Genomic DNA, 551,379 nt, shown 5'->3' with positions numbered 1-551,379 from the left:
TTAAAAAATATAATCTTTTTTAAATGATTAACTGAACTGTGTGGCAACCAACTGATTCCCAAGCAGTAAGAAGAGTGCAGACAAAACACAAATACAATAGCTCTCTTAATAAAAACAACCTAAAGTTTTTAGCTGTCAGAAAAATGTATGTTCATAAGGCATCCCAACACTCACAGTTAAAAAAAAAAAGAAGGTTTTCCTTGACTTTAAGATGTGAAGTTAGCTACTGACTTCATCCAGGAAATGAAGTTGTAAACATACTCTTTGAAATGTAAAGTAAACATGTCCAACATTTTTATCTTGCTAATTATTAAATGACTAATCCGTGCCGGTTATTGAGGAATCTCAGCCTCTAGAGAAAACAAAAGGTAATAAGAGCATGACCTCTTTTCAAATAGCTGAAAGGGGGTTGGAAGAGTTTTCTGTAATTGCTTGCTAAAATAGCAACAGGTTCTCATAATTCCCTGCATGAAAAAAGGGGGCATATATTTATCTGAAGCCGGCTCGTTGGCCCGTGGGAGAATTTGCTGGCACCCCAGAGAGATTGAGCTGTCCGGCCAAGCCGAACTCCCACTGTACACAAATGAGGGAGTGGAACTGTGCTCTAAACATCTCCTAGATTCTGCTGACATTAAATAGGCCACAGTGATGCTCTCAAGATAGCTTAATGTGGCTAAAAATATTTCAAATACGCAGGTGTTTAGTCTGTACTGTGACAGAAAGCAGGCTGTGTTCTTAATTACTGCCACCTTGTCACCTTGCATTTTATATGAGAGTGGTGGAATCATATTATTATTCCTAAATAATGTGATACCATGCTGCTCTGGCGTTCTCCACACTGCAACCGCCAGTTTTCCAATCTGGACATTTTCTACGCTTCAATGTCCATCAATGATGTTCCGTAAGAAGTACATTTTTACAGCGTGTGCCTGAATTGGAGAAAGTGTTATAGTTGCACAACAGCATCACAAAACACTGTCTGCTGCTACAGAGTAGCCTACAGTCCCTCAAGGCCGAATCGCCAAGAAAAACACCGGTCTGATTCATGGCTTCACAAGCAAACTCTATTCTATTCTCAGCAGTGGTGTGGTCTTTCACCGTAATACCATACTTAGTCTGTGAAGATAATGCTGTTGCAGTGCAAATGGAGTTTTGTCTATTAATGGATGGCTTGGAAAGTGAGTGGTATGAGAAAGAAGGATTCGGCTAATAAAACTGTCATGATGTATACAATCAGGTTCCCCTCCAGAGCTTGTACTGAGGATACTTAATGGATACAAAGACACACGCACGCACGCACGCACGCACGCACGCACGCACGCACGCACGCACGCACGCACGCACGCACGCACGCACGCACGCACGCACGCACGCACGCACGCACACACACACACACACACACACACACACACACAACACACACACACACACACACACACACACACACACACACACACACACACACACACACACACACACACAGTCCATTGATTGTTTTGTGTCTTTCAAAGGTTAAAAAGTGATCAGTTGAATAATCCCCCCACACTTCTCTCTACGTTTTCAATCGTCTCTCTAGTGCTGTGGAGTGTTTTTTGTAGAGCTGTGATTTATATCTATAATGGATTGCATGAAAAAGTCAGAACGTACTGAAAGGAACAGTTCAGATAAAAAACGTAACTTTTTGTATTGCTATTTATGTGTTGGACATATTGGCTATAGAGATGTCTGCCTCTTCTGATGGTTTGTAGTGCTCAAAGGTCCTATTTTCTTTCTGATAAACTACAAATGCCAACCGTAACAAAAGAAGCGTGATGCTGATTTTTCGTCCGTGAGTAGATGCATGGTTCCTTTTCATTAAAAAAGAAAACAGTTCTTGAATGAAACTGCTCACAACCAGCTTACTCAAATACTTGAGTTTGAATAACTCTATCACAATCTAGATTAATAAATAACACTACAGGTAAAAGGAAATATTTGAACATTGTCTGAATCACCTTTTCTTTTATGGAGTCATGTCTACTTGATGATTGTAGGTCCAATATTAACTCTCCTTTAAAGGGGACCTATCATGCATGCACTTTTGTACATCTTTTATACATGAATGTGTGTCCCCGGTGTGTCAGGGAACTCACCAAGTGTCAGAAAACACACCCCTCTCTCTTTTCCTCCATACCCAAATCTCTAAAAACGGGGCTGCAACGGATCTGATACAGACTGATACAGATTTGAAATATCTCTGACGTCAGAAATATTCTTTGTGTAGTTTTGGTCTACTTTGTTGCAAGCACGGTTGTGAAAGACTTGCAAAAAGGTCCAACATATCAGCTTCCAAAAACATCCAGGTACATTTTAAACAACTTTTATTGCCAACAACTTTTGAAAGTCAGCCAAGTCAGCAGTAAAACAACACTATCTTCGGAAAATAATACACTTTCCTCTCAAGAGACTCGATATTATCAGAGCACTCCAGACCCAGAACAAATATGGCTGCTGCTGCGGAAGACGCTGACAGTTGTGATGATGAAAGTTATTTTCATCGCACACACCATTATCAGTGTGGGTGAGAGGCAATGCCCCTTCACACATCTCAAGGGCCATAAATGACCAGAACTGGCAAGTGCTAGCCCCCCCCCTCTTTCTGCTAACCACTGAAGTGTATCCTCGCTTCAGAGCTTGCTCATCTCGCCACGCTCCGTAACTTTGGCCAACTCTCCCCTCGAGCCTCTCCCCCACTTGAAATTGCATTGCAATTTCAGTCTGTCTACCATTGGAGAGGTGCCTCAGTAACTGGCAGTCACACAGTAACAGCCAATATGGCACGGTGGGGATTTTCAGCGGCGGGGGGTCGCCCCAAGACACCACCGTATCAATGAGTTGGGTTTGTGATTGCTTCCTCTACATTCTATAATTTTTACAAGTATGGAAGTGAGTCCCCTGTTGGTGCTGGAGTGGTGTCAGAGAGCGACATACTGCGTGATGTAACAAGTCAAAAGTCAACTCACGCCGACTGAGGGGACTCTCGTGACTAATGGAAACAGTTTCTGCGACCATCTGTCCACAGTCCTTGCCACCAGTGCTGTCACATCAGAACAAATACCAATCTACCTTCCAGGCCAATTTTGTATGTATCATGCTCTCTGGCTGCTGAGGAGTTTATTTTGTTGATGGACTTTGGAAACAGGCCGACACGTTCGGGTGAGCAGACAACTAAGAGATCACTGTCACATCCTGAAGTCAAAGTGTCACTAAGACAGAGACTGCTGCTGAATCTTTTGCTCGAAGGAATGTGGATTAAGATACTCCTCCTGTTTCAATCATTATATTAAAACATGCCAACATTTACAAAAGAGTAACCTGAAAGGCACAATGAGCAGGATTTGTCTGTTCTGGTCGCCCAGCCAAAGTATTCAATATTCTCTCTCTTCTAGCTCTATTTATTGTCTTTAAAAACCTCAGATCAAAAATATTTAAAGTGCTTAAGGCTCTATCACATTACCCAGTTAGTCGTTAACTTAGTATTTTGGTAATTATTACCTTGTTAAAAAAGCAGCCTGATGATGGGCCTGGAAATGGCTCAACGAGTGAAAGGGAACCAAAATCCAAAACAACAGCTGAGGGGAACTAAAAATGTTGTTCACTATGAGTGATCCCTCTCCCACTAAAGCATCACCTTTATAACGCATGTCTCCCAAGTTATAATGGGAATCTAAGATTGGTCATTAGACAAATTCACAACTTCCTGTACACAATGAAAAATGAATGTGTCTAATATCAGACAATTATCCTTTTTCCATCAGAGTCAGAATCCAGACATGAACGAGCCCTAAAAGGCCCGCCAGTAGGGAACCAATCAATACAGAAGGATTCTGAAATATGGCAGCCAACTGCAATGCAACTGAAAGCGAGCCTCTCTCCTCCTCTGATTATTCTCAGTGGGTTAGTGAGTAGCGCTGATGATGACTCTGGTGTTTTGTATCATGCCCCACTGTCTGAAAAATATCCACATGTAGGTCAAATACCAAAAGCCTCAAAAAGCCAAGAGCCCCCTGGGATCCAGGAAGTGATTTTTTACCTCTGGAGGGCATTTGGAAAGAAGCTTCGGTCATAATAAATTCAGACTGTATAGAAGACTTGGGTAACCCTCTATGCAACTGTCAAGTTAGTTCAGTAGGTTACAAGTAACATGATGACCATATATAGAGAGTGATGAGGCTGTTAAATCTGTACAGCACAAACATCCTGGAGGTGCTCTTCTGTAATTCAGTAGAGTGCCAGAGCACATAGATAAAGAGATCTTAAAACATCAAACAATCCTCAGGACCACTTTTACTTTGAACGTCTAACTCTAACTCTGAATCTGTAATATTTCCTTTTCAAATAAATCTGTGTTCTGTAGCTGCTTGATTCATGGATGTTATAAACTACCTGCAGGGAAGATCCAGTAAAAGCCGGTTCAGTCACTGTCTCATCTTTATTGTGTTTTTAAAAGCTGATTTATGTACCTGATCCTCTCAAGTCCACTTTCTAAAGTAATCATGCTTTTCTTTTGGCCGTGGGAACATTGCCTTTTGTTTGTGTGACAAATAGCAGAGATCAGATAGAGAGAAATAAATATAATGTATATACGATCGTCAAGTGGCAATGACGCGGTGGAAGGATCACTGCAGCGGAAACCTAAATGGAGGATGAGCGTGTGCACTGAGTGATGCTGTTTGTCTTGATGAGCATGTAAAGGGTCAAAGGTTTCCATAATGGAGACCTGCATAGCTGATTTACTGCAGCACACGCAAATGAAGAGTGAACACGCCTGGAACATGAAGAGGAGGAGTGTTTTCCCGGCAGCCATGCTTGACATTTAACCAGATATCTCCGAGTGCTCCTTGGGGCTGAGTCATCCACCAGTTCTTTTTTTCATGAACATTAAAATGTGCTCATGCAGAAAACACGGTCAGATTTGTACTGGGGGCCTCTCTTATCTAAACGTCAGTATACTGTACGCTGTTATGCAACACGAGGCACAGATTCATCCAAGCATATGGAGAATGTTGCTGTTAATATCTCTCACACTGACTCTCTGCCGTGATATCCAAGAAAGAGATGGCCACTCAGCTCGTGCATATTACATTAGAGAGCAGTTGCCTCTGGAGGCCACGTCCAGTTATTCTGGGTGAGCTACTCTGGCGCCATGTGATGTCGATTGGAAATGAAGAGGGCATCACTGGCTACTAGGCAACTGAAAACCAGGAAGAGCCTCAGATAAGATCTCAATCTCTCCTAATATCAATCAGTCTTGTCTTTGTTATGCAAATATGGAAATTGCATTTGAACGTAATGCACCCCAGCTCCTTCTCGCCCAAGGATGGTTTCTTAAATCACACATCAAAGCAGATCGGCTGTCACAGAAAATAAATGATCTGCAATTCTTTTCAACAGGATGACTTCGGGAAACACTCAAAATCTCAACGACCACACACTGACTCACAACGATCTGAACAAGAAAACAATAAGAAACGATACAAAGCGATGGAGAAGAACACAAGATGTTCCAGGGTGGTGCAGCGGTTCTCAGCTTGTGATGTGATTGAGAGTGTTGGCATTTTTTCTTACATTTTCCCACCACAGGCTCTGAAGTGACAGCTGAGACAAGTCTGCTGTCTCTCCTTCCCCCACTGCTAACACTGCCAGCCATGGTGGGCAAATGTCACTCAAAGCCATTTGTTGTTACATCAGCTGATTCCTCAACATCTCTTTAGTGTTTGCTTTATTTCTGTATGCTGTATAATATATGTTATCCGTGTTTCTATTTATCTTATCTTTCATTTTCAATCACTGCTTTTATGTTTCTGTTTTTAAATGACTGGACAGCATTCATTATCAGGTTCTCCCAGACACTATTTTTACAGTCAGGGTGATGGTAAACGGTTTCACAGCGAGGGGAGGGGGGGATTGTTAACCCTGTGCAGTTTGTTGACATGCTGCAGTTGGGGGCCTGTTGAGTGTCCAGCTGAGTCAGGAATGTGGAGGCCCTTTAGGTGTTGGGCTCGAGCCTGAAGGCAGGAGAAGCTGCAGAGCTTACATTAGTACAGTTAGTCTATTACAAGGTACGACAGAATCTAAAAATTATCGTTTGTAACAAAGCACCGTTACAGGCTCCAGAGAATACTATAAGCCATGTGTTTAAGCCACATGGTGAAAGGGGGCTTAGAGCAGTGAAAGGCCGAGGATCAGCAGAATGGCAGCAAGCTAAGCTTCACCATCTGAGGACCCTTTTGTCGCCCGGCCCTGGGGGTCTTCTACTGATTTATTGCATGTGTCTATGTTTAGCTGCACAGACTTTTATGAGCTTGTTGGATTGAAGGCGTGCTGTGACGCTGCAGTCGGAGCTCGCTGCAGACGCTTGGGGCAGCCTCTGTCGTGACTTTTCGTTACGTCTTTCCACAAGTTATGCAAAGCTTGCTTAGTTTGATGGGAACCCTGCAGAGATAGGCATGTGTCCAGGAATTCAGGGGTCCAATAGCTGTGATTGACTTCACAACGGCTACTGCTTTCAAGCTACCTAGTGGTGACGTGTTACTCAGGACATCTTTGCACACAAGTACTTTAGTTAACTGGACAGTTTTCATTTCATTGCACTTTTGACTGCATTGATTTGATGGCTATAGTTATCAAATCAATGTAACTTTACAAACAATTCATGTGATAGCCTTTTAAAATCTGCTGCATTGTTATACATTAAACTACCTCATTGTATGTCAAATTAGAGCTGAAAGGATAAGTTGAAATATTGCATGTTATCATCTCAAATGAGAGATTTGCTGCTTTTTGAAATTACAATAAATGGGACATTGTCATGTGCATCTCAATTTATTTTTTCTTATAATGCATCATTTTACTAAAGTAACATTTCAAAACCGGACCTTAACTTGTTTTCACATTGTGCAATGTACATTTACTTAAAAATCTGTATCCTCCATCACTGTGTAGCTACCTATGACTTTACCTTCTCCACACTTCTTCATCAAATCATAAAGCAGAGTTATTTACAGCTCATTATGCAATCTTCTTGTAATAAGAGGAGATATCGTCTTTTAAAAGTTAGGTCAGAGTTGCATTGATAAATATTTTGAGGATACACTCTACTGCTCAGAGAGCTTTGAAGTGAGCTCCATGGAGCTATAGAGGAAACCTTTTTCCTCACTGAAGAGGTGTGATCCCAGCTTCCAGGCGCTGCCATTGGTCAGAATCTCAGCACGCCTCTTCCTCGTTCATTCATAATGCACACAGTCTGATGTTGGAGTTTAACCTATGTGTTCGAGTGTGATTTCTCTATAGCATTTGAAAATGATACCTTTTTTAAAAGCTCTTTTCAAAGCTTCATTTTTAATATTCCTATTCACATTGATCCTGTGTTATTTTTAAAATTGAGTGTAAAAATGTGTAGAACATATTTGACCATTTGGTCTCATTGTTAAGCTATTTTAGCAACACTTTATGAATTGGGTCGTTGAACATGAGCTCTCATTCAAACCCTGCCTAAAATCAGTAAGAAACCTGAAACTCAAAGACTTAAATAAAGTATGTATTCCCACAGTATTCGCTATTTGTTGTTTTAGGAACTGTTCCTTTTCAAACTGTTGTATTATTTATTGCGTGTGAATTTTTCTTCCATTCCACTGCTGACAGTTTATTTTTATTTTACTTCTAATTTTATGCTCACTGAAGCCCTATGCTTTTATATTAATAACATTTTCCATGGGTAATGTTTATTTTGTGTGGGAAAATTGGTGAGATCATCCATAAACCTTTGCTTATGTAGAACAGGTTTGGTTTCTGCTTCTTTTGATCAAGAAACATCCAACTTCATCCTGCATAAAACCCCTTTCCATTTTTATAACACGCATTCACCTGAAGCTAAATAAAGGGCTAAGGTGACTTGTAAAAGCTTCACAAAAATATATTTTGAAGGAACTCCAAACGTGGTTTAAAATGTTATTTCATTTGTCATTTTCTTTGGAAACAATAAACAAACTGACTTCCCAATTAAATTTAAGAGTTTGTCAAAAAGGGAGAGATTTAACATTACATTGTCAGTAGACGTTGGATAATGGAGAACAATAAGAAGTTGTACTGCCTCCAGTGAACTGTCACTGTTCCAGGTCTGTGGACAGACTTTTCCAATTTGATGAGTCATAACCATGCATGATGCATTCAGTCAAATGTACAGGTGTGTCGGTTAGCAATGGTGCTGCTGGAGGTAGGGGGGGGGGCAGGGGGTTACATCACACTGCCTGATTAGGCTTTGCAGGCTGCAAAGGTGGTTGTACATGATACAGTCACAAAATAGATACAGTCACAACACTTTGAACCTTCAAAGTTGTGTGACTGTATCTTGTTCTGATACCATTTCAGTAAAAATGTGTCCACGGGCATATTAACGCCATGAAGACAAACTACTACACCAACATGCAAACACAAAAACGAAATAACAATACCAACCACACGCTGTTGCAGCTGGTAATTACTTACTTAAAACGTTTCCATAATAGCCCACATGCTGGGTTATTTTTCTACTGCAAACCTCCTAGATGGTTAACACTGCAGTTCCTTTTTGGCTCTATATACACAAAACAACAAAAATATAAATGCAACACTTAAGGAAGAGATTCCACCAATACTTAACTCGATAGCATGTCTGCATGTAGGGGAGGAAACTTATACAAAATGTACACCACCCCAAATTGATCATGTTGTTGATAGTGCTATAGATGCGCTGCGAATAAAATTAGACTCTGTTGCTCCTTTGAAAAAGAAGAAATAAAACAACATAGATTAGCTCCATGGCATAATGCCGAAACCCGCAAAATAAAGCAAAAGTCTAGACAACTTGAAAGGATATGGCGTTCCACTAAACTTGAAGAATCTCGTTTGATTTGGCATATTACTCTCAATGAATATAAGAAAGCACTGCGTAAAGCGAGAGCAGCCTACTACTCTTCATTAATAGATGAGAATAAGAATAATGCAAGATTTCTTTTCAGCACTGTAGCCAGGCTGACAGAGAGCCACAGCTCCATTGAGCCTTCTATTCCCATAGCACTCAGTAATGATTTTATGTGCTTTTTAACGATAAAATTGTTACTCTTAGAAACAAAATTAATGACCTCTTACCTTTGACCAGTATAGTGTTATCAACAGCTCCCGGAAACGTAAGTTCTAATATTACACTAGATAGTAACTAGAATGCTTTTCAGCCATTAACCTTGAACAATTACATTCAATGATTCTCTCTTCTAAACCATCAACGTGCATGTTAGACCCAATTCCAACTAAGCTGTTGAAGGAAGTTTTTCCATTAATTAGCACTTCTTTATTAAATATTATGAATATGTCTTTATTATCAGGCTATGTTCCACAATCATTCAAAGTAGCAGTGATAAAACCGCTTCTTAAAAAGCACAACCTCGATCCAGAGGTTTTAGCCAACTATAGACCTATTTCTAATCTTCCGTTCCTCTCAAAAATACTTGAGAAAGCGGTCGCAAAACAGTTGTGTGATTACTTAAAAAACAATGATTTATTTGAAGATTTTCAGTCTGGCTTTAGAACACATCATAGCACAGAGACAGCTCTGGTTAAAGTCACAAATGATATTCTAATAGCCTCAGACAAGGGACTTGTCTCTATTCTTGTTTTGCTCGATCTCAGTGCTGCATTTGATACTATCGACCATGATATCCTATTGCAAAGACTAGAGCACTTAGTTGGCATACAGGGAACTGCTTTAGGCTGGTTTAGGTCCTATCTATCTGAACGCTCTCAGTTTGTACGTGTTAAGTGCTCGGACCTATTTTGTTCACATTATATATGCTTCCGTTAGGCAATATTATAAGGAATCATTCTGTAAACTTTCATTGTTATGAGGATGATACTCAACTATATTTATCAATCAATGATGAAATTAATCATCTAAATAAAATTCAAGACTGCCTTAAGGACTTAAAAACGTGGATGACCTTAAACTTTTTGATGTTAAACACGACCAAAACTGAAGTTATTGTACTTGGCCCGAAGAATCTACGAAACAAATTATCTAAAGATATACTAACTATGGATGGCATTAATTTGGCCTCCAGTGAGACTATAAGGAATCTTGGTGTTATATTTGATCAGGATTTATCCTTTAACGCCTACATAAAATCAATTTCAAGGACCGCCTACTTCCATCTACGTAACATTGCAAAAATCAGGCATATCTTGCCTCAAAACGATGCAGAGAAACTAGTCCATGCATTGTTACTTCTAGGCTGGATTATTGTAACTCTTTATTATCAGGGAGTACCAAGAAGTCAGTCAAGTCGCTTCAGCTGATTCAAAATGCTGCGGCTCGTGTACTAACCAGAGTTAGGAAAAGGGACCACATTACTCCTGTTCTGGCTGCCTTACACTGGCTCCCTATAGAACACAGGATAGAATTTAAAATTCTTCTTCTCGCCTACAAAGCCCTTAATGGGCAGGCGCCATCTTACCTTAAAGAACTCATTATACCCTACTGTCCTACTAGGGCATTGCGTTCCAATAATGCAGAGTTGTTGGTTGTTCCTAGAATCTCTAAAAGTACAATGGGAGCCAGAGCCTTTTCTTATCAAGCTCCACATTTGTGGAATCAGCTTCCAGTTTGTGTTCGGGCGGCAGACACCCTATCCGTTTTTAAGAGTGCGCTTAAGACCTTCCTTTTTGATAAAGCTTATAGTTAGGGCTGATTAGATTCAGCCCCTAGTTTTGCTGATATAGGCTTAGTTTGTCGGGGGACATCTTACTTCTTCCTTCTCTCTGTCTATACCTGTGTACTCTCATGTTCCGATTAACCCAGCTTCCCCAAATGTCTTTCTTTTTGGTGTCTATATACGCTGGGATCCAGAGTCATGGATGATCCTGCGGTCCTGTGTCCTGGATCGCGAGCGCTGGATCTTGAGCCGTGGCTGTGGTCCTGGATGGATATCCTCGTGGATTCATCTTCCTATTATACACACATGCATTTCCAAACATTTGGACTACCTATGTTGCAAATGTATTATCTTTTCAATTTACACACGGCATCTATTGCACGTCTGTCCGTCCTGGGAGAGGGATCCCTCCTCTGTTGCTCTCCCTGAGGTTTCTCCCATTTTTCCCTTTAAACTGGGTTTTCTTTGGAAGTTTTTCCTTGTACGATGTGAGGGTCTAAGGATAGAGGGTGTCGTATTGTCATACTGATATTCTGTACACACTGTGAAGACCACTGAGACAAATGTAACATTTGTGATATTGGGCTATATAAATAAACATTGATTGATTGATTGAACACTTTTGTTTTTGCTCCCATTTTTCATGAGATGAACTCAAAGATCTAAAACATTTTCTATATACACAAAATAACCATTTCTCTCAAATATTGTTCACAAATCTGAAAAATCTGTGATCGTGAGCACTTCTCCTTTGCCGAGATAATCCATCCCACCTCACAGGTGTGGCATATCAAGATGCTGATTAGCAGGTGTGCCTTAGGCTGGCCACAATAAAAGGCCACTCTGAAACGTGCAGTTTTGCTTTATTGGGGGGGTCTGGGGGGGTCCGAAAACCAGTCAGTATCTGGTGTGAGGGGTAGGGGTAGGGATAGGGTTAGGGTTAGGGTAATGTTGTGAATCGAGTGGCCTGTGTTCGTCGTCCATAACATACGCCTGCCCATACCATAACCCCACCACCATGGGCCACTCGATTCACAACATTACCCTAACCCTAACCCTACCCCTCACACCAGATACTGACTGGTTTTCGGACCCCCCCCAGACCTCCCCAATAAAGCAAAACTAAGGCAGCCTAAGGCACACCTGTGCAATAATCATACTGTCTAATCAGCATCTTCATATGCCACACCTGTGAGGTGGGATGGATTATCTCGGCAAAGGAGAAGTGCTCACTATCACAGATTTTTTCAGATTTGTGAACAATATTTGAGAGAAATGGTTATTTTGTGTATATAGAAAATGTTTTAGATCTTTGAGTTCATCTCATGAAAAATGGGAGGAAAAACAAAAGTGTTGCGTTTATATTTTTGTTCAGTGTACTTCGACTTTGTGCTGGAAATGTACTTTCTGGTTGCGCACAACTCAATTTTCAACAAGAAACTATATTGCAACGGGCTCATACCAGTCCCAAAGACAAATCAGGCCAGGGATGCCTTCCAATCTTCCAACGCCCATTCCGATATCTGTTGCCCATGCTCGAACCACACCCATCTTGAAACTCAGCCTTCATTTTACGTTCACCTACATATCTATAAATTGGCATGAATGAATAATGCGTTTCTGATGCCACACATAAGGATTCACAGGGTGAAAACAACACCAGGGTCATTGTAGCTGCAAGTACAATATCACAGCTCAAAATGCACTCTGTGTCCAAATGGTTGTGAAAAACTGTTAACGGCTAAGAAAACATCCGGTCTTTTTCCAGTAGAAACAACTTTGTGTATGTGAAAGCTTTGTGCAAACAGATTTATTTCCTGGCCTTCGCAGAAGAAAGCCAGGCATATAGCCTCCATATGGTATGGTTTACACCGGGGGAGGAATGTGTGCTCTTTGAAAATAGCTTCCATTAAACGCATTCCTTGTTAACAGCCGATAATGGCATGCTATAGATCGCAGCTCTCCAGTGAGGTGACACATCCCTCAGGTGTGTTTCCGGCTTAGTGCGCAAGAAAGATAATTTTCTATGGAGACAGAATACCCCTCAGAGCAACTTGTTTCTTGAACGCCAAGAAACAGTCAAAGCAGCTCATCCACTAAGGCATTTATTCATCGCAAATGTGTAGCAGGTGATGACCTCAAACATGTCCTTTCCCCAACACAAACACCAAGGTAGAGAGGCAAAGATAGAGAGAGTGAAACAGCGTTTAAGTGTGTGAGGCTGACATGTTTGAGGTCAACTGGGTCATTTTATTACACACTAAACCATCAATTATAACCACCTCTACTGCTTTATTAGTTTGTTTCTTTGTTGCAGTGTCTTCATGGCAAGCTGGAGAGAGAGGCAGTTATTTGTTGTCTCCCAGCCTGAGGGATAAGAGGGATTCTCCACAGCTTACGTGATCTGTCTCTCTTCATTCAATACATTCAGGCCTTTGTCTTTAACTCTAGATGCTTATCCATAATGTAATGAGTGCAGTGATAACAAGATAAACAAGCTCTCGTGATCAAGATGCCCTTTGTACCAAAGATCTGACACAATTTCACCTGTTAAATTGGTGAATAAAGCCTGATAACCTATGTACATGTATGCGGTTAAAATAAACACATGCAGGAAAGTGAAATGTGAGCTGACAACATCACAATTGTTTTGTCACTGCCCTTTGATGGCACAGTGTCAGACAGAGTGGGAAATGCGTGAAAAGAGACACCTCTTCTACACCTCAGAATTGCTGAGGGAGCTAAAAATAATCCTGTTGGAGCAAGGAAGCACAGAGCAGCACGACGACGTCAAGAAAGATGAGCTGATTTGGGAATGATCAGCTGTGGATCTTGTGGAATCAGGGATAAATCAAATCAAATCAAGTTTTATTTATATAGCACATTTATAAACGATTTTTGGTCAAGCCAAAGTGCTGTACATATAATAAAAATAGCCTACAGTAGAGACACTTTACAGCAAATACAACAGCACAGATTGTTCAGAATATCAGTATGAGAAAAACGACACCCTCTATCCTTAGACCCTCACATCGTACAAGGAAAATAAGGATAAGAGGTGAGGATGATATTCCTGTTACCATGTGTCCTCTCTGTTTATCTACAAAGCAAACACTTTCAGAGCCATTCAATTATCAGGACTAGAACACATCAGCGGACTAAGAGCGTGACAACAAAGCCAAACCAAAACGTATTTTTTTCACTTGCTAATGCTACTTTATTGAATAACATAGAAAATAAAAGACATATTGTGTGCTGTATACTAATATTTCATTCCTCTAAATTGTTATTTTCAGTTGATCAAAAGATGCATCTCTGAGACAAAGTCCCTCTGTTACAAGGTTGTTGACCCCATCAGTGTACTTTATGTTGGCCCTGAACAAGCGCAAACAAATGCAAATAGACATGACAAAAACGAAATCATGACCATGTTTCCTTCAATATGAAAACACATATACAGCATAAAGAAATGCGCTCCAGATAGAAAGACAGAATTAGCCACATTATCATGCAAATAGAGAAACACTGCCTACCTGAAGGAAGATGCAATCAGAAAAGAAAATGTAAAAATACTAAATCCACTCCGGTCACTACTTCTAATAGGAATATGTTTTTGTATTTGTTAGTTTCCTGTATGTGCAGCGCCTCTCTTTATCTATTACGGACAAGTTGTCAAATAGGTGATTTGTTTCTCTATTTGCCATTGTACAATCTCTTTTTGTGTCTAATGTGTTTGTGCTCTCAGGGCCACCGTACACTTGACTCAGGCCATTATCACTGTTAGTCACCCAGCACACCTGGATGACGGGAATTCAACCTTCCTACCAGCGACCCCTGACCTCCTGCTCGCCTCACAGACACATTTCTCCTCTCTGTATCACCAGAAGCTGTGTTTTTTCTCACACTCACTGTCATGTTGTTTTGGGATCAAAGCAGTGTTTTCCGACTTTCCTGTTCAAGCATTGTCTAGGGCTGAACCAAATAAAGGATTACATGATTTGTAGGCTAACAGAAAATGATAATCGATTATTTGTTGAAGTAATTTACTGAACAAAAATTGTCCAACATCAGCTGGTTCAAGATTTGAGAGTGAAGGTTTTTATAAAAAAAATGTATGGAAAATATTTTGGTATTAGACTGTTGATTGGAAAAAAATAAGCAATTTAATGATTTCAACTTGAGGACAGGAGAATTGTGATGGCCATTTTTATGTATTTATTATAGCTTTTTATGATAAGCCTATATGACTGAAGGTTTCAATTAAGACTTGAAGCGCTACATCAAAGCCAACTGGACTTCTTAAAAGAGCAAATGTTTTGCTTTTGTATAAGCTGCAAACCTAGTGAAATACTATCTCATATAAAGTGTATGGGGAACATTTTCTCAATAACCATTATTCTCTTATTCAACAACTTTGGAAAGAGTACTACCAGTGAGAGTGAACCAAAACCCTTAAGTTGCCGTCTGTAAAACCAAAACAAAAGAGTCAAAAGAGGCTAAAATGCTCCCATGTGGGTTTTTCACTAAAACCAAAACATTATAACAGCTTTTAAGTGTATTAATCCTTTATCCACACCAATAGTATTCTATTTGACCAAGAGTCTTGACTGTGATAGTTTAATTTATGATAAAAAATAACTGAAATTTGCTTCACAAAAATCTGTGAACCTCACCTCATTCTCACCTATCTAATTGTGATAGTGCTAATACAGGAAGGCAGGAAGGAAGTATCATCATTGTATTTGCTAAGTCAATTTCCTGATCTCTGTTTCTATCCATCTCCAGCGTGAGCCGAGTGATCAATCTGCAGCTCTGGATATTATATCATGTTACATTGTGAGACAGCATCGATGTGATGTGAAGTCCGCGTGTGATGGTGCAGGATTTGCTGTTTGACGGCACTAGGAGATGCTCTGAAATAGATTGCCCCTCGGCTATCTGCAACTTCCCTGTCCTCGTCCCGGGACGTCTCTCTCCACTCAGTGCTCGTACCACCACCACCCCCCCCGGGACAGCAGGGCAGCTGGTGGCGTCTCACTGGGACGGCAGCAGAGACACTCAGAGCACAGTCAGATGTAGTATCAAAGACATCAGGGGCTCCAGGGGGATGATTCTCCAGAGACGCAGAAGCATTCCTCTCCTACCGTTGCACTTACAGTAATCCCCTCTAAAGTTTCCATTCTGCCATGATCATGTGTGTGTGTGTGTGTGTGTGTGTGTGTGTGTGTGTGTGTGTGTGTGTGTGTGTGTGTACGTGTCTGTGTGTGTGTGTGTGTGTGTGTGTGTGTGTGTGTGTGTGTGTGTGTGTGTGTGTCTGTGTGTCTGTGTGTGTATGTGTGCGGGGATTTTAGCTTTGTGAATGGTTACATAAATGTGTGTGCGTGGGTGATAATGATGTGCAAGCATATGTCTGGGTATACCCAAGATACCTCTCTGTATCTCAATTGTGTGTGTGTGTGTATTACAGGAAAACAGTGACTAATGTCTGCCCTCTTCTCTTCCGTAAGCTGATCTGTCCCTGAGGCGAACGAGAAGGCACCGGCTTTATCTCGGCCCAGAGACGCTTCAGAAAACGCTGCAGAGACAAGTGCCTCAAGCCTTTATTATGGCGCGGCCAGACTTCGCAATCATGAACTCAATGGCACCCAGTAAACGGCCGATCCTGATCACACTCTCACACATGTCGTGAGGTTAACTTGTCGTCCATCAGTTAACCTACAACATCCAAGTGGGATGACCCGTGTAGTGCTCAGACAACACACGCTGAAACCGGTAGTGCAGCATTGCTAATCGTAAACATGGGAATAGTCGAGTGTGAAGGCCACACAGACACACCTTTTAGACCAATGATGCTGATATAGCCATGGTGAGGTGGTAATAAGTGTGCAGAGGCCCAGACGCTGGTATCGGGGTAACATATAACTTTAGATCAAACACAATTGAGGATGATGATATCCTGCACCCTTTTTGTCCAAATGCAACAAATGCCCTTTCCGAGAGCTTTTTCAGTGCAGCAATATTATCTGTGGATATGGATAAGGTCACAGGAGGTGACACTTAATTTACCACTGTCATTATGGGCACAGTGTCTGCTGCTGCATACATAATTAATCGATCCCTGTTTGCTACATTGATAACAGCACAACCCGAGTCCTCACCTTGTCTTTGAATGCTGATTGCGTTCACCTTACTGCTCTCCATAACTGTGACACATGTAACACACTGGCAGAGAGAAGCAGCAGTACATAAGTGGATCATATGTGTTTCATTATGAGAACCACTGCAATACACATGATAACTCTCGACACTAACACTGGTTGTCACGAGTCTCATATGGGAGACGATGAGGGTTTACAACGAATTATGGTAATATTCTCATCCAAGATAAATTTGGAAGAGCAGCAAGGTAAAATGGGAAAATAAAATGTCAAATTATGTGTAGTAAAACTCGGCAAGAGGACACATACAGCTACATTTTCCAGCAAGCATCCGTACATATCCAAACAAGCTTGAATAATAAGAATGCAAGCAATAGACTAGGGTGAGAGATGTTCAGGTTCACCAGCAAAGGGAAGATCTGTTCACACTATTTTTAACTCTGAATCTTAATGAAACACACCCCTAGCGCCCATGAGCCCCCCCCCCCCCCCCCCCCAATGAATTAATTGAGTTGAAACAGATTTAGGCAGCAGAATGAAAAATGATGAATATAAATGACTGCCTGGGTTTGGAGATTAATATTAGAGCGGAAGAAGTGATGATCTATTACTGAACTCTCTTCAGTCCGCACAGCACTGAGGATGAAAGTGATGAGCGTGTTGCCGAAGTTATTATTTCTGATTATTCTAATCAGGAAGTTGACAGACTCTGAATCCGTTGAGTAATTAACTTCTCCTAATGTTGGACGGATATAACAGCTACTCTTTTTTTAAATCTGCAACTTTGAATCATCCAATTTGTTGTTGAATTCTAGTTTTCAAATCTAATGTGTATACTTCACAACCTTTAGGTAAATAATGAACTCTCCTCTTCACACTATACACTAGATTATTCAGATAAGATTTGATTGAAATAGGTTGGATCAATCCCACAATCACCTTGATTAAAACAATGTGCAATGATCCAGAGATAGATTCATCTCCACATCAATACAGAAGTGCAACCTCCAGTCTATATAAAGGCTATTTCCATTATTACTTTCCACTTACTGATGTGAGCTTGCACCATGTGACCGATGCAAACAATAGTCCAGTGCAGTGTCCTGTGAATGGAGTGCGGGACAATTGATTTTTCCAATAGGTCGGGGGAGGTGATGTGGGTGTTTAGGGCGCTCAGGATTGTGCCGATGATGGTAAACAAATATCTGACAGCAGCAGCAGAGGCAGCAGCGGCGCTGGGCGTCTCTGTAGTGTGTTTGCAGCGTGAGAGGTGGTGAACTATGCAGGAGTTGTCTCGGCTCTTTAGTGCCCAGTTTGACGGCCTGCCTGCGTCCTCGGAGAGGAAGAGCTGCTGTAATTGGTTTCTCAATGAAGGATCATCAGCAGCTCCCCGGAGGTTTGCTGGACTGTAGCGTAGCGCTGCTCTCTCTGCCGTCCGCTCCCCGGCTTTAAACACTGCTTTGCTCCTTTCTTCTGAAATAAACAAGTGGGCAGTGAAGGGGATCCTCGGAGCCTCATCACTCTGCGCGTATTTAGAGGGGGATTTGTGTCCGTCTTCACAACCTGTGCGAGTACTGGGAGTTTAATCGTTGTTTTTTTTGTTGTGTTCGAGGAATCGCGTCAAAGTTTACCGTTCAACATGAGCGACCTGGAGGACGACTTTGCCAAGATCCTGCTGCTAAAGGAGGAGAGGATACGGGACTTGGAAAGGCGTCTGGCGGACAGGGAAGACGATATCCAAGAACTGAAAAGGAAATTACACAAATATCAGTCTGTTTTGCCCAGTGCTGAACTTATTGGACCGAGGACCCGCAGGGCGCAGGGCATCTCCGCGGAGCCTCAAACGCACCAGGACCTGTCAAGGCAGGCGTTTCGGAAATATGCCAAGTCCGACTGGTAAGACTTAGCCAGCTTTTGCACTTTAATGCTCTATTACACACATGTGCCAGCGTTGTGTACCATCTTCAAACCCTAAAAGTGTTTTCTCGTCACTACCAGAATCAATAATAGTTTGCCATGCATGGTGTAGACTACATCTAAAACACAACTATCTCTGAATGTGATGACAGTAACTTAACATACGTTGTTGTGGCACTTCAGTGTCCTATGTCCAAAAAGCATTTATTTATGTCTGTTTTCTCCCTTTTCTTGTCCTTTTTTTCTAAATGAGAGTGAGTCGTTTGCCATGAATGGACGAGCACTTTCATTCTTGTGTCCGATGACGCAGCTCCAAGGCGAGCTTCAGAAAGAGCTCCTAATTGATCAGATCCATCATGGCAGTCCCAGGGGGCTCAGACAGGAGGAAGTGCGATGCATTATTGGCTTTTAGTAGCTGGACGCTGAGGACCCGAAGTGCATGTCTGAGGATATTTAATACTCCATTAGAAAACGCTTTGTTTGACCATATGCTTCCTTCATCACCTTTAGGTGCTCGTTTTAGCTTCACTGTATGGTTATCCTGATTTGGAGTTTTCACAAGTTCTGAACATTCAATAATAATCTCTTAGTTTGTCAGACTTTTCCCTTTGTCTGAGTCTATTCAATCTAATTTTGCGTTAATTACTTACAGGAAAAAAGTTTGACACTCTTTGTCCTCAGATTTACATTTCTTTTAATATCCATTTACATTATAACAACCCCATCAGAACAAATTAGTTGCTATAATCATACACACACACAGGCAGAAACTACACTGCTGACTCAATTAATTCAATGGACAATGAGGTTAACTTTATTAAGATGGCTAGACAATTTCCACTCCTCTTGCATTAATAAACTGCAGACAGGGCAGGTCCTCATTAACTGATGATCAGTGAGCCTTCAAACAAGAATACAAGTCCACAGAAGCAGTCCTCGGGCAAGGAAAATGCAATACAATGTGAATGAAGCATGAACGTCATGAATGACCCAGGTTCATTGAGAAAAAACGACTAACAAGCTAACCCAAGACAAATATTAATAATCCATTCTCAGCCTTTCTCATGAGGGTTCATTCTGAAAACTGACATAGGGTCTTTTGATGAGTCACTGTTCGTGCTTGAATGGGCTTTCAGTGGACAGCAGGCTAATTGCACATGGATACAATGTGCAGTGAAATAGAAGTAAACCTGTTTGTATTTGTAAAAAAAAAGTATACCGGTGAAATGACGTGATTGCTTTTTGTGAGAATGGAGGAGGGGTCCACCTGCCCGCTGGGCCGCTGCGGGTTCAGAGACGGTGTGACCCCCATTAGAGTCAGGACGTGGCACCAGCCGGCGGCCCGCCCTGCTCATCGGATTACCGCACCATGAAGCATCGGATCCTGTTTCTATTGATCTGCATAGGAAAAGGGCTGAGCTAGATGGTTAGAGAGGTGAAATGTAAAGCGCAGAGGTGCTTTGAAGGGCAGTGGGAGGGCCTTTTGATGATGGGAGGATGTGGGGATGTATCACTGGACAGGACAGAACCTGAAGTCTCCGGGCACCTGCAGTTTCCTGACATGAAGGAACAATGTGCTGCTGCTGCTCAGGCTGGGTGCCCTGTGCCCTTCCCCTGACAGGGATAAAAGGAGAAAACAAATATGGTGTTTAGTTGGCTGCCGAGGCATCATTAACATTTCCAGAGTGGAGCCCAAGAAAACTACTCTGTTTAGGGAGGAAATATATGAAGATGTTTTATGTGTTCCTCACAGTAGCTTTATCACATTTAAAGTCTTGCAGAAAGCTGACATTTCCAATATTTATTTGGTCTATTAGCAGGATGCTGGTGTTCATTTGTTGTCACTTGCATGTCAGTATTTGCAATGATATAATTAATTGCAGAGTAAAAGCTATAGCTTTCAGTCATTTAAAAGAGAAACTCATCATTGTGGGATCATTAACTGTTGGACATGTTTGCCAAGCACACACATGCCTGCGTTGATGCTTTTTCCCACCACAAGAGGGCATATGTGATCCACAATTAGACCAACTTCCTGTCTACAGCGTTGTTTACATGTTTTATGTCAGGACAAATATGCTATTTACTGCCACACCAAAACACCTATCCTTACAGCCAAAGAAAACCAAGATATTATTTGTCCTCGCTGTGAGCTGGAGAGTCCCCACTCATTCAGCACAGTAATTGCTATTGTAGCTCCTCATCCTATCAGATTGTCCTTGGCAGTTTATCCTCCTCCTGAATGTGTCCAGAGCACGTGAGGCCAAAAGCTGTTCGCTGAGCTTCCGATGACTCATTGGGATAATGTGGAGTGAGTGACACCAGCCTTGCTCAGAGTCAACACACAAAACAAGATCAAATGAGGATTGTCACTGAGGAGCTGCTGCCTTGAGCCTCAGTAATTTTGGCAGATTCACGTCTGCAGCTGCTCTTTGACAATCTGCAAGATTCTTCGCCTTTAGCACTTTCACTTGCTGCTGCTCTATTCAATCTGTCACGAAATTAATAGTTGCCAGCAGGTATTTGAGAAAATTATTATTTTCTCTTGAACATTTCACAGCACTTTAGTCCATATAGGACACAAATACACAATGCAATCTGCCTTCTTCCCCAAAAGATACAACAACGCATTGTTTATTTGAACACTGAGGGTCATTAAGTTTCCATCACATTCAACTTCCTTTAGGGCTCCAGTGCTCATCTATTTGTAATTGAGCAGCCTCGGGGTGATCTGGCGAGCTACGATGACATGCTTTTCCGAGCAGTGGCTCTCTCAAGGAGTCCATTATTCATGTGAGACGAGTGTGGCAGACTGCACTGTGCCACAGATTCCTGTAGGCGCCCTCCTCACCATGCACTTTCTCTGGGTCGCAGCCTGACGCACTCGGGGAGGACTGTCCTCCGCTGTCACTCCGCCGAGGGAGGGAGAGAGCGAGCGAGAGAGCGAGCGAGAGAACGAGCGAGAGAACGAGAGAGAAAGGGGGAGAGAGAGGGCAAACTTTGCGTGATAGTGGCTCAGACGCTTTACGGGCTCACCTTGGCTATCGTGTCAACCAGTACCTTTGCGTAAATTCCCAACATCCGCTTTGGACAGAACAGAGGAGAGGATTTCCCCCTCAGGAGAGACCGGGGCTGCATCATCTGAAGCTGTTCATGCCGGATAAAGTTTATGAGCACCGTGGTAGAGGAGAGGAGATACAGACTAGACTGCATACCTTTCGATAAACTTACTGGGAAGTCGCTCTGTCGCCACCCGAAATGGGCACCTTGCGCGACCTCCAGTATGCGCTCCAGGAGAAGATCGAGGAGCTGCGCCAAAGGGACGCGCTCATCGACGAGCTGGAGCTGGAGCTCGACCAGAAAGACGAGCTTATACAGAGACTACAGACCGAGCTGGACAAATACCGCTCCGTTATTAAACCGGCGACCCAGCAGGTCGTCAAGCAGACCGAGCTGCACGAGCAGCAGCGCACCAAGAGGCAGGCGATCTCGGCCGAACCCACCGCCTTCGACATCCAGGATCTTAGCCAAGTCACCCTACCTTTCAACCCCAAAAGCCCACAGTAGGTGTCCGAACTACAAACGCCCAATATTTCCTTTGGATAACGATAATGTTATTATTGTTGGATTGGCAGTTGCTAAACATAGTGATATTATTCACCCTTTGACACCTGATGCCAATGCGTAATGTTAAGTGTGGCGCAGCAGGTATGGCACCTGTAGCACTTTCTGAAGGGATGCTCACACGCACGCACGCACGCGCGCACACACGCGCACACACATGAACACACACAACAAATCATGTCAGGACACTTTCATTAGTGACAGTTATCAATAGGATTTTCTCTGCAGGGCAGCGATAAAACGCTGGACGTCGATAAGCCTGATCACAGCCTAACAGAAAAATCAAATGTCATCCAGTGATGGGAATTATAGTTTCAGAGAGCAGGTGTTGGCAGCTCTGTGTAATGTACCAGTGGCTATTTTATACAAGCTGTGGTTGTGTGACAGGCAGTCTTAACAGGCTCTGTGGGCATGTTTATCTTGTGATTTGTCGAGAGCTCTCTTCTTTTCAAACTCTCCACCAAGCGTCTCTCTGCTACTGAGCTCCGTTTGCAACCTGACGTCTCAAACTGAAATTGGCACTTAAATGATCTCCTGCTGTGAAATAATCTGGCTATCTGTTCGGTTTAAGCGTGAAGGTTGACTTAGTATTAATCAATACACTCGGTTGACAGGAAGAATGTCTTCTCTTAAGCACATTGGAATAGACATATTAAAAACATCAGGATTAAATCAGGATTGGAGAGTATGCTCATGTTGGTGTTTTAAGAGTTTGCAGAGAGATCAGATGTGTCAGACATGCATTTCATTATTCTCTCATCATACAAAAAAACAAAGCTCCAAGGATTTCATCAAAGAAGATTCAAAAGGAACAGGGATTATTTATCCGAGGACGAAAGACCATTAGTTTATGTTACACCTGTCAGCTCTGGGCGAAATAACAAAGAAAGCAACACTATTTGTGGTGTTTGCTTTGTCTCTCTGTCGTAAATAAGCATTAGACTTTGGCTGGACACTGGTTTTGGAATGGCATATTAGGTAAACACGACAGTGCTCACTTGTATTATAGTACACTTTCACTATATGGGACTTTTTCCATTAAAAAGTATTTCCGATGCTTTCTTGAGTTGCTCAGTCTTATGCGAGAAAAATGATCGACGTTGTCCCGCATGCTGACATTTCTCTCCATGAAGAGTTTGATGTCTCAGTTTTAACACAATTAATTATCAGTAACAATGGTTAGTTTTAGATTTGACAGTATTATCAAACGATCAAAAGAAAGTTTTGAGTAATGGGGGGATTGAACGAGTGCATGATTGTGATGATAAAGCCCACAGGGAAGCTGAATGGAACATTTCATTATGGAAATGAAAAATGAACAGCTTTTTACCAAGAGCTTGTTTGAACTCAAAGACTTTAAACTACAGCTTCAATTTCTTGCTATAAATCCGCCACCCCTTTCACACAGAATGACATTTAGCTTTTTGAAAATAACCATAAACATAATAACAAACATGATTGGAAAGCTGCAGGCTGTTGAATGCAAATTACTTGAGCGTGTTTGAGCAGTGTTCTCTTATTAGCTATCAGTATTATTTATTTAGTTTGGACATCTATTACAATCAATTTGAGTCAAAGTTATTTTGTTCTAACGTTTGTTATTGCTCAATTAAGAAAATAAAAAAGTTATCTTATTTCTTATTTAATAAATTCCCAACTTTCCTCATGGGATAAAAACAACCCCATTACCTTTTTATTCTGTTTTGGTTAAGGAAGTGTAGCGATAATCCCTGTTGGATTGGGCTAAATGTTTAGATTTTTCTTTCATTCTCAACCACTTTATCTTTTTTACAAAACCCATAGAGCATTCCGTGCACGTACGCTATCCATCCCTCTCCCTCCATATGCCTCTTATTCCTGTTAGCCTCTCCCACTTTTTTTTGCCACCCCTCTCCTTTTTTTCCTCCTAAAAAGAGCATATTTTCTCCTTTTAAGGAAGGCTGAACTTGCTCAGCTCTAAACTTCACTAGTGGATGACGGCAAATATATCATCCTCACAAAGGAGAGGGAGGCAGATGTTTTTACAAGGGTCTGGTTAGAAGATGTTGCTATCAGAGGCTGTAGTCGGGGGGTCCAGTTTAGGGTTGAGAAGTCCAGAGATCTCCCGGGAGTAAAGCCACAAAGAGAGGGTCAATGAGGCACATTTCCAGAGGACTCGAGGTCAGCTTCGGAAAATAATGGATTTCCTATTTGTTCAAGTTCGTTTAGGGAATTATAGCCCTTTATAAAGCATCATTAACCCACTTAGCATCATAAGGATCAACACGTTGTTTTCCTAATGTCTCTGCTGAAAAAGAGAGCAGTTTGGAAAGAACATGGATTGCAGGATGGGAATTTTAAAATAGGTGCAACACCTCATTCCTCACTCAATTCCCAGGAGACTTGTTCTGACACTCAAAGGCGGTATAAAACATATCTAACAAAAATCCTCTGGATCAATCTGGTTCAAATAAAAAAAAGTCCTGAGACGTTGGAGGATTCGCTGTCGCTTTCATCTTTTTCATATCTATAAATGCCAGACAAAGGAGTTTCCTAAAATAAAGGCAGAAAAGGCATGTCCACAAATGTTTGTCGAGAGGCATATACATGGCAAAAACTCAATATACTAGGATTTCTGACCGGGTACAAATCCAAAGTATATAAGCTGTGTTTTCTCAATAGATTGACACAACAAGCTAATGGTCTCCAGTAATTTAGCTCCTCACTCTCATTCACAATGATCTCTGCTGTCAAAGTAAAAGCAATACCTTTTGGGAATCCACCAACCTTGAAACTGTAATTGAAAATTATTCAAATTGTTGAATGCAAAACACATCTTATGAGAACCTTGTTTTTGGAATTTGTTTGCGTGCTATTTGAGAAACAAATCACTCGATGAAAATGATGATCTGTAGATGCTTGCCAAGGTTAAGAATGTATATGCGAGCTAAGATGAGCATCCTTTGTGCATCCTTCACAGCTTTGGCAGTTTTTCTTTGAAGGAGAAAGAGTGTCACAGATCACATCAATCACACAAGTGATAAATGGGTCTCCAGATTTGATGGAGAAGCATTGGTGTGACCTTAAAACATAAGCTCCTTGAAGAATTCGAAGACACTGAATATAAATAGATTCAGATGAACAGGGAGAGGGGATTGTTTTTAAAAACATAAACAAGCCCATAGTTAAACAAAAGACACCGTGGGCTCTGCCGAAAGTTTATCATGGCAGATAATAAAGTTTAGAGCGTGTTTGTGTAGCTGTGTTGTTTGTGTAGGCTGGCAGGAGGGCGGAGGAGCCTGTGTGTTGTGGTGGAACAGCTTTATAAATGCCTTCCAGTTTATTTGCCCTTTTAACTTTAAGCTTCTCAGGTGATCAGCGCCAACAATGCACCCATAAATACGTTTCTGAAAAGGGCACAGAGCGAAAAAAAACTGATCTAGAATTGTACTGCAAAAGCACTGGGGATGGAGAGTGCTTTAAGGAATACAAGTATAGCTTCTGAGGAAGCGACTACTTGTTGGATTAACCCTGGATCATATTTTTAACCTTTTTGTTCTCAAAACTGGCCACACAAACTGGACTGAGCAACTCTGACTCCACTGAGGAAGTGCTTCAGTGAACCAATTATCTTTACTACCATACTATGTGCAATATGTGCTATATGTGCAATATATACATTACATTATAAGCCATTAATAACTGTGTAATATATACCTGGCTGCTAAATTCTAAGAACTGTTACAGGATTTGTATTTTGGAAAGTATTTTTTCTTTTACTTTTATTTTTTTTATATTATATTTGTTCTATTATATCATAACTTAATACTTTTTTCTTAACATAGGTAACATTAAGCTGTCTGTGGCTCTTTCCAGCTGTAACGATGCAAATGTCCCCTCTGTGGGACTAATAAAGGTATTCTGATTCTGATTCTCACTTTTTAGAGTCAAGTCCGCCTCCGATTTCTCTGCCGTCTCTTCGCCGTTTTCCACCTCTGCTGCGCCAGGCACCTGCAGTCAACACACGCTGATGAACAAATGTCTCTCCTCCATAGATGTTACATAGCATCTAATGTGTTTTCTTCGATTGAAATGATGATTTTACATAATGTCTCCTGCATCCTGCTTACAGCGCTGCAAATTGAAGACTGCACATTAGCTCTACTGTTAATTACATTTTCTCTCGTTCCTGTGAAAAACATACTTACCTGTGGAATGCCCTAATGGCCCCACAGTCTGAAGGCCTTTCAGAAGTGCTCCCTGAATGGGAAAAATCTGTTTCCATCAAGCATGGATTTAGCTTTTATTGACTTGTTTAAGCCTTTGGAGGGAACAAAAAACTGTTTGACCTTGACGTCTTTGAAAGGAGTGTTTTTTTTTGTTGAAAAGCCACTGTGCAGTGTCAGTGAGATTACATAATACAAATGCTTGCCTGTTGTACCGGTCAAAATGCTTCACTGGATTTGAGAGAACAATTCTATCTCAAGGTTATACATTTACACTAATCTCTCACTCTAATCTCATTAAGTCCTTCTACTATATGGAAACAGAAATGCCGTCTGAATTAATTTTTTCATGATATGTTCTCACCAGGTCTAAGGATCTGATCAAGGAGGCCATCTTGGACAATGACTTCATGAAGAACCTGGAGCTGTCGCAGATCCAAGAGATTGTGGACTGCATGTACCCTGTGGACTATGGGAAGGACAGCTGTATCATCAAGGAGGGCGATGTGGGCTCGCTGGTCTACGTCATGGAAGGTAAAAAGTCCCCATGCACAGAAGTACAATGTCCAAACTACTTAAACAAGATGCATACACCTTTAAAAACAGATTCAAAGCGGGGAGATCATGAAACACTCCCTTTGTAGGTGCTTGTGCAGAGATACTTGGGTATTTGAATTGTCTACCTAACCCTTAAACTGCGAAAAAAGACAACCCAGTTTGTGTTGCAAACAAATCTGGGTATTCTCTGCAATTGCTTGAGAAAACCTTTGCAATATTTATCGCAAGACAATCCAAGTAGACTAGGTTTTTTCGGGAGGTGGCCTTAGAGACAGGCACAAAAAAAAGACAGAGTGAATACAGACAATATGCACAGTATGACTACTGAGAAAAACACATTTTAAAATAGATAAAAATGTGTTAGTAGACACTCAAAATACAAAAATGAAACTAAAAATAGCATTATATTTCCCCTTCAGGTGGATCTGTCGGGTTCTGGAGAGCTTTAAAAGCTCATGCTTGACAATGTCAGCAAAGAGATGAAAGGGCATTATTGATGGGTTTTTGCAGAGTGATGAACTCAACAATCCAAACTCTTTGGGAGCCTGTATGATTCACTCAGGACCCATTGATTCTATTTTGTGAGATGCCGTGTGCCTGAGTCCGTTCTCTTTCATTCGTTTTTAGCAGTGTTGTTTCAGCATGAGGTTTTTCTTTTTATCTTTTTTATAAAATGAGCGTCGATGATACACAGTGTGAGCGCTCTGATGGCAGAAACAACGAAAGGTTCATGCTGGCGTTGATGGGATTTGTGAAAGGGCATTTTTGCTGCTTTATTTGTCAAAACCGATGCTGCTTTAAAATGTTCAGAGAGCCATCTTCGCTTACAAAAGATTTGACCTCAAGGAACATGGCCTCTGTCATTGGCTGCATAATAAAACTAATCACCAAAGTGCTGAGCCTGGAGATTTACTGACAGATTAAAATAAAAACATATAATATTCTGATCGCTACCTCTGTAAAATCTTAATAACTTGCATTTAGCTCTCACACTCAATGTCATCCCCTGTGTGTTGGGAATGTTCTGTGGAAGTATTATTTTTAATAGACTAAGAGACAGAACAGCTAAAGAGAGGGAGAAGGCAATAAGCTGAATCTTGTTGGTTGGTATACACAGCATTTAACCCTTGTGTGGTGTTCATATTTTTGTTATTCAGCCAGTGTTCGTGGGTCTGGTGGACCCGCTGCCATTTTGGGTTTCAATTAAACAAAATCAAACTATTTTATGTTAAAATACTCAATTACATACTCAATTACAAGCAATATAAACAGCATAATATATGGTTAACATTTGCCCTTTTACATTTGTCAGATCACATTAATTAATTAAAGTGCTACTGGTCTTTTGCCCACTGACCGGCTGGTCCTGTGGCTCGTCTTTTTTTTTATAACTAGCTGATGCTCAATCTCATCCTCTTTTTCAAAGTCACTGTCAGACTCAGAATTCTCAGAAATGTGATCCTCACATTCTGAAACATCTTCCTCTTCCTCTACATCATCATCAAATGGTTGTCTCTCTTTCAAAATCATTTGCAAGGCCCTCTGAGCAGGGACGTGCACAGACATTTTGGGGGGCGGGTGCTCAAGTGAGAAAAAGGGCACTTCCCATTATCATTTATAAAAAAAATGTTTTAAAACAAAAAGTTAAATATAGTTGCACATCTCTGACTTACTGACCAATTTATTTTAATACCCTCACACTCACGCAATTGTTGGATACTCAACAGAATTCTACAAAATAATCAGTTAATGGCCTTCTTTAGTATTCACTACGCACAAGAGCAGACAACAAACTAGTAAAATTAATAGTTATTAAATGAGCAGGCAACAATCAAAATTATGAAGTTACTGTTTAAGGACATTACGGGCAAAAAGATAGTTTTTTCATGTACTATACATTTTGTTATTTTGGTCTATTTTGCTTCCATGTTTTCTTTCACTCTAATGGAAAGAAAACTTCCAAAAAACACACATAAATGGTGTATACCATGTCTGAATTCATCTATAGATTTAAAGCTAATCTGCATATTTAAACATAACATTTCAGGGGAAAATAAAGTCTTGATGTAAATAACTATCCGGGGAAGTTGTGAGGTGATATGTTTTTATGTTTGTTTTTTGTTTTATCCTTTTCACCTGCAATGCCTTGGTAACTGCATGCAAATTAGCGCATTTAATTTGCATATCAATGTGACGATTGTGATGACGTTATTAGATACACATTTGACTGTATTCACCTTTCGTGTCTGTCTCCCCTTAAGTAGGCCTACAGTACATTAGCCTGCATGCCCATGATAAATTGCCATAGCTAAACCTTGAGCTAACTTATCCATTAGCTAGTAGCCTACCTTAGTTAACTATATTTGTTTTCGTCTTCTGGCTAATTAGCTGTAAACTTGAGGCACTGGCAGTTTAGTCATTTGTTCATCACCACTTACCTTCAAACAAGCCAAGAAAAGCCGGCATAAGATGGGACAGTAAAGTGGGAGGTGCTGCTACCTGTCGGTCTGAAGTGACTGCCGATGTCTGCACCGCTGTGCACGAGACGTGGAGGGAGGGAGGGTAGAGAGAGCATCGGGACTTCACATTCTAATCTCCTGACCTGATATTTTTATTTTGTATTCAATCAATATATTTTTGGAAAGGGAAACTGTGCGCAAACAGCAGTAGATATATATATATTCATTTATTTTATTTTTTTAAATGAAGAAAAAAAGGGCACTTTCTCTGGAGGAAGAAAAAGGGCAGGGGCTCAAGCCCACTTTGATGTCTATGTGTGCACGTGCCTGCATCTGAGCAGAGATTCTTTTGGCCATCTTGATCAGTTATGATAAGGACCCAAACTGGCAAAGCTTTATTTATTGTGTCTCGCCCCAAACTTGCAGATGGGATAGAATGTGAAAAAAATTAAGATTGGTTCCCGCAAGACATAATGCGGGAATGTGAGAGCAGACAGGTGTCCTTGCTTGAATTGATCAACACAGTTGCAACCGTGTGCGGGAATGGCAGGGGCAGAAACACAAAAGACACACACACACACACACACACACACACACACACACACACACACACACACACACACACACACACACACACACACACACACACACACACACACACACACACACACACACACACACACACACACACACACACACACACACACACACACACACACACACACACACACACACACACACACACACACACACACACACACACACACACACACACACACACACACACACACACACACACACACACACACACACACACAGGTGCCCAGGCAGGTGCACAGGACCTACCATTTCCACACTTTTGTTAGCCCCGGGTCCCACAGACCCGAACACCATACAAGGGTTAAAGGTAGGAACCATGCAGATATTGATTGTTGTTGCTCATTTTGTTCCTGCTGGCCGTCTACTTTGTTTATTGGGTTCATTCCTGGATGCTCTATTAGGTCATGCAATGTTAAGAAACAATCTGTGGAAAAGTACAACAATTATAATGTATTTTCTGTACCAAGATACACATTCTACCACAAATCTATACATCTATAAAAACATACTCTCACCTGGCTCTCGACAAGCAGAGACAGGTAGGGTTTATCACATTTGAAGGGGCTCCAGAGTGTTGGGATGCCAGCAGAAGTGTTTTGGCTGCTTTCTCTCTTTAGTGAGCCACTGAGTCTGAATTCAAAAGACCTTTTTGTGGCGCTTCTAAGAATTGTGACTGTATTAGGGAGAATACGCTTTCATAATGATCAGTGGACCAACAGAGATCTTTTAATGTGTTGGTCGCTATGACTGAAATGCATACCTTAGAAAAAAAGATAAAGGAAATGATATAAAGTGCAATAAAATGGAAGTATAAGTGGTGTTCTCATTCAGTACAGTTGTCCTTATACTAAACATGTTAGCGTTGTTATTGAGTGCCTAATGCAGGATGCAGGTCTTTCACTGCACAACGATGCTAGAGTAAGGTGACCAGATTTTCAAAATTAAAACCGGGGACATTTTGAGTTTTGCGGTCAATATATCATTAACATATCCAATTTTCTTCACTGTTAAAGAAAAAAGGGAGACAATTCTGGTTCAATGTAATTCGAAAATTTGAACTGTTGGATACAAACAGAAGGAAGATAGCTCATATATGAGACTTCAAAGGTCTTTTATTTTGAAACTGTACATCAGATTGTCCAGATTCTCTCTGAGTGACTAGATGGGGTGTCCTGCTATCACCCTGAAGTGAAATAAGTCTTTGATAATTTGACAGTTTTTTATTTATTCTTGTACAAAAACAGAAGGAAATGAAATAAGTATTTTATTGAAGTGAAATAAGTATGTTATTGAATTCGAATGACTCTTTGATTATGGACGGTTTCCATTAAATAATAATCAAAATATAGATGGACAATAGATCTAATTTGAAATTTTAAACAGCATGCATTTTAAATTGTGCTTCAGAAAGTAATGTTATTCCAATTCCCACAATGGCAAACCCGAGGAATACATTATCTTTCTGACATAACCAACGACAACGGCTTGATGTCCTTCCAAGAATTGAAAGATACGTATAATGTGCCTGGCTCTTCCTTCTTCTCTATATATATATATATTTTTTTCTTTCTTTCTTTTTTCTTTTTCTTTTTTTCTCTTTCTTTTTGTATTGTCTATATCATTTGTATCTGTATAAGTCCCTTTTGTGAGGGCAACAAAAAAAAAAAACAACAATAAAAAGTTGGTCACAAAAAAAGAAAAGAAAGTAATGTTATTTTAGGAGTGTTGTGAGATGGTGTCAACATCAATTGAAATTAGTCACCCAGTGGAAATGTCAGATATGTCTTCATAACTGTATACTTACATTTTACATTCACTCAGTTATAATGTGGTAGTTATACGTAGTTTGTTTTACATTATTATTGATCACATTATATAGTACATATTTCTTAATTTAAGCTCCAGTAGGCCTATATATGAATATGTTTGGTGTGTTTTTTAGGTATATTTGTTATTGACCGAGTAAACGCTTTTATTTTGAAGGCAGTTTTTACAGGCCTCTACTGTAATGCATATTCGCGCACCGCAATACAACGTGCGGGCTGGCTTGAGTGTGTTTTCCGAAGTGGGGGCTGGCTCGACCACAGTCTGTTTACCCAGTGTTTCCTGACATGAAACGTTTTATTGCACCTTGCTATGTGTTTTTAACGTATATTAAAAAACGGGGACATTTCCGGGGACAGTTTCAACCGGGGACAGGCCAATACAAACAGGGACTGTCCCCGGAAAACGGGGACGCCTGGTCACCCTATGCTAGAGTGGCTGTAGAATCGCATTTCATATAAACGTCAGAGGGGCCATTTTTCTGCAGATGCAAGTACTTTTGGCTTTTAATACCGCTGTGCTTTAGGGAATTGGTACAATTAGTTCAGGAAAGGCCTGTGAGTACTTCCGTTCACATCCCTGTTGCAACAAAGTCGTCACTTGTTGTTCTTATCTCCAGACTGCAGAGAGAAGTCAGATATGTAAAGAGACTCACATGCAACTGGCGTTATGCAAAGCAGATGCAAAACCAAACGGTGGCCTGTACAAAAGTCACCAGAGAAGAAATGTACTGGAGAAGTACTGGGCACCGTAACAAAATACAGGATTGTGGCTTCAATTTCCAGACAATAACCGATGAAATGAAATCAGAAACCACATCCTCAATGTCTTTTGTTTGGAGAGTTGTGAAGGAAAACTATTTCTTCCAGAGAAAGTGACGAAACAAGTCCCCAGGTGCTGAACCGGTGTTGTAAAAACCTGTCACCCAGGATTGTAGGTGCCGAGTAGATTTGAATCTTTCCTTGCGATAAGGTCTCTGATAAAGCCCATTGTACCAGAGATGGCTCGTCATGCTGGGCCACAAATTAGGAAATATCTCACTGACATGATGAATGGCCTCTGGAGTGCAACGGAGAAACAAAAGATATAGATCTGTAAGAGAAGTAATTGTTCAGGGGCTTTGTGATTTCCTCTCTGACAGAGATGAAGGAAAGACCTGGTGTGTAATTGAAAAGGGCTTCCATTCAAAAGTGGTCATATCTACAACACTAATATTAAATGTTTGGGTAATTATTTCCCATTTTGGGTCTGTCCGCATCCCTGCTTTATTGTGTCCCTTGCCTGCAGTTTGCATACAAAACGAATGTTAAAAGCATTAGCTAAGGGTCGACGATTGTGCGCCAAGGTCTGTGGAAGCCCATCACAGTCAGGGACTTTTTAACAAGCGCTAAAAGGATGTCTGAGTGTGCCATGCCATGTCAAACACGCAGCTGCATCTGCTCCACATTGTTCCTCATTTTCATAGCAAGTGAAGTGCTCACTACTCAGGTAGTAGTGTCATTTCTTTTTGAGACTTGGCAGGCTAATCATTAACCGCATTGCCATGGGGCTGACAGCCTTCATCATCTAACCATATGAGGCCAAAGTTAACTTCACCACTACAAAAAACAGAATAATTGTGCATTACATTCTAACAGAAAAATTCAAATACAAGAGCATTTGCATAACTTACTTTCCCCTAATAGAGAGACAAGACTGATGTGTCAGAGAATCACAGCCTCCCTGTTTAAACCTCATTGAAGTTAGCATTTGTTGCACGTGCACCTGATAATTAAAGATCAGACAAAGCGGAGCTGCAGAAACTGAAAGGATCCTGGCAACGGCTCGCAGCCATAATGAGGCTGTGGCAACTGAACGTTTGTTTTATTTTGGTCGCATCCGCTGGGCTGTGACTGACGGTCCTCTTTAAAATACTGATTGCAACTAAATCGCAAGTTTCCATGGAGATGGAAGAGGCTTTTGATTGGATGTGTCGTTGGAAGACCCGTACACGGGGCTAATGATGATATAACAAGTATAATCACATCCAATTACTCTCAACTATTTTTCTTGACAGTAAAACACATTCATTTCCTTCATAGTCAACATTCAACTTAATCTACTGAAACTGTGTATGCTAACACTCAGCTTTGGGTCAACTTAATATAATGAGCTTTTGTAATGGGAAGTGAAAAAACCTGACAAATATAAAGGTGAAGCTTAAGGTGTCATTTTCAATATGATAATGTTTATGGCTGACATTTATATTTTCCTTATTAATGAATAAAGGCATATTTATATTGCATGTTTTCCCCCCGCCACTGGTTTAAGACCTAACACATGCAATGTACAGTTAAGGAAAACAAATTAACCAACAAAAATCTCCATATACTGTAAGAAGCTGAAACTAGATAGATCTTTACAAAAAAACTAGATAGATATGTTTAAATATAAAAGTCCTTAGATGGTTCAATTAAATGGTTTGGTGTTTTCGTTGTGTTCTTCTGTTTGACAAATTGATCATGATAACAAATGTAGAGTATGGGGTCTCTCCTGAGCAGGTGTTCTGTTTGCTAACTTTACATGTAAATATTCAGAATTTTCATTTAAGACGAAGATGTTTTCATTTTATTCTTCACACTATGAGAAATAAGTGAATACAAAAAACAGGGAAAGCCAGGAGGATGCTGGGGTAAATGCTATCGACTTTAAATTGCGTATTTATGATCTGTTAGGGAGAACGAGATTGGCCCTCATGTGTATATTATATAGAGTTTTACTAGGTGTACAGGGAGGGTAGAGTGAGAAGAGAGGAGCAAGAGTGGTTATCTTACAGAAAGAGTTGTCTCCAAACCCCAGGTGCTCACTGCACACTGACAGGTTCTTTGACAGGTTAACATATTCAATGCAGCCATTGATGCTCTGTGGAACATTTTATTCTGGTGGAGGGGGATTTGAGAATACGACTAGGATTTGACACTTTCTCAGTGTATCAATTATTTTATTTGACCTGCTGTTGGGTAAGACAAATAGAATATCTTTGACAGATTGATTCATGAAAAACCTCAAAGTGAGGTGAGAATTAAAAGGCATCCTTTCATGTCTGAATGTGACAAAAATGAACAATATGCTGTTTTGAGGCTTACGCTGAACCGCTCCTGGCAGTCATTTTCATCTTCACGCTGCTCTTCCTGAGATATACCTCTGAATAACAACGAATAGCAATGTTTACCCACTCGGACACTAGCTTCTCTCTATAAGAGGACTATTTGACATTTTTTACCATATGATCTGACACTCAAAACGTGATTGATTGTGTAAGCATGCATCTGTTTGCAAGGGTCTCTAAATACATTTATGAGCAACATTAGGGGACGAGAGGCAGAGATATCTGTTTACATTTCAATTCAGGGTATATTTTATTCTGTGATAATCCCCTTTAGCTTCCACTATCACCTCTCTGTCACATTGTACCTTACAGGCAGAGTTATTGAATCTGACGTGAAAACAGATCTCTAACGCTCCTAAACATTCTCTAATTTATTTATTTAGTTAGAAATTACAAGGGAATTTTCAGCCTTGGTATTAAATGTATTAGTTCTTTAACCACAGCATCGTCTTAACTCATGGCTACCAGGCAAAATACCCACCAGTCGGGCAGCTGGTATCAAGCTGGCCATTTTCTTAAAGAATGTGTCTGTGAGGCTCTGACAGCGGGACACGTCCTCTCGCTGCGCTATAGGAGTTTTCAGAGAGATGCCCTCTGTGCTCACTGACCAATGAGGCAGAGTGAAAGGAGATGGGCTCCTCTCCTCTCGAGCAGAGTATAGAGATGTAATCAACAGGACCACCTGAGTGTGACTCAGTGTGTCATACAGGAACTATAGAGTTATTACTACAACCACTGCAAGACACTGCTGTGAAACAATTAGACATTTGCATATTTACAAGCTGAAATTAATAAAGATTGGGTTACAGAAAACGTGAGTGCACAAACCCACTGCACCGCATTGTTGCCTGGAAACTTAACAAATGCAGCTCGGGAAAATAAAATGTTGAGGCTCACAGATCTTAGTTTGATCGGCCCCGGAGAATACAGCATGTAGCCAACAGTCAATACAACAACTGCTCCCTTTTGTATCTCGACAACAGCCAATAGCAGTTTAATGATGAACGGTAACCCGCTGCTGGGGCTCAGACTCACCCCGCCTGTTCAAAAGGATTCTCAGGGGGACTCGATTTCGACTTCATGTACTTGGAACTAAAATCGAATGCAAGATCGACTTTGCGTGAGTGTGTGTGTGTCTTCCTAACATGGCATGCAATACTATTATGGTCTCGAGATGGAGTCACATATAGCTGGCGGTTTTCTCTCGTAATGACTCTAACAAGGTTGTTGCTGCAGGTTTATTAAGGGCGGAAAGGGTGGGCGGTCTGTAATTGGAATGACATTAAAAACACTCCCCCCGGTTATCTTCCACACATGTCAAAAGCAAATATGAAGATCAGGTGATTACCCTGTGTCCCTCCACTTAAATGTGGTCCCTTCCTGTAAATTGAAAAGGCAGCCAGTGCTACCTCCAATGTCACAGAGATATGTAAAAACGTTCACACCTTGAGACATGTACTGTATACCTACAGCATGTGAGTAGCTATTTTCATTCACTTCACTGACAACAGCTGTTCAGGCATGAACAATCGATCACCGTGGTACAACCTGCAGCACATATTTCTACTTTCTGGCATCTTTGCGATTTGATTCCTGATTTGAAGTGGAACTTTAACTAGATGGAATGCCTCTCTCAGGGACCAGCGCAACATCACAAGTGGATTTTGATTTGTATTCATGAAAAGCAGAGAAAAGAGAGGAAAACATGTGTCCAGTTTTCTACATATGACAATAAATTCAGTTGGCGTGTTGGTTTTAAAGAAGGTGGGTAAACATCCACCTGCATTTGCTGACATAAAAAAAGCCTAATGATCTGAAATACCTCCATCAAGAAGAATACATTGTCAGCTAATGTGCCATTTATGTGCAAATAGTGTGCATGCGTGTGTTGCAGACTAAGCAGTGCAGCATCTGCCTTGAACGCCAAGTGAAAAAATACTCTCTGTCTGGCAAGTGTCTTTTCTCATTTGCCCACTTTGCCTTCAAGTTGTTCCCTTTGTCACTTTATTTCACCCACACACATGTTCAAGTTAGAAATGCAAAATGTTAAAAAACTGAACCAGATATATGCACTTCAGTTTTTTGTCCGTCACTCCTCCTCACCATTTTACTTTGACCCCAATCTGTCCTCATCTTTCCACTCATCACTTATTTTTCAAAACTGTCTTTGTATCTCTCCCCCACCTGTCCATCTTACCTCATTTCCATTCTGCTTTTCTCTTTGTATTCCCAATCTTTTCTTTCTCCATTCACCCGTATCTTTTGTCTTCTCTTATTCCCTCCGATTATAGTGAGATAGCCCTTTATTTTTAACCCTGAATAAGAATTGATCCCCATTTTCACTCCACAGAGGCCGATGAATAAACCCCAGAGCTGGAATTAGTGAGTGATTTGTGAATGATCCCTGAGCCTTCATCCCTCCTTTGTGCTTTTGAAAGTTCCTCATCTGGAAAGACGATGAAAGAAACTGTATATGTGTGTGTGTGAAAAATTAGACGAGCACAGGAAGAGGAAGGAAACGCAGAAAGAGACAAAACGAGCTCACGAGCATCATATGAGGCGAAAATATACAAATGTAATGTTCTGTGCTTTGATTTAGATAGGTATGAACTGAGCTGTATAGACTATGTTCGTGTGTGTGTGTGTGTGTGTGTGTGTGTGTGTGTGTGTGTGTGTGTGTGTCTGTCCATGGGGATGTGATAGACTTGGAGTGATGCTGAATGTCTGCTGTGACTGGATAAGCTGTGTGTTTGCAGTGGTTCACGCTGAGGATACAAGATAGGGCCCCGAGTAATCTGCTCTGCTATGGTGATGGATAAATCCCCCCCCAGACACACACACACACACACACACACACACACACACACACACACACACACACACACACACACACACACACACACACACACACACACACACACACACACACACACACACACACACACACACACACACACACACACACACACACACACACACACACACACACACACACACACACACACACACACACACACACACACACACACACACACACACACACACACACACACACACACACACACACACACACACACACACACACACACACACATGTACCGTGTGAAGATGTCATGCCTAGAAGCTATGTCAGTTTTTGAGACTTTATTGTGAACAGAGAGAGCTTGGCAAAGACAGTTAAATCAATCAATGTCACTGGAGTCAAGGCTTACAGGGGACTTTGAGATAAGGGTTTCTTTCTCTTCTCTCCCTGCACACTTCTTTGTGTTCAAATTCATCTCTTTGAACTTTGATTGCTACCGTCAAATCCCTACGTTTTCTTTTGTGCCAAGTACATGTTACTGTTGTTTGTATTCATGAGTTACGCAGTGTTGGGGTACACATACCCAAATATATGAGAACATCCCTGTTTTATAACTGCAAAAACAGACTTGTTTTAAGCTTGATAATTAAGCATTTTTCTTAAATGTTTTGATTTTTAAAATGAAAACACGCGCTGAGAATGTTCCGTTTGGTGCTGCAGCTTCTGTTTTCATTAGAGTGGCATTTAATCTTAAAGAAACATGGACAAATGCAAAGTTAGAAATACTTTGCAGCCCTTAACATGGCTCTATCGACGGCAATGTCAGTCTGTTGTCCACCACTTTGCTTCAGATTGAAATATCAGCAGCTGTTTGACGGGTATTATATTCGGAAATCCTCAAACTTTCATCCAGTGCATAGTCAGGTCAAATCGTTACATGTGTCCAATACTTTGGTTTATGCCAAAAATAACTAGAGCACTGATGCCATTCCCAACAGCCTCAGCGTGACAAGACTGGTTTTCTGGTTTAGTATGTTTCCTTCTATGCTTAGAAAATACACAATGTGTATGTTTGTGTAACTATTTGTGTCTGACAACACTGACAGGGAATCAACACTTCATGTCTGTGGTGACAGTGACTACTGAAATGAGAGCAGCCTGCAGAAAAGAGAGAGGCCCATTATTGTAGAATTTAAGATGCCATATTAATCTGTATTCTGATGCTGACGCTGTCTAATTAAGACTTGTCTGCGTAAAAGATACAGTATGTGCACATGGCATGGACGTTAACTGCTAATTACAACGCTGTGATTTGCTCCTTGAATACAAAATGATCATTTTCACCGCTCCCTGTTCAGGCTATCAATCAGCTTGTCAACACAAAAGCCATAATCCGAGTTTGATGGGGAGAAGCAGGGAGGGAACCTGGATCATTATAATATTTTAATGAAAAAAAAGATATAAAATAGGGGTTCTAGACACAGGAAATGTAACAATCTGTCTCACCTGGAACACCCTTTTATCCTCAGTAAATGATGTTTGTGATGCTGAGTTATGTGGCACTGCTTCTGCTGAATCCCTGTCTCCAAGGTAAAATGATTTAAAAAGGATGAAACTGTCCCAAGTATTCTGTCGGCGGCACGTTTTTTAGTCTTCAGGTTCTCACAAACCACTTGTAAAGAAGCTGCTATTTCCCACTGTGCCGATGGCAGGGAGCCCTGCGTAAGGGTGCCTCAGTTTAACTGAAAACATTTGAAGTGCTCTCATCTCAGCTCACCTTTAGCATCAGGTGTCGGTCCTCATCTTCCTCCCCTGCTGTCCCTGCGTTTCTCCTTATTGCTGCATTCTTGCATCTCTCACTCCACTTGCTTTTGCTTTCATTGCTCCTGTAATGAAAACAGCATACATTTAGTGTGTGACGTGAGCTAGTTTGCTCTAAAGGCGAAGCCACAAAGCAGTGAATATACAAAACTGTCTTTACTTGTCAGGTTGGTGAACGGAGTCCAATGCAGCCTTACAGATCAAAGAAGGCTGTGAAAAAAGTTTTGTCAGTACTTTATTTTTCATTTTGAATCAAGCCGGCATTTCCTATTTGGCTCAGAAAGCTTTGTGAGTAAAGAACTGACCAATGAGGTTCCCAAAGTTTAAGGCTGATTATTCGAAGTCTTGTGTGCGTGCAGAAGTTAAGACGTTGTGTTATCATTTATTTCAGTATTAGTGCTATATAGCTGTGCAGTAAAGAAACTGCAATCGCCCCCCCCCCCCCCCCCCCTCTTCAGATTCCCGAAGCCGCAGAAGGCAACATAACTGCGCCACAAGTTTATTGATAGAGAGCTGTTGAGAGATGACCCAGACGTGCCGCTCTGTGGAACAGAGATGGAGGACTCAGGGCAAACATCAAACTGTGTTTATGTTTACAGGCTGCCACTATTCACCCACTCTAACAACATCTTCACGTAGCTAAACAGAGCCAGTTGTGGCTTAATGATCCGCAGTATAACACAATTTATATAGATACAAATATCATAGTATGTTGGCCTTGACGGGATAATAACACTTGTTAGTGTGTGGAGGCTGTTTGTGATTTGTATGGCATTCAGTTGTGAAGTTTTTCTTCCAGTCTATGCATTCTGTTTAAAAGCTAGCTGTGAGAGAAACTTCTGCTCAGCAATGTTGATGGAAGAACTGGAAGCTGGAGTCCGCTTTATATCAAACACCTGAGTTTATTGAGAGCCACGGCCGTGAGCATTGGCAGGGTTCTCACACGACTTCATCATGTGATTCCCCAGCCAACACTGAAGATTACACAGAAACACAGCGCAAATCTACACAGATAATCAAGGAGGAGCCTCTGTTCGGGCCCTTTCTGATCAATAATCACAAACACATGTTGAGACCAAGGACTGATCCATTAACAACCATCTGTGCATTTGGTCACACTTCCCCTCAGGGAGGCAGGACCTTTTGACCTGTGCCCTGTGTAAACTACAAACAGGACACATAGGGAAAATACCAACAGTCTCCCATGCACAGATCGCATTAAATATTTCCTTCACACTAGCATTTCCAGTTCCAGATAAAGATTAAGCTACAGTTGTATTATAAGTATATGAATATTTGTAGAATTAGTTGCCTGAAGGTCAAAATGTTTTTGAAAAATTATAGATTAATTATAGAGGAATTATTTTTTATTTTACGAAATATTCTTGCTCCAATCCATGTGAGCTGGCTTTTAACCTTCCAACAACAACAACAAATATGACGACAGATATTCTAAGCTTTATTCAATAAAGAACAATCTTCACAATTAACCGAACCAAGACATACGGTGAGGGAAATAATTGACCGAGACACCTAGATAGGACGTACAGGACCAACCCTGACGTCTGTTTATCTCCTTTAAGGACATAGGCTGCTTCAGCCATAATGTTATTGTTCCCATTCTGTGACCGGTCAACACTAGGTCACAGATGGTCTTTGTTGTGGGTGCACTGGGACACTTCCTTCTTTGTTGTTTGTGGACTCCAAGGTATGACATCTTCGAGGCCATAAGTGACGGACGCAAGTGACTCAGTGTGCCCAACTGGTTAAACTATCTTATCAAAATATGTTGATTACTCTCTGCGAAACCAGTTAAATGGGCCAACGAGAGAGAGAGGTTCTCCAGAATTGACGTGGCAATCCACCCGTGCAGTCAGACCGTGACTGCTGTGACTTGTGATGTGAATTCTCCGGCCGTAACTCCAAATAAACCTCCAGTGTTTGACATCGAAGCTCCTGCTCTACCCTGTCTCCTTCCTGAGTCGGTGACTCCCACTGCATTGCTACACAGAAGTTTCCCTTACACATACGGTTCAGCTCCTAGGAGCCACCTACAGCGTGTGGTGCAGGTTGTGAACAGCATCAGGTTTAGCCGTTACAAAGCTAAGTTGCACTCTGAGGTTGCTATCAGTCAGAAATGCAATATACAGAACATCGCTGGGAGACAGACACTCACTGTCTGACAATAACGGACAATTTGCATTTCCCAACTCTACTCTACCACACACTGCTGTTACTTTCCATGCATCACTCTGCTGCTTGTTTTCCTGTACGTACTGTCTACACCTAGGGATTCTCTGAAGCAACAAACTTGAGTGTTTGTCAATTTCAGTACCAGGAGACTCTAGGCTTAATACAAGCCTGTCCCATTCTGAGCCAGCCTCATTGATGAATAACATAGCAAAGGTCTACATTTCTCTCTTTGTTTTTGTTCTTCTTTCTGCCTTCAGCTTACATCTGGTTTTCTCACACTCTAGGGTTTGTTTTGTTTTGAACAGGAAGGAAACTAATGCTGCAGCTTGTCTTCATTATTGAACCATGGTCACAGTTCTGTGATCAGGATGAATGACCAATGAGTCATTTAAAATGAAAAAATGAAAGTCATTAATTAATCTCAAACTCAAATGTTAACGTCCAGCTGTTGTAAGAGCTTTCAACTGAGTATGTGAAGCAGAGAAGCTGCATTCATTCTGTAATCTATTCAGTTTATTTTCATGTTCTGATGTCCTGTATTCATGACTCTCATTCTTCATGATTGGGCAGCTATGAATATTTGTTTAGCTGGAAGTGTTTTTGAGAGGTCACATTGTGTTCTATGAAAAGCAAGGTGACAACACAAATAACTGCTCAGTGCAGATGCCAAGTCAAAGGCTGTCAAACTTGAATGAGCTGCAATATATAATATCTTTCAAACCACATATTTGTATTAAAGCAATAAAAGGGCAGATGGTCGTTTTTAAACCCTGGACATTTCTGAATCCATTTCCGTCCCCTATGCATAGATCCCACGCTCGAAAAAAAGAGCTTTCAGCTTCAGTCTCGTTTCTCCCGTGGCCTTTCCTCCAAGAATCAGACAGGAGGTGACAGACATATCATTGCCAACCTCAAGTCACTTTAGCAAAGTGCCAACTCTAGCTGTGTTCCACTGAAAACCTCCAGTGGTAATGATACCCTTTCTTTTGTCAGTGATGCATGATGCAACCATGCTCAGCTTGATCTACTATCAGTGTGATGCTCTCACAGATAGGCACTGAATTGGGAAATCAGACCAATGAGCAGCACCGGAAGCACAAGGCCTATAAAGATGGGATGGTGGTTACGTGTTATCCTCTAGAGATCTTGAACTTCCCACACATCCTGTTTCTTTATATGCATTTTGTGCTGCTTGACAAACATAAACTATCGATGAAAGAAGAGGAGGGAGAATTAAACAGTATCCTGTGCCTGACCCCTAAAACTCCACTTTATTTATAGACACAGCATAATGGCCTCAGTAATGGCCAAGTCTCCATGTGGAAATCAACAAATGTCCTTTTATCCACTTTTTTTGGGAGAAGCTTGTGTCACATGCAGCTTGCAAAGCCAAAATTGAGTAGACTCATTAAAGAATTCCTCTATCTCTAATCTAACCGGGTAATTGAAGCCATAAGGTCTAGAGAGAGAGATATAAATAACTTTTTATTTAGTTAGATATCTTCCACATCACAGAGGATTATATAAAATCACCCCTGTTTAAGGGTTAGTAGGGGCACATTCGCGTCATCTTTTAATCTGTTTTATCTGTCTTCATCCCGAGTGTGAGATAACGGCAACCCAAAAGTACGTGGCCTATTGATTTGAAATGCAGCCAGAATCATATCTGATCTTGAGCCAGAGGGAAGTCTGCTTCGAGGTCTGTCCCAGTGCCCTGTAATGAAGAGCGAATGGCTGTGTGCATTCAAATGATAAGCCACACATCTACACTGCCTCAGGGGCACAAACCTGCTACGAGACACTGACAGGATAAAGCCCTAATGGCAGTTAACATTATACACGCCGTATTGCATCTATTTGGAATTTATTAGCAGTTCCTCATTGATGTGTTTGCTAATTTACCTGTAGTGTTTTGAATAACATTTGAATTTTGCGTGCATATGTAAGCAGAGGTGAATTACCAGAGAACGCGGAGCTACTGTAATAAGTATTAAAGCCAAGACATATTGGGAACAACAACAGGAAATGAGCTGGACAATGTGTTGGCGTCAGTTCATAAGAACTTCTGGATGACAGTTTTATAAAAAAAGACCATTGGTTGGAATCCAATACATAAAAATGTGCTCAGTTAATTTCCTAGCAATTCCCTCATAGCCCAAGTCATCCCAAACAGCAGCTGGGCTCCAACTGCTCACCTCTGTCAGGGATTAATTACCGAGACAACCACAGGAAATTAGCTTCGTCCATAGTTGGGGGTAAAGTTTTTGCTAGCTAGGTTTTCTTTGTCCTTACATGAACCCATTCACCATCACCACACAGTGCTGTTATTAAATCTCAGAAGGCCTTTCATTACAGTAAATGAAGATGGTTGCCTTGTCCTTTTGAATAGGGCAGATATTATCTGTATTGATTACAGTATCTGTTTGTCACTGTGGCCACTTTTTTTGTTTCTTTTTCTTTAAAGTTCATGTTGCTACTCTTTCCCAACGTTGTTTGCTTTGCTCATTTTGCTCAATATGCGCTTCAAATATTGTTCTCAATTAGTGCTAGGCAGTCTTTACTACTCAGAGATCAACATGAACTCTATACACACTGGGTTGTTTTTAAGCTATTCATCATCCATTCTCTATTACACCTAGGTTTAATAGTTTCTGATAAGGGCTATTTGGCTTTGAGAGATGATGAGCCACACCACCATCACAACCCCCACCCCCCCACTGTGCGCCATTTAGTCCGCCTTATTGGTTAGACGCAATCAATTCTCAATGGCCTTTCTCCAGATGTCGTGCTTGCAGCATAATAAGTTCAATAATTAAAGTCTTTGTAGACGTAGAATTGTAAGGCTAGATTGACACTTCAAAAATAATTCAGCTTTACTCAGTTCACAGAACATTTTACAGTTGTTCTTATTAAAAAGCAACAGGGGTTTGCTCTTTCCTGACAAGTCCTGAAATGTAGAGGAAGTTGTATTTTATGCTCAAGAGAGCGAGAAATAGGAGCTTGTTTGGGTGAAATAGATAATAGAATGAGAAATATATGAAACTGCAATTGAGAACTGAATTTAGCATAGTTACTGATGCTGTTTGAGCAGATTCAGACTCAACAAGTTCCTGAAATGAGTTGTCTGCTGATTATTTGCCATGATTACTAAAGTGAAACAAGCATTTGGGTGAGAGGTATATAAGACATGTATTGCGTTCAATCAAGAGAGCTTGTGTAAGAGAAAAAAGCTGAAAATAAAGATGCACAAGCAATGCATTGTTTAACTCCTGAAAGGCGAGACAAGTTATTTATTTATCTCGATAAGCTTTTCCATTGCACTGAATAGATAGGGAGCTCTGCAGGAAGCCCAGACGGGTACAAAGGCTGTCAAATATGCAGGGAAAACTGCACTGAGGTAGAAGTTAGATGGGGAAACGCTGTAAGAGCTGAATATAATCTCTACGTGTAAGCTTCAAGCTCGGTGTTAATGGATGATGTATTGTCAAACAACGCGGAAAAGGTGCTGGAGTTCCAAGTGTAGAAAATAATTAGTTCTTACGTGTTTTGGAGGCTATTTTGTCAAAGAGTTCATGACCCCTCTCTAATAAGATAACTTGTCAAACAGTTTCCTCTGAGCATCGCTTGCATGCTGTTATCATCTGGCCGTATTTCATCAGTACCCTGGATCTGACGTCATGTTTCCTTTGGCTTTTGGCTCTCTGTGAATCATAGGTATGGTTGTGCTGGAATGCTGATTTTTGAAGAAAGTACACATTCTTGATAAGGCTTTCTTAAGCAAAACAGCCAATCCCAAGAGCTTCATATGTTTCAACTGGAATTTTGCTTCTATGGGATGTACATAAGTAATGCACAAAGGCGTTGTAGAGACACCTATGTGTGTGTTTCTGTAATGCTTGTATGGATCAGGAGCATAATGTGATGTAACAAAAGTATAAGAAGCTTGTTAAGCAAACCACAATGTGAAAAATCTGGAAGATAGGACATGGAAATCAATTTGACCCTGCTCATAGTGCTAACAAGCTTCTACATCCGTGAAACACACATACAATCATTTGCATTTATCCAACATTGACAAGCAGAGCAACGATAAGTGGGTTGAAGAAGATTTCATTTCCTTTTCTCTGCTATGCTTTCGCCACAGTGCTCACTTGTGGCAGTGCTAATACCTACTGTTGTTATTGGAATATGTTAGAATAATAGGATCAAAAGAAGTTAATTATTCTTGAAAGATGTTTGGTCTTTATAAGCCAGAAATGCTAGGTAATGTTTTTTAAGGCACATGTACTGTATGTCTATGTCACGGTTGAGTGAAGGAAGCAGGACCCAAATGCAGATAACTCTGATAAACCTTTATTTCAAGGATAATGAAACTAACAGACAAAACAGACCACTCACCGGTGAACTCAGTCACCAACAAAAGACGAACCAACACTGAACACAGGAAGAGACAAGAACTAAATACAGGGAGGGGTAATCACGAGATGAGAAACAGCCGGGCAGGGGAGGAGAAACACAAGGGCAACAGGTGAACACAATCAGACAACTAGACACACCAGGGAAACTAACGACGGGAGGAAACACACAAGGAAAAGGACCAGACAATAACCCAGCAGGAAAACATGACAGCAAACACCCAAACATACACAACTACAAACGTGACATAACATGAGAAACGTGACAGTCTACTTTGAAAACATATCTTAGTGGGGACTATTTTAATCCTTACCAATGGAATAATATTTGAAAACACTTTTTTTTTAGAATGTTTGAAGCTACCAGCCCTTATCTTAAGGCATACCATTATGGTGTCTGTGAGTTAGGGAGTTTAAGCTTTATATTTCACATTGCTGCTTTTCTTTAACAGGGCCCCGCACATGGTTGGAAGGAGGCTAGTAACCCTTGGAAACTCCACATTACAAAACAATCTTATTTGTTTCCAGCCCAGTGAGTCAAGGGGCATAAGACCTCAGACACCTATCATCCAATCCATTTTAACACTGAAACTTTGTTTGCCACACTTATTGAATGCAGCAGAGGACACACACACTTGGGTAATCATGCGGGCAAATGAATGGTGCAATTTGAATACAATTATGCTTAATGGTGTACCTTTATTTCTTTGCATGTTTCAGACGGGAAGGTGGAGGTGACGAAGGAGAGCATGAAGCTGTGCACCATGGGACCGGGGAAGGTGTTTGGAGAGCTGGCTATTCTCTACAACTGCACCAGGACGGCCACGGTCAAAAGTGAGTCTGGAAAAAAATCCACAGTGATCCCATCAGTGTTAAATGTTCACATGTTGCCCAGGTGACCGATAATGCCACCTGTTCTCTCACACACACACAAGTGAAAACTGTTCCCCTGGTATGGACGATAAGGGGTCTTTTTGCCAGTAAGATCAGTCGTACGTTGACTCGGAGAGAAGGATGACACAGTCGCACTTTAGCACAGATAGCATTGTTCCTCGTGATGAAACACCAACACTGTGTTTTCTAGGCATGCACCATATGGATTTCTTTCAGCCTATATTGATAACCCAAAAGGACCTTCTTCTCATGACAAATACCATTAAGATAACGGATTCATATTTAAAAAAAGAAGTGTATACCCTGTGGTTTGTTTACACCTGAGGTAAAGAAAGAGTAGTGAGACCTTGTGATCAAAGATGGGTGAAATAATAATCCATAGCTCTTGACAGCAACATTAAAAAACAGTTCCTACTCTTAAAATGTTAATTTGTTTATTTTAGTTAAGTACACAAATCTATATTCTGTGGTCCAACTTTAAACATTTTGATTAACGTCCACGCCCCAGCTACAACTTGTTTCAATCTTGTTCTTCTTCTACTCCGTTTTTATTGGTGGAAAGCTAGCAAACTTAAAAAGGTGCATACCACCACCTGCTGTAATAGAGTGTCGATGTTGTGCTAGTTAAGTCAATGAGAAGCACGTTAGTATCATTGGTCTATGACTTTCCAGGATTAATATCTCATCATTTACATTTCTCAATATTTGCCGATATTCTTTGTGCATCCCTAGTGTTTTGGAAACTCCCCCTGAGATCTGAATTTCAAGCTCTTACTCTTTCAAAGCCAAAGCTCCTGCTATGAAGGATGCACACTGGAAGAGTATGTGGTTTGTTAGACTGGCAATTTGATAAGTCAGTCTCATAGAATTAGAAGAGGAGACTGAGAAAGTACTGGACAGATGGTGGTCTACGCACATTTGAGACCTAGTGTGTTGGAAGCAAGTGTGTCAGGAAGAAAAAATGTGTGTTTATGTAAGGCAGGAAATGGGAAAAAGCTGGAAATGTTTCTTAAGACAGGGTAATAAATATATAAAAAAGGGAAATAAGATAAGGTCTGGTGGTTGAAGGCGTGCAAATTGAAATAAATGAAAACCGGCATGTGTCCAAGCGAAGAGCATAACGTACTACAATAATTCAGTATAATAGCCATTTGACCTGTATACAATCTCACACTCTGTGAGCTAGTTGATTTTTTGCATGTATGAATGCAGGCATGAAGGGCAGGTGGGGGGGAGTGGACCCTCAGGCCTTTATTTGAGGGCAAGGAGGCGTGAGTTGGAGTGTGGAGGAAGCTGAGGTTGATGACGTGTCAGCGAGGTTGCACTCTCCTTCTGACCCTTTTCTAGTCCCATGATCTTCTACCACTGACCAGCCTACCTGATGTAAACCCCCAGCTCACGTTGCTATGGCAACAGGTTCCCACAGGGAGTTGAGCCAACTCTTCTGGGGAAAGAAATATCCCCCTTCCTTATAGACGACAGAGTGTCTTGTCTTTTTTTATGTTGTATATTCTTTAGCCTGCCACCAGCCCACTGGCAAATGTACGGCAGCGCTTTGCGGAAGAGGTGGCTGGCTAATAATAAAAACTCAGCATGGAACAAATGATGTAACTGTCTACATTGGCTGAAGTGTGTTTACAGTGTAACGGGGTCACAGGCAGAGTCTCAGAGGGTGGATGGTTTAATGCATGTCTCTACATAGTTAAGCAATAAGAAATGTAGTCGCCACAGGATATCAGAAGTGATGGCCTCCCATTGAAACACATGGGGGGTCAGCTTCCAAACACATATTGAAATTGATCTGTGGAACCCTGTAGGATGATAGCCATAACCAGTGTGTAATTTCAATTTCCATCTCATGGTCTCCTAAGTCTTAGCATAAACAATTACAGTAGAATTAAGATGTTTAACCTGCTAATGTGAACAGAATGCCACCTCCATCCTTTAACTGCAAATGTGACTAAAAGATTATTGGAGTCATTTGTCTTATAAGAAAAGTCCTTGAAACAATTACGAGCCATTATGAGCAATAATTCATTTAGAGAAATGGTTTGCTGTTATGATTTGAATACAGTCAAACCAAGCAGGAAACACTGAAGGCCTTTCCACCGCAGAGGGTTTAGGTAGCCGACATAATGATAACATTGGCAGTGTTTGTTTGTTTCAATTGTGGTGCAGTGTGCATCTTTTGTTCCAGTGACAGTAACATTAGCTTGAACTGTTCTGTTTCAGACGCTTTTAGTCCTTAAGCACCCTAACAGTGATACAGCATATTTGAGCGAGGCCATTGAAAAACATTTCCAAAGCATCCCACAGAGTTTTGATTGTCTTTTCCATCTTTCAGGCTTTCCGCTTTTTTGAGCCCATTATGAAAATCACTGACTAGAAACTAGCTTGATTTTGGAAATTCATCACTGCAAGCATGCTGGTTTTCTAAATCAATCTGCACTTACAACAAAGGGATAACATGACTTTGACAACAACAACAACAACAACAACAACAACAACAACAACAACAGCAGCAGCAGTTGGAATGTGATAGATTAAGCATTCCACACTTTAATTTAAATTCTCTGCAAGTTGTTTATCAAACCACAGGGGTATGAAACAGTGATCGCCTGAAAAGGATGAAAAACATGTTTTTGGATAAGCTTGGTGCTAATGGAATGAGCAGAATCTATAATTTATGGTACAACGTCTCAAGCAAAAAAGCCTTGATAAAAACGCTTGGCAAAACAAATAAATAATACACTTAGTCTATTTTAAAGGTTTCATTTCTGGACTGTTTAAAACATGTGTATTGAACCCCTTCTTTTGAAGGAACTTGTGTAAGTATTAGTCCAATAAATTAATCTGAGGCATATGTATTGCAGGGACAAGAGCAAAATTGAATGCTATAATAACAGGAGGATTGGTTGGGTTTGCATGAATTATTGCATTTCCATGTAAATACCTGGATAGACTGACAGGGATTTTGTTTACCATCAACCCAGTCCTTTTCAGCCTTCAGGTGGTTTCATGTGTGAGCACTTGCTTGGACTTTCCCAGGAGGAATAGATGCTTTAGAGTAAGTTTGCCCTGGCTGGAGAGTTTCGAGCAGCACTTACACCCAGCCTGCGTAGTGTCCCCAACAAGCTCCCTCAGTCAATATGTTGTGTTAAGCTCCAGGATACAGACACTAAAGTGTAGAGCTATGGACACATTTGGGGGATCGCTCTGCCAGCAAATAATGAATGATCTCCTGTGCAGCCTGAGAGAAAAATGTTGCCTTCGAGTTAGATGTTCCCCTTGCAATCAAATCCATATCACATTTCTTTCACATCACAACGACCCAGAAGATGCTGGATAAAGAGAAGAGAGGAAGAAAGAGTGAGAGATACAAGAGAGAGGTGATAAATACAGGACAGCAGTGACAGCAAATTGAGGGAGCTATCTCAAGGGAAAAAGGACAAAACGGGTATTTATTTGAGAAAGAAGAGAGAAATACAGTGGCTGCTAAAATAAGTTATTTTATTGCATCAAATGTCACTGTTTCAAGAAGGCTTGGACAGCATAACAGAAAGCAATTCAGCCCGGCGTGGCATAAAGCTGCACAGCAGGTGAGAGCAGTAAGCATAACTGCGTGCACATGACATTATTGGAAACCATCAACAAAACAATATGGTTGCTTTGGCTCCATCTATTTCTTGAAAATGACCATTTACAGTTGTGGATCGTAATAGTCACTGGGAAAAAAGGTTTTTTAGACAACTTGCAATTATTTTAGTAACTGATTTATCCATCCATTGTTGATTAAGTACTTGTTTGATAAATCAAGAAACAGGACCCTTCGCAGCAATTTTCTACAGCTCAGTGTGATTTCTTTAATTGCTTTATTTTGTAAAAATAATTGTCAAAAACACAAAGATTTTCAATTAAAAATGATATAAAAGAAGGAAAAGCAGCAAATCCTCACAATGCCTTGTTTTGCATTTTTGTTTGATAAAGTAAATAACCGAAGCAGTTGTCAATCGATTCAATAATTCATTTTAACACCTAATCAACATCCAACAGGAGTCAACTTGACATTGTCGGCTACATGTTCTACTTGTTCTGAACTTACTGAATGTCAAGCCGATTCTGTTTGTGTTCCTTATTAAATATTAAGCCCGATAGATAGACCTTTCACAGAAAAATCTAGTTCTTTCCAACAGCTTGTAACCAAATCCAAAGTATTTCAATTTTTTTTATGAGATTTAATTCAGAATACGAAAAATCAGTCTCGAATGTCAGGACAGAAACTCAGCTGTGCTCGATTTCAGTTGTATCCGCTAAAGTTCTTTATCGTATAGAACAGGGGTGGCCAACCAGTCAGAGGTTTAGAGCCACATTTGTTCTATGTTACTGCAAAGAGCCACATCAAACACACAGTCACTGATACCGCTTGTTTCTGTTTTTTTGTTTTCTGGAGACAAGATTTCAACCACGTCACTGATGCATTTTTGTGGCATTGGGATATTTTTTTTTTAAATCCTCTGGAGCAGAGAGAGGAGCTGTGGATTATTGATTAATGCATCAGTGTTTCTTAGGGTCAAAAACACTAAACTCACAACTTAAAATGAAAGCGTTTAGTTTATTTAATAAAAGAGCACATGTTCAATGTGAAAAGTGACAGCAGTTATAGATTATTTGCAATTTGGTGCTATATATATATATATATATTTTTTTTTTTTCAGTTATATATATTTTTTTAAACACCTTCAATTTCAGGGGGGGGCACGGGGCTCCGTTGGCGGGGCGCAGCGCCCCTCCAAAACAATGGTAGGGGAAACACTGGATAGTGTTTAATCAACGATAGGTTTCCCCCCCCCGCCAAAGGTGATTGGTTCACTGCATCGCAGGTATTATTGTCATTGGCTCTTGGGCCACATCAAAATTAGACGCGCTGTCATCCTCTCATACTGACACCTGACACGGGACGAAAGTAACGGAGCGATTTTATCCGAGCCCAAACAACTTTGACCGGCCAAATTACGTTAATACTTAACAGACCTACTAAATATCAGGTCAGGAGTCGCTAGTGTTGTCACAATACCAACATTTTGGTTTCGATGCCAAGTCAAGAATTGCGATTCCGATTCTTTTTCGATACTTTTCTTAAAAAAAGGGAAACAGTCTTAAATGTAATTATTGTGCTTTATTTCACACCAGAACCATAACCATAACACAAACTTTTAAAAAATGAGAACAATAAATAAAATAAATGACAAGAATTCCTATTAAATAAAATTAATACATTTCTCACAGACAGGCCTCGTGGTGTCCGTAGACTTGCCCTCACTGTCAGAGATATAGCTCAAATACTTTTTTTTTTATCAACAAGCCGAGGCGCAGCGGCAGTTGCACTCCCACTTGCAGCCATGCTTCTCGTTTTCTCACATGCTCTGGCAGCTAGCGCGTGGCCGCGTGCACGAGAGAGGGGAGGGACTTAGAGCGTGCTTGAGAGGGGCGGGACTCCAGGCACGGCTGCAGTGCAGGGAGTGGAAACAGAGCGCTGAACACACACGGCTCTTATTAAAACGGCGCTTTCTCACCGGAGTACTTTCCCCCGTCATTCTTAAAGTACCGATACTAATGAAACGGAGGAATCGTAAAGTTTTTAACGGCAGGGTATCGCGGTACCTTTCAAGTATCGGTACACCGTGCAACACTAGTCAGGAGTCAGTGTCTCTCCCCCAAACTCACACATAATATACAATTCGATATGAACTGAAGAGCCGCATGAAACTAGGCAAAGAGCCGCATTTTGTGGCGGAAGTAGAGCGCCACTTACAGGCCCGGCATATGTACTACAGCGTCTCCAGTGGTTTCGAGCGGTTTCGTGTGGACGGACAAGTTTCTTGAGCTGATTCTGTGCGGACGGAAGACTTTTTGGAAATCGACTTCGGTTCGAAATCCGTTTCGTCTCCGTGTGGACGGGGCCTTAGTTGGAATCATATGCACACCTGAATGTTTTTACATGTGATAAGATTATATTTTCAAACAAAAACAATGAAAGGATTCATGTTAAGAAGCATATAAAGGGATTTCAAGATCTCCAGAGGTGGAGGGCAGCATGCATTTGAAAGGAAATCCTATTTACCACTCAAGTGTATGGATGGGTATTTGCCATTAGAAGCACATTTGTCTCACTTTCTGTCAGTATTGCCACTCAATCCTTCAAACAAACACACATACAGAGCAGTTCTCACGGTCTGCAGGTAGTGGGGAAACAAGCATTGTAATGAAAATGGTTGTATTAAATTGACAATTGGAAAGTAGAAATCACAAACTGAGAGCCATTTCATTTATCATTATCAACAAACTAGTTTGTTTGCCCACCAAACAAGTCAAAATTAGTTTGTTTTCTATATATTTTGAACGATCAGAGTCATTAGTGAATTATAGTATTATGGTCGTCATCCTGGAGGCAACTACTAATTGTTTAAGTTGTGTTTTTTTCTAATTGAAGATGGAGTGTTTAACTTTTGTCTCCCCTTATGGCAGTGAGATTACCATATGTGAGAGAACATGGGGAACGAGCATGGCGGGAAATACTAAAAGGGGGTCCAGATAAAAAAGAAACTTTTTTAGAAAGTTTAGGAAGGATTAGAAAAAACGTTTGCAAAGCATGAGTTTAAGAGGTCGCTCTTGGGGGCAAACTGGGCCCATTTAAATGTCAAAGTAGTATTGCTGCTATCCAGATTTAAACATCCTATAATGGAACATTTAAAGACAATAAAAATGTGAATGTTCACTTCATTATACCATCAATAAGTGTTGTCCTTTCCTATATTACGATATGTACCGCAGTTATTGCTAAAGAATACGATAGAACGCCTCAGTTGGGACACCTTGCAGTAAGACCATATGGTGTGTTTCGGGAAAATATGAAAACTAGTTACCAAGTGTACAAAGGAGTCAATACAAACATGTAAATGACTGAATCTTCCAGCTTTTACCATTCCGAGGGGCATTAGTACACATTCAAACCTGACCAAGTGAAAACATATTGATATAGGAAGTAACGAAGAAGAAGAAGTTCTGCTGTTTAAAGGAAATCTAATTTGCATTGCGGTTGAACCATCTTGCAATGTATCTTTACATTTCTAATGCCAACCAATCCACATCCATGATAAGACAGGCTATCATAATAATCTCAAATTGACATTTCATTTCTCAATGAATCCCTTTATTTGACATTAATACTCTCTTTCCCCCAGCTAATGTGGATTTAAGATAAAAAGGAAAATTAACATAGTTGGCGGCCGTCCAAGCCCCGAGTCTGTTCGGAAGATTTACGGCTCTTCATCTTCATGAGCGTGTTTGTTAAGACTTAACAACACGTGCCATTGACTATATATTAGAGCTCTAAAACACTTTCTGCAAAGAGTACAAGGCCAATGTGCTTTTCCTATTGTCTATTTCTTTCCTACACATCAGGGTGAATTCAGTCCTCTGAGGTTGAGCTACTGAATGCTTCTGAAAGCACCTCAAACCCTTGCAGACAGCACAGACATGTACATACTTCATCATGATTAACTTGCACTAGCTTGCATTTCAGGTGCAGTTTTAGAGGTGAAGCCTTTCACCTCAGCATACTTCATAGATGAAGCATGACAGCTGACAGCTAGCACAGGGCCAATGCGTGGGCATCAGTAATCACACACACACACGTTACAAAAAGAAAAGCGCTTTATACCGTGGTATCACAGAGAGAAAATGAATCCAGAGCAACAGCATTGTTCTGGAGATTTCTAAGAATGGCCCGTGTGACAGTGATAGCTCAGCTGTTTAAAAACCCCTTCCTTCCGCTCGGGAGTGCACAACCAGTCGTCTTTCTAATCAATCTGAGGCAGGGATATGTGCATGTAAGCGTGTGTAAATGTGTGAGTGTGTGTGTGTATTAGACAAAGTCTGGTAAGTCTCAGGATTCACCCTGTCCACGAGGAATGAATCTTGTTTTGGCAGAGCGAGAGGAGTTACAGGTTGGACTCCTCTGAGAACCAGGCACCAAGTTAAACATTATGACTGCAGGAGAATAGCAGCTTTGGCTAGAGGCTGTTGTGTTTGAATAATACAGTAGATTGTAAGACTGTCAGCGTGCCCTCTGAGTCTCTTACTCTTGAACTCTCAGACAAAAAGATTATTTTTGCACTTGATAATACATTTCATAAACATGAAATCCTGCATTTCTTCCACAACATCTGTAATGGTCTTGGCTTCCTCTCCCACTTTGAGACAACTCTCATGTTGGCACGGGCACAGAATACCAACCAGAGGAGAATAAATAAACAACGTTTTATACAATTATTTATTTTCAGTGTGTTCAAAATAAAATGAGAGCAGAATGTAAAAGCACAGTCCAAATAAAAGGCATGATTTGTGTTTTTTGAACGGTGTGAGCACTTTATCTTTGTTCTTCAAATTGGTCAGTGACCTATAAATTCAGCTGAGTATCAAAACAATAACACTATTCAATCTAATACCTAGCAACTGTTAGTAGCTAGGTGAGTATACACTACTCTCTTTAATCAGCGAGACAGGCTTCTAACAGAAAAAAAACATAAATGTTTCCTCTCTGGAGGTGTTTGGCACAGCAGGACGCTGTCACATGCAGCCAGGTAATATTCTATCTACCTGCATCTACCATAACCAGCAAGATTATTCAGTGTTGTAGATAAAGATAAAATAGACACAGTCAGACAGAACAGTATATATGTCAGCAACCTAACATATATATAATAAACTGATATTTAGCTTGCTCCTTTATATACTATTTTCATTCAATCATAAAGGACTTATCTATAACAACAATAATAATAATAATAGCTGGGATTTCTATAGCGCCTTTCAAGGGACCCAAGGTCGCTTTACAGGAATAGGGCAAGCACAAACAAAACAAAACAAAGGTCAGACAGACAAAACAACAGATAGATTTAAGGGCCGAAAGCCTTGATGAACAGATGGGACTTGAGGGCCCTTTTGAAGGCGTCCAGTGTGGGGATGTTGCGAATCTCCGCAGGGAGAGCGTTCCAGAGGGTGGGGGCTGCCACACTGAAGGCTCTGTCCCCGAAGGTTCTCAGTTTGGTGCGGGGGGTGGTGAGCAGGCCAGAGTCTGAAGACCGCAGGTTCCGGGGTGGGGCATGCGGGTGAAGGATGTCCGATAGGTACTGTGGGGCAAGGGCATGGAGGGACTTGTAGGTCAGGAGGAGGACTTTATAAGTTATGCGGAACTTGACCGGCAACCAGTGGAGGTGGATGAGGGTGGGAGTGATGTGCTGCCAGGGCTTTGTGTGTGTGAGGACCCGAGCTGCACAATTTTGGACATACTGGAGCCTGTCCAGGGCTGTCATTCATCAAGATATCTTTTAATATATGAGCAATTAGATATATGGTACTCGGATCATCTTAATATTACATTTTTACCACTTTTATATACCTTCCCTTACAGTTTATTAATTTAGCACTTTCTGTAGGCCGTATATTTTATCCCTTTTTTACTTTTACATATTTATAAGCATTGTTGAATGGCACCTGAGATTTAAGCTTTCTTTAACAAAACAAACAACTTAAAACTGTTGAAAGAAACGACCCATTTGCTGAAGAGGGTTCACATTGAACTGTTGAGTAAATAGACAGGCGGCCTCATAGAAAACATGTGCATTTAGATTATAAGCAGTATGTATAATGAGGAGGTATAAAAGAACTGCAGCTTTTAAGAGAACCAACATGTTCTAATCTAGGTGTAAACAAAGGGTGGTGGCGTGTGCCCCCGGCACCATCATTAGGCGTGGCCAGGCCGTGAAGAGTTGGAGATAAGGGCTCTTAGAATCAGGATAGTGAGTGCACCCTTAAGAAACATGGAGCCACCATCTAGTGCTATTGTGTGTGTTCCAACCGTAGCACCATTAGAGGTGCAACAAGAACAGGGAAAAAGTACGTAAATGCAAATGCATCAAAAGATAAACATGCAAATGTAAAAACTGAGAGAAACGGCAAAGTGGCGTAACACATCAGAATTCAAACGAGCAATTAAACACAGAAAAACAGAGATAACAAATATATCTGAAACTGTACTGCAGAAAGCAAAAGCAATTACTGATGGCTGCTATAAAAACAAAGCTCATACATTGGCATCTCATTTGCTGTGACTGACATGGCAGTAATGATGTCCAGATATTTTGAGGCAAAAGTTGAGGCACACTCGTTCTCTTGGTGGTGTGTGCACATCCGGGAGAACAATACTGCCGTATAGGACGAAGGCTTTCATTGGATAAGTGAAGAGAAATGCAGAAACGAGGACAGAGAGAAAGACACAGAAAGAATGGCGTTGGAAGATAGAATTCCAGTGGGACGGAGTGGGGAATAATCTTCTCTGTTTCCAAGGCTGCCATGGTAACACTGTTGCCAGAGTGCAGAAAGAGATTGTAAAATGGTGATGGTGGCAGGGAAGCCCCCTCCCAGCTTTTTGAAGTTAGGGTTGGTACTGCCTGTATTTTGGGCTAGCTTTGCAATGTGGCTTATTTCATTTAAAAAAAAGGTATGAGTTCATGAATCTGTGTGTTAAAGGTTTTCCCTGTGTGTGTGTGTGTGTGTGTGTGTGTGTGTGTGTGTGTGTGTGTGTGTGTGTGTGTGTGTGTTTGGTATGTGTTTGGTATGTGTGTGTATGTACTATGGGCCCCTGCTGCTGCTGTTTTCCTTATTCTCAGCTGCAGCGGCAGGTGTAAGCCCGGAGCTATGCTGGGGCTCGACACACCATGAAAGGTTAAGACAGCCGGAGACTCAGACAGAAGCGATATACAGTCAATGCGTCAGTCATAAAACAGCCCTGCAGGTGTGGCTTTTAACTGCTTTTCCTGTTTAGGCTAATAGTCTCAAGTGACAATACGTCTCATAGTATGAACATGCTTCTTGCTCTGGGGCAATTTCGGGGTAACTGAGGACGGCACACTGTGCTGGAGGATTATTTTTGTCTTCTTACCTGTTTTACACACTGTTATTTTCTGGTGTGATATACTCCATTTACACCTAATGTGTTTTGAGGCAGATTAAATGGTGAACGTAAATAGAAAAAAGGATTTAAAAAAAAACCAAACAGTTTCAGGTGTATTACCACCATCCTTTAAAATGGAGTTGGCTGACCCGGATTTGCTAGCAGATTTGTGAGAAGAATGTATTTCAATTGATCTTCTAACGGTCTAACAGATAAGTGCAAATGGAATCGGCAAAAATCTTACATGGATTTGATCTGGCTTTAAGACACTTGAGATGACATATGGGGTCTCAGAAACTGACAGTGATCACTGGAAGATGATGCCTGCCAAACTAATCCTCCACAAATATAACAAGTAAGCATGTATGACTCACACCTGTACCTGTTATATGGTTTTATCGATCTTATGAACATAATGATGCATCTATGGAAAAGGAAATCTGTAAATGGGCTGTTTCATACATTGTAGACAATGAAGCCCTGAGAGTCAAAGTCAATTAGTGTGAAACAGAATGCTTGTTGCCAATGTGGAATTTAGTTAGGCTTTTCCCAGTGCAGGGATCAGATAGGTGTTGTCTGGCAGTCTGAGACGCATACCATGTTGTTGTTCCTCACTAATATTGAGCAAATCTGAGAGAGAAGGTGCGACTGACCTTTCTTGCAAGATGAATGTTGTTTCTTACTTGGATGGGGAGGAAAATACTAAACAAAATCAGCAGAACAGGCTGTATGTCTGGCAGTGAGTGCACAGGCAGGGTTAAAGGAGGTAAGTACAGTGCTTGTTGTATATATTATTTTTGAATTAGTTGAATGTTAATATTATTCGAATAGTTCTAGACACTTCTTCTTGCAATATAGCCCACATTGTTATATTTTTCTGTCCCACTTGATTTAGTCAGTTTCATCTAGCAAGTGTTGTCTGCAGTATCGGTCAGAGGCAGTGAAGAGGCCCTGATGTTTGATAACCCGCAAATACAATTAGAGTTGCTTTCTGAGAGGCAATGCAATTCCTATTTGCTGACCTCCATCCTCCCAGAACCAAGCTTAATTCCATGCCCCAAGAGAAGTGGATGATAGTGAATAAGCTTTGTGATATTCATTTTAATTTATATTACCATAATTTGTTCAATTTAATTTGAACGCAGGGGCCATTTGACTTTTTTTCAGTTTTGACTTTATGTTTTGCAGAGTCCCCTGTCAGCGGGGAGGACGAATTGAAAACGCGAGTGGTTTCATCGCCCCTTCTAGACAGGACATAAGCCATTAGACAAACTGTCAAAGGACTGTCCGGCCCCCAGTAAGAGGCACAAACACACAGATAGCTAGCGTAATGCAGAAGCCACACATGACATAATAATTATAAAGTACATTTGATATGCTGTAGTTGCTAGAGGATGATGTATTATAAGAGCAGATTTTACAGGGAAAATATTTAAATATGTTGTCACTCAGATTGGCTCTTAAGATTAAACCTTTTACAGAGACGTTCAACAAAAATGTTCGCTATTTTTTAAAACTCATGATTATTTTGGTCAATAATTGATATCACAATTATTAAATACGACTATTCATTGACTTTGAAAACATCAATTTATTGAACTTTAAAACAAATAATAATTTGAACAGTATCTTTTCAACTGTTGATTACCCTGAACGTATAATTCAACTGAAAAACCAATACAAAAATAAATGATACATTTATATTTACATTTAAATAAATAATATCAAAAATAATAAATACCAATAAACAAGATCAACAAATATGTTTGCGCACTTCAACAAGCTACTAAACATATATAAATATGATAAATACAAATAAATTAGACTAAAATAAATTAGATCAAATATGTTGCAGTGCACTGTCACAACCAAGCAAAGCAAAATAATTGTTTTTTTCGATTATGTTGTTTTCGTAATTGTGGCAGGCCAAAATCGTAATTGCGATTAAAATACGATAAATTGCACAGCCCTAATGAAAACCTAATTCTGGTGGCATAACATGTCTTTCGAAACAAAGTTGCACATGAAAAATCACAATATAAAAATGTGATACTGTTACAAAGTAAAAAACCACCAAATGGTATTAAGAAAGTACAAATACTGGTCAAAAAAGGGCATTCAGAGGGTAAAAAGAAACCTGTCAATATTTTCTTGCTCTTGGTTTGGTTGCTACTAGCAACAGACTGTTAAACTGAAACTAACTGCTGGAGGCAAAATACTCACACTTTGTTGACCAATACGTTGGAGCTGGTGTGCACATCATTAGGACAAATGTTAAAAGGCTCTTGGGTGCTCTTCAAGTTGTTAATACAAATATAAAGATGTTATAATATTCAAAACATTTCAGAATTGTTTCTTCCACTCAAGTTGCCTGAACAGAGAAAGACAGTTGTTATCTCTCAGTCACTCATGGGTTTGATTAATGTTCGCATGATTATACATATTTTTCCTCTAGAATGAATCATATTCCATAGAAACGGAGCTGACTGTCGGACACCTGCGGAGTAAAGAGGCCTCTTGACGGAATAATTACCGTCTCAAAAAACACAAATGAACAAGAGTGGCACATATACAAATAATAAGCAAACATGCAGTCGCACGAATGCACTCACGCACTCACGCACTCACGCACGCACGCACGCACACACACACACACACACACACCATCAACTTCTACTGACAGAAAGCAAAAATGATGCAACAAATGATTTATTCTTCTAGAAAATAGTTAGTTAAAGTTAAAGCCTTTTATTGTCATTATACACAGAGTATAACCAGATTCAGAGTGCAACTCTGTCCCGGTGTGCAAAAAATACAAACAAACAAATACATAACACTAAAAAATACAGCAATAGGACATACAATCATACGGGGGAATAAATAGTTAAAAATATTGATAAAAAATAAATAAATAGTATATAAAGTGCATTAAAAGTGTGTGTATGTGTGAGAATGGTTACAGTTATTGCATTAGGTGTGGTGGTTGAGCAGCCTGACGGCCCAGGGGTAGAAACTGATTTTGAGTCTGTTTGTCCGTGACTTGAAGCTCCTGTATCTCCTCCCAGAAGGCTGGAGAGAGAACAGTCTGTGACCTAGGTGAGAGCTGTCCTTTATAATTTTGTTAGCTCTGCTGAGGCAGCGGGAGGTGGAGATGAGTTCCAGAGAGGGCAGGGGGCAGCTGATGGTTTTCTCTGCCATCCTGATCACTCTCTGCAGGGCTTTCTTGTCCGCAGCTGAGCATCCTGCATACCACCCGGAGATGGAGTATGACAGCACGCTCTCGATGGTCGCCCGGTAGAAGGACACCAGCAGCTTCTTGTTCAGTCGGTTTCTCCGAAGTACCCTCAGGAAGTGTAGTCGCTGCTGGGCCTTCTTAACTGCTGCAGTGGTGTGTGATGTCCAGCTGAGGCTCTCCGAAATGTGAACCCCCAGGAACTTAAAGGTGGAGACCCTCTCCACTCTCTCTCCATTGAGGTGAAGGGGGGCGTGTTCTGGACGGTGCTTTCTGAAGTCTATGATGATTTCTTTATACTACGTTTTATCTAATTTTAGTGTAAAATGCATACTACTTTTATACATTAAGGCATTGAGTTAAGATATAACATGAATACATCTGGCTGATATTTGGTGTTCTTAGCAAATCAGGGATCAATCATTTGACAGATTTCAGTATGCAGTTTGAGTCGTCCACAGAAACGGCTATATAGGGAAATGTGTCATCTCATACAACCTGGGCCAGGGACTAAAAATAACCTACTAAGTAGAAGTATGAAGAGTGTTTGCTATTCATCAGAAAGTAGGTCCTACTTTCTGATGAATAGCAAACACTCTTCATTTCCTCCATTTGATTTTCTACAGCCGGGCAGACCGAAAGTTATCAGGTTATTTTTAACTGATTTCCTCTGAGGCAAATACTTTCTGGTTGATTGTATACATTGATGAGGACAACACACTATTATATTCAATTGACATGCTGCAGTGGTCATGTTCCCTTAAATAGGAGCAGTTTTCCTTACCATCAACATCATTAGCTCAGGTAGCAGTACTTCAACCATGACACTACAATTGAATTGCTGTTAAAAAGAAGAGATAACTGTTCGGTACAGAAGCTGTTGAAAACTAGGATCATTAGTGAATTTTAAAAAGAACAACATGTTAACAGAGGTTCTGTTTTTCTTTGATATAACAACACTGTTTTTTCGCTCTTATTCATATTCAATGTCAATTGGGGTACATGAACCAACCACCTTAGGTATAAAGGCAGGGTTGGGCTTCAACAACACTCTTGTTTGCCCTGGGGCGAACTGAGTGCATGAAGGATGTACAGATAGCGCATGAATGTCACTGACCCGCTTGGCGGATGCCAGGGCCAGTAACAGCACTGTCTTGAGTGACAAGTGCTACATGTCAGCTCCTTCCAGGGGTTCAAATGGGGTCAGGTTGAGCCCATCTAAAACCACTGCCAAGTCCCATAAGGGCACCAGTGACCTGGAAACAGGGAGGAGCCTGCGAGCCCCTTTCATAAAACAGCAGACCAAAGGATGTTGGCTAGCCGTCTTTCCCTCAAAAGCCCACATGGCCGTTACGGCCCGTCTACACTACAGCGTCGACAGCGTCGAAAGCTCCAATCTGCTCCAATCTGCCCATTCACTTTCAATGGGGTGACGTCACGTAGCCGCGCTTTTTCGCCGAACTGAATTGTGGGTAGCAGAGCGAGGCGTCTCAGGCGTCTCAGGCGACAGAAGTTGAACAATGTTCAACTTCTGTCGCCTGAGACGCCGGAGTAGCCAGCGCCAGCCAATCAAATCCCGTTTCCCAAAATCTGACAGCTGAAGCCGTAGCCAATCAAAAGCGTCTAAGCTGGGAGAGATATCCCGCCGTTCATTTCTATATTTCAAAAAAAGTCGGAGGAGAAACTAACTATCGCCGTAGCGAATCACCCGGTTTTGTATGACCAGACCCTCTTCACCTCCCGGGATACAAACCGGAGGAACCAGGCATGGAGGGAGGTGGCAGAGACAGTGGGGGAAACTGGTAGGTTTTCGCCTGTTTGGGGAGTTTATATATATATTGCTCGCATAAAATCCCCGGGGGTTTTTGCTTTGTATGTCGGGGGCGGGAGATTCATGTGATTGGTTGTTGGTCGTGTTGCTTGAATAAAATCCCCAAGCTCCAGACACGCCCAGCTCCAAGCTATTTTTGGAGCTGTAGTGTGGACGCTCCGTTAGAGTCAGCGGAGATGTCACGTCTCTTACCCTCTGAGTCCCTATTAGTTGTGTTATGGGGCCCTCTAGTGTCTGAACACGGTGGTGCCCCATTTCGACAATCCCCACCGATACTGCGCATGCGCGTGACGGTGGTGCCTTCACAACCCCAGCCGAAAATGTTTCCCCTCGTAACGGGACCTGGAGGTCTCCTTGGTCATTTCGCTGACACACGGCCTGCAGGTCCCTGCTCAGACAGGGCGAAGCTGGTGTGCTATCGCCCGGGAGAGCAGCCATCGCTCCCGGCTTTGCAGCTTGAGCCGATGACATGAAGATATCGTCTTCTTGCTCATCCGAATCAGACAGGAGGAACTCAGAGGCATCCTCTTCGTCCTCCATGTAATCCAATTCCAGGACATCCTCCGCGGGCGAAACCATGGTGAGGTCTAGTTGGGAGCCCCAGCTTGGTAAAGCGTGGGGCTCCGTTCCCGCGTCTCTTGCCGCCACCGGGTCCCAGCCTGACACGGCGCGGGACTCCGGTTCTGCAGCTGCCGCTGTTGATGAGCCCCAGACCGACACAGTGCGGGGCTCAATCTCTGCGGTGGACGCCCATCAACGGACATGAGGGGGTCCTGTCCCGACAAGCTAGCTTGGCGTGCTAACCGTCGGCGGAGGCTCTTTATGGTGAAACGGGCACAATGCCCGCACGAGCCGGGGTTGTCAATAGCCTCCTGGGCGTGTTCCAGCCTGAGGCAGGACGAGCAGACCTGGTGTGAGTCTGTGCCTGATATTTTCAACCCGCAGCCTCCGAGTCGAGCCTCCGAGTCGAGCCTCCGAGTCCCTGACTCCTCTGGTGTGAGGGAGAGAGGCGTCCATCTTGTTCGCCGCGTGGCGTGGAGAGGACCCGCTCGTAACAGGTACGTCGTCGAGAAAAAAAGTGTTACCAACCTGTCTTTAATCCGGAGAAAAAGAGGACGGTGTAGGTCTTTTTTCTCAAAGAATATTAACTGGTGTGTTAATATTCTTTTAATCCTTTCCTCCTCCGTGAGAAAGAGAAAAGAGAAACGTCCTCGCTACCGTGGTGTCGGTAGTGAGGGAAAGCAAGCTAGCGACAGGTGTGTTGCTAGCCTGAAAAAATCAAAACCTTACCTTGATTCCCGAGGAAGAAACGGCGAGGTCGATTATAATACTAACTGGTGTGTTTAGTATTAGCAGTCTTCTTGCGAAGCAGAAGAGTAGCTGGCGAGCGCCCGTCGACCGAAATTTAGATTTGGGTTCAGTCTGTGGACTGTTAAGCTAGCCCGGCTACCATAGAGATGTGCTCTGAAGCGAGAAGAGGTGTTTGAATGACGCATGCGACGTAGCGCGAGCTACTTATAGGGGGTGGATTCCCTGACGCTGACGTCAAGATCAGGATTGGCGTAATGAGATTGATGCTTCTGTTTGCTCCGCGATGAGGCGCATCCCATAGTGAGACATCGAACGGAGTGTTATGAATGAGAACTCGATGAGGATTTATTTTATTTTTTTACTTTTTTTGAAAAACAATTTTTGAACATTCTTTGAATTGAAGAATAAAGAATATATTAACTAAATATAATTGAATCAGCTAAATTAACGGAGCAGATCATAATCATATTTCTAATTGTGCATATATATGTCACTTTGGGTTTACTGTGAAAGTTTAGGGTTAAAGTCCCGATGTGACACCAGTGTCACAGCGATGTTTGTCTCATTTGTTTCATATCAATTTGATCAAGACATCTTTTCACAACAGGTTAAATGTAATAAAGGACATGTTATGTAAGCATTTTAATTCTTAAATGGCTTGAATCATACCTTTAGCAACCAAAAAAAAGCTTTTGAAATGTAGCTAGTTCTGTCAAATGTGTTAGTCTGGCACATGGACATCTTGGACATGTTGTTATGGGAACACAAAATCAAATGACCTGGACCATGACCCACCAGACCGTTCAGTGTGTGTCACTTAGGGACTTTGAGATAAAAATAACGACTAAAGCTGTATAAGGAACTTTCCAGAACATGTAAAGTGCATGTGACATCCGTGTCACGGTAATTTTCAAGTAACAACACAGTTTTTTATTTGAAATAGCATAATGGCAAATTATCCTTTTGTAGTGACAATGGTAGGCTATATCGTGACTGATTGTCAATATAGACAGCTCAACCCATCTCGCCACTCATATGACTTTAGTAGATGCTATTCCAAACTAAAAGGGGGTCAACTGAATTCATTTTTTTAATAATATTGTTTTGGTATCCATAAGATTACTGGACAATTTTACATGATTGGTTTTTAGATGAAGAACATTAGCATATCTGCAATCACAGTGCTACCTTGAGAGATAAATTAGAAGCTTATTTAAACGGACACTAAAACTACAATCTACTTAATGTGTGCATGTTTATGAGAAACCTCCAAACAATATTGGCAATAATTGATGAATAAGTGTTGGAAGGGAGGTTTGTTAATGTTACAGAGATGAGTGGAAAATGCTTTTGTCCTCTCTAGGACAGATAAGAGCTAAAAGCACGCTTTTAGGAACACTTCTATTCAATCAGCCTCTGACAGGTGGCTTCCGACAAAAAATGGAGAGGATCCCGTCTGTGCTCAGTGTCAGATTCATGCATTTAAATATTATGACTTCCACACCCCCAGTGTCTTTTCAATTTAAATTATGACATTGTTGGACATAGATGGATTTTAAATTAAACTTTTTTTTATATTACTGTTAGAAAAATATCACTCGTCACCGGCTTGGTCTTCAATATCAGGATACATTTATGTATTATCCTTGCAAGAATGGAAGTAGTCATCCCACACACATGGCTGCATGGGACAAATAGTTCCCAGAACAGTGTCCTTCAGATGCTTATATACAAGAGAGGGAGTTGGTTACTGTTTGTTTGAATACTGATTCAAAGCAGTATTCTGACATTAGTTAAGATCAGCTAAGGCCTGTGTAAGCAATATAACGTGACAGTGACTTATATGCCTATCTCTCTAGTGTGTCTCTAATGTGTCAAACTCAAGGCCCGGGGGCCAAATCAGGCCCGTGGTGGATTTAATTTCGGCCCGCAGGACCATTTTGAATTACTATTAGATCTGGCCCGCCGGTATATTGCACGCACACCTTCACTCAATCCTGAGGATTTCCTCAGCTCAGAGCCTGAGCCCAAACATTGATGAACTTGCACCCAGGATGAGATGCCAAGTATCTGGCTTGAACATCACAGAGCAGCACACTGAGTTTCAATGGATGTTTCCTTTTGCTCTTTTTTTCTTGCGACAACACGGCATGTTTGTTTTTTTCTTTGAGGGAAATTGTTTTTTGAAGCTGTTGTTGGCCTGTGGAAAAATGTAATCATAAGAAATGACTCCGGAAAAGCTGCAGATAGAGCCATAAGAAATTAATGCAAATTGTTATTTAATTTGTAATGTTGTTTTTATAGGCAATCATTTAAGCTTTGTTAGTTCCAGGTTTAATATGTGCAATAAGTTAATTTCAATACGTTTTGCAATAAACATTGAACCAGTCCGGCCCTCGACTATACCCATTTTTTTTATTTTGGCCCACTGTGTATTTGAGTTTGACACCCCTGCTCTAGGGGCTGTGTCATCAGGCCAATTTTAGGAACATAGCTATCATAACTTCAACACAGTGTCTCATGAGCGTCATCCATGTAGTTATACATCTGGCTACGTACACAGCTACGTAGGGCCTCTCTTATCATGTGCTACTCTGATATAGAAGGAACATTCAGTATTTTCCCAACAATTACCACAGACGAAATAGAATAAAACCCAATATACCAGCATTTAGACCTTTTATTCTCAACAAAAGATGGGCTTCCCTCTGAGCTCTGTAACGTGGGTGGAGGGCTGGTGGCATGACGGTCAGCTCAATATCTCTCAAGCAGCTGCTGATCCAAGTCCACAGACTCCACTGACTCCCACATGATGGGGTGAACATTGGTAGAACTGGCAGCAAAAGAATACATCTGATTAAGCAAGACGGTTTTCTATGTTAGGAGTCACTGAGATGTGGAGCCGGTCATAGAGAGCAAAAGCTCCCATCATGACAAAATAAATGCATTGATCGGGATAACAACAAATCATCATAATGAAAAGTTCTTAGGCGTGGGAATTTGAAATATTTGGATCAGTGTATCTGTATTTACTACACAGTCTTATGTTCTTTAAAGCTTCAGCTAGTATCTTTGAATAAATCATGTACATATGCTTCCCCAGTGCACCTTATGGCATTTGCTAGACAACCCCACGCTGAATGAAAACAACCAATCACAAACGGGAGCCTCTAGCGCAATTACTGCTCTTGAACTCCAAACTGTCAACACAAGGCAGCTTTGTTTGAATATGAATAGAGTTCTGTTTAGCTGAAAATAAGACAGACTCTAAACTTTGCGCCATGTTGAAAACAGTCAAGCCAAATCAAAGCACTGTCCGTACACCAATTGTGTTGTTTTACAGCTAAGCAATTCACTACATGTGTTTGGGCCGATGCAGTAACAGAATCTTGATGCGGATTTGATTGGCATCGCCTAAGTTGATAGTTTGATCAGAGTTCACGAGCACTGATTAAAACACTTCTTCGCTTTGAGTGGTTGTTTTCCTTCGGGGTTGCCGGAAAATTGCAATTAACATTAGGAGCACAGATTATCTGTCTCATGCACTACTCCCAGGATATAGTGTGAGTCTCTGGAAATATGACACAACATTATTCTTCAATAAAGGTAACCAAGTGTAGCTTTAAGCCTCAAATATATTAGTAACAATTAGATCCATAATTATGAAGATAATTCCTTTTCCTTTTGCCTCTAGGGTCTGTGACACTGGCGTAAATGACCTGTCCTGATTTCTCACGCTCTAAAGAGCTAATCCAGATGTAATCAGACTTGGCTGATTTTAATAATGACTTGGGGGAAAGAAGATTACACTCTTCCACTCCTGCAGCCCTGACAGCATCGCTCTCTTAGCGCTTTCCAAAACGAGCCTTGCGGGAGGCCTCAAAGGAGTAGAATTCACGTGAATGTGTGTGTGTGTGTGCGTGTGTGCGTGTGTTGGTCAGAGATAAGAATATGGTTCAAAAGAAGGGGGAGTTTAGGAAAAAAAGTGTTAAAGACAGAAATTAAGAAATGTTAGTAGGTCGAGGCAACTCAAAAGATTTGACTAAGAGAACTGTTTAGAGTGACGAGGAAACCAATTAAAATGCCCTCAACTTAACATAAAATATTATTTCAGGGTGAGAATTCTTATGCTTGGTGCTCCCACTAATTTGTTCAGAGACACCACACCTTTTCTCGGTGCTGTGTAACCCGAGGTTAATCATCTACAAGTGTTAAATTGAATGATAATTCACAGTTGAGCACATTCTAATAACCAACATGGCACCAATGACATATGTTGATTAATATTTCCTAGGTTTGCAAAAATCACAACTTTGCTGTGAGTGATATACAGTATTGTGTCGAAAATATTGTACTGAGATAATGTATTATGATGGAACTCAAGGCATGTCAGTAGGAAGTAAATACATGCTATAAATAAATGCTTCTTTAGATGGATGAACATGGTGAGAAGGGGAGCTTATTTTAGAACATATTTTCTGTCAAATGATCAGTACAAAGTGATGTACGTCGTGGGGCATTAAACCGTGTTAATAGTATTATACCATGTTACTAGCTCAATGTATTTCTTATCATGACTAGTACTACTTTCCCTGCACACTTCACTTCTGGAAACCTTAGTCTAATCTTTATTTAAGTACCACTTTAATGTGGCCCCCCGGTGCTTTTTGAAGGAATGGTGGATGTTCTGCAGAGCAAATGGCAGAAGCTTCATACCTCGGCTGAATCATCGTCGGCCAGACGTAGACTGTTTTGAGTCATTTCAAACGCCATTAAAATGCATGGAACTCAATCAAGATTACTGTCACAGAAAAGCACAAAGTTTGGATGTTTTCAAAACACCCACGCTCTCCACATGTACACTGTCATGACAAGAATACAGAGAGGAAATGTCTACATCATCCTTTATTTATATCATGTAATGGGCCAAAATATGATTATAAGAACACACAAACACACAGCATTTGCATAATTCCCTAGGAGGAAATTCAGTAACAATAAATTATGACTGAGCCATACAAATGAGTGATGGCTTGTACTATGTTATCCTGTGGTGACATCCATTTTTATATTATCTTCCAAATTCAAATAGCTTTATTGGTATGATCGTGACGACATTAAAGTATTGTTTCCTCATGCTTAAACACTCTTTTGGCGTGCTACATGTGCTAGTTGCCCTGCCATGGTAGTTTATACAGGGAACAACATTGATCTTTTGTTGCAAATAATTGGGAACACTTGAAGCGTGAGGGAGGAAAGGAGGCACACGGATAAATGATAATGATAACTTGCTTGGCTGTGGGCAGAGACGCTATTCATAGCCATCGTTTACTATGAGGTGGGATTACATTCAATTGAGAGGAGCTTTCAGGGGCTGAGAGAAAACAGGTGTTAAACAATAGTCAGCAGGGCGTGCATTGAGATAAAAGCAATTTTAATTGAAGTAGCAACATTTGTTTTATAAATGTATGCCAATTACACTCTATGCACATACAGACACCAGTCATTGTTTGGAAGGACTATCAAAATGTCATATTTAGGATGTAATGTCAATAAAGTGGACACACCTGCTTCATAATACACCATCAAAACACCTGACCTGATTACTCTCTCTCTGTGTACACCCACACACCGGTGCATCACGAGATGATGCAAGTCAAGAGGCCACTTGGCAGCATCAATGGGAGTATATTTTCTACAAAAGGAGCAATTGTATCACATTTGCTCACTGAATCATCCTGGCTAAAAAAACTGCATCCTCTGTCTGCCTAAAGACATGTGTGCTACAAGTTTGACGCACATCAAATATGTCGTCACTGCCTATGTGTGTTGCACTGAAACGATTATTGCAGATAGATAAGATGCATATGTCTTAATCGTTTCACCACATTACATCTACTGCGAAATTGAAACCAAAGCGGCTGGAATTGGAAAATACTTATGATCATGTTGCATTACAAGAAGATGACAGGATAACATTAGATAAGTTACAATTCGATGCAACAACAATACAATGGAATCTAGACAAATTGGCCTCCACTTTGCTTAAAAAGTGGAGGCCATATTCCCACTTATTATCAGGTTGGTTTGCATCAATGTGACGTTTATCCTGTGTTTACCTTGTGTTCAGTATAAGCAGTAAACACTTGTTGCATACATGTAGAGTCCGCATAGCTGTTGATCGCCTCACTGGAAAAAAACACTGCCCAATCATTTGAAAACATTCACAGACATCCTTCAATCTTTCTAGTACTGCCTTGGGTATTATGTGCATCCAAAAGGTTATGGAGCTAATGGTTGGCAACCCACGAGCATTAAGACATTAATCTGCGCCCTCACTACAGGATAACTAGCTCCCTGAGTCTCACCGCAATTTAGTCAAGCCTCCAAATAATACGTTTACCTACTGCGGTGAGCTGCAGGCTCCCTCCATATCTTATTTCCCAGTGCACCACACTCCCACACGCCAACACACTCCATTGCACTCTGCATAGCGGGAGAATACGTCTAACCTCCCACTCTTGTTGCTTTGGGGTCAAATTAGAAGGTTACTCTAATAATTTCTCTCAAGACCTATCTCCATTTATTTGTGCCTTCAGTTTACTTTGGGGGTAATCACACCTAAATATATGAGCTTTTTCATTGGATAAGATATAACAAGATCCAGATATAGTCCATGTAAAAACAAACAAGCAATAATGCCTTAACGCCCTAAAATATTATGGAAGCTGTATGGACTCTGGTATTATTGTTTCAATCTACCGGGCCGACAGTGTTTCACAACGTATATTTTTACAGTTTTTGTTAGTGTGTTACGATTGCTTACTGTTATATTTCTGTGTATGTAATGTGTGAGTGCACACAATCTGGGTTCTGTACCTATCTGAATGAACTAACAGGAGGTTAAAAAAGATAAAAGAACAACTTGCGATCTGTACCACACATCCAGTAGCGGCTATAGAGAAAGAGATTGTCAACAGTGACGGTGACAATTTAAGAGATGATTAGACATGATTTAAACTGTAACAATGTGCCTATGAAAATAAGTCAGTGCACTACCTGGAGAAGATATTTTCAAGGTGTTGTTAGAGACTATATCTACAGGCTATATGTATATCAAACAAGTAAGTCTTTTCATTTACCATCTGTTTTTGTGTACATCTGTGTGTATCTGATATCTGTGCGTGCTTGTACTGGATGCCTGCATAACTGTGTATACATACATCAGTTTGTGGATACATTTTTATGACATGCTGTGTGTTTCGGGGTTCCTGCTCCAAGAAAGTGTCTCTAACTAAAATAAGCGTCAGGCTTTGAAATGAGGGCATTTCCCCTGTGGTTTGGCCCTATTTTAAAGTGCTGCAAAACTTGGATTGTACTGTAGAGGAACAATTGTGTTGTGTGTGCGACCGATCAGTCATAATGTGTGTTTATATGTACAGGAAATCCTGGAGTTTATGAATTGTTGTGTTACCACTGGTATACTGTGGACTAACGGCTTCGGGCCTTGTATATTGCACATGTTTTTTATTTTGAAAAGTGTTCCTCCTCCCGTTCTTTCTGTTACTCCTGATTATGTTCACCTGGTGCCCTGTGTTGTCTCCTCCCCCCCCCCTTTGTCTAATAGCTGATTAGTGGGTGTGTATTTAGGCTCTGTGTTTCCTGTTTGGTGAAGGCTGGTAGTGTGGGTGAGATCCTTGTGGCTGGTGACTGTGTTCACCTGGGCAGCAATATTGAGGCTGTGTATCCTGTACCACAGCGATGAATAAATGCCCACACCGGGTTATATTTGAATTCTCTGCCTCTGCCTCCTTGCTTGGTCGGGCCGCTCAACGGTCAGCTTCACATATACCTTTTGTGTATGCGTGTTCATAGAGCCAAAAGGCATGCAGAAAAACAGGAATCGACCCCCCCGATCTGAAAGGTCAACGCGGATATGCCTTAAACTTTAATTCTCTTTAACATCCAACAGAGGGCGACTCAATTGGTTGCAAAAATCAGTCCATTTTTATAGAAGTCTAGAAAACGACCTTACTTCTTATTTGACTTTTTACTTCATTAAAATTGTGCAGACATGCTTTTGGTCTCAATTGCTAGTTGGTTTGTGTGTAAGTCAGTGGGCATCGGATTTATTAAGTGTATAGAATTGGATATACACTGCAGGCCCAGATCGAAGAAAACAATAATTGTATGATAAATAAATACCACATTGTTATCTTTTAACTCTGAAGAAGTGTCACACTGGGATGATGGGAAAGACAAAAAATGTAATGGACAAAATACCAAGTAGACTGAGTCTTCTCTGACAAATGTTCTTCTAATATAACTACTTGTCCCTGTTGCCACAAAGCTCCTGGGAGATCTCCAGATTTGATTTGGGGTCAGACTGGAGTCTTTCTTTTCATTACTCTGACAGTGTATTGTATGAAGTCGAAATTAAAGCATTTCTTGCAAAAGATAATGAACTGGGAAAACCCCAAAGCTATTCTAAAAAGTATTGCAATAAACTGCCCTTGACATAAAAGAAGCACTGAATATTTGTTTTATAGTTGCCCCTACGACCCAGTTTCTTCTAAGAAATTGGGCTGAATGTAGAAATGCAATGACATCTAGGTGCGGGTTATAGGTTCACTGCTCTGATGAAAACCAGCAAAGCCTGGAAAAAAGTCATCTCTTCACATCAGAGATATGTCAAGGTGAAATATATTCTGATCAAAAGTGTCTACAAAGGACTTCAGAAAAAGAGCGGTTGAGCCAGAAAACCCTGAAAAAGACAAGAGAAAGGAATTTCGAAAGACCCAGGCCTCGAATCAATCACCAGTCCGGTGTACAACTGGAAGAAAATGGATGAGATTTAACATTGTTTCTGATCTTTGAAAGACTGGTTATTCTGTAAGGATTGCTGCAAGAGAACTTTACATGAATCAAGGTGGTGTTAAAAAAGAAGCAATGCATTCTGGGCATCTCTCACACTGGCTATGTTCGAACGGAACCACAGCTAGAAAATTACTAAACGTGGACATTTTACATTGACGTTCAATGGAGCAATGCTCTGTGGCCAAAGAGAGAAAATGCTACATTTAAAAAACGGGGAGAAAACGATTTCACCTCTATTTGATCCAAGTAAAGAGAGCATTATGATTTGGAGTTGGAGCCTCTGGGCCAGCACAGATTGCGATCATTGGCGGGACAATCATTTCCATATTCTTTGGGAATATTGTACAGAAGAATAGCAAGGGTAGCTGGTTGTAATTTAAAACGTATATTTGTCACAAAGTTTGATAATTGTCCTTAAAGCACAGAGCAATCAGAAAATCAAGACGTTCAACTAATTTCAGACTCCTGACCTTAAACCAATTAAAACACTGTCGCGTAACTTGAAGCAAGCCATCCATGCAAGGTATTAGAAAAACACCAGCAGCTCCAACTTCTGAACAAGACTAATTGTCAAGAATGCCTCCTGTTTGCTTTCCAAGCCTAACCATCAGCTAGAGAAAAGTTTTGGATGCCAGCCAGGTCTAGCCAACAATACAATACCATAACATTAAAAAAGGTCCACTGATTTCTCCTCTTTAAAGATATCAGTATGACTTTGGTTTAAATATACTATAATAACTATCATTCTTGTCATATCTCCAGTTCCATATTCAATGCTTTAAAAAGGCATGTGATATTCACCATATCCATATTGTGCATGCCCAAAGCATCAAGCTGTTGCAGGGCATGTATGACGCGTAAGAAGATCGGCTGCATTATTAATCCAATTTTGTCCAAGGGTAAAAACTGTCTTTCACTTGACATTGCTAATGTGTATTCTTCTTTCCAGCACTAACAAACGTGAAGCTGTGGGCCATCGACCGACAATGTTTTCAGACGATCATGATGAGGACGGGTCTCATCAAGCACACAGAGTACATGCAGTTTCTAAAAAGGTGAGGAAGCTTGCATACATTTTTCCCACAATGACATTGCCAGTGAATAGGGCTTTGATCTAAAAAAAATGGAGTTAACTAAATTAATAATTAATCCAGTGGGAATGTGCATGTTGCTCAGAAGATTCCATACTCCTCATATTTCCCATTAAGTTATATAGCTCAAAGTGAACTGCTGGTGCATCACATATGGTGACATACATCCCACTGGAAGAATAGTTTATGCGGATATCAAATTTCTTTCATATTCTATCAGAGAGCCTCGCCCCCAAACCACCAGGTACCCATTATGACTTAAAAGGCTTGCATGGAGTATAGGATAAAAGAAAGATTGATCAAACGACAGAGGGAGAGCATGTGTTCAGTTATCAAGATGCATGAGATGCAATTACAGAATACATCTCTTCTCACCCTCATCTCTGTACGACTCTTCCCGCCACTTTGTTCTTCATCGAGCCAATCGTGAACATTACATCACAACTTCCCTCTATTTCATATGCCACTCATTTTCTCATGACTTGGTTTCAGGGCAGATTGTCAATTGACTTCTCACTTCGTTTCACTTATGCACTCCACTATTTCCGTGATGTAAGTTCTCACATAATAAAAGCACACGCTCTGCCTTGGATCGTTTCTACTGAGGGGAACCTCATGAATCACGGAGATCAGGATCAGACTGACACTTTTTGACAGGCGGGAAACCAGCTCTTCTCTAGAACTTCCAAGACATCTTCACACCCAAACTACTAAATAGGTCATGTATTAACTCCTTGCAAACTCATTGACTGTTCCTGAAATAAGTCCTTTTGATGTTTTGAAATAACTTAAACGAACATTTTTCACATAGCACGCAACCATAGGAATATAGACATGGTTAGAAAATAATATTTACTGTACAGTCTTTGTCACCCAGTCATTCTCTGTCCTCCTTTGACATTAGCAGGTCAACCTTTGCCTACATTTATTTAAAAAAAATGCAACCTTTGTTGTATCTACAATGCCTTTTCACTAGGAAGGAAACTTTTAATACATACAGCATGAAAAAATACTTCCAACCAGATACAAATAACACCATTAATCTTACTCTCAAACCCTAAAACTGAAGCTATTTAGGTGATGGCTTTGACTAAAAAAAGGACCCAACTCTTTGCTGAGTATAAAAGCATGTTTGGCAGCTCTAGCCTCTCAGTTGTTCTTTTACAACTATCCAACCGATATGTAAATATTTTATAGATATACATACAAATTGCTTGGCTTGGGCTCTGTTTGGAGGAGTATCTGGGGGTGGAGATTATATATTTAAAGCATAATCTTTTAATCCACAATAAGCACATAATGTTTTTTGTTGCCAAGAAGCATATCTAATACAGAGAAAGATGTGGTTAATTTGAGTTTAAGAGCAAACACATTCAGGTCCCTGAGTCTTCCTCCCACTGTAAACTGCTGTGAATTAATATATTTGCTCTCACAAGTTGTGTAGGAATACAAATGAAAAACTGACAGACAAATCCCACAAGGAATAACATACAGGAAGTAAGTGTGCTTGTGAATAGCTTGTTGTATTGCCTCTTCCAAGCATGTATTTCTTATTACTCACATTGCTCCAGGAGGAGATACTACACGATGGTGTGTAATGAACTGACAAACATCACCTAGGTTTGCAAAACACATATTGCTCCAATTGATTTTTTTAAGGGTTGGTGGGCTTTTACCATCTGCCTCCTTCCACTTTGGATAAAAGTCTCGCTATAAGGCATGAAATAACAAAGCCATCTGCCCGATGATTTGTGAAGAGCTCAGAAGAACGATCATAGAAATGCATTAATCAAGACAAAACCCTTCACCAAAGAAGTGCCAATTTCTCACGGCTTTTCTCAGGTCATTGGAAAATCGCGACAGAATGTATTAAAGGTTGTCTCGTGCTTTACTCACGTTCAAACAGTAAGGAGGTTTATTTGATATTAGATATTAGAATGTTTCAAATGATCAACAACCCTGCATTAGTGAAACCACACTTCCCCATTGGCCTATTATAATGAATTAATTTCCTGTAACACAGTTAATATGTTAAATGTAAATGAACTGCAACAGACGCTTATTGTTTGTGTCAACAGCTTCACAGCTCAAGGGATCGTAACTCCATATGTTTCATGTAGAATGGGATCATCTGTTCACTGTCTAGCTGATTAACTAGAAGCCACAACACGAGGATCAACACAGCAGCTAGGGCCCGGGTTGGGGGCCAAGGCGAGATGGTTCAGATTACTAAAGCATAATATAAAATAAAGCATGGAAAATGAGGGGAAAGAGGGAGATGGAGAAACACTGAGAGAGAAAGATAATATGGTGAGATAAGTCCTTTGTTCGCCAACAGGGGTTATTTTCTCTCCTCCTTCATAAACATTGGGCCAGTTTTATTTAGTAAGCTTGATAACAGGCAGATAGCATTCATTGAGGCTGCCGGGAAGCCAACGGAAAACAAACATTAGGGCCTCATACTGACATATTCAACCAAAGGACCAGCTTTCCTGCCGTGTAACTAGACACGTAGCACACTCCATGCTGAAATATTAATATGTATATACTGTAATGCAATATACAGCCCAGCTCCCATAGCATAATATTGATTTTTATGTGTTCCTGTTGCCTATATTTATGTGCATATGTTCACCGCACATTAAAGGTCTGCTTCTTTCTGGTAAACTCTTTTAAAGCCTCAACAGATACTTCGCTGATATCAACACTGCTTTTTCTTTCTTTTTTCCTACAGCGTTCCTACATTCCACGACCTGCAGGAAGACATTCTGAGCAAGCTTGCTGATATCCTAGAGGAGGTAAGTGCCTTGTCTTTAAGCCTGAAAAATCAGATGTCACAGGCCTACTCCAAACATCTTAAGAGGTTTCTATACATTAACGTCCTTTTGATGTAGTCAGGAGGTTGCTTTGATATGCAGTTGACATAAATGGACGAAATGGAGGCATGCAAAATCATTTGTACGTCTCTCTAACTGTTTTCTTCACGCTGGTGACACTGTTCGAGTTCCATTTCTTATTCATCAACTTCATAACATTTACAGAGAGGCAGTTGTTGGGAATAAAAAACATTAAACAACCAACAACTATAAATACATATAAAAAAGGAAAATTAAATGCAAGTAAAAACAAAATAAGAGTTTAAACTTAAATGAGTGCAAGTTTAAATAATGTATTAAAATATAACATGGATCATTACTTATATTAATTGCAATAAATGATCTCAGTGTACACAGGAAGCTATTAAGTGTAGATGCCAGTGGACATTTTGTGTCTCAATAACACATCTCTACCCATCTGCGCACCACTATGTTTGATGTTTATTCCAGCATAATTTAGTTATGCAAACACGTTTACACTTGTGTGCTGCTAACATCCAGACTTCAAATAAGGCTTCTGGCTGCTTTTGTTATTCAATGACACCAAGTGTACATTTGCATTCATTTATGTAGCTAAGATAAATTAGTTCCAGATCTTTTAGATGTTATGAAAAGATAAAGTACATTCATTAAACAAATGTTATTATCAACTGAGGACCATTCAATTTTTACCATGGTTTTGAAGTATATTTTCAAGTAGTGTATCCTGTAAAAACAGCAAATGATTTGTTTTAGTTTAAAACATCCCTTAGTTCTTTAATGAGAATGAGAATTTAATGAATTACTTTAAGAACCTGCACAAAGACAATTTTCAAAGCTGTAATTAGTTACTCAGAAACAAGGAAACAGAAAAAAGAGAAGGAAGCAAATTCAGAGTCTCATTAGTTGAGTTGCCATACCTGATGTAAGGAATAAGTCCTTGACTGACAGGAAAGCATGAAAAATGACCACAAAGTCAACATTTTTAACTGCGCTGCGGTGGATTGCATAGGGCAAGCCAGCGACCCTTGGATTCCACATAGTTTAACTACATGTAGCACACGCCTCTTTTTATTGTATTTTAGTCCGCCTTAATATATTGTAACGTTCGACAAAGGGAGTCGGAAACATGCTTCAAGTTATGGAGGGTTTATTAACTCCTTTGGTCACTCACGGACACAGGTTACATGTACAGGTTGTAGGTTTATCCTCACACACACACGCTACACCCCAACTCACACCCATATATAGGGTCAACGTCACAATGTCCCCGCCCTCCCCTGTCTGCTCCCCCAACCACAGGCCCGCACCCAGACCAGCAGCTCTGTGATTGGCAGAGAGACGGGGGATGCTTGAGTGACACACTCAGCACCCTATACAGGGTCGCTACAATATGTATCTTATTAAAAACAGCATTTTATTTATTGAAACACCAAGATCCAATAAAAAGAGAAGCATCCTACACATCCTCTGTTGTAATACAATGTTGCATTGAATCATTATGTCACATAGGCTACCATGAAAGCTAAGAGAAGAGGTAAGAGGCTTTTCCACAAAATAATTTCATACATATATGCATTTGAAATAGAAACGGCAGTAAACTCCAATAGATATATGTGTCTTACTTGTCCAGTGAAGCAACATGACACTGGATCACTAGATGTGGATGTGTCATGTCACAATTCGCTGTCTTTTTTTAAGCATCATTGTCAATTGGCAAGTTAGCACGGAGTATTAAAAAACATTAAGAGTCATTCAAACGGTATCTATTTGATGATACCTGAGTGAAACCCTGTGGTTAAGTGGCTTGGATATGCGCTATGTCCTCTGACTGTGAAATTAGTAAAGATAGGGTGCGTGCGTGCCTATCCAACTTAGAAGGGTTCTAGGAGTAGCGGCGGTTCTAGACCAATTTGACTGGGGGGGCCAGTTATTTTCTGAGGGAGGTACAATAAATGCAGGACGAAAAAGACAAAGACAGTATGAAGTAATTGCGCATACACCTAAGAAAACAATGCAATACAGTTATTGGCATTTGTTTCATTACACATTATTATATGCTTACCTTTGTGTCTTGTTTGGGTCTGTGGGACCCGTTTTCAGTGTTTACTAAAAGAAAATGTATGCAATTTAATTATTTTAACCTGCTTTATTTGGGGGTGGACCTCACCTCTTCTAGGGGGGTCCGGGGGCATGCAGCCCCGGGAAGATTTTTTTTAAATGGTGAAGTTAAATCTGGTGCACTTTGAGCACAAAATTAATTTATGGATACAGCTCTCAACACTCATATGAAAGAGAGCTGTATACTTTTCAATAATCAAAAAATCTTTAGAATATGATCACAACCAATAACAAATCATTTAAACTTGTTTAATCTTATCTTACCTATAGTATTCTTTATTTTTATGTATGCATATTTTACTAATCACTCTCCTTTCAAACTGTTTTTTTTTGTACTGTCCTATAGCACATTGGAATTATTTCTTTATTTTTTACAACACATTAAATAGATCGATCGATCACTCACTCACTCACTCACTCACTCACTCACTCACTCACTCACTCACTCACTCACTCACTCACTCACTCACTCACTCACTCACTCACTCACTCACACACACACACACACACACACACACCACACACACACACACACACACACACACACACACACACACACACACACACACACACACACACACACACACACACACACACACACACACACACACACACACACACACACACACACACCGCGAGCCAATTTGGTACGGCCCTCGAGGTAATTTATAAGCACACGCAAAAAAGAAAAAAATTTAAGAAATCTAGACCGCAAACAAATTAACCAAGCGAGTGCCTGTTTTTCCTGGCCAAGGTCAGGGTCCTTGAACACAACACGAGCCTAACGTGTCATCACGTGGTATATGTCTCGACTGACAGGGGTGCAGTTCTGACGGAGAGCACCAGAACACCGCTCCAGCACTTCAGAAATTGGAGTACCCATAAGGAGCCGTACACATGCTGCAGTTTTTGCGTGGCTGTGTCTTTAGTTGAAAGCCCAGTGGCGATCTGCTCATCTGTCACACTGATCATACAGTCAATAACTTTGTTGTTATTAGCATCTGGTTAGCTAGCTATGCTAACGAATATAAGAAGCTTTTTCTACAACCAGTGAGGTAAAGGCACATCCTTATATGATCATTATAGTTATAAAAAAATAAGAGAATAAAGTAAACTACTATATAAAATGCTATATGACTGTAAAATAAAATAAATAAATAACACAGTTTAAAAGGGGAGTGATTTGTAAAATATCCATAAATAAAAAGTATGGGTGTTGAGAGATGTATCCATAGATCTCTTAATGTTGCTCTCAAAGTTCACCAGATTGATGCTTTTAACTTCAACATTTAAAAAACAAAAACCTTCCGGACCCCCCTGGAGGAAGTTAGGTCCCCCCCCCACTTAAATCATGTCCACATGGATATGAAACTAAATACATTTGCACACATCTTGTGTCCATATCTTTCTGTTTTGGTGGTCATGCCACACCGTGCACGTGCATGCATGCGCGAGTCATGGTAAGATATCTGGATTAAGAGGTTGCTTTTTCTTTGCACAGCATGAAAGTAAGGTGAAATGAATGGGCTGTGATTTTAGTTTTTTAAGCAGAGGTCAATAATTTGTACAGCCCTCGGAGGATATTGTAAAAATTGAAATGGCCCTTGAGAGGAAAAAGGTTCCCCACCCCTGCTCTAATGGGTCCGACTAGAATGACAAATATCGTTACTTCCGCCTATTCTGTCAGCAAAGAAATCGTTTAATCATAAACTTTTTTTTAGGGGGGGCCACAGGGGGTCCAAAGTCAGCCCCCCCTAGCACCGCCCCTGCCTAGGAGTGCGGTTCTGAAACTGCAGTCTCCGGGGCTGCAGTATGCTACTCGGTTTTAGAGTGGATGTCTGTCTAATATCCAACATAAAACTAACTTCAACGCGACTGACGTGTTTTAAGTGGATAATACACTTTGCTGAGACGCAAAACCACAAAGTATATACAACTTGTTATAATGCACAATTCAACCTGTGTTTAATACAAAACTAACGTTAATCAGACTGAGCTCATGACGTTACCTGTTTCATGTCAGGTTCTGCAGCTCTATCGCCCACTTTCCTGCGTTGCTTTTCAGTTTGGGTAGCCATGTTTGCTCTGCCGAACAAAACCAACATCACCATGCTGTCCTATTGCTTTCAAGTATGGTTATCCTCTTACAAAGATGCTTGGGATCCAGAAAACTATTCTTCACCAGGTCCAATCACCTCTGAACAATTACAAAACCGGAAGCTAAAACAGTGCACACAGACAAGCTAGCTGTGAGCCGTTTTTTCCGTTTGAGAACTCCTCGTTAAATCAAAGTATTTTTACCACGGGTTGGTTTATAACTATAGCTGGCGAATAGTGGACAAACACTGAGGTGTTTAATCTTAAATCTTTCTTCAAACTTTTAAATGTGTGCTTTAACTTCTGTAAAAGATAATCCACATTGTTCATTCATGGTGACTGTAACTGCCTTTAAAAAAAAATGTAATCAACTGACAAACACCAGCCAATTACGAAATCCACTCTTGGCAAATAGCCAATCAAATCGCAGGTAGTAGGTCTCAGGTAATCAGCCTCACTTGGCATTACATTTGTGATTTGGGCCATGGGTCAGGGCACTTGACCTGACATTGCAGCTATCGTCTCTTGAGTAGGCCTACAGCACATTTAAAACATCATGCTAAAACTGTTATATCCAGCCAATGACACTGAAGTGTATAATAATGATAAATTACAGGAGCAACTGAGATTTTATGTAGGTTTATGTCATGCTTAATCCAAAGAAATACAGAACCAAGGTTATCCTACATAAAAAGATACCCTGTGATTCATTTGTACACTGATATGTATACACATATTGCACTATAGCACAATATACTGCATGAACATCAGGGACGTGCAAAGACATTTGGAGGGGCTATTGCTCTAAACTGGAAAAAGGGCCTCCCCCCCGAAAAAAAACACAAGACCTTTTAAAAATTCTAACATAAACTCATAAAATAAAAACACAACACTGTCATTGCAAGTGACACTCAGTTGACTTTTATGTCCAACTGCTAAATTCGTTATTCAGGCACATTTTTTGTTTTGCGGTTCATATCTCATTACAATATCTAATGTTAGTAACTATTAAAGAAACAATGGGGACAATTCTGTTTTAGGGTGTGTTCACACCTAATAGTCCGCTCTCTGGTGCGCACCAGACCACAGTTTGTTACATTGTTTCATTTTTCAGAAGGTTCGGTTTGCGTTCACACGGGCAAAACTCAAACGGACTATAAACTTTAAACACAAGTCATGTGCTCGGAAATGCTGTTCAACCATTGGTCAGACATTAAGGGGGTACAAACGCAAATCCCGGCAATTTCTAGCGGAGCCTCCGCCATGGAGCATCGGCACTTTCGGCAGGTTATTCTCATGCTGCTGTTAGTCTGGAGATCAACAGACATATGATTATATAATCAGACAACGTCCGTTAAAAAACATTATTACATGGCTTTGTTGACTGTACACAGTTTGGCTGAAACTAACTGACAAGACAAGAGCGACAAGAAAACAGCGGTGCAGTAACGGGCAGAAACCCTCCTTTTTACGCAGCGGTCCAGACATAGACATCAGACGGCGAGATTCAGTTGCCAGTTACTTTGGCATTAGGGCAGGGATATCTAGATACTTCCCAAGGTTTGACATAATGAATTGTGCTACTTTTAAAGCAAGCAACGATTTTTTCAAATCTGTAATCATGAAGCTCCTCAAAAACGCTATCGAAGCAGTTCCTGCCGGACTATTTTTCTTAGCGGATGCATGTAAATGTAAATACATACAACTATTTTTTAAATCAATAAAATCATTTTCTAAATCCACAAAAGCATTTCAATTAATATTGGGAGTCATGTCGTTACTTTGTTGAGAATGTGGCCATGTAATAAGCCGCATAATGTGCAGCAGCGCGGTCATTATGAGGAAAAGAACACCTTCATGCCGATCTAGATCCCTCCGCTTCGCGTCGGGCTCCTGATCAGCCTGTCGGTGTTCTTTTCATGCTTATCCATGAGAGACGTTCTGCAGTCTGCAGAGGAGGGAGTTTCACCGACGATAGGTGTTCTTACTTTTATGTAGCTGACGGAGAATTTTTACTTTACACGTCACTGTTCAACACTTCATTCTGCTTTACTCTTTAACTAAACAACCGCGGATGTCTTGAAAGACTCTTTCGCTAAAGATTTTTGAAGATATCTGCGTTCTTGTGACACGTAAATACTGTGCTGACTATGTTTTGGTGCGGACTGCGTTCACACCAGCGATGAACCGCTCCAGAGTTCGCAAGCAAGCGCTCCGAGACCACCTATTTTAGCGGACCAGAGTCCGGTTGTTTAGTTCACTTCAGAGGTCTCGGACTGCGTTCACACCGACCCAAATGAACCGCACCAAGCGGCTAAACGCACCAGGGTTCGATTCAACCGGACTATATAAGGCAGGTGTGAACGCACCCTTAATGTAGTTTTACCATTGTAACTGCTGTGCAGACATAGCCTGATAAAATAGGGCTAATATAATTACTAGGCTACCTTAAATAAACCCACTAATTAATTAAACGAGTTCAATACGCATTATTCTTATCATTCTTTATGAGCGCAGTAACGGTAAGGTATCTAATTACTTATTTAGAATTCCATAACTTAATAACAGTGATGGTCAAACTAAAGTAGAGACATAGCAGAAATCCTACAATAAATCGGGGCAGTGAAGTGTTCTCCGTGAGAGGGCAATCAAGAAAAGAGAGCGAGCGGCCCCTATTGAGGGAATTTACGGAGCAGAGTAAAAGACGCAGAAAGACAGAAGTATACAATAACAAGTAGGCTATATTTAGGTGTTTTTTTGGTAAATAACCGACGGTGTCAAGAGGAAGTAAAGTCCCCTGGTTTGTCCCCTACTCTAACGCCAGGCAGGCATTTGGTATGATCACCATAGCCATATGAGGCCGGACTCGGAGGACTTTTCTTTGCTTCCAGCTGTCAGATTGTAAACAAAGTCACGTGACTGGGGCAGATGACAGCGCTGAGCTGACAAGTTGTGTTTTATCGCAGCGAGACGCTACAATACTAATTGTGGGCTTATCATGTTGATTCGGCCACAAAAGAAAACAAAAAAAAACCTCTTGCTCTCTCCAGAGGGGCAGGTCAGACAAAAATGGCAAAAGGGCCGTTGCCCGGGTAACATTAGCCCGTACCTGCTGTGCGCGTCCCTGATGAACATAGTTCTATGGTTTGACCCAGAGAGATAAGAGTTACGACACTCTTTGATGTCGCCGCCAGCCGGTCACGTGGTTTATGTATGCCGGGATAGTTCCAAACGCACTTCCGTGGCAATGCTTCTCTATGGCAAAAACAGCACAAACGTGGTCAAAATAGTCATAGATTAAACCAACGCTGTTATTTTTTAAAGATTGCTTTCATATTTACATGATGTGGTTACACTTTGTATGGATTGGCACTATTTCCAAGTTTCGTTATTTAACGATATTTTGAAGGGAAAGTGTGGTAGCACAAGCAGGCTATGTTGATGTCACTGCCAGGGCAGTCACGTCCGTAGTATAGTTTCGCTGCGCTGTCATGTTCTTCTTTGGGACAGACAGACAGACAGCAGCGATTGCGTTATTGAATGGTAAATATATATTAAAAAAAAAACACACACACACCCAAGTACTTTTTCAGCTGCAATTGCATACTTTTTATCCACAGTTTTGCATTTGGAGAGGCAGGGTGACAACGGAAAGCTTGGTAGCCTTTACATTTTTGGAGGGAAACGCTTGTGTTCATGTTTGCATGATCATGTTAAGACTATGAATATCATTTTACCACAACAGTGGATGAACAATTGATATATGTGTTTGAACAAGAACAACAGGAAGAACAAAGTAAAAGGGACGAACAAATGTGTGAACAAGTATTAAGAACAGTGTATGGAAAAAGTGATGCGTGTTAGAACAAAACAAAGTAAAATGAATGAGAAGGAGAACAACACACATTACATTACATTTAGCTGACGCTTTTATCCAAAGCGACTTACAATAAGTACATTCGACCAGGAAGACACAACCTTGAAGAAAACAGAATCATATAAGTACATCAGGTTTCATAGAGCCAAACATTTCAAGTGCTACTCAACTGGCTATAGAATCTATATAATATATATATAGGACAGGGTTGCCAACTCTCACGCATCTGGCGTGTGACACACGCTTTCACCCCCAATCTCACGCTCTCACTCTGCCCAAACTATTCTCACGCCAAAAACAAGAATACCGAAGACTAGAAACGGTTTTGAAAACTTTTGTCAGGTAGTGATCGTCTTCTCAATAGAACATCTTTGATAATGTCTTCTGGTCAATCAGAATCAAGATAACGGCGTGGTGTTGTTGCAGGAAGTCCCGACGGAGAATACTTTTGCTGTAGTACATCTCTATATACATCGATACAACATTACGTGTTGATAGAAATCAACACGTAATGAAATAAGACCCCACGGTTTGACGATTGATAGGTGTGTGGGCTGTCTTTCATGTTGACACACAGGACAATGGGGGCTATCAACCGTTATCCACAATGTAAAGTAATTAACACAGCTTCTTCCCTCTTCTCTCTGTGAGGAGCAGCAGGTTCAGCTTTCAGAACAAAGTAACAACAAACTAAAATGGCATTCATTTGTTTAAATATGTCGTGTAGTAATAGATGTATTTATTTTTCTTCTCAAGAGAGGACCAGAATGTGTATGAATGTTAGTATTTCAAAAAATCTCCTGGGGGAGAATCCCCAGACCCCCCTACAGGGGTTGGGCTTTCAGCATGTCAACTCTTTCACCTGTGGGTAAATTGCAGGATTGACTCCAGGTCGCCCTTTTTATTTACTACAGGACAAATGTGCCTTTTTATTTCATACAGTTCAATTTGGATTGAGACAGGGAAATAATCTAAACCTCACGCGTGGCGTTTCACTGTCAAGGGGGAGCGTGTATTGCAAATACTGATTTCACCCCACCACTGTATGGGTTAGCCCTCCCATAGATTACCCAACAAAAATACTCTCTGGCAACTGCCGATCTAAGATCCAGTAGAAATGATAAAAAAGTAAAAGTCTGCTGCTTATTGTTAGGCCAAAATAGAGTGTGTTAATTAATATGTTTGGCAGTTTGGAGTAAGTCTGTAGATTTGTTTGTGTGTGTGTTTCATGTATAGGCATCTCACGATAATTAATTTTGTGGGATACATTATCGAGTTCATTTTTATTTATCGTACGATAAGTCAATTAATTGCTTATCGCGACAGGCACACAATAAAACAGTGGAAACAAACATGTGTTTGACTTTCATTAGTGAATGAAACTTTGTGCCCTTTATAGTCTTTGCCCAATTTTGTGTATTTGTATATATTGTGTATATATATGCTAAGGTCCCGCTGCTGACACGATAGCAGTCATTTAGTGCGCATATGTGTAATTAAACCCATGATATCAAAATCTCACTCCAGCCAGGTACCCAAAGTTGGCAACCCTGCTATAGATAAGCCAGCCCTTTATTAGTATATAAGTGCTCTGTTAGCAGTTCTTTGTTAGTAATTCTATCGCTCGAGGTGGAGTCGAAAGAGATGAGTTTTCAGTCTGCGCCGGAAGGTGTGTAAGCTTTCTGCCGTCCTGGTGTCAATGGGGAGCTCATTCCACCATTTTGGAGCCAGGACAGCAAACCCACGTGTTTTTGCTGATGGGAACTTGGGTCCCCCTCGCAGCGAGGGTGCAGCGAGTCGTTTGGCTGATGCAGAGTGTAGGGCACGCGCTGGGGCGTACAGTTTAACCATGTCCTGGATGTAGGAAGGGCCAGATCCATTCGCAGCATGGTACGCAAGTACCAGTGTCTTGAAGTGGATTCTAGCAGTTACCGTAAGCCAGTGAAGGGAGCGGAGGGGTGTGGGAAAATTTAGGAAGGTTGAAGACCAGACGAGCCGCTGCATTCTGGATGAGCTGCAGAGGTCGGATGGCACATGCAGGTAGACCAGCCAGGAGGGAGTTGCAGTAGTCTAGGCGTGAGATGACGAGAGACTGGACCAGAACCTGCGTCGCTTTCTGTGTCAGCTGGGTACGTATCTTCCTGATGTTGTAAAGCGTGTATCTGCAGCAACGGGTTGTAGCAGCGATGTTTGCAGTGTGTGTGTAGCAATGCATTTAACTGGCGACCCAATCGAAACCCTGAGTTTGGGAAAAGGCTGCTCGAGGGCATCCAGGAGCCTAACCATTTTGAAAAAAACTAAACGGTTCCTTTGTGAAAGGGACATCCTCTTCATCGGTTTCCTGGGCCCTAAAAATCAGAGCAAGAATAGGAACAGTGGTGAATAAGGGGAGAGAATACAGTTGGGAGCAGACTGAACAGAGGACATAGCAATATTCATGTTAAAATGTTTGCACAACAAATATTATGGCACTTTCGTTTATATTGCATTTTAATAGATCAGTTGTCATACCATGGTTGGATGTGCAGCATTTGGATGCTCTAATGAGGTTCTCAATTGTTTTTCAGCCAAGGACCCCTTACAAGATATAGAATACACCAAGGACCCCCTCATTCTGATTTGTGAATTTGGGCTTTATAAATAAAAATTGACTTGATTTGACATGTATGTCCCTTGGAATAATCTGATGTAGTCTATTTTTTACACTTCTATAGTCTTAGTTATGTGAAAGAACAACACAAGAGAAATGTATTAGAAAGATATTAGGTATGTATTAAAAATATTTGCACCATCTCAACACAGAATACCCATAAAACAATCAATCAATTAGCTGCAAGTAACACGGTACCTAAACAAAATATCAAAGGGAAATCAAGAGAAAAGTGATCCCCACCCACACACACACACACACACACACACACACACACACACACACACACACACACACACACACACACACACACACACACACACACACACACACACACACACACACACACACACACACACACACACACACACACACACACACACACACACACACACACACACACACACACACACACACACACACACACACACACACACACACACACACACACACACACACACACACACACACACACACACACACACACACACACACACACACACACAGTTATATGATTTATAAAAGTCTAATCACAAAATAAATGCAGGCTATAAACAATTGAACACATGCCTGCATTGCAACATATATCAAGTAAATTGCAAAACAACTGCAACTGCATTGCTACAATCCCAAACCACTACTTGTAATGGCAGCCAGCTCTGGACACTATTGGAGTGATGCAAGGCAGTCCATGAAGCTGATTGCTTCTCTCTGCAAGTGAAGACACGCAATGTGTGGCCCTTAATGTGGGTGGGACCTTGGACATGCTGCGTGATGTTAAAGCACTCCAATAGTGACAGAAACTCAGCGGCAAAGGTGCTGGACTCCATGTGGATGTTAAAATCCCCTAGCAGTAGTGTGGATGGGGACATGGAGCAGATTGAGGTGAGAAGCTCAGACATGAATGAGGTGGAAGGTTTTTTTGGGGGCGGTAAATGAGGACGACCTGCTACTTTGAGGGGGCAGCCACTGAGAAGGCAATGTACTCAAGTGAGATTTTATTCATCACAAGCAGCTGTTTGACAGGGATATCTGCTCTGTGGATGACTGCCAGCCCACCACCACGACCAATGGAGCGGGGCTATTGGAGATAAGCATAACCTGGGGGGGTGACTATGTTGAGTGTGAGGAAGTCCTGTTGGTTTTGCCATGTCTCAGTGAGGCAGAGAAAATCCAATTTCCTATCAATGATGATTTCATTAATAAGTGATGCTTTGTTGTTAAGGGAGCGGGTATTTAACAACATGCATGTGTGGGAGTTGTTATATGTTGCAATGGCTGGTAAAACAGTGATGCCATCAACACAGGCCAAGGGCTTCAGGTTAACACTGCACACGTGTGGTTTGTTGTGATGACGTAAGTGGGCGGTGACGGGGCGCCAGGACCACACAGTTGGGATAGTGTCAGCTGAGCCGGTGTAAACAAACCCACGTTTGGAACCTCTATGGACATACCTGGGTCTGCCAACTCGTAACAGCCCGAGGTATTCAATGACTGACAGACATAGAGTGGGTGTAGTGAAGTGGTCGATCCTAAAAAGTTGCGAGGCGGAGTAACGAAGCATCACGATGGTATGATGCTAACGTTAGCACAGCGTTAGCTGTGGTCGCGGATCGGCCGGGAGAATGCGCTATCAGCCAAAAGTACAGATTAACCAGGACAGCAGGCAGCCTGTCCAGTAAGCGACTCAAGGATGGACAGCACTGAGGAGAGATGGTGGAAGTTGAAGACATTTGCTGCTGAGGAGCACCGGTGGTGGCCAGAGCAGGCTAGCTTGAGCAGGTAGAACTAGGCTAGCTTCTGATCGCTGTCAGACTGGCTGGGTGGAGAGGACCGTTGTTGTGTCTTTTGTGGCAGAACACAATCAAACAGCAGCTAAGCAGGTGATACAGTGAAGCAGGATCGGGACTCAAAACGGGAAAATGAGACGGAGAATCGGGCTTGTCGTCAGATGGAGCCACTAACGTTAGCGATAGCGTTAGCCCTGAAGCAGGAGCAGGTGAGCAACATTAGCAGGTGTAGCAGGGTGGACAGGTCGGAAGCGGAGCATCCGTAAAAAGTTGCGATCGGGTGTTACAAAAGTGTCCAGAACAGCATGTGCAAGCCACTGAACGTATGGAAACTGAGGTAGAAACGTTGGTCCAAAACTCGGCAGATACATTTTCGGACAGAGAAGCGGCGAACAGACAACGCCAGCGTCCTCTCTCTCCAAAAGTGTTGCGTCACAAAAAAAAAATCTAATGAATCTGAAAACTTTTCACGGACCCCCTGGCAGAGTGCCACGGACCCCCGGGGGGTCGCGGACCCCACTTTGAGAACCACTGCTCTAATCGATCCGAGAAGGGGTTCCGGATGTATGGCTTCCCTAAGGACGTAGAGCGAAGGAAGAGATGGATGGCAATGGTCAACAGACAACAACAGTCAAGGAGTATGCCTCCAGCTGTTAATGTCAGGAATGATGACCACACCTATTATGGCACATCAAACATTGGTATGATATATGAAGCTAACAATGTTTCCCATGTTATATATTTCAAGGATAGACTACACTCCTAATGCAACCTTCAGATTATACAGCTTCAAAACTACCAGGGTTCAGGGATTCTCTGAAGATTCATATACCACATGTAGATAATCTACAGATTTCTTCATACTATAACATTGCCAATAGACGCACTTAGATGAATGTCACTATAGGAGTATAGTGTACCCATAAATAACAATAGGTGCACATGTAAAGGCAGCATACACATATAACAGCAAGATTGCCTTGTTATTGTTACAGAGATTCAGGGAGATATTGAGGTGGAGTTCCAAGGGAATGAAAGGGACAGACAGAGAGAGTGAGACAGATGTCAGCAGACTGCCAGGGGCCAGTATGTCAGGGGCCGACAATCAAGAGGCCACCTTACCAGAGATCAGTGTGCCAGGAGCCAGTCAGTCAGGGGTCAGCTGTGAAGAGGCCAGTTTGCCATGGTCAGGTGCTCCAGGGACCAGACTGCCAAGGGCCAGTTGTGACCGGGCTCACGTGGAGGATCTAATGAGGCAACTGAGAAGGGAGAGATTACTAAGAAAGAGAGCCGAGAGGGCTCTGGTAAACCGGAAAAGGATTAATTCGGCATTAAAAAAACAACACAATTTGATTAATCTAAAGTTTAAAAAAATCTTCAACAGACCAAATTAGAGCCAGATTACCATCCATCTGATGAGGTTTTCACCCTTGTTCAGAACGTGGAGCAGCTGTTCCGTGTGAGGACGAGCGATTCCCTCATGGAGTCCTCAAATGCAGTGTCACAGCTGGAACAAGAAGCCATGTTGCTGGACAGCAACCTTCCCTCATGCCATGACCTGAAGAAAAAAAATCCTCAACATACATCAGGCTGAGGTTAAGGATTGCATCAAAGTGCATCAGGGCTGAGAGGAAGGATAAACATAAAGGGTATCTTGGCAGCAAGAGTCAGAGTAAGAAGGCAAAGAAGACCCAACAGACCTCTGCACCGAAGGTCATAACATCTAGGCCACTGCCAAACACCTTACTCGTTGCCATCGATGTACTTGGCATCTCCATTCCCGGTCCACCGTCAGCAGCCTCCAGCCTCCTCTTCTTTCAGCAGTCATCACCTGCAGCCGTTGCCAGCACCAGCCTCCTCCAGAGGCTGGTGGCTAGAGATCATCCCTCGCGTCACATATATATCAAGAAGCAAGCTTGCAGCATTTTGTAAACGGAGGAGCTACAAAAATGGCAACGTCGAAGAAAAGCACACCGTGGTCGACCGAGGAGGTGACGACGTTCCTACATCTCATTGGGGATGATAAAATCCAGCGGGAGCTCGACGGAACAACGCGAAATGTGAAAGTGTTCCAGGATGTCTCTGCACAGATGTCCGAACGCAGATTTTCGAGGACTTTCCTGCGATGTAGGGAAAACGGCAACGGCTTTACTGGAGTCCCTGCAAGGTACGCTCACTTCTAACAAAGAAGTCTATTTTATCCTTACATTAATGTTCGACAACCCGTGCTTTTATGGAGCCCCGAAGAGCTACGTAGCTAGCTAAGGCAGATAGCCTAGGCAGATAGCCTTAGCTAGAGCTATTGTTTGCTAACACCATATGTGCCATTGTTTACGTTCAGTTTTTCTTTTCTATAGTTGTTGTTGCTATTTAGTATTGTGCTGCAGTAGTTTGTGGAATTAACAAGTCATTTTGCTGTTCTAGATGATTACATTGGGACTCGTGAGGAGGAACATTCCCGAACAACGGTTGATGGCAGTGTTCCGTCCACATCGTCATCGAATCCAGAACGGACCCCAGCTCGACCACAGACACCAGCCGAAGACCCTAACCCGACTCAACCACCAACACCGAGTGCCATCACGACACCGCAGCGTGTGGTTCTAGGTAAGAAATATAAATGGCAAAACGACTGGAATTGTGTTTTGTTTTTTTAAACCTTGGATCATCCATCGTCAGTAATTAAAATAAGCTATACCACTGTGTGGAAATGCTCTGTTTCAAGTAAAGTCTTAGCTAGTAAGCAGCTAGTACAGTTGTGTGTGGCATCCTATCATATACATATATTTATATTCATTATCAACAGGCTGGACATAATGTAATTCACTTTCACAATCATTGTAAACATCTAGGGCCAGAACTTTCTTTAGTTCACCTTACTGTTGTTCTGTTTATACATGTTATTCTTATATCCTTGTGTTACCTGTCCTGTGTGTTTTCCTTATTGCTAATTATTATCTTATTGTCACCCAGGCAAGAGGAAACGAGGAGGAGAGGATCGGGCCCAGCAGGAACGGCACCATGACTGGGCAGCAGACTGGCCCGTCTCCTCCGTGATACTTCAAAAAACCTTAATAGTTATTGTACATATTATATATTTTTTATCTAGTTAATTTTTAAATGCAACATTTGTACTTCCTTGTTTATTTATTTTCTTTAAAATGTTCATTTTATATTTACAATTCCATGTATATTTATGCTGGCTGCAATACAGTTTTACATTTTTTATTTGTATTGTTTAATGGCATGCCTTTTTGATACAACATTTGTATTTTTATACTGCCATCAATAAAGTACTTCTTTGACTTATCTCATCTCTTGTTGATAATGAATGGCACCCAACAGAAAAAAAATCATAAACATACATGAATTTATAAAGCAATAACAAACACCATCAGTTAGGAAAAAGCCCCTTACTTTTAAGAGATTTAAAGCAAGAAATTGAGTTTGCTAGCTTGAGGTCCTCCTCTAAAACATTATTACATGTTTATTTTTGTAATGGTATTAAGAATACATGATAAATACATAATACATGTAGAAATTGCTCAATTGTAATACCCTCGTTCTACTAGACTCAAACAACACATTCCTTATATATTTCAAAGATGAGAGAACAAAATAAACCTATAACCCATTCAAGCTTTTAACATGTCTAGAAGAAAGATTGAGGTTATATTTAATATATTATTTTATGTTGTGGATACTTTAGTCTCCATCCATGTTTACAATTGTCCACACTTGCATTTATGAATATAGTTTTGCTGTGTTTTACACTTTAGTATTTATGTTTATAGTTAGCTTTGATATTCGCTTAATTTATTAGAAAGATTTTCTTTTCATGATCTGATATTTCCTCAAATGTTCTTATTATGGGGCAGTACTTACTGGTGCTTGAAATTCAAATATTTACTAAATATTCAATTCAGATAACATTTGTTTAAAAAATGTATTTATGTTCAATACAATGAATGCAATACAATGCATATGTAGGTATTCAGGTAGCGCATCAAAGACACCTTGAGACACTGCTACCCCAGGCTCTGCTGCTGGTGCATTCCACCCATCATCATAGTCCTCTCCATGACTCTCGCAGAGGTTATGCAGAGCACAGCATGTCAGCACCATGGATTTCACAATAAACAAGAAAACGATCGCTTCCACATCCTCCATTGTTGTGTGTGTTTTGTGAGTTGTGTCGCATTGAAAATGACGCCACTGCAGTTTTACCCAGCGTCCCTCCGCCCAAAAAGCCGATCGTCCCGCCTACACTGCGTTGCTACCCCAGGTCCTAAACTGTAATGTAAATGCGCCACGGCCTCGGCCGGCCAGCGAGGCAGCCCGAGGCCTGAGCGAGGACGCTTAGGGACGCTTAAACGGGGCGACCCCGCTGCAGTGGAAATGCGCCATAAGTGCTAATTTTTTTTTTTTAAAGTGTTTATTTTGTTAAAAATAAACATTTTGGATGCATGACCATGTTTTAGGCTCATCCTTCAATCACTGCTGTAGAGTAGCCTATTCAGTAGGCTATTCTTTTTTTAAGACTGAATAATACCTTTGAAGAACAATCATTAAACTAGTGTGTATATTACAATACAAAGGAATATATCCTAGCATGCCATCAAGCATTAAAAAGTAGCGCTAGGCTAGTTGTACAGTACAGATGAGTTAACATGGAACAGTACAAAAAAACTAAGTAGCCTACAGTAAACATGTCACATAATGAAATGTTAGTATATCGCAAAATTCAATGAAATATTAAATGAAATATTTATCACAAACGCCACCTCATTTATACTACTGCTAGCACTTAAGTCATATCATACAGAAAAAGCCGACTGAGGATGGCTGACACGGTCAGGTTCAGCAGATAAAAACCAAAATAACAATAAAAACACATAATCAATCTAAATCCTGCTTGTTAGTTACCTAGCATCATTGATATATAAGTTGCTAGCGATTCATTACTGAAATCTTACCTTCAAAGCTGACGAAGTCGCGCTAGCTAACTAGCAGGCAATGCTAGCTAAATTGGTTGTAACAACCAAGATAAAATATAGATAATTACGCTGTGCATATACAAATGAAGACCAGTATAAGCATCATAAAGGGCCTCTCATACAATATAGATAGTTGACAATTCAAAAGAGTTCGACATTTCAGCAACTTACCTCTGGAACTAATCGACGCGCCGTGTAAGTGAATGAGGTCCAACGCCCAAATGACAATATTTGGAACTATTTCGATGTCCATACCCCGGAAGTAGGCGCCGCCATTTTTTACGACGGAGGTCTATGGGAGTGTCGTAACTCTTGTTTGACCGTTATACTGCCGTGTCATTCTCCGTGACAGTTTATAATTGTCAATACCATAGCACAGTGTTTGTGACTTGAACCATAATGTTGTATTTATACGGTCCATTACATTAATTGTAGTACTAGATAAAACTGAGGATAAGGCAAAGACCTACACCGCTAAAAAGGTCAGCAGGTTGACCCATCACTCAAGATAAGCAGTTCAGCTCAGCAGGACGAGGCTGATGTGGTGTTGCAGGGCAGGACATTCAAGAAAAGGAAAACTATGAGCTGAGAAATAGCAACCTCTACAGAGAAGGATAACGCCATCAAGAAAAGAAAGAGGTTGTGGGAAAGTAGATTGGAGGGAGGCTTTAAGCCACCCACAGCGGTTCAATTGGAAAGTGTAACACGGGGAAACATGGCTAAAGGCAACTGTGAGTAATGTAAGCACTAAAAAGCGTTCTCATAGATTTTGGAATATCTGTCTTGTATAATAACTAATCTGAAAATATTTTTGACAGCATGTAAAAATAAGTCTGTGGGGCGATATATGGTACACCTCTAGTGAGTCTTATCATAACATGTTCACATCACTGCCATGAAATGGTCTTTAATCAGAGTGCAATCTATTTCCAGCAATTAAACAAATTAATGCAATTATCTTTTAAGCTTGGTACAGGGATGGCCTTTCAGTGAGCTGAGAGAATATACACAATGTTCATCCTGTGAAAATTAAATGTTTTGCTTGGCATTCTAGCTTGCCAATACATGCTCTCTTGATTAATGTGTTTGCACTGTTAGCCGAGGGACATATTAGTGGATTGTATTTATTAAATTCATTGACTGATGATTGCCATCATTCCACAATCAACCAATCAATGGGATGTACTGAAGTTGGTCCATCCAAAGTTTCTTCTATTTAAAATAATATAAGTACTTGGTTCCATGTACTCGTGGTCCTAAAGGTGCGTGGTCATGATGACTTAATCCATCATGCTGTCCTTTGTCTTGTCCTCTACTATAATAGATCATTTTGGTCTTCGATTGATTTTTGATTAGAAAGAACAGCACATTTGTTCCTCTCTTTGCAACCCTGTCCCCTAAAAATTACGTTCCCACAGAACTAAACTTCATTCTCAATTACGTTTAGCTAAACGTATTTTCTCCCACGTTATGTTTGTTATGAACGTATCTCAAATACGTTTATTTTCTACATATATTTGCCATTTATTGTCTTGCTTATAATAATAATAGTCATTTATAAATATCATTTTAGAGCACACATTTGAAAACGAGAATTGGGCTCGATATAGTTAAATTAAAATCAGTAGGCGAGGCTGTCATTTCGCCAGCTGTTAGTCTCATGAGCGAGGCAGAAAATAATAGTTTTAACATGCCAAAAAGCTGCTGTGCCGTTTATTGCACCTCAAACATTAAAACAAATCCAGAGTTACGCGTTTCTGTACTTCCTCTAAGAAGAAAGGACAGTATCAGAAGAGCTCTGTGGCTTCAGGCTTGATCACCGTTCAAATGACAGCGTTAGTTTTCCCAAAAGAGGGCGGGGCTGTAAAGTGACAGATTTTACTGTCATTTATTATTGAAAACCATTCTATTTATTCTAACGTAAATGACATGCCAGTGTTTTATCTTTTTATTTAGCGATTTTTTTTGCATGTTTAACTGGGAATGTTTTCATGTTGAACCGGAAGTACGTCACTTCACTTTGTCTTCTTCGTCCCTTTTACGTTCCAGACAATGCATGGCAATGTCCTCTTTGAGAAAAGGGCTTCATTATATAAATAGTAAACCTGTTCACAACTGCAACCTACTATTAACAACGAGCTTTTGAGTTGACACCATAGGTTGACACACATGAATCACACACGTGAAATATTGTGAGAATAGAAAACTGGCAACGTCAGAGGCTACTTAGGATCAAACAGGAAACACATCATATTGTGTATTTTGCTGTGAAAAAAAGGTTGTTTTATCTATATTTTCTGCTCTTGTGTTCGACTGCAGACCAGTACAGAGGTTAGGCGTATGCCTATGGATTGGCAGCACCGACCCTGAACTGCCTTACTTTGTATTAAAGATGGATGGTTGGATATTTTAACTTAAATCTTGGAAAGGAGGTTTTATTTGCCTTCAGATTGAATGCGGTAGCTTTCATATTTCACCTATTTTATTTGCTTGCTGATTCATGTTCAAGGTCACAGGGCCAATCCAAGCGTAGAAGGCAGAAAAACACCCTGCACAGCTTGCAAACAGTGTGTTATAACCAATAAAAAGTCTCCTAATGTATTTCATCTAACAGTACCCGATTCAGTCTTGCTTCCTTTGAAAAGTACTTTTAGGGTCTGATGAGAGAGGCCTACTCCTAATGTGAGAAAGAAGACAAAATGTCATATTCTGCCTGAATAACTTTTATTTTATCTGGTCTCCTCTTTTGACAGACACATTATGGAGATGGAGAGTACATCATCAGACAGGGGGCCAGAGGAGACACCTTCTTCATCATCAGTAAGGGAAAGGTGAGCAGTGCCTCCAGCCGACCATCAAAAAAATCCTCACGCTACACAATGGAGGGCAAAACTGACAAAATATACCTATATTTCAAGCAAAGCGGTAGTATTTTGGGTAGAAGTTGGCTGCCATCAATCATCTTGAGATAGAGGAGAAGCTGCCTCTGTCAGCATCTCTTGCAGATGCTCTGGGAGTATCTAGAAAGGAGACACTTTAATTTCACCTCTGTCTCCACACTGGCTTTCACGCCGAGAACAGAAGACAAGAAGTCCAGTACAGCATTAACACATTTGATGTGCTTATCATGTTTTTTTGTGCTGCTTCTTTTCCTTTTCATATGTCTCCCTCAACATTTTCTAAAGCCTTTTTCTGTTTCTCCTTCCATTCTTAGTGTTTTTCTCACACACCCTCCACTACCCCTTCTTCCTCTATATCGTTATGTTTATGTGTAGATGTTACATCCCCACTAAGGTCTAGGGGACCTGGAGACAATAACGTACAACCAATAATTATGAGAGAGTCAGAGTAAAGGTTGACAAAAGGTGTATTCCTTGTAACCTATCATAACATAAAATTAAACAGAAACACTCTGTTGGTGAGGAGGAGGAGTCAAAGGATTGTGCCAAACAAAAGAAACAAGCATAACAAAACCAGGCCTATCTCTACAACTATCCTTTGAAACCAAACTCAAACAAAAACCCTCACTAACTAACTACAAATAATTTGACAAAACAATATACAGGGGTGGCAACAATCCGCTTACCTAGTGTGTCTAAACAATAGTTAGCTAGGTGGTGAGAAATGTACAGGGTGCACGCACGCACGCACGCACGCACGCACGCACACGCGCACACACACACACACACACACACACACACGTCAGAGTATTCAAAGGGCTTTAGTTGCTAAACACAGCCGTGTTCCTTCCTCAGCAACAGGCCCAGAGTGAGAGAGAGAAGACTTCCTGGGTGCCTCCTTTATGGTCGGCCCTGGTTGCTGATAGGCCAGCTGAGGGTGAGAGGATCCAATCAGCCATCAGACTCAGGTGCACAGGCAGATACTGATCAGCTGCTGATTAGCTGTGCAGAAGACAGGGAGAAGAGAGAAACACAGGAGGGAAGGAAAACCACACATGTACAGCCTGCCTGGCACGTAACAGTAGACAACATAATTATCAGTGTTAGGTCATCTCAAATGCATTTATAATAAAAGTCTGTATATGAAAGATGATGGTGTGCCTTGATTGGTCAAAGAAAACAGAGGACTTTCACCCAGAAGACTGGTCGTTAAGAAGATTTAGTAATTTTATTGCCACATAAAAATCCTTGGAAACATACTCGGTAATTAAGTTTAGTTAGAAAATAATGTTGTAGGACACAGCGTTGCTTGATGATTGATTGAATACATACATACATCACATTCCCCCCTAGTTCCCAGTGAATGAGACACATTTCACACAAATGTTTCCAGTCTTTTTTATCATCCATTGAATAGATGCAACCCACCCACAAGGTCGGCTCAAACTACATCAGACACACACACACACACACACACACACACACACACACACACACACACACACACACACACACACACACACACACACACACACACACACACACACACACACACACACACACACACACACACACACACACACACACACACACACACACACACACACACACACACACACACACACACACACACACACACACACACACACACACACACACACACACACACACACACACACACACACACACACACACACTCTTCTGACCTTACTGTATCAATGCTTTAAACTTAGATGTGTCAACATCTCTCACTTTGTCTCCATCCAGACCACGGATGGAATGCTCTGTCTAGAGGACATTCCAACAAATGTTGGCATCTAACAACACACACTCTGCTCTTTATCCTATAAGTCCCTCTGCTTCTCTTTCTTCAGTGTTTCCCCCTGGATAATACATGATCACATTAGATTAGATGAATAACTATGCTGTCACTTAGGTGTTGGCAGCATTACATTATGGACAAAGTGGTCACGCTGCTTCACCTGTGCAGAACTGACAAATGGATGAAGACACAATCCTTCATTAGGCGAAACGACCGTCTCCATTCACTTCCGCCAAAAGCCACCCAAATGTCATCCCTTTGATTTGTAAAGTCTACCGCCATAGCACAGTGCCATCACTCACATGTCACCTGGCTAATGAAGTGGTCAGCACTCGTCCCAGTTCCTTGCAAAGATGGCGGTCACCTACTTGTAACAGACTACTGAGGCACAAAGACTTCTGTCACACTAGCTACTCTTCACTGACTGTAATTGTGTAACTACCTGACCATCTTGATAGATTGCATTCATGTCACTTTCTTTTGGAATGATGTGTAAATTAAATGTCCTCTCCCATACGTCTCTACACTGTTACACATAACAACGTCTTTCTTTACTATTTTCCCATCTTCCACCTTGTCACGCTATTCTTCTGTTTAACTCTCCTCCGCTTGCATTTCCCTCCTTTCACCAGGTTAATGTGACCAGGGAAGACGTGCCCAATGGAGAGCCTGTCTACCTGCGCAGCCTGGGAAAAGGAGACTGGTTTGGAGAGAAAGCATTGCAAGGGTAAGATTGTTCCTAATAACACTGCCTCTTCCAATTTAAATCTTCTGTTCTTCCACAGTTTCCGTCTCATTCGCTGTCACCCACTTCCCTTCTAATTTTCATTCGCAACCTTTCTCTAATATCCTCTCCCTTGTACTAAACGTGCATCTTTCCTTTGTAATTTTCTATCAATCAGCCTCCAGATCTTGTCTGTCCCTTTTTTCTTTTTCAGCAACTCACTATGAAAGGCGTGATGACATGTTAAGTGTTTGGAAATGCTTAATGCCAGACACACATAACACAACTTCTGGCCTGATTTACTGTAGCTGTTGCAGACAAATTTTTGAGATTTTACTCAATATCTTTTACTGAATCATAGAAAATCTGTTAAATCTGATGTGATCAGAAAGTCATATGAATCCAGATGTTTTTGTATCAGTTTCGATTTGTTCAGCAACGGAAATATGTTGAGATAAATTTTAAGCAGCACACATTTTTAACTGATTGGTTATGGAATCATATTTCTGTTATATATACATGTCAACCCAGTCTCACGGCATTTCGTGTTCACCAACACGATTTTTAGTCTATTGATTCGTGTGCACCAACACGATTTGCCCCTTTTTTTCGTGTTGCACAGCACGATTTTAAAAGCAATGTATTTCTACTGGTAACGTGTTTCGTGCCTGCAGCACGTCTTTTTCTCCGGTCGGGTCGTGGAAGACCGGAAGCTGTGTGGTTCATAAAAACATGTTCTTACTCAATATCAAGCCACAGTTATTGCTTTTATTTTAAATCGTATAATTTCGGACTTTTGTTGCCGTCTGTGAGGAAAATAAATGGGTCCTCAGGATACTGAAATTTGTATTTTTTAAATCTTTTTTTCCTTCTAATTTGTTATTCTTTTCAAAATAACACACTGTTATTTACTCACCAATAACACTCAATTATCCTTCCTTTTATTTATTGGTTTAATTCCATAATCTCGGGCTTTTTTGGCGTCCGTCAGGAACTGAATTTCAAAATAAATATAACCGGAAACAGACGTAGGCATTTCGAGCGATTACCCAAGATCCTCAGCTATGGTTTTAAGCTCGCTGATTGGATGTGTTAGCCGCAATGCATGCTGGGATTTGGTGTTTATATTATATGAAATCCGGAAAACATTTTAAAAGAATAAAATAATACTTAATTCCGAGTGCTCTTGCTTTTCTCTTTGAAAGTCATCACATAACGGCATTGTAATACACGGTTCGGCTGCATTACATATTACAGATCTGCCGTAGTTCTTTATTTATAGAGCCCTGATGAGAAGACCTTTGGAAAAACTGAAGAAATGCCGCCGAAACTGAATACTTGATGTGGATCATAAATATATCAACAATTAAACAACATCTTCAATTTCTCTTCACACAATACGTCTCCTTGCAGTATCAACAATAATTCGGCTGACTTTTACATTTGATCTAATTCATAGATAGGTTATATTTACACCATAACGGTGCACAGCTGATAGAAAAGGACTGTAGTTTTTAAAGATATTACTGATTTTCTTTGAATGTAAGAATGTAAATACTGAGTCTGAAATAGTATAGCAATATGCTGTAAAATTATGTGAAAGCATGCATAAAACTATACATCTTCAGATGTTGTACATACACACTAATAACAGGGTTGCCAACTTTGGGTACCTGGCTGGAGTGAGATTTTGGTATCATGGGTTTGATTACACATATGCGCACGAAATGACTGCTATCGTGTCAGTAGCGGGACCTTAGCATATAGGATATATATACAATATATACAAATACACAATATTGGACACAGACTATAAAGGGCACACAGTTTCATTCACTAATGAAAGTCAAACACATGTTTGTTTCCACTGTTTTATTGTGTGCATAGGCCTGTCGCGATAAGCAATTAGTTGACTTATCGTACGATAAATAAAAATGAACTCGATAAATTGCCATTTACTAGCAGTTTGAAAGGATGTACTTGAATTATTATTATATATTATCATTATGTCAGTGGTCTAAAATGGTCATACAACGGTGCCGACAATATTATCGTTTATTGCAATAATTTCCGGGAAAATGTATCCAACAAAATTAATTATCGTGAGATGCCTATACATGAAACACACACACACAAACAAATGTACAGACTTACTCCAAACTGCCAAATATATTAATTAACACACTCTCACTCTCATACTCTTTGACTCTATTTTGGCCTAGTAGAACAATAAGCAGCAAACTTTTACTTGTTATCATTTCTACTGGATCTTAGATCTGTAATCTATGGGAGGGCTAACCCATACAGTGGTGGGGCTCAAGTCAGTATTTGCAATGTAATTACATACACGCTCCCCTTGAAAGTGAAACGCCACGCGTGAGGTTTAGATTATTTCCTCAATCCAAATTGAACTGTATGAAATAAAAAGGCACATTTGTCATGTAGTAAATAAAAAGGGCGACCTGGAGCCAATCCTGCAATTTCCCCACAGGTGAAAGAGAGAGAGATTTTTTGAAATACTAACATAAAATACACATTCTGGTCCTCTCTTGAGAAGAAAATAAATACATCTATTACTACACAACATATTTAAAAAAATGAATGCCATTTCAGTTTTTGTTACTTTGTTCTGAAAACTGAACCTGCTGCTCCTCACAGAGAGAAGAGGGAAGAGGCTGTGAATTACTTTACTTTTTGGATAAGGGTGGATAGCCCCCATTGTTCTGTGTGTCAAAATGAAAGACAGCCCACACACCTATCAATCATCAAACCGTGGGGTCTTATTTCATTATGTGTTGATTTCTATCAACACATAATGTTGTATCAATGTATATAGAGATGTACTACAGCAAAAGTATTCTCCGTCGGGACTTCCTGCAACAACACCACGCCATTATCTTGATTCTGATTGGTCAGAAGACATTATCAAAGATGTTCTATTGAGAAGACGATCACTACGTGACAAAAGTTTTCAAAACCGTTTCTAGTCTTCGGTATTCTTGTTTTGGCGTGAGAATAGTTTGGGCAGCGTGAGAGCGTAAGATTGAGAGTGAAAGCGTGTGTCACACGCCAGATGCGTGAGAGTTGGCAACCCTGTAATAATACAAAGTTATTATGGTTGTGTGTACCTTGTGTGCACCTCCTAGTGGTTAAAGCACGTTATTGAATTATTGTTTGTATGTGTTATATTTGATTACAAAAATATTAATAGTACATACTTTCATAGGGGGAAAGTATAAATATAGAAATATAGAATATAAAAAATCAAGAAGCTACTATAAGTGATCTCTACAATAAAACAGTTTAGTGCAGGATGTACAAAGATATTAATAGGAGGAGGTGCAAAACAGAAAAACGGATTAACCTTTGAAAATCTTGAAAGGGATGTGCAAAATAGCCATACTATACAGTCTTTAATTAACTATTAGTAGAGAATAACGAGTAATGAATATACTTTATTACTTGTTTCCATTCATGTCAATTGCAGATACATGTTTAGTCTTCTCAAGCACCAACTATCAAATATCTCTCCTGATTGTTGGCACTTGACAATCACCTTACCTGAATTGTACTCAGGTGTAACTAAAGTCTGATTTAAGGGTTGTTTATATTTCACATAATTAATCAGAATCTGCAAAGTAACTCAAATAAATGCAGTGGAGTAAAAATACCAGGTTAACCTCTGTATTGTAGTGGAGTAGAATTACAAAGTAGCAATGAGCTGTCATGTGGGTATATATTTATGCTATATATTAATGCTGCGCATTATGGACACAAGCGATTTTCACCCATTTATTAATTATATGTTTTACATTTGATAACACCAATGTGTTTAATACTGGCAACTTCTAATTGTGGGAAAAACGAAAACGTTCAGTAGAGACGTCCCATAGAACATTTTGCGAAACACAATAGCCAGCATGTGTAGTTCTGGGGGGGTGTTCGATTCCAGTTTTGGATAGTCTGGCGTGGTTTCATTCCATTTCACACAGCTGTTTGACGCTCTGCGTAACCTTACGGGGACTGTAATCCTAAATGATAGCTGGGGATTATGGGTAGTGTAGTGTCTTCGGCCATCCTAAACTCAGAAATGTTGACAATCGCAATGATGCTCGAAATGTCCCTTATAGGCCTACGTCTGTTTCCGGTTATTTTTATTTTGAAATTCAGTGCCTGACGGACACCAAAAAAAGCCAGAGATTATGGAATTAAACCAATCAATAAAAGCAAGGATAATTGTGTGTTATTGGTGAGTAAATAACAGTGTGTTATTTTGAAAAGAATAACAAATTAGAAGGAAAAAAATATTTAAAAATACAGATTTCAGTATCCTGAGGCTCTGAGCCCCATTTATTTTCCTCACAGACGGCAACAAAAGTCCGAAATTATACGATTTAAAATAAAAGCAATAATTGTGGCTTGATATTGAGTAAGAACATGTTTTTATGAACCACACAGCTTCCGGTCTCCCACGACCCGACCGGAGAAAAATACGTGCTGCAGGCAGGAGAAATACATTGCTTTTAAAATCGTGCTGTGCAACACGAAAAAAAGGGGCAAATCGTGTTGGTGAACACGAATCAATAGATTAAAAGTCGTGTTGGTGAACACGAAATGCCGTGAGACTGGGTTGTACATGTAGACGTCGAGAATATCTAAAAATGCAGATATTTGACCTCAAACCACCTTTGCAGAAAACACAAATGAGGGCACAGACAATAACTTAGGCATACTCCTCTATATTAAGCTATATTTTAGTCCGAATCAAAATAATTTCATTTCATTGTAAAATGTTTATTTTCAACTGACAATGGAGATCCCTCTTATCCCACCAATTCACAGCCTGTCTTTGCACACAGCTATATCACACAGAAACTACAGGGAATAAGTTATTAATTTGAGTGGATTTGGAGCTTGACAGTCGTACAGTGGCCTCAGTAGGAGATTAATTTCATTTATACAATGTTATCTATAGAATCTTTTGTCTTTTTCTCCTACTTCCTGTCTTGGTTGCCAAGCTTTGTGATATCAAGGACATCTTCATGCGGTCCTTGACTGCTATAATGGAGTTGCACCCTCTTTTATGAATATTTGGCTGATGCCAAATAAAGATGCGATATGCCAACACATCCTCACTCCCAGGTCGGCCTATGTTGACGTTATGTCAAGTCCCCTGCCGGTTTTTTCTAACGCAAGGGGGGGGGCCTTAGAGTCCATTTTCAACGCAAGGGGGGTGCCCTTAGCGTCCATTTTCAGCTTTCCGGGATGTCCATATACTTCTATGGACGCTCATGGAAGCACGGCATTCGTTTGTGTCGACTGCCCTTAAAGGCAATGAGCGGTGGACCCGTTCAAATCCAGTTTTGAACAGTCTGCCATGGTTCCATCCCATTTCAACAGAGCTTGAGGACTATCACGTTTGTCAAACAGAGCACATGGTGTAGTCCAAACGATAGCTGGGGATTCTGGGTAGTGTAGTGTCTTCTGCCGTCCTTTACTCCGAAAAAAGATTTGTTTCTCCGAATCGAAGGGGAAAAATACAAAAGCATTGCACACAATTTAAACCAATCAATGTTGTTAGGATAATCTGGTGTTTTTTAGTCGATGAGTAGTGCAGATATCACTGTAAAATCAATCGTCAGTAAGGGGAATACTTACTTCCGGGTGTACAATTCTCCGTTATCCAATGAGAATGGACGCTCTCATTGCCTTTAAGGGCAGTCGACACAAACGAATGCCGTGCTTCCATGAGCGTCCATAGAAGCATATGGACATCCCGGAAAGCTGAAAATGGACGCTAAGGGCCCCCCCCTTGCGTTGAAAATTGACTCTAAGGCCCCCCCCCTTGAGTTGGAAAAAGCCGGCAGGGGACTTGACATAACGTCAACATAGGCCGACCTGGGAGTGAGGATGTGTTGGATATGCAGATCTAAGCCAAGCATGAATAGTCCTCAGTATTACAAACATATATATAATATTAAAGGCTGTGCCAGGAAAATATGTGAAGATGTACGATGAAGGCCACAAGGCTCAAGCGTTGGAATGTTTGTTTGGCTTGAATGCATCGAGATTAGTCTGCTTTGTCCTAAAGATCTGTGTGTCCAACCATTTTACATTTGGGTATTCAACAATGTACTGAGGGGAGTTTGGAGTAACCACACTGTAGGGCATACTGTAGGGATCAGATGACATAGCTATGGCTAACATTCAGTTCACAGCGCTCAAATACTTTCACTGAAAGAACACTTCAGTGTTACAAAGATATTTTGTATGGCTTACGGCATCAAAGCCCAGTGTCCTAAAGGGATTCTCACTTAGCTGTCATGACTGTACACCTCCCTGAACCATGTGTCATTAGAATAGAGGGAGGGAAGAGATACAAAAGTGTGTTATGTCTGTAAGGGCTCAGGTAGAAACAGAGAACATAGGCTCTCACGGGAGATCGTTTGCAAACATATAGCCAACAGTGTCAACATCAGAGATGGAGATGTCGCCATCTTGTGGTCACTGAATGTAAAAACTGGGTAAAGCCCTTGACAAAAGCACATACAAAAACAAATGGTATACACTTTAGAATGCCAAGATACTTTCATTGATTCAAAGCAGAAATAAATGACACCTTTTTGTTGTCAAAACACACCATAAATCCTTGTTTTTACTTTCAAAAGGAGGACTCAGGATGGTAGATGTGATGTTCAGGCGACAGCTGGACTTTCACAGATGGTTGGGTCCCCCCATATGTTGAAGCTAATAACCAATAGGATATAAAAGATGACTGAGCATTAATATGCATGCAGAACATGTGAGGCACAGGAAGCTTGATCTCTTGGCAGTGGGAGGAGCAGGTTGTTCCAAATAGAAATCTGATCCTTTTACACTAATGAGACGTAGAACACGTGCTGTTTGATGAATGACAGCACCCTAATTTATAATGGATGGAACAGCTGTGCTACTTATGTGTCTCGCTATCAGAATTTTCCCGGAAGTGACTTCTTAAAACGAGTGCTACTTTAGTGCAACTTAAAAGGAAGAAGGATAATTTTTTGATATGCACATACACACATGATAAATCATACATATCCTTAAATGTATCACAATAGTTACATTAATACCTTTGAAGTGTTTCCCTTAATAATAGTGTGCCGTTTTGAATAGCTCTTCAAAGCACCTTGAGGAGCATCTCATGCTTTGTCTAATCAAGAGAACCGCATCTTTTCTACATCACTAAAACAAAGTGCTCTCCCAACCTCAGTATCTGCTTAGTATTATCATCATGTTTTTCGTCTGCTCGCCTTTTGTCTTGGAGTGTCTTGAGCAAGAGAAGCCTATTCAACTACACCTTTGATGGTCAAGCATGTCTCATACATTTACATGATTGATATGCTGGCCATCTTGGACCCAGGCTTTTGATCATAGGGCTCTTCTGCAGGGCTATATTTGTAATCAGAAGTTAACTGTGTGGCTCAATAGACTACTCATACACTGCTCTGTGCATCTCCAGGCGTTACCTTTGTTCTGTTAGAACAACATATTTACAAATCAAAGTCTGTTCTCCTTCCAGCCATAATTGTTTTGTTCGAGCTTGTGTGAGTGCTGTTGTGTGATGTGTGTACATAAAAGCAGCTGATGAAATATCAGATTACATGTTTTTTTCTAAAGGGTTAGAGCTTAATGAATGCTTCAGTGCAGTTGGTGGATGTTCCAGGAAAATATAAACCGACAACATATCTCATGACACATTCTACTTGTCATGGTGAAGTGTGAACTTCCAGTCGAGGTGTACACTAGATCCATCTATAGCACAGACAATGTGTGACCTCCTCTCCCGGGGGCATGTTCCCGGAAGTCATGATAGATTGGTATTAAACACAACATTGAACTGTGACGTCACTGAATGCAATGACATTTGTTCAATTCAATTAAATTCAAAACCTTTATTTATCCAGGTAAAATCCCATTGTGTCAGTGTTAGATCACTTTCAGACCAACAATAGCCCTCTGAAATGTCACCTTTAGAGACAATGTTGCTGTGGGCATGTTGCCACCAACCTGATCTCACCAGAATGCGTGACTCCACCACGACTTCTTAACACCACAATGCGTGGTGGAGTCACGAACTTTGTTTACATTTACGTGTCGGCACCACGCAAACAACCCCAATGTAAAGTGAATGAGGCTCCTTTGTCGTGGTGCACACACGCATTTCTACAACGTCCCGCAGTGAGCTTTTATTCTATAAAACGTTTTTTTAAATCTACTTTATAGCTTGTAGTAACTCGCGGGAGGCTTCTTTTATTTTATTTGTTTTCATAATAATTTTTATTTTTCGTCAGAATGTAAAAATTACATTAGTTACGAATTTGTGTTCTCAAAAAACAGTGCATTGTGTGTAATGCAACTGTGATTTTTATTAAATTAGTTAGTTTTTAAGGAAGGCCAGAGCTTCAGCTGTGTCAAATAGATTGTTCCCTTTAGTTAACGTTATTTAAAAGATAATGATCATGTCCCCTGTATTGTATTACGAGCGTCCATTCCCAACGGAGAATTGTACACCCCAGAGGCGGATTTAGGATTGTAGGAGATCCGGGGCTTAGCCCAGGAGTTGTTGGGGGGATTTTTTTTAAAATATTGAAGTTAAAAGCATAAATCTGGTGCACTTTGAGAGCAACATTAACCCTACCTTAATAATACCTTAAAGGGGACATATCATGCTATATTTGAACAATATATTGTAGGGCCATACCTATATAAAGTATATAAATAGTTTTTCTTTCAAAATACCAAACAGATCCTGCATTTTAGCCATGCCTCATTTCGCTCTATTTGCTCTTTCCAGCGCTGTTTTTGCAGGGGGCTGATTCTATGAGCTGCACCACGCCCCCCTGCAGGAGAGGGGCGCGTGCTCTGAGATCAGCTGCTGGGCTGCAGCGGGGAGAAGAGGGGGAGAAAAAGAGATCTCCGTCCTCCGTGTTTTATTCTTATATTATTATATAGAGTCGTTATTCATTTGTTTTAAAGCTCAATAAATAACAAAGAAGACCTTTGACCGGCACTTTCCTAATTTTGTCCGGAAGATTTAAACTTTAACGGACATGTTGACCGGCGAAATAAAAATCTAACTGAAACTCTGCCGCACGGTCCCCTCGTTCCTTGGAAGAGCCAGAGAGGAGGGTGTTTGTCATCGGCTGGTGGACTACCGGAGAGAATTACAGCGAGGGAGGGATTGCATTGAATTACAGCAGCGGGAGCAAACGCTTGCCTCGGGGAGGGAGAAAAAGAGCCAGAGCAGAGTATAAACAGAAGGGCAACCATGCGCGGGAATTCTTCTTCGCTGCTTTTGTGGCAGACTACAGCGCCACTTACAGGCCTGGCATATGTACTACAGCGTCTCCAGCGCAATGGCCGGCCGTGGCCCAACCCCACATTCCCCTGATAGGTGGACAATTGACCAATAAGCGGAGCACCACTTCTGTGACGTAGAAAATAATTCAAGATCAGTCTGTATCAGATCCGTTGCAGCCCCGTTTTTAGAGATTTGGGTATGGAGGAAAAGAGAGAGGGTTGTGTTTTCTGACACTTGGTGAGTTCCCTGGAACACCGGGGACTAGGGGTGTAACGGTTCACAGAAGTCACGGTTCGGTTCGTACCTCGGTTTGGGGGTCACGGTTCGGTACAACAAGAAAAAGCAAAAAAAAGTCCCAAATGCATAATTCCAGGTTTGTTGTTATTTACTTTTGAACAGTAGTGCAAGTTTCAGTTTAAAAATAAGGAACTCTGACATTTTGAATAATTAACTGTATTAAACAGTTAAAAACAAACCACAAACAGTACCACACACACTCAGATGGCCATAGTATCTATAATGGCTGATGTCAAACAAAAAGGTTTCATCAAGCTGTAAAACTAAAAAGAATGTCTTGAAAATATCATAAATAATAAGAAAGTGTTTCAAGTCGTTAAAAAAATATGCCAAAAGCTTCCGTTATTTATTTTGGTCTCTCGGCTTTCATGTCTATTGGCTTCTTAAAAACAGCGGGGATCAGCTGTTGAACTGCTGTTGTCTTTTGCCGGGCTTCGGTGATTGGCAAATCTGGGTGATGCCTTCTGATGTGATTTAGCATGTTTGGCGTGTGTTACCATTAGCATACCGCACCGCTATCGAACAACGCCGACACACCGTCCTCTTCCGATCCACTGCGCATTGCTTATCGTTTTATAGATCTATTCTCATCCACCATCTTTGTTTGTGACGTAAAGAGTGTAAGAGTCACGTTTCTGAATCGGGCACTCTGAGTGGATGCAGTCACAGCCAATCGGATTCAGAGTGTTGCCTGTCAGTTCCGTTGCTATGGTTCCGTTGTTATGTGTACTGAAACGAGAGCCGGTATAATTCCACACGCGAAAACAAAATAAAAATTGGAATACGTTATTTTAGTGTCTTAAAAGTAGACTGAGGTATGAAGGGTTAACGTTACATCTTAGAATAGTTTTTAGTCATGTTCTGTATACATACTAACATATAAGGGTATTGACTTAGTGTGGTTTATCTTTTTGTCGCTGCTTTTAATTTAAACTGAGCTGTTGTGTTCATCAGTAAAGTGGAACTTCTGTGTGAACTATTCATATCTTAAACTGCACTGTAACTTTTTATTCATGTATTTTTTCTTTTAATGTTTCTTTTATTATCTTTTACTGTTTTTAAATGCCTTTGTCTGAATGTCTTTCATTTTTGTAAAGCACCTTGAATTGCCTTGTGTTGAAAGGTGCTATATAAATAAACTTGCCTTGCCTTGGTTACTCCATGTTTACTAGCTATAAGATTAACGTTACAGTACATCACTCTTTTTCACTTCTTACTCAGTCAGCCAGAGTGCAGATATCACAATTAGATTCACAAACCTGAAACATCATCCATTCTTCACTGCTGGTGATGACATTGTTGTCAGTTGCTGATGCTGCTGCTGCTGCTGCTGCAGCTTGTGGCGCCTGCTTCGATGAAAATAACTTTCTAATATCCATAACTTTATAGGCTATTAGCTTAAAACTCCTCAGGCACGAGGAAGGATCACTTCTTCTTCAGGGCAGGGAAGGCTACGCAGTACGCAGGCTAATGTCCCGCAGCGACTGCCTCTCTGGTGGACTCCGGGTACTGCACATTACTCCCGAGACATTTAAAAAAAAAAAAAATAATAATAATAATTTAATTTTGTGAAAGTGAAACATCCGGGGCTTTTCAGAAAACATCCGGGGCTTGAGCCCAAGTAGCCACCCCCTAGCGCCGCCTCTGGGCGGAAGTAAGTATTATCCTTACTGTCGATTGATTTTACAGTGATATCTGCACTACTCATCGACTAAAAAACACCAGATTATCCTTGTTAATTACACAACATTGATTTGTTTGAATTGCGTGCAATGCTTTTGTATTTTCCCCCTTCGATTCGGAGAAACAAATGTTTTTTCGGAGTTTTAGGATGGCCGAAGACACTACACTACCCAGAATCCTCAGCTTTCGTTTGGAACTACACCATGTGCTTAGCTTGACAAACCCGTGATCAGTCCTCAACCTCTGTGATTGGATGTTGGAGTGGCAGTGTACGAAGTTTACACAGAGCGTCAAAAAGGACTTTGAAATGGAATGAAACCCATCGACGGCACACTATTCAAAACAGGAATCGAACGTGTCCTACCCCCCCCCTTAGGTCACAGGCTCCTCCAACAGTACTACGCAATAAAACAGATAGGCTTACACAGAAAAAAAATAGTGCAATAAGAGTCTACAAGTGATTGAAATATGATATATTAGATAAATAATTTCTAAGTAGCAGCCAGATGAATGTTGTTTCTAAGTTCAGGTGTTTAATAATCGTATAGCCTGTGGGATGAAGCTGTCTCTGTGTCTGGTGGTTTTAGTCCGGATGCTGCGGTACCGCCTGCCAGACGGCAGCAGACAGAACAGTTTGTGGCTGAGGTGATGGGGGTCTTTTATAATCCTGAGGGCTTTCTTTAAGGTTAACCTGGTATTTTTACTCCACTACATTTATTTTAGTTACTTTACAGATTTGGATTAATGATGTGAAATATAAACAGCCCTTAAATCAGACTTTAGTTACACCTGAGTGAAATTCAGTGAAGGTGATTGTCAAGTGCCAACAATCAGGCGAGATATTTGATAGTTGGTGCTTGAGAAGACTAAATATTTATCTGCAGATCCGTTTAAGGCATATTCATTACTCGTTATTCTCGAATAGTTAATTAAAGACTGTATATAATTGCTATTTTGCACATCCCTTTCAAGATTTCAAGATTTTCTAAGGTTTATTGACATATCATATACGCAATAGTGTAGTTATGCAATTAATGAAAAACTTGGGTCACAGGTTCCTCAACAGTGCATTACAAGACATCTATCAATATGTGTGTATACTTCCACCATTACACTGTCGTATTCTGCACATTTCTTATACTATCTACATACATAAGATTATAATTAATGTGTATAATATCAGTTAAAATAAGTGCTTCAACATAGTTAACATTGCAGGAAAGTTGATTGTCAAGTTCCAAAACAAACCATGCAATTTAGACTTTGTCAGGCTTAATATTTATCTGTAGATAGATACCCCCAAAGCTTTTTTCCTATTTAAAAGAAGACCTTAACCTAAGGTATTCTTTAATGTTTAAATAAAGCCTTATTAGTTAGCACATCCTCCTATCAGGCACTAAACTGTTTTATTCTAGATATCATTTGAGTATCTTCTTGATATTTTCTATTCTATATTTATATCATTGACCTTCTACTTTCCCACTATTTTGTATGTACTCTTAATATTTAAATGTTTTCATAAAATATAACACATTCAAAAGTGCTTTACAAAAATGAAAGATATTAAGAAAAAGGCATTTTAAACAGTCGTTAAAAAGCAACACAATCTTCCTGCATTGCAATTACTCTAAACGTGCAATAACGTGCTTTAACCAGTAGGTGGTGCGGGTTAAAAAGCTGTCAAGTTTACAGTGTTAACAAAATAAAATATACTGCTGTTTCTGGTTTAGTTTACGACGAATATTATTTTGTTATTGTTTTGATATTTGTAACACAAAAGCGATGGAAAAACCCCACAGCAACACAGAAAAGATGGTCTTAACATGACCCAGTGTTCTAGTAGTTAATAAAAAACAATAATATCAAAACAAAATATGACTACTAACTTTATTGTGAAACTAAAACAGAACGGTAAAAGAATAGTTTCCGGTCTATTCTGAGCCCGATCTCTGTAGATAAATAAAGAACTACGACAGATGTGTAATATTTAATGCAGCCAAACCATTTATTACAATGCATTCATGTGATGACTTTCAAAGAGTAAAGCAAGCACTGCTGAATAAAGTATGATTTTCTCTTTTACGAAACCTTTTTTTTTATATATATGGAATGCAGTTGGAGGTCAACCAATCAAAGAGCTTGAGGACTGATCACGGGGTTTGTCAAGCTAAGCACATGGTGTAGGCCCAAACGATAGCTGAGGATTCTGGGTAGTGGAGTGTCTTCTGCCATCAAAAAACTCCGAAAAAATCTTTGTTTCTCCGAATTGAAGGGGGAAAATACAAAAGCATTGTACACAATTCAAACCAATCAATGTTGTGTAATTAACAAGGATAATCTGGTGTTTTTTAGTCGATGAGTAGTGCAGATATCACTGTAAAATCAATCGACAGTAAGGAGAATACTTACTTCCGGGTGTACAATTCTCCGTTATCCAATGGGAATGGACGCTCGTAATACAATACAGGGGACATGATCATTATCTTTTAAATAACGTTAACTAAAGGGAACAATCTAGTTGACACAGCTGAAGCTCTGGCCTACATTCTGACGAAAAATTAAAATTATTATGAATACAAATAAAATAAAAGAAGCCTCCCGTGAGTTACTACAAGCTATACAGTAGATTTAAAAAAAACGTTTTATAGAATAAAAGCTCACTGCGGGACGTTGAAGAAATGCGTGTGTGCACCACGACAAAGGAGCCTCATTCACTTTACATTGGGGTTGTGTGCGTGGTGCCGACACGTAAATGTAACAAAGTTCGTGACTCCACCACGCATTGTGGTGTTAAGAAGTCGTGGTGGAGTCACGCATTCTGGTGAGATCAGGTTGGTTGCCACAGGTACAAGTGATAAGATGAACAAACTAGCCAACCGAGAAGGTTTAGAAGATATCAACACTGCACAGCATTTTTCACTGATTTGTGGTTGTGTTTCACAAATCCGAAAAAGTGATCACAGCACCTTAAGTTTTGTTAGCTTATGTCCAGTTTCTACAGTAGGACTTGTTATTTAAACAGTTTAATTTACAGGCTGCCTCCAAGATGTTAGCCTGCCAGCAACATGGCCTCATTTCAGTCCATCAATTGTGTCCAGACTCAAATAACCTAACAATGAATTCCCCTAACATTTGGCACAGACATTCATGGTTCTAAGATAATGTGTCCTAAGGACTTGAGTGATCCCCTGGCTTTGGAATTATTGGATTGATAGCCATGAAATCTGTTGCAACAATTCATGTAACCCCTCAATTCACTTCGCATTCACTTTGGAGAACCTGTAACTTTTCATCTGGCACAACATCTTTTACATTTTTCAAAAACTTTGGGTGTTACTATACACCTAAAATGACATTGCCCATCAGACTCATCTGTACTTTGTGTTTTGAGCTAATGAGCAACAATAGACACACTTAAGATGATGAACATAGTAAATATTTTATCTTTTAAACATCAGACTAGACATATTGTCATTTTAAGCATGCTTATCCTAACTTTTGTTTCAGTTTAACAGAGATGATAATATGACTCTAGAGCAGGGGCAGCCAACACGGTGCCCGCGGGCACTTAGTCGCCCGCAGGGGCAACGTGAGTCGCCCGCGGGGCATGTTCTAAAAATAGCTCGCCAAGCAAATCCAAAATGTATAAAATACACAAAACAAAAAAGGAAATGTAATTAAAAGAATCTACCCTATGCATAAAGGAAACCTAAATCATAGCGAACTCTATCTACATACTACAACTCTATATCATAGACTGTATATATGCTCTATATCTATCTAACACCCCTCCTCCCCCCACCCAATGAATATCGACCAATCACGTTCTTGCTTGATTTGCGGGACCAGCGTTGCAGTCGGGAAGAAAAGCAATGTGGCCTCTCCGCTGATTTTCCTTCTGGCAGAATCTACACAACCAGTGGCGTTTCTATATGTACAAAAGTGGTGGGGCACAAAAAACTCAGATGTCTATATAGCTTCTGCAGAGAGGTTCATGGCTGGTGAGGCACTGGCACTGACTCTTCAGGTTTACAAATATATTAAATCAAAATATAATATTATTTTCAAAAGCTTTTTTTGTCTGATGCTTCAATTACTTTTAAACAGACAGTTCAACAGAAGGATACCCACAAAAATGTAATTTTATCATTTAAATATTGAATTGTTCTCTCTTAGTAAGATCCCATTTTCAATAAAATTGCAGTCTTACCTTGACTTGAAGATGAAGTCAATTTTCCTATCCCTCTGGACAAAAATCTCTATTACTTTTTTGTAAAAGTCCTCCTTATCTTCTTGTAGTTTCAAAAGTCTATCATAAATCTAATCTAATCAATAGATTTTTGATTCGAAAATGATAAAAGTAGGGTAGACATGTGGATATTATCCGGCTGAACAAAACGTACATTTATCTAACAGCTACGTTTCCCACAGATCTTATTTTGAGCTATTTTCTCAAATCCTATGGAGAAATCTCGTTGCTTTTTTGTGGAGGGAAGCCATGCGCGGCTTACTTCCTGGTTTTAGGACGCCTCACTACAGCTCTCTCGTCTCCTCTTCACACACCACACTTTTCGCGGCACACGTATTTACAGCCAATCAGCTCTGAATTATGTGAGATGACGTATGGTGGGGATGGCAGCACTTTATTTTTTGCCACACACATTAAATAGGAAAATACTCTGAGCATGCGCAGTGTAGTTTTTGCAGTCACCGTTCACTTAGACCAGGGGTGGGGAACCTTTTTCCTCTCAAGGGCCATTTCAATGTTTACAATATCCTCAGAGGGCCGTACAAGTTATTGACCTCTGCTTAAAAAAACTAAAATCACAGCCCATTCATTTCATTCTGTGCAAAGAAAAAGCAACCTCTTAATCCAGATATCTCACCATGACTCGCGTATGCATGCACGTGCAGCGTGTGGCGTGCTCCCCTGGGGAGATTTTTTTTTAAATGTTGAAGTTAAAAGCATCAATCTGGTGCACTTTGAGAGCAACATTAGGAGATCTATGGACACATCTCTCAACACCCAAACACAACTGTAAGCAGATTTTCTTTTAATTTATAGATATTTGACAAATCACTCCCCTTTCAAACTGTATTCTTCTTTATTAATAACTGTCATATAGTATTTTATAGCTGTTTACTTTATTCTCTTATTTTTTTTATAACTATAATGATCATATAAAGATGTGCCTTTACCTCACTGGTTGTAGAAAAAGCTTCTTATATTCGTTAGCATAGCTAGCTAACCAGATGCTAATGATAACAACACAGTTATTGACTGTATGACAGATGAGCAGATCGCCACTGGGCTTTCAACTAAAGACACAGACACGCAGAAACTGCGGCATGTGTATGGATTTATCAGTACTGCAATTTCTGAAGTGCTGGAGTGGCTTTCTGGTGCTCTCCGTCAGAACTGCACCCCTGTCAGTCGAGACATATACCACGTGATGACACCTAAGGCTGGTGTTGTGTTCAAGGACCCTGACCTTGGCCAGGAAAAACAGGAACTCGCTTGTTTAATTTTTTTGCGGTCTAGATTTCTTTCATTTTTTGCGTGTGTTTATAAATTACCTCGAGGTCCGTACCAAATTGTCTCGCGGACCGTATACGGCCTGGAGGCCCGAGGTTCCCCACCCCTGCCGGCTTCGTCCATACTAATTCATTCATTCATGCAATGCTCGCCGGTTCCGCGGTTCCACATTGTTTGTTGTGAGGAGTCTGATATATTTAGTATATTTATATTTTAGTGCGACAGCCAGGGGTGACAGGCGCGTACGCGTCACAGGCAGCTTGCTGTTGCCAGATTGGGTGGTTTTCCGCATTATTTTGAAGCCTGTGTGTTTTAACTGGGTTTTCGGCTGAAAGGCATACGAAATCTGGCACACTTTTGAACGCCGTTATAATACAGTGCTGAGAATGAACGCACTTTTGAACGCCGTTCTGAGAATGAACGCGTTCTCAATTACGTTCATCTAGCGGAAATACAGTACGTTCAGTTCACGTTCGCCCAAAATAGGAACGCGTTCATGAACGATCGTTCATTGAACGCGTTCAGGTACATCACTGCTGGTATAACACATTCATAGGTTCTTAAATATTAAGATCCCCTGAGACACAGTGTCGTGAATTTTTTTTTAAAAAAGTACCTGCCGGCGGGGACCCTGGGGCTTAACAGGTTTTAAGTATTTGCATTTTAATGTTGAGCACACTGGTCCTGCAACAAAAATTATTTCCCAATTTGGGATTAATAAAGTACCTACCTAACTATCTATCTATCTATCGACTGTAGAGGTGAGTTTGAAGGTAAGTTCAAAACAATGTATGATTAAAAATTCTGTTTTTGTTGTTGTTCAGAACTCGATGCAGGTGTGCACCATTGAAGATAGTACTTGTGTATTTTTAAGTAGTAATTTTTTTAATTTCCCATAATATGTGAATTTTTTCGTGGACTGTGACGTGTTTTTCGAGCAAGGCAAGTTTATTTATATAGCACCTTTCAACACAAGGCAATTCAAAGTGCTCTCCAAAAACATTAACGAGCTAATATAGAATAACACAGATATAAAATACATGAATAAAAGTTACAGTGCAGTGTAAGAGATAAATAGTTCAATTATAAGCAGCGGCAAAAAGAAAAGTCTTCAGGCTGGATTTAAAAGTAGTCAGAGTTGCAGCGGACCTGCAGGTCTCTGGGAGTTTGTTCCAGATATTTGGAGCATAATAACTGAACTCCTCCATGTTTAGTTCTGACTCTGGGGACAGAATAGTGCACCGTACCGTTTATGGAAATCAGAAATAGTCCTAATTGTCTATGATAAACTGTGTAGCCGTAATGTAGAAACTCAGAGATTAAACCCACAATCTCACAGCCGTTACGCCATACAATAATGTATTGTATTATAAACACTTTTTAATCTAGAGCCTTGGCTATCAATTATAATATCATGTCCCAGTGTTCCCTAAGTGATATACTTAAGTATAAAAGAAAAGAAAAATGTCCATGCATCTTTATACTTTTCAAAATCCCTTAATCTCACAGGAAAATATTTTACTTTTTACTCAGTTACATTTTCTGACAGCTTTAGTGACTTCTTTTTAGATATGCTGTACAATTTGTACTAACCCTAACCTTAACCCCTATCCATACCATAATTAGGTGATTTTAAATGGGAGTTGATTAACTTGTGTCCATAAATGGGTTGAGAAATGTTCCAACAATTTTTTTTGCAGGATTTTACCAAAGTTTTGCAGATAATAATTACTTTTAATTTTTCTTAAGTGAGGTTTTAAATGTTTGTGTTGTTGAATTAAAATCACATCACATAAGGCATATATACATTTTTTGTTTTTATTTTAAAAGTGACACCATGTTTCAGTCAATACAATTACATTTTCGGCTTCACCTCAAAATATGTAGTATTAAAGTCCCAGAATATTTCACCAGCTTGTATGAACACAGTTAAAAAATATATGGAATTGAATGTCTACAGTGAGACAAATATAAAAACACAATTTTATATTTCATACCATAGGTTGTTTTATTTATGAAAGTGTTGATTAAACATACAATGAATAAGTAGAAGTGCTTTAGTAACCAAAATGTGATACAGTAAATAATGTAGGCTATACTGTATTTACACAGTGAGGCACACGCGTAAAAAGATAGATTTGAATTTGTATTTTATTTTGAAATCAGATCTTTCTAATCCTAATTGTATTAGGAACATTTGTTGCGGGCGAACCTGAGCTCCAGGAGAAAACCCAAAAGTGGAAGGGGGGAGCGTTATGGATGATGGAGTTTGGGGTGGAGTGAGGGTACGGTGGCCCTGAAGTGCAAGTCAAAACAACATTTCACAAAACACTACAACATTTCATATAACACAACGACATTTAAAAAAACACTACAGCATTTCACAAAACGCCGCTAAAGCATTTCACAAAACACTTCAACATTTCACATTTTACGGAAAGGGTATTCCTTTAGGCAGAACACTTCTTGTTTGTGATTGGACAGAGCCAGCCAGAGAAGCACTGCTGTGATTGGTTGTTGTTGCTGCCAGTCAAGAAAGGACGCTTCATGAGTGGTTAGCACCCGACCAACAGCACCACGTATTTCCTGTTTGGTACTGTTCAGCTGTTTCTTCACACATTTCAAACTGAGTTGGAAAGAATGGAAGAAGAGATGGAAATCTTAAGGGAATATTTTAACGAAGGATATACATACGATGTTATCCTCGACATGCTGTCAACCCATCACGACATCAACATGTCCCTTAGAACCAGGGGTGTAGTGCAGCTGTGACTACCCGATTTGCATCTCTGCCCGATTTGCATTGTGCACGCGCGAGATGGTCCGCCATATTGGACAGCTACATACGGTAACTCAAATAGGACACTTGTTTCGCAAAGCAGAAAAAAAATCCGACAACATTAATCTGAACGAGAGAGATGAGTTATTGTTATTACAACGTGACTTCACTATTATTTAACAAATCCTTTTATTGGGTTAAGTACATTCTCAGAATAAATGAGAAATAGATGTTACTTCTGTTAGACAGCTGTCATACTGAAGAAATATTTACTGTGAATTAGGGCTGTGCAATTAATCGTATTTTAATCTCGATTACGATTTTGGCTTGCAACAATTATGAAAAGAATTTATTCGAAAAAAAAAGATTATTTTGCTGCATTCCCTTTCGCAATGATGCTCTCAATTTGTCTTGCGTTATACATCCTGCCCGCGCGTGCGCTGCCGCCCCCCTCCCTAAAAGCCCTCTCGACCAGGTTGTGTTGTGACTTGCAGTTGCAGTCTGTTTAATAAATCCATATAAACACGTTACAAGGGAAGCTTTAGTTGCCGTGTCTTTATTCTCCAGTCTCTAGCGTACAGTCAACCTTTACTAACTCGTCAAGCCGGACTGCGTGTAGCAGTATAATTAAACATTACAGGTTGTGAGTGACATTAGTTATCATATTTATATATGTTTAGTAGGTTGTGGAAGTGCGCTACAACATATTTGTTTATCTTCTTTATTGGTATTTATTATTTTGATATTATTTATTCAAATGTAGATATAAATGTATGATTTTATTTTGTATTGGTTTTTCAGTTGAATTAAACTTAAAGTTCAGGGTATTCAATTGTTAAAAACATACTGTTCAAATTATTATTTTACAACATTTTAAAGTTCAATAAATGGATGTTTTCAAAGTCAATGAATAATCGTATTTAATAATCGTGATATCAATATTGACCAAAAATAATCGTGATTATGATTTTTGCCATAATCGAGCAGCCCTACTATGAATGTATGCAAAAGTGTATGGCATTAATAATTCATATATAATTACATTAACTGTTAATGTCTTTCATTTTATTTCAAATTAAATACAATTACATAAAAGATCTTTGTATAGATATTTGAGACGTTTATGACTCGCGCACACGCAATACAAAACGGGCAGCCGTCTAGACGTCAAGTGTCCTATTTGGGTTGCCGTATGTAGCTGTCCAATACGGCAGTCCATTTCGCGCTTGCGCAATGCAAATCGGGCAGAGATGCAAATCGGGTAGTCACAGCTGCACTACACCCCTGGTTCTAAGGGACATGTTGATGTCGTGATGGGTTGACAGCATGTCGAGGATAACATCGTATGTATACCCTTCGTTCAAATATTCCCTTAAGATTTACATCTCTTCTTCCATTCTTTCCAACTCAGTTTAAAATGTGTGAAGAAACAGCTGAACAGTACCAAACAGGAAATACGTGGTGCTGTCGGCCGGGTGCGGACCAATCACGAAGCGTAATTTCTCGACTGGCAGCAAAAACAACCAATCACAGCAGTGCTTCTCTGGCTGGCTCTGTCCAATCACAAACAAGAAGTGTTCTCCCTAAAAGAATACCCTTTCCGTAAAATGTGAAATGCTGTGGCGTTTTCTGAAATGCTGTTTTGTGAAATGCTGTAGTATTTTGTGAAATGTCGTTTTGACTTGCACTTAATGGAGGAGGGACTTAGTGTTGGTGTTTTTTTGATTCCTTATTAATATGGATTTCGGGAAAACCTGAGCTCCAGGAGAAAACCCTATCTGAGCAAAAAGTGAAGGAGGGAGGGGGTGAGGTAGGAGGAAGGAGGTGAGGGAAATGGAGGGAGGGAGTTACTGTTGTCCAGCTGGAGCTGAATCACCAGAAGCTTCCTCCATCTCCTCCATCTTCTCTGAGGAGGTGTTTCTCGCGTCTTTGGCTTTCTTCCTCATCTCCTTCTCTTGCATCTTGCTTATCATTTTCTGCAAGGCAACGTCTCTATCCTCAGTCTCCCCCCTCCTGCGAGAGAAGAAACCTCTGCTCTTATTCTTCATGTGAAGACAGAGGTCTTCCAGAAGTTTATTTTCCTCCTCCATCTTTTTCTCAGTCGTTGCCCAGCTCAGTCTTCTCTGAGCCAGGTCGTCCCTCTGCTCCTCCACCTGTTCCAGTTGTGTCTCCGTCAGGTGAAGCTTGGTCTCCATGCTCTGGTGTTTCTTGACCAGGTCGTCCTTCTTCTGAGTTACCTCGTTTAATTTGGTCTCCACCAAATTAACCTTGGACTCCCAGCTCTCCTGGTTCAGGGCCAGGTCTTTGGAGAACTTCTTCTTCTGATCTTCCAATTGGTTTTCCAACTGCTTGAAATCCGTCTCCTTGCCTTGGACAAACTGCTCCCAGTTCAGCTGTTTTTCAGCCAGGTCTTTGGAGAACTTCTCCTCCTGCTCTCTCAGCTGTTCTTTCAGCTGTTTGACGTCCGTCTCCCAGCTCAGGTTATTCTCGGCCAGGCGATCTTTCTCCTTTTCCACCTGCTTTAATTTAGCCTCCACCTGTTTGAACTCAGACTCCAAGGTCAGGGTTTCCTTGGTCATGTTGTTCTTTTCCTGAGTCACCTCATCTAGTGTTGTCACCATCTGTTGCTTCTCAGTCTCCCAGGTGTGACTCTTATCGGCCAGGTCTTTGGAGAACTTCTCCTCCTGCTCTCTCACCTGTTCTTTCAGCTGTTTGATGTCTGTCTCACAGCTCAGGTTATTCTCGGCCAGGCGATCTTTCTCCTTTTCCACCTGCTTTAATTTAGCCTCCACCTGTTTGAACTCAGACTCCAAGGTCAGGGTTTCCTTGGTCATGTTGTTCTTTTCCTGAGTCAACTCATTTAGTGTTGTCACCATCTGTTGCTTCTCAGTCTCCCAGGTGTGACTCTTATCGGCCAGGTCTTTGGAGAACTTCTCCTCCTGCTCTCTCATCTGTTCCTCCAGATCGCTGTTTCTATCCTCCAAGATGGTCACACACTCAAGGAGTTCTTCCCCTTTTCTCATCAGCTCTTTCATGGTCTCCCCTTTCCTCATCCTCAGTTTGATGATCTCTGGGTCACACTGCAGGGGAACATCATTGTTCACGCTGTCAGATGTCGCCTGGGCCTTCTCGTCTGAGACATTTCCTTTCTCTGCCTCATGCCTTGCCACAATTTGGTCCATCTGCCTCTTGTGTTGGCATTCTGCATTTTCAATATTGCCATTCAGACGGGAGATTTCTGCCTCATGCTCCATGATGGTGTCAACCAGCTTTGTGTTCTCTTTGTGGAGCCCTGAGTCCCTGTACTTCAGGAGCTCCTCAAGACGTTTGATCTTGTCTTTTTGTTTGCGCATACTGTGGCAAAATGTCGTCCTCTCCTCCTGAAATGCCCCATGATACTCCTCCAGGCCGTTTATCTGGCCATTTCTGCAGTGGATCTGCTTGTAAGCTCGATCGGCTTCTGCTCCATGGTCGAATGGCCTCGGGTTTCCCCTCGGGTAGTTCTGGTGGCTTCTTCTATCCATGGCACCGTCTGTAGACGTGTGTTGTGCGAAGGTAGAATAATCTATTTCTCTTTGGAAGAAGTGTTCTGTCTGAAGACTTTGAAGGTTGTGAAGGTCGTCTGAATGCGTCTCACCACTTACAGCTCTGGAGTGAAGAGTGACGAGTGAATGCACTTGAATGCCCTTGCAATCTTCCTTCAGACTCCTGTGACATCATCGTGACATCACAGATGTCTCTGATGTTCTATGACGGAACACTCATCAAAGCCAATGATCTCATCGCTTCAGTGTGTGAGGATGTCATAAGTGATGTCACTGAAATAGTTTGGTTTAGACTTCTGCTGTTGCCATGGAAACACAAACTTGCAATAATAATTAAAAAAAAAATAATACATTTAATTTGTATGGCGCTTTTCCTAGTGCTGTTCCTATGGAAACACAAACTCGCCATAATAATAATAATAATAATAATAATAATAATAATAATAATAATACATGCGATTTGTATAGCGCTTTTCAGGAAACTCAAAGACGGTTTGACCGAGAATGAAAAAAACAACAAAAAAAACAAAACAAAACAAAGAAAAATACAAAAAGAGATCAACAAAACAGAACATGGGGGGGGGGGGTCAGTGGTTGAATGCAGTGTTGAACAGGTGGGTTTTGAGTGATGTTTTGAATGCGGTGAGGGAAGAAGAATCTCTGATGGATTGGGGTAGTGAGTTCAAGAGGGTGGGTGCAGCAACGGAGAAGGCTCTGCCGCCCCAGGACTTGAGGTTGGTCTGGGTGGGGAGGGACAGGAGGTTGGCAGTAGCAGAGCGGAGGGAGCGAGTGGGAGTGTGTCTGGAGGAGGTCAGTTAGGTAGGATGGGTATTAATTAGGTATTAATTATATGTTTTAAATTTGAGTGTTTCCTATCCCCTAAACCTCCAGGGATGTACACAGTTTAATACTGGCAACTTCTTATTATGGGAAATATGAAAACGTCTTTTAAAACTACAACTCCCAGTACAGACGTGCCATAGATAGAGAACATGTTGTGAAACACACAATAGCCAGCATGTGTAGTTCTGGGGACGGGGTGGGGAGGGGGGGACGCGGTGGACCTGTTCAAATCCAGTTTTGGACAGTCTGCCGTGGTTCCATCCCATTTCAAGTGCTGTTCGACGCTCTGCACACTCTCCAATCACAGAGCTTGAGGACTATCACGGGGTTTGTCAAGCGGGTGTAATATTCTGTAAAGCAAATGAGCTGCTCCGACCCTCGGTCCTGACGGACTCCAACTTGTGTTTATTAATCAAACAGATAAATAAACACAAGGATAATTATGTGTTATTGTTGAGTAAATGGAGAATTGCACAGGGGAAAATAACGTATCTATTGTGGTGATTGACATTATTCACCCACGGATCTATGGGTTAGGGCAGGGGTCTGCAACCTTTTTGACCAAAAGAGCCATTTCGCTTCTTTTTCCAAAACATTTTTTTGTCTGGAGCCGCAACACATATTTCATAGTTTTTTATTGTTATATCAGACAAAAACTACAGTTTTTTGCATTTATTATGCTATTTATTACATGATATAAAACTGTTAACCTCTAATAAGAAACAAAGAAGTCTTATAAGGAGAATTAAAAATAATACACAGGCCTACTTTAAAATAAATTAAACACAGCACTTGGGGAGTCCTCTGCACATTTGAAGGGAAAACAAATATTATTAAAATGGGCCCACTTTGAAATAAATAAAACATATAGCTGCACCCTAAAAAGAGTTAAAGGTAGGGTAGGTAAGAATGGAGAAACCAGCTCGAGTGCGCTAGAATTAGAAAATACACAACCGGAAAATACACAACCTCTTCCTTCAGACTTTCTCACAGAGCCCCTCCTCCAACACACACGAACGCGCACATGACCAATGAGGGCACGAGATAAGTTTGTGCACAGATGGAAGGCTGACAGGCAGGTAGGCCATCCAGTTACTTTAGCCGGGCCGGCTCAGATGATTGGTCGTGCTTTTTACAGCGCTACGGCTTCCACAGATTAATTTTTGTATGTATTTATTGTCAAAGCATTTCATATATTCATTGCTATCGGGACGTTAAGAGCATTCCATGGAATATAACAAAAAGTGTTTTCTGAAATAAATTACATACCCCATTGAATTATGACTGACGATGTCAGCTGTCTTCCTCTCCCTCGTAAAGGCTGCACCACCGTTGACAACTTCTCTCTACATATCAGATATACCGGTAAACCAGCATCGTTTGCTGTGAAAGCAGATAACTCTGTCCACGCAGAATTAAATCCTGTGTTCCTCCGGTACTTTTCTTTGATTTATCCATAGTTCGCTCATCGAGCCGGGGGTTATTCGCCTCCAAGAAAAGGCGCTCGCGCGGGACCGGAGCAGGATGTGACGCATATTTTAGTTGACCTAATTAAAACCGTTTTGTTTTTTATTTATGTGTCACAGTATCACCTCAAAATACAAGATACGAAACATTTTCAACCATGCAACAAAATATAAATAGTCCTACAAATACTTTTATTTTATTTCCTTCTTATTTTTGTCTAAACTCAAGGGAGCCAGAGCAGAGGGCTTAAAGGGCCGCATGCGGCCCGTGGGCCGCGGGTTGCCAACCCCTGACTTAGACAGAGGGAGGGGCAGGATCAGGTTTTGTCCCACATGGCTCTAAACAGCTCAATAGGCACACACTGTAGACCAGAGGTCTTCAACTAAAATTCAACGAGGTCCAGTTAGAGAAAATCTCCCCATGCAAAGGTCCGGAACATCAAAATGTCTAAGTTGCTTCATGAATTAGTGTGATATATATTGAAGTGACCTGTAGCTTTATCAACGTCTGTATGTAATCAACAACTGACTGCCAATCAAATAAAGAAAGTACAATTAAAAAACAACAATATTTATTGTCAAGTAACATTACTTAAATACTGTGGATATGTGTAATGTTTAAATATTGAAGTTAAAAGCATCAATCTGGTACACTTTGAGAGCAACACTGAGAGATCTATGGAGACATCTCTCAACACCCATATGAAACAGAACTGTAGCATATTTTCCTTTTTGGATATTTTACAAATCACTCCCCTTTTAAACTCTATTCTTGTTATTTTTAACAGCTTTTTTGTTGCTGTCATATAGTATTTTATACCTGTTTTTCATTTAGTCTCATTAATAACTATATTGATCATATCAAGGTGTGCCTTAACCTCACTGAGCTGAGGTTATTTGAGGCTCTCAGGAGAGAGCTCTCTTCCACCTGGTTGTAGAAAAGCTCTTTAAATTCGTTAGCATAGCTAGCTAACCAGATGCTAATAACAACAGATCGCCACTGTGCTTACAACTAAAGACACAGCCACGCAAACACTGCTGTATGTGTACGGCTCCTTATGGGAGCTCTGCTTATGGGTATTGCAATATTTTAAGGGCTGGAGCGGCGTTCCGGTGCTCAGCACTCCTTTCAGACGAGACATATACCACGTGAAGACACGTTACGCTCGTGTTGTGTTCATGAACCTGTCCGTGGCCAGGAAAAACAGGTACTCGCTTGTTTAATTATTTTTGCGGTCTAGATTTCTTCTTCTTTTTTGAAGTGAGAAGTTGTCCGTCTGTCGGACTGACTCCCTCCCCCCCACCCCCAAAACGAAAACTCTTCGGTTCTCCACGAATTACACAAGTCACCCAAATCAGCGTTAAAAAAGCGGGAGGCGCCGAAAAATCCCCTATTAATGTATTGATTATAGCTCCGGGTCCGTATATGTCGGCGTCTGGGTCCGCATCCGGACCGCGGTCCGCCTGTTGCCGACCCCTGCTGTAGACACTAATTAGAAGAACACATACTAAAACAGCAATGTACAGACGAATCAGATGATTAAACATGATCTTAAAATATATTTTATATTTTTTTTAATTTATTTTTTGCATTTTGTTGTAATCATTATTGTAATACTTTCTGCTGACACTAGGTGGGGCTATCCCGTTTGTCCCCCCACTTTACAAATATGTTTATTATTATTTTTGAAAGCAGGCCGTCATCGCCACGGAGGAGCACACAGCCTCCGTGAGCGAGAGAGAGAGCTAGGGAGGGAGAGAGAGAGAGAGAGAGAGCGCGAGAGAGCACACCTTTATCTATTTAATATAAAGTAAGAAATCATTCCAATGTGTACTATAGTACAGTAAAAGGGGAGTGATTAGTAAAATATGCATAAATAAAAAGAAAGAATGCTAACTAGGTAACATAAGATAAGAATAAACAAGTTTAAATGATTTGTTATTGGTTGTGATCATATTTTAAAGATGTTTGGATTATTGAAAAGTATACAGCTCCCTTTCATCTGAGTGTTGAGAGCTGTATCCATAAATTCATGTTGTGCTCAAAGTGCACCAGATTGATGCATTTCACTTCAACATTTAAAAAAAAAAAAATCTTCCCGGGGGAGCATGCCCCCGGAACCCCCTAGAGGAGGAGAGGTCCGGACCCCCCTAGAGGAGGTGAGGCCCGTCCACCCCAAAATAAAGTAGGTTAAAATAATTAAATTGCATACATTTTCTTTTAGTAAACACTGACAACGGGTCCCACAGACCCAAACAGCACACACAGGTTAAAAGTCAGCATATAATAATGTTAAAATGTGCTAAATATATACACTGCAAAAAACAAAAAAAAGAGGAGTAAAAGTAGCGCACGACTAGTTTTATTTTTTGAAAGTAGCCCTCACCCTGAAAAAGGTTGGTGACCCCTGCTCTAGAGTCTTCTTACATGTAAGCTTGAACTAATTATTTTGGACAGTGCACCACAATCGTCTCAATGAAATGAATTATACCTTTTAGCAGTCTGAATGAGGCTTTGTAGAAACACATCTCTCCTCCTCAACAAGTAAAGTCCTAAACTTCTGCCATCTGAATCTGTATATTTTAGCTACATATCTATAGTACAGTTTGTTCCTGTCTGTATCCTCTGTATTTTTTACTTTACCTTTAAGCTTACAATACATTTTTAGACTAAATACATTTATTGTTTACAGCTATTGCTCTCTGTTCATACCATCAAAGCAAGAAAAACAACTAGCAGAGATGTGAAGCTTTTTTGAGACTGCTTGAGAAGTACTTAGTACAAAGTGAATCCCATGTTGCCCATTTTTAGTTTGGAAACATGCACGATTTTTGTTTTGTGGTGCAGTTATGAGACTTTCCCACAGGAGAAACAAATGTATTTTAGGTGTTCGAACCCAAGGGGGCATAGGGATGGGGAGAGCGGAAAACAGCACTAGGCAACCAGAGTCAGCAGCAGCTAAACCCCTGAATTTACAAAATAAGAAACAATTTCACAAATAGACTATGCATCATTAATGGGCTCATTTGTCAACTGCAGACTCAGAAATAATAGGAACACTGCCACAAAATGCCACTAAAATAGAATCAATATCAGAAACTCTTGTTCGAAGTGAGTGTTCTTGAGGCAAAGCTCAGACATCTGAGACTCGAGGGTAACCTTTCAGCATTATCTGTTTCACACTGTGTTTGGTTACTCTAACAGCTCAGCTAGGGACTGAGGTATGTTGAGCAGCTAATATGAGGATGTTGGAGCTTGGAAAAACAAAACACAAATGCCCCAATCAGGAAATGTTATTAAAGCAAGTGGCTGCCGGTAAGAGTAGGACAAATATATTCATACATGTCTGGTATGCTTTGGAAAGTAGTCAGTTATGTGTGAAATGCACAATGTTTTAGTTAATGGGAAAGAGCTGCAAAACACGGGCAGTCAAGCACTTAAGTGCTCTAATACCAACTTGTGACACAGCTACCCAGGCCTACCTGAATACCTCTCAGTTAAAGCTACAATCATTGGCTGTAAATGGACTGCATTTCTATATATGGTACATTTAATGCATTTATATACTGTAGCACTTTTCCAGTCTTTGCGAAACCCTCAAAGCGCTTTTACATATAAGTGTGAGAATTCACCCCATTCATACAGAGGCAGAGGCTGCCGACTGAAACACACTCAGACACCGTTGGCCATGCCATAGGGAGCAATTCGGGGCAAGGTACCCACTTCAATAGGTTGACTACAGGGGCTGGGGATCCAAACACAGACCTTCCAGTATGTGCATGACGTCTCCACCTCACTTACCTTATTTTACCCCATAGCTACTGTAGCACTCTCAGCCTCGAGACCTTATTTTCTTAACCCCCATGACGGGATACCAGATCACTGTCCAATTACAATGTTCATTTCAACTATCAACTGGAAATCAACACCCCAGGCTCCCTCCTGTGTAAGTCCAAAGGACGTTCCAGGAACAGCTTGCAGCTGCTTTTGCTGTGTCTTTGCTTGTCCATGTGTGTGTCTGTTTTCCAATGTGTTTCCTGTTGCGCTGCAATTAACAAGTGCAGAGTGGATAAGCAAGGCTGAGCAGTATGTAAATGAATGATTCTGACAGATATTGTCTAGCGATTGTGTTTCATGAACATCGCTAGTATCAACGCAGTGGCACACTAGGTTATTTTCCTCAGCCACAGAGGAGCAGCTGGCGACAGGTGTAACATGCTGCTCTCTAATATGAAACCCTTGAAGTCTCCGAAGGATAATTTATAATAACGTAACCACTATTCGAATATAGCTCGAGTGTTGTGTTGTCTTGTTGTGTTGTATCACCATGGTTAGCAAATGAAACAACCACTCTACTCTTCCTTTTATGAGACAAATTAACTCTCTAACAGATTGTAGGTGTCGCTGTATCACAGTTCAGAAAACTGATGGGTAATTTATAAATGTGATGAATAACCTTCATAAATGTAATAAGGTTAGAATAAAAGATGTTTGGAGATGCTAACATTGTTGGACCTTGAAGTATTGACTTGTGACTACTATGGTGGAGATCCTGAAATGCACTACTCAGCATTTGGATTGGACTGAGAACAAACATTTTTGTCTATGGATACATACAATAAATGACATATTTAAAAATAAAATGTTGAAGTTACTTGACTGGCAGGTACTACATTTGTAGAAAGTAGGACAGTAAGCTTTTGAGTGACTCTACAGCTGGCAGATTGTCACTGGCAAATTCACAGCTGGGACACTACAAGTGTGCGCCTCAACAGCCCTCTACAGAGCAAGTTGGCTCCCTATACAGCTTCTGAATATTTAAATAGTCCAAGAAATAAACCTATGTTATGAGGGTGTCTCATGCTTCCCTTTATAAACTACACATATCCAAAAGCTTATTTTCTCTTCCTACCTCATTCTCGTGCGATGTTAGCTGTTGACAACTCATTCCCACTGACTGTCACTCATCGTGACTCTTGTTCCCCAAAGGAATTATCACATAATCAATGGCAACAACCACAGTAGTCTGACTAATCGAGTGTAGACCGCGGGTTTAAGCCTGCCAATATTCGCCCATCTCAGTCGGCAATCTCCTCTGCATCAATTTAGCAAAGGCAGCGTTCTTGCCTAGTGCTCCCCAAGAGCATTGTGATGGGTTTAAAGAAAAGAAAAAAAAGCCAGAGCATTGTTCTTTTAACACTATACAAGGATGATATTATGTGGAGCCAGACCTTCTTCTCGTAAACACAGTGCTGTTGAGATAGTTCTGGCTTTTCAAGACTACAACCACGGTGTAACCCAGTGGCTATACATCAAAATAACATTGGTTGTTCTTCCCCCCCCATTAACCTGGATATAAATACTGATATAAATATAAAGTGTGCTTATAACATTTGTATTGAGTGTGCTGTTGTGGGTAAACAAAAGAACAGGTGGAGCAGGGTTTGCCAGAGTTAAGTTTTAAGAGCATGGAAGCAGCCCACAGGAGATTATCAGAGGTGAATGAAATACTGTATGTGAGGGCCCGAATAGTAATCTGTTAAAGTATCCTTTGCCCCTGACAAGCCCTGCCTCTCCTCTTCTCTCCAATATAGTCCTCAACTTTGAAAATGTGTTGTTCCCCCACCAGCTGTGCCCTTTATTTAAAGGGGTCAGCAAAAATATACAGAGTGCATGTGTGTGAGTCTGTGCACGAGGAGGGGTCTGCCTGCTAGAGGGAAGGCAGAGGGAGTAGACATAGCATGAGGAGTTATAGTCATTGTGATAGAGTTGCTGTATGTCCGATCTGACACATTTAGAGTGTTGGTCAGCTAGTGTTAGCACTTAAATTAAATCGAATCAACTATAGGTATTTAGAGCAGGGTTCGTTTCAACCTTCTATTAACTCCCCACTGGAATACTAAATTAATCTGTCCTCCTATCCTATGAACTTTTTTTTTTTTCAATAAGATGAAGGAGCAAATCATCTGCCTATGGGACATTCCCTGAGGATTTACTGTCTTTTTTAAAATATTTTAGTCTACACTTGCTTTTGAGATTTATATATAACAACGAAAGACTTCCCTGCCCTGAGGGAGTGTGTGAAGGAAATCTGTACAGTAAAAGATGGATTCTTGGGATACAGACTCAGAGGACTCGTGTGGTTGGGGCGACTCCTCTGAAGAAGCGTCATCGGAGGAAGATGAACTTGATGTCAAACATAATAAAGAGTAGGCAGTGATGTGTGTTGCGTTTCCATAGTGATGTTTTCATTGTGTGCCTGAGCCATATATGAAGTGAATGGAGTTGAGAAAGACATAAACAAAGTTCGACTGTTTCCATCTTTACAGCGCTGATGAAGCTTTTAAAATTGTAATTATGTGATTCAATAACAGCAACACCGTGTGTAAATAGTGGAACAAATGTGTCAATGTTGGTATTGTGTCTGATTGTGTCTGACATCTTTGCTTTTCAATGCCATTTTCTTAATGTCTTTCATTTTTGTAAAGCACTTTGAATTGCCTTGTGTTGAAAGGTGCTATATAAATGACTTGCCTTGATTGTGTTTATTCTCTTTGTGTCCAGGGAGGATGTCAGGACGGCCAACGTCATCGCAGCAGAGGCAGTCACCTGTCTAGTCATCGATAGAGAGTGAGTATTCATAAAGTTATTAACCATAGAACACAATGTTCTACGTTGTAATTAGGGCCGGGACTTTAACGCGTTAATTAAGATTAATTAATTACACAAAAATTAACGCATTTTAATCGCACTTATTTTTGCACAGCGGAACGTTTCTCACTGGATGAGTTTCAGGCGTACCGATTATACTGGAGCACCAACTAACGTTCATGACTTCAGCATGGGACTTCAAACAACAACAAACCACGGTGAACAATAGTCAAACATGAACGAACAAGCTGATGAGAACGCTTTGGTCGGCCCCGTGGATGGGACATTTTGTTTTAAAAAACGGACGGATGGAAGCGTCGACAAGAGCACGGTTGTGTGCAAATTATGCAAAAAAGAATGTGCATATCACCGTAGCACATCAAGCCTAAAGTATCACCTAAATGCAAAGCATGTAGCAGCTAGCGTGGACGTTAGCCCGACTCCGAGTGCAAGGAACCACACCCTGACCCAACCCACACTCAACCAGATGACTGGTTTCAGGGCCAGGATAAGTAAGTCCACGTCTGAGAAAATAACCAACTCCCTGGCTAAGGGCTCGACATTAAGGACTGCCCGATGGCCCGGGGCCATCTAGCATTTAGCTCGGGCAATGAAGCCTCACCTGCTGGTTGCCCCGGGCAATCTATTATGCCAGTATCATGCAGCTCATCCAGTAATGAGTGACCCGACAGTAAAACTAAACATATCTATAACTAGTTTAGGTAGTTTGAGAGGTAATTAAAATAGCTACGTGTGATATTCTAACCTGAAGTGTGTGTTTTGTTCCGCTCACCGCTGCATGTGCTTATGCAGGGCTGCGTGTCGAGTCTCGACTCGTCAGCAGCAGCTGATCTCTCTCTCCCGTCAGATTAGACTTCACTCGCGTTTATGTCCATATCGATCAGATCCAGCTAGTTCTAGCTAATGATATGACTACCTGCTTATTAAAAGACAACTACACAATAAGTGTCGCTATGCAACTGGATGAGGCCACAAAGTATAGCGCAGCATTATGCATTTGTTTACATGCCCACCGGAACCCCGAGGCATTACCAACAGATCAACGCACAATCAACCCATACAGGACATCTCTTTCTCCACATTAAGTGTTAGACATTAGAGTTGACTATTCTTGTCTGTCACATACTCTTCTTGTCTGTCACATAAGTGGCACAACAACTGAAGCGGTATTGCTCTAAAGGGAAATTATTTTGACCGAAGATATTTAGATTTGCCGGCTAACGGGAACTCTGACGTGTGCTTCGCGGATGCGCTCGGCTCCTCTCGACTGCTGCTCGGGTCTGCTCGGTCAGCTTCCGGATGAGGAGGCATTCGTTCGACCAACTTACAGTAGTTAACATTACAAACATTTTTAACAGGGGCCATAATAGTGTAAATAATGTTTGTTTTGGCAGTTATAACTGAATGTAATGTTTTTTACTTTTTTCCATCTGGGAAGGCATTTGCCTTCATCAGATGGAAAGTGTTTTGACCAACAACTTAAGTATTTCTTAAGTTGCATGCAGGGCATGCAAGCGAGCAAACACAAACAAGAACAAACAAACAAGTGAAATGAAGAATACAATTTGAAATTGTACAATATAATATTGTGGTGGTTCATCTTATAATTCAGTCTAGAGAATGCACCAGACAGCATCTAAGACCTGCAAAAATCAAAAAATGTCTAGGGGGACGGAGGCCCCCCAAACCCTTCGTGCCATTTCGTCCGCGTGCATTTTTCAGGGCAATCTCTATTGGGCTCAGGGCCATCTGTAAATTAGCTTAGATGGCCCACAGGGCCATCTCCCAAAATCCTTAATGTCATGCACTTGGACTGTAGACCACTTGGAGTGAAATCCATGTGAAAATTGCTTCTCACTGTTCTCAGGTCAAATATGTATATTTGATTAAAAATGCGATTAATTTCGATTAATTAATTACAAAGCCTCTAATTAATTAGATTAATTTTTTTAATCGAGTCCCGGCTCTAGTTGTAATCCTATTGTTTCTTAAGCATTGGTTCACATGGCACACATTTAGTTAGATTACATTCATTTTCAAACAAAAAAACATCAAAGTCGTCATGAATATGTCAAATTTAAATTCTATTACATTTCCACACCAGTAATTAATGTTTGCTGAGCAATAGTTTGGACATGATGCATCTGCAGGATCAGGCTTCCCTCTCCTCTTCCATACAGTACATTGTTTGAATGTCTACTCACAAAGTTTGGGAGTGATAAAAGGCAATCACGTCACTACCTAAAGTCTGCTGATGGATTCAGCTTCTATGTTTAGGACTCACGTAATATTCATGAAAATGTTTGCCAGACACAGACTTCCAACACAAACAACAAACAACACCAAGATGGCATGTGTCTTAAGTCCCTCATCAACTTTAGTTAAGAATTTTTGATTTATGCCAGATTTGTGGCGGGATGACTAACAAGGTCTATTTTTTCCACTACCGCATTTTCAGCTTCACATTGCTGTGATGGTCTGACACTTTATTACCGTGTTCATCATGTTTTTTATGGTGCTTAAAAATGTGTATCCAAAGCAGTTTATATATATATATGTGTAAGGAAATAGTCTATGAGCATCTCTGTCTCAAGCATTTAGCCGTGTGGAGAGAGTGGAGAGACAGATGGATTGGGCATAGGGAGGAGATAGTATCAGCTTACCAAGGGCCTCCCTCAGCCTCAGGGAACACGGCAGGCATCCTCTCAACTAGCAGAGGGGATAGTGAGTGAGTCACCAAGCTCAGGTGATTATCACTGCCTTTCACTCTGCCTAGCATACAACAGCTAATGCTGTCACAGCCCACAAAACCTGCTCATTGTGTGTGTCCCAGCAAAGCCAGTATTTGTGCAGATTCCAGGTTGTTAGCATCCAAACCATCTGTGTGCATGTCAATGATTCTTTATATCTGCGCTTGTGCAATACACCAAACCTAAACAGAGCATCTAGGAGGTAAGATGAGGATAAATGCAAGACACTAAGAAGGAGATAGAAACAGTTGGAAAGAGATGGGGATAAAAACAATCGACAGGAAGTCGCCATCTCACAACATGCAATAGCCCCGTAGGCAGCTAAACATTTAAAGAAAACTCAGCCCCAAAACAGCCGCAGCTTGCAGGCATTATAGTCTCAACAGGACAAAGCAGCAGATTTATTACATCGTCTGGCTGACAGCTTAATGGGCCTTGCATGAAAACTGTCTTATTGAGTTGTTCTTCCAGGATGTTTAGAGACTTCTGCATAGGAAGCTATACTTGAGCGAGAGATGAGCCGTAGGGTAGTTGTTGTTTTCTTAGATGCAGTGAGAACATTTTAATATCATTTCATTTTTATGGCATGAACAGAACATTGTTGTTTCTTTCAGTTTAATAACTAGAATTATTTGTATTCATTTGAACTATTATAATAGTAATATAAAAAACACTTAGCAAACTGTTCTATAATTCATTCAATAAAACATACACAGCCTCTCCTTTAGGCTCTAAAATGTGCCCTCATCCCCAGCCTGCTATCACACTGTTCTACACCTCTTTGGAGTATCTCTACAGTGATTTTCAGAGGCTCGTCTCTAAAAGCAGACTAATGAATATTTAATAGTTACTGGCAGTGTTTTTATGACTGTCTGACCATAAATGGCACCATCTTCTTATGAGGATATGTTGGATATTTTAACATTTGCATTCTGTTTTGCAGTTCGTTCAAGCACCTGATTGGAGGTTTTGAGGACGTGGCCAAACAAGGCCACGAGGATGCCGATGCCAAAGCAAAGTAAGACGATTATAATTCAGTGGTATGCATACATAATCACAATAACCATTATGCAAATATATCATTTTACTTTGAGCTTGTTTTGTTTTAAATTGACCATATTGTGATGAACCCCCAGCTGCAACATTTTATAAAGGAGCTTGCTCTCGGCCAAGTGTTAATGCAGTAGGCCTTTAGGTTTGTTATATGACAATACCCCTGAGGCAGGTCAGAAAGCAGAGGCTATGACCTCCGCCTCTATTTGTGGAGAAATTAATATGTACTCTAGATATCGTCGCTATGGAAACAAGAGGATAGTTCTATAGAAGGCACCTTGGCAATGAGGTGGTTATCTTTGTAGCTACACATCGGCATAATCGGATACCTCGCTCACTCGGTGCTATGTTTCGAGTCAAGGTGAGTTGAAACAAGAACGCGGTAATAAAGATGGCAGAGAGAGAGAGAGAGAGAGAGAGCAGAAAGAGCTTATCGGGGGACAAAGCAGACGAGGCTTCTGACCAACGCTTTGATTTCTAGCTGACTGCTGAGTGTTGGTCGTCTTTTGCAAGTCCGAAGAATTTAGTCAGCAAAGAGCAGAACATATCACCAGTTACTGTTGGACAGAGGCACTGAGGAAAGAGAGATGACAATGAGAGGAGGGGGATGCATGGCTTGCCTCTGGCGTTCGGCTCTGGTCCCCCTCATGGCTCACGATCACTGATTATTGCCAGCAAATGTGTTTGATAGAAATAAAACCTGGTGTGTATTCTCTATCCCATTCCTGTGTCTCCGTAGGGAAGATAGTTTAAAGATTGATTTAATTCAAATGAGCAACCAATCATAGCCCTCATTTGTAACCCAATAATCAACCCTTTTCTCTAAAGATTAAGCCACTGCCTCCCTCTGGTCCCGGAGATCTGTCACATCAAAGTGTTTTCCACCGTGATTAAGGTAGCTCTCCCTGCCGCGTGCTGAGTGTGTGTCGTCTCTCGCTGACACTCCCCAGCTGAGCACATTTGTATCTTGGTGAGGAAAGCCTGAGTCAGGATCTCACGGTGACGGAAACTATCTCTAATTGGTCACAGCGGATAAGCACCATGCAGTAGTACTACAGTATAACTACACAGCAAACTACAGCTGCTCTCTGTGAGGTTCACAGGTCCTTTCTTCAAACACTACCTCCCCACATTGTTTCTGATCAAGCTGCTGCTTCTCTCTGCATGAGAAGCTTCACGCTACACAAAGTAGAGCCAATTAATCCCTTTTGTGGTAATGTTCCTTTTATTTCTGAATGGCTTTGAGTTTTTTGTTTAGAGGAAAGCGATGTGAGAGATTAAAACAAGAATATTATGTTTTCAACCCATATCTTTCAGAGGTTTCTTTTTAAAAAGCTATTATTAAACCGATCAGGGACCTTGTTGCACATCATTAATGTTTTCCCTCTCCCCTAATGCCCTGTTATCTGTCCTAAAAAGGCATAACATCACATAAAAAAAATGTACTTCTTTTTTTTGGTGCTCAAAGAAAACAAACAATACAAACAGAACTATCCTCTGATAAGCTTTCATTTTCTACATTTTTGTGATGAACTGTTTTCCTTTCAAACTGTCCATAAAAGTCTCAACTAAAAGTCTCATCAAACCAACAGATGTCCTGTTTTGAGTATAACATTCTCTCCACTTAATACCTCATTCACACCAACGGTGTTTCAGGGCCGGTTCGGAGCTGGAGCTTGAAAAGGACCGGGTTTTCCTGTTCACACCGCAGCGGAGCAGCCTCTTAGCACCGGAATCCGGTTCATTTCAAGCACCAAAAAATTGTCCGACCAGAGCAAAAGCACCGCATACGTCACGCTTACGTTGAGGCGGGGGCAGGGGCAGGATCAACTCCTGAACAACAACAAAAAGCCCGCGTTTTATACAGTTTGTACACAACGATAGAGAAACCTAACAAGCAGCAGTGGTCCACTGAAGAGACCAGCTACCTGCTGGGAATCTGGTCTTCCGAAGAGGTACAGAGGAAGCTGGAGCACAATCGGCCATTGTTGTTGTTGTCTGTGTCAGCTGTGAGGAGTTTCCGCGCGGTTTGGCTTTAAGAAGCCGGCACGCAAACGGTTAAGTCATGACGCAAACGATGAGGCAATGACGCAGCACCAGTCGGACTCTGGGCGGTGTGGAAAGAGCCGGAGCTAAACCGAAGAACCGGTTCTGAACCTGAAAAGCTCTAGCACGGAGCTTGAACCGGAGTTGCGTTGGTGTGAATGAGGTATTACTGCTAATCACACCCCATCCAGCATGATGGAGATTAATGGGACAATATGAGCCAAGTATGACGCAGCATGTCCCATGTCTGTTGAGCAGGTGTAGGAGTTCAACAAGTGAAAATCACTGGTAAATAAAAGTGACATTTAATGAGTCAGCTTTAAGGTCAGAGATGTTTCTTCTATCTCCTCTCCCTTGAGTCAGGCTAGACCAGAGGAAATGAGCACACACCCTCATATACACACAACCGCACACACACACACACACACACGCAAGGATTGTATCATTTTGTATGATCTCATCGGTTCACTGATACAGATTATCACCCACTGGGGTGCTACTTGACCGGCATGGGAACATTTTGTATTGCAGTGCTATTATCACTCATGTAACATTGTCTAGTGACATGTCATTTTAACTTCACTAAACCTATGTACCTAACCAACTTTACAGTGTTTGATGCAGCTGAGCGGTGTGTTTTTTTATTCAAGTTCAACGTTAAGAAATACATTTAAAGTGGATGTTTGGTCTGCGCCTGAATGTCATATTCCATCAAACACTTCAGCCACGGGCATAGAAAAATGTTGCCCTCTGCCAATTAAAAAAAAATCTATATGAGTATTTCTGTTACTGCTTTTGTAAATATCTTCCCTATTCATTGACTCTCCGAGAAGTGTCCTTGGATGAGAAATAGAGCAGCAGAATGTGTTTTTCCTGTAAAGACTTTTCATTTCAATTAATTGCACTGCTATCTTCACCAGCTGGTTTTAAGGTTACCTTATTGTATTAACTTAAAAAGGAATCTTGCACAGAATAGACTGTATTGTTCCCCCATTGTCTACTTAAAATCTAGCTCTTTTATGGTTCAAAGGAGTTATTGTTCACCAGCTTCAAGTATTTGCTCCTTACCTTTATACTTGAAATGGATAAAGGATGCCATCTGCTGGCTGAATGACACTATTACCTTTAAACCTTTTTAAAAACCTGCATGGAGGAAAACAATCCATTCATTCCAGGGCTGCAGTCGAATAGTCCAAAGATCAGCTCCTAAGTTCTAACCCTATCGTCTATTCCTTGACCTCTGAGTGAAACGTTAAGGGATAGTGGACAGGAGAATTCAAAAGGACTTAGGAGAAGAGACTGCGGTACTTTAGAGAATCCGAATGCACTTTCACTATCCGAGTGTTTATGATGCTCCAGCGGACGTCCTGAATGTGCATCTGCTGCTGTGGGGGAACTATGGAAACCACAGTTTTCTATACAGCGGACTACAACATGGATGTTTAATAAGAACGAGGGACTGATGTAAACTCATCTAGAGACTCTGCACCGTGCTCTGAAGCTGCTGCTTTGCTTTATGAACGTAGACAACAGAGAAACATATTCTTCAGGACCAAAGTTGGAATTGAAATAAAAAGGGAAAGTGAAACTTATGCTCGTCACCCTCTCCCTCCGGTCCACATTAATACAAAAGATCCCAATACGTATGAAAAGATCTTAAAATCAATACAAATGTATTTATTATAAACGTTAGTCCTTAACATCTATCACTGTGTATATCACCATTCAAACATCTTTTAAAAGTTGAACAAACCCCACACAGCTCAGTAAAGACTGAAATGTTGACTTTATTTGATAATTTGAGTAAAAACTAATGTTCATATTTCTCTTTTTGATTATAATACTGATGAACGTTCAAAACAAAGCACTTTGGCAACTTACCACCTATGTTTTAAAAAGCTTAATAAGCACCGTAACTTTCATGATATCATTTCTCGGTCATAATCGGTTGTTTCCGTGAACGGCCGACTGTTGAGTGACGGCAAATGCTGCGGCTGCAAGGCATTGTGGGGCAGCATTTTCGCTTCTCCTGTCGGTTAGGGAGGTCCAGTGGTTCCTAAGCTAAAGGAGGTTATAAAGGAAGTTTGAAACCTCCTTTCCTATCATTCTCATCATTCTAGAGAATTCGAACGGCACTTATCATGGCTGCCACTGAGGGACTTCCGGGTCATTTCACTCCTTTAGGAAGGTTCCTAAGCTAAATGGACTATTCGACTTCAGCCCAGACCTCCCTTCTTATGTGTACCCATAAGTCCATGCATGCATATGTGTTGGCACTATGACCTCATTAATAATCCTGTCCCACACACAGAACTCAATGTACTCTCGCTTACCTCTCTCCATCATTTAGTTAAGCAGAGTGAATTTTGGGATTTGGAGTGTATTCTGGGCCGGCATCCAGACGAGAGGATGGGAGAGAAGATAAAAGGATCACCTGTAAATCTTACATTCGAATGGTAGTGCCTGTTTATACACAAATAAACAGTCACTGCCCTAGTAACCTAATGTGTTTCTGTGAAACATGGTGCCTTAGTAACGTGCCAACACATGCCCCTACTGTGCCCACAGGTATGTAGCTTAGGGAGAAAGGTTTTATTGTTCTGGCTGATGTATCTGGTGGATTTGAAGGAGTAAAATCCTCTTTCCACATCTCAAATGCCTCAAAGGCTGAGATGGACGTCTCATTTGCCACTTTTATTTATCAAATTGGAACCCAGAACTGTATTCATAAAATGAGTCATTGTTTAACTCTTGGATAAATAAATGTAATCCCTGCTGCGCCATGAAGGAAGACTGCTGAGTTATCTAAACAAGTCTTCCTTCTAGGGGAATGTTTTGATAAATGTCTTTCACTGGCATACTTCTGTGACGTTGAAGGCAATGGTCTGTTCTGAGTGACCCAGCAAAGGCTGTCCAGGCTCCGATCTGTCCTAAACCCACTGTTCCAGACACCGAGTTGATGAAACTCTGTCTGGATCAAACAATAAACTGGAGAACATACTGTACATCTGGTGCAAAGAAATAGACACGGGGAAGCTATCTTTACTGCCAGCATGTGCAGGTCTGCAGTGGCATGTTGGGGATGTTTGGTGGCAGAGTCAGGCAGCAGTAGAGAGCTTGGGTGACAGATCTTTAATCCTAACATTTATGGTGCCTTTTTCCCTAAAGTTTACTGGACCCTTAACACATTTCGACACTATGATTATTTCCCTTACTAAGTCTTTTTTGGCTTGACCAGCTGACAGATTGCCAAACTATATATACTCCACTACATCATGCCTTATTCACAACACATTAACATTCATTTAGAATATATCAGGGTGGGAAAACCATGCTTAACATCTTTATTTTGAAGAACAGTCTTTTGTAGATTCCAAAACCGTGTTAGTACTTTACTAGAGGACTGAACTCAAACACATCCTGTTCACATTTATACACTCCACATCCTCAATAACATCCTCGAAAGATTGATAAGCATTTAATCCTCTAAGATTTGCAAACAAATGAGCTAAAGTAGTGACGGATATTTTGTCTCAGGTTGTTGGAAGTGGATAATCTCTCCTTTCATCCTGCGTCTCATCACTAATCCTGTTCCGATTCTGTCTTTTTTCCTGGCACCACAGGTATGAAGCAGAGAATGCGTTCTTCTTCAACCTCAACCTAGCTGACTTTAACATCATCGACACTCTGGGAGTTGGTGGCTTTGGTCGTGTTGAGCTGGTATGGGGGCCCTGCACTGTGACAGTTCCAATGTTACAATTGTCTATGTGGGCTTGTGTGGAAGCTGCCTTTTTTTATTTGAATTTCTTTCTTTCTTTTTCTCACTTCAGGTTCAGCTCAAGAGCGATGAGAACAAAACCTTTGCCATGAAGATCCTGAAGAAGCGACACATTGTCGACACAAGACAGCAGGAGCACATTCGCTCCGAGAAACTCATCATGCAGGAGGCGCACTCTGACTTCATTGTTAGGTACACCTTTGAACTGCTTCATTCAAAAGGCAGTATAAATAATCTACAATGTTCCATACATTTCTCAAGGATTAGTATTTTATTAATTTAGAACCAAAAGGACTGTGGATTCTTTGTCAAGCTTATAAAGGTTTCGTCACACATTGTGCATTTCAACATAAATGCAGAATGAATGTGTGCGTGTGTGTGTGTCTACCTGTGATGTTCCTGAAACTCTGGTGATCTATAAAAGGCGTTCTTCCTGCTGTTTTGTCTGTGTATTCTGGAAGACGCGCCATCTCTTGTGACCCTGAAAGAAAAAAAGAAGGCACATGAGTGCTATCTTTATGCTACACTATAAAGTATATCTTTAAATAAAGGTATTCACAGGGAGTCCTTGAACTCCAGGGGGCCCCAGCAGAGTTGGGTGTAACGCGTTACTGTAATAATATTACTTTTGTCTGTAACGGAGTAGTGTAACGCGCTACTTTTATCATTCAGTAATCACACTACAGTTACTAACATTGCCCCGACGCGCGTTACTTCGTTACTTACTAAAATCAGTCATAATCAAACCTCAACAAACACCTGCAAAGAACACGTGCTAAGGTGAAGCTAACGCACAGCTATTTGTTGTTTGTTTATATCACGTAGTCTGTTCTTCTTCTCTGTTTTCCGGTTGTTGCCTGTTTTGAATGACGAATACACACTACCGCCGCCTGCTGGTAAGGAGAGTTATTGCCACTCACGCATGCGCAGTTCGTACGTGCTCGGCTGAAGTCTTTGCGGTGTCTGGTTCCAGTGCAACACATGGCCAACACGCCGACGCAACAGCGTGAGCAGAGATAGACTGCGCAAAAATATACAGATAGCAGGAGACAGAGGACAGCCACGGTCAGATAGGAAAACATTCAGGATCTGGATCAGTCTTATGCGACAATGGAAACTGAACTAAAGAGAACATTTGAAACGTTAGCAGTCTGCGTGATCTGCCTGCAGGGAGGGGCGGGCCGGCCCTGCGAGTAAAGTAACGAGTTAGTGTAACGAAGTAGTGTAATATATTACTTTTTTTTTAGTAACGACCCCATCTGGGCCCCAGTTACCTCAGGGGTGCTGAATAACTGTTGCACAATTTTATAGATTCAGTTTTAGTTTTCATAAGGTTAAGTGTCTGTAAATAGACATTGCACTAACATAAATAGAACATATTGTTATCAAAGATACATCAGATTGTTTCACAGGCTAACAGGTCAGCTAGTTAGCTAACCTATGCTCAATCCCTGTGGGGCTACTCTCCATAACGGTGGACTAGTTAGCTATATTAGGTACTATTATATGTATAGCTTAGTACCAAATGCACCATAAAAAGGTATGCTTTTTCACAAGACTCTATGTAGCTTTATACGTTATTGTAGGCCCAGTTTCATATGCAACTAAATGCTAAGCACATTTAGTAGGGGGTCCATGCTCCATCTATATTTTAACTAAGTAGTCCGTAGCCTAATAAGCATAAAATAATCATGGACTATTGGTGGAAATACAGTTGCTCTTTCTGACCACATACTCTGTTTAAAAGATAGTGAATAGAGGCATTTTGATGTAACATTGCTTCTTACACAACTGGTGATAGTATATATGCGTTATTTTGATATTAACAGCGTGCAAACGGATACATTTTTTTATTGAAATGTACTTTGCATATATTGATATCGTCGACAATCATTTTGTAAGAGTATGTATCAGCTCTTCTTCAACTGTGAAATATAAATTAATTACACAACTAGATATTTACCACATTGCATTTAAAAGCTGTTATAGTGAGACTCTACCTTTTTATTTTCTAATTTTCAGACTCTATAGGACGTTCAAGGACAGCAAGTACCTCTACATGTTGATGGAGGCTTGTTTAGGGGGAGAGCTGTGGACAATACTTCGAGACCGGTAAGCTCATTTGTTTTAGTCGAGTTATATTTCTGTTACTGCTAGGGATGCAAAGCGTAAGTATCACAACATGTGGATAGTGAAAGGTGCAGTAATAGTCCTAAACCTAAAGTATCTGTTGTTGTGCTGTGTTTCCAGGGGTTCATTTGAGGACTCAACCACCAGGTTTTACACAGGGTGTGTGGTGGAGGCCTTCGCTTACCTACATTCCAAAGGAATAATCTACAGAGACCTCAAACCAGAGAACCTTATTTTGGACCACAGGGGATATGCCAAACTGGTAAGAGGTCAATAAGAGATCACCGAAGAACTCCAAATTCTTTTTTCTGTCTTTTGTTGAAGGGAGAAATCTAACCTTTTTATGACACTACAAAGGAGTATCAAATTAAACTCGAACTCGAGTGTTCAATTACACTTCAACAGTTGACTTTTGTTGCGTGTAAATAATAGTATAATTAAAGTATAATTGAGTTTAAGTTGGCATTTGTTTGAGGTGCCGCCATTACCTTTCCCCGGCTGGAGAAACCAGTTTGTTGCTTTTGGCAGAGCAGCAACCAGCTGCTCCATAACTTTTATCCACCATGCCATACATTAATATGCACATGATCTCATTCAAATAAGGACCAAATTGTTTTGTTTTGAAATGAAATACCTTTTCAACCTCATCTTACTGACAAAAAAACCGTTTTCTTTGTCACAGGTCGACTTTGGCTTTGCCAAGAAGATCGGGTTTGGGAAGAAGACGTGGACCTTCTGTGGGACACCAGAGTATGTAGCACCAGAGATTATTCTCAACAAAGGCCACGACATCTCAGCCGACTACTGGTCGCTAGGCATCCTCATGTTTGAGCTCCTAACTGGCAGGTACACTCAAGTCGATAAACCTTAGGTGTGCTTTGAGATGGCATATGGTATCGTGCACAACAAAAACAATAAATACTATTTTAAAAACTTTGCATTTCTCACTCAAGACTAATATCTTTACCTGTGTTTATCTAGCCCTCCATTCTCTGGCCCTGACCCTATGAAAACGTACAACATCATCCTGAGAGGCATCGACATGATCGAATTTCCAAAGAAAATTACCAAAAATGCTGGCAACTTAATTAAAAAGCTATGCAGGTGAGTGTCTGTGCTTCTGGCGATAGTTTAGACTCTGAGTAATTGATTTAAGTGGCTTATTTTCATTATGAGTCATCTTTTTGTTTCTTCTTCAGGGATAATCCCTCTGAACGACTGGGAAACTTGAAAAATGGTGTCAAAGACATCCAGAAGCACAAGTAAGCATGCGTATAAAAGAATAACATCCTTTTAGTTGTACATTTCTCTGAGCAGATTGATTTGGTAGTTAAACATAACTATGAAATAATAAAGAAGACATGATGTTTTTTCTTCAGATGGTTTGAAGGCTTTAACTGGGAGGGCTTGAAGAAGGGGACATTGACGCCTCCTATTATCCCCAACGTAAGTGCACACTTTTGTAGTCACTTTCATACTCTAAATACGTTTTTCATCGGCTTGTTAAGCCTTTCTGTTAACCTTTTTCTGTCTTTACACCAGCTCACATCAGCAGTTGACACAAGTAACTTCGACAGCTTCCCAGAGGACAACGAGGACCCGCCTCCTGATGACAACTCTGGCTGGGACGTTGATTTTTGAAGTCCGCTTCTCAACTTAAAACCAAAAGAAACTCTTCTTTTGTTGGCTTGGAGACCATCTTGAGGATACGGATGTGTTGTAAAAAAACTGCTATAAAAAGAGAGGATTTGGAGAAGAAGATAGATGGATGGAAAACCCTCTGGGTCACCAATATGCCTTTATTTCACTGTGGCTCTGGATCAAGCATTTATATTGGGACTGCTGTAGCACTTCTTCAGTGTTGTCTTACACTCTGCTCTGAAGGCAAAGGAAAAGAAAGTGCAGGGATACACATACACACACGACACAACAGAGGCTGATAATGGAGCCAGGTTTTCTCATGTAACAGGGAATTATGTTCAATGGGTGGATGATTGTTCCATAGTTTGTCTAAGTTTTGGTTCTAGGGTCAATAACAGTGAAAAATGTGGACTGCGCAAAAAAACTGAAAACGCTGATGATGATTTTTTTGTGTTGGTATCTTTGCAATATTTGATGAAATGTTTGAAGGACATTGGATGGGTTTAAGATGTTACTTCTTGACATGCAGCTGCTTTCTGCAAACTCCGATAATTTCCAGAGATCTACACACTACAGTTTGCGAGTAAAACTGTATCAAGTGCCCAAGACTAACCTGAATGTCACATTTCCCTCTTATTTGAAGTCCATAAGGCATGTACGGTACATAGTATTTGAATTTAAAAAAGACACTTCACCACAACAAAATCAAATACTTAGTACACTTTATATAAGATAACTTGAAAAGCACAAACACTGTGCCTTGAGTGAAAAGAGACGTGAATCTTAAAAGTGCCCTCCTTAAAATGTAATGAATCACACACCGACAAACACGAAATGTCAGCTAGTATTTTCATGAAGCAATGTGTCATTATGCACTTAAGACCATTAACTGGGAAAATTAGCAGTTACAGCTCATTTTAAGCTTCGGTAGATGGTGCCACACCTATTTTCTTTAATACGCTTTTAATTTACACATATAAATGCGTCTCTGCCTACTTCTTCATTTTGTTCTGAAATCACCCAAATGCCTCGTCATCTCTTCGCCTCTGTATAGTTCTGACACAACTGTGAACATGGTTTCAATGTCTTTGGTGCTGTTATTGATACATTATAATAAGAGATGGTGAGGTGACAGTACTGGTTATTGTTTTTGTAAAGTGATTCTTTTGTGCCTGTTTTCTTTGTAACGTATACTTGACTTTGTTCTTTAGACAAATTGGAGATTTGTGTGCAATTGTAAACTCGATTGAGGCTTTATTTGATATCACTTGACACCGTGTTACATTGTGCTAAGTGGTATTCCGCAGTGCTTTTTTACAAACCGGTTAAGTTAAAGCTTAAATTAACCATCCTTGTCTTTGGAGGCATTAACCACATTCACATTATCTTAAGACTATCTTGACTTAACATCATCTAATGGATATTTTAAAAGCGAACAAATTAAAAGGAGATTATATTCTGTGAAACTCACAACTTCGACCATTGGCGCCATGATCTCTCACCCTGCTCATCATCCCTCATGTCCAAAGATCAGAACAAATGTAAGTGCCTTAAATCAATGGCATACAAATTTAACATCACAAGTCCTTTTCGATGCTGCATGAAAACATTTACACCTCAAAAACGTCTGTTTCCTCTTAGATGGCTGCTTCTCATCCTTTGTCATATCTAATAAATACATTAATCACCATGAAAAGAGAATGTTTAGTCATTTGATGGCTGACATGAAATTAATTTCCTGCTTACCCCTTGTGGTATATCTCACAGGAACATTCATTAAAAGTGAGATGATAATAATCCGTCATACCTGATATGTCTGCAATGAAATGTTCTCTACATGTCTAAAATGGTCTTATGAAGTAAACCACAGCTGGCCTGAGATAAAGTGAAGTATACATCCTGGATCAGAGGGACATCCATCACCTGTTTCAGTCATCAAATGTGAGCATGCAGCAATGGCGTGAATGATTTGCAGTTTTGAACATTTCACAGCTTGGTAAACAGTATTACTCTTTACTACTGTTGACAATCTTTGACGGTATGATAGCATTGATCATAGTGTATCAACATTGTTAAAATGATCACTGTTTCTCTCATATTTCATGAAGCCAAACAGACCCACACATTTAACTTTCATAAATCATTGAATGAAGATATCTTAGATCTGTGGGCATACCATGAGTATTTTCTGTTGCTGTATTAAGGGCGGGTCGTGTGTATCACAAAGCCTTATGTATGCCATCACTTCACAAACCACTGGTTTTGAGTCTTATATTGGCCGCCTTCTGCAATGTTACCTGATATATTGCCTTGTGTTATGTTGTTTATCTGCTGTAAATGAGTTTTGCAGAGTGCCACCTGTAAGATTTTTAAAATTATAGAGTAAAAACAATACTTTTGAGCGGTGTTTGTCTCTTAGTTATTTTGTATCCAACTCTGAATAAGTTATTAAAAACTTGTGCTGGGGAGATTTTAGTTTGATGTAATTGCCACAAGGGGGGGCTGTGGGTAAGGCAGATGTCAGCTTGAGTCTGATGTGAAATAGTTAAGGTTGCCTGAGTTCTAATAATTGGTCCTCCAGTCAATGTCATCCACATACTGGTAAATGCAGATGATTCAGCTTCTCTGGTCTCAGTGTTATTCGCACAACAAATCTGTTTGGGGGACAGGGAAATGGCTTCAGCCATAACAACAGGGTGACACTTCGAAGAGATCAAAGGGGATCAAAGTGCATCAAAGGAGCTCACCTTACCAGCACTGACATTTAGTAAAGTGGAGATAAAAGCACTACTTCAAAAGACATACAGCAATTCAAACGCGCAAAGTGCTACAGTGTGTTTGTCAGGTGTCTATGGCGCATCTCTTCCTCGCAGACACACACGCATATGCACGCACACGCGGCACACACACATCCTCACACTCAAACATAAGCTACGTGACCAGCAGATGACGTCCAAGTGCCAAGATAGCTTCATAAACCAGAGGGGTCGTTTCCAATACGCACTTCAGCACCTGTGTTTTTTCAGCACATCCTAAACCAGACAAATTGAGCCCCCTAAAATACTTAAGAAAAACACGTTGCACTATTTCGCAACATGGGACTTAATTCACAAAACAATATTTCAAATATATATAACTAATAGCCTAATTGGTAAAACGGTGATATTATATGGGGCTTGTTTTGTAGAGATAAGTCAATCAAACACGTTTTTTTCTAACCTTAGATGGGTTATTTCTTACAGTGGAGGAGCCCAAAGGGTCACCGAACAGGACAGATCAGAGTTGCCTTTAATCTCAAAGTGCCAGTCAACCCTGAAAGGCCTCGCCACGGAAGTCCATTAATTCGGTAAACTTTTCACACCCCTTAATGGTCTGCAAATCCCACACATTGATGTCCGCGACTGGTGTAGTCAAGCACACTTTGGAGGATAATTGCCCCCTTTGCAATCAGAAGGATCAAATGAAGTAGTTAATCGACGCAAGTAACTTCAATCACTGTCTTCACACAGCCAAAGGGCAGTTAGGCTACTTGAATGTCAAAGAAACTGGAAAAACCAAACAGCGTTTATAAAGAAGGGTGACTTCTTTATGAAGTTTATGAAGAAAAATAATACAAAATCCCACATTTTGAAGAACACTGTAGCAGATACATGTATTATTTTGGATTAATTACGCCAATAACTGCCTGAAAAACATTACAAGTCAATTATGATTTAATGGGGAAATGTTACAATCAACGTTTTTTGAACAATGAATAGCCTACTGCTATAAAACATGACTACTTTCGTCTTATGATGAGTTTCATTTGAAAACGAGTGAAATAAATTATTTATAGCCTACCTATCCTATTTCAATATTTAATATAATCTGTGAGATCACGTTTATTCTCCACACATGCTATAATATGTTGAAAAAGAAGAATACGGAGGAAAACTGGTAGGCTACACCTTAAAAAAAAGTATGCTAAACAATAAAAATGAACATAGCCATATCATTTATTCACTCTTGTTTTTTCATTAATTAAAAACGTGATTTCAATGTAGATTAAGAAAGTCCATCTCTCTGGAAATACTTTATTTCCAGGACTCGTTACTTGGTGATGGGCATTCAGTGTCGGGAGAGAATGGATGGCCATTTCCGTACAGTGGGTCTCTCTTTGAAATTCCACCCCTCCGCCTTTGTTGTGCACAGCGAGGGGCGGGAAGACAAACAGGTCCACATGTATAAAGAGATCAACCGAGGACTGTGAGTCAGTAGGCTTCGACAGCATCCTGTGAAACTCTCTGGAAACTTTGGGATTCAGGATTTGAGTTCGCTTTTGGACTTTGCCACTTTTTGAATTTATTAAAAATAAATTGGGTTTTTTTCCCCGTGTGTTTACAACACAGCAGATTAAAAGCGAGAATCATGCAGATACCGGCACACCGCTTCTTGGCTGTGTATCTCACGCTGTTTGGATACCTTGGGGACGTCTACACGGGAACAGTCCTTGTAAACTCCAATGCCATCAAGAACCTGCCCGGTGCTTCGGGAGGTAAAGGCTCCGACACTGTCAGCCCGATTCCGCGCACCTCTCCCTCCGGAAGCTTTGGACACAAATTACCCGTGGACACCTTGCAGGTAATTACATTTACCGTGCGTAAAAGGCATTCTCTGCGCTGAGGCAAACGTCTTGTTATGTACTTTTCATATGTGATATCTCATTCCTAAATGACACCCTTTACTTGTTTTAACACTATAGCAGTCAGCTGTTTGCACGGGTGATGAAGACTGTGGAGGTGATGAATTCTGTAACGACGCTCGAGGCGCCTGTCTGCCCTGCCGTAAAAGCCGGAAGCGTTGCGCACGGGACTCCATGTGTTGCGCAGGAAACCGCTGCAGCAATGGTGAGCAGAGGCATCCTACCTGAAACAAATGCTGTTATTTACGATTTACCCAGTTGTTAATGATAATCTGATAACTGTGAATCATTTTTTTGTAATCATATGCAATTATGTGTTTGCATGTTTTGCTGATATCCTTGTATCCAAATCTGTTGTAGTGTCAAATATAAACCCTAAATGCGTTTCCTTCTTTTGACAATTATAGGTGTTTGCCAGGCAAATGACATAGATGGTGCAGATGCATCCATCGTCACAGGCTGGCACAAACACAACAACACCATGGAGCATCATGCTAAAAAGCCTTCCACTGCCCACAACAATCAGCCTATTTCTACAAAAGGTGAGTTAAGGTTATTCAAACTTGATCAGGTTCCATTTAGTAATACCACAAGCAGTTTCTGTAAAGTGTCTTTCATGCAACAGATTTTAACCTCTCTCTTTTGATCATATTTTTCCAGGCCAGGAAGGGGATAATTGTCTGAGATCTGCAGACTGCTCTGAGGGTCTGTGCTGTGCCAGACACTTCTGGTCTCGCATCTGTAAGCCTGTGCTGACGGAGGGCCAGGTGTGTACGCGCCACCGCAGGAAAGGCACTCATGGTTTGGAGCTGTTCCAGCGCTGCGACTGCGGAGACGGTCTATCCTGCCGACCAGAGAAAGGAGAGCGAGACCTCAGTGTCAGCAGGACAGCCCGGAACCTACACACCTGTCAGAGACGCTGACACTAAAGCGTGAACACACAGTGACAAAGAAACACACACACATCCTGCAAACCCACAAATCAGTCATATACACTGACATACACTTTTCAGCTTTCATTCCACCAGAGATGCTGACACAAAAACACATAGACACCCAACACCTAAGACATTCTTTCCTGCCAAAGTTGCTGACACAAACAGCACCCGGAAGGATGGACATGATTCCTGGTAAAGTGATACACCCAGAGGGATGCAACAGTGCAAGACAGACTGATCCAGTTCTCCATTGACAGTCGGAAGTTAGGAAGTGATATTTCAGAAGTCTTGGGGAGATCGATTCATGTTGTCGGTAATGGCAGAGCTGTTTTGTTTCTCTTTTTATGGAACTTCAAGCCTCAGTTATTGCAGTAAATTACTGTATTGTAAATATTATCCTGGCACATAATTGAGCTATTGAATTCTGTCAACACCAGTATTATAAAGACATGGTGCTGCATGCATTGTAAATCTGTTATATATATTGTTTTATAAGAAAATGTTCTATAGAAAATGTGAATATATTTGTTTTATTAAACAACATTCGATAACCTTACTCTTTTGTTCTGGAAATCTGTTTGTGTTAATAGTTTCTCTGATCTACTGTGTAACAAAAATAAATGTCTTATGGGAAATTGTTTCAGAGAGGTTTCACTCAAATAGTTTCAAACATATATTTTACCGCAGATGTTAGGGTCCAAACCATTTAGTCCAAATATTCACTTAAGGGCTGTTACCAGTGGGTAACATTTCTTCTAGAATAACAATTTTCCCCTTTTGGAAAGCAAGAGTTATTTGAACAATCACTTGGTGGTGTAAAACTCATAGCCCAGTATTCACAAAGCACCAGTTGAGGTTGAGTGGATGGTTACAATGTTTGGCCCATATTTGTATCTCCAACACATTACACACAATTGCTGGGATATATGCAAACACACTTGCAGAAAACATACTTACAACAAACAACACACTTTCCTGAGTCAGGAGCCTCAACAGGCCACATCCTGCTGCAAATGATGGTCCATCAGAGCTATGTCATCAGACGTATGATGAAAACAGGACAGGATGCTGCCATATCAAATGATAACTGCAAAGGGGTAATAACAAAGTGTGTGTGTCCTGGCGAGTGTTTGCCACCTAACCCTTTGGTGTTGCTGGCTAGTTTCTAATTATAACATCCCTGCCTTCATGTGCAACAGAGCAGATAGCCAGCTATACAAACGAAAGCCTCTAATTACTTCATCTTACTCAATCTACCAAAGGATTCATGAAATGAGGTGCACCATCATTTTTGTGATGCAACAAAATAAGAAGAGCTTGGTTTTCAATCTGTTCAATTGCACAGCACACTCCGTTTCCTGGCTGTTGTGCAATGGACGTGTTCTAATGTGAAGGCTATGAATCCACCCAGATACACCTTGGTGCCTGTAATTAGACGTGTTTAGATTAGAAGATGGGGAGGAAATTACTGTACTTTCTGCTTGATTCTTGTCAGATCAAAAGGAGCACACGCCACTCTTGATATCTGACCCAGCCAGTAACCTCTTCATCTGTTTACTTCCACAGACATTACATTTAAGTTGTCAAAGGAAGCAAGGTGAGGTTAACTTAGACTCTGATTGAGAATCGGTTCAAAAGTAAATTATGTCATTTACTCAAGGGCTGCACTTAAGTATAATTCTGAGGTACTTTATCATTCTACTTCTCTACTCATCAGAGGGACACTTTGTACTCTTTACTCCACAATATCTAACTGCTGGCACCAGTTACTCAATAGATCGTTTTTAAAAAGCTATAATGAGCCTGTAAATACGCATGTAAATACATCTGTAATAACAACACAATGATATATAATATGAAATATAACACTGTCAAACCGACATGATAGTACTGACAGAAAAACACTAAACATACTGTTGGAGCTATATATCTCTTTATATTATTTAATAGTTTAACATTTATTTTCTTGCTGTTTCTTTAGACTATTTTTCTTTCTCTCCATTTCTTTTCCAGGAAGCCGTTGCCTGAAAACTATGCAGATGATTATTTGTATGGATAGGATAAAGATAGAGTATAGCTCCATTTATATATATATTTAAATACTAAACAAGCCCCCAATGGCTATAATTTTCAAAAATTGATTAAAGACCACAGAGTTTGAAACCATCAATATGTGTTCTATTTATTGAGGAACTTGCTGCTGCAATTTGTATAAATGTTAACATCATAGTAATTATATCCCTAGCCTTCCTTAACACATTAGTTTTCGTATGCAGACAACTATTCCCTTATCTGTTTATCAGTTTCAGAAATCTCAGATTGGACTATGAATGAAATCACCAATTTTACCCATATATACATTTATATAAACATACAATTGTCTTGCTAGTGAATTCAATAATGAAAAAAGCATTTTCTTATAAAAGAAACCCATGAAACAATACAAACTACTAGCTATGTTGAACAATATCCCTGCCCACATATGAATGGTAAGGACTTACCACGCAACAGATTTATTGACCAGGATTTGTAGTGATCTCTTCCCACGATAAACAAAACTAACCCTAGACAATACCAATTTATTCAAGGAACACAACAATTTCCCAACAAAATTCAGATACATACTCACACTGCCCAATGAACAAACATAATGATCTACACTGCACCTGGCTCCCTAGAGAGAGGTAGTATCTTTCTTTCGTATCTTTATATCTCAGTCATCAACACACCCTCCTAAAACCACAAACCAATACTTGTTGAACTTGAAAACAAGACAAAAAGCATTGCACAATGGTTTAACCTTCTCTCAGATTATTTCAATGGAAATACATTTACACCAGCACCAAACCAAAACACCTGTGTCCCTTTCATATCTGAATTAAATCTACCTGTGAACTAATCCCCCTACACATGTACACAACACACGTGTCGTCGTACTGTATACACTCACACCCTGAACTAGCGGCATTCACCACATAACACTATATCCCATAACACACCAACAACCCCTATCAATTATACAAATCTCTCATAATGCTTTATTCATCTACAATCATTAGATGAATTGTTATTCAGTCTATTTACTCTTCTTCAGTTACTGTTGCATTTACCATTATGTGATGGATGTATTCCTCATTGCTTCTGTATACAGTCCCATATTTTTATTTCCGAAATTAATTAAATCAGTATGTACCAAGAGAAAACTGATATACAGTATGTAATTGTTTCCCCCGCTACATGCAATAATCCTCTTCCTCACCTCCTTAGTTATTTTAATTATTCATTCTCCTACACATTTATTTCCCCATCCGTCTACGACTATCTTTCATGCCATTTGCATGACTGTTCACCTGTCTATCTGTATGTGTAATTGTTTGGCTTTAGCATATGTACATAAAAGTACTATAGAAATACGTGTTTATGCCACTTAAGGTAAAGAGGATGGATGGTAGGGAGAGGGTTGTTAATGAACATTTTTTACAAGACTTAAGTTAAATATATAGAGCCATTCTGCCTGCAGTAAGGTTCTTTGATTAATACAACAGTCACATTTTTATATTGTGATATTACTTTTACTTGAGTCAAGGACCCACATACTTTTTTACCACATTGAAGGATATATATATATATTGACAAGGAGGCAGGCAGACATACAGAGACACACTCCATTTAAACATTTAGTGTCCATTCTTCAGAGTAATTAAGAGTAATGGGAGCATTGTCAGCAGTACTATATCATGCAGGCTCAGCCAAGTCATGTTTGTGGGGGTCCTGGAATCTGTGTGTGTCTCTGTGTATGTGTGTGTGTGTGTGTGTGTGTGTGTGTGTGTGTGTGTGTGTGTGTGTGTGTGTGTGTGTGTGTGTGTGTGAGCCTGTCATCATTACACCAACCACAGGTTAACACAGGCATGTGCCCTAACTCCATGAAGACGAGGGTGTGTGCATGTGACACACATACACACACATGCACACAGTACTGGACTCCAGAAACAACAGCTACAACAACAACAACAACAACAACAACAACAACAACAACTGCATCCACAACAACAGACACACACAGTCATGTCACTGCATGCCACCTCACAGCAATTACATAATATACAAACACATTTACACATGTCAGCACATGTACACACACATTCACACATGCCTTTATAGTGGGATTCTTGGGGTGTGACAGGTTTAGAGTGTTGTCATGCCACAAGAATGATTTAATTTCCACCGGCATGCATTGTATGATGTGTTTCCAAAAACTTGACAGCAAACATTTATTTTCACAACACACTGCATGCTCTGTCCTGAGTAATGGAAAATTCAACACTTGTGTTATGATAATGTCTTTTTTATTTGAAAACAGTCATGGTCTGATCCAGGTATTCTTGATATTCATCAGGTAAGGAGGTTTCACATATTTACACCATACACACATTGGCAATACATCCAAGAACTTATGTGATTATACCGCTGCCGAAGATCTGCTATCACCCATCACGATCGAAGAGGCACAATAAAGGCTTTTCTCTGCTTGAGTACCTGGCAAATCTGCCATTGTTATTCTAACAGCGCTGCCAAACACTCCTGACAGACATCCCTGAGTTAACAAACTCATGAGTGAACCATCAAAGATGAAAGGGTAAAGAAACGAGGCAGAGTACACAGAGGCAATGCATGTTATGTTGAGATGAAAGGGATGACATCCTTCTGGAATGAGCATTCGGATCAAAACCAAGCTCTTATATAAACAACATTTCACAGGGAGGTGTCAATCTTCTGGAGCTGGCAGTGATCAGTACATAGTACACACAATGTACACAGTACACAGTACACACAATGCTCACCATTCACCTCTGTGGGATGACAATCTGCCTGATTGAGCAACCCTTTCCTTGGGAAATAATAATTAACAAAGGACAACTCATTCAGCACAATGCGCTGAGTGTGTGACTGCAGGTGGATAACAGGTTTGCTCCACTGATTTAACTTCTGGGTGATGTCAACACAACAGGGGAAACAAGGGTTTTCACAGAGCGAGGTGATGACGTATTGTGCTTTGATTGGGAATCATGTTACATGCCAGGAAACCCACAATGCCAAAAGTGACAATTGTTCTCACTCGCCTCCTAAGTATTTGTATATTGTATTTCACTTCTCTTTGCCTTGATTTTAGAACTGTTTTAGGCATGAGCTATGTTTCCCAGTGTGAGATAATGACGCTGTGTGGAGAAGGACTGTTTTTGTTTTGCTCTTCTAATCATGTGATGCGTTTGCATGTATACAGTTTAACAAGAATTGTTTTCATTTGGGCGTGTGAACCACTAGACTTAAACTGACTAGCATGCAACAGCTGGTGACGAGTGCATGCGCTAGCCACGGTTATTAACACACGCTAAAGAATTTCTGATCCACCTGTACAAGTTGTTGCCATGAAGACCCGTTTTGATCGGAGGTGAAGAAAAAATATGTTACCAACCTGTCCTGATGCAAACAGTTTGGTTGGATACATTTACCGTTACTCCCCCTGCAACTTTACAGAGGGAGGTTGATTTTTTACCTTCAGACAGAGCCAAGCTGGCTGTATCCTCCGGCTCCCAGTCTTTATGATAACATAGGCAAACCAGCTGCTATTTGTAGCAAGATCTAAACGCAAAAATAAGTATAATTTAGGTAAAATGCTTCATTCAAAGAGTGAGAATCATATTCCCAGAATGTGGAACTATTCATTTAACATTATCCTGATGCTTGTGATACGTTTCCACTTAATCTGAGATCTCTGTGTGTGGCTTCCCATGTGGCCACCACGAGGCCCAGCCTGTCTCTGACTGCTATCCCAGGGACAGAGAGCCGTGACACTGGGTTCGGTCACCAGGGGAGGCTCCTGAATGACTGGTTTGATCCATCCTGGTGTTCCCTCCATCTGCAGCTGACACCTCCTCTGTGGTCTCAGCTACTTACTTACTTTACTTCAGCTGTAAATCCCATGGTTAGTAAGTGTGTTGGGCTAAAAAAGAAACAAGTGGTCGTGTTATGTTGCCTAAACTGCCTGTTACAGTAACACTGCATGCAAGCCCAAGTAAATAAATATCCGACCACAATACCCAGTATTTTGCTATGCTCTGTTGCCCAATAGGCTGTTTATTTTTTCCCCTTACTCCTGGCCTTTTCAGCAAAGCTAGCGGTGGCAGGGCCCTTCTGTTCCTCCTCCACCACCTGTGTTCTTCAGGCGGATTCCTTTACTCACCTCAGTGCAACACAGCTGCAACCAATTCTGTGCAAACAAAAAATCTGCCCATTGTTTGTACAAATAATAAATGAATAAGCAATGTCGGCCCGCTTTACCAGTAGACCAGGGAGCGCACAGATGTACAAGGAAGGGGACAGAGCTACAGATGGGGATACAAATGCATACTCTTCATTATGGTTGGTCCAGAAGCTTGCTGTTGGCGGCCTAGGGCTAGGACAAGGGCCAGGGCAAATGCTGGCTCAGCTCCTGGCTGCTATGTTAAGTCTCCCTCAGCCACAACCACATTGCGCAAAGCTGCTTCACACATATAATTTACTCATTATTCACGTAGTTTTCGAAGAAGTAGAAAAAAAATATATTGCAAAGTGAGAGAGTTGCTGGAAAACTAACATGGACTGAGTCACTATTCAGTAGAAAATAAAAGTTATTTGCAGTTATATAACATTGTAAGATCGCAGGCTTATGGAGTCACAGTCAATTAGCACAGCTGATTGAATAGAAGTGACCGCAGAAACCTTATATTTTGAAAAATACCTTATAGCACTGAAGAGACAGTTTAACCAATGGTTGGCAAAGCCCAGTATGAGTGCATGCCATCAGTAGGCATGGCTGGGTATGCCTAATCCTGTGCTCTTCATGATGCCAGATTACTTTTTATAAGGGGCAGAAAATACAAGTCTCTCAGACCCCATTTACTCGGGAGCGCAAACGCAAACGGACCAAATTCGGACACACATTTGGCTGATTTAATGTGTCCGTTCACACGAGACCACTGGAAACGCTGTAGTGCATATGCCGGGCCTGTAAGTGGCGCTGTACTTCCGCACGAGACCGCTCGTAAGCGCTGGAGACGCTGTAGTACATATGCCGGGCCTGTAAGTGGCGCTGTACTTCTGCCACAAAATACACCAAAGCAGAAAAGAAGACCTCCGAGCATGGTTGCCATGGTTGCCCTTCTGTTTATGCCCCGCAGTAGATTTAGCAACATGTAGTTCATGTAATTCTCCATGTCCACTTGTTGATGGTTGTGGTAGAGGAGCTGTAGATGTTGCACTAACATATGTAGCATGGTCAGTAGCAGTAGCACTAGCAGTAGCTACTGACCATGCTACGGCAGTGAGAAGCAGAGGTGGGGCTATGGCTTCATCGTTATCAGGAAATGATTGTATAGGGCGTACACACTGAGCCGTTTGGCCCCCCAGAGGGTTCCGTTTGCAGATCTATCAACCTTGGGACCCGTTATCGTTTGCGGGGTCCATTTCCACGGTTCCGTTACGGCTTCGTGTGAACGAACAGGCTATACGTGAGAGAAAAGTAGCAGATACAACCCGTTTCGTTCTCGTGTAAACACCGCCTTAGCCTTTGATTTATTTCATAAAACACCCTGAACAGGAATATGAGCCCACCTGTCTGAGACATGTACAAATGTCCCCGTGGTTAAACAGGAGCATCAAAAGCCCTGCATGTTGTGTAATGGCAGGCCTAAACTCAATAGGGAAGCACCCTACCAGACAATAGCCCAGTAATGGCCCCAGTGGTTCAGCCATTGTCCCATTAACAGTCATCAGGCCTTAATCAGTCTTTTCGCCACTTGCCACCTCCTTTCATGCCACCCCCCCCCCCCCCCCAGTCCATCTCTTCTTCTTTATCACCCAAACTCTTTAATGTTCCTGCTTGTTTTTCGTCCTTTCAAAACACTGGCTGATGCACAATCTCATTTGTATAGCCTTTGCAAAGGTGGAGACTTTGGTAATAGAATGAAAAGGAGGAGGCCGGGGCTTTGATCTCTCTGGGGGGCACATGGATTGGATTGTCTTGCCCCTGCTGGTGGGGCTAAGCTGGGGACAGTGTGAGACGCAGGGGGTCATATCAAAGGTAGTTATCTTCAGAGTCTTCTCAGCGGCACATTAGTACGCTATCTAAATGTTGATTTGTTCACACCAACATCTGAGGAGCTCTAAATGAGCTGACAACAGGCAACACCTAGTGAATGTAAATGAGCAAAGTGGTCAAGTTCACTTTTTTCTACAGACGTTTGCACAGCTCATCCCTGCCAACGTTTACTGTTAAACCCGCCCGAGCGCACAAGTTAAAAAGTCCTGATGTTAACTTCAAACATCAAGATGCCCACAAATTACAGCCCAACATAAATCTGCTTTTTTTCTTTATACACTACCGGCGTCCTCCAAAGCTTAATAGTGCAGCATGCTTATTGTCAATGTTGTGCGGAAGAAAATGATTGGGAACACCCTTTAGCCTCAGCAAACAGCCATGTTGAGGTTTCTGACTGTGTGTGTGTTCCTCCGTTGTGGGTGGGAAACATCATATTACTGTCACTCGCACAGCTGACATTTTAGAGAAAGGTATAAATCATACACACACACACACACACACACACACACACACACACACACACACACACACACACACACACACACACACACACACACACACACACACACACACACACACACACACACACACACACACACACACACACACACACACACACACACACACACACACACACACACACACACACACACACACACACACACACTCCAGCATCCACTTTCAGCCAAAGGTTTACATTTATTGTGTATAACATCCTTTCCCCTAATTTTATAAACTGAGGACATTGAAAGAATCCATACACAAATACAGCTGCTGGTGCAAACCACAGACTACACGCATCGATTGGAAAAAGTCACTTAATCCACCCTGATACCGCAAATCTTACATTAGAGAAAAGAGGAACATATTGTTTCCCGATTAAAGACCAGAGAAAGCTCTCCGGCTAGCGGGTACTTTTTCACCGTTTTTCTGGCTCTCCAAAATCGAGGTTCTTTCTGGGCCAACATCCGGGCTGAGTATGTTAAACTAGTGAGAGAATCGCTGGCAACTACAACAAAATGAACATATTTTACTGTGATTTAATTGTAATACACGTCTCAAAATGATGCCGAAGTAACAACATACTGATACCGGTTAGTAAAAACCATGAATTAATGCTTTAATAAATCTGCAAACAAGACGGCAGGCGGAAAACCTTTTAAAATGCGTGTTTTCTAAATAGAGATCGGCTAAGCTAACGTTGTATATGCTTCGACCGTCCACACTCACAACAACGGCCTATACAGACAATAAACCAGCGACTGCATTCGCCATGACACAGACAGTCTGTGGTTTGTACTTGTTTAACTTTTGTCTCGTTTCTGAACAGATATGAGGAGCTGTGAGCTCTGAGGGCTAACAGCTAACGGCTGATGTTGGTTTTGTGTTTCGCATTGAAGACGACGTCACGGCTCCGCCTACACTGCGTTACTATAGTTACTACCCCAATTCCTAAACTGTAATGGAAACGCAGCATAAAGTGAGCCTGGCCTAACAAGGCCTAACTATACCGTACTAAGCTGTGCGAGGCCCCGCAGTGGAAATGCGCCATTAGAGACCTTAAGACAAACAGCACCCCTTTGTGCCATTCTATATCATAAGATACAGCTCCAGAGATAAACAAATATGATAATTCAGTTTCTTAAAACCAGCCCAAAACCTCCCTCCATCCATGGCGTCATTTTTTAGCTCTACTGATATTTGGGTTGAAACATTGATTGAAAATGTTGTAGAGATGGTTATGTTGTGCATCAAATGGCCAACTCTGCACATTCCCGAGGGGCTTGAATAGAGCTCAGGAGCCTCAGTCTATCCCCCTGTTACTAAAATGTACATTTCAGCCTTTTTCCACACTCAGTTATTAACCATGCTAGCTATTTTTTAGGATCCATGCCTGTCTTTGGCTGTTGGTAAATATTTGCTAGACAGAGATTGCATTTCAAATTGGTCCTGCAATGTCTCCTTTGTATAATAGTTGTTGTGAAGGCATGTATTGTCTAATTTAAACTGACCACATCGTGTATTTTGGTGATGTTGGCAATGGTTTGCTCTTCTACAACTACAATTAGCATTCCTTCCAGATAAAACAATGATCACTTGAATACGGCTGAGCTAAGCTTGCAGGAAGTGATCTAAAGGTCTGATAGCAACCCGTGATTACCAAGCAACTGACTCCAGTCCACCATGCATAATGTTTAAATTTAACATCACCCCCCACCACCCTATTTTGTCCCATCACTAATCTTGTTTTACGTTATCTTCAAACTCCCGCTTTGCCCTGTGGTTAAAGTCCTTATCATATATTGATTATGTCTCTTAGATTAAAGGACATGCTTCTACTTCCACAAGAATGTGACCAAGCCTTTGTGTCCATATGGAAGCATTTTTCGGACAGATGGGTTATTTTCCCCTTCGTATTCACAGGGTCTTGGGGTAAGTAATGAGGCTGTTGATAATTGTTGTTCACTTTGAAGTCCTATCACCAGGATACCTGTATTTGCAAGTAAATAATACCAACATGTGAAAAAAGTCAGGACAGCGATATAGTGAAGCTAAAACATCTCCACATTAATCAACTGAGCAAGTTCCTAATTCCTCCAGACAATACAGGGATGTCAATTGGCTGTATAATACTCCCCCAAAACCCCCTAAAGCTTCCAAAACTTAATTCCATTTGCTGAGAAGTAGAATTTCCTGAATGTGGGTTACACACAAATGACAGACATTTTGTCTTGGGGCAATTACTAATATGCCACTGTTGTTGCCCAGGCAGCCTGTATCTGGGTTTTGGTTTGAATGTTGGGTTTACTCTCCATGGGTTGTGTGGTTTGCAGAAGCTTAATCACAAAGCCACAAGCATCTCAGCCATTTTGATAGGAGCCAAACTGGGAGCGCTTCATATGTTACACTGTTTTTGCTAGTAATACATTCTGTATAGCTGCATTTTCTGCACAGTCAGCAAGGCAACTAAATTGAAGTAGTTCAGGTTGACAAATTGAAAATGTGCCTTTAAAATGGAGCCATTTATGGACTATAAAACGTCACAGATTGTAAAAAATAATGTGCAAGAGCCAAGGTTTACTTGAGCAGAAATGGAAATAATTGTTTTTTAAAAGCTCAATGATTTTGAACCCATTTGAAGTAAAAATGTTAAAACATATTATTATCAGGATCTTAAAAAGGTTGATGATGTACTGTGTAGTTCCTTCTTGTTGAGTCAACAACTTGGGCATCTGGAGACAGTTTCCAGGTCAGCTTCAGGTTTAGAATAGAATATCATTAAGGACCCAAAGCTTTAAAGAGAGTTAAGTGATGAAAGATCCTTGATTGGACAACAAGAACCAGAAGCTTTTGTAAGATAACACAAATCACCGGCCGGTGAAAAAAAAGTTGAAGTGTACCAATCACAAACTATTTTTCCCAGCATGCAGGTGTGTTTACATTCTCTTCCAAGTAACTTTGTGTAGAAAAACAACAGCGTTAAAAAGTGATTGCAAAAACAGTTACAGGCAACAAGGCAATTAACGCCTGTGTACCACGTTGAGTGCATCGCTCAATACTAATGGTTTGGGGCTGAGTACCAAGTCTGCTCTTTATTTGAGTATTTGACTTGCAAGACGTCCAAATGTTGCCACTAGTAAACACTGGCCTGCTAGAGACGCATAGAGGCTGTTTTGTTGTGCTGTGCATGTAGTTTACAATCACAATGATGAACTTAGAGAACTTGCTAAAGTGGACTCCTGCGGTGCAATCACATAAAGTTATTTATTTTTAATGGGTGCAGTTTTGAGCCGTGCGATCTTACATTCAGCACATTGTCAAGATTGGCCTTCAGAGCTTCAGCTTTCCCACAGAGGAGAATAGCTGTCTAATTAGTGGCTCATTTATGATGGAGCAGAGTTGTGTGTATTTTTCATGAGTTTCTCCCCTCATTTGATCACATCTATTTCTCAGTTCCACTCAAATGTTTTGTACCACTACTGTTCTCTGCTCCGTCTCTTTTTCCGTCCCTTCTTGCCTCTGATCTGTCACACTCTTTGCAAGGAAGCTAAGCCCTGCTCCTCAGAGATCTGTGAGTACAATGTCAGGAATGTGTGTCCTTCCTGACATTACAACGCTTTTCATCAACTAACAAGAGGAGTAGGAGGTTAATAGGGAGGAAGAGGGGAGGATGTTGAGATGTTCAGAACGCTTAAGGAGCCGGGGAAAAAAAGAGAGCTCTTTGTGGCCGCTTATCTGACAGGATATGAAGCAACTCAATGGCTTTGGCATTTGACAAAATAGCTTCCTTTAATGGGCATTCATTACGACAGGCATCCCCTGACATGAGGCCACTGGCCACATATGTCTGAGCAGCTGAGGGAGAGCATTTCAGGAAGAGGAAAGACAGCCGGAGGGTGTTTTAGAAGTTCCGTATTTTGTTAATTGCCCACGATAAGATGCAGCAATTTGCCGGTAGTTGAGATGATTATCAATGGGAGCAATTGAACAGATGTTGGTGCACTTTTAAAAACAGTCTCTCCAGCACTGACTAAAGGACAGTTCTGACAAATGTCGGAATTCTGGAGCTGTTCAATGAATCAATAGGGCAAATTTAACTCACCAAAGGACACTGTAAACTCCTCTTAAAAGCACAAAAACACATGGCACCAGACAAACACACACAAACATGCCAGTTTCCTTGAATTATTTTTGTTAATGGGATCTAAGGGGACATCGTTTTCCTGATGTGGTGTAATTGAAGCTGCTGTATTAAAGGGTTGTGTTCCTCTCCTGCTGCTGAGACACAAAGTAATGTAAATCCCAGTTATTAACCCAGGAAGTCCCCACGGTGTGCTACACTCTAATGAAAGAGTCCGATCCGTATTTTATTTTTTCTCTCAGTTAGATGTTGCCCCTTTGACCCCTGTGAAGCTTATCAAGTCCTCAGTGGTCCACCTCTGTCTCTGTGGGGAACTTACTTTGTCTAATAGTCTGAAATGGTTGCTTTTACATACTTATTCCTCTCTTAAAATGAATAGAATTAGGAAATGAATCGGTGAATCCCACTGCCTTATTTCCCACATTTCTCTCTCTCTCTTTCTGGTTAACCTTATTTACACTTAGAGGACGGTAAATATTTGAAAGTGAAAGGAAATAAAAGAGACTTTAATGCAGGCTTCAACACCTTGAGCTACCTGTCACCTGATCTGGAGCTTTACCTGTTGAACTTCATGAGAAAGATACACAACAGATTTGCTGTCTTCAGGATTAGCCATATCAACAGGTTTATTCCGTCTCATTATGTGGTTTGAAGATGATTTGTATCACAGGCAGTCCCAATTCTGTCATTAAGTTACACTTTAATAATCACAATGTTGACGTATTCCTTTGCCTTTCTTCTCTTTAACCACAAAATACTCTTTTCTAATTAATTGCATCTGTGGGTTTACACACTGTTTATTTTGTTAACAACTGCACACAAATATTTTCCATTCGTTAAGAACTGACGTTTACATTTGCAGATAAATCTAATTGCTGCTGTCCAACACAATAGGCTTTCTTCTCACAACACAACAGCTCCTTGTCTTCTAACTAATTAACACTAATCTATCTTAATGGGGTTGAAATTACAACCCCAAATTCTGAATTTTACTTGTTTTTCCTCGATCACACCAAACATCTGGAGTTTCCCATAATGCACCTTTTATTGGTCCTCTGGCTCTTTATCTATTATTCACCTGATTGGCTGTGTTTCATACAGTGTACCTCAACAGGAATGCCATGCTTGTTGTGTATCCAAAGAAGAGATTAACTCTACAGCACTCAAAACACTACAGATTTTCTCACACAGGGCAAAAACCCGTCACAGTTGTATTGCTGCTTCCCTTTGATGTAGGACTTTGAGCCTCGACGGACATTATAATATCATTTACAGTCTAAATCAGGGGTGGTCTTTCCCGGTGTTAACAGCTCACCCTGCTTTGTGTCCCACCGATACCAAAAGAGTGGATTTTTCTCAGGCTGTTGAACGTTTACTGAATGGTTTAATTGCAAGCAGACTCAAAGAGATGGATATTTGAATCATTTCGAGTAAAATATGGCTCCATCTGGATTTGATAAGCTCATAAATGAATCCCATCTGATGCTAATTTTACACTTTACACTTCAAACAATTACATTAATTCCAGGGCACCTACTATACCATGACTTTAGAGCGAAAAGGCAGTAATCATAGAGTAGACACGTGGTTAGAAAAAAAATATACAGTTTCATGTTGGAAATACTTCATAGCTCTAGAAAAAAAAAACATCATATGTTTGCTAAGAATAGAAAATAAATGGAGGAAATGGGCCTCTTTAGAAGTGAGAACCAGTTAGTATTATCACATGGATGGATAATCTTGTCATCAGAGAACAGGAGTTAAATCGTTTCCACTTTTAATACCAAAACAGTTTTTACCCAATGTTTGGTAACAACAGAAACATTTGCCCAAAGATCTTCTGCAATCCCTGACTCAATAACATTTACACACCGATAGCTCTGATCACAAGAGTTCACGCAATATGTGTCAAAACAGGTTGCAGAGGAAGCATGAATCTATAATTATACAGATGGTATAATTACGAATCAAGCACATATACAATTCATGGTATAATTATGAACTTCTGCAGCTATAAGCCACTAATGGGAACTGGGAGTGAGGAGTTATCCAACACGCAGACAGCGAATTACTGTGTATGCCGCGTTAATTGGTTATGCCCCCTGTTTAGGAGCGTGATAAGGTTGGCAGATTTATGTCGCAGTAGCACAAGTACAAGTACACAACACTGATGTTTTAAATACGCATCTTTTTTGGAGTCTTCTAACTGTGTTTACCAGGATAGGTAGGGATTGAACACATAGGAAAGGAGAATTAGGCTAAGAGAAGCCACAGATAGCTGTGAAGTTTTGCTTTAAAGTAGATGATAAGTGTGCCACCGTCTGCAATACCGAAGTTTTCACACACGATAAGATGAATAAAAAGCAGCCGTGCAGTAACAGCCAAACGACAAATTAGCTTTGTGGTTGTGAAAAAGAAAGCAGGAAAAAAAGGCATTGGGATCACCAAAGCAGTTTGGTTTTGTATGGAAACAACTGTGGCTGGATGTTTGGTTCTCTTGGAAGCCACATGACAGGGAGGTCATGCGAGAGACAGCAGGACCGACACTGTGTGCGATCTCACCACAATCGTTCCCCAGCCACACTTTTGATGTTTCCCTCCTTAGCTTTTATCATTGAGAGACACCTATTCTCACTGTTAGGAAAGCAGACAAACACTTACAGATACACAAACACACACACCTCCTGCTTCATCTGAGCCCAAGCTTGGCTACTGCCACCCATTTCAGGCTTCACAAATCCATTTTAACAAGCAGAGAAATCCTTCAGCGGGCACTTTCCTGGATCATAAAACACCAAATCATGACTTAGGGATCCTGTGCTTTTATTGATCTGTGCTCTCCGATCAAAAGTATACAGGCCAGGCCTGGTCAGCTTCGGGAGAGGAAATGGGGAGGGTGTGGAGGAAGGGGAGATGAAGTAGGGGGGGTGCTCATGTGAGGCTGAAATGTGATCCGGAGCCTGTGTCGCATTAGCCTTAACGGGCTGTGTGGCAGACGCACTGGCACCACGGAGTGGAGAAGACGGGTGGTGGAGGAGGAGGAGGAGGAGGAGGAGGAGGAGGAGGAGGAGGAGGAGGAGGAGAGCTGGGAAGAAGACAAGGGAGGCAAATTGCTGGATACACTGACGCGGGAAAAGTATGTGGAGCTAAAGCAGCAGGAAGGAATGCCGTCAACCCCACTGGATGTTTTTCTGGCACTGCCCCAAAAAAGAGAGAACAGAGAGGGAAAATGATGCTTATCCCACAATCTAAGTCACCTTTGCACCCACAGCAAACACATCATCAGAATCCCCTGTCAGCCTGTCATCCCACAGGGTCACGCTGCCGCTCCCTCTCTCTGTGTGTCATGCTGTCTCTCTCCTTCTCTGTAATTTCCTTTTTTTCCCTCTCCTCTTTCCCGGAAAGAATGTGTCTCCTGTCGCTCTAGCAGTCAGTGTCAGGGGGATAAACAGCCCATTTGGGTGTCTGACTCAGTTACGGAATCTCAGGGGTGCCTGAAGTATTCCAAGAATTCCAGCTTTTGCACCCACAACTGTGACGCCACCTGAGGGAATGCCATAGACATCATACCAGACACTTCCTGTACACACTCAGGATTCAGCGTCGAGCAGCGAGGAATCTCTTTCATCTCGAGATAACAACATTTTAGATAAGGGGGGAAAACAATGTAGCTGCATATGGAGCATGTTTCTGAGTGGAATATGCAACACACTCTTGCTGTGCACATGCATGACTGTGTGTGTGTGAAAGACAGAGTGATGATGAAAGAGAGGATGAGGGAGAAATGAAGGAAAGGAGAGACAGAGCCGGAGTGAGAAGAGTGGAGGGGGTAATGACTAGGTCTGCTCAGGACAGAGGAGGCGACAGAGGGGGAAGCGTCTCCGATCTTCTCCTCGTGGCTCCTCTTTGGCGTCTATGATCCTCGGACCCTTCACGCAATCTCCCTTATTACAAGGCTTCCCCTCTCCACACGGGCACCACTACAAAATGGAGCAATTACATTTAATTAGGCTGCAGAGGGTAGCTACCCTGCCCCATCCCAAAACCTCAGAGAAGCGCAGACTTCAGGTAACACAACGGTCGGGGAGCACTTCAAAGAAATGCAAAATTACAGCGCCATTAGTGGAGCCACCACAGAACTGCTGTGAAGCCAGGGAATCATTTGACCCGGAGAGGAAGATTCAAAGGAGTTAAAACTGAGAAGCAGAGCCATAGAGACAAAAACATCTCAAGAGCCAACGATTAGGGGGCAGACTGAGCACTTCTAAACATTGTTTGTGTTGTATGGGAGACTTGAAAAATTAAGGAGTCTCTAGAATGCCTATTAGTTATCTCATACTGCTATAGCCTCTCTTTAAGGATGCTGTTTTGGGCTATATTAAACATGTTGTAGTTTTACAACAACACAAATATGTTTCAGTAAATAAAAAAATAAGAAAACCAAAAAAGTTTCCAAATAAAGAAAGAAGAAAAATGATATGCGAGGCAATCCTACTCTATCTGCCTGATGTTTGCAGTGCTGGATTTTGGCTCAGAGAGGGCATGATTGCCCTAAAGTCTTTTATTGATGCTGACTCACCAAGCCTCCAACCAGAGTGGAAAATTCTGACTAGAACGCAGTTAGATCTGCGTCAACTCATCCACACAGGTGAGATAACAAACATAAATTACCCATTCTGCAAAAAAATGTGTGGCTTGTTATGCGATTAAGGTGATCTAGTTAAGTGATGAGTCAGGGTTACACACACTAACATAAAGAAAAAAACGTGGAGAAACAAAACAAACACAGATCCTTTCATACAGGACTTTAACTATTCATATTTTAGACTGCACTGTAACTTTTATCCATGTATTTTTCCTTTTAATGTTTATTTGATTAGCTTTTCTTTTTTAATGCTTAATGTCTTTCATTTTTTGTAAAGCACTTTGAATTGCCTTGTGTTGAAAAGTGCTATATAAATAAACTTGCCTTGCCTATGTTCTACTTTCATATTTGTTCTTGCTCTGCCAGCATCAGTAAATTGCGAGAGAAAGCACAAGCAACTAACCAATCATATTTCTTGCGGGTCTGAATTGGCATCTCCATAGCGGCCATAGCCCCGACATTTCGTTATATATTTGAGGTATGGGTTACCATGGAATAGCCCTCTAAAGCACATTCTCCGTCATCATCAAAAGATTAAATGACAAAATATATTTTGAAAGCCCGCTGTTCATCCCTCTAGCAGACTTTTAGGATCTATGCCAAGAAGCATTGATGCTGTTCTTGTGGACCGTGGTAGCCCAGAACCCTACTAAGACACTACATGTTGGTGAACCCCTTAATTTGTCTGTACATTATTTAATGAGCAATAAAACAATAAACGATTTCTCTAGCCATCTTTGTGGCTCCTCATTTTCCCAGATTTTCTGCCACTGAAACTTTCTTTCGTGCGCCTTAATGTGTCTTTTGTAGTTAACTGTGGCTCCATAAAGAAAGGGCCGGGTCGTTTTTTTTTCCCTACCACAAATTAGTCTCATGCTGCGTCATGATTTACTGTCTCCGTTATAGTAATCACAACCAGATCTGTGCTCACCGTAGACTACAAGCGAATGCTGGAAACTTTGACAGACAGCCAGTCGTACTGTTGTCGCCTGTGTCACCAGCGCTCTGGCTATGAAAGAAACGCTAGCCATATTTCAGTGACTGGGCTGATGGTTACCACAATGTTCAAATGTATTCACCCACTGGATTTAATATTTTATTTTCTTCATGTGGTCAACTGGAATTGGTGATTATAGTAGCGTTCCATATAAAATACAGTGTAGAAATAATCATAAAAAAAGTAAATGGATACTTTAACTTCAACTGAAAAAAAACAACAAGACTAATGGAAAATGCTGAGGTATATGCAACAACTTGGGCATTAAAAAATGGTGCAGGCGATAATGAAGAAAATGAACACATTTGTTGCAATAGTAATTTATGCACTAACTACATTACTACTTGTACTACAACATTTGAATCATCAGTTCTTCCTCATTTTCCTCAATTGTTCATATTTGGTTTATTAAAATAATGATATTGTGGTCATTGTTAAAAAATGTCTGCTATTATTATGAGTATTATTATTTGTAATGCGCGTTCTGCCTTCCTGTCATTAGGAGTTAGAAATGTAATGGCTATGTAATAGATTAGATTAGAACCTTCATTATCCTAAACTGCTGGGACATTTCCCTATAACCCTCTCTATCACCACAATGAAACACGTCCAGAAGAATGTCATGCAAAGCTGCCTGGCTGCCTTCCATTCTGTCTGAACTGCCTGATCATTTTAATGTTCAATGTTAACCATTTGTGCAGATATCATGAAGTTCAAAAGATCGCCGATGCTAATGTAGCGTTAGCGTTAGCATGTCTCCCCCGGGGGCATCCGGGCTTAAACGGTGTATTATAGAATGATCACACTGGTGTGACAGTAGGCTACTCTTCAAATGGTTCACGAAATATGACTACTATTCTTACTGTTTAAAATGTTGGGTTACTTCATGTTACTTCATATTAAGGCTAATAAAAGTGACTAAGGCTGTAATGCTAACTAACGTGCTTGCTACTAGCTAGTTAGCTACCTTGATCCAGCCAATCCTGGTCCTTTCATCAGACGGGAAGCGAAAGAACGAGCAAGACCCATTGCTGGTTTGATTACAACATGGTACTAAGCACACAGGCATCTTGTTAAAGTTACCTCTTATATTTAGTGGAGGAAAACAATGATGACATCACTTACGCGACTCTGGGATTTGTAGTCTTTCTAGTTGCGTATTTTTCATAGTCTTATATTTCAACAGTTTTACGACAAACTGTGAATTTTTTGACACGGAAATTATTATTTAAGATTGAAAAACATCATATGTGTAATTTGTGGCACAATTCAAACAGGATCGAAAGATAAGCTTTCTCTCTTCATTGACTTCAATACATAATTTTTCCGAAATAAGGTCCCATGGGGCGGAAGTAGAAGGGCAGGAATTCGCCTCTCTATGAAGGTACGAAATAATTGTTTTTTTTTTAGTAGCGGTAAAAGGTGGTTTATTATCAAATGTAGAACTGTATAATGTAAACAATCAACTAAAATACAATAAGATAAAAATAGTAAAAAATATATATAATAGCCATTAGCTATTGTTAGCTATAACGATAGCCTAATCGTTTGTTTGTGTACCTCACTTCCGTTTCGCTTCTCATGCACTGATTCGCTAAGCTGAACAGCCAATCAGAGTGATTTATTTTGCCGACAGCCTCCGCTGCTGATTCAACTTGAGCATGACCTCGGCTTTTAATCATTTACAGGGGTTCGGGCATAAGTGATTTCCATTAAAAGTAGCCTAAATCTAAGCCTGGTGCGGTTTGGTATCATGGTGGTCTCAATAGTGATTGATGATACAGTAGGGCCTTGCGGCAATGTTGCCCGCAGTGTATTTTGTGTCTGTCTAGATTTTATTGATCTGTGATGTGATGGAAAGCTGCAGTTTTGCCTCTCTGTGAAGGCAGGACGTCTTTGTTTAGGCTCTACAGCAGCAATGAGGATCTGTAAGGTTTTATGACCTCGATTTGTTGTTTTGTAAAAATGTATTTTTAAATGCTTTCTTTCAAACTCTGCCATCATGTTGAAGAACTCTGCGGCCACCATTCAGAGCAATTTGGTGTTACCTAAAAAGGCAGCGAGATTAAATGCTCATCCATTTAGCTTTTTAAGGGAAAATGGATCATATTTTTGTGGAGTGCATTCTGACATCTTCATATATCAGCTTAATCATAGGGTTGTGGTGTACCCCAACTTTGTTTGTGTCTTTGTTAATGCCATGCACATGTGACCAATGACATGCTTGCACAGATGAGTGAGCGCCAGCCTCTCAGCTGTAGAGGCAGTGAGACATCTGCTTACATTCAAGAATGTATTGTGGTGGGACCATGCCAGACGTTGTTTGGATGTTTTGCTGTTGGCTTTGGCATAAAGCAGTACTCCACATCTGAAATATTACCCCCTATGGAAGTGAATGTCATCTTTAAATGTTGAGTTATAGCTTCAATATTTGTTTTGTCCTCTCATACAGTGGGATATGAGTTCATCCCCATAGAAGCACCTTCACTGCAGCAATATATTTGAGCAGGAATAGCTTGACTTGCTCCAGGCTAAACGCAGCTGGGCACCATGCCTCATATCCTTGGTGCGTTCCATGAAGCGTTTAGAGACAAGATACTGCTTCCATCTTTGTTTCACTTCACTGGCTTCTCGTCTATTGGTGTCTCTTTTTCTTATCAAAAGATGTATATCATTCACGGTACCTACAGACGGAACCCATCATCAGACACTGCATTTAAGTTCTTATTTAAGAGATCCATGCGTGTAAAGTGGAGGCAGGCCTTGTTTGGATAGCAGCTGATGAATGCTGGAATGCTTATCATGTTGTCGTCAAGATCCAGCCACAGCAGCCCGAGCTATCCACGAGCGAGACACGATGTCATCTTGAACTCAGAGGTTTGCACTCTGCTGTGAGTCACGCTTTAAATCAACATTTCCCTCTACCGCTTTTACAGCTTCAGCTCACACACAAGCAACTCCTGTGAGAACAAAGGTGCCACTTTTCATATTTAGATGTAGATTCCTGCAGGAACCATCTAATTGATGTGTTTTCGTGTTGAATTACAGGGCTCGACATTATAAATGGCCCGCTGGCCCGGAAGCACTATTTAGACACCCCGGGCCAGCATAACGTACTTTCCACTTGCCCGCTCAGGCCACTAATAATATTGCTTTAAAATGGTCTGGTAAAAATTGTCCTGTGGTATAAGTATTTTGACTAGCAATTTTGTTAAATTGTTTCGTTTATTAACGCTACAACATAGCGTTTCGTGAGTCGGTTGTCGGTGTTGGGTGAAAAGCAAACAGCTGTTTGCTGCGGAGCGCAGCGCGAGCAAGCTCCCGCGAGCGGGAGACTTTCGCGGCACCTAACCATTCACCAACATGTTTTTAATACCAGCGGTAACCGCCCAAGCGCCGGGCAAAAAACAATCTTCAAATAAAAGAAAGTCACCGGAGGAGTTAAAGGAGAGTGACAGGGAGCATGAGAAGAAGAGGGAGATAAAGTTTCAGGCAGTTTGATCGATGGAGTTGGTTTCTATAGAGAACCGCAGTGACGAGTCCTAAAACCCTTTTATAATCTATCGATTCGATTTATGATTTGAAAATTATAAAAGTAGGGTAGACATGTGGAGATTATCCGGCTGAACAAAACGTGCATTTATCAAACAGGTTTGTTTTCCACAGACCTTATTTCCAGCTATTTTCCAAAACCCTGTGGAGAAATCCCATTGCTTTTTGTCGAGGGAACCAGCAGCTTACTTCCTGGTTTTAGGATACGTCACTGGCTGCACCTCTCAATATGATGCCAATATAAACAAGGTCTTCTGTCGGCTCTGTACATCAATGCCGACCTATGCTGACAAGTAATACACAACAGTCTGGTCCGTCGGGACGTGTTCTTTGGTGTCAGTTTGGTGTGTCAGGGCCTTTACATCACCTGATATGTATTTCTCAAAGGTAGTATCCTACACAACCTGATCTCACCAGAATGCGTGACTAAACCACGACTCCATAACACCGCATTGCGTGGTGGAGTTACGCATTCTGCTACATTTACGTGTCGGCACCACACAAAAAACCCCAATGTAAAGTGAATGAGGCTCTTTTGTCGTGGTGCACACACGCATTTCTACAACGTCCCGCAGTGAGCTTTTATTCTATAAAACGTTTTTAAAATCTACTTTATAGCTTGTAGTAACTCACGGGAGGCTTCTTTTATTTTATTTTTATTCATAATTATTTTTTATTTCGTCAGAATGTAAACATTGCATTAGTTACGAATTTTTGTTCTCAAAAAACAGTGTATTGTGTGTAATACAACTGTGATTTTTATTAAATTAGTTAGTTTTTAAGGAAGGCCAGAGCTTCAGCTGTGTCAAATAGATTGTTCCCTTTAGTTAATATTATTTAAAAGATAATGATCATGTCCCCTTTATTGTATTACGAGCGTCCATTCCCATTGGATAACGGGGAATTTTACACCCGGAAGTAAGTATTCTCCTTACTGTCGATTGATTTTACAGTGATATCTGAACTACTTATCGACTAAAAAACACCAGATTATCCTTGTTAATTACACAACATTGATTGGTTTAAATTGTGTACAATGCTTTTGTATTTTCCCCCTTCGATTCGGAGAAACAAATATTTTTTCTGAGTAAAGGATGGCAGAAGACACTACACTACCCAGAATCCCCAGCTATCGTTTGGACTACACCATGTGCTCTGTTTGACAAACCCCGTGATAGTCCTCAAGCTCTGTGATTGGAGAGTGTGCTCCGAGGGTTAAGCCGATTCTCGAACAGCACTTGAAATGGGATGGAACCACGGCAGACTGTCCAAAACTGGATTTTAACGGGTCCACCGCGTCCCCCCCTCCCCCACCCCGTCCCCAGAACTACACATGCTGGCTATTCTGTTTCGCAACATGTTCTCTATGGCACGTCTCTACTGGGAGTTGTAGTTTTAAAAGACGTTTTCGTATTTCCCATAATAAGAAGTTGCCAGTATTAAACTGTGTACATCCCTGGAGGTTTAGGGGATAGGAAACACTCACATTTAAAACATATAATTATAATAATGGGTGAAAATTGCTTGTGCCCATAATGGGCAGTATTAATATATATACACACGTGCCAGCTAAGGTCAGAAGAGCTTTATTTAACAGCTGGTCTTATATTTGTGACCCCTCCTGTTGTTCATTGATAACATTACATTAATTGATAAGCCTGAAACATGCACTTGTCAAGGTTCAGAGGCACATTTTGCAAATATGGCAGTAGCCATCGATCAGCTTAAGATAAGATATACTTTATTGATCCCAAGTTGGAACATTTGCGTTACATCAGCATGTTTAACAGTTAAATATGCAGTGGGGTTTATTTGAAAATCATTTAGTATAATCACACAAATTCTGTGTTTTATATTCAACAATAGTGTTCTTTATTTATTGATTGTTCAATACCTGACAAGGCCGGAGATGAAATATCTATACATCTTATAAGAGTATAATACATTATGTATAATATCAGTTAAAATAAGTGCTTCAACATAGTTAACATTGCTGGAGGTTGTAAACTTCACAATGTACATTTTTCATTTAGGGACTGAAAGTAACCGGCTGCCCAAACTCGATTGTTCAATCTGACCATTGATTGACAGTTTTAGAATTGACCTGCTCCATATCTGGGGATAAGATACTGTTTTATGAATGTTGGCATGTCTCTAATATTGATTGAGTTATAGCAGGTAACACAGATAAAGAATCAGTGGCCAAGGGGCTACCAGAGAGATGTAAGTCCAGAATGGAATACTGAAGAAGCTGACCTGTGAGTAATGTTTCAACAGACAACATCATGTAACTAGCCTGGTAAAGAAGTAAAAGCCATAGACTTTATTGTTTAGGTCATTATGGGGATATACATTTCATCTAAGTTCATAATAGAAAGACATTTGATGACAGTTTGTTGGAATTCTGTATTCATTTTTTCAGCGGGATAATATCTAAGCACTGACGGGTAAAAACAGTATCACCAGGAAGCCATTCACTTTGTTAGTATTGTGATTTTGGTTGTTTTTGAATCCATAACATTAGTGTGTTTCTTTACCAGAAACATTAGCAGTTCAAATCATATTTAGATTTTTAATGGGATCTCAAGGATTTCATTTAAAAATAAATACAGATGCTTGTCAGAAATTCAGAGCTATTGAAATATGTTATTTAGTTTACCTAAAGATGTTGGGGTTCTTATTTAGTTGGCACAGTCCAAGTATTAAGATTCTGAAGCTGCACAATTAATTTAGAAAACCTGTGCACAGACGTCTGTTGTTTTAAGACACCCCACCAACAGGCTTCAAGTGGCCACGCACTGGTGGGTCAAACAGCCGAGGGCCCCAGAGCCCGGAGCGTAGGCTTGAGGGATTTGTATCAGATTTCTCCACACAGGTTGTTGACGCCAAAAGGGGGACCCGAGACGCAGGGGGCTGACTGTCAACCCCAGGCTCTCCGGCCCCGACCAAGTGACCCAGAGGACATCCCATGCCGTCCGCCTACAAGGAAAGGGGGACAACTGGTACCACTGGAGCCAGTGTGCGGTCGGGAAAACACCTGCGAGGACCCTAGACGACATCAGGACGGATCTGGCTCTCGTCATGGAGGTCGACTCGGATGCTGTCATCAGCGGACTGGAGGAGAAGGACCTCGAGGACATCCATCCAGCAGTCGGGAGGCATCATCATCGGACCGGGGAAGGAGGATCGGGAGGACATCCATCCAGCAGTCGGGAGGCATCATCATCGGACCGGAGAAGGACCTCGAGGACATCCATGCAGCAGATGACTTGGAAGCGGCTGGCAGTGGGCTGGGGGACTTGTCGAGGCAGCAGAGGAGTCTACTTCTCTCTGATCAGTTCCACCCGTGAAGGGAAAGCCGCATCTCCCCCTCCCTATCAGCTGTCGTGTGGGCTATTCTTTGGGGGGGGGGGGGCGGGCAGGCGGGCTGATGATTCACCACCAGGAGACTGCTTCTTAGCACTCAGCTGCCCCCTCATGGTTCCTTCACTGCCATAGGAAGTGATGTTCTGTTCCTTCACGATTTCAAATACTTTGAATCTAAGTTTCTGATGATATTGGAGAGGAATGACAATAGTTATGTTTCAAGTGCCTTGTGTAAGTTGCACTCTTTTAGAAGAGTGCAAAAGGGGGATTGCAGCATCTGATATTTAAGAAGTGTGTTACATTTGAAATGGCAGAAAGTCTTGTTGCAATTTCCAGATATTAAAAGAGGTCCTTTGAGTTCCTCTGGTAATTATCAAATAGTAGCAGTTAAGTGAATACTGTTCAAACAATACCTGTGTTTGTGTTTTATATTGATGTATCTGTTTTATCCTTTCATAAATGTGAGGACTAAAATGGCTATAAACAAGAACTGTTTAGAGTAAACAGGGTTTTATTACTCTTTGGGGGAGGTGGAGCAAGACCCCACTGTGGTCTCTGGAATGTGGGGGGATGTGTGCATGTGTGGAGGCTGCAGAAATAGGAGACAGTGAATGTCAGAGGTGTTTGTTTGAGATGACCGGAAAAGATGACCAGTTAAACTCCACCCCTTCCTGTTTCTGTTGGGATGAAAGGCTATTCAGCCTTTTGCTCTATCTCTCTCTTCTCGCGCCGCTCGGACCGGAAGGTCGTGCCGGCCTGTGAACAAGGGCCAGGAGTAGGCCTACTCCTGACATTATGCATATGATATGATATGGTTTTGTATGGTAATGTATTGATTGTATTGCATTGTTATATTACCATTAAATAGATTATTGTTAAACGGTTAATTGTATGCTCTGGATTCCTTCCTGTATGAGAACCAGCTTGTTAGCGACGCACAGAGATTTGAAAAAGCGGACCAGTTGTCCATACAAATCTCTAACAAGGTATGCACACATATTGATAGATGTCTTGTAATGCACTATTGAGGAACCTGCGACCCAAGTTTTTCATTCAGTGCAGAACTACACCATAGTTGTGTAGGCCTATATGATGTCAATAAACCTTAGAAAATCTTGAAATCTTGAAAGGGATGTGCAAAATAGTCATTATATACAGTCTTTAATTAACTATTAGTAGAGAATAACGAGTAATGAATATACTTTATAGGGATCCTATTAATATCTAATAATAAAAATAATGAAATTCAATAACATGCTTTAACCACTAGGTGTCGCTTTATATCAGCTGTGCACCTTTATGGTGTAAATACAGCCTATCTACCAATTGGATCAAATATAAAAGTGAGCCGAATTAGTGTTGATACTGCAAGGAGACGTATTGTGTGAAAATAAATGTAAGATGTTGTTTAATGGCTGATATATTTATGATCCACGTCACGTTTTCAGTTCCTCATGTTTGTCTAGAAGTCTTCTCATCAGGGCTCTATAAATACAGAACTACGGCAGATATGTAATATTTAATGCAGCCGAACCGTGTATTACAATGCCGTTATGTGATGACTTTCAAAGAGAAAAGCAAGCACACTCGGAATAAAGTATTATTATTATTTTTTTAAATGTCTTCGGTCTGTTTCCGGTATTTGTTAATGACGATGTGCTGTGAGATGTGAGACTGGAATTGCACAGGGGGAAATAACGTAGGCTATCTTTAGATGCAGATTTTGTTAAACTAATATGTTTGCGCTGTGGACCAACACTATACATTGACGGGGAAGGGGGTAGCAATAAAGATAACACCATTAAACAGTTACACAACATAACAGAAATAATATCGATAGCAGCCTCCCTAGCAACCACCTTGGTAACAATGAAAACGTTGCGATTTCCTGAAGTAATCTTCGTAATAACTAGCAAATTAAAGATCATGTACATCAACTGCACACATAATCTGAAATAACAACTAATATTTCTAGCATCAAATGACATCAAAACGCATTTTAATGGCCAAACTAACTTTATAATAGACATTTTCCACCGAGAATAAAACTAAATTCGGCCATGTTTTCTTTTTCTGCAGGGAGAAATTTGAAGATCACGTGACATAGACGCCAGCCATTGGAATGAATGGTGAAAAAAAACGGGGTTTGTCAAACAGAGCACATGGTGTAGTCCAAATGATAGCTGGGGATTCTGGGTAGTGTAGTGTCTTCTGCCATCCTTTACTCAGAAAAAATATTTGTTTCTCCGAATCGAAGGGGAAAAATACAAAAGCATTGCACACAATTTAAACCAATCAATGTTGTGTAATTAACAAGGATAATCTGGTGTTTTTTAGTCGATGAGTAGTGCAGATATCACTGTAAAATCAATCGACAGTAAGGAGAATACTTACTTCCGGGTGTAAACTTCTCCGTTATCCAATGGGAATGGACGCTCGTAATACAATAAAGGGGACATGATCATTATCTTTTAAATAACGTTAACTAAAGGGAACAATCTATTTGACACAGCTGAAGCTCTGGCCTTCCTTAAAAACTAACTAATTTAATAAAAATCACATGAATATAATATGAATACAAATAAAATAAAAGAAGCCTCCCGTGAGTTACTACAATGTATATAGTAGATTTAAAAAACGTTTTATAGAATAAAAGCTCACTGCGGGACGTTGTAGAAATGCGTGTGTGCACCACGACAAAGGACCCTCATTCACTTTACATTGGGGTTTTTTGCGTGGTGACACGTAAATGTAGCAGAATGCGTGACTCCACAACCCTGTCTCCTAAAAATTACGTTCCCACAGAACTAAACTGCATTCTCAATTACGTTTAGCTAGAAACGTATTTTCTCCCACGTTACGTTTGTTATGAACGTATCTCAAATACGTTTATTTTCTACATATCTTCTAGAAGCATATTTTCTTCCACGTTACGTTAGTTATGAACGTATCTTAAATACGTTTATTTTCTACATATCTTTGCCATTTATTGTCTTGCTTATAAGAATGATAATAGTTATTTATAAATATCATTTTAGAGCACACATTTGAAATCGAGAATCGGGCTCGATATATGGTTAAATTACAATCAGTAGGCGAGGCTGTAATTTCGCCAGCTGTTACTCTCATGAGCGAGGCAGAAAATAATAGTTTGATCATGCCAAAAAGCTGCTGTGTCGTTTATTGCACCTCAAACATTAAAACAAATCCAGAGTGTTTCTGTACTTCCTCTAAGAAGAAAGGACAGTAACAGAAGATCTCTGTGGCTTCAGGCTTGATCGCCGTTCAAATGACAGCGTTGGTTTCCCCAAAAGTGGGCGGGGCTGTAAAGTGAAGTAGATTTTACTCTCATCTATTATTCAAAACCATTCTATTTATTTTAACGTAAATTACATGCCAGTGTTTTATCTTTTATTTATTTGTTTTTATTTTAAATCGTATAATGTCGGACTTTTTTTACGTCTGTGAGGAAAAGAAATGGGGCTCAGAGCCTCAAAAATACTGAAATCTGTATTTTTTTAAATCTTTTCCTTCTAATTTGTTATTCTTTTCTAAATAACACACTGTTATTTACTCAACAATAACACACAATTATCCTTGTTTTTATTTATTCATTTAATTCTATAATCTTGGGCTTTTTAGCCGTAAATAAAGTCACCGGAAACAGACGGGACATTTTGAGCGATACACACCACAAACCCACTAAACTGATTACCCAAGATCCTCAGCTTGAAGCTTGTTGATTGGATGTTTTAGCCGCAATGCACGCTGGGATATGGTGTTGATATGATATGGAGATATGATATCCGACAACGGAAAATAAAATAATACCTAATTCAGAGTGTGCTTGTTTTTCTCTTTGGAAGTCATCACATAACGGCATTGTAATACACGGTTCGGCTGCATTACATATTACACATCTGCCGTAGTTCTTTATTTATAGAGAGATACAAACAGGAGAACTGCTGCCAAAACTGAATACTTGACGTGGATCGTAAATATATCAACAATTAAACAACATCTTCAATTTATTTTCACAAAATACGTCCCCTTGCAGTAACAATAGTAATTCGGCTGACTTTTATATTTGATCCAATTGGTATATAGGTTATATGTACACCATAACGGTGCACAGCTGATAGAAAAGGACTTGTAGTTTTTAAAGATATTACTGATTTTCTTTGAATATCAGAATGTAAATACTGAGTTGAGAGAATAGTCAGGGGATTTGGGTGATGGGAGACACATCTATGGAATTACAATTTCAATAGCTTACCATTAAATGACGGATAGCCTATGCCTTTCTGTCTGTGATGTTTTACAAATCAGATATTAATGTGTAGAAGTAAAACAAGAGAAATAGTATAGCAATATCCTGTAAAATTACGTAAAAACATGAATAAAACTACACATCTTAAGATGTTATACATAGGTGTCTACACTAATAATACAACGTTATTATTAGTATGCTGCTGTGTGTACCTTGTGTGCACGGCCTAGTGGTTAAAGCATGTTATTGAATTATTTTTGTTGAATAATCTTATTTGATTAAAACAATATTAAGAGTACATACTTTCATAGGGGGAAAGTAAGGTCAATGATAGAAATATAGAATATAAAAAGTCAAGAAGATACTAAGTGATCTCTACAATAAAACAGTTTAGTGCCGGATGTACACAGATATTAATAGGAGGATGTGCAAAACAGAAAAACGAATTAACCTTTATTAAAGAATAATGCGCTGTTGAGGAACCTGCGACCCAAGTTGTGTATAAGATCAATACACCTTAGAAAATCTTGAAATCTTGAAAGGGATGTGCAAAATAGCCATTATACAGTTTTTAATTAACTATTAGTAGATAATAACGAGTAATGAATATACTTTATAAAGATCTGCAGATAAATGTTTAGTCTTCTCAAGCACCAACTATCTAATAATCTCTCCTGAGTGTTGGCACTTGACAATCACCTTCCCTGAATTTTATTCAGGTATAACTAAAGTCTGCTTTAAGGGTTGTTTATATTTACATCATTAATCAGAATCTGCAAAGTAACTAAACTAAATGTAGTTAAGTAAAAATACCAGGTTAACCTCTGAATTGTAGTGGAATAGAATTACAAAGTAACAATGAGCTGTCGTGTGGGTATATATTAATGCTGCCCATTATGGATACAAGCGATTTTCACCCATTTAGTAATTACATGTTTTTAATGTGTACACACCAATGTGTTTCCTATCGCCTAAACCTCCAGGGCTGTACACAGTTTAATACTGTCAACTTCTAAATTTGGGAAAAACGTCTTTTAAAACTACAATTCCCAGTAGAGACGTGCCATAGAGAACATGTTTTGCGAAACACAATAGCCAGCATGTGTAGTTCTGGTGGAGCGTTCGAGTCCAGTTTTGAATAGTCTGCCGTGGTTTCGTTCCATTTCAAAGAGCTTGACGCTCGGCGTAACCTTGGCGCAACATCACGGGGTTTGTCAACGGGACTCTAGTCCCAAACGATAGCTGGGGATTATGGGTAGTGTAGTGTCTTCGGCCATCCTAAATCTCGAAATGTCCCGTCTGTTTCTGGTGACTTTATTTACGGCTAAAAAGCATGCTAAAAAGCCCACGATTATAGAATTAAACGAATAAATAAAAACAAGGATAATTGTGTGTTATTGTTGAGTAAATAACAGTGTGTTATTTAGAAAAGAATAACAAATTAGAAGGAAGAGATTTAAAAAAATACAGATTTCAGTATTTTGAATCTCTAAACCCCATTTCTTTTCCTCAAAGACGACAAAAAAAGTCCGACATTATACGATTTAAAATAAAAACCAATAAATGAAAAGACAAAACACTGGCATGTAATACGTTAGAATAAATAGAATGGTTTTGAATAATAGATGAGAGTAAAATCTACTTCACTTTACAGCCCCGCCCACTTTTGGGGAAACCAACGCTGTCATTTGAACAGCGATCAAGCCTGAAGCCACAGAGCTCTTCTGTTACTGTCCTTTCTTCTTAGAGGAAGTACAGAAACACGTAACTCTGGATTTGTTTTAATGTTTAAGGTGCAATAAACGACACAGCAGCTTTTTGTCATGTTAAAACTATTATGTTCTGCCTCGCTCATGAGAGTAACAGCTGGCGAAATTACAGCCTCGCCTACTGATTTTAATGTAACCATATATCGAGCCCGATTGTCGATTTCAAAGGTGTGCTCTAAAATGATATTTATAAATGACTATTATCATTATTATAAGCAAGACAATAAATGGCAAAGATATGTAGAAAATAAACGTATTTAAGATACGTTCATAAGGAACGTAATCTGGGAGAAAACATGTTTCTAGAAGATATGTAGAAAATAAACGTATTTGAAATACGTTCATAACGAACGTAACGTGGGAGTAAATACGTTTCTAGCTAAACGTAATTCAGAATGCAGTTTAGTTCTGTGGGAACGTAATTTTTAGGAGACAGGGTTGGACTCCACCACGCAATGCGGTGTTAAGGAGTCGTGGTGGAGTCACGCATTCTGGTGAGATCAGGTTGATCCTACAGCTACCTCAACACTCTGATATTTAAGCCACATTCAGAGATATGCAATTTGGTTTTATGTCAATGTACATTATTGCAGAATGAACCCAATCCTACCTCTCAACACCTCTGCTATTTCTGCCCTCAGACTTTAAGGGGTAGCAACTCTGGCCCTGAATGGCCACATTTAGCAGTCCATCTCTATGGGAACCCTGGACCATACAGGTTGCATAACTCTCCCTCTCAAGAGGTCTCTCTTTATTTATTTTTCTCCCTTGTCCTCCTTTCAGTAAACACCTCTACTTTGACATGAGTGGCAATTTTCATCTCACTGATTGAAGAGTAAAGCTGCTGCTGGTCCGCCACACAGACTCCTGCCCTGCCCTGCTTGCTCCCTCTCTCACTTTGTGCTATCAGTCATTTAAAAGAACCTCCCCCATAATCTTAATCCTTCAAGTCTCAAGGCCCCTTAAGAACTGAGTCTGAGCCCTAAGTGTCTCCTCTGGCCTGCTCTTGAGATACAAACGCAGCAAAAGCAGAGCAATTTTAACTAAAAAAAAAACTTCTTCAGTCACAAAGCTGTTTTTTGAAGGAGCAGGACTTTGTGCACAAATCCAAACATTCGAGCTAATAAGTATAGACTCATGGACAAACAAACAAACCCTCACTCTCTCAGCTTTTAATGAGTTGACTGCTTGCAAAAACACAAAGAGCCTCTTCATTTCTCCTCTCTTAATCCGCCAGTACCCTGTCCCTTTAATAGAACTGCTTAATTGTAATGACTGTGTCTGTTTGTCTTGGGATGAAAAAGGCTCTTGGATAGAAGGGAGGCGGCAGGCCCAGACCACAGCAGCAACTCTGAGTAGTGGTGACGACTAACAGCTCATCAGTACTGGAGACGCAGGGCACATCATCAAAGACTAAATCAACTAAACTGTCCCCACACAGATTAGACCAACGAGTGGCAGAATCCTCCAAGCAATGTCTTTAGATAATCTTAACCTCACCAAAGCCTTAACTAATATGAAGAGAAAACAAAACACTAACCACAGATTGTGTCTAGACGGAGCCTTATCTACTCTGATGATTTATTCAAAAAACTTGCATATGAGGATATTGACAGTATAGATTAAAAAGATGACATACTGTAGAAGCACACAAGCAAATGTACATACTTATGTTCATAGTAAAACAAATCATTTACTACAACTACCAGTTTTCAGAATACTTCAGTTTAACAGCATCATTACAAAGACTTGTAGCTCAAGAAGCAAAAAAGAGATTGTGTCTCGTCTCTAATTTGCATTTGAAGCGGCTATTACGAATCTGAATGAGAATAAACAGAAGTCCACCGTGAGGTGACTCACTATAACATTTATCTGGTTTTGAATTGGTACAACTATCCACTTTGGACTGGATCATTAGTTTAATGTAACTGTTTGGATTACTTTTCTGCTTGTCTTATGTGCCTAATTCAACATCAAGGACGTAGATAGGTTACCAAATGTTTTGGAAAATTGGACTCACAGTAATAATCATTTTCTATATATTTGTTTAACTTTCGTCATAAATCCAAAGACAAAAAAAAATGAAACCTTCCATCTGATAAACAAGATAAAACCAAACATGAACTTATGTTTTAATTGCTGTTTTAAGGCCTATGACCATCCACAAACCATAATAACATACTTTCCTACAAACTGCTGCAAGAAAGCCTACCTACATGGTTAGTTGGTTCATGGTACATTGTGTTCCTGTGTTTCAAATAAATAAAAAACATGTAGTTGAATCCCACAAAAGTAAAAAAGTATTAATGTTTAATTGAAGTTGAGAATGATAATATTACTGCAGCATTAGTCATTCTTACTGCAACAAAACATAAAAGGAAACATGTTGTCCATATAATATATTCAGAATATGCCAGTGCTTGGAAGATGTATAATACATATGTGTTTGCTTTGGATGGACGGGTGAGCAAATAAGCACCAAAATAATAATAAGTTCTAAGGATAACTCCAGACTGCAGCATTCATTACGGCATGTGATGATAACACTACGTGTGATGAGAGGAGCAACACAACATGCCTCCTTTGCATTTCCCCCACTGCCTCTGTTGAGGTTCCTGCATGATGAAAGCATCCCATAATCCTGCTGGAATGACAGTGGACAAAACATGGATAAGAGCTGGGAGGAAATTGCAGTACAAACAGCCTGATGAGTGCCAGAGACACGGCCCAATGAGTATGGTCTGATCTGTGTTTGCACAGGACCGAAGCATGCAGATTGAAGCTCAAAGCCTTTGTGTGTGTGCATGTGTTTGTGTGTGTTTGTGTGTGTGTGTGTGTGTGTGTGTGTGTGTGTGTGTGTGTGTGTGTGTGTGTGTGTGTGTGTGTGTGTGTGTGTGTGTGTGTGTGTGTGTGTGTGTGTGTGTGTGTGTGTGTGTGTGTGTGTGTGTGTGTGTGTGTGTGTGTGTGCTTCATTGAGCAACAGGTTGGGGTAAAAACAACAGCAAGCTAGGCCAACAGGTGATTCAGGAAAAGACTCTTCTGCAGAGATGGATTCCCATGGGATTTGTGGCAAACGTTTTTCCCTTGCCTGTTTCCTCTCATAGATCCCAGAGGTGCGATCAGACTGACTTTAACTAAGATCTGTAGCGGATTATTGACAGACAGAATCTCTTTTATCACATTAATTGAGCAAGGCCAAAGGTTTTGGTTGATAATCTTTTCTTCCTCTCAAAGAGCGTCTAATTGCATTGGCTGGCAAGTCCACACAGAATGGTATGCAGTTATGAATGGTGTGTTTACGCAGGTCGTTTTTTTTATGTGAAGTGTATGTTTGCTCTCATATTTCATATTATTTTCCCAATAACACTCACATCTGCTATTAACTTACCACAGAGTTACTTCAGGCAAAAACAAAAGGGATTAACTATTTGGGTTCTAGTCTGGACAGCAAGGACATTTTAAAAACAACAACAATAAAAGGCTGACATTTTTACTCTCTAGAAATTTAATTGTAGGTTTAGAATTAAGATTTGGCTCTTGTGGAGCCCAGACATCCCTAACATCATATTAAAATGCTGTTTTTTTAACTCTACACATAGAACTAACCAACCAGTGGCTATTCAAACTGTCCCAGACGCCAAAAGCACAGATATTAAAAAGACATTAACATCCAAAATCATTGTTAGAGCAGCTGTAATAGGTGGACAGTGTCTATTCCCATGCACGCATTGTCCCCCCCACACATAGCCATGGCTAAATCAGTGGCGCCACAGCCACAGAAGCAGGTAGTAATAAGGCCCTGGATGGTGTCCCATAGATGTGTTAGCTGATGTGTTACTCAGAGGGCCCCTATGAAAAGACCCCAGGCGCCTATCCCAGTGCCTGTCTCCATAGCACTAAGCGACCATTAGGCTGGATTTAAAGGGCAAGACATTTAGGCTGCTGTCATCTTGTGTCAGTCCACCACAGGGACCGCGACGTGGTTAAACAGGCTCGTAAATAAACACCACACGCATACAGGCAGGGAGCTGGGCTGTGGTGCTGCTGCTGGGGGAGCCCACCGCAGGTTTGGACCGAGGCTCTTTTCAACGCCCCTCTCCCTGCCCCCGCCGGCAGCTCCATGGATTGCCAGACCTAACCTTCAACTTCATCAGTCACCGACTAGACTAACGGCTCCCCACAAGTTGCTCTGTCCCCGTCTTGCTTTCTCTCCATCTTTCTCTCCTCCATCTTTGTCTCCCACACACTCAGACACACTTTGCTTCTGCCTCACACTGTCCCTTGGCTCTGCTCACAAGCAACACCGCCACCGTGGTGGTGGCGACAGCAGTGATGGAAAAACTTAGGGCTCCTTTCTGAGCAGCCCTGGGGTCTCACCACCCTTCCCCCCACTTCTGTTCCTCGCACTCTGTCTCTGCGCTGTCTGTCTTCTTCTGGAGTTGGGACCACACAGATGTTCCAAACCACATCCAAGCAGTCTGGCTGTGATGAGCACATTTGCGCAGTCAGTGTTAGCTAACAATCTGCCAACAGCTAAAATGTGTCTAGCACTAATCTTAGTCTAAGACAACGACCACTGAAACTAAAATTGAAGCTCCTTACGTAACTCTGGTAGACGTACTGGGAGACACACACATAATGGCAAATTATTACATGGAATATGGGATGAGCTATTGCTTTGGAAAAAGGGCGAACAACTTAACAGCTCTGGGTTGCCTGTTGGGGACTCTTAACTGTCAGCAGTAATGTTTTGATGATCAAAAATAAAACCAGAGTTACCACTAACTCTGTTTGCAGAAAGGCTTGTGCCTGAAATCACTGAAGAAATGAATATACCCGGCAAGAAAGCCATGGATTAAGAATGTATTACAGTCAGGAACAGCTTAAATTATGTTATTCAGTCAAACTCCACAGAATAAAGAGGAAGAGTTACTGAATGCCACGTCCTCTTTGAGTAATCAGCCATCTTTACCAGCCTCACAGACATCAATGCAAGTATGTCTCAACCCCTGTCATTTAAAACAGCTACTGTTTTAATGCACCAAAAACTAGTCAAACCCCTCAATTATTCTTCATGTGAATACTGCATATGTGTGTGTCTCTGTGCAAGTGTGTGTGTTGCACATACTCATCTGAAGTCTGTGGTTTGGTATGGTTTGGCTGGTGTGGGAAAGTGTGGTTAGAGCTACACTCACACAAATAGCGGTTTTCAGTGTGAGCAGACAGTGAAATTCTCCTTTTAAGACAACAACAGTGTGTACCTCGAGGCTCGCCAATGGCCAAACCGCACAAAGTTTAAATCATTTTGGCTTAATTGCTTTTTAACAAGGCTCCCTACTGCGTTGACATTATACATTAACACTGTGGGTGCTGAAAGCTCGCAGTCTGACAAGTCTAGCCACGTACAGCTGAGTCTGACTCAGAATAACACAAGAGAGGCTTTTTGTGAAAAACTCAATTATGTGCTGTTTATAAAAATCCTGAACAATGAAAACATAAAAAGGCTCCAAAAAGCAGTACATTATTTGTATTTGCCTCAAAAGCTATCAAAATCTGTTTTCTCTTCTAAATAGTGTCCATGTCCTGGAATAATGTCTCCACTGTGTCTAATAGACTGCATTCTCATTGCAGACTTGCACTGCTGGCAGATATAGGATGAGATATAATCTGACCTTGTATCCAGTGATAGAGCGGTGCATGATACATGGTACAAACACAGGACTACCAGTCATAAACCCCTTCATTAGGAGAGCCAGACAGTGTGGAGCATGTATTTTACTACACACCCAACATTTCGGATAGAATATAACCTTTGGGCGGGATGTCAAAAGGACTGGGCTCACTGAGCTGCACTGTGTGTATGTGTGTGTTTGTGTGTATGACCTGTCTGTCAGTTAAACCTTACTTTAGGTTTTGAGTACATTTCCAAAATAACAATGTGCAGCATAGAAATTATAAAGCACTCAAGATGTACAATATATAGTTATGGAAACCTAAAAAACATCTGAGATGACTTCTAGAATGGCATAAAGTCAAACGGCACACACATAGAAAATGTCAAAACAAAACATTCGGAGACATCCTAATATCCTCAAATTAGTTTGAAAGCAGGTCCCCAAATAGCTTCGGCTGCGGTCATCGGGTGCCTATTTTGGAGAGGCACAGTTTTAAATAGCTGCAGGAAATGAGGAAATGATGATGGACTTGAATCTACCCTGGGCCTAGGCACTGCTCTCTGAAAATAGGAGTGATCTGTTGTCTTCTATGTGCAATAAAGAAAGAAGAAAATAATCATAATAAAAGTAAAGTGAACTAATTAGGCAGGCATGAGTATCCACAAGTCAATTATTTCAACAGTGCCACCACAGCCATATTAAATAGAGCAAAAGCCTACAAATAATAAATATGCGAGTAATATTTGCCTGCACAATAAAAAAAGATCAACACAAGTAACTAGAAACATTTAGTGCAGAGATACCATACTTCAAAACAACCAATACTATGTTATAAGTATTATTGTTCCTGCTTTAGTCGAAGATAATTATCAGTGTCATCATTAAAGCATTTCCTTATAGTGATACAAATAATAAACCCACATGAGATTAATATCAAGCCTTGCAGCAGAGCCTCTACTGTCATAACAGAGTTAAAAAAAGGCAAAAGTATTAATTTAATTCCCACCCTGTCAGCACCACCTCTTTATAAGCAATTGTCATCACTTAATTTGCCTTCTCATCTCACAGAGAGATGCCAAGCCACAGCCGTGAGTTTTAGGCGCCATCTTGTGGCCGTGTGTGTACAACATCTGTTAACATGAGGCTGGTAAAGCTTAAAAAATAAGTTACTGCACACCGGGCAGGTTCAAGGCGAACATCAGATGAGGTTTGTCTTGAGTTTTGTATCGTTTCACTCTTATACTCTAGTCTTTATACTTTCAAAGAAGAACGGGATGTGCTTAAAGTCATGAAACTGTTAAGCTCGGTTTAATGTGATGTGAGACAATAAACTATAGGAACGATAGTATTCTGTCCTTATTGACTGGGTTGTGCTACCCTTTCACAATTTTTTAATAATGTTTAATGTACTGTGGGTTAAGCAATCTCCCTTGCCCCTCAGAGATAAAGCACAATGTCCTTAACCAAAATAGAGAACATACATCTTATTATAACAGCCTTATTGCTGCCTCCGTTCTTATTAGAAAGATCTAGTGAATACGAGATAATTAACACTTATTAACCATGGCATTTAATGCTAAGAGGATTAAGGCAAAGATAATTGTAGTAATTAATTGAAAATGTTTCTAAAGCCAACCAAAAATAGGACATATAATGCTTCCACAGGGTCATGCAAGGGTTCCTAAAGTTATTCAGTTGGCTTCACCTGCTATCACTCCGATCAGACCTTCAACTCCATCGCACTCCAGAGGAAATCTAATAGGCAAGCGGTGCGCTGAAATGTGAAGTAGCTGGGTTAAGTGTCCTCTTAACAGGTGGATGAGCTGCAGGGCAAAACTGCAAAGGTGAGAACCAAACTGATCACTGGTGAAATTAGAGGCTACTGAGAGCCCTGAAGAGAATCGTAGGACGTTTATGAAATGGACTTCAGTGTGGTAATCATGTTATAGCCGAGGGGGAAGCTTTGATAGATTTTGCGTTGATTAGTAAAAGCCAAAGCTCCTACAATACCGTCACTTGCAAACAGGATTAAGGAGATATCACAAGCTGCAAAAACATCAAACACAAAAAGCATCTCAGCTGTTGCAAAACAGGGTGGGCACAATAATTAAATAACACAAACTTCATTTGGCACTAGGCTACTGGATAAAGAAAGTACCTGTATCTCTGCTCATTTGGGTTTCAAGATAACAGAATATCGCTTGGTTGGAATGAATTTCTCTGTTTTACTTGAGGGTTTCTTTATAAGAAGCAAAACTAATACATTTCATTGAACCCCAATGTTGTCCTTAACAATCCCATACAAACAATGTGTTTTATACCGTTTAAAAAGTTACACAAAATCTGCACTGCATCTCTTCGAATATCCAAGTATTGTCCATATACTTATTGTTATATAACAAATGCAATCTATATTCCATGAGCTTTGTACACCAGTACATCACCTGCACCACAGAACATGTAAACAAGAGACCTCCATTGTGGTTCTATTTAAAGTTACAGAAATAATCTGTAGCTCTCCCCTTTCATCTGATCACAAACTAATTTACATTTGCAAGTACCTTTAGAAGGTAGGTGAAGATCATAAAAAAAAATCAGAATTGAAAGATCTGTTGCAAAATGAAAGACTTCTCTAGAGTTATATCATAAGAAAGTTAAAGTCTTGCTGAGCTGGTAGGCACTGTCTGTATATCTGTCACTGTGGGAACACTTACATTTTTAAACCACAGATTTCTGGCTGTCAGGGATGCACCGCAGAGGGAACATCATGGCTCTCATGGAGACATGGATAATCAATCAATCAATGTTTATTTATATAGCCCAATATCACAAATGTTACATTTGACTCAGTGGACTTCACAGTTTGTACAGAATATCTGTATGACAATACGACACCCTCTGTCCTTAGACCCTCACATCGTACAAGGAAAAACTTCCGGAGAAAACCCACAGTTGAAAGGGAAAATGGGAGAAACCTCAGGGAGAGCAACAGAGGAGGGATCTCTCTCCCAGGACGGACAGACGTGCAACAGATGCCGTGTGTAAATTGAAAAGATAATACATTTGCAACATAGGTAGTCCAAATGTTTGGAAATGCATTTGTGTATAATAGGAAGATGAATCCACGAGGATATCCATCCAGGACCGATGATCCAGGACCACAGCCACGACTCAAGATCCAGGGCTCGCGATCCAGGACACAGGACTGCAGCGACAGGATCATCCATGACTCCGGATCCCGGCGTATATAGACACCAAAAAGAAAGAAATTTGGGGAAGCTGGGTTAATCGGAACATGAGAGTACACAGGTCGCCTATAGACAGAGAGAAGGAATAAGTAAGATGTCCCTCGACAAACTAAGCCTATATCAGCAAAACTAGGGGCTGAATCTAATCAGCCCTAACTATAAGCTTTATCAAAAAGGAAGGTCTTAAGCGCACTCTTAAAAACGGATAGGGTGTCTGCCGCCCGAACACAAACTGGAAGCTGATTCCACAAATGTGGAGCTTGATAAGAAAAGGCTCTGGCTCCCATTGTACTTTTAGAGATTCTAAGAACAACCAACAACTCTGCATTATTGGAACGCAATGCCCTAGTAGGACAGTAGGGTATAATGAGTTATTTAAGGTAAGATGGCGCCTGCCCATTAAGGGCTTTGTAGGCGAGAAGAATAATTTTAAATTCTATCCTGTGTTCTATAGGGAGCCAGTGTAAGGCAGCCAGAACAGGAGTAATGTGGTCCCTTTTCCTAACTCTGGTTAGTACACGAGCCGCAGCATTTTGAATCAGCTGAAGTGACTTGACTGACTTCTTGGTACACCCTGATAATAAGGAGTGACAATAATCCAGCCTTGAAGTAACAAATGCATGGACTAGTTTCTCTGCATCGTTTTGAGGCAAGATATGCCTGATATTTGCAATGTTACGTAGTTGGAAGTAGGCGGTCCTTGAAATTGATTTTATGTAGGCGTTAAAGGATAAATCCTGATCAAATATAACACCAAGATTCCTTACAGTCTCACTGGAGGCCAAATTAATGCCATCCATAGTTAGTATATCTTTAGATAATTTGTTTCGTAGATTCTTCGGGCCAAGTACAATAACTTCAGTTTTGGTCGTGTTTAACATCAAAAAGTTTAAGGTCATCCACGTTTTTAAGTCCTTGTGGCAGTCTTGAATTTTATTTAGATGATTAATTTCATCAGGCTTGATTGATAAATATAGTTGAGTATCATCCTTATAACAATGAAAATGTACAGAATGATTCCTTATAATATTGCCTAAAGGAAGCATATATAATGTGAACAAAATAGGTCCAGGCACTGAGCCCTGTGGCACTCCATGGCTAACTTTGGTTTGCGTGGAAGATTCATTGTTGACACGTACAAACTGAGAGCGTTCAGATAGATAGGACCTAAACCAGCCTAAAGCAGTTCCCTGTATGCCAACTAAGTGCTCTCGTCTTTGCAATAGGATATCATGGTCGATAGTATCAAATGCAGCACTGAGATCGAGCAAAACAAGAATAGAGACAAGTCCATTGTCTGAGGCTATTAGAATATCATTTGTGACTTTAACCAGAGCTGTCTCTGTGCTATGATGTGTTCTAAAGCCAGACTGAAAATCTTCAAAATAAATAATTGTTTTTTAAGTAATCACACAACTGTTTTGCGACCGCTTTCTCAATAACTTTTGAGAGGAACGGAAGATTAGAAATAGGTCTATAGTTGGCTAAAACCTCTGGATCGAGGTTGTGCTTTTTAAGAAGCGGTTTTATCACTGCTACTTTGAATGATTGTGGAACATAGCCTGATAATAAAGACATATTCATAATATTTAATAAAGAAGTGCTAATTAATGGAAAAACTTCCTTCAACAGCTTAGTTGGAATTGGGTCTAAAATACACATTGATGGTTTAGAAGAGAGAATCATTGAATTTAATTGTTCAAGGTTTATGGCTGAAAAGCATTCTAGTTTACTATCTAGTGTAATATTAGAACTTACGTTTCCGGGAGCTGTTGATAACACTATACTGGTCAAAGGCAAGAGGTCATTCATTTTGTTTCTAAGAGTAACAATTTTATCGTTAAAAAAGCACATAAAATGAGGCTGCTCTCGCTTTACGCAGTGCATATTAACTGAGAGTATGCCAAATTAAACGAGATTCTTCAAGTTTAGTGGAACGCCATATCCTTTCAAGTTGTATCGACTTTTGCTTTATTTTGCAGGTTTCGGCATTATGCCATGGAGCTAATCTATGTTGTTTTATTTTCTTCTTTTTCAAAGGAGCAACATAGTCTAATTTTATTCGCAGCGCATCTCTAGCACTATCAACAACATGATCAATTTGGGGTGGTGTACATTTTGTATAAGTTTCCTCCCCTACATGCAGACATGCTATCGAGTTAAGTATTGGTGGAATCTCTTCCTTAAATGTGGCTATAGCACTAACAGATAGGTTTCTGCTGCAGGAGCTTTTGACTAATGCTTTGTAGTCTAGTAACAGTACTTCAAAATGTACTAAGAAATGGTCGGATAAAGCAGGATTATGCGGTTCGACTAATAGTTGCTCAATTTCAATACCATAAGTCAGGATAAGTGACAAAGAGGCTGGATTCACAATAAGACAATGCTCCTGGAGTAAATTATCCATGTGATTTACTGGAAGAATAAGGTGAAGATAAGATCAAAAATATGTATGATTGTGTTATCCTTTATGGTCACTGTCCTGTAAATCAATCAGATTTCCATACATTTCATCTTAGAAACAATGTCTTCACAATCACAATTTTTACCGTTTGAATTAATCATCATCTCTATTGTATTCTGTTAAATGTCTTTAGGCCACTGGGATCAGCACTTACAAGTTAAACTGTAATCACAGCATCTTGTACATAATGTGCAACCATGGACTGTATGTGTGCAACACAATCCCAAAATCAGAAACCCCATATGAACCTTGTTTGAATTCAAAGAGAATCATCGGAGCTTGAGCTTATTAAAAAAAAAGGACCTTCACCTCACAGCTTTGCTGTTTATCAAAGAAATGCCCCTACACCAGATGGTGTGTTTGGAATAAACAGAATTGCACAGCACCCTCTAATGTGGCTCCACTGTAATAACCAACCTGCAACCAGCTTCAGTCTCCACTACAGGATTGAACTATTCCCATCTGTCATTGTGCCCCCATTTAATGAGTAAAAAGCCAGAGTTCACTGCATAACAGAAATGATGATACACCGGAGGCATTTCATAGGCCGTAATTTCACAGTGGCTGTGGAGGGCAAACTATACAACTCTCTGCCGCTGTACTTGAGTTCAGAAATGTTAGAAAACACGATTTCTTCTTCAGTTATATTCCTATCCTCAATATGTTTTGCAAAAGTGAATGAATATATGTACTGTAAGACTGAGGTAGTGAATTGTATAATTGTATTTCAAGAAAAAAAAGAGTCCTGCCCTCCATGTCTGGGCATGCAACAAGCAATAGTGACAGATAGGTATTATGGGGAGTTCCTCCTGCCTCCGTTGAGGATTTGTGATAATCTTCTTTAGTATGACTCATGGGTAGATTAACATATTGCCTGCTGTAGGCCAGGATATCCTATATAGGCTATGCTCAGATTAATCTCTCTCTGGTGTGAGAACAGCGCTTACCTGCACATAACTGAGCAAGTGGAAATGGTATTAATGTCTTAGCCACTCCTGCCAACCACAAAGAAAATGAAATCCGCATGCTTATGTTTTGGATTCAGCCAGCAAACATCTCTTTACACATTTATGACAAGCAGTGTTTGGATGTAAAAGGATTTATTTGCTCCATATTTGCTTTTTAAGACCGGTTATGAATAAAGATCAACAAACACAGCCACACAATTCAAACAGTAATCTTAACACTGTGCCTACCTTGTACAATGGATAACTTGGGAGTCTTTATGATAACTCTTTTGTTCTCCACAATTATAATGCAGTATTTCTATGCCGTATTGTCAAGGTTTCCATGGCTCTTGAATCGTTTAAAAGTTGGATGGTTTGCCAGTATAGCGAAGAAAATAATTCATAACCTTGAGAGCAAAACAATGCTGAACTGTGAATTATGCTTCTATAGATTAGTTTTCAGAATATAAATGATACTCTGCAAAAACATGTACAGTTGCAAGAAAAAGTATGTGAACCCTTTGGATTCTCCACACATAGCGTTGTGTGTTCCTTCCAAACAACTCCACTTTGGTTTCATCTGTCCACAGAATATTTTGCCATTAGTGCTGTGGAACATCCAGGTGCTCTTTTGCAAACTTCAAACGTGCAGCAATGTTTTTCCTGGACAGCAGTGGTTTCCTCCGTGGTGTCCTCCCATGAACTCCATTCTTGTTCAGTGTTTTACGTATCGTAGATTCGTCAACAGAGATGTTAGCATGTGCCAGAGATTTCTTTAAGTCTCTAGCTGACATTCAAAGATTCTTCTTCACCTCATTGAGCATTCTGCGCTGTGCTCTTGCAGTCATCTTTACAGAACGGTCACTCCTAGGGAGAGTAGCAACAGTGCTGAACTTTCTCCATTTATAGACAATGTGTCTTACCGTGGACTGATGAACATCAAGGCTTTCAGAGATACTTTTGTAACCCTTTCCAGCTTTATGCAAGTCAACAATTCTTAATGGTAGGTCTTCTGAGAGCTCTTCTGTGCGAGGCATGGTTCACATCTGGCAATGCTTCTTAAGAATAGCAAATTCAAAACTGGTGTGTATTTTTTATAGGGCAGGGCAACTTTAACCAACACCTCCAATCTCGTCTCATTGATTGGACTCCAGGTTGGCTGACTCCTGACTCCAATTAGCTCTTGAAGAAGTCTTTAGCCTAGGGGTTCACATACTTTTTCCATGCTGCACTGTGAATGTGTACATGGTGTGTTCAATAAAAACATGAAAACATGTAATTGTTTGTGTGGTATTAGTTTAAGCAGACTGTGTTTGTCTATTGTTGTGACTTAGATGAAGATCAGAACACATTTTATGACCAACTTATGCAGAAATCCAGGTAATTCCAAAGGGTTCACATACTTTTTCTTGCAACTGTACGTAGAAACCTTTTTTTGACCCTGATAGCTGGCAAGCTCTCTAGAACATAACTTATTTTTTATCAAATGCAATCAAGTGGCATACAAATTCATGCAATGCCAGAAAGGAATCATTACCTCACAGGGTTGACACTTATATATTCTTTAAAAAAGAAAAAAAATCTGAATCCCAATTGCTATTGAGCTTATGTTTCTATTTTACATTCACAATGAATATTTGATTGCAAGGTGATTTAATATTGATGTATTTCTGTGAAGTTGCTCCCTCTTCTCATTCCTATCAAATTGAATGTTAACATTATCAGGAGCAACTCGACTCTATCTGCTGCAGCAATAGTACAGAAAATGCAAACTGTCACAAGCCAGCATTAAGAAAGAGCAAGACTTGTCATTGTTTGGTGCATACAATGCCTTAAAGACTTATGTGCTGTTTACACTGCTACTTTTCTGGCGAAAGTACAGCGCCACTTACAGGCCCGGCATATGTACTACAGCGTCTCCAGCACTTTCGAGCGGGCTCGTGCGGAAGTACAGCGCCACTTACAGGCCCGGCATATGTACTATAGCGTCTCCAGCGCTTTTGAGCGGTCTCATGTGAACAGAATACTTTTTTTATATCGTATTCGGTTTGTTTGCATTTAGTTTGCGTTCCCGTGTAAATGGGGTCTAAGCGGATTCCGCAGTGTATGAATAGTTCCTTCTATAAAAGATGCTGAGATGTATTAAGAAGCGAGACACCCCAGGTGAATAGGGTAATTTTTTTAACTTAAAGATATCAGCTAGACATTTCTCCAGTTAATTATTTACAATAAGGCAATTGTTTTTTGTATAACAAGTTTTAAATAATAATAAAATTCAAGACTGCCTTAAGGACTTAAAAACGTGGATGACCTTAAACTTTTTGATGTTAAACACGACTGTGATGCCCCTGTGGGTTCATCAGTGGACAGGGTGTGGCTGTCCTGTCTTGGCTGCATTGATCGCACTGTAGGGCACCTGGGTCTGGTGCTCTACAGCTATTTTAAAGCCTCTCTGCTCCTGTCTGTTCTCTCTCTCTGCTTTTTCCTGCAGGCACCCGGCTCTGATGAGTATAAACCATGAGTTGACTTGAACAGTGTGGTGCAAATAAACACCTTTACCTAGTGATGGCGAGATGAAGCCTTATGAAGCTTTGAAGCTTTCCAGCCAATTGGTTCGCAAAAGGGTTCATCTCATGAGGCTTCATCGTGGGCTTCATTTGAACACAAACCCCCCTGTTGGTCAAAGTGTGTAAAACAGGCAGATTGGACATCTCAACAGTGTGCTGTATCCTCTGTATCTCATACCAGTCCCGAGTCCCCAATGAGTAAAGCTTTAGAATAACTCTAAACAACGAACATTAAATCATATTTTCATGTTAACAATATTGTTTTTATTCCAGTTGAATGATTGTGATTGGAAAGCCTAAGGAGGCTGGTAAACATTGTAAAGAGGGATTTGTATTCCTTAATAATATTCATAAACTTAACCATGTTGTAGCCGGAGAAAGGCTAAACCATATCAAAGAATACATTTATTAACTACATTATCTCATTTAGCTGTATCTTTTATAAACAACAAAAAAGACGTATTGTTCAGTCGTTGAACCAGGAACCCTGCGGTCATGAGTCAACTGCTTTCCAGCTGAGCCACAGCACATACGCTGAATCTCTCTGAAAACACTGCAACATATTTATTCATGTTTTTATTCCTACATTTATTTATGCTTGTATCTATTTATACTTATGACATGTTCCGACCTCTATATGGGTGAGGGTTTGAGCTCTCTTAATTCCATCGTGTCACCGGGCCCGGGTACAGGAGGGGTAATATGGTTCTTATAAATACATCCATGGCATGGGTAATATCAGCACTGTGGTTCAACCATCCATGGGTTCAACGGTTCAACCGATCTGAATCGCTTCGTGAAGCAGTCACGTGGTATCGACGGGCAGCGAGGCTTCGTTTGTCATCGATAACGTCACTGGCCCAAAACGATACAAGCCTCGATACATGCTTCACAAAAAGCTTCAGGGATTACTCGACACACGCTCCGAAGCCTCGGCACAATACGTAACATCACTACCTTTACCTACCCGTTGACATGTTGTGTCTCCTTTTTGTTGTAGCCTTTTGAGCCAGGTCGCAACAAATGGGGGCTCGTCCAACGGGTTATTTGTTTAAAAAGTTTGTGTAGTGCTCAGAGCACATGGTGTCATTGAGCAGCTGATTAATTGTTGTGGTCCAGCTGTGTGCTGGCTTGTCTCTGCTATTTGGGGGACACATCATGTCTTTTGGGTTTCAGGAAGCTTTAGTGTTTGACATGTCGTCAGGTTTTGTGTGCCAATCAGAGGGTAATATGTTGCTGTTTGTTACGCTTTTGTAAAAGAGATTTTCCTCGCTAGGCTTAAGTGGCGTTTCCCCTTGGGTTGCGTCTGTTTTTTTTTGTTTTCATAGTGTGGCGACGTGGTTAGTGTCAGCTGTTTTCGGACAGCTGTCTCGGGGGCACGTCCGCGTGAGTTCTTGGTGTTACCTGCGTGCAGGTCGCTCCATAACTCCGCCGGGTTCTAGTGCGTAATTACCCACCGCAAGCCACATGAAGACTAGGTGAGATTAGGAAGATTTTGTTTAGGCAGTTAGGGGGAAGTTCTCTGTTGGGTTAATCTTATGCCCATGCGTGTTGGCAGTTTAATACTTTGCTTTCTGATTGGCTATTATGACTTCTTTGTCAGCGTTTGTGGATGCGCCCTCAGTGTCTTTCTTAGATGATTGCCAGAAGGCGCAGTTGGTCAAAATAGCAGAGCACTATGACATTGCTGTTGTGGGGAGCAAGCGGAAACATGACATTAAAACTGTCATTGTGTCATCTTTGTTTGAGCAGGGGGTGTTGCAGAAGAGTGAGTCTGGTGCGGCAGGGTTCGTGCCGGTAGTGGTTCAGACAGCTGGTTTGACGTTCGAGCAGCAAAAGGAGCTTTTGGCCATGCAGTTTGATCAGGAGAGATTGCAGTTGGAGATGAGGTTGGAGCAGGAGAAGTTGCAGTTGGAGATGAGGGGTCAGCAGCAGGAGGTAGAGAAGCGTTTAGAGGTGGAGAAGACGCTGGAGGTGGAAAGGATGAAATGTGAGGTGGAACATGCTAGATTACGGCTGATGGGAGAGGGCAAGTTTTCTCCAGGGGAGGTTGGTGGTGATAGGTCGGCATCAGGCAGTGGCGATATCATTTCTTACTTGCGATTAGTGCCAAAGTTCAATGAGCGTGACCCAGAAAAATTTTTCACTCTATTTTAACGTATAGCAGAGGCAAGAGACTCGTCAGATTCGGACAGAGTGCTGTTACTTCAGTGTGTACTCACTGGGCGAACACAGGAAGCCTATTCAGCTGTTTGTGGCGAAAATGCTTTGGACTATGATAGAGTAAAATCAGCGGTGTTGAAGTCTTACGAACTGGTTCCTGAAGCGTATCGTCAAAGATTCAGAAGTTGGGTCAAGGGAGATAAGCAGACACATGTGGAGTTTATCCGTGATTTAACTTCTCATTTTCAGCGGTGGTGCGCGGCAGCAAAGGTTGCAAGTTTTGACGGTCATTGTCTTGGAACAATTTAAAGACATTCTCCCTCAGCCAGGGGCGGACTGGGACTACAAATCAGCCCGGGACTCTCGACCGGCCCACTTCGGTACCGCCGGCCCACCGCGGTACCGCAAGTAAATACCGCTAGTAAATTCCGCTAGTAAATTGTCGGGGGGACTGGGGGGGTAGACAATTTACTAGCGGTAGACATTAAGGGCAAATAATGTCTACCTCCGGGCTGGTGGACTTGTATTATCACTGGCCCCACCATTGTAACCACTGGCCCGGAGCATTCGTCCAAAAAAAAAAATCGACTAATAATGAAGAAAATTAACACATTTGTAGCAATAGTAATTTATGCACTAACTACATTACTACTTGTACTACAACATTTTAATCATCAGTTCTTCCTCATCTTCCTCAATTGTTCATATTTGGTTTATTAAAATAATGATATTGTGGTCATTGTTAAAAAATGTCTGCTATTATTATTATTTGTATAATGCACTTTCTGCCTTCCTGTCATTAGGAGTTAGACATAATTGATTTGATTAGAACCTTCATTATCCTAAACTGCTGGGACATTTCGCCAATACCTTTATATTGTCTACTCTTCACTTACTTGTCAGCATAGGTCGGCATTGATGTACAGAGCCGACAGAAGACCTTGTTTATATTGGCATCATATTGAGAGGTGCAACCAGTGACGCGTCCTAACACCAGGAAGTAAGCTGCTGGTTCCCTCCACAAGGGTTTTGGAAAATAGTTGGAAATAAGGTCTGTGGAAAACAAACCTGTTTGATAAATGCAAGTTTTGTTCAGCCGGATAATCTCCACATGTCTACCCTACTTTTATAATTTTCGAATCATAAATCTAATCGATAGATTATAAAAGGGTTTTAGGACGCGTCACTGCAGCCAACTCCATCGATCAAGTTGGCTGAAACTTTCCATGTGTTCTGCCGTGTTGGATACAAAAACGTTGGGTGTAGGCTCGGGCATGGTGCCTGATAAGAAGCCGGTTTGTGCCGACCCGGATGCGGGTTCTGGTTTTGAGCCGTTCATCACTGAAGCGGTTGTATCAGTAGTCGGTAGTGACAAATATGTGCCGATTAAGGTGTTGCGTGATACAGCGGCTAGATACTCATTCATTGTTGAGTCAGTGTTGCCTTTTTCGTCAGAGACAGAAACGGGGGATTTTGTGCTGATGAGGGGCATGGAGATGGGCTTGATCCCTGTGCCATGGCATACAATAGTGCTGGATTGCGAGCTGGTGCGGGGAGTTGTGTCTATCGGGGTGCGTCCCGCGTTGCCACTTGATGGGATACATATGATTTTGGGCAACGATCTAGCTGGTAGTGCTGTGTGGGCTGGTGTGCCACCGCCTGTGGTGGTTTCCAGGCCGGTGGCATCTGGGGAGCCAGATGAGAGTGGTTTGCAGTTTCCAAGTGTGTTTCCAGTTTGTGCTGTGACACACGCACAGAGCCGTAAAATGACTGGCCCACATGTTTCGGAGTGTAGCAAAAGTAATGTGGTACATGTGGTCTCACTGCCTGATCTCCCTTCGTCGGTCTCAAAGGAGGACTGGGTCAGGTGTCAGAAGGACGATTAATTTCTTTCTGCTCTGTGGACTGAGTTGTTGCCGGCAGAGAAGGTCAGAGACATAGCCCAGGGTTACTTTGTTCAGGGGGACTTGCTGGTGCGTAAGTGGGTGCCCTGTGTTGGTGATGCTGTGGGGGCAACACACTCTCACTCCCTAAGCGTCCAATAGCGACGTTTGGTCAGTGTCCGTGGCGTCCAATTGTGACGCTCCAAGGCTCCTTCAGCGTCATAAAGGGACGCAAATAGCTTTCAACTGATTGCAATGTATTCCCATCTGCGTCGGGATTTGACGCTCATGGAAGCACGGCATTCGTTTATGTCGGCTGCCCTTAAAGGTAATGTGAGCGTCCATTCCCAGGAGTAAAGGATGGCAGAAGACACTACACTACCCAGAATCCCCAGCTATCGTTTGGACTACACCATGTGCTCTTGACAAACCCCGTGATAGTCCTCAAGCTCTGTGATTGGAGAGTGTGCTCCGAGGGTTATGCCGATTCTCGAACAGCACTTGAAATGGGATGGAACCACGGCAGACTGTCCAAAACTGGATTTGAACGGGTCCACCGCGTCCCCCCTCCCCGACCCCGTCCCCAGAACTACACATGCTGGCTATTCTATTTCGCAACATGTTCTCTATGGCACGTCTCTTCTGGGAGTTGTAGTTTTAAAAGACGTTTTCGTATTTCCCATAATAAGAAGTTGCCAGTATTAAACTGTGTACATCCCTGGAGGTTTAGGGGAAAGGAAACACTCACATTTAAAACATATAATTAATAAATGGGTGAAAATTGCTTGTGCCCATTATGGGCAGTATTAATATATATATACCCACATGCCAGCTAAGGTCAGAAGAGCTTTATTTAGTCTTATGTTTGTGACCCCTGTGATAACATTACATTACATTAATTGATAAGCCTGAAACATGCACTTGTCAAGGTTCAGAGGCACATTTTGCAAATATGGCAGTAGCCATCGATCAGCTTAAGATAAGATATACTTTATTGATCCCAAGTTGGAACATTTGCGTTACATCAGCATGTGTAACAGTTAAATATGCAGTTGTGTTTATTTGAAAATCATTTAGTATAATCACATAAATTCTGTGTTTTATATTCAACAATTCTGTGTTCTTTATTTATTGATTGTTCAATACCTGACAAGGCCGGAGATGAAATATCTACATACATCTATAAGGGTATAATACATTATGTATAATATCAGTTAAAATAAGTGCTTCAACATAGTTAACATTGCTGGAGCAGTGTGAGAAAAAGTTTTTAGAGAGTACTTGTCCATGGACAAGTGAGTTTGGCAATGTACTTGTCCGAATACATTTTTCACTTGTCCAGAATTGACAAAAATTGGGGCCACTGGAATCTTCTTCTTCCTCATCGTATTTTTTACATTTTCCCACAGTTTTTACAACACCGCTAACGTAAGTGAGCGGTAACATTTTACTGCATCACACATAGGGTTGGGTATCGTTTGGATTTTAACGATTCCGGTTCTGCTTTTCGATTCTGGTTATTTTCGGTTCTCGATTCCGGTTCTTTGAGAGGGTAAATAAGTCCCATGACAAACTGGGAGAAAAATATATTTATGAAAACATTAAGTCAAATCTGTATTCCTATTTACAAATCACTTCATACTGTTGAATTTCTTACGGTTATTGAATACAATTATATAAAAATAATCTCTGCATTGTTTAGTTAGTTCCAAGTGGTGCAGTCTGAGAATGTACAAAGACTCCAGCTCATTCAAAACTCTGCAGCTAGACTACTGACGAATACCAAAAGGAGGGAACACGTTAGTCCTGTCTTAGCTACTCTACACTGGCTTCCTGTAACTTTTAGAATTGATTTTAAGGTACTTCTCCTCATATACAAGGCTCTAAAAATGGACAAGGACCCAGCTACATTGCTGACTCTCTGATGAACTACACACCTGCCAGAACACTGCGATCATCAGATGCAGGTCTGTTAGAGGTCACCAGAAAGAGTCATAAGAAGATCGGTGAAGCAGCCTTGGTAAACTACGCCCCACAACTGTGGAACACGTGACCCAACAATATTAGGGAAGCCAATACATCAGGCATTTTTAAAAGGCAGCTTAAAACCTCTCTTTACCAAAGCATTTGACTGATTTTACTCTATTATACTGCACTATTCTCTGTGATTGACATTGCACTATTTCTCTGTTTTATTCCCCATGTTTTTATTTTTAATTATTTTATCCCACTTTATGCTCTTGCTGCTTGTTTTACACAGATGTTATGTCTTATTTTTTACTGATGTAAAGCACTTTGAACTGCAATCCCCTGTATGAAAGGTGCTATACAAATAAAGTTATTATTATTATTATTATTATTATATTTATAGCCTATAGGCCTAGCGCTTTTCTACAACTCAAAGACACTTGCACGCTTACACATGTCCTGCAATACACATGCTGCAGCTGCCCAGCTGCTCACTGTTTGTAAAAGTTAATAAATAGTATAAATAGCATTTCAATAATGTACTTTCTATACCCTGCTTCATAAACAATACTGACATCCCTGTGCTCCTCCGAGCCTGGGGGTCCGGGGATGTGAGGACAGCGCGAGGACACAGACAGGGAGGCTGCTTCACTTCATAAAGGAAATGGCGGTCAATATTAACAACACAGGAGCTAAAACGCTTAACCTTCATTACGTGTTAGAGAGAGAACATAAGAACGTTTGACAACGATGAGGCTGTTAACGGGCAGCAGATCTGCTGTGTGTAGAAAGAGAGAGAGAGAGACGCTGAGCTGCACCGAGCAGCGATCAGCTGATACGGAGCATAGAGAGAGAGCTGCAGTCCGCGGGGCTCGGCCTCGCCTCCTGTCCTCACAACTCTTATTAATCCCGGTACCGGACAATTGTTATTTGTTCCTACTCGGAACCGAGTTTTGCTTCCCAACCCTGCCACGGTGCTACACTTCCCGCCCCCGTCTAACTGTACAGAAAGCGTTGAGATGCATTTCCTTAGGAATCGACAAGCAGAACCGAAACTAACATTTCTAAACGAACAATGGCGGACACGGACAATTTGCGAATGAGTTCTGCCTTTTGTAAACTGAATGTATCAATAATTTGTCAATAAATCGGGGCGAAAAACGTCACTTGTCCGCCGGACAAGTCAATTGAAAGATCTACTTGTCCGATATTGTAAATAACACGTCCCGGACGGTGGGACGTGTACTTTTTCGCACACTGTGGAGGTATGCACAAATATTGATAGATGTCTTGTAATGTAAAGGAACCTGCAACCCAAGTTTTTCATTCAGTGCAGAACTACACCACAGTTGTGTAGGCCTATATGATATGTCAATAAACCTTAGAAAATCTTGAAATCTTGAAAGGGATGTGCAAAATAGTCATTACATACAGTCTTTAATTAACAATTAGTAGAGAATAACGAGTAATGAATATACTTTATAGGGATCGTATTAATATCTAATAATAAAAATATTGAAATTCAATAACATGCTTTAACCACCAGGTGTCCCTTTATATCAACTGTGCACCTTTATGGTGTAAATACAGCCTATCTACCAATTGAATCAAATAGAAAAGTGAGCCGAATTAGTGTTGATACTGCAAGGAGACGCATTGTGTGAAAAGAAATGTAAGATGTTGTTTAATGGCTGATATATTTATGATCCACGTCACGTTTTCAGTTCCTCATGTTTGTCTTCTCATCAGGGCTCTATAAATACAGAACTACGGCAGATATGTAATATGTAATGCAGCCGAACCGTGTATTACAATGCCGTTATGTGATGACTTTCAAAGAGAAAAGCAAGCACACTCGGAATAAGGTATTATTATTATTTCGGTCTGTTTCCGGTATTTGTTAATGACGGTGTGCTCTGAGATGTGAGACTGGAATTGCACAGGGGGAAATAACGTAGGCTATCTTTAGATGCAGATTTTGTTAAACTAATATGTTTGCGCTGTGGACCAACACTATACATTGACGGGGAAGGGGGTAGCAATAAAGATAACACCATTAAACAGTTACACAACATAACAGAAATAATATCGATAGCAGCCTCCCTAGCAACCACCTTGGTAACAATGAAAACGTTGCGATTTCCTGAAGTAATCTTCGTAATAACTAGCAAATTAAAGATCATGTACATCAACTGCACACATAATCTGAAATAACAACTAATATTTCTAGCATCAAATGACATCAAAACGCATTTTAATGGCCAAACTAACTTTATAATAGACATTTTTCACCGAGAATAAAACTAAGTTCGGCCATGTTTTCTTTTTCTGCAGGGAGAAATTTGAAGATCACGTGACATAGACGCCAGCCATCGGAATGAATGGTGAAAAAAACGGGGTTTGTCAAACAGAGCACATGGTGTAGGCCAAACGATAGCTGGGGATTCTGGGTAGTGTAGTGTCTTCTGCCATCCTTTACTCAGAAAACATATTTGTTTCTCCGAATCGAAGCGGAAAAATACAAAAGCATTGTACACAATTTAAACCAATCAATGTTGTGTAATTAACAAGGATAATCTGGTGTTTTTTAGTCGATGAGTAGTGCAGATATCACTGTAAAATCAATCGACAGTAAGAGGAGTACTTACTTCCGGGTGTAAAATTCTCCGTTATCCAATGGGAATGGATGCTCACATTGCCTTTAAGGGCAGCCGGCATAAACGAATGCCGTGCTTCCATGAGCGTCAAATCCCGACGCAGATGGGAATACATTGCAATCAGTTGAAAGCTATTTGCGTCCCTTTATGACGCTGAAGGAGCCTAGGAGCGTCACAATTGGACGCCATGGACACTGACCAAACGTCGCTATTGGACGCTTAGGGAGTGAGAGTGTGTTGGTGGGGGAGGCAATTTTTCAGGTGGTGGTGCCGAGTAGCTTTCGTGATGTGATATTGCAAACTGCGCATGATAGTGGTGGACATTTGGGGATAAAAAAACCTATGACGTGTCCTACGCTATTTTTTCTGGCCTCGGTTAAAGCACGATGTTGCAAGTTATATTAAAGCATGCCACATATGTCAGTTCACTGGTAAATCAAGTCAGGTGGTGAAGCCTGCACCCCTCAGTCCCATTCCAGCCCTTGATCAACCTTTTGAGCATTTGATCATAGATTGTGTGGGGCCGTTGCCTCTATCTAAGTCCGGTTGTGCGTACATGCTTACTATAATGTGCCAGACTACAAGGTATCCTGCAGCGTTTCCCTTGCGCTCCATTTCAGTGAAGCCAGTAGTTAGGGCTTTAACCCAGTTCATCTCCACATTTGGGATCCCACGTGTGATTCAAAGCGACCAGGGTACCAACTTTACTTCCCATATGTTCAAACAGATCCTACAGCAGCTGGGGGTCAGGCATAACCGTGCGTCGGCTTACCATGCCCAAAACCAGGGGGCGCTAGAGCAGTTTCATCAAACATTGAAGTCCATGCTGCGTGCTTATTGTATGGAAATGGGGAAGGACTGGGAGGAGGGACTTCCATGGCTCATGTTGGCGTCCAGGGAAGTCGTTCAGGAAAGTACAGGGTTCAGCCCTAATGATTTGGTCTTTGGGCATAAGGTGCGTGGTGTGTTATCTGTTCTCCAGGATGGTTTGGTTGAGGGTGAGCCACCTAGAAATGTAGTGGACTATGTACAGGGCTTTCGTCATCGCCTGTATGTAGCGGTGGAAATGGCAAGGAAACATTTAGCTGGTGCTCAGGCTAATATGAAGAGACTCTATGACCGTAAAGCAGAGTATCGTGAATTCAGCCCAGGGGATCAGGTGTTGGCTTTAATGCCACTGCAGGTCTCAACAAAGCCAAGTTTGCCGGCCCGTACACTGTTGAGAGTAAAGTGTCAGATCAAAATTACTTGATTGCTACTCCAAATCGGAGGAAGTTGTCTCAACTGTGTCACGTCAACCTCCTGAAACCGTACTATGTTCGTGATACCTTTGGGGATAGCTTCATGGCTAAAAAGTTGGGTGTGGGCCCCATAATGATGGTTGATTCTGTGCTTTCAGATCGAGGGTTGGCTGAGGAGTGTGATGTTAAGGCACCAGATGCACCTGTTATGTCTGGTAGGCTGAGGAATTCGGAGTCGTTATGCCAATTGGATCGCTTGTTGAGTCACTTACCGGCAGCACAGAGAGATGAATTGGCGGCTTTAATCGGGAAGTTTGTGGTACTGTTCGGCGATACGCCATCGCGCACAACTCTCGTGGAGCATGATATCGACGTGCGGGACATTCCTCCAAATAAGCAGCGATTTTATCGTTGTCCTGCAGATAAGCGTAGGGTGCTGGAGGCTGAGGTCCAGTACATGTTGGACAATCAGATTGCAGTACAGTCGTTCTCCAGTTGGGTGTCGCCTAGTCTGCTGGTTGGCAAATTAGATGGGTCTCTGCGGTTTTGTAACGACTATCGTAAGGTTAATAAGGTGACAAAAACAGATTCTTACCCATTGCCACGGATGGAGGACTGTATTGACTTGGTGGGCTCTGCTAGATTCGTCAGTAAATTCGACTTGTTAAAGGGGTACTGGCAAGGTCCTTTGACAGCGCGTGCGCAAAAGATTTCAGCGTTTGTTACACCTTTCGGTCTGTATGAGTATACAGTGATGAGTTTTGGGCTTTGTAATGCGCCAGCGACATTTCAGCGCCTCATGAACATGGTGGTAGCAGGTCTTGAGGGGGTTGCTGTTTATCTTGACGACGTAGTGGTGTTTAGTAACACATGGGATGACCACATCAAACGCATTGGTGCTCTGTTCTGTCGCCTGGCTGAGGCGCATCTCACTGTTAACCTGGCCAAGTGTGAGTTCGCAAGGGCGACAGTGACGTACCTTGGCCGGGTGGTGGGCCAGGGACAAGTTTGTCCGGTAGATGCGAAGGTGCGGGCCGTTTTGCAGTTTCCTGTGCCCACTACTAAGAAGGAACTCATGCGGTTCCTAGGTCTGGTCGGGTACTATCGCGCCTTTTGTAAGAACTTCTCCACAGTGGTTGCGCGCCTGACTGATTTGCTGAAGGGTACAGTCAAGTTCATTTGGTCTGACCAGTGTCAGGTAGCGTTTGAGAATGTGAGGACCCTGTTGTGCTGTGCTCCGATTCTTGCTGCGCCTCGATCAGCTGGTTTTGCTGCAAGAGGTTGAGGGTATTGATAGGTCAGTTTGTTACTTTTCAAAGAAGTTTAATTTGTACCAACTCAATTACTCAACAATCGAAAAGGAGGCATTGGCCTTAATATGGGCCCTCCAGCACTTTGAGGTGTATGTGGGTTTTGGGAGTAGCCCAGTTGTAGTTTAATTTGCTTAGTTTGCCTAATCCTTCCTCAGGGACTTATTCCGGTGTGAACGCGATCTGCTCTTTAGTTCATCAGAAGTTCAGAACAAAAGAGTTCTGATGAACTAAGTACTGGGAACTAAGTACGGCAAAGTACTTGGTGTGAAAGCGCCTATTGCTTCGCTCTGTTGATATAAACATGGCATCAATTAGCTATATCTTACAGTCTACAACCAAACAGTTATTTCTGAAATTGTTATGCTGTGTTCGTTATTCTCGCGTCCAGGAGAGAAGCTTTAAAAGGAGAGAAGCTTTAAAAGGAGACTAAATGGAGTCTCTGAGAAGGTTCAAATGGTACTTTAATTAAATGGCGCGGTAATGTTACAAGCAGAAGATGATTCAGATTACTAACGAGGAGAGAAAGGCTGCAGCTTCCTCTCCCAGTGGCGGCCGTGCAGAAGAGCCCTCACAAGCATTCGTCCTTCCCGCTTGCTGGCTGTTTGCTCCTCCTCTAGGGCAGTGGTTCTCAACTGGTCAGGCCTCGGGACCCACTTTTTCCTTAGTCAATAGATCGCGACCCGACATTTTGAACCACTCAAATCTATTCAACAAAAAATCCTGCAGTAATATATACGCTTTGCAGCATACAATATTAATTAAAGTGAAGTACAGTGCATATATCCCTTATATCCCTTCACATAACTAAATACTGCTTTTAAATAAGGTTTAATGAGATTATGGAATCAAAGCTGAACTGTATAACATGAAAAGGCACACGTGCTGAAAATCTAACCCCAGAAGGGGGGTCTGGGGGGATTCTCCCCCAGGAGATTTTTTGAAATACTAACATAAACTACCCATTCTGGTACACTCTGAGAAGAAAATAAATAGATGTATTAGGACATATTAATAATATTGTATGCCATTGTTTGTTTTTCACTTTGTTCTGACAGCTGAACTTGCTGCTCCACACAGAGAGAAGAGCAAAGAGGAGAGAGTATGTGTGAAATACTTTACTTTGTGGGTAAGGGTAGATAGCTCCCATTGTTCTGTGACCTGTCAATCATCAAACTGGGGGTCATATTTCATTATGTGTTCATTTGTATCTGAAGTTGTACCCATGGGTGTATAAAGAATAGTTCTACCGCTAAGTTATTCTCCGTGGGGACTTCCGGCAACAATCTTGATTCTGATTGGCCGGAAGACTTGAAAAAACATCAGCAAATATATTTTATTGAGAAGATGATCACTACGTGATAGAAGTTTTCAAAACTGTTTATGGTCTCCGGTACTTCCAGTCCAACGCCGACTGCATGCACAGCGTTAGAAAATTAGGCCTTCAAAATAAAAGTTTGACTTTTTCTCCCAACATTTTTTTTAAAAAAAGGAATTTTTTTTCCCGCTCACACATCTGCAACCCACTCAAAACGGGTCCGCGACCCACTTTTGGGTCGCGACCGACCAGTTGAGAACCACTGCTCTAGGGGCTGTGGTGACGTAGGAGACTCCCCCCTCGTTCTTCTGTGTCCGATGTTGCGTTAAACGGAGGATTTCGACATTTTACATTCATTATATAACTAGACACGCCTCTTCTCCTCCTAATCTCTTACATGACTTTTCATCTAAAAATACATTTCAAACGCTGAAATCAACACTCTAAAAAATACAGGAAATACTTCACAGCATTTTGGTTTCCGGTAGTTCCGGATTTTGTCACATTTTGTCCCACGTCTGTAAACAATAACATATTCAAATAAACTGTACCTTCATTTAATATTCAGCAATAATAATCTCTTGGTTCAATTAGTTGTAGTGTTAAATCAGTAGGTTTCGGTGTGCATCACTCCATGTCATTTCGCTGCTAAATTCACATCTATAGGAAATGGTATATTAGCCACATGCTAAATGCTAACCGGAGATGAAGGATTTTCAGAATAAAAGCTTGGAATTGAGAACTTCTGTTTTTTTCCAGAATAAAATAGCATTTAAACTGACGGTATATTTAAGCTACATTATGCTATCAAACATTGATTTTAATTTCTAACAAAATATATAACTTGTCCACACAATAAATTACTTGCATTCATGCAGAAAGGTGCAATAATGTCCATAACTTTGGCTAGCTACATTATTTTTGATCAAGTCCGCCATTTTAATAACTGAATGATGACTTATTTTCAGCTATACTCAAACGTATCTACATGTTAACTTACAGGCAGTGGCGGATTGGCCATCGGGACGTTCGGGACGAATCCCGATGGGTCGGTACTGAAGTGGGCCGGTCGGATAAATCACTAGCAATATAATCAACACTTAAATAAGACTTAGTTACACCTGGAGTACATTCACAACCCTGCAGTATACAAAGTCATTAGAACTAGCTGACATACCAGCTTTGATAACACTTTAATGCATCAATAATTATAATCGAAAACATAGAATATATCATTCTTAAATGGGCCAATGTGCACAATAAGTACTTTCACTTTTGGTACTTTAAGTACATTTTCATGCTATTACTTTTAAACGTTTCCTTTTGTAACATTTTTATTGCACTCTTACGTAACCGAGTATTCCTACACTCTGGTACTTGTACTTTTACTTAAGTACAATATCTAAGTACTTCTTCCACCTCTACCGATAACTGCACTGTTGTGACAGTGAACAGTGAAACTTCCGACTTCCTTAGGTGTGCAACGTGCAAATGAAAAAGTAAATCCTATTATACGAGATATTGGTATGTGGGTTCTCCTTGAGCCAAAATTAATTACCACAGGGATATGTCCATTCATACTGCTGTATTTAATATACTAAGTGAGATGATCATGGTGGGGAGTAAAAAAGGCCTGGGACATAATCCTGTGACAGACGGAAATGCTCAGTCGAAACGCTTTCATTATTCGTCGAGCCAGCTATAATCCAATTCATCAGGAGAGTATTCCAAAAAGAGATTGGTGAAGTATGTCCTTGTATTAGAGAAGACGAGGGCACAGATGCATTACATATTCAAATAATTGTTTCAGTGGTGACCATTTCTGGGATAGGCTCTCATTTTAAGGTTTTGGAAGATTTATTAAAGAAATGGCCTTATACTGAGACCCATCTGCACAGAAAATGGTTTATACAGTGCTGTTCTCCTGTCATTAATGGCAGATCCTGAGAGCGTGTATGCAAAATGGAGACGGTGGCTCTTAAAGACAGTGAACACTGTTATTGTCTTTCAAAATACAAAAATTAATCGGCATGTTTTGAGAAAGAACAAGTGACAATTAATCATCCTGATTGTAAGGCTTCTCCTGCAGGTCTTGCACCTTTATTTTGTTCTTCTCATCAGCATCTTGCAGAGTTTTGTTTTGATTCTTAAAGACAACAGGCTTTTTGTGGTGGGAACAAGGGTTCCCTCCTGACCTATTTTCTGAGCAGCTTTTTTGAAGCTACTTCACTCTGGCATTCAGCTCCTGCTCTTTTCTCAACTTCAGCCTCCAAAGAACTATGCAAACTTGATTGGCATTCTCACAGTTTGATTGACTGCAGGACACTTTTTGTAAATGTCATTCTCGATGTGTTAGATGTGTTAATCTCTGATAAACTGAGAAACAAATGAAGAGAATGTGCTTGGTGTTTGGCGACTTGTCATTTCTCTTCTGTACAAAGTGAGGCACACTGCATAGAGAAGGACTCTTTCTGACGGACCTCTTTCTGCAGATTTTGTATTTTTATGAACTTGCTGCATAGTTCACAAACACAAGCATTTTTAATATTTCCAAAACTGAGTTGCTGTCAACATTACCCCCTTTCCAAAAGCACATTGATATTGAAGTAAGGATAACGTGGCCAATGCCTGAAATTATGCTTTTCAATACACATGTAAATAGGGTTAGAACTTTATTGTTGAATCTTGTATATTTTTGGATAGTCTTTTTCCACCTCTTTCTGGAGCCTGATGTGTCAGTTAATACATGACCATGAATAGAGTCAAGCTGCATCATATAAGGTTTGGAAAATACCATATTCTGTAGTTACAAATGTCCATATAAAACACCATGATGACACTGTCATATCGCTGAAATACAGCGGTAACAGTCATGTGGATATTATGTCTTTAATGTCATATGTTAGATTCTCCATCCCTGTTAGATACAAAATAGACAAAAATAATTTGATATATTTTTCAGAAATCTTCAAAAACATTGTCAAGTGATCACAACATAAAATAATCTGACAATCTTAATCATTTGCGATTAAAATTCTATTAGCAAAATACGTTTTCTTTGACTTTATCATAGACTATATTATCACAATTTCTTCATATACACACCTTAATTTCTCTGTAAATATATTTAGTGAAATGAATAACAATCTCTTTTGACCTGTTTCAGGATAAAAAAAAGTGAGGCTGGTAAAAGAAGGTAAAACATGGTGTCACTCAATAAAAGAGGCGTATCTGGTGTTTTGATTAAGGGTTTAAAACAAAAACTCAAGTACTATTCACATAACATTTCAGATTTCTTTGAGGCACCCATTGCCTTGCACCTCTATATTTCCATCTTATTGAAACGTTTAGTGAATATAGGCCATAATGTATTATGGTTAAATAAAATTTGACTTGAAGTGCAAGTGTCGTTGACAGTGGTTGGAGCTTATCCAGTTGAGGCACACATTTTTTTCATGATCATTTTCTTAACAAAAACAACATGATAAAGATACGAAAACAACAAAAACTAAAATAACTTTCTACATGGTCAGTCACAGTTTTGTCATTGGTATGTGTAGGCTGTTCCAGGGTCCCATCCATAACTCCTCCTCGTCTGATAAAGTGTGGTCACTGTGGGACTCCAGTGTCTCTCTGCTGTCCTTGTGGTTGTCAACCGAAGTCTCTTGCTCCTCATTGACAAACTGGCCACTGCTGTTTCTGTCAATCAAGACCTTTGCAATATTGGTTTTGGACCCAAAACTTTTAAGATCGTTGATGGAGGATCCAAGGGAGCCACAGGAGGGCCGAGTGTTGAGGTTCACGTCCACATTAGGGGGAACACATGTGCCTGTTCCATTTTCTGTCTCGTTTTCTGTGCCATCAATGCTAATAATGCTAGAGGGTTCTTCATAAGTCACACCCAACTTGTCTAGTTTTTTAAAATGCTTACCAAGCCGACAAGGAGAGCCCATATTCAAGTTTTTTGGGTGAGGTGGCCTCCTAGTTCTGACAATAGTGCCGTTCTGTGCAAGGTAGATGTTCCCGTTGATGTTGCTGTGGCTGTTGGGGAGTCGGTTCCTCTGTGTCTCTGTGGTGCTCTCTTCTCCTGTGGAGCTGGTCTCATTCTCCTGATCTACCACCAGCTTGACCCGTGGGTTTTTCCCAGGCTAAGGAGGATAGAGGGAGTCAAGGTCAAAATATAATTTTTTTCTTTTCAAAAGGTATAGTATACACACGTTTCTCGTTAAAAAAGGGGAATATACACTGCGGACAGCTAGCTGAGTTATACTCTACACTCAGTATCAAGATAACAGTATTCACAGTATTTTACTCCCTTGTCCCAGAAAGAAGGCCTGGATATGTTTTAGGTTAATTTAAATGTTTTTTGGGGGAATGTATGCTCACATGTATTCAAGGACTATCATGTGCTGAAAATGCCTAACCCAAAACCATTAACACATACAAATACTAAAGTCCAATCCTTAAATGGTGGCATTACAGTAATATATATTTTAAGATACATTGTTGTTCTACTAAAGCACATCAATTCAAACATGAAAGAATATCCTTAGACAACATGAAATCCAATTTTTTGATTACCTATCTGCAGTTCTGTTAGAATTGAATCTACGGCGAGAAATCTATGGACAATAATAATACTGCTCCCAAGAAGTAATCATTTCAAACTCACATAAAAAACACTCAGTTAAAGCAGATAGTACTGTCACATGCAACATTTCACAGCAAAAACAAGAGCATAATGTTATACAACATGTAAAGGCATAAAAACACCAAGGAAACATCAAAGAGAAGAAGAAGTCAGAGAGGTAAGAAATAGAGCAGAGCTCTGATCATTTGCACCAGGAAACCACAAAAGTGTTTTGCTTAAGGGAAATGAGGAAAAGGTGGAAGCTTGAAACACTGTAGTGGCAAGCAATAATTCTTCACTCCCATGCAAGGGTAATTGATTTTATTCACTCTTACTTCACAGTGGACCATATCTCTCTAGAAGGCAGTTGAGTTTCCTTCAGATTCTGAATCAGCATCTGACGTTGTTGAGTCTTTCGATGCACTGCCAGATCCGGAGCCACTGACTGAAGATTTGTCAGAGGAGATGGCGTCCTCGTCCACCTCAGTGATAGGGGACAGTCCTCCGTATGTCTCTATAGAGGTGTTACCGATGCTTCTGATATCAGAGCTGTACGTGGGACCAGTGTAGGGTGCAGAGGGCCCAGGGTCTCCAGACGCCTTCCTGGAACTCCCCGTTGATGCATCATCACTGAGCTCGCTGGCTGACTCTTTGCTCTCGTCAGCAGTCTCAGAGTCTTCCTCGTCTTCTTCTTCACTCTCCTCTGTAATTGTGTCCTCAGAACCACGGCTCTGGCTGGACTTCTGGGAATGCCGGCTGCCACTGGTGGAACGGGAACCAGCTGTACCCGTCTTGTTGCTCAGGGAACTCTGGTCTGTCATCTCACTGACGGATGAAGACCCACCAACGGACTCTGACTCAGACATTTTCCTCTGGCTGGACCCTCGAGATAAAGAGCCTTCACTTCCTGACACTGACTCTACCTCGCTGGCGGTCCCTGTTCCTGACTCGCCTTCACTGAGTTCTTCACTAGACTTCTCGGAGGTAACTGCGCTTCCTGATGATCTGGTTCTATTTGATGACTTAACACTTGAACCAGATAAAGACGCAGAACCACTTGTGCTATCACTGCCACTTTCTCTGGTACCACTCCCACTCCCGCTGCCACTGCCATTACCGCTGCCGCTTGCACCTGATGCGCTGCTTCCCTTTCTGGACTCTGTAGCTGATGATTTCATGGAAGAGCGGGCAGAAGATCCACTTTCTCTAGTGCTCCCTGAACCCTCTTCCTCCTCAGACTCTTCATCAGAATCTTTCTCTGTCCCTGAATCTTTTTCTGTGCTTGTTTCCTTCTCTGTTGCTGTGCCTGTTCCTGATTCAGATTCTTTCTCAGATTCAGACTCTTTCTCGGAGTCTGAATCTTTCTCGGTTTCTGATTCTTTCTCTGTAGCCGACGACTTCTCTGATTCTGACTCTTTTTCCGAATCTGATTCTTTTTCAGTCCCAGATTCTTTCTCACTGATAGATTCCTTCTCCGTTTCATCTCCTTCAGATTTGGACTTACTTTCCTCATCAGAATCCCCTGGCTCCTCATCAGGCTCTTCCTCTGAGTCCACAGTGCTTTCATTGGCATCATCACGGTCCAAGTCTACTTTCAGATAATCTCTGTCAACACTGCTTCTCTCAGAGGATTCCCCATCAGAGTCTTTCTCCTTACTGCTTCCACTTGCACCTGCTTCTGGCTCACTCTCTGTCACACTAATTGACACTTTAGACTTGTCATCCTCACTGGCTACTTGTGAAGCCTCCTCGTCTCGCTCGCTGCCTGTGGTCGAGCCCTGGCTCACACTACTCTTCGACTTCCTCCGTATCTGCAATTTGTTGCCTAAGTTGATTTTCCTGAAAACTTTACCGAGCTTGCTACGCGTATCAGACTTTCTGTCGATTGGTCCCATAACTGCTGGTCCGCCTGTCAGACTCTCTTGGCTGTCAATGCGGCGGGCTGACATCAGTTTGGCATAATCCTTGTCCTTCTTCCCGGCACCAAACATCTTGAACATCTTGGCTTTCTTCCATGGAGATGGGCCAGAAGGACCGGCATCAGACGGCTGTTCTCCCCCCTTGCTGGCTGCCAGGAGTTTGCTGAGTTTCATGACAGACCTCAGTCTCTTGGCAGCCTTAGAAGGCTCGCCCCCCTCTGCTGGCTCAGCTTGTTCGATTTCATCCCCTGGCATGTCCCTAAATGCAACCCTCTTAGGTGGACCTCCACCACGGCCCCTGCCTCTGCCCTGGTCCTAAGACAGTCATATTTAATTTAGCAATGATTTGAATCAAAAAGCCACTATGTTTGTAGGGTTAATACTGCTGTTTAAAAAACACACACAATGTTAAGATAATCTTTACATTATCACGTAGAGTAAGGAAAGGGCATACCTCAGTGCCACGAGGACCGTAGTAATACTCATCATCCTCCATGATCACCTCTCCATATTCATCATACCTTGGAGGTATTAGCCTCCTCCTACTGCCATACTGAGGAATGTCGTACCTGAGAAATAAATAAAATAAATATGAAAAAAAACAGAGTTTAGAAAGAATGTGTATTACGTTTGGTATTAATAGTTATATTAATTCCTAAAGTAAACCAGCAAAAATAAGTTAATGATTATTTAATTAATCTATTAATCCAAGTTGCTATATTACACTGCCCCCATTCACTGCTGCTTTTGGTCTTTTTTTTATTGGCAATATCTTCAACAAGATAGTCAATCATTTCTGTGAAGCAAAAATCACTAGTATTCACTTTGTAAGTTGGGGGCAATATAATAGAGAAAAATAAAAGGCGGAAACTACTTTTCTTAAAATAAATATAGATGAGTACATATTGCCCATCTTTGTCAAAGGAGTTTAATACATTACAAAGATGCAAACACATGCTGAGATGGGAACTTGTTGAGTAATAATGTATGCCTAAAGCCCATTAAAACATAAAATATGGTTGCATAACTCTTCTCCAATGTGCTGTTTTTTATTATTATTCCAGAGCATGTTTGGCTTTCATCAGGGGAGTGTTAAATGTGACTATTAATCTACTGAAGACAACAGTTTCAACATATGCCATTTAAGTCACGGAACAGTTTAATCATAAAACTATTTTTTCAGTGTTTCACAATTGTAACACTAACATTTTTTATCCACCATTAGGTTATCTGCATTAGTGTGGTAGATGGCCTCCAACAGTTTGAATGTTGATACTCTTCTTACTTTATAACAATACATTAGGGAAGAGCCTAAAGGAAAAAGACCAATGGTAATTTTGTCTTATTGAGAACATGATGAGGGGAGCTTACAACACAGCCGGTTCATTGCTAAATGATAAGCATGACAGCTGTAAAAGTGTACCCTTCACTGCAAACAGAACATCGCACATCAAAGGCATCGGGTCACAGTGATGGTACACTCATTGGCAATAGCAGCTTTTGTAATGAACTTTGTGACCTACTATTCAAATATAATTACATCTTGTTGCGAATGAAAGCCAGCGTATTTCAGACAACCTGAGAAACAGCTGTGGTAATTTGTAGAGCTTAGGTAAGGTAAGTTGGTGAGTAACTACAGGCAATTACCAGACTTCATTTCCATATGTACATTCATCATATTTCACTTAACAGTTTTAAGCCTTTAAAATTGCAAAAACATCTTCCAGTTTTGATAACCTTGTGGTGCAAGTCACCTGTCGTAGAGCGGGAGCTTTTAATGAATAACAATTTATCAGCAGCTGTTAAGGCTTTGAGTTGCATGTTTTTCCTCTTTAAACCATATGGGCTATGTAACAGGCACGCCAAAACTCCCTCTATTCATTAAAACATGGAAAAACACTTCCACACTCTGAGGTGCCTGACTCAAGGCAGCATAATTGATCTCATTTGATGGGAGTAGAAAGGGTAAATGCTCTGATGATATGTTCAGCTCAAGGGGAAGCACAAGTGATGCTCATCATTTATTTTTTCGGAAATATTCCCTCCATTCCTCAAGGATCTAAGAAATGGGAGCTGGAAGGCAAGGTCACAATAAATAAAGCCCTAACAAGGTTATTTTTTTTTTTGTTAGCAATGGAGATCACTTCCTGGATAAGAGAGTATGACTGATGAGAGATGAGATGGTCAAGGGCTGCATGCTCACCCTTGGTCATAATTATAGTAGTCCTGTGTGTAGTAGTCCTGGCCCGGGTCGATACCTGACTCCATTGAGAGTTCCTGTATTTCAGAGAGGCAGAGAAAGAAATTACTCAGCACTCCTCAGGGAAAACCAGAAGAAGAAGAGCAGCAGCAGCAGCAGCAGCACACAGGGTGAGTAATACAGCAGAATGGACTACAATCCCTGTGAATTAAGAAAAGCAGGAGGGTTTCTACCTCAGGTCTCAGAAGAGATGGCCTCAGCAGTTGCTGTTGCTGCCAAAGATTAGTACAGAAGAAGGATAAGGTAATGAAAGGAAGGGAAGGTTAGGAAAGACACAAACATAAGGAAGAGTTCACTCTACACATTTCAGATGTAAGTCAAGCCTCTTTTATGTGCATCAATAATACATCTATGTGATCCCAATGAAGGAGCAAGGTGAAAGATCGATTTTATACTGATGGAAACACAGCAAGGAAAAGAGGGAAGACGTAAGCCAGGCAGTGAAAGTAAGTAAGAAAATGCAACAGAAAAATAAAACATCTTGTGTATGTCAGTTACTGGTCATTCATTATTTGAAGGTAACAAGAAAGAGTTTTTGTTTTGGTATTATGTTTTGTTTTCCAACTCAGGAGAAACACTCACATTCTTATCTGCTATTTGACAGAAACATTGGGGACTACGACAGAATTGTGAATTAAAGCTAAACTGTAATGTCAGTGTTAGAAGTCCTATCATCAGGATCTCATCTTAATCTCATTCAGTGCTTTCTATCAAGTGAGTTGTAGATAAGAATAATAGGATGTAAACTGCCTGGAGTGTGACAAAATGTCTCCGTGCAACAAAAATAAATAAAACATCACAACAGGAATGCTTACCTGCCTGCCGTAGCCTCCTCGCTTGCTGTGTGCCGCAGAAAGGAGGGAATACAACAAATAATGAATACAGCAGCAACATATTAAGTGCTTTAAGATAAATGAAATGTTTGGTCTACAGGACTAGCGTGTCTACATTCTGCTGACCAGTGAGGAAGTTTCAGCTTTACTTACTGTGCATTTTTATGTGTTAAATTACAGAGTTGCAGATATTGTTCAGTTTAAAAAAAGGGTGCCTTAGGCCACAATGTTATCGTGCTGGTGTGGGCTGTTTCCCTCCGTTATCTCATCCAAACAGGGAGCAAAAAAAGATACAATAAATGCAAAGAGGGGAGGAAGATTGGAATTCGAAAAAAGTCAGTGTTTATACAGACATATCTGGAGAATCTTCGAGCAGATGTGAAAAGGATTCAAACAAAGTTAATGAAATTGTCTTTCCTTATCACAAATAATGTGCCAGTCCTTTTCAACAGACAATGCTTTTAAGCTAAATTGAAGTAAGCTAATATTAGGATTCTCAAACGCATTAAAAAAGTACTCAGGGCAGCTCTTGAGGACAACAGTGCATCTGCAGTGCTTTTAGTACAAGTCAATGAAAAACTGCGAGTAATGGAGCAGACCGGCTGAACCCCTCCAGTTTCACAAGCGTACAACTGTAACCTGTCTGGGACCATAAATAATGACGACTTTCACACTCGGATATATGGCAAAGCAATGATGTGAGCTTCCTCTGGAGAGCTGTAATCTGTTATTATGGGCAGGGACCAGGGGACAGGGCACAGCCATATGGCCACACCTCCCAGGCAGAGAGGATGATGGGAGTTGGATCTGATGGATGACTTGTTGGCTTGGCTGCTGGCTACTGCTTCTTCATGAAACATCGAGAAAAATGACCCAGTGGACAGCAGCCGTAAAAGGTTTGCACAAGGGCTTGGGGGAAGATGGGTGATAAGGTAATGTAATAGAAAAAGAGGTGAGAGAGGTGAGCTCAGAATTACAGCAATACTTGAATACTGATGAACCCAGTGTACTCTCACACTCTCCTGTGTGAGAGAGCTATTGATATTCTTATCAAACTCTCGGTACAAAAGCGAATCAACGTATTCCCCAAAATGTTGAACAATAACAAAAACATCATGCACTATGAGGTGTAAGAGCAGGGGGGTGTTTTAATGCAACACAGGATCTCTCTGATAAGCATTTTGTGTGAATATGAATAATAATGAATAATAATGAACCTAATCTATTGTATACTATCTTAGGTCTTTGTTTTGTATTTTTTTTTTAAACAAAACTATTATGGTTAATTTGAGACAGAACATTTCTACCCAAAGCATACTTTTAGTCTTAAGCTTGGTAATTACTTTTGATTCTTTTTGAGACACTGCAATGATTCATCAGCCAGGACACAATAGAGTTTGATAAAAACCAGTTGGAAACAATGGAATATAAAGAATACCATCCATTAGGGCTCACTGTTCCTTGGGTTGAAAAACTGCATGTGAGCCGCTTGCCTTTCTAAAAAAGAGATTGCCCCATGTAGTGAACATGGAATACAGAATTAGCAGGCCTTCGATCTGCCCATCGGGGAATGTGTGATGAATCAAACATAACATTGCTCTGGAAGGGAGGTACGCAAAGACCATTTGCCTTGGGGCATGGACGCTAAAACAAACACATGAAGGGTATGTGGGAGAAAGACAGAGGAGTGAAAGTAAAGCACAAAAAGGAAGAGAGAGGGGGACAGAGACCGCATTGCAATGAGTGTAAAGAAGGTAATATCATCTCCCGAGAACCACAAGAGAAGATTAACAAGAAGAGGCTATGGATTGAAAGTATTAGAACTAACTACAGGGGGAGAGGAAGTGAGATAGAGAGAGAAACACAGACACATGGTGAAGGCAGAAGGTCGGAGAGAAGGGAGAGAAAAGGAGAGGGTAACAGTACTTGACAGTCCCACAGGCAGCGGCCCAAGTTAACGATTGATTGGTTCTCTAATTAGCCTTTTCAAGTGTGCAGCCGAACACATCACAGTGACTACTTTATCATGCTGGGAGGATTTCTGTAGACATGTGAAAAGGCGGGTCCCCCAGAGGTTAGCTCTCCTCGTTCAACATGAGCCGGGAGACCCTGTCAATGTGTTTTTATAGTCAATGTTACAATCAACATTAGAAGATGTTCTCACTTAGAAGTGCATAGCCCCATCTTATCTGCATTCAACTTATATTTAACTAAAAGGGTTTCCTGTAGTCTGCCTTTGTGTTGTATCTAATTTGTTCAATTTGAATGTAGTTTATATATTCGTTTTTTTTTATGTGTATTTTCTTTCCTTGCTGAGGGGGTGGATATGACAATTAGTTGTCTCTCTCTTTTGCTGTTTTATACATCTGTAAGGATAGTGTCTCACATCCATCCATCACAGTAAGTAGTTTGTTAAAAGCACCACTGCAACAACATCCTGAATATGTTAGAAACAAAAATATGCAATAATCCTTTCTGAATTCTTCAAAGCTCATTTCATAGTATTTGCATACCTATGGGACATTCTTAAAACGCCATGTAAATTTCCCTCATTAAAAAAAAATAAAACAGCCAACATTATGTTTTCTTCTTTTGCTTCATTTAGATTCTGCACAGAGCAACAACATCCTAAATGCCCATGCTCTTCACTTATGTGAAAAAGAACAAATTAAAAATCACCAATATGCAGACAGTAAAGGGTTGAGGAAACAGACCCCAGGGTTGCGGGAATAATACATGTTGCTGTTTAGTGAAATTTCATTTAAGTAGCTTTAGTTAAGAAGTGCTTATGCTAAGATAATTAACTGAAATAACATGCTAATATCATGATGAACTGACTAAACTGATAATTCAAGGGTATGGTTATCATAGATCTCATAGCAAATGCACTGAGCCAAACTAATGCAGTATATGCAAGCCTCTTTTATGTACTAATACAAGCTTGTAAGCAAATCGTATGGCAGAGCTGAGTACATTTCTTGGCAGGTGGCACTATAATTAGATTTCTAAGTAAAAAAGCATTATTTCAGAAAGACAAACAGTCAACATTATCTTTGCTAAAGCTTAAACTGAACACTACCCACTGTGCAGAAAATAATGATTATTAAGTAACAACAGAAAAGCAGGCATGTACATGAATAAATGGAAAATATGAGCGTGTGGAGACAGAGAGAAAAAGTCAAAGCACTGTTGATTGAGAGTCCTCATCTCTATTTGGGCTTTTCAATTGGCTTGGCTGCTGAGTGTCTCCTGCCATATTCAGTTCACTTGGTCCATTTTCAACACGGTTCATACTTGTTGTTGGGTTCATTTGGCCTGCAAAGCTGGAGTTGGTTGTTTTTGGCGTGCTCTGCTCATCGCAGGGATCAGAGCTCTGCAGTCTGTTAGCACCTTCTGATTCTTCAGTCATTTGTGGTTTCTTATTAAACTTGGGCACCTTGCAGGTTTTGTCGACTTGGCTGTACAGGTTGGCAACAGACCTCTCTATGTCGGCTAGATTCTCAATGTTTTTCAGGATCCCTTTAAGCTCCTTCTTCCTGATATCAGCTTGATATTGGTCAAGACGAGCAGGATGTTTTCGTTCTGAAACAGGGCGAAGTGAGGACACGGGCGGCAAAGTGGTTGGGAGAAAATGGACAACTGGGCGCGAGTGGTTGCTGATAGTGGGGAAAGGTAAGGAAGGAAGAGGCGGTGGAGGTTGGGGCGCAACCCGTTTATTGGCTGGAGGAGGAGAGGATTGAGGGGTGTTTTCAGGTTTAGGAGAGCAGAGTGTTGAAGGAGGAGAAGAAGGTGGACTGGAGGGAGGAAGTGTGGGTGGGGCATGTGGAGGTGGCCGCGGAGGAGGAGGCGGGGGATTTTCTGGTGGATCTGGTATGATCTCCACAGTGATCTTACATGGTTGATCTGTCATGTAGCTGGGGCTAAACTTCCTCAGGCCGGGTGGAGTCTGTCTCTGACCAACCAGGGGCAACGAGTCATCTCCCTGAGCAATACTGATGCTGGGGGGCACATCCTTGCCCACAGAAGTGGGGCTGTAAGAATAGTCCATGATAGAGAACAGAGTTTCTGAGGTCAGCTCCAGAACATCATCACTGTCTCTATCACTAACAAGGATGGTAGAAAGGGAGCCTTGGGAGCCCCAGTTTTGCTTGAGGGTTTGTTCCAGGAGGGCCTGCTGCTCAAACTGCCTGGCCTGATCACGGACTGACAACTTGGCCTCTGTGCTGCTGTTCATGCAAAGTGTGCTCGAACTCTCTAGCCTTCGCCTGCTGCTCATTTCTGCTTGGAGTATTTGAAGCTCCCAATTGTCTGGGTCCATAAGTGATGGTCTCCTTGGCCCGTCACAACCCTGCAGCCCCCCGTGAATGTGAGCAGGCATCGACCAGACACTGTCTGACCCTGCTGAGTATGGGGGAGAAAAGGAGAACCGCTTTTCAGAGGAACTCTCCCCACGTGGAAAGGCCTCAGGACTGCTGAGGGGGCTGTTGTCATCGTACACTGGGTTGTGAGTGGTAAGTGGGTTGTGATCCGACAGGAAGGTCACGTTGCTCTCTGACTTAGGCAAGTCGACATGCAATGCTCCGTTGCCGTGGGCTGCCATGGAGCGACAGGCAAAGTTGCTAAGAATCCTCTGGTGGTTCGCTTCCGCAATGACAGACTTGTTAGCCCTGCCCCAGTAAAAGGTTGCGGTGAAAAAGAAAAAAGACTTGAAACAAGTGAAAGTTAAAGGATGAGCAAAGCAAAAGAACAGAGGGTGAGGCAAAGCAAAACCGCTATCATTTTATTCTGCATCTTAACTGAAATATGACCCTTAGTATTGTGACTGTTATTAAGAACATCTGCACACCCTGGACCAACAGATATATGCTTGTTTCTCAATTTTATAAACATAGATTAGTTTTAAATAACTTTCTAAGCTTATGATGAATAATATAAATCTGATGCTCTTTAATATTGAAATAGCAATTATGCCCTAAAATAGGCTGGGCTATGGTCTTCAGATACAGTTTAATGCAAATCATTACCATCATTAAGCCATATTGGATGCATTAGTGCAATCAGTCACAACACTAACAGATGTGAAAGTAAGGGCGACATAGCACAAAAGTTGTTGATATCTAATGGGAAGGGAGAGCGGAAACAGCTATAGGCATATCTACTTAAGTGCACTACCGCTTTTCTGACTACACACAGTAGTAAGGGGTTTATTGAAGCTTTGAAAAACAGCTACCATCTGTTACCACAATTACTATTAACTATAACAGAACGGGCCATTTTAAATTGAATTTTTGCACAAGGGTATTAATAATAAAGGAATAATTCTAGCATACATTTACGAAAATTGTATCTATAAATTGAATATGCATATACTCAGCAAGATATATCCCATTTGGTTTGGGATTACTTACTGCAGTCTGAATCCAGAGAGACAAGGCAATAGAAATGATGGAGAAGATAGAAACACAGACATATGGTAAAAAGACTAAAGCAGAAATGTCATGGGTGTGGAAGTGTAAGCTCAAGGGTACGTCAATACTGTACTGATTTATTTGATGTGTGCATTTGAGAATATGCAAAACCGTTGACACACACATACACACACACTCTCAGCATAGAAAACTTTGTTATAAACATGCCGTTTCAAAGTCTTTTAATGTGGTTGTTTATAGGAAATGTTCTTGTTCCTAGCACAGGCTATAAAATAGCCCCCAAATAAATGTTGCTCGGCAGCAATACGATCCCCAAGAGAGCTTTTCTCCTGCTACAGAATCAAAAGCTTCTGCTTATTGTTGAGTGTTGGTCAACATCTGTTGTAAACATTCTTTACAGCTTGCCGTTAAATTATTTCTTTAAAAATTATGTAAATGAAAATGATTAATCCTAGCAGGGCAGCAGTTTCAATTCAACCTCATTTAATCAGCAGACATTAATATGTCATTACACTTTAGGGATACTATTCTAAATGAAAGGTGACATTGGATAGCAAAACACTCAGGAATCATTCAATATAGGTATAAATTGTTGGAAGATTTATAAAAATAAACGACTAAGCACATGCCATATTTTGTATTTGTTACATCTAACACTGCCTTACAGCTGTTATTACTGTTTATTATTAATCATCAGCTGAATGTTTTTTTTTCTCCAAGATAATACAATTTACAAGCAACCTGTATTCATCAACAGGATCAGTTATGGAGATATGCATAATCAGATATATACAGTGCCTTAAACATGCCTTAATCATACTACCGAATAATTTTGTAAGAAGAAATAAAAATGTTAAAAGAAAATGAAAGGCTATCTTGTATACCTCAATACACTCTTACCTTTAGAGGGTTGTGCACAAATGTATACAATGTCAAATATGAGCACATACATGCTCTAAAATAAAATAAAGTCTAATCCCTAGTTGTGCAGCAGCATCCATTCCTGTTTTCAGACATCGAAAGTTGGAAGACAAAGAGCACCCATTGATGCAGGCACTGCTGTGTCTAAAGCAGCAGGTGGAGGACTAAGGTCAACCTGCAGAGCTGCCAGCTATTATTAGGAGGCATTTTATTATGCATTCTCAAGAAAAGTTGGTGTGAAAACCAGGAAGATAGTGTAGCATTCAACCGGAAGGCATTTATTCTGAGTTATTTCCCCCAGAAATGAAAAAAGGGACCTGCAGAGCTCGTTCCTGCTTATCATAGGAATGGGTGGGATGGGTGAGAGATAATAAAGGGTCAGGTTTAACCTACCTGGTGCTGTCGCCAAGCTCCTCGTAAAGGTTAGCAGTGGGAGCAGCTGCTGGAGCTGCTTTCCCTCCTGGTGGTAAAGCCATCTGAATCCTGGCAGTTTTGGCACATTCTGCCTGTCGCCTGTACAAAGTGTTAACATTTACAATCACCCAGATATGTGTTTCTAGTCCACATGCAAAAAGGAATAAATGAGAAAAAAACGAACTCATACACAAGCATACAAAGAGAAATCAACCCAACATAAAAGTCTTTGCCTCTTTTATATTTAATCTAGTTGAGAATGAACTCCTCTTTACTCAAACAGTGTGGTTAAAAAGTGAGTAGAAGCCTGGCACATCACTTATGCATGAAGTCTACCATGAATTAACCATTTGTACGAAAAAGAAGCACATGCAGTAAGAGGCGGTAAAACTAAAGTTACTGTGATGTTCAGTTTTTAGAATAAAAAAGAATAACTTGATTTTGTTGGATGAAGATAGCTAACATCTATTCTTATTTTATATAGAGCTGCAACTTTTTACCAGTTGAAGAAGATACCATAATAAAGTACTGTAAGAGACTATAATAAGTACTGAGCATTGGAATCATATTTTTACTTAACTCACCAAACCTTTTAATACATTGATTGAAATCTTAAGGTTAACATGCTAGCAAACCAGTCTACTGTAGTCCAATATGTATTGCCATTTTAGATTGTTATCAACATTGTTGTATCTGTCTTTTGTTAGCTTGTTTAACTCTGTTCACCAACTGCATATTAACCCTACAAGCTGCACAGTTTTAGAACAATGAGGTTATGAACATATTTTAATCAGATCATAAAGTTTAATTAGAGAAAAATACCTGTAGATATCTGTGAAGTTCGTAAAAAAAGACATTAAGTATTCTGACACCTAACAACTGAAAGGTCATTGTCGATGCTGCGATTTGTTTTCAGCTATCTATTTTCAGATTTACATGCTGTGCAATTATATTTTAACTAGCAGGCCTGTGAGAGATGATGGGTCACAGATCAGAAGCTTTCAACAGAGTGACGAGCGTACTGTTAGAGGTCAGTAAGCGGGTATAAGCGCAGAGATATACGTCTTTTTGACTTTGGGTTGATTTTCCTTTCGAATGTCATCAGCTTGATATCAACATGATAAGAAAATAATAAGGTACAAGATAAATTAGTGTTGCTTTATATTATATTCTGGAAAACATTTAAAAAAGGGTGGCATTATGTAGCATGCATTTATCTCATTATCTTTACACATATTTTAATCACTACTGATTAATGAAGATGAGAACAATTTTACTTCTCACACACACTTGATACATGAAAAGCGACGAGTTGTAAAATACAAGAATAATTACTTACTCTTTGAACCTGGCGATAGATTTTGATTTAGAAAAAAGGAGAGGAGACAGAGGAAGAGGGAGATAGGGACAAAAGAAACAAATAATTACATCATTTGGCAACAGCGTAACCCCATACAATGTTAATTGAATAATGGACGTTATTAATGCAATCCTTACACAGAAAATTAAAAATCTTTGCATAACATATGTTTTTCTCTTTAACAACAAAACAGGGAAATACTTCATGCACTTTCTTTCCCATTTCTATGCAAAGCAGCCAAGCCTCGAGCAGTGACTGCAAGGCAACATGAAAAAGTGGCCGTTGCTTTCTTTTCAAGTGTATCTTCTATGCTTCATGTCACCATTACTTATTCAAAAACAAAATTCAATTATTCCACATGAATACACAGATACACTTTAAAAAAATTACGCTCATTCCAAAAGGCTACAGCAAATTGTGTTAACACAAAAAATGATTTCCTAAATCAGTTTAATTTTTACGAAAGTAATGACGCCACCAACAAAATGCCATCTGCTGTGACAGTTTGGGTGTTAGGTCTAATGTCACCATGAACAGCTTTCTGCTGTGTGTTTAGTCTGCGGATTTGCGTAAGGACAGCCACTCTGCCCATCTGCCGTCAATAAACATTTCCCAAACATCCCCATTTAGGGAACATTTGCAGCATGCCAACAATTAGACGGGATAAGGTTGTGCGACCTAAGAGTTAAACTACCTAACCTTTAAAAAACAACCATCATACTTCTGTAAACTGCACAATGTGTGTGTGTGTGTGTGAATGAGAGATAATGCAAGCCAGACACTGTTTATTGTGTGTGTGTCAAGCAGATATGAGTAAGTAGCGTGAAGATGCACTGTGACGGTCACAATTGGCTGTAGATATTTGTCACAAATGAGTGTTAATTAATCTGCTTTCACAGAGCATGAGCAGGAAGATTAGCCCAGCAGAGTGCGCAGTCAGCATATCTTATGAAAGAGAGAGAGACAGAGATAAGAGGGCGAGAGAGAAAGAAACACAAAAAGGCAGCAACAAAGCAAGGAGTGCTCCCGGTTTATCTTAAATAAACTAATACACCTTTCAACCAAGCTTTTTGTGGTTTTGCTGGGTCTATTCCAACATGCCACAGGGTACAGGATCAACACAAAGGTTTAAATTACAGCAATAAATATCCGAGTGGTATGTGAAAAGCAAGCGCTTCAACTAAAACCGAGTGTTACACAAGTCATCCAAGGCAATAGTCCGTCTAATGAAAATGTATTCCCCTCTTAATTTCCTGACAACTGGTTAAATATGATTAATCGGTTACAGAAGCCAGCGATGATCACTGTGGCGAGGGTACTCACTGTTTGTAGGTGACCATGACGATGAGGATGGCAGGGATGCAGCAGAGGATGATGATGATGGCCAGGGCCAGGAGAGCCCCCTCTGTGTAGCCCACCGCCTGGGCCGCCTTCTTCACACTGGCCACGATATCTGGGGAGCGGATCTCCAGGATGCGGCCTCCCTCACCAAGTAATGGCTGAAACTCCTTGTTGATTTCCAGCACATTCCCATCAAGAAACCTGTGATTTATAACACAGGAGAATATTGTTTTTGTAGCAGTGCAGTTGTTACTCTTAATCCATATGTTGCAAACTCTTTTTGTATGTATTTTATAGCAGCTATAATATATATTTTGTAAAAACAATGTTCAAAAAGATGATGTCAAAAAAACGAGACAATGTAAAAGTGGTCTTTTGTAAGGATGAATCTACAGAGAAGTATCCCTTCTAGTTTTATAGTGTGTTTCACATCATTGTCTATATTACTATCTGATAGGTTTTCTGTTGTGGTTCACTGTTTTAACTCTCACTTTGTTTTTTTTACTGTAGCAAGCAGATTGGTGCAGGGGTGAAGCTATAAACACCCACTGTATACTTCTTATGTATAGCAGATGACACAGTAGGCGACTAGTGAAAACATAAGAAGCCAGACATTTCCCTAAAAATTGGTAGAGACCAAATCAGAGCTAAAAGAGATCACCAATTGAATGATAAGGTTGTTTTGTAATGTGATGAAAGGTGATGTCAATGTTTGTGTTTACCACTTGTTTCAGCTGTGCTCAAGTGGCCCAAACAAAAACGTATTTGCAGGTTAATTATCTCATTAGCTGAGATAATTATTTCAAGCTTTTGCTGTAATTTAGATCAACACATTATACGGTAAATGCTGCAACTGGGGATCTGCATACAACTCATAGAAATGTTGATTTTTTTAATCCTTTTTATTTTTCTGACAGTATCTGTATCCAAGGAAGCGATTTACAGTAAAGCAGGAATGTAGTAAGCTTCTTTTTTTAAAATAAGCTGATGTCCACTAGTTATGGTCTTTGAAAAAAGCTGTTCTTATGACACAAGTTCCACACTTTCAATGGCATGGATGACTTCCACTTGAACTGCAATGGTGACTGTCTCACTCAGAGGGAGGTTTAACAGCAACACACAAACAGAGTTGGCAGTTACAATGAGTGAGGAGGAGTAAATACAGAAGATAGTGTCAGATCAATGTAAGCAAGCAGGGGGGCAAGGTTGTTGAGAGTGAAGGGGACAACTCAGAAGGGGGGGTTTCCTATTGATTGGCAACTCTCATGCTCTGGTGGACTTTCCTTTTCAAGATTGGAGTCTGATTGGTTTGACAGAAGGGCAAGGAAATACGTGAAAGGTGGGATTGTCCTGAGACACCAGCTCAGGTCATTTTTCTTTTAAAGTGATGAAAAAGTGTCATGTAAGCCTTTATTCCTTGGCGTTTTAATAGCATGTGAACAGGGCCTTCAGTGGTTAAAGAAGGCTTCAGCACACATCTCTGTCTCCTGTCCCCAAACAAAAGCAATACAAATGTTTTGCTGGCATATCTCCAGGCTCTTTAAAGCACTGGTATAGCAGGTTGAATGGACCGACTTAAATACTCCCTGCTACAATCTCCTGTGGTAACTCCCTAACCTCACCCCTCTCCTTTTCCTCTGTCTTTTTCGATGACATAGAAGATTTGGTGCGCCTGCAGGATAATCAAAGTTTTATAAAGAAAGTAGAGGCAGAGAAAAAACGGGAAACTGTAGAGGAAGAAGCCATGGGGGGCCTGCTGACTCACTTTATAGACAGAGGGCAAAACTGCAGGGTGGACCGTACTTCTTGTAATAATATAAAACTCTCACTTACTTGAAGAGCTCCTTGGGTGAAATGGCCCTGTTGGTAAGCGGGTCAATGGCATACACCATCAGGTCCGATTTACTGTAGTCCTCGAGTTCAAAGCCATCGCCATGACGACGTGGACCAATTGACTCCACAATCACCTTGGCCCCGGGAATCTGATCCTGGACGTGGCGCTCCAGAATACTAAGATGAACAGAAAAACACAGGTCAAACGTTATGAAGAAAGCAGTAGAGGAGTAGAACAAAACCTTGATTTATATATGCAAAACATCCAGGTTTGTAATAGTTCAAACCATTTCTTGGACCTCTGCGCCCAAAGCAATATGAGAGCCACCAATCTTAAGTACGCCTTTCTGGCAATGATTGTCCCATTGGGTTGCATTCTGCTTCTCCACACTAGGCTCTTGGCAAAGCAAGGCTTGATAATCCTTTCAGGCGGGGAGGAATCCACACCTTAAATTACGGCCGATAAAAGAAAGCCTGGCCGTCTGCCTCTGCCAAGGTTGATAAACAGTTTGAGCGCTCAGGTAAAATGGTCCTGGATCATCACCAGCACTGTGCAAAATCACAGCCTCAAATGTCAGCACTGCAAGGAGCTTAACATGACTAATTTGTGTGTTTTTCAGCCTAAAGAGCCGAGTCACAACGCAGCATGCCCTTGAAAAAAAAGTATTAACACCCATTTGCCTTTCAGATTGACTAATTAGACTAAATACGGTGCCTCAGAGCTGCAAAAAGATGTTTCATAAATCTCTATCATGATTTAATTTTGGACAAGGAAAGCCATCTGTACAAAAAAGAGTCTCATTGGCTATCTCTTAATTTATTGGTCAATAGTTATTGAACAACAACAAACATGTTGTACATAACGTTAATTCTTGTTAGTTCCTGTTTATTTATAATTGTCAGGCAAAATCATACATATCATTCCAGGCCTTCAAAAATGATTTGTTACGCAAATTAAGGTACCACCTTGAACCAAGTTCACCTCGTATCATAGCTCTGCTCAAAACGTTGACATTAATTTTTCAGTGTCAATTTTCAAAAGAGTATTAGAGGGCAAGGGAATGTACTGAACATAATTTGCTACATTGACGAGAGTGGGATAAAGGATGAGGTAACAGGCATGTTGAAAGGACAACTATTTCCGACTGTTAAACGTTCCTATAACAAAGTAGCTTGTTTTATATTAAATGTAACACCAACTTTCACACCAAGCATTATGCAAACATAGACATTGTTTTTCTCATTTGACTGAGCATTTTTTCTGTTCGTATTTGAATCATAGTAAATGCTGTCTTACCGAATGAGCTCTTCCCTATGCTCCTCCACTAAATGGGGTGGGACAGTGGACACAACAACCTGCATGTCCAACGCGTTGACCACAGAAACCTGAGAGATAGTAAGAAAGAGGGAAATAAATAAAATGACCAGGAGGTAAAACAAACAGGAGAAAATATAGATAAATAGCGATTAAGCCATTATGTAACATGTGTCCTACTGAGCATTTGATCGTTAGAGCCAGTGGGACCCTCTCATTACCTGCTTATGTTGGTGAGATCGATGCAGCTAACATAACATGACTTTGTGCTAATGCCGCAGTAAAGCGAATAGGCAACAACCTCTGTGCTGTGAAGTCAAATTTCCCATGCGAATCCTGTAAAATTAGGTTTGCCTTGAAAATTAACGAGCACCATGGTTACGCACTCGCTGCTCTCTCATATGCAGGCAATGTCCCAGACCCACCTGCTGTCTCGTTAGAGGCTTGTTAGCCAGACATTTTTCACTGAAATGAAAAATAAGCCTTCCCACAGTAAGGAAAGATAAACATTGAATTGGGGCCAAAGCTGTGCCCAATCACAGCATATCTGTGGGGTAATTATTGTAAAAATAGAAATTGTACAAAGACAAGTGACACAAAGATATGCACACTGACACAAACAGACACACATAATGTATGGCTGAAAGAAAATCTAATTGGAATATCAGCGACCGGCAGAGGCCACATAGTGTGTGTCCTGCAACTACTGCAAATAATTAAAGAGACTGGAACCAAAACATTTAGCATTGAGTAAACAAAATCAAAAACACATTATCTCAATGAAGAAAAACACAACAGAGGTTTACAAATGACAAAAAACAAATATACACATGGCTGTTCTTCGTGGTAGGCATCTTTTGATAAACTGACAGAGTTATTAAATGATTTCATATTATCGTGCAGACATGAGAGTGGATTCAATCTTCTCATCTAAGTCTGCCAGAAAGCAAGAAGCCTATTTCTCAAAGTATTGAACCTTTTACTTTTAAAAGTCCAATCCAAGTAACTTAATTTTCTCAGACTTGACAAAGCTCCTCCAAAGCCACCGAAGACCTTACTCAACATTATTTTTACAGGTTGCATAGCAGTCCCTCAATGACTATTAAATTGACATTGTGAAGTCAATTTGGAAAATCCTCACAGGAGATCAAAGGGTTAAAAAGTCGGGCTGATTGACAGAGTGGCAGCTGTCTAAAATCATTCCCTAATTGCTAATCAGCATCGCTGCACCTTTAAAAGCACCGCACCTGAAAGAAGGGCAGTAATCAAAGCTGGAGAGGGACAAACTAAAGAGCGTGCGTCCGTCCGTCCAGCAGCAACGAACCAGCAGAAGAAACGTCAAAGAAGCAGCACTGGTGCAGCCATAAAAAGCTGGTGAAGCGGCCGGTGAGAGACGAACTGTGTATTTAGTTAAGAGTCATACAACTTGCCGTTCGTGGCGCATGTTAGAACGTGCGTTCTAGTTCAGTGTCATTTGTTTGTTTGATGTCCTCAAGCTAAAGCAACATGATTGTTGATTTAAAAACGAATGTGATTTGTTTATTGAGAGATGTAGATTGATAAAAACGGTTTGAATGCTGCTAAAAATTCAGTCTATTATATTTGCATTTTTAATGAGACTGCATAAGTTAAAAACATAATTCATAAAAATACACTAAGAAAGTAAAAACAATATTCACAAGTGTTAAAAAGTATATGTAAAGCATGTATTTTTGCATTTATTATTTGATGTGCATTGTATTTACAGTAATTATTTATTTTTCATTTATGTTTTTTTTACCTTACAACCTTACTACATAAACTGTGATTAATTTTGTCTTTACTCAGACATTTAACCTTATTTTGTGTGTTGACATGTACGACCATCCCTGCTTCTAATCTCCCGTAAGGAATGTGTTGATGCAGTCGTATGTTGATACTAGGTTTTACAGCTTGACCTACAGGGCATAGGGAGGTTTTGCGAGTGTGAGAACGCTAGCTTCTAAGCTCCAGAGATGGGAGAGACATCTCCTGTGTCTGAAGATGTGTTTACGCCATGGTTTACGCCCATCCCCAATATGTGGATTTGACTCTCTGTAAACTAGTTAAAAGGTCTACCAAGATGCAAGGCTGATCAGATTTGACATGGCAAACCACCCGTGCAATCAGAACCTTTGACTGTGTGACTTGTGATGTGAATTTCTCCGGCCGATGCTTGTATTAAATATCAGTGTTTGACATCAGAACTCCTGCTCATCCTGTGTCTCCTTCATGAGTCAGTGACTCCCACTGCATTGCTACACAGAAGTTTCCTCCACAAGCTGTACTGCAACAACAAAAACGAAAGTAAAGAAGAACTCAAAAGAAACAAAGTTGTGGTCATTGTACGAGTGAAACCCAGTTAAAACCTCCTATGGACTGTACCATCCCTTTCAAGCGGGGAAACTGCAAATATACCCAAGGGCTTGACAGACATTGACGTGTAAAATGGGTGGAATGCCCCTTTGATAAGGCTCTCCTGCATCAATTAATTACAGACAGGTGACATTGCAAACCCATTCCATATTTCAAAGGCGAGTTCTAGAGATACCATGCTGTGACAGCGACATGCAACGTGAAATCAATATGTCTCTACTGCGCGGCTGACATGTAAGTCAAGGACTAACGCAGAGCTTTCACCAACACGCACAAAGAGCAGTACAGTATGTGCATTATGTATTTGATAAATACAAACAGATACACTATGAAAGGCACTGGATACATACCACCACATCGGCTCTGCTGCTGAGACCTTTTCCATAGTTGTCTGTTGCAATAACTTCAAACGTGAAATAAGACCTGCGCATATTTCTAAACATCGTGGCTGATTTGATGATACCGGTGTAGGTCTCTATGACGAAGCTGTCCTGGCCCTCTGGTGTGGGCGGGATAATCAGGCGGTACGCATTCTGACTGTAATTCCCAGTGTCCTTATCAGTGGCCTGTAACACACGAAGAACACATATTAGTTACACATACAATATCTCTGTTAAACTCATAACAAGACAATGTGTGATGAGAAAAGCCTACGCCACATCCACCAATCATTGTTTCCGCTCTTGACCATGATGGTGGCTGTTGGTCTCAAGCATATATCACTTTTAGCCACTTCCCAATCAGGGATAAAACAGGATATATGTGGTCTTTGACAGCCAACAGGACATGCCAGAAGAGTAATATGCTTAAAGGGCCCATGTCATGCTTTTCCGGTTATTACCTGTCCCCTTGTGTTTTATGAAGGTTTTTATGCATGTAAACGGTCTGCAGTCAAAACCCCTCAAAGTACACCCTGTAGCGAGTAAAACTCTAACACAGAAAATACCTGTCTATGCTGCTCCAAAAGGCCTCGTTGGAGATTTCTCATTTTCCATTGTTTGCTTCCTGGGTTCTGTGACGTGTGAACACCCAAATCAACAACAAATTACCGGATTGGACCAATCCGCGGAGCACCTCACACACCGGGATCTCTTGGCTATAACAGGGAGTCCCTGAACGCAGGTAATAGACGAGTTGGGATCGCAGAGAAATGCTTTGCGCAGACCCATTCTCACAGCGTTATAAATCTTTTTCTTACTCAATATCAAGTCACACTTATTGTTTTTACTTCAGCTGTGAGTGTTTGTGTGCTAAGGATGAGTTTCGCTTGTTCTCGCTGTATCGCCGACCCGGAAGCCTGTCTGCTCCTCGCAGCAGCAACGAGCCTCGCAACGTCCCGACCAATCAGAGCACACTGGGCTCACAGGGAGGGGGGGGGGGGGGGAAGGAGATCCAACAAGCCGTTTAGGACGGAGTGAATACCTGGTGAATACACATACTATACAGAGATGCTGTATGAGAAACCAATGTGATTTTGGAAAATTTCACAATTTAAATCTATTATAGTATACCTCAACAATGGAATTATGATCAGTAGAAATGGCCATGACATGGGCCCTTCAAAACTCTGCAGGCGTGGTTTCTTTTGCGACCCCTTGTGGTGCATCGATCTCGCTGTGATGTATCGCATTATTATTCTTCATCTAGGTCAGGGGTTTTCAAAGTGTGGGAAGGTGAGCCTCCCCTCAGAGAAAATAAGAACAGCCGCGCCCCCCCCTCCTAATTATTATTATTATTATCATTGTTGTTGTTGTTGTTGATATAAAGCAGGGGTATTCAATTGCATTTCAAAGATGTCCAGTAAGAGAAAATGTCACGAAATGCTCTGTTTTCGCTGTCCTCTCTTTTTTGAGCACGCCATTTCAAACCGATTTGATTGACTGAGTAGCGTCACCTCCTTAAAACATTAAACAATAACTTTGTTTAAACTTTTCATCTTTATGTTTTAAAAATGTAAAACATTTTTAACATTTTCAACATCGTGGATAAATCCTTATATGCTCCAAGCAACACACTGACCGTCTACTTTGCCTGCTTATTACACTCACCCCTACTTTAGTGGGAACAATAGCCGCATTCACACCAAGAGCCGCATTCACACCGCAGGACTTTCCCTGGTACTTTGGTTCTTTAGTTCCGTTAGTACCAATAATGTCGCGTTCACACCGCCGGGACTACTCAGTGCCGGGAACTCTTTTGGCCATTTTCAGTCCCTGCTAGAGAGGTGGTACGAACCTGGTGATAAAAGAGTGCCTATTTCTATTGGCTGGGCGAATTGCAAACCACGCCCCGTTAGACTCTGAATTTTTTTTGTTAGGCAGCCATTTTTTTCCTCGCTACAAAACCACATCCACACCTGAGCGATTCGTTTTTTTGTACTTTAAAGCAGTTATGACCACACGTACTACAACACCGGAGCGGTGGAATGATGAGGAAGTGTCGGCGCTTCTGGCAATTTACTCCAAGGACGGGATGCAGCAGCTTCTACAGAAAGCAGTTCCCAACTCCAAATGTTTTGAGCGATGTTCGCTACTTGAGCTGGGAATCGTGCACAGTGCACACGGATGCCGGGTAAAAATAAAGAAACTCAGGCAGGACTATAATATATATATATTGCCACTGTTTTTTAATACTGACACCTAACTTGCACTAAGGCGTGTCTGCTGCTATATATATTGCCACTGTTACATTGTTTTGAAACTACTTTTCACACTGTTATTTAACTTCAATTTACATGCATACGACACACCTGGAACAGCATGATGCCGTTATTGTTATGTCTTGACTGTGCAATAAAACAAACAAACTGGCGAAGCTTTATTTATTGTGTCCCACCCCAAATTTGCAGAATAGAAGAATGTGAGAGCAGACTCTCACAACACAAGTCTTACACACATAAACACAAGTAATTTATCATGTCATTTGTTTTAGATAAATAAGGGAAAACACCAAACAAGGGTTGATGTCCTTTTCCAAAATCAGCCTGAGGGGGTAATATATAATAAATACATAAAGATAAAGTCCATTGTTATAATGGGGTATTTTATTTGTAAATTACCCTTATGAACTCCATCATGTCTGAGGTCGGAAAGTAAACAAACGCCTCATACAGCGGATGGGTTTTATACCCCCTCCCCCCCGTGTAGTTCTTCTTCTCTCGTTTTTTTTTGTACTCGCCGTGAAGTGGTTTTGCGGCCTGCCAGTAAACCCAGAGAAGAAGAAGACGAAGTGACGCCAGCGTACTTTAGTGCTGGCACTAAAGTACGGCAAATCCTGCGGTGTGAAAGCGGCTAAGTACTTTGCAGTACTTAGTGCCCCGGCACTTAAAACCCCAGGGCACTAAGTACCAATCGCGTTCACACCGGAGTACTTTTCCCTGAGGGAAGATTACGCAAATGAGCCGCTGACGTCACTTTGTCTTCTTCAGCTTTGGGTTTACTGGCAGGCCGCAAACAACTTCACGGCGTATACTGCCACCCGGAATACTCCGGAGTTGGGGACTGGCTTCAGTAGCAGCTGCTGGGACTCCCAGCAGCGTTGCAGATGTGCTGCGGCGTTCACAACGATCGCGGCCACTCCAGTCAATAGGCGCGTTCACACCACTTTAGTTCATCAGAACTTAGTTAATCAGAACTCTTTAGTTCTCATGAACTAAGTACAGATCGCGATCACACCGGAATAAGTCCCTGGGGGAGGATTAGGCAAATGAAGCCGCTGACGTCACTTCTTCTTCTGCTTTGGGTTTACTGGCAGGCCGCAAACAACTTCACGGCGTACACTGCCGCCCAAAGTCCCCGGTCGGAAGTCCCCGGAGTTAGGGACTGGCTTCAGTAGCAGCTGCTGGGAGTCCCAGCAGCTGCTACTGAAGCCTTCCGAGTAAATCGCCAGAACGCCGACACCTCCTCATCTCCACCGCTCCCATGTTTTCTTTTGTGTTGCCATAAGTTAGTATCTCTGCGTTTCTGCACTGGGCTAATGCTAATGCGAGGATAATAAAATGGCGGCTTCACAAAACCTTTTGGGAGTTTTACGGGGCGTGGTATGCATTCCGCCCAGCCAATCAGAGGTAGGAACCGTTTTCTCCCACGAAAATACCTGCTCTCTAGCAGGGACGGAAAACTGACGGAAAAGGGGGTGAAAAGGTTCTCATTAACTAATTTTAGTTCCGGCTCTTTTTGGTGTGAACGCGTCATTTCGGAACTATATCAGAACTAAAGTGGCAAAAGTACTGCGGTGTGAACGCGCCTAATGGGTGCTATTCCACCAGACGGACGCGTTACGTCTAGAAGCGTCCCAGAAGCGTCTCGGCGCTGGGCTCCGCTAAAAATAGGATGCAAGTCTATTTTTTTACGCGACGCATTGCATAGCACCGGGCAGGAAGTGGACCGGTCAGAGCATCCAGTCAACCCCCAAAATAAACTAATTTTCCAGACCCTATCCCTCCGTAGTCTTTCAAGTAGGAGAATAAATGCCAGCGTTATCCTCCAGTTTACAGGCACTGTGTAAATGATATATATATATATAGAATAATTATGATGATGAATGCATTTCTTTACAACTAAAATACAGCAACACATCTTTGATTGTCGTTTTATAACTGGAATATTACAATTATTAACTTTGTCTGCACAAAGTAGCCTGTCCAGGAAACATGCCCAAATCAACAAAAACTGACAGATGGGTGACCCGCAAAAAAAGTGATTCGCGGGTGGTATTTTTTCAAACAATTTCTTCCGGGTTCAGTTCTAAAACAAAGAAGATGCAGGTCGGGTCGCGGCCCGTGGGTGTTGCATAATAAATACATTTAAATAATAATAATTGTATTTAATGTTTAAAGATTCCTCAGACCTCTCCCCCGCGGGACCGCGCATAATCATAACAAATGGCACCGCATCAATCTGCTGCTGAGCGCGCGACATTCAAAATGGCTGAAGTGAAGCTCTCTAGCGTAAATAACTCTTCCTCCACAGCGAAAGCCAACATCTGGGAGGCTTTTGGTGTCATCCTAGATGGAGAAAATAACCAACATCCCACGCTTTTTGAGCCAAATACGCAACTGCGTGTGTTAATAATTGCATGTTTTCACTGCTCATAGGATATGCGGGTTCGGGTCGGTTTGCGGATCTTGTGCAGTCGGGTCGGTTTGCGGAACTAATTTGGCAATATGTGCGGGGGGCGGGAGCGGGTCTTGAAAATCAGACCTGTGCAGGACTCTGGCGGGGATGCAATGTAGACAGGAATAAATGCAGATCATCCTCTGGCTGCAGTACTTGATTTTGTTCAAAGTCAATGCGGAAAACCCCCACTCACATTGGAGTTGAATGAGCACTTTTACAGCCTTTTTGGCGAGTTGGGGGAACTCGGTCTCCACAGACAGCCAAAAGTGTGCAAGTGACACTTTACTCATCTTTTTCTCGTTATTTTTTTTCTCGGCGCACTTCACACTTTGAAAACCGCTGATCTAGGTGACAAATCAAAACGATTCAATTTTGTCATGACAACAGACCATCAGAGCTGTCTGATTATAGGACTCGTGCTAATAATTTGAGAAACATATTACATTTAAGGATCGATTTAAACAATGTTTTTCGATTCCTTCAATCAAAACAAAATGAACGGCGAGATTCCACAATTTATGAGTATCATAATTTGCACGAGGCTTGTCAAAGCACTCTGTCATTGTTGGCAAAACCACATAATTCTCCCATCGACCTCTGAGGCAAATATTCTGAATGGCCAGTGAGCTCACACACAGGCATCAATTTTCAGAGAGCTTGTCTGTAGCAAGTGACACTGATAAATAGGAGCAATCTCTTTTTTTTCTTTCCAGCTATCGTAGGAGGAGGGATAGGGGGGAGCAAGTCCCAATGAAAGAGCTGAATAAATCAGCAGAGTGAGATATCCTCATTGAGTGAAGAACATAGCAAATATATGTAACGGCATCATTTATGTATAGCAACCCTTTTAGTTGTGAACACTTGGGGGAAAAACTATCACTGAGGGAAGTTCGTTGTATTATAAGACAGCAACGGGAAAACATATGGATGGTTTACATTAAGAATTGAAAGCCAATAGCATCTGCTTGTTGTTGAAAAAGCTTTTTCAGTATGTTTAACACAAAGGGCCATGCAGTTCTTTGGCCGCCCATGAATCCACTTACTTACTAATTAAAAAAAAGGGTCAACTAAGTGATACAAGGAGCAGAGCGTAATCATGCTATCAGCCTTTTCTTTCACCCTTGAAATTAGATCCGAGCATCAAATACAGCAAACCTGTCTGGCACCACAGAGTTCATTTGCTTACATTAGAATGTCTGCCATGACTAAATCATGGGATTATACTATTTTTGACTTGGAGTGTCAGAGTATGCCAAATGTTTGCTTTATTTCTTATGATTATCTCCAGAGGAAAAGGCTCTCAGCTTCATTACTAATGAAATCAAGTACAAACACTTCAAACGAGCCATACTGCAAAGAAGCCTCGACTCCGGGGAAATTATAGATAGCACTTGAGCCATAATTCCACACTTTGGTGTCCATTCCAAGTTAAAGGAATGTCAGTAAAGGGATTTGAACTGGTTGTGGTGATGAAACCAGCCGATGATCTTTTCAGTGCTATTTGTACATCTGAACACACATAAAATAGTATGTCTACATATTAATAATTGGTCATTATTTTAAATGATTTTTATCATCAAAGAATTTGCTTTACACTACTTATCTGGAATCTGCAGATACTTGCATCACTGTTCAACGTTTCTGTTTGTGCCTAACACACTCAATCTAGATACAAATCTACAAATTCATTCAATTGCCTCTGAAAATTGCCCTGGGACATGTAAATGGAACTAATCTATTTTTAATGTTGCAAACAGCACCTAGCATTTCCTGCTATGATAAGTCAAGATGTCAGCTGTGAATCATAGTTCTAATGTCACATGGCATGTGACATGTAATGTGCGTGTTCATGATTACACACGCGTGATGGATTATTACCTTCTCTCTGTTTGATAGTATCATCATACATCGTATACACGGTACATATACGATTAAGAAATACATCTACTACAGTGTCGATGGCAAACCTTGAAGGCTTCAAATAAATTCACAATAATTGGCATTACAAAATGTATTTGTAGCAACAATTGTGTTTCCTATAATCACTTTGAATGTAATTGTAATGTGATTTATTGAGTTCGAAGTTAAAATAATGCCTGGGCTAATCTCTTTGATATTCTTTGTTTCTGCATTAATGTGTTTGGATTATTTTATTACCTTTATAGGTATCTTGTCAAATGTGTTTCTCTTGACATTTAATAATTGGTCTTGGGTATATCTGCTAACCCTAGGTTTAATATTGTCAAATGCAGTAAAATATTTACTTTACCAAGTTATTGAGGAATGTTTCTGTGTGCTACAAGAGCCTTTTTTTAAGGATTATACCATAAACTGTAAATATACACTTAATTAACAGAAACAAGTAACCAATGTACTGTATGCCTATTACTTTAGTTTTTTTTGAAGAACGGGGGAGATGAGTGACCACTGCCGGCCGTTTCCTTGGATGATTTGGGAGGATTTTCACATCTTCCGTGACATTTTGTTTCTCAACCTGCCTGCTAGATATTATACCCCATTTAAAAAAAACAAACACATTGAAGTCCATAATACTTAAAAAAGCCCCCAGATTTCCAGTGAGGCCCCAGTTTAATACTTTTTTTCAGGTAACACTTCATATTAAGATACACAAAATAACCATCAACTAGTTTTTAATTAACATGCATATTAGCAGTATATTGGCTCTTTATTAATCATTATAAAACACTTATTAATGCCTTATTCTACATGACCATATTCTACAAGAAATAAGCCATTAGTTGAGTTTTTCCTCAATAACCCTCTAATTAGTGCTTACAGTAATTGTTGCAAGTAAGGCAGTTGTTGTACATGAGTTTTGGTCTTAATATGCTCTGCTCAATATGGGCCTAGTAAGGCAGTAGTACCACAAGAATAGTAATTCTCCCATAATAACACTTAACAAATATGATCTATTCTTATGTAACAAGACATGCAACTATAAGTGTTAATTGCGTCTAAATAACTCAAAATTAGGTATTTATATCTTGGAACATGTTCCCTATTTTAAGGTGAAGTCTTGTTCATAACCAATAAGCTAGTAGTTTGACTAATTAGGTATTTCTATCTAAGAATATGTTCCCTATTTTAAAGTGAAGTCTTGTTCATAACCAATACGGTGTAGCCTACTGTTCTGTGTTGTACTGTCTCAGTGTGAACATAGATTAAACAGCCAGCCAAACTCTTTTGAGAGCCAGGGAATGGGCAGCCATGCTCCTTTATTGACTTATTTGCAGTCCACTGACATTCAAATGCATGTTAATTAACAACTAGTTGATGGTTAATTTGTGTACCTCAATATAAAGTGTTACCTTTTTTCTTATATATAAAGTTACCTCCAAAATATTGGAAAAAGTTGTGTTGTGTGCATACACACAGGCAAATTACACAGAGTTTACCTTAACACATCAACCACATGAGGAATAAACACAGCCTTGAATCCAAATACAGAACAAGTCTCCACACAGATTTGTGTTTCTATTGTTGCTGAAGAAGCAGTTGGAAATCAGGTTCAAGCCAAGGTCAATGTTAGCTGTCGTACAAAACAGCCATCAACAAAATCATAATTATTTGAATTGAAAGCATCGCGTCTCTGATGCTGCTTAGCCTTGGTAAGGCTGAAACAAGTAGTGTTCTGGGGAACGAAGACAAATGATTAAATACCGCCAGCTGATGTATGTGTTGTGCAAAGTCAAACTGAATGCAGTTTTACTGACATTGAAGGCAGAGATTTGGTTTAATTAAAGCAGGCAGTGAAGTAATGCTGTCTTAAAATCCTAGTTATAATGGTTAATGATACATGCTTTGGTGGCTTGAGCGTGGGAGAATTTTAATATCCACCTGACACAATAGAGATGAGGGGGACACAAATAGGATTTTGAAAGTCAAGAGGACAACCCCTAAATCACTCACATGGCTGTATTTAAATACTGTCATTACAAAATCCGAAACCATGTTTGTAAGCTGTTGTGCTGACATTCAACGTCAACATTGAAGACACTGGTTTTGAAGGACTCTGTATACAGAGACACAAGTTCAAGCACACACTAACACTCTCCCACACAGACATAACATAGACATGCAGTACCGAGTAGTAAACAGTATGAAGTGAAACCACCTTGTGCTGATAATCAGACAGGATTTCCAGCCATGCTTCTGTGAACACACGGGGATTACATCGCTCAACTCACTCTGATCCCACCTGCTCTTGGAGAAGGCATACAGTGGGGAGAGCGAAATTGAAGAAGAGATGGGGCCAGCGATATTGGGAGAAGATGAAACCGTGCAGCAAGGAGCAGATCGGATGAATTCTCCCAGCATTTGCTGCAGGATAAATATTGTAGGGGTGGAAGCACAGACCAACACAAATGAAAAGAGGAGATGATGTTTCTTACCACTATCTTGAGCACAGAGCTGAAGATCTTGGTGTCCTCCGTCACGCCGCCAATGTAGAGGATCCTGGAGAAAACAGGAGGGTGGTCGTTCTCATCCTGCACCTCAATGAACACCTTGGCTGTGTTGGCTGCACAAATCAAATAGCAACAGAATGCATTCAAACCATGTTGGAGTAAATAAATAATAAATACATATAATTCATTTGCAAATGTTAAGACGCGACTCCAGTCTGTGTACTTCAATGTACCTATTCAAGCATTTGGTACCTTTACAAAATAACATTTTGGACCAGACGAGTACAGCAAGCGTATATCGGCAAGGTCACTAACTGTTGAATAAAGACATTTCTGAAGTCATCCAAACTGGCGCTAATCAAAAGTTGCATAACTGAGCCTAAAAATGGTCATTTCAATACAATATTTCCATGGTCATCAGCTGGTCCACAACTTCAAAGGACAGCTTTAAAAAATGCAGAGATATTTAGAATGTCTCATCACTGGAAAAAACGTAATGTATTTTTCAACAAAGATGTCATTGGCTAGCCGTCACCAATTTAACAATAATACATTTAATATCTGACGAGACCCGGTTTGAATATTTCTGACATTTAGTTAATACATTTTTACTTGAAGGAATCAGATTCACCCAGCTTTTGAAATCTGACTGAAAATAGTTTGTGTGGGAAGATTCACTGCAAATAGAACACTTGGTTTTAATTTGACTAAATTAAGTACATTTAGGAAAATATGTCTTTATTTAGCAGCAATTTTAACCTGCAAATCTGTTGCAAGGACTGTTTACAATTGATCAGTTGAAGAGAGAAACATCTTTCCTTACTCCTTACTCAACCAATTAAAATGAAACATGCAAAAACTATTTTGGAGAAGATGAAAACTTGGGAGTCAACAATGATGAGGTTTATTTCGATAGATTTAAGGACAACTTTTGAATCGAGAAAATAAGTCTAAAGTGTGTTAACTTCTCCCTCCCTGACCTTGATAAGAAACAAACAACTGAGCCATTTTGTCTTCTGTTTACCAAACAATTATTGAGAACCCTCACACTCCAAGTCAAATATGGCTCAGTAAAATAATAAAAGATGATGACATTTTGCCATCCAATCCATTATTTTTAAGTGAGGTATACATAGCAACTTTTATTGGAGAATTTGAGGACATTATTTCCCCCATTACTTGGTACATGAGGATTCCATCAATCCTGCTAAAATGCTCTGAAAGTTTAACAGGCAAGCAATTTGCACAGGTGCAGTGGAGAAACAGAGACCTTGTGAGAAAACAATGTGGAAAGAGTCAATCAATTTGGTATTGTAACAATACATTTGCTGGTTAACTGGCCTTTTTGTGAGACTTTAAAAGAAAACCACACATATGCTGTGCCACCTAATTTGTCACAGTTACATCTAGGCAATCAGAGCAGCATAAATATGTACGGCAGAAAAACCTTTCAACACTGCAGTTTAGGTAAAAAATATGCAGTGTCAAGGTCCAGGACCATTTTTCGTCTGGTGACATACAAAAATGTAAAGCCATGTCGCATTGGAGCTAAGGATGTACCAGGGGAATTGGACAAACAAAAACACAGCACATCAAATTACTGGCACAAAAGCTGGAGTGCTTGGCACACAGAAAGGACTCCAGGGGATGGAAATCTTTGTAAAAAGCGGCTATATTCCATCCTCAGAGAATCAGGATATAAAAACATAAATGCAGCACACCGCTCCTGTCTCACACTCACTAACACATAACGATGCATGAAAGAAACCGGTCCATTAGGAGGAGGGATTGCTGCTAAGGCAGACTAATATTGAGGTTGCTCAATAGTTCATTCTCATCAACATCATGTTAACAGTCTCACTCAGGATTACTACATATGAAAGTCAGTTCATAAAGTATATGCATAAAAAGGTTCAAAATGGGCTTAAAGAAGTCAACATAAAAACATTTGTTTCGATTCAGACAAGTGCTTCGTGGACGATCAGAAAGCATCTCAGACCTCCTTTCTGACCGTGCTACGTCTATATTCCTGTTTGTCTGAAATAACTTTCTGAAATGTTCAAACAATCATGCCCACTTGAAGAAGCAATCGGCCAGGTATGAGGAAAAGTATGTTTGAAGATGTCCCATTACTTTGTGTTTGTACAGAAGAGTTCAACATCCCGAATGCCTTTGAGGGGAGAGATGATGGGCAAGTATCCCCGTTTCATTAGCCTATACTACAAAGACAAGCAACAGCTGCATTAACTGACAATTTGCTTTGATTTATGTTTTGGGGCAGTTCTGGTTAAATGAAAACAAATGGGCTATTTCTGATCATTAGACCGATACAACAGATTTGGACAGTGTTGTTAAGGATTTATGATATTCTCCTTTGAAGATACGGACAAATCGTGTTTCATGGTTATTATAATAATCACCATGACTGACAGATGCACACAGAGCGGGTACAAGAATATAACCACATTTTAAGAAAAAGCATTGAGCAATTCCATAAATGAATATAAACACAATGTACAAAACTGCTCGCATCATAGCCTGCATGTATGAAAACAAACAAAGTAACCAAATAAACCTAAGTAAAGTAAGTCAATTTAAAATCTGCTCTGTGTTCAACGGAGTGTAAAAATAAACAACCAATTATACATAAGGATCAGTACAGTGAGAAAGGCCACACTAGAATAAAGTATAAAACTATATATGTACACACTGACACATTTTTTCCTGGTTTTCAAATATGCAGCCTAACAATGTAGGTAGCACAAATACATTTAAAGTTTATTAAAAGGTATATTTTTATACTGTACGGTTCATATTCAACTGGGCAGAATGTAAAAATCTCTACATATGTACAAACTAATGATGTAAAGTAAACCTATATAATTGCGTTACACATGAACATACATTTGAGGGAGGAAAATAAATTGGATATCATTTCCATGACTGCATTAAACTGTACTGTTACAGTGAGGGATTATTATGATTAAATATAAATGCAACACCTGGAACAGATTCATCCCTGAATTTCTACAGCACAGCTCAACCTCCACATTCACCCATTTATTGAACACTGTTTCTTACTTTTAGAAGGCACACGCAGGTTGGACATGACAACCAACATGGAGTCAGCCTGGACCCGAAGCACATAGCTCGTCACATTTTCATAATCCAGAGGTTTAGCTGTTGAGATGACGCCTGTCCTGTTGTTAACCTGAAAATGACCTAGAAACAGACAAAGTCAGAGCACAAAAGACTGAATGGATAAACAGAATGGTTAATTACAATGTTACACTTTAGCACAAGGTTTTCTGTTCAGCGTGATGGCAGCACTTAATCAATGTTGTGTAAATGCTGGAATTACAACTGAATGCATTAATACTCCTCCACAGGCTCTCTTCTTCTCTTGGATGATTGGTTCATAAGTGAACAGCTCAATAAAGCCTTTTTTGTACATATTATATAACAAAAGCTGCAACGATGTGAAGTTGAATTATCCAGAAGCTGAAACAATTGTATATCTTCACACAAAAAAACTAACAATAACAGCAGCCCTGAAGAAAAAACAGTTATGTGACAGTAACTGTTGTTGGACATACACAAACTGCATTATATTCTTATATAAAGTAATTATTTTTCTTCTGTAAATGTTTCTCTTTCTGAGAACACTTTTGGAAATATTTCATATTATGTTAATATTCATTCTGTATTTACTACTCATTTTATTGTCTACTTTCTCTATCAGCCTGTCTCATATTGTTTGTATTAGTAAAGCATCTTGTAACATTATAAACAAGGAATAAATAAAAATACTAAATACTTATACTAAAAAAGAAAGCTTTATATTGTAATATAGGCTGCTTACATGCTCTTCTTTTAAAACAACTTTTTAGATGGAGAACTGACAAAGGAAATATCACATAAATACAATAGATGTGTTTCACTGGCATGGACAGACACTAACTCCTCTGTGGCAATCTGAAAAGGCCAAGCTTCAAAGTGCTTTTGCTTTTTCTGAGAATATTACTGCGGGGGGCCTGTATGTGGATTTATAGCACTCTTATTAAGTCTTGAGCCTGGAATTTTCAGGAGCATCTTAGGAAAAATGACACTAACTCGTGTTTCCACATGACACAGACCACTACAGCAGCACTTGAGATGCATGCTGGGAAAAGGTTACTGACTGACAGCGTGCTACTACCCTGTGCTTTCTCCAGCTACGTCTCCTACTTTTGTCTTAAACACCTGAGCTAACCTCACACCTGTCTGGTGTTTTCTCTCTTTCCCAGGGTGTAATTAAGATGTTCAGACTCTCAGTGAGAAAAGCAGTCTTCTTCTGTGGCTTTGACGTTCATACTGCAATGTTCAAAATAATATGGGAGCTTTGCCAGGAATATTTTAAATCTGCATCTTCTGATGTGAGTGAAAGCACATATTATTTGACAGTTGCCTTTACTGTGATGGTTTGTCGACATCTGCAGCCGTCATACATTCTGCTTCGTGTCTGGTCCCCTTTTCAAGCTTCAGATTCACATTTAATGTATTTACATTAGCTCTAATGATTGTACTTTTTTAGCAGTGGATATATTGAAACTGAATCGAGATTGGTAAGCACAAACATATGTGTGCTCAATGTAGAATAACAAATAAAGAATTAGGAACCAAATACATTTTTAATTGAAGCATTTCCATAATTTGAGTGAGTGTGTTTAAATGAAGTGGTAGGAGACAAAGTATCATAATGCAAAACAATGCATGCAAATGTTTAATTGACTGTATGGAATATTATCTGGAGTGCATACCTAGTTCATTTCCTGCAACAATGGAGTAGAAGATGGTTTGATTGATAGCAGCAGCGAAAATAGTCCCCACCCGTGTGCCTAATGGTGCCAGCTCACTAACCAAAGGGAACCTGGAAAGAAGAAGAACAGAAATCATAAGACAACAGATATAAAGAATTGAGGAATCTATTCAGTTCCATATTCCAATATCACAGGTACAGTATAAACACAGTTAGGATAAAGACAAGGGTCCTCATAGAAGCCAACGTATATGTACATCGGTATACGTACAAATCTGATCAAGTCAGGCTTGATTTCAATCCCTTTCAAAACTTTGTTTTCCTCCAAATAGTTCACTGTTCGGAAGAGTCACTTTTAAAAAACAACTATACTAACAAGGAATAATAACATTTTCATTTTAGTGTTAACAACAGGCCTCTTCCAATGATCTTGGTGGGGTTTGATCCCTATTGTCTTTCTTACAAAAGTCTTTTACCGTTTTTACTTTTATTTCACTCCATTCTCCAGATAACGATAAAGCACGTTATTTGTTCTTTTCGGGTTAATAAATAAGTAAACCATTTTTGCTCTAGGGGAGCATAATGTAGTTTTGGAAAGATACGACTCATGAATAACTGCTTGGACCAATGCCAGATCTCCCTACATATTAAATAATAGCAACACAGAATGCTTGAGAAGCAGAGATGAGGTTTCTCTGTAGGGAGGCCGGTTTCATTTTAAGTGATAAAGCGCGGGGATCAGAGGTTCAAGGAGACCTCTGTATCAAGATGCTGATCCTTCTATTGATTGGAACCGACCAGTTTACGTTGTCCCTGACCCTCCGAGCTCGAAGCACTTTTCCGTCCTGACTCCGGTCGCCGTGGATTCAACGTGCTGAATCGTCAGCGTGAGAAAACCTTCAAAGACAGCCACTGTGATCTGCTTTTAATCCAAAGGGAACCAGTCCACGAGAAGGAAGACAAAGGTGAGGAAAACAAACAAACGCAGTCTCTTTTCATTTCTTAGTACCCAACATATGTGGTATGGCATGTTTGGGCTGGGCTGTGTCTCAAACCCTGAACAGGACAGGTTCCTAAAGATAGAATTAAAAAAATGATGAATAAAACATAATAATGCAGATCAATGTGTAAATCCGGGACTGTTTTTCTTTAATTAATTAATTAATTATTTAGAATGCAAGACCATTTTAACTCAAATTCTAACTCAATTTTGTTAACAGATCGCTAAGAATCATATCCATATAAAAGGTTAGATAATAAATGCAGCACAAATTGTTGTTGTGAACGGATTCAACTGTATTTCGTCCTGATACGTAAGACTTTATATCAGCTAATGACTATGCCTGACTACGAGTGGGTAATCATATCCAGCAGATATGATTGTCACCACTCTCCGCAGGATTAACTGCCGCCATAAATAGCAGGGATTCCTGTGTTGTCGGTGTGTAGGCAAGGGCTGATTTAATCTGATAATGTCATCTCACTGTGACAGACCTCATGTGATTCTGTGACTGCCTTCTCACTTATGCCCCTTTCACACCAGCGCCTTTTCAGCTCCGGCTCGGAGCTAGAGCCTGAAAAGCGCCGGGTTTTCCTGTTCACACCGCAGCGGCACCGGCTCTTAGCTCCGGAATCCTCTTCATTTCCAGCTCCAAAAATTGTCGGTCCAGAGGCAAGAGCTTTGGAGCTAAGAGGTGACGTCGCTTACGTCTCTCTTACGTCGAGGTGTGCAGGAAACTAAACCCACCTCCCCTGAACATGGGTCGACTGTCATGCCTGCCTACAAGCAGTAGTGCCTATAAACACACTTTATAAAGTCAGGCAACACTAACCAGGCTTCGTGTGATTCTGTTTATTTGTGCCTTACTTTGACCATCCGTTCACTGCTATCGATCATTGTGGAGAGAGGCAGACGTGTTGTTTTGTATTATTGCAGCTATCGGATGCAAGTAGTCAGTTTAGCTTCGGTTGCTATGCTAACATCACCCGTTTTATACCAGAGAAACTTTCATAACAGCGTTGTGATACCAAACAGTGTCAATTCAGACTGACACACATTCACTTAGGCTAAGGGGAACTGGGGATATGCATCAGCTGCTTGTGTGAGTCGGACAGTGAATACTTTAGAGCGGCCGCTGCAGTGTGAGCTAACAGGGAGCTAACGGGAGAATAAACTCCTGTGGAAGAGCAGCACGGCAGCGGTCGGTAAATGCTGCAGAAACACATTAATAAACAATGAACCACGGCACTCTGGAGCAAAGTATAAGGTTGGAGAAGTCGTTATTCAATTTATTCTGGCTTCGTGTGATTAAAAGCAACACGATCATCGACCCGACGCAGTTTGTTGTTGTTGTGAGCGGTGAGCGATCAGCGATGTAAACGGTGACGTCATGACGCAGCAGGGGCAGCTCTGGGGCGCCAGTGGGCGGTGTGCACAGAGCGGGAGCTGAAAAGGGAAACCGGAGCTGAACCAGAAAAGCTCCCGCTCGGAGCTAGAAACTGAAAAGCGCTGGTGTGAAAGCCGCATTATTCTCTCATCTTTGCATATTAGGTGTGTGTGTCCATGTGCTGGTGCATGGCTTCTTTTGCAGTTTTCATTTAAAGTTTGACTACCAGCAGCAGTGAGAAACATGTGACAACGTTGTGGGAGTAATACTTACACTATAATCTGTGGCAGTCAGATTGTGTTATACAGTGAATGTCAGTGTTACAAGATATTTTTGGGAAAAAAACGCTATCTTGGCAGATTGAGTTATATACATGGACTGGAGGCGATTAAAAGCCTTCAGTCCATGTTTATACTGTAACACTTAATTTAATGCATTCTCTTCTCTATAGTCTTTGTTGACCCCAGAGTTTCAACACATTTTACCGCATGAATAATATAATTGTCAGAAAATACGGTCAGCCAATGTTTCTTTCAGGGTGGATTGTTATTTTATAGACTCAGAGCAACTCCCACGTATATGTTTGCAGTTTTCGAAGGTTTCAAAAAGAAGATTGAACCGATTTTTCAGGTAGAGATGAACAGCGGAAGAACTTCATTCACACAGAAAAAGAGAAAGGCAGATGTTGGCAAAATAAATGACAATATCTTCGCTGTTCACTGGAGTAAAACAATACTCTATGTAACCTGGTAGACAGTTTGCAATTGTGATAGTCACTATAGATTATGTGTTTATCGCACTAAAGTCTCAGAGGCAAACAAAAGCCCAAACAGTCATTCTCATACAACATTCAAATACAAAAAGATCCCTCTAGTCATCCTGGGGGCAACAACAAATGCCACTGAAGACAAACAATTCCCAAGGATGTCTTGGATTGAGAGATATTCTGTAAAAATCAAGCCATTCTCCTGGGCGGATGTGTTTTCAGATAATATGATGTTATATTGTGCTGCAGTGAACCAGACTCAATGTGCTCACAAAACCTTTCCCCAAGAAATACAGTGCTGTTATTGTGAATAATGTGTTGTTTGGATAATACTAAATGACTTCTGGTCAATTTCTCCCCTAGGTGTACTGTTGGCCTGTCACTGAATAATTGCTGTCTCTGTGGTATCTAGAAGCGATACGCCACACCATGCCCTACAACGATGGGAACCAATTCATTAATGTGACCTTCATATACGTAGATTACCCATTTGGCTCAGGAACAGGCTGACGAAAACACAGAGGGAAGCACTTGAACAATGTGAGCACAGCGAGGTCCCGCACGGCTCGATATGCGACTCTAAATTAGTCACATAAATGTGGCATCCATTGGAACAAAGGGTGACACAATGGCTGTCACTAAATGCATGTGCCTTCACTTTTAATACACTTTGCAGCCACTTAATGTGTGTTCTGTAGATGAACAGCCCAGAGGTGGGCCTGTCATTGGCCAGATGAGACGCACTTACAACGCTCTTGCCTTGGTTGACATTAATAAAAGTGTATGAAATGTTTTTTTGAGCACAGATTCAACTGGTGCTTGACTATTTAATTACTTGCTGTAAATGCCACTGCTCGACAAGATTTTGGATTTTCCATATAACTTTACTTGGCTGCTGCAATGTTGTGTGACGACCCCTGCCTCACTATCTCTGGTGGTGTGTGTGGCCCTTTAATGACTCTTCCGCTGTTTGTGCTCACGGGGATGGAGGACACCTGGCGGCTGGAGCTAGCCGGATAAAGGACCGGGACGGATCTCGCTCTCGCTGGCAGGAGGACGTAACGTGAAGAGCAGCCACGACCACCAGCTGACCTCTTGTTTCGCCTGTTTGTGTCCTTCAGCAACAGGGAATAAACTCTCTTTTTCTATTCACGCCCTCGTTTTATGTCGCGCGTTTGTTGTGGCTGAGAGCCATGACAGTTGACACATGCAATTCAAATACCAAGTCAGATGATGGGTACAAGGAGATATAATTTAATCAGGATTTTTTTTGCATATGAAGCTGTTGTGCAATAAATAATCTCTGCAAACCTTCTTACTATTGCCTACTGTACCGAATGAAGGGTACTCACCAGGATATTCACCATTTATTGCAAAGGCAACGGACTGTAGTGTCAGTTCATATGGGTCAAGAAGGGTGCTCAGCTCTTACCTTTTCCAGCAGTTTTTGCAGAGGAAACCATAATTTGGATCTCAATGTGTTGTCTAAGTAACACTGACGCAAAGCACCAACCACCAGCTCAGTTTTATTGGTTAAAAGACCCCAAGGCAAAAATGCCCAGAAATAAATCTACCTTTTTATGCATCGCCATGTTTTTAATGAAACAACCCCTTTAAAATCCTTGCAGACTACTTGTAAAATGTAAAAAAAATCCATTCAGTCTTAAATCAATGCAGGAAAAGGCATTGAGCCTTATGCAAGAAGATTTTGTATTGCAATCCTCACTTCTTTTTATTTATTTCTGTTAGATTTTGTCACACCCGTATTCCCAGCTCAATTCACCAAACTCTCTTAACTGCACACACTTGAATTGCTCTCTTCAATCTGATTAACACCACCTGTTTATGAGGATGTTTGTATTCATGAGATTTGAACATTAGCATACTCAACGCCTCCAAAATGCCATAAAGGGTGAATGGAGAGGAACAAGTCACCTCTTCGCAAAAAAAGTTTCCCAAGAGTAAAAAGAAAAACATCTGACCTTTAGCAGTTGAAACATAGCACTTGTAGTGAATAGATTGAGATTAAGTTTAATACGATATTAAAAAAAACGATTATTATTTTGTTATACATTTATTAAGATTGATTGAAATAACAATTTTACCTATGAATCCCTAACATTAAAGTGTTATCAATGTATTGTCCTCCTTGTGGATAGACTGTCTATCCATGAAACAATTGGACCACTCGTCAATTTAGTTTTTACCCAAAAGAAAATGTCAAGTCAACAAAATAGTTAGAATTTGAAAATGTTGGGAAAATACTGAATGTACTCTTACAATATCAGAGTAGCACATGATAACAAAGGCCCTACGTAGCTGTGTACGTAACAGGATTTATGATTACAAGAGCGTCAGGACACACTGTTTTAGGCATATGATGGCTATGTGACAACGATAAACATGATGATTCAGCCTCTAGGGAGATAGGCATATAACTGTCATGTTTATTGCTTACGCGGGCCTTAGCTAATCTGAACTAAGCATAGAATACTGCTTTGAACCGGTATACATGTATCTTGTGACTGAATAACACCCTCTCTTATAAAGCATCTGAAGGACACTGTTCTGGGTACTAGCTGTCCCATATGCTCTGTATGTGATGACTACTTCCATTCTTGCAAGGATAATAAATACATGTATCCTGATATTGAAGCTCAAGCCGGTGACGAGTGATATTTTTCTAACAGAAAATTAGACTACATTTCTGGAAGTGCCCTTTACAAAGAAATCTGTTTTAACTACAAGTTCTTGAATGGGACCCAATGACCTTATGCAGACATTCTGGGTATTTTTCACTCTTATTTCAAATCCCTTTCTTGAATTGTTCAGCTTAAGTGGTTGGAATTTTTGTAAATCTCTGGTCTGGAGCAGTGCTGTGCTAATCTATTCATAGATTGGCCAGTCGTATTGTTCTTTGAGTGTGAGTGGGGTTTGAAAGGCTGTGTGAAATAGCAGCAGGTTGCATGGGGTGATTGCCAGGAAGTGGCAGAGCTGACATGTTATCACTTCCCTACAAAGTGTCTCTGCCCGAGGGTTGTAAGCTGCTGAGAAATGCCATGGGGGTGTGAAGATTAGTATTAAGGTGTACTATCACATGTACTCAGAAAAGATGAAACAAAGGTTACATACAGTAGATGCTCATAGATAGATAGAGAGATACAATGGCAGACTGAAGGGAATTTGATAGAAATGTGTACTGTGAGCACATTTAAAATCGACACAATCTTAACAGAGTCTTGCGCAAAAACACTATAACATTACCCAATCATTAAAATGGGGAGGGGGTTGCTAATATAGTGTGACCTGAAGATAAAGGAGAAGGTAAATACGTATTCTAGCGTCGAAGCAGTAGGCAAATTAAAAGAGTCAATTATGCATAATGCAATGCCATACTACTGAGCTAGGCCAAAGCCACTTTTCATTCCTTTCATATTGAGATGAGGAAATATCCCATCCAGAGAGAGAGAGATAGAGAGAGAGAATTAACAAGAAGGGGTAGATGCCGACGTGTCTACAGGCAGCAGCAGAGAGTCCTGGTGTCAACATGAGAGAGGGTGAATGACACGCCACTGAGAAGCGCGGGCGGCACACAGGTGTCAGCGAGCACTCTGCCCCAGGGCCAATGGCAGAGTGATGCTTACGAGACAAGGCAGAGGCGTATAAACCTTGTCGCGCGCTACAGGGGCCTCTGTTACCATGTCTTCTCTCTTTACACCTCGCCTTCCCTCTTATTTCATGCATTGCATCACCAGAATGAACAAGCGGCAATCAACACGCCGGGAGATACAAGCAGTGACCTCGCTGTGTGCAAGTTTCTGCTAAAGTTAATGCGATTCTAGTGGATCTGTAGTTGCCGTTCAGAAAAAAAGGTCTTGAATAACAACAAGGAAAACATGAGTCTACTGTAGTCACTAGCAAACATCATATCAGTGTGCGGATGCCAGTGAATATGCATTGCAAATTTGTGGCAGGACAATTCTGACTGATGGCAGTATTACGCAGCAGTTGACGTGTTCAGCAGTTATGAATCAGCATAATTCGATGACCGTTGAGCTAGATACGTGCTTGTAAGTTTATTAGTAAGCTTTTATGCCATCTTGGTGTTAGCTTGTTTGTTCCTGCCTTGAAGCAAATTGTGAAAGTGACAAACAGACTTGAAATAAATTACATTTCAGCTTCACCTGGTACATAAGCAGAGAAACAAGGAAAACCATTGCTGTGAATCCGGAGCTGATGTTATCCATTACATCCACAGTTCTAAGTGATTTTGACAACCAAGGCAAGGTCAGCTCAGTCACACAGCATGATTTTCACAGGAAATAGCTTTTTAACGTGAATGTTATTATGGCTTTTCAAAATTGATTAAACTGGATTCAAAATGACTGGCTGATATTGCATTTATTCCCAGCATCACAGATCCAGATCTTGAAAAACTGAAATCTGCTCTTTGAGAAAACTACAAATAATGCTTTTATACCGTACGTATAAGTCCTGTACTTATCTGCTAAATGTCATTCGAAGCTCAATGTATTTTCCTTCTTAGTTTACTGAAATCTACAGCCCTACTGAGATAGAGTGCAGCACCTCTCAATTAATGCAATATATCATTTTATAGTTTGAGCTGCAGTGTGTTATTTACTGAACTTTAAAGATTATAGGTTGTGTTTGAAAAGACCAAAGCAAAATGAGGACAAACAAGGATAAAAAAGAGCTAACCAGATCTGAAACCACTCATTATATTTAAAAGGTTTCGGAAACTTGAGTAGGGTGTAAAAGCTAGGGTAAACAAAGCTATTTCATTTGTAAAGTGTTGTAGGTAAAAATAAAATATCTCTGTTGGAAAAGGTTTTCCTTCATTCTAGCTTAATCTATGGAAAGCTATTTATGTGGCGCTTGTGTAGTTGTTTTGAGCACGTAAGCTACTTTATCAGAATGCAGAGCAAGTGTTGTATGTGTGAATCGATTTTAACAAAAATAAGGTTTGATTAAACCTGTCCACAAGGAAGTCTGTAGATTGTACAAAAAAAACATTATTACCACTGTTTTTCAGTTTTATTGTGGTGAAGGCCAGTTGTTCAGAATGATGGACACAGGGACAAACATTTTTTAAATGGGCCCCTCATGCAAGGCTCCATATACTAACTTTCTTTTTTTTAACACTCCCAAAGTCAGTGTAAACCATCAAATTGTCATCTATAGCGGTTATTTCAATACAATCAAGATAAGAAATAAATAATTGTATTTATATTTCTGCATTGGTAACTACATACTACGGTGTCATGTGCTGTTTACACGACAACGCAAACGGTTGTATCCGCTACTTTTCTCTTTCGTATAGCCCGTTTGTTCACACAAGGCCGTAACGGAAACGCGGAAACGGACCCCGCAAACGATAACGGGTCCCAAGGTGGATATATGTACTACAGCGTCTCCAGCGCTTTCGAGCGGTCTCGTGCGGAAGTACAGCGCCACTTACAGGCCCGGCATATGTACTACATTACATTACATGTTACTTGTTAGACGCTTTTATCCAAAGCGACTTACTCAATACTGTGGGCAATCCCCACGGGAGCAATTTGGGGTGAAGTGTCTTGCCCAGGGACACAACGACATGCTGACTGCAGTGGGGTTTGAACCTTGATCCGAACACCAACGCTCTACCCACTGTGCCACACGCCTACTACAACGTCTTTTTTGATATCGTATTTGGTTCGTTTGCGTTTCGTATGCATTCGCGTTTGCGTGTAAATGGGGTCTCAGTAGTCCACATGATGTTTTGTAAGATGCTTGGATAGGTATACAGTATACATTTCATTATTGTTGAGGCTCAGAGAAAAGGCTATGGCCCAGCTGTAAAGAACCATGGGGGATTTTTCAACGCAACTTGCATTAAATGCTTTTAGAAATATGGAATTTCTGTTATGCATTAAGCGTAAATGTGCCCTTCTAGCTTCCCAGCATTGCACAGCTTATGCTAAATACGAAAGCCCTGCAGCTTTCAAACACAACACTATCGCTACTTCAATTCAAAACTATTATTGCAGGTTTTATCCCTACCAATCAAGGCTTCCCCAAATTCCTTAAATTATGTACAAATGAAAAATTCATCACCTCCTCCAGCATTTGCTTTTTCAGTTATAAACCAAACTCAATACTAGCAGATATTAGCAAATAATGTTTTTAAGGCTGCTGACTCACACTTGCTAAGAGGATTTTGCTAAAAGTATTCTGGTGCTTACACACATATTCGAATTCCAAAACATTGGACATTAAGTAATGCATTAAGTACTTAATAGTAGTGTTCTATAAAAAAAGAAAATAATGTGTACGCCTCCTTGTATGACAATGTTCCTCCTGGGCTATTCCTCTGATCACTTATCTTGCCACACCAGACCCAGCATTTCCTTTGTATTCACAGTGAGCCATTTTTCTAAGCTCCACAATAAAGACAGACACTTTAATCAAAAATATCTTCTGGAGGGCAAGATGGAAGACATTAGCAAAGCTGGAGAAGCAACATTTGCTGTGCAGCCAGACAGTGGTAGCACTCTGTGCCAGCGTAGCCATGTCTGCCCACAGGACATCCCTTCACATAATGTCCACTGGGTCATTTAGCAGACAAGAGGAGACCTGGCCAGCAAAATGTTTGGATGCTGGTGGATGAGTGTGTCCAAACTGGCCCAGCTATTGAGGCTTGCAATGTGATATCACACGGAGCCATGTAGGTACTGATGCCATCCTGCATGCTTTACTGTTAAATTGCCGTTCCTGCACAAATGATCTGTTCCATCACACAACACCTGACCCACAGAAAGACATTTCTGCCTCTCTAACAAGGTGAATACTGCAGGAAATATCAGTAGCAGAAATTGTGTGCTGGGCTGGATACCACAAATTACTGGAAACCTTTGAAAAGGTTTCCAATAAGGGCCTCACATCTTTCTTATGCCATGTTCTCATAGTATTGGAGGGAAGACAGAGATTGAACAGATCTCCATTTGAATAACTTGTGAAAGATCAGTCACTGAGGTGGTTGAATGATTACAGAGAAGTCTTGTGAGGATTAAAGACATGCATGTGAATGCTATTTAAAATGGTGAAACCCGTAATTATGATGACCCTGATATGACATGAATGTGGCATTGGGTGCAGAAGTTGAGTTATGCTTTCATTGTACCTTTACTTGGTCATTAGGGATGTTCTTCATAGCAGTAATTTACAAGTACAAAGGGGCTCAAGTCATTAGAAGAACTCTTTCAGCAAGCCGCTTGGTCTGGTTCACTTTGTGCTTGATTGCTATCCGGTGTCTTTAAATAATTGGATTCTCCCCAGCACCTGATGATTTAAAGACTCACCTGATGGCAATCAACCACAAAGTGAATATGATGAAACAGCATGCTTAACACAAAGTTCATTATTAAATAGAATAATGTGTATGTGTAAAATAGCGTCTTTCTGAGTCTCCTGGTGTGCACTAGAACTTGGATTTATTTTGGTTGACAGCATTAACAGTTCATTTTATTGTTTAACCCAACTTTAGTATGTTCCTTTGTCTCCCCTTTTAGTGTTCAGTGTCTTCCTGGACAGGTCAATATTTCCCTTTGTTGAATTTCTATTGATCTTGAGACAAAATGTTGCTCACTCATCACACCATTTTTGATGAAAATGTCCAAGGCTCCAACTCACGGTCATGGTGTTGGCTGACAATCACCAAATCACCTGACATATTTGTCTGCATCTAAATCTACTGTTTATAGTTACTGGTGATTTTTAGGAAAGTTAGCCTTTAATTAATAATAGGTCATACTGCTTTTCTTCCCTGGCATTCAGCACCGACCTTTGGCTGATATGTGGGATTTGTGCAATGAATGTGACTTGGCGCCTGTAAGACAGCCAAGTGATGCCTGCCTGCTTAGTGGAGACAAGTGAAAGGTCAGTGCACTCCTGGTGCTTAGAGGTTCAAGACTCAAGTCAACAGATTCAAACCTGCGGCTGAAAATCAATCATGCCCTTCAGAAGAGTGAAAGTGCTCCACACCTTCTAGCTGTGATTCCGAGGAGGGGGGATAACATGAGAGATGGATGGATAAACAGAAAGAAATAGAGAGGACTGAAGTTGTTTTTTGTAATGTATGTTTTCAGTGAGGCATGACGACAGCGTGTGGGAAAGCACACTATAGGGTTTACAGCTAACCCTTTAAATGCCTTGCAATGAGCACGGATGAGTAGGCTGTGAGCACCTCTATCCCTTGTGTACATCTCTGGCAAGACAACAGTTGAAGGAAAGCTGCCAAGAAAAGAGCTGTATGCTATGAAAGCACATCATCTTAATTACTCAAGAATTACAGCCTTGTCTGAATTGGAAATGAGGTATAGATGGATTTGTTTTCTCTATAAATAATAAATGCTATTTCTCTGTAGATGTCTTGAAGAACAGATGGAGGGCACACAGTAGAGTTCATGTCTTCAATATAATTCCTATAAAATGAGCAGACATGTTTTTTCTGTCATTTATTGCTTTTTCGATGAGTGGCTAATGGTCGTGGAGTCAATTTTGGCTTGTCTTTCAAGCTACAAGTTACGTCTACTTCAGGTACTGTGGAGCCATTTGCGAGTGCAACTGCTGAGAACATTAAATCAATGGTTACACTGTGGTCAGGCATCCACAGAAAATGTACACAGGCAGTCTCCATGGACTGTAAACATCAAGAAACTGCAGGAAAGAGACATATAAAACCCCACACTTTGAGCTATTACCACAGACATGCACATTCATGGCCAGAGTAAGAATGTGTAAAGGAGAAATTGGAAAGCTACAGCTCAAGGCTGAGACAAATTATTTCTCTATCTATATAAATGGCACCTTTAAGATTATTATTAGTTTTTTTAAATGTGCATGTCGATGTTTGCGTGGCGGAGCAAACAAAATGCCTTCACAGTGATTTCAGCGTACTGTCACTAATTGTGTCATTAGTGCGGTGGCAAGTATAAGTAGTGACAAGCTGTTTGTTTATTGTAATAATACTCAATGTTGTTGACACCGTCGACTATGCTACAGTAACAGTATAACTTGGTGCTCTTTTCATTCAAGGTTGCCAGACTGCATATTAATGTGACAGGTATGGCACAACATCTGCTGTCTGCGATTACAGTGAACTAAATAATGGCTTGACATTTAATTCCCAAATGATATCCTCATCACTTTGAATACCAACTTTTGAAAAATGATATAGCGGTAACATACAAACAACTTCCTCTTTAATCAACTATACTTAATCATGCTATTGAAAAGCACAGATGTACCAAACATATGTATATATAGTGATATACTTCTAGTGGCATGTGTTTAAATGACAATTAGACTCAACACAAATAACTGTATAGGCCAAAGAGGTTAATGAGTAATATGTAACAAATTACCACTTAATAACACCCAACACTCAACTTATAATGTAGTCAGGGATTTATAGAGAGATGCACACATCTACAGGCACACAGAATAAAGCACACAGAAAGCTGCAGTGAGGAGAGAAGCAAAGGGAAGACAAAGTGAAAACTGACAGAGAGAGAGATATAAGCCGAGGGAAAAAACACAGGGGATGTTGGGGCTTTTGGATGGGGGGGGGCTGAAGGAGAAGGAGAGCAAAATGACATACTCAGGAGCAGTGAGGCAAAAGTCTCATGTGATTTAGAGTAGATTTAGAAGGGGAAGTGCTGCGGGGGAGATAAGCAGCACGGACAATTGCTCAGACCACAGGTTTGGAACACTTGGGCCAGAGAAGTAGCCTCAGTACAGGAGGCGAATTCAGAGTGGGACCATGTCAGATAGCAGCTTACCCCTCCTTGTCTCTAGCCACACACACAGTGGAAATACATATTCATTCCCTTCCCAAGTGCCCAGTGCTAAAGACTTCCCCAAAGGATTGAGTCCGTGAGTTCAATGTAAATGAGCATTCACAGTGGTTTAATGATAGGGCTCTCAAAAGGTCTCTCCCCCACCAACACATCTACAATGTAATATCTTTGTTCAAGCACATGAGCCATACTTCATTCACTATTCTATTTGAAATAAAAAAAGCATTTTAATGATTACAAAATTAGTTTAAACTGCACAAGGGATGTTATGGTTAGTAGTTGGAATTACAGTCATTGCAATCATCATCACTTCATTCTCACATGACGACAATCCTGCTGTAAAACAATTAACCGGTAGATCCACTCCTAATGTCTGCCTTGATAGACTGTGGGTGACTATCTACTACGTTTGAGAGAAATATAAAAGTAACAGGGTAAAAGAAAAAAGCTTTGACAACCATTAAAACACACACTTGCAGTATAGATGAATTGATCAAGATGACACTATCAAAGCCCTGACAGTTACCAGAAAATACCTTTAGTAAGGTGTATTTTGGAAGCTGAAGTTTGGGCAGGAAATGCTTCTGGATTGCAATAGAACTGAAGGTAAAAAGTAAAAAAGATGTATAACTTAAAAACACACTTTTAAGTCACAGTCATAGTCTTGGGTCTAGATCCAAGCAAAAACAAATGCAAGAAATATTTAAATCCAAGTTTCTTTTCACTATAAATTGTAGGAGAACATTTTATTTGAGCGAGAATATTATTATTCTTATAAAATAATCTCAAAGTAACCCCTGCATGGAGCCGTGCATACTGCTGGCTTAACAAGCTGTTATATCACAGATCCAGGAGACACAGAGCACCACTGCCATTCCAGTGGGCTAGCTACTGTCAAATCGACAGATACAAGTTCAATATTCACTCTTATTTTTGGTCCTAAACTAAAAAGCCTAATGCGTGTAAAGCTGCAGAGTAGGTTGGCGATTCTCTGTAGGCTCAGCAATACAAGCAACTATTTGCTAACAACTATTTATCCTGATGCAGGTTTAAAACAAATTGCAGGTTCTGAACAAACAAATGTGTCTTTAGAAAGAAACAGCATAAGGTGTTTTGCTCAAACCTTTAAAAAGCCATGGGCAACTACTGCTACAGTAGCATCTAGGGTATGAACCATTTACTTTAGCCAACAATGACTAGGAGCCGCTCATCTCCCTCTGACAGATGGAAGGGCCCCTCTATAAAGCAGGAGTAGAAATCATTAAGTCAGGCAAAGCCCTGCAGAGTTGTTTTAATTGTGGGCTCTGAAGCTGAAGACATAGCTCACCTGATTGCTGCCATAACTAACTGCCTTTACAGAGACAGATGAGATCTTCTGTGGACGTTTAGAGAGTGATTTGTGTTCAGGAGGATCCTCAGGGAGAAGACGATAGGGAGAGATAGAGAGGCGAGGAATGGAGAGCAGATTGGACGCTCTCCGTTGGAGAGAGCCTCGTCCAGCAGGAGAGGCTCGAGCACCTGGCTAATGCTTTCACAGCTCATAATTTACAGCAGGCCTGCCACTGTGTATGGTTAGCACTCTCAATATGACGCCTACAGAGGTTGGTACCTATGGTCCTGACCTTCTGTGTGTGTGTCAGACACAGCACTCATTCAAAGTGTAATCAATGGCCTTTCAAAGGGCTATGCTGCTGCGCCTGTGTATCAATCACGGAATAAAGCTGAGCAACGGGAGAACGTGAGCGCACACACAAAGTGCTGGATTACAAAAGATGTATGCAGTGCACCCAAACTCATCTGTTTAAGAAATACACAAGTACCAACACATATGCACAGTCAAGCGGGCACTCATTGTCAAAAGCAAGTGAGATGCACAGGGTTAAAGTTAGGGCGGGATTTACATTCCTGTGTTATGCATTAAGGCATATCAAATTATGTTAAAGGAGAAAGTCTGCCAACTCTTAAGTAAATCAGTTAGTAAATCAATCCACTTAAAACAAGCATTTCTCTAACTCCCGGAGACTGCATTGTGTCATACAACTTTGCTATCAAGCCATAAAAAGCTTCAGGGTCAGTCTAGAATCTCCTCAAAGTGCAGAAGAGCCAAATGGACAGCAACTGTTAATGCTAGTACTCACAAGCTTTTTCATTATTTCATCATATCATGAGGAGGAGCTACAGCTGGAATGTTAATAATAATAATAATAAGTTTGTTTTTAATTAGAGACAACTTCTTGGACGCCTCCTGAGTCACAGTACAAACAAAGCCCTGGCCCCGTATCGCATGTGTAGCAGTAAGTCATGTAAGAGCACTTTAGATTATGTTCCCTCATACTGCATCTCTCTCAGCCAGTTTAACAGTCTAAACACTTCATCTTGTCAAAAGTGACTCTTAATAAACTCTGAGGGAAGCTCGGCTCAACCCTCAGAGAGAAACAAATGCGGTTTACAGCGGTGATGATCTGCAGCGTCTAACCCGAAGCGCTAATGAAAATGATAAATGTATGAAGAATAGTGACTTCACAGCCATTCCCCGCAGTTCAAGGGAGAATATGATTTACCTAGAGATGAAATATTTATGAATTTCTGAAGCTGAATGGAAGATGTGACCACAGATGTAAATGTGTGAGAAGGTGTTTTTGAGATACTTAGTCTACTCCCTCCAGCCTTTATCACTGTCCCTCCCTGTCTGGCGCTTCAGCCTAAGCTGCTCTTTGATGTGTGAATGTTCAGGCAGAGGCAGCTGCATCAACAGTTTGTCCAGCAGACGTACCTGTACTCTTCCTGGGTGAAGATCGGGATGAGGGAAGGCTGAAGAACAGTGATCTCCACCATGGTGCTGTTAGTCTTCACCGGCTCTCCATCATCAAAGGCTATCACAAACAACTGCAGAGGGCAGGAGAGCAGACATAAGCAAATGCAAGCAAAACATTATTATTATTTTCCACCACACTACTTCTCACTACACAAGTAATTCCCTTTCTGAGGTTGCCAGGCATTTTTCATAGACATGTTCTGCATCCTAATAAAGAAAGACTGGTAAAATAGGATCTGAAGCAGCCTGCAAAGCTCCCAGAGAGCAAGTATGAATGTATTGATCTGCATTCATAGACTGTGGAGACTTGAGCCTCGGGGGAGGCAGGGGGGAGAGGGTCGGCAGGAAGGGGAGATAGGCAGGAGGACGATAAACACTGACACATTTGTAAAGAAACTAAGAAATAAAACAAGAAAGGTAACAAGACAACATGGGAAGGTAAGCGGCACATTTGGACCGTATATCCCCATGTAACCTGCTCCCAACTAGACATGTTCCTTTCTTCTTGAATCAGCAAAAAAACATGTGGAGGGACTTTGATCGATCGATAGGAAAACTCAATATTACTGGTTACACAAGAAAGGCAATATCACTGGGACAGTAATTTATACCCTAAAACTGTTGTTTTATAATAAAAAAACAGCTAGTTGTCACTGCAGCTTATAGCCCAGTAAAACCCATAGACTGTATATATAAAGATAGTACAACATGCAAGGCAGAGAGCTGAATATGAGAAGCAGCCAGGGTCTATGCTGTTTAAAAGAACACTGATTATTGTATTCCTGACATACAGTGGAATGATATCTTAAAGATATTTTTTGATCAAATAATACATTATACAAGTCAGAGCCACCATCATGATGTTTTAATTGTTCTCTCAACATCATTGAACATAATGACATACATCATTCAAGGAATCCTTGAGAAAAGTTGAATGAATTAATAAAAGAAGATAAATTACTGCCGAACCTGACAGTATAACCATTAATGACAAACAGTGGACTAGGTGTCGTGACTAATTAACAGTATAATAGTAATATCTTGGAGTTAATCATCACTATTCACACCATCATTACTGCCACTGACCTTAAAGGTGACACTGGGCTCCTCATTGAGGTTGACCTTAGTGATGATTCTTCCAGTTTCCTCTTCCACATCAAAGATGCTCCCGCTGTACGGTGACATGTCCAGGTCCACTCTGTAGCGGACAAAACTTGCCGGAGTGCCCTGGAGGAAGGAGAAAGAAGACCATGAACCACAGAAAACCAAACATCCAGACACCACCTTTCACTTTTCACAAAAACAATCCAACGGTGAAAATGAGAGGGTATGTCAGAGTTATCCAGTTCTGCAAATTTGGCAAGGGTGAAGCGATATTGCTTAGACATACAACTTCATTGTTGTTACATTTTGTGTCCTCATCATGCAACAGAGCTGAAGTAGTTTCATGAGAAAAAGTTGCTCTTCACTCTGTGTAACCTGAACCCTAATCTCTCACTTCCCTCTCTCCTCATCAGACAGTCTAATGTAAACCATTCATTGATTCAGACCTTTTCACTTTCATTTGGAATAAAACACTTCTCCATTAAACCCACCCTTTTAGTCTCCAGAGTAACACACTTGTACATTAATTAGCGAGAGTCTGGATTTGAATATGACCCTTTGATTAACATCTATCATGGTCCCTGATTACTAATCATCTCTATATCTCATTTTATCCCAGTTTTCTCCCTTTGGACCCAAATCCAGTCTGCTTCTTAATAAGCTTTAAGCTCTGCTGCCTTTGCCTGCACTGTTTTCCCTCCCAAGGGACGGGGTAAAAACCTGGAGCTAGAGAGAGAGGTGCATCCTGTAGTGGCAGTGGATCCCTGGGGAGGCTTACTCACACTAATGCGTCTCTAAGAGGTTGAAAAACGATCCAAGTGAATTCACTAAAGGGATTCTTAGAAAAGGTCCTCATCTCTAAAAAGCACTTCAACTTGTTTTCTAACATGACATGGAAAAGATGGCAGGACAGAAACATTCATGAAAAGAAATCTTCCACAAAAGAATCTCATACAAGGAAGACCTTCACAATGATGGCAGCACATAACGTTATAAATATGTTTGCTCAGTGCTAACCATATTATGAACATTTTCGTACACTTATTTTTAGTATTGCAAGTTTGCCTTTTGAAACCCATCTCTAAATTAGCTTAAAAAGGTCAGTAACAAATAAAAACAAACCATGAAATAATCCGTATTAAGACAATAACTTCCCTAACTAATAACACAATACCTTTCAAATTGTGTTTCTCATATTAACCTGTGCATACTGTACAAACGTTTTCTTCCAGGATCAGGAAGGAGTAAAGTGCTGAGATACACTTTGTAACATCTGATGTTGCCCTCCTCTCCAGACCTTTCCGACTCACAGATTATTCATCTTTTATGTGACAGAGTAATTGTCCCGGGTGTGTCATTAACATTGCAGATATGTGACGAAGAATATAGACATACAGAACTTGCATCAAATAAATCTTGCTTATTGCAACAATAATGCTTTTTTATTCATGAATTGCTTTTCTTATATTTTTTTTAAACACAAATACAATTCTCTTTCGTATAAAACAGCCAGTTCATGAATTAAAGAACAGAGCGACGCTTCAGAGACACACATTGCAAAAGCAAGGCGTGAGCTGAGAGAGTGAAGCAGCAGAGCCAAAATAAGATGGACTTTTATTAATCCCTCGTGGGGAAATTGTTTCTCTGCATTTGACCCATCCTAGTGTTAGGAGCAGTGTGCTGCCATTTCGAACGGCGCCCGGGGAACAGTGTGGGGAACGGTGCCTTGCTCAGGGACACCTCGGTAGCACTTGGTCTTGCCGGGACTTAAACTGGTGACCTTCCAGTTGCCAAGCCAAGTCCCTATCGACTTCGCCCCCAATGTTCAAACAACTTCGTTTTTATTAGGGTTGTTTGAAAACGCCTGATTTATTTGATTTGCAAGTTACTGAGAGACCAGTGAAGAAATAGGGGGAATCTCATATTCACACAGTGCTGTGATAAACGATGCCACAGAAAACATGCACATGTGTGGAATATCTGTGACCCCATATGCTCAAGCAATCTGCGCTTTCATGCAACCTCACAACCACTTGACCTCAATGCCATGTTTCAGCCTCCTTGAGCGGAAAACTGTAGGCGCCAGAAGCTGAGGAAGTTTTCTGGACTAAGCAGCTAAAAATAAACGTTTTAGTAACAAATACCAGTATAAAAGCTTCTTCCTGGATCATTTGTCTCCATGGTGATCTCCCTTCTTATTCAAGGTGATATTAACATTGAGGTTAGTATCGCTACTCCCAAGATGTGGGTGGGTAGATATTATGCCCTATTTTTTACATTTAGGAACAAATAGAAGAGGTAATGTACACCATTATATCAGGCAGATTATGCATTTTCCGTGTTTCCCCCCTCTAGCTTTCTTTCTTTGAGCGTGCAGGTTTTTAGGAGCCAGTGTAATATATTGTGTATGTGTGTGTGTGTGTGTGTGTGTGTGTGTGTGTGTACAACGTTGTGTGTATATTTAACAAGCATTAGACTAAGCCCTTTTCAACCAGAGGAATTTATGACAGGTGTCCTGTCAATAAAATGCTTTGAGCTCCCAAATCCAGGTCAATAAGAGACTGGGTTAGTCCGATCCTGTTAGCAAATCTAATCCCTCTGTCTGTCAAACCACTTCCCAGAGTCACTCCCATGTCTCTCTGGCTACCGCTATGCTCATGGTAACACAATGATTTATTACATATCATTTGGGTCTTAGCACTGTTGAATATGTTTTTACTACACAAGATTGCTGTATGAGAACTGCTCAGGGAAAATAAATCCTGTATAAGGAGAAAAGTTCACATTAAAAAGAATGATTTCATGGTTGCAAAGGCAGTGAGGGGGAGAAGGGGTGGGGAGGGGAAGCAGGAGGAGGGAGAATCACCCTCTGAGAGGAGAAGTGAGATGTACAGCAGTCATTGTGGCACTCTGGGACTGACAGGCCTCCACATCCCTCAGCGTTTACGTGCAGCAGAGAGTACACAAGCTCACCCAGCCCTGGTGAGATCCTATCAGCAGGAGGGCCACTAATAACAAGCATCAAATCCAGACATACAGGGCTCCACTCAAAAACACATTCAGAGCTGGAGGCTATTAGGGCAAGGCAGGGAAGTCACTGGGTGTTTCTTATTCCATCTTCTCTCAGTGAAAATTGACAAAAAGTTTTGGTGAAATGTCAAGTGCAAGCAAAAACAAAGAGGAGATGGGAGCAAGAAGGATGCTGACTCACCAAGAGCAATACAATATTAAGGTGGGTGGAACTGCCAATAAAAGAAGTTCAGCTCAGGTGAATAACATGAAACCCTCTCAGGACATGTGCTATCCTAAACATACATCTGGACAGACCTGAAGTAATAAACTGGAAAGGTCACGAGATTCATCTTTTAAGCATTTGTGTCATTTCATTGCTTAGTTTGCAGATTCCATAACAAAGGGAAATAAATCTTCATAGCTCCAGTCCCAGGAGAAGCTGCTCAGATGAGGGGAAGCAGTCTGAGGAAACATTACGCTGTCTGAGGCAAGTAATGGATGACTCATACAAGCGATGGCGCTGAACAAGACCCCTTTACAAAAGCTCTAATGAGAGCATCGGAGTGTTGAAAACATCTTTAAAATGCATTGTGTGAAATGCTAGGGCTGACATTGGCTGATGTTCTGAGTAGGTAAAATGCACAAAAGAAGGCTTTTATCTCCGTTACCCTTATTAAGCACACAGTTTGAGTCAACATACTCGGTGTGCTTTGAAATGGAAACACCCCCATCTGCTAAGACTTCCTTTTGCTGATCCGTTTGTTGTGTATCTTTCATATTTATAATATAAATGTGAAGTGTGACAAATATTGTGTTTTATACTCACTGGTGGGTCTCGGTCCTCAGCAAAAACAGTTGTGATGACCGTTCCTTTCTCTGCATTGGGTGCCACCATGCCTGTATACAGGTCTTTGGTAAAGATGGGGGAGAAGTCATTCATGTCCTAAAAAAAAGAAAAAAAGAGATTAAATGAATGTTAGTGTATCAGGTACGTTTCCGGGACATTTGTTACCATGGTTTCATGAAGTTATATGACATTATTGAGTCAGCAGAGAACAAATTGTTCAGACTGCAGATTAACAGGTTATAGAGAACAGGGAGACGGATATGCTTTCCGTGACCACATTTGACAATAAAAGGGTCAAATACATTTATCACCGTAGTCTACGGCTACTTTCGCGATGCTGTCTGGATGCTGAAAAAGTTATATCGTAGCAGTGCAGATTTTGCAACTGCTGCTCTGTGATTTCTGCTAACACTTCCAGCAATCACTGTGGATTGAGGCAAACTTTCCCACTGCAGTCATTCACCATGCCCCAGGCTCTGTACTGTGTATCAGAGCTGAATGTGATTACATATAAACATATACATTGTTAACTGGAATAATTACAGATAACAAATAATAACATCCATATTCAAAATTGAAGATATACAATTAGCCCTTAAAATCTGAAAAGTGTAGCCGGCAGATTAAAAGTAAAAGCTACAATATGAAAATTGAACCATTAAATGTATTTCTCCCCCCCCCCCTCCCTAAGATTAATGTATTGGTTATAAATATTGACATCTAATTAAATTGCGAAAACATACTCTTACTGCTGCTGTGAAATTGAATAATCCATAATTAATTTATGTTTTTTTGTGTTTGGTATATCTATACTGATAAATTACAAAACTAGTTATTGTGTTAAGGATCCGAATGGTAATCAACAACATACAGTATATATGTATTGTAGGTTGATTTGAATCAAGATTTACATTTTTTTTTTTTTAAGAATAGAAAGAAAATAAGCCTACATCTTAAGGCCCCTATGGTGCATTTACGGCTTGATGAGAAGACAACCATTACCGGGGTTTTCTGATCTATTGAATTACAGTCTGATGTTTAATCGAAGACATAATGATCTCTTACTCCATATCTTTTTGCCCCTTTAGGCAATGAAACTGTTTTGTTGTAATTCAGATATATTTGTGATTCAGTAATATGCTGCTACACAGAGCACATACTGTATGGGAACTACACACCACCACTGCTTTTAATTACCTCTCCCAGGAAATAATGCACCAGAGCTCTACCATTGTATTGGCCTGCAGGGAAATGAAATCTTGTTAACGGAGCAACCCCTTTCTTTGTGGGAATACAAACTCAGGAAGTCATTCCCCTATCTCTCAGGAATAGGTTATCTCTGTAGTATAACATCGGGAGTCTGATCCTCCCTTTTCTTGACTTTTCTGTTCATGTTTCAGAGTTTTGACTGAGCCATGGGCAACAGTATGTGTTCACTAAACACAGTGTTGGAGGGCAGCCTCACTTTGATTGGAACACAGGTTCAGCGTTTCCCAGCAGAAAATCTATGATTCGGCACCTACTTTGCAACAACAAAGCCTGATCCTCGTGCTCCACTTGTTAACAGGACACATGCACAGATACCCTTGGGTTTGCTTGAAGCATATACCTGTGCTACATTCAGCATCTTTCCACAAAAACAGACACACACCTACAAATGAAAGGTGCCTGTTTTACACTTCCACAGAACAAAAATAGAAGAAAGTCCCAAAGGGTCATTCAGGAAAAAAAAGACTCGCAGGACACTCAGTCCATCATTGTAAGGCATCCGACAAAAGGGACAACAACAAGATAACACAAGAAGAAATCAAACACAAACAACTTCAAATAACCCTCCAGAGGTGTTGTATGAGGAAGGAAATGGAATCAGTGGAATCAGCTCCAACTCCCGGTCCCTGAGAAGCCTGCGTGAATCCATTACGCTCATTGTAATTCATGTCTGCAATTTTAAATAGCAGACATTGGATTGATATCAGCGGCTGTGCAATGCCTTATCCTATCAAACACAGTTCCTGGGTGAGAGCACGAACACAGCAACAAAGCTTGTCCTTACCAGAGGACAAACTCACTCTACAGGTTTGGCAGGCCATGTGGCGAGCCTGCTTGAAAAAAGCTCAAATGCTCTTTTCCACTCAGGGTAATAAAGAGAGCTTTATTATGCAGAAGTTGAGTCCACTAGGGCTTGAGTGAATTTCTGGAGCAGAGATTAATGTGTATGCAAACATTTAAAAGTGCAGAATAGCTCACAGACTGAAAACACGGGCCTGTTAACGCACACACATAATAGTACCACAACATAAGGCGTCTAATCCTCTCGTTGGGATTCAGCTGTGTTAATCTCTTGAAAGGTTGTAAAGGGAATACAAGCTCCTGAAAAACATAATTGCTGTCACAAAGCTAATGGCTCATTGAGATCTGAAATAAGCAGGCAGAAACAGCTATCCATCAAGTTCTCTTTGTCCCGATGAACTCTGCTGCTGAGTCACCACATATTCAGTGCCAGAGCTGTTCTCCTGAGGGACAGAGAGGAAAAATGGTAGGAGAATAGATCAGTGAGAGGTTCTGCTGGACGGACCATCCAAGGGCTCTTACCGTGATGCGGACCGTGACTGTGGCCTGCCCAGGAGGCATGACCCCTTCTTGGTCGACAGCTTCCACCTGGAAGGTGTGCGAGGCCCCCATGCCCATAGCTGCCAGGTCCTCAAAGTCCAGTGTCTGCAGCACTGCTAACTCCCCCGTGACAGGGTTTAGAGAAAACAGCTGCCTGGCAGATTCAGTCTTGATCCGATACGTGACATTGGAGAAGAGGTCCGAGTCCACCGCCTTTGAGAAGTACAACAAAAAGTATGAGTGCGGAAAACATTTAATACACATTAAATAAAACAGAAGACACGTGAGCAGATGGAAAGAGAGAAGAAGAGCCAAATATATGTTCTTACACATATATAAGCTGTGGCTGTGGACAATGAATATTAATGTTTATATTCTAATTCTACATTTTTATGCTGCAGGGGTTACTTGCATCAATCATTTATAAGTTCCGATTAAATTAAATCACCAAGGGGAGCTTAAGTTGGTCCTCAACGCATCAGATCTCAACTCTCGAAGAAGACATAATTTACAAAGGCTGTAGCAATGGAAGATTAATAGATGCAGGTTATAGATGGTGGAACATGTAGTTGCTATGTTCAAATCAAATCAAATCAAATTGTATTTCTATAGCACATTTAAAAACGATTTTCGGTCGAGCCAAAGTGCTGCACATGCAGATAATAAATAACACATTACTACCGATGTAAACAGAAGACAATAAATTACAACAGCAAATATAAAAATCAAACACAGGGAAGTGTCATGAGTCGTGCTCTGCTATGATTAGAAGGCCAGGGTGAAGAAGTGAGTTTTTAGTTTTGATTTAAAAAACCCTAGGGTCTGGCCCGACCTCACATGGAGGGGCAGAGTGTTCCAGAGCCTAGGGCCAGCCGCCGCGAAGGCTCGGTGCCCTCTGGTTTTTAGGTACTACCAGTAGCAGCTGGTCAGCAGACCTTAACGCTCTGGCTGGGGTGTAGCGCTGGAGGAGTTCAGCTATATAGGCCGGAGCCAGCCCATTTAGTGCTTTAAAAACAAATAAAAGGATGTTAAAATCAATTCAGAACCGAATTGGAAGCCAGTGCAATGAGGCCAGAATTGGGGTGATGTGGTCACGCTTTGTGTGGCCAGTGAGGAGACGTGCCGCTGCGTTCTGCACCAGCTGCAGGCGTTTAATTGAGGCCTGGTCCATACCCACGTATAGAGCGTTGCAATAATCAAGTCTCAAGGTCACAAAGGCGTTGATAACTCTCTCCAGGTATGTTGTTTTGAGGATGCAAATTCCACACAGAGATGCACACAATATTTATTGGTCCACACACAAAAGAAAAAGGAAATACATTAAAGTAAAAGCAGTCATGGCAAGCTAACAAACTCATCGACTCCTCCATTTCTTAGGCTCTTTTCACTCTTCTCATGCTCTTAAGGTATTTTGCCAGCCCCCTGTGTCTGTTAAAGAGTTGAGATGATGTTGTCAAGGAGATTAACACTAGAACCGCCAACGGGTACATTTTAGCCGCAGCTGTTTTTTTATTGTATGTAACTTTTTTTCAATAACATATTAAAGTCTCCCAGTCCGTGACTTTTCCTGAAAGTGTGTTATGTAGCACCCTCTGTTGTTAACAATTGTCAATATGAAGTCAGATTGAAAAAATCGCCAACAAAAATGCCATTTATACCTATATCCGCCAAATGCAGCGTAAACATGACGTGTTGCTATAGCAACACCTTTTGTCTACTGCGGTTTCTTATAGTTAGAGAGATAGATTGAGAGAGAGAGATATAGATAGATAGATATATTGATAGATGGGATAGAGAGAGAGAGATAGACAGATAGATAGTTATAGATAGTGTAACATCTTGGAGAATACAAGATCTTGGATGACTGAGCTCACATTGAGGACGTAATGCATGTGTGCAGGTTACGTTCCAGTTGAATAAAGATGGACACTCGGAATGAGAGAAGTAGTCTGCGTCGTCTGTTTATGTAGACAATTATGTCCATAGAACAGAACATTACAGACAGATCGATAGATAGATAGAGAGATTTGTACCTAAACAAAACACAAGTCTAACACCAAGCATTTAAATCAGCACTCTTCGCGATATTTTATACTTCATGCTATCTGCACAAACGATATCATATGAAAAGCTGAGAGTCCACAGATTCTATTGGTATAAGTTTCATCCCTGTGCGATCAAAACTCACTGTTCTGTATGATAAATAAAATAACATTGTACCTTGAAAATCAATAACGGGTCAATTTGACCCGTTGGCGGTTTTAGGTATACAGCGACCTCTGGCGGTTCTAGTGTTAATGGTGTCACAGTGCTACTGTCATTTAACCCCCTTCACACTCAACTCTCACCCCTCTGCTTCTCACCCTCACTTGATCTCTCTCTGGGAAAATGTCACTTTCAATTACTTGCCTTCCACCACTCTGTGTTTGATCTGCATGCACATAGTGTCTTCAAACTTCATTTCCAAAGTGTTTTTAAAGTTGTGTAACATTATAGTCATGTTTGCCAGGACAGATGGACAAATTATCCTCTGAAAAAGGCTGGTTACGACTTGAGTAAAAGCTAGCTTCATGTCTCATTCTGTTTAAGTCTTAAAATGCCCAAAGAACTGTCATGAAAGGGGATAATCATTGTTTTCTCTCTGCTGTGTATATGAGGCTGTGTATGTTTCTGTCAGTGTAAATGTTTCCGTCTGGAAGCATCTGACATTTAAAAACTAAATTGCCTTCATTTGAATTTAAAAGATGCTAAAAGCTTGTTACAACAACTGTAGTTAAAGCTCTCATGCCACATCATATAAAGGAAGACATTTAAGGAATGGAAAGATAACAATAACTTGAACACATTCAAAAGTACTTACGCTTAGCTTTAGGATCACAGTCCCTAAAGGGCTGTTCTCGGGTACGTTCACCACATAAGTTTGTTGGGAGAAGACTGGGCTGTTGTCATCGATATCCATGACCTGGATTGAGAGGGTCAAGGTGGTCCGCCGTGGATCTACGGCCCCATCTGAAGCTTCTACCACCAGGTCGAATTGGCTCCTGCGCTCCCGGTCGAGAGGCACTCTTGTGTAGATGCTGCCATTAGCGCTGATTGTGAACAAATCAGGATGATTCACAATCCGGTAGTGCACCTGGCCATTAAGCCCTGCATCTGGATCTGTGGCCTGAGGAACACAACCAGAAAGCTATCTGATAAAAGGTATATCATGTAAATACACCAGGTTTGTTAAAGGTCCCCTGTTATACTGTTGTTCATCAATATATTATAGGTCTCAGATATATTCAAAACATGTCTTTGAAGTGTTTTGCTCGAAATACCAAACAGATCATGCATTGTAGCCTCCCATAAACCCCTCTGTTTCAGCCCTGTTTCAAAAATGTTGATTCTCTGTCTGTTACTTTAGATGAAAATAAAGAGTCACTCCCATTACATTACATTACATTACATTTAGCTGACGCTTTTATCCAAAGCGACTTACAATAGGTGCATTTGACCAGGAAGATACAAACTTGAAGAAAACAGAATCATATAAGTACATCAGGTTTAATAGAGACAAAACATTTCAAGTGCTACTCAACTGCTTTAGATAAGCCAGTCCTTTATTAGTATATAAGTGCTTTGTTAGCAATTCTTTGTTAGTAAATCTATCGCTCGAAGTGGAGTCGTGAGAGTCCCCACGCCCCTCTGCGAGATATTTGGTTAAAAAGAAGTGGGCAGGTGTTTTAAGAGATTCAGAAAGTTTCAGGAAAAATAATTCACTCACTTTTTGTCCTGATCCATTTCTATAAAAACCTGTCTGAAAATGAGCTGATCAGAGTATGGCCACTTTATGATGTCATAACGATTTTTTGGGTTGTGTAACCATTAGCCAATAACCAACCAAGGTAACATGGGTAAAAGACATGAACAAGTGGATTTTGCATAATAGGTGACCTTTAAGTAGGGCTGCTCAGTTAATCGTATTTTAATCGCAATTACGATTATGGCTTGCAACGATTACGAAAACAACGTAATCGAAATAAAACGATTATTTTTTCATTATTATAACTGTTAAAAACATACTGTTCACATTTTTATTCTCCAATAAATTGATGATGACAACTGATGTTGTTCTCAACTAATCACCAATTATTACTGCTAAGCTCTCAACGCAAGTTAGCGAACTACAATGCCTGTAATTCACTCCACCGTCATATCTGCACTCGTTTGAGAAGTGTTCTTTGCCAATGCAAATTTAACAGAGACATGGCGTGAAATATGTTCTGGATGACCAAATGGAAGCATAATAGTCGGCTACTGCTGCAATGGCCATTATCTTACAGTGGACAGAGAGACTGTGTATGCTGCCACAAATCTTTAGTAGTGGGCTTGCTAAAGGAAATATCAATAACAAAGTCATCATTAAAAACCAACATGAGAAACTGTGGGAAACAGATAAGCCATTTACATCCATTAATAATAGCAGAGAGTGATACATATTCACCAATACACATTTCCAACTGAAATGCAGCTGTATTTCCCTTTAAGCAAACAGCTGTTGTGAGCTTAATGTGATCCATTATATGATCCATTAGAGCCTTGTTTTATGTTAACGCCTCACACATTTAAAGGGAATTCAAGCAGAAAGCCATGTAAGCCAGACTGCTGCAACCGAGTGGAAACAACAGTTATACATTTGAGTGCTAGTTCCTGTTCTTCATGTTGAGATTAGAGTCTTTGTCACAGACTCATTAGAAGTCATTTGTAAGTTCAAAAGGCCACATCCCATTTTCATGCAAACGCTGCCTTATATCAAAAGGAAATCCTTGAAAGCTAAACCATCCTTTTAAAGCTTATGTGATTCTTCTAACGATTCTATTCTAAATAATAAGGGTACAGTACCAGTTGAAAGAAAGAGAAGTTCAGAGACATTATCTTTAGAGGCAAATTGTGGTATTTTGTAACAATCCTGCTTGGCCAAAATAAATTATCTGCTGACCAAAATGTAATCCCTGTGTGGCTCGTTATCATGCCTGTGTTTACACATGTGTGTGTGCGTGTATTTTCATAATCCAATGGTCTCCTGTGTGGTCAGTGGCGAGCCGTGACTGTTACCTAGGCCCTCTGACCCCCCCTTCCCTCGAAAAAAAAGAAGAGATATTACGTCACAGCGTATACTTCAGCGGAATATCAAAACAGCGGCCCGGGGTGCAAAATGCATCAATGACAGCGACCCTCTACCACACAAAACAACACCATTTATATAAACACCTATCATGACAGGGCACCCACAGCCAAGTAACAATTACAAATGAATGAAGTCGGCACGGCGGCCCACATTGAAAATACTCAGGCCTACCTTTGATGATCAAATCACTTAAACACAAAGTCCATCCTCCTGTCCTTTTGGATGAAGCACTTGCGGGTCATGCAGCTGATGCTTTGCCACTCCAGTTTATCATTGTAACTCAATCTTGAAAATGACTCGGTTAATAATTTCGCAACGATGTCATCATCACTATCACTGAAGTGAGCCATCATGAACGAACTTATGCTAATCATAAATCTATCCATCATAAATCTATCGATTAGATTTATGATTCGAAAATAATAAAAGTAGGGTAGACATGTGGATATTATCCGATATTATCCGGCTGAACAAAACGTGCATTTATCTAACAGGTTCGTTTTCCACAGACCTTATTTCAAGAAAATCTATTTAAAAAAAATCCTATGGAGAAATCCCATTGCTTTTGTATCGAGGGAATCCGAGCGAAGCTTACTTCCGGGTTTTAGGACGCGTCACTGCACCACTTGCATAGACCTCACAGCGGGCAGAACTTGTCATAAAGTCCGCGAAAATAAAGCCCGCCCATTTAGAGGGAAGATATGATTGGTCAATTGTACTGTCATTTGACATTACTCTCTCGTTGAGTTACTATAGCTGGCCCTCTGTGAATGTAGAGAGGGACCAACAAGCTCTCGTGTCTTCACATAACTCGCAGAGACGACATTTAACCCTTCACATTCAGAAACTGAACAGGCAGATTCGAAGGATTTATTTCTTTGGAAATATTATTTTAAATACAATTAAATCAAGTTATTTTTGGTAAAACTAATGAAAAATGTAACAACAACAAAATATAAAAAATTGTTTTCAAAATAATTTTTTTTTTTAAAAAATGTTTTCAAACATAATTTTTTAGAATATCTTAGGCCCTCACAGAGGGCCTAGAGGGCCCTGACGGCTCGCCACTGTGTGTGGTTGTAATTATTTGTTGTAACTGAGAGAGACGGAGAGAGGAAGGGGAAAAGAAAAAAAGTACTAAGGGAAATCAAGCCATATTTCATCTGTCTGTTTGGCAATATTTGATCAACCTCAGTGCAAGTGAGGACAAGGCAGCATAAAGAGAGAAAACAAAGAGAAACATTGATAGAGGGAGAAGGATACACATTCACACATGGCTGCAGAAAGCCATCCCCAATTTGTTTTACATGATGTGCCTGACAAATATTGAAAGCCAAGGCTAAAATTGGACCTCAGCAATATGCCTTTGCAAAGCAGACTAAAGCATATCACGTCAACATGTGCATATGGATCACTACGTCTCTGTGAAGATTACATAACAAAACAAAACACTTTCAGTGCTCCCTGCCTTGTCAGGGGTGTTCTCCAATTAATTCACGCTCAATCAAATCAAACTGCAAATTTACATAGCCTCCAATAGACACAGTGCTGTATGTATTAATGAAGTCTGTGCAGGGCAAGTCCCAGGCAACATGCAGCAGATGTTCATTGACACTAACAAAGACAGGCGGTCCTTTTATAAGGCCCTGTTTAAGACTGTAGAGCTGTTGGTTTAATCGCTCACCAAATTAATTAGCACTAAATTACAAGGCAATTTTTGTATTCTTTGGCACCAAAAAATAGCATGTTCTTCATCACTCTGTAACAGCGTGTGGCAGTCGTTCATCAAGTGTTTCAATAATTTGGAGATGGGAACTGGCACAGACTTCATGTTGTGAGCTGGTGGGCAGGCTCGGTAAATCGATTGTGGGAGTGGAGGAATATCCTGCGTGTCAGGTGGTTACAGCACAAAAAGCAGCTTGAGCAGGTGGCTACAGTCTTTAAAAACCAAGCCCACGCAGTCCTCTAATATATACCTGAACACTTGTCTCCTTTGTGTGCTGCCTGCGTGGGTCCAGTGTATTTTTTTAAATTGTTGCATTTACAAAACAAGCATTGTCAACGTTTAGAATGATTGATGCTAAAACCTAAAACAAATGTTTAAGTGTCCTCTGTGAATGTAGGCAAATGATGTTTGGCTGAACCCTGTGTATTCTCAAAGACAAAATTAGCACTCAACAAAAACGTGCAATGTTGTATGTGTGCTAACAAAGGGAAATGCATCATATATAATCATGCAAATGTCTTCAATTAGAAGCAGGATGAAACCGTCAAACTCACTTAACTAAGAAATATGCTTTGTGAAAAATAAATTACGTTACGTTCAACAGCCTCTCCAATCAGCAACAACTCAACAACATGCTTCCATTATGTGTCTGACTAGAATACTAATTGATTTGTCCCCTGGTCATCTGCATGCTCCCTGCTGTGAGCAAACAATGTGGGCTTGTATTTTGAGGGATTTGTCATCCACCGAACAAATCACTGCAGAAAATCTGTCAAAATAAATCGTCTGTGTTGGTAAAATAAGAACAGGTGGGAACGAGTTACAATTACTCTAACGATGATCCAAAATGCTTTAGGGCTAGCATTAAGCTACTTTATAGCGTTATGCATTTGCCCGAAGGCTTAACGTTGACTGCATTATGACTCTCTGTCTGCAGGGAATTTCAAGGTGCTAAAGTAAAAAAAAGAAAAAACTGATTATAAAATAAACAGTCACATTTAAGTGGGAAATAATTCAATCAGCCAATACAATCATAGTTCAATCTAAACAAATCCCCATATAACAAGACATTATTCCAACCCGTGGAAAGAGATAAGGGCCTGGACTAGGGGGATGAGAGATGAACAATTAAGTTGTATACATTTAGTGATGATGCTTTTTGTTTTTCCCATTTACTCCATTGGCACATGGAGTTGTCCCCCCCCCCATGAACTCAACATATCTAATATTCAATAATTGGTCCTCCTGCTTTGTTGCAACCAGAGACGTCAGAGTCTGTTTAATAAAAGAAGACCTTTAGTTGTTCCCACTACACTGCTGTGTTGTATCATTAATGGCCTGAGAAACTCTAGGATGCCTTAATGGGGCTAAACTGAGAGATAAGAAAAATGCAAACAAGTCACAAAGGGGCATTTTATTTTACATTGCAAACAGTTATTGGCAATTTGAATATAAATGCTACAAATGGGGTAATTTAATACATGTAGAGCCCAGAGTTATATTGTGAGTAGTCTCCAGACAGCTTGCCTGCATCTACAAATACAATCTTGGAGAACAACACCAACTATTGTGTTATCCTATTTAGAAGCCTCCCTCTGAAGGGCATGATCTCAAACAATGTGTTATGAGCAGATCTCATACAAGATACAAGAAACACAATAGTAGGTTGTCAATTAAATTGCATTGTTGCTTCTTTGGTGTGAGTGTATTATACATGTTCACAACTGTGTTCACTTGTTATGAAATGTTATGAAATATAAAGTTTAATGTGTATTATTAGTGCGAATGCTGTTTACAGCATTCCACTATAGTACTTCAAAACTTTATTCTAGCCCTTAAACTTATTATTTCAGCCAATACTTTGGCACTCCATAACTTCAGCTTATTTTCAGCTACAGAAACCATTCAAATATTAAACTATTCAGCCTGTTCATGAATTGATAAGAAACCTTCAACTTTTTCAAAAATATTTCATACTTTTTGAAATATTCAGCTTTTTAAACTATTTTGTTAACATTGAAGTCAATGGGAGATGCCTTCAAATCCTGTTTTCCTACACTTTGCGCCAAATGCATCTCCTTCCACATAATTTCAGCCAGACCCTTCATTCCAACTTTCAAATGACCACAAGACCTTCAGCTATTCAAACTTGATTTTTACTTTTGATATCTTTTAAACATTCTGAGATATTGAATTTAGTTTGGAGCTTGGTAGAGAGGCATTTTTCATATTTTTACATTAGAGTGGATGGGAGCAGCTCGTCAACTCTAGAGTGCTTTGATCTCAAAACAGAGTGCATGACAGCTCAAAATTCTCCCCCAAAAATGTTTTAAACTTGCCATACTTCCCAAACCCTACACTCCTCAGACATATTTTTTCATGGAAAACGTAGGAAAACCTTTCCTAGGTTGGAAAATAAAAATAAGACAAAATATTAGACAAAATGCCTCTTGAGGGCATGAAGTGACAAAAACGTTCAACATTCCTCCATTGAAGCCCATTGTAATTTCAGGCAGATATTTCCTCACGGTAGCAGCCGCACACCTTTAGTTAAACTGCCAAAAAGGCCACATTATTAACCCGAAACTACACACAAATTACACTTCAGATACTCAACTTCGTTGACATGCTTCACGTTTTGAAATTTCACAGATATCTGTTACGGTTCTTCCACAAAACGTTCACATGTAAGAGGTTTATCTCTCATTCAGAACAATGGAAACCTGTGATCTCTACAGAGCTCGTTAGCTCAAATATAAACACCTGTGTAATGGTACACGATGATGTCATCACTCCAACTGACATGCAGCAGACTTCCACAGTCCAGCCGTGAAGACGATCCTGGACAGTTTTGAGATTTCTTCAAATGCCGTTGCCATGGCAACACAATGCTCGCCTTGAAACACGGTTTTCTCATAGCTTCAGTGAAAATACTCCAAACAGCCCAGAACTTCACAGGTTTGATAACGATGCAGCCATAAATGCATCTAAGCGTTATATGGGGTGTCATCAAATGTCGTTGCCATGGCGACAGACCACTCGCCATGAAACACGATGAGGCTGTAAATCCAATCGACACTGTCCAATCGTCCCCCAATCTTCACTTGTATATCACCGGTCCATGCCTCAACAGCTCTACGACAAATCTGAGATCTCACCATATGCCGTTTCCATGGAAACGCATCCCTCGCCATAAAATATGATGTCACTATAACTCCTATGCAAATGTTCAAAGAGTGCTCAAACTTCACATGTGTGCTAACAGTCCAGCCGTGAAGACATCTCTTGTGAAGCCTTTTTACATTCTTTTCTCATCTTAATACAAATTCATTCACTACTACTTATATCTGATATTTAACTCCTTCAGCCTATTTTCAGCTGCAGAAAACATTCAACTATTACATTATTCAGCTATTTCAGGACATCAAGGCTATACATGTTGTTGTTTATACCTTTTTTTTTTTTAAACCTTTTCTTTGAAATATTAAGCTTTTTCTGCATTTTTTTTGCTAAAAGCAGCTACCATTCAGCTAATAACACATTCAGCTTTTTCTGCATTTTCAGCTAAATTCAGCCATAAATGTTCACAGTTTACAGCATTCGCACGCATTTTCTGCAGGAAATGCATTTTCTAGTTTATTATTAAAGTACCCTTTTCTATCGCCCCTCAAAACGTGGCCTTCACAAAAGGCATATAATTCATTAAAATAACAAAGTCAATGGAATTGGACAAGATAAAAGAATAATAAATTAAAACTGAATAAATGGAATAGAAATGTGTTATAAAAAAAGGAATTGTGTAGTTTATAGAATAGTTTCAATGTAGTAATACGTTAATCAGGGGAAAGAGGACAGAAAGTTCTTAGATAGATTTGAAAGTGGCTAAAGTTTGGTATATAAAAATATCAGTAGTTTTGCAAGATAGAAGCTAAAAACTGCTGCACCACATCCATTTCTCACACTGTAAGATAAAGGTTGAGAGGGCATACTGGATTTATATTCTTTAAGCATATCAAAAACGCATTTATGACACAAGTCATAAAGTGGCTTGTAAAATAAAAGCAGCTTTATAATCTTTTATGGCGAACTGGAAGCCAGAATAAAAATGTAAGAGTAAGTATAATGTGCTCACTTCTCCTGACTCTTGTAAGAACTTCAGCAGCAGTTGAATGGTTGAAAGAGCAGATAACAGACGACAGCAGCAGCCCATTCAGCATGAGATGAAGGCATGAAACAGGAAGTGTAACCTCTTGTTCTAGCATGTTGTCAGCAAAAGGACTAAGGGTTACTGCAATGATTGATTTATTAAACAAACATTTCTAACATAGTGTTGGGTCTTTATTTATATAAGAACATATTCTATATTTTATTATTTAAATAATATCTTTGATTTTCCCTTCTGTAACTGAAACATCTGTTTAATGACCTAATACATCTATGTGTGTACTGTCTTTTGATTTAGTAAATCAGGTGTCATCTGCGTAGCTACAACTGTTCATATACAAGAGGGGTTTGCAAAGTCAACCTTTAGGAACATTGTCCAACATATCCAACTCTTGGTATTGTCACATGTTCTTCTCAAATGTCCGATCATAAAAATTACATTGTGCTAATTACCTGAGATTTTATGAAAAAATGTTGCATAAAAAAAAAATCCTCGATCAGCAACAACAGGCTAAGCTGTAGCCGCTCTATGCACATGGAGAGCAGAATTGTGTAGAACTAAGTACTTTAATGTACTTTTCCTTCAGTCAGAAAATCACATCCTTGGATCAAGTTGGCAAGGTGCCAGCTGAGAAAACCTTCCGAGGCAGGACAGAGAGACGGAGACGGTGGGTAAATCCTAATCCATGGCTGCTGGCTGCGTTTGTGAGGAAAGCTTAACCTCCTTCAAACACCAAGCTTCATTCACATGTCCTTTTGTCTAATTTCACAGTTCATAAAATCAAAACATTTTCTGGTAGTCTTTTCATTACCTACTGAAAAATGTAATGGGATGCCACATGTTGAATATATCCTGTAAAATGAGACTATTATGACAGTGACTGTTTACATTATGGCAAATGTATTGTTTGCATTAGCAATTACAAGGATAAGGAATTGTCATAGCACAGAAGCAAATACTTTTATCAAAATATGATTTTCTGATGTGATGTCAAACATATTTAAACTTTTTGATTGGTAAACATTTGAAGCCAGATATACTGAACACGGAGATATTTTGGAAATATCACCACCTACATAGAAATACAGACACAGATGTTAAAATTAAATCCTAACTCGTACGCATTGTTAGAAATTAAAATCAATGTTGATATGGCGTAATTTGAATTAAATACACTGTATTTAAATTAAATCTGTTTTATTCTAAAAACCGAATATTCACACTACTTCCAGTTAACCGCTAGTGAAGTTCGTCATTTCCGGTTAGCATTAGCATGTGGCGAAATGCTACGTTTTCAAACCGTGAATTGAAGGTGAAATGACGTGATGTTGTACCCTAAACACACTGGGTTTAACACTTATTTATTGACGCTGAAATCACGTTTATTAGGGAATGTTTAAATAACCACAGACACCAGCATGATGTAATTTAGCAACAGAAAAAGGCAGGAATTGCATTGGACCCGCCCCCCGACGACGCCGGTCAATAGGAGAAGACCTCGGATGACCACAGGAAGAGCTCTTCTTCTCCCTGACCTCGGCTGACCGGACGCATGGGGAGAGCGCCTCCACTCGCAAATTTCATTTGTACATCACCGCATCTTTTGTGCAATTAAATGCTGTTAACTTTTTCCCTTGACTCTTTTCAGTGTGTCCTGCTCTCAGGGTTCAATAATTACTTACAGCAGCCATTATCTTGTGTGAGACTCATTGATATAAAACAGTGCAACTGACTTGCTTGATACAGTATACTCAATGTACTGCTCATGCTCATTAGCATGGGCAAGTCATTATCAAACTAAATATATTCATCTCACTGGGACCATCATTATTATTCCATTTTATTTTCTGATTTTGTGGACCTGGATCAAAAAGCAATTTCTGCAAAAAGTTTCAAACTCAGATCAAACTCTTTTTAAACACAGACTGATTTTGTTACTTTCCTCAACCAAGCCATATACATCCCTCTGATAGATACTGGTCCACGGTTTTGAAATGTTACTCTGAACTGTATTGCTTTATAAAACAGTAATTTGCGAGGACATGTGGGGATTTGGGTACAGGATCTATTTGCCTTTATGTTACTTTGTAAGCATGAACTGTACTGTATATGCAGATAATGTCACTGGCAAACAGGCTAATTAATCCACAACCGTAATTAGAAAAGTCTGGCTGCTCAGCGGTGCTGAAACAAGCAGGTCAACAGGGATGCAGCTCATATCTGACCATGTTGTAAAATGTCAGGAAATGTTGTAATAACATAACAAATATGTGAACTGAGACACAGTTGTTACAAATGATCACAAAGGACATGTAGAGATGAAACAGTGGAAATAACAATGTTAACGTTCTATGGATGGCTACCAAAGAGGAATAAGTGGACCTAGGTTGGCGAAGAAGCTCATTAACGTTATAAAAAACAAGACATCACACTTACCCTGACTTGTCCGACAAACAAATTGGCCTCCTCTTCTTGAACAGTAAAATTAGTGGTTATGGTCGGGTCAAACTCCGGGTCATTATCGTTGACATCAGTGACGACAATGTTCACAGTGGCAGTGGATGTCTAAAGAGAATAAATAAAGAGCACAATAAAATACAGTGTTATTCAGTGTTACTGCTTTTTGACAACATCCTGATCAGGAAATAACTGGCATTTAAAGACACAGTCTGTATAGTTAGGAAAGGACTATGAATATTATCGCATCCAAATAAAAAAGTCCTTAAACATCCAGGTGAATTAATCATAAACACATTATAATTTCATTTAGGAAGTTAGGAGGTATTGATAACTGAGTAAAGAAGTGTACTCTTTTCTGGATATCGAAGATCAGAGGTGGTGGGCTATGATTATTTCCATAAAGCTCTCTGCACTATTAGCCTCATAAATAATTCCTTACATAAACAGCAGAACCATTTGGAGTTGTAGATCTGTAAAGAATTTGATAATGAAAATGTAAATTTGTACGATACTTAACCCATCCCAGACAACCTCACAGAGCTGCTAAATGACTGTCTTGTTAATACTTAGAATTAAAATGAATGTCAAATGACTTGCATCCACATAGACAGTGTCACAACCCCTATCACAAAACTATTAACTGTGTGGAGGGATACGCCTACACACACTTCAATGTTCTCAATGATATCAAGCACAATTTGTACATCCATACTAAATATTTTTTACAGAAAACATTACGTATGATTATTATTATGTATTTCATTATTAAGATCACAGTGTTGTAGAATTGGCTGGGCCAAGTATCTGGGATAAAAACATGAATCCAAATCCATCCTACTCCCCTTCTGATTTTACATTTTTACTTTTAGGGTCAGGACACATCACGCCATGGGTAATGATTCCCGATCAAAACACATTTATTTCAACACTGGAACTTTTTATGGTTTTCTAGTATGTCTAAGTTGTAGACAACATGTTACTCATGTTCACACTATTTAAAATGATATATCTGCGTGTGTTTGCATCATGTTTGTTTTATCTCAAAGCAAAATCCCTCAAGCGTCATTTGAAGAAGGCCAACGTGATGCAATGTAATGTGGTTCACCTTCAAACCATGACACACACACACACACACACACACACACACACACACACACACACACACACACACACACACACACACACACACACACACACACACACACACACACACACACACACACACACACACACACACACACACACACACACACACACACACACACACACACACACACACAAATCAGCATAGAATAATGGCTAAATATGTGTATATATCTATAAACTCTCTGTGCACTGGGACAAAGCTCTGTGCAAATAATGGCATAAGTGGTCTCCTTTGGGGGCGGGAGGATTGGCGGGTTGGCCCTCGAAAAACTTCCCACAATGCAGCAGTTTGAAGTTGCCCTGGCAGATGAGACATCATCGCAGCAATGCCACGAAGGAAATGACCTAGTTAATGTCACCTTCATCTCACTCTCTGTTGGGAATTCCTCCATCATTGTTGTTTTCTTTGTACTAGCTTCTGAGACATATAATCATTCCTTTCATGAGCGTCTTCAGATGGCAACCCATGCTGAAAACCATCACACATCATGCCACTTGTCTCCCTTTCACAACCAGGATACAATAGGACGCCTCTCTCCATCAGTCGGTGATGGGATCTACTTATATCAAATTTCACAGAAGACCTGAAGCCAATTAGCTTCTCCATTCTGGCGTGGCTGATCTTATCAAAGGCAACAATCCTTCCCTCTCCAACCAGGAGTGTGATTAATGAGTTCTTATTATTTATTGAACATAAAATAGTTAGAGCTCTGTGATGCCTTCTGTCCTTGCTGTCTGAAACATCAAGAGGTGGCTGAAGGTGCTTTTCCCTTTTAGTTACAACCCTGACCAGAAGTCATGTTGCAAGGACTGATATAATCATGTTGTTATGTAGTACCTCCTCTAAGGGCAAGAATAATTCCTTTATCCAGCATCCCGTTTGGGATCTGAGTCTGCTTGGTGGTTATGATTACAGCTCACACTGTTGAGAATGCACAATTTGAAATATTCCTCTTTCTCCTACTATATTTACAACTTCACTTTTCTCCTCCATGTTTGCCAAAATACTTTACCAACTGGATTTGCAACATCACAAGATCCCACAAGAATAGCTACAGCTGTTGAAATTGTATTACCAATTCCCTACTGGTCGACACATTTCACCCTAAAGCGGTATATTCTGTCATATTGCGCTATCTTTTTGTACACTAATTTTTCATTTAATCGTTTATTTGAATAGGGACAATGCACATTAATGAACACTTTAGACAAATAATGCTTCAAGTGTAAATATGCCGGATTTTAGCTTTGAGCTAATTTCCTTCCGTAGTCCCTGACATACAACATATAAGATTAAGAACATGACATTTATAAACAGAGCAAAAAATAAATACATGATATGCAAAAGAGCATGAGCAGCACGCACAAGTATTTACCACATGGCAGTACACTGTCACTATAGCAGCAACAACATATTAAGTGCAAGAGATGATACAAGAGATGCATAAAGTGCAAGAGGAGATACCCCTGTGTTAAAGTGCATTTAGCGGTGATTGCACATCTGTTTGTTTCTCAACCATTCTTTGAGTTGATCTTTAAAACTATTGAGAGTGGGACAATCCCGTATCTCAGGAAAGTACATTTTGTCCAAAAGTGGTCCGTCTACGGTGGACTCCACAGTCTCCTCTGGTTTCTGACCTAGTGCAGCGTCCAGTGTGTTTTTTGTGGATGAATTCCCCTAAGGGAGGGGGGGCCAGTTCATGTAAACATTTATTAAAAAAACACATCATTTTAAAAGACTTAAAATTGTCAAAAATCAAGAAATTGTGTTTTTCAAGGATGGTATGAATTTGGCTTTCTGTCAAACACCTGGATAGCTCTCTTGTACAGCTGTTCCATGGGTTTCAGGTTTGTGGCACAAGCAAACGACCAGTTTGTCAAACAGTATTCAATGTGGGATAGAATCAGACAGTGGAGGTATGACTTTGCAGCATTGACAGTTAAGAAAGGTCGAATTTGTTTAAAATGTTGCAAATTGAATTGAATGGTATTGGATACTTTCTTAATATGTTTCTTAAAGTTCGAGTGCAATATGACTCCAAAATACTTAAAGTGGGGGACTTGTTCTATTTCTGCTCCGTTTAAAAACACATTGGATCCTTCAATTTTGACTGGTCGTTTACTGAACATCATGCATACTGTTTTTTTTGCATTTAACTGTAAGCAAATGTTGTTCAGCCAGTGTTGAACCTTGAATGATTATTTCTAGTATTATGAAATGTGTGTGCATGTGTCACGTCAGGGGGGAAGACAGCTTGCCCATCTCATTGGGTCAGGTTCCCATGGTTACTAAAGTTCAGTGCTAATTACACATCCAAATCCCTGGACTTCTTCTCCTTTTCTCTGTCGCTCTCTCCTCTCGGCGCCCTCCTCCTGTGCTTATTTTGATCGTTTCCCTGTCGCCAGACCTTTCTTGCAGCACTTCGTCTCACAAAATGAATTCCTCACCCTCACCCTCCCGCAACCCCTTCACCCTCTCAGTCGTCCGACTTCCTTCCTGTTGTGACAGTCCTGCCTTTGACATTTAGCCCACAGGCAGCCAGTAATTCACTCTGCGGACGACACATTTCGCACAGGTAAAGGGTGTCAGCTTGTACAATCTGTCCATCAATATTAGGACAAAGTGCAGCGACTTGTGGTTACCTCATTCCGTGAAGCAAAGCCCCCTTGGATTCTCTTTCTTTGATTTGCTCTCTGACCTTGTCACTGTCCATCTCAGCCCACCCTCTCGAGCTGTGTCATTTTGCACTCCTACAGTTCTGGGACAGTCAGAAATACTGGCAGCCCATATGCTCTTTTTACAGCTCCGCTTCACCGACTCACGTAGTTGCCAACAGATGACAAGGAGCTGTAGTTCTGAGTGTTTATGTGTGCACAGGTGAGAGGCTGGCAATCAAGATTGTTCCAGTGACAGCTCATCATTACCTATCACACACAGCATCTTAAAAGGAAACCACATTTCACCTCTGCATGGAGACGAGACAGCTGTGAAAACTGAGCCAACTGAGGTGAAGTCTAATTAAATTAAGACGGTTTATATGATTATCTGCTCTCGGTGGGAGACGGAGCAGCAAGCATTCACTTTTAGTTATAGTGTCTGCTGTTTCTCTAGGCTGAGTATCAGAGACAGCTCAGTGAGTGTAAACACGCAAACCTCACAACTGCTCCTGAATTGAATGGGAAGTGGATTCAAATGTTTCAATTAGAGATCGGTTACTATTGATGGAAATACTACTCGGATGAAAATATCCATTTTGAAGCTGTAAAAGAGATATACCTGTGAGGATAACAAAGTGATGTCACAAGGGTTGTCAGGTGTGTTTTTGGAGCTTGACCCATATTAGGAGTGGGAACTAATGCTCTGGGAATATTGCTTTTTTTTGCTTTAAATTTGACCATACCTTTTTTAGAAGTGCAATATATAATCGCTGCACTTCTTTAAGAACAATCTTTGCATGTGGGATAGCCACTGTTTGCCATCGCAAGATGGATAGAGATACTGGTGCTTCTTACCCCTACTTCGCAGCTATATACCTGCATTGCATCTGCTTTTACTCTTGATCCACTTCAGTCAACTCTGCCTATCCACTTTGCCTAATAGAAAAAGTATGAATAAGTGGTATCTTATCTTATATTAGCACGATAAGCTACAATAATGCACTGCATTTATTTTATGGCTTTTCACAAATCCAAAACTGCCCTGCAATGAAATTGTCTTAATAATGTCTACTTTTCCATGTTTTTCATCTATTATTCGCTTATTTTTTCCTCATATTTTTGTTTTTTTCCATGGTATCGTTTCAGAATCAATATCAGGACACATAAGGCAGACATGATGGAAGTCATCATTTTGGAATTGTATCAATGAGTAAATGATTCCCACTTAGGGAAAATCACACTATCATTTCCATGTGGACTTAAATAAGCAGGCAGCCTTCATACAATACAATACAGCTTTATATATAGCACTCTAAACCTCCAGACCAAAGTGCTGTACAGGCAAATAAACAAAACATACAAAAAGTAACACAGCTCAGCTCACACACCATAAAACAAGTACAAGTAACAACAATAGACAATTTAAAAGCAATAAAAGCAACGCTCTAAAAGATGTTAATACGCTAAGGAGAAGCGATTTAAAAGCAGGCAGTGTGGCAGCCTGTCTGATGTGCAGGGGCAGATCGTTCCACAGTGTGGGAGCCGCTACAGAGAAGCAACGGCCCCCTCTGAGCTTTGACTTGGTTCTGGGCACATTCAGGAGCAGTTGATCCGCTGACCTGAGAGGGCGGTTGGGCGTGTAAGGGTGTAGCAGCTCAGAAAGATATGGTGGGGTCATGCCATTTAGGGATTTAAAAGTAAACAAAAGGACTTTGAAATGAATCCTAAAATGTATTGGCAGCCAGTGGAGCGAAGCCAAAATGGGGGAAATGTGATCATATTTCCGTTTGCCTGTTAAAAGCCTTGCTGTGGCATTTTGCACCCGCTGCAGACGAGCAAGGGAGGACCCACTGACCCCCATGTAGAGAGACTTACAGTAATCCAGCCGAGTGGTGACAAAGGCGTGGATTAATGTCTCAAACTGCTGTCTGGAGAGAAAAGGTTTTACTTTGGCTAGCCGCCTCAGGTGATAAAAGCTTGTTTTTACCACAGATTTAAATCTGACTCAAGTTTTAGTTCACGGTCCATTTTAATGCCAAGGTTCGTAATGGTGGGCTTGGTGTACTGCGCCAAGGAACCCAGGTCTACAGAAGTGGTGCCAGTGGTGCTACCAAAAACCATTACTTCTGTTTTTCCTTCATTCAGTTTTAGGAAGTTGCACGCCATCCAGGCCTGTGTGTCCTCTAGACACTTTAGCAGTGGGCTAATTGAGTAACCCTCCTTCTTTGTTAGTGGGACATACATCTGGCTATCATCAGCATAGCAGTGGAATGCGATGCTTCAGATATGACCTGAACCTTTCCAGGGCTTTCCCCTCAATGCCCACCCACTTCTCCAAGCGAGAGACCAGGATGTCATGGTCGACTGTATCATTAATATTGTGTCAAATTGGTTTGGCACACAGAGGTGGTTCTCCACAGAAGTTGTTCACCCTATGGTACCGCAGATTTTATGAATTTGCGTCCGAAAAATAATTAAATAACCACTTTGTGTTCTAACACAATGAAGGACTTTGGTTCAGCGAGCCACATTTTTCAGTTAACAAGCCCATAAGAGAAGATTTCATTTGAGTTCAAAATGTATGAGGATCGCAGGTCCTGAGGAATCAGATGAATAGTTTAATAAAGAGATGTATGCCTCACCCCTCCAGGGTTGCCGTCGGAGGCTGTGACAATCAGACGGTACTGATCTGTGGTCTCTCTGTCCAGAGGGTCTCTCAGAAGCAGAAGGCCAATCCTATAGAGAAGGGTCAGAGAAGAAACACATATCACTATTACACACATCAGACAAACAAACACAATACAGGACATTGTGTATTTAAGTCCTCACATCTCTTGTTTGAGTCATATGAAGAAAGAGCATTCATTTAAAGGGATTTCTTTCCCTATAAATGTTGAAATACTTGATCGCTGATGCAACAGAGTGTGAGGGAGAGGGCTACACTTCAGACTTTATTTACTTCCAGATAAGATGGATGTGCAAAATATGGTTGCTGATAGAAGAGGATGATTTTTAGTCAAAGAGCAGGTGGGCTTTTAAATGCTCCCACTCTGTCTTTCTCTCTCTGTAGCCTGCCTCTTGCTCCCCAAGCACATGGACTACAGACAGAAAGATTCATGTTTTCTTTTTTAAATGACTACAGCAGACACAGCGGCCCTCCTGCTCGTTCAAAAGGTATAATTTAGCATTCCACAGTGTGGATGCATTCCAAGGCAGGACGCTGAATTATCTTTGTTTTCACCCACAGGCACCCACAAGCACGTGAGTGCAAGTGCATGCTCAAAACACAGCGTGCACAACATAATTCCACTACCACACTCAAGAGAGGCTCTGCCAAAACCGCAAATGGAAGGGAAGACGAATGCATCTAAATGCACTGCTAGATTAATGCCTGCTGCAATTCCCTGCTGTCCCCTTGCTCCTTCACATTTCTAATTTAAAGCTCCTTTGACCAAACAGTGCAGGCAGAACCACGCTGCTGCTTCTTCCCTGGCTCTGCGGTCCATAACCATCCAACTATAGAGCCTCATCTTTAAAATCTGACAAGCACCATTACAGAAGCCTCCATTTACATTGTCTATTTTTCAATGCACTTGCCCCCTAGTTTCGGTGGACACGTTGCTTTCAATCGAATACACCTGATGGGCGGTTCAAAAGGGCAAACACAGCTTTCTAACAACACTATAAAATGCAGCACAGCATCCTTCACTGGCCGCTGTGCTCATGTTTATTTATACATAAGCACAAGAGTAAAAAAATAGGCCACTCTGTGCTCAATGAAGCTTAAAGTAAAGGAAAGTGATGTGAATAAGATAATGAAGATATACAGTGATAATTGTCATAATTACGGTAATATTGATGATGATCTTGATGCTCATGATGACAAAGATAAGATTGATTAATGCCACTAGGCAGCCTGGGGAGTTTGTTCCTCACTGCAGCTGGAGTGCAGAGCCACACTTGAGCAGCTGGGTCTGAGAGGTTCACTGATCATGGGAGATAGCGTCCTGCCTCTTCTCCCCAGCCACCACAAAGGAAAATATGTTGTCAGACTGACAGGGTGCTGTTAACACCATTGCATAGAGGCATAGAGCGACAATGGTGCAGGTTAGAGGCTATGCATCTGAGTCACACTTAGTCAGTCTTTCATTCTGCTCAGATCGTGTCTCTGAATGGTAAATTGGGCTTGATTTACAGGACTGCCAGGTGGCATCAATGTTTTCACCTCTGATACAACAACTTTGATATGCTAACAATCACTTAAAATACGATTAGGACATTAGAGACAATTATACTCTTATTACACTCCAATTATATCATTTTCAAAAATCTTGTTTTGTGTCAATTTAATGAGAACTGAGTGCAGTGTTGTTTCACAGGTCTTTTATATGAGCCCTTTTTTGATTTCAGTTTCAATTTCACTTCAGCCAGACTGCAGCCTGCCAACTGGATACTTAAACACTGAAAAGGCTTAAGTATCAAAGTTGGCTTGGCCTCCTGGTGACGTTTCTGTGACTTTGAGATGCTCCAAAACTGGGTTGGCTATAAAAGGCTTTGATCCACAATAAAGAAATAGATCTTTTGATTAAAGCCGACTGATGCTGGAACTTTGAGGCTGTAACTGAAATTCATATGGGGCAAAAACAAGTTATCACCATGTAGTAATATAAACACAAATCCTAATCAAACAATATTGATAAAGATTCCTTAAAGGTGGGGTAGGTAAGTTTGAGAAACCGGCTCGAGATTCACTTTTTGTTATATTCCATGGAATGCTCTTAACATCCCGATAGCAATGAATATCTTAAGTGCTTTGACAAAAAATCCATAAAAAAATGTCATCTGTGGAAGCCGTGGCGCTGTAAAAAGCACGACCAATCATCTGAGCCGGCCCGGCTAAAATAACTGGATGGCCTACCTGCCTATCAGCCTTCCATCTGTGCACAAACTTATCTCTTGCCCTCATTGGTCATGTGTGCGTTCGTGTGTGTTGGAGGAGGGGCTCTGTAAGGAAGTGGCAGATTTTTTCCGGCTGTGTATTTTCAAATTCTAGCGCACTCGAGCATGACTAGACACAACTTTGACCTTGGTCTGGCTTAAATGTCAGTTTTAGTGTGGTCATCAGGCAGAAACTTTCCAGTAACTTTTTGAATCAGATATATATTTTGCGAGCATACTATTCAGAGTCAGTGTAAGAAAAGTATACTGAAGATGTGACTTAGGTGATCATCACTCCCAGCAGACCTGGGACTTCACGAGAAATACTCCAGACTTGTTTATGATGTGTGACCCCTCTGCAGTTAAGTATGTCATTACTGAATACTTTCTGTATAGCGATTGGTGGCTGACAGACTCTGAGCCATTGATTCAAGGCTGTGACATGCTCTCTACTATAATGGTGAGTGAGTCTGAAGCATTCCCATCTTTCACTAGGAGAACCTGCCACATTTATAGGTTGTTATAGACTTGAGAGTTCATTATTGGTAATAGCTGGATTGAGCCAACCTCACAGCCTGAATGCAAACGATGCAGCAATGTGAAAATCCCTTCACTGAATCATACCAAAGTCCTGAGTGGTTGAAAAAGGAGAGCGTGAAGTTGGGCTCTGTAGTGCACACTCATCAAGTGTACGAGCTAATCATGATTTGATTCATCATGTGCTCGATCAGCACCTGTTTTGCTTGAAGTTTATATATTGCAAGGTTGCCGAGAGCCTGTGATGGGATTGTTATATTTCTGCAACACAGAGAATGCATTAAAGGATGTGTAATTATCTCAACAGGATTTAAGTCGTATCTGGTATAAGAGATAACAGTGCCAACAATCGGTATCTCCCATTGTTTCATCGTGTCATTGCTGCTATAGCCGCTTTGGAACCATAAAGTACAAATCCCCCCATTAATCAAACAAATCTAAACAGTGGTGCAGATTAAAAGGAAACAAAAGTCAGGGATACTCTGCTGCAACACGGCTTGGCCTTGCATAGCTGAAAGACTGGGGATGGAGACAAAAGAGGATTTAATCAATTAGAGAGAAATGTGTATGGCAGGGTCCTGCAGTTTCAGTCTCCCTGCGTCTCTTCCCTCCATATTTGCTGGCTTTTTAATGTTAAAAAGCACTGACCACTTTAATAAATCAAACCTTTTCCTTGCTCCCTGGGTGAGTTATTCAAATGCAAAGGTTGATTACAGAAGGTAAGGTCAGATGTGTGTTGCATATATTAACTGAACTCATTATTTGGGTATCCAAACGTTATCTTAATCCTGTTGTTTCTGTCTACTTTACATATGACATCCACTGCATTGGTATTCCTCCCAGGTTTGTCTTTCAGTTTTGTTTTCACTTCCTAAAGTTATACAGATTTCATGTCCCTCTTTGGCCAATTAGTGATTTGTGACCTTGGGCTATCCACAAATAATCACCTAAGGCAATTTGTGAGCGTACACAGGTGTGCTTTTCAACTTGGTTCATTGGGATTTCTGATGGTGACAGCAACCAGTGCCAGTGTTCATAAAACAAAGGATAAATTGGCTCATGAATCAGCCAAACCCAATTATTGGCAAGTCAGCAACTAGTCCCTACCCCACAGCCACATTCGCTCTTGCGGTCTATATCATCAGAGGGAAGGTAATGATGATAGACAGACCCTGACTGGTGTATCTGAATGGCCATCACGGTGAAGGAAGGAACACCATGGCTCAACATTTTTTTTTTACTGTGCATCCATCTTTTTCTGACTCACCTTTACTCACCGCTGGGTCACCAGACCCTCCTTCCACCCGCACACTAACCTCCTTTTCCCCTCTCTCGCCAAGTGAGGTTCTTACCCTCATTACCTCTGCCCGCCCTACCACCTGTCCTCTGGACCCTATCCCTTCAAACCTCCTTCAGACTATCGCTCCTGATATTCTACCGTTTCTCACCCATTTCATCAACACTTCTCTAACTTCTGGTCACTTTCCAAACAGTCTCAAGGAGGCAAGAGTAAACCCTCTCCTAAAGAAACCCACTCTCAACCCGTCTGATGTTATAAACGACAGGCCTGTCTCTCTACTCCCGTTCCTGTCTAAAACACTTGAACAACTTAAACTTAAACAACTTAAACTTAAACAACTCTCCTGTTATTTCCATCAGAACAACCTTCTGGATCCGCACCAGTCTGGTTTCAAGGCAGGTCACTCCACAGAAACTGCTCTCATTGCTGTCACTGAGGAACTGCACACTGCCAAAGCAGCATCCCTCTCCTCTGTCATCATCCTTTTGAACCTGTCTGCTGCATTCGACACGGTGAACCATCAGATCCTCCTTCGCACTCTCCAAGAACTTGGAGTTTCAGGCTCTGCACTTTCCCTCCTCACCTCATACCTCAAAGACCGTACCTACAGGGTAACTTGGAGAGGGTCCGAATCCGACCCTTGTCAATTAACTACAGGGGTCCCTCAGGGCTCTGTTCTTGGTCCCCTCCTCTTCTCCCTGTACACAAACTCGCTCGGATCTGTCATTAGCCCGCATGGTGGTTTTTCATACCACTGCTACGCTGACGACACCCCATTAATTCTGTCCTTTCCCCGCTCAGAGACCCAGGTCGTCGCACGCATCTCTGCTTGTCTAGCTGACATCTCTCAGTGGATGTCCGCTCATCACCTCAAGCTCAACCTTGACAAGACTGAACTGCTTTTCCTTCCGGGAAAAGATTGTCCCACTCTTGACCTAACAATCAACATTGGCACCTCTGTTGTTTCCCCGACCCAGACTGCAAGGAATCAGGGTGTGATCCTAGATAACAACCTGTCCTTCACTGCAAACATCGCTGCTACAACCCGTTGCTGCAGATACACGCTTTACAACATCAGGAAGATACATCCCCAGCTGACCCAGAAAGCGACGCAGCTTCTGGTCCAGGCTCTCGTCACCTCACGCCTAGACTACTGCAACTCCCTCCTGGCTGGTCTACCTGCATGTGCCATCCGACCTCTGCAGCTCATCCAGAATGCAGCGGCTCGTCTGGTCTTCAACCTTCCTACATTTTCCCACACCACTCCGCTCCTCCGCTCCCATCACTGGCTTCCGGTAACTGCTAGAATTCACTTCAAGACACTGGTACTTGCATACCATGCTGCGAATGGATCTGGCCCTTCCTACATCCAGGACATGGTTAAACTGTACACTCCAGCGCGTGCACTATGCTCTGCATCAGCCAAACGACTCACTGCACCCTCGCTGCGAGGGGGACCCAAGTTCCCATCAGTAAAAACACGTGGGTTTGCTATCCTGGCTCCTAAATGGTGGAATGAGCTCCCCATTGACATCAGGACAGCAGAAAGCCTGCACACCTTCCGGCGCAGACTGAGAACTCATCTCTTTCGACTCCACCTCGAGCGATAGAATTACTAACAAATAACTGCTAACAGAGCACTTATATACTAATAAAGGACTGGCGTATATATAGCGAGTTGAGTAGCACTTGAAATGCTTGGCTCCATGAAAACTGATGTACTTATATGATTCTGTTTTCTTCAAGGTTCTGTCTTCCTGGTCGAATGTACTTATTGTAAGTCACTTTGGATAAAAGCGTCAGCTAAATGCAATGTAATGTAATATATGTCCTTTGGACTTGAAAAACAACATTAAACACAAATGCTTATCGAATACTTTAATAGTAGAGTTGTCCTTGTCCATGTGTCCATGCGATAACACAGCCAGTGTACACAACGGAGTTGCCTTGTTGCTAAATAAATTAAATATTGATAGACTTTCAAATTGATGTCACAGTTGAAGAGTGCCCTTGCAGAACTATATCACAATAATGACATGCCAACCTAGCACAGCATTTCACATCCATTCGTTTTCGATACAACACTTATGTTCAACTTGCATTAAGAAATAGATGAGGCAAAACACATAGAGACAAGCATATTCACACCAACAAACTAATTACAGGTTAATGAAGTAACCTAAATGTTGTTTAACTCTGAGAGGAAACAAGAGACCTTGGATGAAACCCATGCAGACCCAAAAAGGACATGCTTTTCCCTATTCCCATTTTATAACCCTTTTAGGAGCTTATGAGAAAAATGCCATTCATTCATAATTGACTAGCCTTTCCATCCATCCATACAACCCTTCTCAAGTTGGCCTTGGCTAATACACCTTATGAGGCTCCAAAAATATCTAGACTTACGTTTCAGAGAGGTTGAAGACCTTCTGGGAATCCCCACTCAAAATGCGGTATGTGATCGGGTCATTTTCTCTGTCTGTGGCCTAGGGGAAGGAAAAGAGGAGCAGGATCTTGAAGTTCAAATAGTGCCATTATAGTTGAAGACTATGAGATATGACAGCTGGGCAACTAGGAAGCTGCAGTGGAGCGCACTAGAGAGCACAGGATAGTGAAAAATGAAAAAAGGGAGAAAGGTTGCTGAAACTACAATATGCCTTATTGACAAATCAATCAAACAACAGCATGATACTGATTGCCTCATTACATTTAAAATATCCTTATTTGCATGTGCAGATTTGTGGGTTAGAGGCTCACCTGTAGATTAAGCAGAATGGCTCCAATCCTCATAGCCTCGCTGATTTCCAGGTTGTATGTGAGGAGAGGGAAGCGTGGAGGGCTCTGGTTGTTGGGAGGCAGAACCTCAATGTAAACTGTAGTGATTGAGCTCCTGGCAGAAAGAAAAGCACACATCAGCCCAATGACAGCACTAGTTTCTCCTTGAAACCTACAGTATTGAGCCGTACTGAAGTAACGTGCCCAGAGCAAAGTGAAAAAAGTGTTATGATTTATAATGTTGATCCTAGAAAAAAGTCAACAGGTTTTGATCGCATTTATTTCAAGTGGGATATTTATCTGGGACACAATTACAATTAAAGTTTTTTTTTTACATTCCTAAATGTCACAAACAAAACACAAGCCTTTTATTCATGATTTGTTTATGTTTGAAAAACCTACTTCCAGAGAATTAGCCTGCTTGTTCTCGGTAAGTCACCGCAGGAAACATTTAAATGGAACTGACTGCCTTTATCATTTATTCATTCATTGTGACATCTTTTGTTGAACTGCTAAAGGTACATGTTAAAAATGATCTGACAAGCTGTCATTATGTCAGCCAGTAGCCTGCATTAGTGATGTTGTAATCCTGGACAGTGTAAAATGTCTTAGCCAGTCTTACTAAGATGAAATAAAAAAGGCCCCTGCCCCCCCCAAAAGTGTCATACTTCGAGGTTGAGAAGTCACAATAGCAAAACAAATGTAGTCATTGTAGTCATTTCTTTATAACTGGTAACTTATAAAACTGAATTTCTCCCTTGGGGGATTAATAAAGGTTCATCTTCTTCTTTTTATAAATGTTTATAAAGTCCATACTTCTCTCTAAAATGTCTATTGTCACTACATCTGCTGAAAATCTGCTTCTATAAAAAAAAAAACTGTAACTATACCAATCTGTAGCCAAATAATTCATTAAATTCACCCTGGCATCGTGATGGCAAAATTCCAGGATAAAGAGGAGATATTGTATCCAACAAATCTCATACCAGGTTTGTTAAAGTGTTAGATAAAACAATACCATCTGTGTTTTGGCTCAGAAAAGTTTGTGAGAATTGTTATTTTGTTTGATAATTTACCCCAGAGAAAACTCTGTAACATTGAAAAGCTAACTTGTGAATAAATATGAAAAAATATTGAATAAAATAAAACTCCCTGAGAAGACACACACAAAAACACTGAAAACAACTAATAATGTTTCAATTAAAGAGGAATTAATAGCACCTCATATTAAATAAACTTAATTCAACTGATGCCGACATTTTGTTCAATGTTCAAATTAATCACTCTTTAAAAGAGAGCTACTACAACACAATACCTTCTCTGGATCTCTGGTGCGTTGTCAGAGGCCTTGACGGTCAGAGCGTAAGATTTTCCCACAGTTAAAGTGACACCAGGAGCCACAGTGATGCGTCCAGTGCGGTTGCTGATGATGAAAATTCCCTGGGCACCTGCCAGTATCTCATAGGTCACCTGACCATTCAGTCCCTCATCAGCATCTGTTGCGGTTAACTGGGAGAATGGACAGAGAAAAAGAGACAAACATAATTTTGTTTTGATATTTCGGTGTGTTATAGCTGCCAGCAAATTCCTCACTGAACCCCTCTATCAGTAAATAATTCTCAGCAGGGGGTTCGGACTGATTTGAAGTGCTAGCACAATTTAACAATTATTTATATATATTTAAATATAATTTAAATATATATAATATCTTGCATAGTTTGTTATCAAATGAATTAGACAAATGACACAATTTCCTTCAAGTCAATTATTGAAGGCACCCCGCTGCTTTTAATTATGAACCATCATGATGCAGTTGGCTTCATATCTTTAAGGCCTTGAAACTTTAATCCGAGCTGCCCAGACCTCCTCTTCTCATGCTCCTGACATTGGAGCAAAAGCTGTAGCATCAAATAAGCAGCAGCATTCTCCTGGGGCCTGAGGCTCTCATAAACGGCTTATAAAAATCAGTTAAGCGGTCGTTCCCAACACTCTGTGACCCCTGGCCTCATTTCAAGGAGGGCGAAATGGCTGATTTTTAAGGAAGATTAAACTTGACCTTTTCTGCGTCTGACATTTTTTTAGAGAGGTTTTGCTGAGAGGACAGATCAACTGAAAGAAGAAAAGATCATGCACTGACTACCAAATAAAGGACAATAAAATGATGAAACCTTCCAACATAAATACAGATATAGCAGGGGTTACATTTACATTTTTGGAGGCTGTGAGTGCATATACAAGTACATACAGTATGCACATCCTGACACATGTCCTGTGCATATGAGATTGCTTTTAGTTGGTATTAGTATGGGTATATGTGCATGTATGGAGGCGTGTGGCGCAGTGGACTAGTGTGTTGGTGTTCGGATCAGGGGAGCACAGGTTCAAACCCCACTGCAGTCACCCCAAATTGCTCCTGTGGGGATTGCCCACAGTATTGAGTATGTAAGTCGCTTTGGATAAAACATGTACATACATGTAATGTAATGAAAAAAAAGGGGATATGACATGCATGACCTTTAAAGTGCTTTAATTAAATAACATAAACAATATTCCAAATCCATTAATATATTCAAAAATATTAAATCACATCTTGGTTGCAAAATCCTTTTTAAGCAAGTGGAAGATTGATTAACGGCCATCAGTAATGCCTACTGTTATAATGTTGTTATCTTCAGCCATCACAGCAGCTGATCTGCTGGATAAAAGGTTTCCCAGGCATGTGCACTCAGGACAGAGAGACACATTCACCTTGACTTATCTGTGATGACTGCAAGGGAGAGGAAGGGAACTGTTCCAGGAGTTCGCCTGTCAACACAATGCACTGGATTGCGGTGCTTATTTTTTTACTTTGAGCATGAAAGAACGGGAGTGTGAGAGGTTCTTTACAACGGGGACAAAGACGGAGGCGTAAAGAACAGTGCCAGAGCAAAAGAGGAGAAGAGAGGGAGAAAGGCAAGAAAGGATTGTTGAAATGATTACCTGTAGAACCGTCTCCCCGGGTTGCATGTCTGTGAAGACTTCAACGCTGTAGGAGACCTCGGGAAACGTGGGTGTGTTGTCGTTGGCATCAATGACCAGGATGTTCACAGTGACCGGGGTACTCTGCTGGATGCCATCCGATGACACCATCTGTAGACAAAATAAATATAAATACATATGTATATTGTAGTATTGTAGTAAACAAAGTCTGTATATTTGGGAAATAAATCTGAGGACTGATTTCTTTATATTCAAGCTTATGCTTTCAGGACTGTTTTGCTTTGAAAAGACAACCCAAGGTCTTTTTCCACCGTCATTAAGTCACTTACACTTTGCCTTTGTATTCAGTATGTTCATCTTGCATTTCCTTAACGTTGGAAATGCCTTTAAAGGGATGAGATGAGAGGGCTTGTATAAAGATTGACAAAAGGACAGTTTGCAAACTGAGCAAACTGAATGTTTATAAGCCCTTGGCAGCTCTGATCTGCTTGACAGAGACGGAGAAAATGGACTGAGAACAATACATCAAGTGTGAGAGAGAGAAGATCTAAACAACTGTGGCACAGCAAAAGAATATGGGACATTGTTTTTTCTCGAGAATTTGAACTCAGCCCTAAAATGGTTTTGATGTACATCAGGAAGATTCCTTTAGTAGCAGAGCTATACATTTCCAGAAACAGAAGCTTCTTTCTCTCCTTACAAACCGTCTCTCTTTCCTTTGCCAATTCTATGACGGGAGAAGGCCAGACATGTTTTGGGCCAAGACAGAACACAGATTAGGATTGACTGAGTCATCACAGATCTATGTGAAGACACTCCAAAATTACACACATGTGCTGACACATCTATGCAGTGTGCACATATACGCGGAACAAATGTAAACAATGTCACGCCTTGTTCCTTATCTCTCTCTTCCTCACTCACACAAATAGTAAGAACCGACACAAATATAATAAACAATGAAGGCTGATATTTATCTAAATTAAATCTGTGTGTACACTCTCCCTCCAGTACAGGATACAAAGCGTAATTATACATTGATGTGATGCTTCTTTACACTAAGACAAGATTCTTCTCTTTGAAAATCTCATAGACAACATTATCTTCAGAAAAGCAAATGCTTTCAAAGCCTCTGTACTATTGTCTAATTACAATCATGTTAACAAGCTTTAAAGGTGGGGTAGGTAAGTTTGAGAAACCGGCTCGAGATACACTTTTTGTTATATTCCATGGAATGCTCTTAACATCCCGATAGCAATGAATATCTTAAGTGCTTTGACAAAAAATCCATAACAAAATGTCACCTCTGGAAGCCGTAGTACTATAAAAAGCACGACCAATTATTTTAGCCGGCCCGGCTAAAATAACTGGATGGCCTACCTGCCTGTCAGCCTTCCATCTGTGCACAAACTTATCTCGTGCCCTCATTGGTCATGTGCGCGTTCGTGTGTTGGAGGAGGGGCTCTGTAAGAAAGTGGCAGATTTTTTTCCGATTGTGTATTTTCAAATTATAGCGCACTCGAGCTGGTTTCTCCAAAATTACCTACCCCACCTTTAAGCAAGACAACATAAAGCAATGCATAACTTGTATTATTAGAGAATGAAACGTGGATTTAATACATTGTGTTGATTTATGTACTCGTGAATTGGACTAGTTGTGTTAGATTTAGATACAAAGGCAGGTTGTGAAATGTCAGTTTGGATATTTCTGCAGCCAACGCAGAGAAAGCAGGATATCAGCAGCTTTCAGGCAAAAACACTGCTGTACAGAAGGTCACCTGCATTTTGGCACAACAATGATATGTGTTAAACTGAGGAGAATACTATTAGGTCAGAAAAACACACTGTCAAGTGCAGTCTTAGTAGGATATCTTTACTGATAAATAGAAGAGAAACAGAATCAGATAAGAGGGACGACTACAACAATTCAGTTCTTATTTATGAAAAAATTAAAAACTCTGATCCAAGTGTATCGACCGGGTATCCAGTTTCACAATTTTTGAGGCCAAAATGTAATGCAAAAATCTTCAGTATATAATTATATTTATCAAACTTTCCTGAACTGTTATTATTATTGCTAAAATATAGAACAATCACTGCTCACATTTCCTTACAAAAACACATTTCCACCCTGGTAAATGATAAAGATATATTATTTTCTATTTAAAACACAATATTGAACCATTGAAGTTTATACATATTGTGTGTGTTCCTTAGTTTAGCACTTAATGTAAACTATGATTTTCTGACATGGTTTATAAAGTAATTTAATAAGCAGCCTACCAAATGTTATCAGTCAGCCTGCAACACAGTATTTCACAGAACAGTTAGCAAAAAAACATGTATAATATAATAGGATATATTCATGATGCATTATGGGCCAACATAGAAACATGTTTCAACAACAACCACAACAACAACAACCACCACTTCAATATTCACCAGTGCGTCATCTTTTATTTTGTATTGAAACACTGATGTGGAGGATGAGAGATGGAGAGGACGATCCTGCTAATTATCCTGGAATAGAATAGTTCCCTTACATCTGATATTGAATGCAGAAGTCCTTCTAAGGAGCTGTATTGAACTGTCACCACTGCAAAGTGGATGCATATTGTGATGCACACTCTAATGTGGATCCAGAGATTCTTTATTCCTCATGAAAAATAAACCCAATAAGAGACACACCTGCAGTATACTGGACTACAATTGAAATATTTAATAGATTAACAAACATCAACTTTATTCACACAGGGTGAGGTTACAATTATTACATTTGACGGGCTGAAAACAGCACATTCTGCCTCTTTTTGCATTAAAAGTGTGTTATCAAAATAGTTGCAGATTATCCGTCCACACATTCTTCTCACATAGAACATTCCATTGATGTAAAAACCAACCCAAACAAACCTAGCATTATATCTCAATCTACAGTGATCCGAATCATCCCCGTTCAGAAACTCCCTCACTGTCCAGGGAACCGTTCCCACCGATCTCACTGCTGGCTTGCCAATGCTCTCTAATCCACAAGAATACCTCTGGGGAGGGCGCTAATCTATTTCCCAAGATGCTGCCATCACTCTGAGCAGCACAGAAACAAGTCACTATGGTAAACCAGGCTGTAAACCCACTAAAAACACCATACATTAAGAAGATTAATAAAACGTTATCGAGATTATAAGTAACCCACTCCAGAATCCTAATGGAACATGAAAGTAGCGGCAGAGTTCAATGAGACTGAACCGTGTCATATATTAAAAGATTAGAGAGTTCCCACAAAATGTACTCTCTATATGTCTCTTCAAAGGAATAGGTTGATAACTTTGAACGCTTAAATCCAAAAGGATTTTATTTTCTCTAAATGTTACACTAAATAGTATGTATATATATATATACTGTATGTCCAGTACATAGCAAAAAGTCAATCAAAAAGAGAAATGCCTACAAGAACAGAACTTTGTTCCATGGGTAAAACAATCTGGCAAGGCACCAGTGATTATTAACATGGTAACCCTAAACAAACAACATATAACTCTAATAGTATCATACTCATTCAGTTTCAGTATTAAAGGGAAATGGAAACACTTTTCAAACTGCTTTCCATGCGACAATATTCGCATTAGGAAATTTATTTATCTAGTCTATTTCCAATGTAAACGATCGAGATACGCAAATTTACTTTTTGAAATACGTGCCTAATGACCATGGGCGCTTCCATTGCTCCGGGACTTTTCCAGTGACGTCACTGAGTGGGTACGGCTTCCTGGGCCAAAGCTCAATAACAAACAACATGGCGTGCAATGCACCAGTAGTTTACATTACAAGAAAACGGTCGTCGTCAGGAGTTTATTGTATTGCCCCAGGCTGCACAAATGGATTTTATACGAAGAAGGAAGAAGTACATTTCCATAGGCTGACGCTAAAGGATGAGAAGCTGCTCAAAGTCCAGTCTGGATGCCTGGTTCAATACAAAACATCGGATTTGAAGCCAGGATCTGTTCCCACAATATTCGATTTCTCAACGTATGCAGTCGGGAACACCGACCGTCCCAGCACGTCGGCCGCGCAAGACAATGACAGTGTCAACAAACGTGAAGTTCGAGCCACCAAACGAGTTGCTTCATGCCGAGAGAGAGGTAAATATTGCAGCACTACCAGATTACTAGCTCACACATGTATTTACTGACACAGTGTGACCTTATTAATTAACGCAATCGCGTCCAAACTAAATGGTAGCTATTATTATGACGTACAATAGAGAATTGGGGGTGTTCTACAGCTCAACTAATTAAACTGGCATACACACGCTCATCTGTCGAAAACAGCCCTAAAAAGGCTAGTATTGCTGGACTAGGTGTTCAATGGATGGTATTGCAGGACCCAGAGCGCACGGAGCACAGAGCGGACAGCAGATAACGGAATTGCAGTTGTATTGCTTATAGATTATCAGAACATTTCAAAGGGGACACAGCCCCATTTGATATTAACCTATGGATTAACTACATCATCGTTTTTATCGTTGTAATGCCATTGAAGACCAGTTTAGACCAGACAATGAGGAAGGTAAGCCGTTAGCCTGGCGTATTTTAGTACCTAGCGCCACTTGTTTTGATGTACGTTTTTGTTGATAACCTCGCGAATTTGTATCTTTCAGTGTTGAGGTAGGCACCGTTAGATTCTGTGTCTCCTTGCGATAATAAACGATGTGTTGGATCTGCGGCTAGGATAAGTAATAAAGGAGCTAGGAGTGATTTTCGGTGCAGTAATAGGTTAGCATTTTTCGCTCGGGGCTAATTCAGAGGCTCACTGTTAGCATTGTGTTTTTTTTAATTTTTTTATTCCGGATCGTATGCCACTCTATTCGACCGAATCGGTTCATAAGCATAGGCCATGGGATGCCTGGTAACTGTAGATGCTTCCACATCAATGTCATCTCCCGACGAATAGTCAAATTCATCGTTCAAATCGTCAATCTCATTGCAAAATTCCTCCATCGCTGCCATATCTGCTACGTTGTGTTGACTTCCGGTATGGATACCCGGAGCGAAGACCCATCCAGTGACGTCACCATTTGGGACTCTCCTAATGGCAGCGGCTGGTCCCGGAATTCCCCACCCGGCCGGCTGATAATTAATTTTCTTTTGGCGAGTAATATCATATACAATAAATATTACGATCAATACCCATTGTAAAATGAATAAACTACCGGAATATTATAACTGTAATTGGTGTTTCCTTTCCCCTTTAATCAGTTTTAAATGTTTTGTGATCTGACAAACTTGTTTGTGTCTTCTATATTATTAGCATATTTATTTGCCTTAATTTGCATGGATCGTGTTTACTTTTTTGCCAGTGCTATTTGCAGTTTCTTTATTCTTTGCATTGTACACTTTAAGTTGCTAGTGATAAGTCTAACTATATGCAAATATATATATATCTATTAACTGTATATAGAGATTAACATGAGACAGATGTTGAATATTCTTATTTGAATAGCAGTTAGTAAAACAAGTGAACAGACTGTTGTACTTTACTGTTATTTGACCCTTGATAAAGGTCATATTGTTGCAAAAGTGTCAGGCCAGCTTTGTGTCTACGGGTGCCTCTTGGTATAAACCTAACCTGTGAGTTCTATTTATAAACACAGAATAGGAGATGTAGGTCAAAGGGCGTGAGTGCTGTCTTGTGGATAGAGACCACTGAGTCTGAGGCCTACCGTGAAAGTATAGACCATCTGCTGCTCCCGATCCACAGGTTTAATCAACTTCAGGTAGCGGATTATCCCAGATGGGGTCAGGCTGAAGATCGTGGTGTAGTCATCCAGGGTAATCTTCAGCAAGGGGTCTTTTGTCTTCCAACAAAAAGATATACAGAAAGAAACAAGTTACCATGGTGACATGAGTATGTCATCACATTTTTTTACAAGGCCGCAGCTGTGGGGATGGGAAAACCTATCAGTACGTTTTGATCCGTCAAAGAGTTGAAAAAGTAATCTCCTGCAGGTCCCTCATCTATCTTAAGAAAACAGCGGAGAAGGAGCTGAGGAGGGGAACAAGAAACCAATGTTTTGATACACGATAGTATCAAGAAAGAGAGGAAATCACTTCTGCTAAAACAACTTACAAGCATTACAGCCTCTGATGCTTTGTAGGGAAATATATCGACCACATTAAGCAGTCGTTAAAAGGTATTGGTTTAATAGCTTTTGTTTAGGGCATCCAGGTACTAAATAAGATTGAAAACATTATAAATAAAGTTCAATTTATCCAAAGATGCCTCATCACTGATGTGGTTTGATTGTGTTACAAATAGACCTTGAGTCCATTGTGGGCCATTGCTGCTAGTCGGCTTCGATTCCCGTCCATCAATGAGTCCTCTTAAGAGAGTTTGGTAAACATCGGGACTGGGTGGCTTATTGATTTTGTTATCTCTGCTTCCACTCCACTATGATTTGTTAATCTTCTCCGAACATGGAATAAAGGGTTTTGTGAAAGATGAACTAAAGGTAGTAGTCATTTGTTTTGGTCTGTGTGTGTTTGAGACCGTGTGTATCCACCCATTCAAACATAAATCTATCAGTGCAGTTAGGATATGAGGAACATTTAAAGCATTCTCCGCTGTGGTTGGTGAAGACACACACTCACACAGCAAAGTGCACCCACACAAACACACAGTTTGTTAAATGTGTCAAACAAATATGTCAAAACACCCCCTTCCACCAACTACACACACAACAATCAATGAAAAATATTTTGAAGTTGGTATTCAAAGAGAATAATTCCATAAATTCTGACTGAAGATATAGCAGAAACCACAGCAACAAACACCCATCTGCATAGAAAGAAGAAGAACACTGCACAGCAAAACACTGCAAACAAAAACACTCCCATTAGGATAAAGAGTCAGTGCATCTAGATTAATCCACGCACACACACTTGCTACTACCAGAGACTTGCATTGCATTTAATCCTATGATTTTCATTATTTTGAAATATGAATACAAAACAAATCATTTCTGCTGTGGACATTTGGCAGAAACAATGGAAAGCTAAACATGTAATATTTGGGATGTCTCCAGCAGCAGATTAGTGTTATCAGTTTGTTTTTACTTTGTGCAAAGTGATGTATCAAATAAATCTAGGGATGTCTCGAGTTAGTTTAAGAGCAGGGATCAAGTTTATACAAGACTTTCTTCTTCATGGATTAGTGTACTATCCACTTATAGTATTTTGTTTATAAAACACATTGAGCTCAAGGTAAGCTACATTTACAAGTGTTTCCCCTTTAAACACACTGTAACGAACCACTTTCTGTAGCAGAGGCGTAGGACTAATTATTCATCGATTTCAAGTTGCAATTTGAAACATGTGGTTAGCTAATTACAAACCTGTGAATTAGGATACACTGCTTGTGCTGTGATCCAGGGTTTAAATCGTTTCATTAAAACATCATACTATCCTATTGACCACACAGAGAGAGTATTGCCCATGGACTAAGAAAGTGCAGCTGGAGCCTGAAAGAAGACGGGTGTAGAGTGTGCATCACAACTGATAATGGATCAAATGTAACCAATGCTGAGGAACTAAATCAATGCACCAGGCTTCAGTGGCGGCCAAAGGCTGCATCATGTGATTGATAATTGCAGCTCTCTGTTCAGTAATTTCTGCTCGTCCTCAGGGTTTTGTTTGAATTGCTTTTTGTTTTCTTTATCAGAAATTGCTCGGAAAGATGATGCAACACTTAATAGGGCAACAGGATTTTGTAAACAGTGTAACAGGACTGGGCAGATAAAGAGAAAAGTGGTAGTGCAGCAATCACGACAGAGGCAGTGTTCAAGTCCAACAAGAGGCTGTATTGCTGTTAAACTCAAAAATACCTTTAACTAGTGATGGCAGTTTGACACTGAAGCTTCGAACGGAGCTTCAACCCTGGACTTCCTATTCCATAGAAGCAGTGCTTCGAAGCTTGCTTCAAATCACGTGACATATGACGTCCGAAGCAGCAACTGCTTCAAATCACGTGACATGTGACGTCCGAAGCAGCAACTGCTTCATTTCCTGAATGAATCACTTGACTGGTTCGCGGTCCATTCACGCGATTCAATGCACTGCCTCGACTCGATTCTGACAGGTGACAGGTTGAAACAGTTTCAAACTTGAGTGCTTCAAGACTTTATGACCGCTCTAAACAATGCACAATGTGTGGGTTGTTGTCGTAGTTTTCGTTGTTGCTGTTGGTATTGCATTTGAATTGTAGTATCATTATAGAGCAAGCCAGGAAGAAAGATAGGTCGTTCTGGCTCTGGAAACACTTCGAAATGTGGAGAAGTTGTGAACAAAAAAAGACAATTATCAGTAATATAAAAACAGTTAAATATTTCAAGGAATAGATAGCCCAGTGGGTACAGCCGGCGGCCCGAATGCGGTAATGTCCTCCGCGCAGCTGGTTCAAAGCCCAGAATGGACGTATTTTAATCTTTGCTTTTCAACTTTAATGACTGATAAAAGGCCCTCTCCTCCCAAAAACATGTCTAGCACTCTCTAGTCTCTTCTCAATAACCCAATACACACAATTATCAATCTTTAATTGCAAATAGAACATGATATTCAGTCTTAGTGTGTGTGCATCGAATATTTTTCAAGGCAAAGATACGTTAAACCCACTGCAGCCTTGCACTTCGCCAGGAGAGGTCGCTGTAACTGAAGCTTCGAGAAATGAACCTATTTCCGACACAATTTTCCAAGTGGTTCGACGCTTCATTCAAAGCTTCATTTTGCCATCACTACCTTTAACTATAGAAAGGCTAACGTAGCCGGGCCGCTAACCGACTTACCAGCTTACAAACTGTTTCCTCACGCTGGGAGTCTCCTGCTCCCTCCATGTGCCACCCACGACTGAGCAACTCTAGAGAGGCTTCTCAATACTCAAATTTCCCCTCCTCAACTCCTCGACTCCTCGGTCCTCCGGTAGTGACCCGGAAATGAATTTCAGCGCGCCATTTTGAAGGACGTCTCATTTCTCTAAATGCACACCGAGGACCGAGGATCGAGCGTCGAGGAGGCTCTCTGGAGGAGCTATAACCGAGGATACACTGATGGTTCCTCCACGGCTCCTCCGCGGATGCATTTCCGGGGAACGGTCGGAGGCGTGACGCACGGCCGGACTTATCTCAGCCAATGACAGCTCTGCATGCATCCCCTGGATATTATTTTAGAAACTGCTCTCATCGCAACGCGATGTTTACAGTGAGAACAGCTGTGAGGCCCGTGCAGAAAGCAGAGCAGTGTGTAAAATATATATCACTCAGTATAACAGACCTACTCTCTTTATTTGCTTTAGTTTAGTAGATATCTACAAAGAGTCGATATTTTTCTAAGACCATTTAGTGCTTCACATAATAAAATACACAACGGCTGTAGCCTGATTATGCGTTAGGAGCTGTAGGTGTGTGTGGTACAGTGTCGGTGCGTGTTGTACAGTGTTTAGGTGTGTGTTGTACAGTGCGCAGATGCGGCGGACAGACAGGTCTCAGTTGGTTTGGTGTCCTCTGCTTACTTTTAATACTTGCAAATACAACTTTTGGCCCGTAATTTCAATTCCCCATTTCATCGACCAGAGAGAGGGGGGGATATATCCAGTCTCTGATTGTGTTACATTATTATGAGAGTGCTCTCATACTTTAAATTGCATATATTTATATAAATATATTTGTGTGTGTGTGTCTGCATCTGTAGCCTGTTATTGTCTCATTATACCGCACTCTCAATGAATTCAAAGTACATATGTGGGGGAACAATGTTCAGCTGATCTAACAGAGATTATAAAATATGACAAAACACTCGACAGCTGATGCAGCTGTTGCCACGTAATAATGAACGGACGTCGCTTTAATATGACCGCTCAGAGGAGAGGAGTTCTCATTTCTTTAAACGTCTGCTGCTTCCCCTCCTCTCTCCTCGGTTCCCCTCCTCGGTCCTCCGCTCGCATCTCCTGTGGGCGGGTCTAAGTATCGAGGAGGGGAGTCGAGGAGGGGAGTCGAGGAGGGGAAATTTGAGTATTGAGAAGCCTCTTAGGTGATTTTGTCTCCCTTGAGGGAGTGATTAGCACCAGGTGTGAGGTCTCCCCACCTGCTCCCAATACTGTTAATTGGAAGCGGGTGGAGCCACCTATTGGGAATGTAGGTGTCTCCCACTACTCTGCCTCTCAGTCCCTTACAACAGGCTATTTCTTGCACAGTTTTTGTGAGAAGGCCACACTGAGTGAGAAACGGCAATAATTAAATCTGCCAGAGCACTCGTTGATTACAGGGTTTCCAACAAGATGGAGTTCAGGGCAGAGGATGATTGTGAGGGTGTAGGAGCAGAGCAAAGCCTCGTCTCAGGTACGGTCTGAAGAGAGTCAACGAAGCAACTGTGACAAACTTGTCAGGATGTACAGTGTTGAATCAATTAACATGTCCCTGTGTCCTCTCCAGGATTTTACTCATACCCTCTCTGTTGTAGCGCATGTAAGGATGTCATACCTGAAGCTAGTTCTGCATCTTCCAAGAACATCAACTCTTGTTGAAAATGACGAGAACACAGACAAAGAAACATGTTCGGCAAGCAATAAAGTCAGAAGCCCTTGGCTACTTGGAAGCTAAATATAGCACTAGGAGCTTATCGACATTACTTTGTTCATTGATCCAAGATTTAAGATTAACTACATAAGCGTGAGACTCCCAGGCAGTGTGTGAAGATGAGGAGAAACAGGTGACCCGAAAGTTAACTCGTCTTCTTCTGTATGTGTTAGTTAGTGGAACAATGACAATGTGCCGCAGCGAAGACCAAACAAACAAGACAAAACAGATGTGTTTTACAGCGAGCATTTTGTTTGAGGTGGAACTTAAGAGAAAGTATCTTGAAGTAAATTATACCACGCACTGCAAGAGGCTGTAACATTAAATATTCTAAGAACGGAGAGCTTTTGAGTATTGAAATCCTTTAATTGAATTGGCTTTATTGACTTAAATGGAGGCCTGCTTTAATCTGTTTAGAGTTCACAGAGCAGCTGTATAATGCAAGAAAACATAAATATTGGATTCACCTCTGTATCAAAATATATGAATAATACTACAACAGTTATTTTTTAATGGACTAAAGTGGGGGATTAAGTGCAAAGAAACATGTTCGGGACATCCCTATTACACTCTGTATGTTTCTATGTGTGTGAGTGTGTGCCATTGCATCTAAGAGCAACCCCCTTTACCTACAGGTGTGTCACCAGGATCCAGCTAAAACAAGGAGAAAAATACAGCAGGAAAATGAGTCATGAATGTGTTACTTTTTGTGAACGCACAACAAACACTTGGAAATAAATATGAACCTGTAAACAATATATAATCAAATGCACCACATGTGCTTTGTATTTGAATGCACACATTTATGGGTGGGCATGTGTTAAGTGCAGGGTGCCTTGTAAAGGTTCTTGCGTTCTACCTCCTCAATGTCATTATCCAGAGCGATGATTCCCAGGGGCGCGGTGAGGTTGGCACTGGCGGAGATAGTCGTTCCCACTGGGGAGGACTCACTCACATAGCCCTGATAGGTGGCAAACTGGAAATACGGTGCCTGGTTGTTCTCATCCAGGATTTCGATAATGAGGTCAGCGTAGGCCGGGAGGGGGTGACCGTTGTCCTGTTCAGCCTGAAATTATACGAAAAAAGACAAGAGTGAGTCAAATAACTGATAACCAGTCTGCTAGAAATGTATTAAGAAGTACTAATAATGAGTTGTAAGATTAAAGTAACACACTCAAGAGTTATGCGGTCCCAACTGTTATGCAGACATAGGGACAAAAAGAGTCATTTCAATTACAAAAAGCTACATTTATTAAATGTAATCAGGGGTCCATTTAGAATTAGGCCTTAGTAATTACTAGAGCATTTGACGGGGAGAGGCAGTAATTAGTGGCTCTAACTACTCCGTCAAATTGGTGACCATTGATAAAAAGCAGGGTCAATGGGTCCCCTTCTCACTAAGTCAGTGCCAGAAATTGACCAATTAACTAGTAAACATGGCTGTCTCCATTAGTGCTTACTCAACTCAGCTTAAAGCTGTCTGGTTATGTACTCTGTTTTGCCTGAAAGCTTGAAATAAAATGTGGAACTGTTTGGTATGACACAATCCCAGTTAACATCTCTTCCTCATGTTTATTTCTTTCGCCAGAAACGGACCTGCAGCGTCGAGCCACGGAAAACAACTCATTTAAATGTTATATTGCAAGATGGGATTCATTTTAATGTTAACAAAAATTGCTGAATAAGGTTCAAGTCAGTTGTTGAGAAAACTAGCAATAATAAAAACAAATCCTACTACATATAATTAATATATTACCGAATACTGAAACATGCAGTGCAATTTGATACAACAATGTTACAACACAGTTTATGCACACAGTCAATTCCCAGAGCTGGACACTCTCCCAAAAATACATGAGGGAATTGTTGACACACCTGCATCCAAAACTAGCTTGTGTTTGTGTCGCATATTGCTCACCTACCAGAAGATAAACATCTCTTATTCTTCATGTTGTTGCACAGTTGACACGAATGCTTAAGAAACACAGCTAATTACCACAAATCAAAATGTGTGTTGTCCTAACTATCAAACTGTACCGAAACATAACAGAGCTGTTCTTTAACCCGAGTTGTGTCTTACACCAGCTTAGTGACAGAAGTGTGGTCAGGCTGTCACTGCACATTTTTTCCCTCCGAGGCACATATGTTGCTATTGGCTCCCACACTGGGATGCTTCAGAAACATTGAGGCTTTGCAAATACAGATGGAGAGGGGGTGTGAGGCGACATCAGTTTAAGCCATGACCTGGAACTAATTCTGCACATTAGCTCAATTTCACTGGGCTTGTGTTGCAGAGTGATGATTGTAACAGAATCATTTGTTTCTACAGCTAAATGGAAAAAATGCTGGGGCCAAAACTACTCAGAAGATTGCTGTTATTTGTATTGTTTGTCTTTTCTATTGCAAAACCCTGCTCCGCCGTTTTTGGCACATCAAGTTGAGTTTCACAACAGCTCGTGTTTTTATTGGCATCGCAATGAAAATGCCAGGTAATCTTCACCAATCATCTTCTACCTTCCTCTCTTATCTGATGATAAAGAACACCCACACTGCAAGGACCCAAAGATCCAATCTGCTCACACAAACACCTGAGGGACAAGTGGTGTCATTGACAGACAAAGTGTGTGTGCCTCGATGTTCTCGCTATTTCTCAGCATTAACAAAAACATTTTCCGTCCGAGAGAGAAAAGACGGGGTGTGAGATTACTGTGTTCCCTGGTGATTCAGCTCTTTAGCGATGTCCTTATTTCTGTGAGGCAGTGCTAAATGACCTGCGCTCCACAGCTACTACACACAAGCCTGCAGGAGATTCACTGCTTCCCAAAGTCACTGTTTATCAGTCTTAATTCTGCTGTCCTGACTACATTGCCTTAGAGCGCCATACTGCATTTCTTTGCTTCCTTGTTTCTATTAAACCATGCTATTTCTCTCCATCTGCCTTTGTCACTTGTCTTCATTTCGTCCATGTAATCCTCGTGGAAATAGCCCTATCAGGATCAATCATGACTTTGGAAGATAAACAGATTTTTTTTTTTAAATATGCTTGAGGTGCTGCAGCTCACCCCATCCCATATATGTTTGAAGTCTTTTAAAGCATTAGCTATGTACACCACATGCTGTGCAGCAGAAATCTCAAGATACCAAATTCTAATTCTCACTTTCCTGCCCCTTGGAGTCCTTGAGCAACGGTTCCTCTCCCCCTCTCTATGACTAAGGTAGATAAGACTCCTCCAGTACTAGACACCATACACATATCTCTCTCAATCTTCGTTTTGTTTTGCTCTTTGAACTGTTTCCCTTCCCCTAGCTATGCACAACCCTTTCGGAGACATGCAAAAACTCTCTCTCTATGATCAATCTCCTCTTGCCTTCTTCCTCTGGTGAAAATCAGCTGTTCCTCTCATCTTTTTACTCCACAGCTATCCCGGTAAACAGCCTGTTACACAGTTCTTAGAGGTGTGAAGAGGTTAGTGACGGGTGGATGGAAAGTTCATCTGCACTGCTGCTCTCCACCAGCAGCACCGAGGCAATCCCTGACTCGGCTCCAAATTAGGATTCATGAGAGACTAGAAGGCTATCCTCCTGCTAAATCCATAAATCATAACATCTTTTTCACCTCAGATCTCAAAAGCAGCTAAAGATAAGGTTAATGGCCTTCAGGTTATCTAGGTGGAGCTGAAAAGTGTGGATGTTTAAGTTATAGAGAAAAGTTCAAACTTGATTTGGCACTAGCAAATAAAAAATAAAAGCTCAGATTGAGAAGAATCTTTGCTTATAATAATCAGTGTTTTGGATTGGGCTGAACCAAAGACAAACAAGCTCCATTCGGTTTAGTAAATGTAACGTTTATATACGTTTTGGCCAATTGATTTTTTGACTTTTCTATTATTGTAAACCAATTTTGTGACCAAACATTCTTCAATTTCTCTGTATGCATGAAGAGTATGTGTACAAAATAAACAATACATCACAAGTACATTGCCGTCAAAAGTTTGTTTCGTACTGGGTTTAGTTTCCATCAAAATCACACAGTAAATCTTGACATCAGAATAGGCGAAGTCCTTTTAAAAAAGGCAAGCACTGATTGGGATTGAGTTTTTTTACCTTGATGATGAGTGTGAAACGTTGGTACAAGTCCCTGCTGATAGGCTGCAGAACACGCAGCTCTGCAGTAGTTCTGTTCAGGGAGAAATACTCTCGGTATGCTACTGGATGACCTGCAAAAAAAAAAGAAGAACATTCAAAGATTTGGATTCACTGCACTTTATGATAACGTTGAGGACACCGAAATGAAAATTCAGAAGTCAAGTCATGGCTGACGACCGAGCCAAAGCACATTAAATGCGCACAATCAATCAGGATACGTGATGCACCTACCAACTAGGATGTAGTAAAGAATGTTGGGTCTGTTTGACGGGGGCTGTATGTTCCTGTCCATGTCCACGGCCCGGATCGCAGGGGTCACATTCAGTGGGTTCAGTTTGCTCTGCAACGAGGGGAGGGGGAGTCAGTCAACAACACGGCAAGATAATCAGATGCAAATCTGTTAATTGTAGCACAGCCATTGTCTCCTGAAATAACTTTGAGAGCATTATTATTCAGAGATGGGATTTTTAGTGTCTTGCAAAAAGAGGAAATTCCACTTGGAAAGGATATCAGCAGCCCCGAAAAACACATTATGTCCGATTTATCATTATTTTGTCTGCTCTGTAATCTTATGTGACGTGTTGTATATCACTTGCAACGGTGCTACTCCAGATAAAAACAGCTCCTTAGAGAAGCTGCTGTGGACTTCTCTTCCTGACCCAAAAAACGGTTTCCTACTTTTAAAGTAGGATCAGAGGAGCTGCTGCGACTGGCCTCCTTGTAAACTGAATATTAGGAAGAAATGCAAATAATATTTCTGATATAAAATGAAGAACCAATGACCTGCAGGGAATTACATTAGCAGTCAAAGTCCGAAGCACACGGGTCAATTATTGGTATATTTAATTAATAAGCAATTCATTAGATCCCTTTCTGATCATTATGCTTCTAAATACACCATATCGAGCTGCTTATCAAGGTTAATCTGTTTGCAGTGCTGAAGGCTACCTTTTCCTGCTCATGCACACTCAAACATATTGAGCTCTCATTTACGCAGCTCTTCATCTATACCTTTGCTCCAACATATGGCTAGGTGGAAATCACATTTATGAATACATCTCTTACGCAAAATGCCTCCATATGGCAGATAGAGTATGCGTAAGTATGCCAAGAGGCCTGAGTTAAACTTCCTTAACGTAGAAAGACACATGGCTAACATCTCTCTGGCAGGAATAATCCCTTCTCGGGGGGGGGGTACATTTATATCCCTCAGATCTGAAGTAATCCTTACACCAACCCCCCCCTTACCAACCCTCTCACTTTTACAATGTCTGGAGGTGCGCTAAATCAAATCCCTCTAGCGCTGCACAATGATGATTAGCTATAATACTCTCCTCCAACAGTCATTATCGAGGGGACTCCAGAGCCCACATTATATCCCCCCAGGGCAAAAAATAAATACAGATCAACTAAATAATGCCTGTCTAGCCATTGTGATTAATTACAATACACTCATCAATTATGAGACGACAAATCTCCTCGTGGACAGATATGTTAGCAAAACGGTTACACTGCAGAATAGAGATAAATCAAACACCAGCAAAAACCATAGGTTACTTACGTAACCCCAGTTCTCAGAGTAACATGAAGTGAGATGTCTCACTATGGGATGCGCCTCAACGCGTATGCAAACAGAAGCATCAATCTCATTACGCCAATCCTGATTGGCTGGTGATCTTGATGTCAACGTCAGGGAATCCACCCAACCTTTAAGTAGCTTGCGCTACGACGCAGCGTCATTCAAAATAAGCACCTCGTCTCGCTTCGCCTTAGCAAGAAGGGACGTCTGGTGAGACATCTCACTTCGTGTTACTCTGAGTGCTGGGGTTACGTAAGTAACCTATAGTTCTCATTCATAACACTCCGTTCGATGTCTCACTATGGGATATTGAAACTCCCGTATTGCTAGACATGCTTATCTCGAAAATCACCAAAACAACCAGAACTTAACAGGTAGAACCCTGTCTCAACACGGGGCCCAGCACTGCGCGGGCCACACTTGGAGCGGAGACATCTAGCCTGTAAAAGCGGACAAAAGTGAGCGGCGAGGACCAGCTCGCTGCTGCACAAATTTCTTGGATGGAAACACCCTTGAACAAAGCCCAGGATGTAGCCAGTCCACGAGTAGAATGAGCACGCAGGCCCGTTGGTGCCTGCAAACCCTGACTCGTATAAGCCAGTGCAATCGCTTCCACAATCCAGTGGGAGAGCCGTTGCCTGGTAACGGGCTTGCCCTTCTGAGGGTTAGCCCAGGATATAAAGAGTTGGTCATTACAACGAAACTCTTTTGACCTGTCCATATAGATGCGTAAAGCACGCACTGGACACAGCACATTCGGCCGCTGTTCCTCAGAGGAACACAGCGGCGGAGGAAATGCCTCAATGTTAATGGGGGTACATGAGCCAACCACCTTAGGTACAAAGGCAGGGTTGGGCTTCAGCAACACTCTCGTTTGCCCCGGGGCAAACTGAGTGCATGAAGGATGTACAGAAAGCGCATGAATGCCACTGACTCGCTTGGCAGATGCCAGAGCCAGTAACAGCACTGTCTTCAGTGACAAGTGCTTCATGTCAGCTTCTTCCAGGGGTTCAAATGGAGGTAGAGTGAGCCCATCTAAAACCACTGCCAAGTCCCATAAGGGCACCAGTGACCTGGAAACAGGGAGGAGCCTGCGAGCCCCTTTCATAAAACGGCAGACCAAAGGATGTTGGCTAGCTGTCTTTCCCTCAAAGCCCACATGGCATGCAGCAATAGCAGCCAGGTACACTTTAATCGTAGATAAAGCTCTCTGTTTATCAATCAGGTCCTGTAGAAATGATAGAATCACCCCGACAGGACATTGAAAAGAGATGTGTCCTTTTTCAAGGCACCACTCCTCAAACACCCTCCACTTACAGTCATAGAGGGACCTGGTGGAGGAAGCTCTTGCACTCTGAATAGTGTTTATCACCTTCTGAGGGAGCCCCACTATATTCAGATTGTACCACTCACGGGTCAGGCCCATAGTGCCAAGCGCTCTGGGTGTGGGTGAAAGATCTTCCCCCCCGCCTGAGACAGTATGTCCCTGTGTAGTGGGAGCTGCCACGGCTGCCCGCACAGCAGCTGATATATCTCCGCCAGCCAGTACATTGCAGGCCAGTGTGGAGCTATCATATGATATGAGTGTGGCGTTGTTCTCTCACTCTGGCCAGAGTTGGGGGTATCAGAGCCAGGGGTGGGAACACGTACAGAAGGACCAGAGGCCAAACGTGCGCGAGCGCGTCCACGCCTAACGGTGCGTTAAAATCGCACATTGAAAAGAACAGCTGACATTGAGCATTTTGATGCGAACAGATCCACCGCGGCCCGGCCGTAACGCACCCACAGTTGACTCACAATCATTAGATGTAGAGTCCAGGCTGCATATAGTGGTGCACCTCTGGACAGTAGATCCGCCCCGAGGTTCATCACTCCCGGTACGTGCGTCGCTCTCAGAGAGAGGAGACGTCTGCCGCTCCATAAGATCAGCTTGCGTGCCAGCATGTGTAACTGGAGAGAACGCAAACCCCCTTGGCGGTTTATATACGATATTGTGGTCGTGTTGTCTGTCCTCACGAGGACATGATGTCCTCTGAGAAAAGGCAGAAAGCGTTTCAGGGTGAGGAACACAACTAAAAGCTCCAGATAATTTATGTGTGACCGTTGGAGGTCTCTGCTCCAGAGACCCCTCACAGATTGACCTTCGTATATACCCCCCCAGCCCGTCAGACATGCGTCTGTGGTGACCACCTTCCGCGATAGGACAGCACCCATACTGTAGGCACGCCCCGTACTAGAAAAGTCGGGTGTTAGTGGCGCAGTGCAATTACGCATTTCATAGTGACCATCACTCTCCGCGCGCCATGACGCGCGGGGTCCAATCTGAGGGCAGCTACCCAGCGCTGAAACTCCCTCATGTGTAAGCGTCCCAGTCGTACCACCAGGATGGCTGACGCCATGAGCCCCAGCAACCGCAGACATGACCTGAAGAGAACATATTTGCATGGCTGGAAATGAGCGAGGCAAGCCCTGAAGGCTTTCACTCTCTCTGCTGACAGGCGGGCTGTAAAGGGCACCGAATTCAAGGCAAGGCAAGTTTATTTATATAGCACTTTTCAACACAAGGCAATTCAAAGTGCTTTACAAAAAATGAAAGACATTAAGCATTAAAAAAGAAAAGCTAATAAAATAAACATTAAAAGAAAAAATACATGGATAAAAGTTACAGTGCAGTTTAAGATATAAATAGTTCAATTAAAAGCAGCGACAACAAGAAAAGTCTTCAGCCTGGATTTAAAAGTAGTAAGAGTTGCAGTAGACCTGCAGGTTTCTGGGAGTTTGTTCCAGATATTTGGAGCATAATAACTGAACCCTGCTTTACCATGTTTAGTTCTGACTCTGGGGACAGAAAGCTGACCAGTCCCTGAAGACCTGAGAGATCTGGATGGTTCATAATTTAGCAGGAGGTCAGAAATGTATTTTGGGCCTAAACCATTCAGTGCTTTATAAACCAGCAGCAGTATTTTGAAATATATTCTTTGACACTCAGGAAGCCAGGGTAAAGACTTCAGAGCAGGAGTGATGTGATCCACTTTCTTAGTGTTAGTGAGGACTCGAGCAGCGGCGTTCTGAATCAGCTGCAGCTTTCTAATAGATGTTTTAGTGAGACCTGTGAAAACCCCATTGCAGTAGTCGAGTCTACTGAAGATAAAGGCATGGACAAGTTTTTCCAAATCCTGCTGTGACATTAGTCTTTTAATCCTAGATATATTCTTTATTTTTAGTTAGTCTGTCGACGGTAGCAAACAAGGCACGTGCGTTGTTTTTGGTAATGATGTCAGAGAAGAACGATTGTCGTGCGTTTTTCAATTCCAAATTATAAAGGCCAAGTCTCTCTTTATAAATGTCAAAGTGAACATGGAGATTTGTTTTTCGCCACCTGCGTTCAGCTTTTCGACATTCTCTTTTTTCTGTTTTCACGGTCATGGCCTTTCTCCATGGAGATATTTTCTTGCCAGACACTTCCTTTACCTTAATTGGAGCAATGGCATCTATAACATTTTAAATTTTTGAATTAAAATGATCTACTAGCTCATTTACTGAGGTGTTAGCAGGGGCAAGTGTGGTAGACAAATTCTGAGTAAACATTTCCCTAGTATTTTCAGTTAAATATCGCTTTGTGGTTACCTCTTTTTGAACATTTTTGTGAACAGAAATAGAGCTCTCAAAGAAAACACAGGAATGGTCAGACAGTGCAACATCAGTCACCACAACCTTAGAGATATTCAGACCCTTTGAGATAATTAAGTCCAGAGTGTGCCCCTTATTGTGCATGGGCTCCGTCACATGCTGAGTCAGTCCATAGCTATCAAGAACACAAAACAGTTCTTTAGCCCCTCTATCCTGGGGGTTGTCAACATGGATGTTAAAATCACCAACAATGACTAGACGGTCAAAGTCAATACACACTATAGACAGCAGTTCAGTAAAGTCATCAAAAAAGCTTGCACAGTATTTGGGTGGTCTATAGATATTTAGGAACAGAGCTCGAGAGGAGCATTTCCGCTGAAGGGCCGCATATTCAAAATAATCAAAGTTTCCATACGATGTCTTCCTGCATTGAAGGGAATCATTGAACAGAATAGCAACTCCACCCCCTTTCTTATGCATTCTTTACTGACTCTTAAAACTAAAGTTGGGAGGGGTTGATTCGATAAGAACAGCTGCACTGTTATTTTGTTCAATCCAAGTTTCTGTTAAAAACATAAAATCGAGATTGTGCTCAGTGATAAAATCATTGATTAAAAACGTTTTTCCTGCCAAAGACCTGACATTTAATAAAGCTAGTTTAAGTTTGTTAAACACACTATCAGTCATGTTTTTTGTAACAAGCTGTGGCTGACATGGAATCACTGCTAAATTAGATAAACTCACACAAACGTTTGAGCGCTTCCTGTTTCTAAGATGATTCACCGCTCTTAATCTATTACCTATCAACACAGATATCGGCAAAGCTACTGGCAGGCAGGGCCTGGAAAGAGTTGAGAGTGCCATATGCCCTTGAGCCTGGACCCCACACATATCAGTAAGAGTTTGTTGTGTTTTGTACACACACATTCTTATAAGGCTTCGGAGACTGCAGATGCTTTCTTGAAGGGAGGGGAGGTGGTTGACGTAGGCACGGTGATGGAGACGGGGGAGATGGTGCGGGGGTAGAGGACATGCTGCCAGGGGGGGGAGGTGGTTTATGTAGGCGCGGTGATGAAGACGGGGGAGATGGTGAGCGTCTCTGCAGTGATTTTGGTGGGCGTTGTTGAGGAGCGGGGGTAAAGGACATGCTGCCAACCCTGCGTATCGCCTTAGTTTGGTCTTTGAACTCCAGGAAGGAATCGGTGCCAACCCTCTGTATCTCCTTTGTGGGTTCAGCGATCTCCAGGAGGGTGGGCGAGGGTGAAAGGGTGAACGGAGTATCCTCAAAGGCATTGACAGGGGGGGGGGGGGGGGGGGGTGACGGGCAGTGGAGACTCATTCGTGTGTCTCATATGTCTCCCATAATCAGAACATTCCTCAGGCGGGTGCAGTGATCATTCTTCAGGGTTTTCTGAGCGATGTGTTGTGTCTTTCTCCTGTTTTGATTCCTCTTGCCGCTTGTCCTTGGCAGAGGGAACAGATTGATGACGCAGGCAGTTGAATATGTTAGAGATAAACAATTTCACTCCTGACTTGTTCAGGCAAACTCCATTTGCCTTGAAAAGATGTCTGCGGTCCCAGAAAAAGTTAAAATTGTCAATAAAATGAACAGAATGGTCAGTAGAGACAGTTGAAAGCCAGGTGTTCAGTGCAAACAATCTGCTGAATCTCTCCACTCCTCTTCTGACTGGCGGTAGAGGGCCACTGATGAACACATCTGCATTTAGAGAACTGGCAGTTTCCAACAAACATTTAAAGTCTTCTTTCAGCACTTCTGACTCTTGTTTCACAACATAATTTGTTCCAATGTGCAGTACCACATTATTCATAGTCAGATGTTCAGCCCCAATATGCAGCCAAGTCAGAGACCACATCCTTGGGAAAACAGAGTACTTTGGTGTTGTTCTTACTACACAGACCTTTTACATCTCTTACAGCAGAGTCACCCACAATCAGAGTTTCAGGCCCAGTCGTTAGCTTTCCCTCTAGCCTTTTACTTTTGGAGTAGCTATTGTTCCTTACCCTGCTGTGTGAAGAGGACGGGTTATCCAGGTCATCAGAAAGAGATCTCCGGCTCTCGGTCAGTGGAACGTATCTGTTCTGGATTGGCACACTTGGTGGTTTAGGAGGATTGTTTGTAATTCTCCCTTTCACAGCTGTCCACGGCTGTTTAGGGGTTGAAGAGGCGCTCTTCCTGGGTGATAACAATGCAGGCCAGCCGGTCGCATCACAGATTTCTGAGCGCTGGGCTCTGCCTGTTATCCGTCCTCCCAAATCCCATGAAAATGATTTACTCTTAGGCTTTGCACCCAGAGAGTACCAGGGAGGACTACCACTTGTAGATTTATTACCCGGTACACAGCCCTCCTGTTCCTTGGAATTCTTGTAGCTGCTAACTAGCTGTGAGTTAGCATACCCTTTTTCATTATTTTGCAACACTGGTAAAGTGGTGTCATTCCCACGACATAGTCCATTCACTTCCACGTTAACTTCCAACCGTTGCATTTTCATTTCCAACACAGCCATCTTCTGTATAATTTTGTGGATGTCATCTGTAGAGAACGGAGGCATTTTGCTACCAACTAGCTTAAGCTAAATAGCATGCAGTAGCCTACCAGGCTTTAGCTGTTGCTAGGCCACCCTACTGTAAGACTGAGGTCGTCGTAAAAATGAAAAATGAAAATTGAAGTATGGCTGAAACCCTCCGTCTATTTACGAAGATGAACTATCCCAGTGATAAGTTCATGTCCAGGAGCCGCTGCTCGAAGTTTTCAGAGAATAAGAATAGGAAAATCAGCATAAAAAGTAAGCAGAGGCAAGAGCAAGCAGAAAAGCGTCTGCACTGTAAGAAAGATAAGAAAGACACAGGCGTTCAGGCGTAGGCCCAGGAAGAGTACAGTCTGGGCTGGGGACAACATGCTCTTTTCTGTGTTTATTACGAAACCCAGGTCAAGCAGGTGTTTTACGAGGACATTCGTCTGCGTAATAGCCTCTTGCTCCGACTGTGCGAGAAGGAGCCAATCGTCCAGATAAGTTGCCAGGCGAATACCCTGTTGTCTTAACGGGGCTATCGCGGCTTCAGTACACCGTACAAACACTTGCGGGCTGATTGACAGACCGAAGGGAAGTACTCTGTACTCGTAACAGACACCCTGAAAGGCGAACCTCATATATTTCCTGTGTGGGTAATATACTGGGATGTGGAAATACGCATATTTCAGGTCGACTGATGTGAACCAGTCGTTTTGGCGCACGAGACGCAACAGAGATGTGTGAGTGAGCATTCTGAATTTGTATCTTTTGAGATATTTGTTCAGAGCTCTCAAATCTAGTATAGGCCGAATTCCGTTCCCTCCCCATTTGGGAACGAGGAAATACTTGGAATAAAAGCCGCTCTGACTCTGTTCGGCGGGTATTATCGATATAGCCTTCTTTTCTAGTAGCGAGAACATCTCTTGCTCCAGAATATTGGCCGACTCTCCCCGGGCCTGTGAATACAGAATGCCCGAGAAGTGAGGGGGGGTGACAGCGAATTGGAGCCTGTAGCCCCGTGTTACTGTCTTGAAAACCCAAGCAGAATCTGTGAGCATCCTCCACTTTTCGCTTCTCAAAGCGAGCGGAGATGTCACAGCTCTGTCGTCTGCTCAGTGTCTCTATTTGTTGTGTTGTGTGGCCCTCTAGTGTCTGAACACGGTGGTACCCCAGGTTGACAACCCCGGCCGACACTGCGCATGCTCCTCCAGCTCCTTCATCGAGGAGAGGAGAGGAGGCTGTCAGGCCGCCCGCTTCTTCTTCCTCGCCTGGTGGCTGAAAACCTGGGTCGGCTGCGCCTGAGCGGCAGCTGCCGGAACCGGAGATTTTCTTGGCCAGCTCCCCCTTGCCTTGTGCCTGGGCTGGGGACCCGGGACGGGCTGCGGTCTCTGCTGCTTTGGTATCTTGAACCGGGCAGGATGTGAGACAGCTTGAGTGAAGGCCTGCCGTGGGACCATTGAAGGTAGCGGCTGGACCCTTCGGGGGAGACAGAGCTGGAGAGCCTCGTCTCCCTTCCTTTTTGACTCGCATCTCAGCTGCATTGAAGCTAGAGCGGAGCCAAATATGCCCTTGGGAACAATAGGCATTTCCAGAACATCCTCTTTTTCCCGGTCTGGAAGGTTCGTCAGGTTGAGCCACCTGGCTCTCTCCTGTACCACCATCATTCCAGTGCTTTGCCCGTGGCTTGGACTGCACAGCGCTGCACACGGAGGCAAATGTCCGTGATCGCTGCGATCTCGTCCCACATGGCAGGCTCAGGTTTGCTCGACATGTCTTCGCAGAGCTCTGCCTGGTAGGCGGTCAGCAGCGAGGAGACGTTGCGTGCCCAGGCGGACAAAGCTGCGGCTTTATAGGCCCGTTCGGTCATCGCTGACTGGAACCGGTCTGCCTTTGCCGGTAGCATGGGGTTCCTGCTCGGTGTCGAAGCCAGCCTCGGTTGGAGGTGGGCTGCCACCAGCGGTTCCATGGGCGGCATGCGGAGCAGGCAGAGCCTGTCCATACCGTCACAGTCCAGGGAGGAGGCACCCTGGATTGGGGCCTTATTGCTAAAGGGGCGGTCTCTCCACGAGACCGACACCTCATCCAGCATCTCCGGAGAGACTGGAAGGAGCTGCCTCTTCGTCATCGCTGCTTGGGGCAAGTTCTTCCCCTCATAGCGAGATCTGGAGGTCTCCTTGGCCACTTCAGGCCATGGGATCTCCAGCCTGGACGCAGCGCGTTGACACACGGCCTGCAAGTCCATACTTAGGACGGGCGAAGCTGGTGTGCTCTCGCCCGGGGGAGCGGACATCACTCCCGGCTTTTCAGCCTGAGCCGATAAAACGAAGATGTGATCCCCATCTGAGTCAGACAGGAGTAACTCAGAGGTATCCTCTTCGTCCTCCATATCGTCCAACTCCAGGACATCCTCCGCGGGTGGAACCATGGTGAGATCCAGTTGGGAGCCCCAGCTTGACACAGCGCAGGGCTCCGCTCTCGCGGCTCTTGCCACCACCGGGTCCCAGCCTGACACGGCGTGGGGCTCCGGTTCAGCGGCTGTCGCTGTTGTTGAGCCCCAGTCCGACACAGCGCATGGGCTCAATCTCTGCGGCGGACGCCACCATGTCTTGATTGCCGGTCGGCCAATCAGCGGACACGAAGGGGTCCCGTCCCGACAAGTTAGCTTGGCGTGCTAACCGTCGGCGGAGGCTCTTAATGGTGAAGCGGGTACAATGCCCGCACGAGCCGGGGTTATCGATAGCCTCCCGGGCGTGTTCCAGACCGAGGCAGGACGAGCAGACCCGGTGTGAGTCTGTGCCTGAAATCTTAAACCCGCAGCCGCATAGCCGAGCCTCTGAGTCCCTGACTCCTCTGGTGTGAGGGAGAGAAGGGTCCATCTTCGTTCGCCGGGGTGTCGGCGTGGAGTGGATGCGCTAGTAACAGGTACGTTACTGAGAAAAAAATCCAACCTTGCCGTTAGTCCGAAAGGAAAAAAGGCGACGGTGTAGATTTTATACTTTAAAGAATATTAACTGGTGTGTTAATACCTTTTTTTTTTATCTCTGTCTCCTCTGGTGTGAGAGTGAAAAGAGAACGTCCTCTTTACCGTGGTGTCGGTGTGGAAGGAAGAAAAAACTACCAACAGGTATGTTACTAGCTTGAAGAAAACAATCAAACCTTACCGTTATTTCGACAGAAAGAAACGGCGAGGCAGATTACAATATTAACTGGTGTGTTAATATTGTTCAGCAAAAAAAAAAAAAGTAACCGGCAAGCGCCAGTCGACCGAATGTTAGCTTTGGGTTCAGTCTGTGGACCGTTAAGCTAGCCCGGTTACTGATCATTCGAGATGTGCTCTGAAGCGAGAAGAGGTGTTTGAATGACGCATGCGTCGTGGCGCAAGCTACTTAAAGGGTGGGTGGATTCCCTGACGTTGACGTCAAGATCACCAGCCAATCAGGATTGGCGTAATGAGATTGATCCTCTGTTTGCATACGCGTTGAGGCGCATCCCATAGTGAGACATCGAACGGAGTGTTATGAATGAGAACTGCAATGCTAATTTAGACCACTCTTGAAAAGAAAGAAAGTAATTAAATATCACTATTTAATGAAAATCAAATAAGGAGAAAAAGAGATACCTCTTTTGAAATTCACAATTCGAGGAACTCTGAATGTATAGAGGAGACATTATTTGTTGTTTGAGAACAACATTTATATAAAGTAAAGAAAATGTCACATCAGACTTTATTATTGCTGGTAGCTTGAAACCATGCAATGTTTGAAGGTGGAAAGCACAGAGAGAGGGAGAAAGACCAACATTTTCTCACACGAATGAAAAAGCTTTGGTTTGTGCAGCTGCATACTTAGCAGTCTGCAAACCTTTTATCATAAATTATACATTATGAGCAAACTCTGAATGGGAAGTCTGGAAAAACAAAGTGAGTCAACGGTGGCAGCTCCGGTACACACACATGCGCAGAGACATACACCTACATGTATATACAGTGTACACTGTTCTGTTTACCTTAGTTTATTACTCCCTTTTCCCTCTAGCACTAAACCTCCAACCATTGATTTTTCAACCACTGTTTATAGTTCCATTTGTGTCATTATTGCAGATTTACGTTGTATTTAATCTCTCTCGCCCTCGTCTCAGATACATTCGATTCAGCTTGACTCCAATTTTAGAAACATGACGACCAATACAATAGCATACTTGATTCAGTCTTTTCCCAATACTGCTACAAAACATAATTATTAGATATGTCAATCCTATTCTTTTAGGATACTTAGGTTGGTGTTGCTTACGAAGGTACACATTTGTTGTTCAATCTACAATACTAAATAACAACAATATAACGTGGTACTTATTATCCACAAACTGGAAGAATATACAATTGTCAATGAAAAAACTTGCCAGAATAAATAACACTAAATGTATCAAACGTGCCCACGGAGGGTAGAGGTAAACATATCATATCTAAAATTACAGCAGAAAAGCAATTGTAAACAAAACAAAAGATAAATGAAATCCTTTTGTGGTCTAATGTTGTTTGTAGTTTCAGTAGTTAACGACACAATAAAAGGCTAAAAATAAATGTTTATAATTGAATCACCATACAGTTATGAATGTATTCAAACTACATGAAGTTATTGCTAAATGTAGTTAAACTACTTGTGTATTTACATTGGTACAAGATCATTCCGCTCTTTGGGCATGTAGAGTTTCTAATTCCCAACTGTGTGTTTGAGGAAACTCGAGGAGGACCCATGTGATGACGCAGACAATGTTCAAACTCGATAAAGACTGGGGCCGGGCTCTGATCCAAATCTTCCTGCATTCAGGACGCCACAATGCCAACATCAATCCAGTCCAGAAAATCCAATCAAATCCAGTCTACAACTCCAGTCCAATCCAATTCAATACAGTTCAATCCAGTCAGCTAGGCCCGTCCAGACTGCTGATGAGAAGTGTGTTATACTCTTGAAACAGGAAGTACTAAATGGACCTTGAGGTGATGTAGCTTTATAAAGTCTATTATAGTCCAATATAATAATTCAGCACAGTGTAATTTATTATATTATATATAATTATATATCTCTTCATGCACTATATACAGTTGCAAGAAAAAGTATGTGAACCCTTTGGATTCTCCACACATAGCGTTGTGTGTTCCTTCCAAACAACTCAACTTTGGTTTAATCTGTCCACAGAATATTTTGCCAGTCGTGCTGTGGAACATCCAGGTGCTCTTTTGCAAACTTCAAATGTGCAGCAATGTTTTTTCTGGACAGCAGTGGCTTCCTCCGTGGTGTCCTCCCATGAACTCCATTCTTGTTCAGTGTTTTACGTATCGTAGATTCGTCAACAGAGATGTTAGCATGTGCCAGAGATTTCTTTAAGTCTCTAGCTGACACTCTAGGATTCTTCTTCACCTCATTGAGCATTCTGCGCTGTGCTCTTGCAGTCATCTTTACAGGACGGCCACTCCTAGGGAGAGTAGCAACAGTGCTGAACTTTCTCCATTTATAGACAATGTGTCTTACCGTGGACTGATGAACATCAAGGCTTTCAGAGATACTTTTGTAACCCTTTCCAGCTTTATGCAAGTCAACAATTCTTAATGGTAGGTCTTCTGAGAGCTCTTCTGTGCGAGGCATGGTTCACATCTGGCAATGCTTCTTAAGAATAGCAAATTCAAAACTGGTGTGTATTTTTTATAGTGCAGGGCAGCTTTAACCAACACCTCCAATCTCGTCTCATTGATTGGACTCCAGGTTGGCTGACTCCTGACTCCAATTAGCTCTTGAAGAAGTCTTTAGCCTAGGGGTTCACATACTTTCCCCACCCTGCACTGTGAATGTTTACATGGTGTGTTCAATAAAAACATGAAAACATATCATTGTTTGTGTGGTATTAGTTTAAGCAGACTGTGTTTGTCTATTGTTGTGACTTAGATGAAGATCAGATTTTATGACCAACTTATGCAGAAATCCAGGTAATTCCAAAGGGTTCACTTTTTCTTGCAACTGTATATAGATTTCTACAGACAAAGATAGAGCGTTTATAGATATGGACATCATCTCTATTTGTGCAACACCTCAGACTCGTTATCTAAGCTGCCAAATCATCTCCCCCTCTAGTTTCCTACTTCTATGAATTCCAGGGGTGTTTGGCTGTCATCCCAGGTCAACCCAGCCTTCAGCTCTAATTGCTGGTCCAACAGACCAGAGAATGCTCCTGGAATCACCATGCTGATACACAGCAACAAAGACAACTCTGCCTCCAGTTGAGGAGACTAACAACAAGGTGTTAGCAGACAATTAGGCTCTTTAACATGTGTGGCATTTTGAAACATTTAGCAGGAGGGTAGATATGCAGCACACATATATGATAACATTTATGAATGATGCGGCTCAATGCACATGCACCCAGAGCACGACAGATAAAACATAACCTGTGTGCAAAAAAAACTAAACATGCACATACTATTAACAGGAATAATTTGTGTTAAAATGAACTTGTGGAAAACCAGCGTGTTCACACTCCCCTGTCGGCCTGGTTCTTACCGGTTCAGTGAATTCTGGGATAGCAACACGGTAGGTGAGGGGGTTGCAGTCTCGAGTGTTGTTCACCAAAATGCAAGGCAGGAACATGGGGCCCAGGTCGTCTCCGTCCAGAACGTCCACAGTCAGAGTAGTTGTAGCTGTCCGTCTGTTCGGGGGGTATGGAGCACGGTCCTGGAAGAAGACATGTTTTTTTCGATTTTAACCTTTAAACTCCCAGATGATTTCGTACTTTGTGCACTGGGGCTACACACTGCTCGGGCTAAAATCAATATAACATGTTAAAACCACGACAGACCTCTGCAACTGTTTTTCAGCATATATTACAGCTGTGGCTGCTATGGAAACTCAGTGATGCATTAATTCAGTTTTTATTCTACATTTGTTTGGCTGCAGTTTCTCCAATATACTTTTTTATATATTAATTAGCACTTATGTTAAAGGTCTCTTAGTCATTGAAGTAGAATGAAAAAGATAATACGATGCATTCAAACAATATGCATGAGACCACTTTAAATGTGATAAAACAGTACGACTTCAGTTTTCTTCTAAACACTTTTTTCTTAAGGAAATAAACCTTCTCAATAAACATATTTTTTCAGCAGCCAACTCTATAGATCACCCCTTGTGGTTCTGGCACTTCCTGAGTGGTATCCTGCCAAGTGAGAAGCACAACACTTCAAAGATGTGCGCTGTTAGTGTAATTGAACTCTTGACACAAGCATCACAGAGTTCTAGTAAATACAATGACTTCTTTCTTATTCTACTTTGACGTCCTCTTGCGAGAGAAAGTAAAGTATCCCTGGAGGACCACTTGCCGGGGTAAGGGGTTGAGTCTTTTGCTCCCTCATGCAGGAAATGGAGAGGAGAGGACATGAGTTAACTGCTAAATGCTGTCCAGCATACATGTAGGAGTGGTGACCTCCTGAATCCCAGCCTTCTAAATAAATCCACGTTCCTGGCTAGTGGCTTTCTGGTGGCTCTTGGTCCACAGACATTGCCTATTGACATATGGTAATGCCTGGAGAAAGAGCATAAAGCTGCCTTCATTATAACTCATATTGGCATCATTAGCAGAACTTGTTTTACAATATTTTCAGAGTGTGAAGGAAAAGTGCATCCCTCAAATGAAATCCATAATTATGCATACATAGTTACTCTGATATGCAAGGGCGCTCTGGTATATACAGACGGTTATTTCAGAATGTGTCAGAGACAACTTCAATCACTTTGAATAAAAAATATGTAAGCAATCTCTGAATTACAATTAGGCGAGTTAAACAGATTGTCAGTGTGATGTCCTTACAGTGACTGCTAAATGAGATCTCTAATTACTTCTTATCAATGTGTAAAAAAGAAACAAGATTCCACGATTGGTGGACTAAAAATAAAAAGAGTTATTTACTAAATGATGACCACGTTTTGAAACGGAAAATATTGCACCAGACCTTGCTTTAAAACTTCACTGAGGAAAATAAATGATGCCGTGTAAGGATTTGAAATCATTTAAGCAGCAAGCAATTGACTTCAAGTTCAAAAGGTTTGCCCCCTAAAATAACTAAAAGATCTGAAATATGGTAAAACTAAAACTGTTCGTGTCTTAGGCCAATAATTAAAAACAGAACCTTGAGTGCTGCACTTCCACGCTCCAAATAACAAATTGTTAATACAGCTGCTGCGGCTGAACACAAATCACATATTGAGAAATGGTTTAAGGTGCATTTATACTTCATTACCCTCAAGGGCAATGCTGAGGTTGACAACCTTAGAAAGAAAAGTCCACAATCAAGGCCTACTTTTAATCTGTTGACATTGAGCATTTGCTGATCTTGACACTTGCAAACAAAAGTCACTTACATTGGCTTGGACCAAAACAAGGTAGCGAGTTCTCTCCTCATAGTTTAGCCTCTCAGCCAGAATAATGTGTCCTGAAAGAGTGTTGGCAACACTCACTGTTCTGTTAGATCCCTGAAAGAAAATGAAAGTTGATATGATAAGACAGAAGGAAAAGTGGATGTGAGCAATAAGTCATGATTGTTGAAGACATTTACAATGGTGTAGAGGGTGTTTATCATGGTGTGACTTGTCCATATACCGGGTCATTGGGGTTGTACAGTATGCTGTATTCTATATGTCCATTGGGTCCGTCGTCAATATCCGTAGCTCCATTATTCCCAGAGAAGCCAGTGAAAATGGTCGTTCCAACTGGTGTGAGCTAGAAGAAAATATAAGAGTGGAAATAAAAAGTCAGCAGCTCAAATGGCCCACTGTGACTCCACCATGGACTTACAGTGAGCCCATGCTTAGGGCCATTACTGTTGCCACTCCAGCCCATTAGTACAACAAAAAGAAAAAAATATATATCAGAGAGGGGGAAATGTTGCAGTCAGCAGCAGTCTGAAGGTTTACAGAATAACAAAAAAGTAAGTATGAGAACCACTGCTGTTCCCCGGAGGCCTCAGCAGAGTGAACGGGAGCAGGCAGAGGCCGCGGGGGGGGTGCAGTTGACAGCAATGCAGAGTGACTCACTGTTGTGCTTACAGTATGAAAAGGTAAACACACTGTGAAATAATGAACACACAATGCACACAAAAAGTGTAAACAATGGAGGCAAGTTGTCGGGAGTCTGAAAGCACAGATGTTATGAATGTTTTGAATCATTGCTGGTGATTCAGGTCTGTTTTTGATGCGAGATGAACATAAATAATTCCTCATACCGTCATGCCTGGCCAGTTTTAATGAATAAAAAGTCAAGAGAAAATTACACATATCTTGACTGTTTCATCTCACAGGGAAGCACTTGGTTTGTGCAGCCACATTGTACATCATTTATGTAAAAGACAAAGATATTGAACTTGCTTTTATTTCAAATATCAAACTGAAACATAACACATTGTGTAATTAAGTAGACCTAAGTATCACCTCAGGGTTGCAGGTAGTATGATGTCATGGTCCTCAATAACATTGAGTAGACAACCTTATTTGATTTATTAGGGGGCGTTTTGGTTAGTCGCTTTGATGACCCCACTGGCAGTGAAAAAAAAAGTGTCTTACTATAGACAGCAAAGCATGTCACTATGCCCTCCTGTGAGGGTCTCACCCAAGAACACTTACATAAATAAGTTCAAATTATGCACACAGTGTCACAAAAGTCCAGCAGAAACAACAACAGGAGTCGCTCCCTTACCTCGTTTATCGCAACATAGTAGCGTGGCTGCTGAAAGCGAGGGTTGTTGTCATTTTTGTCCCTCACAACAATCCGTACCTCGTGAAAGATGACAGTGCCAACCAGCTCATTGTAGCACTGGACCTGAACCACGATGGTAGTGATGTAGTTGGGGGGCTGAGAGAGAGAGAGAGAGAGAGAGAGAGAGAGAAAGAGAGAGAAGAAATACATGGTATTTACTGTAAGCATTACAATGGAAGTTGTTATAGATTTCAATTCTCTAAAGAACAATATGTGTACTATGTCAGAGATGATAACACGAGAGCAGCACTGACCTTCACTGCTGTCAAAAACTAGCAGCGAACAAGCTCCCTAACAAGTGCAGAAAATAAGCAATACAAACAAAGGTTGCTCAATGCGAAAGGTTCACACTAAGGTTGTTGTTATCATATATCTCCTCTCTTTGCCATTTCTACACGGTTCTCTATCAAATAAAGGCAAAGGTGGGCCCAACAAATATTAAAATAAAGCACGATCAACCAAAATGTACTTTCAATACTCTCATTAATTAAGCTGCCTGCATGGTATTGTTGTAAACAAATCAGGGTTATGTTTTTTTTATTATTCTTAGCTGGACTGTGCAGCCTGATTTTGCATTTTTTAATATTACATTTTTATACATTATTTATGCGTCTTATTAAGCTGCAAGCCTTGTGCCATGTTCTGTTTAAAATGTATATTGGACAGCAACAGCGGCTTGTCTCGTTGCCACCACTACTTGTCAGACATCATCTGAATTTAGAAACAGTGATGATGTAATGCAGCCTGCTTAGCTTTTTTTTCTCTCTCTCTCTCTCTCTCTCTCTCTCTCTCTCTCTCTCTCTCTCTCTCTCTCTCTCTCTCTCTCTCTCTCTCTCTCTCTCTCTCTCTCTCTCTCTCTCTCTCCTTCTTATTTGCAAAGGCTTGACTCCCATGTCCTCCTCCACTGATTTCTCCTATTAATTGGCCATATTTCTGAAATATTCCCATTAGTGGCTTCACGTATAGCTCCATCCCCTGACTCCATAACATCGAAATTCACACTAAAAAAAACAGCTTCGTCCCTACAGCAGTCACACCACTTAACATCCAGTGAACCCCACACCTCACACACTTTACTGTACCATTTAATCTCATCTGTATTCAAAGCAGTTTAACTGGATACCCTGAGGAACTTAACTGAACATATTACACACACACACACACACACACACACACACACACACACACACACACACACACACACACACACACACACACACACACACACAGTGTCTGCATTTAATCAATCACTTACTATATTTAGCAGCATTAGTGTTTAACGAAGGAGTATGCTGCTTTTGTGTTGCGCATGTAAACACCACTTATCTGATTCAGACACTTGCAATAGCCTGTATCATGATTCTAAATAACCTGGAGCAGCTATCTGGAATACTCTGGTAAAAAGTAAGATTTGTTGGATGTTATTGTCTCCTCCAGGTTTGAGATTATTCTGCCACGTGAGCAGGTGTTTCATTAATACAAGTAATGAAGAAATTATTTTGTAAAACAACACATATAATCAGGGTTAGTGAACTCCCCCTAAAGACTGTAAATATTGTAATTTTTGCATTTTTTTCTTTTCATACAAATGTTTCTTTTCCTATATTTACATTATTTTTATAAATTAGGAATACATTAAGCACTGTGTAAGAAGGGTGTTGATTTGTGCACAACAATGCACTTAAAGATGTTACTCCGTACAGTACATGGTATTTCAAGTAAAGGTCTTCTGGCTTCTGGATGTGCCCAATGCTACAGAGCTTTTTAACTTATGACTAATTGGTATTGCCCTAAAAAAAAAGTAAAGTAACTCACTTGCATTAAAACACAGACAGATACTGTATGTGTACAACAATTGATAATGACTATCATGATTACCACATTACAGAAATAGCTTGTGCACTACAAAAACTCAAAATCTTGCCAAGTATATTTGTCTAATATCTAGTCAGAATGTCTTTACACCTGATATAAGACATAGTGACTTCAGAAGTAACACTGCAGTGAGATATCGGGTCTTGTTTTGCATGATCTTGTTAAGTCAAACCATCATTTTTGAGTTGTATCTCAGATGAAACACATATTTGTTAACATGTTTAATAGAAAATCACCAACGAACATCAGAAAACAGAAACATTTTGAGTATTACTTATATTGTAACACAATATTTCATGATTGTGGTCAAATATAGTTCAAAATGTGTTCTCCCAGCTAATTACTAGATCTGATTTATCTAAATATCCCTTCTTATTTCAAGAAATCTTACCAAGCAAATTCACACTTCTATTGGAAGATTTCTGTACTTATTTCAAGTGAAAACACCATGTTTTCATTATTGTTTAATTTGTTTTTGGAGCAGCATTATTTCCAGTGTGTGAAAAGTAGTACATTTGACTATCTTTCGTGATGTTTAATTAAGGATCACCATCTTTGGTCCTACTGTATACTCACGTCTCTGTCCAGAATGCGCCCGGTGCTGTTTAGGTAGAGCCTCTGTCGGGTGGGATCGAGTATCACCCAGTAGTCATAGTTGTCCAGTAACGTCAGTGAGATGGTCCGGCCTGGGTCTTGAGCACGGCCATTTATCTGCATGTTTTCCACTAAAACTGTACCTGTGAAACCAGAGCGACATCCAATTAATAAATGATTCTCTTGTTGAAAGACATTTCACTTTTCTTTATTCTAAATTTGCGTTATTAGATCAGGTTCGTCTTGGACAAGACATAAAAAATGAAATGTATTTTCAAAAGGCCTATCTCACCCCTTGACAAATTGTTTTGTTGAAAATGAAATACTGAAAAGCAAAATTTGCTTGATGATTAAAGACATGTTTCATCAAAAAATCATCAGAAATTAAAAGAAATTAAAAAATCAAAGGAGCACAGATTTGATGAACAAAGCCCCCATGAAGCTTATTTCAATTAAGCTTTTATTATATCTAGACAGAAGCATATGTTTTCTTCCATGTAATCAGCCTTTTCTTTTTATCTCGTATGACCTTTCTGGAATAAAACCTAAGATATCCGTAGTCTATCAAATCTCTTAGAATTATAATTGTCATCCCTGAGGGCACACATACTTTGTGGTGTATTTTCCACAGCTTTTAATCAGTGACCGATTTGAAACAGCGGCCCTCTGGGACAACCCTCCCAAAGCCACACATGTGTGTATTGTTTGACAATATCAGACAAATTAGTGTTTTTTGAAGTAACTGGTGGTTAACTCTAAAAAGAAAAGAAGAAGAATCCAGGGGGAGCAGAGATAAAGTGTTTTAATTAGGATCAGTTGTGCGACAACAACCCTTTAATCAGGTATGTAAAAGTACACCTTGACATGAAAGTCCCTCATTATAATACAACCGTTTTAAAAGTTTCAGAAAGAAGTTAGAAAGTTGCATGAATGCTTCAAAAATCTGGAAATAGCATATGTTTAAAGGGGACCTATCATGCAAAATGCACTTTTGTACGTCTTTTATACAGGAATATGTGTCCCCGGTGTGTCAGGGAACTCACCAAGTGTCAGAAAACACACCCCTCTCTCTTTTCCTCCATAACCAAATCTCTAAAAACGGGGCTGCAACGGAGCTGATACAGACTGATACAGATTTGAAATATCTCTGACGTCAGAAACAGGGAGCTCCGCTTGGGCAACTCTCCACCTATCAGGGGAATGAGAGGCTGCCGTGGCACGGTAACAGCATGGTAACATGACGCTTGTGCCTCGCCCCCCTCCTTTGCAGGGTGGCGTGGTCAGCTGCAGCTCATTTGCCACAGAATCAGCCCTTGCAAAAACAGGGCTGGAATAGAGCAAATAAAGTGAAATGAGGCATGGCTAAAATGCATGATCTGTTTGGTATTTTGAAAAAAAACTTCACAGACATGTTTTATATAGGTACAGTAGGCCTACAATATAGTATTCAAATATAGCATGATAGGTCCATTTTAACCCTTCTCTTGCGTTTCGGGTCAAAAGTGACCGAATGACTTTTATTTTAATCATAAATATTGTGTTTTTCATCCAATCGCCTCAATACCTTATGTTATCCTCCACACTAGGCCTCTGAACATATACACTTGATGATCACCACTTGCATTGAATTTTGAGTGATTTATTCAACAGTGAAACACCCTTGACGTTTTCGGTCAGGTTTGACCGCCATAGAAAAGGAATGGGTATGAGTGTATTATGTTCATCCTGCAGATGGGAAACATATATATACACACACATAGTGCTGCGTACCTGGACTCACATTCAGGTTCAGGTCCGGACTCAAGTCCAGAGGTTCAGGTTCAGGTCCGGACTTATAAGTCCGGACCTGAACCCATGGCTTGTGTGAGTAACTAAAGTGAACTTATTGTGAGCTAATTATCAATTGAAAATTAACTCATAATCAACTCAAATTCAAACTCATCAGGTTTATTGTGCTCCCTTCCAACTTGTGTCTACATTTCTCTACAAAGTACAAATGTAAAAAAAAACACTTTTTGCCACTTAGTCTACAAATGACTTATGACAGCAACTACAGTGAACTACTACAAAGTTCAAACATTTATTTCATTTACCAAACTAAAGTAACCAAACAGTCCCTGAGCTGACTGAGCCTAAATCCCTAAAACGTTGCTGAAAGGTAGAGTGTAGAGTAGACCAGTGTTTCTCAAACTTTTTCATACCAAGGACCACTTAACCAATAAAAAAACACTCGCGGACCACCTAATTCCACAAATATCCAAAAACACATCGTTTTTTACAAATCGCCGGAAAATGGTTCAAACAAGTGGCCACATGTGTGATGAAGGTGTTTATCTGGGCTATGTCATGCAATCGAAAGTGAAACTTAAGCTCGCTTCATTGCGGAGATATTCCCGCGAGAGTGCGGAAAACTTTAATTAATTTATTTATTTCAAATGTGAAATTGTACCAATATACTCACGGACCACTCGGGGGCGCTCACGGACCACCGGTGGTCCGCGGACCACACTTTGAGAAGCACTGGAGTAGACTATACGCATTACACACCAGTATAGGCTACAGTGACTGTACAGTCAGAGTGTACTGTACTGTCTGTACACAGGGGCGCCGTAAGGGGGTGAAAAGTTAGGACGATTCTAAGGGCCCGTGACTGACAGGGGCCCCAAAATGTTTAGAACATTAAGAATAAAAATGTAAGTAACCTTTCATCAATCCTCAATAATTAACATTAATAGAACGTTATATTGATAAATTACTCACTAAACTTACGATTCATTGAACTTATTTTCTTCCAAAAGTGAATTACCCAAAGCCTCTGTACACCCCCTTCTATTTACATGTAATGGTTTGGTCCTGCCTCCAAACGCGTTGTGGCACCAGCACTTGCAGAGAGTGAAAGCATGTGAGGAGGGATGCTAGTACTTAGCCTACATACGTGTGTTGTACGGTTGTACCATGTTTCAACGACCAACAAAGTCAGGCTCTAAGCAAAGAAGAGAAAGGAGAGAAAGACAAGAGAGAGGGACTAAAGGGCGACAGTATGTCACCCAGTTTTTCACAAGAAAAGGTGGGTGTGGTCCATGAGTGGTGCAAATTAGTCTGTTAGCTAATGTTTTTTTGTTTACTAAGCTGACATTAAGTACTGTTAATATCCTTACAGAAAATGCAGAGGTCTTTCATTTCACTGCTCTTTTAGCTGACATTTAAAGGTATGGTAGGTAATTCACTTCAGAAACACTTTTTGTTATATATTCTATGGAATGCTCTTAACATCCCGATAGCAATGAATATATTAAATGATTTGACAACAAATACATACAAAAATGTCATCTGTGGAAGCCGTGGCGCTGTAAAAAGCACAACCAATCATCTGAGCCGGCCCGGCTAAAATAACTGGATGGCCTACCTGCCTGTCAGCCTTCCATCTGTGCACAAACTTATCTCGTGCACTCATTGGTCATGTGCGCGTTCGTGTGTGTTGGAGGAGGGGCTCTGTAAGGAACTCTGAAGGAAGGGACAGATTTTTTTCGGTTGTGTACTTTCAGATTCTAGCGCACTCGAGCTGGTTTCTCCATTCTTACCTCCCTACCTTTAATAAATGCAGGCACATTTTTAGCGCCTATTCATACTAAATCAGTTGTCCCTCCCCCTGGTGCCAGGACCAACAGATCCATCTTTAATAATAATAATAATAATATATTGGATTTATATAGCGCTTTTATAGTACCCAAAGACGCTTTACAATATGAGGGGGGGGGGGGGGGGGTAGATAGACTGGGGCAGGTAGACAGCAGACTAAGAAAAACAACAAAAACAACAAAACAAAACACAGTGGCAGTCAGGAGGAGGTCGAAAATGAGTGGGGGGGTGTTTTACGGATAGAGAGAGGTGAAAAGATGGGTTTTGAGGCGGGACTGGAACAGAGTGAGGGACTCGGACTCACGGAGGTCTTGGGGGAGGGAGTTCCAGAGCTTTGGGGTGGCCACAAAGAAGGCTCTGTCTCCAAAGCAGGCCGGCCGAGGTGGATCTGAGGGTCCGGGGAGGATGGTAGGGGATGAGAAGGTCAGTGAGGTACGGGGGGGCCAGATGGTGGAGGGCTTTATAGGTAAGGACCAGGAGTTTGTAGTTGATGCGGTGAGTAACGGGAAGCCAGTGTAGTTCTTTGAGGACCGGGGTGATATGGTGCCATGATTTAGTGTGGGTGAGAAGTCTTTAGGCTCAGCAGCCCTGTCTGAACTAGACTAGAAACTAGAAACTAGAAAGAAAACTAGAAAGAATACAAATCTGGGATTTGTATTCTTTCTAGTTGCATATTTTTCATAGTCTTATATTTCAACAGTTTTACGACAAACTGTGACTTTTTTGACATGGAAATTATTTTGTAAGATTGACAAACATCATATGTGTAATTCATGGCACAATTAAAATGGGATCGAAAGATACGTTTTCTCTCTCCATTGACATCAATACATTATTTTTCCGAAATAAGGTCCCATGGACCGGAAGTAGATGGGCGTGACTTCGCCACTCTATAGCCAAGACCGGAAGCTGCGATAACTCTGGTGGCTACCATTAGCAGCTAACTTTGACTCTCCGATTTTCACATAAAAAAGGAATTATGGATTATAAATAAAAAAAAATATTACCCAGAAACATTATCAACCTATGGATTAACCAATTCAGCCGCGTTTTTTCTCGTTTTAATGCCATTGAACCAGTCTTTTGATCAGATTGACAGCTACGGTGAGACGATCTACCGTAAAAGCTCTGTAAAGGTACGTGTTGTGATGTATGTGTTTGCTTTCCCTGTCAAGAGTTCGGATCACTCAGTGATGTACCTATATATACCTAAATAATCTGTGGAACCTCAGCTTTAATCAGATATCTTGTATGTGCAGCTACAATAAGTAATACGGGTATCTTTTATCTTGAGTTCTGTGCCAACGTGCGTTAGCATTTTTCGCTCAGGGGTCATTTAGATGCTTCTTATGAGACTTGTGTTTTGTTTTGGTAAAAATTGTTTGTATCGTCAGTTAGCTGAGATTATTCCCGTTAATCTGGTATAACACATTAATAGTTTCTTAAATATTAAGATCCCCTGAGACACAGTGTCGTGAAAAAAAAAGAAAAGTACCCACCGGCGGGGACCTTGGGGCTTAACAGGTTTTAAACTCTCAGATACTTGGGAAAGAGTACAGATGGAGGTGTGATGGAAGCTTTCGCTTTTTAATTATAATCCAGACTCCTGCATTTTTTTAAATTCTACTATTAATGACTGCGCACCCTGTTTGCAGGCATCAGGGTTTGATGCATTTACGTTGTAATCACAAGGACCTATACTTATCTGTCTCACTTGGGCAAAACTCCCTCTGAAAAATGTATCTTCTAAGAATTTAATTTAAAAGTCAAAAGGACCCCCCTGTTGCTGGTTCATTAATCTACAACACAGATTTTCATAAATATATCTGCCTTAGTAACTTGAGTGGTGAGCTACATCTTTTGGAAACCCTCGGGTCGTAAATTATGCCGCTGATGATATTACAAGGGAGGGCTTCCTTTCTCAAGTTAATTGAACTTCAGTTGTTTTGCTGTGACAGTCAATACTCCCAACGTTCTGGGCACTTCCACTCTCACTCTCAGTCGCATAGCATAGTTGTTGTGCTCATCATTCAAGAGGATGCCAGGTTGTGTTAGACCTTTATAAACAAGAGCTAGCCAGAGTTCCACAGTGCTGTATAATTCTAAATAATTAAAATCTCTCTCTCTTTGGTAGTATGTGACTCAGTCAGGGTCATCTCTGGCCAGAGGCGCCTCTGATCTTAGCTTCACAGTGGACTAACCCCATAGAGACAACACACAGAGCTTACTTTTATCCCAAACATCAATAATGTTGGTAACCGCAGATATGGCACAAGATAAGGCTACAGGGCTGTTTCTGATAGGCCTCCAGGTTTAGAAGAAAATCTAAATGTTGGATTGCAGTTTATTGGGTTAGCATTGAGGCCTGTTTCAAATATGCTTTTAGCTCAATCCATGATCTGCATATGATATATAAAAGGTTAAGGGCGTCAGAAGAAAGCAAACCGAAATAAACAAGTGGGTATGAGAGGTGAAAAAAGGCAGTTGTTTCATTACTAAAGACTTACATGGCAACAAGAAATCTGTTGTTGCATACATTTAATGAAATAACTTTATTTTCTTTCTTTTTTGACATTATTTGGACTCAAATAATATCTTCAAATGAAAGTAAATATTACATGCACACCAGGGTTTCCGTTAGCCGGTAATTACCGGTTTTTAGCTGGTAAAATTTATAAAAAACCGGTAAATTCAAAACCTGACGGTCAAAATGTCTGGTAATAATTAGGGAGGCTCCGATCGATCGGCCGCCGGTCATTATCGGCCGATATTCACTCTTAATAGTTTGATCGGTGCTCTCTATAAAGGCCGATCAGGAGAGCTGGATCTGATCGATATGGACATAAACGCGAGTGAAGTGTAACCGGAGCGAGAGAGAGATCAGATCAGCTGCTGAGTCTGACCGAGACACGCAGCTCTGCATAATCACCTGAAGCCCCGCCCTCTGTTTAGCGAGCTGCAGGAGCTGCATGAGAAACTGACGTGCTGTCAGGAGAGAGAGGGAGGGAAAGAGAGGATCCGTTTCTCCCGTGTTATTATTCAAAGTTGATGTAAACTTCTGAATAATGTACGTTATCTACTACAAGTAGTTTGTTTGAATGTAATAATTATGTTTGTTGTTTGTGGAATCATTTATTGAAAAATGAATCTGAATTTTTCGATCTGTTACGATTATAAACTGAAGCAATATAAAAATGAGCCCCGTGAACTGAGTTTTAAACTGAAGCATATCTGCTCATAGTCCGGTAATTACCTGCTAACGGAAACTCTGCTACACAACTCTTATTATTATTATTGAAATATGACCGGTAAGTTTCAAATTAGTCCGGTAAAATAAATTCTGCCCGGACATTTGACCGGCGAGAAAAAATCCTAGCGGAAACCCTGATGCACACATGTAGGAGGTATTTTGTTGAACATTGGGGCAAAAAATAAGAGATGCAATTAGCTCTCTTCCTGAAAGCTAAAAGCTAACAACAATTTCAGTTTTAGTTCATGGAGGATAAAAGTTCTCCTTAACAGATGTTAAATTCATTTGTATTATGTCAATTCACAATTTGAACCACTGCAGCAAAATGTTGCACTTGTTTGAAGCAACTTCAACACATTTGCACCAAACCAGAACATGCTTTTTTGGGGATACATCTGAAGGATTTAGATTTTAAAGTGTATCACCTGACTGAGTTTTTGAGGACAATACACACATAACTTTGAACCACTGATATCTTTGTGTAATGTAAGATTCAAATGCAGTATTGTATTGCTTTGCAGACTAATGCACTTGGTGGCCATTAACCACAAAATTCTTTATTGTTTGAGTTTCATGCTAACTTTTAATGCAGGCCTAAAATTACTAGGCCATTTAAAAAAGTCTCTGCTCAGACTAGACTTTAATAATCCCAAATGTTCAACATCTAATTCACACTCATAATATCTATTCCACTTTTATTTGGATGACACCGATTTACTTGAGCAGTGACGAAGCACACGTGCTGTGGCCACAGCTGTCTTTAGGACATCTAACATGCTGCCAAAACATTTGTAGATCCTCTTAACTTGCCAAGATGACAAAACCACCTGATTTCTAACCCCTGCAGCCCTCTGTGGGAGTTTATTAGTCAGCATTGGAGAAATGCTGTTGAACAAAGTCAGTATGAATAAATCAGTTATAAAACATGTTTCCTTTAAAAAAAAATGGGCAATACTTTCACCGCAAACAATCCTAGAGAATTTCTTTGTAATGTCCTTTTTGAATTATTGTTATTCCTGTCTCTAGACATGTTAAGACGTTTCTCAATGTCTTCCCATCAATTTACTGAAAACACTTTGCAACATATCCTTGCATAAAAGTGAGCATGTTTTAACTTACATATGGAGATGTAACTGAATGTGTGGACATCACAACAGCAAGTGTTTACAGTTTTCTACATTGCATATTGAACATGCCATTTGTTCAATGTGTGTGTTCATTTTCATTTACATACTAGAATGGAAAAACACTGAAGATATGTTTTCAAAATAGGGGTAGAAAACAGTATGTGGATCCTCTCTCTTTAATAACATCCAATTCTTCCATCACCACTTTTTTTTATATGTGAAGCCTTTCCTTTTGACGGACAAGAAGTACAACATCTAGGAAGCATTACTTAATGTAAATAAAAAGTATACAATTATCCAGTAGCCTACACCTTTCTCCATCATATTATTGTGCAGCCATGGCTATGGGGCATCTGCAACACATCACTGCAGTCTGAGCAATGATGCCTGACATGACTAAGAGGAGGAAGAGGAGGATGATCTACGAATATATTTTAGGACTGAACATGTCTGTGTGCTCACAATGACTAGTGACCAACCAGAAATAATGGAAAGCAACTTATGCAGTCAAATTATAAGACTAGAAGTATTTGTCTCAGAAAACCTCGACACTTATTCAGGCACACACTCACAAACACATACAGTAAACATGTGCACCAGCTGTCACGGGGCACACTGTGCAGCACACATTGCCAAAAGTAAAATATACGTTTTACAGCCACCACCAAATGAGGAGGGATATAATACCCCTGCCGTATTGGCACTTTAAATGCTTAATAATCTCTAATTGCCTTTGATTTAATTTGACATGAGAAACATCTGTCTGTGTATGCCTTTCTGCCAAAGTAAACCAGAGTCACAGCAACAAAGGAAACAAGCTGCAGCTGTTTCATTCTTTAAACAGAGATTCTTCCTCTGGAGAAAAGTTTTCATTTTCATAGTGGGTGAGGTGCAAGTCATACATACACTATTCCCATGCTGAGTGTGATGGAAACTTATGTGCAGCAATGCAGAGCCAAGGCTCAGGAAAGGATGGAAGCAGGAGTGGCTTTAGTCAAACACTGATATTTATTGAGAGTATAATACGGCCGGAGAGGTCACAAAGTATATCACACTTTCATGTGGGCCACCTAGCAAACTCTGAAGACAAAGGGTAAAATACATGAACTGTATTTCCATAAGGAGGGACCTAAAAACCCGCCCTTCCTACCTTAATCATTACCAGACATTGGAACAAAGGCCAGTTTGTATTACCAACTCACATGGTGCCAAACTTCTCCCTCACAGGAAGGCAGAGGACCTCTTGATCCGTGTCCTCCTCAAGTTACAGGCAGGAGCATATGCAACTTAACGAAAAGCATATCTTTGTAATAACAGTTTCTCAGAAAAGCTGAGAATCTCTAGACACAAAGAGATCGGATTAAAATATTCTCTGACACTGAGTTTATATGGGGCCCTGAACATAATGATGATCAGCGTGGGGAAACTATCAACTTTCTCCCATCAATTTAGCGAGGAGCTATATCGCTACTGTACCCACATACAATCATCATTTCCTGGCTGCAAGTTGTTGTATAAAAATCCCTGCGGTATGAAGGAATGCAAATTGCTCTCCCTATGCCTTATGAAACCTCTTTTATACCCGATTTCTCAGCATCATATACATTCTAATACATTTAAATATTATACAAATAGGTTTTCAAACACTACAATATAAAAGCCTAGCATCGTTCCAAAAAATGCCTTCCTAGATTGCATTTCATGTGTCATACCAGAATCAACAAACAGCTAAGAATGCAGTCCGCAGTGTCAGTGCTACCTAGCAAAAAAGTGGGTATGTCAATATGTGTGCTTATATTTGGTCATAAAACACGGTATTAGACAAATTGAAATATTGACCTGCTGAAGGCGCTACATGGAAAGTCCAGGCTTTATCAAAGTAATTAGGTAACACACAGCTATTGCCATCCATGGAACCAGAGAAACACCAATACATCCGCTTCAGCTGTAACCTTTTGTAAAAGCTGAAAAACCTCTGATTCACACAAACTGGAGTAACTATTTGTCCTGGATGACAAATGCTTGTTTGATAACTTCACACATGTAATCCATTCTTTGACTAAATACACAGGGATATACTGTCTGCCTAGAGTACATCATCTCATCATGTTGCACAATCTTAAGTGTGATCTTTGTGCAGTATCCAGATCAGCCCCTCACACCTCTGCACTGGCTGCTTTGTTCATGATGAACATAATGGAAAGGTTAGCTAAAGGAACATCTTTGGCTGGTGCCCAATTCTTGCTCCTGATATCTGTTTTCGACCACAGATGTATGCCTGAAGTTCTTCTTGGTGAAAATGTGTACTTGTTTTTAAGGCTGGTTGGTTTTATTTTCAGTCTACATAAAGGCAGGTAACAAAAAGTAAGGTATATACTGTAGGTACAGATGTACTTTGTATAACTTTTTTTGTAAAGCCTGATTACATGAACTGCCTTAGACGAAGACTGATGAAAGATATAAATTGTCACACATTTTCAAGTAAATGAAAAATATCAGCTGCAAACTTCCATAACATTCAGTAGATATTTTACTGTGTAGCAACAGATTTCACACTGCAATCAAAATAAACTAATGCACAAACAAATGTGATGCATTATTGTTTACTTAAGTCTGACCCATTTTTCCCACACAGTCAGGATGATTTCATATCTCTTGTGAAATGATTATATTCCTTTTGAATGCAAGCCAAAGAAACAAACTGGTCCAGCAAATTAGTTTCGACAGCGAACTTGCATAAATTCATAACAATGTGGTGTGGTTCTGTTTTGTAGGCCAGATTGCAGTGTGATGAGAACAGTCTAGGCAGCTTCTATGCAGTCCTACGATAATGGAAAAAATAAACTGCACAATAGATGGCCATCACATATGCCTCAAACCATCACAAAGGGCCAATATGTTATGTTTTCATCATTGTAAATCCAACCCTCATTGTAAGAGAGAGATATGTTATTATTAGAATCCAGTGATGTCTTGAGCTTTCCAAGAAAGAAAAACAGTGGCAGGAAATTGTGTGGGTTTAGGAAAGATGGAAAACTAGACTTAATAATGATGCTGAAAAGTACAATAGGCCATCAGCACTACTTCTTAATAGACATCATTTAAATGGATGGTTGCTTTGTCTGCTTAAGAACGATAGAAGATGTAGCTTTTTTCAAAGGTGTTTGGTCTTCCTGCAATTTAGGCAAGCTCCTGTTCAGTATACAAACATATTTATATTTAACATTTAATTAAGTCCCTAGAACATTGAAGTCTACTTTTACATATCATATATTTTCTACATACTGATGTCTTGTACCATTCCTAAAATAATGTAATCTTACATATTCAGTACATGACAGTCACAATGTATTACTTTGGATTGGATTTAAAGCATTTCCATTCACTATGAACATGTTTGTATGTGTCAGTGGCTCGTACATCATAAGATTTAAAACTGGCATTATCCAGGGCTACTCAATTGCTATGGCATTAAAAACGTGCATTTATACTTTCAAGGCCTTTTAAATAGGCTGAAGCATTTATCGAGTACTCGAAAGAGCATTCATAACTTTGAGTTAAAGGTGATATGTCATGCTTTTCCGGTTATTGCCCGTCCCCTTGTGTGTTATGAAGGTTTTTATGCATGTAAACGGTCTGCAGAGTCAAAACCCTCAAAGTACACCATTTAGGGAGTAAAACTCAAAAACAGAAAATACCTCCCCAAAACGACTCGTTGGAGATACGTCACTGTCCATTTGATTCTTCCGGGTACATCATGATGTCATGTCGTCCCCGGAACGAAATGGACCAATCCGTGGAGCCGTTACGTTACGTCCGCGGAGCCGTTACGTTAAGCCCCCGCTGATTGGTCCAAATTGATGCTTAAATACTAGATACAGTAGCTTTGCGTCTGTATGAACTGCAAAGGTGATGTTTAATTACATGAATGCATAAGCACATGAAATGCAAGGCATGTCTTTTGAACCAAGGTTAAGTCAAATACTATTTTGGTTGTACAGGATGAGATAATAGCTGTTAACAACTGTTCACATATGATATAAACAGTAAGAGCAAAGGCCAGCCAAAGACATATTGTTGTTAAGATATTGATCTAATCTACGTTTGAATGGACTCAAGTCTTTACTCGTATATTTTTAACCAGTAGAGGTAGGTAGGAGGCAGCATCTTAAAATTGGGGCATCGAATAAACCGGCTGTAGCAAGCTCAGTTAGTATCCAAATTCCACATAAGAGCAGTCTGTCCAAAGCTCACATTTTAGGAACCAAGCATTTCATCTGTGATGTCATACTGATTTACAGCCCGGAGCTGCTCCATTGATAATGAATGGGAGAGTGACTCTGTGCATACCTAGAGCGTTCGCTTGAAATATGTCCAGGGTATTGGAACTGACTTCAATCCAAGGACTGCCAACATTTTTAAGCAGTTCTCCATGCAACTGTACATTGAGATGACATCAGACATGGGGCAACTTCATCTCTCTTATTACTAGATATGGCAGCGAGTGACGAATATTCGTCAATACACCCAAAACTGTTGAAGGGCAAGATGAAGAAAGTATATGCATATTTGCTACATTAATCTGAAACATTTATAATCCAAACATGTGTTATACTTTCTGGGAAATATACCAATCTCAAAGACAGATGCACTACCTGGAAGATTGAGTTATATATAGACACAAATATGTGTGACACAATTTGAAATAGCTCCAGTCTAGTCTAGACTAACCACATTTAAAACTGCCTCTACTCAGTGCTAAAGTAATTAAAAACATTATGATTCACTTAAAGTCCCAACACAGCCTCAAGCCAGTAAGACAGTCTCAAGGCAATGCAAGTTCATTAAAACTGTGAAGTCCACTGAGACAAATGTAACATTTGTGATATTGGGCTATACAAATAAACATTGATTGATTGATTAAAAATAAACAGCATTTTAAGAGGAACACATTTATTGTCATCTTCCTGCAGTAAAATTAGTTCATAAACTTGGACCTGGGAAGTTATTTTGACCCAGTCTCATGGCATTTCGTGTTCACCAACACGATTTTTAATCTATTGATTCGTGTTCACCAACACGATTTTCCCCTTTTTTTCGTGTTGCACAGCACGATTTTAAAAGCAATGTATTTCTACTGGTAACGTGTTTCGTGCCTGCAGGCTGCAGCACGTCTTTTTCTCCGGTCGGGTTGTGGAAGACCAGAAGCTGTGTGGTTCATAAAAACATGTTCTTACTCAATATCAAGCCACAAGTATTGCTTTTATTTTAAATCCTATAATTTCGGACTTTTGTTGCCGTCTGTGAGGAAAATAAATGGAGCTCAGAGCCTCAGGATACTGAAATCTGTATTGTTTAAATCTTTTTTTCCTTCTAATTTGTTATTCTTTCCATAGAACATTTTGCGAAACACAATAGCCAGCATGTGTAGTTCTGGGGGGGTGTTCGATTCCAGTTTTGGATAGTCTGGCATGGTTTCGTTCCATTTCAAACAGCTGTTTGACGCTCGACGTAACCTTGGCGCACTGCCACTCCAACATCCAATCCCAGAGTTTGAATATTAATCACGGGGACTGTAGTCCTAAACGATAGCTGGGGATTATGGGTAGTGTAGTGTCTTCGGCCATCCTAAACTCCTAGAGGCCTACGTCTGTTTCCGGTTATTTTTATTTTGAAATTCAGTTCCTGACGCCAAAAAAGCCCGAGATTATGGAATTAAACCAATAAATAAAAGCAAGGATAATTGTGTGTTATTGGTGAGTAAATAACAGTGTGTTATTTTGAAAAGAATAACAAATTAGAAGGAAAAAAAGATTTAAAAAATACAGATTTCAGTATTCTGAGGCTCTGAGCCCCATTTATTTTCCTCACAGACGGCAACAAAAGTCCAAAATTATAGGATTTAAAATAAAAGCAATAATTGTGGCTTGATATTGAGTAAGAACATGTTTTTATGAACCACACAGCTTCCGGTCTTCCACGACCCGACCGGAGAAAAAGACGTGCTGCAGCCACGAAACACATTACCAGTAGAAATACATTGCTTTTAAAATCGTGCTGTGCAACACGAAAAAAAGGGGGAAATCGTGTTGGTGAACACGAATCAATAGATTAAAAATCGTGTTGGTGAACACGAAATGCCATGAGACTGGGTTGGTTGAGAGGGACTCCAAATACTCTGAAATCCTCAAGCTGAGGTGTCACATACAGTATCACCAGCACACTTTAAGTATTTAAGCCGTAGTTCCAAAATATTCGAAAGCACCTAGGGGAAGAAATCTCATTACTGACGTGGGTGTTATACTAACCAGGTTATTGCAGTGCGTTTTAACTGCAATGTGCTGCTTTAACCTGATTTCCCCCAGCTGACTGATTCCTTGTAAACATAGTCAGTTCTGAATGAAACAGAAGGCCATGCTGTGTCTGCAGCCAAACTGTCTCACTGTTGTTTTCCCATCCCACATCACTTGTGACAAACTAGTGGGACTGTGAATACTGTCTGTGCCAAACTAACAGCTGAAGGTTCGGAGAGAGCTGGTACAAAGAGGGGATCAGACATGACATATAGCTGTGCTCTAGATACAAATAAGCTCCTAATTTCCCAGCTGCAATTATGCTTTTGTTCTTGTCTTTGTAGCACAGATCTTCTAAAGAATGAAGGCTGTCCTTTTACAAAGCAGTGCTTCCATTAACCTCGTCATGCAATGCACAATCACAATGACAAAGCGGGATCAATGTAGGCCTATGAACAAAATAATACCACAAAAATAAATAAGGAACACGATGGACAATTTAGAATATAGCTTTCAAAATAATTAAAAGATCAGTCCAAGTGTGTTTGTTTGTGTGTTTGTGTGTATGTGTCTGGGTGTGTGTGTGTTTGAGATGGATTAGTTTGGGGATTATATTTGTTAATCTATACAAACAATATTTATATTCCTTAACTTTTTAATAGTTAAAAAGAGAACAGTGTCTTTATATATCTAACCTCTGAATTTTGTAACAGATTTATGCATGTTTTTTTTCTTTTTTTAAATGTATGAAATGTTCTTCGAGGGATGAATGCCAACAAGCTAACCACCATACTGTGGTCACAAAATGTAGCAAGAGAGAGGGACGGTTCAATCCCTGTTGTTGATCATCACACATTGTAATGGGTTTGCAAATGTGTTTTGCTTGAAAATGAGATCCACGTATTAAATATGAATGATCAATCATGTGAGGATTAAACTAATCCACAATCTCATTACAATGTGGTGAGAATTCATTGATAATTGCTCCATATCTTAGCAACCAGCTGACAAAACATTAAATAAACCCTACAATACAGACAGCTTTCAGATTTCCCTAGTCTTTGTATTTAAAATAAAACAAATAAATCAGGTTTTACAAAAGTTGAAAAATAAAATGTTTGCAAGCTCACACAGTTGTTTCGTTGCCGGATGATGCAGAATATACATCAGACCATCTCCTAGCAACCTAAGCCTTCCTGTGGAGAAAAAGCCGTGTGCGACTACAAAGATTCAAGGAGGTTTTGATTAACCTTTATTTCATCGCAGAGTTAATAGTTATGACCCAGAAAATGCTAGCATCATTAAAATCGCCCCAAGCATCATTGTGGTGTTCATAAACTTGGCACCATTGTTTCAGTGGAGTAGCTCCAGGATATTTCTTCTGATGATGATATCAAATCATTCTTGGCTATGCAGCCTGGGGGAAAAAAAACTGTTTGAATGTCAAGATTACAATAAAAATGTTGATTTTCTCTTAAATATTGCAACTAAATCTACAAATAATTTCCATTGTTTTGCACTTTTTGGATTTTATTTTGTTTTTGTTCATGCAATGGCCCGCATGTAACTTTTAATGTACTGCAGTGATCTCGCCACTTTTCTCCGCCATAGCACAGGGTGGAAAACTAGCAACCATCATCCTACTCTATAGTCTCTTCACGTACTTAGAGGGAGATGCTGCAGTGAAAGAACACAGGGATTCCCTTGGAGAAATGAGAATAAAAAAATACATATTCTATGATGACACTATTAATCTAAGTTGACAATACCACCACATTCTGGTGGAAAATCAGCTGAATAATGCAGTGAGGGCTGTGTGCTCACACCATGACCAGCACTCATGAAATAGGCCTTTTTCTATTAGCCTTAAAAACAAAAATCTGGCCATAAATAGGGTGAATTTAGTGCAAAAGATTCACTTCAAACTTATTTTCTGTGATCATGCATGAAGTAAACGCATTCAATTAGATCAAGTAATTTGACCCAGACATTAGTTGTGACTCAGAGGTTATTTGAATCTCAGAGACTAAGCACTTTACGTTGATATTCAAACCAGTGAATCCAAGTATGGTCATGGCGTAATTATGATAAGCACAGAGTGATATACAACAGGAACAGAAGTAATTATGCTGACCGCTTATCTTCACAATATTAAATAATTGCTCTCTTTATTATCACATCAAACATTTAAATGTGTTTCCCACTTCTAAAGAAAAAACAATACCATGAACACTTCTAGTGGTGTAATTATGGCCAGGTAAACGGGAAAGTGAAGGCCTGAGACCTTTCATCTGATTAACAAAGACATTCAACATCTGAAAACCATTCAGAATTCACCATAAATTACAGTATAAAAAAATGCTTGTTAGGTACATAAACTATACAAAAATAAAGATGTTGTATTGAGGTATCACAATGTCTTTCTGTAGTGTATAATTGAGCCTCCCTGCATGTCCAGCCCTCCCGTTTCACTTTTTAATCCAAAAGGAGCAGGTGCTGAGGACTAATCCTGCCTTTCAGCTATGCTTTAATTGTGTATTGATGACCGAGAAATCATCATAAGTGAAGTTGGTCATAGAATCGAGACCAGGGGATGTTTGTGACTGTGTATTTATCTGGGTGTAGTACGGTTTACTGGGAATGGAAATAATCAGACATCTGCATACAATGATTAAAAAAACTACAGAAACAAGTACAAAAACATATTGTAAATGCTCTAATGCTTGTGCACACAAAGCAGCAGTGCTTGTTTTGTATGAGTAGCAGATTCACAGCTCTACAAAACCAAATTGGCGACTTGGGTATCTCCAGCCAGATTTGCCCAGATGTTTTCTCTCCTGCTAAATTGCATTTATTAAGCCAAACTAGAATGTCCAGAGTCCTGATCTGCAAAGGCAAACCTTGTGGGAATAACATACTTAAAACACGTTCTTATACACCACTGTGTACACCTTCAAAAGTGTGTTGTTATGAGGGATGAGGGACTGATCATTGTTCATATCCTTCTATGTATGCTTTGTTTCTTCCATGTAGCCATGTACAGCCGCATACTCACACTAACTAACCTGGCTCTATGTATCAGGCTGCTGTCAACAAACAAAAGGAGCAGATTAATTTGTGATCCTAACTAATGACTAACAAAGAACTGCTAACAGAGCACTTATATACTAATAAAGGACTGGCTTAGCCAGTTGAGCAGCACTTGAAACGATTGGCTCTTTGAAACCTGATGTTCTTATATGATTCTGTTTTCCTCAAGGTTGTGTCTTCCTGGTCGAATGTACTTATTGTAAGTCGCTTTGGATAAAAGCGTCAGCTAAATGCAATGTAATGTAATGTAATGTAATGATCCATCTTTCATTATCTACATTGTTTGTGTTGAAACATATTTGTCAATGTTGTAATTGAGGCATGTTATACTGACAGCAAATAGCTTTATTGGTATAGAGTGGGCAGGCCAACATGTAACAAGTATTTGTACTTCAGAATTTCTCAGCACTTTGCAGCCATGTTTCTTAGGTATCCCAGATGTACATGAATATATTTCAAATGAACGGGGAGGAGTAATGACAGGCACTTCACTACACAAAATGCATCTCTTGTGCTTTCTGCCAAACATGTGTCTGCATTACATAGTGAGACTATAACGCAGTGGATTAACTATCGCCGGTGCAGCCGGTGCAATGCACCGGGGCCCAGAGCCGGCCAAGGGCCCATGCAAACAAAACATGTTTCATTTTAATTTATTTTTTATATAATATCTTTTTTGGGGGCCCCAATGGCGTTAACCGCTTCACGCAGTCTTCAAAATATGTCTGTCCAATGACCTTGCTCCCTTTCATGTCATGTGATACCTTGCGTGGCGAGCGAACCGTTTAATCAACCTCAAAAGTTATATGTACTGCAGCTACAGTAGCAGCAGCAAGTTTGGCAGCATTATAAAAAATTGAATAGCTTGCAATTTATAATGTACAGCAAACCAAAGCACAAGAGTGGCGCTCAAAAGAGAAAGGACAAGAGAGAACAAGGAGATGTAACAGCTAAACTGACAAAATTAGACTGTTGTTGATAGCCTACATGTGGCGCTTATGAGTGCTGTGTGTGTCCGTGCGTGTGTGAGCGCATCAGCGTGCGCTTATGTTTGGGGCGATGGGGGGGGGCCCAAAACAATATTTGCACCGGGGCCAATCACAACCTTGTTATGCATTAGGGACACCATAATCAATGTCCCGGGCTGCTGTAGGTACCATAAGGAACTCCTCTTTTTTCAAATGTATTATGTATTTCAGTGTGAAATATTAATATCCAAATCCTAATTGTAGCATTGATGCAGAACATTCGGTAGCTTATAAGTGATTCAATTCAATGTTACCAATGTTTTATTCTTATCTCAGGTTGTTAGTACACATATCTTCAAACCAGGCGATTCTATTTCCTGGCTTAACACCATGGCAGCAACTAAATGGAGGCTAATCAGCCAACACTTATTGTAGTTAACTGTGCTCTCTAGTGGCAAACTATGGAGCGAATGACGTCACCCCATTCAAAGTGAACGGGCAGAAGCGTTGAAGCTTCAACGCACGCCGCCGTGTGGATGGGCCATTACAACTTCAAGGACATTGTCTCAGGGTATTAATCACCATTTTTAAAGTCTTGAAATAAAAATAGGTAAAGGGCTTTAAGCTGACACAACACGTTCATTTAAAGAATTGAAGCAACAGAGTATGGTCGACCTAATGACAAGCTCGGTGGAGAGAAACAGTGTGAGGGATTGAATTCACTTTAAGGGGAGACGCTAATGAGCCCATGGAGGCTGAGAAACACACTCACGTACAGGCTGGCTCCTCTCATTAATTGTTTAAACCTGCTAACACATTTAACACTTTCTAGAGTTGCCTCCGAGCCCTTCAATCCTGGAGGCAAACCAGCAGACACATGACCTGGTATTTTGCTCAGAAGGAAAGCATGCGCCTGTCTATGAGCTTTATAAATGAGAGACCTTTAAAAAGGGGACTGCGTGGTATTTAGCATCGGCATCGGCACTCAATATGTTCTGTTTGTCATCATATCAGCTCCATCAAATCTTCTAATGCCGTGTCAAGGCTGCTCTGTTGCCAGACGTCTGACAACAGAAGCACAACATCTGAATTGACAACACCAGAAGAAACTGCTGAAACACTGCAGTTTTAAGTTGCTCTTTTTATTCGTCTTCACACAGACTCTGTTGCAGTTGTCACTTCACTTCCTATCAGACGAGCTTTGTGCCGTCGACTTTGGTGCAAGTTCAGATATGAGTGTTAAGAGATGAGATATTGTTTGCTTCCAAAAAGAGTGCACTTGATATCACTTGAATGATTAAGTACTTCAAACAACAAAATGGCTTAAAGTGATGCAACAGTTCCGATTGCTTTGTGTTGGAGTGCCATTCTCAGTTAAAACCTGATTCTCTTCATTGTATAATTGAAATGAAAAGCACTCTTTATTTTGTTAGGACTCTTCTGTAGATATAACAATGGGAAGCTCATTCAAATTAAATCTGGAAACTTGATTACCAGAAAATAATAGCACCTTTAATGTTGAGAAGCACGGTAGCTGATACTGACACCTCATTCTGTGCAGTGCTACTTAACATGGTGTAATATTCGTTTTATATTAGCTTTCTTTGGTGCTGCTTTCATACTGGTAACAACGTTAGCCTTAATGGGAGGCTTATACATAATTACACAAAGAGCATGTCACAACAATTACTGTAAGTCGACTGTAGGTATATCGCAGCAGCCATTGAAGCTGGACCTCTGCCCGGGTCAGTACTTACAATGGACTCACACTTGAATGGTTGATATATATATACTTATTTGTAGTTAGTGAGTTACTGAGGCGCAACAGCTAAGGGTTTCCTCTACCTCTGGGTGTAATTACCCATCAAACTACTCGCCGCAATTCAGTTAATCCGGGGGGGGGGGTAATATTTGATGTCAAACATGCAATTCAGTGAGTGCATCATCAGGTTGTGGAGGATTTCCTACTTTGATTGTCTAATTCAAATGGATGTCAGCCTTCCTGGGCATGCAATGATTTATCAGCATTTATGGTAAACCTACCTTGGCAGATACACCACATAAAAGAATGCTAAATTGGCTTATTTTAATAAAGCCCTTAAGCAACACTCATTTCTGAATTCCAATAAGCTTTTGCTCAATAAGAAGAAGGTTGAGAGGATCTTCACACGCTCCAGGCAACAGTTGATACAAATCGTGAATTCACAGAGACTAGATAAAAGCTAGTAGACAGAAAGTGAATGTACAGTATGGGCGAACTGATTGTTGTACTGTAGGAAATGCATCAATTGCATCAAGGAGGAAACATCCCCCATCTCCTCATTTCAGTTGCTCCCATCCCATGAGATATAAATCTCTTCAATCTGATTAACTGCTTTTGGATTTAGCTCATAGGGGCTGAATATGCAGAGGAGCCGATAGACAACAAGCTGTGTCTCCTGAATAGAGATCTACTCTGCAAAGCGAGTTAGACTTCATGTGTTGTGTCTGGCACCTGTCAGTGGGTCTGCAGAAGCAGCAGGTTGGATAAATTAAACATGTTACGCTTCATTTAAGCAACTGGGTAGCTATTCCCTTGGGACTATCTGCTTCTCTAAAGTGAAAACCACCAAGAATAAAACATGGCACGCTGACACGAAAAAAAGAGGAAGCTAGAACCAAGAAAATTGGCTTATTTCACAATATCAAGAAAAGGTCTATTGTCTTAACTCAGTCAAATATAATTCCACCCAAGACAATCCATAAACTGCTGATAAAACTATATATGCCTTGACAGTTGCAAATCTTATAACGCAGCACTTCCACAGGGAACCCTATATTGTATTGGCTCTTGAGGAGGGAAAAACAGGATTTTCAATGTATTTGTTTGTCTATCTATTCTGACCTAGGCCAAACAAAGCGAGACAGACGGGTGATTATGTTGTTTGCTCGCCCATGCAATGACGTGAATGAATATAAAGGGAATATCTCAGAAAAGATGGAATCTTATTATGTGTCATTTGTATGGTTTCTGTGTGACAGAAGAGAAGAAATGAAACACATTTAGAAGCATAATTGCTTCGGTCAATAACGGCTGGTTGCCTGTTTTATATTCCATTATGGGAAGGATGGGCTCTGGGCCGTTTCATCACGGAGAGGTAAATAAAAGGACGGGGGAGCCAGAAGAGACTCGTATCACAGGTAAATGAGTGCTTTATAAGGAAGATTAGCGCAAATCCCTCACACACAGTGCATCGGCGCATGTGGGGCAAGGGAGGCTTTTCGATGGAGGCTTGGCTACCTCCATCCCACACATTCCCCCGGCAATCGATCAAAGCCCCAAATCACAGCTGCACACGCACAGAGGAAGGAGTAGGTGAGACAGAATGACAGCCGGAATTGGAAGCTATTGTATTGACAAATGGCGGCCTCATTTGACACGGAGCCACCCAATCAGACTCTTGGGATCCAAATATGCACATAAGGTGTATGCATACGTGCACACACACGTTCTCCTTCACAACCACCCACAAACAATGCCCAGAGCACATATTGCAGGGAAGTGGAGCATCTGTGGAATAGTTTGCTGTTGTATAAACAAGCTCTTGATTCTATCTTCAGTCAGAGCTGCTCATTAAACTCTATTAACCTGCAGAACTAATATCTGCAGGGAGAACTGGATGATACAAACACACCTGCTCCATTTAGTGGAATACATTTCTCATTCCTTCAATGAATATATAGCTCCTCCCCAGGCTGCTCCGCCTTTCAGATACACACGCATACAGTATCGCACATCTACACACGCGCACATCACCAACATGCAGATGGTAAGTGCTCAACACTCATGAAGGTGAGAGGGGAAAGGAGAAGAGAACTAGAGAGCTGAGAAGTGGGTGCAGGTGAAGAAGAGGCCAGAAGATGATGGAGAAAGAAGAGAAAAAGAGGGGATGACGTAGTTTACACAACTGGATGAGTAGAAATGTGAAAATAACTAACTAAGACTATTTTGACATGCTATACATTTGTTTTTACATCTAGGGATTACAATTACACTATTTATAAGGGATCTCAAATGTATCTTTAATTAAATTATAGATTTCAGAAATTAACTTTTCATTAGTAAGAAAAAAAAATTGAATTTCTACAGTTTGAAAAAAAGTCATGTCATTTCCCATTTAATTCAAGACTTTTTTCTGTATAGTATAACGTTGCAGGGAAAGGTAGTTTTTATTCGGTTACAGATAGAAAGTGAACAATTTAGTTTCAAATGCATGATAAACAACTTACATTTTTAATAGTGAAACATTAACTGTAGGTAATTTTAATTATAATTTCTTCCATTCAAACTTACATTCTAGATATTTTGCCATGAAATTATTCATCAAAAATAATTTTTGATTAACAATTACCATTACAGATGGCATCAGCAATTTGTGTAGTGCTGTAGCAAAGGTACACAACTGTAAAGACAATCTGCGTGGGGACCACACATCTCATTAATACAGCCCCATGTCACATCTGTATACCAAACACCATCTGTATTCACACACACACGCGCACACACACACACGCACACACACACACACCACTTTACAGAGGGAGAGCAGAACAAATACACAGAACCAGAACAACTAGAATGTATTTATATTTAATTTAAAGTACGATCAAAATGACAATCCAATATGTCTGTCAAAAACATCTCCCATAACATACTTTCCCCAAGAGATCATCAGCTGAGCGACTGTAGTGTATTACACTAAAACACTGAGACGTCCCAGTAGAGGAAGTATTAACATGTATTGCGTTACCAAAGCAACAAAAACAATCCCAACTGTGTCATCCAAGCCACTCGAGTGCCAATGCATTTATCATACTGTCTTGAATACAGAGTGAAGTGTAGTGAACAAAAGTGTGGAGCGTAGGTTGTTTGGTACGTACCGTTGCGGCTCTCCTCATCGATGGTCACAATGGTCGCAGGGGGGCCTGGCCGGGACAGCTTACACTCTGCATACGCAAAAAGAAAAAGCAAATTAACATCAAAGAGGCTGAATCCCTTTGTGCTCTATTTAAATAATTTACCTTGCAATCGCAACAGTACATTATGAGTTATGGCAGCTTATGAAAATGACTGAGTTGTGTAGAGTTACATGCATTCTAGAGGGAGGTATTCAACCTTTTACTACTTCATTTAATACTATAGTTTTTTTTCTAAGTTAAGATTTAAAATTTGAAACAAAGAATATCGCAAAAATGTCAAATACAATGTATTGTTTGAGATGAACATTTTGGCTTGAGAAGAGGTTTCAACAAAAACAGAACACTATTTACAAAAAAAGAAGGGTTAAGTGGGGAAACTTTATTTATCTTTTTTTCCTTCCCATATATGTATATACTTGCTGCACTTACTAATTGAATCATCATCATTGTATATAAATAAGTATCAGTCACATGGGATACTTTCAGCAAATGAGTTTATTATTATTAGAAAAATGTGCTGGCAATACTTTCCTACTTATAATAGAATAATACAATAGAATGTGTGACACACAATTGTACAGTATTAAGCGCTTTGAGCACCAGGACAAGCGCTATATAAATGTAATGTATTATTATTATATAACCCAGAGCAATGCTAGCATTGGACCACAAAACTGACATAAAATTAATGACATTGTAAATATTTAATTGGTCTGAGGAAATAAACCTCAAAGTGTTTGTTTCGATGTCTTTCTGTCAGGCCATAAGCTGTCATTTTCCCACATCGGTTTACAGCGGGTGGCGTGTGTATGACTGCTACAACACGAACATAATCAGAAATGGACTGAGAGACTGACACCAGACAAACAGGGTGGACAAAGCATGATGCAACATTATAAGCGGTGCATTGAAGAGAGTGGAGGTCACAGCAGCTAGATGGTACGAGCACATGGTAATGGCATCTTGACAGACAGCACCAGATGGGACAGCATGGGGGGAGGAGAGGAGGAGGCATGAGGAAGGGTGGTGTCTAGTGTCGACGAATAGGTGCTCTGCAGTTGATGTGAAGAAACTTTAGGATTACATGTCTTTCATCAGGGAAGAGAGAGGGGAAGATGCAGGTAGAGGGAAGCGGTGAAAGAGAATATAGGAATGTAATGAAACAAAAGAAAACAGACAACGGATGGTTGCCCTCTTACCCTCATACTGCCAGTCTGAAGGGGTCAAGGGTTAGTGGAGCCAGAGGGAAGCAGGACAGAAGTATGGAAGAAAAGAAAAGTATGAAACAATTGGTTAAGGAACAGCTTAAAAGATGTTAGGAAAGGAAAAAAACATAATTTTAAGAAACAGAAATAGGGAGACACAAGTTTCAGGAGGGATTTTCTGTAGACGCCTCCACTAGAGAAAATGGTGCATGTTAGTGAAACACACAGAGTTTTACAAATATGGCCAGCTGATCTCTTTTTGCTGCCAGTAGCTGCTGGCTGACATTATTTCAAAGGAGAGGCAGTGGGGTGCATAATAATATGAATCAATTCAAAAACTGAAACACTTTTGCGTGGTAAATGAAGAAGTACCACTGCATGTGTTCTGGAAAAGGAAAAAAGAGCATTTAAGAGCGTGGGCCTCTTTCTTAAATCGCTCTGCCAGCATTTTGACATATATTGAATCTCAAGCAGCTTGCTGTCAGGCGGTGTTCACTTACATTACATGTAATCAGAGATGGACAGAAAGAAAGACACATGGTCAATGACACCACACCAACAGGCAGAGCTCTAAGGTTTCACACCTGCCTTCTGTTGTCTGACTTCATAGTGCAACTACGCACCTGTTGCCAGTGGATAGTTTGCTTATTAAATATGCATACTGCTGAGCCTTTACTAATGTGATGGTTTAAAGTGCGTTCTAATCAGAGATAAAATCCTTATGATGTAATGTTGCAGCATATGTCCTTATGTCTGTTTCCAAAGTGCAGATACACATAGTGTATATGAAAGACCGGAGGCTATAAACATAGAACATTTCAATCAAATCGTTGATTGCAATTTCATCCTATGTTTCTAGCTGGTGTCCTGATGTAGACATTTTTTATGAAGAGTTTATGTATAGTTTAGCATAGATTTACATTAACAGTGCAGCTTATCCTGCCCTTTACTGTATATGACTGTGGTTATAAGGAGATCCAGGACAATAAGTCAGAAAACAGTCTTTTTCTAATCTAAAATCCTTGGGGAATACTTATCAACACATACTCATCATGTACTGCTAATTCCTCAGGAGTACTTACTGCTTACTTCCGACTTCTATGAATGTATATCAATTAGAGAATCTGTACCCATCTGCTGAAAAAAATAGCAGGATGAGGGTTTCCTTTAACAGCGACAAAATGAACAGAGCAAGTGGGTCATACCTCACAATCGGAGACATAAACAACATCCAAATAAGTATGCAAATGTGCTCTGAGCGAAAGTACTGTGAAGTAAAAAGGGAGTGCACATGTGTGCGTGGGAGAGTGTGTGGAATAAAAGTTACTTGCGCTCATTTTGAGAAGCTTTTTAAGGGATCACAGAGAGTCTGTTTTGTTAGTTTTGCATGTGTGTGTTTGGGCGGGTGCACATATACGCGCGTGTTTGTGTGCATGTAGCTTTTAGTGGTAGTTGAAGCAGTAGGAGAGAAAGATGTGTCTCTGCTTTGAAGACAAAAGGCGGAACCAAGCAGAGAAAATAATTCTGCCTCCATTTGCAGTGCCAACGGGCCTATATTGCGATCAGAGCAAAAACATATGTTGCACTGTGAGAGTGAGAAACACACATGCATGCATGTAAAAACGTACCCAGAGAATGGTCAGTGACGTTCACTATCAAACTGAATTTATCCCCAACCTCTTGCCGATGTTTTTCTATTATAGATTATGTTCTAATTACATTCTTCGTTAAGCTTCGCCTCATTAGGAAGCTTTTATTAAATAACAATTAACTTCCCCGTGTCTCTCTGGTTACTGGCATTCAACAATGTCTAATCAAATCCCCCGTAGACCCCCACCCCCCCTGCTCATGAAGCACTCAAGATAATATAGGATGAAACCTGCAGACGCTAACATACATAAACATTAAACATACATGATTGCATTGGATGAATCCACTTATCTAGAATACTATGACCAATCCAAAAAAGCTACTGTACAGCCTTGATTTAGGGTGAAAGAAGGGCACCAAGCTTTTCATGAAATACTATGAAAATATAGAGCATGTACACATGAAGATAACAAGCAAAGCATGCATATTAACCCTTGTGTGGTGTTCATATTTTTGTTACTCAGCCAGTGTTCGTGGGTCGTGGGCCAAGGCCATTGAGTGGGATTTTGAAAAAATAATTAATCATATAATTTTTCTTTAGCTAAATAATGAAAACGGGTCCCACAGACCCGAACACCATACAAGGGTTGAATACATATTCTCAATTTGCATTAGTAAATTAGGTTTCTATCTATATTGAAATGGTTGTTTAAAATGGTAACCAGTTAGAAACAATGCAGAGGATGAGAGATGCAGTTGATGCTCACACCTCAGTACATTTTTAACAACGCTTTTCATCATGCTTGATTTTGTGTTTTTAACAGTACCCAGATATAAAAAGGCTTGTATGTGCATATTATTAACTTTATTTATTGAGTGTAATTGTATGATTTAAAAAGGGCTGGAGATTTTCTTATCAAAATAGATGTGTTCAAATATTTTATTGGAAAAAGCTGGATTGTTTTGATACATTATAACAACACCATAACAAATAGGAAGTTGTGATGGAAAATCCTGAGCCAGCAGATCAAATAAATAACATTTATTATAACTGAAGGAGTTTGACGTCAGTGCAAATGTATGACAGTGACATAAGAAAGACTATGGTCAACCGTTATATATTGAATGTACACATATAATAATAGTGTTCACAATTGTAATTTAATTTAAACTTATTTATATCGCACAAAGCAGGAGCATTGTAGACTAACATGGTGTGTTTACATTCTGCACCAAGTTGGCTCAAAATGAAAAAAACTAGTAGCTCCATTAATGTGCTTATCCTTGAAGAACATTACATTTTGTACTTCTGTATATTCCTCTGGATGTGTATGACTGCAGCGGCTCTCTCCCAGTCCCCTGTTCCAAATGAAATTACTATTGAAAAAGGGTCAGGGATAGAGGAAAATCATAACACATGCTGCATTCAATCACTAATCAGGGCACTGTACGCTTAAACCTCATCCAAACACAATCAAAATCTTGACCTCGGGGTAAATCTTCTCACTAATCAACCCGACTCACAGCCGTAAAACTTCAGTCCGTGTTACTTGTGTAAGCAAGCTTTAATCAATTTGTGGAATGCTCCCGATTAACCAAATCAACATTTTTCCCTGAAACACCATGACATTTGAAATAAAGAATAATAGCTGAGCTAAATGTATAAGGGAGAGAAAATAAAAACTTGAAATGCTTGTTTAAAATGTTCCCTTATTAAAAGCGAGCAACACGTGGGGACTTTTATTTTACAACATTTCAAAGAAGTGAAAAAGACTATGTATTTTGGGTAAGGCCGAGCGTGATGCTTCAAAACGTTGACCGTTTCCATGGTAATCTATCAAATCAAATCAAGTTTTATTTATATAGCACATTTATAAACGATTTTTGGTCGAGCCAAAGTGCTGTACATAAAATAAAAATAGCCTACAGTAGAGACACTTTACAGCAAATACAACAGCACAGATTGTTCAGAATATCAGTATGAGAAAAACGACACCCTCTATCCTTATAATCTATGTACTTCTCCCTGGTCTCTTGCACAGACACAAGTTGAGTCTTGCATAAAACGCTCGTTTGAGGGGAGAGAGGGGTCGTTACAGGATGGCAGCCGAGAGAAAAGTGTGACCATAATGTGCTTTTAGGCTGTAATCGTAACACAAATCAAAATGCATAAAATGTGCGAAGCCCCGCTTTAGTGAAGCACTGGTGAAAGGAAAGAAAACCGACTGATTGACTTTAACATTGAGATGAAATTAAACGATTGCAGAGTTAATGGGTCAATAAAATATGTTTCTTTCTTTCAGAGGGGCGATGGTAGGGGAAACACTGTATATATTGTCCCAGTGTGTTAATAATGTAATAGTCAAATAGATGGTGTTTTTGAAAATGCAAAGGGTCTACTCCTTTGTTAGAGAAAATGAAAGCTTTCTTAAGCAAAACCAATGTGTATGTTTGTTTTTAGTCAGTGTGAATATGTCGAAGCAAATGCGGTGCAGGTATTGCAAGTTTCCCTTGTTTTCTATACAAAGCTTTTTATGATGCTTTTCAAATGAGATGCAAAACCTGCTAAGAAACTCTAAAGACGCTCATCGACTGCTGTATCACTGGAGTAACATGGTGGTGGCGGAATGTATTCTTCTCACTGACATTTAGTTTCAAAAGGCATTCTTTACCTGACATTCCATTCAAAAGCCTGTGCTTTCTTGTGACTTCTTCTGCAAAAGCACCTTCTTAGCAACCAATAAATCCAACTGCATCTCCCTGGGAGAATAGATCTTTAAAACACACACTTTAAAAAGGACAACTAACCTAACAAGCATCAAGGCTGATCTGTCTCAATACATCTGGCACACCTTCAAAACAAACCTAAGACCAGAGGCATCTTATTTAGATAACTATGAAGTGTATCATTTTACATGTACAAACGCCGATTGACATCTGTAGTCCTGTGCAGCCACTCATGGGAAATTGTCAAAGACGGAGAGGGAGTGAAAGAGGAAACAGGCTGGGAGAGATTATTGAGAAAGGGCAAGCGCAACGAAGAGGAAAGTGGGAGCTAATATCTCAACCTTTAGATGCATGGCAAATTCAACCCAAGTTTCTCTAATCATAAAACAATGCATTATGTATGTCCATATGCAACCATGAACGCCTCTGCCCTTTCATATAAATATCAGGGCCTTTGTGATGATAAGAACATGTCTAACCGAGCCTATGGAAAGCTCCCTCCAGCGACAACAGTATTTTTTCCACAACACCAGTGATCCGACTGAGGGAGAACTGTCAGCAGACCTATGGTTTGACAAGCAAATACTTAAACAAATTCAAGGTTGAAGGTTGGTTATCACAAATCCCTGTGGTGGCAGGCAGCCCAGGAAAAGCATGAATGGTGACAGAGGAAACACGGACACTATTTTGAATTCCCATTGCCAGTCCCATTTTGCATGGATCCAGTTCCAGTAGGACAGCGTGGCATTCTGGGACATATCCACAAGGACCTGGCATAGGATGGTAAGACAGAAAAGGGGTAGCTGTCCAGTCACACACACATTGCCAGGTAATGTCTGCTCATGGGCAGACAGCAGGTCAAACAGATGAGCAGTTTGTGTTAAATAGTAAGGGAGAAAGGGGCCATGTGTCCACAGGGGGGAGTGGGCTGTCAAAGCTGTGCATTACAGTTCACATCATGGAGGAAAGCTCCCTTGTTGTTCTGAGGATACTCCAATGGTCTGGTTGTTTTTCAGCACTCAAAGCCTTTAACATTTCATTGATTTTATCTGGTTTATAATATGAATTATACTTGCTTTAACAAAATGTTTCCATTACACATGTTTACTAGATGTGTGCCTATTAAGATGTTCTTAGAAAGCCGTTCCAAGAGGCACTGCGAACAAAAACAGAAATAATAAGCCTTAGAGTTATTATATTAGTTTGGATTTGAATGGTGGTGCTTCTTTGTTGTAGATTTCCCTTACACAGTAATGTCATGACAGCAATGGCTTTTATAAAACACCAAAAAGAGACATTTTAAAGCTCCTGTTATAACTATCTTTCTAGTGTCGATGAAACATGACATGCACACAATATGAGTCTCAGTTACCGTCTGATATATTGATTATATGATGTCAGTACATTGTTACATCACCATGTGCATGGTCGACCAGTTATCTGCATCTGAAAACACTATTGTTGGGAATTGCTTTCTGCTTTGTCAAAACTTTATCGTGAAATAAATGTTTTACTTACACACTCGCACAGCAAAATCCATTTCCAAATGTCTGGCACAATACCAGCCAAGTATCTGAATATAAAGATAAATAGTTTTTCTTTATGGTAAACATCTTTGATCTCATGCCACTGCAATTCCCTGAGACAACAGCTCTGACACAGTACGAAACCAATAAGGAGAGCTAACAATCCAAACATTCAGACCCATCTCAATGCAAAACAATGCCTGCACATCTGTTAGTCACTTCTGGTTTATGAACAACCCAAACATGTGAAGCAACCCTCCCCTTCCATAAAGAAATACAGCCCTCACCCCTTCCTTTCTTAGAGGAAAAAACTGCTAAATCAATGTGCAAAAACACTGAGTTTTTCCAGCATGTTATGCTTGGCACAAGAAATGCAATCACTACCTCTGTCTCTCAATCTCTCTCCAATTCCTTCCCTCCCTCCTAAAAAAATATTAGACATGTGGGTCTCTGTGGGGCTTTGCGCTGTAATTGTTTGTATATACTTATTTTTAAGGGTCACGAGTAGGGTAGAATATGTTGGTACGGAATGAAAAGCAAATGAGAGAGGGAGTGAAGAAAGAAAAAAAGCGTGTGTTACATCCCTCTAACAGACAGTGATGAATAGTGTCACGGAGGGAGATGGAGATGAATTCCTGCGCCATCAGGTAAATCATTATTTATTTAATCGTTTATTTGAATCGGAACAGTGCACATTGATGAACACTTTAAACACAAATAATGCTACTGCCTCATAATGGAAGAGAGTAGGGGATTACTTTACTGATGTGTAATCCCTCTGCAGATACTTCCCCTCACATGTGTCTTTGGACTTCCCCTTCATTTATCACTATATGTTGTATATGTGTGAGGTTAACCACAAGAGATATTGTGCAAAGGTTGCAATGGCACTCCCGGGAACACTTACAGTTCAGTTACACTTGCTCTCACACTGAGACCCAGGCCTGTTGGTACAGACCACAGGCAGCACAGGGCAGAATCTCACCAAGAGTGTCCCCCCCCCCTCCTTCTGCTGCTGGACAGAGCCTGATTACAGCCTACTGGCGGACAGATTAAACCCCTTCCCCCTGTCACTCTTCTGCGTCCCACTCCACAGGATTCTGCTGAAGCCAGAATCAGTCTGCACATCTGGCTTCTAATCAGACAATCCCAAAAATAGACAAACAATTGTGGGTCAGAATGGATGTGCAGATGGGAAGCAAGGGAACAGGCAGAGAGAGGGGAAAGTTATAGAGAGGAAGGTAAGCTGATGTCACATGGCAGAAGTGTCCACAGGCATATTAACTAATCCTCACCACACACACACACACACACACACACACACACACACACACACCCTTGAGCAAGCATGTTAGTATGTGTGGGTGTGATTACATGCATTTGTCCTACATCTGGATTTAGCAAGCGAGAGATTTATGGGTAATGTACATCTGTTAACTCTGCTTTGGACTGAGGTTTGTCATAATATTATTGTTTTTTTAACTGCTGCAGGGTATACTCTCCTCTCACACAAGGATCAATGGACACACAGATGAGGTGCAGAGCATGGTTAACATGCATGTAGTTTACTGTTGAGAGGGACTACAGTAATGTAAAGTCACAGGCAGATGTATCCCTTCTGTAGTCTATGTCTATAAGAGACATAGAATACAGAGGGATTGTGAAAGGAGAAGTAGAAGAGGGAAACAGAAAGACGGTAAGAGGACAGTCCTTGGATTTGTCTAAAGGCTGCTCCCTTTTAGTTGAGGCAAATCAGTCAATATTTTTCTCAAAAGGCCCAGAGACTCATAGATTAATGGGTGTGTTCATGTCCTCTTTTTCATGTTGATCTTTAGTTGTATTCATATTTTCTTTTGTTTTGAATAAAGAATATATTTAAAGAGAACCCATGAAAGCTTTAAGGAGGGACTATACAATTGATTAATTTGACTCTTATATTTGACCCTTGAGAGGGTGGTTGCCACACAGCTTCAGTCCCATCTTGACACAAACAACCTCCATGACCCCTTTCAATCTGGTCTCCGCAAAAAACACAGTACTGAAATAGCCCTGGTTAAAATCACCAACGACCTCCTCCGTGGATCTGACTCCGGACTTCTCACCATCCTCATCCTCCTTGACCTCAGCGCTGCATTCGATACCATCTCTCACCCACTACTCCTGGACCGCCTGGCTGGCATTGGGATCACTGGTGTTGCACTCTCCTGGTTCTCATCATACCTCACTGACAGATAACAGTTTGTACAACTCTGTAATCACAAGTCACAAGAAAGTGCAATTTCACTGGGTGTCCCCCAGGGGTCAGTACTGGGTCCACTCCTATTCATCATATATCTCCTCCCCCTGGGCACAATCCTCCGTCACCATGAGGTTAATTTGCACTGCTACGCTGACGACACACAGGTCTACATTACCTCCAAACCCACCACTGCCCTGCCCCCAACCTCCCTCACCACTGAGGACATCAGGAGCTAGATGAGCAGGAATTTCCTGAAGTTTAACAGTAGCAAAACTGAGGCCCTGCTCATCGGCTCCAAATCTACCCTTACCAAGTCACAAAACACCCCAGCACCAAACATCATCATCAACGGCTTCCCCATACCATTCGCTGCCCAAGTGAAAAGCCTCGGTGTCCTTCTGGACGGCTCCCTCTCAGTCGCACCACACATTAAAAACCATCACCCGCACTGCCTTCTTCCATCTTCGGAACATCTCTAGACTCCGCTCATCTCTGTCCCAACCCAGCACTGAAATCTTGGTCCACTCATTCGTCACATCCCGGATTGATTACTGCAATACACTTTTGACTGGCCTTCCTCAATAGACTGCAAATAATCCAGAACTCTGCTGCCCGGATCATCACCCACACCAACTCATCCGACCACATCACCCCCATTCTCACTCCGCTACACTGGCTTCCTGTACGCTACCGTATTGACTATAAAAATCTTCTACTCACTTATAAAGCTCTCCATAACCTTGCCCCCATCTACATCACCGACCTCCTTCAGGAGTACACCCACTCCCGCACCCTCCGCTCTTCGTCCGTAGGACTTCTCACCGTCCCAAGCTCTCGCCTCAAAACCATGGGTGCTCGAGCTTTCAGCTGCTCGGCTCCCAGACTCTGGAACTCCCTGCCACTACATATCCGACAGTCTGATTTCATAACAACATTCAAAACCCAACTCAAAACCCACCTGTTCAAACTGACATTTTCTTTATAAACTGTACCCGGTGTCCTTTTGTGTCCTTCTGCAGTCCATTTCCTGTTTTACCCCAGCTGATATTTCACTAAATCCACTGTTTTAATTGTTCCCTATAGTGCCCCTATGCCCTGTAAGGTGTCCTTGGGTGCTATGAAAGGCGCCCCCCAAATAAAATGTATTATTATTATATAAGAAACTCAACTAACTGATCAGTTGAAAAAAAACCTTAGTGTTTGTCAAGGGCAACCCCATTCGCTCACAATGTGTTCACATTGACATTAATTAGAGGTTGGAGATGCATGTTGTCTCCCTGCTGATTAAATAAGGACTTGAAAGACACTGGAAAGACGAACACTGGAGATGGCTGTTAGCATCACTCCACAGCACAATGCCATCAACAACATTTCTGGTTGCCATTTTAATTTGATAGACAGACAACAAACAAGTTGACAGAGCCAAAAGACGAGGTCGCCTCGAGGCGGGCAGAGCAGGGAGGATTATGGGTGAGAAGACGAGGGAATGGAAATCCCTGCTCACACCAAGTTCATCCCTGAGTGACACCGAACAGCGAAGGGACACAGCGTCCATGTTCTTCCTCTCCCTTCACTCTAACATACCCTGTCTCACCCCCCACTCCCTCATTAGAACTCTGACACTGTGCGTCACTTGCTGGCGGACTCTGGTCCAATCAGAGCTCCTTTGTATGCAGGGTAACCACACTATTTCTAGCTGTCTCTCGTTTTAATTATTTCTGTCTGCTACTAGTCAAATTACAGGCTCCCGCCACATCTACATTCAGCGGAGTGAAACCCACTCGTTCTCTCACTATCACATTACAGAGTGCACAAACCAGAACATGTTCAATTCACAAATCAGACCGCACCTTTTCAGAATCTTTAATGTGTGATTCATGTGGTTTTTTGTATATATCGAGTGTGGTGATTTGAACTCATCTAAAGTGTCTTTGGGTAATATGAAAAGCAATTTATAAATGAAATGTATTTAGTCACGGGAACATTTTTAATAATCAGAACAGGAATGTTATAGAGCAAAGATAATCCAACGGGCAGAGATTAAATGTTACTTGGAAAGCATTGTGCCATCTTAAGCAACAGAGTTTCCTTTAAAACCTTATCCTTCCAGCATTTGCATCATTTTGACATGGATATTGAGCTAAAAGGAAGTGAGAAAGTTGTGAGCTGTGAACAGAAGTTGCAGTATGAATGACAATTCGTTTGTTGTTGATTTGGTTTTGGAAGACAGATAAAAAACCTAATTAATTTTAGGTAAATAGCAAGTTAACACGTTTGGTAATAAATGCAATGCTACACAGATTACATTTTCTATACAGACAATGAAGAGAAGTTGTTATTTACACATGGCAAAATGTGTCCATCCAAAGCAGGGGTCTCCAACCTTTCTTCATCTGAGAGCTACTTTGAACCAATGAAAGTGGCCAAGAGCTACTTGCATCACATCGCTTACATTTATTCACATAGCCCACATCAGTTGAATTAAGCAATACTTTTGTACATGTGTGAAATCTTAACTTCACATCAAGGTCCAAAAAAACGAACATGTCTCACATATTATTATGGCCCACATAGTGAGTACATCACTGAAAATTCACATAAATGTCCTTAATCACCACCTGACAAGCATCTTATGCACTTATGGTCAAATACAGTAAGTGCATTCACTCTTTTTTACAGTCAGTGAGATGAATGGCGCTGCATGGAGTCCACCATAGAGGTATATGCTGGACCCACTTAGGTTCACTCTAATAGAGTCATTTAAATGTTGATCAGTCAGTCTTGTTCTGTATTTAGATTTCATGACATTCATGTCAGAAAAAGCTGCTTCACAAAGGTCTGTAGAACAGAACCAAATAAAGCAGACATGTTCAGTGCTGCTTGGTGATGTTCTTATAGTTTTCTGGGTCTACAAGGCTCCAGGAATGTTGAGAGTTTTGCTGAGACTTAAACTGAACATGATTTTGGAGATCTTGAGTCTGAACACAGCAGACAACAGGAGTATTTATAACAGCATTATACAAACAAAAATAGTGCATGTGGGTGCACACTTACATTCTCTGTCTCATAAATCCCATGACTGTATGAGACTAAGTTAGCTTCATCATATCTCAATCAGTGATTAAGTGAATAATAACGTTTCTATCGGGTCACTGTCAGCCTGTCACTCATTATTTTTAGGGAGGGGGCGGGGTTTGGAGGAACGGAGAGGAGACGGTGATCGCAGAAGCTCTCCTCCTGCCTTCACAAACTTTACACAAGTATTTATCAACTGAAAATAGCAAGAGGACATTCATACTCTGCAATCCAACACTTGATAAAATCCACCAAAAACCTGACATGACGATAACGAGTGTTTTTCAAAAAACACAAATCCCTCCCTGTGTGTCTCTGAGCCGCAGCGACAGGGCCTGATTCAGAGCGGGTCATTCTGCTGTTGGTTCTGGACTGGTGTCGCTGGAGAAAGCAGACTGCTCCGTGTGGTGTCGCTGTGCCGCTGTCACATCTGTTCCTTGATCACTGCGTCACGGACCAATTTTATATTCTTGTGACAGAAACAATTCTAAAATAAAAAAACGTTATTGTCCAGCCGCGGCCGAAAAATCAATAAGCAACCCACGCTATATTCGATAATCGAGCGGCGAGCTACTGAAAAGCTGCCCGACGTGTTGGAGAGCCCTGATCCAAAGCAACTACACCATGTTCAACATTTGATGGTAAAACTTAACCAGATAATTTAGTTGAAGGAAAATATTGTGTTGGTTTCATACTGAGAAGGCTTGACAGACTTGAACCAAGTAACAGCCATGGTTAACTTCAACCAAGCCCCCGGTGCGTCAGACGTTGAAGAACATATTCATAGAGGCCAAACGGTGCTACTAAAACTTCTGTGTCTGTCAGTGACGTCATTGGGCTCAAAAGTATAATAGCAAATATATTTGTTTAACTAAATCAACTGCTCAGTATGATAACTTGAATAGCCCTTATTTAAATCATAACGGCCTAAAAGGTATACAAAAAATTGCAAATAGCCGAAACCAAAGGAGTTCTGGATTGGAGGCGGGGCTTATGTAAAACGAAGTGTGCATTCTTCGTGGGCCCAGATACAGATACTTTTGCTCTACACAGGCAGGCCATTTCGGTTTCATGCGCCACTGAGCAACTTTCAACGCTATATCCAGTTATCTTTATACATCAATGCCTTTAACCAAGGTGCTTCTGTTGCCTAATCTCCCAATGTTCGGTGTCACAAACCTGCACTTTGAATCACACTGACCTTTTCCCTACAACTAATGTGCAGTATAAAAATGGTTGCCTTTCCTTTGTTTCCTACAAAAAAGAAAGAAGGAAATAAGACTGGCTAAGAACTTGGTAGTGAACAGGAACATGTAATCCTGTATTCTTGAGTTCCACAGCCATTACGTTATGGGTAAATGGCTTCCTCGCTCCTAATAGCAACATTTATCTATTAATGTGGTCAGAGCCTGATTGAGACATCATCCAATAATAAAACCACAAGGCACTTGTTCACATTCAGAGGATCAGTCATCGTTAAGCAAGTAATGTTTCTATAAAACTTATATCACACAAACCCATGAAGCAAACCTCTCAAAATAAAATCTTAATTCAAATGACAGTAACATAGATCGTACTCATAAAAATGATTTTTGTAGGGAGCTTGTCAAAAAATGCTAGGAAGAAGGATAGGAATGAAAATAAAGTAGGAAATGGGGTTGGGATATTACAATTGACCTAAATTATGTGCAATTTTTACTCACAGGGGGGGGAATGTGCATGTGAAGCTTCCTAAATAACTGCCAATCTTATACAGCTGAAATTCCCTTTTAACTGGCGTCTCCTACAAAGTCAGTGAGTTGAGACTATAAATGCTAAGAATGCAGTAATGTGGGAACTTAAACATGAAAGTACAAGGAGAAACCTCTTGGCACGATAAGCGAACTGTGCAGGAAGAAAGCTGTGTTTACGCCCTCTTTTTAACTAATGTATTTATGTACATTTGAAAGGAAGGGTAGTAAAAATACTGTGAAAGCAAACCTATTTGCATTATGAACGACATTGAGAGCGCACCTGAGCGCGATATCTCTGCGGTCCTCCTCCACTTCAATGAAATCAAACTTATTTTCCACTTTCATGAGTTGAGCTGACTGGAAGGAAATATAACTATAATTTATATTGATGAAGTGGAATTTGGGCTTTGTGATGAAGGACAATCATTGTTGCTTTCCACACATAACAATGCATTATTGCAATAACAGATCAATACAGCTAAGTGGATGGCAAGATAACAATGTATAAACAGTACATTAAGTATATAGGAGTTTTCAGACATCGTTCACAAATCTTGATCAGATAAAAACATCTTTAAATACCTCCAATATAAAAAGTGCCATTGGAATAAATAGAGAAAAGTACTGGGATGAAGCAAGTTAAGACCTTAAAGCTGGAAAATCGTTTTCAAATATTTCAAAATGAGTTTTACTCCTGGTCTATTTAGCAAGTGTTGGTGAAATTGTTCAAGTGGTACACACCTCAGTTTGACAGGTAAATGCTGTTCTACAAAGGCAGAGAAGACAAACAGTGACTTTTCCACATTATAAGTTTCCTCTTGGCAGTGCAGCTAAAGTTTTAGTGAAAAAGTGGAGTTCTTAGGGTATTGGCCACAGAGCCGGCTGCTCATACCTTCTGTGTCCTGGCCCCAGCTGTGGGTTAGCAAAGAGAGGATTGCCATTCCTGTCCCCAGCCATCTGACGAGCCACCACCCCCGTCGCATCTTCTGTCAAGCCTTATTGCCTGCCCACCTGGACACAAAAAAAAACGGGAGAGAGGATTTTTCATTCATGTCTTATTGAGCCTTCCTGCCCTTACGCAATAGCTGTGACCAGCCAACACACACATTAACAAACATGCACATCTACCTACAGCAATATCATTAGGTTAGTCTTTTCCAAGAACAGCACAATACAAATGTACTGTCAGTAAATAAAATAATCCACTGGGTGATCTGGATCAATCTGAATGTATTCAGTTTGGATTTATGGATTACCCCAAAAACGGGATTTATTTCTCAAATGCAGCAATATAATCAGATATATACAGTATGTAATCCTTGATGCATCGTCTCATGGGCTGGGCTGTATATCAAAACGTCTATCAATACATACCAATATGCATAATATCTCTTTTTCTTTACATATTTTGTCCCTTCCTTAACAGACAATGCATGATTCGCTACATCCCAGCCAGAGCATTAAGGTCGGCTGACCAGCTGCTGCTGGTAGTGCCCAAGACCAGGCTCAAAACCCCACCGAGCATTCACAGCAGCTGGCCCTAGGCTCTGGAAAAGTGAGGTCAGCCGAGACCCTAGGGGTTTTTAAAATCTACTCTTAAAACTCACTTCTTCTCTCTGGCCTTCTAGTCTGACTCCTGACATTTCCCTGTGTGTTATTTTTTATTTGTGCTGTTGTATTTGTTGTAAAATGTTTTTTATTGTAAAGTATTTTTATTGTATTTTTTATGTTTCATGTGGAACCTACAGTATATGCTGCCTTGAAAAAGAGATCTATGATCTCAATGGGACCAATCTGGTTAAATAAAGGTTTGAAATGATATGAAAATGTATGTACAGCACTTTGGCTCGACCAAAAATCGTTTTAAAAATGTGCTATATAAATAAAACTTGATTTGATTGTTTTCCACTAATGAGAGCGTGATCAATTTTTTCCAATCAATCTGACTTGTTACTCTCTGCAGACATGCATCCAAACAACATGTTGCAAGCTCAAACAGCCGGCTAACTGCTATTAGCATCTGAATGGGTCATCTGAATGGGTCATGCATAAGTTTGCTTCATTTTGGTGGAATATGATTAACTACATCCATGATCAAATACGCTCAGACTAATCAATTATGCTGAAAGTTATGTTAGAGAAGCTTCTCTAAAAAAAGTAGTATCTTTTTTTGCAGACTACTTCTGATTAATGGAATTAATTCAAACTAACCCCAGCCTCCAGTCTCAAACTACGCCATTACAAACTTGTTAAAGCCTTCATAATTTGGTTCTCTAATTGTAATAACCCAGCACAGCTGAAATGTTGCAATTTAAAATCAGTCTGCATTTCAGCACCACGGACAGCGCCATGGCTTTATCGATACACTGCAAACATAGTCTATTGATATTTCAGAGCTATAGTCAGGGACATGGATTGTATCTTGCAAGAACATCAGTCATATGAACAATCAATGAATGCATGAATGAATAAGACTCAAATATATAGAGAGAGGGGATGGCAGGTTAACAAGCGGCATGCATTTTGGTCATTTTAAGGCGGGTGGCATCCCCCCCCCCCTCATACAGGAGCATATCAGGTGGAATGTAATGGCATAACCCCGCACAAACCAAACTTCCTCTTCAGCAGTCATAACATTATATAGAAAAAATCACAAGCCGCCAGCTCCAAAGAATCAGTCAGAGCAAACTGCAGCAAAGACATTAAATCAACTTCATGCATTATGACGGTGCATAAATAAAACTGACAGACAGGACTAACAGTAAATACACCCATTCAGGCTCTAGTGGAAATAACAAGCAAAGCAGTGTGAACAGATTGTATGTTGAGCCTTGTTGTGCATTGCACACACAAACCCTTATCACACAGATTCTCCTCTGAGCTGGAGGAAAGCAAGGTGTCAATAAGAGGAATAGAGGGGTTGTTAGCTTCTGTCGGAGCTATTTGACGTCACAACCTTCCTCACAAGGCTTATTGTCAGTGCAGGAGATAAGCAGGAGAATCAGCTTTCATCGCATATGCTAAAGGGACGGGAGAGGACCCACAAGCATCAACACTATCATATCAAAGCGTGTTGGAGAAAATCTAATTCTCTGGCTCGCATCACCTTCGTTTGAGTTATTTCCCTCTCCTTTACACACACACACACACACACACACACACACACACACACACACACACACACACACACACACACACACACACACACACACACACACACACACACACACACACACACACACACACACACACACACACACACACACACACACACACACACACACACACACACACACACACACACACACACACACACACACACACACACACACACACACACACACACACACACACACACACACACACACACACACACACACACACTATGTATTATTGACTTGATTTCTTACTAATCGATGCAGAAATAAACCCATACAAATGTTACCACACCCAAGCCAACGTTCTCCGACAGTAGACATTTTGCACGAACAGCACGTGGACAGCAGGATATAACCGTGTTCTCTTCTGTGCAACAAGAAGGATTTCACACTGGTTTCCTATTTTCTCATTGCCTTCTCATCTTGTGGGCTCCCAGTGGTGTTCCCTTTTGAAGCAGATTTGATTTCCCACATTCGAACATCTATCTTTCTTAACAGGGCTGAGTAAGATTGCTTTGATCCCTTTCATACGAGAGAACTCAGACCTGAACAGCTAGCCACCCTGAAGAGGGAAGTCATTTCTTTCTTCAGCTTCCTCCAAATCTCCCCTTGGTTGACATGGGAACGCTGCTTCTCATTTACATAGGCGAACCACGATGTTCCTTCAAACTGAATGAACAGGGAAAGATTGCTGACTGAGTGCTGAGAGAAAAATGGCCCCTAATACCCCCGTGTCCACTTCAGCCCTCTCATCACATCCCAGGAGTCACGATAGATGTTGTCTTACTTTCAGCAACAATACAATGCTTTCATGAAGCTCTAAGTGCAACAGCTGAAATCCACTCTGCTCTAATGCACATCCCACACTCTAACCACAACTCCCTCCAAGTCAAGTGAATCTGCCTATGCTTTGTCTATATATTTAATATGACTTCCATCATATCTCTGGTGCAGGAGAAATGTGATTAAACTTATGATGCGGGGGTGGACAAGAATGAGAAGACAGTGTTTAAGGGTGGGGATAGGTGAATGAAGCAATCCCAGTTATAGATTACACAGACATTCAAAATGCAATTCTTTATCCCCTAAGTGCAGGGGTTTTGCACTCCCTAGAAAAAAGAAAACTGCTTGTCTATCTCTTTCTTCCTGTCAGTGTTTCTTCGATCGCCTCGCATCCGCCATCGAGTTCTCTTTCCACGTCTTCCTGTTCGTGCGCTTTGGTGTTGACAGACTGTCAGAGATTTCTCAATAACAGAAGTAGCTACTTTTTTATTAACTTTTAAAAGCCAGAAATGTCACCAACAGTGGGCACGTCATAATGTCATGTTTGTTTTTTATTATTATTTTTTTATTAAAGGCAAAGCACCTAAACACCATATTATATTATATTTGGTGGCCAAGAAGTGACAACAAATGTATTGCTAATTAGTAGTCATTGACTGCTTGCAAATGACTGAACAAGCAATTACAAATAGTTTCACGATTACATCAACATATCTTCCAGGTACATTTGATTTCTATACAATATCGAATTAGAAATTAAACTCTAGCATTTCAACTCATGAGATGGTAAATACACTGAACAAAAATATAAATGCAACACTTTTGTTTTTGCTCCCATTGTTCATGAGATGAACTCAAAGATCTAAAACATGTTCTATACACAAAATAACCATTTCTCTCAAATATTGTTCACAAATCTGAAATAATATGTGATAGTGAGCACTTCTCCTTTGCCGAGATAATCCATCCCACCTCACAGGTGTGGCATATCAAGATGCTGATTAGACAGCATGATTATTGCACAGGTGTGCCTTAGGCTGGCCACAATAAAAGGCCACTCTGAAATGTTCAGTTTGATCACACAGCACAATGCCACAGACGTCGCAAGTTTTGAGGGAGCGTGCAATTGGCATGCTGACAGCAGGAATGTCCACCAGAGCTGTTGCCCGTGAATTGAATGTTCATTTCTTTACCATAAGCCGTCTCCAAAGGCGTTTCAGAGAATTTGGCAGTACATCCAACCGGCCTCACAACCGCAGACCACGTGTAACCACACCAGCCCAGGACCTCCACATCCAGCATGTTCACCTCCAAGATCGTCTGAGACCAGCCACTCGGACAGCTGCTGCAACAATCGGTTTGCATAACCAAAGAATTTCTGCACAAACTGTCAGAAACCGTCTCAGGGAAGCTCATCTGCATGCTCGTCGTCCTCATCGGGGTCTCGACCTGACTCCGGTTCGTCGTCGTAACCGACTTGAGTGGACTCACATTCGATGGCGTCTGGCACGTTGGAGAGGTGTTCTCTTCACGGATGAATCCCGGTTTTCACAGTTCAGGGCAGATGGCAGACAGCGTGTGTGGCGTCGTGTGGGTGAGCGGTTTTCTGATGTCAATGTTGTGAATCGAGTGGCCCATGGTGGTGGTGGGGTTATGGTATGGGCAGGCGTATGTTATGGACGACGAACACAGGTGCATTTTATTGATGGCATTATGAATGCACAGAGATACCTTGACGAGATCCTGTGGCCCATTGTTGTGCCATTCATCCACGACCATCACCTCATGTTGCAGCATGATAATGCACGGCCCCATGTTGCAAGGATCTGTACACAATTCCTGGAGGCTGAACACATCCCAGTTCTTGCATGGCTCACCGGACATGTCACCCATTGAGCATGTTTGGGATGCTCTGGGTCGGCGTATACGACAGAGTGTTCCAGTTCCTGCCAATATCCAGCAACTTCGCACAGCCATCGAAGAGGAGCGGACCAACATTCCACAGGCCACAATCAACAACCTGATCAACTCTATGCGAAGGAGATGTGTTGCACTGCGTGAGGCAAATGGTGGTCACACCAGATACTGACTGGTTTTCGGACCCCCCCAGACCCCCCCAATAAATCAAAACTGCACGTTTCAGAGTGGCCTTTTATTGTGGCCAGCCTAAGGCACACCTGTGCAATAATCATGCTGTCGAATCAGCATCTTGATATGCCACACCTGTGAGGTGGGATGGATTATCTCGGCTCAAAACCCGAGGGCACCGAGCCTTCGCAGCAGCTGGCCCCAGGCTCTGGAACACTCTTCCCCTCCATGTGAGGTCGGCCCAGACCCTAGGGGCTTTTAAATCCACACTGAAGACACACTACTTCTCTCTGGCCTTCTAGTTAGAGTGGGGTTACGACTCCTGACTGTTCCATGTGTTGTTTTTATCTGTTGTGATTTATTGTGATGTAATGTGTTTTTATGTGTTTAAAAAGCACTTTGGCTCGACCAAAATCGTTTTTAAATGTGCTCTACAAATAAAATGTGATTTGATTTGAAAAGGAGAAGTGCTCAGTATCACAGATTTTTTCAGATTTGTGAACAATATTTGAGAGAAATGGTTATTTTGTGTATATAGAAAATGTTTTAGATCTTTGTGTTCATCATGAAAAATGGGAGCAAAAACAAAAGTGATGCATTTATATTTTTGTTCAGTGTAAGTAGATTTATAAAAAGCTAGAGCTATTAGTCAAGGTGTTGATGAGGTTTTCTAACATGTGTCTCATTACACTGAAGGATGCCATCTAAAAATCAGAGCACCAGGACGTGTTGGGTTTCAACAGCAGTGCTATTAAAGTCTCTGATGTGAACAGCCAGTACCAAGATTCACTTAGATAACCAGTTTTCAATTATAAGGAGGTTTTGAGTATGTGTCCATATTGACAAGATAATGAAGTTACAGCCAGTTTGCGTACAACGTAAACAAAAAACATACCTTGCACATAGTATATATACAACAAATACTTTTAGGTGATATAGTCTACTGTTACGACCCCCTCCACTCCACTAGAGGTCTCTGTCTTTGTGTTCTGCTTGCTGGCTCTTGTTTGTGTTTCAGGTGATCAACCTGATGAGCCACACCTGGGCCGTCTACATAAAAGGCCAACACCAACCCATACTGCCCTCTCACTCTTCTGTTGGACACGCGTCTTTGTTTCTGCACATTTTCACACACCCATACACGCAACCATTACTGATAACTGACTTCCACTTTTATTAGGTTTCTTTGAAGACCTTTGGTTTTTGTGGTATTGTAAATAAATATGCTTTTTGTTACACTTAACTTGTCTATTCTCCCATCTTTGTTGCAGCCTATGAGCCAGGCTGTAACAAATGGGGACTCGTCCGGGATTTTTGACATTGTTTCTAGTTCTGTAGTGCAGCCATCTTTGTCTGCTTGTAAGTGGATTGAAGGGCTGAGACAGGAATTACAAGAATTAGATCAGCTGTAACTTGGTAGACAGGTGCACCTCGTTGTGTGCATGCTGGTTGGTTGGGAGACATGGACAAATGTGGTGAGTAGATGTTTGTTTGTGTTGGATAATGTAAGCAGTTGTAATGAAATGCATGTGGGTGGTGTTTTTGTTTTTTCGTCGCTAAGCTCATTATAGTGGTGATTTTTGTAGCTGATTTTTGGTGGTCCTGTGAGTGTCTCTCACTTCTGTCCCTGTAGGCTTCAGAACGGATTCCCTTTGGAATTCGTTGGGGGGGTTTTAGTGTGGTGTGGACGTGGTTAGAGCTATTAGCTCGGGAGCACGTCCAAAGCTGCGGGTGGAGTTGCCAATTGCTGGTTGCTTTACCAGGCTTGTGGGTTTCAGTGCATAAATACCCACCATAAGAGTAGCACCTGAAGACGAGGGGGGAGTTTAGGTAGTTTCTGTTTTGTTTGGTAGATAGAGGGACATGACTGCTGTTATCTGTATGTGCTATTTGAGATTGGCTGCAAATGTGTTAAGTGAGTTTACAATGTTTGCATGAGTGTTGGTTATCTGTCTCGCCGTGGTTAAATAATGTTGGTGTTCTCCTGTTAGTGGTTTGATCCTGGTCAACCGTTTGGCATTATTAGTTCTAAAACGAGTCTGGGTTTTGGTGATATCTTAGTGCAGGATGCTACAGTGGCTTATGTGGAAGTAAGTAGATGCAGGAGGGAAGTGCAAAATGGTAATTTGTTGGAAGTGTCTGCAAGTGGTTGGTTAGACCTGTAAGCTTCGGGAACATAAGCGCTGCAGTTCATGCCTTGGTTGGGTGAGCTTTGCGTAGTTTGGTTGCCTCTTTGTGCTGTGCTTCTGAGGAAGGCTTGGTTGGCTAGTGAGCCGTTTGTTTCAGAGGAACCTTTGGTTTGATGCTTATGTTGATTCTAGTTTGTGATAGCTGGAATCTTGTTGAAGGCAAAGCTTTAGCAAGCTTTGTCTAGCTGCAGGTAATTTGTCAGGCACTGGTGAATATTTATCTGTTTTTGGACCTCCTGTTAATGCTCTTCCATGCATGGCCCATCATCCATCACTCCTCTCTTCAGTGTGTGTTCTCTCTGATCTCCATCTTTCCTGTAAACTCTTTAAAAGCTTCCTTAAGCACTGATGTTGCATCTCTTAAAAGTCTTCTTCAGGCACTAGAGTTGCTGGGTTGGAAAATGGAGACTGGGTGAACAACGATATGAAATTCAAACCGGTCAGTATGGAACATGTCAATGTCATTTTGAACTTTGCATTTCAATATTATTCTGTATTGGTTGCTACCTTTGGACGGTGTTCTTAGAGGGAACCCCTTTTTTAAGGGGGGGGGGGGGGGGTGTTACGACCCCCTCCAGTCCACTAGAGGTCTCTGTCTTTGTGTTCTGCTTGCTGGCTCTTGTTTGTGTTTCAGGTGATCAACCTGATGAGCCACACCTGGGCCGTCTACATAAAAGGCCAACACAAACCCATACTGCCCTCTCACTCTTCTGTTGGACACGGCCGCGTCTTTGTTTCTGCACATTTTCATACACGCAACCATTATTGATAACTGACTTCCACTTTTATTAGGTTTCTTTGAAGACCTTTGGTTTTTGTGGCATTGTAAATAAATATGCTTTTTGTTACACTTAACTTGTCTAGTCTCCCATCTTTGTTGCAGCCTATGAGCACTATGTAACACTACCCTGAACCGCTTGGACCTCTACACAATAAGCAGTAAAATGTTCCTTTCATATATAGGCTGTGTGAAACCAGTGTTGCTGCTTGTCCCATGTCTGTTTTATGTCAGAATAAGTCCATTCAGTTCTGCAAAATGTGAAACAGCGATGGCAGCCACTCAAGCAGTGAAGTAATGACACCTCACTGTTGTTTTCCAGCTGTTAAGTGGAGGTGTGGATGCTGCTTATCTGTGATGGCTAACAGTAGAGGTTCTTTGAGTGGGTTATCATTGTCTCTCGAATGTCTAACAGCAAACTCAACCACCGTGGCAGAACAAAATAGTCTCAAAGCAGAAAAGCCAAAATACCCTGACTGATGTACGACTCCAAGAATCTCTTATCTCCACATTTCACTGCAGTGTAAATGCTACCCTGTTGGGCTGTGTGGTCAAAATCATTATATTACCTTGGCTATTCACAATATCATCCCAATAATCAAATTATGAAAATAGCTTAAATGACACCTCAACATACTGAATGTACACTTTACATTTTGTTAGGAAAAATATTTGTATTGCATGACAGATGGGATACGAAACTCTCTTTGTGAACATAATCAGAAATAATAATCCCCCAGTAGACATTTTATTTATGTAATGTTTGTGTAAGTAAGCTTTTTCAAGTCACTGAGATAATCAGGGATCCAGATAATAAAAAATCACCATGATCAACTTATTGGGAGTGTTTTTAATCGAGATCTGCACCACAAGACAAATGGAACTGCTAATGGACTGTACTTATATTGCGCTTTATCGTGTCTTTATGACCCCTCAAAGGGTTTAACTTTAGAATGTTGCTCAAGGATACGTTGACTGTATAGGCTGGAATCGAACCCACAACCTTCTAGTTAAAAGACGACCACACTACCTTGCAGCCCCAGTCACCAGAGGTGTGGACTCGAGTCAGACTCAAGTCACCAATTTGATGACTTTGGACTCGACTTGACAAAATCACTTGACTTGGACTTGAGGTGACTTGATCATTTAATTCAGAGGTCTCCAACACGCCGATCGCGAGATGCCGCAAGAAGAGCAGACTCCCATCGGGGAGAGCAGAATCTTCAGCCGCACCTACTCTTGCTGTGAATCCATGCAGGCAGGGGCGGGACTTTATTTAGCTGAGCCACCATGCGGCCAATAATATACGAGGACACACTAGGATCATACCATTATGTGAAAGAACGGTGGGGGGCAGACGCTCCAAAGACAGCAGGTGTAGTGGTACAGGCCAGCTACACGGGGAGCCGGATTGAAATACAAGAGCGTCGGAGAAAGTCAAGAAATGAGCGAAAACCGAAAAAAGAAGCAGCATCTGGCTGCATTTCAATGATATTGGAGAAAGCAAAGCTGAGTGCAGGATTTGTAAAATGAAAATAACCTTCAGAGCAGGGTTTTTGGTAACCACTCAGGATGTATTGTCAGAGGTGGGAGAAGTTCAGATCTTGTACTTGAGTAAAGTACCAGAGTGTAGGAATACTCAGTTACAATATAAAGTCCTGCATTCAAAATGCTACAAGTAAAAGTGCAAAAGTATTAGCATCAAAATATAGTTAAAGTACCACCTGCAGAGGGATCTAGATTCAGGTGTTCTTTTCCCCATAGCCTCGCTGCACATTATCCCTTGCATAGAGATATATTGTGGGTCCCTCATAACATGTTGTATACAGTGGAAATACACATTCTGGTTACCTCAACATCAGGGATCTTATACATTAAACTCCTAAATCAAACCGTCACGGTAGCCTTACCTTACTGATCCCTCTTAAATTAGAAAAAAACACGTTACTTTACCAGCAGAGAGAAAATGGATGATTAAATTATTAATGTGACTAATAAAGAGCAGTTTGATTATTAAGTATTATTCTGTTGATCGATGTCATTACATTTGTTGAAAAGCACATAAGGACTTGTTTAAGACTCGTTTTGTCAAAGTTTAGGACTTGGACTTGACTTGAACTTGCCCATCCTGACTTGAGACTTGACTCGGACTTGCAAAACAATGACTTGGTCCCACCTCTGCCAGTCACCCAAGATGGAGCAAATTGAAAAAGCAATGAAATGCCATTGTTATGCATTCCAGCATATTTCAGGTGTGTATAGAAATCTAAGCAACTCATTTCAGTAGACTTTTGTCACAGTTCGCTCAAAATCATGCTTTAGACAATGCGTAGAATAACATTGTGATTCAATAATAAGTGGATAAAAACATATGTCCCAAAGACTTTACAGACCCAGGCTTAAATGCTGCAGCTTCAGTTTTTTCTTTCCTTTGTTTTCCAAACAAAAATGATTCCATACTTATAAAACAGCATGTCTCACAGTGTTCCCTCAAAGATAACCAGGTTGAGATAAAGCTGGAATCCCAGACGGAGTTATACACTTGTCAACAAAAGGGCTTCATATGCTAACCAGAGAACACATTTTTCAAGCGATTTGACATCCTCATCTATCTCACATTGGCCTCCTCCCTCGGTGAAGGTAATGAAAATTGCAGACTCATCAGTGTAACAAAAGCACCAGATTGCATATTAAGTGGCTCCTCCCCACCCTCATTTAAAGTGCAGAGCCATGTCACCCGATTGATCAAGTGACCAAGTGAAAAACAAAGCACCATGAATTATGCAAAGCTCCGAGTCATAAAAGATGGAAGATGCCAGCAGCACATGGGCTCATAAATTAGTTATCAGTAGACAGGGTTTTATCCATAATGCCAAAGTGCTCAAACTAACGGCAACACAAAGAGTATGTGTTCAATCAACGTGTTTACAACCTTATAACATCCCTATTATAATCTAAATAGCAGCGGACTGTCCTGTTATATTCATATCTAAATCCCCCGCAGGCAATCAACTCGCTTTGCATTTTTATAAAGGACAGGAAGAACAATAAATTGAAACAAATAATGGAATGTGCTTTATATAGCCAGTAGAGGTCAATAAAAATGCTTTGATAGACTGATACCAAAAAAGCAGAAACAAGAATATTGGATACAAAACAATAAAATACCATAAGATTAAAAAGAAAAAGGGTCTGGCACGGTGACTCAGCATTATTTTGGCACGACAAGACGACTTCCTTGTTGTGTGTACTGTACATGTTTTACTATTTGCCAAAGTTTAAACAAACCAATTCCAATGTGTGTGTGTGTATAATGTGTTTTTCACTCGTCTCCGACTCTGCACTAACATCGTCAAATTCACGATTAATGATGCTAAGTAACATTTATATAAAAAAATGCACATCTTGTCTCCATGCTTTTAAATCCTTACAGTATGGCACTCCCAGGAGACTCTCAGTTGCTCTTCACTTCACTAAGTGTCCATCCTGGTTGCAATTCTTGCATATTTCTCCCATTAGCCAATGTTTTAAACGAAGAACATACTGCTCAGAGAAGGGGGAAAAATCCATTTCTGTTTCTGCAGCCACAGAGCTGTACATCGTGTTCAGACTCTCACCTGTCCAGACTGACTGAGATGGCAGGGAGCCAAAGAAGAGATGCTATGCATAATTCCAAACTTCTTGGAAAGAAGAAATTCCTTCTCTAACAGATGGTGGTGTACCTCCTATAAAATATGCATATCTTATATACTTGGTGGAATCTTATACATGATGTGACTTTGCTGTGCACTTTGTACTGCTCAACACACAGGTAGATTCATATAGAATATCACCTAAGTGGGAATAATGCATAAAATGGCATACTGTAACACCTCTTCTCTTTACAAAATGCAATTATCTCCTAGAATAAGCTACAGTAAGGGCAGCTTTCATACTTTCATTTCGAATCACACATGTAAAGCTTAAAAGAAAACATAGTTACCAAAACATGGTCTTGCTACTTTTAATTTGTAATGCAGTTTAACACAATGAACTATTCTCTATACACACAATATTTGGTTATTTTAGTTTATGAGGTTGGTATCTGAGGTTATTTCCTTTTTTATCTAAAGTATATACAATAGCGTCAATTTACCCTTTGCTACAAACATCAGTGTAACATGTCCAAAAAGTCTTAGCAGGTGACCTCACGGGTGTCTTACCTCGGCCTGTAATTTGATACCAACGTGGCAGCAGAAGGCAAAATCAACCACCTAATACCCTTTCACAGTAATGTAATGCCAGCTGCTCTAGTGCGTAACTCCAAACTAGGGAACGTAAATGAATCTGACGCCTCTTTAAGCAAGGTCATAGACAGACACATGTGCACCGAAATTCATAAAACACAAAAAAATGATGAATAAACAAAGCAAATGTTGAGTCAGCTTGGTTAGATGTGGTAGTTCAGTGCAGAGCTGTTCATTACTTGCTGTGAGATGTAATCAGTGGTAGCAGGGGAGCCCTGGCGCTCTAATGACCAGAGTGGTTAGCCCTGGCCAACAGACTGGCCTGTGGCTAACACCCAGCTAGCACAAATACCCAACAGAAAGCGGTCTAAACACCAAGGCAAGCAGCTGGTGCTAAAGCCTTATCTCTCCCCAGTCCATAGATACCAAGACAATTCATTAACTGATTAACAAAAACGTATTTGATAACTAGGACAAGGACACTTTTGAGAGGGCACTGCAACTCTTGCTCTGCGGGCCATACTCTTTCTTCACAATCACCGATAATTTCAGCTACACCACGCAACCCCAACAATAATGTGAGAACTAAATGTTTAAACTGGATTTAACGTTGGTAAACATCATGCTGAAGTCCATCCATATGTGCCATATAATCCATATAATCCATATGGTCAGTGATCTTTCAACGACAGAAAACGGCCTGACGACGGAAAGATCCAGTTGTCTTTGAATGGAGAACTACTTTGCTTCCGTTTAGGAAACCCTTTTTTATTTGCTTCTAAATTCACAGTGAAGTGAAAAATGGCTTTAACACATCATTAGTTTTTCCATTCTCCATGCCATGATACACAACCATTTAACAGTAAATGCAGAAAAATGTACATTTAAAAGATTTTCCTATTAAAATGTCAGTTTTGCTTCCAATGAAAACTATTTTCAATGGTTTATATTAAGGAATATACAGTATAGGGATGCACAATTATGCCTTTAATTATCATAATTATTCATCCATCTTGAAAAAAACATTGTGTAATCTACTGTCAAATTGTACTACAAACAAATATTGTTGTACTTGAAAGCAATTGAAGAACTACTTTAAAATGAAAAAATGTTGAAACGTTATTTTCCTTTTACTCTAACATGAAATCAGATCAAACAATAAGGCCACAGGAACCAAAGCAAAGGGCAGGTAATCACAGGGTGAAAGAAGTTGACCTATGAATATCACAGCCAATCAAGCTTAATTAATTGCGTAAACCACACGTGTGTTAACCTGTGCAGCTCAATCATACCCTAATACATTTGCAAACATGCGGTCTTAAAGGTTGCTTTGATCAATCTCTAACTTCTGGTCACTTTCCAAACAGTCTCAAGGAGGCAAGAGTAAACCCTCTCCTAAAGAAACCCACTCTCAACCCGTCTGATGTTATAAACTACAGGCCTGTCTCTCTCCTCCCGTTCCTGTCTAAAACACTTGAACGCACTGTCTTTAAACAACTCTCCTGTTATCTCCATCAGAATAACCTTCTGGATCCGCACCAGTCTGGTTTCAAGGCAGGTCACTCCACAGAAACTGCTCTCCTTGCTGTCTCTGAGGAACTGCACACTGCTAAAGCAGCCTCCCTCTCCTCTGTCATCATCCTTTTGAACCTGTCTGCTGCATTCGACACGGTGAACCATCAGATCCTCCTTCGCACTCTACAAAAACTTGGAGTTTCAGTCTCTGCACTTTCCCTCCTCACCTCATACCTCAAAGACCGTACCTACAGGGTAACTTGGAGAGGGTCCGAGTCCGACCCTTGTCAATTAACTACAGGGGTCCCTACGGGTTCTGTTCTTGGTCCCCTCCTCTTCTCCTTGTACACAAACTCACTCAGATCTGTCATTAGCCCGCATGGTTTTTCATACCACTGCTACGCTGACGACACCCAATTAATTCTGTCCTTTCCCCGCTCAGAGACCCAGGTCGTCGCACGCATCTCTGCTTGTCTAGCGGACATCTCTCAGTGGATGTCTGCTCATTACCTCAAGCTCAACCTTGACAAGACTGAACTGCTTTTCCTTCTGGGAAAAGATTGCCCCACTCTTGACCTGACAATCAACATCGGCACCTCTGTTGTTTCCACGACTCATACTGAAAGGAATCTGGGTGTGACCCTAGATAACAACCTGTCGTTTACTGCAAACATCGCTGCTACAACCCGTTGCTGCAGATACACGCTTTACAACATCAGGAAGATACGTCCCCAGCTGACCCAGAAAGCAACGCAGCTTCTGGTCCAGGCTCTCGTCATCTCACGCCTAGACTACTGCAACTCCCTCCTGGCTGGTCTACCTGCATGTGCCATCCGACCTCTGCAGCTCATCCAGAATGCAGCGGCTCGTCTGGTCTTCAACCTTCCAACATTTTCCCACACCACGCTGCTCATCCGCTCCCTTCACTGGCTTCCAGTAATTGCTAGAATCCACTTCAAGACAATGGTACTTGTGTACCATGCTGTGAATGGATCTGGCCCTTCCTACATCCAGGGAATGGTTAAACTGTACACCCCAGCACGTGCACTTCGCTCTGCATCAGCCAAACGACTCGCTGCACCCCCGCTGCGAGGGGGACCCAAGTTCCCATCAGCAAAAACACGTGGGTTTGCTATCCTGGCTCCAAAATGGTGGAATGAGCTCCCCATTGACATCAGGACAGCAGAAAGCTTACACATCTTCCGGAGGAGACTGAAAACTCATCTCTTTCGACTCCACCTCGAGCGATAGAATTACTAACAAAGAACTGCTAACAGAGCACTTATATACTAATAAAGGACTGGCTTATCTAAAGCCAGTTGAGCAGCACTTGAAATGTTTTGGCTCTATGAAGCCTGATGTACTTATATGATTCTGTTTTCTTCAAGGTTGTATCTTCCTGGTCGAATGTACTTATTGTAAGTCGCTTTGGATAAGAGCGTCAGCTAAATGCAATGTAATGTAATGAATAAATAATGTATCTGTTTGAAAGCACCAATAGTAATACTTAATCAAATTATCAGTATCGATAGTATTTATATTAGTAATAAACCCCTATGGAATTGCTCTTGAGTTTAATTCACTTGTTTATCTTCACTCATTACCACTGCAGATTGTGCTAACCTCTACTGTATGTGATGATGTAACTGCTATTATGACGACTGATTCCTCACTGAGTGCTTTTGTTTTTATGTAGCTGCAGGACAGAGTAGCCCTCAGTACGAACAGTATCCTCAATGTGCACTTGACACAGAAATGAAAAGCCATTATGCAGTTGATGTTCATTCGGTTTTCCTAATTACACAACTTCCCACCTGTGTTACAAAGTGCAATTTATCATATTCCCATGCTGAGCTGGCTGATGCTGATTCTAAATACAGACATAAAAAGGTTGGAGCATTTAGCCAGGGCATTTCGGATGGAAACACTGACCCTGATGGAAAAATATATAAACACCATTATGTGATTTTGCAGTGCAGCACGGAGCAAATGAAAGATTTGATGTGGGCCTCAAGTGCTCTCATGATTATTGTGATGGGATGAGATGGTTTTATCATGATAAACCCTGTGCACCTCTTTGTGCAATATATTTTGAGAGACAACATTTCAAGTACAACAATTAAGAGGTGGATAAGAAGGTATTCAAGATTATTGGCAATGACAGCTTGATTAATAACTAAGTAAAGATGTGATGTTAATGAATATTATTCAAGAGAATATCAGAAGGGTTGCGTAATCGTTAGCCTCAGACGAAATATATAACCATTACACTCTTTATGTTTCCTCTCAGTCCCTGCAATGTTTACCATTTATCGTCAAATATGTCCACAACTTGTTTTGTCAATTATTTTCATTGAACAATCGGAAACCCTAGATCAGGGGTCTGCAACCTTTTTGACCAAAAGAGCCATTTTGCCCCCTTTTCCACCCAATTGTCTTTGTCTGGAGCCGCAAAACATATTTGATAGCTTGATAGCTTATAACGTTGTATTGTTACATCATAGACAAAAACTACAGTTTTTTTGCATTTATTATTTATTACATTATAGAAAACTGTTTAGGCCTACCTCTAATAATAAACAAAGAAGGAGAATAAAAGAAGGAGAATTAAAAAAAAATACACATAGGCCTACTAATAAATCAACACAGCACTTGGGGAGTCCTCTGCACATTTGAAGAAAGTGAATATAATTCAAATGGGCCCACTTTGAAATAGATAAAACATATAGCTGCACCTTAAAAAGAGTTAAGTGATTGAATTATGACTGAAGATCGTCAGCTGTCTTCCTCTTCCGTGTTTCCCTCCAATACGTAAAGGCTGCAGCACCTTTGACAACTTCTCTCCACAAATGAAATATACCACATCGTTTGCTGTGAAAGCATATAACCACGCAGAATTAAACCCTCTGTGTTCCTCCGATACTTTTATTTTCTTTGATTTATCCATAGTTCGCTCATCGAGCCGGGGGTCAGGTTATTCGCCTGCAAGAAAAGGCGCTGCATGGTGCGGGACCGTAGCAGGATATGACGCATATTTTACTTGACCTAATTAAAACCATTTTTTATTTTTTTAAATGTATGTGTCACAGTATCACCTCTTAGGGCTAATCACAGCTTCAAAATTAATTAATCATGATTAATCACCATTCGAACTATGTCCAAAATATGCCATTTATTTATGTTTATTGTTGTGGGAATGGAAAGTTAAATGAAAGAAGGCGGATATATCCATTTAACATACAGTATCTATGTTTATTATAACATTTGTCTGCGTGTCAAAATTAAAGACAGCCCACACACCGGGTTGATTTCTATCAACGGGGGAGTACTTCAGGAAAGTCGACAGGGGGGGGGGGGGCTAGTGGAGTACTTCGTGACTACAGAGTGTGAACGTTGTGATAACCTGTTTGAGCGCAATTCTCCAGTGAAGGGGGGGGGAGTCTCCCTCCGCAGCCGGTTGGCGTAGTTGTGGCACAATTCCGTTGTACAGACCGACGTTAACAGCAGCCCTGTCTGTGCACACGGAGACCGACTCTGTCGTCCGGTGATCTAACCGCCTTCTGGAAAAGTACGTCGGTACGCAAATGCGCTTTGTGACACAAGTGACGGTACGCATTTCAGATTACGCACAAAACCTGCGTACCAGTTATGTGCACCCCTGTAGCCTACTACAGCAAAAGTATTCTCCGTCGGGACTTCCTGCAACAACACCACGCCGTTATCTTGATTCTGATTGGCCAGAAGACATTATCAAAGATGTTCTATCGAGAAGGCGATCACTACGTGACAAAAGTTTTCAAAACCGTTTCTGGTCTTCGGTATTTCCAGACAAGTGGCTACTGAAATCAATCTTACCAAGTGCTGTCTGTGCAATTTACTCTGCGCGAGTTGGCAGACTTTATTTTGCTTACTTTAACATCATTTTTCATGGTGGGGCTAAGCCATTTCTTGGTATGGGTGTAGCCAGGGCCGGCCCTGACCAATTTTCCGCCCTAGGCAAAATGTTTGCTGGCGCCCCCCCCAAAATGCAGACACTCACTATGATTCGCGCGTGCACGGTTGTGGCATGACCACCAACACAGACTGATATTGACACAAGATGTGTGCAACTGTAGTTTCCTATCCATTTGAACATGATTTAAGTGTGGGGGACCTCACCTCCTCTAGGGGAATCCGGGGGCATGCACCCCTGGGAAGACTTTTTTTTTTTTAATATTGAAGTTGAAAGCATCAATCTGGTACACTTTGAGAGCAACATTAGGAGATCTATGGATACATCTCTTAACACCCATATGAAACAGAACTGTAAGCAGATTTTCTTTTTCTTTATGGATATTTTACAAATCACTCCCCTTTCAAACTGTATTCTTCTTTATTAATAACAACTTTTTTGTACTGTCAGTATTTTATACCTGTTTTTCACCTATTCTCTTATTTTTTATAACTATAATGATCATATAAAGGTGTGCCTTTACCTCACTGAGCTGAGGTTATCAGAGCCTCTCAGTCTTTCAGGAGAGAGCTCTCTAAAGCTCTCCCCCCCGCGGCCGCTTACACAGTAAATCCCAATGTTAATAAAAGCACACAGAAGCTGTGTACGTTTTTTGGGAGTTTGATTTTTTTTAAATGAATACAAATACAAAATTAAAACCTATAATTGCACACTAAAACCATTATTTCAAAAAAAGAACAATTTCACATAAACTTCTGGTTTTTACTGGGACTGGGGCAGTTCAACTTGATTTGGGGGGGGGGGTGCCATAGTTTATGGGCGCTGTATGCAATATATACGTAGTTCTGTTAGTATAAGATAATAAGCTGTACTTTGTTGATCCAAAATCGGGAAATTGTGTTTTTATGAAATTTAAAAAAATATATTATTTTAATTTCTAACTTTTTTTTCTTTTTTCGGCGCCCCCTATGGGTTGATGCGCCCTTAGCATTCGCCTATACTGCCTATGCCGAGGGCCGGCCCTGGGTGTAGCCTACCTCAGCCATACCCTGGCGCTGCCACTGGTGGGATGTATGGGGCGGGCCATTCTGCACATGCGTTAAATGCGTTAAATATTTTAACGCAATTAATTCAAAAAATTAATTAGTGCCGTTAACGCGATAATTTTAACAGCATTACTCAAAATACAAAACATTTTCAACCGTGCAACAAAATATAAATAGTCCTACAAATACAAATTGTATTTCCATCTTGTTTTTGTCTAAGCTCAAGGGAGCCATAGGAGAGGCCTTAAAGAGCCGCATGCGGCTCGAGAGGGGCGGATTGCCGACCCCTGCCCTAGATCAACAACAAAAAAGCCTCCCTCTGATGGCAAGATTTTAATTATGAAATGTTAATAAACATACAACATAATGTAGGTGTGAAAATATCCTGCAAACCACTGAAATGTAGTCAGACTCTTAAAAAGTGCATCTTAATACAGAGATTTTAATAATCAGTATTTTCACTCTGGCTACCAGCAGAGCTGCACATGGATTGAGACAGTTTAGGGAAATAAAAGTTTTGGCTTGTCATCCTTGCAATACTGTAGGAAAAGAAAACATGTATTTACTGTTTGGTAGGACAAAACAAGTTTGGGTTAAAACAGGCCTGTGGAAATAATAATTCATTCTAATTATACAGCCAGAGTAACAAGCACATATCCCCTGGTAAAGACATGCCAGTTGTTTTAATATGTGATATAGCTAAAGGGTTAAGCTAAAGCTATATTCATAAAAAAGCTATAATCATACATATTTTAACATTTTAATACAGGCTATTACATATTGTAAAGGAAAGAAGGATAACATACAATAGGCTTTAATGAGGGGTTGGCTTTTATTCCACTGTATTATCTCGAGAAAGTGATGGCTGCGGGACATGAAGGAGCTGAGATGAGGAGCAGGATGGGGAAACTAAGAATGATATGGTTGAAAACAAACTCAAGAACACTGTTCAAACAAAGATATTTAAATATGAACCGAAATTGGACCAGACACAAAAAGCATAAATCAGCACTAGTGCAACATTTACATCATAACAAGTTTTTTTAAATGACTATAATTATACACCATAATATCCCTGTGATTTCAACTCTCTTTTACTTCTGAATAACCCTGTAATGGGAAGATGAAAAGTAAAGCTACATGCAGTGCAGGAGAGTAGATGATGTATTCGGCTCTACACTCAACAGAGCCCGGTGGTCCACTAAACCTCTCATTTTCTCTAATTCAGCGCGAGTGAGCCACAGATCTCGGAGGGTCTAATCCCCCTGCCTAAGTCATCTCATGACCACATTTTAAATCTCTAAACCCTCGCTGAGCTCAGTCCATGTGGGTGCCACCACCACTCTGCGCTGTCTGCTTAGCCCCATCAATGCACTACCCATGTCACAAGGCGCACTTCTCAGCACAATAGAAACCACTTAGCCACATGGTCTTAAACACATGGTCTTAAACACATGCAGCTGATGCTAAACAAAGGAACAACTTTTTTTTTTTTTAAATCTTTCACCTCAGAGGGTGACTTTTAACCGCTGCTAACTGTGGCACAACTGTGATTGTCTCCAAGTCTTAACACACAATGAAAAGACTAATCCTTTCACAAAATATGAAATCCTGAAGGGAATGTTTAGAAGCATGTGCTTTTTGGTGCATTTATCTACTAAGGAAATATTTTGGAAAAGAAATTATAATGTCAGTGGTTGCCTGTAGAGCTAGGCTGGCTAATATTACATTTAGGCAGATATATTGGTTTTAGGGATGCACGATATTGTTTTTTTGAAACCGATAACTTCCTGCTTCTCAAGACCGATACCGATAATAAAGAAAATGTACGCCACTAATTATTTTAACGCGATTAACGCATGTGTATTTTTTTTCCTTGGCCGCCCCGTAGTTTCAGAGCGCATCGAGTTTAAAATACCATCTACAAGCTGATGCTGACAGCCCCGCTCCTGCCGCCCGCTTGTGGCAGACCACACTTCCACGCTCACCGGCAGGCACCGACTGGCCATCTGGAGGACCGGGAGGGTGTGTGTATGTGTGGCCCGAGCGAGCGAGAGAGAGACCTTACGTGCATTGTTGTTAGCATCTGGTGCTAGCTACTGTAGCTGCGCTAACGGATATAAGGAGCTGTTTAAATGAAAACAGAGGAGCGACATTTCGCCACAACTGCGCCGAGCACTTGACTTTATGCAGGCAGCCAGACAGTGGGACATTGTACGAAAAGTCAGCACACTCAGCACGGATAGTGCGCAACATGATTGCAGCGTCCAGGCAGCTCCGGTTTGAGCAAATGCCTTGAGTTGCAAAACTGGCAAACTTCTTGCCTTTTTCAAAAGCCTTGTCGATAGATAAAAGCCCCGGTGCCTTTGCAGCTGGCTTTGGATTTAGCTAGTTTAGCAGCGCAGGCGTCTTCGTACGCTTTTAACACACCATCGTAGCGATGGCGATGTTTCAGGTGACTGATCAGGTTCGAAGTATTGTAGCTCGTTGCCTTTTTCCCTCCTCGTGGAACTTCTGCATTACATATGTTTCAAATAGCAAGCAAACTTTCCAACTCTGAAACTTTGAAATAGTCCCATACCACCGACGACATGTTTGTTTACTGTCCTGGCTTCACGGCCGCACACCATTTACGTCACAGCCAGGCATGAGTTAGGGAGCGCTGGATTTGTGAAGAACTCCCCTCTTCCTAAACCACTAATACCACAGTACTGGCAAAACGGGAGGAGCCGAGTGAAAAACAAGCGCCCCTCATCCCAATCCACCCACACCGCAGTATTTTTTTTTACCCAAAAAATATATTGTATATTATCGGGGCTATTAATACTTGTATCGGGTTTATCGGGATGACGTCATAATTCCTAATATCAGACCGATAATTATCGTGCATCCCTAATTGGTTTATATATATATATATATATATATATACAGGGGCGGATCTAGACAAATATTTATGGGGTGGCAGGAGAATTTCAGGGGTGGCATCCCCTGGCAGAAGTATATGCTGATTTAATCGCAGTCATATCAACAATATTAACTTGGAAAGCCACAATATTGATATTTTAACTCAATAACATTAGGTGACATTATTGTGGCACATCAGTAAAGCCTTACATATAAATATATAAGGTGGCAGACATAATTTAATGAATTTTAACTGAACAATAACTGAATGAGTTTGTTTCACTCTTAGACCAGCAGGGGTACCAATCTATGCAGACTGCTGCAATAAGTACATTAATTAACTGTCTCATCGATGTTTGTCTGAATGAATATGATAATATTAACAATCATATTATTCCTATCAGCTGTCAATCACTGTTATGATTCACATATTCAGCGTTATTATTAAATAAACTATATTTTTTGGAGGAGTTACTGATGAATGTTCCTCAAAATGCTTGCTCACCCGCCTTCAAATTTGAAAGACAAGTAATTATCATAAATCAAAAGATTCAAAAGAACAGTTCAGCGCCCCACAACTTCATTGCAAACAGTTACAACCTTGACTTTACATCAGAAAGAACAAATATTAAAGAAGTGAATAACTGCATCAATTAGGGTTAAAAAACGTCTATTCAGCTAAAACATAAACATCGCTGCAGTTATTATCCAGTGGAAAGTCCTTACCTACTGTTAAAGGTCACATGTCATGGCCATTTCCACTGATCATAATTCCATTGTTGTGGTCTACTAGAATAGATTTATACTGTGCAATTTTCCAAACTCACATTGGTTTCGCATACAGCATCTCTGTAAAGTATGTGTATTCACTCTCTCCACTAAACGGCTCGTTACAGCTCTTGCCCCCCCCTCCCTGTGAGCCCAGTGTGCTCCGATTGGTCGGGACCAGTCGGGACGTTGTGAATCGCGCTAAGCTCCGTGGAGGTGTGATTTCCTTGTTTAGCGATACACAGCGAAACACAGCCAAACTCACCCTGAGCACACACAAAGTCACAGCCGAAGTAAAAACAATAAGTGTGGCTTGATATTGAGTAAGAAAAAGGTTGATAAACGCTGTGAGAATGGGTCAGCAGAGAAAATGTTGCCGCGATCCCAACTGTCTGTTATCAGCCTACAGCCAGGGAGGAGAGATCAGCAGAGCTGCATGCACTCAGTGTGTGAGGAAATCCGTGGATTGGTCAATTTGGACCAATCAGCGGGGGCTTAACGTAACGGCTCTGCGGACGTAACGTAACGGCTCCACGGATTGGTCCATTTCGTTCCGGGGACGACATGACATCATGATGTACCCGGAAGAATCAAATGGACAGTGACGTATCTCCAACGAGGCGTTTTGGGGAGGTATTTTCTGTTTTAGAGTTTTACTCGCTACAGGGTGTACTTTGAGGGTTTTGACTCTGCAGACCGTTTACATGCATAAAAACCTTCATAACACACAAGGGGACGGGCAATAACCGGAAAAGCATGACATGTCACCTTTAAATCAAAGTGGTTACTTTTGTTTGGCTGGGCAGTGTAGTTTTACACACCGTCTTATTTGACTTTCTCAGGACTTCAAACTGTTTTTTGGGGGCAGACCCCCACAAAGAAGAAAAATATTATACACACGTAAGGTCATCATCTTAACAGTTTACTATTCTCATCGACTCATCCGTGAGCAGAGCATCAAGTTGGCATGCCTATTACAGCTGAATGTGGCGATTACCATCTTGATCAGCAAAACGCCTCACACACTTATTAAGATGTAAAGCTGTGGTGCGTTTTGATTCAATGCTGAGTACAGCCAAACTTGACAGACTCTTCTCTGTCATTGTAGACCGCAAACAGTGGCTCCAGAGTATTTTTGTTGGGTAATCTATGGGGCTAACCCATACAGTGGTGGGGCTCAAGTCAGTATTTGCAATGTAATTACATACACGCTCCCCTTGACAGTGAAACGCCACGCGTGAGGTTTAGATTATTTCCCTGTCTCAATCCAAATGGAACTGTATGAAATAAAAAGGCACATTTGTCTTGTAGTAAATAAAAAGGGCGACCTGGAGCCAATCCTGCAATTTCCCCACAAGTGAAAGAGTTGACATGCTGAAAACCCAACCCCTGCAGGGGGGTCTGGGGGGATTTTCCCCCAGGAGATTTTTTGAAATACTAACATAAAATACACATTCTGGTACTCTCTTGAGAAGAAAAATAAATACATCTATTACTACACGACATATTTAAAAAAAATGTATGCCATTTTAGTTTTTTGTTACTTTGTTCTGAAAGCTGAACCTGCTGCTCCTCACAGAGAGAAGAGGGAAGAGGCTGTGTGAATTACTTTACATAGGCTAGTGGATAAGGGTGGATAGCCCCCATTGTTCTGTGTGTCAAAATGAAAGACAGCCCACACACACCTACCAATCATCAAACCGTGGGGTCTTATTTAATATGTTGTATCGATGTATATAGAGATGTACTACAGCAAAATTATTCTCCGTCGGGACTTCCTGCAACAACACCACGCCGTTATTGTGATTCTGATTGGCCAGAAGACATTATCAAAGATGTTCTATTGAGAAGACAATCACTACGTGACAAAAGTTTTCAAAACCGTTTCTAGTCTTCGGTATTTCCAGACAAGTGACTCCTGAAATCAATCTTACTAACTGCTGTCTGTGCAATTTACTCCGCGCGAGTTGGCGGACTTTATTTTGCTTAATTTAACATCATTTTTCATGGTGGGGCTAAGCCATTATTGGTATAGCTGTAGCCTACCCCAGCCATACCCTGACCGCAAATACCTCATTCCTTCCATCTACTTGGATCCGAAATGCTTCTCGTTTTGAGCTGCCCCCCCGTTCAAATGAAATCGCCGTCAATCATATTTCCACGCTCGCGCCAGGGCCGGGGGAGGGGTTACAAGGCTCGCGTCTTGTGCTGCATTCACTTGCACTCGGACATTAGAGATTTTCTCTCATAAATGTCCGATGAGCCACAACTTTTCTTTCAAAACAAAGCTGCCAAATGGGGTGGCAGCTGTGGTGGCAAGGCCTTTTTCTGAGGTGGCAGCTGCCACCCCGTGCCACCCCGTAGAACCGCCACTATATATCTGGGCCAATAATGAACAAATGAGGTACAGAAATGCCTACTAGGTATGTTCTTTTTTCTTTATTATTATCAATCAATCAATGTTTATTTATATAGCCCAATATCACAAATGTTACATTTGTCTCAGTGGTTATTACTATCGTTATGGGCATGTTGTCCAGTATTGGTTCACACAAAAAGTTCCCTACTGAAGAATGTTTTCGTAAATGCATTGGGTGCAGTTGGTGTGCATTATAGTGTTTGCCATCTGCCCCTTGTCCACAATGCAGACCTTCAAATACCTAATAAATATCGTTTTACTCTATCTGGACATCCAAGGTCAGGAAACCACCTAATCTATTTCAGAAAACTTTATCTGGCTGATGCATTTAAGCTGTATGGATTAGTTGGCCTCTGATATTGGACATCTAAATAATTCATCTTTCTGCTTTTATTTTGCTCAACCAAGATACGCAAATTGAAACCTACATTTTTACTTTTAAAAGTCTGCTTAAGAGGTTTGTCACCCCCACACAATGTGATTCACTCACTTGTACAACTTCCTCTGACTGTGTAAAATGCTCCAAATGACCTGTATTGGCTGGTATGAAAGACAGAGTGCCATTATTTGTATTTGAAAGAGACTTGATGTGCCCACAACACTCTGTGAGTAACAATCAGGTGAATATATTTCAGGGCGATTCTTCAGAAATGCAGTAAAAGCACAGGCAACTTCAAGGCACTATGGAAGCTTAACCCCAATAGAATATCTCTGACCTCAACCATGTGTCCTTTCACTAAACCCAAACTAAAAGGCAAACAACAATTCTATTCAATACAAACATTTGAATTCAGTGCAGTTAAGGACTGACTAAGAATATGTGATTGGGGTTAATAACTGATAATGCACTTGGATAAAACAGCATGGATTAGCTTGAAGCTAAATTAGAAATTCAACAAGGCCTTGGCTCAATTTATTTTCTTCTCTCGAGCTCTGCGCCGCAGTGGACAGGAAGTCCTTGCCCTCTGTAAGACACATTTGGATGCAAGACCATATTTCCTGATGATGTGCTTTCTAAGATAAAGCCTGAGGGGATTCGCTTGATCTCTCTGTTAAACCATGCACTGTCTTTAACTTATACAACAAAACAGTGTCAATTTGCAATTTTGCATCTTTGATTTGCCACATTAAACTATGGTTGAAAATATAACGTTCTTATCTAAATCTCGTCGTTGTCTAAAGCAATATATTAGACAACCTATAACTTTGCAATGACATATAATGTAAGCAATCAAGTGTTGGGCAAATGTAGAAAATGCTACAGTGTTATTTACATGCGTTGTGTACTAGACTGTAATTTTGAGAAACATGGCTGGGTAACTTTCAGAAAGTTCGACATTCACTGTCTCTACTGCAAAGCACCACAGGGTTTAAAGCATGGCTCAAGGGAATCTCTGCAGTGGTGACAGGCAGCACAGATGTACAGTAATGCCAGCCACCGGCTTGTCAACAGCTCACAGTTGGAACATACCCAATCCAACTAAAAGTCACAATAAACATATAAATACTAAAAATGCCCTAAATACAATTTTCAAACAGGGTTTTTATTGCTTCAGCTCAGCATGAAGTAAAACGTAATATATCCATATACTAATAAATGGTCAGAAGGCCAAGACATGTGTTTTATTCTGCAACCCAGATTTAGCTAACAGCCCAAAGAATCTCACTGAAATTTCCACAAAATGCATTTCGAGGAAAGTAAAAAAACTCTAAACAGATGTTAATTAGCTTGTTACAATATGTGATATGTGACCAGTTAATTAAAGTAGAGTATGAAATCCCACACTTCACTGACTTTACAACTTGGCTTCTGTACAATATACCTATATCCTGTAAGTTTACGCAGCGAGACTTATTTTCCGAACACACCTCATGCCGGGTTCTTAAGAGAATCCATTCTACAGTTATATTGTGGCCTTGAGATATTACATCTGGTTAAGCATTCACTCTTGAACTGCAGAGGTGAGATAAAGGCTTAAACAAAGAACTGACAGCATACTGTAATGACACAGGCTCTCATATAGAATGATCGTATTGTATTGCATAATATAATCCAATACTTAATTAGTTTTCTCCCATTAATACTTAGACTGACATGCCAAGCTCGTGTAGATCCATAATTGACAATAATGACAGCTGTACCAGGGTTAAAAATGTGAAAGAGCGATAAGAGAGGCAGACAATGTGAGACTAATGTGGGAGGAATAAAAGATCTATCAACAAATGTGTGATTATATTAGAATAGAATCACTACATTATTCCCCTGGTGCAGAGATCAGATATCTGTCAATCTCCTGCACCTCCTCGGGTGCAGCCTGTTGTACTGGTTTGGTACTAATAGTCCCCCCTCGTACATTTCATTCTACCTCTGATATCTGACACAGAGCTGCTGATCTGATAATTGCGTTCTTGCTGTGGAGAACTTGCCCTTCCCCACATGGAAGCAGAGAGGAAGATGGTGGTAAATCATTACACAGGATTTCAACCTACAGTTCTCCTCTGAATCTGAGAAAGATCATCATTGGAAATTAAAATGCCATGGAAGAAACGTGGAAAGGAAGAAAACACATTTCACAATTGCTCCTGTTTCGTCTTCCCCGACAATACACTTGGGCCCAAATCATTTCAGGCATCACTACCCACGAGTCTCTTATCAAATACTATTGAAATGGTTACCCTGAGGTGTCCATTTTGCATATGAATAAAGTCATATTTACTGAGTGATGGGTAAGTTATGATAGTAATGCACTCACTGTTGGGAAACTATTCTTTATCCTACTGTATGATGAAATTCCATTTTCACAACTCATCCTCTTTCTTTACTCTGTGAAACCTGAGAGCAAGAGTTATGATCTGCAATCATTCACCTAATGATTGCCACCGTCCTTGGTGAAATTAGGTTGTTTTACAGCGTTTATATGGGAAAATATCAACCTAAATATAAAGTTGATTTAACAAATATTTGTTTGTATGAACATTAGATCAAATGATGGTGGGTTTTGTAAAAGTGATCATACTGGCAAACTTTGATTATTTGCTTAATTCTTCCGAGTTTTTTTGTGCGTATTTGGGCTCATCGTTTTTGGTTTTCTGGTGGGCAACTTTATAGTTTTGGTTCTCTCTCACATCTGTCAATGCTGTTTTTACAGCTACTTACCACAAGATGCCAAACAGATCAATGTATTCAAACAACTCTCCTGAGGTAACAGTTCTTATTCAAAACATAACACACCCTCTAAAACAGAACATTTATATATTGTTTCCAACTAGCAACAAATGACCAGAGGCCTGCACTACGAAGCAGGATTTTCGCTTAGCGGGCTAACTTCAGGGAAAACTCGGGGTTTCCGGTCCTACGACGCTGGTTCTCTTTTTAGCGGGCTAGATCTCCATGGTAACTTATGCTGAGCAGCTAACCTGCTCCGGAGCAGGATAGGTTGCAGGCTAAGAGATCAACTCAGTGAAAGCACCGCCTGCTGACCAATCAGAGCTCAGTGTGCGGAGTTTAAAGCGATCAAGTCATATTACAGGAAAAAGGAAATACAGTTTAAACTGCCGTTGCAGGAAAGACGGCCGGCAAAAATCAACTGACTGTGTGAACGTGAAAATTAATAGAATATCACCTCCATCTTCAGAACAATCTGACTATTATAACATTAGCGTTAAGAAAGCTTACTTAAATATCTTCCACGACATAAGTAACCGGATCAGAGTAACATTAAGTACAGTCCGCGGCATATCACATCATAATCATATATTTCCTTATCTGAGTCAGCTGAGCCGTGTCTGGCCGAGCAACACTCAGTGTCACATACTGTATGCAGAAATATTATTTTAAGCAACACATTAAGTTGACGAAACACTCGAGTCAAATGTACTCGAGTCAAATGTAATTAAAGTCAGATCCACTCGTGTCTTAGGCATATCATAAACCTGTTAATATCATAAACCTGTTAATGTACGCATTCAAACGCTTTTTCTGTTACCAGCTGTATTCACCTTGCAGGTGCAGCTATTTGGCTTTTATCCTGGATAAAGTGTTTAAGTCATGGATGTTTAAAGTTTAACTTCTTCATATTTGACTAATATTAAAGTTCACTTTTCATTCAGGAAGTATGACGCACTGCGCTGTCAGTACACTTGTCCATGTTTGTGATTGGTCGAATGCTCCAAATACCACCCCTTTCATGTGAACGTGCACCTAACTAGATAGGACACGGCTGGCTTGAGCGATCTACTTGATAACCCGCATCGTAGGACCGCTTAGCGAGAACGCGTATGTTTTGGATTAGGCCAACCGGCTAACTCAAACATATCCAGGTTATGTTGAACCGGCTTCGTAGTACAGGCCTCTGATTTCACTAACAATAAACTGCCTCTGTTGCCAAAGCAAAACTTATTTTTTGTATTATTGATCCGTGCCATTGACCACTGTTGATGTCTACAAATATTAAAAACAAATCCATAATTCACAACATGGGAATGACTTATTGTGTGTCAATCCTGCTGTAAATGTTTAATTGTGCACCAAATATGGGGATAGATACAATCACAAACAAATAAAAAAAGACCTTGCATGACCCCAACTCTTCAGCTACAACCAATTGGCTTAGTCTCTTTAAAAAGGGATGTGTTAAGAATAACCATCATATAATACCAAAATGACTAATGTTACACATTTTGACACAAGACAATACTAAAAAGCCTACATTTAGACTATTTGTTAAACTCCCAAGATTGTCTTCTGCCTTCAGTGCTTAAGGGCTGGGAAATTAGCAGTCTTATTTGTTTCAGCACCAGAATGCACTTTCTCTGAAGCGCTCATACAAGAGAAGAAGATTAGATCATCAGTCAGCCACAGGATTGTTGCAGCTCTTGTTAATTACCGTTTTATCACACGCACACACACACACACACACACACACACACACACACACGCACACGCACACACACACACGCACACACACACACACGCCTGGTGCGAGAGGATGTGATAAAGATGCGAAAACTAAAATGCGAAATGAAACGCAAACAGCTCACCGAAAGCAATGCGAGCAAAAGGTGCCTTGAGCTGTGTGACTGGACTGCTGTACATTGTATTTCATTATTTAAAGATAATAAGATAATGCTGGGGGGAAGGGGGGACTTGGAGAGCCGGTCATTCTCCAAGAAGCCGCTCCATCTGGAATAACATGCTACATCTGGAATAACATGCTACGGGGGGGGGGGCTCACCTGTAAGAGCCGCGCCTCGGAGGCTTTCCTCTCCATCCTTTGGTTTGAACAAGACACTCCATTACTTCTAAGGATAATTCACCACTGTCTAATGTATCCCCTTGCTTCACTTCAGTTACCAGAATATTTTATAACCTCTTTAGTTCACCCTATTAATACTTAAAGAGAAGATCGCCTTGAGCTTCCTGTCTTCCATCATGACAATACAAATGGTATATACTCTTTGCCAGTCCTAAGGCTCAAAGCAGAGGTGAAGACCTCACATCAATCAAGCAACAACCACCAAAGCTGGAGTGCAGATACCTTAATCTTCAATTCCTCTGATGGCCACTACAAACCGGCTCCAAGGAAGACAAATCAGGGTCTATTGCTAGTTTGCGTCTTCTTGGTTGGCATTTTGAAAACAACTATGAATCCAGTTCCAACTTCCTAAAACATAAACAGATGTCCCTGAGAAGGTGTCACATTGCCATGCTGTCTTTTGTAGCTGTATTGTAACAGGGAGAATAAGGCAACATGTAGTTTTCTATCATGCTTTTAGAGCTCAAACTGTTTTTGAATCATCATACAGTAGGTTACTAAATAGGTGCAGGATAATAAAATTGTCAGGCTAAAGGCAAAAATCCCTTTTCTTGTTGCTTCTCAATTGTGAAATGTGCTTTTCTTCATCTTTAGGAATCACGCAGTAACCTCTATATCAGAAGGAAAATTACGTAGAATAATTGTTGGAAATTCAATTTGCAAACTTTAAGTATGAGATAAAAATGTCAGAATGTGAATTAAATGACAGGCAAATCAACAATATCTCATCACATGATGTGAATCCTGTCTTTATGTGAATAATTATTCTCAAGCACCAAACAATTATAATTTTTTCAAGAACCTCTGCTACTTTTAAGGTCCTTACACACCGGGCCGATTTTCGGCGTCTATAGATTTCGGGCCGTCGATGAGCGTCGTGTCGCCCTACTCAGATTGGTGTGTACTGCACCGTCGTGTCTTTTCGGCCGTGCGGACACCTTCCGCCGCCGATTCGACATGTTGAATCGGGAGGCCGTCTGCAAAAGAAATCACTCCAATTGGCTGTTCAGCTTAGCGAATCAGTGCATGAGAAGCAAAACGGAAGTGAGGGACCCAAACAAACTATTAAAAAGGCAAATCTGAGATTTCATTTAACTCCAGCTCTCGACACAGGTTCGGGAAAGCCCCATGAGCTTCTCGCTGTAGAGTGAAAATGGAACGCACACACTATTTGTTTGTTTGTTTATATCACGCTGTCTGTTCTTCTTCTCTCGGTGTATCACGCAGTCTGTCTTCCGGTTGTTGCCTCTTTTGAATGACGAATACACACTACCGACGCCTGCTGGTAAGGAGAGTTATTGCCACTCACGCATGCACAGTTCGTGTGCAACTTGGCCGTCGGCTGAAGTCTTTGCGGTGTGTTCCAGTGCGAAACATGGCCAAGACACAGGAGACGTGAGGCGATGTGAGCCGACGTTTCGTCGGGACGTGTTCTTTGGTATTCTTTGATGTCAGTTTGGTGTGTAAGAGGCTTTAGATGTTGCATATTACATCTTATCACAAACTGACGACAAAAACACTTTTGACAGTTATTTGCAATATGAATGATATGGCAAACAATTACACGCCAGTGATGTTGATTGTCTAACATGCAGGGGCAGATGTCTAATTATGCATTGTAGGTGTAACATTGTCTGTTAATTAAGAAGGCAGTGAAGCATCCAAACTACCTCATCTTATGGGACGGGTGGCGCAGTGGTCTGTGCAATGATCATCAGATCAAGGGGTGAAACCCGCCGCTGCTGCGTCTGTAAAGCCGTTGTGTCCTTGGGCAAGACACTTCACCTGAACTTGCTCCTGTGGGTATTGTCCACAGTGGTGACCATTGCATGTATGATAGTGTAATGTGTATTTGTAAAGCGCTTTGAGCATCTGGAAAAGCGCTATAATAAATGTAAGGAATTATTATTATTAAACCTGTGGATTATCATTTCAATGTAAGCTCATAAGCCAGGGGTGAGCAACGGTCGATCGCAGGGAGATTCCCAGTCGATCGCGAGATATACATGTCTAAACATAGAACAACAACATTCTGTTGTATCGTTAATGTCCTGTGACATAATATTCCTGTCCAGAATAATGCACTTGAACGCATCAAAGCTTTGTGATTGGCCGGCGAGACCCCATGTGTCGGAGCGTGACTGGTGGGCATTGGGCAGTATTTCGCTGACGTTGTCCGTGTCAACAGAAGTGACAGTCCGCACACACACAAGACCGCAATTATGGCAGAAGCAAAAAAGCCCAAAATATATAATTTTCACTCCGAGTGGGAGGATGATTATTTTTGTATCTATTCCAATTCAAAGTCCATCTGTCTCATCTAAAATGCGAGCGTGGCTTTATCGAAGAAGGGTAATTTAGGAGCGGCATTTCAAAACAGTGCACAAACGCTACGAGACGGAATTCCCTCCTAATTCTGCCCTATGCTCCCAAAAGGGGAGGGGCCTGAAAGGACAGCTAAATGCACAGCAGTCCATTTTCACCAGGCCCAACAACAAGAGCAAGGCTGCTCCCATAGCATCTTATCGTGTCAGTCACGTTCTTGCAAAACACATGGAGTCTTTCAAAGACGGCGAAGTTTTGAAAGAAGCTTTCCTGGAGGCTGCCGATGCGCTTTTGGGGGACAGTCAAAATAACAGTAGCATTTCAACAGGTTTTTGATATAATAAAAACTCAAGTTAGATACCGTTATTAATCAGCTGTAAGTTTTAGTTTGTTTGAACTTATTCATTATTGTACAAAATGGTATAAGAATGCAAACATTCAGATCTGTTCTGTTTAAATTGATTATAGTCTATTATCAATTCAGGTTAAGAAACTAGTGTTGCTTGCATCCTATTTTAAAAAGGCATTTATTTGTATACTTACTAAAATGCAACAAAAAAAGGGTTTGAATCTATTAATGTTGTCTTTTTTTATTGCACTTTGGCAGCAGATTCCTGTGTAGCTTCAGATCTGAGTTGTCTTAGTTATTAGTAAGCCTAATTTATACTTTTGTAGCAACACTATTTGTATATAATGGCAAAGAAAGGGTTCAGTGTCTTTTCTTTTTTCCCTGTGTCACATGTGGCAGCACAGTTCAATGTGTCTTGAAAACATTACCCACTGTAGTATGTGACGTGTGAATAAACTCCAACTCTGTATCAACAACATTGTTGTGTAACTTCAGTTAAATACTTGTATGTGTGTAGATTAGAAAGAGGTAAGATAAAGGATTTGCAGTATTTTATGAAGTATTCATCGTACAAAGGTCAGTTTTATACAAGTAGAAGTGTGTATTTACCTGGTAGTAATGGCTACGCCTCTCTATTTGGACTGGTAGATCTCGGCAGACTGGCAACTTTAAAAGTAGCTCTCGGTTCAAAAAAGGTTGGACACCCCTGTCATAAGCCCAACTGTGGTTTCAGAGTCTTTCCCCATTTCTTATTTTGAGTGACATTAAAGTAGTTTCACATAAAGTGCTTTTCCTTTACTTTTATATAAAAAGGTAGAAAATAGCACTGCCCACTCACAGGAAACATTTTGATTGGCATAGCCACAGGTAGAAAAATAATTGAGGTCCATTATATTAAAGTGTCAGAGCAGGAGAAGCCAATACAACATGGCACAACTAGTTCAGCAGTCATTAATGTGATTAATTTCCCCTGTGCTTATGGCTGGTTTAATGTTGAAATGTTTGAAGAGAAAAACACCTTTTCAGGGCATGTAAATAGACCTAAGAAGGGATAAGATTAATTAAATTTAGATTAAGCGCCAACATGATGAAAACCTTGACAAACAAAAGGTGATAATTAATCATTTATAGGGTTTTCAGGTTGGCTGAACAGCAACAGCGGATAGTCTTATAGTAAGCAAGGATGTTTTGTCAATGAGAATATGAGGTTTCAAGAGCAGTGTTTCCCGTATCATTGCCCTGAAATTCAAGGTGTTTTTGACCCTAAGAAACACTGATGCATTAATCAATAACAATAATCCCCAGCTCCTCTCTCTGCTCCAGAGGGTTTTACAAATATATATCCCAATGCCACCCCGCCCCCCCCCAAAGTAGTAAACCTAGGGGATACACTGTATACTTGCACAACGTTCACTCTGCCTTAATGCCAGAAGATAAAGGTTTCTAACATGTGCCTTTTCGCAGTTTATAGTTTCATTTACAACAGCAGAAGCTACAGGTCAGGGAATTAGGCAACATGAAACATATGGCTATTGCTAGGCTATCATCATTATTGTCATATTTTGCATGCAAAATAAATTATATCAGGCCCACAATCTCATACACCTGTGGGGTTCCAAACATCACCAGAACGTTTTAAAAGACTCTGCAATGCAGCTTTATCTATAACCCTTACAAGGAAGCATTGGCTTTTACGGCATTGGTTTTTCTTTTAAAATGAATAGATCCTGCAATCATTTGAGGTTTTAAACCGGTTTATAATATCTAAAAAGAGTACCGTGTTGCATTATAATGTGCCCTGAAAGCCTGTGAATAGACCCTGTGAGTGAATGAAGTTATGAAGGGGCTGCCTCCTGCAGCGCGACACTTCTCACACTCACAGGGGAAGTTATTAAATGCTTTCGATAAAATGTTCGTATTGATATGCATATGAGAACGAGTTACAAAAGTCAATTAATAAGAAATGCAGCTGCCGCCTCTCAGCCGGTGAATTGATACACTCTTCGAGGTTTCCTAGCTAAAAAAAAACGTGGGTGATCACTATCATAGCCTATAACCGATTTGCTCATTGAAATGTTACAAATACAGCCGTAGTCGTCGTTCGCCAACCAATAATTGCAGTTCACAGTCAATCACAGTCAATCAAAGGCATTGATGAGACACGATCCTTAGATAATCCTGAGTGAACGCTGATGCACTCTGTCAGTGTTTGAAAACTTCACCCTCCAGAGATTAGCGGCACGGATCACGGCAGAGTTGGAGTAAACGGCTGCCCCTTGCCGATGGATTACTCATTTCACGGTGGTTAATCGACATTATACGGTAAACATATTGAGAATTGAAGCGTCCCCAAAAGGCTCCTATTCCGTGATCCAAAAAAACAATTAGGTACTGTGAGACCGGTGATTTGGTCTACGCGTGCGTATTTTAACGCCCATGTTGTCATAAATGCGCCTGAAACATAACAACATTCGTCCTCAAAGTCAAAACAACAGGAAACGTCTTACCATATTTTGGCTCCAAGAGTTCGTGTCAAAAATGCCTTTAGGACGGGGAAATGAGCCAAAAATACCGGCTGGCAGGGCAGCTGCAGCCTCCTCACACAGGCACATCAGCGCTCTGCTACCCCAGTGTCTTTAGCCCCACACAACAAGAGACCGCAGCACTTCTCTGTTGGGTTGTAATGCGAGTCAAGTGCAAGAGCAGCCCAATCCAGGTCCCTCTCTCTCACTCTCTGCCTCTCTCCCTGGCCATGACGCGTAAAGCAGGTAATCTTATTACATTGGTCAGTAAAGGTGATCCCGACTAAAGCTCCGTTTCCCTCCTCCCACCCACCCTCTTAACTACCTAATATGGCAATCCCACGTTCACATCCCCCTGAGACAAATGCATCATATTTACCCGGATACCTATTAACAAGAACGAAAAGAAGTCACCCACTCATGGAGGTCAAACTAATCCATAACTTATTAATGTGTGTGGACTGCAAAGCCACCCTTTCACACAAGTGAACATGTAGCTTCTCAATGAAGGTCACCAAAAGCTATTTACTGTCAGTTGTCAATTTGTTCAGAGTAAATCCATTAGTCGGGTCTGTCTCCACCGATTGGAGTGGAGCTGAGAAATAACACCACTGGAGGCAGCTAGCTATGATTCACCTGTCACTTTGCAACAATCACTTGCCTTTTCTTCCCTCCAGCTTAACCAACAACAGAAAGCCAGACATCAATATACTCTAATTAGATGTTGTGCAGAATGCGTCCCAACTAAAGGTTGCAGGGAATATTCAATAACAACAACTTCTACACAAGAGACACAGTGTGGGGTCGGTCATGTTCACAAAAGACATGTCAACAGCGGTTACATGTCAGACTATTCCCCTGACAATGTAAAATTATCTTTCTCATATTGGGAGATGAAACTTGGTGAAAGACCCGTCAGTATGACTTTTAACAAAAGCATGAACACACCCACAGAGGTAAACATTATAAACTCAAATTAAATGCAAAAAGGGGGTATCTCAACTATCCAATCCAATAGAAATGTAACTGAAGCTGTTAAATCCTTTCATCATCACAATCATCTGAAATTAAAATAGTTGAACAGATTAACGGTTTAAATGTGACCCTTCATAATTGTCGTCTTATAAATCAATGATTCCTAGCCAGGGTTACTGCAGGGGGTACTTGTGCAGTTGCAAAGGGGAAAACATGGAGATGTTTCAATGGATTTGAAAAATGTGATTTAAAAAAAAAAGGAAATTAAACCAAAAACATACAAAATAAAACATGTCATATGACATATGTCATGTCACAAGGCGACAACATGCTGATGTGAAGCAGGTCTATAAATGACCAAAGTCAGTCGGATACATCCACTAACAAATATTTTACAACATCTATCAAATAGTTGTTGTGATGCAACCCTGTCTCCTAAAAATTACGTTCCCACAGAACTAAACTGCATTCTCAATCAGGGCCGTATCCAGGATTTCCTAAATACCGAGGTCCAAACATGTTAGGGGGGTTCAGGGGATAACCCCCGAGATTTTTGGGATTTTCATGATCTAATTAGGTGCTTTTTAAGTCCTGTGGAGGGTCACAAATTGGATAATATATTGATTTCAAACCATGTCAGTGGGCTGACAATGTCAGCATAACTTATTTTTGAAAGTGTAATACATAAGAATCAGTTGATTGTTACGATCTGGACATGCAGAAGAGGCTAAAATGATCACAACACATTGTCAACATTCATTTTCCATGTCTCTCTCCTTTCCGTAACCTGCAGCCTCTCTTCCACCTTCTTTAGTCTCTCTGTCTTCTTCCTGTTCATTACTCTCTCTGTCCTCTACCCTTTCTCTTTGTTCAACCTCTCCCTCGTTTTTAACTTTTTGCTCCTCCTCACTTGTCGCTCCTGCCAGTGAATTAAAAGCAATTCAGCCATTTAGTTAATTTCACTTGTTTGTTTGCATTATTTTTTTTATTTAAATCTGTTTTGTTTGATTCTCAAAAGAGAGCAAAGATGTAAGCAAACGGTGTTTTATACAATTGTATGTTATTATGACATAACTGCAATAGATGTATGTTGTTTTAAAGGTGACATGTCATGCTTTTCCGGTTATTACCTGTCCCCTTGTGTGTTATGAAGGTTTTTATGCATGTAAACGGTGTGCAGAGTCAAAACCCTCAAAGTACACCATGTAGGGAGTAAAACTCTAAAACAGAAAATACCTCCCCAAAACGCCTCATTGGAGATACGTCACTGTCCATTTGATTCTTCCGGGGACATCATGATGTCATGTCGTCCCCAGAACGAAATGAACCAATCCGTGGAGCCGTTACGTTACGTCCGCGGAGCCGTTACGTTAAGCCCCCGCTGATTGGTCCAAATTGACCAATCCACGGACTTCCTCACACACTCAGTGGATGCAGCTCAGCTGATCTCTCCTCCCTGGCTGCAGGCTGATAACAGACAGTTGGGATCGCGGCGAAATTCTCTCTGCAGACCCATTCTCCCAGCGTTTATCAACCTTTTTCTTACTCAATATCAAGCCACACTTATTGTTTTTACTTCGGCTGTGACTTTGTGTGTGCTCAGGGTGAGTTTGGCTGTGTTTCACTGTGTATCGCTAAACAAGGAAATCACACCTCCACGGAGCTTAGCGCGATTCACAACGTCCCGACTGGTCCCGACCAATCGGAGCACACTGGGCTCACAGGGAGGTGGAGGGGCAAGAGCTGCAACGAGCCGTTTAGTGGAGAGAGTGAATACTGCTGAATACACATACTTTACAGAGATGCTGTATGCGAAACCAATGTGAGTTTGGAAAATTGCACAGTATAAATCTATTCTAGTAGACCACAACAATGGAATTATGATCAGTGGAAATGGCCATGACATGTGACCTTTAAAATTATGCCTATTGTTATAGATAAACAGATAAATAGATGGGGGTTATTAAGCCTACATTCTTTTGTATGACTGTACCTGCAGTTCCTCCCCTCACTTTCTCTCTGCCTGTCCTGTCTCTTCCTTACCAAAGCTGAGCTTCAACTGACATAGTCTTTTCATTATATCTGAGTCAGTGTAAAAAGAAAACAATACAATGTTATATCTTCAGTGTTTTACTCAAATTGAAATGAAAGAAAAGCATTAAAACGTTTGTTAAAAGGTAATCCTTCTGACATTGGATGAATGTAATTAACTTTAGCTCTCTAGCTAGTTTATTCACGCAATTTAAATCAAAGTATAGACGTCCACTGACTAACGTAGAGCGTTCACACAGGATCTGCTTGTCATATGATGTCCTGATGAACAGAAACACAAGCAACCCACTGGACTCAGATTTCTAGATACCTCATCACTCCTCCGCTGCTCCGATACAAGTCCGGGCTGCGGTGGTTTGTTGATACATGTCGTCTTCTTCTGTTTGCTTTAACAGAGGCTACGTAGTTATGCAGCGCCCCCATCGTCAGTAAATGGAAGTACTACAAAGAACCCCGTTTAGTGCAATAATTTCACAAGTTTTGTTACACAGCTCGGAAAATAAGACCTCAATGGTGGATACGGCCATGTTCTCAATTACGTTTTGCAAGAAACGTATTTTCTCCCACGTTACGTTTTCTTATGAACGTATCTTAAATACGTTTATTTTCTACATATCTTTGCCATTTATTGTCTTGCTTATAATAATGATAATAGTCATTTATAAATATCATGTTAGAACACACATTTCAAATCGACAATCGGGCTCGATATATGGTTAAATTAAAATCAGTAGGCGAGGCTGTAATTTCGCCAGCTGTTACTCTCATGAGCGAGGCAGAAAATAATAGTTTTATCATGCCAAAAAGCTGCTGGGTCGGTTGTTATTATCAATATTAATTTATTTGTAATAGTCACACTCGATTTTTTGCCGATGTTCTTGTTGCCCCAGCTGGTCTACACCTCTTTTAGCAGAAACAAAGGCTATATTAATGTATTAAATCAATGTTAATCCATGTGTGTGGTTGTGGAATTACCGGACATGACGTTGTGCGATTTTGTTGCGTTGCCAGGCAACAGCTTGGGTTCATGTTAATTTACAAACTCTTCAACTAGAACCCTAGTTATATTTTAAAACATTTTAGAAGGCTTCACGAAATAATTTAATGGAAATTAAAATTAATATGTGAAGGAATGTGTGTATAACCTATCCTGGTTAAATAAAAGTAAAATAAATAACAAAATACATCCGTCATAAACAATACCGGAAACAGACGTAGGAAAGATCCTCAGCTCAGTGATTGGATGTTTTAGCTGCAATGCAGGTTGGGATATGGTGTTTATGCAATCAATGTGAAATCCAAAAACATTTAAAAGAAAATAATAATACTTCATTCCGAGTGTGCTTGCTTTTCTCTTTTAAAGTCATCACATAAATGCATTGTAATACATGGTTCGGCTGGATTAAATATTACATATCTGCCATTGTTCTCTATTTATAGAGCCCTGATGAGAAAACTTCTGGACAAACTTGAAGAACTGCCGCCAAAACTGAATACGCGACGTGGATCATAAATATATCAACAATTAAACATCTTACATTTCTTTTCACACAATACGTCTCCTTGCAGTATCAACACTAATTCGGCTGACTTTTATATTTGATCCAATTGGTAGATAGGCTGTATTTACACCATAACGGTGCACAGCTGATAGAAAGGGATACCTAGTGGTTAAAGCACATTATTGAATTTTTTTGTTGAAATTATGTTATATATGATGAAAAAAATATTAAGAGTACATACTTTCATATAGGGCAGGGGTCGGCAACAGGCGGACCGCGGTCCGGATCCGGACCCAGACCTATACGGACCCGGAGCTATAATCAATACATTAGGGGAATTTTCGGCGCCTCGCGCTTTTTTAATGCTGATTTGGGTGACTTGTGTAATTCGTGGAGAACCGAAGAGTTTTCGTTTTGGGGGTGGGGGGGGGGGGGGGGGGAGTCCGTCCGTCAGTACGATTGCCGGACAACTTCTCACTTCAAAAAAGAAGATGAAATCTAGACCGCAAAAATAATTAAACAAGCGAGTACCTGTTTTTCCTGGCCAAGGACAGGTTCCTTGAACACAACACGAGCGTAACGTGTCTTCACCATAGGTCTTCACGTGGTATATAGGCGCATTCACACTGCGGTACTTTTCCCACAAAGGTTCATGCGAACTTAGTTCATGCGAACTCTTTAGTTCGCATGAACTAAGTACAGATCGCGTTCACACCGGAAAAAGTCCCTGGGGGTGGATTAGGCAAATGAAGCCGCTGACGTCACTTCTTCTTCTTCTGCTTTGGGTTTACTGGCAGGCCGCAAACCACTTCACGGCGTATACTGCCGCCCAAAGTCCCCGGCCGGAAGTCCCCGGAGTTGGGGACTGGCAGTAGAAGAAGCTTTCCGAGTAAATCGCCAGAACGCCGACACCTCCTCATCTCCACCGCTCCCATGTTTTATTTTGTGTTGCCATAAGTTAGTCTCTCTGCGTTTCTGCGCTGGGCTAATGCTAATGCTAATAATGCGAGGATAATAAAATGGCGGCTTCACAAAACTTTTTGGGAGTTTTACGGGGCGTGGTTTGCAATCCGCCCAGCCAATTAGAAATATAGCTCTTTTCTCACAAAAGAGCCGCTCGAAAGTCCCTGCTCTCTAGCAGGGACTTTCGAGGGGGTAAAAAGGTTTGCATGAACAAATGTTAGTACCAGCTCTTATTGGTGTGAAGGCGATAATGAACTAAGTTCGCATGAACCTTTGTGGGAAAAGTACCGCAGTGTGAATGCGCCTTATGTCTCGTCTGAAAGTAGTGCTGACAGAGAGCACCGGAACGCCGCTCCAGCCCTTAAAATATTGCAATACCCATAAGGAGCCGTACACATGCCGCAGTGTTTGCGTGGCTGTGTCTTTAGTTGTAAGCACAGTGTCGATCTGTTGTTATTAGCATCTGGTTAGCTAGCTATGCTAACGAATTTAAAGAGCTTTTCTACAACCAGGTGGAAGAGAGCTCTCTCCTGAGAGGCTCAAATAACCTCAGCTCAGTGAGGTTAAGGCACATCTTGATATGATCAATATAGTTATTAATGAGACTAAATGAAAAACAGGTATAAAATACTATATGACAGTAACAAAAAAAGTTGTTAAAAATAACAAGAATAGAGTTTAAAAGGGGAGTGATTTGTAAAATATCCAAAAAGAAAAATATGCTTACAGTTCTGTTTCATATGGGTGTTGAGAGATGTATCCATAGATCTCTTCATGTTGCTCTCAAAGTGCACCAGATTGAAAATCTTCCCGGGGGAGCATGCCCCGGACCCCCCTAGAGGAGGTTAGGTTCCCCCCCCCCACTTAAATCATGTTCACATGGATAGGATACTAAATACATTTTCACACATCTTGTGTCCATATCTTTCTGTTTTGGTGGTCACGCCACACCGTGCACATGCATGCATGCGCGAGTCATGGTGAGATATCTGGATTAAGAGGTTGCTTTTTCTTTGCACAGCATGAAAGAAAGGCCAAATGAATGGGCTGTGATTTTAGTTTTTTTAAGCAGAGGTTGAGTTCAATCATTTGTACGACCCTCGGAGGATGTTGTAAAAATTTAAAGGAAAAAGGTTCCCCACCCCTGCTCTAAATAATAATAAAAACCCTTGATTTTTAACTTAACATCTCTGTCTCCTATTGATCTGAGTATATTATAAAGAATAGCAGTTAATAATGCATACCTGTGTTTGCATCACTGTAACCAATGAGCACCTGCATGTGTGTATGAGAATGGCCCTGACTCCATTTCAGCCCAGATTTACAAACTCCTGGCAGGACAAGCTCGAGCTGAGTGAGGGACTGCAATATAAGAGGGAAAGAAAGAGAAACTTTGAAACTGTTCAATTGTTATGATGTGTAAAGACTGATATTGTTCTATAATCGGCTGAAACTGTTAAGTCATGATGTGAAACGGTTAACAAAGAAAAAGGGAAACTCAAGCTGCTGCTACATTTTATTTTATTTATCTAAAATTAAGCACATATTTTCAAAAGCTATTTTATTTATTTTCTCTATTTTATTTGTAAATGCAGCCCGAGAGGAACATTACACATATCCCCCTTATTTACTGTATATCTGTATAGTTCAATGTTAATTGACAATAAATATTGTTGTTTTTGAATTGTACTTTCTTTATTTGATTGGCAGTCAGTTGTTGATTACATGCAGACGTTGATAAAGCTACAGGCTACTTCAATATATATCACACTAATTCATGAAGCAAGTTAGACATTTTGATGTTCCGGACCTTTGCATGGGGAGATTTTCTCTAACTGGACCTCGTTGAATTTTAGTTCAAGACCCCTGATATAGGGGGAAAGTAGAAGGTCAATAATAGAAATATAGAATAGAAAAAATCAAGAAAATAAAACAATAAAACAGTTTAGTGCAGGATGTCCAAAGATATTAATAGGAGGATGTGCAAAACAGACAAACTAATAAGGCTTTATTTAAACATTAAAGAATACTTTAGGTTTTCTTTTGAATAAGAAAAAAGCTTTGGGGGTATCTACAGATAAATATTAAGCCTGACAAAGTACTAATATATTGCTTTCCTGCAATGTTAACTATGTCGAAGCGCTTATTTTAACTGATACAATTATTCTGTATTCATGTTTTATATTTTCCATTTATTTGAATAAATGACTGAATAAAAGCACACTGATTATGTATTTGTTTTATCTTCTGTCAGAACAAGTATTGCTATTGATTTACATAATATATCCTGTTAAGCCCCAAGGTCCCCGCCGGCGGGTACCCTTGTTTTTTCTTTCACGACACTGTGTCTTAGGGGATCTTACTATTTAAGAACCTATTAATGTGTTATACCAGATCAACGGGAATAATCTCAGCTAATTGACGATACAAACCATTTTTACCAAAACAAAACACAAGTCTCATAAGAAGCATCTAAATGACCCTGAGCGAAAAATGCTAACCTATTACTGCACCGATAATCACTCCTAGCTCCCTTATTACTTATCCTAGGTGTTTAATGTTCTCATAAACGAGTCATGTTTATCATAGAACTTGGTTTAATAACCTTAATAGTGACGGAGCAACAATTACATACACATGGCAGTTATCACAACACTACTCGAAACCCGCCTGTAGATCCCTACATCTGGTACGGTGTCTGCAGAAGGACAAAAGAGACCAAATGCGAATACTCTACATCCCCTTTCTTTAGCTCTTCCTACAGTAGTGAACAAAACTGTTATACTGAGCACATGACAGAACATCCAGAATGCTGCAAATGTACACATTATCAAACTATGTGTGCATTCAGTAACTGATGAACACAGAGGCTATCTCAAAGAATGAGTGTAGCAATTAACTCAGTAATTAAGTAACAAAGTAGATTACTAAAATAGAATACATTTGCACTGTGAAACAAAACGTTAAGCCTCAATATGGCATAACTGTGTGAACTAACAGTTTAGAGACATTGTTCTCAGAGTGGTATGCTTATGCATACATGACAAAGCTTCAGTCTCTGTATTTGGGATTAGGCTTGATAGCATGGCCTGAGCGTGTCTTGTAGACACTCTCAGGAGTGTCTGACAGCAATTTAGCTGTGGGAACATCAGCCCTCATGTGTTCACTGTTCAGTGATTCCTATGTGTTACAATCTGTAAACTCAAGTCCTGTGTCCTGATGATCAGTGTCACTTGTGGAGGTATGTGACGGGACAGGCTCAGCTACAGGCAGAATGTGCCTACGATTCCTTCTGTACAGCTTCCCGTCTGAGTGGACAACGTATGACTGGGGTTCCTTGCAAATCTGTTGAATCATTCCAGTCCTGTTGTAACCTTGTGGGGTCTGCATCCTAACAACCTGTCCTTCCATCAAAGGTTGTAGTGGTCGGCTTGACTTATCATAGCACTGTTTTTGATACAGCCTCTTGTTTAGAAGCTGGGCTTTTACCTCTTGTGGATGGCGCATGTCTGGCTCAAGCAGCTTCACCGAGACTGGGAGTGTTGTACGTGTTTGTCTCGACATCAGCCTCTGTGCAGGAGATCCTAATTTTGAGTCACGTGGTACATTCCTGATGTTTAATAGGTTAAGAAAAACATCAGTTCCATCTCTATGAGATTTCTCAATGAGCTGCTTAGCACTGCGCACAGCCCGTTCAGCAAGCCCGTTGGACTGGAGATACTCAGGGCTGCTGGTAATATGAGTGAAGTCCCACTGTGAAGCAAAGTCTTTAAAGCGCTGGCTAGTAAACTGCCTCCCATTGTCTGACATGAGGGTGTGAGGTGTTCCATGAACTGAGAAATGTCTTTTCAGCTTTGCAATGACTGTTACTGCAGTGATATCACGAAGCATGTCTATCTCATACCAGCCTGAATATGAGTCCACTAGGACTAAGTATTGCTGATTGTGCCACTCAAAGATGTCAGTTGCTACAGTTGACCACGGCAGGTCTGGAACTGGATGCCGATGGAGTGGTTCTTTCTGCTGGTGTGATGTTGTGCTGTTACACACTGAGCATGATTGTATTTCTGTGTGAATGTTGTCTGTCATAGTTGGCCAGAAAACAATGCCACGTGCTCTCCGCTTTGTAACTTCTTCACCAGGATGTCCTCTGTGCATGATGCTGATGTATTCTTTCTGTAGTGACAGAGGAATAACTGCTTTGTGACCCTTCATTATGACTCCATTTTCAACAATCAGTTCGTCTCTGAAAGGAAAATACGGTCTAATGGCATGTGGAAGATTATGCTGTTTAGCGGGCCACCCGTGTCTGATAGTGGTGCTGAGTGTTTGCAGAGTCATGTCTTCAGCGGTGTGCCTCTCTAACTCTTCTAAGCGAGTAGAAGATATGTAGTTAACAGTCATCACGTCAAAGTTGTCCTCTTCCTCAGCTTGCTGAACTGTGGAGCTGCGGGGAGCTCGCGACAAAGTGTCAGCCAGGAACATTTGCTTTCCGCATTTGTACACAAGAGTGATGTCGTACTTTTGTAGTCGTAGCATCATTCTTTGTAGTCTTGCAGGTGCTGTGTGTATGGGCTTTTTTAGTATGGTGACGAGGGGCTGGTGGTCTGTTTCAATAGTGACTGGTTTACCATAGATATAGTCATTGAATTTTGAACATGTAAAGACCATTACCAACAACTCTTTTTCGATTTGAGCATATCTGGTTTCTGTTTCAGTTAGCGTACGCGAAGCATACGCTACAGGTTTTCCTTCCTGCAAACACGCTGCACCGAGTCCGTACTGTGAAGCGTCACAGGTAAGAGTCACTGGCTTGTCAACGTCATAGTATAGCAACACCGGTGGGCAAGACATGCGTTTCTTTAAATCTTCAAAAGCTTTCTGCTGCTGTTCATGCCATGTCCATTCTGTGTATTTATGTGTGAGCTGCCGTAGTGGAGCTGACAGCTGGCTGAAGTTTGGTATGAACTTTCCAAGGTAGTTGACCATCCCCAGAAATCTTTGTAAGGCTGGGACGTCTGCTGGCACCGGCATCTCACTAATAGCACTTGTTTTGGAAGGATCTGCTTTGAGTCCCTCACTGGTGAAAACATGGCCGACATAGCCGACTTGGCTTAGCCTGAACTTGCACTTGAGGGGGTTAAGCCTTAAGTTAACTTCCCTGACCCTGTTAAGCACTTTTCTCAGGTTGGCGTCGTGCTCTGCAACATCTTTACCTGCAATAATGATATCATCAACGATGATTTCACAGGGGTATCCAGCGAAAATCTGTTCCATGGAGCGCTGGAACACCTCGCTGGCAGAATTGATTCCAAATGGCATTCTTAGAAATCTGTAACGACCAAAAGGGGAGCTGAAAGTGGTAAACATGGAAGACTTATGGTCGAGTAGAATCTGCCAAAAAGATCTCTTTGCATCTAATACAGAGCACATAGTTGCTTTTGACATGTGTGTGGCGATTTCTTCCACAGTACGCATAGGATGGTGTGGTCTTTTCTGAGCAGTGTTCAAGTCTCTTGGATTAATGCATATCCTGATTTCTTGTTTGTCCTTTTTGCTAGTGGCTACCATAGAGGACATCCAATCAGTGGGCTCTGAGACAGGAATGATGACGCACATTTCCTGCATCTTGTCGAGTTCAACTTTGACTGTCTTTCATAGCCACAGGTATGCAATGTGCAGGACGAACGACTGGTTTTACATCTGGGTCGAGAGTCATGGAGTACGTCACAGGTAGCTTTCCAAGCTCATCAGAGAATAGATCGCTGTATTCTGTTTGGATCTCAACTGAAAAATCATCGTCAGTGGGGCTTAATTGATTAACTGCTTCACTGAATGAAACTAGTCCCATCCGTCTGCACGCTCGTAGCCCAAGCAGTGGCAGGACATCCTCTTCTACAATGTAGAATGGCAGTGTGTGGACTTTTCCCACTAGGTGGCACTGCAGTCTCACTACGCCCACAGTTTTGATTTTGCTACCACCATATGCAACAAGATTAGTGGATTTAAAACATGTCTGTATTTGTTCATCTCCTTTTATCACATTGAATGACATTTTTGACATAACATTGCACTTCGCACCAGTGTCTACTTTCATCTCAACTGCATTGTCATTGATGTGCACAGTGGCAAAAGCCTCATCATTTTTTTCTATCTGTGCATCAGTTGCATCAACACTTACTTGCAGTGTTACGCCGTCAACATAGAATGTTTAATCTGTAGTTGTATCAGCTTGATCAGGTTCTAGTTGATGAACTATCCTCCTGGGCCCTTGCTTGTTATATGCTTGTTGTATGGACTTGCAACACTTCTTGAAATGATTCCACTTTTTGCAGGTATGACACTGTTGACCATTTGCTGGACAGTTGTCCCTCTTTGCTGCATGACTACCTCCACAGTTGTAGCAGTTGGAAACAGAGCTAACTCCATTTGCCTGAGGTTTCCTTTTGTTATCGTATTTTCGTGTTCCTCTCTGGTAAGTCTGAATTGAATCCACATTTGTGGCAGAGTGCTGTGGCATAGCTAGCGTTTTATTGTGCTCTTCAGTCATCTCATGGATCTGACATATGTTAACAGCCTTGATTAGTGTTAAATCACAGTCTCTCAGGAGCACTTTCCTTAAGTTGTCATTACTGATACCACAGACCAGTCTATCTCTGATTAGTTCTTCATAGAGATTCCCAAATTTGCAGCTTGTCATAGTGTGCGGCCGCGATGAAAATGTTATATTCCTGTTCGAATACTCGCCAGTTCTCTGCGATGTTACCGTCAAAGACGAGTGGGTCGGGTCTCCGGAATACATCCGCCATGTTAGCTTAGCTGCATGCGTCTTGGTGGAGCAGGCTTAGTTGTCCTCGCAAACGTCACTCAGACGTGAAAAATCAGCCGGAAAAAAACTCCAGAGACTTGACTTCTGACACCATGTTTGACGTTCTCATAAACGAGTCATGTTTATCATAGAACTTGGTTTAATAACCTTAATAGTGACGGAGCAACATTACATACACATGGCAGTTATCACAACACTACTCCAACCCCGCCTGTAGATCCCTACATCTGGTACGGTGTCTGCAGAAGGACAAAAGAGACCAAATGTGAATACTCTACACTAGGTGCACATCCAACACATCGTTTATGATCGCAAGGAGACACAGAATCTAACGGTGCCCACCTCAACACTGAAAGATACAAACTCGCAACGTTATCAACAAAAACGTACATCAAAACAAGTGGCGCTAGGTAGCCCACAACGCTAACATGGCTTACCTTTGTCTTTGTCTGGTCTAAACTGGTCTTCAATGGCATTAAAACGATAACAACGATGATGTAGTTAATCCATAGGTTAATATCCAATGTGGCTGTGTCCCCTTTGAAATGTTCTGATAATCTATAAGAAATTAAACTGCAATTCCGTTTTAAAATAGTAGAGCAGGCCATTCCTACGCTCTGTAGCTTCATTGAATGCACAAAGACGTCACCTTTTTTTTTTAACATGAGTGTGTGCGGGACGATTTCCCTTCGATTCTATTGGCTCTATCGGTCAGAAAGAGATGTCACATGTCAAAATCGAAGAAGGGGGGCCAGAGATATGGAAAATCCACCCAAATGACCCCAGAAGAGGTTTTTTTTGCTAAATCTGTCTAAAAAGTCAAATATCACTTGTTTTGCATTAATTAGTTTTCACTAAGTAGGCCTAATCTTTTAGAAGGGAAGATATGGTCATTTGTTCTGGGAATGTCATTTTAGAGCCTGAGACCTGAAAAACAGGCTCGGGGCTTAACAAGTTTTAACAGCCAGAATTATTTCTAGAAAATGGTGAAGGTTTGTTTAATCATCATCATCATCATCATCTTTATTTAAAGAGACTCTTGGTCCATTATTACAAAACATACAACACTCAAATACAAACTAAAAAAAGGCAGCCATACCAATGTTTCCACAGAGGTGACTGGTATCGTACAGCACTGAGACACGGATTTGAAAGCAGCATAATGACAGAGTTATGAGAAACATTCAATCGACAGATGAATTTGTACATCAGACCTCTCAAAAGAGCATGGAACGTGTTGACTCGTGCATTACAGAACATTTCACTTGCACTGCACCACCTTGGTTTTCTAAGCAGTATACGCAAACAGTCATTATATGCAACCTGGAGCTTCCGGAGGCTCGCCTTCTTATACTTGACCCACAAGGGGGCAGTATAGAGAGGAGTGCAATACGCTCTAAAGAGGTTCACCTTAACCTTATCTGAACACCAAGAGAATTTTCTAGCCAACATGTTGGCTTGTATATATAAGACACGCCGCTGTCTATACATGTCATCATCATCAGCCATTTCATCTGTGATGATGTGTCCCAGATACTTCGTGTTACAGCAAACAGACAGCATCTGTCCTGACAGATAGAATGTTGGAAAACAAAGGTTCTTATCCCCTGTTGCTCTACAGATCATTACAGCGCTCTTCTTAGCATTGTATTTAACGTCAAATTTGACTCCGTAATCAGAACAAACATTTAGCAACTGTTGAAAACCAGCACTGCTAGGAGAAACAATTGCCAGATCATCGGCATACATAAGATGGTTTACAATCACATTACCAATCACACACCCTGTTTTACGGACACTTAAATCATCTGATAGATCATTCATATAGATATTAAAAAGGCTCGGTGAGAGGAGCCCCCCCTGGCGGACTCCATTACCAACACCAAATGGCGCCGAGACTGCATTCCCCCATTTGATCCGCATGCTCTGGTTGGCATACCAATAAGCCAGGATCCTAATTATACTGTTAGGCACACCTCTTTGTCTCAATTTTAAAAACAGTTTATGATGGTTAACTCGGTCAAAAGCCTTCGAGGCATCAATGAAACCAATCAGAACAGTGGAATTCTGTCTTCTATATGTTTCTACCATTTCCTTCAAAGCATAGATGCATAGCTCAGTACCATGCTTAGCCTTGAAGCCAAACTGGTTATCTGAGGTACATAAATAAGAACATAGTCTATCCAACAAAATTCTTTCCAGGACTTTGGATAACACACTGGCCAGAGCAATTGGTCTATAGTTATCCAAGCTCCCTACCTTGCCCGCTTTGTCCTTAATGACAGGGACCAAGGTAACCGTCAACATGGAGTCTGGCAACATACCATGAGTCATGAGGCCGGTAAAACAAATGGCAAGAAGAACTGCAACCTTCGGGCTTGCCAGTTTAAGGTGCTCTGCAGTGATTCGGTCAGAGCCGCATGCTTTGTTATCAGCTAGCTGTTCAATTGCTCGATAAACCTCTTTAGCTGTGATTCCCACTGTGTCACTTTTCACAACACTACCAACTTTGTAGGGGTCACTTTTAACACAATTAAGTATAGTAGAGTAATGTTGCCTCCACATCTCAGCTATGTTATCGGCTCCAGATACTCCCTCTATGGTACACGGTAATGACGTACTGGCCCTGTTCAGAGCTCTCACCTCCTTCCAGAAGCCAGTCACATCATTATGAAGGAGCTTTTCAGCCATCAAGTCCGCTCTCAATGTTTCTGTGTGTTTGTTGACATAACGAACTGCATATTTATATCTAGCATGTGTACGCTTTTTGAGATCCAGGACAGGCCCCTCTCTGGGCCTTCCTGCCTGGACCCAGGCCCCAAAAGCATTCTTGGCTTCAGCGTATTGATCAGCCACATGTGTATTCCACCCTGGCTTGACGTTGTGTCTCTTCCTAGAGTAGGTACAGCACGGTATACTGGCCTCCCATACAGCTTTAAGAGAAGGCTGTTCCTGTAATGAGAGTTCACATTTATGCTACATTGAAGGGTGGAATTGATTACACATCTTTAGAAACATAATTTGCTTCAGATATAACTCATAGCAATATTGTAACCATTAAGAAAAGCCAACTGCATTAAAAACCCAGTTAACAAACACTAGGTAAAGTATTTTCCTTGAGTAATTCAAATGTAATTCCAATCTAGACACACCTGGGGTCGCTGTTCTGTCTGTTACGCTGAGTCATGCATTGTCAAGAACGTAAAAGGGACGAAGAAGACGAAGTGAAGTGACGTACTTCCGGTTCAACATGAAAACATTCCCAGTTAAACATGCAAAAGAAAATCGCTAAATAAAAAGATAAAACCCTGGCATGTAATTTACGTTAGAAAAATAGAATGGTTTTGAATAACCCACAGTGCCTTAATGTTCCAGCTAAAGAGGCTATTTGGATGATAATAAAAAAAAGAAAAAGTTTTTGCCAATCTGATCAGAAATGTAAGAAATCCATGTATTTTTGGATATTCAAAGAGCCCGATTACAATGGGCAGACAGGCAAACAATTACATTAAATCATTGGAAATCGGCGATCGGGCTCGACATATGGTTAAATATAGCAGTAGGCGATCAATGTCCGTAGATGAGTACATTCTGTCACTTTACAGCCCCGCCCACTTTTGGGGGAAACCAACGCTGTCATTTGAATGGCGATCAAGCCTGAAGACACAGAGCTTCTTTTACTGTCCTTTTTTCTTAGAAAAAGTACAGAAAAACGTAATTCTGGATTTGTTTTAATGTTTGAGGTGCAATAAACGACAGCAGCTTTTTGGCATGATAAAACTATATTTTTCCGCCTCGCTCATGAGAGTAACAGCTGGCGAAATTACAGCCTCGCCTACTGATTTTAATTTAACCATATATCGAGCCCGATTGTAGATTTATCAAATGTGTGCTCTAAAATAATATTTATAAATGACTTATCATTATTATAAGCAAGACAATAAATGGCAAAGATATGTAGAAAATAAACGTATTTGAGATACGTTCATAACAAACATAACGTGGGAGAAAATACGTTTCTTGTTAAACGTAATTGAGAATGCAGTTTAGTTCTGTGGGAACGTCATTTTTAGGAGACATGGTTGTGTGACCACCCGACTGACATTACCATCTAAAAAGAGCAGGCTAAAATAGTATTAAGAGAAACCCAACCGTAACCTTGATAAAACTGTACAAATAACTGCTTTGGTATGATTAGTGAAAATCCAAGTTTAAAAAAGGCTAATTAAATGGCATCTTAGACAGAATATCTCAACAAAAAAAGGTTGGGAACCCCTGCTCTGAATATGACTACCGTCATGTATAATTTGAGTGTAATGGATGATGATTATTGTCATTTGGGAACCGTATTAATCCAAGCACAAAAGGTCCACTTACTAGCATTTGGAGTTTTGTATCCAGCAGTATCCTTTGAATGAATGTTTGAGACGGGCATAGAAACTATATTTTTTAAGACGATGTAGATATATTTTGTTGGGTGATGTGTAATTTCAAGGACATGCAGCACATTTGTAAATGATACACTAAAAATATTATTAGTATGAAAGGCAAAATAAAAAGATCAAAACCAAGTAAAAAATGCCCTCTAACTAACATGCATACAGTAGGGCCTGGATGAGCATGAGGAGCTTATTCGGGTTAAATCATCTATACCTCCACTTGGCCTAGCTTGTTTTTGGTATGAGGAAGGCTTTGAGCAGAAGCTCTCTGATAATCAGCCCCTGCCACACCACTAATTCTCCCTCTCATCCTGTCTCTGAGAAAACGAGGGACCATGGGTTCAGGCAGGAGTGACTACACTCCACAGAGGAGGGTGATTAATGGATCTGCCGCTCTGGGGAACATCTCTCGTCTCAGCACCTCAATAAAGTCTTCTTAATGAGAAATCACCAAACATATCATACCTATCGACAGGTCTAAAGCTTTATGTGTGAATGTAAGTATCTGTGCTAATGTGTCAGTTAATAAGTAAAAATGACAAAGGAATAATAGAGAAGAGTGTAATAATAACCATATAGGCAAACGTCTTATACAGTCTCATGTCTAGAAATTAACAGACCTTTCACTCTTCAATATTATATTATTCATCATGCCATTCTTGTACAATCTGCAGTGTGTTTGCATATTTTAATAATGTGTATAAAAAGGAATATGAAAGCATTCTTATATATTAGAAAGTATCCATTCAAGCAATACATAATTCAGTTAAGTGAAATTTCCAAGCTCTTTGAAACTAATTATGCCGGCACAAAATACTTGAAACCACAAGCGATTAAATTGACTTTAAGGTAACCTGTATTCTTCTGAGAATGCTGAAAGTTATATAAATGTACCTGCCTCTTTCCTGTACAACCAGGAAAGCCTGAGGGTCCCCTTATGAATGATGCATACTTCCTATTTGTATTCAGATGAGGGTTCAATCACTAAGCAGCGAGTCTGCTTCAGGGAAAACAATTCCTATTAGCGATGTCGCATTAATACAGCACCTTCAGTTATTTCTCTAAAGCACAAGAAAATGATTTCCCTTGCATCTAGAGAGAGTGTTGGTTTATATATTCTGAATAAATATATTTGTGTCTCACATTTGGGGTCTGCATATATTGTTTATTCATTGTTTTTTTTGGATGGAAGGTGTTTTGTTTACCCATCGAATTTTGCCAACCTATTACATCGGTTTTTGGATCGTTAAAACGTTTGAATATGGCTTATTCTCCAAGAGCAACTGGATGTTTTCAGACTGTTTGGGTTATTGGTGGCACACCATCTGCTGCATTATTTAGCACTATCAATGTATTCCACACAATGTGAGATACAAACAACCCCGCAGTCAACATGGATCTGGAAAGGAAGTGAAAGTGAACTGATGCTTTCTTCTTGTCTGAGAATGAGTCAACAGGTGGTGCAGGCTCCTTGAATCAATGGTACAATAAATCATTCACAAGTTCATTTCAAGGAGAGCGTGGTCATGCTTGGATGAGCAGAAAATGAACACAATTCCTTGGATGCCTTCTTTTTAAAAGCATTTTTTATATTGCTTCGCCTCTTTAAGGTGAGCTCCTCAGACATGTTGTCAACAAACTCATCAAAGCAGAGCAAGTGATAATTCAAGGCTCATATGAAAACAAAATCAAGAGCAAGAAGATACCGAACAAAAAGGCATGCTTCATTGTGAGTACTTTTTTCACTAGGGACAAATTGAACTATTCTTCTTGTTGAAGCGTCATTTCCCTGGACTGTGTCTAGGCACTCAGCTGTTCAGTCCCGAAATTCTCTGCCTGTGAGATCCTTGTAGGCATTCCCACGGGAGTGTACCCACGTATATCAGTACAGGCACCTAAAGCTTTAAAACAGCTGAAGGACTCAAATCGTAGCCCTGCAATTGAACAGCAATTCAAAACAAGAGGTGTATTGGCCATTGTAGGATTTTAGGAGGTTATGTAATATGATCAACAAACTATTTATGAAATTCTCTTTGTATTGTCTGTACTGCACAGGTACCACAGGTTGATAGGCAAGGGGACAGCTTCCAGTGTTGTTGATGTGTGACACAATGTGTGAGAAAATGTAATCTAGGGAGTGATAACGATGCCCTGCTTTTGAGCACAGAATGTTGACACATTGTCACTCTCACTCTTCCCAGTCTGGAAGCATGTGAATTGGATAATGCAGCCATACAATAGCAGTATTTCTCTCAATGTAAGAGCTATAACTTTAAAATCTACTTTGCACAAGGCCCATGACCAAAACAAAGGAAAAACTAGTGCTTAAACCAACATTTCAACAAAAAGTAAACACTTCTGCACAATTGAATGGCGAGTGTGTGTGTGTTATGTCATTACTCTGATGTGGGCTGTAGGCAGCCTCCCACACAGTGTGAAGTATTTGATGCTGTCTGAGGTGCTGAAAAAGAGCCTGTTCAGTAGCACAAAAGCATTACGTATTCCCAATGGTGAGCTTTCTGTCGTGAGTATTCATTAGCGTGCCAATTTTTTACTAACAGACTATTATATGAATTAGGGAGCTTAGATAGAGAGAAGTAAGACAAATGCCAGTGGAATGCAATTGACAAGTCAATATTTACTTGTCAGGCAATTTAAGTTTGGGTCGTACGTTAAGATGGAATATTTGCTAAGGGGTGTGTTCAGATAGCTTCCATGGCTGAGTGAACCACCATTTAAGAAAACAAACACACAGGCATCCACACAAAAATACACTTAGTTCTGCTCAGGGTGCTTGTTCCCGTCCTCAACTTTGTCTTATTCTGATTGCCGGCTTTACACTGGCCCCCACCCCACCCACTATAAAAATTGAAATTGGCTATGTGCAAAAGGAAATGCCGAAGGGAGTCTGAGTCGAATAAGTGTCAAGGGACATTCATAGTTTGGCACTGACAGCTTGTGCGATATTGAGAGGTCAAATCAACCAAGACGCAGGGCAAGAATGTGGGGGAGGGAGGGAGGGAGGCCAGAGAAAGGCTACAAGACAGAGTTTCTGTGTGAGAGAGATATAGCGGTTGGATAAAACATGTGAATATGATCCGAAGTAAGGAATTAAAACATGTGGGAAGCAATTGGGCCTTTAAAATAGAGTTATCATTCCCAGATATGATACAAAAAAGGACAACTATGGTATATTCAAATTATCATTAACACAAACAAAAGCATTGTCAATAATCTGACCATTAATAAAAGTATTCATTTTGCAGTAAACAGATATTACTTTTAAATGTTTTTTCTGTTATTCTTACCAAATAATAGAGAGAGGGGTTAGGTTAGATACATGAAGCTGACTCACCAGTTCATCATATAACATCCATGGGCTTAAGTCTACAAAGGGGGTGGATTTAAAAATAACTGTGACTAGTTTGTTCAAAACGTTGTGCTGTGGTGTTTCCCTATTCCTTATTGAGGTAGGAAATATGCTATGCTATGCAAACTAATCTGACAATGTCCTACTCAATTGTATTGAATGTGAATAAATATGCAAAACATTTAACTGCTCCCAGATTTGAGCCACTGTGCAAGTATTTATAATACAGACAGACAGTCAATTTATATTTTATTGCTGTCTGAGCTTTCTGCATGAGGAATCAGCCTTGGTGTGAAAAGGCTTTTAGTGTTGTTAGTCCTTGAGTGGTGTAACTGTACAGTATCGATAGTAATGCAAAAGTGCATCAGGACAGTCATCACAATCAAACATTGCATTAACATGTCATGAGATGAAGCAATAATTGATCTACGTCTCTTACTTTGGGGCAACAATAACAAGCAGCCGTCTAAGTTATTTGGCCAAATTGTTCACAAACAAAGATTACCCCACCTTGGAGAAACATTAACATTCATTTGGAGCGGCGCTTCTCGTCACATGGCACATGCAAGTGCAATAATAACTATTCTTCCAGCTGTGTTTTGGTTTTCACTACAACTCCTTAGGGATATATCCAGGGCCGCCCCTGGCAAACTTGGAGCCCCAAGCGACATTGTGAGATGAGCCCCCCCCCCCCCCAACCGACAGGAGTGAAACAGTTTTTTGGAAACAAAGTAGGCTACTTTGCAAATACAATTCATGTTTATTATTATTATTATCATCAACACAGATACTTTTGTATACAGTGAGGTAAATGGTAAATGTGCATGTATGTCGTTCAGTATGTGTTTACAGGTGAATACGTCTGCATTTCCTGCCAAATACTAGCCTCAAAAAGATTAAAATATAATGAATGCAAATAAAATACTTCTACTAATAATAATAATAATAATAATAATAATAATCAATTCAATAATATAAATACTATATTATTTTATTATAATATAGTTGTAATATAGTCAAGACAAAACATGCTTATGACATGCTCAAAAACTGATATTTCTTAAATCTGTATTCAAATGTAGTTCCCTCTGTCAGCAATGTATCAACAACTACACACACATTTCTATCAGTATTTCTCTGTGTTGTGGTTGACATGATGATGACGGTTAGGAGTTACGGGGAGAGGCTGAGCATCACCATGTGCAAATTGACATAAAAATGAATAAAAGGGGAAAAAATGCTCCATGTTTTTTAGGATGTACATTTTTAACTGTTATGTAAGCCAACTAGACAGACAGTGTATCACTTTTCCTCCTGTACATGAGCAGATAAAAGGCATAACATACTTGAATGAATGTTAAATAAAGAATGCTGTAAATAACTGCATCTCCATTAGCCTATATGCTATGCAGAGACTGCCTTCTTCACGTCGTGAATTGCAGCTGATGTTTTATTATCAATTATTATTATTATGTTTATTTATCAATTGGCAATTTGACTTATACAACATTTGCAAGTTGTACATTTCACTCATACAATAACCCACCTTTGAGTAATGCTCTAGTTTCTTCATGTTTTGTTTTTTTCCCCTCTTGCTTGCGCCGGACTGAAACTGTCTTTTCACCAACATCTCTTCACCTGCACCTGCACCAAAGCCGTGATTGGTCAGATGTCGATTCATTGCAACGGTGTCGGGTTACAGACGTGCTCCCCTTGTCACCTCTCACTCTTGTGGGGGGTGCGCGGAGAACTGAGCGGAGAACTGAGCGGAGAACTGCGCACAGCAGCTGAGGCCCTCTGGGCGGGGCCCCCTGCGCAAGGCGGGGCCCCATGCAGCCTGTGTGATTGGCGGCCCTGGATATATCTAAATGTTTAGCTGATTAATGCTCCACTACCTTCACTAACTAGTCACTAGGCACTGGACAGATATCTTACAATGGATTTTAGAAACGTTTTCATGCTGCCTGTTGTGGCTAAAAATGTGATGCTGATTACTAAAACAAAAATACATAAAGCCAAACTGATGAGGGGAAATAAGCTGAACAGAGTTAATTGAAACCCCGGGGGGTTTAATTCTCAGTGAGATGATTACATGAGTGGTATAATCACATGATCCATTCTTACTATTAATATGTGAACTTGTTGCAACTAAACTTAAAATAATTGCATGGTTGTTTCTGTAATAGTCTTTGTAATTCCTTCTTTCAGTTACCCTGCAGCTGTTTGACAGCAGATGCTCATGAGGCGTGATTTCTTTTGGGCTGCTCACATGGGCATAGATGCTAAAGGGGTTTGATAATTGGAACACATGGGGACCAGAGTACTAGCACCAGAGCTGTTACATGGAATCCCAGCGGCTATAGAAACCAACACAGGGCTGTAATGGAAATGTTCCCTCTCAGTTTGTTTTTCTACCTCCTCTTCAGAGTACACCTTGGCAACCTTCAGGAGAGAGCTCTTTTGACAGCTACCAAAGGTTATTACTTTTATGACCAGGTGCAACCAGGCCTCTAGAGAGTCCATTAGCACCTGGAAGAGCAATTGATCTCATAACTGGCTATAAGACACTTTCAAATAATGAAAGTGCCAACTAGATCAATTAAGTGCCTCAATGAGTGCTTTCTGAGGACACTGATTGGTGTCACAGTTAATTTGCGCACAGAGTCGAGATTGTGTCTTCAATCGATAACCGCAAATCAATACATACCCAAAACCAAGTCTGTGAAGATTTAGGCAGGGCTAAAATCTTTTAATATTTGTTTACATTTTTGCCAAAATTCACGATTTTTAAATACTTTTTCCTATCAGTGAAATAAAATGTTATTACTACAATAACCATTATACAGGATAGAGTACTGCAGTTTATAGGAGAATCAGACAATCCTTCTTTATATTGTGTAAGCTCATAGCTTAATGGCACCTACAAAAAACCTTTGAACCTATCTTTTTCGCACTCTTTCAGTGCATTTATTCTCCATCTCTCCACCTAATTATGTGAGTTCTGTTCCCACTTTATCCTCCTCATTCTTGCACTGCATTTCCTTGTGTCTGGCACTACAGATAAGACACAGGAGATAAAGAACATAGATCTGTAGATAAGACTGAGATAAGCAAGTAACAGGCAAAACAGAAAGCAGGGGAGAGGGAACAAAAGATAAAACACTTCACCTCACAAAAAATGCCCTTGACCTGTGTTCCCGGTAAGCAGACAGCCAAATCTGCCTCAACGTGTTCACATGAGACAATAATCTTGTCAAATGGGCCGTGGCAAATAAAAATAAAACTCCAGATTAACGGATTCAGCAAATGTGCCTAGTTAACACTGTTCACATCGAGACTTTGTTCCGGGCATTTTATTTCCACCAGCATAATAGTTCTGCCACTCAGAGGCACACACCTCATCTATAAGAGCAGTCTGTCATTTCCACCTACAAACACCCCAAGTTGCAGCTGCAACTTCATTTCCACGCTCACTTCTTTTATGTTTCCTGATTGAAAGCATATGTGTGTGTGTGTATGTGTGTATTGTGTATGTGTGTACATGCATGCGTGCGATGAATACTATGTCATTTCAGACATTTATAAACGCCTTTCAAACAGGCAATCAGACAGACTTGACGTGACAGAGATTGGATTTGAAGGTGGGGTAGTGGGTTGATTTTCCAAGAAGTCCCCCGTCATAAAAAATCTAGAATACACTGGTGGCAGATCAAGAGCAGAAACAGAAAGCTGTCAAACAAACATCAGATGAAGTGAATTAGTATTTGGCCCTAATCATAGCTTTGGGCCGAGCAGCAGGGACTCCATTTTATAACTTGTCAGATACTGTGTCTCCTTTCACCACACACACACCGGTTTATTAATTTATCAACACACTTGTTAAGGCAATTTAGTTGAATTAGTTAGTGGCTGGGTATAATGGTTAACTGTGGTAAAAACAATCTTATCAAACTTAAAACTAAAACCAAAAGAACTTGAGTGAACATTAAAACTTTAAAAACAATATGACAAAACATCCAGTGTCGTATTTGTGAGGTCATTTCACCTTTGTCTTGTTGGGACGCGGAAAAAAACACAGACTAACCAGGTAACATGTGATAATGCTATTAACTGTAAGCTCCTTCAATAATAATAATAATTTGTTGATTTGAATAATTCCTAAAAAGCCTTTATTTTATTATTATTAAGTTGAATAGAGGAAACATTTTAAAAACACATTGGTTTCCTTCCTTGCAAACTATAAATAGAGTGCTGAATCCATCTATACCGGCAAGGCACTAAGAAAACAAATAGTAATGGTTTCTCGTCTTAGATCTTAAAAATGTTTTGTTACGGGTACCGTTAGTTTGTCATGATTACTCAAATAATGATTATTCACGAAGATGTGGACCTGCCTATTACAAATTATGACTCAGTGCCAATTCCTTACCCTTGATCTTGTAGCCCCACACAGCGTAACAGCGTACATTTCAGACAAGACAATTATAAATGGTTTTCCTTCGCACACAAGTACATATTTGGCTTGTAAACAGTATAATTAAAGCTTTTCTTGCATATCATTCCCCTCATTGTGCACCTATTTCTAAGTCTCTGCCTCTATGCTGTCAAATAAAAGGTGAATATCCCCCCTCCTGACAGTTATTTTCAGATGTAGGTAAAACCTTGTGGCAGCAATCTCAACCGGACATGCATGACCAGACACACCCGCTCAAAATATTTTAAGAGCAGAGAATAAAGCTTGGTTCATCACCTGGATAAGCACACTCCACAGCAAAGACAGATACACTAATTTGTCAATAGAGATAAATCACTTATTTAGGTTAAAGAACACACAAACAAGTGATCTGAAAATACTAAAGAAAAGACACATTAACACAGACAACAAAACACATTTTTGTCTTTGCACAATACAAAATGGCCGGTACCACTTTACAATAAGACCACCCTTATAAAAGGGTTTACGAATAGTTTGTAATTAATTTATTAATTAGGTTGTGAACACTTTATAAATCATTAATAAGCTTTTATACGACATGAGATAAACAGGGCAACTGTGACCGGTTGCTTGCCAAATAGTGAGCCCACATTTATCTGGACTGCTAAGCCTTATATTGGCGACTTAGCTTACTTTGTCTTCTTCATCAGCCATCCTTGGTATCTGTTGTTCACTGAGTTGATTCTCACTAAGTAGCCAATATAAGGCTTAGTCATCTTGCCAAATAGTGAGCCTGTGTTGATGTATGAAAACTATGTTAGAACTGGTTTATAAGTGGTACCAAATGGCCATTGACCTTCGTAGATTCCCACTTTCCTTACACATGCTGCCATACTGTAGTTCACAGTGACTTAAAACCTGAACTACAGTGTTGTCTTTAAAGTTACATGTTCAATTAATAGAAAACTGAACTAAGATACACTAAACACACTTTTTCTGAATACACAGGAATGTCTGAGCGGTCCTCACTGCAAACCTCCAAACACAAAGACTTTGTTTAAGGAATTTCATCTGCCGTGTTTGCTGCACCCACACAGCACTTGTGTTTCATGTTTCCAGAACCCTTTGAGCACAGCTTACAGGATGCCAAGACATACACGTACACACAAGAAAAAGGCCAGGTTGTCAGTCTGCACAGCATCCCTCAATTGCAGTTTGTGTTCTGCCTAATGGAAACATCCAAATGAAATTGGAGAGGAGTGAAACAACAGTCATAAACATGCCGCAATTTTTACCATCCCATTAAGGGATGCGCAGCAGAGAAAACTGTGCACTGATTACTGTTTTGTCGAGGAGATGCATTCAAGGCTTGAGTGAGGAGGGAGATTATATTGGTGTTAGAGTAAAGCTGGAAAAGCGCTGAATAGGGCTTCCTTATATCAGGCAGGGACTGTTTTGAAACACAGCAACGACAAATGTGATTAATCAGATGACTAGGGCCCTACCAAATTACACCTTTAATAACTTCTCTATAATGTAGTGAAGGCCTACAACAGTCCTTCGATTCAAACTTCAAGTCCATGTTATGATGATCCAGAGCAATATAGGCGAGGGCAATATAAAAATAAATGTCGTTAATATAATTCATTTCATTTCAAACCTTTATTTATACAGATAAATCCCATTGAGATCATTGATCTCTTTTCCAAGGGAGACCTGCTCAAGTAGTTCCACATGAAACATAAAAACATAAACAGAACAACAAAAGGACATCATACAGCATCATTTACATAATTATCCACATAAACAGGTACCAATAGCTTCCGATTGAGTAGCATCCAACCGAGCTTTAAAAACATTTAGTGGAACCAGATTGTTCAGTTTCCATTTAATTTGCAGACTATTCCAAGACAGAGGAGCTGCGCATCTAAAAGCTGTCTTCCCTAAGACAGTCCGAGCAGTTGGCACATTTAATAAAACCACTGCATTCGATCTCAGGCAGTAGCCACTTACAATTTTTCGTGAGATCAGGGAGCAGATGTAGGATGGAAGTTTCCCTAACATGGCTTTGTATATAAAAATGTACCAGTGACTGAGCCTCCGTACAGTTAGTGAAAGCAAACCAGCCCTTGCATACAGGGTACAATGATGGGTTAATGCTTTACAGTTTGTCACAAATCTCAGTGCACTGTGATACGCAGCATCTAACTTGACCAGGCAATTGGCAGGTGCATTCATATAGACCAGATCCCCATAGTCCAGCACAGGTCAAAGGTCACAGTGACTAGCCTTTTCCTGGCTTCAAGTGAGAAACAGGACTTGTTCCTGAAGAAGAAACCTAGCCTAACCCTCAGCTTTTTAAGCAGGTTATTGACATGAAGTTTAAAAGTGAGACAATCATCAAGCCAGATACCAAGGTATTTGTAACAGGTAATATAAAAATGTCTATTGTATATCATCCCACAGCCCATAAAACTGTTAAACACCTGAACTTTTGAAAGAACATCCATAACATGCATCTGTTTTGCAATTTATATATATCAATATTGCAATTACTTGTATATAGACTATTCTGCACTATTTCTATTATATTCTATTTTATTTTCTTGCACTATTATCCATTTTATTGTGTTGCACTGTTAGAGGAGCCTGTGACTTAAGATTTTCATTGTCATAACTACGCTATAGCTATGTACAAATGACAATAAAAGCCTTGAATCATATTGCATGTCCAAAAACAGCAGCAACTTCCGGAAGTAGGCACGCAACACGCACTAATCGTTTTTCTCATTTGTGTTCTGACAAACCGTTAAACATAGGCTTTACTATGTGTGTTTTTGTATATGTGCTACTGTATGTAGTCAAATATATCGTGAAAGAAGGTTTTGGCCAGCCCTATATCCTGATCCCCATCTTAGCACCTTGTCAGCCTGATGCCTGTTGACCAAACATCTATGAGTATATATCTGAACCCCATCAGCTCCCTTTACGCTCCAGCCAATTGCTCAGCGTATCTCCTATGCTGGGGTTCATGCTCCACTTCCTGCCACACTGCCTCTTTATTTATCCCATCTCTCTTCTCCCCTCGCCTAGTTCTCCATTTCACAGAAGAAACTCTGAACCTGTCACTCTGTATGTGGATTGAAACAGTTACTCGGCCCGTTGCCTTTAGAAGTGGTGGACCAAAAGCTAAAAGCAACGCCAGTTTTCCCTATTTACACAACAAATAAATGGTAGAAACTGTAAAATGGGTAATATGGAAAGAAACATTGAGAGACGGAAATTGAAATGATACACATGAGAAACAATAGTACTTACTTAAAGGAGTACTACAGCTATGAAACGACATTCTCAGGGACACATTTGAAAACCTGTATTAATTCTGAGTTGCAAAAAAACTTAAAATGACACAAATCACGTCTTTACATACTGGTGCAAGACTTTTTTTTAAATAAAAATGCAATCAGAAATGGCATCAATCTCAGTTTGAGTGTGGCACTTTCCAGCACAGACAATGGTTTATGATTTGCTAAGTTGCTTCTTCTAAGCAGAAGAATCCCTTTCAAGTGATTTTTGGGAAGTCACTTCTGATTATGTCTAGTAGGGGTAACATAAAAATGTCTAGTCTGGTATATAATTCTGCGCAATAAATAATTGATTTCATTATTTTAGTTGCAAGACACAATGTTAGCTTGTGAGTTCCACACAGGCAGCAGATCCACAGTGTTGTCTTCCGAGTTCCTCCCATGTTCAATCAGGATAATGACTATCAAAATGTACTGCTGATTTCTCACCTTTGAGCAAAATGTGAAGAGTCCTCAAGGTTGATTTCAAACACAGAGTTGCAGCTCCACTTACCATCATGTGTCACATTCAATACAATAATTCCCTGGAACAGGAAATGGTTATATAACTATGAATCCCACTGGAGATGAACTCCACAGTCAGCAGCTCTGTGGGGATTTTAGCCACTTTCAGTATTTCTGGTGCCAGACTGTGTGGTTGAGACACACCGACTCTAATGTTTGTTGCTTGTTTCCTGCCCTAGCTTAAAAAGAAAGGGTAGCCTTGGTAATCCCGATTAACAGTTTAAATGAACTCTAAAAGACCAAACAACCTGGGTCTTGGACACTGTAGACACGGATGGGGGCAGTGGGACCCTTTAAATATTAACCAAGTGGACCCTGAACACGCTGTTTTATGATGGCAAGAGATTTGCTTGAGCCAGAGAGCATCAGCAAATGTCAGGCCGAATCATCTTAGGGACATCAATAAAACATATCAAAGCAATGCTTTAAAAACCTCCACAGCCCATCCTGTCGGTTTCAGTATGTCTCTGGGATGACCCACTCTAAGTCCACTAATACACACACACGCAACAGTAACACACACATTTCATGTTTTACAGGTTACGAGAACTACAAAACATAAAAAATAGAGGAAAAATACCTGATTTGAGTTCCTGTGATCGCACCACATCTTGCCCTTAAGTCAAATTCACTCACACCTAAAAAAAAATAAGGAAAGTGTTAGATTTCTTATTTACATTATCTATAAGAATTGATAACATCTACAGAGAAACAAGCGCAGAGCATACCGTGCCCAGTCAACTGTAGCACAATCATCTTCTCACTCATTTGTGAATATGAGTATAATTCATAATCTCATTATCTGATAATATCCCTCCAGTCTCCCACGTTTCCTGTCAGTCCCCATTATACTACTCAGTGATGCATACAGTAGCTGCTCTGCAAACGTCCGGAAGATGCCTGGTGCAAAGATGGAGATCAGCTTTGCAGTGTATGAGGTTATGTATTGTGATGTGGTTGATTCAAGGTACCTTCATTATAATTCCGTTTGGCTCGCAAATTGGCATCTTCTATCTGAATTAAATATCTTTCTCTGGACCAAATCTGAATCTTGTTAGACACTTGTCAAGTCATATATAAGCATTATACGTGTATATATATATATATATATAAAGTCTGCCAACGTCTTCACCCAGTTAGCACTGTTTAAGATAAGCAGGTCCAAACACAGCACTGACTCAGTACAATCATCGAGGTATGACCTGTGGATTTATTTTACATCTGAGTAATCCTAATATCCACCGCATGCATTTTCAAAGACTTTGGATAGTACTTGAAGGAGCCATATGGGCTTTTCTTGTAAATAACAAAAATACATATACAAATTCAGTGTTACTATTTAAAACATTAAATTGAGTTTATCCTTGAGCTCAGTCATACATGATGCATAATGTCAATACAATAATGTTGACGTAAGAATATAGCCTTATGAACTAATCAATTATCCAACATTAGGAATGACCAATGAACAGCACATCTCTCAAAGCATCTAGGCCTACATATCATTTTCTGTTCAAGGCCAGCAATCATATGATTATGTTGCTAATGGAGTGAAATTACCTGCAGAGAACTTAAGGATGCAGGCAAGTCTGTCGGCATTGAGAGATCTTAAGACTTGTTCACCTCATCAGAGTAATCAAACAAATTAAACAGCAATTAGATGGAACTGCAGAGACCCACTGAGAATCTTCTTCCCACATGCTTAACAAACACCACCGCATGTATGTATAGCTAATGTGCTACATATACTCTTGCTAGTTGCTACCCATATATGCACTCAAATGTGATTCATGAAAATAAATACAAAATGTCAAGTTGTCATCACAAATCCAAAAGTGGAATCCATCAGGTCATTATTGAAGAGATGGAATGAATTTGCCTGCATTAAGGATCGTTAATAGAGGGTGAATAATAGAGAATTCTCCATGAGACACACTGATTCAAGAAATTCATCAAGGGCGATACAGATTAAAAGAACATCATGCATTGTTGGCATTAGTTAGAATTACAAATATGAGAGAGACAGACAAAGAGGGAATTGGAGGAGTGAGAGGCCCTATCAGATTTCAAAAAGCAGTTCATATAGCAAAGGTAAGCAACTGTGAGATAGGCTTTAGTGTCAAGGAACGTGTGGGAGTGGATAAACACATGTCTCAGATGCTCCAGCAGACGATAGTATATGCCCCAGTCACGGATTGTTTCCCAAAGCAGTCATTTTGCTTCATTTCCCGTTCCATCCTTCAGTAATGAATAGCATTCATCACTGCATGGATGTGTCTGGGGTACAAGACAAAAAAGGAGGGGGGGGGGGGCGGACAATGGAAGGACAAGTGATTGTCTTTCTCCTCTGCTGACATGCTGTATGAAACTTAATAATTATAGTCAAAAGGCTTCCTGACATGCAAATCATCTGGTCTTCATTAGAACACCATGATAGTCCCGTACACCATCTATCTATTCTATGTACACATCCAGTGAATACAAGGACAGTTGTAGAGGTTCAACAATCACAGAGACAGGCACAGATAGGAATGTTCTCTGGAAATGAGTCATGGCGTTCATCAGCCTTGCTGTGCTGATGTAGTCTGGTGGCAGCTCGGAGGATAAAAGCTCACTGCAGCCATTGTCACTGTCACCACATGCTGACTTTACTTCTGATGGTCTCTACACCCCCCCCATCCCCCTGTGGTCCAGAGGACAATATTCTTTCTCGCTGCACTGTGCCATGCAGTTTCAGCCTGGATTTCCCTACGAGCTTAGTATAGCGCTCTCATTGTTCGTCACTTCAAAGGAAGCAAGAGAAAAAAGAAGAGAGCGAGAGAGAGAGCAAGGGAGAAAAAGACATGATAGAAACAGGGTGAGAAAAGAACCATGAAAAAGCAAAAAGCACAGGGGACGCAGCAAGGGAACAGAGTGGGGGAGATGGAGGGAAACCATAAGAAAAAGAAAAAAGTGAAGAGACGGTCAGACTCTCGAATGCAATAGTTGCTTTCACAGCAGCTTAACTGCCAAGTGATACGTTAAGAATATCTGAGCAAAAGAAAAAAAAAAAGTAGGACGAAGAGCAGCTTTATTTAGGTTTTACTGCAACTATGAGTTATTTACAAAGGCCAAGCATCAATTTAAAAACTGCTTACTGTATGTTCCTTGAGTAATATCTAGATAAAACAATAAATGGCTATCAAAATCATTTGAAGTAGTAACAGTTTTGACATAATGTCAAGGACATCTACAGTATGTATTGTGTTAGAGAGATATCTACTGAAATGACCATGATAACTGGCTAGCCCTGGCTGGCCTGGTCCTGTCTTGTAGTACAACTTGTTCCTCTAGAGGCAGTAGTGAGCCATTGTAGCGCCAGACTGCCTCAGTGGCCGTTTCTCAATGTCGAGTACACCTGCTGCAGAGCCACAATTTCAAGTATACTACGTCATCGAGTGGCGCCGAGTGCTGGGCATTTAAACAGTCCGTCTGCGCCACTTCATGACGTAGAATACTTGAAATAGTGGCTCTGCAGCAGGTATACTCGACATTGAGAAACGGCCAGGGTGTTTTCTCTATTAGTTATTGTCTTTACAATGTAATGTCCCCATTATTTGAGAAGAAATCCTTTTAGTGGGTTAAGTACATTCTTATAATAAGTGAGAAATGGATTTACCTTCTGTTTGATAGCTATCACACTGGAAAAATAAGAAACTGTAAATATATGCAAGCATTTATGGCATTCATAATTAATATCTAATTCTTAATCGTGAATTGTTTCATTTATTTAACATTAGAAATGTATTAGTCTGGGCAAACTTTTTCTGTTGAGATTCCTGGAAAAGGGAAATACATTTTCATTAAAAAAAAGTTGATTCTACGCAAGGAATACAACTTGAAGTGGTTACCTGTTATAAATACCTAGGTATCTGGCTTGATGATTGTCTCACTTTTACACTTCATGTAAATAACCTGCTTAAAAAGCTGAGGGTTAGGCTAGGTTTCTTTTACAGAAACAAGTCCTGTTTCTCGCTTGAGGCCAGGAAAAGGCTAGTCACTGACCTTTTTACCTGCGCTGGACTATGGTGATTTTTTATATATGAATGCACCTGCCAATTACCTGAGCAAGTTAGATGCTGCGTATCACAGTGCACTGAGATTTTTGACAAATTGTAAAGCACTTACGCACCACTGTACCCTGTATACCAAGGCGGTTTTGCCATCACTTACTGTACGGAGGCTCAGTCACTGGTACTTTTTCATTTACAAAGCCATGTTGGATAAACTACCATCTTATATCTGCTCCCTGATCTCTCGGCGAATTGAAAGTACTTATTGCCTGATATCGCATGCTGTGGTTTTATTAAATGTGCCAAGTGCTAGGACTGTCTTAGGGAAGAAAGCTTTAAGATGTGCAGCTCCACTAACATGGAACAGTCTGCAAAAATAATGGAAAATTACCAAGCTAGTACCACTACATGTTTTTAAAGCTCGGTTGGATGCTACAAAATCAGATGCTGTTGCTACCTGTACATGTGGTTAAATATGTCAATTGTAATCCCTCTACATTTTGCTGTATGATGTCCTTTTGTTGTTCTGTTGTTTATGTTTTTATGTCTTCTTGTGGAACCTACTGCTGCAGGTCTCCCTTGAAAAAGAGATCATTGATCTCAATGGGATTTTACCTGGATAAATAAAGGTTTTGAATTGAATTGAATTGATTCAAAACAAAACTCTGTTATTAGATCAGTACGGACGTCAAATGTCCTGTTTGGATTGCCATACATAGCTGTCCAATATGGCAGACCAACTCGCACTTGCGCAGTGCAAATCGGGTAGACGTGCAAATCGGGGAATCACAGCTGAAAATGACATTTAGCAAAGTCTTCTTGATGCTGTGTACCTAAACAATAACATTCATCCCTAAATCACCACAAATCTGGTTTAGTAAACTGACAAACCTCTCATATAGTTTAGGCAAATGAAAACAACTTTTCACATTTAATTTAGCTACCGCTTATTTCCAAAGCAAATTAATGTTTAATTTCACTTTGGGAAACAGGTTTCTTCACTGTCTGGATGAGTTAAACCAGAAGATTGGTCCAAATCTCATGTGTCCAGTAAATATTTTGACAGAGGACAATTATTGTTAAGGTTAACTTGAAAAAGGTTATTGAAAATGTACTGCTGCTATGATTGGAAGGAAATGTTATTAATGGAAATGATTATGGAAAGCTTACTGACATGCAAGTGGAGGAAGCAAATACGTTGTTAATCTATAAGTCTGACCTCCAAACACGTCAGGTAGTTTTTTTAGAGAGGACAGTTACACTTCAGTTTTCATAATTAAAAACCATGCAATGGTATAGAAAGAATATTTCTTCAGGTAAGGTATCTGCTTCGTGAAGATAATGAAGAATTATGAGGTGCATGAACGACACCGCCCACTGCTCCACCAACCTCTTAATTACCTGTCTCAGAGTCTGGCTGTTCTGACAATGAAAGGGTATTAGTTAATCCATGTAGCATTCAGAAAGAATGACAACTGTATAAAATCACTATTCAATGAAAACTCTCACATTCACAATCCAACCTGTTCGTCCTCTAGTTGGTATTTTGTAATTGAAATGCATTTTCATTAATTCTACAATTGAGGAAAGGCTATTATTACATTAAGATAGCTAATTATTACAATCCATTTAATAAAAGGAGATATTCAAAAGGACAAATGTTCATGTTGCATTAGATAGATGCTCTGCAAGCTAATCAATGTCTTGTTTAACTACATTAAAAGCTAAAATTAAAAGGATTTTATCCACTAAAATAAGTCTCGTCAAAAGACACGGACGGTTGAAATACAAATATTTTCAGCCCCACAGCGAGACATTGAAAAAAAAGTATAGTCATTAAAAATACATGATTATGTGGCTCATCTTTGCTGAGCCTCTTTGGGTTGTTGCAGAAGAAGAAGAAAAGGTCATCTTCAAAAAGGGGTAGAATATACATGCTTGTTGAAGGGAGATATAAAGAAATAGCACCAAGATCAGGCTGTGAATATATAGTAATGTCTTTAGGGACCACACAATTGTCACGGTCACAGTATAACTGCAGTATCTCTTGTACTGCTCTGGCTCTTGAGAGCCCTGCATGAGGTGAACACTGAACAGCCAAAGTCTCGAGAACAAATCATAGGCTTTCACAAGCTGAAACTTGATGTGCTGCATTTCCACGTAAGACATATGTTACCGGTTTGCTGTATGTAGTGGCAAAATGAATGCATGCAGGGGCGGAAGCCAGTGAGGGATTATGGATGGTTTTTAGCCTATTTATATAGGTGGGTGGTATACTGTATAGATAGTGTGAAACCCTGCATGTGGAGTGAACATGAAAAGGACTGCAGAACAAAAGACTATCACGACTGGAAAATCTCCTACCTTGATTTAAATGTGTTTTACTTATGATGCATCTTATTATGCATTTCTGTTACAAACCATCATAAGATGACAGCAGTTTAACTTTTATCAAAGATGTAAATTAAATAATGTCAAACTTCAAAAAATACATTTACGAGCCAGATTCAGTCAGAAGATGATGACAAATCCTCTATCAGTTCAAACAGGCGATGAGTGGTTGTTAAAAAAATAAAATGATATCAACACCTGTACACAAATGCAGTCACCCTGGATGCACCAGACTTAATGGGACCATTCATCATCTATGTCAGCATAGATGGCTAAAAGCAGCTCCCCTTTATGAATTCATTCAGCATGTGCCACTCACAGTCTGATAGCCATGGACCTGTGGTGGTGGCCATTACGCTGAGCTATTGCTTATTATTAACACGTGTCTCTGCTGATGTGCTTTAATGGACAGTAAAAGCCATTGAGACACGCTCTAGTGAGAAAACAGCCACATTCAAACTGCCACTTTAGAACAGAAGACAGACTTGGTTAATGAGGGACTGCAAGACAGAGGGATAGAAAGGAACATAGATTTGCCCATTTAGTCCGGGAAATTACCGCAGATTCAATTAAACCCCACAGCCAAATTGAAAAGACTAATGCAAATGATTGAGTTTTATCTTATCTTTCTCAGCACAGCGATGAACATTGATGACTGTTTTCCAGAGTGGAGAAAACACATTTTGAGGCACACTGCACTCTGAGCTTGCAGACCTTTAACAACCTTTGAATTGCCTATGAACTAGAAAAGTGTACATGGGTTGCTGCCGGATCATTCACCGACTGTATAACTAGAGGGATGTGTGGTTGGCAAAAGCCCAGCAGGAGTAGGAAGAAGGATTTGATTGGCCTTCACCGTTTTCATCAAAAGTTTGGCTCTTTTTTGTTGAACTCTTGTACATACGCTTTCCTGCATCCAGTACACCGATGACCTTTGCCGCACGTGTACAGAAACAAACCACTTCGACAACAGATCAAAGTTGTAAACCAAGAGACATCTGAAAGATTACCGTGTGCTCTGTAGTCCCTCTGTTGGTCCTCTGCAATGTTTGTTTGTGTACCTTGTCTGTTCTGATTGTTAAAGAGGCCAGGGGCACTCGGGGCTCTCTGCTTTCTCCCTTCCTGCCCCAGTACTAATGTTTGAATCTGATATTTTGTTTGTGAAGATGGTACAGGAAGTCTCACTTTGTGGCTTGGTCGGTTCTATTTTGTTTTCCTTATCTCTTTGTACTCCATAGCCCGATACATGATTGTCCTGGGGCCTCCTCTTCTTTTTTACTATGCTAGCAACATAGCTCTAAGAATATCAAAGTTGGTCAGTCCAATTCTTTGGTCCTGATCAAATGATCTCACTTTACCCAACTATTTGATTGATTGTTGTGTAATATTAAACAGACATGTATGATCCCCAGAGGATGAAATGTGCCATGTTTGGTGATCTCCTTAAATTGTGGTTGACATACAGTATGTGGTTCTGAGTGAAAGATCTCAACAACTATTTGGATTGCAATGAAATCTGTATAGCAGATGTAATAAATGTAATGTATTAAATATGAATAACCCAAGCCATAAACACATGAATTCGTATAAAATATAGGAGATTGAACGTACTCAACTCTGATTATCAGCAGCAACAGACCACAAGTTATGATTGAGTAACAGGACAACAAAAAACTCGCTTGCAAGGCTCTTTACCATATAGAGAAAAAAGTGATTATATTCACTTCGCTCGATGTAAATAAAAATGAGCCCCTTTCAGGTAGTAAATATAAAATTACTAACCACCTATTTTCATCAAGCTAGGCTAACTTAATTCAAATTAGATCACCCGGGTGAAGGTAATTCCCCCGACAGCTGCAATAATCAGTATATATATTGCCTTACGCTAGAATAATGTAATTATTTGAGTTCATTGAATGAACATATGAATGGAGATTTGAATTGCATGTGGCCCTTTTAAAAACATAATAAAGGAATGTTCAATAACCATAGAATCAAGATTCTTACTCACTAGAAAATGATGAATAGTAATTATTTCCATTGACCTTCGGCAGGAAATGAAAGACCAGAATAGTGTTGCAAAAGCTTAAAGTAGCATAATAAATCCAACAGCACCACAAGAAGTGTGTGTGCTGGTGTCCCCGTTGTTGGCTACACCAACACAAGACCTCAGTCTGATCTGATACTAAATAAAACAGACTCTTCCGTTAGGTGTTCATGTGGTGCTGTGACCCACTCTGGCAAACACCCAACTAAAACATGGGCTTGATGTGTTCCAGCATTGCGTTGTGTAACATTTAGCAGAGTTCCATGTGAAAATGCCAAGGAGAAATGTTTTCACCAAGACTCTTCAAGTAAAAGGAGAATTCTAGCCATTGATTGCTCATTGAAGCATTGGTGGCCTTTCCAAAGGTGGCCTAGATTTTTCTCCGGGTTCTGCAAATGAAAATCGATTACAGGAAACTTTAAACATAAATAGGCCATGGCAATTTCTCTTGCACTGGACTGAGTTCTACGATATGAACCGAAGGTCACAAAGCAAAACATTTATAAGCTAGGGTGACATGTCCAATTTTGCTTGATAACCTATCATACTGAACAATAAAGTAAGAAACAAAAGGTGCCATATGGGGACACATTTAGGGGCACAGAGGCACAGAGAATGGGCCGTGTGTCAGATACAAATAATTGATATTGTCCAACTGTATTAGAGGGGCAATATATTCTCAGAGAATTCTCCATGAAAAAGGCTGACAGGAGCAGACAAAGTGAAAGGATGTGTTGTCATTTTCACGCAAAAAAAAGACCAGTGTGATGTATGCCCACTTTCTATTCCAGGGGTTTGTCATGCTCTATTTGGTTATGTTAAAAACACATTTATGTAGCCCACCTTGAAAGTGAGAAAGAGAGGGCTTCAATTAAAACCCGACATCAGCACAACGTCACAGCTAATTTACTTAGATCACAAGGTGTGCGTACTGCACAATCCTGCTGAGTGCCAATAAAAACTCTGCCCCCTTTTGCACATCCAGAAAACCATTAATGAAGCCTCTAGCTGAGAGGAAGCCTTTTTATCATGAGCCTTTCGAGAGCAAACAAGTGCAACATGGCGCTTTCTTAAATGTCACGGTCATATGTTGCTTTGATAAAGGCTACGCTCGATGTATATGCTTTTGGGGGATAAATGTCATCCCTCGTAGGAAAGGGAAAATAACAGCGGTGTATCTCCTTCGAGACCCTTTGATCTCACAAAATAGTTTGAAGACAAAGAGGCAATAGATTTCTCTGGCTGTCAACGAATTTTTTTGTATCAAACATAACTGAATACATTTATGGGAGATTTCCTTGGGAATCATGTGATAAATAAATATGACAGTTTATGTAAGTATAGTATATGTTATACCGTTGTTTATATATATTTTGCAGTTCAGGTTGAGGTAATCATATAGATATTTCAGTCCACAGGAATTCCTTATCTGTGAGGGCTTCACCCTGGAATAGATGGGTCGTTATGTCATTGGAAAGTGAACGTCCTGACATTTACTAATAGGTCATGCAGACGTTCTGAAACACACAGATATTATAAACATTATGTTATGTGCTTTGTCTATAAAGAGCTTTAAAGACTTTGTTTTTCATTTGCATTGGACTTCATTGAAATCAGCTACTTTTCACTTTCCTTTGTAAGACTTACAGAAATTATTCAAGTAAGCTTTAGGTTAATAGGATTTAGGGGACACCACATAGTTGCTGTTAATGTCAGTGCTTATATATTTTTGAAATCTGGCTTTGAAACTCCACAGTCTTCTGCAGTCCATGCTGTTTTTAGTATTCAATTATTATTGATTCCATCTGCAGTTCACTGTGCACAGACTATCATGAGGCCTGTTGGTTTCGGCTCAATGCTGGCAGGTTGACAGTCTGTCTGCACTTGCTCCAGAATCCCTATTTTCACCTTGAGTCGCTCATACATCAGCGCGAGCCCTTTCCAGCATTTTCAGTCTGAATATGTAATACAGCACCAGAAATAACCACAAACAAGCCGCAGAATATCTTTGCTATGTGTTTTTTGTTTTAGAAACATTCAGTCAATATTTTTCAGAATTTAGAGTGAGAAGGATAGTAAAGTTCAGCTCTGATAGGAGTACAAATTCCCAGCTTCATCTAAGGTCAACATTGTCAAGCTGTGATGATTGAGAGATAGGTAATTGATCGTGAAATTGTCATCGCACCTGCAGGACATTATAACAGTGCTCAGGAAAGTGATAACCTTCACGACGGGATGCAAGGTTACTGAGCTATTTACTCCCTCAGCCTAGACGCTGAATAAATGCACTGTCAACTTGAGGAAATATTTGTAAGAGGCCTGTTGGTGTTATGAGAATGGTGATTGTGCTTGCCAACTGGCTTTTGGATGCAAATGGTAGTTTTAGTTTATAAATAGTCCTACAGATGCATGTGTTAATGGGGTTGTCAGAGAAGAATTCATAAAGAAATGGGGGTAAGGATTAGAACAAAACTGTGAAGATTTTTCCAAAAGGTTTGATTCGGTGTCCTCTAATGGATGTCCTCAAGAGGAGAAAGCAGGAAAAGACTAGGACAAGAAGATGGGCAATGAAAAGTTTAAATGTGAAGCGTTTACTTTAATAAAGCATCAATTGACTACTTTAATAAAGGAAATATCGTTTCCATATTCATTGAATTCCATTGCCAGCAGGTTATTAACCCTCTGGAGTGGAGTGCACCAGCTGGGCATAAGCTGGGCGTAACTCTACGTCCGACGTAGAACCGAAGGCTAAGACCAAACTAAAGTTATGACTAGTGCACCACTTAGACTTAAGCCCTGTATGCGTTGCGCCCGGGTGTAACTTTTACGCCTAGTATGGAGCAGGCGTAAATCGGAAAGACAGACTAGTATCCATAGTAACGTAAAACAGGCAAGAAGGATATTAACGATGGCAGGGCGTCTTGTTTACATGTTTAACAATGAAAGGGCATTAAGAAGAGAAAGAATCGCCCGTGATCGAACAAACCCACTGGACATCTATTCAGACAGTGAACTGATAGAGAGGTTTCGTTTCGGCAGACAAGCCCTTTTTGATTTAATCGAGGAGATCTCCCCTCAACTCCGGCACGGATCAGATCGAAACGCTGCGCTCTCCCCAACCTTGCAGGTGCTGATTGCGCTCAGATTCTACGCGAACGGGGACTTTCAAAAATACTGTGGGAGACATGATTAATGTTCATCGCACAACTGCATGTCGGGCTATAAGACAAGTTCCATTGGCCCTCCAGCACCGATTTCTTTCTCCGTCAGTTCCCGCTGTAGCTCTGACAAATCCCTCTTTCTCTTTCGGGTGCGGCCATTTGGGATTCCCCTTGAGTCATCGCTGACGCTGTGGGTGTGGGAATTCCCTCTTCTCTGCGGTCCTCTGAGTCTGTAAAATGGTAAAATGGCATTGCTTGGCAACAATTACTGTTTCGCGTGTATTCACGTGGACGCGCATCTTAAGACCAGGCGCAGCTACGCCCGAGACTAGTCAGGCTTGGTGCACTCGGTGTAAATTCGAATCACTACGTCGGACGTAGCTAAGCCCAACGTTAGAGTTAAGCCCTACTTTTTTACGCCCATCTGGTGCACTCCACTCCTGGAGTCTAAGGGTATTTTCTCGATGTTTTCTTAAATCACCTTTTAAATGTATTTCTTCTAACATGGCACCCCATGTGTTACATATCAAAATGCTCAGGACAATCTCTGGTATTGCTATATATGCAAATTACTCACCTTAGAGCACTGTTTGAGATAAGTAGCTCAAAAGCTTAAAATTTGACATCCGATTTTCGGAAAATCTTCAAAACTCTTGTGAAAACACAAATTTACTCATGTAATCGAATTGTTTTGGTGTTTTAGATTTGGTTACCAAAGTCTTAGGATCACAAAAACAGTGACATATTTGAATTACACTGTATATAAATGTGTTATTCATGTCTAAAATGAAAAAAATTAAATTCGAATTTTGAGTAAAACAGGTGTTTATCACTACTTTCACCACACACTACTTCATATTACATACCAAGGTTCATGTGATGTGTACAAATACAAATTGAGCATTCAACCTTGTTTTCAACCAACAATTTATTATAAATATGTTTTTTTCAACCAACTATTTATATAAATATAAGAAACTGGAAGATATAACTATTTACAAAATTGAACATCAGAACTTTCAACCAACTATTCATTATAAATGTCAAGACAGTGTCAAGGTCTTTGTCTGTCTTCCAAGACAGTGGGTCTGGCTGCTGTGAAGATGGGGGTGATGGTGCATGGGTTGCTGTGTAGGTGGGGTGTGCAAGTGCTATACAAGACCTCCATGAGACCTCCTTGCTGGCTGGGTTGAAGGTGATGGCTGTGGTGGAGCCTTTGTGCTGAGGTGTATCTTGACCTGGTGGCAGCCGCAGATGGAGGCTGCTGTAGTGATGCTGGTCTGCTGGTCCTTGGTGGTGATGGCTCTGGTGAAGGCCATTGAGCCACAGTAGATCTTGACCTGGGGGCCGGCAGAGATGGATGTTCTGGCTGCTGGATAAACGCCGCCTGTGGGCCACTAGGCCCAGGCAGCTGTGAAACATCTCTGTAAAACAAATTAAAATGTAGGACAATAATTACTAATTTCATTGACATAAAGTTCAAGTAAAATGTTGCTCAAGCACAAATAACAATGCACACATAAAAAGAAAGTTTGGGAGGTTGGAGAAGGAGTCTCTCTCGATCACACACACACACACACACACACACACACACACACACACACACACACACACACACACACACACACACACACACACACACACACACACACACACACACACACACACACACACACACACACACACACACACACACACACACACACACACACACACACACACACACACACACACACACACACACACACACACACACACACACACACACACACACTATAAAATCACATATACATAGGCTACATCTGATTACAAAGTCTCATCTGTACAGGGTAAAATAATAACAGGCACACATAAATAAATCTATGTCAAAGTCTCATCTGTACAGAACAGTATGATAAAATAATCGATGGCAAAAACATGTCACTGTAAATGTCTCCGTTGTGGGACGAATAAATGATTAATTTAATCATCGACACATGTAATCTCACTTTTACACACCAAAATAACGTTAACACAGAGTAAAACGTTTGCTAATGGAGAGTCTATGTTGTCCCAATAAAAAGTTCATGACTCTCGATAAAAAATATATATCAATAAACCTATTGTTCATTTTCGCGGTAGGCTATCCCCCACACATTGCCAGTACACTATTACTGTAATATTTACACTTACCCATGTCCAAATGGATCCTTGTTGTTGTCTTTGTATTCTTCTTCTTCAGAAGAGTTGAACACTTCAGGTTCTGAGGCTCTATCTTCACTGCTGCTAGCAAAACAAATCTTTAGCGAAGTCGGCAACTGTAAAGTTTTTTTTAGCCATTTTCTCCGTTTCTCTCTCTCCCCTCACAGACGTAAATTGATGGGCGACACGTGGTTTATGTTTTGTTTACTTGGTGGGTAGGCCCTAGTGATTTCTCGATGTCCATTGGTCATTTCAGACCATGATGGCTGCCGGCCGGGATTTCCTTGACGGACACACGAATCCACCAATCCCACACAGTGTAAAGTCAAGCTGCTTTGAGCGGCCATATTGGCTGCTGTGCCCTGGTTACAGTCTTACAGGAGATACCACTGGAAAGCTATAGCTTACTTACGTAACCCCAGTTCTCAGAGTAACATGAAGTGAGATGTCTCACTATGGGATGCGCCTCATCGCGGAGCAAACAGAAGCATCAATCTCATTACGCCAATCCTGATTGGCTGGTGATCTTGACGTCAACGTCAGGGGAAATCACCCCCTATAAGTAGCCTGCGCCACGACGCATGCGTCATTCAAAATAAGCACCTCTTCTCGCTTCACCATAGCAAGGAGGGCCGTCTGGTGAGACATCTCACTTCATGTTACTCTGAGAACTGGGGTTACGTAAGTAACCTATAGTTCTCATTCATAACACTCCATTCGATGTCTCACTATGGGAAATTGTAGCTCCCGTATTGCCAGACGAGCTTATCTCGAAAATCACCAAACCAACCAGAACTCAACAGGTAGAGCTCTGACTCAACCAGGTGCCCAGCACTGCTTGAGTCACACCGGGAGCAGAACGCCCAGCCTGTTAAGAGGCGGACAAAAGTGAGCGGCGAGGACCAGCTCGCCGCTGCACCGATGTCTTGGATGGGAGACATCCTGGACAGAGCCCAGGATGCAGCCAGACCCTGAGTCGAAAGAGCTTGCGGACCCGAGGGTGCCTGCGAACTCTGACTCGTATGGGCCCCAAAGCAATTGCTTCCACAAGACAGTGGGAGAGCCATTGCTTATAACAGGCTTACCCTTATAAGGGTTAGCCCAGGACACCAGGAGTTGGTCATTATGACAAGCACCCCTGATCTGTCCATACAGGTGCGTAAGCACGAACTGGACACAGCAAATCCAGCTGCTGTTCCCCGGAGGGACCCAGCGGCGGAGGAAATGCCTCAATGTCCATTGGGGTACATGACCCAACCCCCTTGAGTATAAGGACAGGGTTGGGCTTCAACAACCCTCTCGTTTGCCCTGGGGTGAACCGAGTGTGTGAAAAAAATATGTACAGATAGTGCATGAAAACATTACTGGCTCGCCTGGCGGAAGCCAGGACCAGTAACAGCACTATATTAGAGAGACCTGGTGTAGGAATCTCTCGCACTCTGAATAGTGTTTATCACCCTATGAGGGAGTCTCACTGTATTCAGGTTGTACCACTCACGGGCCAGGCCCATAAGGCCAAGCGCTCTGGGTGTGGGTGAAAAATCTCCCCCCCCGCCTGGGACAGTATGTCCCTGCGTAGTGGGAGCTGCCATGGCTGCCCGCACAGCAGCTGATAAATCTCCGCCAGCCAGTACATAGCGGGCCAGTGCGGAGCTATCAGGATAAGTGTGTGGCGTTGTTCTCTCACTCTGGCCAGAGTTTGGGGAATCAGAGCCAGGGGTGGGAACGCGGACAGAAGGCCCGAAGGCCAAACGTGTGCGAGTGCGTCCACGCCTAACGGTGCGTTTAAGTCGCGCATCGAAAAGAACAGCTGACATTGAGCATTTTCTTTTGATGCGAACAGGTCCACCGTGGCTCTACCATAACACACCCACAGCTGGCTCACAATCCTTGGATGTAGAGTCCAGTCTGCATATAGTGGTGCACCTCTGGACAGTAGGTCAGCCCCGAGGTTCAACACACCCGGTACGTGCATCGCTCTCAGAGAGAGGAGACGCCCGCTGCTCCATAAGATCAGTTTGCGTGCCAGCATGTGTAACTGGAGAGAACGCAAACCCTCTTGGCGGTTTATATACGATATTGTAGTCGTATTGTCTGTCCTCACGAGGACATGGTGTCCTCTGAGAAAAGGCAGAAAGCGTTTTAGGGTGAGGAACACCGCTAAAAGCTCTAGGTAATTTATGTGCGCCCGCTGGAGGTCTCTGCTCCAGAGACCCCTCACCGGACGGCCTTCATAAATACCTCCCAAACCAAACATGCGTCCGTGGTGACCACCTTCCGTGAAAGGACAGCACCCATAGGCACGCCCCGTACTAGAAAAGTCGGGTGCAGCCAGTGGCGCAGTGCCGTTACGCATTTCACAGTAACCATTACTCTCCGCGCGCCATGACGCGCGGTGTTTAGTTTTAAGGCGGCCACCCAGCGCTGAAACTGCCTCATGTGTAAGCGTCCTAGTCGTACGACCAGGATGGCTGACGCCATGAGCCCCATTAACCGCAGGCATGTTCTGAAGAGAACATGTTTGCGCAGCTGGAATTGAGCGAGACAAGCTCTGAAAGCTTTCACTCTTTCCACTGACAAGGGAGCTGAAAAGGGCACCGAGTTCAGGCGTAACCCCAGGAAGAGTATAGTCTGCGCGGGGCACAACATGCTCTTCTCTGTGTTTATTATGAAACCCAGGTTGAGCAGGTGCTTTACGAGAACATTTGTCTGCGTAACAGCCTCCTGCTCCGACTGTGCGAGAAGCAGCCAGTCGTCCAGGTAGGTCGCCAGGCGAATACCCTGTTGTCTTAACGGGGTTATCACGGCTTCCGTACATCGTACAAACACTCTTGGACTGAGAGACAGGCCGAAGGGAAGTACTCTGTATTCGTAACAGATCCCCTGAAATGCGAACCTCAGATATTTCCTGTGTGGATAATATACTGGGATGTGGAAATACGCATCTTTCAGGTCGACTGATGTAAACCAGTCATCTTGTCGCACGAGACGCAGCAGAGATGTGTGAGTGAGCATTCTGAATTTGTATCTTTTTAGATATCTGTTCAGAACCCTCAAATCCAGTATTGGCCGAATTCCGTTCCCTCCTCGTTTGGGAACGAGGAAATACTTGGAATAAAAGCCACTCTGACTCTGCTCTTCAGGTACAATAGATCTAGCCCTCTTTTCTAGAAGTGAGAGGATCTCTCTCTCTAGAATATGGGCTGACTCTCCCCGGGCTTGTGAATACAAAATGCCCGAGAAACGAGGGGGGGTGACAGCGAATTGGAGTCTGTAACCCCGTGTTACTGTCTTGAAAACCAAAGCAGATGTTGTGAGCATCTTCCACTGTGTGCTCCTTAGAGCCAGCGGAGATGTCACATCTCTTACCCTCTGAGACTCTATTTGTTGTGTTATGGGGCCCTCTAGTGTCTGAACACGGTGGTACCCCATTTCAACAGTCCCCACCGCCACTGCGCACGCGCGTGGCGGTGGCTTCACGGACCCGTCAATAATCCGCCTCTTGAGAGATGCCGTAGCTGCTCTCAAAAGGGGAAGGATTGGCGTGCTGTCCTTTACAGCTCTAGCCGGCACTGTGCATGCACGTGACGGTGGAGCCTTCACGACCCCAGCCGGCACTGCGCATGCGCGTGACGGTAGTGCCCTTAAAGCCCCAACCGGCACTGCGCATGCGCGTGGCGTTGGTGCCTTCACAGACCCATTTATTATCCGCCTTTTGAGAGAGGCCGTAGCTGCTCTCTGAAGGGGATTTATAGTTAACGGACTGTTTATTGTTTTTCTTTCCATTTTTTTGAGCTGCGCCCTTGGTCTAAGCCTGGATGCGTCAGCGGAAAATGGTTTATTCAAACAACAAAGATGTGACATGTGTTTTATGCGGACTTGAGGATGACGTTGAGGCATCTCTCGAGGCAGCGGGGACACGTTTAGAGCCGGGGAAAGAACTTCCAGCTCTGTCACGGAGGGGAGAAGGAGGGGCTGTCATGCCGCTCGCTTCTTCCTCCTCGACTGCTGGCCGAAATTCTGGGTTGGTTGCGCCTGGGCTGCAGCCGGAACCGGAGATTTTCTAGACCAACTCGCCCTCGTCTCCTGCCTGGGCTGGGGACTCGGGGTGGGCTGCGACCTCTGCTGTCCTGGTACTTTAAACCTAGCAGGGTTCGGAGCAGCTTGGGCGAAGGGCCGCTGTTGCGGAGGCAGCGGCTGGACCCTTCGAGGGAGACAGAGGTGGAGGGCCTCGTCTTCCTTCTTTTTCGACTCGCACTTCCTCTGCATGGAAGCGAGAGCGGAGCCGAAAATCCCCTCGGGAACGATGGGCATATCAAGCACATCTTCCTTTTCCTGGTCCGGGAGGTTGGTGAGGTTGAGCCATCTAGCTCTTTCCTGCACCACCATGAACCCCATTACCTTGCCCGTGGCCTGGACGGCGCAGCGTTGGACACGGAGACAAATGTCTGTGACCGCGGCTATCTCGTCCAGAGTGGCCAGTCCAGAATTGCTCGACAGATCCTCACAGAGCTCCGCTTGGTACGCGGTTAGCATCGAGGAAACGTTCAGAGCCCTGGCGGACAATGCTGCGGCTTTGTAGGACCGTTCCGTCATGGTCGACTGGAATCGGTCCGCCTTCGCTGGCAGTGTGGGGTTCCTGCTTGTTGACGGGCCCATCCTCGGTAGGAGGTGGGTTGCCACCAGCGGTTCCATAGGCGGTATGCGGAGCAGGCCGAGCCTCTCCATACCGTCACAGTCAAGGGAGGAGGCACCCTGGATTGGGGCCTTGTTGCTAAAGGGCCGGTCTCTCCACGAGACCGACACCTCATCCAACATCTCCGGGAAGACCGGAAGGAGTTGCCTCTTTGTCCTCGTTGTTTGGGAAAAATGTTTTCCCTCGTAACGGGACCTGGAGGTCTCCTTGGCCACTTCGGGCCACGGGATGTCTAGCCTGGCCGCAGCGCGCTGACACACGGCTTGCAGGTCCATGCTTAGACAGGGCGAAGCTGGTGTGCTATCGCCCGGGAGAGCAGCCATCGCTCCCGGCTTTGCAGCCTGAGCTGGTGACACGAAGATGTCGTCTTCTTGCTCGTCCGAATCAGACAGGAGGAACTCAGAGGCATCCTCTTCGTCCTCCATGTAATCCAATTCTAGGACATCCTCCGCGGGTGAAACCATGGTGAGGTCCAGCCGGGAGCCCCAGCTTGGTATAGCGTGGGGCCCCGTTCCCGCGTCTTATGCCGCCACCGGGTCCCGGCCTGATATGGCGCGGGAAACCGGTTCCGCGGCTGCCGCAGTTGATGAGCCCCAGACCGTAAAGGTGAGGGACTCAGTCTCTGCGGCGGACGCCCCCGCGTCTTGATTGCCAGCCGGCCAATCAATGGACATGAGGGGATCCTGTCCCTACAGGCTAGCTTGTCGTGCTAACCGTCGGCGGAGGCTCTTCATGGTGAGGCGGGCACAATGCCCGCACGAGCCGGGGTTGTCAATAGCCTCCTGGGCGTGTTCCAGGACGAGCAGACCTGGTGTGAGTCTGTGCCTGATATCTTCAACCCGCAGCCGCAGAGTCGAGCCTCCGAGTCGAGCCTCCGAGTCCCTGATTCCTCTGGTGTGAGGGAGAGAGGCGTCCATCTTGTTCGCCGCGAGGCGTGGAGAGGACCCGCTCTTAACAGGTACGTCGAGAAAAACGTGTTACCAATCTGTCTTTAATCCGGAGAAAAAAAGGGCAGTGTGGGTCTTTTTTCTCAAAGAATATTACCTGGTGTGGTAATATTCTTTTAATCCTTTTCTCCTCTGTGAGAAGAGAAAAGAAAAAACGTCCTCGCTACCGTGGTGAGTGAGGGAAAAACACAAGCTAGCAACGGTTGTGTTGCTAACTTGAAAGTCAAAATCTTACCTTAATTCCAGAGGAAGAACGGCGAGGTTGACTATAATACTAACTGGTGTGTTAGTACCATACTCTTCTGCAAGGCAGAATAGGGTAGCCGGCTAACGCCCGTCGACCGAAATTAGCTTTTGATTCAGTCTGTGGACTGTTAAGCTAGCCCGGCTACCATTAGAGATGTGCTCTGAAGCGAGAAGAGGTGTTTGAATGACGCATGCGTCGTGGCGCAGGCTACTCATAGGAGGTGATTTCCCCTGACGTTGACGTCAAGATCACCAGCCAATCAGGATTGGCGTAATGAGATTGATGCTTCTGTTTGCTCCGCGATGAGGCGCATCCCATAGTGAGACATAGAACGGAGTGTTATGAATGAGAACTACTCTTCCAGCGATTCCGCGGATATCTGAATCATATTTCTACTCCTTATAATCGAAAATATATGATTAATTACGTAAAATTATGCCCACCGACTCCAGAGGGTTCAAACTGACTCATTCACTGATGAATAACTGCAAGATACTAAACAATATAAAACCGTAACACGATGTGACAGATGTCTTACTGCCTTCTGTTTTAATAAACATTGTGTTCTTTGTGCTGCTGCTGGTTATATACATAAAAGATAATGACCAAAGAATCATACTTTTTACAAAGTGGAGCACTGTGTAACATTTTAGAAAATCAAATCCCTCTGAAAATGATTGGTAGTCTGCTTTACCTTCATGTAGATATTAGTTACTGTCTTAAAGATAACTCAAGACGAGGGCTTCTCAATTGTTAAACTTTAGATCATCACTAGGGATGTCAGTAATACCAGATAATTAGGTGGTTAATACCAACAGCAGCACAATTCCAGGATTTTTGATACCACGTACAAATAAAAACAAATCCCATATAAACTCCTTTAACATTGCATGATGAATGATCAACGACGTGTTTTTTCTTGAGATCAACCTTCCATGTGTTCATTAAAATATAAAAAATGTTTTTTTCCTCTTTTTCAACAAGCATTATACTCAAAGCAGCAACAATTCAGACCACTATAATATATGTTCTTTATCACGAGTAATGACCTTATTGCAATTATCGACAGAATATTCAATTATTTGCATATTGCACATTTTCCATACTCTGTACACAGTTCCCAGTACAATTTACTGTAGTATGACCCTGTCGTTCTTTTCTTCAGCCATCACAATTTATCATTTTTCAAAGCCTCGAGTGGCCTTGGGTCTACAAAGACGTAAAAACTGTTACTCTGTTGCTACTGTGAAACTCAGAGTAAGTCTGTTTATCACTCAGCATGAGCTCCCAGTCCTCTGCCTGAGGACCTTGTCCATCTGAAATACACAAGATGCAGTTTGACGGTAATTCTGATTGAAAGAGTGTTGATGTTTAACTAAATCCATCCTTATTGTTATGATCCAAGGCTTGAGCGATATCTACAAATCTTTTCAGTTATTCTGTGGAATCTGAGCACAAATTGTAAGTTATAAATGCAAGCATTATTCCAGATAAACTCTCTATACAGAAAATAATACATATAATAATAATACATTTCATTTCGAAGCGCTTTTCCAGGTGCTCAAAGATGCTTTACAGTGGTGATAAAACATGATAAAATAGAATTTAAAAATGTATAAGAACATGATAAAATAACATTTAAAAGTTATTAAAACAGCAACACAGCATAATTCACAGATTAAAAGCCAGTCTGAAGAGGTGTGTCTTGGTCAGTGTTTTGAAAGTGGGGGGGTCAGTGCAGTCTCTGATGTGTTGGGGGAGGGAGTTCCAGAGGGTGGGGGCAGCGATGGAGAAGGCTCTGTCGCCCCAGGTTCGGAGCTTGGTTCGTGTGGGGATAGAGAGGAGGTTCGCTTCTGATGAGCGAAGTCTGCGGGAAGGGGTGTAGTGGTGGATCAGGTCGGAGAGGTAGGGGGGGGCCTGGTTATTGAGAGCTTTGTGTGTTAACAGAAGGATTTTGAAGTGTATTCGTTGACGGACAGGGAGCCAGTGCAGGTTTTGAAGGACGGGGGTGATGTGGTCTCTGGAGCGGGTGTGGGTGAGGAGGCGGGCAGCGCAGTTCTGGATGTATTGTAGTTTATTTAGGATTGTGGATGATGAACCATACAGGATGCTGTTGCAGTAGTCCAGTCTTGAAGTGACAAATGCGTGGATGAGGGTTTCAGCAGCCGGGAAGGTGAGTGAGGGACGGAGGCGGGCAATGTTTTTCAGATGGAAGAAGGCGGTCCTGGTGATGTGGTTTGTGTGTTTGTCAAATTTGAGCTGGCTGTCAAAGATTACTCCAAGGTTGCGAATGTGAGGAGAGGGGGTTAGAGTGGTGCTGTCAAGGGTGAGGTTGAAGTTCTGAGTGGTGTTGGTGCGGGATGGGGGTCCGATTATGATGATGTCAGATTTGTCGTTGTTCAGTTGAAGGTAGTTTGTTTGCATCCAGGATTTAATTTCTGAGAGACAGTTGGTGAGTGTGGAGTGAGTTGTGGCAGTGATGGTTTTTGTGGAGATGTAGAGTTGGATGTCATTAGCGTAGCAGTGATACTGGAGGTTGTGGCGACGGATGATTTTTCCAAGGGGGAGTATATAGAGGATGAAGAGGAGGGGACCAAGCACCGAACCCTGGGGGACGCCTTGGTTCAGAGGGGCAGTGGAGGAAGTGCAGTTATTGATGTGGATGAACTGGTGTCTGTTGGTGAGGTATGATTTCAACCAGGAGAGTGCAGTGTCAGTGATGTTGAGGGATGATTCCAGGCGGGACAGCAGGATGGTGTGGTCGATGGTGTCGAACGCTGCTGTGAGGTCGAGGAGGATGAGGATGTTGAGATTGCCGGAGTCTGAGGAGAGGAGGAGGTCGTTAGTGATTCTGAGGAGGGCCGTCTCTGTGCTATGCTTTGTCCGGAATCCTGACTGAAAGGGTTCAAACAGGTTATTGGAGCTGAGGTGGGATTTTAATTGGAAGGCTACAACACGTTCGAGTAGCTTAGATAGGAACGGGAGATTGGAAATGGGCCGGAAGTTGGACATGATGTCATGTGTGAGTCCGGGTTTTTTCAGTATGGGTGTAACAGCAGCCAGTTTGAGTGAGGGGGGGACTGATCCAGAGCAGAGGGAGGAGTTAATGATTGTGGTTATGAGTTGGGAGATGGGAGGGAGGCATTCCCTGACAAATGTAGTTGGTATGGGGTCCAGAGTGCAGGTGGAGTTCATTCCGGCCATGAGGGTGGAAAGTTGCATTGGGGTCACAGGGGAGAACCGGGATAGGGGCTTTGAGGTGAAGGGGGGGGAGCCAGTGGGGGAGATGGGGAGGGCTGTTGAGGTGGTCAGGTTTCTGTAGATGCTGTCGATTTTGGATTGAAAGAATGAGAGGAAAGAATTGCACTGTGCGGTTGTGAAGGATGGAGTGGCTTTGTCGCAGGGTTTAAGGAGTGTGCTGATGGTGGAGAACAGAGCCTTGGGGTTGCTGGAGCCGGAGTGTATCAGTTGTGAGTAGTAGTTGGTCCGGGCTGCTTTGAGCGCATTATTGTACTGATGTAGGTGGTCGGTGTAATAATAATAATAATTCCTTATATTTATTATAGCGCTTTTCCAGATGCTCAAAGCGCTTTACATACACACATTACACATATTTTGTATACATGCAATGGTCACTGTGGACAATACCCACAGGAGCAAGTTCAGGTGAAGTGTCTTGCCCAAGGACACACCGGCTTTACAGACGCAGCAGCGGCGGGTTTCACCCCTTGATCTGATGATCATTGCACAGCGCACTGCGCCACACCGTCCATCTTCACGCCTCGAGGTCATCGAGGCGCTTTTACAAGTATACATTAGTATTATACGGTGTAGGCATGGAGATGGACTGTTGTGGAGTGGTTTTCTTATGGAGGCGTTCCAGTTGGCGTTTTTGTGATTTCATTTGGCGGAGTTCAGGGGTGTACCAGGGAGCTGAATGTGTGAAAGAGACAGTTTTAGTTTTTTGGGGAGCCAGTTCATCAAGGCAGGAGGAGAGGGTGGTGTTGTAGTAGTCCACTAGTTGACATGGATTGTCAGGCGGGGGGGGAGGGAAGGCGGACATCTTGCGGGTGATGCAAGCTGAGAGTGCTGAGGGAGACAGGGATTTTAGGTTTCTGAAGGTTATTGTGCGCTTGTGTTTTTGGATGGGGATGGGGATATTGATGTCCATGGTGATGGCCAGGTGGTCGGAGATATGAGGGTCGAGACTGGATAGGTGGTGGGCGGTGAGACCTGTGGAGCAGACTAGGTCAAGGATGTGGCCGTGGCTGTGTGTGGGGAAGTTGATGTGCTGTGTGAAGTTGAGGCACTGCAGAGTTTCCAGAAATTCAATGGCATATATGCTGGTTGGGTCATCAATGTGGATATTGAAATCCCCTACGAGGAGCACAGATGGAGATATTGCAGATAGCTGGGTTAGAAGGTCAGAGAGGTCGGAGAGAAAGGTGGGATTTTGTTTTGGAGGGCGGTAAATGATGGCTGTGACCAGGGGAGTGGGACCAGAGAGCTTAAATACCAGGTGCTCGAATGAGGGAATATCAGGGATGGAGATGGTGGTGGCTTTCACATCCTTCCTAAAAATAGCAGCAATACCACCACCCCGTCCGTGTGGACGGGGTTTGTCAAAATAGGTGAATCCTGATGGAGTGGCTTGGTTTAATGAGAAATAGTCCAGAGGTTTTTGCCAGGTCTCAGTGAGAAAGAGAAAATCCAGGTTATTGTCCGTTATGAATTCGTTTAGAATGTGGCTTTTATTGTATATGTAATACTTGTATATCGCCCCCATATTGTGGGCTTTAAACAATCGCAGACTATTCCAAGACAGAGGAGCTGCGCATCTAAAAGCTGTCTTCCCTAAGACAGTCCTAGCAGTTGGCACATTTAATAAAACCACTGCATTCGATCTCAGGCAGTAGCGACTTACAATTTTCCAAGAGATCAGGGAGCAGATATAAGATGGAAGTTTCCCTAACATGGCTTTGTATATAAAAATGTACCAGTGACTGAGCCTCCGTACAGTTAGTGAAAGCAAACCAGCCCTTGCATACAGGGTACAGTGATGGGTTAATGATTTACAGTTTGTCACAAATCTCAGTGCACTGTGATACGCAGCATCTAACTTGACCAGGCAATTGGCAGGTGCATTCATATAGACCAGATCCCCATAGTCCAGCACAGGTAAAAAGATCACAGTGACTAGCCTTTTCCTGGCCTCAAGCGAGAAACAGGACTTGTTCCTGTAGAAGAAACCTAGCCTAACCCCCAGTTTTTTAAGCAGATTATTGACATGAAGTTTAAAAGTGAGACAATCATCAAGCCAGATACCAAGGTATTTGTAACAGGCAACAACTTCAAGTTTTGTTCCTTGCGTAGTTACAATATCTAAAACAGGCTCTGGTGTCTTTTTTGCTTTTGAAAAGAGCATTATTATTATTATTATTATCTATTGAATGTAATACCAGTCACTGGTTAGGTAATGGGCCTTGACCATGTGCATTTACACACTGCTGTCAGCGAGTGTCAAACCCCACCTGCAGCAAAACCACCATATTCCTTATCGTGAAGTGTGAGGAATACAAAACGGGAGCACTGACACCGGCACGTGGGAGGCCTCTTAACGCAAAAGGTTAAGGATTTTTACTAAGCTTAGTAAAGTGCAGAAAATATAGGACTTTCTTTTTTCAACTTAATTGATGCTCTCACATTAACTTCAAAGCGACACAAGTAATTCCCTCTCTTTGCTGGTGTTCATTTTCCCAAGCTAAGACCTTGTCCTTTTCATTAAACAGCCCATCCCCCCTCATCCCCTTGAGCCTGTCATATTCAAACAGTGTTTTCAGCTCCTTGCTAGTCTGGATTAATGACATATTTGATATAAACGTCAAAATAAGGAAAAAGCAGCATGGACCAGGGTCCACGCCACGGTGATTATCACTATGAGAGAGAGAATTTAATGAGGGAAAGAAAATGATGTATATTTTTCCGTATATCCAGCCTACACTGTTCTGTGGTGCTTAAAAGTTCAAATTGATATTTTACCAAGATGAAACCTTGCAACTTGCCTTTAGATGCCTTGTGTCCTGATATTTGTATTGCTTTGTCATTTTGTTGCATTTTTGGGCTTACCAAATGTATTCAAAGAAATGCCTGAGTTGCTGACAATCTCACATGTTACCTTGGACGGAAAGTTCTCGTTTCTGGTGTCCCTCTGTTTGCTGTGGATATGGTCACACCATATTGCATTTCTAACAGAAGGCACAACCTAAGACTCCAGTTTAGTTCAACATAACTGAATCTGACATATCTGCTGACGTGGTTGCACATCAAACTACTTTTTTAAATCATAAGCCTTGATGTTCAATGTCTCAACAGGCTCACCAAACGTATAACAAATATTGACCATGACCATTCAACCATGATGACAGGCAGACATACAGTACCTGCTGCTTTGAGAATGAATGTTAGAACAAATAATGACTTGAAAGCATAAATGTCAAACATTTACTTTCACCATTGCTCAAAGTGATAACTCTGGCACGCTGTGATAAAGGCATAGCATGAATATACTCTGCATCATTACTATCATTCAAGGTGGATATACAAAATAACAGTGTGATGAATTTGATTCTGAAGCATGACAAAGTGTAACTCAACTGAAGGATGCAGGATGGTTAAGGGCTATACTGAACTGTCATGAAACAACACTGCTGCATTGCAGTACAATGATGTTAATGATGTTATTGCTGTGGAGCGGAGCCAGCTCGGAAACTTTGTGGCTCCTCAAAACCACTGCAGTTAACCACCACCTGCCAGAAAACTGCAACCCTTTCTACTAACCCTCGGACACATGTTTTTTTTTCCTATACCTTATTTCAGTCTTCTTCTGCTGGGAATACGTATCTAATTAACAGCGGCCACCTGTATGTAGCTGAAAATAGTATTTTCAAGCTGAAAGACCTGTAATGGCTTCTCATTATTCAGTGCCAAGCCATGTACTATGGTATTTCAGTCTAAAAGCTCTTCAGCAAGTGTCTACAGTTATAGAGAAGGAGGTTAATTAGGTGAAGGTGGCCCTAATTGACTGGCTGGACCACTCATGACTCTCACTTCCATTCAACTCTGCCAGTCGCTACACAGACACGGCAACAGAGTCTTTTTGAAGTATTAAAAGATCAGGAAATGATTATTTTTGGTTCACATATGTCAATTTACAGCTCCTGAGCCAGACATCTATAATTCGTAGAATTTGAAGTACTATTTTCAATTTCAAAAAATCCATTTAATTAATATCCTGGTGAAAACATCAAATCCCAAACAAAACCGCTTGAAATAGGAGAGATTTCCAAATATTCTGGCTTCACTTAAAGGTGGGGTAGGTAATTTTGGAGAGTGCGCTAGAATTTGAAAAGCTTGAACAAATATGCCACTTCCGTACAGAGCCCCTCCTCCAACACACACGAACGCGCACATGACCAATGAGGGCACAAGATAAGTTTGTACACAGATGGAAGGCTGACAGGCAGGTAGGCCATCCAGTTATTTTAGCCGGGCCGGCTAAAATGATTGGTCGTGCTTTTTACAGCACTACAGTTTCCACAGATGACATTTTTTAATGGATTTGTTGTCAAAGCACTTAAGATATTCATTGCTATCAGGATGTTAAGAGCATTCCATGGAATATAACAAAAAGTGTAACTCGAGCCGGTTTCTCAAACTTACCTACCCCACCTTTAACAAACTATAACTTGATCCTTGCATTCTATCTCTTGCCTAAACGCCATTACTAATGAAAGAATGTGAAGCCAACCTGACACACTCACACACACATTGCTAAACGCACACACTTTTCAGATTGAATTAATTTAATAGACCAAGGTTTATTGCATCAAACATGCATATACATGAGTGGACTGTCTCTCAAAATGACAGCAGCACTGTAAGCTGAAGGCTCTGCTCATTGTTTGGCAACTAATGGAGTATGTGCGTTATAGATGAGGCTCCACATTGGTTTTGATCAAGTCAAGCTCTACTTCATCTGACCTGATTATCAGCAGACGTCAAAGTGTCCACTTCTTATGATGAATGGGTTTATTTTTTCAGGCTACATCAGTCACAAGTATGCTTTGATTAATTTTCAATCCAAGGACTTTGCAGAAAGAAGAAGGCATTCCACAGAAGAATGTGTTGAAAGAGACAAAACAAACCTCACAAAAGCTAAGTTGCTCTTCAATCAATAGTCTATATCACAATGACCCTAGATGGACACAGAAAATAGACTCTGCTACCTGGAATTAGGAGGTTTTATATAGCTCCACCTAAAACTGAATGCAAGTCTCTCGCAGCTAAAAATCAACGCTTGGCTTCAGGTTCATGCAAATTACACATTTAATCTATTATTTTTGAATATCTGCAATGCAATATAAATGGCGTTAACAAAGTACAAAGGTCTGACGCACTTCTTTATATCAACAATAAGCTTTAGTCGATGTTTAAAAGGTGGGGTACGTAATTTTGGAGAAACCAGCTCGAGTGCGCTAGAATTTGAAAATACACAGCCGGAAAAAATCTGCCACTTCCTTACAGAGCCCCTCCTCCAACACACACATGACCAATGAGGGCACGAGATAAGTTTGTGCACAGCTGGAAGGCTGACGGGCAGGTAGGCCATCCAGTTATTTTAGCCGGGATGGCTAAAATGATTGGTCGTGTTTTTTACAATACTACGGCTTCCACAGATGAAAATTTGTTATGGATTTTTTGTCAAAGCACTTAAGATATTCATTGCTATCTAGATGTTAAGTACGACTGAGTATTAGGGCCACACTTAGAAGAAAAAAAACAGAGATTTCGAGAATAACGTCATAGTTACGAGAATAAAGTCGTAATATTACGAGAATAAAGTCGTAATGTTACGAGAATAAAGTCATAATTACGAGATTAAAGTCGTAGTTTCATAAGTGACTTGAAAAGGAGACAACAGCAGCGTCCTGCAATAAAATGAGTAATGTGGAGCATCTTGTGAAGCAGTACTTTAGTTTAGGTATCTCAAATAACGAAATACTTAATCTTTTGGCACATCAGCATCAGATTATCATAAGTATTAGAACTTTGAAAAGGTTGTGCAAGAAACTATGTCTATTATTTTGAAGAAAGAACCAAACGGACTTGGAGGAGATTGTCTCCTTTCTGCAGGAGGAAATGGCTGGTTCTGGCCGACTACAAGGCTATCGTTGGTTACATCTACGAGCTGTTCAAAGGGGATTTGTTGTTTCACAAGAAACGATGAGACTTGTAATCAAGGCTTTGGATCCAGAAGGAGTCGAACGATAGTCTTTTAGTGGAATCGGAATGAGCTCCCCATTGAAATCAGGACAGCAGAAAGCTTACACATCTTCCGGTGCAGACTGAAAACTCATCTCTTTCGACTCCACTTCGAGCGATAGAATTACTAACAAAGAATTGCTAACAAAGCACTTATATACTAATAAAGGACTGGCTTATCTAAAGCCAGTTGAGTAGCACTTGAAATATTTTGGCTCTATGAAACCTGAGGTACTTATATGATTCTGTTTTCTTCAAGTTTGTATCTTGTTGGTTGAATGCACTTATTGTAAGTCGCTTTGGATAAAAGCGTCAGCTAAATGCAATGTAATGTAGTCGGCCAGAACCAGCCATTTCCTCCTGCAGAAAGGAGACAATCTCCTCCAAGTCCGCTTCTCAAGTCACATAACATGAAATTACGACTTTAATCTCGTAATTATTACTTTATTCTCCTAACATTACGACTTTATTCTCGTAACTATGACTTTATTCTCGTAATATTACGACTTTATTCTCATAACTATGACTTTATTCTCGTATTATTACGACTTTATTCTCGAAATCTCTCCGGTTTTTTTTCCTAAGTGTGGCCCTAATACTCCGTCGTAGTTAAGAGCATTCCATGGAAAATAACAAAAAGTGTATCTCGAGCCGGTTTCTCAAACTTACCTACCCCACCTTTAAGTAATACACTTCATAAATATCAAGAACATTCAAAAAGTTTGTTTCAATTGCACTTTGTCACATTAGGATATAGATTGATACAGGGATCTCTCCACCTTTGCCAAGGGCTTTCTGGTGTGGGATTGTATTTATGAGGTTTTACCCGTAACAGCACTTGCATCCACATCAAACTCTACAGTGGGCATGAATAGAGCTTGTGCAGTAAAACATCAAATGTTAACATTATACCATTTTAAAAACTCCATGATCCATACATATCATGAAATGTTATTTAGACTTTGCTCTTTCGCTCTTGTAAATGAATTAACTGTGAAGCAAATATGATGAGCCCTTGTGTTTTTATTTGTCAGCATAGAAGCCTTAATGTACGAGGATCTATATAACAACAAGATGACTAAAAATGTAAAACTATTAAATTATTTATCGCTGGTTTTATATCACTAATCTTTGCCGGCTCAATCTAACATGATTCAAACTTTACCGCTAACTGTGGTTGAAACAAATATAACTAAAGAAGGACTTTAAACTACACTGAACAAAAATATAAATGTAACACTTTTGTTTTTGCTCCCATTGTTCATGAGATGAACTCAAAGATCTAAAACATTTTCTATACACAAAATAACCATTTCTCTCAAATATTGTTCACAAATCTGAAAAATCTGTGATAGTGAGCACTTCTCCTTTGCCGAGATAATCCATCCCACCTCACAGGTGTGGCATATCAAGATGCTGATTAGACAGCATGATTATTGCACAGGTGTGCCTTAGGCTGGCCACAATAAAAGGCCACTCTGAAATGTTCAGTTTGATCACACAGCACAATGCCACAGATGTCGCAAGTTTTGAGGGAGCGTGCAATTGGCATGCTGACCGCAGGAATGTCCACCAGAGCTGTTGCCCGTGAATTGAATGTTCATTTCTTTACCATAAGCCGTCTCCAAAGGCGTTTCAGAGAATTTGGCAGTACATCCAACCGGCCTCACAACCGCAGACCACGTGTAACCACACCAGCCCAGGACCTCCACATCCAGCATGTTCTCCTCCAAGATTGTCTGAGACCAGCCACTCGGACAGCTGCTGCAACAATCGGTTTGCATAACCAAAGAATTTCTGCACAAACTGTCAGAAACCGTCTCAGGGAAGCTCATCTGCATGCTCGTCGTCCTCATCGGGGACTCGACCTGACTCCGGTTCGTCGTCGTAACAGACTTGAGTGGACAAATGCTCACATTCGATGGCGTCTGGCACGTTGGAGAGGTGTTCTCTTCACGGATGAATCCCGGTTTTCACTGTTCAGGGCAGATGGCAGACAGCGTGTGTGGCGTTGTGTGGGTGAGCGGTTTTCTGATGTCAATGTTGTGAATCGAGTGGCCCATGGTGGTGGTTGGGTTATGGTATGGGCAGGCGTATGTTATGGACGACGAACACAGGTGCATTTTATTGATGGCATTGTGAATGCACAGAGATACCGTGACGAGATCCTGAGGCCCATTGTTGTGCCATTCATCCACGATCATCACTTCATGTTGCAGCATGATAATGCACGGCCCCATGTTGCAAGGATCTGTACACAATTCCTGGAGGCTGAACACATCCCAGTTCTTGCATGGCCAGCATACTCACCGGACATGTAACCCATTGAGCATGTTTGGGATGCTCTGGATCGGTGTATACGACAGCGTGTTCCAGTTCCTGCCAATATCCAGCAACTTCGCACAGCCATCGAAGAGGAGTGGACCAACATTCCACAGGCCACAATCAATAACCTGATCAACTCTATGCGAAGGAGATGTGTTGCACTGCGTGAGGCAAATGGTGGTCACACCAGATACTGACTGGTTTTCGGACCCCCCCAAACCCCCCCAATAAAGCAAAACTGCACGTTTCAGAGTGGCCTTTTATTGTGGCCAGCCTAAGGCACACCTGTGCAATAATCATGCTGTCTAATCAGCATCTTGATATGCCACACCTGTGAGGTGGGATGGATTATCTCGGCAAAAGAGAAGTGCTCACTATCACAGATTTTTTCAGATTTGTGAACAATATTTAAGAGAAATGGTTATTTTGTGAATATAGAAATTGTTTTAGATCTTTGAGTTCATCTCATGAAAAATGGGAGCAAAAACAAAAGTGTTGCATTTATATTTTTGTTCAGTGTATGTTTTCTTTTATATCCTTCGTTCCTCTTAACATAACGTTGATATCATAATGTGCACTGAAATTAATTTTAATAAAGTTGAAGGCCATTTGTATACAATTAGTATTGTGGAATGCTGGGGTGAAGAAGCTCAGAGCTAAATATTCTTTGATTAAATAAAATATATGTTAATGACAAAGCTCACATATTTGCTTAAATATTCACCAACAGAGACAGAGATTAATCAGCATACATTTTTGTATTACATTTTCCTGTATAGTTTCATTTTGGCCTCTGAAAGATATAAGGCACATCAATAAATGCAGGTTTATAGAAGCATTTTAATGAAAAATATTATTTATTGTTGTCTTAATGGTAATACTGGTTAGAAGAAGCTTAAAAATGAATATTTGTATACAAAGAACCTAGCACCAAGGAATTGCATAATTACATTTCCCAAAAGTCAACTGTCTTGGATGTTTTATAAGCGCTGCTTATGAGGACATTAATGAGCAAAATTCATAATATAATTGACTTGCTTCATGTTTGGCATGACAGACATTTGGAGACCAGTCTCAACAGAAACAAATAATTAACACGCCAACTAGGGATGTCCCGATCACCTTTTTTTGCTCCCGATCCGATTCCGATCATTTGATTTTGACAATCTGCCGATACCGATTTTTCCCGATCCGATCTTTATGCAATGCATTAAGGAAAAAAAAAGGTAACAGATAACGGCTGGTCATCCAACGCGATGAATTCAGCTATCTTGGCTGTTATTGTGTTGGCCTTTTCACTGTTCTGGGGCAGTTTCTCTTTCCTTTTAAAAGTCTTTGAAAGTGTCGGTTGTTTCAGTGCCGTTACCTGAGTGGCCGCTGTGTACTCGCCGTGTTGTTGTTGGTGTTTGTTTCTCAGGTGGCGTAGCCTATTAGATTGGTCGTGTTGAGCGTAGCTCTGTTCTTTCCACCACGCGGAACCTCCGCCTTGCAAACATTGCATCTGGCTGTTACACTGCCTTCGCTTTCAATTTTATAATACTTCCAAACTCCTGACATTTTCTCTGTCCCGACTCCCGAGTCACCAGCTGAACGTAGCCTCTCGTTAGCTTACTGCTACTATTAGACACTGCACCCACTCTGTTGCCAGCTTTGAGAGGAATAAGCAACCAGGTCTGAAAACAAGCCCAAAAGAAGCAACACATACATGATGTTGTGTAATTTTAAACCAAAACTAAGTCCTCAGGATGACTTTAAGACGTGAACATGGTCATTTTTGTTTTGTAACATTAAGTTAAAAAAAAAAAAATCCCGATCCCCGATTTTTTTCTCCCGATCCCCGATCTTGTGAAAATCACGTGATCGGCTCCGATCCCCGATCACGTGATCGGATCGGGACATCTCTAACGCCAACCTATCTTCTCGATGGACAGACTATTTTTAGAGCACAATCGATAGAGACAAAGATGTTAAAACTGCAAAGCATTAAAGAGTAAAACATGGCTGGAGGAACTGAAGTGGTGTATCTATGTTAACCATTAGCCACTATTGATCTGTTAGCTGGTTTGTGTTATTGTGTGACTTTGAATCCAAACCAGTCCTTTAAAACAACAAAGACTAACAGTAATCAAGAGAAAACAAGCTGATCAAGACAGCAGTGGACCAGCAACTTCTGTGTTTTGGTGGCTTTAAAGAGAGCACAGATGGTGGCTTCAGTTACCCGTCAGAACTGACCGTCTCACTACAAGGGAAAGAGGTGAAAATATTCTAAATAAAGCATACCCATAAACTAATAATGATTTCATCAGTTATCTTATATACATTTTGATGCTGCCCATCCACAGCAGTACATTTCTTAGCCTCCATGCTGGTACTCCTTCACGTTTCTCAAAACTGTGAGCATCCCGACCGCCATCTGTTCTACTTTATACAATTTGATGGATAAGTACCTCATACACAACACTGAAAAACATCAAAAATGTCAGCATATTATGCATATTCTGAGTGCAGAATATCTACAACAATATATTCACTACAAATAAATCTAAGGATCTCAATCTGTATCCCATTTAATCTATAAATTAGAACAATGACTTGTAATTATTTCAAATGCTGCTGGCTTAGAAGTTAGTATGCACTAAATGTGCCGTTTGATTCAATTGAAAAACGTCATTATTCATCACCATTTATCAGAATCCATTTTCCTGATGCTCTGTTCTGACATTAAATTAAAGTTTTTATGCAGGCCAGGAAAAATAAAAGTTGTAGTTTAATTAAAAGACAAGGACAAGAGGACTTCCGGTATGATGGTGGAGTGAGAAGACGCTAGTTAACCAACTCTCTCAGGTCGATCCCGAATAAACCCACTAGCGCCAAATACTCGACGAGAAAAAGTAGTAAATGAGTGGGAGAAACAATAGAAAAAGCCGGAAAGCTAACAAAAGTCAAGACGAAGTAGGAGAACAACCCGAAATGGACGAATCCGCCGAAGCTAGCGAACAGGAGGAAGAGCTAACAGAGGCAACGGAGCCACGAGATACCGCAGATATGCTACGTGCCGGACTAACAGCTATTAGCAAGGATATCCGAGAGCTCAAGCAGGATATACGACACCAGCTATCCACATTTAAAGATGAACTGAAGAAAGAAGTGAAAGAAGAAATCAATAACCTCCGGCAAGAATTATATAATAAACTCACAGAAAACCAAAACGAACTACAGACACAGAAAAGCTGTGTTAGCGAAGCCGAGACACGCATCGCTGAGTTGGAAGAGTGGCAGTCAGTGGCTAATTGTGCACTGTTGGGGATGTCGGATCATACAAGGCAGATGCAAGACAAATTAACGGACCTTGAGGGAAGAACAAGAAGAAATAACATCAGGATCTTCGGCGTGCCGGAGGATGCGGAGGGGAGCTCCGCCGGTAAATATCTGGAACGACTCCTCAGCATTGAACTCGAGCTCTCCGACGGACCCCCCCTCCGGATCCAAAGTGCACACCAAGCCCTCGGCCAAAAGCCACCCCCGAGTGCACCCCCAAGATCAATGATAGTGAACTTTCAAACGTACGAGACTAAGGACATGATTCTAAAGAAAGCATGGCAGAAGAGGATTAAAGTAGGAGACAGGCAAATCTTTTTTGATCATGATTATGCGACAGAGATCGTGCAGAAAAGGAAGGCATACTCTGGTATTAAAACTATTTTGAAGGAAAAGGCAATTCGCTTTCAGACACCCATGGCAAAAATAAGGATACATTGGAACAACGGAGTAAAGACGTATGGAAGCGCCAGAGCGGCTGCACAAGATATGAGAGAAAGAGGCTACTCGGTGGAAACTCCAGAAGGTGACACAGAATCAACAGCGGAGGGGAGACTGCGAGGAGGGACGGAGTGGCAGTCGGTGAAGGGGGCGAAGACGAGAAGGGAGACAGCGCTCCGGGCGAGAGAAAAGCTACAAACCTACCAGCTGAGAGCTAAGCCAAAGCCTTAGGACGCTTTAACAAAGTACAGAGGTTAGACATCTGAATACAAAAGCAGGTATGGCTATAAAGTTAAACTGTTAAAGTCACTAAAGGCTTATTTAAGTGAATACAATATGAGACGACCTAGAGATGTTGAGTTAGATAAGTTGGACATGATTGGACTTTATGGACCCCCCTTTTGTGGGTCTAGTTTGAGGTCCAAGGAGGGGCCCTCTTTGAAGAGGAGGACTTTCCCCACGCACTGTGATGGAAGATTCCCACATATTTGGAAGCCCTTTTTATTTCTGATTTGTGTTTTGTTCATAATGTTGTTCATGTTTACTTATTGCAGAGTTGTTTTGGGAGCACATATTGAGGAAGCAATGAAACGTAATGATGTCTAACAGTACCAATATAGTGTCGCTGAATGTAAATGGTCTAAACACACCAAAGAAAAGAGAGAGGGTTATAAGAAAATTGTACAAAAGGAAAATGTACAAATCATATTCCTTCAGGAGACCCATTTATCCAGATTAGAACATGAACAACTGAGAAGGTACGGTTACAGAAATGTATACTATAGTTCATATAAGGAGGGGAGGAGAAGAGGAGTTGCAATATTAATATCCAATCAACCGCAATTTGAATATGAAAAAGAAATCAAAGACAAAGAAGGAAGGTATATCATAGTTAAAGGAAGGTTCGAAAATGAACCAATAACACTGATAAATATATATGCACCTCCAGAAAGCGATAAAAACTTTTTTAAATCCTTGTTCGATGTAATTGCTGTAGAAACAAAGGGAATCTTAATTTGCGGTGGAGATTTGAATGTTGTTATGAATCATAGTAAGGATACAACTAGTCACAAAAGATCCAAACGGCAATTATCAAAATTTGTAAATATATCACTGGAAGAAATGGGGATGATAGATGTATGGAGAACCCTACATCCTTTGGAAAAAGACTTTACACATTTTTCAGCCGCCCATAAGGTCCACTCAAGGATAGATTATTTTCTCATAAATGAAAATTATATACACAGGGTAAAGGAATGCAGGATAGGAGGGGCGGATGTGTCGGACCACAATCCAGTCTTCTTAAAAATATGTTTAAATAACAGGACACGACACACTGTCTGGAGACTCAATTCTGGAATATTAAATAGTGAACAAAGAAAGGAGAGAATAAAAACAGATATTGCAGAATACATAGAGGAGAATGACAATGGAACAGTAGACCCTACAATCCTATGGGATGCCATGAAAGCGGTCATCAGAGGGAAATTGATAGCTGAAACTGCAAATGCAAAAAAGATTAAATTAGAGGCATATAGAAAATATTCAAAAAGATTAAGATAATGGAAAGGGCATTTCAGAATACAAAAGAATCAGAAACAGAACAAGAAATCAAACATTTGAGAACAAAGATAAATGATTTACTACTTGATGAAATTGAAAAGAGAAACAAGTTTGTGAAACAAAACTATTATGAAACTGGACCCAGAGCCACTAAACTATTAGCAAAACGTTTACGAAAACAACAAGTCATCAACACTATAAATAAAATTAGGGAACCAGATACAAACGTGCTAACATATACACCGGAGAATATAGAAAGAATTTTTCAGGATTACTATAGACAATTATATACGCAACCAGCATCCGCAGATAAAGAGGAAATGAGAACTTTTTTTAAACTCACTAGACTTACCGTCAATTGGCAACATACAAAACGATGTTCTTACAGCGGACATCACAATAGAGGAGGTGAATAATGCAATAAGTTCATTAAAAAATAATAAATCACCAGGTAGTGATGGATACCCTGCAGAGTGGTACAAGATGTTTAGAGAAGAACTGGCACCGCTTCTACTATCCTCTTTCAATTGGACAATTCAAAATAACAAGATGCCACCATCATGGACTGAGGCAATCATGTCAGTCATACCTAAACCAGGAAGAGATAAAGAACACTGTGGAAACTATAGACCCATCTCAATATTGAACGTAGACTATAAAATATACACAAAAATTATTTCTAAACGACTGAACACCTTTATATCAAAAATGATAGAAGAAGACCAGACGGGATTCGTAAGCCAACGTCAAGCACAAGATAATATTAGAAGAACCCTACATATAGTGGACCATGCACAAAAGACTGTACTAGTAAGCATTGACGCGGAAAAAGCATTTGACCGGGTAAACTGGGAATTTTTGTATCAAATATTGGAACGTATTGGATTTAATAAGAAGGCAACACAATGCATAAGAACATTATATCAAAAACCAACGGCTAGAATCAAAATTAATGGAAGCTTGACAGACAAAATTGATTTACAGAGATCAACCAGACAAGGATGTTGTCTATCACCCGCTCTATTTGCTCTTTTCATAGAGCCCTTGGCACAGGCCATTCGCCAAAATAAAGAAATTAAGGGTGTTGAGATAAAGGGGATGGAACATAAGATAGGGCTTTTTGCAGATGATGTCATAGCCTTCCTTGAACAACCGAATACATCACTTCCGGTGCTTATTGAGCTTCTGGAAACATATGGACACCTTTCTGGATATAAAATTAATATTTCAAAAACACAGATACTAACACTTAACTACACACCATCAAAAATGATTAGGGACACATTCAATCTTAATTGGAATTTAAAGCAAATAAAATATTTGGGGATCAACATTACTAGAGGATTCAATAAAATATACAAAGCAAACTACAATAAGATAAATCAAGAGATTCAAAAAGATATCGAGAGATGGTCTACTCTACCACTAGACTTTACCTCTAGAATTGAGACGGTGAAAATGAATCTTCTGCCACGACTTCTCTACCTGTTCCAATCCCTCCCAGTGGAGGTCCCCCAAACTCAATTTACAACATGGGACAGGCAAATATCAAGGTTTATTTGGGGGGGGCAAAAAACCCAGAGTAAAATATGAAACCCTCCAGTTATCTAAAAACAAAGGGGGCATGGGACTTCCAAAATTAAAAGAATACTATAATGCTGCTCAATTAAGATATGTTGTATGCTGGTGCAAACCAGATTACACATCAAAGTGGAAGGAAATAGAAAAAGAATGTGTTGAATATCCGATCCAGAATATTATTGGCGATAAAGCAGTATACGAGAAAATACAGAACCAACTAGATTTAATTACATCCTTCACTCTGAAATTATGGTCTCAAATAGTTAAAAAGCACGGGATAGGGAAAGATATACATTTACTAAAATGGGTAGCATTTGATAGTAGTTTTAAACCTGCTGGATATGATAAGGGATTCAAACTATGGATAACCAAGGGGATATCAGCATGGTGCACATTAGAGAAGGATGGGGAGCTGCAGAGCTTCCAGAATCTGAAGGATAAATATTATCTGGACAAACATGACTTCTATAAGTACTTGCAAGTAAGGGACTACTACAAAAAGCTAATTAAAGAGACCCCTCTGCGGAAGTGAATGGTGTGATTCAACTCATAACTAATGCATACAAAGAAACCACAATCAGAATCATAACTGCTCTATACAAAGTATTGTCCACAAATAAACATTCAACTAAATATATAAAAGAAAAATGGGAAACAGAATTTAACACAACCATTTCAGATGATGATTGGCAAAACATGTGGAAGATACATCAAACATCCACCAATTCACGGATATGGAGGGAATTCTCATGGAAGAATTTGATCAGATTTTTTATCACACCTAAGATTCAGAGTAAATATTTAAATACAGGTTATCTGTGCTGGAGAGAATGTGGAGAATCAGAGGCCAACCATACACACATATTTTGGAAATGCCAGAAAATACACAAGTTCTGGGAATCGATACACAAGGTTATGCAAAAGATACTGAGCTATGAGGTTCCTATGGACTACATGGTATTCTATCTGGGCAATTTTACAGAGGAAAATATACACTACATAGATAGATATCTTGTAAAAATACTGATGATAGCTGGCAAGAAAGCCATAACTAGGAAGTGGTGCAAGGTGGAGCCTCCTACTGTGGAGCAGTGGATGGAAATTGTGGAGGAGATCCACATAATGGAAAAAATGACATATCGTCTGAGACTACAAGAAACACAATATGAAGAGAAATGGGAGAAATGGTCAATGTATATGAAGCAAGCCAGCGACAAGTAATACGGACTGATTGATTAAGAAGTACTGTTCAAACTAATGTTCAAATTAGAATGTGACTCCCGACTGCATTTTTACCTTTTATTTTATTTTTTATTTTTTTATTTTATACTATCTGTATTTGTACCTACAGCTCCATTGCATTGTTTACTTTATTTGGGTTGTTATGAATTTGCACAGCTGTTGTAATGCTTTTATATAATAAAAACTAAAGTGTTACAAAAAAAAAAAGACACGGACAAATATCAGATAATTGCCTTTTTGATCTCAGTAAAAAATACTTATTGAAGTTTCATTTACAATAAACTAAATAAAGATTTCCATTTACGCCAAACAGTCAGAGTGAAAAATAGCTTTTATTTTGCAAGTTTGATGTCCTGAGATAACAAATGTATCTTAGGCCCCGTCCACACAGAGACGATATCAGTTGTGTCCGCTAACTTTCTCTATCGTATAGACCAGGGGTGGGGAACCTTTTTCCTCTCAAGGGCCATTTCAATTTTTTCAACATCCTCCGAGGGCCGTACAAATTATTGACCTAAAATCACAGCCCATTCAATTCGCCTTTCTTTCACCGCCTGCTGACCAATCAGAGCTCAGTGTGCGGAGTTTAAATCTATCAAGTCATATTACAGGATAAAGGAAATACAGTTTAAACTGCCGAATGCTGAGAAGACGCCAACGTGTCGCACTTATCATTCATATCACATCATCAATCAGATCATCGATCATATAATATATCATATATTTCCTTATTTTCCCTGGGTGGGACTTTCGGAAACAGTTCTAAATTGGTTTGAATCCTACTTAAAGGACAGAAACAACTTTGTTTCTATAGGTAAATACACATCTGAGTTGACAAATATGACATGTGGAGTTCCTCAAGGCTCCATCTTGGGGCCTCTTCTCTTTAACATCTACATGCTACCACTGGCTCAGATAATGAAGAACAACAAAATAAGTTAACATAGCTATGCAGATGACACACAAATGTACATAACAATTTCACCAGGAGACTATGCTCCAATTCAAACACTGAGTAAGTGCATTGAACAAATCAATGACTGGTCAGAACCTTCTCCAATTAAACAAAGATAAAACTGAGGTAATGGTTTTTGGAGCCAAGTCAGAACGTATAAAAGTTAGTGCTGAGCTTCAGTGTGCAATGTTCAAACCAACAGATAAAGCCAGAAATCTAGGTGTAGTCATGGACTCTGACCTGAGTTTCAACAGTCACATTAAAACAGTTACTAAATCAGCCTACTATCACCTAAAGAATATATCTAGGATTAAAAGACTAATGTCACAGCAGGATTTGGAAAAACGTGTCCATGCCTTTATCTTCAGTAGACTCGACTACTGCAATGGTGTCTTCACAGGTCTCACTAAAAAATCTATTAGAAAGCTGCAGCTGATTCAGAACGCCGCTGCTCGAGTCCTCACTAACACTAAGAAAGTGGATCACATCACTCCAGTTCTGAAGTCTTTACACTTGCTTCCTGTGTGTCAAAGAATAGATTTAAAAATATTGCTGCTGGTTTATAAAGCACTGAATGCTTTAGGCCCAAAATACATTACTGACCTCCTGCTAAATTATGAACCATCCAGATCTCTCAGGTCTTCAGGGACTGGTCAGCTTTCTGTCCCCAGAGTCAGAACTAAACATGGTAAAGCAGCGTTCAGTTATTATGCTCCAAATATCTGGAACAAACTCCCAGAAACCTGCAGGTCCGCTGCAACTCTTACTACTTTTAAATCCAGGCTGAAGACTTTTCTTTTTGTCGCTGCTTTTAATTGAACTATTCATATCTTAAACGGCACTGTAACTTTTATCCATGTATTTTTTCTTTTAATGTTTATTTTATTAGCTTTGCTTTTTTAATGCTTAATGTCTTTCATTTTTTGTAAAGCACTTTGAATTGCCTTGTGTTGAAAAGTGCTATATAAATAAACTTGCCTTGCCTTATCTGAGTCAGCTTCTTGAGCCATATCTGGCCGTGCAACACTTACATTGTCACATACGGTATGCAGAAGTATTATTTTAAGGAACACATTAGGTTGACGAAACACTCAACTCAAATGTAATTAAAGATGTTGAGCTCCCGCCCACGTTGAGCTCATTGAGGCATTGTATGGAGTCAGATTTGGGTCAATATTCTAGCGCGCAAAACAAGCTACTCACGAGCGGAAAATGTGCTTTTACACGTGCATGAAATGACCCTCGCGCGCAGATTAAACCCCCGCGAGCGAGGGCATAGCCGCTCGCGAGAGAGACAGCCCTCTTGCTCACTCGCGGAGCCTGTCTGCGCGCGTGAAAAGACAATTTGGGGCGGAGCCACTGGACTTTGATTGACAGCTGCCAGGAAGCCCGGAGTTGCCAGGTTTGATAAATGCCTGAACTACGAAGTCAGTTCAACGTAGTACCCCTCAATACAGTGTGCAAAGTATGGAGTCAGATTTGGGTCAATATTCTAGCGCGCAAAACAAGCTACTCACGAGCGGAAAATGTGCTTTTACACGCGCATAAAATGACCCTCGCGTGCAGATTAAACCCCCGCGAGCGGCTATGACAGCCCTCTTGCTTGCTCGCGGGAGTGTCAGCCTCACTCGCGGAGTCTGTCTGCGCGCACGTGAAAAGTTTCTGACACTTTAGGGCGGAGCCACTGGACTTTGATTGACAGCTTTCACGAAACCTGGAGTTGCCAGGTTTGATAAAGGCCTGAACTACCAAGAGCCGAGGAGTGACAGCAGGAAGATCAGTTGGACGAGATTGAATGGTAAAGTTGTCCATAAAAAAACATTATATTCGTAAAGTGTACAACTAATATATATATATATATATATCTCAATTAATTTGATACAAAATAAATTACACATTAATTCTAGGAGTGTAATACTTTTACAAACACTATAATAATAATATTAGTGCTGTCAAAATTATCGCGTTAACGGCGGTAATTAATTTTTTGAATTAATTGCGTTAAAATATTTAACGCATTTAACGCATGTGCAGAATGGCCCGCCCCATACGTGCCACCAGTGGCAGCGCCAGGGTATGGCTGGGGTAGGCTACACCCATACCAAGAAATGGCTTAGCCCCACCATGAAAAATGATGTTAAAGTAAGCAAAATAAAGTCTGCCAACTCGCGGAGTAAATTGCACAGACAGCAGTTAGTAAGATTGATTTCAGTAGCCACGGTCTTGAAAACTTTTGTCACTGTGAGGGCTACAAGCCTCACAAACGAACACACATCGTAAAGGTTATGATTTTGTTTACATTACAGAGATTAAAGTATCTATTGTGATTTGTGTTGTGTGTAATCCTATTGTCAGTGTCTTACAGCTCACCTTGCTCCTGGCAAAAGGCTGAGCTGATGGAAAACACCTGCCTTTATAGACGTGTCAGCTAATTGGACTACACCATTCCTCTCAAACCCTGAGGGGTGTTTGAAGAGGCCACTCCATTTAAGCCACCCCTTTTTAGAGCCTCTTTCCCCTGCATGCAATAATGGACTGACCAGTAGTGCTATACATTCCTGCAGTGTGGAGATGAGGGGGGGTATGTGAGTTGCTCTTGGACAGAAGAACATACAGGATGTCACCCATTTGTGTGACGTTCTGCTTATGCGTGTACATGCTAGATTGTGTCTGTTGATATCTACACCTTTTTGTTTAAACCTAATTGATTTTATTATCTTAAAACTGTACATATATCGGGTCAATAAAATCCGTATTTTTGCACCTCAACCTGCACTCCTGTTTTTTCTGTACCCTGGTCCTTCACATATGGTGGCAGTGGTGGGATCAGCAGTAGGAGTGGCAGAAGAGATATATATTTTTTTTTTTTGTACTTTATTCTCGCAGTTTTTCCCAAACATGCCGGGGAAAATTAGAGGAAGAGGAGGAACCGCGGCCACACAAGGGCAGCAGCCGCAGCCGGAGGAACAGTCTGATTCAGAAGAGGAAGTAGCTGAAGCCGGGGCTGGGTCCGCAGAAATGGATGAGCCTATGGAGCCCACCATCACTGACCTGGTCAGTATTCTACGAACCCATACGGATCAGCAGCAGGCACGAGACGCACGAATAGCTGTGGAGACAGCACAGCAAGAGCAGCAGTTTAGAGCACTGTGTCAGCAATTTAATATGCTTCAATCAGAGGTGCAGTCGCACACATCTGCAACCTTGGAGCAACTTTCTGGTAAAGCAGATATACTTGGGGCTAATGTGATGGGCTTGGAGGAAATTAACCGTCCTCAACAGACATTATTTGGAGTTGCTCGAAATGACAGCTTTTCAGCAGTACCTTTAAGAACTCAAGAGCCAAGGCTTCAACAGTTAACAGATTCTGATGATATTGAACATTTTCTCGTTACTTTTGAGAGAATTGCAGCAGCATGCAGATGGCCAACTAAAGATTGGGCTTTCAGACTTATTCCATTATTAACTGGTAAAGCTAGAAGTGCATATGTTCATATGGATGTGGATGATGCTCTAGACTATGAGGAAGTAAAAAGAGCTATTCTTAGAAAATATGACATAAATCCAGAAACCTACAGACAAAGGTTTCGCAGTAATGAGGTTGAACCACAGGAGAGCCCGAAAGAACTTTATGTCCGTTTAAAAGAACTTTATGGGAAGTGGGTTCAGCCAAAAGGGAAAACTGTTCGGGAAATTGGAGAAATTATTGTCCTTGAACAGTATCTGAGAATGCTTTCCCCAGAGCTACAGGTTTGGATTAGGGAGCACAACCCTAAAACGGCCGCAGATGCCGCTGACCTGGCTGATGTGTTTGTCACTGCCAGGCGGAAGAAGAAGCCATGGAGCTTCACTGCTTGGAAGACATCTAGGGACCCCAAAGGGCAAGGTATGTCTCGGCCAACACAGAGGTTGGACTCAACATGGGGTAAGGCTCCTATAAGGGAGAAACCAACAGAGGTGAACTCAAATGTTAAACCCTTCAGGAGACTCATTTGTTACTTGTGTGGTGAAGAGGGACACACTAAACCTGTTTGTCCCAAAAATCCTGTAAAATTAATCCAGATGTGCTATATGCCCAGAGGTCACCGGGAGCCAAAGGATGAGCCACAACAGCCACGGAGAGAGACCATGGTGGAAGTAAATGGCTGTGAGTTAAAGGCCCTAATTGACAGTGGCAGCAGCCAGACACTTGTTCACAGACAGTTCATTTCTCCACATGATGTAAATACAATTGACACTGTGCCTATTTGCTGTGTACATGGCGATTAAAAACCTTATCCCACAGCAGATGTTTATCTTAAAGTGAGGGGCCAGAGTTACCTTCTGAATGTTGGAGTGGCTGATCATCTTCCCTATCCGGTGGTGCTTGGTGACGACCTTCCTGTTCTTCTTGACCTTTTGCATCCAAGTAAGGTCTGTAATGTCGCACTCACAAGGTCAAAAGTCAAGGAGACCGAATTGTCTATTCAACCTCTCAGTGAGCTGCCTTTCTATAATGAGGATATTGAAGCTAAGCCTGGGAAAAACTATAAGACACGTAGACAGAGAAGAGAGGAAAAGTTCCAAAATACTACAGTAAATGTGTCCGTTGAACCAAATCCACCACAACCTTTTGGATTTAAAATGCCTATTGACATTCAGAAAATGCAGCAAGAGGATGCTAGTCTAACTCCTTATCTAAAGCAGGCCAAACCCTTGGAAGAAGAGGAGAACTTTGGACATTCAAAGGAAGATGGGTATTTTCAAGGAAATGGAATACTGTACCGCCAACAGGGGTCAACAAAGCAGCTTATGGTACCAAAGTCTGTTAGATACCTTGTCCTTGAGCTGGGTCACTCTATTCCCTGGGCAGGTCACCTAGGGAAACGCAAAACTGTTGACCGAATCCAGAGACATTTCCACTGGCCTGGTCTACGCGCTGATGTGGCGCAGTATTGCAAAAGTTGTCCTCAATGTCAACAAACCTCAGCCAAATACCCTTCAAAAGTCCCTCTTCAACCATTGCCAGTCATAGCTACTCCATTTGAACGATTAGGTATGGACATTGTGGGCCCGGTAGAAAGAAGCAAGTCTGGAAATCGCTTCATGCTAGTAATAACTGACTACCCTACAAGATATCCTGAAGTTTTTCCGCTTAAAACTGTCAAAGAAAAGTCAATTGCTTTTTGTTTGGTGCAGTTCTTTGCGAGAGTAGGGTTTCCCAAAGAAATTCTTACTGATCAAGGGACTAACTGTATGTCTAAGTTAATGCAGGATGTGTATAAACTACTGGGGATTAAAAGAATCAGGACTACCCCCTACTATCCTCAGACTGATGGTTTGACAGAGAGGTTTAACCAAACACTGAAACAAAAGCTCAGGAAGTTCATCTGTGAAACGGGATCTGATTGGGACCAGTGGTTACCCTATGTGCTTTTTGCTTTCAGAGAAGTCCCTCAAGCATCAACTGGGTTCTCCCCGTTCAAACTCTTATATGGACATGAGGTAAGAGGCCCACTTTCCTTGCTCAAAACTCACTGGGAAAAGGATCCCAAACCAGCTGAGCCACAGAGTGTCATTGCCTATGTTGTCCACATGAGGGAGAAACTGAGCAGAATGACTGCACTGGCCCAGCAGAATGTGTGGGAGGCCCAAAAGAACAAAAAAACCTGGTATGACAGATCTGCCAGGGAGAGGAGTTTTTCTGCTGGACAAAAGGTTTTGGTTATGCTTCCCACACAAGACAACAAACTCCTTGCAAAATGGCAAGGGCCTTATGAGGTAAAGAAAAAAATAGGTGCAACCACATATGTGATTGCAACCCCTGGCGAAGCACGCTCCCAGAGAATTTTGCATGTTAACCTATTAAAAGAATGGTTTCCCAGGTCCAACAAAAAGGAAGTGTTGTTGATTAGACATGTGGAAGAAGAGGATGACGAAGATGCGCAGTACCTTCCTCTACCTGTCGCTGCTTTGCCTGATCTCAACCACCTAACAGCTGATGAACAAACCCAGGTCAGTGCCCTCTGTGTCCGACGTTTTTAAAGAAAATCCTGGTTGTACAAACGTTATTGACCACAACATTGTGCTAAAGAGGAATGCTTCTGTGCGAAGATTGAGCTACAGAATCCCAGAGCGCCTCCTGGTGTCCCTTAAAGAGGAAGTGGATCTGATGATATCCCTGGGAATCATTGAGGTATCAAGAAGTGAGTGGTGAAACCCCATTGTATTGGTACCAAAGAAGGATGGCACCATACGGTTTTGCATAGACTTCCGTTATCTAAATGCAATTTCTGAGTTTGATTCCTATCCAGTACCTCGCATTGATGAACTCATTGATCGGTTGGGCAAAGCAAAGTTTCTAACCACGATTGATCTATGCAAAGGCTACTGGCAGGTTCCGCTGACTCCACAGTCCCGTGAGTTAACAGCCTTCGGTACACCATGGGGTCTGTACCAGTTCTCCGTAATGCCGTTTGGACTGCATGGCGCGCCAGCTGCATTCCAAAGATTAATGGACCAGGTATTGTTGGGATTGTCAGATTTTGCTGCAGCATATCTTGATGATATTGTCATTCACGGTGCTACATGGGAGGATCATTTGGACCATCTGAAAGCCGTCATTGGACGTCTAAAGGAGGCTGGATTGACTGTCAACCACTCAAAGTGCCAGTTTTGCAGGTCTGAGACAGAATATCTTGGTTATATTATTGGCAACGGAGTTATCAAACCCCAGACCCACAAACTACAAGCCATCCAGTTCTGTCAGCCTCCACAGACAAAGACCCAGCTGAAGTCATTCCTGGGAATGTCAGGTTGGTACCGTCGGTTTGTGCCTAACTACTCCTCTCGTGCTGCTGTACAGATATGACTAAGCGGATGACTAAGCGGATGGGCCCAACTTTGCTGCAGTGGAGTGAGGAGGCGGAGTCTAGTTTTAACGACCTCAAGGATGCACTGAGTAAGAACCCTGTTTTGTGTAGTCCTGATTTTGCTAAAGACTTCATATTGCAAACGGATGCTTCAGACAGAGGTTTGGGAGCGGTGCTTTTGCAGGGAGAGCCCAATTACCTTCACCCCGTGGCCTATATCAGCAGGAAGCTGTTCCCAAGGGAGACTCGCTACTCAACTGTTGAGAAAGAGTGCCTGGCAGTGAAATGGGCCCTAGACTCTCTCAAGTACTACCTCCTGGGAAGAGAGTTCATCCTACAAACGGATCATAAAGCCCTGAAGTGGATGGCAGGGATGAAAGATGCCAACAGCCGCATCACCCGATGGTACCTGGCAATGCAGCCATATAACTTCACCATCCAGCACATTCCTGGCCGGGACAACACTACTGCAGACTTCCTATCACGCTCTCATGGCGTGATTCCAGAAGGAGGGGAATGTGTGAGGGCCACAAGCCTCACAAACGAACACACATCGTAAAGGTTATGATTTTGTTTACATTACAGAGATTACAGTATCTATTGTGATTTGTGTTGTGTGTAATCCTATTGTCAGTGTCTTACAGCTCACCTTGCTCCTGGCAAAAGGCTGAGCTGATGGAAAACACCTGCCTTTATAGACGTATCAGCTAATTGGACTACACCATTCCTCTCAAACCCTGAGGGGTGTTTGAAGAGGCCACTCCATTTAAGCCACCCCTTTTTAGAGCCTCTTTCCCCTGCATGCAATAATGGACTGACCAGTAGTGCTATACATTCCTGCAGTGTGGAGATGAGGGGGGGTATGTGAGTTGCTCTTGGACAGAAGAGCATACAGGATGTCACCCATTTTTGTGACGTTCTGCTTATGCGTGTACATGCTAGATTGTGTCTGTTGATATCTACACCTTTTTGTTTAAACCTAATTGATTTTATTACCCATCTTAAAACTGTACATATATTGGGTCAATAAAATCCGTATTTTTGCACCTCAACCTGCACTCCTGTTTTTTCTGTACCCTGGTCCTTCACAGTCACGTAGTGATCGTCTTCTCAATAGAACATCTTTGATAATGTCTTCTGGCCAATCAGAATCAAGATAACGGCGTGGTGTTGTTGCAGGAAGTCCCGACGGAGAATACTTTTGCTGTAGTACAGGGGTGCACATAACTGGTACGCAGGTTATGTGCGTAATCTGAAATGCGTACCGTCACTTGTGGCACAAAGCGCATTTGCGTACCGACGTACTTGTGAAGCTTTTCCAGAAGGCGGTTAGATCACCGGACGACAGAGTCGGTCTCCGTGTGCACAGACAGGGCTGCTGTTAACGTCGGTCTGTACAACGGAATTGTGCCAAAACTACGCCAACCGGCTGCGGAGGGAGACTCCCCCCTTCACTGGAGAACTGCGCTAAAACAGCTGATCACAACGTTCACGCTCTGTGGTCACGAAGCACTCCACTAGCCCCCCCCCCTCTGTCGACTTTCCTGAAGTACTCCCCCGTTGATAGAAATCAACACGTAATGAATTAAGACCCCACGGTTTGATGATTGATAGGTGTGTGGGCTGTCTTTCATTTTGACACACAGAACAATGTTATGATAAACATAGATACTGTATGTGGATATATCCGCCTTCTTTCATTTATCTTTCCATTCCCACAACAATATACATAAATAAATGGCATATTTTGGACATAGTTCGAATGGTGATTAATCATGATTAATACATTTTTAAGCTGGGATTAATCTGATTAAAAATGTTAATCGTTTGACAGCCCTAAATAATATGCATTCATTATGACAATATCATACTATTACTAGGAGTGTTCTATAGTGTGTTCAAAAAACAACTACAGAAACACTATATATTATACTATATAGCCTATTATTTAAAATAATATAGGAATACTACAAAGATCTAGATACATAGTATTACTATTGAAATATGATAGGGCTACTATAGCTAATGAAATGGCACAACAGAAAAAACTATAGTAATACGATAGCTGGTGAAAAATACTAAAGAACACTACAAACTTACTATAGGACACTATACAACTCTTATACTATAGTTCATTTCGTAAGGGAAGTGCGTGCAGCAGACAGTAGCAGTTTGACAGATATAGCCCACTCAAAAATATATTGTTCTATATAAAATGATTACTATATATTAGCTGTACACTTTACGAATATAATGTTTTTTTATGGACAACTTTACCATTCAATCTCGTCCAACTGATCTTCCTGCTGTCACTCCTCGGCTCTTGGTAGTTCGGGCCTTTATCAAACCTGGCAACTCCAGGTTTCATGAAAGCTGTCAATCAAAGTCCAGTGGCTCCGCCCTAAAGTGTCAGAAACTTTTCACGCGCGCGCAGACAGACTACGCGAGCGAGTGAGGCTGACACTCCCGCGAGCAAGCAAGAGGGCTGTCATAGCCGCTCGTGGGGGTTTAATCTGCGCGCGAGGGTCATTTTATGCGCGTGTAAAAGCACATTTTCCGCTCGTGAGTAGCTTGTTTTGCGCGCTAGAATATTGACCCAAATCTGACTCCATATATTGCACACTGCATTGAGGGGTACTACGTTGAACTGGCTTCGTAGTACAGGGCGCTAATGTCAAAGACACAAACATTATACATTATATTTTTATTTTACCAGGATGCAGTGACAAAAATATTTGGGAAGGCTTAGCCTAGCCTACAGTACCCGCCGCCCCTGTTCTGGGGGCATGCTTCCCTAGGAAGATTTTTTTTTAAATGTTGAAGTTAAAAGCATCAATCTGGTGCACTTTGAGAGCAACATTAGGAGATCTATGGATACATCTCTCAACATCCATATGAAACAGATTTTATTTTTCTTTATGGATATTTTTTAAATCACTCCCCTTTTAAACTGTATTCTTGTTTATTAATAACAACTTTTATAACTATAATGATCATATAAAGATGTGCCTTTACCTCACTGGTTAGAGAAAAAGCTTCTTATATTCGTTAGCATAGCTAGCTAACCAGATGCTAATAACAACAAAGTTATTGACTGTATGATCAGTATGACAGATGAACAGATGCCACTGGGCTTTCAACTAAAGACACAGCCACGCAAAAACTGCGGCATGTGTACGGCTCCTTATGGGTAGGCCCAACGCAGGCCTACTGCAATTTCTGAAGTGCCAGAGCGGCGTTCTGGTGCTTGCCGTCAGTACTACACCCCTGTCAGACGAGACATATACCACGTGAAGACAGTTAGGCTTGTGTTGTGTTCAAGGACCCTGACCTTGGCCAGGAAAAACAGGCACTCGCTTGTTTAATTATTTTTTTTTTGCGTGTGTTTATAAATTACCTCGAGGGCCATACCAAATGGTCTCGCGGTCCGTATACGGCCCGGAGGCCGGAGGTTCCCTACCCCTGATATAGACGGTTCGTCCACACATGGCCGAAACGGAAACGCGGATTTGGAGCCCGAAACACTTTGATAACGGCTCCCAAAGTGGGTAGGTCTGAGGACGAAACACTTGCGGCTCCGTGAATACAATCATTCCCTGAAACGATGACGCCATAGCCCCGCCTCTCCCCACCTCTGCTGCTTACTCCCGCATCATTGCTGATGCTTTTCGTCAAACAACAACAACAATGGCGGATCACAGGGTTGCGTTCGTGCTCCAGACGCTACTGACCATGATGCAGATGTTACTGCAAAATCTATAGCTCCTCTACCGCAACCATCAACAACAAGTGGACATTTATGTGTTTGTTTATGCCTTATGCCCATGCTCGGGGAGTCTTATTCACTGCTTTTGGTGTATTTTGTGGCGGAAGTACAGCGCCACTTACAGGCCCGGCATATGTACTACAGCGTTTGAGCGTTTGTGTGTGGACGGACACGTTTCTTGAGCCGATTCCGTGTGGACGGAAGACCTACAACTTGGTTTGAGAAAAAAAAAAACAAGACAAACATGACGCTGATGACGATGACCTAATATCTTATTTATAAGGAAAATGTACGCTAGAGGGGGTAGGACCAGCAACGTTCATTTAGCTTCTTCTTGCCCCTGTTGAACATGACAAGACTGTTTTTTGTACTTTGTTATAATTATTATTATTATAAGTAAATACAAAAAATATATATATATTATTGTTGTATGTTTTGTTTCTGACATACATTTTAAAAATAAAAGCCATCACCACGCCAAAACATGCACCTTAGCTACTTTGGAAACTTCTTTAAGTATAGGATAATTTTATTCGCAAACATTATACATCGTGGTGTTCAGCATCTATGTCTTACAGTATAATCAATGAAATGTCAACCTGGAATCTCATATCGAGCTCCCTCAACCTGTCATTGCTTCAGAGCTCCTTGGCATTGTGTGCATCTTACTATTTTTAGGCTTGAAATTGATATTCAAGGAGAGCTCTGTATGTGTGTCTATGTGTTCAAGTGTATGTTGAAGAGAGATAGAGAAACAGTGAGAGAAAGCATGAGAATTTGAAAATATGTTTTATTGGTCATGTGGGGAAGGGTGAGTTCTTCAGTATTCATTCTTCTGAGACTCAAACACTTTACAGTTCTTAGCAGGTTGCCTTGGGTCATTTTTGCATATTTTTCATTTGTGTGTTATTGCCAACCTAGATGTTTTGAATTGTTGGAAATTCTGAAAGTAAAAATGTGGTTATTTTAGCTCCATCTTTATTTAAAGTCATGGCGTTTCTGTTGGCTAGGCGGACTGGGAATGTCAGCAGGAGAATTCAATAAGTGTATCCTTGAACGTGTCTGAAGTTGTAAACCAGTTCAAAACAAGAGCACCAGGGGAGATGACAGTGTGCCGTGTATATTTTCCGTTGCATATTGCATCTGGAGGGGTGAGTACACATCAATATTTAGATTTTAAGCTGCAAAAGAAAACATATATAATCAAATTAGATGCTGGATGCGTAAAAAACACATCAAAGTAAATGCACAGTATGTCAATTTCAGTTTACACCTCATTGCACCATCCCCAAGTGACCAAAACAAAGAAAGAATACATCCAAGTTTTAAAATATCTCTATATTGTGTGAACTGAAAATAGCTTTGTGCTGCACAGTTACATTTCCAACAACAACAACATTGCCTTGAACCATCCTAGCAAGATTGACATGTTCTAAACCTTTCTATCGCAAGCAATACGGGATATTGAAGAGGGACTCTGAGTTTGTTACAGCACCAAACGGATTCTCCAAACCCACCCAGGGATCGCTGTTAATATTTTCAATCTAGTTAAATTGTCTATTTAATATATTTAAAATGTGTTAATAATCCAATCATCATGAAAAGCATACATTAGCAAATTCATAGAGGACACATGCAATCATCGGTAAAGATACAGGACATATACCATCATGACACACCAGCCAAAGATAAATATTCTTGCTCAAGTGTGAAATTAAAACATGGCCACAATGTTATCAGCCCATATTATACACATCGTCCCTCTCTATTTGCTTTTCATACAGCAGTATTGATTTGTCGTTGGGGCAAATATTAATTCATGCTATTATAATTTGTATCAGCACACACATGGACAATTGCAAACTGCCTTATTGTAAGATACAAATAGTCTGCCTATCTCTTTAAAAACAAATAAATTATATATATTTTTTCCAAGGGCAGCTGCTAAAGGGAGATGCATTTACGTTAACCTATTGATGCGTTGGTTTTATCCCACTCACTAGATAGACTTTACCTGAAGGTCAAGAAAGCCTCCATAAGTATTGATGTAAAGGGCGAAAACAATTAAATATCAACAGCTTGATAACTGCTCTATTTTAGCCTTTGCAACTGGTGTAATGGGAACGTTGGTATCATAGCTTGACACTGATTTGTTAAATGGGTAATTTATTTGAAGAGGAAACACACAGCTAATCAGCACAACTCTTTTCCAATGCGACGCCAATCAAAAACCTAGCATTCCCAAAAAACACTTCAAAGTTACTGTAGTCTACATACTCAGGAACAAATGTCCCTTCATGATGCTGTATGGTTAGACTGAAGATTATTTGACTAAATACATCTAAAACAATGGTATCCATCTAACATATCTGTAATAAAATAATCCTATAAATCTGAAGTCGAAGGAATTTTTTTTGCATAGACCAAAAGTAGTCGATGTGTCTGAAAGTGACAAGAACAAATTAAAGATAAGGCAGCAGGTAAGAACAAGAGAGCACAGCAAATATCGGCAATGCACACATATGCATGGTTTTTCATATTCAAATCAAGTTTACTTTCCATTAATTGTGAAGCCATTGGTGCTGCCACACTGAGATAACTTATATGAAATCATCTTCTCACTTCATGCTTCAGTGGAGACTTCGACACATATCTGCTAAAGCTGCCAGCCATGACAGTTAGTCAAGCCCTGCTAAGACCTAATGCAGCAACAAGCTTTTGGCTATAAATGTACAACACCTCAAAACCAAGCTGATGAAATGTTGTAGGTCATTGCAGCCCATGGGTCTTTCCAAAAAAAAAAAGTCTTATTAATCTTTACTGGCTGTTTTGACAGTTTCATTGTAATTTTAATTGCATGCATCTATAATGGTAAAATGGTAAAGATAAAACATTATTATTCTTGCCCACTGAGTTTAAAACATGAGCCAAACGTATATAAACATGTCAATGTGCTTGATTTAGAGATATACATTTAAACCTAGGGAATGGTACTTTACAGGATCAGAAAACGTTGCAAAATAGTATTGATTGATTCAGATTACATCATGAGGCAATAGTTATGCAACCATGATATACTTTTTATAATAAACTTTTACTGGAAGTGGCAGCATTTGAGGAAGCCATAATACCTAAAAAGTGAAGAAAATACTCAGTGCTGACTGAGCTGAGAGTGCAGTGCAACTTATGCCGCCTGTAAACTTTTCCTTACAGAGCCCCTCCTCCAACACACAGGAACGTGCACATGACCAATGAGGGCACGAGATAAGTTTGTGCACAGATGGAAGGCTGACTGGCAGGTAGGCCATCCACTTATTTTAGCCGGGCCGGATAAAATGATTGGTCGTGCTTTTTACAGTACTACGGCTTCCACAGATGAATTTTTTTTATGGATTTTTTGTCAAAGCACTTAAGATATTCATTGCTATCGGGATGTTCCATGGAATATAACAAAAAGTGTATCTCGAGCCGGTTTCTCAAACTTACCTACCCCACCTTTAAGTGTTTACATTTCCATGGCATCCATTAAATGTTGCTCTTGTGTTTGACTCATAGGAAATTATTTGTCATCATGGTAACTATTTTCTGCTAGTATATTTTCTCTCTAGAGCAGGGGTGTCAAACTCAAGGCCCGGGGGCCAAATCCGGCCCGTGACTTCATTTTCTGTGGCCCCACAAGAGCTTGCAAAGAATATTATATGTTTATTATACGGTTACATGATGATTTACAGAAGCACGTTGCCTATAAACTACATGTTTTTTCTGAGAATTTGACTTTTTTTTCTTCTACTGTAAATATGCCTTTTTTCTTAGAATGTGCCCTTTTCTCAGAATTTGACTCTTTTTTTTAAATGTTACTTTTCTTTTTAAATGTCACTTCTTTTTTGGATTTTGACTTTTTCTCCAGAATCTGGCTGTTCTTTTTAAATCATTTTGTGACATTCTCACTGAAGAGACTTGCAATTATTTGCGCTTTGTGACACAAGTGACGGTACGCATTTCAGATTACGCACAAAACCTGCGTACCAGTTATGTGCACCCCTGTACTACAGCAAAAGTATTCTCCGTCGGGACTTCCTGCAACAACACCACGCCGTTATCTTGATTCTGATTGGCCAGAAGACATTATCAAAGATGTTCTATTGAGAAGACGATCACTACGTGACAAAAGTTTTCAAAACCGTTTCTGGTCTTCGGTATTTCCAGACAAGTGGCTACTGAAATCAATCTTACTAAATGCTGTCTGTGCAATTCTCTGCACGAGTTGGCAGACTTTATTTTGCTTACTTTAACATCATTTTTCATGGTGGGGCTAAGCCATTTCTTGGTATGGGTGTAGCCTACCCCAGCCATACCCTGGCGCTGCCACTGGTGGGATATATGGGGCGGGCCAGCGCCATTCTGCTGTATGCGTTAAATATTTTAACGCAATTAATTCAAAAAATTAATTACCGATAATTTTGACAGCATTAATTATTTTATATATATATATTTATATATGTATTTTTATATAGTCTTAAAGTTACAACCGGCCTAATGCTGATGTGGCCCGCGATTAAATTGAGTTTGACACCCCTGCTCTAGAGACTAGAGGGAAGTTCACACCAAGTTCATGAGAACTCTTTTAGTTCTGATGAACTAAAGCAGATTTTGTGTTGCCATAAGTTAGTTTCTCTGCGTTTCTGCGCTGGGCTAATGCTAATAATGCTAATGCGAGGAAAATAAAATGGCAGCTTCAAAACACTTTTTGGGAGTTTTACGGGGCGTGGTTTGCATTCCGCCCAGCCAATCAGACATAGGAACCTTTTTCTCCCACGAAAGTCCCTGCTCTCTAGCAGGGGCTGAAAAGGGGGTAAAAATTGTTCTGATTAACTAATTTAGTTCAGGGGGCTTTTTGGTGTGAACGCAAATATATCTGAGTTCTGATGAACTATTGTGGGGAAAGCAGGGGCGGCGGGTGATGTAGGCTATGGAAGGCTAAGCCTTCCCAAATATTTGTGTAACTGCATCCTGGTAAAATAAAAATATAATGTATAATGTGTGTGTCTTTGACATTAGCGCTGCTATGCAGCCACCTGTGCCCTGTACGAAGCCAGTTCAACAGACCCTGGATATGTTTGAGTTCTCATTCATAACATTCCGCATCCCATAGTGAGACATGTCACTTCATGTTACTCTGAGTACTGGGGTTACGTAAGTAACCTATAGTTATCTTAAAGGAATGGTCCACTCATTAGATAATTAATCAAAACTTCAGTATTTAGTGAAACATTATGTTTAAACCATACCCTGAAGAAATCAGCGATATTCCCCGGTAAATAATAATTTTATAGCTCTTTTTTATCAAAACCTTTATATTCCGTCTGGCCGCCGCCATTTTTGCCATTTTCAGTAGTCACGTGATGGTCGTGACGTCATCCATGCGTTCACTTTGTCAACACACGGAAACATGGCGGAGTATTTGAGTTCGGACTCGTCAGCAGAGGAAGAAGTTTTGACCAATGTGAAGAGATTGGATGGGGGAATTCAGCCATACATATCAGTATGACAATACGACACCCTCTGTCCTTAGACCCTCACATCGTACAAGGAAAAACTTCCGAAGAAAATCCACAGTTTAAAGGGAACATGGGAGAAACCTCAGGGAGAGCAACAGAGGAGGGATCCCTCTCCCAGGACGGACAGACGTGCAATAGATGCCGTGTGTAAATTGAAAAGATAATACATTTGCAACATAGGTAGTCCAAATGTTTGGAAATGCATGTGTGTGTATAATAGGAAGATGATATAAGATACTATATGTATGCATGTAGTACCACCCTTGCTAGCGATTCCTTCTCTAGTTTAGCATACTCAGCTTCGTTGTCCCTGGCCATAGAATCACGATTTTATGGGGCCGGAAAAAACTGGGGGAAAATACACACTAGCCGGTCCTACGCTATATAGAAAGGCCACCAAAAACTGTCCTGGCCTGGACGCTAAAGGACGTTAAAACGGGGCTAGCCGCTGCAATGGAAATGCGCTATAACATACCTTATTCTTACTCCGAGCACTACTTCTGCTCCTCCGTCGCTTCACACTTGCAGAGGGCGATTTCTCAACTGGCCGAACTGGTGTCCTGGTCGGTGATGAAAGACCGATGGTACTGCATCTCCATTAAGTAATGGTTGTTCCATAAATCCCATGTTATGTTTTATCATACTCTCAGAGTAGTCGTCCGGAAATTTGAAATGTTCGCTGCATACATGAGCCTGTGAATCTCTCGGTTCGGGCCGGCCACATTTCGCTAGCCGCTGCAATGGAAATGCGCTATAACATACCTTATTCTTACTCCGAGCACTACTTCTGCTCCTCCGTCGCTTCACACTTGCAGAGGGCGATTTCTCAACTGGCCGAACTGGTGTCCTGGTCGGTGATGAAAGACCGATGGTACTGCATCTCCATTAAGTAATGGTTGTTCCATAAATCCCATGTTATGTTTTATCATACTCTCAGAGTAGTCGTCCGGAAATTTGAAATGTTCGCTGCATACATGAGCCTGTGAATCTCTCGGTTCGGGCCGGCCACATTTCGCTAGCCACTGCCTCCGTACTTCTTACGCTTACCTTTTGGCAACAGATGGAACCGAGCATTCCGTGGATTGTTCCTATCAAAATTGTGGCAATATTTCGCGATACAGTGAGGCATATTTGAAGAGAGAAACTACAGTAAATAACATGGAGATCAACGTGTCTTCGAAAACCAAACGCATGGTTTACGTCACGTCCGGAAAATGGCGGCGCCCACAGTGTTGATGTTATTTCGGTATATAATCAGTTTAAAATCACTGATAATGTCATCGGATTAAAAAAAAAAAAAGAAAGACTGGCAGAGACTGGTCTGTTTTATCGGATGATAATTATTTAAAAATGAGTGTCATGAGCATACCATTCCTTTAACTAACCCTAACAAACGAGATTTCGCTAAGCGGTCCACGAAGCTGGTTATCAACTCGGTAAATCAAGCCAGGGTTTCTCTCCAGCTGAGAACGCGTTCATGTGAAAGGGGCGGGGTTAGCTACATTTGACCAATCACAAACAGGGACAAGTGTAGCCTACGCAGCATCATACTTCATTAGTGAAAAGTAAACTAATATTAGACAAATATGAACTTTAAACATCCATGACTTAAACATATAATCCAGGATACGAGCCACATAGTTGCACCTGCAAGGAGAATACAGAACAACTCGTTAAAAAATAAACTACAGAGTGTTTGAAAACAGTTTTATGATACTGCCCCATCTAAGACACGAGGGGAGCAGACTTTAATTACATTTGAATTGAGTGTTTCGTCAACTTAATGTGTTGCTTAAAATACTACGTCTGCATACAGTATATGTGACAATGTAAGTGTTGCACAGCCAGATACGGCTCGAGAAGCTGACTCAGATAAGGAAATATTGTGATATTATATGATCGATGATCTGATTGATGATGTGATATCAGTGTGATATGAATGATAAGTGCGACACGTCGGCGTCTTCTCTGCATACGGCAGTTTAAACTGTATTTCCTTTATCCTGTAATATGACTTGATAGATTTAAACTCCGCACACTGAGCTAGGGCTGTGCAATTAATCGTATTTTAAATCGCGATTACGATTATGGCTTGCGACGATTATGAAAACAGCATAATTGACAAAATACGATTATTTTGCTGGGTGCGCTTTCGCCCCTCCCTAAAAGCCCACTCGGCCACGTGGGAGTGACATGTGTTGCGAGTGTTCAGTGCGAGCGAAGATGTCAGAACAAGAGCAGCAACTCGTTAAAAAGAAGGGTAAAACTATTTCCACTAAGTACTTTGCCATTACATTTCACATCGCTAAAGATATGTGCCCAGTTAGCACTGTTAGCAACCAGGGCTTTAAGCAACTTGTCAAAACGTTGGACAAGCGTTACGCGATGCCGTCTCGGTATTATTTCAGCAGGTCTGCGCTGCCTGCACTATATGACAAATGCCGTGGGGAAGTTGAGAGAGATGTGGCTTCAGCTGACTACTTTGCTACCACAACAGACCTATGGTCTAGCCCAGGGGTGCCCAACCAGTCGATCGCGAGATGTGTCTAAAAATAGAACAACAATATTCTGTTTTATCGTTAATGTCCATAACATAATCTTCCTGTGCCAGAATAATGCACTTGAACGCATCAAAGCTTTGTGATTGGCCGGCGTCACCCCATGTGTCGGGGCGTGGCTGAGGGTCTTCAGTACAGGTGGCAATATGGTCACCTGCCTGCGCTCATCTCTGAAACCAGACCATGTAAACAGGCTGTTGTTTCTTGCAAACAATCTTTAAGAGATGACATGAGCATCCCTACCAGCATTTGCCATGGTGGCCAAAACATTTTTATTTGGTCTTAAATTGTAGTTCAACATTTATTTCCTGTTACTTCTGGACCATGACGGTTGGCCAGCCTTCAACGTGGAATATGTTGAATATGTTTTACCAAAATGTTGTCTATATGTTAAGGAGTTTTCAGTAGGTTGTGACAGTGCACTGCAACATATTTGATTTAATTTATTTTGGTCTAATTTATTTTTATTTATCATATTAATAATATATGTTTAGTATGGTTTTGGAAGTGCGCTCCAACATATTTGTTGATCTTGTTTATTGGTAAAATATTATTTGTTTTAAAGTTCAATAAATGGTCAATGAATAATCGTCAAAATAATCGTGATATCAATTATTGACCCAAATAATCGTGATTATGATTTTTGCCATAATCGCACAGCCCTACACTGAGCTCTGATCGGTCAGCAGGCGGTGCTTTCACTGAGTTGATCTCTTTTCTATAGACGCCGGAGGCGGGCAGCGTCAGATAAAAAAAAAAAAGTTATTTAGCCTTCCCAAACCTGAGCCTCACGCGCCGCCTATGGGGAAAAGTACTCCGGTGTGAACGCGCCATATGGGCCCTTGGTCACTTTTACCTGAGCAAAGTAATTCCTTAGTTCCTGCTCCTCTTGTTTGTGTGATTCCTCTCTTTATTTCCCAAAGCAATAGAGGATCTGTCTCTCTCACCGGCCCTGGACAGAAGACTGCAGAGCATTGCAATTTCACGCACTCACGACAGATAAATCTTTCTGCTTGGCTGGCCATGAATCTTCTCGGGCTGAGTGGCCACACAGTGTGGCACTGTTGCACCTGACGGAAGAGAAGCTGCACCCTTTGAAACTTGGGATGCACCTGCATTGGTTAGAAATCCTTTTTTTATTTTCATGCCATCTATGGTACGATTAGAGAAAATGAAAAGCGCTTCCAGGATACTGAACAAGTCAGGTGTAATGTTGTTAAATATGCATCTACTTAAAAATGTAATTGGAAAGTAAAAGTAAACAAAAACAAACCGATCACATTAGTTTGAGCTTGTTCTACGGTGTCATGGAATATAAACTAACCATTTAAATACCATACTAGACATTACATTTGTGCAGTTTCTGTATGCAACTGTCAGCGTTTACTGTGAGAGCATATATCTTTAACCTTCAGCAAATGAACCTTTAGTTTCTTTCCTAGCTGCCGTTCAACCCTTTTCCATACCCCTCAATCATCCGATGCTATCCCACTGAGCGGGCCATGACAATGGGCTGCCTATGGAGCAGGACTCAGGCAGAATATCAATGGAGTCTGGCTGGCCTGAGCCACGCTACTCTTCATCCCTCATTTCCCAAATGTGAGTCACTGGGAAAAAAACTGGCCCAAGCGTAGACTGATGAAGACATCCTGTAGCAATGCTTTTAAAGTATTCCCTAAACACTTCTAGGGCACTACCCAAACCTGTAGTGTGTGGGAACTGTAGTGCACATAGAATAACATAACATCTAGAAGATAGGAGAGGGAAGAGTCTTTGTTTTGTTTTGTTCAGCCACGCTCACTGTAAGCAGCACTATGCACATACTATAGTATTAATATATTCCATCTCATTGATTAGATCCTGCTAGAGGAATACCCATTAGTCTGCACGAAGCTAAAATCAAAGAAATACAGGCAAATTAAGATTTGTGTCCAAGTCTGCAATCAGAGTTGGCTGTAGTCCGCTGGGAGGTCTACATGTACAAATGTAAACCTGATTAATGTGGTAGTTGTTTAAATCAAACTGCATTTAAGTGATTGCTGCACAGGAGGTTTCCTAATGCATGTCACTCAATACTAGACCAAACTAATCACATGGCTATTGTGTTTATACAATACATCTGAATTACAGTTGCTTGATATTTTGCAGTGTTATTCTATGGGCTGAAGTTCAAGGCACAAGACAAAGCATTACTAGTTTTGCAATAAAAGTAGCTTCATGTGCCATCAATTCACCACTCAATTCTGGTCTATTTCTAATATGATCTATAATTCTACTGAAAATTGTAATGAACTTAATCTGATGCAGTTTCAATATTGTTTTTGATTCAATACATATTGTTCTGTCCCATCTGGAGCAGCTGTAACGTTGTGAGAGCTTAAAATCATGACACTGTCCTCGACGATCCAAATAATGTGTTCTTTAAATAGTGGCACTCACACAGAAAAGAAACTCACACCGAAATATGTTGTCGATGCTCGATCAAGGTAGTTCTAGGCATTTAAAAAGCAGCTTCGACACTGTCAACACACATGCAGGGACGCATACAACCCAAATCTCTAAAGCATTGCTCGTCTCTGAATTGGGGCACATTACTCACGCGTGTGGAGCGTTGTTTCTTCAGAGCGCTTGAGTAGGCAGACGTGTTAAGCGTGTGAAATACCGTGCATTGCCTGCATGAAGCCGTACAACATGAAAAGTAAAAGGAAAACCGTCCACTAACACCATGACTGCCACAATGATGTAGATGTCAATGATATTACTCAAAAGGGTTGCGAGGGAACATGCGCGTAACAGGCTGCTATAAAGAATGCCATTCAATACCAGCTGTCATGCTCTCAGAGTGGATTTAGCTGTGAGACATAACTTCAGATAGATCATTTTATCTTTAAAACTCAAAAACAAAAACGATATGTCTTACCTCACGGACGCAGCAGGTGTATTCCAAGTACAACAAAGGTCATTGCGCAAATATTCAGAGGACGAGATGTGGGAGTGATGAGAAAGTAGGTTACACTGCACCTAATCCACTTCTTAGTGTCCTCCGTCGTCAACCCTCTAATCTTCAAAGCGCGAGGCGAGCCTTGCGCGCGCTCAGACACTCCGTTAGTAATCTCACCGCTGTCAGTTCATGCATGTGGCTCACTTTCTCTCGAGCAGCCGGTCAGCCAAAGTTGTCCACGTTCATTTCACCAATGCAGGCGACCCTGCGCATGAATGTTAACGATTTCCAATGAAAAAGTGGGAGAGGTCGGCTCGGTGTTCAGACTCTGACAGGTGGCAAATCCAATCATCGCTGAAAAGATTCACACATCATCTAACGGGATGCAGAGGCAGCCAAAACCATAAAGCGGTTCTCCCGGCAGATTAACCCGTGCGTTATGTGTTTTGTGTCTCCATGTCCTCTTTCCTAGCGCTCTGGCGCCACCCAAAGTTGTCCTGCAGAGTTTTATCCAAACGAAAGGATCCCCAAAATCGTTCATGTCCAACGACTGTAACCAGATTTATTCCAAATAATAACATTTTGATTTAGAAACACATGTTCTGAGATTACTTCTGATGAGTTATATCATGCGGTGCAGGCGTTTGATGTCATTCTCATATTGTTATTCTCCTCGCAGCATCAAATGAATTAAATATCACTGAGATGGAACTAATCCAAATCTCTCTGGAGCCTCACCGAACGACCCCAATGATGATGTTGTGAATATATGGGCCAAAAACAACTCACATTGTTTGGCAGCTCTTGATATGGCTTGGTATCGCTTTTCCTGTTTGCCACAAACTAATTCGTTTTGTCATTTCAGAACGTGCTACAAACCAAGCACTTGTCCGCAGTGTTTCCTGGTGTTTGCCCTCACGTGACAGTCATGCTTACCTGCCCACCTGTTCACATTTGCCTAATCAGCTCCCCGTGATTTAAGCTACGCACTTTTTGGTGATTTCTCAGCCGGGACTCCACTGTTACTCTCCGTCTTGTGTGAACATACTTTTTAGCTCTCTCGTGTTAACCATCCTGACGAACCCTCTGTTGAGTAACCAACAAAATAAACTTAGATGTTTAACCTAAAATGCTTGTCATGCATTTAACCCCAATCGTCTGTCACGGAGGCCCCCTCAGTGGCGTTCTCTCCCGGAGGCCAAGGGAAGCCAGGCTTTCCCTGTTTTTTCGGATTGTAGTTATAATTTAAATAAATAAATAAAAACACTTTGTTTTGTTTCGATAATTCTCCTTTGCTGTGTGTTGCTGCCTGCCCGTCTCTCCCCCATTCTCATTGAGTATTTTACAAAGAGTGAAACAAACAGCGCCCCTCTAGATGTTATGGTGAAACAGTAGATTGCATTCACTGTTGCGAGAGGAGGCCAGCCGAATCTGGCTTCCCTTGGTGAAAATGGAGGGATTGACCAATCAGATGAGGCCCACGTGATGCCCCTGCCAACCTGTGATTGGTCAGGGCCATGAAGGGAAGCCAGCCGCCTCTTGCTTCCCTTCAGAGGCGGCTGGCGGCTGGCGATTTGATTGGACACTGCCATCCAATCAAATCACATCAACATCAGTTTTAATACTGTAACTGTCATCACCGCCGTTAGAAATTATCAAGCAAATTAAGCATTATGGAGGGTGGCGATTTGGCGTACTTAATCAAACATAACTTTACTAAACTTCCGCTACAGCAGCAACTACAAATTAAATCAGATGACAGGCCAATGCCCGCACTCGAGCTGTGTACACACAGAGGAAAAAGGGAGAGAATCGGACGTTCAATGAGGACAATTATGTCCGCACGGAGTGGCTAACTGGAAGCGCTAAACTTCAGCATCTGGGGGATTCGTGCTCCCTGAACAATCCTTGGGCAACTTCAGGATTCATCGACCTTGCCAACCTGTCACGGGCAATTGAGAGGCACGGTAAATCCAAAAATCACATAGATTGTGTGATTGTCTGCATACATTAATAAGTACAATGCTTAAATGAATAAGGAGAGAGTTTCAGCTGAAGAGTGCGTGCGGACCTTTCGGTTAGATAACAGGCGTGTGCAAGTCCTGCATCTGTGTGATATAAATGTGTGTAAAATGATACCGGGCGCTGTAATCACTCATTTATTGACCACAAAATGGGCTTCCCCTACATTTGTCCCCACGCCACGCTACAGCCTATAACAGCTTAGTGTTTTTGTTTTCAAACGGAGAGCATGCTATGTAAACCAGGAAAATAATATTATGAATTGCCTCTGTTTGGGGTCTAAGAGATCCCAGCTGATATATATTGTTAAATCAAATAGATTTTCATTGAGCCTGTACAATGTAGTTGTACATTTGATTAGGCATACGGTATAGAATATCCCTTTCTAAATAATATATGTGTGTTAGTGAGTATTGCACTTGAATGCAGCTCAAGGCCTGACTCCTCCCCCCAAACACTACCATCATTAGAGTGATGTATAAAACGCACCTGAGCCCGTTTGTTCTTTCCTTTGGCTCTGCTGTCATGGTCGGTGGTACAAGTAGGCTGAATAACTTACTATTTAGGATAGAAACATTGGTCTCAGTTCTGCTAATATTTTATGCTCGCTGCTTCCTTTCAGATTGTCCTGAAGCTCAGTAGTGTTCCAAAACCTCTTCCAGACCCTGAATTGTTTGTATGCCACATGTTGAGCCATTTTTAACCTTCATTTAACCATTGCTTTTAGGTTCACCTGCTGCTGTTTTGTGTGTATGCTGTTTTGTTTATGCTGTTAACATACAATGTTTGGTTTTGTTAGTTTTCTATATTTTTGGTTGATTTCGTTTTTGCTTATATTTTGATTAGTACGTACATTAATAAAGATGATTTTCAACTGAATAGTTCTTGTTTTTTAACCAACTGCAACATTTCCTGAGTTTCCTTTTATTTTTATTGTATTTAAATAAAAATTACTTTATTTTGAAACGCGTCTGCCCCTCAGTTAACGAACCTGTGTCCTGATTTCCTTTTATTGTCTTTTTGTGTATGTCCTGGGGTGCAAGCCCCCAGGTGGTCCTCTGTCCGTTTTTTTTTTTAAGTTTTAAAGCTCCCATTTAGTGTAATATAATATTTACAAACACACCATCATGCCATATATGGTTTCTTGCAAACAAGCATTACTAGGTATTGTTGCTTTTAATGGCAGTTGTGAAGGACAAGGGGACGAAATGTCAAATAAGTCCCAACAACCATTCCTGAAAAATACTGAAAGCTGATGTTTGCGTAAGGAGGAACTGTGAGGAACTTCATGTGCTGCGTTTGCAAGTGTTGACAATCTGCATAACATCTATCCATCAGGCAGGATTGGAGAGATCAGTTTTGATTTGCTGTAGATCTTGCTAAGCAGAGTGAAAACACTCTGTGTCAAGCGCATTATGTAAATGCTGAATGTGCACATACGATTGTATACTTTATAAAGTGCCTACATGTTGAGTCTTACAACATCGTATACGACGATGATCCCATGTAAGCTGTGATTTGCACATTCCAAACTTCCAACTTGGTTTATGCAATGACATTATCATTTCTAACCTATTCCTTCTCTAACTGCGAAGGAGAAGATTAGACCTAAAACAAAAATCCAATTTAAAATGATACTCTGGTCAAATGTCGGCTGCAAATAGGAATAAAAGACTCAGGCATCAAAGGAAGGAAAAAACGCTGTATGTTAAAGTAAAATAAGATCTTTCATGTTTAATGCAATTGTAAGGTTAATTTCATATCATTCAAAACGTATATATCTTTATGTATTCTAGAATTTCATTCTATACTCATTTTTGAACAAAGAGAGATCTAATGGTTTAACTGGCTTTCTTATTATTTTAATGGATACTGTTGATAACAAGTCTGTGGTGATGGAATGATTTTATCCATGTACTTTATATCCTCTAGGCACCAACTAGATTTGTATTCCTTTTTTAGGAATAAAGAATACGATTTAAACGGAGTAATGTATTGTTAATCTTTCTTAAAGCTGTTTAAAATACCAGCTTTGGTTTGGCCATGTAAGACTTGTTCAGAGATCTGCCTCCTAAAAGGATGCTGTTCTTCCATCTCATTCTACAAAGCGGTAAACACTCTGGATTTTTCCATTTAATCCATCTGCTGATGCTGTGAAATGAAAGATGGCAGGTTACTATTTTACCTGATTGGTAACCATGGTTGCTCTGGACATATAAACTACCTTTTTATTTCCATGCAACGTCTAACTTTGGATGTCAGAAACATTTAACATTGCTGTCGTGATGAATTTTCAGTTTTTCTCCTGAACTGCTTTCAAGACATGCACGCCTTTCAGCAATTTGTTGTGGTGTATCAAAAGCAATTTCTCAAGTTGAATTTGTAAATCAAGTTTTAAATGAGTTGAAAAAAGTCTCATTAGAACAATTGTATAATTGAAATCTGCATTTTTTTAAATGTAATAAACCACAAAATACAAATAAACCAATTCATTTTCTGCACAGTGTCCTGAATGCCTTATATTCGTCATGTAATATGTTTACTTACAAATGTGTTCAATTATCAATTAAAACGACAAGGCACATGCAGCATCTGAAACATACATAATGTATAATAAACATTAAAGAAATGGATTAAAAGAAAATGAAACATCGTAAAGTTTCATAAAGGTGTGTAACCAGAGAAGCATGGTGCATGAGATTGAGTAACTGTCTGATGCAATGGCAGAAAACGGAAATGTTAAACCATCATTATATGACCAAAATACAATATTCAGTGACTTGTTCTCAAATTGCAACAAGCACATGCCTGTCGTGATATTTTGACACGACAGACTACTACAATCAGTTTGGATCACCATAAACGAAAGCCTCTGTTATGGAATTATCTTAAAGGTGACATGTCATGCTTTTCCGGTTATTACCCGTCCCCTTGTGTGTTATGAAGGTTTTTATGCATGTAAACGGTGTGCGGAGTCAAAACCCTCAAAGTACACCCTGTAGCGAGTAAAACTCTAACACAGAGAAGAACTCCCCAAAACGCCTCGTTGGTGGAACGTCATCATCCATTTGATTCTTCCGGGTACATCAGGACGTCATGTTGTAACCGGAACGAAATGGACCAATCCGTGGAGCCGTTACGTTAAGTCCGCGTAGCCGTTACGTTAAGCCCCCGCTGATTGGTCCAAATTGACCAATCCACGGACTTCCTCACACACACGCAGCTCAGCTGATGTCTCCTCCGGGCTGCTGCTGATAACAGACAGTTGGGATCGCGGTGAAATTCTCTCTGCAGACCCATTCTCACAGCGTTTATCAATCAATCAATCAATGTTTATTTATATAGCCCAATATCACAAATGTTACATTTGTCTCAGTGGTCTTCACAGTGTGTACAGAATATCAGAATGACAATACGACACCCTCTGTCCTTAGACCCTCACATCGTACAAGGAAAAACTTCCGAAGAAAACCCAGTTTAAAGGGGAAAATGGGAGAAACCTCAGGGAGAGCAACAGAGGAGGGATCCCTCTCCCAGGACGGACAGACATGCAATAGATGCCGTGTGTAAATTGAAAAGATAATACATTTGCAACATAGGTAGTTTATCAACCTTTTTCTTCTCAATCAAGCCACACTTATTGTTTTTACTTCGGCTGAGACTGTGTGTGTGCTCAGGGTGAGTTTGGCTGTGTTTCGCTGTGTATCGCTAAACAAGGAAATCACACCTCCAGGGAGCTCAGCGCGATTCACAACGTGAAACAATCGGACGTTGTGAATCACCCCGAGCACACACAAAGTCTCAGCCGAAGTAAAAACAATAAGTGTGGCTTGATATTGAGAAGGAAAAGGTTGATAAATGCTGTGAGAATGGGTCTGCAGCAGGGGCGTCGCCTGGGGTAGGCATCCGGGGCTTTAGCCCCGGATGTTTTTTCTTTAGCCCCGGACAAATTCTCCCTCACTAATATAATACATTAACCTACTTTACCTATAGGACGGACGGCAGGATTGTACATTCCCATGTTCAGTGAATGCAACACAGAGGCAAGACGACGCCACCAGACCAATCAGAGAGTTGCATGGAAATAAACGTGTTTTATTGGCTGACAGGTACGTACCTCTCCTCTGTGACAATGTTTAAACTTTAAACTGTCAGCCCCGGACGCGGAGATTCTGAAGATGGACATTAGACATTTCTTTAATAAAAAAGACGGCAATTCTCAAGTGGTGGCTCACACAACAACCCCAGAGCCACCACCTGAGCCAGGTGAACAAGGTATGTACCTGTCAGTAAACTTACAAGTTATGTCAACATGTAAGCAAAGCATAAATTATAGCTACGTTGACGTTACTTTGAATCGCGGGGGTAAGCTAAACCGTTAGCAAGTAGCTATAGCTAGCCAGATATATTAAATAAACACTTTGTCATACAATCTAAATGTTGTGTTTTTTAGCGTTACTTGGTGATTTCAAAGAAAGCTCTCTGGGAAATGTTGACTTACTGTCTGTGTTCGACATGAAGCTACCTTACAGTAGTAGTTGATCCTGAGTCCTGCCAGTTAAAGTGTTTCATAGTTAGCTTAGCTAAGCATCAACCTAGCACTGAAATATATATGGATGTTATGTGACGGTATTTCTGAGAAAAAGTCAGCTGAAATGGTGGCATAGTTTGAATGTATTTGCAGCAGTAAATGTGGCTGTCTGGCCACTGACTTTGCCATAACAACACCTGCATTTAAATGTGCAACCTCTTTTTGTGACAGATTTTGCATGAAAATATAATTCTTCTGATTGATATTTCCTATTGACAGCTAGTTTCTATGTGAACATTATAATAATAATAATAATAACTGGGATTTCTATAGCGCCTTTCAAGGGACCCAAGGTCGCTTTACAGGAATAGGGCAAGCACAAACAAAACAAAACAAAACAAAGGTCAGACAGACAAAACAACAGATAGATTTAAGGGCCGAAAGCCTTGATGAACAGATGGGACTTGAGGGCCCTTTTGAAGGCGTCCAGTGTGGGGATGTTGCGAATCTCCGCAGGGAGAGCGTTCCAGAGGGTGGGGGCTGCCACACTGAAGGCTCTGTCCCCGAAGGTTCTCAGTTATTATTATGAGATGGACAGCCATGCTAACAAGCTTGTTATACACATATTTCAGATCAAAGCTAATCCAGTGGGGCTCCTGAAAGGGGCAAGGGACACTATGCTCCCAAATATTAAGCCTTGACCCCCATCTTAAAATTGATATGATCAAAAAATGATCTGCATTGTCGGAGGCCTTTTTTCCTCATCATGTCAAATTGTACAGCTTTCCTTAGTGTTGAATGCAGAAAGATGACTATATTAGAGTATTAAGTGAAAATGACTATATTAAAGTTTTAAGTGAATTACTCAAACTGCATTTGTATAGGAATGATTCTGTCCTATTGGCAGATAACTACTCTTAATAGTGATATCTACAAGAGGTTTCCAATGTACATGTAACTATTTTCAATTGGTTAGTATTACATTTTGTGACAGTGTGGTGAAACTCATTTTAATGAAGACACATGTGTGCATCTTGAAATTCATTTATTTGACAGAGCTGGAAACTGATTGACTTACATACTTGTTTGTGTTTACCTACACAGTCATCACAGATGAGCCAAACGGAGTAGAGGATGAAGAAAGGAGAACAGGAGAAAGGGACACACAAGAAGGAGATACAACAGACAAGAACGACAATGGAGACAACAATGAACAGGAACACCAGAACAGACACGAGTCAATGGGTAACATGACTGATTTAGGGACTGCAGATACAGGGCCAAGGCAAGTGAGACATCACTGTTTTCCATCCAGCATGTTTGGCCAGCAAAAGAGATAATTTCAACCGCAAACAGCAAGAGATGAGGGATTATTATTTCCTCCTTCCATCCCTTTTTTCTGTTTAATCTGATTACTAACAACTTCTAATAATTTGACATCGTTTATGATTTAATTGGAAAATGAAGTGTTTTTAAATAATAAACCCGTTTATGTTTCTGATTCTTTGATTTCTTTTTGACATCTGGGTGTTGAGAGATGTATCATATCTCTTGATGTTGCTCTCAAAGTGCACAAGATTGATGCTTTTAACTTCAACATTTAAAAAAAATCTTCCTGGGGGACCCCAGAGGAGGTGAGTTCCCCCCAAAATAGCACTTTATGCCTTCTTATGTAACTCCGGTGTAGTGTCCCCTCGGCAACAGATCACTCAGACCTGGTGATTACTTTCCTGCATTTCAATGGACAGCATATAAAAAGGACATGTGAGCTGCATTGCTTAAGAGATCCTCTCATGCTATCTCTTTTACAAAATAAGTGTCCAGTCAACAACAAAACATCAGTGATCGTATAGTGGTAGTATATTTTTCACAAGCAGTGTGAAACATTAAACTTATACAAACTGGTGTACAAAACTCACATACCTGCGTTGATCTCCTGGAGTGTTCTTCTCCACATCTCTTGTCCACCATCAGAGATTGCAAACATTTCAGAAACAGCTAGAGGTAGGGGACAAACAACTTGTTCGCTGGGCATGTCAAAGACCTCCCTGCTTTGATCAAGACTTTAGGGAGCCTTTCAGCCCCTCTAGCAAAGGGACTGGAAAGCAAGCTTTGAACATGCAGTACCATCTACATGCTGTCATGTTCCAGACACTGCTCTCAACACTGCAGCAGGGCTGCACAAATACCTGCAGAAAGAAACAATTGACTTGGTGCAGGCAGTAGATTACAAAACAGCAGTTGAGAACACACTGAAAAATTACCAAAGTAACGAGAAAGTACATGAGGTCTATGACAAGACCAAGGCCCTGTGCAATGATCTTGATATTCCCGAAACTGTGACGCAGAGGAAGAAGCGTAGAAACATCATCTTTGTAGTCAAGGCATCATGTGGAGCAATGTGAAACATTACACATAAATAAACTGGTGTACAAAACTCACATACCTGCATTTCAATGGAAAGCATAAAAGGACACGTGAGCTGGGTTCTGGTGCTCAGATTAGCTATTGATGATCACGTTGATAAATCATATAAAACAAATAGCCAATCACACAGAAAACATGTTGCTGTGACTGTGAGCATTAAACAATTAACATTAAACTAAACAAACACAACAGTACATTATTGTCCTTATAAAATAAAAACATACATTTTGTCCACCGACATAATACAGGCACCTTACCCTCAAGAGATCCTCACGTGCTTTGAGAATCTCCCACAATCCATTGCCGTAACAAAGCTAATGCAGGCACACGTTTGTGACACCAGATGGCGCAATTGTGTATGTGCGTGTGGGGAGTCTTGCAGTAGAACATTTGACTATAGAGAGGCGAAGTCACGCCCATCTACTTCCGGCCCATGGGACCCCGGAAGCGAAAAATTAACATTGAATTCAATGGAGAGAGAAAACGTATCTTTTGATCCCGTTTGAATTGTGCCACGAACTACACATATGATGTTTGTCAATCTTAAACAATAAGTTCCATGTCAAAAAAGTCACATTTTGTCGTAAAACTGTTGAAATATAAGACTATGAAAAATACGCGACTACAAAGACTACAAATCCCAAATCCCATTCTGGCTCGCGTAAGTGATGTCACAGGCGATAATGCTCCAAGTGGTTGCGACTCGTAATTAAAGCGAAGAAGAAGATCTCATAACTGATTTATTCCCTCCAATAAATAAGAGATTGCTAAAAATAAATTCACTTTTACAAGATGCCTGTGTGCTTTGTACCAGGTTGTAATCACATAAGTGATCATACTTATAGATCATAGCTCGTTCTATCGCTTCCCGTCTGATGAAAGGACCAGGAGTCGCTGGATCAGAGATCTCAGGTAATACACGTGTTGTGCATGGAACACAGTCAAGCTAGCTACATAGCTAGTAGCGAGCACGTTAGTTAGCATCACATTACTTAGCCTTGTCATTTGTATTAGCCTTAACATGAAGTGAACCCAAATGTTAAACAGTAAGAGTAGTCATGATGTTAAGTATTTTGTGAAACATTTGAAGAGGAGCCTATCGCCAGGTGCTAAGGGGGCGGGAGGTAGGCTAACGGCAGATTAGCATCTGCGATCTTTTCTACTTAATGCTATCTGCTCAAATGGTTAACATTGAACATTAAAAGATCAGGCAGTTCAGGGAGAGTCGAAGGAAGGAAGGCAGGCAGGCAGCTTTGCATGACATGTATTTATTTATAGAAGGACCATGCATACAAAAACATTAATCTCAGCAAAGAGAAGAGATGCAATATGCCAGATTATAGCTAATAGCTAATTTCCATCTGTGGTCCATTCTTCTGGACGTGTTTCATTGTGATGATAGTGAGTCAATCTGTTTGTTGGAAAGACAGTAGTTGAGTGATTACTGATAGAACATTATTAAAAGAGATAATTATTCAAAGTGTTGTTACTTTAAAGTGTTGTTACTGACCTTTTTCTCTTTTATTTCCTTTACCTCACCTGTAACTGCTGAGACCCTGAGGAACATGCACACTGGACTGACCTGCTCTGGCAACCTGATTTCCACTGTACGTAATAGTATTTGGTTATGGTATATTATTTATATACATCAAAGGCACAATGCACCCCCCAGAGACACACATGTATTGAGTGTGATATTGTGCATAGGTCATGTGAAATCATCTTTACACACTAGAAAACTGTAGGAGCGGCAACTTGTTTTGAAATTGAATTTTTAATATCCGATAATAAAGTTGATCTGTTTTCTTTATTCTTCTCTCTTCCCAGCTCCATCCATCACCGTGCTCTGTTCCTGCAGGTCCTGCTTGCTAATCAATGCTTTATTTTTTTACACAATTACAAATAAAGTCAATGTATTGTATGACATGAAGTTGTGCTTCATTCGGAGTCAATAATACATTCATTCTGCCTTCAACTGCACAATGATTGTGGACTGCACCGACATCCATGTAGCTGCCCCCAGTAAGATGAACCAAGCAAAGAGGGTCAACATCATGCCCAAGGACATCCAGCTGCATCCGCGAGAGAGGGCTTAGACTGACCTGAGACCAGCACACCCAAATACAACGGCTCTTTTAAGAGCCACCTACAGTTTCAAAGAGTTGCAATCCTACATTATTATAATTATTAAACTGGTTCATGTGTCACTTAGTTTACTGAACCGTGATGAAAGAAATGAGTGAGGTAGTGGTTTACTGAAGTTACAAAGACATTAATATATGAGTGACAGGTCAGTGTAAACACAAGCTTCTGTCAATTATGGATCACTCAAACTATTTATATAAAAATATGTAATAAAGTTCTAAAACAAGTATTCGGTATATTCCTTGATAGCTTTTGGAGAAGGTTGTTTTTAAGTTTACTAAAATCTATCGTTTAAACTGTTTCACTTTATAAAAAGGAACAGGTGAGTAGAGCATCATTGAGTTTCTTATTCTGTCAGTAAATTATCCAGATGAAATGTTTATCATTATTTTATTCAACCCTAAACAAATTGATTGTACCTTTTTAATAATGACCTTACATGGTTAAGTTAAATTAACTTCAGAAAATCAAATCTGTTCTGAGAAAAAACTAATAAATGTTTAAAGATAGGAACTTGCCATCCCACTGAAAAACAGTCCGTAGAGATTTAAAGGCGTAGTTGTAGTTCAGTCCAACGTTTAATTTGGATTCATTTCTCCAACAGTCAATTATTTTCATAAAGAATATATATATTTTTCAAAGTCAACTTTATTGTCAATCTTACTCAGTTTGTGTTTATAGACAGAGATCAAAAATACTTTTAAATCAAATAAAATTATACAATTTACAGATATGTATACAAATATATATATATATATATATATATCCTATATACACCATCATGTATAATGATGGTGGACACTTCACCTCCAGCAGGGCAGATGGCTGCACAAGTCCATCGGGGGATGCTCCCAAAACACCGACTCACTCACAAAGAGACCAGACTCGAACACTGTCTCCTGAGAGGCCTGCACAAAAGCCTTCACCCCTTCGGCCTCGTTTAAAACCCCCCAGTTGACAGCCATGACTCCGTCCAAGTTGTACCCCCCGAGCACCCTCTTCATGAGGGACGCGCATGGAGTGGATGAAAGTCCCGACCGCAGCACAGAACCAAACTTGCTGGCTGTCAACCTGCCCCGCCTGTGTAACTGCCACTTTGTCCGCTGTCCTCCGGTGGCTGTCTGGATGGCAGCTTGCTGGTCTCTGCTCAGTCGCATTGAGGCAAGAATTGCCTCAAGCCCCCGACCCCCTTCACCAGCTCCGGCACGGTGACAATGGCCTGATGTTGAGGCCGCGGCTCTGGCTCAGGTGACAAAAGCCATGCCATGCCACACTGTGCGCCCCTCAGTGCAGACCTGAACCAGTCTACATCCTGAGTGGCGATGTCTCTGGCCAGTGGGTTGTATGTCTCCTCTCACTGTTGGTAAAGTTGAGACACCGGCTGGACTACTTTGGAAGTGCCAGGCTTCCTCCACTGGCACTCAACATCTGTGGAGCTGATCTGCCACATGGCACATATTGCCAATGCTGCAGCGTGGCTGCATTTGTACATCCCCCGTGCACAATCACAGACAGCGCTCTGCATCGCGCCATCGCCTCCCATGCAGATCTGTACAAATAAAGAAAGTACCATGTTTGTTAGCATGCTATAATAGATTGAATGAGCAATAATACAAGGATGGTCCGGATCTGGGGGTGGGAGGGGTTATTTTTCCATAGTTTTGTCTGATTGTTGTTATTGTTTGTTTTTTCTGTATTTTTTGTAATGTGTGTTGTACTGGTTGTGATTGTACATTGTATTTTTCTAAATGTGTATGAATACATTTTTGAAAAACATTTGATCAACAATAAAAAAGGATTTGGTCAGGATCTAGACTCAGTGTGTAGTTTATTAATTAATCAATGCTCTCTACATTAGGAAAACACATACCAGTGTACCCGAGGGAGTCACGCACAGCTGTGCCTAGATAACCAAACAAATTGACAAGATAACCAAAACCCTTGAATCTACACACAGCAAATAAACTCAAATGACACAACGAGATGTAAAAGGAGATCACACATACAGTATAGTCGATATAAAACTGTCCGTTTCAATCTGAAGAGCAACTAAAACAAAACACGGGAGTATACCTTGTTCTTGTGAACACTAATGTTATCCACAGCACACACAGACCACGAAGTTCTAAAGGAGAACACTAGTTACTGAAACAAAACACGTTAGTGTACCTTGTTAGCTAATGTTAGCTAGCTGACATTAACGTTACACATTGCACTCATATTACTCACCAACATCTTGTAAAGCCGGTCCCGCTGCTCTTACAGAACCGAATAACTCCCCTTTCGTGTATGTACAGCTCTCAACGTGTCCAGACTTGTAGTCACCTCGTTTTATACTTTTATTCTCATTCTGAAAGAAACAGGTGACATTTGCTAACGTGACGGCCATCTTTGTGATGGTGACGCGTATTGTGCAAGACGAGAGACCTGTAGTTCACTCAGCGGTTTCACACAAAAAAATGTGTAACTTCACAGTTTTACGACACATTTTAATTTTTTTGACTTGCAAAATATTCTTTTAAATTGACAAACATCATATGTGTCATTCGTGGCACAATACAAACGGGATCAAAAGATAACCTTTCTCTCTCCATTGACTTCAATGTATAATTTTACGCTTCCGGGGTCCCATGGAGGCTCCCGGAAAGGGAGGGACTTCGCCTCTCTATAGCGCCGCCACTGTGGGCTAAGCCCCAAACGTTTCCAGGTCCAGGCGACGCCCCTGCAGAGAGAATTTCGCCGCGATCGCAACTGTCTGTTATCAGCAGCAGCCCGGAGGAGACATCAGCTGAGCTGCGTGTGTGTGAGGAAGTCTGTGGATTGGTCAATCGGAGCACACTGGGCTCACAGGGAGGGGGGAAAGTATGAAGGTAGATATGGTGCATAATGCGAGAGCGTGAAAACCTGATGTGAGCACGCGCAGAAAAAAAATCTGAGCTTGTGTGCATACATTTACACTTTATAAAATATCCACGTAACTGTGAACCAAATGTACACTTGTATAAAATATCCACGTAACTGTGAATCAAATTTACACTTGTAAAAAATATCCACGTAACTGTGAACCAAATTTGAAGTCACAGAAGAAAAAAAAAAGTTTTGTAGCTTGTAGAAAAAAAATGAACTTAGAGATGAAATGTTCACTTGCAGAAAAATACATATTTTTTAAATATATTTTCCATTACAACTGCAACTTTATTTATTACAACCTCTCAAATCAGTCATTACAACTTGACGAATCTGCTCTGTGGCAGTATAAATCGACGAATCTGCGGTCTTGACTTTTGCTACACTTCTTGCGATAAATGTGTCGCAAAAGTAATTTTCACCTGTAGATGTGGGGGGAGGGAGGGGGGTTGGAGCGAAGGGGCGGAGCTATCAGAACAACGAGGCTCGGGTGACTGGAGACTGCGGGGCTAACGGTTCGTGTCGCTACCAGTCTGCTGACATGGCGCATCAATCAACGGTAAATGTTGCCCATTACTTGCCCAGTATTACTTTGAATATTATTATTGTGATTGAGGATTAAATCCGCTTTGAAGACCACCGTTTTATATCGTGCAGTTTAGCGGCAAAATAACGTCAGTTAGCCAGCTAACGATAGCTTTGTTGAGTTTATGCTAGCTAAACAAGTAGTGGTTGTAGTCTATACAGCAGTAATTCATATATTATTGCCTACTGCTTTGGCACTAACGGTTGATAACCGTTTATGAAAATAAAACCAATTGAACTGTACTGAAATAATGACAAGTTTTATAATTGTCTTGGGCTCCTGCTGTGTTTTTAAAGCCTTTGTAAATTATCCATGCTATTTTCTATTTAGAACGAAGACTTCAGAATCTTAAAATCCCTTAACGTTTGTATGCATTTGTGCTAAATTCAACTCTGGAATCAAGCAAATATTAATATGTTTGCATGACATTAGTTATTTATATGTTGCCATCACTGAACTATACGTTTAATACATTTAAGTCAAGCTAAGGTACATGTGTTACATGTGTACAGCTAGTTAGTGCTCTTACCTGTGATGCCTCCTCCAAACAGCATAATAACCAGACTGTATCATTAAAACTAAGTACCAGTTCTAGATCCTTGACTTTAGACAAACAATTCAAAAGACAACATGTATTTAAAGACCAATCTTTATTTGAAGGTGCCTCTTAACCTGAGATATTAGTTATACAGTAATAGTATTGACAATCTAAAAAAACTGAGCAACTCAACAGTCAACGAGAGACAGCAAGCGCATTTCGTGGCATCTGCAGGCAGTGGCAAGTACTTCCGGCATATGCCACAGAGGCCGCTACTCTGTGGTAGCTGTGGCAAGTCCTTCCGGCATATGCCACAGATGCCACAACTTGCCGAGGCATCTGCCGCTGCTCAACGGGAGTTGCCACAAGATGCCAGAGTAAGAGAAGGTTTACTGTAGCTGCCACTCGCCTTCCGTGGCAAACGCTGCTATTTAAACCCGTATTTATCGTGTAAAATGTCGCTGTTTAGGCATGACTTTATCGAACTGATCTGTACACAGGACTGATGTGCGATCTCTGTTTTTCAAAAAGATTATACATTATCATTTCTATTCAATTTTACTTGGAGCATGGTTTGCTAAAATAAACAAACGTGCTATATTTATGATGAAATATTGGCAAGTGAGGGTTGCAACGCCCTTGGCAATTGTCGCTTCTTGAGGTGAGTTTCCACTGCTTGCTACGATAAACCAGGTGTAGCCTATGACTAGTAAAGACAAATAAATATCTGTATTGACACAGCAACGTGTACACTGGTGTTATTAGACTTGGCTACAGACTTAGGGCGGCTGTAACTAATTGCAGTTGCCACTGCTAGTGAGATACTAAGGTTTACTTTATAAATTAGGCAAAGGACTTATATTTGCCCCATGCCTTCAGCAGCAGCAGGCCATTCACTTTGATTTTATCTCGTTATGAAATGTCATCATTTCGACAATAAAGAAATGCTATAAACGTTATCTTGCACGTTTTATCGAACCATCTCCGTTTCTAACTTTCAATATATTTAAAAAGAGATCTCTCTCTCATCTGCGTGCGGGGGCGGGGCCTCACAGACATGCTGCTGCGCTGTGCACACTCTTATTATACATCCATGTGTGCACACAGTTCTGCCGGTAATGAATATTAGGATACATTTTGTGAGGAAACTTTTCCACCAATAAAAGTATTCCAAAATGTATTCACTTCAGGTTTACGAAAGTAACTGTATTCGGATTAGTTGTTTATCAAATGTAACGCGAGCTGAATACAGTTAGGCTACTTGGTTTTTGTATTCTGATTACGTAACGCCGTTACATGTATTCCGTTACAACCCAACCCTGTGTACAGATCATCAGTCCTGTGTACAGATAAATTAGATAAAGTCATGCCAAAACAGCGACATTTTACACGATAAATACGGGTTTAAATAGCAGCATTTGCCACGGAAGGCGAGTGGCAGCTACCGTAAAGGTTCTCTCTGGCATCTTGTGGCAACTCCCGTTGAGCAGCGGCAGATGCCTCGGCAAGTTGTGGCATCTGTGGCATATGCCGGAAGTACTTGCCACAGCTACCACAGAGTAGCGGCCTCAGTGGCATATGCCGGAAGGACTTGCCACTGCCTGCAGATGCCACGAAATGAGCCAGGCCCTACTGCAGTCAACTTTATATTTCTTATTGTCTAAAGCATTTATTATTTTCATTTTCCCCCTCTCATATTCAGTGTGGACGGATTGAGACAGTGTGGTGTCCAGAGGGCTGCAGAGACTTCAGGGAGAAACCTCCGTGTGATGGACGTCCTGTCTGTTGGTTTGGAGAGGACTGAGGGTCTTTCCTCAGCGAGGAGGACCAGGGCTGATGAAGGAGCCCATGCTGGGCAAAGCTGATACCAACTGCACAGGCCTAGTCTGTCACGTTATTTGACTAAATGTGTTTACTTATACATTTAATAGGTTTACACCTTCTGTCCATATGTGCTTTTTATTTAAAACATTTGATTAACTTTTGGTTCACATTTCAATAAATTGTATTTGTATTTGCACTCCTTTTGTCCATTATTCTTACTGAAAATGTTATATTACACATTCACATCTGACTGAAGATTGACCCCATTTATTTGTGACGTTGGAAACTCTGTGGTACAAGGCACAAGTGATGTGAAGCTCATAAAGTGAGGCAAATAGAAATAATCAGCTGATGGAGTGTAGATGTGGAAATAGGTGCATTCGATCAGCTGACTATGTTTTTCGCCACACTTTATAAGCCTGACTATAACCACCCCTTCTCTGAGGTGCAGGCAGCGTCACAAACAAATGATGGTCCTGATAGACTACAAAAATATTCGGTGTGCAGATCTTTGTTTTTACAATAAAAGTAGTTTCTTAGTGAATGTCCTGTACTGGTCTTAAAATCTCATAACATCAGCTTTTAATGTTCCTCTTGGATGTTCTTCTTGACCCTCAGAGAAGGAGAAGATGTCGTGTCTTTCGGGCATGTCCTTTCCTAACAAAAATTACAGGAAACATAAAACATTATTGCAGAACAAGTGTGTTATTTATGAAAGAGGTGTGTTTGTGTGTTATGGGGCTGTTGATATAATTATTTTTTAATTGTAATCAGATTATGAATGAACAGTATGAAATTCATCAACATTGAAATATATGTTATTATCAAAATAATATTTGACTGTTGTCAAAACGTAGTGCAACTGTAGAAGCTTGCTCTGTTGTCTCACTGAAAGAATAACTTTTACCACGTTTTTTACAGACAATATTGAGAGATAAATAGCAGCAGTTCTCACTATGTGTTAAATATCTTTTCCTTCAATACATTAAATTAGAAAGCTGACAAAGTCATATTGCTTGTTAACATCTAAATGTGACTTTTTGCATGGAAAAAACCCTCAACTTAACTGATGTGTAGGTGATCTAGGATTTAGTATTGTTTAATGGAATGTATATCAGTGTATTAAAGTCAATACTTCATTCATTTAAACCAATATCTTTCTTGATTCTGTGTACAGTATGAAAAAAGAGTCTTAGTACCTTTGCTGAAGTTCACTGCTGTGAGGAGTCCAGTTCTGTCTCTCACTCTCTGGTCCAGCCTGTCTGCATCACCTGGACACTTTAAACAAACAGATATATATATATGTAAAGTACCATGTGTACAAACAATATAACTGATTCTCTTCTGTTGAACATGTTGGATTGTGTATTGTCCGAGTCAGGGTCCTTTTTATTTTACTGTAACTTTAGAAATTGTGTTACCAATGCTTACTGTTTATTTGATATCAATTTGTAATACAATTAATAAAAACAACAACGTTTGGGTTCGTTCTTCAGATGATTGTGACGTTAACTTGTAAGCTCAATAATGAACTCCAGCTCAACCAACCATATTGTAATATCTAAGTAATCATCTTGAAATATGACATTAATAATTGTAATATACACACATCTTATTGTGAGGTTGATTTCACATACACTACTTCGACGTTAGCTAAATAGAAAATAGCATGGATAATTTACAAAGGCTTTAAAAACACAGCAGGAGCCCAAGACAATTATAAAACTTCTCATTATTTCAGTACAGTTCAATTGGTTTTATTTTCATAAACGGTTATCAACCGTTACGGCCCGTCTACACTACAGCGTTGACAGCGTCGAAAGCTCCAATCTGCCCATTCACTTTCAATGGGGTGACGCCATGAGTAGCCAGCGCCAGCCAATCAAATCCCGTTTCTGAAAATCTGACAGCTGAAGCCGTAGCCAATCAAACCGCGTCTAAGCTGGGAGAGATATCCCGCCGTTCATTTCTATATTTCAAAAAAAGTTGGAGGAGAAACTAATTATCGCCGTAGCAATCACCCGGTTTTGTATGACCAGACCCTCTTCACCTACCGGGATACAAACCGGAGGAACCAGGCATGGAGGGAGGTGGCAGAGACAGTGGGGGAAACTGGTAGGTTTTCGCCTGTTTGGTGAGTTTATATATATATATATATTGCTCGCAAGCTATTTTTGAAGCTGTAGTGTGGACGCTCCGTTACGGAGCGTCCACACTACAGCTATACAACAGCTATACAACTATATCTCTCCCAGCTTAGACTACGGCTTCAGCTGTCAGATTTTGGGAAACGGGATTTGATTGGCTGGCGCTGGCTACTCCGGCGACAGAAGTTGAACTTCTGTCGCCTGAGACGCCTCGCTCTGCTACCCACAATTCAGTTCGGCGAAAAAGCGCGGCTGCGTGACGTCACCCCATTGAAAGTGAATGGGCAGATTGGAGCAGATTGGAGCTTTCGACGCTGTAGTGTAGACGGGCCGTTAGTGCCAAAGCAGTAGGCTATAATATATGAATTACTGCTGTATAGACTACAACCACTACTTGTTTATCTAGCATAAACTCAACAAAGCTAGCGTTAGCTGGTTGACTGACGTTATTTCACCGCTAAACTGCACGATATAAAACGGTGGTCTTCAAAGCGGATTTAATCCTCAATCACAATAATAATATTCAAAGTAATACTGGGCAAGTAATGGGCAAAACTTACCGTTGATTGACGCGCCATGTCAGCGGACTGGTAGCGACACGAACCGTTAGCGAACAGTTAGCCCCGCTGTCATCCGGTTCGACCTGACTGTGACTGTGACTGACCCAAGCCTCGTTGTTCTGATAGCTCCGCCCCTTCGCTCCAACCCCCCTCCCTCCCCCCACATCTACAGGTGAAAATTACTTTTGCAACACATTTATCGCAAGAAGTGTAGCAAAAGTCAAGACCGCAGATTCGTCAAATTTATACTGCCACAGAGCAGATTCGTCAAGTTGTAATGACTGATTTGAGAGGTTGTAATAAATAAAGTTGCAGTTGTAATGGAAAATATATTTAAAAAATATGTATTTTTCTGCAAGTGAACATTTCATCTCTAAATTCATTTTTTTTCTACAAGCTACAAAACTTTTTTTTTTCTTCTGTGACTTCAAATTTGGTTCACAGTTACGTGGATATTTTTTACAAGTGTAAATTTGATTCACAGTTACGTGGATATGTTATACAAGTGTACATTTGGTTCACAGTTACGTGGATATTTTATACAAGTGTAAATGTAAGCACACAAACTCAGATTTCTTTTCTGGAAGTGCTCACATCAGGTTTTACACGCTCTCACATTTTGCACCATATCTACCTTCATAGCAAGAGCTCCAACGAGCCGTTTAGTGGAAAGAGTGAATACACGTAGTTTACAGAGATGATGTATGTGAAACAATGTGAGTTTGGAAAATTGCACAGTATTTTTCTATTGTAATATCCCTCAACAATGGTATTATGATCAGTAGAAAGGACCATGACATGTGACCTTTAACAAGACAAGAATAAAGCAGCACTGTCACAAAGGTGAATAATTAACTTGCATCTGAGCAAATGTGCTGTGAGGTGTTTCCCCATCTGTGAACCCTTTTATTCTGCATTCTTGCTCAATATAATACGAAACAGATGCTGAGGAAGACTTCAGCAAATGTAAACGGTATAGAGTGTGACTGTTTTTATCAAACAAAAACGTGCTTGATGTTATTATATGTCTAGAAGATTTGTAACTATGAGGTAAAAAAGTTATTATGGATTATGAGCCATATTTGAATCTGAGACAGGCATTAAAGCAGCGTATGCCTATCTAGACAAACTAAATGACCAAGCTTATCACCAGTACTGAATGTAATTAATCACCGCAAAGAAGCTAAAGAAACCTTATTATGCAACTCAGGCTACTTCTCGTGAAAGTGGTCCTTGAAGTGTCCTTTATCGATTTTCAGGTTAGAATCATCCGTCCATAAACACTGAGTGTAATCATAATAACTCAATCTGGCTGATCCAATCAGGAGTTTGGCCAACAACTGGAGAGAGATGGTTAATCTAATTAAAATCCATTTATGCGTGACAGACCCATTAGCCAACAGACTTAAAGGATATAGTATTGTTGTTGAAACACAAACAATAACAGATATTTCAGGGGGAATTAGAGCTAAATGGTTCAACACGCAGCACTTGGCTAAATCGCAAATCTCCCAGTAAGCTCTCAATGAATAAAACATGTGGATCATATCAAAGAAATGTTGAGGTTTGTGTCTGTAAAAAGTCACCGTCCTCCCTTGTTATGCAGATGAAGAAGTCAGATGCTGGTCTCTTTGTATATGCAGTAACATTTCTTGACAGCTTGATTGATTCATAACACTCCACCAGAGCTGTACATCTGACAATAAATCCAGAGCTAACACTGATTTGCATAAAGGATATGACTTTCTCTTATTTTTCTAGTTATTTGAAACATTTCTCAGTCACAGTTCATCTTTCAAAATGTGCAATGTGGATTTTATCCTTGTTTAAATATATATCTACTGTTTATTTCTGAACAATATAACATAACATATCTGCTTTTTCTGCAGTCACAAAATATTTGCCTAAAGTTTCAATAAAGTCCATAAATGAATGCCACCACAATAAAGTGGTTCATTACTCTTCATGACAGCACATCATTTTTCATGTGTCATTTATTTAAAGAATTATTAATATTACAAATGTAGATTCGACAATGAATTGCTGTGACATTTTAGTTGAAATTACCCAAATTGGGTGATTGTAACACGCCTGTAATAAAGAATATATTTGAGAATTCTTTGCCAAATATGATTCTCTCCCTCAAAAAATCATATGCTTTCCTTAACTGTCTTGTATCATCATTGCTAGTGATTCAACAATGTGTCTCCTCTCCTACAGTATAATCAGATAATGAACAATTTAACCTCCCAGGCAGCCCTCTGCTTGGTATGCATGAGGCAGCATATGTTAGGATGGATTTTGGATTGTGGATTAAATCAAACAAGAGCCTTGCCAATCACTGTGTGTCAATGGCAGGTGGTAGTCAGTAAGGAATGTGCCAACTGATTTGGCACATTGTTTACAAGGCGACTGTCAAGACCAGCGAGCGAGTGGAGACAGCGAAAGCATGGAAGGAGTAATGTCGACAGCCATCTTTATTCGTGTCACATAACTGGCATAGCCACACCATGGTATTACAAATGTCCTCATTAGGAGTGGGGGGCACCGTACTCCGTCTTTCTGGCTGTTTGTACCTGTGTACTCTCATGTTCCGATTAACCCAGCTTCCCCCAAGTCTCTTTTTTTGTGTCCATATATACGCCGGGATCCTGAGTCGAGGCTAATCCTGTTGCTGTGGTCGTGTGTCCTGGATCCTCTATCCTGAACACTGGATCTGAGTCCTGGACTTCGAGTCGTGGCTGAACCTGTCTCTGCGGTCCTGCCAGACTCTCACCATACTACTTACCTGATGGCTCCCACAAGATTGGTGACATCCTCGTGGATTCATCTTTTTATTATAGACACATGCATTTCCAAACATTTGGTCGACCTATGTTGTAAATGTATTATCCTTTGGATTTACACACAGCATTGCACGTCTGTCCGTCCTGGGAGAGGGATCCCTCCTCTGTTGCTCTCCCTGAGGTTTCTCCCATGTTCCCCTTTAAACTGTGGGGTTTTCTCCGGAAGTTTTTCCTTGTACGATGTGAGGGTCTAAGGACAGAGGGTGTCGTATTGTTATACTGATATTCTGTACAAACTGTGAAGACCACTGAGACAAATGTAACATTTGTGATATTGGGCTATATAAATAAACATTGATTGATTGATTGATTGATTGATTGATTGATTGATTGATTGATTGATTAGGAGCAATGCTAAATAGATGCAATAAAAGCAATATGGATTTAATATTCAGCGAACATGAAAAATAGGATTAATCTGTATACTTACATTGGAGCCAAGAATTGCCCTCTTAATTAAAGAGCAAATGAGAGCCAGTTTAGGGAGACACACACTTGGGTGGTGGGCCTCAGTTATACTTCTCCTATAATGAGTCATTTTCCATATGCTCCGTCTGTCCCAAAAACGGTCAAAAGGAGCAAATACGGAATATTTTCATGGTTTTCAAATGTTCCTACTCAGAACAATGCAAACACACTTGTGTCAGAAGAGCAGCAGGTTTCATCCACTTAGGGGACGAGATTTCTGTTCTGTTGGCAGATTATACAGTGAATAATAAATTGGCTGATTCATTTTCCATATTTATTATTTCACCTGATATGCTAAGAGTAAATTCCTTTATTTGTGTAAACTAAAGGGTATTAACGAACACCATTCTGGGTGAGATTATGACCATCCTGGCCAAGGCTACAGAGGGGTTGCAAAATGTGGCAGCAATAATATTAGCTCTGCCAGATTTAGAAAGCCCCTTGTAATGCACCAAGCTGAACTTGTTGTCTTTTAGCCATTCAATATTAAATAAAGAATTTAAAATGCTAAATAAATAAAATGATAATTCCATGCGCCCATTTTAAAGTGTAATGACAAATAATTAAGAAATTATGCACACATAATAAATACTGAAGATATATGGTTATATATGAATATCACTTAACATATTTTGTTAATAATAAATAATAATAATAATAATAATACATTACATTTTTATAGCGCTTTTCCTGGTGCACATATAGACGCTTTCCATAAAATCAGAAACAGAAACAGTACAAAGTATTACATGTTAAGCATCAGTTACCTATGTTAACAACAGCAAATAATGTTTCAATGGCTAATTTGTAACTGTTGGCAAGAACCATCTGCTTATATACTACCCAATATACGATTCTAACTAGGGGGTTAGCATCCAGTGCTACCTATATATACATACAGTATGTTATTTTATGCCATTGTATTTTTACTGACAGGCTTTAAAATGATACGTTTTGATTCTGAGAGATTCAGAAGATAAAGACAGCAGCACAATTCTTTGTACCAGATAAACGAGAGTATACCTGTCATATCATTTATCGTATTACAGAATTGTAAGAGGAGATCATTCTAAGAACATGCAGTACAGTGTATTGTATTCCCAGTTCTCATGTTATTGATCTTGTAACAATTATAAATTATGTAGTGCAGCGCATATGATGTGTCAGATACATGTAATCCATAATTAAACTATTATTAATAATGAATGAAATGCAAATGTTGTTGAATAAATGTATACTGATTGCATAACATGTTTGAAGCAACACATGTGGTTGCAAGTGACATTAATTACAGTTTGTTTAAACAAACCATCAAGGGAAATTAATTTATCAGATTATTGAACATTGTACAATATTTCACAAGACTATGGTTGATTATTCTGCATTTAAAACCTACATGTGCAATTTCAAAAATATATAACAAAATGTATCATTTTCTTAGAGACTTATTTGCAAACTTTGAAGGCCAACATTAATTATTGATTGGTTTAATTTGACTTTGAAATGTCTCCATGCGCAAAAATACCAACCATCCAACATTTGGAATAGATCAGGAGCCAGGGGGTTTTCTGAGGACGCCAGGTCAGGCCAAAGCTTTGGCACAAACAAATGCCTTGCCCGTTGGGTTGGAATACACCAGAATGAATTAAAGTGGGCACATACCGTTTGGTTATGGAAATTCAAGGACTGTAATCAAATTATTATAATACATTCATGCAGTTACGGTCACTTCATAAGCATATTCCACAAAAACATGACTTTACCTATTGCTATTACATTAGCTATCAGAGTCGTGTTATTGGATAATGTTACTGCAACAGAGGCACGGTTCCTTCTGTAAAGCAATATAGATATTTAATTGATGGATGGAAAGCCCATGAAGAGATTCTGAAGAGGTATTTTCAATACTGAGCTCAGTGTGGTTTGATGATCACTCCAATTTGTCCAGCTTACGTCGACTTAGTTTAAAAATCTCTAGGAAAGAAAGGAAAAGCTGCCATCGGCCTCTTGACTTATGGTGGAAATCATAGCCAATCAATAATTTGATATGGAACCAGTTGATTTGCTGCTTGGGGCACGATGTCAACCTCAGTGCTCGCTTTGTGTGGGATTTTGGATGCCAGCTTTCACATGTTTTGGCAGTCATATTCAGACATACATACATCAACAATTTTTCTTTTATTTACAGTCTAGAGGGGATTAATCGTTTTTTTTCAACTTTTGTCTGTATTCAACAATAGTACCAGACTTTTGACAGAAAAATATATTCCCGATTCCACTTAATTGGAAATTATGTTTTCTGGGCAAGTTTAAAAACGTGGAGACTCTGCAGGCGGACCTACAACTCACTGGAAAGATTCCATTTCCCATCTGGCCTTGGGATCTCTTGGGATGCTTCAGGGTCAGATGAGGTAAAGGCTTGGCCTAGCTGACCTTGAATATGTGCGGGAAAATGTCTAAATTCATTGATATCAAAATATCTATGGTGTGTCTCATCTGAAGGGCTGTTCTAAAAGTGGTCTACAAGTTTAGATTCAATACATCATTACAGCCGTCAGAATCCCCCAAAACCTTTGCGTAATTGTCTTATGGCATTTAGGTGAATCTTGTCTGCTTGAAAATTCAGCAAAATACTGGTGAAAAGCCAAAGCAACTATACAGTATTTAGATCATACTGTATGCATATTTCATTTTAGAATTTGGTCATACAGTACCATTTGATGGGGCATCTTCCTGCTGTTAAACTTGACATGTTTGATGTTACAAGTTGTTAAGGGACACTCAATTCTGTGAAGCAAGACTCTTGTCTACAGAGGGGATGGGGGCAGTTTCACGTTGTTTTTTGGCAGCTTCCATGGATTGGTCCCCAATTTCTCATAACCTGGCCCAGAAATAGACACAAAACACGTGAAAGATTACATTTAAAAAAAGACATAAACCATACCTTTCCAGAGCTTGTGGAAATAAAAGAGACAAAGATTTTAAAATGAAACTACTTAAATAAACAGAGGCACGAGCAACTCAGGCATATTCAGGTATCGTTTCTGAATCCATGTCCTAAACCAAATCGTAGTCACAACCAAAGCAGATGCAGTGACTGAGATACCTCAAATCATCCAATCCCTGAATTTGGATACTGCTTTAATCTGTGGAGACATTTTCTTCACACAAAATGACTATTTAGAACTGCAGCCTTCTCTTTTACTCATACATTTTTTACCTTTTGGTAATGCACACTGTGATATAACCCTATACGCTAGCAAACCTGACTGATTGTACCATCAGCAAATCTCCTTCACACCAAATTTCGAATGCTTTCCATCCCAATTACTATTCTACTGTTGTAATCACTTTTGCATGCTCCTTTTCCCAACGAGTCTTAAAAGTCATTAACCTGGTGGCCGAGGTACTAAAGCACAGGTGCACCCCAGAAGAGAGCGTGTGTGTGCGTGTGTGTGTGTGTGCGTGCGTGCGTGTGCGTGTGTGTGTGTGTGTGTGTACCTAGCTCTATTGTCTCCATAGAGATTTGATTTATATCCCGCCTCAGTCTGTTGTTTGGCATCTCCTCACTCCCTGCTACCCTCTGTCCCCCAGAGCAGCCTTCCCATCAAAACACATTATTTCCATGCCAGTGCTGTCATGTGGCCGCATATACCCACTTTTAATGATAGCTCGATCATCCACAAAAATAAGATATTACAAAGCCTTTACTGTATGTGCAGATTCAAGTACAGTTCTCACAAGAAGTAAATTGTCAGCACAATGTATTTCAGGGTGGGATTTTATTATGTGTAAATGAGGAAATAGTTGTATTTTACCATGTTTATATCTCACTGGGTGCGGTAGCCGACTGTGGTCTGTTTTTGTCTCAAAGTGAGCTCAAGGCCTGAGGCAAATGAATGAACAGCTGGAGCAATCATCCATCTTACCCCTAAGAAAGAAAAAACAGACATATTTGACATTGACACTATAATGATGTGGGCACAATGGCACAGCCTTGAGCCACAAGAATGAATGTCAACATCAATTTTAAGGAGCTGTAGGGTTACAACACGGCAACATCATCTACAGGTTCTACCAAAGTGCTGCAGATCAAATAGAATTTGTGTAAAAGATCGAGGAATAAAACCATGTATCTTCAGGGCACTAAGATTGAACAGACAGACATACTGTATGGATAGGCTTCACCAGTGCTTTGGTCTGATGATGAGAATGAATCACTTCAGTGGCTTCAGGCTATTTCTCCAATCAATACCTTTTAAAAGGTTTAGACGAGGCACGTGACATGAGGACACTCAAAATCTAACAGCCCTCACATTTGATATTGTTGCCATGAGGCTGTCTTCGTAGTCAAAGGGAACATGTAGTGTTATGGAAATCTAGGACCCAACACAGCTGGAGAGTACAAGTCAAAGTGATCAAAACAAATAAATGGTGAATCGAGCAGAGCTGTCTTTTGGGTTATTTATTTGAAGCTTCAAATAAACATGATACAATAATAAAATAGACACATGTCTGACAGAGCATAGAATAGTCTGCCAGTGTGCCCAGTACAATGAAAAAGCAAAGGTTATATAGGAAATGAGTGGGAACGTGAGAAATCTGTCTTCACACAGTCACATTGTTATTAGACACCTGGCCTTGAGCGGTAGATAGCATTTCAATCAGGAGAGACATGATGTATGGAATACATATTTATTATCGGTCACATTATATCAATGGAACATAATGATGACAGTTCATCACAAATGAATGAATGTTGTTTTGGCGATTAGGCCCAAGTTTTAGTAGGATATCAATCGGGAAGGGAAGAACCATTTCCGATGAACCCCCCTGGGTCTAGACACTGGTGGTGGTTATAAGTGGTTAGGTCCGGTTGGAAGGGAGAAGGTTAAGCTTGGCCCTGAGTTGGAAGCAGGAGGCGAAGGGGTGGAGGAGGGTTGCGCGTTGACACCTGGAAGACAGCTGATAGAACAGGGGAGAGCATATATAGAGGGGTTAACAGGTGCGATGATTAGCCCTGTAATGAAGGGGCGTGATAGGTTTAGCTGAGGAGAGGCGCTCCCTGTCATTTAGATGCAGGGAGCAAGTATTGCCATGACGCGCAATACGGAGTGTTAGGTCTTCCTGTCTGAACTTGCGCTAAGCTTCATTTCAATCAGGAGAGACATGATGTATGGAATACATATTTATTATCGGTCACATTATATCAATGGAACATAATGATGACAGTTCATCACAAATGAATGAATGTTGTTTTGGCGATTAGGCCCAAGTTTTAGTAGGATATCAATCGGGAAGGGAAGAACCATTTCCGATGAACCCCCAAAAGAATGCAGGATGAAGTACTGAATGTGAATCTTACCTTGCGGGATGCGGCGGAAATCTATGGATGAAAAGGAGGTTAATACATGTGAGGATATAAGCGACTGATGCCTCCCGGGCATCCTTCCTGGACGTACAGGGCTTCCCGGCCGTACGGGGCATCCCGGACAGACGGGGCAACCCGGATGGGGCTTCCTGGACATACAGGGCGTCCCGGAAGTACGGGGCATCCCGGAGGGGGCATCCTGGCCGTACAGGGCGTCCCGGACGTACGGGGCATCCCGGGTGAGCGGGGACTACCCGGACGCACCGAGCGACCCGACCAGTGCCCCGGGTGCCCGGAACGTGCGAGGCTTCCCGAATGTGCGGGGTAACCTGACTTTAGCAGGGAAACGTAATACGGACCGGAGGTTTCACGACCCGGACATACGGGGCTTCCCGGAAGAACGGGGCATCCTGGACATACAGGGCAACCCGGACATACGGGGCTTCCTGGCCGTACAGGGCATCGTGGATCGTACAGGGCATCCACACAGGGCTTCCCGGACGTACGGGGCATCCCGGAGGGGGCATCCTGGCCGTACAGGGCGTCCCGGGTGAGCGGGGACTACCCGGACGCACCGAGCGACCCGACCAGTGCCCCGGGTGCCCGGAACGTGCGAGGCTTCCCGAACGTTTTTTTTGCGGGGCAACCTGCTTTAACAGGGACACATTATACAACCCGAAGGTTTTACAGCCTGGACATGCAGGTTTAAATAACAGAATTGAACATGAGCCGTAGGGCAACATACGTGCTGACATGCTAAGAACCACCACCAGTTATATGCATACGTACCAATTAGTTTAAGGTTGGAGAGACCTTTGGATAGCCAGCACGGCATTGAGGTCAGGGCGGATGTAGGATGAGAAAGCGGAGGAGGACCACCGTCCGAGTTGTTGCAGGGATGAGGACGAGACGCCTTGATTGGCAGCGGAAGTAGCTGCGCCTATTCTGAAGGAGTGCCCCGTGTGTAGAAGGGGTGATAACCCGGATTTAATGAGGACTTGTTTTAAATAGATGTTGAACTGTCTTTGTGTTAAAGGAAAATTCCCTGAGATGAGGAATAATGGCGAGAGGGGGTTCGAGGTAGGTCTAAGCCGTAGAAACTTGATCATGGCTTTATAAGGGCAGAATTGAGAATCGATGCGGGCGGCGATGACGGAGCAGGCGCCGCCGCATTTGGAGTGTTTAAGATATAAACTAAGATGGCTGGCGTGAAAGGATAAGTCAGAAAAGCTGACGTCTCTATTGGAATTGAAAGTGAGGGAAGCGGTGGTAAATTCGCCTGGTCTAAGAAAGGCATAAAAAGCTAGGAGAAATAGAGCGTCGAGTAGTGCATCGATGTAAGGGGAGAATACCCCGCTTCTAAGCTTGGAGAGCATGAGGTGTAAAGTGGAGAGTGTAATAGGGCGTCTCCGGTCTGAAACGGGGGGGTAAGTTTTAATGAGACCTTTGAGGACGAGTTTGACAGACTGGTTTGTGAACAGGCTGGGAAAGCCGGGATCGGAACAGCGAACGTTAAACTGGATTCCCGCTAAGAGGCCCCGGATGTATTGAGGTTTGAGGTGGCGATCAGTGGCGCAGTAGCACATGAAGGCACACGCGGTGGAGATGAGAACGGGTTTAAGAGTGATGCCTAAGGAAAAGCAAAACATCGCAAACGTTCTCCAAGCGAAATCGTATGTTTTAAGGGTGGAAGTGGCTAAGCCTTTCCTCATGAAGAATCTGGCTGATTCGAGGTGCCTTTCTAGGGGGCTACTATCTAGGAGAGAGAGAGGAGGTGCAGGGGAGGAATCTTGACGGGTTGAGCGCTGGCTCCTGGGCAGAGATTCCGGAACTTCTGAAATTGGAAGCGAGAGAGGGAATCAGCCACTGGGTTAAGGTGGCCGGGAACGTGACGTGCGGAGATGAGGAAATTGTGGGTGATGGAAGACCACGTGATGCTTCTCATGAACGGCATGATGTCACGGCACGGGGAGCGTGCTTTGTTAATAATCCCGACCACTGATTGGTTGTCGCAGAGTACTGAGATCCGCTTCCGGGGCCAGAGGTGCCCCCACACGTGGCAGGCAACAGCGATCGGAAAGATCTCATGCAGAGCGGAGGAAGAGGCATGGCTGGGAAATGTCGGAGGCCACGAGCCTGCGAACCACTCTCCCTGAAAAAAAACCCCAAAACCCACGGATGGGGCAGCGTCCGTGAAGAATCTCATGGAGTCGGAGGAGTACCTGAGGTCGTCGTAGAAGAAGGTGACGCCATTCCAGTGTGCGAGCAGGAGGGACCAAAATCGTAGGTCAGAGCGGCAGCCTTCGTCTAGGAAGACGTGGTCATGGAGGTTTTCTGCAGCCGACGCTGTATCCAGGAGCCGGGAGATAAAAGAGCGCCCCTGAGGGATGATACGCATGGCGAAATTGAGGTGCCCGAGCAAGGAGAGAAGCTGCTGCTTGGTGATAACTTGTTGCTCGCAGAAGGCTTTTGAGATGTCGCGAATGCGCTGCAGTTTGTCCGTGGGGAGAGATGCTTCCATGTCTACGGAGTCGAGTGTAATGCCTAAAAAGCCCAGGCGTGTGTTGGGGCCTAGCGTTTTCTCTACTGAGAGGGGAACACCTAACTCCTGAAAGCATGTTTGGAGTTTTGCTAAAGAGTCGCCTGAGTTGTCCCGAGGGGGATCTATGAGGAGGAAGTCGTCCAATAAGTGAAGAACGGAGGGGATTCTAACGACGTTCAGGAGGATCCAGCAGAGGGCTTCGGAAAAAGAATTAAAGATACAGGGGCTACTTCTGCACCCGAAGGTTAGGCGGACAGCAAAGTAGAATTTTGATTCCCACCTGATACCGAACATGTGCCACTGAGATGGGTGAATGGGAATTATTTTGAATGTGTCCGTGATATCCGCTTTGGAGAGCCACGCTCCTTGCCCTGCAAATTTGATAAGCTTAATGGCATTATCGACTGAAGCGTAGTGAAGTGAAAAATACTCGGGGGGAATAAGGCTATTGATGCTGCAGAACGGCCCAGCGCGAGGAGCGGACAGATCGAAGATGAGCCTTTTCTTCTCGGAATATTTGCGTGTAGCGACCCCTATTGGGCTTGTTCGGAACACCGGGAACGGAGAGGACTGGAAAGGACCGATTAAATATCCTTTGTTGAGCTCTTTTTTTATGAGCTGAGAGACTATAGTGGGTTCTTTGGCGGCTGACTGCATGTTTTTTGCCACTAGAGTCACTGAGGGGGGAGAGAGAACCCCTACCCTGAACCCTTGAGAGAGCCCTGACAGCAGATAGTCAACGAACACGGGATTTGGGTGAGTCGAAAGTGCAGCTGCTAAATGTGTGGTGTTAATGGGAGTCGATGGGTGATGTTTTAAAAGGTTTTTCCACCACGTTGATTCTGGCGCGGGAAAATGAGCCGGCGCCTGGGGCAGACTGACCTCGGGTGGGCCTCCCTGCACGTACTGACGGTTTGTTTTGATGTTCCCAGGATACTGCGTGGGGAAAACGCTAGACCCGGAGAGAGGTACTGAAGGGCAGAGCGGAGAGGTGTGGCCCTGCGCTCCACAGCTAATGCATGAAACTACCTGTTGCCCGCCGGTAGCCATAACGAGCAGCTCGGTATCCAGCGCGGACCAGTCCAGGCGGATGTTGCTATGAGCTAAGTGTAGCGCTGCTTTGCTGGAGAAGCTTTTGTGGTATTGATAGAAAACTAGTTTCCCATAATTTAAGTGAAGATCTCCGATCATGGCCAAATAGGCGTCTAATTCCGCTCTCCTTCCAGGGTAAACTGTGCAGAGAACATCGCGGAAAATGCTGAATGCTACCAGAAATTGTCCTATCGAAAGGTCTTTGAGGAGCCGGGCTTTCTGCGGATTTAAATACCGCAGTAATGCTTCCTCCCGTGGCGATGGCTTTGTCGCACTCCGGGGAAGGCAGGATGAGGCTGACCAAATTGATGTCTTTCCCGTCAAGGATTTTTGCCCTGAGCCGTGAGGAGATGTTAGCGGCTTGGGGGATATAGGGCCTACCTGAGAGAGGAGCCGGGAGGGCGGAAGTCAGGGTGTAAACGGGAGCTATCGCGCCGGTTGTAAAATCCTGGCCCGGCGGGGCCGCCAGAGAGGTTGAAGCTCCGGCCTGATTTTTCTCCATGGACTGGAGGCGAGCGTCTATTAATAGCATGGAGCTTGCCAAAGATTGCAGCGTATTGGCTAGTCTACTGTCGAACGGGGGCTGAGTGCCGGAGCTCCCGGGCTGAGCGGTGCTGGGCTGCTGAGCCCCGCTGGAGTGAACCTGGAGAGTGTGGGATTTTTTGGCCGGGCGAGCTCCTGGAGGACTCGCTTTTTTAAGCCTTTTGCCCCCGCGGCCGCGAGCGCGCCCTCGCCCTCTTCCGGGGGGGCTGGCTGGGGCTGCTGGCCTGGGTTGAGAGACCGCGCCGGAGGCTTGGTCCGCCAGATCACGGAGCTGAGACAGCAGGAGATCTGGGGCTGGGGTGATGCCCTGCTTCTGGAGGTGGGCGATGAGGAATTCTGCTTCTGCTGAGCGAGAGCCGCTGCGGGCGCTCAGACGGGAGCTGGAGCGACGATGAGTTACAGAGTTGGATGCTGCCTCTGAAAGGGTATCGGAGATGGGATCGAGATCCTTCGAAAAAGGTAAGTCCTCTGAAGAGTCTGAATTAGGCATGTTTGAGCGTTTGTTTTGTTTTTTGTATCCAGTGTTTAAAGGCGTAAGAGGAGTATAAACTACCAGCTTTGCGCGTTGACACCTGGAAGACAGCTGATAGAACAGGGGAGAGCATATATAGAGGGGTTAACAGGTGCGATGATTAGCCCTGTAATGAAGGGGCGTGATAGGTTTAGCTGAGGAGAGGCGCTCCCTGTCATTTAGATGCAGGGAGCAAGTATTGCCATGACGCGCAATACGGAGTGTTAGGTCTTCCTGTCTGAACTTGCGCTAAGCTTCATAACGGTTCCCAGAGTAGGGAAGTTCTGGTGTGACTTTGTGTGAGTCTCCCAGTAGCCAAAGCAGCTCTGTGGCCTTGAAGAAGAAGAAGAAGAAGAAGAAGAAGAAGAAGAAGAAGAAGAAGAAGAAGAAGAAGAAGAAGAAGAAGAAGATTTTTTGATTTTTAAAACAAATTTTATTTGCATTTGTTTTAAACATACACCCACCCTGCAACAGAGTCGGAACAAAACTAAAACATTACACAATCAAATAAATAAACAGATTTTCATGACTACCAAATAAATATCATTTGAAAAGCGTTTTACCCATTTAAAAACATCCTCTTTTACACACTTTAAAAACAAAAACTACACCTATCCTTTAAAACTTCAATATGAGAGTCATTCTCCCCCAGCGAGCACAGAACCCGCCCCACAGCCCACACATCCAGAAACCCCTGCAGGTGATTGATCAGCGTATAGTACGCATGCTCCACCCTCAGACGCGCTGCCACCAGCCCCCTCAGACAGAGCACTGCATCCGTCCATCCCACTCCAGCAAGTTGGTTCTTCCTACTTTTCCAGATCGCTAATTTTGCATTAGCAAACAAGAAATTCATCAACAGTAGGGTTTCCTTCTTTTTCAGGATGTATTTGGGGCCATGGACAAAAAGTGGTATGGAGAAAACCTCCCCGAACCCTTCCACCCACCCCTGTAACATTTTTTTAAGACCAGCCAATCTGGGACAGGACACGACTAAATGCTCCAATGTTTCTGCCATAAAACAGAACGGACAGCCTCCCCTTGTGCCTGGGTCAAAATGAGCTCTGTATTTGTTAGTGGCTATTGCACCGTGTATAATTCGCCATTGGATGTCAGCCATCCGTTTTTCAACCGGAGCTTTATACAGGATCCGCCAGCTGCCCTGAGGGGAAGAGCCCAAGCCAAACACATCCGTCCACCTCGACTCTCTGACGCCTGCAAGCGAGCCGAGGTTTAACACCTTTACGCAGCTAAGGTATAGCTTCTTCCCATTGCAGGCGCTGAACTTTGCAGGTGTTAGAGTCCCCAGTGATAGCAGGAGACCATCCTCCTCTCTCCATTCCCCCACCGCAGGACCCACACTCAAGGCAGGAAAGACATAATCATGTCCCTTTCTCCACTGGTCAGCCAGATCTGCATCCAGAGCAAAAGTCAGGTGGGATGGCGACAGCGACTGCCACGCCTCATCTACCAGGTTCTCCAGAACTCGGGTTGATCGAATGCCCGTCACCTCAGCCAGTGTTTCCATGGAGACCCCCGTCAAATGGCCAAGTTTTACCACTCCCGCTTCAATGAACGCGTTCTTTAGGGTGGCTGAAGAGAAAAGGGTTCCAGAAAGAAAACCAGTGTCAAACAGTGGCTCCTCAAACAGCCACATCCCAGGGCGGGGGTCGGGTGGTCTGGTAAAACTCAGAATCTTCCAGGCATTGATGACTGAGCAGTAAAAAGGTGTAAGTCCAGTGATCTTGTACGCAGGGGCCTTCAGCAGAAACAGGTGTTTATCAAAACCAAAGCCCCCCGCCCTCCAGAGCAACAGCCGGGCCATAGCCAGCCAGCAGGGAGAGGCACCATACAGCAGCCGCTGAGCTGCCTGCAGTCTAAAAGCAGCAGTCCTTGCAGTAATGTCCACGAGGCCCTGCCCCCCCTCCGCCACGGGCAGGTACAGGACCGATGCTGGCACCCAGTGATGACCCGACCAGAAGAAATCCACGAGGAGCCGCTGCAGTTGTTTCATGAGGCCCGGCGGTGGGGTTAACACCTGCAGTCTGTGCCACAGAGACGAGGCAACCAGATTGTTGGCGACAAGAACTCTTCCCCTGTAGGACAGCTGGGGGAGCAGCCATTTCCATTTGGCTAATTTTGCTTGCACCTTTTCCAGCAATCCCTCCCAGTTCTGTGCCACCATGTCCTCGGACCCCAACCAAACTCCCAGGACTTTTAAACCCTTGTTTCCCCAGCCAAGGTTACCAGGAAGACTGGGCCTATTTTCAAAACTCCACTGACCTACCAAAACTGCCTCACTCTTCTCCCAATTAACTTTGGCTGAAGCAGCCTTCCTGTACAAAGCTAGACTGTCCTGTAGCTCCTGGATATCTCGCTGACCCTGGACAAAAACACTGACATCATCAGCATAAGCTGATACAACCACCGGGGGGGCCTGAGCTGACTCTGGCAGACACAGGCCCCTCAGCCGGTTTCTAAGTCTGCACAAAAGCGGCTCGATGGCAATACTATACAATAGGCCTGAGATAGGGCAGCCCTGCCTGATCCCCCTTTTAACTGGTACAGGTCTGCTCAGCCCTCCCCCCACCTTCACAACACAACATGCATCACTGTACAAACACTTCACCCAGGACACAAAATGCTCCCCAACACCAAAAGCCTGCAATGTGGCCGCCAGAAAAGTGTGATCCACACGATCAAACGCCTTCTCCTGGTCAATAGAAATAATACCAACATTTATATTATACAGTTTACAAACATCAAAAGTGTCTCATCAAAAACAAATTGTCCACAATTGATCTGCCAGGGATGCAATATGTCTGATCAGGACCGATAAGAAGTTCGATAAAAACCTTCAGTCTGTTAGCTAAGACCTTTGACAGTATCTTATAGTCCGTACATAGGAGAGCCACAGGTCTCCAGTTCCTCAGCAGGGTTAGATCTCCTTTCTTAGGCAACAGTGAAATCACTGCACGCCTACAGGAAGCTGGAAGAGTCCCTTTCCCAAAGGACTCCATCAACACTTCTAGCAAGTCATGTCCCAGAATACTCCAGAAATGTTTAAAAAAGTCTGCAGGTAAACCGTCTATGCCGGGAGCCTTGCCGGAGGCCATCTGTGTCACCGCAGAGGTCAGTTCCTCCAGCATAATGTCAGAGCCCAGGGTGTCACTTTCGGCTGGACTCAGCTGTGGAAGACCCTGAAGAAGTTCATCAGCAGCTTCCACGTCACAACCTTCAGCTTTGAACAGGTCTGTGTAGAAGGACACTGCATGCCTCCTCATCTCAGCAGGCTCAGAGGTTACCTGTCCATCAGGGAGACGCAGACATACCATCTGCTTCCTTTGGCCCACAGACCTCTCCAGGTTGAAGAAGAAGGTGGTTGGTGCATCAATGTCTCTCATGGAAGTGAAACGGGCTCTGATCAGGGCTCCCTTGGCCTTCTCCTGAAGAAAACAGTTAAGCTGTTGTTGTTTTAGGAGGGACTGTTCTATATTTCGAGCAGACACACTCTCTAACTCTCTGATCTCCCTCTCTAACTGCTCTATAGCTCTCCTAATGTTTGCAGTGGAGTAGGCTGTATACTGTTGGCAGAACACTCTAATCTGAGCCTTTCCTACCTCCCACCACTGACTCAGGGAGGGAAAAGACTCTTTCTTTGATTTCCAGTTGATCCAAAAGAATTTAAAATTCTCACAAAAAGTCAAATCTTGTAAAATTTTAACATTAAACTGCCAGAACGATCTCGGCTTCTCTGTGTTGGATAAAACTAAATCTAAAGAAACTAGCTGATGGTCTGTGAAACCAACCGGTTGGATGTGACAGTTCACTGCACGAGTAATAGAAGAAGCAGACATGTAAAATCTGTCTAGCCTGGCTGCACTGACGCCCCCATCTAGCATTCTCATCCAAGTGTATTGTTTAACAGAGGGGTGTTTCGTCCTCCACACATCCACTAAGTCAGCCTCTCTCATCACCTGTGACAGTAAAAGGGACGACTGAGGATGCGGCTCCCGTCCTATTCTGTCTAAAGTGACATTAGTGCAAGCGTTCCAGTCCCCCCCCAGTATCACACACTCCCCCTGTACACTAGTGTCCAACTCATCTTTTAATAACTGAAACACAGATACACGTGCAGGGCCCTGATTGGGTGCATAAACATTAATAAAAGTGAAAAAGAACTCTAACAGTTCCACTTTCACCATCAAGGCTCTACCTGCCACTATCTCTGTGCTGGATACGATCTTAACATTTAGAGAGGGGGAGAAAAAAACAGCTACTCCAGCACTGAGGTTTGAGCCATGACTGAGTACATACTGACCCCCCCACCACATCCCCCAGTCCGTCTCATTCAGGCTATCACTGTGCGTTTCCTGCAGAAATATCACATCTAATTTTTTCTGATTAAAGACCTCCAGCACTAAAGCTCTTTTCTGTGCACTTCTACCCCCGTTAATGTTTAAAGAAGCAACCCTTAAAGCCTGCATCAGAGGAAGGAGATAGAGAAAAATAACAGACAGGTACACACAGCAGAGAGGAGACACCCAGTGTTGCATGATCATGTTGACATTATTTAGATTTTTTCAGTTTCCCCCCTTTTTTGCTTCCTTTCGGAACTTTTCTCATATTAGTGACATGCTTCCTGAGACGATAGCGTTTCTTTTCATCCAGCAGGTCTAACCCTACAACTTTCTGAAGAGTGCTCACTGTGTGAAGAAACTTGTTAGTGTCAGGGAAAAACTCTCTCACTTCCACTGCCTTGCCAAAGGACTCATCTAAAAAGACATTAATATCTTCCAAAGAATATATCTCTGCGTTATGAGAGAGACTATCTGCAACTGAAACACAGTCAGAATCCCCCTCACCGTCTGTGTCCATCTCTGTCACCTCATTAATGTCTGCAGCCTGTTGAAGCTCTGTTTGCCTCCCAGAACCAGACGGCAGCTCCTGCTGTGTGCCAACAGCCTCCACCTGTCCCACAGCCCCGGTCCTCACCTGTCCCGCTACATCATCTCCCACCCGTTTACCTGTTTCCACATGTTCTCCTCTCACACTCACCACATTCTCTACAATCCCCACACTCAAAACACTTTACGTTCCCTGAGCTCGCATAAACCATATAAAACCCCTCTTCATGCCTCACCCGGAAAGACACATCCAGTGTCTGAGTGGGACAAGTCAGAAACATGAACACCTGTCTCCGTAGAGATTGGACATGTTTTAACTTTTCATCTTTACACCCCAGAGCAACAGTGCGGAGATTACTGGCAAACTTACCGAACCGCTTCAGCTCCCGTTCCAGCGCCTCATTCGGGATGAATGGAGGAACGCCAGACACAGTGATCCGCGTGGACGGTGTCGCCAACGGCGAAACTTGGATATATTCCTCGTTTACCATTAATCCGCTCTCAATAAGTTCGGTTACATATTTCTGGTCTTTCAAAAAGACCACGACCGCTTTGTTTATGCGGGAAGCATAGGAGATGTTTACATGGCCTACCTGCTCCCCCACAGCCAGCAGCACCTGCTCCACTGTGCTTGCGGCCTGAGCCACCAAACGCACTCCGTGTCTCAGAGACACCGGCGGCGCCCCGAAGGACGCCATCCCAGCCACGAGGCACGGAAAAACAAATTAACCGTACTTGGAAAGAGTACAAATATCCCCACGTAAGATCATACAGTGAAAGAAAACGATTGAAACAGAAACAAACGAACTAAAAGTGAAAATCCCTCTTCCCTCTTCAAAAACACACCTCCACCACAGAAGAAGAAGAAGAAGAAGAAGAAAAAGAAGAAGAAGAAGAAGAAGAAGAAGAAGAAGAAGAAGAAAACAGCACATGACATTTATGAGAAGCATTTGGTTTAAGCATATAAGGATATAATAAAAATGTCCACTACAGTAGTTATAAGAAAATCAAAGTAAGGTTTTTGAAGCATTAACCTGGCGTGGCACTCAATGGACCAATCCAATAATAATAGGCAGAAGTAGCCCTCAGCTAAGCAAGGTGTGAAGCGAGGGATAAGAAGGCTTATCTGCATAAGAGCAAATATACTCAAAAAATATCAGATTTGCATAGTTTTGCCTTAGAACTAAACTCTTGAAGGGGGCTGGCAGTGGCAAGGAGAGATTAGAAAAAAATTACGAGAATAAATAAGTGCGCCTCTTCCTTGAGGCTGTTAACAACACAAGGTTGGTGGTGATGGTTGTGGCGATGCGGTGTATTTCCCTTCAGGGCTCACAGCACCATCCGTCTTTTCTGATCCCCAATGAAACTGTTTATCCATTAATTTCCTTTTCATTTAATTGGCAGATGGGGCAGCCTCCTCCCTCTTCCGAACTACCCTGCAGGTTTATTAGTCCCACCACAGTGGGCCGTCGTCTCCAGCATCTCGTTTATTTCACTTTGTTACTAATTCAGGCTGTGAACTTGATGTCTCTGCCCTTTATCTCTCGTTTTATTTTACAGCCTGACAAATGACTGAATCCAGAGGTAATTTGAAAAAAAATTAAAAGTAAGAAGGAACTAATATAATGTCATGCTGTAGTTCAGAGATGTGGACTTGCTCGGACCGACTGTGGAATTCTAGTTTGAACACATGTCTTCTTTAGCAAGGAATAATATCATTCATGTTTAAAAATGTATGATAAGTGGCATTAGTACAGTCAGTGTATTGTACTTTTTTTACTGATGCAACTTATAACATCAAATTACACTCAAAAAACTAAAACATTGACTTTAATTAAATGTATTATGTGAACATTTTTCACATAACTGTATTAGTTTAGGTGAAAGCAATACTATTAAATTAGTATTCGGTTCAACTTAACATTATTGCTTTCAACTAACCTAACAAATACAGTTTTGTGAAATCTGTTGACATGATACATTTAAAGTCAACAGTTCAGTTTTTTCAGTGTAGGGATGTATTGAAAAATGTACAATATGTTAAAAACAAATATTCAAGGAGTTCTTACATTTCCCTGCTAGAGTAACATTTATTTTTTAAAAGTTATCATGAATTCTGAGTTTCAAATAAAGGATTGGATCGGTTGGAATAGACAAGTGTTAAACCCAGAGAGAGGGCCATTGCCATCTGTCAGCACCAGCCTTCAGCCTTAAAAGTTGTGTTTCATTGCTGTGTGACTCATTAAAGAGTTTCAGATTGCTTTTAGCTGAACTCCCCTTCCCTTTGTGTGTGTGCAAATATACTCTTGTTTTCATGTCATAATACATTTTGTACATATAGGCCCTTTCAAAATGTAATTTATCATCATAATTTGACTCGTCCAGCCTCATTTTGGACAATTGGTTTATTATTGTTATTAATATGAGAAATACGTTTGATATACAATATCTGTTCTCATGATGTAAAGTGCTCTGAATGTCATCTCTCTTAAAAGGCCGGTTTTCAAAATGCAATTCAATCCCCTTGTTTTTCCAATAGGTCAGCTTTCCTTTATTAACAATTGACGGATTAATGATGGCCATATAAAATAGACATACAAAGGCCCTCTTGAGAGCCTTCTTCAGCTCCTCAACAGTGCTTACTTTTGTCCGGGCTAAAGGCTGCGTGGCTGCCGTGTGTTCCTGTCCATACAGCACGAGATGATAAATAACATTGCAGAAGGTCATGTTAGGAAGTGTGGGAGCACAATGGCAAAGGAAGAGATTGAGTGTGCAATGGAAAAGACATCAACTGTCCCCCCCCCCTCCAACCTCCCTTCCCATTTTCAGCTCAGTGCACTCTTTAGCAGAATTATTGATGGTGCTTGTGAGGTACAGAGGCCCGGGATGAAGATGTCAATGCCAGCACTGCAAAACAAGAGCTATGGCAAAGGGTGGGACAGCAGGAGGAACAACACGTGCAGTATTTATTGCCGTGTTCAATATGGGAAGGAGAGGAAGAAAAATGGAAGTGATCTCAAAAGTGGAGCAACATATAACTCCTCCAGTATACTGTAGTCACTGTACTGTATTATGTAGACGTGGTGGGAGAAATGTACCGATAACATATTGAAAGTATAGAATTGCAAGGAAAAAGAAAGTCCTGCATTAATGTTTTACTTGAAATAGATGTAGAGTATTGACGGCGAGAATGTACAAAGCAAAATAACTCCTTTCAAAGTTACATTGCTGTACAGTATGATAGGATTATTGTTTATGAATTGTAGTTCAAATAGTAATTTAGCTTGTTAAGGTGGAGCTAAGTTTTAACAACGGATCTGTTGTATTTTTATAAATGATAATCTATTCAATGTATCTAGGATCCGAATTTGCTGAGTAGTAACCTTTCAAATAAATAGAAATGTAATTTACCGCTGAGTAGTAATGGACTCAAATTAAAAAACACCATAAAATAAAAAATACCCAAATAAAGTACATACATTTCAGTATACAGTAACAGGTTCAAATTGAAGCACGTGTTCCCCTTGGGAGCAGCTGAAAATAGCAGTAAACCCAACACTGGCATATCTCAAGTACTGCTGGAAGGTGTTTGACCTTGCATGCTCGTCTCATTGGGCATCTGAGGTGTGAACATAGTTTCTGAGATTGTTGGAGAAGGGGTGGGTTTTTTCTTTGTAGGAACATTTCTTGTTTCTTCAGTTTCATCATGCTTACAGTACCGTACTTGTTTCTTCTTCAAGGCCTTTGCTAACCGTTTCTTCTCTTTATTCCCAGGATGTGTGGTACGTCATCATATCTCTGCTTTATGCTGCACATGCAGATGAAAAGGCAGCGCAGGGACGAAGGGGAAAGACAGAAAGACATTATTTGAAATTGTGACTGCCATTCGCTGAGCTTTTGTTATTGCACCTTTATGTGTCTTGTGCAAAGCAGACCAGGGTTGAGTGTCTTTGTTCTTCTGATGATGTCCTTGATGAATGATTACAAAATGAGATGTGTCCTCTTTGCCTCCATCTTTGTTTTCTCAGTGAAATTAACATTCCAGGCTGCAAGCCCCTTTTCATTTACCACCGCGAGGGATGACTCTTATGTTGACTCTTAATGAAACTCGCTGCCCCAAGATTCATTAATATAAAGTCATAAACACCAGCCCCCCCTTGATGTTTATTCACAGCATGTGAAAGATGATTCAAGACAGATACACAAACAGTATGGTCAGTGTTCTTTTAAAATGCTCCAGTCACAGAGGACGTCCGTGAGATCGGCCTGTGTAGGAATGAGATCATCCTCAGAAGGTGACTTTTCACATTGTCTTATCGTAAAATGACTGGATGATTAAATTGAGGCAGCTAGTTTAAACCTTCTTCCCATTAGGAGGATTATTGAACACAGAAGATGGCTTATGTTGGTATATGTCATACTCAGCTCAGTTGTTGTGCTCTGGATGCCTACACGATGTATAGGCAACCAGAGAAAAGTAGTTTCACCAACATAAGTGCAATTGGATTAATTTTGTGTGCCAACTCTCATGAGATATTCAAAAAAAAAATCATTTCTGAACAACCATTCAAATCTGTAGCCTCAGCCATCAGCTTTTTTTGTTTTTAATGTGTTTATGACACCCTCTAGAGTACCATTGACAACATCACATGACTAAACTTTTAGTCTCGTTATTAGTACAAGCCTTCCATGACCACCATTGGCTTGTTAAGGCTTAAAAACAAAACAAAATGTTAAGGAAAGTGTATCAATACAAATCTATAGGTTATTGTTTAGTCACTTTCCAAAATAAGTCCTGCACCTTTCATATACTGTATGTGCATTATTTTCTTATACGTGCAAGTTTATCCTATTTGCAATTAATAAACATATTTGTTTTCAATAAAATTGTAACACATAGTATTTCATTCTGTCGTGCACTTGTCCTGTGAATAGTTTACTTTAATAATAAAGTTTGTATTGAATCTTAAAGTTTTTCCGCTGCATGCTGCAAATTGCCGGGTGAACACATACGTGACAGCCGGCACCTCAGATACAGAGACTTCCTCTATTGTCATGAAATGACTAGTTTGAGAAACGACACGCTGTGACACATTCTGATAAGGAGTGGGTCACTCTGTTGCAAATAAAGACAAGATGACAGTCCAGCAGATCTAATGGTTTTCAAAAATTAAAACTATTCAGATTACATGCCCAAATGTATATAGACATAGATATTTTTAAATATATACTGTTTTATATCTGTTATCATGTATATTCTCATGTGGTATTGTTACATTGATCTACTGACTGCATCTTTTATAACTTTTGAAGAAATTGTTTTTTTCCGCCCGTTGTTACTCAGCGTGGCTTTGACCTCAGCCACATTGAGTTATCAGGAAAAGAGGAAGCTTTATTTTTCCAGAAATAGGCCCAGTAAGGTCTGACTCCGGTCAGCCATTCTGATGTATCCAACCGCAGCTAAATCATGCACTCAAAATTATTCATACTCCAGCTAAAAATAGAGTTAGGATCTATACTGTACATTAGGTCAGCTGTACTTAGGGTTGCGAATGCCTAACTGCAATTTTGATGACAGAAGTAAAGTTTATTTTTGGTGCCTTTTAAAGCACCAAGTGTTTTTCATCTTACATAAAGAATAAATAGATATAATATAACTACAGTTCAAACATATGAAAGAGAACCACAGTAAATAAAGAAAAACTGAAAATCACATGGGAAAAGAAAGTCTAATAAAGCAGCTTGAGACAATAAAGACAAAGATAGAGTTGTATAACATGACATAACAAGGAAATGCCTTACATTTGCTGTAATAAAGGTAACAAAAGCCCAGTAGTGGAAATAACTCAATCATAGTGTTTTGGTAACACTTTATGGTAAGGGTACATGAATGCATTCATGATGATTCATGTACCCTTACCATAAAGTGTTACCACCCACATTATTTTGCAGCCTCCTATAAAAATATATCTGTATTTATTGTAAATGCATTGAGACGTTAAGTCAACCCAATACCTACTATTTTTACAATGAGGTTTAGAGATATCAGCTGAACATGTAACTAACAATATCACATAGAAGAGGAAGCTGGTTGACCACGCGCAGCAGTTACACACCCCAGGGCATGACTTCCTGCTTGTGTGTTTGTGGTTTTGACAGAGAGAGGGAGAGAGAGAGAGAGAGAGAGAGAGAGAGAGAGAGAGAGAGAGAGAGAGAGAGAGAGAGAGAGAGAGAGAGAGAGAGAAGGTTGATTGGTGGGAAATACCAAAGAAGTGACAGAAGTTGAAGCTGACAGCAGCAGACAGCAGGGTCATGGAGCCACGGCAGATTAGAGAGGGATACTTGGTGAAAAAGGTAAAAAATACTTATTCTTCACAAAATTAACTGAATTGAACTTGGGTAACTTTATGATCGCATGGGTGAACGTAACAGTTTAGTACACTGTAACTATTGGTATTATAGTGAAACAAGAGTGCAAATTGAAAACAATGAACAATGAAAACAATGAAACAATATTAAATTCAAATGAATACAATAGCAAAAAAAAGTGCTTTAAAGGAGATCAAATTGAAGAATGTTGAAGATTTATAAGAAGTCATAAGAGGACCTGACTACTACGTACATGGTGAGGAACACTGTCGCAATTTCATCTGTTAGCCAGCCTGTTTCAAAATGTATTAATAAACCTCTCAAAGTAGAAGTGAGCTTAGCAAACAGCGCTGAAAATATAAGTAGAGGAACATATGTGTAATTTATCTGAATACAAAACTACACACTTCTGTTTTACATTGCAAGAAAAAAAATGAAGTTCCTGATTATGTTTAGAGGCAAGCGGTTGTGTTTCATTTATCCGACATAAACAGCAGATTGACACAGGGGGAGAATACTTAAGATATAGAGGTTTACAAGATTACTATGAAACACAACAACATTCATTCCAACTACTTTACTTAAGAACAGCGACCAAACATTACAAACAATATGTCTTCATTAAGCCATTTCCCACACTCAAACTCTTTTTTTTTAAAGAAAGTGCAGTGAGAATACATTTCATACATCCAGTACTTAAACCCAAACTCACAAGTTTTCTCGTTCGAGCTAAGTGTTAGTTTCACAACACACCTAACATGCCATGAAAACTCTTTTTAAACTGGTTACATGTGCATGACAGGAACGAGCCTTATTGGTTATCTTCTCTGATGATCATTGAGATATCATGACGGAAGTGGTTTTTCTGTGAATAATAATGACACTAGGAGCAGGTGCCTATTTTCTCACACTATGTTGAACAGGTTTCTGTTGTTTTATTTAAACGTGGTATAGTTGAGTTTAAAGAGCACAGCCACAGTTTCACACACAGCGTTCTTGTAATGCTTGAAAGCAACCAACATGTTCACAGCAGATATATTTTGGGAAGACTTTGTTCCTAGAATAAGTAATGTTAGCATTTCTCAGAATCACACTTTGCTCAAAAAAGTTAAAACGGTAAAACAACTTGCTTATTTTTCCAGAGGAAGTGAAGAAAGTGGAGAATACTTGAAAATCCCAAAGGGCATGATTATGAAATGTAACATATTAGCAAATTATTCAAAAGAAGGGGTTGGCAAAGCCTGTAATTACTTTCCCTTTTTGTATTACCAGAACTCTTTATACCAGTTTGACTGTGGCATGTTGATGCTTTTTGTGTCGCATAGTACTTAATCAAATCAAACCTGTTGGCTTGCTCAATGCATGAAACAGAAGACAAAGCAGAAGGAACATATATAGAGGGGCATTTCAGCAAAAAAAACTTTTTGGGGAATTTTTCATGAACAAAATATAAATTCTCCTGAGGATTTGAAACTAACAGACACGTGTACCTTTATTGATAACAAGAATAGGTTCAAATAAATATGACTCAAAGATTTGTTAAATGTACAAAAGGCCTACACGCAGTAGGACAACATTTTCAATACTATCACACTTTTGCTCAAGGCTGCCTGTTGTCAACCGCCTTCTTGATCCACAGGGTACACTGCTCAACTCCTGGAAGGCGGTGTGGGTAGTGCTGTCAGAAGATGGGGTGGAATTCTACAAAAAGAAAACAGACTCATCTCCAAAAGGGATGATCCCGCTAAAGGGAGCCACACTCATCAGTCCTTGCCAGGATTTTGGCAAGAGGATGGTAAGAACATTTCTTGTATAGCTGTTGAAAAATCAGCTAGCATTGAAGGATTAGAGCTGTGAAAATGACAGTCATTGTGGAATAGGATTAGAAACAGACTTCAGGACTACAATCATTTTTTAAGATTTATGATACTCAATCTGAAGATTTAATTAATTTGAGACAACCCATAACGTTTTATTCATTTTAGAGGCTGTGTTTGTTGTTAATGATCCTCATATATAAGGCAAATCTCAACAGAAAACTGAAAATGTGACAGTGTGTCTGAATAACAATGTTCTACTGTATGCAGCTGGTTTTTAAGATTACCACAGGCAAGAAGCAGGATCACTTCTTCCAAGCTTCACATGTGGAGGAGAGAGAATTTTGGGTGAAGGACATGAAGAGAGCCATTACCTGCCTAGAGGGGGGGAAAAAGTTTGCCAGGAAGTCCACAAGACGCTCCATTCGCCTGCCTGACAAAGTCAACCTGACGTATGTTCTGTAACATCTTCATTTGTGCTTAAAAAACACAATTTGAAGAGAAATACATTCATTTACATTATTCAAATAATTGATCCTGAACTATGTACGGCCCCCATCTTAGATACTGTTGTTACACCAGCTGTCAAACTTCCCCTTTTGCACGGAGTCAAATGTATTGCAGTGATAACAGAAAATCATTGATCAGTCAAAGTTATTCGTCATTTTTGAAGCAATGACTTGGCTGGCTGAACTTATAAAGTTAACTCTTAAAAACTGTCTTGAGCTGTACACATCTTCAACAGGCACTTGAAAGAAGACTAAAGCTTACAGTTCACAGGCAAAAAGTATTCAAGGGAATAAGTAATACAAACTATAACTTAGTTTACAATATAATTCTAGCATGATCTTGTTTATGGATTAGTTTATGCTATGAAAAATTCATGACCAAGAAGTGAAGAAGTTGGATGTCAGTTTACCTTTCTAATTCCTTAGACTAAAGGCTTTTGTTAATACTGTAGATAGTAAGTCAGTGATACATCCTTGGTAAGACATATTGACTGTGTGGTCATTGTGTTTACTCAGGGAACTGTACACACTGATGAAAGACCAGGATGATGGAGTAAAAGAGTTAAAACTGGAGCAGGAGAATCGAGTCTTCAATCACTGCTTCACAGGTACAGTTGTCTAAGTTATTATTTTGTCTTTCAAATGTTCTCGCTATTTTTTGCAACTTCTTTGTTGTTCTTGCAGGTGCGACAGTGGTAGAGTGGCTGATTTCAAAGGAGAAAGCTAGGAATACAGCTGAGGCCCTTATGCTAGCGACAGGGCTGCTGAACGAGGGTTTTCTCCAGCCTGCTGGTGACTTGTCAAAAGAGGGAGCAGAGAGTGGAGAACAGTCTGTTTTCTTAGATCAGACAACTGCTCTTTATTACTTTGTAAGTGACTTTTGCATATTAAATATGATTAATGGTTTGTGATGAGGAAACGTGATTGATGTGTGTTGTGTTTGAATGGCTGTGATCTGACAGGCAGACAGTGGGTTCTTCTGCGAAGGCTACTCCAGTGATGAAGATGTGCTTCTGAAGCAAGAGTTCAGAGGAAACATTATAAAACAGGGCTGTTTACTCAAACAGGTGAATCAGAAAGTGCTTTTGTTCCACTGCATTCACTTATAAAGGATCATTTAGACTATCTGGGAGAAGCCATATGTTGTGTAGTTACCTTTCTGTTTTTCTGTAAAGCGACCTTGGGTCCCCTGAAAGGCGCTATATACATTTAAGTTATTATTATTATTATTATTATTATTATTATTATTATTATTATCACACTTTAAATTACCTCTCACATTCACACGTCGATGAACATATTGTCTTAACACAAAGCCTCATACTGTTTGGTAAATTCATGGGTAACGCTTGTGTTATTTTATCACAGGGACATAAGAGGAAAAACTGGAAGGTGCGAAAGTTCATACTGAGAGACGACCCTGCCTATGTGCATTATTATGACCCTACAAAGGTAACTTGTACAAGCTGAATGAATAAGGAATTAGAGTTTGTTTTACTCACTTTCATTTTCTTGTTCTTATTTTCTAACTTGTATGTCTCTTCCCTGTGTCAGGGGGATGACCCTCTGGGCTCCATTCATCTCCGTGGGTCTGTCATTACCGCCGTGGAACATGTGCCTGATGGTGAGTTGGGCCACTGTCACAGAGAACACATTGCTTCCTTGCTGTAACCAGGGGGAATAATTGCTGTTTACTTCCGTTTCCTGGGTTTCAGCAAAGAAATATGACATTGATGGCAACCTCTTTGAGATCATCACCTCAGATGAGACTCACTACTTCCTCCAAGCTGCTACCGCGGAAGAAAGAAAGGAGTGGATCAAAGCAATACAGGCAGTTTCAAAAAGTGGAAAATAACAGAAGAAGCAAGGAAGCCACATTTTGGGTTGCGTTTAACAATGCTTCAGCAAAGTTGAACTGTGATTATGAATGATTATCTTTATGTAGTTCTGTGTCATTGTAAAGTAAATGTAAAGACTCACTCCTCTTTAAACTTTTAAACTAAAGTTATGATGTTTTTAGGTATGTACTAGTGTGTAGTAAATTAAAGAGAAACGGTTAGCCATGTCTGGTTTCTTATTTCCTCCTTGATCACTTGTCTTTCAAAGCACACTCAGTTCCGGTGTACGAACTAAAACAAAAAAAAGTGACGGCTTCACACTTGACTGTCACTTTGTGGCCAGCTGCATCCGGAAGTAACGTTTATCAGTGGCAAACATGACTGGCTTTAGCCACAGTATGACAACATTACAAAAATAACTCAAGTTCCAATATAAAGTGAATATAATTAAAGGAGTGCAAACAGTTTGTGACAACTTGGGGCTTATTGTTCAGCCATAGGGCCCTTTTGGCCATCAAATGTATTAGTAGTGGTACGTTTATACTTAACGAACTATCTTCAAATGGGAAATAGGGTCTGAGAGGTTTGAAAACCACCAGCTGGTAACACATAGGAAAAAAATGCCGAAAGCTAACATTATTTCTTAAATAATTTCTTTTACAGATTTATAGAACCCTTGTTGAACTCTGGCCTTGTCGTAGTTGTGAGCAATTTCTTTGTGGAATTATTTAAATGTATTATTTCATGATAAGTCCCCAGGCAGAGATACATCATCATAGGGACGTTTTATCACCTTTTACCAAGAAGCTGTTTTTCTCAAGCAAAGCATCTTGAATCACTTTAGCAAAATTGTCCTTTTTCTGAGGTGGTGCCCATAGGCACACATCACCCTCTCGCCTGCTCAGACAGCAGTTTTATTTTCTCTCTGTCCACTCTTCAGAGCAGCTTGGGCATCACATCGAGGAAAGACACAGTGGTATTGTTGTTATGAACATGTTAA

The 551,379-nt window shown here is 41.0% G+C and overlaps 5 protein-coding genes and 3 long non-coding RNA genes across 10 annotated transcripts; 5 read left to right on the top strand and 3 right to left on the bottom strand.

Moving 5' to 3' along the window:
- The first annotated feature begins 18,102 nt into the window (after positions 1–18,102).
- On the top strand, positions 18,103–148,496 carry LOC117459643 (cGMP-dependent protein kinase 1). Of its 3 annotated transcripts, none has more exons than XM_034100667.2 (18): positions 18,103–18,778; positions 26,996–27,162; positions 47,170–47,283; positions 74,558–74,663; positions 77,434–77,497; positions 97,840–97,917; positions 100,441–100,535; positions 132,590–132,655; positions 136,391–136,465; positions 142,170–142,266; positions 142,377–142,516; positions 144,347–144,436; positions 144,575–144,716; positions 145,137–145,300; positions 145,436–145,558; positions 145,654–145,716; positions 145,834–145,900; positions 145,997–148,496. In XM_034100667.2, the coding sequence occupies exons 1-18, from the start codon at positions 18,522–18,524 to the stop codon at positions 146,093–146,095; spliced, it is 2,007 nt and encodes a 668-aa protein (XP_033956558.1). In that variant the 5' UTR covers positions 18,103–18,521; the 3' UTR covers positions 146,096–148,496. The 3 variants fall into 3 exon arrangements, with proteins under 3 accessions (XP_033956558.1, XP_033956556.1, XP_033956559.1); XM_034100665.2 differs by lacking the exon at positions 18,103–18,778 and adding an exon at positions 21,708–22,362; XM_034100668.2 differs by lacking the exons at positions 18,103–18,778; positions 26,996–27,162; positions 47,170–47,283; ... (3 more) ...; positions 100,441–100,535; positions 132,590–132,655 and adding an exon at positions 133,119–133,188.
- LOC117459644 (golgin subfamily A member 6-like protein 22) lies at positions 119,463–123,815 on the bottom strand. The gene has a single exon (XM_034100669.2). The coding sequence runs from the start codon at positions 123,692–123,694 to the stop codon at positions 122,018–122,020; it is 1,677 nt and encodes a 558-aa protein (XP_033956560.1). The 5' UTR covers positions 123,695–123,815; the 3' UTR covers positions 119,463–122,017.
- A 1,818-nt stretch (positions 148,497–150,314) lies between the features above and the next one.
- LOC117460027 (dickkopf-related protein 1-like) lies at positions 150,315–152,257 on the top strand. The gene is given in 5 exon segments (XM_034101234.1): positions 150,315–150,363; positions 150,366–150,715; positions 150,837–150,981; positions 151,184–151,318; positions 151,437–152,257. Coding segments are annotated over 5 exon segments (942 nt in total). The 3' UTR covers positions 151,700–152,257.
- Positions 152,258–215,519: 63,262 nt separating this feature from the next.
- LOC117459991 (protocadherin-15-like) lies at positions 215,520–502,231 on the bottom strand. Its single transcript, XM_034101188.1, has 39 exons — positions 501,859–502,231; positions 440,318–440,375; positions 375,859–375,977; positions 360,833–360,898; positions 337,528–337,688; positions 335,017–335,172; positions 333,925–334,044; positions 333,687–333,797; positions 331,833–332,003; positions 317,772–317,880; positions 317,499–317,611; positions 314,254–314,460; positions 314,028–314,048; positions 308,493–308,627; positions 302,777–302,926; positions 301,113–301,306; positions 299,780–299,912; positions 299,429–299,508; positions 292,890–292,983; positions 286,420–286,548; positions 275,783–276,088; positions 272,905–273,135; positions 270,292–270,408; positions 266,436–266,576; positions 265,308–265,420; positions 249,526–249,635; positions 247,808–247,948; positions 244,712–244,839; positions 235,533–235,748; positions 232,771–232,859; positions 231,474–231,650; positions 229,623–229,841; positions 228,279–228,287; positions 226,919–227,038; positions 220,158–220,182; positions 219,516–219,554; positions 219,286–219,359; positions 217,537–217,651; positions 215,520–217,397 (listed from the first exon to the last, which is right to left on the bottom strand). Exons 3-39 carry the CDS (start codon positions 375,947–375,949, stop codon positions 215,520–215,522), a joined length of 6,489 nt encoding a protein of 2,162 aa, XP_033957079.1. The 5' UTR covers positions 375,950–375,977; positions 440,318–440,375; positions 501,859–502,231.
- Positions 502,232–511,467: 9,236 nt separating this feature from the next.
- LOC139435247 (uncharacterized) lies at positions 511,468–513,005 on the top strand. The gene is made up of 3 exons (XR_011644536.1): positions 511,468–512,466; positions 512,687–512,717; positions 512,873–513,005. It is a non-coding gene; the product is annotated as an uncharacterized lncRNA (long non-coding RNA).
- A 3,395-nt stretch (positions 513,006–516,400) lies between these two features.
- LOC139435261 (uncharacterized) lies at positions 516,401–519,055 on the top strand. The gene is made up of 2 exons (XR_011644554.1): positions 516,401–516,470; positions 518,738–519,055. It is a non-coding gene; the product is annotated as an uncharacterized lncRNA (long non-coding RNA).
- Positions 519,056–519,158: 103 nt separating this feature from the next.
- Positions 519,159–521,583, bottom strand: LOC139435241 (uncharacterized). The gene is made up of 3 exons (XR_011644525.1): positions 521,567–521,583; positions 520,059–520,130; positions 519,159–519,516 (listed from the first exon to the last, which is right to left on the bottom strand). It is a non-coding gene; the product is annotated as an uncharacterized lncRNA (long non-coding RNA).
- Positions 521,584–546,094: 24,511 nt separating this feature from the next.
- On the top strand, positions 546,095–550,606 carry plek (pleckstrin). The gene is made up of 9 exons (XM_034101165.2): positions 546,095–546,200; positions 547,855–548,010; positions 548,303–548,484; positions 549,058–549,149; positions 549,226–549,410; positions 549,504–549,608; positions 549,910–549,993; positions 550,096–550,165; positions 550,257–550,606. The coding sequence occupies exons 1-9, from the start codon at positions 546,159–546,161 to the stop codon at positions 550,394–550,396; spliced, it is 1,056 nt and encodes a 351-aa protein (XP_033957056.1). The 5' UTR covers positions 546,095–546,158; the 3' UTR covers positions 550,397–550,606.
- The last annotated feature ends 773 nt before the right edge of the window (positions 550,607–551,379 follow it).

This window comes from Pseudochaenichthys georgianus, chromosome 15 (assembly GCF_902827115.2).
Source record: "Pseudochaenichthys georgianus chromosome 15, fPseGeo1.2, whole genome shotgun sequence".
NCBI lineage: Eukaryota > Metazoa > Chordata > Actinopteri > Perciformes > Channichthyidae > Pseudochaenichthys > Pseudochaenichthys georgianus.
The sequence above is the reverse complement of the archived record's forward strand: the minus strand, read 5'-3'. Positions and strand labels throughout refer to the sequence as shown.

Coding starts and splice junctions, on each gene's coding strand:
- LOC117459643 (XM_034100665.2), top strand. CDS start 22,058: ATGGGCACCTTGCGCGACCTCCAGTATGCGCTCCAGGAGAAGATCGAG. Junction 22,363..26,995: donor TTCAACCCCAAAAGCCCACA/GTAGGTGTCCGA, acceptor TGTTCTCACCAG/GTCTAAGGATCTGATCAAGG. Junction 47,284..74,557: donor CAGGACGGCCACGGTCAAAA/GTGAGTCTGGAA, acceptor TCTTCTTTCCAG/CACTAACAAACGTGAAGCTG.
- LOC117459644 (XM_034100669.2), bottom strand. CDS start 123,694: ATGGATAGAAGAAGCCACCAGAACTACCCGAGGGGAAACCCGAGGCCA.
- LOC117459991 (XM_034101188.1), bottom strand. CDS start 375,949: ATGCGACGGGGGTGGTGGCTCGTCAGATGGCTGGGGACAGGAATGGCA. Junction 273,136..275,782: donor CTGTGATCCTAAAGCTAAGC/GTAAGTACTTTT, acceptor TACTTCTCAAAG/GCGGTGGACTCGGACCTCTT. Junction 217,398..217,536: donor ACGGTCCTCGTGGCACTGAG/GTATGCCCTTTC, acceptor TGACTGTCTTAG/GACCAGGGCAGAGGCAGGGG.
- plek (XM_034101165.2), top strand. CDS start 546,159: ATGGAGCCACGGCAGATTAGAGAGGGATACTTGGTGAAAAAG. Junction 549,411..549,503: donor CAACTGCTCTTTATTACTTT/GTAAGTGACTTT, acceptor GTGATCTGACAG/GCAGACAGTGGGTTCTTCTG. Junction 549,994..550,095: donor ATTATTATGACCCTACAAAG/GTAACTTGTACA, acceptor TCCCTGTGTCAG/GGGGATGACCCTCTGGGCTC.